General features: G+C 45.4%; 19 protein-coding genes, 3 long non-coding RNA genes and 5 other non-coding genes across 61 annotated transcripts; 11 read left to right on the top strand and 16 right to left on the bottom strand.

Annotated features, from left to right (window-relative positions):
* The first annotated feature begins 3,747 nt into the window (after window positions 1-3,747).
* Window positions 3,748-6,447, top strand: RHOV (ras homolog family member V). The gene is made up of 3 exons (XM_043921004.1): window positions 3,748-4,064; window positions 4,857-4,915; window positions 5,102-6,447. Exons 1-3 carry the CDS (start codon window positions 3,857-3,859, stop codon window positions 5,543-5,545), a joined length of 711 nt encoding a protein of 236 aa, XP_043776939.1. The 5' UTR covers window positions 3,748-3,856; the 3' UTR covers window positions 5,546-6,447.
* Window positions 6,448-13,940: 7,493 nt separating this feature from the next.
* LOC122705939 lies at window positions 13,941-14,047 on the top strand. Its single transcript, XR_006344210.1, has one exon. It is a non-coding gene; the product is annotated as a U6 spliceosomal RNA (small nuclear RNA).
* Window positions 14,048-22,337: 8,290 nt separating this feature from the next.
* Window positions 22,338-34,059, bottom strand: SPINT1 (serine peptidase inhibitor, Kunitz type 1). 2 transcript variants are annotated; one of them, XM_043919209.1, is made up of 10 exons: window positions 33,603-34,059; window positions 26,565-26,692; window positions 26,208-26,346; window positions 25,943-26,113; window positions 25,740-25,766; window positions 25,272-25,397; window positions 25,107-25,157; window positions 23,928-24,098; window positions 23,652-23,699; window positions 22,338-23,225 (listed from the first exon to the last, which is right to left on the bottom strand). In XM_043919209.1, the coding sequence occupies exons 1-10, from the start codon at window positions 34,057-34,059 to the stop codon at window positions 23,020-23,022; spliced, it is 1,524 nt and encodes a 507-aa protein (XP_043775144.1). In that variant the 3' UTR covers window positions 22,338-23,019. The 2 variants fall into 2 exon arrangements, with proteins under 2 accessions (XP_043775144.1, XP_043775143.1); XM_043919208.1 differs by having other exon boundaries at window positions 25,895-26,113.
* A 239-nt stretch (window positions 34,060-34,298) lies between these two features.
* On the top strand, window positions 34,299-46,938 carry LOC122704479. Of its 3 annotated transcripts, none has more exons than XR_006343866.1 (3): window positions 34,299-34,436; window positions 38,047-38,185; window positions 45,355-46,938. It is a non-coding gene; the product is annotated as an uncharacterized LOC122704479 (long non-coding RNA). The 3 variants fall into 3 exon arrangements; XR_006343865.1 differs by lacking the exon at window positions 45,355-46,938 and adding an exon at window positions 44,762-44,821; XR_006343864.1 differs by lacking the exon at window positions 45,355-46,938 and adding an exon at window positions 41,183-41,485.
* Window positions 46,939-47,063: 125 nt separating this feature from the next.
* PPP1R14D (protein phosphatase 1 regulatory inhibitor subunit 14D) lies at window positions 47,064-57,049 on the top strand. 2 transcript variants are annotated; one of them, XM_043919224.1, is made up of 4 exons: window positions 47,064-47,581; window positions 56,215-56,298; window positions 56,497-56,529; window positions 56,734-57,049. In XM_043919224.1, the coding sequence occupies exons 1-4, from the start codon at window positions 47,403-47,405 to the stop codon at window positions 56,927-56,929; spliced, it is 492 nt and encodes a 163-aa protein (XP_043775159.1). In that variant the 5' UTR covers window positions 47,064-47,402; the 3' UTR covers window positions 56,930-57,049. The 2 variants fall into 2 exon arrangements, with proteins under 2 accessions (XP_043775159.1, XP_043775160.1); XM_043919225.1 differs by having other exon boundaries at window positions 47,150-47,657.
* Window positions 57,050-57,870: 821 nt separating this feature from the next.
* ZFYVE19 (zinc finger FYVE-type containing 19) lies at window positions 57,871-65,693 on the bottom strand. 3 transcript variants are annotated; one of them, XM_043919214.1, is made up of 11 exons: window positions 64,947-65,693; window positions 63,427-63,548; window positions 63,204-63,257; window positions 62,465-62,816; window positions 61,995-62,103; window positions 59,547-59,756; window positions 59,032-59,111; window positions 58,606-58,704; window positions 58,377-58,504; window positions 58,180-58,294; window positions 57,871-58,092 (listed from the first exon to the last, which is right to left on the bottom strand). In XM_043919214.1, exons 1-10 carry the CDS (start codon window positions 64,998-65,000, stop codon window positions 58,216-58,218), a joined length of 1,287 nt encoding a protein of 428 aa, XP_043775149.1. In that variant the 5' UTR covers window positions 65,001-65,693; the 3' UTR covers window positions 57,871-58,092; window positions 58,180-58,215. The 3 variants fall into 3 exon arrangements, with proteins under 3 accessions (XP_043775149.1, XP_043775150.1, XP_043775148.1); XM_043919215.1 differs by having other exon boundaries at window positions 57,871-58,294; window positions 62,465-62,610; window positions 62,698-62,816; window positions 64,947-65,405; XM_043919213.1 differs by having other exon boundaries at window positions 57,871-58,294.
* DNAJC17 (DnaJ heat shock protein family (Hsp40) member C17) lies at window positions 65,252-93,643 on the top strand. Of its 3 annotated transcripts, none has more exons than XR_006343863.1 (11): window positions 65,252-65,382; window positions 83,453-83,522; window positions 83,816-83,874; window positions 84,084-84,171; window positions 85,539-85,624; window positions 85,858-85,954; window positions 86,526-86,569; window positions 86,905-86,982; window positions 87,785-88,119; window positions 88,342-88,452; window positions 93,448-93,643. XR_006343863.1 is itself a non-coding variant. In XM_043919221.1 (11 exons), exons 1-11 carry the CDS (start codon window positions 65,305-65,307, stop codon window positions 93,568-93,570), a joined length of 915 nt encoding a protein of 304 aa, XP_043775156.1. In that variant the 5' UTR covers window positions 65,252-65,304; the 3' UTR covers window positions 93,571-93,643. The 3 variants fall into 3 exon arrangements, 2 of the variants coding, with proteins under 2 accessions (XP_043775156.1, XP_043775154.1); XM_043919221.1 differs by having other exon boundaries at window positions 87,785-87,865; XM_043919219.1 differs by lacking the exons at window positions 88,342-88,452; window positions 93,448-93,643 and having other exon boundaries at window positions 87,785-88,335.
* Window positions 89,404-93,450, bottom strand: C12H15orf62 (chromosome 12 C15orf62 homolog). Of its 2 annotated transcripts, none has more exons than XM_043919223.1 (2): window positions 91,438-93,450; window positions 89,404-91,147 (listed from the first exon to the last, which is right to left on the bottom strand). In XM_043919223.1, the coding sequence occupies exon 2, from the start codon at window positions 91,139-91,141 to the stop codon at window positions 90,611-90,613; it is 531 nt and encodes a 176-aa protein (XP_043775158.1). In that variant the 5' UTR covers window positions 91,142-91,147; window positions 91,438-93,450; the 3' UTR covers window positions 89,404-90,610. The 2 variants fall into 2 exon arrangements, with proteins under 2 accessions (XP_043775158.1, XP_043775157.1); XM_043919222.1 differs by having other exon boundaries at window positions 89,404-91,310.
* A 159-nt stretch (window positions 93,644-93,802) lies between the features above and the next one.
* Window positions 93,803-98,200, bottom strand: GCHFR (GTP cyclohydrolase I feedback regulator). The gene is made up of 3 exons (XM_043919226.1): window positions 97,357-98,200; window positions 95,544-95,638; window positions 93,803-94,324 (listed from the first exon to the last, which is right to left on the bottom strand). The coding sequence occupies exons 1-3, from the start codon at window positions 97,390-97,392 to the stop codon at window positions 94,201-94,203; spliced, it is 255 nt and encodes an 84-aa protein (XP_043775161.1). The 5' UTR covers window positions 97,393-98,200; the 3' UTR covers window positions 93,803-94,200.
* Window positions 98,201-104,487: 6,287 nt separating this feature from the next.
* On the top strand, window positions 104,488-120,719 carry RMDN3 (regulator of microtubule dynamics 3). 3 transcript variants are annotated; one of them, XM_043919211.1, is made up of 13 exons: window positions 104,488-104,618; window positions 105,011-105,204; window positions 107,106-107,295; window positions 107,705-107,848; window positions 112,669-112,957; window positions 113,864-113,969; window positions 116,953-117,013; window positions 118,490-118,565; window positions 118,729-118,806; window positions 119,043-119,141; window positions 119,422-119,475; window positions 119,608-119,688; window positions 119,992-120,719. In XM_043919211.1, the coding sequence occupies exons 2-13, from the start codon at window positions 105,018-105,020 to the stop codon at window positions 120,043-120,045; spliced, it is 1,419 nt and encodes a 472-aa protein (XP_043775146.1). In that variant the 5' UTR covers window positions 104,488-104,618; window positions 105,011-105,017; the 3' UTR covers window positions 120,046-120,719. The 3 variants fall into 3 exon arrangements, with proteins under 3 accessions (XP_043775146.1, XP_043775145.1, XP_043775147.1); XM_043919210.1 differs by having other exon boundaries at window positions 104,572-104,767; XM_043919212.1 differs by having other exon boundaries at window positions 104,572-104,767; window positions 113,867-113,969.
* Window positions 120,720-120,885: 166 nt separating this feature from the next.
* Window positions 120,886-159,106, bottom strand: RAD51 (RAD51 recombinase). Of its 2 annotated transcripts, none has more exons than XM_043919218.1 (10): window positions 158,647-159,106; window positions 155,222-155,324; window positions 153,405-153,542; window positions 140,927-141,044; window positions 139,655-139,746; window positions 130,472-130,566; window positions 123,522-123,635; window positions 123,049-123,178; window positions 122,713-122,834; window positions 120,886-122,256 (listed from the first exon to the last, which is right to left on the bottom strand). In XM_043919218.1, the coding sequence occupies exons 2-10, from the start codon at window positions 155,306-155,308 to the stop codon at window positions 122,133-122,135; spliced, it is 1,020 nt and encodes a 339-aa protein (XP_043775153.1). In that variant the 5' UTR covers window positions 155,309-155,324; window positions 158,647-159,106; the 3' UTR covers window positions 120,886-122,132. The 2 variants fall into 2 exon arrangements, with proteins under 2 accessions (XP_043775153.1, XP_043775152.1); XM_043919217.1 differs by having other exon boundaries at window positions 139,655-139,761.
* An 11,285-nt stretch (window positions 159,107-170,391) lies between these two features.
* KNL1 (kinetochore scaffold 1) lies at window positions 170,392-237,991 on the bottom strand. The gene is given in 27 exon segments (XM_043920332.1): window positions 170,392-171,873; window positions 171,875-171,971; window positions 172,888-173,010; window positions 173,695-173,813; window positions 174,017-174,126; window positions 175,215-175,283; window positions 178,977-179,077; window positions 179,527-179,628; window positions 180,878-180,917; window positions 181,083-181,160; window positions 186,150-186,237; window positions 187,225-187,341; window positions 188,161-188,251; window positions 190,383-190,498; window positions 198,318-198,416; window positions 199,195-199,262; window positions 199,659-199,797; window positions 201,371-206,467; window positions 207,391-207,443; window positions 209,673-209,710; window positions 211,539-211,572; window positions 211,820-211,872; window positions 221,961-222,022; window positions 225,094-225,159; window positions 226,842-226,881; window positions 227,943-227,995; window positions 237,617-237,991. Coding segments are annotated over 26 exon segments (7,056 nt in total). The 5' UTR covers window positions 227,978-227,995; window positions 237,617-237,991; the 3' UTR covers window positions 170,392-171,852.
* Window positions 235,056-235,162, bottom strand: LOC122705928. The gene has a single exon (XR_006344199.1). It is a non-coding gene; the product is annotated as a U6 spliceosomal RNA (small nuclear RNA).
* Window positions 237,992-238,215: 224 nt separating the features above from the next.
* TRNAS-GCU lies at window positions 238,216-238,297 on the top strand. Its single transcript has one exon. It is a non-coding gene; the product is annotated as a tRNA-Ser (tRNA).
* A 1,821-nt stretch (window positions 238,298-240,118) lies between these two features.
* On the bottom strand, window positions 240,119-248,887 carry RPUSD2 (RNA pseudouridine synthase domain containing 2). 2 transcript variants are annotated; one of them, XR_006344089.1, is made up of 4 exons: window positions 248,252-248,887; window positions 246,287-246,583; window positions 244,794-245,604; window positions 240,119-241,272 (listed from the first exon to the last, which is right to left on the bottom strand). XR_006344089.1 is itself a non-coding variant. In XM_043920714.1 (3 exons), exons 1-3 carry the CDS (start codon window positions 248,876-248,878, stop codon window positions 244,873-244,875), a joined length of 1,656 nt encoding a protein of 551 aa, XP_043776649.1. In that variant the 5' UTR covers window positions 248,879-248,887; the 3' UTR covers window positions 244,661-244,872. The 2 variants fall into 2 exon arrangements, 1 of the variants encoding a protein (XP_043776649.1); XM_043920714.1 differs by lacking the exon at window positions 240,119-241,272 and having other exon boundaries at window positions 244,661-245,604.
* On the top strand, window positions 241,159-241,274 carry LOC122706050. Its single transcript, XR_006344302.1, has one exon. It is a non-coding gene; the product is annotated as a small nucleolar RNA SNORA26 (small nucleolar RNA).
* Window positions 248,888-252,972: 4,085 nt separating the features above from the next.
* CCDC32 (coiled-coil domain containing 32) lies at window positions 252,973-261,944 on the top strand. Of its 4 annotated transcripts, XM_043920395.1 has the most exons (5): window positions 253,030-253,280; window positions 254,548-254,798; window positions 257,677-257,833; window positions 259,133-259,191; window positions 260,964-261,100. In XM_043920395.1, the coding sequence occupies exons 2-4, from the start codon at window positions 254,555-254,557 to the stop codon at window positions 259,182-259,184; spliced, it is 453 nt and encodes a 150-aa protein (XP_043776330.1). In that variant the 5' UTR covers window positions 253,030-253,280; window positions 254,548-254,554; the 3' UTR covers window positions 259,185-259,191; window positions 260,964-261,100. The 4 variants fall into 4 exon arrangements, with proteins under 4 accessions (XP_043776328.1, XP_043776330.1, XP_043776327.1 ...); XM_043920393.1 differs by lacking the exon at window positions 259,133-259,191 and having other exon boundaries at window positions 252,973-253,107; window positions 254,543-254,798; window positions 260,964-261,944; XM_043920392.1 differs by lacking the exon at window positions 259,133-259,191 and having other exon boundaries at window positions 253,038-253,280; window positions 260,964-261,944.
* Window positions 261,945-262,216: 272 nt separating this feature from the next.
* Window positions 262,217-286,502, top strand: LOC122705164. The gene is made up of 6 exons (XR_006344045.1): window positions 262,217-266,414; window positions 271,595-271,697; window positions 273,792-273,902; window positions 274,699-274,770; window positions 278,626-278,781; window positions 286,338-286,502. It is a non-coding gene; the product is annotated as an uncharacterized LOC122705164 (long non-coding RNA).
* LOC122705165 lies at window positions 279,243-286,554 on the bottom strand. The gene is made up of 3 exons (XR_006344046.1): window positions 286,483-286,554; window positions 279,929-280,012; window positions 279,243-279,433 (listed from the first exon to the last, which is right to left on the bottom strand). It is a non-coding gene; the product is annotated as an uncharacterized LOC122705165 (long non-coding RNA).
* Window positions 286,555-332,714: 46,160 nt separating this feature from the next.
* Window positions 332,715-334,923, bottom strand: CHST14 (carbohydrate sulfotransferase 14). Its single transcript, XM_043919727.1, has one exon. It carries the CDS (start codon window positions 334,648-334,650, stop codon window positions 333,520-333,522), a length of 1,131 nt encoding a protein of 376 aa, XP_043775662.1. The 5' UTR covers window positions 334,651-334,923; the 3' UTR covers window positions 332,715-333,519.
* Window positions 334,924-337,389: 2,466 nt separating this feature from the next.
* On the bottom strand, window positions 337,390-361,817 carry BAHD1 (bromo adjacent homology domain containing 1). Of its 6 annotated transcripts, none has more exons than XM_043919722.1 (7): window positions 361,677-361,817; window positions 344,821-346,257; window positions 342,491-342,870; window positions 341,377-341,536; window positions 340,901-340,977; window positions 340,049-340,149; window positions 337,390-339,580 (listed from the first exon to the last, which is right to left on the bottom strand). In XM_043919722.1, exons 1-7 carry the CDS (start codon window positions 361,690-361,692, stop codon window positions 339,391-339,393), a joined length of 2,361 nt encoding a protein of 786 aa, XP_043775657.1. In that variant the 5' UTR covers window positions 361,693-361,817; the 3' UTR covers window positions 337,390-339,390. The 6 variants fall into 6 exon arrangements, with proteins under 6 accessions (XP_043775657.1, XP_043775655.1, XP_043775658.1 ...); XM_043919720.1 differs by having other exon boundaries at window positions 342,491-342,873; window positions 361,677-361,816; XM_043919723.1 differs by having other exon boundaries at window positions 340,049-340,140; window positions 342,491-342,873; window positions 361,677-361,815.
* A 16,099-nt stretch (window positions 361,818-377,916) lies between these two features.
* Window positions 377,917-389,865, bottom strand: IVD (isovaleryl-CoA dehydrogenase). Of its 3 annotated transcripts, XM_043920298.1 has the most exons (12): window positions 389,657-389,865; window positions 388,019-388,108; window positions 387,726-387,777; window positions 386,175-386,344; window positions 385,644-385,737; window positions 384,507-384,643; window positions 383,103-383,199; window positions 381,986-382,079; window positions 381,395-381,476; window positions 380,664-380,768; window positions 380,486-380,558; window positions 377,917-379,823 (listed from the first exon to the last, which is right to left on the bottom strand). In XM_043920298.1, exons 1-12 carry the CDS (start codon window positions 389,807-389,809, stop codon window positions 379,690-379,692), a joined length of 1,281 nt encoding a protein of 426 aa, XP_043776233.1. In that variant the 5' UTR covers window positions 389,810-389,865; the 3' UTR covers window positions 377,917-379,689. The 3 variants fall into 3 exon arrangements, with proteins under 3 accessions (XP_043776233.1, XP_043776234.1, XP_043776232.1); XM_043920299.1 differs by lacking the exon at window positions 380,486-380,558; XM_043920297.1 differs by having other exon boundaries at window positions 380,486-380,768.
* A 16,283-nt stretch (window positions 389,866-406,148) lies between these two features.
* Window positions 406,149-406,255, bottom strand: LOC122705950. Its single transcript, XR_006344220.1, has one exon. It is a non-coding gene; the product is annotated as a U6 spliceosomal RNA (small nuclear RNA).
* Window positions 406,256-409,583: 3,328 nt separating this feature from the next.
* Window positions 409,584-418,644, bottom strand: KNSTRN (kinetochore localized astrin (SPAG5) binding protein). Its single transcript, XM_043920930.1, has 9 exons — window positions 418,397-418,644; window positions 418,139-418,233; window positions 414,952-415,081; window positions 414,096-414,140; window positions 413,150-413,255; window positions 412,886-412,979; window positions 411,874-411,929; window positions 411,043-411,117; window positions 409,584-410,347 (listed from the first exon to the last, which is right to left on the bottom strand). The coding sequence occupies exons 1-9, from the start codon at window positions 418,603-418,605 to the stop codon at window positions 410,216-410,218; spliced, it is 942 nt and encodes a 313-aa protein (XP_043776865.1). The 5' UTR covers window positions 418,606-418,644; the 3' UTR covers window positions 409,584-410,215.
* A 10,196-nt stretch (window positions 418,645-428,840) lies between these two features.
* DISP2 (dispatched RND transporter family member 2) lies at window positions 428,841-443,202 on the bottom strand. 3 transcript variants are annotated; one of them, XM_043921032.1, is made up of 8 exons: window positions 443,037-443,202; window positions 438,431-438,760; window positions 438,115-438,144; window positions 437,849-437,972; window positions 437,479-437,594; window positions 437,023-437,153; window positions 436,556-436,653; window positions 428,841-436,105 (listed from the first exon to the last, which is right to left on the bottom strand). In XM_043921032.1, the coding sequence occupies exons 1-8, from the start codon at window positions 443,147-443,149 to the stop codon at window positions 432,839-432,841; spliced, it is 4,209 nt and encodes a 1,402-aa protein (XP_043776967.1). In that variant the 5' UTR covers window positions 443,150-443,202; the 3' UTR covers window positions 428,841-432,838. The 3 variants fall into 3 exon arrangements, with proteins under 3 accessions (XP_043776967.1, XP_043776969.1, XP_043776970.1); XM_043921034.1 differs by lacking the exon at window positions 443,037-443,202 and having other exon boundaries at window positions 438,392-438,483; XM_043921035.1 differs by lacking the exons at window positions 437,849-437,972; window positions 443,037-443,202 and having other exon boundaries at window positions 438,431-438,529.
* Window positions 443,203-461,210: 18,008 nt separating this feature from the next.
* On the top strand, window positions 461,211-470,540 carry CCDC9B (coiled-coil domain containing 9B). Of its 10 annotated transcripts, none has more exons than XR_006344064.1 (13): window positions 461,216-461,708; window positions 462,498-462,611; window positions 462,895-462,993; window positions 463,112-463,189; window positions 463,572-463,727; window positions 463,818-463,943; window positions 464,598-464,797; window positions 465,108-465,166; window positions 465,779-465,832; window positions 465,930-466,029; window positions 466,604-466,646; window positions 466,731-469,510; window positions 469,657-470,540. XR_006344064.1 is itself a non-coding variant. In XM_043920505.1 (12 exons), exons 1-12 carry the CDS (start codon window positions 461,697-461,699, stop codon window positions 467,277-467,279), a joined length of 1,581 nt encoding a protein of 526 aa, XP_043776440.1. In that variant the 5' UTR covers window positions 461,211-461,696; the 3' UTR covers window positions 467,280-470,540. The 10 variants fall into 10 exon arrangements, 8 of the variants coding, with proteins under 8 accessions (XP_043776440.1, XP_043776439.1, XP_043776441.1 ...); XR_006344065.1 differs by having other exon boundaries at window positions 466,731-468,501; XM_043920505.1 differs by having other exon boundaries at window positions 461,211-461,708; window positions 463,818-463,934; window positions 466,731-470,540.
* A 4,916-nt stretch (window positions 470,541-475,456) lies between these two features.
* Window positions 475,457-478,688, bottom strand: INAFM2 (InaF motif containing 2). Its single transcript, XM_043920639.1, has 2 exons — window positions 477,453-478,688; window positions 475,457-475,770 (listed from the first exon to the last, which is right to left on the bottom strand). The coding sequence occupies exon 1, from the start codon at window positions 478,054-478,056 to the stop codon at window positions 477,601-477,603; it is 456 nt and encodes a 151-aa protein (XP_043776574.1). The 5' UTR covers window positions 478,057-478,688; the 3' UTR covers window positions 475,457-475,770; window positions 477,453-477,600.
* Window positions 478,689-490,416: the final 11,728 nt, after the last annotated feature.

Genomic DNA, 490,416 nt, shown 5'->3' on the forward strand with positions numbered 1-490,416 from the left:
TTGGGATATGGTGTGAGAAAGTAGTCCAGGTTTGATTCTTTTGCATGTAGCTGTCCAGTGTTACCAACAGCATTTATTGAAGAGCCTGACTTTTCCCCATTCTATATTCTTGCCTCCTTTATTGTAGATTAATTGGTCATATTAGCATGGGTTTATTTCTGCATTCTATATTCTGTTCCATTGATCTATGTGTGGTTTTTTTTGTGTGCCAATAGCATACTTTTAAAATTAGGGTTTTTTGTTGGTTTTTTTAATAAACTTTAGAACAGTTTAGACTTATAGAAAAATCAAGAAGATAGCACAGAGTTTCCCTGTCTTTCACACTCAGGTTCCCCTATTATAAATATTTTACATTATATTGTACATATTTTCCGGTAGTCATGTATGGATGTGAGAGTTGGACTATAAAGAAAGCTGAGCACCAAAGAATTGATGCTTCTGAACTGTGGTGTTGGAGAAGACTCTTGAGAGTCCCTTGGGCTGCAAGGAGATCCAACCAGTCCATCCTAAAGGAGATCAGTCCTGGGTGTTCATTGGAAGGACTGATGCTGAAGCTGAAACTCCAATACTTCGGCCACCTGATGTGAAAAACTGACTCACTGGAAAAGACTCTGATGCTGGGAAAGATTGAAGGCAGGAGGAGAATGGGACGACAGAGGATGAGATGCTTGGATGGCATCACCAACTTGATGGACATGGGTTTGAGTAGACTCTGGGAGGTGGTGATGGACAGGGAGGCCTGGCATGGTGCGGTTCATGTGGTCGCAAGGAGTTGGACACGACTGAGTGACTGAACTGAACTGATTGTACATTTGTCACAATTAAAGAACCAGAATTAGTCTATTTTATTAATTCAGGTTTACATTTTATTCAGAATTCCTTAGTTTTTACCTAATGTCCTCTTTCTCTTCCAAACACCCACCCAGAATACCACATTACATTTAGTTGTCATGTCTCCTTGGGCTCCTCTTGTCTGGGGCCTTTTTCTAGACTTTCCTTGTTTGATGACCTTGACAGTTTTGAGAAGTATTGGACCAACTTTTGGTAGAGTGTCTCTCACTTGGAACTTTTCCTATGTCTTTCTCATGATTAGACTGAAATTCTTGAGAGGAAGGCCACAGAGGTAAAATGTCATTCTCTTTGCATCACACAAAGGTACATGCCATCAACTTGACTTATCAATGTTGATCTTAATCTTGATTACCTGCTTGAGGTAGTGTTTGGATTTTTCCACTGTAAAGTTGTTTTCTCCCCTACCCTTTTTAGTCTTTGCAAGGAAGTCACTATGAGTGGCCCACAAGAATGGTGGTTTACTCTCTTCTTTAAGGGTAGAGTATCTACATACAGTATTTGGGATCATTCACGAGAGGTTTGTATCTTATCCCCCATTTATATCAGAATAGATTTGCTATTTATTTTATATTTGAGGTTATAATACAATACTGGTTTATTTTATTGCTCAAACCGTCCCAGGTGTGGCCTGTGGAAGCTCTCTCAGCTGGCTCCTGTATCCTCTAACATATCTCTAGCTTCTTGTTGCTTTGTTTGTCTGGCACTTCCTTACTTTCTGTACTACAAAATGTTCCAGGCTCATCTTGTATATTTCCTGCTCCAGTCCTAAATTCGATCATCCCTCCAAGGAGAAATTCAAGGCAACGTTTTAATCTTAGCAAATGTGCATCTGACTGGAAGTTGGGGCAATTTCTCAGGTGGACAGGAATAAGACTCAGGCCACACTCGGGAGGGGACTTTCCCAGCAGCAGCAACCAGAATTGCAAGTCTTTAGTGAGAAATAGATGACTCATCAGCTCCCCAGGTTGTCTCCTCCTTCCCCCTCTTGCTGACAAGACTGTCCCTAAACCAGCTCAGACAGAGAGACCCAGGTTAGAAAGTGTCCCCACCCACAGGGCCAGTGAAGAATGGCCTGTTGCAGGCCAAGTTGGGGTTTAACCATGACCAGCTGATACCTCCCCCATTTGTATTATTTATACTCCCTTCTACCTGCAGAAAGAATTAAACATGATTACTCTCAAATTTACAGCTACAATAAAACTATTTTTAATAATAGCTTGGGTAAAAGGATAAGAACATTGTGAAGAAGAGTGTGTGTGTAGTAATTTTGTCCCAGACACCCAGACTGGGGCAATTTCCTGAGAGGTTCCTTGAATCACAGTTTACTAGCACCAGAAATAAGAAATATTTAAGAAATAAATATGAAATAAAGAAGCTTCACCTAGCATGTTATAGCTGAAATGGAGCAAGTGATTTCTCAGGAATTACACAGCTAATGAGTTGAAGAAGTAGGAATACTGGAGCAGGTCTCCTGATGTCTAGGTCTTTTCAAATACCCATTCTTGCCTCCCTTTCCAGGAGAGCAAAAAGAATAGCTTTCAAGCCTTCTGGGTGACACAGTGTGAGTGAAGGCAACACTTTCAGGCTTCTTTCACTTGCTGGATATCTTATGTGGATGTGTCTGAGAAGTCATAGGGGCTATAATTAGGGGTTATTAGCATCCACAAATACTTGGAGGTAAGGAATGTAGGATGTAGACACTGGGATACCCAAGTGAATACTGGGGATCCTACCATTTCCCCACAGTCAAGTTTTAATGGTTAAATCAGCAACTTTCTAGTAGTTGTCCTCAACATTTGATCAAAGTTGGTGGGGGGGGCGGGTGCGGGTAAGGAATAAAAATCAGAAATCTTGAAACTTTTTCCAAGAGATTTTGAGATTTGGACTTAGAGATTTTAATGCTACCTTCTGCTTGAAAAATACAATTATTTCTTTTCTTCAGTTTTCACTGACCTACTCCCAACACTCTCCCTTCAGCAACTCATGAAGGAGGTGTTTTCAATGATCTTTATATAGGCTGAGATCTTTGTATAGGCCTGGAATTCAGAGAAAGGATTCTGGGTCTGGTGTCACTTGGTGTGGCTGCAATAAAGAGATGAAATTAGCATCAGGCTATTCTTCACTTGCTCTCTTGGTGACCTTCCTAGGGCTACATGAGATATCATGTCTCTATCTATAAACACCTTCTAGGGCAAGGACAATGGGTGGCCCAGGAGAGCATCAGCAAGTAGATAATTATTATGTGCTCTTGATGATGATGATGATGATATTAGAGACTTTGGGGATTTAGAAAATATTCAATTGGAGAATCGTCCTTGAAGATCCTCCCCAGCTAGCTTCTCCAGCATCCTGAGATCCTTTAGAGAAGCAGAGTGAAGGTGTTTAAAGCCTGCTTTCAGGTTGAATCTAGAGGAAGCTCTTGCGTGGAAGAGGTACATTATTGCCTGCCGTGTTCCCTCTTGAGTTTATATTCTGCCTCTTCATGATCTTTTTATTTTTAAAAAGTAATTCATTAATAAAATTATTATCCAGACTTTTTAATACTCAAACATGTCTTTTTTAAATTGTTTTAATTTGAATAAAGGTTTAATTTGAATATGTTGCATTATGTGTTCTGCAATTTGCTTCTTCTTCCTAACAATAAATCCTGGATATCTTTCTCTGCCAGGATACCGAGATCTGCCTCATATGGGCAATTCTTTGTTCTGGAACCTGTGTGATTCCTTGAGCGTCAGTTTTCGGCCTGCGTCCCTACGTCCTGGTGTTGGAGACTGCCTGACCTCTTGGGGCGTACTATAGAGGGAGGTCCTGGAGGAGGCTCGGAGGGTGGGCGGGGTCCGAGGCCGCTTGGGGTATGCAGATGAGGTGGGCGGGGTCCACATCTACCCGCGGGTAGCGGCTGGCGGTTGAGCTGGGTCTGCGCGGATTCAGTCAGAGGCAACCTACGGAACGTGCTTCACCGATCACAGCGGAGCCTGGTCCCCGGCTGTCCCCGGAGCGGGCCATGCCCCCGCGGGAGCTAAGCGAGACTGAATCGTCCCCGCTCCGGTCCCCGACCCCTCCCCCGGGACGGGGCAGCGCGTCCCCCGAGCTGGGCATAAAGTGCGTGCTGGTGGGCGACGGCGCGGTGGGCAAGAGCAGCCTCATCGTCAGCTACACCTGCAATGGGTATCCCGCGCGCTACCGGCCCACAGCGCTGGACACCTTCTCCGGTACGTTCAACGGCCACGGCGGCCGCGTGGCTGGGGGTGGGGTTGTGCACTCGGGGGCTGCGGCTGGAGCCGAGGAGCTAGTGCACCGAAGCCCCCGGGGAGGCTGGCGGGAGCAGGCCCCGAGGTGGCGCTGCTCAGGCTTGGTGAGATCCAGGACGCTCTTTCTTTTTCTTAAAAAAAAAAAAAAATTTTTTTTTCATTTATCTTTGGCTGTTCTGGGTCTTCGTTGCTGCGCGGGTTTTTCTCTAGTTGCGGCGAGCGGGGACCACTGTTCGTTGTAGTTCGCTGCTTTTCACTGAGGCGGCTTCACTTGTTGCGGAGCACCGGCTCTAGAGCGTCTGGGCTTCAGTAGTTACCGCACGTTTAGTTTTGGTTCCCGGGCTCTAGAGCACAGGCTCAATAGTTGTGGTCATGGGCCCGGTTGCTCTGAGGCATCTGGGATCTTCCTGGACCAGGGCTCGAACCCGTGTCTCCTGCATTGGCAGGTGGATTCTTTACCACTGAGCCACCAGGGAAGCCTCTTTTTCTTTTCTTTATTTGAGTATAATTTCTTTACAATGTTGTGTTAGTTTCTGCTCTGCAACGAAGTGAATCAGCTATATGTATACCTACGCCTCCCTCTTGAACACTCCCCTCCCCCCATACCACCCATCACAGAGCACAGAGCTGAGCTCTCTGGGCTGCACTGTATGTTCCCACTAGCTGTCTATTTTATACATGGTAGTATTTACGTGAAATCTAATCTCAGAACGCTCTTTCTAACTCAGTCTTTCCCCTGCCTGTCCCCTGCAGTGCAAGTCCTGGTTGATGGAGCCCCGGTGCGCATTGAGCTCTGGGACACAGCAGGACAGGTGAGAAGTTGGACCATCCTCTACTGGTCTGGGGTGAGGTGGGTTGGAGGCTGGGAGGATCCCGGGTCCATCAGGAATGGAGAAGGCCTTGGGCCCTTAGTTACAAGTCTCAGTCTCTAAACCCAGATGACAAGGGATTCCCTGCGTCCTGTGGCAGGGAATAATGGCCTGGACTTTCCATCCTAGGAAGACTTTGACCGCCTTCGCTCCCTCTGCTACCCGGATACAGATGTCTTCCTGGCCTGCTTCAGTGTGGTGCAGCCCAGCTCCTTCCAAAACATCACAGAGAAATGGCTGCCGGAGATTCGTACTCACAATCCCCAGGCACCTGTGCTGCTGGTGGGTACCCAGGCCGACCTGAGGGATGATGTCAATGTACTGATTCAGCTGGACCAGGGGGGCCGGGAAGGCCCTGTGCCTCAACCCCAGGCTCAGGGTCTGGCTGAGAAGATCCGGGCCTGCTGCTACCTGGAGTGCTCTGCCTTGACGCAGAAGAACTTGAAGGAGGTGTTTGACTCAGCCATTCTCAGTGCCATTGAGCACAAAGCCCGGCTGGAGAAGAAACTGAATGCCAAAGGTGTGCGTACCCTCTCCCGCTGCCGCTGGAAGAAGTTCTTCTGTTTTGTTTGAACAGCTGTGACAGCAAAATGATCAGTAGGCCAATGGCCACAGACTTCTAGAACCTGAGACATGGGGCCTTTGAGGGGCTCTGCTGGCAGGGCCCGGCCACCCTCATGGGACTCAGTTCCCGTCTGAACGCTGTGGAGCCATGGGCCTTTAACTGCCCGCTCTTCTATGCCAGGGTGAGCCTAGGGCCTGGAGGAGGGAAGGCTCTGACTTGGATTTCTGTGGTCAAGGCTGACAGAGAAATCCTAGTACTTTGAATTTTCATGGGATGATCCTGACAGCATCAGCTGCCTCCAAGCAGTTTGGGATCCAATTCCCAGTTTCTTATTATGGGCCCTCAAGCCAGGCTGGCTGAATTAGGACCCCTTGTGGTGGTCCCCATCCCTTCCTTGGCCCCAGGGGTGAGGAAGAGCCTGAGGAACAGCTGGGCATCTCAGAAGGCTGAAGGTGTCCAGCCCTGATTTGGAGAGCTTAGAATGAATTGAGTAAGACAGAGGTCTGTGAGAGATTGAGAAGGAGCAGAAAGTACAGCCTTGGAGCCTTAGGACTAGAGGCAGGCTGGGGAGAAGACAGATCAGAGGGCTTCTCTTGGTACGACGAAGAGAAAGAAGGAGAGTAGAGAAGTGGGGCAACTGAGGAGCAAGGCTGACACTTGGGCTGTCCTCAAAGCCTCAAGGCCAGGGAGGGCGGGGCCGGTGCCTGAGAAGAACTGGGTCTCAGGGCTCCCTAGGCACTGCCCAAACTGGCTGGACCAGGAGTGGGGCAGGAAGTGAGAGGCAAGGCCCAGCAAGAGGAGGGGGAGGAGCTGCAAATCAGAGCCTAAAGTAAGAAGGGGCTTTCTTCAAAGTCATAGCCTAGAAGACAGGGCAGTGTGGAATCTGCAAATAAAGCCTTAAGTTTCTGAAGCTGCTGTCTCTGGGTCTTTTTCTGGAGAGGTTAGCATGTTGGTCCCTCAAGGCCCAACAGTTTGGATAGAGACAGCTTGGGTACCAAAAGACTGAGGCTAGATTGAAAGGTGAGGGCTGGTCTAGATGGGACCGTGATGGGAACTGGCCTGGGGGGAGGGGTTTGGGGTGCCCCGTTTGGGTCTTAGCTGGTTCCCAGGAGAGCTAGCGTGGGAAGCAGCCTGGAAACGGGTTTCCCCAGGTGTCAGCGCCAGAGCTGCTTTCCCATGACCTCACCAGGCGGGAGGTGCCCCTCCCCTCTCCCCTCCCTTCTGGAGCACAGTGCTCAGCCCGGGGCTCTGGGGCAGTCCCGAGCCCTCTAGCCTTCCTGCTCTGATCCTTCCAACAGTCTACAGTGCCCCAGGGTTTCAGATTGGGGAGGGCCCTCTGGTTCAGACCCTGAACACGAAGGGACCCCCATACAACTTAAACCTCAACCACTGGCCAAACTTCTTGGACTTGGGTTGGTTGAACCCAGCCAGTCTTTAGACTTAGCACTCAAAGGCTACATAAGGACCTAGTGAAGGTCAGGATGCCAGTGCCAACAATTTATATTGCTTTTTTTTTTTTTTTGGTCTCTTCTGTGCGGGTTGTGGGATCTTAGTTCCCCAACCAGGGATTGAACCTGCCCTCAGCAGTGAGAGTGAAGTGTCCTAACCAGTGGGCCACAAGGGAACTCTGGTCAACAATTTAAGTAGAAGTCTGGTCCCAGAAATCCTTTGAAAGTGAAGGTTCATTGATTGAGGACTTGGAGAAGAGCAGGGATTCAGAGAACATTCCCTGGACTTGGAGCTGGAAGGACATTTAACAGGTGCATTTGGAGTGGGAGGGGCACCACTTTACCTGTAAGGAAAGGGAGGCTCAGAGGAAAAAGGTAATATTCCAAGTAATATACTATTATTAGTGGCCATAAGAGCACTTTGCAAACTCTAGAGATGGTACATGGTAAGTGTTGTTCATGTGGAGAGGTATTTCTAAGGCACACCTGGGGCACTTGCTAGGCAACTAATGGGCCAGGTGAGCCCTCTGTCCCAGCCCAGCTCCCACTGCAGGAAGTTGTGTGTGTGTGAGAAAGAACGTGGCCATGGGACAGAAATCCTAGCCAAGTGAAACCTCAGATAATCCCCAAGTTTAGTTTTGGCCGAGACTGTCCACCTTCTGCCCCACCTGGGCTCTTCCCCCAGAGCTCCAGCCACCTGTCTCCCTTTGCCCCTTGTCCCCTCAGGTGGATGGAGTCTTACCCCCACCCTGCTCCATGGCAGGCTGTTACCTCAACTCAGCCTGACACACTCCCTTCCTGGGGGCAGAGACCCCAGTTCAAGTTCAGGCTCTGGCATCAACCATGACCTTAGGCAATTTTTTTTTCCTTCTCTGTGCCTCAGTTTCCTCATTCACAAAATGAAACAAGTCTCTGGATTAGAGATTTTCAAACCACTCCAAGGTGACTTAAAGGTGCTATGGGTTGGGGAGGAAGCCTAATCAAGTGATTTTTGGGGTCTCTCCCACCTCCAGCTTCTTCCTTAATTCTTTGATGGTCCTAGTATACCCGTGTCACTTTGTCTTCCCTCCTGCTGGGTCACTGAGCCTTGTCCGCCTCGCACCTGCATCTCTGCCACTGCTGCTTCCCACCCTCAGCCCCCTAGTGCTGCTTCCTTTCTCCTGGCACGTCCCTGACTCAAGACTCTTACTTGATCTCAGTGCCTGCAGTGAACTCCCAGCTTCTCATTTCAGCACTCAAGACCACAAATCTGACACCAACCTGAACAAGGCCAGATTGTCCCAGTGATCCCCACTCCCTGATCCCCAATCATTTTTTACTTCTGAGTCCAAGTCTTTGCTTTTGCCAAATCCTCTAGAAAGTGCCCCCCACCACCCCTCCCAACCAGATGCCCAGTTTCTCCTTTAACCATCTCCCAGTCAATACTCACTTCTCTAGGACCTATATCATTAAGGTCTGCACTGCTATCTTGGCCCATTGAGGAGACACTAAATTTAGTCCTTTGCTCAGGCTACACCTCCCACCCCCGCCCCCACCCCGACCATTTTCAGCTAAATGGAGAGGGAATAAGTCCCATTCATGCCCCTGTGTTCCCACAGGATCATGGGCTCAGGCAACATTTGCTGCAGGCCATTAAGTGCTTGGGGCTTCCCTTGTGGCTCTGATAGTAAAGAATCTGCCTGCAATGCGAGAGACTTGGGTTTGATCCCTGGGTTGGAAAGATCCCCTAGAGAACAGAAAGGCTACCCACTCCAGTATTTTGGCCTGGAGAATTCCATAGGCTGTACAGTCCATGGGGTCGCAAAGAGTTGGACACAACTGAGCGACTTTCGCTTTCAGTTTCATTAAGTGCTTGAGATAAAAAAAAGCCAAGCAGTGAGCCCTGCAGGAGATCCTGAGGATAAAGTTCATCTCCAGGTCTGTGTCCAGGGGCCTTACCATAAGCCTAAAGAGTAATGGAATGGCTTGGGATTTCCCTTGTCATCCAGTGGTTGAGGCTCCTTGATGCCACTGCAGGGGGCCTGGGTTTGATCCCTGGTCAGGGGACTAGATCTCACAGGCTACCACTAAGTGTTCGAATGCTACTACCAAAAATCTCTCACGCATCATCAACTAAATGATCCCGCATGCTACAATGAAGATCTCGCATGATGCAACTAAGACCTGGATACAGTAGAGATAAATGTTTTTTAAAAAGAGTGATGGCTTGCTGGAAAGGCCCTCTGAGGCACTGGGGCCCATGCCTGTACAGAGCAAAAGGGGATTTACCTCTTGTTCCAAACCCACCGTCTCACTTGCTGTGTCTCTACAATGTGATCTCTCTTTACTTTTCTGGGACTGTTTTTATCTCTTTATCTTTCTTTCATTTGCCTCTTTTCCCCTATTTTCTCTGCTCTTGAATCTAAAGGAACATTGAATATATTAACTGGCCAGAAGTGTATGTTTCTTACATATGCAGTCTTAAATTAGTGCTTATCAATGTAAAATTATTTTTATAACTGTGTAACCAACCCTTAGTTGATGTTTTTAAATATCTATTTTGTTTTTTCACAATCAATGTTTCGCTTACAGAAAAACTGGAAAATCCAAAGAACTAGAAGATTGAAATGGACTAGTAGTCTTAATTCCCAAAGATAATCCACAGTAACATTTTGATGTTACTTCCTTTTGGTTTTCTCTGTATATTTTTGAAATATTTCTTGTGATTATGCTAGATATAATTTTGTATTTTCTGTTTAAAATTTTGATAGCTTTTTCATGTTATTATAAACTCTGATTAGAATCTGTAACCATTTATGTATGTTTGTTTACTATTTCACTCTGATCATAATTTCTTCAACTAGATCCCCATTTGGGTGCATTCAGTTTGTTTTCCTTTAAATATTTTTTTTCTTTTATAAATGAGATTAAATCCACAGTTGATTATTTTTTCCACCATGGATTGGTGACCATTTACAGAAAAAGCATCCTTAACATCTTTGGCTTGGAGACTGAGCCACCATATGATCGTGAATGGGGCCTATGAGGGAGCTTGGGTTTCTTTGCCTGTTGACTTGTCAGAGGCTCTTTCTGTTGAAGCATGACTAGCAGATTGTGGGTGTTCAATAAATACTGCATGATGACAAGGTATGTATATATGACATATTGGTATTCATGTACATCCCTCTGTGTCCCTGTTTTTGCTCTTGGGTATTTCAAGTGGATATTATCTTTGTGCAGACCTCTGAACCCTTCCATGCACGTGCAAGTCTGTGTATCTACATGTGTAAATGTGAATGTCTGTCTTCATGTGAGATGTGTGTAGCTCCGCATGTGTACATTTGTGTATCCACATAATGCCTGCCCTTAGGAGTGTGTATTGTACACAATTCTCTGTGTGTATCTGGGTGTGTGTTGGACTTCCCAGTTGGCTCAGTAGTAAAGAATCCTCCTGCTGACCTGGATACCTGGGTTCAGTTCCTGGCTTGGGAGGGTCTCCTGGAAGAGGGCATGGCAACCCACTCCAGTATTCTTGCTTGGAGAATCCCCATGGACGGAAGAACCTGGTGAGCTACAGTCCATGAAGTCGCAAAGAGTCAGACACGACTGAATGATCTAGCACGCGTGCACAGGTGTGTTGGGTGTGTGTTGGCCTCTGTATCTGTGTGTGTATGTCTAGGTTGGGCCTTGTTTCTTCGGGACTGTATGTCTGTGTGTGTGTGTGTGCCCATGCTCAATTCTGAGTGGGTCTGTATGTGTGTGTGTGTGTGTGTGTCGGGGGCATTTCCTCCACGAGCATCTTTGTGCTGGGTGTGTGTGCTGAGCTGGTGTGTGAGTGTCTGCACACTTGAGGGAGCTGGGCCTTACTTGCTTTCCCCCAGGTAGCAGAGCGGAGCCCAGGGCAGAGGTGACACACCCTCCGATCTCCTCATTCTCCTGGGAACCAGCTTGGGAGAGTGAGTGAGACCGAGAGCAGACTGCGTCAGGAGCACCGGCCCCTTTTGCAACCAGCCCAGGCCCCGGGCGGTAACCAGGCTCTCACAGGTCAGCCCTGCCCACTGTGCCTGGCTGCCAGGAAACCCCGCTCCCAGCAGGGCTGCGCTGTCAGCGCCCTCCCTGGGCCCGGGCCAAATCCTCTGGTGAGCGGAACTCAGCCAGCCGAGAGGCCACATTAGTCACGCTGTGGCAAGAGTAGGGAGTGACTTCCCAGGCCTGGGCAGTGCTGACTGTCCCAGGAAACCACTGCTTTCTGTCCCTGGCCGCGGTGATGCTTAGACAGCCTGGTCTGCTCCAGTATTGCCTTCCATTCTTACAACTGAACTTCCAAATGGGCCAAAGGGCTCTTATTAGCTCTGATTTTCAGGACCTGGGCCCTAGCCCTGCATCCAGGCTTCTTTCCAGTGTGCCTCCTGGAGGTTCTGCCCCCTAGAAATAGACCTCTCAGAGGGCAGGGCTGGGAGGCATGGTTGATGGGACAGATTAGGTTGTCCTAGGCTCAGAGTGGGACAGAGGGAGACAGGGTTGGAGTGGAATGTGAGAAGGGATGTTGGCATTGAACCAGGCCTGCCCTCCTACTGGAATGTTCTCAACGCTTCCTCCACTGAACAGATTAGTCCCCTAACTGAGATGACCGTGGAATTCATTGTCAGACTCAGGATATTTCTGAGATTGAATGGGAACTCTATTAATCACCTGGGCTTATGGTCACCCTGCTCATACCCTTCTGGAAGGCAGAGCCAGTCATCAGTCTCCTTGCCCAGTCAGCTTCTTGGCTTCCTTGACCCTTGCCTGTACCAGTCTGTACCAAACTCTCTGGCCCTTGGGCGGTGAGGGGCAGCAGGGGGGCCTTTGGGCCAGGTGGGGCACAGTGATTCCCTGGGGCCCCTTCAAACTGGCAGAAAAGCTAGGAGCCCAGCCCCCAACCAGGGACAACTGACCCATTGTGTGTTTCCCCCTCAGATCTGTATTCGCTGTGGTCATGTTCCACTGCATCTGCGCATTTTCTCTCCCTCCCCAGCACCCCATACCTGCTGGAGACAGGGAGATCATCCCCCTGGTGAGACAGGGGACCCTCTATTTCCCAGGACACGTGTGTTTTTCTACCTATGGCACCTTTCCACCCCTGCCCAACAGGCCATGTGTCCCACCGACCACCCCATCTCCCATGGGTTCTCCAGTTTCAGTTCTATCCCCAACTCGCTGGGCGACTTTGGCCAAATTACTGCCTTCTTCTTTGTCTGAGTTTCTCCCAGTTGTGAAGCGGGGTTAGTACTCTGCCCCTCCCTGGATCCCAGGAGACCTGCAGGGAGAAGCAAGATAAGAATGGGGAACTGATTTGGAGGAAGCTGTCCAGTGTGTGAAGCAGCAGTTCTGGCCTGTGTTTACATGGGTGTGGGCCTTGGGATCCCAGCCTCCTGAGGCTTGGGAACAGCCCTGACTGCTCCTTGGCCTGGCTCCTTTGTCCCACTTCCAGAGAAATGACAGACACTTAGCCCAGGAGCCTGGGCATCTGGAGAAGATGAGACCTCAGAGCAAAAAGTTTGGGGCTCAGACTTCCTGGCCTATTCTGTCCCCAGACACTGGCTGTGTGACCATGGGCAAGTCACTGCCCATCTCTGGGCCTCAACAACTTGGCTCTGACAGCCTCCACCAGTCGTGTATTCAGGGGGCCCTAGAATCTGTAACCTGTAACCATAGTTTAGGGATTAGAAAGGACTTTGCCATCTAGTCCAAGTCCTTCACTTTTCATAGAGCACTATGGGTTTTCTGGGGGCCACAGACTAGTCCTGGTTAACCTAAGGTCATAAACTGGTTGCAAAGAGGATGGAGCAGGAGAGGGTAAGTAGATCAGAGAAAATCCACTGTCAAGACAACTCCAAGTGGGTTGGTGAGTCAACAAGGTAATCTTTTGTACTCCATCAGTGTTTGATAGTCCCCAGTCCTCTCAGCCTCTCCATCCATGCCTGAAACCCAGCCTGGTCCTCTCCTCCCCTTCCCCACTATTTCATTCCGACTCTGCTCTCTGCCACCTGCTAGGAGTCCACCTGGCTCCTCAACCATTCATGATGATCAGCTGGCAACTCATTTTCAGCATCCTCCTTTCCTGACCCTGGCAGGCTTTGAAACCCCTCACCTTTGAGCCTCTTTCTTCCTGGGTCTCCTGCTGCCCCTCCGACTGCTCCTCCTCAGCTTCCTTTTCTTCCAAGAGGCTCTGTCCTCAGTTACTGCTCTCCCCTCTAGGTTTACACTCTCTCCATAAGTAGTCTCCTCCTTCCTCCCCTTCACCCTCACATGGCTTGTTCTCTCCACCAGGCCCACACACTCACCTCCAGGGTGTTGGGGGTCTCACCAGGAGGCACCCACAGCTGGGACACAGAGCTAAGTGCATGGCCCAAAGACTACAACACTCGTATGCTTTTGCCTTATTCCTAGCCCTATCTTATGTTCCTTCTTAGGTTTCTTTTTAAATCTTGTTCCTTTGTACTCATCTCATAGTTTATAGACCCTTTTAAGTTGCCTTTAAATCTTTCCCCAGTAAGGCTAGGCAAAGGCAAACAAAAACTGAGATCAACAATAAGAGCCACAAAGACCCACAATAAGATCAACAAAACCAGGCTCCATCTGGTCCCTGACAGCCCCTCACCTTCTGCTTGGTTCTCCTGAAGCTGCCTTCCTCTCCTGGGCCCTGTTTCTATTGGTGGCAATGCCAGATTCCTGGGACAGAAAGCCTGAAGGCCCCGCTGACTCAGCTTCTCTGTCTGCATGAGTCAGTCCGTCACCAAGTCTCGGAGCTTCTCTCTCCTTTACCAGCCCCTCAGTCCCTATCCCATCTCGGAGACTCCTGATCTAATGATTTGTTTCTTTCTGAAACAGACCTCAATACCTCTTCAGAAACCATTGTTTTCTCAGTACCAAAGCAATAGATACTCACTGTAGAAAATTTTCAAAAATGCAAGTCAACAAAAAGAAGAATGTGGTGCTCGCTTCGGCAGCACATATACTGGAATTGGAACGATACAGAGAAGATTAGCATGGCCCCTGCGCAAGGATGACACGCAAATTCGTGAAGCGTTCCATATTTTTCACTGAAAAAAAAAAAAAAAAAGAAGAATGTGAAAACCACCTATAATTTTATCAAGAAGAAAACACTGTAAGCATATGGGTAAAAATCTTTTTCAGTTTTATGTAAAAGAGTTTTTGATTTTTTTTTTTAAGCTCTTCTCAGTTTCTTTCCCAGTGTATTTTCTTGGTCTTCCTGGTTCTGGGCTCAGCTGATGGAATCCCAGGAGCTACTGCAGGTAGGGGAGGAGAGTACTGTGGGGGAGTTTCGGCCACCCCCGGGGCTGAAGCCAGCTTCTGGGTTTGCGGTTTCCAGGTGACACTCTTGACCTTGGGGGTGGGGGGTGGGGGTGGGCTGAGAAGTGCCTTCCCAGGCTTCAGTCTAGCTGAAGCCTGGGAAGGTGGGGAAGGGAGTGGTCTTGTGCAATAGGACAAACCACTCCTCATTCAGGGCTGTTTGTTTAAAGGGGCAGGGATGGGTTCCAGAGAAACAAGCCTGTTTTGTTTTCTTTTTTAAAATTTATTTATTTACTTAGTGGCTGTGCTGGGTCTTCATGGTTGTGCAAGGACAGCACACTGGTTGCCCTGAGTGGGGCTACCCTCTTCCAGTGTGTGGGCTCTGTCATTGTGGTGGCTTCTCTTGTTGCACTGCATCAGTTCTAGAGAGTGGGCTCAGTAGTTGTGGCCCACATGCTTAGTTGCCCCGTGGCACGTGGAATCTTCCCAGACCAGGGATCTAACCTGGGCCCCCTGCATTGGCAGATGGATTCCTAACCACTGAACCAGGAGGGAAGTCCCCAGAAGCAATACAATTTTTGTCACTGTTTATTTGGCTTCCCTGATAGCTCAGTTTTTAAAGAATCCACCTGCAATGCAGGAGACCCCAGTTCGATTCCTGGGTCGGGAAGATCTGCTGGAGAAGGGATAGGCTACCCACTCCAATATTCTTGCGCTTCCCTTATGGCTCAGCTGGTAAAGAATCTGCCTGCAATACTGGAGACCTGGGTTCAATCCCTGGATTGGGAAGATCCCCTGGAGAAGGGAAAGGCTGCCCACTCCAGTATTCTGGCCTAGAGAATTCCATGCAGTGTCTAGTTCATGGGGTCGCAAAGATATGATTGAGTGACTTTCACCTCACCTCATGTGAGCTGTTAGGACCAGTAAGTTCTAGAGAAAACACGCCCATATGAGGGAAGGAGGATGGGTTATTAGGGATGCCCAAAGTTGAATGCCTGGAGGGCCCAGGCAAGCACCTAACCTAGGGAGATGTAGGGTGGATAGGGGATGGGGGCAGTTAGTGCCTGAGGGGATCAAGAGGACCTAGTGCCTAAATCACTATAATGTGGACCTTGATTGCCAGTGTCCTAAGTTTTCACAAGCTAGATGTGTGTGTGTATGTTTTTTAAGTAAAGTTTACTGATTCTTTAAATGTAATAACTAATTAAAGAAATTAAACCACTATTTGGGTCACAGCCCAACTGACTGCCAGCATGCAACCTTTCCAACTAGGCTTTACTGCCTGTCTACCATGTACTTCACAAAGGTCACTCTGCCTAATTTACTTGGTGTGGCTTCCTCCTCCCTTCCCTCTCTCTGGGTTTCCACCTCTAATGATATAGCCTGCTTATATGTCCACTCCTTAAAGTTCAGTTTGGATTTCCCTTCCCTTGTCCCTCTGCTCAAATCCCCAAGTGCCCACCAATGTGATCTCTACCTACCAACCTCCCAGCTTTTCCTCTTAGTGCTTGAGCCAAACTGAGCAGCTGGCTGGACCCCCATCAAAACAAGAACCATGATCTCCACTGCCCAGCTTTTGCTCACTTTGATTTTGTTATGCCTGCAGCACACACAGCCACCTGTTCATCTTGTTTTATACCTCCTTCATGAAGCTGTCTCCAAGATGGCAGACTAGAAGGACATGTGCTCATCTTCTCCTGTGGGAATTCCAAAATTACAACACACTGCTGCACAACTGTTGACAGGAGACTGGTGGATCCTACCAAAAAAGATACCCCATGTCCAGGGGCAAAGGAGAAGCCCCAGCAAGATGGTAGGAGGGGAGAAATCACATTTTGAATCAAACCCCATAGCCGCCAGAGATGCTTGGAGGGCTCAAACAAACCTTGTACACACCAGGACCTAGAGACCCCACAGAGACTGAGCCAGAGTGTGTGGGTGTCTCCTGTGGAGATGCAGGTCAGCAGTGGCCTGCTGCAGGGACAGGAGCTCTGGGTGCAGTAGACCTGGGTATGACATAAGCCCTCTTGGAGGAGGTCGCCATTAACCCCACCATAGAGCCACCAGAACTTACACAGGACTGGGGAAACAGACTCTTGGAGGGCACAAACAAAACCTTGTACGCACCAGGACCCAGGAGAAAGGATCAGTGACCCCACAAGAGACTGACCCTGACTTGCCCGTTAGTGTCCAGGAGCCTCTGGTGGAGGCATGGGTCGGCAGTGGCCTGCTGCAGGGTTGGGGGCAGAGAGTGCAGCAGTGCATGCACTTTTGAAGGAGGTCATCATTAGCTTCATTACCTCCACCATAGTTTGGTTTCAGGTCAAACAATAGGGAGGGAACACAGCCCCGCCCATCAATAGAAAATTGGATTAAAGATTTACTGAGCATGGCCCGCCTATCAAAACAAGACCCATGGAAAAGGAAATGGCAACCCACTCTGGTATTCTTGCCTGGAAAAGTCCATGGACAGAGGAGCCTGGCAGGCTGCAGTCCATGGGGTTGCATGACTGAGCATGTGTGCAGGAGGGTGGAGGGAGACGGGTTGGTAGCAATAAACTGGTAGAACTAAAAAAAACAACAAAAAAAAAACAAAACCCAGTTTCTCCCTCAGTCAGTCTCTCCCATCAGGAAGCTTCCATAATCCTCTTATCCTTCTCCATTAGAGGGCAGACAGACTGAAAACCACAGTCACAGAAAACTAACCAATCTGATCACATGGACCACAACCTTGTCTAACTCAATGAAACTATGAGCCATGCCGTGTAGGGCCACCCAAGATGGACGGGTCACGGTGGAGTGTTCTGACAAAACATGGTCCACTGGAGAAGGAAATGGCAAACCACTTCAGTAGTCTTGCCTTGAAAACCCCATGAACAGTATGAAAAGGCAAAAAGATAGGACACTAAAAGATGAACTCCCAAGGTTGGTAGGTGCCCAATATGCTACTGGAGATCAGTGAAGTACTAACTCCAGAAAGAATGAAGGGATGGAGCCAAAGCAACAGCAACACCTAGTTGTGGATGTGACCGGTGATAGAAGTAAAGTCCGACGCTGTAAAGAGCAATATTGCATAGGAACCTGGAATGTCAGGTCCATGAATCAAGGCAAATTGGAAGTGGTCAAACAAGAGATGGCAAGAGTGAATATCGACATTTTAGGAATCAGTGAACTAAAATGAACTGGAATGGGTGGATTTAACTCAGATGACCATTATATCTACTACTGTGGGCAAGAATCCCTAAGAAGAAATGGACTAGCCCTCATAGTCAACAAAAGAGTCCGAAATGCAGTACTTGGATGCAATCTCAAAAACGACAGAATGATTTCTGTTCATTTCCAAGGCAAACCATTCAATATCACAGTAATCCAAGCCTATGCCCCAACCAGTAATGCTGAAGAAGCTGAAGTTGAACGGTTCTATGAAGACCTACAAGATCTTCTAGAACTAACACCCAAAAAGTCCTTTTCATTATAGGGGACTGGAATGCAAAAATAGGAAGTCAAGAGATACTGGAGTAACAGGCAAATTTGGCCTTGGAGTACAAAACGAATCATGTCAAAGGCTAACAGAGTTTTGCCAAGAGATGCACTGGTCATAGCCAACATCCTTTTCCAACAACACAAGAGAAGACTTTACACATGGACATCGCCAAATGGTCAATATCGAAATCAGATTGATTATATTCTTTGCAGCCAAAGATGGAGAAGCTCTATACAGTCAGCAGAAACAAGACCAGGAGCTGACTGTGGCTCAGATCATGAACTCCTTATTGCCAAATTCAGACTTAAATTGAAGAAAGTAGGGAAAACCACTAGACCATTCAGGTATGACCTAAATCAAATCCCTTATGATTATACAGTGGAAATGACAAATAGATTCAAGGGATTAGATCTGATAGACAGAGTGCCTAAAGAACTACGGACGGAGGTTTGTGACATTGTATAGGAGGCAGTGATCAAGACCACCCCCAAGGAAACGAAATGCAAAAAGGCAAAATGGTTGTTTGAGAAGACCTTACAAATAGCCAAGAAAAGAAGAGACGCGAAATGCAAAGGAGAAAAGGAAAGATATATCCATTTGAATGCAGAGTTCCAAAGAATAGCAAGGAGAGATAAGAAAGCCTTCCTCAGTGATCAGTGCAAAGAAATAGAGGAAAACAATAGAATGGGAAAGACGAGAGATCTCCTCAAGAAAATCAGAGATACTAAGGGAACATTTCATGCAAGATGGGCTCAATAAGGGACAGAAATGGTATGGACCTAACAGAAGCAGAAGATATTAAGAAGAGGTAGCAAGAATACACAGAACTATACAAAAAAGATCTTCATGACCCAGATAACCATGATGGTGTGATCACTCACCTAGAGCCAGACATCCTGGAATGTGAAGTCAAGTGGACCTTAGGAAGCATCACTATGAACAAAGCTAGTGGAGGTGATGGAATTCCAGTTGAGCTATTTCAAGTCCTAAAAGAAGTGCTGCACTCAATATGCCAGCAAATTTGGAAAACTCAGCAGTGGCCACAGGACTGGAAAAGGTCAGTTTTCATCCCAATTCCAAAGAACGGCAATGCCAAAGATATGCAAATATGCAAATGACACCACCCTTATGGCAGAAAGCAGAACTAAAGAGCCTCTTGATGAAAGTGAGAGAGGAGAGTGAAAAAGATGGCTTAAAGCTCAACATTCAGAAAACTAAGATCATGGCATCTGGTCCCATCACTTCATGGCAAATAGATGGGGAAACAGTGGAAACAGTGACAGACTTTATTTTCTTGGGCTCCAAAATCACTGCAGATGGTGGCTGCAGCCCTGAAATTAAAAGACGCTTATTCCTTGGAAGGAAAGTTATGACCAACCTAGACAGCATATTAAAAAGCAGAGGAAAAAAAAAATTAAAAAGCAGAGGCATTACTTTGCCAACAAAGGTCCATCTAATCAAGGCTATGGTTTTTCCAGTAGTCATGTATCGATGTGAGAGTTGAACTATGAAGAAAGCTGAGCGCTGAAGAGTTGATGCTTTTGAACTGTGGTGTTGCAGAAGACTCTTGAGAGTCCCTTGAACTGCAAGGAGATCCAACCAGTCCATCCTAAAAGAAATCAGACCTGAATATTCATTGGAAGGACTGATGTTGAAGCTGAAACTCCAATACTTTGGCTACCTGAGGCGAAGAACTGACTCATTTGAAAAGACCCTGATGCTGGGAAAGGTTGAGGGCAGGAGGAGAAGGGGACAACAGAGGATATGATGGTTGGATGGCATCACTGACTCAATACACATGAGTTTGAGTAAGCTCTAGGAGTTGGTGATAGACAGAGAAGCCTGATGTGCAGTCCGTGGAGTTGCAAATAGTCGGACACAACTGAGCAACTGAACTGAACTGATGAAGCCATTTCCCAACCTCTTTCTTAATCTCTGTGGTTTGACCAGCCTCTGTTTCATTCAACAGCTGTTTGTGGGATACCTTGTATCCAAGGGGATCCTGGCACGGTGGATACTGAGGTAAATAAGACCCAGCCTCCATCCAGGCCTGGAGGAGCTTTGTCCCACTTATGCTAACACCCGGTCATGTGTATGCAGGGCAGCTATGAGAGGGTGGCTTTTTCAGCTGGATCATGAAGTAGGAGCTTTCCAGAGGCAAAGAGACATTCAAGGTGAAGGCAACTGCCTATACAAAGAAAGGGAGGTGTGAAAATTCCGAGAAAAGGAGTCATGTGGCCAGGGACAGAGCAGAGAACAGTTGGGAAGGTCTCAGCAGTTTGGGGACCAAATTGTTTAGGTACAGTATTTGCATTCCTTCCGCCTGCACTCCAGTGTGTAAGCTCCAGAAAAGCAGGTGCTGCGTGTCAACTTTTATTGCTCCACACCTGACACCTGTCTGGGACTGTGTACTCTGGGTCCAACTCTTGCCGCAGAGACAGCTCCTGGCAGTGATAAGAGCGCCCCCTCGTGGCTCCTCTGTGCTCCCATCTCCTGTTCCCCGCTGACAGCCCTGCCCGCCTCCCAGCAGCTCTTCCTAGGGAAGGCACTTAGTCTGCCGTCATCTCACTTCATCTCCACCCTCCCTAAGAGGAGGATGCTCCCTTCGGTCCGACAAACATTAAGCTCTTATTCTGTGTTAATTACTCCTCTAGGCATTGAGATACAGCATTGACATCAGCCTGGAAGGGCTCATAGAGAATCGAGGGATAATGAAGTTTCCTGATGCTGTGGGGATCAGAGGAGGAATCAAGCCCATTTTGAAACTTGAAGGATGCATGAGTGGCTGGCCAGGTAGGAAGCAAAATACAGTGCCCTTTGAAATGGAAACAGCCAAAGCGCAGTGGAGGCCCCACCCTTGCCATCCACTCAATGTTTATTGAACCACTACCATTTACTAAGGTCATAGAGGGGGTGTGGCGAGCTGCAGACTCAGAGGTGATTTAAGATGCCATCTGTGTCTGCAGCACTGTGGGAAGACAGGAAAGTAAATGGAAAAGGGAGTGTTTGGTGATGAGGGTCCTGTTAGCAGACACAGGGATGTAGAGCAGGGAGTATCCTTGAGAGGATCTCAGGAATGAGAACTCATGAGAAGGGTGAAGATGGGCCACTTCAGTACCACAGGTGCAAGGGCTGTGAGAAAGCCATCAAAAAGAGGCCTGTCCTGGGCTGCTAATAAGGTTTTGCTTCTTAAAAAAAAATTAATTTGCTTATTTGGTTGCACCAAGTCTTAGTTGTGGCATGTGGACGCCTGGTTGTGGTATGTGGGACCTCGTTCCCTGTGAGCCCGCCAGGCTCCTCTGATCATGGGATTCTCCAGGCAAGAATACTGGAGTGGGTTGCCGTGCCCTCCTCCGGGTAAGCTTCCCAACCCAGGGATCGAACCTCCCTCTCTTCCATCTCCTGCATTGGCAGGGGGTTCTTTACCACCAGTGCCACCCCTGGCCAGGGATCAAAACCAGGCCCCCTCACTGGGAGCGTCACCGGACTACCCGGGAAGTCCCAAGGTTCTGCTTCTTGATCTGGGTGCTTGGCTCCTGGGTGTGTGCAGTTATGGAAATTTATTGAACTGTACACGTAGGACTCAAATATGGACATTAACCTCAGTTGCTCTTCAACCCTTTAAAAGCAGTCCCCAACCTCTCACACTGCTATTTTATTTTTCTGTGTGGCACTTTCCACAATTTAAAAAAGTCTCTCTTTTGTAATGTAAAGGTTTAAATCAATCCTCTGGTACCAGCTCCAAGACCTTAGGAGATGATCTTTGCTGAGTCGGTTTCCTCACCTGTAAAATGAGGATAATGATAATACTTTCATCCCGGGATTGTGTGCTGAGGCAATCACTTGAGATATGTAAAGCACTTACACAGTGCTTTCAATATGCTTAAAAATACTAAATTTCTAAGGATTGGTGGTGCCTGGTACATAGCTCAATAAATAATTTGGTTGAATAAATGAATGAATGAAAGGAATGATTTTTTTTTTTGCACAAACAGGTAAGTAGTTCAAACAAATAGAGGGGTGTGGATTGGAGGCGAGCACCTGAACTAAAGGCAGGAGCTCAGAGCCTGGGGAGCAGCTATACTCCTGTGAGAAGCAAAGGCTTCTGTGGGTGACCAGATGGGCCGCTTGTCCCCAGCCCCTACACGGAAGAGATAAGAACCAGGGTTCAGGGAAATTCCCTGGCTGTCCAGTGGCTCCACTGCTTCCACTGAAGGGGCCCAGGTTCAACCCCTGGTCAGAAAACTAAGATCCTGAAAGCCTCGGCCACAAAATGAAAAAACCAAACCAGGGTTCAAGCCTATGCACCCCCCACCCCCCTAGTCCTCGACTACATACTGCAGGCCCAAACCAGGAAGAAACAGCTCCACGGCCTCCCTAGGTCCTGACTCCCAAGGCTCTTTCTCCCTTCCCCCGGGGTGGTCAGACTTGGCAAGTCTCTCCACCCTCAGGGGCTGGGGCTAGGACAGTTTCAGGAAGGGTGGGAAAACCTGCTGAGCAGGATGACCAAAGCCTGAACCGGTTGGACAGGACAGTCCCATCTCCCCCCAGCAGCCTGTTCCTTTCCTGGCCCACAGCGCAGAGGCAGGAGACTCAGAATAAATCTCTTTATTCCACTGAGTGGGCTCTGGCCTGTGGAAGCAAGGGAGCCCCAGGGGGTGTGGAGGATCTGGCTCCGTGTGCCGGCCGGGCTGGCTTGGGGCTTAATGTGGGGGGCAGGGGAAGAGATGGGGCCACAGAGTCACTTCCCACTCCTCTCACTGCGCCCCCCCCCCATGGCATTAAATAAACAAAAAGGAACTCTGTACAACACAAAATATACAGGGAAGTCCTTCCCCCCCAGGCTGCCCCCCACCAGAGCCCTGGACTTTGCAGAGTGGGAGGGGCAGCTGTGGAGGAAAGGGTTGGGGCCTCCAGCCTCTGATGCTGTCCCAGGCCCCTTCCCAAGGTCATGGGATGGGGGCAGGTAGCTTGGAATAGGAAGCAAAACTCCAACTTCCTCTGAAATCCTTCATGGAGAGGCCCATTTCTGTGGGACTCCTGGCTCAAAGGTTTTCTGCTCCTTGCAGACCGTGAGCTTTCTCAGAAACAAGTAGCCTGGACTTAGCTGAGATCCCTCCAACAGGGGCTGGAGCCCTGGCCTTGGAGGCAGAAGAGGCCTGGGAAACAGGCTGGAGAAGTCTGGTCCCAAAGTCTTCACCCAGCCCAGGCCTCCGTCTTGGCTAGGAAGCAGGGCCAGGTGAGAGACGACGAGAGCCCTGGAGAAGCCCCAGGCTCAGAGGGGTCTAGTTGTTTGGTAATAGACCAGGTGTTCCATGTCATCCGTGGTGGAGACCTTGGAGCTGGTGGGGGTGGAGGGTGGGGGGTGGTGGTGTCTGTGGAAGTCCTTTCTCTGGTTCTTGAAGAAGCAGTAACCCAGAATGGCGACCACCACCACGATGCAGGTACCCAGGAGCGCTGCAACGGCTACCTCCACGGAGCCTGGGGGAAGAAGGGCCGGATGAAGCACTCCCAGAGCCTGAGGGGTTCTGACGCTCACCCCTGCTCTGTATCAAAGGGACCTAGGCAAACGGATGTGGGGGGGTGATAGTGGTGGTAGAATAAGGACTTTGGGCATGTGAGCAGCTGAAACTGCTCTGTTGGGAGCTTGGTGGGAGGGATTCTGATGGGCTTCAAGTCTTGGCTCTAGGTCACTGGACTTGCAGGTAATGTGGGGAGGACTCTGACGGCCCACAGACCTGGCATGTATTTCTGTCCTTCTCTCCCTTGCCCCGGCAGGTACCACTACTGTCCCTTTAGCCAAGCTCAGGACCCTCTCAACACAGGCTTAGGCTGTCACAACCAGCTGAGTGGAGTTGATCTTTGAGTTGATGCCTACTCAGTGGTGACAGGCAGATGGGGGCTTACCTGTGCTGGGAACGGGGCTTTCCCGCCGCAGGCCAAACACATCCTTCTCTACAACACAATGGAGGCGGGGGACAGAAGTCAATACTAAGGGGTCGAAGGGGTCGAAGACTCAGCTGCTCATCAGCAGTGCCCCAGACACCCACTGCCCTCCTCTCCCACCCTTAGTTCAGCTGCTCTGAGGACAAGGCATGACCAGTCCACGCCCTGGGACAGAGCTGAATGTTCCAGCTAAGCCTTTCACCTCCCCATCTTCCAGCCCCCCTCTGCCCCACTCACTGGAGATGCCACGACAGGACTCAAGGCACTGCTCCTCCTCCTCAAAGTTGTTCTTGTTGCCATAACAACCACCATAGGTAAAGCGGGCGCAGTGTTCAGTGAAGGGGTTGTAGTACCAGCGGGGGATGCTCTCTGAGCAGTGGCCCGTGTCTGGCAGGTCTACACAGTGCCCTGCAGGGTAAGGAGCAGACGAAGGTGTGAATGTCCACGGGACCTCCCTGCCGCCACTAGGCTCCACATGGTTGCTGCCTGCCACCCCCTGACCCTCCTTAGGCTGGGGATGGCTGTGATTCAGTGAGGGCCCCGGGGGCCCCAGAAATATCTGCTCCATTTGCAGTGTTGTTAGAAGCAAGGAAGATAAATGCAGGAGAGTAAGTTTGGGTCCAGAATTACCCTAGGCTGACTCATATAACTATTCCTTAATTTTATTTCAGCATTCCCGACTGTAACAAGGTCTTGGTTTTCTCCCCAGCACTTGATGGTCTGCCTTTTAACAAAGAAGACTCAGAGTCTGAACCTTGGCAGGCAACAGCGTCCAGCTAAAATTTGTTACTATGTTTTATTATACTTATTTTAAAAGCAGATCTCAAATTGTGGCATATAATAGTGGCTTTTCATTTACAGTACTGACGTGAAAGTTCCTTTATTTTTTTAATCTCCAATTTCAGTTATTTATTTTTGGCTGTGCTGCGTAGCATGTGGGATCTTAGTTCCCTGACCAGGGATTAAACCCATGCCCCCTGCATTGGAAGTGCGGAGTCTTAACCACTGGATTGCCAGGGAAGTCCCTGAAATTTACCTTTTAATATATTAAGTTAAATCAATAACATCTCAGTGATATGTAGGCATGGTTAAATTTCTGAAGGTGTTGGAACTCTCCAGGCAATCCAGTGATTAAGACCCTGAGTTTCCACTGCAGGGGGCACGAGTTCAATCCCTGGTTAGAGAACTAAGATTCCACATGCCATGCGGCATGACATAAAAAAAATAAAAAGAATTTCTGGAGGTGTTAAGAGGATGTCTGATGCTTGGGAAACACAGAAAGAAAAGCGCAGGACACCCCTGCCCCCAGCTTTGTGCCCACAGCCTGGTACCCACAGCAGGCCCCTTCAGCACATGGATGGCGTGAGTGAGCAGAGGAGTTCAGCCCTGACCCAGGAGACCGGGGCAGGAGCTCACCTTTGTCCCTCGGGAAATGGATCCTCTGGAGTTTATCGAAGTCTCTGGTGTCTGCAAAGATGAAAGATCAGAGGTGCAGACCTGACAAAAGGCCTCGCAACGGTGTGGGGTGAGTGGTCTGGATCTGCCCTGCCCTGCCCGCCGCCCTCCACCCCCAGGCCTCACATTTCTCACAGGTGGCCTCGTCTGAGGCGTCAGGGCAGTCGGGAGTGTCATCACATTCCAGGAAGCTGTCGATGCAGCAGCCATCACCGCAGCGGAACTTGCTGGGGTGGCAGCTGCCAGAACACACTGGGGAGGGGTGAGGCCGGGGGGAGGGTGAGGTCAGGTTGGGGGTGCAGAGGCCAGCAAATACCGTGAGTCCATCATCTCCTTGGCCCTCTCTACCCCCAGGCGGCATCATGACACAGCCCCTGTTCCCTCTCCACCCCTGCTCCTCAAACCCTCCTACACACAAAATAGGCAAAGGTTGATGGGAGGATCCTGAGCTGCAGGGGGTGAGGCACTTGTGGGCCTTCTTTCTGAGGGTAGGAATGAGTTGTGGAGCCAGGACAGTGTGGGTAGGGACCTGGACTTGATACCAGCTGGAGAGCGGGCAGGGGTGAGGGGAACAGGGAAAGAAGCAAAGCCCACCTGGATGATGCCTTTCTGCTGAGGGGCCTAGGAGAGAAAAACAGAGAAGTGAGAGGAGGCAGGGCCAGGCCCCAGCCAGGATGAGCTGATAGGGGGCCTAGGGATGGGGGTATTCCCACGCCCACCTCCCTGATCCGTGAAGAGAGAACACCTACCCTGAGGGAATGTCACCTGAGCCCCAACACTGCTTCGCAAAGGCCCACCTTGCACATCGCGGCAGGCGAGCTTGCACTCTTCTTCCCGAAGGTAGTTGTTCTTGTTGCCCAGGCAACCTCCATAAACGAAACTCTTGCAGATCTGTTCTGTGGGGTCGTAGTACCAGCGGGGGAAGGAACCACGACAGCGGCCCACCTTCTTGGATGCAAGGCAGTGTTCTGGCAGGGAGGGAAGCTGGTCAGGGGGCCTGAAGGGCCAGTCATCTGGGGCGGGGGAGGGCTCCCGGGTGGCCTCCTCACCCCGCTTCCTCACCTTCCGTCTGCTCAGGGGACAGCACAGTGACTGTGACGTTGGACGTGCTCTCTGGCTGGTCTGAACCGGCCGCCGTCAGCTGGAACAGGTAGCTGCCTTCTTTGAGTCCCCACAGCTCCACCTGGTCTGGACTATTCCTCTAAGCACAGGAATGGCCATCAGGCCCTTGGCTGCTCCAGACCCTCCCCAAAATCGTCCCCCCTCCCCCCCCACTGGGGAGACAGACGGTCTTGGTATTAAATGGATCCTCGGCGTCTATCCACCCCATCCCACTTGGAGCCGCAGTTGGGCCTATGGCCCCAGAAAGGGGCCCTGGAGAGCTGAGGTGGGGGTCCGAGAGCCAGCCCCGGGTCTCACCTCTACCCTGACGTCTGTGTCACCCCGCAGGAGATGCCAGTCTGTGTTCTCCACACCCTTCAGCACTAGGGGTTCCTGGGGCTGTACCTTCAAGTCTATACCATCCCAGGCCTTGGGGATCCGGGACCCTGGGAGGAAGGTGAGGTAAGGTGAACTCTCACTGAATGGGCAGGATCCCTCCTCCAGTGAGGGGCTGGTGCCTTATGGGTGGCAACTAGACCAACCTAGGGCTCAGCAGCCTGGTAAGACACAGATACAATTTCACAATGAAACCATTCTTCTTGTCCTCTATTTAGATATGTTACACTTAAGACATTCTATGGAGTAGGAAACGGCAAACCACTCCAGTATTCTTGCCTGGGAAATCCCATGGACAGAGGAGCCGGGTGGGCTACAGTCCATGGGGTGGCAAAAAAAGTCAAATAGGACTTAGCAGCTAACAATGACAGCAACTATATCATTATAGAATTTAATTTTATAAATGTAAATTTTTATAAAATGGGTTCATATTTATATATACATATTTAAACATGTAGGTGTTTTTCTTTTAAATAAATACATCATTGTTTTTAAAAAAAAAGACATTCTAATATTGTAAAGCCACTTTCTGAAGCAAATAACTGAGCGCATTGCCATCTGATCCCATTCAGGGAAAAAAAATTATATATATATGTATATATACATATACATACATATACACACATATATTTGGAAGGAGGAATTTTCCTATTTTCTACAATAAGCAAGTACTTGTGCTAATTGCTTTAAAAAGTCAGGGGACTTCCGTGGTGGTCCAACTAAGACTTGGCACTCCCAACACAGGGAGCCTGGGTCTGGTCCCTGTTCAGGGAACTAGATCCCACATGCTTCAACTAAGTTTGTATGCCACAACTAAAGAACCCACATGCTGCAAGGAAGATCAAAGAACCTGCGCGCCACCACTGAGATGCGGCGCAACCAAACAAACATATATTTTTTTTAAGTTAGAGTAACAACACTTTTGAAAAGCCAGATAAGTTAAGTGTAATTACCACCATCACCCCTCTCTCGGCAGCCCAGATCACTGCTGAGAAGCCCATCCAGACAGAGGCCTTAAGCACAGAGTTCCCGGGCAGCACTGTGTCAAGCCTTGGTGTCCGATGATGACTGGGCACATAAAGAGCGTGCCTCCTCCAGTTACAAGTGGACACAAAATACCCTCCCTCAGCCAGGGTCTTCAGAGAGAGTGTGGCCCTGTGGCCACCTTGATTTTGGACGTCTGGCCTCCGGAACTGAGACAATACGTTCCTATTGTTTTCAGCCACCCACTTTGTAGTACGTTGGCATAGCAGCCCTAGAAAGCTCACACACTCCCCTTGAGGGTGTTATGGTCCAATTAGGCAGGTTAAGACCCAGCCACAGGAAGCAAAATGAGAGAAAAGACCCACCAAGATGAAGGCATTTGTGGTACATGTACAAGACAAGGAAGTGGATGTTTAAAGAAATGAAAGACCACAGCAAGTTAAAGGAAAAAGGCAAGGCTTTGTGAAGAAGAGACAAAGGATTTTTTTTTTTTTTTGAGACAAAGGATTTTTAAAATTCTTTTAGTTTTATTTGTTTGCTTGTGGGGAAGAATGTTCTGTGTTGCTGATGACAGCAGAAAACAGAGCCAAAACAAGGAGTAGAGAATTTGCAAGGCGGTTTGGTGGACATTAAGGAGACCAGCTGGGCTGAGACAGATCCCCAAGGGCCCTGGACACTGGGTCAGGGCATGTGGACACAGCAGGATTGACATTCAAATACTTAACAACTGGTGGTACAGAAAGGGGACAGACACTGGCCATGAATAGTGGCACAGAGTCCTGGAGGCCCAGTCTGCACTAGACATTGATCTCCCTCAAAGCCTGATCAAGGTCCAAAAGTACCAAGGGAAGGCCAAGGGCCAGGATAGCAGGTGAATTCCTAAGCTCCTGGCAGCAGCTATTTACCCATCTGTCTGGAATAGAATTATTTCTATGGAGCAAGGAGGCCAGCAAGTGGACCAGTGCAGTAGTTCAAGGCAGATGCAACAGAAGCAGTCTGAATTAAGGGATAGCTTAGGAATGCATTGGAGAAGGAAATGGCAACCCACTCCAGTACTCTTGCATGGAAAATCCCATGGACGGAGGAACCTGGTAGGCTGCAGTCCATGGGGTCGCTAAAAGTTGGACACGACTGAGCGACTTTACTTCACTTTCACTTTCACTTAGGGATGGATCCTGATGCTGGGAAAGATTGAGGCAAGGAGGAGAATGGGGCAACAGAGGATGAGATGGTTGGATAGCATCACTGACTCAATGTACATGAGTGTGAGCAAACTCTGGGAGAGAGTGAAGGACAGGGAAGCTTGGTATGCTGCAGTCCATGGGGCCACGAACTTAGCAACTGAATAACGACAGGGATGGAAAGGATGAGAAACAATGCTGGGTAGACACTTCAGGCTGCTGTGCCTGACAGGCTCTGGGGAACTGGCAATGCAGAGCCAGGGCACGGGCAGAAGGGAAACCAGATCTAGCAGGAACATGTGGCTTCAGCCATAGAGAAGTTGAATTTGAGAGAGGGGAGGAGTGCAGTGGGAGCTCCAGAGAAGCCAGAGGTGGAGAAAGAACCTAGAGTCATACTAACAAAGCTGCTGCTGGTAGAAAGTGTGCCCAGAGGACTTCCCTGGTGGTCCCGTGGTTGAGAATCTGCCTGCCAATGCAGGGGACAGGTTCAATCCCTGGTCTGGGAAGATCCCACACGTCTTGGGGCAACTAAGCCCCTGGGCCACAACTACTGAGTCGGCTCTAGACCCCACACTCCACAGCAAGAGAAGCTACCACAATGAGAAGCTGTCACACTGCAACTAGAGAGTAGTCCCTGTTTGGCAGCTAGAGAAAGCCTATGCACAGGAATGAAGATCTAGCACAGCCAAAAATAAAATAATTAAATAAATAAAAATTAAAAGAAAAAAAAAGAAAGTGTGTCTGGCACACACTAGGTACTTTATCTGTAGTATCTTATCAGGGCTGGCAAATTATGGCCTGCAGGCCACATTTAGTCCAACCTGTTATATTTTTTAACAGTTGAAAAGAATTTTTAAATTCTTTCTTCATGACATGTGAAAGCATGACATAGCATGACATAGAGTTCAAATTTGTGCCTATAAATTAAGATACAGCCTTACCAAATTGTTTACAAATTGTGGATGGCTGCTTTCATGTTACAACAGCAGCTGAGCAGTTGTAACCAACACAAAATCTAAAGTATTTACTATATGAATATTCACAGGAGGTTTGCTGCCCCCATCTATATCGCCTACCTTCCTAACCATCCTGCCACAACTGCATTCTTGCTCCTCTTTCCAGATGAGAAAACTGACATCAGAGAGGTTAAATGACTTGCCCTGGGTCGCTCAGTTTCTAAACAGCAGAGCTGGGATTTATTTGAACCCTGTTCTGACTCATACTCTCTCCGAAACATCAAAACACCATGCTGCAGGTCATACCTGCTTAGAAGGATGACTTTTTACTATTATTACTTTTATAATCTTCAATTTTGTTTTTAGCTTAGGTAATACATAGACCTGGAGAAGGAAATGGCAACTCACTTCAGTATTCTTGTCCAGAAAATCCCATGGACAGAAAAGCCTGGTTGGCTATAGTCCATGGGGTCTCAGAGCTGGACATGACTGAGGATAAGGACATGAACGAACCTTCTGTCCAGAAGTATTCTGTTACTAGTTTGGGGGGGTGTGTATGTGTGACTATCAGGAGGGAGAGAATTGAATTCATAAGCATGCAAGTTCTTCATCTTGCTTTTCCTTTAATATATACTGGAAATCATTCACAGTAATACATACTTTTGGTTGCATAGCACTTTTAACACATTTAACCAGTCCATCAGTCCCTCTTGATTTACGTCGTTCTTCTCTACCTTCCTCCCTCCCTACTAAAAACTAACCCATGCTGCCTCAGGGTTTATTATTAATATTATGATTAAAACAGCACCACGGAATCCAATTATAGGATGTGTTGACAGACACTGAGATTGTTTCCAATTCTTTGCTATTATAAACAATGGTGCAGTGACTGACTGGCTGGTAAGTTGTTTTACACATGTTTAAGCATAGCCACAAGACGAGTTCCTGCAAGTAGAACTGTGATGAGGGTTATGTGCATTTACGCTTTTGGTGGATACTGCCAACCCGCTCTTCACAGAGGCACCATAGAAGGTTAGTCAAGTCTAAGAATTCAAAGGGAGGAGAGAAGGTAAAGAGATAAGAACAGCTGATAGAAGGCTGAATCATAGGGCTGCGTCTCTGCCTCTCTTGGATGAGGCAGAGAAAGCAGAGCCAATGTGAGAGTCACAGAGGGTGGTCCCAGAGGTGAAAAGACCAGGACACACAGTGACGGCAAAGGGATGGGAGGGGAGAACTTCCACAGAGAAACAAGCCAAGTGGTGCAGAGGCTACAGGAATGAGAAAAGAAAACCTCCATTATAAGACCAGGAGAGCAGGGCCAGGAACCAAGCCCCAACCCAGTGGCTTGAGGGCTCACTGAGAGCTAGCCCAGGCCCTGAGGTGAGAGGCCAAGCCAAGGGGGCAGTGAACTAGGAGGAGCCTGTCCCTCCCTCCTTGCATTTTCCAGAAAGTAATCAGCAGTCCACAAGGGGAAACAAGACAGACTGCTTGGCAGTCTACCTAGCAGAAAGATAGGCTAGCCCCACTGGCCCCAGGGTAGAAGTCACAAACAGAGTGACATATCAGACCTCGGGCCAAATCAGCAATGTCTACCCACACACGCAAGGCTGGTCCTCTCCAAGCCCCAGTCCCCAGGAGCAAGGAGCAGATGTCTGGACAGATACCACTCCTTATTTCCCACCCACAGAGAGCAAAGGGCCAGAGAAGCAATAAAGCCAGCCCCTCTCCCAGCTGTCAGGCCTCAGGACTCCCCAGGGAAACAAAGTCTCCATCTTCCAAGCCACTCTTCCAATGCAAAGATGGGGAAGGTAGGGGAAGGGGGGAGGAGGAAAGAGCAGGGTGCTTAGGAGGCCCCAGTAATCTGGACTGGACTGGCCTGGCCACAGGCAGGAAAAGGGGAACAGGTCAACCCACCCTGGGAAGGGCTCCCCCCAGTACAAAAACCAAAGGTTCAGAAGCCCTGAGCACTTGCCCACTTTGCCTGCCTCGGTCTACCCTAGCCCAGCTTCCAGAAGGCCATAATGGCTTGATCCTCTTTGTACTTTCAACTTCTCTAGTGCAACTCAAGTGAGAATGGACTCCTGGACACATGCACACAGTAGCCCCCATTCCCCCAAACACTGTGCTGCCCAAAATGGCCCCAGGGCCAGACCAAGTTCAAGTTCTACCCAGCACCCCACGGGACAGGAAATCCCCACTCCGTCCTGTCTTGTGCCAACCAGGCAAGTCAGGAGGTGGGGAGGTTCCCAGATGAGGATGGCTCCGACCAGCTCAGCTTCCTGACCAGACCCCAGAGTTTCAGGTGTCGGCCCTGCCATGCTGGCCCTCCAATGGGTCCTGTCAGAGCCGGGAGGGCAGGCAGCTCAGATCACTTACGTCATCACCACCTACACTCCCTGTTGCTTCCTTGTGAAACAGGCTCAGGCCCTGGCCCACTGGGACTCAGTAGCCCAGCCTAGCCTGGAGACAGTGTTCCCCTCCCGGAATCTCCACCCAACCTCTTCTTAGAGATCCAGAGCTTCTGAAAGGATAGGGACAAGAGGAAAGGCTGGAGAGGAAACTCCTTTCTCTACTTCCCAAAACCGAGACCGAGCAGCCCCAGCCTGGCCCCTGGGCTCCCTAGTGTCTGGTTCTGTTGTCCACTGGGCTGTCTTGGATCAGAGACAGGTTTCTACCAGAAAGATGGTCTTGTGTGAGAAATAGCGCAGCACTGTAGGAGGTCCTGCCTGGGGTTGAGTCCCATTTGTGGACAGTATATATTTAAGATGGGAGTCAGTTTCCTAATCTAAAAAGTGGAATGACTACTAATAGCACCCTTTTCAGAGGTGGTTATCATGATGCCTAAGTGAGAGGCTGAGTGGCATAGCAGTTAGCAAACAGTAAAGTACTAACAGAGGTTATCAGTGTGACCCATCCCTGCCCTGGAGCCCCACCTGGCCAGAACAACAGGTGGAGAGAATGGGGAACAAAGGTCTCTGGAGGGACCCCATTCCCAGCTAACTGCTCAGTCCCAGGAGGAAAGAGGAGGAGCTGTGGCCCCACTTTGCCCTTATCCTGGAAGTAAATAAGGTGAGCAGACAGCTTGGCTACTAGATCTTAAGCAGGAAGAGCTCTGCCAGGCTTATGAGCACACACGAGTATACACACACGCACACACACACACTTGCCTGGACAGCTGACTTCCTTCCCCTACCAGGTATACATACCAGTGGACTGACTCATCCAGCAACCCTCCTCACCCGGACCCCAGAGGTCTCTAGGCTACTGTGTCCACAATACCGCCCCCTCCCCAGTTGGGTCACCCCCAACTGGGCTTGTTCTTTAGACTGGTGGTCTGGCAGTTTTCCCCCAGACCACTAAAGACCAGTACCTGGGGAGAGGAGTACAAGAAATGCTAGAACCAATCCCAGACCCAGCAGTGAGGAGCCCAGCCTTCACCAGGTCCACTTGACAGGTCCCCAAGGTACCTAGCACAGTGCTTGGCCTGGAGTATCTATCTGTCTTCTATCTAGTCACCAGGTGGCCTCCAGACAGCACATTCCCTGATTTGGCCCATTGGGGTCAAAGTAGGAATCCCGAGGAGCTTGCTCCCACTCACACATCCCAGAGCACCCACCCACTCAACATCCTGAACTCAGGAGCCAGCCTGGGCCCTAGGACGTCCCCCCTCGCCCCTCTTGTAGCCTGTTCTTTATTTACTATTTATACCATGCCTACTTCTAAGGATGAGTTGGGATCGAATGGGACTCTCCTCCAAACTCCTTTCTGATGCTTCGAGCAGAACCCTATAACCAGTCCCTTTTGTGAGTCTCCCCAGATCCTGGCACCCTTGTCCTCACCTCTGAAGCCCTGGGTCCGCAGCTCGCGGTAGGAGCGGTAAACCTCCCGCGTGAGGTAGTTGACGAAGCCCTCCCTGGGCGCGAACTTGCACACGAAGCTCTGCTCGTAGAGGCAGTTGATGAGGAAGCAGGAGACGATGGCGTCCTCCCCGCCGTCGGGCTGCAATTCCACCAGCGCCAGATTGCAGTCGTTGGAGCTGCAGCAGGCGTGCACGCAGTCCCGGCCGCGGCGCGCGGTGAGGGAGCGCAGGAAGGTGGCCCCGTTTCTGACCGAGGCGTCCGTGTCGAGCACGAAATCAGGCACCCCGGGGGTAAAGCGGTTCAAGCAGCCGTCGGCCGTGAGCAAACCGGGGGTCACCGGCGGCGGCCCGGCCTCGGCGCCCTGGAGGACGAGCGCGCAGAGAAGCCACACGGCCACCGCTGGGATGCGGGCCTGGGAGAGGCGGTCCCCGGCCATCGTCCTCCCGGGGATCGTCGCCCTCCTCCCCGCCGGGGTCACCTTCACAGAGAGGACCTCTGGGCTCCGAGGGTGCTAGCGACCTGCGAGAGGGAGGGGACGGAGGAGGAGACATCGGATCAGCCGGGAGACTTCCAGGGAGGAGGGCCGGCCGGGAGGAAGTGAAGGGGAGGACCGAGGAGAGCGAACACCCCGGGAGTGAAGAAGGGCAGGCGGGCCCGGTCCTCCCACGCACACTTCGGTGACCCCGCAGCCGGTCGGACGGCTAAAGAGCTCACGTACCCGGACACACGCACCGGCGCAGAACAAAGGGCCAGACATGCTCCGAACCCGCTCCGCCTCCTCCTGGCTCTCCTCGGCCCGGGTTACCTGCGCAGGTGAGTGGGGTGGGGCCGGGCCTGCCGAGGTTCCGGTTCAGGTTTCCTGTCCTGCTCGGACCGCCGTTTCCGCCCAGGTGTCCGGTGCGCTGGAGATCCGGCACCTCCACCCGTCTAGTTTCTGGTGAAACTGAGTCAGTGCGGCCGGGGCGGGGCGAACATTAACCCCCGCGTCGCCGGCCCCGCCCACGCCCGATGCGCCCCTGCAGCCCGGGCTTCCGGGCCGCCTACCCCCAATCCCTGCTATCTTCCACCCTGCTTCTGCAACCTGGTGCCCAAACAGGCTCAGAGGCCGGCGCGCCCTGCCCGGATCCCAACCTCGCGGTGCTCCATGCGCCCCAGAAGTAAACCCTTATCCCTGGAGGCCCGGACACTTCGGGAAGCGCCGACGATGTCTGGCACCCGGAGGTGGGTCAGATGCTAGAGGCGGCCGACTCCCTTTCCGGTCCTGGCTAGCATTCCCAGACCCAGGCCCGAGGCGCTAGGGAAGGGGCTGGAGGTGGAGAAACGGGGGAAAGCCCGATGCCAATGATCTCGCTGTCGTGGTCAGCCCTCGGGAAGTCATTTCCATCTTGTGGCGGGAAGAGATCCCAGAAGCTGTGTGCCTGCACCTTTGATAACTGGAATCCCGGATGCCTGCTGCATTATTACCACCTTTGCCAGCTCTGGAAACCCTCCTTTCTGTTACAGTTGAGAAACCAAGAGATTTCCCCGGGCCAGGTTTCCCTGCTTGATCCTCAGTGGTTCCTTTTTGTTTTGAGGCCCTTCCTCATTTTGTACTAACGTTTCCTTTCGGGTCGTTGTCGGAGCTGAGTTAGCTTCATTGGTCAGCCGATCCCTTCTCTGGAGCACAGAATTTCTCTCCTCTCTCACCAGTTGGGGTGCTCCTGGTTAGGAGCTGGCTCTTTCAGTAAAATAGCATCCTTGGAAGCTAGAGGTTCCAGATCACCAAAGTAGCTGAGCCTTCACTGAGCCCTGGACTCCTTGAAACTAGGCTCATTGCTTTTCCTGAGTGAAGAACTCCTCTTAAAGGCCATTCTTTACAGAGCAATGTTGGTCCTGTTAATTTTCTCCTCAAAAGAGATTCCATACCGCACTTCCCTGGTAGTACAGTGAACAGAAATCTGCTTGCCAATGCAGGGGTCACAGATTCAAGCCCTGATCCAGGAAGACTCCATATGCCAGGAACAACTAAAGCCCATGAGCTGCAACTATTGAACCCGCGAGCTGCAACTAATGAAGCCTGTTCACCTAGAGTCCGAGCCCTGCAACGAAAGAAATTGCAGCAATAGGAAACCCTTACACCACAACAAAGAGTGGCCCACAGCAATGAAGACCCAGCGCAACCAAAAATAAGTTACTAAATAATTTTTTTAAAAAAGAGAGATTCCACACCTTCACGATGACTTAACAAACCTCAGCCCAATGGGAACAGTCTTACCCACTAGATCCTATAGCCGACCCTCAGTCTTTGTCCCAGCTTAACTGCAACATTCCCTAGCTGCACACATTATGGGTATGGGTATTGGGTGTGGGAATCTGGAGTCTGTTTCCCCTCTGAATTTTCTGGGTTTTTTCCACTGCCCCAGGCACAGTGGGGAACATAGATGGAATGCTGGGGAATGAAGCATATGATTGTGTAGTTACTGGAAAGAAAGAATTTTGTTGATATTTGATCTATGCTTTCTTTAATACCTTATACATACAAAAATCCTAACAGATAAGACTTACCCTATGGTAATATTACTACAGATTAATCATTACTTCCATCATATATACTATTACAAAAACCTACATCTGATAATGCCCAAAACCTGTTCCCAAGTATTTCCCACACATTGCCCCATTCAGTCAAAACAAACCTAGAAAGTAGGTACTAATTTTATCCCCATTTTACAAATGAGCAAGCAGGCTCAGACAGGTGGACAAACTTGTTAGGTCATGTGACAGATAGGCGGCAGAACTGGGATTGGAGTTCAGGCAGGCTAAGTCCACTGCTTCAGCACCTAAACACTGTGCGTTTACTGCACTTTCAATTCTGACTTCAGCTGGAAATTCCACACTCAGCTCAGATCCACTTGCTTTGAAAATCAACAGATTTTCAAGTGATGATCAGCTACTGTTTGAGATGCCTGCTGGGTTCCAGACGTGTGACATCTGTGACCTCTGATGCTCACAACAGCTCTGAGAATAGTTTCTACTTTGCAGGGAGGCTCACTAACCTCCACCAAGGTAAGGTAGTGAAGAGTGGGAGGCAAGAGGCTATAGGGGTTCAGCTTGTGGGCTTCAGACTCAGATTACAGGGTTTAACTCTTTCATCTGCCACTTACTGTCAGTGTGGCCTTTGGCAACTTATTTAGCCCCTCTGTGCCTTAGCCCTCTTGTATACAACGTGGGACTTCCTAGGGTTAGTATGCGAATTAAATGAGTTAATACAGAGAAACCATTTGACTCTGAGTGCTCAATAAATGTTACCTGAAAAAAGTGACAGAGTCAGAATTTTGTCTCAAGTATCTCAGACATCAAAAACTACACTTTGGGAACTTCCTGGTGCTCCAGTAGCCAAGACTCCACGCTCCCAATGCAGGAGGATCCGGTTCGATACCAGGTCTGGGAACTAGATTTCACATGCTGCAAGGAAGATCGAAGATCCTGAGTGCCGCAAGACCCGGCACAGTCAAATAAATATATTAAAACAAACAAACAAAAAACAACCCTACACTTTTCACACTACCTTATGCTGGTTCTAACATCCTAAAGAGAAAAGCTACACATGAAGGGAAAAAGACTAAGTTCACCAAAGCGGTAAGGGTGATGGCATTTGAATGACGAAAATATGGGGTAACATTTTCTTTTTTCTAGTTTAGAAATTGTTACCAAAGTTTCCTTTGGTGAACATGGAGTGTTTCCATGAGAAAGAGAAAAATACATCATGACAGCTTTCACATTCATCATATTTAGCCCCACATTACTTCTTTTTCCACATTCTCTCCTCATCTCACTGACCCAGACACTTTGTCCCAGTATCTCTGTGCCCCCTGCCTTTCCTTGGGCTTCCCTTGCAAACATCCAGCCAGCCCTGGGTGGCGGCAATCTTCTTCAGTGACTGCTCACATCCATCCTGTCTTGTCTGTTGCCACTGCTGCCCTAGTCTTGGGCTCTGTACCAGCTTGCAGATGTACTCCAGGCCACCCTGCACATGGCATGTGGTTCCCTCCTCCAGCCCTGCCCTTCATCTGTTCAGGTCCTCAGTGACTCCCAAGAGCCTCTCTAGCAGTATGTACAGAGCCAGCTCTCCTCTGGGTGGGCTCATAAAATTTGGTTTATGGAGAGGCAGAGAGCATCAGAGCTATTGGGGGTCTCAGTTAAAGCCCTTCCCCTTACATATAGGAAGCTGTATGTTCTATATATAGGCCCAGAGATTGGTCGTTGGTTTGTTCAGAGACAAACAGAGCTAGTATGTAGCAGAGGCCATCTCTACACTTCAGGTCTCTTGACTGCCAATATTGGGCCCTTTCTGTGATTCTGACTTACCTTCCTACAAAGCATTTCCAGATGATGTTGTTTTTTCTCTCTCCCTCCTTTTTTGGCCATGCCGTGTGGCTTATAGGATCTCAGTTCTCCAACCAGGGGTTGAACCTGGGCCACAGCAGTGAAAGGCCAGAACACCAACCACTAAGCAACCAGGGAATTCCCCCAGATGATACTGTTTTCTGATTGTACGTTGCAGGCCCAAGGGAGCTGTCCAGGTGAGTTAGCTCTTTTGTTAGGCCATGTGGTTCACATTCCCTATATGAACTTGGGGAAGAAAAAGTCAGGGTTTATGCTATAGGCTTCCTTCATATTTGCAACACCTCCAGTACCAACCACTGATGTTAGGAGTGGGTGGTTTGGTGAGAACATGCAGTCCTTAACACCATACTAGAAAAGGAACACTGAATGCCTTGTCTTGGATGGTGGTCTGGTGGTTTCTATAAGTAGGTTTAATGAACTATCTACAAAGACCGCTATCAACGATGGCAGACAGGACCTCACCTTCCTTGTAAGTGCATGCTGCTCCTCCCACCAAGAGGTGGTGTCTACCTTTCCCTTCCCTTTGAATTTGTAGCTTGCTTTGACCAATAGGACAGAGGAGAAGTGGTACCACATGGCTTTCCCACCTCAGCCTTGTGGCTGGCATTTTCCCTCTCAGAACCAGCTGTCAGGTAAAGAGGTTTGACAACCCTGAGGGAGAGAGAGGCCACCGGAGGAGAGCAAGACTGGAGGATGAGAGGTTGTGATGGGAGAAAGAGGTGTCTGGCTATCTCCCAGCCACCCCAGCTGAGTAGCCTCATTAAACCATTGTTCACCCTTAGCCCCAGTTGACTCCGTCCAACAGAGATTAGCTACACCTCCAAAGCCCTGTCCACATTGCAGAATCATGAGCAAATGTATTTGTTTTAAGCCTTTAAATTTTGGGGTGATATCTGTAAGCAGATAAGTTAGGGAGTCCCTGAAGAAAGAGAATCAGGAATGGCATTCTCGACATAAAAGAAGCCACTGGGGGGAATTCTGTGGTGGTTCAGTGGTTAGGATTCCTGGCTTTCACAGCCAGGGGCCCAAATGTGAACCAATTTGATGTCTACACAGGGAACTAAGATCCCACAAGCTGTGCAGAGCAGCGGAAGGGGAGAGAGAAAGAGAGAGAGAGAGAGAGATCATTTTGGCTGAAGTTATTTTGTGTTCCCTGATAGCTCAGTTTGTAAAGAATCTGCCCACACTGCAGGAGAACCCAGTTCGAAGAAGATCCCCTGGAGAAGGGAAAGGCGAGAATTCCTGGGTTGCAAAGAGTCAGACACAACTGAACGACTTTCACTTTGATTTTGTGACCTAAGCCTGGCCACAGTGCTTGCCCTTGAACAGGTCTAGGTAACAAGGATCTTGAGGGAACAAAGAACAGAGAAGACAGTCAAACAATAGTCCTGTGGTAAAGCAGAGTCCTAGTTCCTCCTCAAGGAATATACATAATAATATATCTTTGACTCCAGCTGGTGCTAAGGCCCCTACCCTGGTGGAGGACAGAAGAATGATACTGACCCTCCTGACTTCAATCCACCAAGACTTGGACTCCTGAAACTGCCCTAATTCTATGCAGAATTTTCTGCTCAAGCCTCTTCATGAATCTGCATATCAGTTCAGTTCAGTTCGGGCTTCCTTTGTGGCTCATCTGGTAAAGAATCCGCCTGCAATGTGGGAGACCTGGGTTCGATCCCTGGGTGGGGAAGATCCCCTGGAGAAGGGAAGGGCTACTCACTCCAGTACTCTGGCCTGGAGAATTCCATGGACAGAGGAGCCTGGCTGGCTACAGTCCATGGGGTCGCAAAGAATAGGACCGACTGAGCGACCAACACTTTCAGTTCAGTCGCTTAGTCATGTCTACTCTTTGTGACCTCATGGCCACTGTGCTTGTCCTTGAACAGGTGTAGGTAACAAGGATCCTGAGCGAACAAAGAAATGTCAGAACAGAGAAGACAGTCCAACAACAGTCCTGTGATAAAGCATGTGCATATACCCTTAGCTCAAATCGTCCCTAATTTTGCTGTTAGGGGAGAGGCTGCTTTGAGAGAGTCCCCTGGTCTCCTCCTGACTTGCTGCTATTGCTGTTGTTTAGTCGCTAAGTCATGTCTGACTCTTTTATGACCCCATGGACTGTAGCCCATCATGCTCCTCTGTCCATCGGATTTCCCAGGCAAGAATACAGGAGTGGGTTGCCACTTCCTTTTCCAGGCATCTTCCTCATCCAGGGATTGAACTCACATCTCTTATGTCTCCCGCTCAGGTGGGTTCTTTACCACTAAGCGCCACCTGGGAATCCCCAAGGCAAGTAATAATTTGACTTGCTGCAGATAATAATAAATCCTTCCTTCTTCCAATCTTTGGCTTGATTGTGTCTGTTGGCTTGACACGCACTGAGAAAACCCATTTCTCCGATAACTGTTTTGTGGCAATAACTGAAACAGAGGGACAATATATTTACAGAACAATTTTTAGTACTAACTATCTGATTATCTGGAGAAGGAAATGGCTACCCACTCCAGTATTCTTGCCTGGTGAATCCCATGGACAGAGAAACCTGGTGGGCTACAGTCCACGGGGGAGCAAAGAGTCGGACATGACTGAGCGACTCAGCACTAAGTGATTGTAGCTGAATAAGTTGTATTTTAGTGATCTAAAGCCCAATAATTCCCTTGATAATGCAGGACCAAGGAATTTTGAGGAAAGTAATGCAATATTTGTCAAGCTGAGGCTACTGTCATTGGTTTAATCTTCATTTAAAAGAGACAAGTCCCCTCAGATACTGCTGGAATCCTCAAAGGGCTTTATTTATTTGGCCGTGCTGCACAGCCTGTGGGATCTTAGTTCCCCAACCAGGGATTGAACCCCAACTCTCAGTAGTAAAAGTGTGGAGTCCTAACCACTGGACCACCAGGGAATTTCCTAAAAGGGGCATTTTTGAGGAATTCTGCTAATGTCAAAAATGTTCACAATAGTTCAGTGTGGTAGATAACCTCTAAATGATCACCAGTGATCCATACTGGCCCGTATTCATGCCCGTGTGTGTAATCTCTTCCCTTCAGTGTTGCTGGACTTAGTGATTGGCCTCTGATGAATAGAATACAACACAGCAAGTCACGGGATGTCACTTCCTAGATTAGGTTACAAAAAGACTGTGACTTCCATCTTACCTGTCCCCCTCCCTCTCTCAGGGCCCTGTCTCTGTTGGACACCAGCTGCCACGTGGTGAGCAGGCCGCTAGAGAGTCCACATGGCAGGGAGCAGGTGTCTGACCAACACCACTGGCCTGTGCTGGCTTGCACCCTTCTGAGAACCCCTGAACCAGAGGAGTCGGCTAAGCCACCTACTGAAACTGATACGATAAATACCCATTGTTTTAAGCAGGCTTTGCTGGTGGCTCAGTGGTAAAGAATCGCCTGCCAATGCAGAAGACATGGGTTCGACCCCTGGGTTGGGAAGATACTCTGAAGAAGGAAATGGCAACCCACTTGCCTGGGAAATCGCTTGGACAGGGGAGCCTGGCAGGCTACAGTCCTGGGGTAACAAAATAGTTTGACATGACTTAGCGACTCAACAATTGTTTTAAGCTGCTAAATCTGGGGGTAATTTGTTATGTTGTAATATATAACTGTTGTGTGCTCAGTCGCTTCAGTTGTGTCCGACTCTTTGTGACCCTAAGGACTGTAGCTTGCCAGGCTCCTCTGTCCATGGGATTCTCCGGGCAAAAATACTGGAGTGGATTGCCATGCCCTCCTCCAGGGGATCTTCCCGACCCAGGGACTGAACCCGAGTCTCCTGTGTCTCCTGCATTGTAGGTGGATTCTTTACCCACTGAGCCAACTGGGGAGCCCTAACATATTCATTAGTTGAAAAAATTAGGATATCAAACTATAAACAGTTTAATTGGTACAACCTTTCAAGGAGCCTCTAGAATTTCTCTAAAAGGGGGATGGGGGGGGGGGGGGAAACACAGAGTGCTAAAAAAAAAGGAATAGTTACAAAGATGTTCAAAGTAGCGATATTTATAATGGCACACAAAAAAATTGATAGCAATCCCTGATTCTATTAGCAGAGGACTGAGTAACTAGATCATGGAACTGCCTTTAACAGAACAGGTTGGAATCCATTAGTGAGTCTTGAAAACAACGTGACTCGCCATGAGCATTTGAAAAAAATAAAATAAAAATAAGTTTTGTTTCATAAGAAACGTTCATTTCATGTGTGTATCTGTCATGAAGTTAAATGGATTTCTTACCTTGAGTCATAGTCTAAATTTTTAAAAATGCTGCAGTGTTGAAAAAGATACGTATAATACAAAAACTATTCAAAATAAGTTGTTATAAAATAGCATGCATATATTACAAAATGATCTAATTTCATGAAAATCCTAAATAAGTAAATGCATATAAGAAATGGAAAATATACCAAACAGATAACTTATGCTTCTTGTATCTATATTTCAGAATTTTCTACAATGAATGTGTCTTTTTTAAACTTGTTTTTTTATTGAAGTGTAGTTGATAGTTAATTTATAATGTTGTGTTAATTTCTGCTGTATAGCAAAGTGACTGAGTTATACACATATATGCATTCTTTTTTATATTCTTTTCTATTATGGTTTATCCCAGGATATTGAATATAGTTCTCTGTGCTGTACAGTGGGACCTAGATGTTTATCCATTCTAAATGTAATTGTTTGCATCTACTACCCCCAGACTCCCAGTCCAGCCCTCTCCTACCCGTTTCCCCTTGGCAGTCGAAAATCTGCTATCTGTATCTGTTGAGTCTGTTTCTGCTAAATTTATTTCTTGAATAATAATGATAATAGTTTTTAATGTTTTCTAAATAATTATATATTATATGTAGCATTCTCTCAACTATGTTAAATATATGTGCTTAGAAAATGACTAGAAAGAAACTTGCCAGAATGCTAGCAGTGGTGGTTTTTGTGTGGCAGGATTATGGGAATTTTAAAATATTTTAGAAAATTTAGAAATGTTTCTAAAATGAATGTGTGTCTTTTTCTTTTTTTCTTAATTTATTTTTAATTGAAGAATAATTACAGTGCTGTGTTGGTTTCTGCCATACATCAACATGGATCAGCCATAGGTCTACATATGTCCCCTGCCCCCTGAACCTCCCTCCCACTATTTTTCTTTTTTTATAAAATATTTTAGGGAATTCCCTGGTGGTCCAGGGGGCATTCCACTGCAGGTGGTAAGGGTTCCATCCCCGGTTGAGGAACTAAGAACCAAGAAGCATGGTCAAAAAAATTTTTTTTTTTAAATAAGAGAAAGAAAGAAAACATCTAGTTCTGATGGGGCCTGCTTGCTGCTTATTTTATTCCACCACTGGACCCAGGTCTGGCTGGGACAGCAGGGCAGACATCCTTGCCTCTGCCCAAGCTTGCGCCCTCTTTATTTCCCCACCCTGATATGAACCTGTGATCCTGGTGGTTTTTCTTATCTTGAAACTCGAGTTCCCTTATCTTGGGCAAACTTATTGATGAGTGGTGACACGCATAGGTCAATGCTGAGATAAAAGAATGTAAATAACGTATGGCAAAAACCACTACAATATTGTAAAGTAATTTAGCCTCCAATTAATAAAAATAAATGGAAAAATAAATAAATAAATAAATAAAAGATAGTATAAATGCCCCCCCAAAAGAATGTAAATAAGGAGACTTATACATAAATAATGGGCATTACTCTTTTGTGTGCCATCAAGTGTCTCTGGGGCTGTGTTGTGTGCTCCTGCAGAGTCTTACCAATTCCCAGCTTATAGATGAGGAAATATGCTCAGAGAGGTCCCATGTATGAACCTGTGTTCCTGTATTGGCATTCATGAAATTTGCATGTCCCAATCCATCACCAAGTTCTGTTAAATATTACCCCCTAAATAGTTTTCCAATCCACAACTTCTCACTATCACCACCAATACTTACTCCAGTCAAGCCCTATAGCAGTGGTCTCCCCACTGACCTCCAGGACTTCTGCACCCTCTGATCCTCTCTCTATTCAAAATCTGAACGTGTCAGTCTGCCCAACCACCCTTGCTTAAGATTTTGCAGTGAATCTCAATGCTCTTAGGATAGAGACAAAATTTCTTACCATGGTTCACAGGGCCCTAAGTGGATAGATCCACCCTGTCTGCCTCAAGACTCACTTCTGCCTCCCTCATCTCTTTAAAAATTTTTATTTATTGGCTACACTTCACAGTTTGTGGAATCTTAGTTTCCTGACCAGGGATTGAACCTGGGTCCACAGCAGTGAAAGCACTGAGTTTTAACCACTGGATTACCAGCAGACTTCCCCTCCCTCCTCTCTTAGTTCCAGCTCTACTGATCTTCTCCAGTCCCTGATACTTACCCTCTTCCTCCTGCCACAGGGCCTTTGCATATGCTGTGCCTTCTGCCAATTCCCTCCTCTCCCCTGTACCTAGTTAACTCCTGCTTATCATTCAGAACTCAGTCCACATGTTACCACTTGTTAGGTCATACCCTCACTAGACATTCTATATCACCCCTTACCTTTTCTTCAGAAAAGAAATACAGTTGCAGTTTTACATTTATTTGATAGTTGATTAATGTTTATTTTTACACTAGACTGTAAGTTCCATTAAGGCTGAGACTGTGTCTTTTTTGGATCACCAGTCTCCAATATTGAGCATAATGTTTGCCTACCAGAGGAGTTCATAAAATCTTTGTTAAATGAATGAGTTAATGAATGAACAAAACCATGGCCTCTTCTGTTCTGCTTCCTTTGAAGGAGTCTTTTGGGCCTAGAAAAGAGAACAACAGTCTCAAAGGCCCCTTGCTGAATCATCTAACTTCGGAGAAAACAAAGCATAACTTTAGTTCCATCCTGATGCTCCAGGCCAGCTGCATCTATCTGGAACTTATCACCCCCTGTCCAAAAACCTACCACCCCCTACACCCGCCCAAAAGACTTATCATCCCCTGCCCAACTACAAGTGTCATCTCAACAAAAGAATACTCAAAATATCCCGCCTGATTGACGTTTCCCTTATCGCTTCCACAAACCTCCCTATAAGTATGAAGCCTCCCTGATCCCTTTCGGCGCTCAGCCTGGTCATTAGGCCGACTGTCGCCCCTCCTTGCCTGAATAAAGGTAACCTACTTCTGTTGAGGTCGTCTTTCCTTTTCTGCCTCGCCGAAACTGTACCTTATACCTTTTCCTGAAAGGACTCTTGAACCCTTCAGGAGACAGAAACAAAATGGGGAGGGCACTATAATAATGCCCATCACACTGTGTAACATGTCATCAAGGTAACAACTGAGTCTACAGGCTGTATTTTAGAGGCCTCCCTACCCCCTTCTTATTGCCATCTTCTTCCAAAGAGGATCAGGAAGGAAGCCACTGCAGAAAAATTCCGGAGCCAGCCTTTGATGGACAGAGCCTCACCGGGAAAGCAAGGAGGATGAGACGGCAAAGAAAGGAAGAGAAAGGACGTCTGTTGAGAAAGGACTCTGTATAGAACATCGTGCTGAATGTTTACACACATCATCTCATTTAGTATTTATATATATATTTATTTGACTGCCTCGGGTCTTAGTGGCAGTACATGGAATCTTTGCCAAGCGCAGACTATCTGTCCTGGTACTCCAGCTTTAGCAGTTGCGGGCTTCAGTAGTTTCAGCGCACGCTTAAATTGCTCCGCAGCATGTGGGGTCTATAGTTCCCTGACAGGGATTGAACTCACGTCTCCTGAATTACAAGGTGAATTCTTAACCACTGGATCACCAGGAAAGTTCCCACCATCTCATTTAATCTTCTCCAAACTCCATTTTGCATATGAGAAAGCAGATTCAGGTTGTAAAACTGGAGGGTTGTTAGACCAAGGCGGGGGAAAGCTGAGTTTGAACTGGGATCTGTCAGCCTTCCTCTGAAGCCTGGGTGTTTCTAGGTTACCATCCTGGCTTCCAACCCTCAAACACCTCCCCAACTGGGTTAACTTAGGGCCTAAAATATCTCCATTGAAGACTCATCAATCGATTTTTGTCTAAAACTCTCTTGTAGAAGTCACTGTATGACAGTTGAAATTGATAGGTTGGAAACTGAAACTCAGCATCACAAAGGCAACCACTCTAAGACCTAAAAAGAAATTCATGAAAAAGAAATACAAAAATAAAAATAGGAATGGAGGAAGTAAAGGGGATGAGGGAGTATGAGTGAGGGAGCTAATTTCTTATCATTCATATTAGGAGACAAGCGATACTGTCTAAAATGGGCAAATTAGAACTTCCCTGGCAGTCTAGTGGTTAAGAGTCTGGTCAGAAAACCAAGATCCCACATGCCACGTGGCACGGTGAAGAAGATAAAAAATAAAATAAACTGGACACACTTGTGTTATTACGCAAAGAGATAATGGTGATCACAGGAGAACTAAGAACAGAAACTGCCTCTAGGGAGTGGAGCTGGGGAGAACAGAGTAACTTTCATTCTTTATTTGTCCTTCTTAGCTCTTCATTAAATATGTGTATATATATATATATACACACACACACATATATATATATTTTTCTGTTGTGTAACTTTTTAAAAATTTTTGGAAATTTTTGTTACAAAAGACTGAAGAGACAAAAACACCCTTCCTTTAGAATGCAAGTCTGTCTTGAAGTGATAGTCCTTGACACCTGGGTAAATGTTAGGTCTGCAGGACTTCAGTCAGAGGACCTCAGTCAGGGGAGGGTCATGTGGTGATCAACATGGCTTCCTAAGCAGTTGCCTCTGGGGAATGGGCTTGAGAGACAAGTTCACCTTTGCAAACACACAGGGCCAGGGAAGTCCTGCTCCCGCACAGTCCTAAAGGCAGCTCACACTCAGACACCAGAGGGCCAGACATCACCACCCCTCTAATTATCCCTGATGCGACTCTGCCCTGGGCAGCACCACGCTCTGAGCAGGAGCACTTGCCAGCCAGGGACCCCCCTCCTGCAGGATCCCTATGAGCGTAGCTTCTGAAGGCCAGTGGATCTAGTCCCAGGAAAGCAGCTGCTGAGGTCTCTCTGGTGAGTGTGATTCAGGTAAGAGCCCCGCACCCCTCAGGACCCAAGGGCCTCTTCCACCTCCGAGGCATGGCACCCTCTTGACCTTTGTTCCTGTGCAGTTTATATCCCTGTTTTGCAGCAGCTGCAGAAAGGGAGGCCGGGGCACAGCTCGGGAGTGCCACTTACTGGCAGCCTGGAGCCAGGAGCCTGGCATTCCCAGCACCAGACAAAGGCCAGTTGATCTTTGACCCCCGCCCCCCCCCAGAAGCCTTGGCCCTGCCTCTGCCCGCCTTTCTTTCTTCCCTGCTGGCCTCTCCCTCTGCCCTCGCTCCTCATTCCCTGGCTTTCCTGCTCCGACTGGCAATTTTTCCCAACTCTTTGCCCAAACCAGTCCTTCCATGCTGTCTTCAAGCCCTACTTCCTGCACATCTCCCAACCCGGACAAGGAGAATCCAAGTAAGAAGGTCCAGTGGGCTTCTGGGAGGAGGAGGAGGACATCATCCACGGACTCCGAGTCAAAGTCCCAGTCCGACCCCTTCCGACCCCGGTCCCGGAAACCCAGCCGGCTGACGGTGAAGTATGACCGGGGGCAGCTCCAGCGCTGGGTGGAGATGGAGCAGTGGGTGGACACCCAGGTTCAGGAGCTCTTCCAGGTGGGTAGGACCTGGCGGGCCTGGGGACTGGAGGGCACAAGAGAAGTGCTCTATGGAGAGGAAGCTTTTCCCACAGGTGAGGCGTGGGTTTGCAGTCCTGAAACTGGCCTCCCATCAGTCTGGGCTCTGCCTCCCACTCTGTGTAATCTGGAGCAGGTCTTTTAACGTCTCTGAGACTCAGTTTTCTATCTATAAAATGGGGCTATTGATGCCTGTTGTACCCCTTTTGTAGAACTTTTTGAGGCTCAGATGAGATGGTAGAGGAACTATTTTTATTTTAGGTCTGTATTTACTTTCATCCTCAACACACATACCTGTCTAGTGCAACATTGTTTACTCCTGTAGCTCTCAGCCATGTGTAGCTATTTAACTTTAAACTGACGAAAATTAAATAAAATTAAAAGTTCAGTCCTTCAGCCACACTAGCTACATTTCAAGTGCCCCATACCTCCAGGTGACTAGTGTCTACCGAGTTGCCAGCACAGATACAAAACCTTTCCATCATCTCAGAACGGATAGTGCTGGAGGAGAATGTCAGAGTGACCAACAGTGACCACTGATATCAGCGCCTGACCTAGCCTTGGCCCTGGCTCTGACTGATTCCCCTCAACCACATCCTGGGAGAGCAGCATTTTATTTTTTTATCTAGATACCTCCAAATAGAGATCCTAGTGTAGTAACAAAGGTTGCTCCAACAACAAGAATAACATTTTGAGCACTTAACCATACCCTAAGCACAGTGTCCAGCCCTCCCCACAAGTCCATTAGGTAAATTCTGTTTTGTTGTTTTTTAGTCACAAAGTCCTTTCTGACTCTTCTTGGAGCCTGCCAGGCTCCTCTGTCCATGAGATTTCCCAGGCAAGAATACTGGGGAGGGTTGCCATTTCCTCTCCCAAGGCATCTTCCCAACCAGGGATCCAACCCAAATCTCCTGCTTGGCAGGCATATTCTTTACCACTGAGCCACCTGGGAAGCCCAGATACTGTTTTACTGTGGAGGAAATGGAGGCTTAGAAATGCTGAATAACTAGCCCAGGGTCACACCACTAGTGAGCCCTGGGACCAGGAGCTGAGCTGGGGCTCTGCCTGGAGCACCTGAATGTTTATTCAAGTAGCTCTGTGGTTCCCTGAAGTTCTTCAGAAATAATCCAATGCCCCTGTTGCACTTCAACTGAATTTCAGTCTACTAGGGTGGGGCCCAGGCACTGGTCTTTTTCATAAGCTCCACTGCTGATCCTAGTGTGAGGCTAGCAAGAACTTCTGCACCAAGCCAGAGACCAGAGTCCTCCATGTCCACATGCCATGGTCCTTGTTTCTCTCCTTCCTTACTCAGGTCCTGTCTTTTTCTTGGGGGACAGCAAGGGTTTGTGACTCTCCCAGGCAAGAGCCGTGTCAGTGGTCCTGCAGTGGGGGTGGGGAAGAATGATACATGTGGCCCAGGCTGTCTTGTCAGGCTCACTGTGTCACATATCAGTTTGGTCCAGGTGTTGACCGTGTCCCTGGCAGCACTTGTGGAGGGGAGGGAGATGGCCTAGAGCTGGGAGCAGGAGAGGCAAACTTTCTTGGCCTGTGACTACCCTGGCTTTGCAGGACATTGCCCTGCCCTTCATTCCTGCCTGCACCCTCCCTCTCTGGACCTGTTTCAATTTCAGATTGTTATACCTTTGGATAAAAAGTCTCATATTTCAGACACCTCAGGGCAAATCCTTCCAGGCATTAGAGAGAGACAATAGCCAAAGAATCTTGTTTTGCAAGATCAAGGCAGGGGAAAAGCTGTAGAATTATGAGCTCATAACATGTCCTGTTAGAAAACAGGACATGTGGGAAGACCGCTCCCAGGAAATGACTGGAATAAAATACCTGACCTGCTGTTGCCATGGCAGTTGTCCAAAGGTGTCAGGTGGGAGTTCCTGTCCTAATCTCTCCTCTTTTCAGCAGGAAGCAGGCAAGTGGGTGGGAAGCCCTAGGTAGAGGCTGGTCACCTTGGGCAGAGATTGAGGCAACTAAGTCTCCAGCTTACCCTGCTTCAGTTCTATCTTCATAGAGTCCCTCCCTACCAGCTGCCCCCCTACCCCCGGCCACATGCCCACCTTGGATAGCACTGCTGGGGTTGGTTCCAGGAGTAGGTTGCATCACTGTTTTTAGTTTAGTTTAACGGGACCTAGCCTTCCTTTGTTGGAGGGCCCCACCTCTTCTCACCAGGTGTGCAGCCTGATTTAGGGTCTTGAGAAGAGCCAAGTCTGGGTTCAACAAGGCAAACTGACTTGGGGCCCTGGAGCTCCTGTTGTCCAGAAATGGTTGTGTAGATTTGGCTTCTAAGCAGGGACTTAAACACGCGTGAGCTTCTTCTGTTTTAAGGAGACTCCTGTTTAACACTATGCCCCGCTTTGGTTACCATTCCCTACTTCCTGTCTCCTTTACAAGGCTCCTTAATGGATTTGCACGCAGAGCCTTTACTAACTGTCCCCCTTCCTTTCCTATCACTATTCAAACCACTGTAATCTACAGACCGCTGCAACCTGACTTCTGTTCCCACCACTCTATTGAGACCTCTTGGCAAAGTCAAGTATCACTTCCTGGGGGGCTAAATCTAGTGTACATATCAGCAGGGGACACTGCTGACCACCCCAGAGTTTTGAAACATTCCTGTAGTTTCCATGACACCATGCATTTTTTGAAGCAGCCCTTTTGATGTGATGACATTTTAAAAAACAATCTATTCAACTTACAACTGTAAAAATGTAAGGTCTCTCTTGAATTCCTGAGTGATCAGGGATGACCATCCACTCTGGCTGAGTGGAACTTGATTTGTCTATCAGTCCTCTGTGAGGTCAGGGAACTGTTCATTTCTGTGCCTGCGGAGTCTCCTAGTATCTGGCCTCGTGAAGTTTTACCTTCTGAATGTGTACCTTGTGTTCAGCAAAAGCTCAGGAGAGCCCTTATGCAGGTTTTTTGGAGGTCTCTTTCTTCATAACTCCCTCCTCTCTAGAACTTGTCAATTTACAGCCATCTCAACCCCAAACTCTGATCTCTGTCATATCAATTTAGTATGACCACTGTGCTCTGCTTGGGATCTGCCTCTCTGCTCTGAGGTCTGGAAACTGCCTTCAGGATGAAACCCAGGACAATTGTAGAGTTTCTCTCTTTCATTTCCCTTCTTTCCCAGGTAGTGCGGAGTTACCTGTTGCCTAAAGCCTGAGAACACTGTTCATCTATTTTTGTCTAGTTTTCTAATTATTTTCTGACTAGTTACTTATGTTGAGAGAATAAATCTGGTCCCTGTTACCCCATCATCAGAAGTATAAACATCTTGTTAACTCCTACTCAGGCTTCAGGTCTCAGATTAGAGGTCACTTCTTCCTGGAAGCCTTCTTAAACCCCGGTCTTGGCTCGGTTCCCCTTTCATGTGCTCCTATAATACCTCATCAGAGTACTCATCACCCTGTATTATAACTACCATTTTGCTTGTCTGTGTCCCTCAGGAGAATATAAGCTTCTCCAGAGTAAGACCATATCTGCCTGTCTTGCTGTTACGGCCCCAGGGCTCATCACAATGCTTGTGCACAACATGCTCTCAATAAGGATGCATTTAATGAATGAATGCTAAATCAGATGAGCTAGAAACCAAGGAAGCAAAGGAGAAAGTCTAGAGCTTAGCGTGAAAGAACTAACTTAGAATCCTAGCACTAATTTCCTTTTAAAAGGGTATAGAAAGACCAAAACTAGTAACAGTGATTAACCATTGGCAGTGGAAGGAACGAGAGGGTAATTGCGGCATTTTTTTCCTTCTTTCTTTTCTAAATCAACTTTATTGAAGCATAATTGGCAGACAATAAAATTTGCCTATTTTTAAAGTAGGGGGTGTATCCATTACCTCATCAAGATATGGAACACTTCCACCACCCAAAAAGTTCCCCCCAATAGCACTTACTTTTAAACAATTTATACAACTAAATTACTTAATGCATCTGTTTTTATTATGTGTCCTCAACTGTCCCTAAGATAGGTTTTGAGGGCAGGAACTTTGTTTTGTTCATCGAAATTCCCAAGGTCAGAGTGCCAAGTTAATAGTAGCCACTGGACACATTTGTTGAATGAATAGATTCCAGAGAATTAAATACTCAGATAGAAAATGTGAAATTATCAAATATCTAGAAAAATGTAAGGTGAATATCAAATATTTACCCAAATCAGTGTGGGAAGATCCTGCTAAGCACAGAAAAAAATTTTTTTAAAAAGGAAGCAAAACTCAAACTGGAGAAAAACATTATTTCCAATTATATAATACATCTATTTCTCCAATGCCTCCCCCAAATAATATATCCATGACACATGGAATGCTAGGGATAATCTGAATCAAAACAAACAAATAAGCTTCTTAAATCAGTTTTAAAAAACCCTCAACAACCCCATAGAGAAATGGAGAAGGCAGCAGTTCTTGCAGTGTGTTCTGGTGACTCCAGAACCTTTTCAGCGGGTCTACAACTATTTTCATAAATAATGCAAGAAGTTGTTTGTCTTTTCAACTATATTGATATACACACTGATGATGCAGAAGCAGTGGTGGACCTTGCCATGAATCAAGAAAATTGCACCAACCTGTTTTAGAAGTCATGATCTTCCCCATCAGGCAACTTTCACTTAAGAAAGTCCCTGATGAAGCACTACAAAACCTTGAGTTTACACCTTAAATTTTTAAAAAACAGTTTTATTAAGGTATAATCAACATTCGTTTCAGGTGTACAACGTAATGATTTTATATTTGTGTAGATTGCAAAATGATTACCATAATAAGCCTAGTTAACAGCTGTCTTCATACATAGTTTCAAATTTTTTTTTCTTTTTTTAAAAATAATTTTATTTATTTATGACTATGCTGGGTCTTCATTGCCATGCACACCTCCCTCTAGTTGTGGTGCGAGGGCTTCTCAATGCGGTGGCTTCTCATTGCAGAGCACAAGCTCTAGGGCATCTGGGCTTCAGTAGTTGCAGTGTGCGGGCTCAATAGTTGTGGTTCCCAAGCTCTACAGTTGTGGGGCAATAGTTGTGGCACAATAGTTGAGGTGCACGGGCTTAGTTGCTCTGACGTCTGTAGGATCTTCCTGGACCAGTAGTGGAAACCGTGCCTCCTGCATTGGCAGTTGGATTCTTTTGACTGTGTTGGGTTTTGGTTGCGGCACATGGGCTTCTCTCCAGTTGTGGTACCCGTGACACGTGGGATCTTAGTCCCCTTAGAGATCAAACCTGAACCTATGTCCTCTGCTTCTGAAGGTAGGAAGGAAGATTCTTAACCACTGAACCACCAGGAGTGTCCCTGGCAGGGAGATTCTTTACCACTGAGCCACCAATTTTTTTTCTTGACAGGAGGACTTTTTTTTTTTTTCTTTTTTCAAACCCATGCTTCCTGCAGTGGAAGATTCTTAACCACCAGACCACCAGGAAAGTCCCAAGGAGGACTTTCAAGATTTATTCTCTTAGCAACTTTCAAATAGGCAGTACAAAATTAATTCTAGTCACCATGCTGTACATTAGATCCCCATGATTTATTTATTACTGGAAGTTTGTACCTATTGATTTGCTTCACCCATTTTGCCTTTCCCCATCCCCACCTCAGCAACCACCAATCTGTTCTTTTATTGATGAGTTCTTTTTTTTTTAATGCCACATATAAGTCAGATCATACAGTGTTTGTTTTTCTTTATTTCACTCAACGTAATACTGTCAATGTAACTCATGTTGTTGCACATGGCAGGATTTCTTTCTTTTTTATGGCTGAATAGTTTTCCAGTGCATATATATACACCACAGTTTCTTTATCTATTCACCCACTGATGGACGCCTAGGTGGTTTCCATATCTTGGCTATTGCAAATTAACATTGCAGTGAACATGGGGGTTCATATACATTTTTGAATTATTGCTTTCATTTTCTTTGGATTAATATCCAGAAATGGGATTGCTGGGTTATAAGGTAGTTCTATTTTTCAGTTTTTGAGGGACCTCCATACCATTTTCCATAGTGCCTGCACCAATTTACATTTCTACCAACAGGGCATAGAGGTTCCCTTTTCTCATATCCTCACCAACACTTGTTGTTTATTTTTTTGCTATCTTTATTTTTAAAATACATGCACATGGTAAATTTTTAAAAAAATAATAAAATGGTACACAAAGATGTAAAGTGAAAAATATGTCTTTACTAACTTATAGAAACACTTGTTATTTTCCTTTTGATAATAGCTATTCTAACAGGTGTGAGGTGATATCTCACTGTGGTTTTGATTTTCATTTCCCTAATGATGAGTAATTTTGAATATCTTTTCATTTACCTGTTGGCAATCTATATGTCTTCCTTGAAAAAACGTCTATACAGATACTCTGCCCATTTTTAAAAATTAGATTTTTTTGCTATTGAATTGTCTGAGTTCTTTATATATTTTAGATATTAACCCCTTATGATTTGCAAATATTTTATCCTATTCAGTAGGTTGCCTTTTCATTTTGTTGATGGTTTCTTTTGCCGTGCAGCTTTTCTCTTTTAATGACTTTATTTTTAATTTTAATGACTTTATTGTTTTAGGTTCACAGCAAAATTAAGCAGAAGGTGCTGGGAATTTCCATATTCTCCCTGTCCCCACACATGCACAGCTTTCCCACTATCAACATCCCCCCACTAGAGTACAAGTGCTGGTGAATTTATACTGATACATCATAACTACCCCAAATTCAGAGTTTATATTGGGATTCACTCTTGGTGTTATACATTCTAAGGTTTTCACAAATGTATGCCATGTGTCTACCCTCCTGGTATCACATAGAGTAGTTTTGCTGCCCTAAGAATCCTCTGTGTCCCATCCATTCACCACTCTTCCACTGTAACCCCTGGCAACCACTGGTCTTTTCATTGTCTCTGTAATTTTCCAGAATGTCATCTGGTTGGAATTGTACAGTATATAGACTTTTCAGGTTGGTTTCTTTTGCTTAGTAACATGCATTTAAGCTTCCTCCATGTCTTTTTATGGTTTTATAGTTCACTTTGTTTTAGCACTGAATAATATTCCATTGTCTGGGTGCACCACCATTTATTCACTCATTTACCTACTGAAGGACATCTTGGTTGCATCCAAGTTTTAGCAATTATGAATAAAACTGCTATAAACACTCATGTGCAGGTTTCCATGTAGATATATTTTCAACTCATTTGGATAAATATCAAGGAATACAAGTGCTGTTTTGTGTGATAGGAGTATGTTTTGTGTTGTTAGAAAGTACCAAACTGTCTTCCAAAGTGGCTATGCCATTTTGAATTCCCACCAGCAATGAACAGGTATTCTTATTGCTCCACAGCCTCATCAGCATTTGGTATTTTAGGTTTGTTTTTGTTTGCCATTTTAATAGGTATGTAATGGTATCTCACTGTTATTTCAATTTGCAATTCCCTAATGACATATTATGTTAGCATCATATGCTATTTGCTCTCTTCATTATCTTCTTTGGTGAGGCAGATATACAAGATTTCCCCGTTTTTAAATTGGATTATTTGTTTCTTATTGTTGGTTTTGAGAGTTCTTTGTATATTTTAGATATTCTTTATCAGATATATCTTTTACCAATATGTTCTCCCAGTCAATGGTTTGGTTTCTTACTCTCTTTACCTTCTTTCATTTATAATTTTATAAACTGTGTATTGCTTAAATTTTTGCAATGACTATAATAATAACTTTCAAAGTTAGCTTTATTGAGATGATTCACATACCATACAATTCCCACTTAAAAGTGTAAAATCCAAATAGTTTTAACTATCTTCATAGGTTGTACAACCATCAGTATGGTCTAATTTTGGAATTTTACTATCCATAAAAGAAACCCTGTACCAGTTAGTAGTCACACCCCATTCCATCCCACCACCACTCCCAGCCTTAGGCAACCACCCATCTACTTTGTGTCTCTATAGATTGACCTATTCTGGATGTTTCATAGAAATTGAATCATATAATGTAAAGCCTTTGTAACTGGCTTCTTTCACTAACATGTTTTCAAAGTTAATCCCTGTTGTAGCATGACACAGTCCTTTATTTCTTCTTATTGCTGAAAAATACTGTATGGCTACATATTTTATTTATCCATTTACCAGTGGATGGTCATTTGAATACGAATAATGCTATGAACTGCATTCATATGTGATTTTTACATGAATATATATGTTCATTTCTCTTGGGAATAGACCTAGGAGTGGAATTGTTGGGCCAAATGATAACTCTATATTTAACATATTAAGGAGCTGCCAAATTGTTTTCCAAAGCAGCTGCACCATTTTATATCCCTACTAACAATGTTTATAACTCTTGAAATTAAAGATACTCTTTTAAAAGAACCCTAGACTTTCAGGTAGAACATAGTAGGTGTTTGGTAACTGTTGAATGGAAGGATGAATGGGTGGTTTGAGTAAGGAGAGGAACTGAACATGGAAAATAGTGGGAGATGGGTGAATCCGACAGTGCCTTTCACTCCAACACCAGCTGGCTGGGCTCCTCTGAGCCCCATGTGATTCCCAAACAGGATCAACCAACTTCTTCAGAGCCTGAGATCGACCTGGAGGCTCTCATGGAACTACCCACAGAGGAGCAGAAGACTCAGTTGGAGGTAGAATGGGTGACGGGCCCCAGACCCAGGGTTGGGGGATGGAAGCTGGGCTCAGACCAAGGGGAACCCAAGAACCCAGATTCTGCTTCCCCATCCAGTGTGGGGAGAACCAGTTCAGAGGGGAAAATTCCTGGGAGACTGGGGACTTGTGAAAAAGTGGTGTGGCTCAGGGACCCACTCTTTGCTTTCTTCCACCAGGCTATTCTCCAAAACTGCCCCCGCCCCACAGAGGTAAGGGATGCTCTGCTGGTCTGGGGGTAAGAGGAGGCCCAGTGGGCTGGCAGCTAGTGAAGAGGAAGGTTTGGTCCTGGGTCCTTCTCCCCTTCCCTGACTCTGAGGCCATGGGGTCAGGTGGAGACTAAGGAGAGCACTGTGGTGGGTGTCACCCCATAACTTGATCTCATCCCTGCTTCTGCTCCTCTGTTTCTTTCTCAGCCTTTTATCTCTGAGCTGCTCAGTCAACTCAAGAAACTTCAGAGACTCAGTCGACCTCAGAAATAAGCCTTGTGAGACTAGCTTCATCAGCCTCAGCACTGCCCAGTCTGCCCTGAACCCCTGGATCCTCGGCTGGGTGGGAAACAGCTCCTTGGGACCCAGAAGAGGAACATGGAGAATGAGGAGGGACATTTGAACACCACTGTCTATGTGCAGTCACAGCTGGCTCCTGTCAGCTGCACTGTCTGGGAGGCAGTCATGGCTGTTGCCCAGTGCTTTCCCATCAGCCAAGTGGATAAAACCTTCAGGAGCCCCAGCTTCATGGAGTGTGGAGCGTATCTGTGCTGACGGACGGGGGAGGGAGAGGGTGAAGTCTTATAACAGAGGGCCAACATCCAAGTCACTAGGCTCACCCATATACCTCACCCATCTACATGTCCATTCACCCATCCACACATGCCTTGAGAATTCAAAGATAGAGGTCACAGTTCTGTGTCAGAGAAATCATCGTCATGCAAGGTCCCAGAGGCCAAGCAGAAGGCACCTGGCTAAGACACACAGCATCCTGGTACCACCAACAGGAGCCTAAGTGGCAAAGACCAATAGAAGAGTTAACTGGAAAAACTTAGTTGGGCTGGGGACATCAGAAGCTAAACCTTCCTCCCCAACTAACTGATCCAGCAGGCCTCAGGCTGAGGACTCTTTCTTGAGCCAGCTCTAAGCCAGAGGCCAAAAGAGAAAAAACAGGGACTAAGCAGAGGGGTGTAAAGGGTATAGGCTGAGAGCCCAGTAATCAGGTAAGGAGGAAGCCACTGAAAACTGACACTGGGTCTGAATGGCAGGCAGGTGGGGATAGGAGCCCTGGAGGTGGCATCCTTTGGGAGTAAGGCCAGAAGCAGGGTATGCATTCACTGTGTGTGTAGGCAGTGTCTGAGTACTAGAAAGGTTGCGTAATCCAAGATGGGGGGGCCTGGGGGCATGCCTACTGCATGTGAGTCCACCAGGAGGGGTGGGACTGTTCCCGCCTGGAGAAACTTTTTCCTTCTTCTTCACTTCACAGGATTCTGCTCCTGCTCCTGTACCTCTCCGAGGGCCCAGGCTCAGGATCCATAGGGTTCTATAGATAAAAGATGCTGGTCCAATGAATCACACACTTTATTAAATCCTCCAAGTGCCAGCGGAGGGCCCTGGGCTCTTGAGCAAGTTTCAAGGCTCCTCCTTAGATTCAGACTGGTCTTGCTCTGTCGCTCACTTCCAATCCAGACTCCAATGCTGGAAGGCTCCTGACCTCTGCCTTCCCTCTGGCTCCTCCAGTCATTGTCTCCAATGGAGACTCCTTCCTCCTTCCAGGAATGGAGGCTTAGGAAAGGGCACATTTATAAGCAGTCCAGCCTGACATGTCCTCCCATCAGATGCCCCGGAGGGCACCCCAGCCCGTGTGCTTGCCTGTAGGATGACCTTCCCTGGAGGACCAGGGCTCCCTCAGTGTCCTCGGCCTTTATGCAGGGGCTGGTAGGCAGATGTCTGGTGCTCTGTAAGCTCAAAGGCATCATGGCCTTCCCTGCAGAGCATCGATATAGGTCAGAGATCACAGGCGACCCTGGAACTCTCCCAGCCCCAAAGAACATTCCACCTGCACCCACCGGAAGCAGCGGACGCAGTAGAGGTCTCCGTCGCAGCCAGCACAGCGAAGGGTGGCATCCTCATTGCAGATGCAGCACCAGGGGAGCTCATCTTCCTCTTCCTCGGGCTGGGCGACCAGGGTCTGGGCCTTTAAGGACCAGGGAGGGATGGGGGACATCAGGTACCTGACAGAAGTGGGAGGGAGGCTATGATGGCAGCCTGGGGGGCTGTGTCTGTGGTTCTTCTCACCTTAGGCTCTGCCCTGCAGGACTGGTCTTGGGGTTGGGGAGTTGGCTCCACAGGGATGTTAAAGCCACTTGCCTCATCCAGGGCAGCTTCTTCGGTGAGCTGTGGACAGAGTGAAGAGGTACAGCTCCTAGCTCCAGGCACCACACCCCCCAACCCAATGCACAGTATTTCTGTGCTCTGTGGCCTAAGCGCTCAACCCATCTTCCTTGATTTGTTATCTGTGGCTGCTGATGTCCCATCTCAAGGGCCCAGGGGCAGGTGTGGGTCACGGGGGCAGAGGGACCCCAGCTAGAACAGGAGCTGCAGAATGACTGGCCAGCGAGCCCCAGAGTGGGGGCGGGCAGAGTGAATGGGGCCCAGGGGGGTGGTGGGGCAGCATAGCAGGGACCGGACAAGGGGTGATCAGGTGGGTCAGGCAGGGCCAACCTGCTGCAGGACTCTCTGGATGGCCGTCTCTTCCTCCTCTTCATCATCGCTGTCTGGAAGGTGGTAGTCCTGGAGGGTCACTTGAAGATGGAGGGCGGGGAGCAGGGGAAGAGGACTGAGGTGGAGGGCTCACCGGAGCGGCTGGACTGCTGCCCCCAGGAGTGGTGTGCTTCCCAGCAGCATTTGTTCCAGAGTTAAGCCGCCTCCGCAGCCACTCTGATCAGAGTGGCTCTGACCCCCCTCTGCTCTGATCCCCACTCTGCCCCCTCTGCTGGGCTGGAGAGCATGAACAGAAGGCTCTGCACCTGAAGGGACCCAGGGCCCCTGCCCCCTGAGGGCTGCCCCTTGTTCTTCATCCACTATTTTGCCCTAGCACTTGTCTCATGGTTCTAGGCAGTGCTCAATAGACTCAGCCTGGCAGAGAGTACAGCCACTGTGCCGAGCTTGGCCTGGGGGTGGGAGTCGGGGGGCCTGCTCAAGGGACACGAGTGAGGGGCTGTTTTACCAGCCTTTACCTTTATCAGGGTCCCGTCCCTGCAGCACAGCCAGGCGCTTGGCAAGGGCTAGGATGCGCTCCTGCCGAGTGTTTTCCTGCCGAAGTTCGACCGCTGCCTCAGCCAGCAACCTGCTCTTCTCCTCCTCCAGGGACCAGGTGGCTTGCCCCCTGGAACTGGTGCTCTGAGCCCCTGGGCCCCCCCGGTTGAGGTCGTTCTGGATAGAGGTGGCTAGATAGAGTGATGCATTCAGGGAGGGAGACATTTCAGGATCTCTCATCAGAAACCACTGAGCCCATGTCTTAACTTTAAACAAAACCCCACAAATTATCAGCTTTTTGCTCCACAATAGTTCCTGTCACTTATATTACAAATAAAATTAGTTATTTAATTCATTTTCCCAAATATAAAAAACTAGTAATCTTAGACTTTTTTTTTTCAATTAAATTCATCCCCACCCACCTGATACTTTAACATGTTGCCCTTAGGGTGGGTGCCCCATGGTATGAGAATCACTGCCTGACAGGAGCAGAAGATGGGCAGGCCAGGGTCCAGCCAGGCTCTCTGCCTCACAGGCTGGAATCAGCATTTCTAGGGGGCACCACAGAGAGGACATGAGGGAAGCTGAGGTCTTGAATGTCACTAGGGGGAAAGAATTTTACCTCAGTGGGTGTTGCTCTGACATGGTCCCCTTTAACTCAGAGTTTTAGTACAAGACATTTGAAGTTAGACAGCTTTGGGCTGAAGTCCCAGCTTCACTACTTAATAGCTGTGTGACCTTGGTCAAGTTCCTTAAGCTCACCAGGCCTCAATTTCCTCATTTATAAAATACAGATAATAATCATAGGATTACTGAGGATATTCAATGAGATTGTATCTCTAAAGCAGAGTTTCTTTCTTTTTGGCTGCACAACATGGCATGCAGGATCTTAGTTCCCCAGTTAGGCATCATGCCCCCGTCAGTGGAAGTGCAGGGTCCTAACCACTGGACTACCCGGGAATTCCCCTAAAGCAGGGTCTCTTTTGTTTTTTTTTTCTTCAGGTTTTTAAACTTTTTATTTTGTATTGGGATATGCATGCATTTGTGATAGCTTCAGGTAAACAGCAAACGGATGCAGCCATACATATACATGTGTCCATTCTACCCCAAAACTCCCCTCCCATCCAGGCTGCCATATGACATTGAGCAGAGTTCCATATTAAAGCAAGGTTTCTTAATCTTGGTTCTACTGACATATTGGACAGGATATAGGCATACCTTGTTTTATTGTGCTTCACAGATAATTGCTTTTTCTTTTTTTTTTTTTTTTACAAATTGAAAGTCTGTGGCTCGATAGACTCAGCCTGGCAGAGAGTACAGCCACTGTGCAGAGCTTGGCCTGGGGGTGGGAGTCGGGGGGCCTGCCCAAGGGACACAAGTGAGGGGCTGTTTTACCAGCCTTTACCTTTATCAGGGTCCCGTCCCTGCAGCACAGCCAGATGTGCATGACAACCATGTTGTCAGATGGTGGTTAACAATTTTTAGCAATAAAATACTTTAAAATTAGGTATGTACATTTTTAAAAACATAATGCTTTTGTACACTTAATAGACTGTAGTATAGTATACATAATTTTTATATGTACCAGGAAACCAAAAAATTTATGTGCCTCACTTTATTTCAGTGAACTTGAACTGAACCCATAATGTCTCTGAGGTGTGCCTGTAATTCTTTGTAGTGGGGGCTGTCCTGTGTATTGTATGATGTTCAGCAGCATCCTTAGCCGCTACTCACTAGATACCAGTGGTACCCTCTGAGTTGCAACACCCAAAATGTCTCCAGACATTGCCAATTGGGCTCTGGAGGGAAAATCGTCACCATAGTTGAGAACCACTGCTTTGAAGCTTTTGAAGAGCTCTGTCCAAAAGAATTTTTTATGATGATAGGAACATTCCATGTCATGTCATGGTCTGTATTTGTGCTGTCCAAGATCATAGCCATGAGTCACTTGTGACTATTAAGCATTTGAAATGTGGCTGGTACCACTGAGGAACTCAATCTTAACTTTAATTTTCAGTAAATAGCCTCTTCTTTCTTATCATCATCATCACAGAGAACATTCACTTACTATGAGCCAGGCAGGGTCCTAAGCACTCCTGGATTAGCCCATTTACTCCTCATGACTTCTCCATGAGGTAGGTCTTACCACACATCTTTCCATTTTACAGGTGAGGAAAGTGAGACTTCGGTCAAGTAACATGCTGAGGGTCACACAGCTACTAAGCGGTAGAACAGGGAATCACTGTCTGAGCTTAATCCGCTAGGCTTACACTGGCTCCCACTGGAGTAAACATTCAATAAATGGCAATCCTTATAATGTTGATATTCTCTAATTTATATTCACCTCCCAGAGTGTCAGCATCGGAGCCTCTCCCACCTGGGGAAAGAGTAGGGGGTGGGTCCCTGGGGGAGCCAGGTGGAAAATATACCTGGGCCTTCTCGTTCCCAGCTCTCATCAATAGCCACCTCCGCTGTTAGCTGTGTCAGCAGATCCTCTGCCTGCTGCACCTGGGTCCTGGGGTCCGGTGGTTGATGTGCCTGCTCAGAGGAGGGAACCTCAGTGGGGAGCAGGGTAGGGGGGAAGCCGCATCATAAGGCTCAGAGCACTTCAGGTCAGGGCTGAGTGCTGAGGAGTTCCCTCAGGGTACTCCTGGAAACTCAGGGAAAGGGAACTAACCAAGAGCCCACGTAATCAAGTAGGTCTGGCAGTCCCTGACAGAACCCAGGGGCCACTCTTTGCTGCCCCATCCAATCCTGCTGCTTGTCCCTGGTTCCTTGGCCTGGCAGCAGGCCTCAGGAGCAGGAGGTACTCCTGCGAAGTATCTAAGCATACATGTATCTGGGCTTCTGCTGAGTCCTCGCCCCAGGACCTCCACCCCTCCACAGTCACAGCACTCACCAACTGGGGGCCCTGAGAAGATGGAACTCTGCCTTGTAGCACAGCAAGCCGAGCCACCATCTCCTGGGTGGAAGGGACGGGACCCTGGGGTGCATCCCTGAGTGCAGCTAGCCTGGCTTCTATCTCCGCCTGTGAAGGCACTGACTCTGCAAATGGCATAGAGAAGCCTTGTAAGGTCCAGAGGGATCCTACTCCCAGGAGCCCCGGATGGTGTCTTTTCTGGGCCTGCTCACTGGGTTTGTTCTCCTGGCGGAGCCGTGCTAGGCGCTCAGCAATGACTTGATCTTGCTGGGTCAGTCCACGGCTCTGGGGAGTGCTGGGCTTCTGCTTGGCTTCCAACGCTGCCACACGCCTGGCAGGATATGAGACAGAGGCTCTAGATGAATGCAGAAGGGAGGGGTGAAGGCACCCTCTCACTGTTTCCCATTCAAATCATTTCTAGGTAGGTAGGGAGGCCTCCAACGGGCAATCTTCTGGGGCCATCACTCATGTCACCCTGCACTCCAACCCAGCCAACTGGCAGGAGGGTTCAGCTGAGAGGGTGAGGTCTACCAAGAACCTTTTCTGGGGCATGGACTGATGAGCTGCTCTCTGAGCCCAGGAGGGCAGTCAGGAGCTAGAGAGGCAGCTATCCTCCTGATCCTGGGCTCATTTAAGCTACAGGCTGGGAAGAGACTCTTATCCTGTGGCTCCTGTGTCCTTTCCTCTCCCCATTTGTCTCTGTCCCTTCAGCACTTACTTCTTATAGTTCTGAGGTGGTGACCACTTGGAGGCATTGGCAGGAGAAGATCCTCTACAGAGAAGAAATCTGGTGTCAGAAGTCACCCACCATCTGCCTATCAGTGCCCTCCACCCCAAACAATTCCCAAGTCGACCTCCAGACACAGAGCACAAGGCTGAGAGGCCTGGCCAGCTGCCAGCTGCCAGGCTTGGCTGAACCGTCACCCGTGTTGGCTTCTCACCTGGTCAGAACCTCATGGCACTGCTTGCAGACTTTCTGTTGAGTGTTTCCAGCTCGGGGAACTGCTGCACTGAAGCTAAGGCAGCCGGAACAGAAGGCCCGGCCACAGTTCTTACAGCCATACTACAAGAAACATGAAGCAAGGAGTCCACCTCTCACCCACCCCTGAAGGCTCCTCACGGGGACTCTTCGAACACACACAGAGCAGACACTGAAGCTGTGACCAGCTGCTGGGAGGAGGATGGGGAATGGGGCCCCTAAGGCCTGAGGAGAGATGGGGGGTGGAGGGAAAAGCGATTCCTGTCTCCAGTCTTCTACTCAAATCTCATAAAGCTTCATGCAAAATTTGCACGCTTTCTACTCGGTCTTCAATTCCGTGACACAGGAGTGTAAACAACAAATAGGCAAAGTCCTATGCTTCAGGTCACTGACTCTTCAACAGAGGAGAAAGAGAATGCAGGGCCCATGCCTTCTCTGTTCTAGCAGAGATGGAAGGAGGCTTGACTCAGGACGGGATGGCAATAATAGCCTCCATTTATTAAGCATTTACTGTGTGAGTGAAAAGTGAAAGCCGCTCAGTCATGTTGGACACTTTGCGACCCCACTGACTGTAGCCTGCCAGTCTCCTTAGTCCATGGAATTATCCAGGCAAGAATACTGGAGTAGGTAGCCTCTCTCTTCTCCAGGGGATCTTTCCAACCCAGGGATTGAATCCACGTCTCCCACATTGCAGGCAGATTCCTTACTGTCTAAGCTAGGCACTAAACTCAGTATTTAACATTCATCACTTGATTTAATCCTCAGTTTATACACACTATCATACTTAATCCTGATGACAACCATTATCATTCTTAAACAGGATCAGAGACGTTACTAGACTTGCTCAAATCAAGGTCACCCCCGTGAATGATAGCAGAGCCCCAATTTGAATTCTGACCAGTTTGACTACAAAACCCAGGCTTCTGAGGGCTCCATGATCTGCTTCCCTACCGGCTATTCATCCCTCCTATCTGGTTCCTATCTCCTAGTCATACTGAGGCAGAGGAAGCCTGCTGTTTATTATGGGAACTTGGCAGGTTTGTGCAGAGGGCAAGTGAGACTTTGCTATGTTGCCCTGGAGACGAGAAAAGGCAGGCTGCTTGATGGTGAGGGCTTCAGAGCAGATAGAGTAACGGGCATGGTGTAGTCGAGAGTAGTCACAGACTATTAACTAAGACTGGGCTGCGGAGGAGCAGGGTGGAGGGAAAGAAACAGCCAGATCCTACACTTGGCGGACAGAAAAGCTTAGCTTTCCGAAAATGACAGGAGCCCGATTTACAGTTTACAGGGAACTCACATCCAGCACCTCAACCCCGAAAGCAAGGGAGTGTTAGCCCCGTTTTATAGAATTGTTAACTGAGGTTCTGTGGCATCATCAAAACCACACGTCTGGAGAGGGGCCATAAAACCAAGCCTAGGACTGCAAGTCCCGTGTATTTCCCTCCACTTCGCGTCCTCCCTCTAGCCCGTGAAGAGACTCGCCTCCTTCTTGAAGAGGGTGAACTTGACAGCGCAGCCGTAGCACCTACTCTCCATCCTGTTTCCTGGTGCGGCGCGGCAAGATCCGCAGAGCAGAGCTCTTGAGGGTCAGGTACAGTCCCCTTGCACCTCACCCAGCCCCGCCCCTGCCTACCACGCCCACTCGCGCGGGCCAGCCAAAGCCTCCGACAGGAGACTCACGACAGTCACCCCAGCCGGAAGGCAGCAGCGGCGGGCGCGAGGGCTGCCGGGAGTCGTAGTTCGTTCACCATTCAGCGGGCTTGGAGCCGACAGTCCCCGGGAAGTCCCACACGCTTAGACTTTTGGGAGTTGTAGTACTAATCCAATCAGAGTTGGAACCATGGCGGTGACCAAGGAGCTCTTACAAATGGACCTGTACGCGCTATTAGGTATTGAAGAGAAGGCGGAGGACAAAGAGGTGAGAACGGGGGTGAGGAAAGTCGATCCCGAGCGACCTGGCGGCCCTCCCAGCCTTGGCGCCTCGCCTGAGGCTGGCACCACCATCTTTCCAGGTTCGGCCGGGCCCTGAGTGGGGAACGAGAGGCGGCCCAATGGCCTCAGAAGAGGGTGGGGGGATTCCCAGACCTCCCTCAGACCCCAGTGGTCTGAGGGCCTCACGAGGAAGAGGGAGCACGAGCGAGAGGTTACTCCGCGGGGCCCTGTACTGTGCTCTCCGGTGGCCCTTGTGTAGCAGAGGCCGCCGGGCGAGCCTGGGAGCGACCCTACCCTGCGTCTTGCGCCTGCGCAGTGTCAGCCTCTGATGCCCCTTCGGTCTAGACTGCTGCTAGAGGTGCTTCATTCTGTCTCTCTTGCTGGCTGATTTAACTACGTTAAGAGCCTAGGGCGGAAGAAAGGCCAGGTCTCAAGGCTCCTCCATTCCTTTTTCATACCTTCCGTGGCAGTGTGACCTATGACTTTGCCATCTCTGTTTTCTTTTACACACTAGCCCACTGACTCTTTTCGAGAGGCAGATGCTCAGGTGTTGCCCTCTCAACGTGTGCTAGTGGCCAGAAGCAGGAGGATCAGAAGGGTAGGCAGATGACCTGGAGTTGGTGTGTCACAGGAAACTCCAGGTTAATAAATGTGCCAGGAAGTGGTACACTAATCAAGCTGTAACTAAGATTTCTGTTACTTTCCCCAGGATTATGGTGGTAGCTGTAGCAATGGAGGAAGTGGAGGCAGATAAGTCATAAAATGAAAATTAGTGCCTACAGATGCTCCTGTACTTCCAGGCTGCTCTGCTCATTGTCTGAGTGAGCTTGTGGAAAGATGAAGCTCTGGCACAGAAAAGCAGGGAGACCACAGGGCCCTTGAGGAGTAATACAGTCAGTCAGTACAGAACTGTTCCTGCAGCTGCAGCTGAAATCAGAAGTGGGCTGTGGGGTTGTACACAGAGCACCAGAAACATTTGTTACACCTATCTCATAAGTCTTAAATTTTCACTATTGGTAATGCATAACACCGATATAAGGGCTTCCCAGGTGGCTCAGTGGTAAAGAATTCACCTGCTAATGCAGAAGATGCAGGAGATGCAGTTTTGATCTTTTGGTCGGGAATATCCCCTGGAGGAGGAAATGGTAAACCACTTCAGTATTCTTGCCTGGAGAATCTCATGGACAGAGGAGCCTAGTGGACTACAGTCCATAACATCGAAAAGAGTCAGACACGACTCAGCACAGCATCACTTATATAGTATTATGTGCTGGACACTATTTTAAGTATTCTATATTTATAAATTGTTTAGTACTTCATCATTAGTGGACATTTCACATTGGATCTAGCCAATGTGTTGGAACCTTGACGCTGAGAACTCCTGAGGAAGGCAATTATGAGCCATTGATGTATATATTAATCAGAGGAGTGACATAATCGGATTTTAAAGAAAATATTCAAAGTCAATTTGCAGAAAGGACACAGTAGGCGACGGGTAGAAGAGCTGCCACCAGGGGATCAGGTGAGGTTGTTGTCTAGGCACGAGACTGAGGTCTAAGCAGGGCAATGAGGTTGGGATTCAGTTTTCACTCAGGTGAAGTAAGGGGTAGGTGAGAAGACTCTGCATTGGCTGTACTCAATCTTAGTTGCAGCACATAGGATCTTCATTGCATCATGTGGGATCTTTCGTTGTGGCGCATGGACTCTAGTTGCAGCATGCAGGGTGCGGGCACATGGGTTGTTGTTACCGCATGTGGGCTTAGTTCTCCATGGCATGTGGGATCTTAGTTTCCTGACCAGGAATTGAACCTGTGCACCCTGCAGTGGAAGCACAGAGTCAACCACTGGACTGCCAGGAAAGTCCTTCCATCTGTGTTTTAGAAGAGGGTAGAAACTTTTCCCCCAGACACCATTTGATTCCACAAACTTATTAAGTGTCTACAAGTGAGGAGAGCAGTCCCTGGAGGGTTACCTCATCAGGTCTGTTTCCAGCTTCTCTGTCTCTTGCTTTTGTAGTTCATCGTTTAGAAATGCAGAAATCAAAAGTTGATAATTCTAGAAGGTGATGCTTTCTAATCAGATGGTGGTTTCCTAGAGAGTGTAGCTTGTGTAGAAAATGACAGCATTTATAACTAATCTTAACAAGTGAGGCCAAGAATCGTTGCTTGTTACATCCTGTATTGAGAATGGATGGAAATCATAATACAGCATTAAGCAATGTTGGGATTGTAAATGTGCCCTTATAATCATCTTTGTACTAATCACCGCAGGCAGTTAAGAAAGAGGACTTTGGAGTCAGACTATATGCATGTTGGTTCCTTTACTTACTTAGTTTGTGACCTTGAGCAAACATTTAACTTCTGTGTGCCTTGGCTTCCCCATTTGCAAAATGGGAATGATGGCAGCCCCTCCTCACCAGCCTTGTTGTATGGCTCAGTCCGGGCAAAGCGCTTAGAGGCACTTAGTACGGACTCACTGCAAGTTCATTCATGCTGTTATCATTGTAGCTTCACCTTCCTACACTGTAAGCGCTAATGTCCAGTGCAGTTTCCCACAGCTCATGTCTAAGATTGCCCTTCACTCCTCACCCCTTCTCATTCATTAAAGTCCCTGATTCACTTCACACTACACCAGTGATTCTCAACCAAGGCAGTGGTCAGAGTAGAAGGCAGGTGAGGCATCAGGTAGAACAAGATTGAGGATCAGTAGAGTTCACTGTTCAGTTCAAATGTTTGGGCATGGTGGGACTTAAGAGCTGATGGCTCAGTGGTAAAGAATCTGCCTGCCAATGCAGGAGACAGGGGTTTGATCCCTAGTCTGGGAAGACCTCACATGCCATGGAGCAACCAAGCCCATGCGCCACAACTACTGAGCCTGTGCTCTAGAGCCCAGGAGTCACAACTACTGAAGCCTGTGTGCCCTAGAGCCCATGTTCCGCAACAAGAGAAGCTACCACAATGAGAAGCCCGCACGCCACAACTAGAGAAAAGCCTGTGCAGCACTGAAGACCCAGAGCAGCCGAAAATAAATAATTTTTTTTTAAAAAGCATATAAGGAATATAAGCTGTAAGCATATAAGCATATAAACTGTCAGAATAAAGAGGAAGGCATGATTCATGTGATTGGTAGGATCAACGAAGACTTCCCCTGAGGAGGTGTTTTTATGCAAGACCTTGAGGGGAGAAAGGACTGTTTTGCAGCAGGGTTAAAAAAGATCATCATGGTCATTTACTCTCTTCATTTTATAGACAGGAGGATGGAGGTCCAGGGAGGTTATGGAACTTGCTGAGATCACCCAGTGAGTGAGTGCTGGTCCAGACTGGAGCCCCAATTTAGTGTTCCTTCCACTGTCCTGCACATATCAGTGGAAGCTGACATGTGAATTTCTGTCCTGTTTATAGCAGCCCTTGCTTTTCATTTGAAGCCCTTTGCAGGGTATGTAATTCACTGTATCTTGGCAGGTATTACTTGGTAAAGCTAGGTGCTTGAAAATGCGTTTTGAGCAACCCTTTGAAGACTCAAGTTTTAAATGTATTTACCAGGAAAACTACCTTGGAAACTTACTATTGACCTTTTCAGGTTATAGTTTATTATTGCTTTAAGGAAAAGGCTATTTTACCTGTTTGCTAGCTAATGCTTTTATTTAAATCACTTGTTTCAGTTATACCTTAGAATGTGATGCACTGACATCCATTGTTTCTTACCAATTTAAGAAAAGTAAGACAGAGTAGGACTTGAAGGAATGGTATGAAGTTAAAGTGCTTGGCATGACAAGGATTGGGGCATTGCCTAGGATTTGTTGAGGATGTGGCAGGAGATGAGTCTGAAAAATGTGGTATCTCTGGGCCTCTAGGCCCTTGGGTGGCTATACTTGATTTTGTGGGTGTCTGGGAGCCATTTCTGGATTTGAGGTGTGCCGGACTCAGTCCACTGCCTCCAAATGGGTGCCTTTCCTAAAGCCTTTTGCCTCCAGACCGGGCACCGAGGTGCTGAAGTTGGACACTGAGCCTGGTTTCACTTGACGACTGTCATTTGTTCCTTCTCTAAGGGCCTGAGCAGCACTGGGTGGGACCAGGAGCCTGACCTCCAAGCCTTCTTGGTATCTCTCTGAGAGTTAACTCATTCCTGGGTTTGGCTGTCTGGCTGAAGCTCTGAAGTTTTGAAGTTACTTGGCTACCTGTTAAGTCAAAAGGAATGATTCATTTGTGTTTGTAAGCTATTCATTAGTGTTCAAGATAATACCTCACATTTATATGACACTAAAGTGCTTTCACATAAATTATCTCATTTGATGTGATCTTCAAAACAAGCCTGTGAGGTATGCAAGAACTATTAGCTCCAGTTTATAGATGAGAAGACTGAGACCTGCAGAGTTTAATTGATTTGGCCAGCATAAGGTGGCTAGTAAATGCAGAGCACCTGCCCAAACCTGCATTTTGTACGCCTCTTTCAGAGCTGTTTTCCATGACCCACAACTTAGGAGCAATTAGGGCAACAAGAGAAGGCCCCAGAAAGCCTCTCGCTCCCATCCTTGACACAGAGATTTGACTCTGTGAGTAAAGCTGCCCGACCTGGGTTAACTTGAAGGATATTAAGCCAACCTGGACAACTTGAGGAAGTGTATTAAAGTTTGTGTTAAAACTACCATAGTGGAGTTTTCATCTCAGTGAATGTAGAATTCAAAATATTCTCTATTTGCGTAACTGCTTTCCCTATTTTTGCTGCTCCTGAATACTTTTATTTGGTCGTTATTATTTTTATTTAAGTCAACTCTCTTCTTTTTACTAATATAATTTTGTTTATGAAGGAAACCAATGCATTAAGGGGAAAAAAGAATGAGATGGAGGAAGTACCAGGGCCCAGAGAGAAAGAATTCTGTGCCTGGGCAGAGAGAATGACTTTGGGGGTAGGGACCGAGAACACTAGGGGTTGAGAGTGACAGCAGGCCGTGGGGGTGAGGTGAGGGGCCGCCAGACCCAGGGTATCTGTCAGATCCAGGGGTGGGAATCTCCAACCTGAGAGAAGAAGGCAGGTGAGGATTTTAGAGTCTGAGCATGATGTAAGCATGCTTAGGGAGGGAGAGGCTGGCCTGAGAGAAGAGGGCATCTGAGGAGGTGGAGGTGGCAAAGGAGACTGAGTCCAGATGTAGACCAGTCTGGTTTGGGGAAGTGGGCTGAGAAGGAGGGCAGGGCCAGGGTTGAGGCCCAGGAATGGATACTGGGAGCACTAAAGGGAGACCCAGAGGTGAGAGCCTGAGGGGAGGGAGGACCAGGGGAGTGACCTCAGGGATGGGCTGGGGACCCGGATCCTTTAAGGCGCACAGGGGCAGCATATGGGCAGAAGCAGCCCAGGCCCTGTGCATGGTCTTGGTTGGTTCAGGCTGCGCGGGTCACTGTCCTAAGTCTGGACCATGGACCACGGTTAGCAGACTACGAGAGATGTTGGCGTGAGGTCCAGGTGCCCGCTCAGTCATCTCACAGTTCTGCTGGCAGGCCCACATTTGGAAATGTTGAGCTGAGAGCACTGATCTGGGCAGTGGCCGGCACCCTGTTTGCTCGGAGCCTTAGGAGCAGTCCCATTTCCACAGAAATTTGGGGATTTCTCTGTAGTGCTGTTGCAGTGTAGACCATAGGCTGTAAGAAATGAAAGTGACCAATCTTTTAGGCAGAGGGGACTTCCAGGTAAGTGCCTAGAGCTCTGTGGTTTACTTCCTGCCTATGACATCAGGCGGTTAACATAACCTCTGGGGTTGTGGCTAGTGCAGGATTGATGAGATGTCTGCCTCCCCCAAGCTTGGCAAGAAAATACTGCCCAGGCCAAGATTACTAACTATTTCTCCTTCTGGAACTGGGCCTGTAATGACTTCCTAGCTGACTCACCAGTATGATTTGTTCATTCGGTATCTGTTGTCACATGGAGTGGCCTCCCTGTGTGTCCTCTGTATCTGAGTCTAACACTGAGTTGAGCTTTTGAGAACTGGACTTAATTACTTGTACTATTAATACTTACTTGGCTCCAAGTTTTATTATATGAAAGGATAACATCCTTCTAAAAAATAATGATCTCTTCTTTGTAGGGCACCTTTCTTTTAAGTTAATGATGGCTATTTTATATTTATTGGGCCCCTTAGCACCTGGCTTTTTTGTCTGAGTTGGGAATTCATTCCTTTCAAGAGGTGAAACTGGAGGCAGGTGGATTGTCAGAGGTCCTGCTGTGTGCCTGGCACCGAGCCCAGTGGAGATGATGGGAGACCCAGCTCCAAGCTCCTTTCCCTGTTCTGGGCTTAGGTTGCTGCAAGTGGCCAGACAAGTTATGGAGCCCCCAGGAAGGGCTGGGCTAATGCATAACTCATTCTTCCCCTCTGTGATGCAGGGGGATAACATTTAGTTCCCACTGTGGTTCTTTTATCAATCTGTTATAGTGATTTCTTCTTAAGAGGAAGTGTTAGCAGGTAGAAGGAGAAATTATGAAATAGTGTGAGAGGATCTCCAAGGCTTGGAACAACACCCACTTCCTTCTGCTCTTCAATAGGCCAGAAGCAATTGACATAGTTGAGTTTTCCTAATTGTGTTTGGTTGAGAACAAATGGATGTTTGCCCCTTTCATTCAAAAGATATTTATTGTGTGCCTACTGAGTGCCAGGCGCTGCCCAATGCACTGTTCTGGGCCCTGGAGATAAGCAAAACTCCCTGTCCCCTAAAGCACGTTCCCTTTATTTCTAAGAACCCCCATAATTTCCTATACCTGTGTGCTCTCATTTGAAGTACAATCATAACCAGTGTGTCTGTTTTTCCAGGCCATACCAAAAAAGAAACAGCAGATTTATAAGCACTCCCAAAGATATGCTGGTATCTGGCACAGTCTAGTAGGGAAGAGATATTTCTATAAAAGAGTAGAATTTAAGGGACTTCCATGTTGGTCCAGAGGCTATGACTCTGTGCTCCCAATGCAGGGGGCCCTTGTTTCATCCCTGGTCAGGGAGCTAGATCCTGCATGCCACAACTAAGACCCGGCTCAGTCAAATATACTTTTTTTAAGATCATCACCACCCGAGGAAGCATAGGAAAAGCCTGAGTGTCCTCAGTAACATTTGAACATTTTTTTTTTTAACATCTGAACATTTTGTACTGTTCAGTAGTTTTTTTTTTTTTTTTGCTGTTCAGTAGTTTATGTTCTGAGTGATGATCCTGCGTGATGGAAGACTGATGAAACTCAAGTGGTGTCCTAGGATGGAGAGGGGAAGGGAGTAACCTATAGTATTTTTGAAAGGCATTAGGAGAAAAGACCACACTTTTGCAAATTGGAGTTTAAAGTCCTCATAGAGTTTAGGTTCATCAGATCTCTGTCATTCTGGGGCTGGGTCTTGGATACAGCCTGGTTCTCTGAAAAATCATGGTCTGGCCAGGGACTTTGGGTGAGAAGCCCTTCAATTGTCACCTAGGTCCTTTCTGTGAAGTCTCGGGAAATGTAAATGACTATTTCCAAGTGCTAAGGAGACCTGAGTTTTTAGGAGAAACCTATAGGTGAAGAAGGAATACTGCAAGTGTTGAGATATTCAGTAGCTTTTGGCAATTTTCAGTGGCTGCTTCAACCCTCTCTGGGTGTCTGAGCACCTGCAGACTCTGTTTCATAAAGGAGCTGCCAACCTTGGGATTAGATAGTCCTGTCTCTCTCACATAATAACACAGAAGTTGTTTTGTTTCTTTATTCTTCTGAAAGTCCCTCTTCCTTCTCAACTTATCATAGTTAAGAAAAATATTATTGCATCCTTTTGCCCTCTTGAGCTGCTGGTAAGGTGGAATTATTTCATAATAAACAATATTGACACAGAAGCTTTTCAGAGGCCTGTTGCAGGAGAGTTGTGTTTATGTGATGAGAAATTTTTCAGGTACTAGTCACTCCAGGAGGGATGGGCGGAGCTGGGAGTCCTGTTTATAGCACAGAATACCAAACTGCAGGCCAACTGATTCAAAGTCAGAACTGGCCTTCCAGGCTAAAACCCAGCAATGGGCCTTGCCCAGGGCCGGCTTAGCAGCTAAAGAGTGTAATAACTAGTTAATCAGGACAGAAAGATTGTAATAACTAGTTAATCAAGACAGACACACTTGACCAGCATTGGGTTTTTGTTGATGGCCACTCTGGAGGATCTCAGGCTACCTACCTGTGCTCCCTACACTTTGAATGAGGGTAGTTCATAGCCCTTGGGGGCTGACCAAGGATAGAATTTGAGAACTGCCCCCAGCATTCCTGAAACCAGCCTTGTATACCTTGAGAATTCATACTGGATTGACCTGGGTCCTTTCCTGAAGTTTCTGTCAGGTTGGCGTCACAATTTACCTCCTGGGTTGGTGTCACAATTTACCTCCCTCCTAGGAGTGGATAAACAAGAGGTTTGGACCTTATATTGAGTACCTGGTTTTGTTAGGTACTTCACATGGATTATTTTCTTTAATCTTCACAATGGCTCTATGTGTAGGGGATACTTCCCACACTATGTAGTTGAAGAACCTAAGGCTGAGTGAGATTCGGTAATTTGCCCCAGATTGTGCTCATAGCATGCAGAAGATTCAAAATTTTTAAACATTATCTGTTAGATTCCAGAACCTTCTTTCTGTCAGTGAACCATGTTGCTTTCTAGCTTAGAATAGTTGAAAGAAGCTAAACATCCCTGGTTTTTTGCCTTTTTTTTTTTTTTTTAATATATAATTAACATGTAACATTATATTAGTTCAGGTTACAGCATAATGATTTGATATATATATATTGTGAAATAATCACCAAAATAAGCCTAATTAAATTACATCCATCATTGTACATAGTTACAATTTTTTTTTCCTTGTGATAAGAATTTTAAGATCTGCTCTCTTAGTAACTTTCAAATATACAGCACGGGGCTTCCCTGGTGGCTCAACGGTGAAGAATCCAAGAGACTCGGGTTCTATCCCTGGGTCAGGAAGATTCTCTGGAGAAGGAAATGGCAACCCATTCCAGTATTCTTGCCTGGGAAATCCCATGGACAGAGGAGCCTCGTGGGCTACAGTCCAAGCAGTCCCAAAGAGTCGGAAACAGCTTAGCAAGTAAACAACAGCAACTAACTATAGTTGCCATGCTATACATTTTATCCCCATGGCTATTTGTTTTATAACTGGAAATTTATACCTTTTGATCCCCTTCACCCATATTCCGCCAACTGCCTGCCTCTGGGGCAATCTGTTCTCTATATCTATGAGTTGTTTCTTGTTTGTTTTTTAGATTCCACAGGTAAATGAGATTATATGGTATTTTTCTCTGACTCATTGACACTCAGCATAATGCCGTCAAAGTCCATCCATGTTGTCATTGATGGCAAGATTTCCATTTTTATAGCTGAGTAATATTTCATTGAGTATATCTATCTGTCTGTGTGTGTGTGTGTGTGTGTTTGGGCATGTGTATGTATAATCTCCATGAAATTAAAAGACGCTTACTCCTTGGAAGAAAAGTTATGACCAACCTAGACAGCATATTGCAGAGACATTACTTTGTCAACAAAGGTCCGTCTAGTCAAGGCTATGGTTTTTCCAGTAGTCATGTATGGATGTGAGAGTTGGACTATAAAGAAAGCTGAGTGCCTTGTGGTGTTGGACAGGACTCTTGAGAGTCCCTTGGACTGCAAGGAGATCCAACCAGTCCATCCTAAAGGAGATCAGTTCTGGGTGTTCATTGGAAGGGCTGATGTTGAAGTTGAAACTCCAATACTTTGGCTACCTCATGCGAAGAGTTGACTCATTGGAAAAGACCCTGATGCTGGGAGGGATTGGGGGCAGGAGGAGAAGGGGACAACAGAGGATGAGATGGCTGGATGGCATCACCAACTCGATGGACATGAGTTTGAGGCAACTCTGGGAGTTTGTGATGGACAGGGAGGCCTGGCGTGCTATGGTTCATGGGATTGCAAAGAGTCGGACATGACTGAGCAACTGAACTGAACTGAGCTGAATGTAAAATCTCACATCTTCTTTATCCATTCATCCATCAGAAGACACTTAGGTTGCTTTCATGTCTTGGCTACTGTAAATAATGCTGCAGTGAACATCAGGGTTCACTATATTTTCAAGTTAGTGTTTTCATTTCTTTTGGATAAATACTCAGAAGTGGAATTGCTGGATCATTTGATAGTTCTGTTTTTATCTTTTTAATATTTATTTGGGCCACACCACACAGCTTGTGGGATCTTTGTTCCCCATCCAGGGATCGATCCCTGGCCGTTGGCAGTGAAAGTGTGGAGTTCTAACCACTGGACTGCCGGGGAATTCCTTGTAGTTCTATTTTTAATTTTTTGAGGAATTTCTATACAATTTTTTGTAGTGGCTGCACCAGTAGTATACCTGGGATCACTTTTCTCCACATCCTCACATTCTGTTTTTTGATAATAGCTATACTAACAGGTATAAGGTATTAATAGTATCTTATTGTAGTTTTGATTTGCATTTTCCTGATGGTTAGTTATGTTGAACATCTTTTCATGTACCTGTTGGCCATCTGTATATCTTCCTTGGAAAAAATGTCTATTCAGATCCTCTGCCTATCTATTAATGAGATTGGTTTTTTTGTTGTTTATTTTGGGTCTTTTTATTAACCCCTTATCAGATATATGATTTGCAAATATTTTCTCTGATTTCATAGTTTGCCTTTTTATTTTGTTGATTTGCTTTGCAGAAGGTTTTTAGTTTGATGTAGTCCCACTTGTTTAGTTTTTGCTTTTGTTTGTTGCTTTTGCTTTTGCTGTCAAATCCAGGGGAAAAAAAATCATTGTCAGGACCAGTGTTAAGGAGCTTAATTTCCATGTGTTCTGCTTGAAGTTTTATGATTTCATGTCTTACATTCAAGTCTTTAATCCACTTTGAGTTAAATTTTGTGTATGTGTAAGATAGTGATCCAGTTTAATTCTTTTGCATGTGACTACCTACTTTCCCCAACAGTATTTTTTATTTTTTTAAATTTTATTGAAGAAAAATTTTATTGGTGCATAGTTGATTTAAATGTTGTGTTAGTTTCAGGTGGAGAGCAAAATGATTCAATTTTACATATAAATATATTTCTCTTTTTCAGATTTGTTACCCATGTAGGTTATTACAGAATAAGTTCCCTGTGCTCTATAGTAGCTCCTTGTTGTCTTTTTATGTACGTAGTGTGTGTATGTTAATCCCAAGCTCCTAGTTTATTCCTCCCCACTCCAAAACTATCTATTAAGGAGACCATTCTTTCCCCATAGCATAGTCTTGGCTCCTATGTTGTAAATTAATTGACCATATATGTGTTGGTTTATTCCTTGGCTGTCTATTCTGTTCCATTGATTGAGGTGTCTGCTTTTATGCCAATACCATACAGTTTTGATTACTATAGCTTTGTAGTATAGTTTGAAATCAGGATGTATGATGCTTCTAGCTTTGTTCTTTCTCAAGATTGCTTTGCCTATTTGGGGTGTTCTGTGGCTCCATAAACATTTTAGGATTTTTAAAAATTTTTCAGTGAAAATGCTCTTGGAATTTTTATATGGATTGCATTGAATCCGTAGATTGCTTAGGGTAGTAAAGACATTTTAATAATATTAATTCTTCCAAACCATGAGCTTGGAATATCTTTCCTCTTACTTGGTCTTCTTCAACTTCTTTAATCAGTGTCTTATAGTTTTCGGTGTACAGGTTTTTCACCTTTTTGGCTAAATTTATTTCTAGATATTTTATTCTTTTTGATGAAATTGTAAATGGAATTGTTTTCTTAACTCCTCTTTTCTAGTAGTTCATTGTTAGTGCATAGAAATGCAACAGACCTTTGTGTGTTGATTTTGTATCCTGTAAACTTTACTGAATTCTTTTATTCTAACAGTTTTTTTTTGGTGAACTCTTTAGGGTTTTCTATATATAATATGTCATCTGCAAGTAATGACAGTTTTACTTCTTCATTTTTGATTTGGATACTTTTTGTTTCTTTTTAAAAAATTGTGTTTATTTGACTGTTTTGGGTCTTAGTTGTGGCACGTGGGATCTTTGTTGTGTCGTGCAAGGATCTTTTGTGATCTTGTGTGAGTTCAGTAGTTGTGGTGCACAGGCCTAGTTGCCCCACAGCATGTGGGATCTTAGTTCCCTGACTAGGGATCAGTCCCGTGTTCCCTGCATCTCAAGGTGGATTCTTATCCACTGGACCACCATGGAAGTCCTGGGTGCCTTTTATTTCTCTACCTTGTCTAATTGCTCTGGCTAATTATGTTTCTTTTTTTTTTAACAAATTTTTTTTCTTGATGTGATAAGTAATACAAGCTCACTGTGAAAAGTAAATGTCAATTATAATGCTCTCTTTCAGAAATATTTTTATATTTTCATCTAGTGAGCATGAATTCCCTTCTCGGCCTTCTCTGACACAACTCTGGCAAAAGGTTTGGGGTGCTTTGTTACAGCTGGTGAGGGTGGAAGTCTAGACTCCCAGTTCCTTCTTTGATGGCAGGGGGTGATTGGGAGCCACAGTTTTTCCTATGGTATATGGCTAGAATAGAACAGTTATTGTCTGAAATAATGATTGCATAGTTTTTCATTGAATGGATTTTCATTATCATAATGATTGCCTCATTATGTCACAGTTTTCTCATTTGTAAAATGAGGATAATAATTTCTACCTCATAGGGACTTGTTAAGAGTTATGTAAGTTACTGGGACTTGCTGGTGATCCAGTGGCTAAGACTCTGTGTTCCCAATGCAGGGGCCCCGGGTTTGATCCCTGGTCAGGGAACTGGATCTCTCATGCCACAGCTAAAGTTTGCTTGCCCCAACTAAGAGTTCACATGCCCCAACTAAGAGATCCCATATGCTGCAACTAAGACCTGACAAAGCTAAATAAATAGATTTTTTTTTAAAAAAAGAAGAGAAATCCTATTTAAAAAAAATAGAGTTAAGTAAGTTACTGTATATAAAGCACTTCAAAAAGAGCTTGCTACATGGTAGGTGCTAGCAACCATTTTGGAATGTAGATTATTTCTGACTTTTTCTTTTATAAATATGCTATAATGAACAGCAATGTTTATAAATACTGTATAAACTTCTAAGTATTTCTTTAGAAGAGGCCTTGCTGGATCACAGGGTCTGCACTTTTATGTGTGAGGCTGAACATTTTTCATGTCAACCATTTATATTCTATGAATTCTCTCTTCATGTTCTCTTGTTTTCTTGTAGTTTGTCTTTTTCTTGTGTTTTTTTTTTCTGCATGGTTTCTTTGTATAGTAAAGACTGTTGTCTGTCGTGTTTCATGCACATACTTCTCTCAGTTATCATTTCCCTTGTCCTTTTGTTTTTAACTTGTTTCTTTTTTGTATTTAATTGAAGGATAATTGCTTTACAACATTCTGTTGATTTCTACTGTACATCAGTGTGAATCAGCTATAAGTATATATATATCCCCTCCCTCTTGAGCCTCCCTCCCACCCCCCTCATCTTTTAATTTTGTCTATGATTTTTTGCTTAGATAAATTAAATAATTTTCATTGTAAATCCATTCATTTTGTGTACATATACATGTGTGTGCATGTATGTGTGATTCCTTCCCTTGTTTTAATGCTTAGGAATTTCTTCCCCACACTAAAAGTAGATTAATAGTCCCATCATTTTCTTTCTTTAGGTTCTTTTAGTTTCATTTTTTGTGTTTAGGTTTTTTTTTTTTTAGTCTATCTGGAATTATTTTGGTATATGGCTTATGATGAACTAACTTTTTTCACTCATTATGTTGGATTTTAGTAATACTTTATACCATACATTGAGTTTTTACATTTATTACTGTTTGTTTCTTGGCCATGCTTATATGTTCCATTAATCTTGTCTTTGTGCTTCACAACAAACTCTCATTAGCTCAAAGAGAACTTTGGGGTTCAAGTTCTTTGGGCTTGGAGACCCCAAAAGCCTCTTTAGTCATTCATCCTGATTCATTACTTTTGATCTTAGAAGGCTTTCCACATCTGGCCCTGCTCATATGCACTGTGGGGCTTTTCCTTCTAATTGGTCTACTCTCTGTTTTCTGAATCACACATACCTTATGAATCATGTTAAGTTTCTTGTATTTTCAGTAGCACACCTGAGTTAACTTTAACTTTTTTCCTCTTCTCAGGCCAGTTTTGCATTTCTTTGCCTTCATGTATGCTCTCACTCCCTAGCATTTCTTCATACCAAGTTTGTGTTTTTAAAACTTGTTTGTGTGAATTTTATTCTTTTCCTGGTTTTCTTTTGTTACTTTTCTTTGGTCGAAGGTTTTTTTTTTAATCAAAATATTCTTTGACAAAAACATTATTTTTACTTCCATGTTTTATTGCAACTACGTCTCTGCTTTCTCACGTCCTTTTCTGTTCTCAGTACCTTTTCCTCATTAAAGGAAAACATATTTCTCCTCTGAGCTGGTCTGGGGCTTGAAGGGAAGTCAGGTCCTTCCACACCCTCTGTCTTGAATACCCTTTCTGGCTCTGCTTGGGAGGACTATTACTCACCTTTCAGATCCAGCTCAGATGTTATCTCCTGTGTGAGGCCTTTAAGGCTAAAATTAACTTCTCTCTTTTTTTTTTTTCCCCATTCTTAGGGCCCTCACTTACAGGCATCTTACAACTGTAGTATAATTCATTGTTTTCACAGCCATTTTCCTTGCTAAGCAGTGTCCTTCCTCTTCAGTGTCAGGGAAATTCCCAATTATTCTCTGTATCCCCAGCTTCAGCTTAGTCCTTCCGTATCCTCGATGCTCCATGAGTGGACCCAGGAGGTGGGGTAGATTTGGTGCTGTACCAAAGGGCTCTCAGAGAGCTCCCCTCCTATCTGTAGACATTCCTCACTAAGAATGAATACCAGCATGACCTTGACTTTCTGACCTCACCTCTCCCCTTACTCATCAAGCCACTTCATGAGACTGGTAATTTTTTCCAATAGGATTTTGAAACACAGATGTTCAACTCCTCACACCTTTAAGGGGTGATTCGGAAATGGAGGCCCAGGCTAGGCCTTGAGGGGATAGGGGTCCAGTATACATCAAGTTGATTGGGGCAGTTGTGTTTGGTTATAGATGTTGAGTGTGTGGGAGACTGGAGGGGTGGGAATAAGATGTGGGTCCACCCAGATGGGGAGTGAGGTGACCTTGGTCTAGTTATACTGTTGCTTCAAATGAAATCTGATGAGACTGTTAAAGACATTTGTTGAAGGAACATATTCTGGAAAGAGAATTGATGAGAAAACAAACTAATATATGTAGATTAATTTCCCATAATTATATAATTAGTTTTTTTGTTTGAACAATTTTCCTGTTTAAGTTTAAAAAAACAACTTTCTGATATAGAGCATTAAAATGAAATATAAAACACAAAGCTATTTAATATCATTCCTTTAGAATAAAAAACTATAAAGCATTCTCTAAAAAAAGAAAAGAAAATGAAGAATATTCTACCACCCAGCCCCCTCTTGCCTCTTATTTTGCTTTCCTACTATTCCTTCTTACTCCTTCCCTCCCTCTTTTTTTTTTTTCTTCCCTCCCTCTTATTGTCCTTTTTCACATTTACAAAAAAGAACGGGTAACACTTTAAAAAACTCCATGATACAAAAGAAACCATCTTCCACAAAATTCAGCCTCTGTAGGGCATGCCTGCTAATTCTGGTCCTGAGGGCAGTGTTGTAAATTGAGACAATAGACACCCTGTTCTCCCTTCCTCTTCCTCTCAACCAGTTCAGACACAGCGCCTGGGATCAGAGAGAACAGAGAGGTGGGGGCAGAGAGGCAGAAACAAGACCCCAAAGACTTCTGTTTGTTGGAATGATCAGGGGGAAGGACTTTGAAAAGAGGGCTGGGGAAATAGGGAAAGAACGTTAGCTTTTTAGTTCTCTCTCTCTTTATATATTTTTGCATTGTTTTACTTATTGAAAAAACAAAAGACACTTGGTCCTCCTACATTGGCAGGCGGATTTTTTTAACTACTGAGCCATGGGGGAAGCCTGCAAATATAAAGAATATGTAATAAAGGCTTGGTTTAAAGTAAAAAAGAAATAAGGCCCTGGGCATAAATGGAGGAGGGAAAAGAAAGAGTAAAGGGCGGAATGACAAATGATATGTTGCCTCAAGAGTAAAAGATGACATTTCAAATGTAAGACTATATATGAAACTATCACCGCCTCTTCCCTTATTATTATTTTTTAATGCAGAGAAGGGGGCGACAGGATGAGATGGTTGGATGGCATCAGAGTCAATGGACATGAGTCTGAGATAGTGAAGGACAGAGAAGCCTGGCAAGCTGTAGTCCATGGGGTGGCAAAGAGTTAGACACGACTGAATGACTGAACCACAAATAGTGAAAAAAAAAAAAAAGCTGGATTTTGTTATTGTTGTCATTACTTATTATTGGTGAAGACCTAGGTTGGGGTGAGGAGGTGAAAATAGGCGGGCAGTTGGGAAGGTTGGGGGACAGGGAGGAACTTTTATGCTCTTTCTGCCCAAAGCCTGTGCTGGGAGTGGTTCCTGCTTCCTCAGGCTCAGCCAGGAGAGCTATTAACAGATGGGCTTGCTTGCCTGGGCGAGTGCAGGTGTGGTTCTAGCTCTGCCCAGCAGGTGGCAGCACACCCCAGAGGTCCTGGGCTAGGTGTGGCCGAAGGTGCAGCTGGCCCTGGGCCACGGACCCTCCCCTGGGGGTGCTGGCTGCTTGCCTCTGAAGGCCCTTTTTTAGCACACTTTGGATTGAAATGTTTATTGGTTCTTCGTAGGAAGCCTGGAGAGCTGGTCTGCTCAGCTACTGGTAGAGGTTCTGGGCTAGGGGCTTCTCCTCCCAAGAGATTTGAGCAGTAGGTACTGCGTACAGGCAGAGTGAGGGCAAGGCCTCAGAAAGCAGAGGATTTCTGCAATTTTGTGCTCTGCCTTCCCTTATGAGTGGGGAATATGGAAAAGAGAATCTTGGTAGCTATGTTTATTTATTTTTACTAATGTAAGAAATAATACTTATTTTCTTTTTAATAGAGAGGTGCAAAGATGAAAACTAAAAATAGACCATAGCTTCCCCACCAAGATAACCTGTTATCAAAAAAAAAAAAAATAATAATAATAATGACTAGTTTAAGGTTTGAAAAGTAGGACTACAGAAAAGTATACAATGAGAAGTGAATGTTTCTTTCCCCTCCACTTTCAGCTTGTCTCCAAAAGAAACCACTGTTTCTTGTGATTGCTTTGAGGGAAAAAAGGAAAACAAAGGCTTGCACATGCTCTAGTGTTTCTAACTATTTACATTTCTTTTATTTTTTATTTATTTTTAACCCCCAAATTATCATATTAATATATACTGTTCTAAGCCTTGTTTTTTTCATGCACTATACCTTGAAGATACTTCTTTCTTTTTTTTAAGTTGAGGGATAATTGACACATCACATTGGATTAGTTTCAGGTGTACAACATAATGATTTGCTGTTTGTCATCATACTTAATCAGTTTTTTTCTTGTAATGAGGACTTGAAGATATTTCTGGACAGCACATATAGGCTTTTGTCTATGATGATTTCTTAAATGAGTCTCTCCGTTGTTGGAGATTTTGGTTGGCTTTACTTTGGGGCTTATATGAACTATGTTTTAGTAGGCATCCTTGTATATTTATTTTGGCATGCTTTTACAAGTCCAGATTCCATAATAAGTCAAAGAGAAAGTACATTTAAAATTTTGATGGCTAAGTTTCCCTGTGGAAATGTTGCCCTGGTGTACATTACATTACACTAAGACTGTTTGAGTGCCCGTTTCTGGGTAGCTAGGGGGAATCTGCCCCTGCCGGGAGCCTCTGACATCCACGGTGGTGAGACTGGACGCTTGGCAGGAAGCAGGCCCCACCCTGCTGCTGGGCAGCCTTCAGCTCCCTCCATAGCTTTTGCTTCCACTGAAGATCTCTACTGTGGTTGCAAGATGACTATTTCAGTGTGGCAACCTTCCTGTAGCGATGCAGAGCCCTCCCTGGATTTCTCTTATCCCGTTAGCAGTGTTTTCCTGTCTGTCTTGGGGTGAGAGAATGAATAACCCAATCTTGACTCTTCCAGGTGAAGAAGGCATATAGACAGAAGGCCCTCTCCTGCCACCCAGACAAAAATCCGGATAATCCGAAAGCAGGTGAGCCTCTCCTAGGCATGGGGAGAAGGAGCCCAACCCACCTGGGTGTGGTGTGAGTGCCATGGAGGTCAGCGCACGCAGCCTGACTTTGGGCACTGGGCCCGTGGCTGCACTTCACACATTAAGGGCATCTGATCAATTGCTGATATACTCACCCTTCTTTGTTGGTTGGGCATCTGCTGATGTCTTCCTTTCCAGCAGCCTGTGGCTTTGAGGTGCTTTTCTGAGAGAGCACACCATCACCAAGTCTAACTTTACTTTTCTCCTCTCTCTTTTTTGATCTCTATGTTTAGCTGAACTCTTCCACCAGCTTTCTCAGGCCTTGGAGGTACTGACCGATGCTGCCGCCAGGGTAAGCTCACCCTCCTCTGTCTGAATTGTCCTCTACATTTAGAGACCACGGCGTGCTTCATCCTCTATGCTCGGCCATGCTGTCCTCGCCTGGAGACTGTTACCAGACTGCCTCACTAGCTCTAGGGCTAGTGGCGGGGCCAGGGAGGAGGCCTGGCTCTGTGTGTGTTAGCCCGTTGACTGCTCCTCTGTGTTCCTTCCTTCTGCCAGGCTGCTTATGACAAGGTCAGGAAAGCCAAGAAGCAGGCGGCAGAGAGGACCCAGAAACTTGATGAGAGAAGGAAGAAAGTAAAGCTCGGTAGGTGTCATCGTGGTGCTGGTGCCCTGCAGTTTCCCTGGGTTGTTTTTATGCAGCTCCCCACCTTTGCTCCTGTCGCTTCAGTTCTAGCCACTCAGAGCTTTGGGCCCCAGTCCTGGGCAGAGAACCCTGTCCTGCAGGACAGTCTTAGGAATAATAACAATGACTAGGTGTGCTATTAGCTAAGCATTATGACAGATGTTTTACTGCCTCCTTTAATTATCACAACTATCCAAAGAGCTGGGTGTTACGAAACCTATTTTTATAAACAAAAGAAGCTAATTCACCAAAAAGATAAGAACGTGTTGGAACCAGGATTTGAACCTACACAACACGAGTACAGTCAGTGTCCTTGTTGGCCGTGCTGTCATTTATCTGTTTCATTTTTCCCAGTTCTGCACAGAGCTTTCACTCTGAAATCCCCTCAGAAGGATCCGAAGAGAGCCAGACAGTCACCTTTTGAAAAACAGCTTTATTGACATTATTTTGTATATCCGATTGTCCACCCATTTAAAGTGAACAACTCAGTGATTTTTAGTAAACTTAACAAATCGTGCAACTATGACTCTAAATCAATTTTAGAGCATTTTCATTACTCCCACAAGATTGGTTCAGGCATTCTTCACTCAATTTTTCTCCCCTTCATCTTGCCTGTTTCACATCCATATATTTATTACGTACATATACCATCCCAGTACCTCCATCAAAAACAAACAAACCTGGAGTTTAGGTAAGTAAAGTGAAGAGAAAAGAAAGCAGCGAGTCCCAGACCTGAGAGAAGCATTTGCCGCAGCAGCTGGCCTGGGACAGAGCCACAGGCAGGTTTCTCTTGGAAGGTGGGAAGGGCTCCAGGCCCTGGGGTGATGTCCTTTCGTGGAGGCTGGGTCCCTGTAGCTGGGTCTGCAGTGAGGCTTGGTAAATGTGAGTTGAGGGGCAGGTAGAGGAGACAGTGGAAACTCAAGCACAGTGGTGGGAAAGAGCATCAAAGCCGAGGCAAGGTTGCAGGCTGTGGTGCCAAACCGCAGGAACAGAGGCTGGCGGCTCCACCCACTGGCAGCCCTGACCCATGGCCCTGGGCTGCTGACATCAGCACCCACCCACACCTTGTTCACTGTTCAGAGAACCAGCTTGGTCAGCGGGAGCTGCTGTAACTCTTCCAGACCCCAGCCAGTCAGCTGGAGCCTGTCCTCTTCCTTGTGACTACTTTCTCAATGGAAATGAATCTGGGAGCACATGGGCATGGAGGGAAGGGGCAGAATTACTGGATGGGTTCATGATACATGAGACTGGGGTAGCAGCCATACATGGCTGGGGCCATGTAGAAACTGCTTAGACCAGACGTTGGGTCATCCAACTCTTGTGCCTAGACCTGGAGGCGCGGGAGCGGCAGGCCCAGACCCTCGGCAGCAAGGAGGAGGAGGAAAGCGGGAGCACCAGGACACTAGAGCAGGAGGTGAGCATCCAGCCCCTGCGACCTTCCGCAGGAGGAAGAGGCTGGTGGAACTCGAGGCTGCTGTGGCGGGCGTGCCCTTCCTACCTTCCCCTGTGGGATCTGGGTCGTCTGTCCCACCCGCAGGTTGCTGAGCCTAGCTTGCAGGTGGAACGTCCCAGGGACCGTTGCAAGGTGAGCCAACCTGGAATTGGATCTGCACAGAATTGTCACCCTCCCCAACCCCCACTCTACAGATCGAACGCCTTCGAGAAGAGGGTTCCCGGCAGCTGGAGGAACAGCAGAGGCTGATCCGGGAGCAGATACGTCAGGAACAGGAGCAGAGGTTGAGAGGTGAGAGTCTGGCCCCCACACCAGCCTCCCACTCTGAGGTGGCTCACGGTGGCCACACTGGCTGCTCGGTGAAGTTGATCTGGAAGCTTCTACCTGCTGGAACCCTCCGGGTACCCCACTTGGACACATGCCACCTGTCCTTTCCTACAGTTCTCTGGGGCTTATTGGCTTTTCACTCTGCCTGAGATCTCCTGGCCCCATTTATGTTGGCTCTATTTTTGGAGCAGATCACCAGGGCAGGGTGGGGAAGGCTCTGGGACACTTTGTTTCAGTAGAACTGTGAGGTCTATACCTCTGTCTCTTGCCCCCAGAAGGCATTCACAGCCCCTCGTTGGTAGAGTGCTGATCATGGCCTCCAGCAGGCAGCTGGGCTGCTACCCTAAGGTGGTAGCTCCTGGGGCTGAGGGTGGGACTGCTTCTAATTGCCCTCCCAGGCTCCACAGCAGGGCGGGGCAAATACTGCCCTTGGACAGGAGTGATCTTTTCTAGGTCCTTGTGGCCCTAGACTCTGTCTCCCCTGGGGGAACCTCTCTGTCATAACCTACCTTGCTAATTTTCCTAAATTTTCTAGGAATGGCAGAAAATCCTGAAAACAAAGAAACCCCCAAGCTAAAGGTGAGCCCTGCAGGGCCCACAGGCCACCTCATACTGCCTCCTCTCAGCAAGAAGAGATGCTTCCAGGGACACCGGGACCTGTAGTGAGGACACTGGATCTCTGGGAGCCACACCACTGCATATTATAGGCTCTGTAAGAGCCCTGAGACTGTGGCTGACCAGGCCTCCTGCCTGTCCATTTTTCAAGAGGAATGCATTTTCTGGGGAGTGCTCCCTAGAATACCACTGCCTTGAAGACCAGAGAGGTGTCTGCTCAGTTTGTAAAGCTCAGGTGCATGGTCTGGTCCTATTGAGAAGTCAGTATTTAATGGTGGCCCCCACTGCTGTCTTTTCAGCTCAAGTGGAAGAGCAAGAAGGAAGCTGAGTCACAAGGCGGCTATTCCAGAGATGTCCTCCTGCGGCTTTTTCAGAAGGTCTGCTCTGCTGACTTCCCTCTTACCCATCATCTCAGTCCCCACGTCAGCCCAAACCGCAGGATCTCCAGGCCTAACCTTCCTTCACATCTCTACCTGCCCCCCCCCTTTTTTTCTGTGCCATAAACTATGTGCTAAGTCATTTCAGTTGGGTCTCTTTGTGACCCTATTTACTGTAGCCTGCCCGGCTTCTCTGTCTGTGGGGATTCTCTAGGCGAGAATACTGAAGTGGTTTGCCATGCCCTCCTCCAGGGAATCTTCCCCGCCCAGGGATTGCACCCTTATCTCCTGTGGCTCCTGCGTTGCAGGCGGATTTTTCACTGCTCAGCTACCAGGGAAGCCATAAACCATAGGATAGTCTAAAGACTTCTACTCGAGTCATGGCCCTCCAGTTACTTGTGTTGCCATGTGCCTCCTCCAGCCAGATCTAGCCCTTGTCATCCTTAGAAGTAAGGGGCTTGGCTGGGTGTATGGGGAGAGAGGAGGTGGGTACCTGACACTAAAGCTCCATCCTCTCCATCTCCTTCAATCATGGAGGCAGCTGTGTGTCTCTGCTGGTCCAAATCCCCATGTCTGCCCAGCTCTCCTTTGCTGTCTCCTGCATTCCTGGAAAAAAAAACAACACAGCACAAAAACCATTCTTTCCCATCTCTGATATCCCCTCTCTGGGAACCTAGCAACAACAGGTTATCCCCAACCCAAAATGATTTGGTTGCCTTTGGGCGGCCTAGGCTTATCTCCAGTGTGAGCTGGGCCATCCTGAAGGCTGGGCCGTGCTTACCAGGACCCCTTACCCTCACAGTACGGAGAGGTGCTCAACCTGGTACTTTCCAGTAAGAAGGCAGGCACCGCTGTGGTAGAGTTTGCAACCGTCAAGGCTGCGGTGAGTGCTCTCTGGGGCTTTGGGGGCCACCAGCAGCCCTGCCATTCCAGGGGAGGAACTCAATTCTGTGGGCCCTCTGAGCTTAGGTGTCCCCACTCCTTGGGCCAGCTCAGAGCCAAGATTTCCCCGAGGTCCGCAGGTCCTGGGAGAGGAGGCACAGTGAGTGAAGGAATGGATTGGAGAATGTTCCATGGATGGTGTCATTTCCTACTGCCTGGCTCCACACCTTCCCTTGGAAGCCGGTGTGCCTCCAGGTGGGGACCCTCACAGAGCCTTCTCCCCTCCCCCACTGCCCAGTCAGAAGACTCACAGTTCCCATGAGGAGAGTCAGAGCTTCAGCACACCATCGCATGAAGGCTGCTCCACTTTGCTTGGAGGATAAGAGTGCTGGTTCTGGTTCTTTCTGTAAGGGTAGAAAGAGCCACTGTGTAGCTGACTGGATTGATGGGACTGGGACTGGCTGTTGTATTTGACAGGAGCTGGCTGTCCAGAATGAAGTGGGCCTGGTCGATAACCCTCTGAAGATTTCCTGGTTGGAGGGACGGCCCCAGAGCACGATGGGCCACCACCACCCAGGACTGTCCCAGGTAAGGAGCTGGGCCTTACCCTCCTGGGCCTACTCAAGCTTCGGGGTGCCTCTTCCTGTTTGGGCTCTTCTCAGGGCCCTTTCCTCACAAACCCCAGTCATCGGGACTACAGAGAGATTGGCAGGCCTGCCCACCCAAGCGGGAGGACTGTGATTCCTTGCTGCCTCTTTCCAGGCTGGCTTACCCTACCCACAACTCTTAGACCTTACTTTCTGTGTTCTGGTCTCCCTTGGGAGCTCTTATCATCATCCAAAGGTGTTGCCCTGGCCTGTGGGTCGCTTGGTTGCTGTGAGAAGCATTTGGTGCTGAGATGACCCAGCACTTCAGGGAAGGGCTGGGGAGAGGGTAGCTGCCTCCTTCCCCAACTTCCTTCCAGGTGTGTCTGTGGCTGTCCCAGACAGGGACCTGCTGTCAAGAGGCAACATCTCCTCTTTAGAAATAACACTGACTACCCTGCCGACACAGAGCTACCTGGTGCCCGACTCTCGGGGGGAAGCACAGACTTGAGCTGACAACGCCACACAGCAGCTCTTAGTCCCCACGGCCCCACGAAGGCTTGTGTTCACCTCCGCACCCCCCCCCCATAAATGTATATATACACATACCCGGCCCAGGTCACACCTGCCCCCACTATGATGGGGCAAGAGCTCTCTCTTCTCTGAAGCGTCTGGGGGTCTGTGCCTCAGGCTGATGTGTTCCAGCCCCTCTGTGGAGAAGAGTGCCCCTCAGCAGGTCAGCAAGGGCTCTGCTCCCACTGCCTCTGGCATGTCCCCCTGCTCTCTGACACGGCCCTCACCCGTGAGGATGGGGTGTTCTCTGGAGTGTGTCCCAGACCCTGGACAGAGGAGGAAAATGAACTGCTCTGAGCCTGACCTGGGACTCTTTAGAGACTGTTTCTCCCGCCTCACCCCCATTAAGTCCCAGCATTTCACAGCCCCAGATGACACTGCATAGGCTGTGTGATAAAGAACTTTATTTATCATCTGCACCCACAGGGGAGCTTTCCGCTCAGCACATGCACACAGGAGTAGAAAGGGGGAGGCCATAAGGCTTTCATCGTGGAGGCAGTGTGTGTCAGAACCACCTGCCGCCAGCCAGGCTCCGGTTCCAGGTCTTCTGGCCAGGCGTCAGGGTAGCGCCGCAACCCCCATCGTCAGAGGCTTTGAGCAAAGCTCCTCGGTCCTGGTGGGGATTCTGGAGACCAGCTGTGCCCCTTCACTGTAACAGCCTTGAGCTTTGTGTCTGTCCCCTGATCAGACCTCCCATATTCTCATGGGTGCAGGAAGGAGGGAAAACTGCCACTATATTTCATTGCATTTCCCCAGGGCTCCCATCACTGATATTTCCCAGAATTCCCCAAAGCCTCTCTTCACAAGCTGTCTGTGCCTGACATTCCCTCGAGTTCCTTCCTTGGGCTCCAGGGAGTGCTCTGGGCAGCTGTGTTGGCACTTTGAGTCTCTCACGCCCCCTTTCCTGCTAGCAATTTCTTTGGACTTTTTCCTGAGTTACACTCTGTATCTCCACCGGCCTCACTCTTCCTGCCCCACAAGCCCCTCCCTTCCCTGGCAGGTCCCATATGCTTCCCTTGCCCCTACCAGGCTGTGGTCTAGGCTTGTGTGGCCCAATAGAACTTTCTCCAGTAACGTTACCGTTCACCGTTTGCCGTTCAGGGTGGTAAACCTTAGTCATATGTGGCTGCTGAGCACTTGAAATGTGGCCAGTGTGACTGGGCTGAATTTTTTATTGTATTTAGTTTTAATTAGTGTGACTTTAAGCAGCCACATGTAGGAGCTGGCACAGCACACCCATCTCTGAGCCCAGTCTGTGTTCTCCACTCCCAGACTTGCCCCTTAAGCCACCATCCCTCTGCCACCATCCAGGCCTCTGCCTGGTCCCTGTGGTTGCAGGCGTGGCCTCCCTTCCCAGCCTAGCTAGCTGTCTTCAGGGCTCCTGCCAGCAGGTGCCCCCTTCACATTTTTGGCTTGCCTCTGTCCCTCTGTCCCTCCACCCTGGGGTGACTCAGAGAATTGTTCAGGACCCCAGGGGGTCAGGCAGGGACCTGAATTTCTATCCCTAACTTAATCCCCGACTGCCCCTCCTCTGGGTTCCCAGGCTCCCACCTCTTTCAGTCACCCACCTCTGCCCACCCTCCCCCCATTCAGAAGCTGAGCTCACTGGGAAATTGCTCTCTCAGCATCTGCAGAACCTCCTCAAGAAGTGAAATCCCCAGGTCCACTTTGAAGGAAAAGAAGGGATCGCTGAGGTCCGGAGCAGGTGTCCTCTGGAATGGGGGCATGTCCCTAAGGTCCTCCTCGGAGGATCGGTGGAGGGTGTCTGCCACCGAGAGCGCGGAGGGCAGGGTGGCAGAGTAGGCGGCAGTGTACTCTGCGGAGGGGGCCTCTAGGATGTTGGGGCAGCTGAAGCTTTCCCGGTAGAGACGCGGGGGTTTGGGCGGGGCCAGCAGGGTGGCCCGGGGCTGCTCGTCCCCCCACAGTGGCAGGCGCCGGCCATCCGGTCTCCCTCGCAGCTCCCGGATGACCTCTCGGTTGCTGTATTCCTCATGGTCCCCCCCAGCCGTGCTGGCCTGGCTGAGCACGCTGCCCTGTCGCCGGAGTGTCCGCGGCCGCCCCAGGCTCAGCCGCTTGAAGAAGGAGGGGCTGCGGAAGGAGCCTTTGCGCCAAGTCTCCATAGGGCCCTGGGGAGGGTGCAGACCAGCCTGGTACCTCAGAAGCCCGGTCAAGGGCAGCTGGGGACCATCGGGCCCCGCTGGAGCAGTGAACAGCGAGAATCAGGCAGCCCTCGCGGGCAGAAGCAGAGGCCTCCGGGTTTCTGCTCAGCACGGAGCGTGGGCGAGCATCCTGGATGATGAGAGGGCGTGCAGGGCAGTCCAGGAGAGCCAAGACAGGAGTTTCCCAGAGGGGCAGGAGTGGCCCGGTTACTCCATAGGGTAATGGAAAAACCCCAGGAGGAGGAAACAGCACTTACGGAGCTGGAGTTCTGGTAGCCGTGGTAGATGAGAGCTGCATTGTCTTCCCCGGGCCGGGCTTCTCACCGGCTTGGCTGGCTTCTTCCTGGCCCCGGCAGGGGACCGGCCTCTCTGCTGGTAGCTCCCGGACTGTGATTAGTGGCTTGGCTGTTTGTGACCGCGTGTGGCGGTGGCGATGTTTTGTTGTCTTCAGGTGACTCAGTCAGGTGGGAAGTCGCGTTTCACGCTCTGAGGTAATTGCAGCATCTGCAGGCTGGGGTTTGGGCTGTGCGGCCAACACCCTGGGGCCCCAGGGAGCTTAGGATTCCTCTGGGGACTGTCCGGGGGCAGCTCTGCTGTGTGGCTGTCGCCACGCTGCCTCCTCTTCTCCACAGCCCCAGTGCTCTGGGCCCTGGCGGGCAGCCTGGCTCTCCAGCTCCTGTGTGTCTGGAGTGAGGAACTCAGAGGTGGGAGGTAACTGAAAGGTGTGTGGAATGACTATTGGGGAAGGAAGGGACCTGTCACTGGTGTGGGTGACTCAGACCTGGGACCCAGTGACAGGCCCTCATTAGCAAAACCCACAGGGATGGGGAGGAGGAAAGAGGCAGAGGGTGTGTTAAGGGTGAGCAGCCCTGCACCTATAAAGTGCTGGCTCCTCCCCGGGGTGTGCCAAGGGTGACTTCAGGTTTTCTCAGCAGAGCAGCATTACCTTGGGGAAGGAACTGACCTCCCTTTGGCCTGACATCAAACCGGGCTGCTGTTTCCTCACCCTTCCTTGATTTACCCAGGTGGCCTCACGGCAGGAAAGGACAGTTGAGGGCCAGGGTCCTACCTTCCTGTCAGGCTGTGTGGGCCTCATCTGGGGTCTGTCCTCCGGGGAAGGGGCTGGGCCAAGCCTAAGAGGTGGGCCTGGTGGGGAGGGCAACTCTCCTTGAAGTTGCTGCAGCTTTGGAGAGAGGAGGAGGCGTGGGGCTGTTGGGAGGAACAGGGGGATCTGGGCCGAGTAACACTTCCTGGTTCCGTACATCCCCGACTCCAAACCAGTTGGCCAGGGCCTAGCATCTTAACCCCAGCCACTCCCTTCTTATTCCCTGGGTCACTGACCACCAAACTTTCTTCCTGGCTTGTTCCGCGAAGGTGCACCAGCTTGCGGTACTATGAAAAGCTCTCTGCTGTGCAGCCCCCTCTGGCCTGGCTTGCTTCTGTGCCACCTCTGGTGGGCTCTGCCCGTGTTCTCACAGCTTCAGCTGCACAGAGGGAGGAAGTGGATCTAAGACCCACTGCAGACCTTATCAGGGCATGAGGTCAGTGGCTCGGGGCTCTCCTGCAGAGCCGCCTCTCCAGCCCACAGCCTTGGCCTACTGAGGTGGTTGTTTATTATTCTTTTGATTATTAAAATACTGCACTCTTTAATCCCTCACACTGTGCTGGCAAGATCATAAAAGAAGCAGGGCCCTGCCCTCCGGGAGCCCTGGTGTGTATTTTTAGGAGGCAGGCTGGCCTCTTGTTTCCCTCTCCTAGGGTGGGGCTCCCTCTGTGTCCTTAGCAGGAGCCAGACCACAGGCAGGGTGGGCAACTGGGAGGGGGCAGTGCTCTCCCCTCCTCCTGGCAGAGCCGGTATATTTCTGCACCTTCAACAAGCCCTCTTCCCTGGGAACTTGTGAAAAGCAGAAACCATGGGGTGGAGGGCATGAAGGGAGACGAGGGCCTGGCTAGAGCATGAGCAAGTAATTCACCGAGCTGACTGCAGATGTGAAGGGCCTGGGAAAGGGGGAGGTGTGGTGGGGTGACAGCTGCTTGATGGGCTGGAGGGAGGCAGCTGAGCAGCTGGCCTGGGGCCAAAGGCCTGCTTGTTGTGAGGGAATATGGGTGACTTGGGATTGTGGGATGTTCCACGGTCCTTCCTTTCCCAGGCAGCCTCCCTCCTTGACCGTTGGCGGCGGCTCTGCCTAGGCCCTGTCCTCCAAGTCTGGAATCTGTGGGACACTGCTCTGCCACCCTGATCCCTCCCTGTCTCCCTCTGTCCCCAGGGCTCGGTGGTGTCCGAGAGGGACTACGAGAGCCTCGTCATGATGCGCATGCGCCAGGCAGCTGAGCGGCAACAGCTGATCACCCAGATGCAGCAGGAGGACCAAGCGGGGCAGCCCACGTAACCTCCTGCCTCCAGCCCTCCCCTCCCACAGCCCTTTTCTTAAACATCACCAATAAACTTTATGTTTTTTAAGAGTCTACCTCTATTGCATACATAGGTATAGGGTGTGGGCCTACCCAAGCGTGGCCTTGGTTTCTGGGCTCTGCCCAGGCCTGGCTCTCCCTCCCAGGGAGTGGGCTGACCCCAGGGAGGCGCTCCACTTGGTGAGAGTCAGTGGCCAGCAGAGCAGAGGAGCAGCCTCTCATCATAGCCCTTTATTGGCTTGGACTAGCTATGCAGGCCCCACCCACCCAGTCCTGGAGCTCTGCTCCACAGGGGCACCCAGCTCCCTGCCAGGGGCAGCCTGGCTCGTCAGCCCCTCAGTTTTTGACAGAATAGGGCCTCCTCCAGGGCCTGTGCCAGGCCTGAAGCTGGAGGGGCAGCTGGGGGCACCAGGGCCAGGGGCTGTACCCTTCCACACTGTCTGAAACAGTTTTCAGAGAAGGCCATTCACTGCTCAGTGGTGCTGGGCCAAGGAGAAGGACGATTTGGGAAGAAGGGGCAGGGAGGTGAGCGAGGCAGGGTCTTGGGGTCGGGGCCCATGGCAGCCACTCCAAAGAAGGGGTGACTGGCGCTCCTCAGCGTGGGAGGGTCACTCCTTGTGCAGGCACCACACCAGCGTCTGGCCCACCCCTGTCATGCTCAGCACACGGAAGCCCCTGCGCTCCAGCTTGTCCAAGACTATTCGAGGAGGGTCATTCACGTAGTACTCAGAGCTGCGAAGAGAAGGAGAGTGGCATGAGAGGGTACACAGCACAGCCCCGCGTACAACCTAGGGGCTGCTGCAGACTCGGCCTGTCACAAGCACTCCTAATAGGACTGCTGTTTGCAGGTTGCCTTCTGCAAATGTTCCCTGCCTCGTCACCTGCTTAGCTCTTTGCATCATCTCATTTATTCCTCTCAACAACCCAAGCGAGGTACTGTTATTTCCATTATATTTATAAGAAAGAGAATCAAGAGGAGTAAAGCAGCTTTTCTGATGTCATCCAGATAGTAACACCCCTGTTAGTCTGAAAATAGCCCATATGCCCTGGGTCACTGACAATTTGGTGGGAGCAGCCTCCTTTCCCCAGGGCCATCCTCCAGGCCTCTGTCCTCTTGCCTGACTGTCCTGCAGACCTGGAGAAATAAGGTTGGCCTTCAAGAGCTCCTGGCTGTGGGTGCTGTCCCCTAGGATGGAGAACACTTGGCTTCCCTTCTTTCAGGGTTAATTGATTCTGAAGGGCCATCAGGTAGATAAAGAGCTCAAGCCCTAGGCTGGGCATCTCAGAGACAAAAGCCTCATGGCAAAGGGATGGGGTTGGCTTCATCCCTCCAACCCTGACCAAGGGGCTAGGGCCAGCTCACCTCCTCTTTCCCTTCTTTTAACTGGGGTACACTCTGGTGACCTTTCTTAGGAGTTCCAGCCTGTGTGGACAGGGTCTGCTGGGTAGGAAGGAATGAGGGGCAGAAGAGGAAGTAATGATCACCCTTTAGACTTGGAGCTGGGGTGAAGGATGCCGAGGGAAGTGGTTTAGTCCCCAGGCAGCAGCTGAACTGGAAGCAGGACCCAGGCATCCTGTTCCTAGGGCTGAGCCTTGTTAGTCAGCTCTTCAAGCCAGAGCCTTTCTCTGTGCCTGTCTTGGCTTTGATGGGATTCAGCTTAAGAGATGAAAGGGTAAGGCAAGGAGCAGTCCACTTGTAGAAGTCTATCCTCAGGGGACCGGACTCTGTCCAGGGGCTCCCTTGTGAAGGGAGGGCCAATTGAAAAGCTCTCAGAACAAGTCTGGGGGGCTGTGGTGAGGCTGCAGATGGGACCCACCCTACAGAGGACAGATCCCCAGGATGCAGGCAGAGGGGTCCTGAGGCTGGGCAAGGGCATTGTCTTGTGTAAATGGAACAAAGACAGGCCTTGGGGCTGGCAGGGAGAAGAGTCTTAGGAATGCTACTACTTACAAGTTGTTTCCCAGGACACTTCTTTTTGAGGCCCCCAGATGCTGCATCAGTTCTGGATCTGAGTGCTCATCGCCCACCATGGTAGGGCCCACCTCCTGCAAGGTAAGCCACAGAGGCTGCTTGGCTGTCTGCCAGGTCGAGGTGTGCTGTTAGCCTTTATCTGAGCCCACTTCAGTTAAAGGCTGGAGGGAGAGGGAAGGAATCTTGGGGACTAAACACAAGCTGGGAAGGGGTGGAGTCCATCAGTCATCAGGCTGAGCAATGTGGGGCCTCCTTGGCCCCTCTAGGCTGGACCGGGCAGTGCCCAACACTGGCACCTTCTTGCTAGGCACCAATGCGTGTATCTGTGTATCAGAATCACCCAGAGAACAGAGAAATGCAAATGTATGTCCACATAAAAACTTGCACACACAGTAGCATTGTTCATAGTAGCCAAAAAGTAGAAACAACTGAAATGTTTGTCAACTGATGAGAGGATAAATAAAATGTGATATAGCCTTGCAGTGGAATTTTATTTGACAATAAAGACGGATGAGTACTGATGCATGCTACAATATGGATGAACCTTGAAAACATCATGTAAGTGAAACAGGCCAAAGACCATATATTATGATGAAAAGTAGGCAAGTGGTTACCTAGGGCTGAGGGGCCCAGGGGAAATGAGTGACAGCTAAGGTTCAGGGTTTGGGTATAGGGTTTCTATTTAAGGTGATGAAAATTGTTCTAAATGTTCTAAAATTGCTTATGGTGATGGTTGAACAATTCTGAATAAGCCAAAACAAACTAAAACCCACTGCCATTGAACTGTACATTTTAAATTGGTGAATTCTATATGTATCATATACCAATGAAACTGCTAGTTTAAAAAACTGCTTCAGGAGCACTGAGTTCCCAAACTCCAGGCTTACAGAGTGCTTCGGGAGATCTGGGAAGGGACCCAGGAGTCTACATTTTACCATCTGCACAGCTGACTGGCTCTTAAACCATGGCCAAGACTTCTCCCATCCAGTAGAGAGCTCTTCTGCTATTTCCTGCATCTCTAGGGAGCCGTGTACCTCCTGATGGATCACCGGAGCACTGGAGAGGTAAGGGGCAGGCGAGCATCCTGCTGCCCACGGTGGGGACCCAGTCATACTCTGAGCAGTCAGCACTTTCTTTTTGCAGAGGAAACTGTGCCCAGGGAAAGGGGCGTGGCTTGACTGTTGAATGGATGTTCTCACACCTCTAACCCTCCTGGCCGTCTCCGGGTTCTTTCTTCTCTGTCTTTTCTAAGATCTCAGGAGGGCTCTTCCTGGAAGTGCCCAAGGGCGCAGCTCGTAGCTGTAGGCGGGCCACGTGGCACAGGGGTCTCAGTGTCGTAGCACATCCTTTTCTTTTTCAAACCTCTTTTGCTTAGGTTAGTCCCCTCCTCCCAGCCCTCACTGCCCGGCGGAGCGGCTCTGTGTAGGGCAGTGGGTTCTGCACTTGTGAGAGCAGGACTTTCTGGGTCCCTCTCAGAGGCTTCGACCTCCCGCAGGCAGATAGAACCCGAGCTGCAGGCGCCCGGAACTCCTGGGTGGCGGGGACGCAAGCACGTAGCCCCCCTTCCAGGCGCAGGAGGGGCCCGGCCGCCGGAGCTCCCTAGTCCCTGGATCCAGGCAGGGTCCGAGCTCCAACCTCCCTCCCCGCCGCCCGGGGGAGGCGTGTCCCAGGCGGCTTCCGCGTTCGGGCACCCGCAGGCGTTGCCCGGGAGGGAGGCGCCAAGGTGCGGCCGGCAGCGTCCCCCCGCCCGGGGCCCAACGCCAACTCCCAGGGACGGGCAGCGGGTACTCACCATGCGTATCTGGGTGCTGATGAGCAGGTAGGGCATGGTGCGCGCGTCCCGGCCAGGCTCCTTCCCTGGACTTTGTGTCGGGCGCCGACGCCAGCCCCTCAGGCTCCGGGACTGCTACCAGCAACCTAGAGTCCAGTTACTCCGACTCTGGCCTCCGGTTGCGCCAATCCTTGAGCGCCTGGTCCGTGAGCCCCTCGACCGGCCAATCAGGAGCGGGCGCCCTTGACGCGCCCGGAGCTCGGAGATCGAGACCCTCCCCCAGCCCTGGGGCAACCCACTGGGACCCTGTGTTGTCACACGCCGCTTCCGAGGGTCGTCCGGCGGCGAGGAGGGACCTCTGTTGGGTAGCGGGGGGATCGCTTCCGCACCGGCGCGCCGGAGATGGGAGCGGCCCCCGAGCTCTGCTGGCTGCGTTGGGCCGTGGCGCCCAGCGCGCGTGTTGACCTTGCTCCTTGTTATCGCAACACCTCCAGTAACAAGTTCCAAAGTCCTGCTGGTCCCCGTCGCAGCCCCTGTGAAGCCCAACAGGGAGCAAAGGGCGACCCCACTGAGGTCTCCCAAGCTCCTGCCCACCTCACCCAAAGACTCCTCTAAAACGTTTATCGGATCCCCACTTCCGACCCAGGACGCTCTCCGGAGATTCCTTAAGCCCACGGCAGACAGACAGGAGACCCCCCTTCCCGTGCGCTGCGCACTCCCGCTTCCCCGACTGTAGTTCCTGGCGCAGCGGCGGAACCTTGCATTTCCGTGGCCTTGTAGGTAAGTATGTAAGAGAACTGAGCACTCCGCTGAGCGCCAGGCCTAGAGAGACAGAAACCAGTGGAATCTGGCCGTTCAGAGAGCTTCCCGTGAAGCCGGAGAGATACGGCACACGTGCAGGAGAACAGAGGCAACACCTGGGACAAAAGAAACTCCCCGAACCAGCCACCAAGGAGGGCGGCTAGTTCACCCACACGTGCTCACGCCCTCATCTGGAGGTGTCAAAATCTGACAACATTCTTCATCTGCCTTGTTATGACATCTGCCTTGCTGTGATTGGTTTTTAAAAAAAGAAAAGCAAAACAAAGGCAGCTTGTAACCTTCCCTCCCAGGCTCTTGAAAAATCTTCACTTCAGTGAAGGGCACTTACAGGGCTCTCTCTGTGCCTCCAGCACTTTGACCAGTGAGGAGAGAAATACAAGGGATAAATAGCAAGTTGTAACCCTAAAGAAGGGGCTTCCCTGAAAGCTCAGGGAAGTGGTAAGGAATCTGCCTGCTAATGCAGGAGACACAGGAGGCTCGGATTCGAGGATTCGACCCCTGGGTTGAGAATTTCCCCTGGAGAAGGAAATGGCGACCCACTCCAGTATTCTTGCTTGGGAAATCCCATGGAGAGAGGAGCCTGGTGGGATACGCCTGTGTGGTCACAAAAGAGTCAGACACAACTTAGCAACTAAACAACAATCCTTTAGGATCCTTCCTGGTCTAATGTATTTTTCTGTACTCTTTCCCTATTCTCTACCTCCATGACTAGAAATTTAGCTAGAGAGATAAGACATATTTATGCTTAACAAAGGATTTGTTAAACTAAAAATTAATGCCCAGGATATATAAAGAAATCTTACAAATTAGGAAGAAAAAGGAAAAATGGGCAAATGACTCGATTAGGCACTTTTCAAAAGAGAGAGTGGAAATAAGCAATAAACATAAAACATGATGTTCAATATCATTAGAAATTTGGAAATGCATATTAAACCACAATGAGATAATGCTTTACAGATTTGCAAAGAAACCAAAATGTGCGAGCATCATGTATTGGTGAGGATGTCTAACAGTTGAAACATGAAACATTACTGTTGGGATTACAGATTGTTATGATAGATTACAATCACCTTGGAAAACAATGTGGCATCATCCAGTAAAGCTTAAGATGTTCATTACTGTGACCCGTCAAACCTCTCATCGATAAACCTAGGAAAACTCACTGACTGCATCAAGAATATTAAAAAAGAATATTCATAACAGCACTGTTTGTAATTAGCAAAAAACTGGAAACAGTATTACCATCTGAAGTAGAGCAAGTTTTTGCTTGATTCATACAATGGAAACTATAGAAATAAAAATGAATGAAAAAGCAAATATTGGGAAAAATACAGAATAATTCTATTTATCTAAAGCTCACAAACATGCAAAATTAAACAATTTGAAGGAAATGATAAATGTAATATTCAGGGTAGTGGTTACCTCTGAGAAAAGAGAAAGGGATGGAGCAGAGACAGAAATGCAGGTTCTTAAAAGACAAAAGTGATGTTCTCCTTCTTACACTGGGATATGGGTGCAGAGGATTATAAATGTACTCAGTTTTTATACCTATATTATAAGTATTATTTTGTAGCCATTAAATATTTTATGAGAACAATCTTTTTAAAATGTCAAGTGTCTTAGAGGTAAGGCCACCATCCCAAGGCATATGTCACCTTTCTTGAAAGAGCCAGGTACAGAAGGCTCTCATGTTCTGGGCAGAGACCAGACAGGGATTTGGGGTGTGCTCTACTCTCTCAGGCGGGACTGTGGAGGGGCAGGGAGGAAACAGGAGGGCAGTGCCTATCTCAGACTGCCAGGGATTTATTAAATTTGCAAAACTGGTCTGCAGATGCAGCATAAGAAAGAGTTCTCCAACCAGAATCACCTACCCCACTGCTGATTGCCCTGGCAGAGGCATGCACACCAGATAACATCTTTAATATCCAGGAGGAAATGAATTCCCCTACTTGGTCTTCCCATCTGGCCTCACCTCTTGCCACAATCAGTTTATCTGGCAGATCTTCCTCCCCTATAAAAGGAGGAGAAATTGTTCTTCTCCAACTCAGCTTTTCATTATGAAAATGAAACTGTGTCCACAGGGTTAACAGAGGCTTATGACTAGCAAATTATTACCTTGTTTTACAGAACAGTAGATAAGAAACAGCTTGTTAAAAACCCCCTCTGCTTGTAAACTCCCTTCACTGATAAAGTGAGCTTTATTTTTAAAAGCTAGCTTTAATTTGTGTTTTTTTCCTCTCTCTCTCTCTCTTTAATTTCATACTCTGCAAGCATCACATAGCCTGGGTAATATATCACAAGACTCCTTAACCACCCCTACAGATAACACCTTTGAAGTGTGGGTCGCTATAGCAACGGGAGCTCAAGTTGTTTCTTAGGAACTTGGAATGAGTTCATGTTCTGTTCAAGCTGGCTGAGACTGGTTGGGACCACTGACCCTAAAACCGGGCCCCCACAGGTGTCCAGTGAACAGCCTCTTGACGTAAGAGGGTCAAAATTCCACCATCAGATCATGCTAAGCGCCTGCATTTTTCAACATGCAGAAGTGTATAACTGAGATGTGGCCACACAGAACACCATTTACCTTACCTTTTCCTATCTCTAATCACCTTCCCCCATGCCTAAGATCACCCTGTTTCTTTTTTTTTAAACTTTGGCTGTGCTAGCTCTTGTGGCAGGTGGGATTCTCCAGTTGTGGTTAGAGGGGCTTAGTTGCTCCCTGGCATGTGGAATCTTAGTTCACCGACCAAGGATTAAATCCATGTCCCCAGCATTGGAAGGCGGATTCTTAACACTGTACTACCAGGGAAGTCCCCCACCCTGCTTCTTTATATCTCAAGCCTTCAGAGAGGTGGATCTGAGATTTGTTCTCCTGTCTCCTGGCTTGGCTGCCTTGTTAATGAATTCTTTTTCTGCTGCAAACCTCTGTGTCTTAGCATTTGACTTGCCATGCTTTGGGCAAACAAATCTGGTTTGATAACAAAAGCATTATCAATGTGGCAGGGGCTGGATATTGGTCATTCCTTATTTCCTTCCTTCCTCCAGGCAGCTTTTATGGATGGTCTTTGCATTAGAGCTGTACTAGGCATAGGGAATACCCACTCCAGTGTTCTTGCCTGGGGAATCCCAGGGACGGTAGAGCCTGGTGGGCTGCCGTCTATGGGGTCGCACAGAGTTGGACACGACTGAAGTGACTTAGCAGCAGCAGGCATAGGGAATGGATCAGGCTTGAACTCCATCCTGGAAGAGTAAGCAGTCCAGTGGGTAGAGAGTCTAGAAAGCAAATATTTATGGAACCAGTTGTAATAGAGATAACCAAGCCTCAAAGGCAAAGAAAGAAAAGATTAATTCCACTAAGGAATTAATTAATTAAACAGGTTTTTATTCCCTCCAAAGTAAAAATACTAAGTTTTTTCTTATTACAAAAGAAATACATGCTTATTTCAGAAAAATGAGGAAAAATATGGAAAAGATATTAAAAGCATTCCTTTCTCACCACCAAGACAACATACTTAATCTCTTAGTGTATCTCAAGAGGTACTAATACTAATGAAACTGAATCCTTAAAAATGAGTAGCTGGAAAAAAAAAATCAGTAGCAGATATTGGTAAAGTTTTTTATTTAAAGGCCTTCACCACAGCCTCTGGAATTTTTTTAAATTTTATTAATTTTATTTATTTTTGGCTGCACTGGGTCTTCATTGCATTGTGAGGGCTTTCGCTAGTTGTGGTGAGCAGGAGCTGTTCTCTAGTGCAGGCTCAGTAGTTGTTACACAGGGCTTGGCTGCTCTGCGGCATGTGGAATCTTCCTGGACCAGGAATTGAACCCATGTCTCCTGCATCGGCAGGCGGATTCTTAACCACTGGCCCACTTAGAGAAGTCCCAAATGTACTGCTCTATGTGTAAAATATCTCACAATTAAAAAGTAAATAAATATAATATCTAGTCAAGGATTTGGGAGGACTGGTTTAGATATTTTGACTCCCACTAAACTAAAATTTAACTTTTAAGAAATGCTGACAATAAAATTAGAACCATAATCCATAAAAAATCTTGTCTTTAATTTTTTTCAAATATGTATTCATTTATTATTTTTGGCTGCATTTTGTCTTAACAAGGGATCTTTCCTTAAGATGCATGGGCTCTGTAGTTTTGGTGTGCAGGCTTAGTTGCCCCGAAGGCATGTGGGATCTTTTTTGTGTGTGTGTTGTGTGTGTGATTAAGCCTTTTTTTTCCCCCAATTATTTTAATTAGTTGGAGGCTAATTACTTTACAATATTGTAGTGGTTTTTGCCATACATTGACATGAATCAGCCATGGATTTACATGTGTTCCCCATCCTGAACCCCCCTCCCACCTCCCTCCCCATCCCATCCCTTTGGGTCATCCCAGTGCACCAGCCCCAAGCACTTGTCTCATGCATCCAACCTGGACTGGCGATCTGTTTCACACTTGATAATATACATGATTCAATGTTGTTCTCTCAGATCATCCCACCCTCGCCTTCTCCCATAAAGTCCAAAAGTCTGTCTATACATCTGTGTCTCTTTTTCTGTCTTGCATATAGGGTTATCATTACCATCTTTCTATATTCCATATAGATGCGTTAGTATACTGTATTGGTGTTTTTCTTTCTGGCTTACTTCACTCTGTATAAGGGGCTCCAGTTTCATCCACCTCATTAGAACTGATTCAAATGAATTCTTTTTAATGGCTGAGTAATATTCCATTGTGTATATGTACCACAGCTTTCTTATCCATTCGTCGGCCGATGGGCATCTAGGTTGCTTCCATGTCCTGGCTATTATAAACAGTGCTGCGATGAACATTGGGGTACATGTGTCTCTTTCAGATATGGTTTCCTCGGTGTATATGCCCAGGAGTGGGATTGCTGGGTCATATGGCAGTTCTATTTCCAGTTTTTTAAGGAATCTCCACACTGTTCTCCATAGTGGCTGTACTAGTTTGCATTCCCACCAACAGTGTAAGAGGGTTCCCTTGGCATGTTGGATCTTAAGATGTTCCCTGGCCAGGGATGGAACCTATGTCTCCCACATTGGAAGGCAGATTCTTAATCACTGGACCACCGGGGAAGTCCCTATGTGTTGTTTACTTTTTAAGTAATTAATTAATTTTTGACCTGTACTGCAGAGCTTGTGCGATCTTAGTTCCCCGTCCAGGGGTAGAACCTGAGCCCCCAGCAGTGGAAGCAGAGTCATAACAATTGGACAGCAGGTGATTCTCTTTTTTTTAGTTTCTAAAACTACAAGTTGCATAAAACCACAGGAGTAAAATAGATTTATAAAAGTACAAGTCACAGGTGGTAGAAAAAACAAAATCTGAAATGCTATCAACCAATTTAAGCAATCAGAGATCAACCCAAGTTTCAGCCTCATGCAAACATTTAAAATGTTATCATTAGAGGAATTAATTTAATGAATTTAATTTTCATTCTGGATATTAAAAACAGTTTTTATAAGCCTGTCCCTGTTTAATGTTACAACGACAATTTAAGGTTTAAGATTTTTTTTTAAATGATGGGGTGTGCATCTACAATGTAAGTTTTTCAAATGTCAACTGGCAGAAGCTGGCCCTGGGGACTCAGGGCCTGTTGTGGATAACCAACAACTTACCTGTTTTAAATTGAATTGCCAAAGGCACTATTGCGTTGAGCTTAGTAAATGATTTGAGTAAAAATACGTAAACAAATTGAGCTGAAATCAAATAAAGTCTGAGTTTTGACTGAGGGTTCAGGAAAGGTGGAGAGGGGTTTTCCAGGTAGGGGTTCAAGACAGAAAGAGCAGTAGTAGAAAAGGTAGAAACGTTGAGTATGCGGAGCACATTCCGGGAACACTAAGTAACCTGGTGTGATTGGGGAAATGGAACCTCAGCTGTAACCTGGTGTGACTGGAGGGAAATGGAACCTCAGCTGGCCAGACCATGGAGTAACTGCTCTGAGCATCCACTCCACGGAATCTCTCAGCTTTCCCCCGTTTGTGCGTGCTAATTCTGTCAGTTGTCGATTCTATGCGACACTATGGGCTGTAGCCCTCCAGGCTCCTCTGTCTATGGGATTCTCGAGGCAAGAATACTGGAGTGGATTGCCATGCACTCCTCCAGGGGATCTTCCTGACCCAAGGATCGAACATCTCCTTACATCTCCTGCATTGGCAGGCAGGTTTTTTACCACTAGCGGCGCCAGCTGGGAAGCCGGGTCCCCCTTTACTCGGCTTCTAACCCATTCTCGGTTCGCCTTTCGAGATCTCTGCTGGCTCCGCCCCTCTGACTTGTGCCTGTGGCCCCGCCCCCTAGAGAAAACCCTGGCCAAGAGGTGGAGTCTCGAAGGTCTGCTCTCACCCCGCCTTCTTATAGGCGCGCGAGGCAGCTAGTTGGCACCGTTTGATGACGTCACGGTCATTGACAGAGAAGCCGCGGCCTTCGCCAAAGTAGCTAGCGGCAGGGTAAGAGTCTGAGTTGAGGTCCAGACAGACTGGGGCGCCTTCAAAGGGCGCGGCGGGAAGGCCAGCGGTTTGTAGCCAGGGCGGCGGGTTTGCGGTCTGCAGTGTCGTGAGCGGGAGGAGGAGTTTGGAAGCCCGTCGACCTGACTCCGGTATCAGGGTTAGGGGGCGTGCTGGAGGGTAGGCTGCGAAGGGCCGGGTGGGCGGCGTGGTAGTCAGGCCTGGGGGCTAGCAGAAACCTTAAGGTCGGGACTAGGGTGAGGGTGGCGAATGCTTGGGGTCTGGGCAGGGAGGTTATCTTCAAGGGTTCGGCTTTGGCGATGGGTGGACCACACTCAACGAATCTCTCTCCTTTCTTTCGCCCGCTTGCTCCTGGTGGCTCACGCGGGCTGCAGATGTAGCATGTCTAGTCTGGGGACCTTGGGTGGCGCACGCGCCGGGCTCGGACTGTTGCTGGGCACCGCCGCGGGCCTTGGATTCCTGTGTGCCCTTTACAGCCAGCGGTGGAAACGGACCCAGCGCCGCGGCCAGAGCCAGAGTCGGTCCAACCCTCTGGACTACACGCAGACTTCAGAGCCTGGACGCCAAGGTAGGAGCGGGGCTATTGAGGCCTCAGGGACTGTTGAGGGGTGGGCTTGGGGTCGGGGCTGCTTGTAGCAGAACCTGCGGGGCAGGACAACAGAGGAGAAATTAGGGGGGTTGGGTGCGGGGCCCAAGAGTTTCTTTTCAAGTTTGGGGAAAGTTTATCGATAAGGAAAAGCAGTCTTCCTCTACTGTCGTCTTTTTCCTGGAATCGCAGGAAAGTATATAGTGAAAAGGCTTAGCTTTCACTTTTAGTTCTGGCTGCAGAAGTGCTGTGTATGTATTAAAGTTACTTGCTTAGTGTGGTTGAGGTGTTTAATAAGTAGAGGAAAGGCCCAAAAGAAAGTAAAAAGAGAAACTAGTCTTGGAGGAATTAAAATGTCTTGAGGCTTATGTATTAAATTAGGTTAACATTAACATTCGAAGGCACCTTGGAGACTGTATAGTTCAAGTTGTGTTTTTTTTTTTAATCCTTCTTATGAGTAAGTTGAGATTGAAAAAAGTTGTGTAACTTTCCCGAGGCTGTCACAGTAAGTGGCAGGATTGGGCCTGGTCACCTGGTCCAGTGGAGTTCCCACAGCATGGGGTCGGGAGTGCACTTACTGCAGTTGAAGCTGAATATGGCTGGGAGCCAGCCACAAATGGTTAGTACTTTCAGTTTTGGAAAACTTTAATGTTAACCCATCAGAGCAAAGCATCTAGGGCTCGGCCAAACCACTGCCCTCATGTGTGTGTGATAGAAGAGCACTCAAGTCATCTTGCCTCATGTTCATTGGGAACACATGTTTCCTCTGATGACCAAATGCCAGATGGTTCGGAAAAGTTAGTTTTCGAAGAGTCTTAAGAGTTTTCACCTTAGATTGCAATTATCTGTCAGCATTTTATAAGCTGGTGGTAACCTAGTGCTGCAAATGTGCTTACCCTTCCTTTCTTTTCCTATTTGATTTGTTGGTTTGTAATTTCTTAGCTGTAGTCTTTCTTCTACTGAGGTTGGGAGACGGTGGCCACACTCCCAGGGATCTTTCTTGCTTTACATACTGGAACATTGTTGGGTCTGTACAGTAATCCAGCCTTTATTGTTACTAGATTTCCTTTAACAGCTTTATGCTTGCTTGGACTGTGGGTCCTGCCTTTCTGGTTTCTTTCCTGTTTTTACATTTCCCAGTCCACTTGTCTTAGGTATCAGTTTTCTAGCGTTTACTTTTAGAATTTGCTTAGATCTCAATTCAGGGCTTGGCGATGATGTTTTTTTCCAATGGGGTTTGGGTGGGTTTTTCCCGCTGTACCTTTTCTCTCAGTGACTGCCTCTGTTTATCTTGCCACTCTCTGATAATACTAAATGAAGCTCTTGAGAAGAAAGAGTGTTCTTTGCTGTTCTTTGTGAAGTGCAAAATCAGAATTTGAGTAAGCTCAGTTTCAGTTTTGCTGTGTGGTAAGTATTGACTGCCTGGGATTTGGGCAGCAGGGCAGCTATCCTGCCTTCTAGTTATCGCACTCTTGTGAGCATTCTACATTATCCGCCAAGGTGTACAGTGCTGATGAAGGGCCCTGGGTGCAACGTTTTTGAAACAGAGGGCTCTTGTGGACTTTTTTTCCCCTTTGGCCGTGCTTGCAAGATCTTAGTCCCCCAGCCAGGGATTGAACGTGGACCCTTGGTAGTGAAAGCATGGAGTCCTAGCCACTGAACCACCAGAGAATTCCCTGGAGAGCTCTTGTTTAAAGATTGGGACCTTGATTTTTTTTTTTTCTCCCCCCTGGTTTGTTACCTGGGACTTGTGAATATCTGAGCCTCAAAGATCTTTGTAAATTGAACTCCAATGAGAAGCAAGTGTTCTTGAATTCTGGGTGCAGGATCTTCTCGTCCCTCTATCCCAGGGGCCTCACTGTCTCCTATCCTCCTTCATCCAGTCAGGCCATTGCGGGCAGTCCCGGGTGAGGCTGGCGATGCTGCAGTGCTGCCAAGCCTTCCACGAGGACAGGAGGAGGTCCTGGACCGCCTGGAGTTTGTGCTGACCAGCCTGGTGGCGCTGCGGCGGGAGGTAGAAGAGCTGAGGAGCAGTCTGCAGGGGCTTGCTGGGCAGATTGTGGGGGAGGTCCGGTGAGTATTACAGCCTTGCTTCCTGCCTTGGCCCCTGCACCCTAGCGTTTCCCTGCCCCGGCAGCTTTCTCAGCCTTTGCTGTCTGTCTGTAAGGACACAGCCAGTTTTCTGGCTTCTCACCTCACTGGCAGGGAAGCCATGTGCTTGATTCCTTGCCTTGCCTGAGTTCTTGCCTTTGGGCCCTTGGGGTCTGTTGCAGCAGCTGAAATACTTTGTCCTGTTTAACCTGGTCTGCTCTGTAGGCTGGGTCCCGCCATCTGCCCTTCTTGCTCTCCTGGCAGAGACCCCAGAATTTCTCTGCTTTTGGCCCTTTAATGAGCAGCAGTAGTAAGAGGCTCCCTCATGGTGAGGGGAAAGGCAGGGTGGAAGGGCCTAATGGCACCCTCTGGAAAGAAGCTTGCATTTCAGATCGCATATGGAAGAGAACCAGAAAGTGGCTCGGCGGCGAAGGTTCCCATTTGCCCGGGAGAGGAGTGACTCCACCGGCTCCAGCTCTGTCTACTTCACGGCCGCCTCCGGAGCCACGTTCACGGATGCCGAGAGCGAAGGCGGGTGAGTCCTCTCTCCTGGAGACAGCTGTGGCTTCAGCCAGGTTACATTGTGTAAAAGTAGTGTTTAGAATGAAAAATTCACACCAAGCTGCTGTAAATAATTTTTAGAACAAGGTAAGGATATAAACAAATGAAATACAAAACAGTTGAAATAAGAAAAGCCATCCACCATATGTCATCCTGACAAATGGAAATGTTAACAGCAGTTAGTGTTTGCATCTGTTATTTTTCTCAGAGTAGGTTTGCTTTTTACCTAGTTATTAGATCCTTTATTTTTGTTTTACTGTAACGTTGGTTGGGTGGTTTCCTGTTATCACGAGGACTTTGTAAGCTTTGTCTTAATGACTGTATTCCCTTCACTGAGTGACCGGGCCAGGTCTACAGAGCTGTCTAAGCACTGAGCATGCTCCCTCCCTCGGGAAGTTCTCTTCCCACAGGGGAAGATCTTCTTGTGCGCCCCTGCCCTCTTCACAGGTGGGCGGTGACTCAGCTGAATAATTGGTGGGCCAGCAGGTCGGGCCATAGGCCTTACTGTGAGATAGGGCTGCAGGCAGGAGTCTGGTGGAACCCCCAGGTTGGTTAGGCTGAGGGCTTTTTGGTTTTAAACCACTGGTGCCATTTTGAAACTTCTGTCCCACGAATGGAGTCTGAATGAACATCTTTGTTGCAGTGCTTGATGCTGTTAATAGCAGCATCTGCCCTTGTCTGCTTCAAGGCCCAGTCATCCAGGTGGCTCATGTGAGGTCTAGAGACTGGTCTCTCTTTGTGGCCTTTGCTGACCTTTTTTCCTCCTAAGGGAAGAGACTGGTGAAGTGAGCAGTCAGGCCTGACCTGTCAGGGCAGAATGACTGGTGTAGCTACAAATGTGCACATGGAAACTAGAAGCTAAACTAGTCATTCATGATAATCTTTGCAGCATGTCCCTCTTCAGCTGAAACGCTTCATAATATTAACTACAGTTTATTCCTCCCTTGTGACAGACACGGTGGAAAACACTTCAGAGGTATTTCCTCAGTCTCACAAAGTTCCTATGGAGTAGGTGATATTCTTTGCCCTGCTTCTCAGATGGAGACCTGAGGCCTAGTGAGGTTTGATGCATGTGGGTCAAGGGTTGCAGAGCTTCTAAGCACAGGCTCAACCAGGCTCATCTGCCTTCTGAGGCCTGGTTTGGTTATCAGAGCACAGAAGGGCCTTAAGGGAAGACATGTCACCCACAGCCCAGGACAGTTCTTCCCGTTGACTGAGACCTGCCCAGAGCAGTGTGGTCTGTTCAGTACATCTTCTTCAGAAGTGTCAGCCTTTATTTCTGCACTTAGTTCCCCAACCGGGAATGGAACCATGCCCCTGCTGGAAACTTCAAGTCTTAACCACTGAACCGCCAGGGAAGTCCCTCAGCTTTGTGTTCTTGTTGAAACAATATATTCTCCTACCTTTCTTCATTTGCTTTTCTAAGAAAAGTAAGAGACGTATTAGTCCTTTTCCATGTCAGTGCCATTGGGCATCTGTGCCGAATTTGATTATTGCTGAGGTGCCTCTTGAAACAGTGAAGTCTTGGGGAAGAGCTTTGGTCCTGTTGCCTGGATGGTCTGACCCCTATTATCTCAAGGGCTCACAGAAATGGCCGTTTTCTGTTCGATTTACCTAGTACCTGTGAGCTGAGACATGCTTCCAGAAGACTGTGTTAGAGGGGGCAAAAAGGAAATTAATATTTGATACATCTGGATTAAAAAGAAAGGATGAAATAGTCGATAGTGGGCCCTGAAACTTAAGGAGCATCTCTGAGCAACCCAAGGAAGCCAGTTACTTGACATTTGAGCTTTATGAGTGTGGAACCTAAGGACAGGTCACAGCTCTGCCCAAGACTAGGATAATAGAACTCAAACCCCTTCATGATAATTTTAAGAAATTGTACAAGCTTCTGGGAGCAGCACGAGCCAGAGCGATTAACCAGGGAAGTTTATGGGTGCTTCGTAGCTTGGGGTGCCCACTGGGGCTCCCACCACCAGGCAGCAGGGCAGGGCTGCCAGCCGCCTCCAGCAGCTGGAGAGAGGGTGGCTCCTGGGTAACAGCTCCAGCAGGCTCAGCCTCGTGACCGATCCTGTGGCGTGCGGAAGCCGATGGTCGTGCACAGGGCAAGACTGGGTTGGCCGACTCCTGTCTGGAGCAGTGGCCGTGGTGAGTCATTCGTAGGGTCAGGGTCATGGTCAAGGGAGAGGAGACCAAGTCTTGGGAGTGGCTTTAAACATGTGGGCCCTGGGGAAGGAGAGCTTTGAGGGATGAAAGAATAAGACTATTTGATGGGCAGCTCTGCTCCATTGAAAGCTGTGTTCTCTCTCTCTTCCAAATAAAACAGCTCCCAGGGGATCAGCTGAATGTGCCAGAGTCCGAATCACTGGGTGGGTCCGTGAGCTTGTTCCCAGAGCCTTGTTCCAAACGCAGCTTTAGTTCCCTCCTTGCAAAACCCAGCTCGCCCTAATACCAGCTCCCCTGGCAAACCTGTCCAGGCATTCCAGCCAAGAGCCACTGCCTGCAGCCTCACTGCCGCTCCTCCTTGGGCGTTCGCTTATCACCTCGTTCCTCTTGGTCTTATCTTCCCCACCACTGCAGGGTCAGGGCCCAGGCCTGCTTGTCTTTGCCTCAGCTCAGCACCGCTGATGGGGCTTAGCAGTTGGAGGAAAGAAATGTAATTGCTGGGAGGGCTGTGTGTATGAGTCCTTGATCCCTGACTTGGGGGCTCTCCTTAAGGAGCAGAGTTGCCCTGCTTGCTTCAAGGGAGCCTTGAGTCCTTGCTCGACAGGGGAAACTGTGTGTCTAGCCTGAGTGCACAGGACCAAAGGACCTTTTCAGAAGTCCGTGACTCATCTCAAAAGCTGCTAGGCATGTTGAACAAAGGGGCCGCCCCCTTTTCTCTGGTGGATTTCACCAGCGGCTGGGTACGTGGTCCAAGAAATGTGGGAGAATGCTGTGACACCAGCTCTCACTGGGTGGCAGCAAGGTCCCCCTGACCTCTCCTTTTCCTTGCCCATGTGAGTTCTCCAGCCTTTAGGGCCCAGCGGGATCATAGCACTGAAGGACCTTCCTCCTGGCTCCATTCCCTGGAGACTGAGCTCAGGCAGGATGAGAGCAGGGGTCACTCCCCATGTGCCGAGGCAGTCTTCAGCTGAGCAGGGAATGAGTGGGGTCTCCTCTCCTTTTTGCAACGTGAAGTGATGAGACTCAAGCTTGCACCCGCCAAAAATCCATTTACTCATTTTGCCTCTGGGCCTGGCTGGGCTGAATAGGGGATCTGGTAGCCACTGATTTGACTTTCTGGATGGGACAGGTTATTGTCTAAGCCTAGGAGCCTAGGAGAGTTTCTCTAGGCTGCCCCTGTGTGGTCTTGTTCATCACCACCCAGGTTGGTTGTGAAATCTGATACCACTTTTTCTTGTCCCTTTAATTTCTAAAGTTTTTACTGCAAATTGCTTGAGGGGGGAGATACTTGTATAACCTCTTTAAAAAGCAAGGTGAAGAAGGTTTTAAATACTTTACAATTTGTTGTAATAGATGTTTCTGGAGCACCTTCGTTAAATGCATCTGAAAGCTCCTCTATAAAGAAATAGGATGGATGGACTGGACCCCAGGTCTGGTTACTTGCTTCCTCCCTTGTCCTCTCTGGTTTTCCAGATCAGGAGGACAGCACTTGGGCCTGCAGTAGTCAGCCCCCCTGACCTTAGACTGTCTTGTTGTGACTTTGTTTGTGTCTCTCCTTCAGGTCTGATTTGCTCCAGCCACAGGGATCCTACCTCTCTTTAATTTCAGGACGGAGGAAGGCTTATCCTTAAGTCACTCAAGGATCTTCCCTGTGTCTTGGAACCTGCTAGCTTACACAGAACCTGCTTTTAACCTGGGGGCTCTTTGGTGTCTGGTTGTGACCCCTGGAAGCCTTATCTCCTGCTCTGCTCATTTTTTGTCTGACTCAGTTGGCAGTTGGGGAAAACACTATCATTAGCTGCTGATGGAGGCAGAGATCCAAGAGAAACAGTGGGTGCAATCAGAGTTGGGCTCCCCAGGAGACACCTGGATGGCGGCCCCACAGACACCTTCCTAAGGGATTGTTTGCATCTTTTGCCTTTCCTGCTTCCAGCTGCAGCCCTCCCCCACTCCCCCCACCAACTCCCAAGGTTTCCAAGGGCCACTCCTGTTGTGGTTGAGGTTTGGTTACTGACTTGGGACAGAGATATACATTGAATTGAGAAAGAAAATATGTATATCTGTGGCCACCCACAGCCACAGAGGCTGGCATCCACCCATGTTGGTTCTGGCAGGTGCATTTGGCTGATAAAGCAAAAATGATTGACAAACCTTTCCCCTAATGAGCCATCGAGCTCCACCTACTTAAGGTTTTTATCTTAAACTTTTATAACTTTACTTGTAAGAATATACGCTCCCTTAAGCAATCCTATCTAATACTAAAATATAGGGGGGATATTAATTCCTCTGCCCTGAGATGTCTGCTGACATTTTGTTGATACCTTTCTAGGCTTTCTCTGTTTTCTGGCAGACGTGGCGGTAGCTAAGCAGTGGATTCTCATATCGGCCTCTGACTGTCACAGGGCTCCGAGTTGGTCACTCTTCCCCTCCTAGATCATTTCCCCACGGTTCCCCAGGAAGCATTCTCTGAGGACTGAGTGCCCCCCCAGTGAGGGGCATGGCTCACGGTCAGTGCTGATGACCGCAGTGCCATGGAGAGCCCCTCTTTGTGGAGGAGGCTAGACCCCTGGTGATCTGAGGTTAAGTAATCCCCTCCCTTGACCTTGTCACTTTGTTTCCCTGCCACAGTTACACAACAGCCAATGCTGAGTCTGACTATGAGCGGGACTCTGAAAGGGAGAGTGACGGGGAAGATGAAGTGAGCTGCGAGACCGTGAAGATGGGGAGAAAGGACTCCCTGGACCTGGAGGTGGAGGTGGAAGTGGTTTTGGGTCCGGAGCCTGAAGCCCTGGAGGCTGGGGGCTCCCCTGGCCAGGAAGATGTGCTGCCCCTCCTGCAGCAGGCAGACGAGCTGCACCAGGGCAGTGAGCAGGGCAAGCGGGAGGGCTTCCAGCTGCTGCTCAACAACAAGCTGGCGGTAAGCCTCCGACGGCCTCTGTGCCTTGCCTCCCCCCCGCTCACTCCCATGAGTCTGTCAGTGACCCTGCCAGGTGACATGGGAAGGGAGATGAGGGTGCCTCAGCGAGTTTCTGCATCTGCCCTCAGGGACCTACACCCTTTTCCAGGGAGGCGAGGTCGCCCCTAGGGGCCTGTGTACTCCCTGTCCCAGCGCTTCCTCCCCCACCACCCCCTGGGTAGTTGGCTCTGGTAGAGCAACTGCAAGAGCTCCTCTCGGCATTGCGAGAAATGTGGAAAGAACTGGAACTTTTCCCCTTTTATTTCCCTGAGGCAGACCCACAGCTGCCTGCCCCATTTGAAGTTTTCATCACCAGTGACAAGTGTGTGGGTCACCCAATCACAGTTCCCTTCTCAAGTTCACTGCCAGAATTTATGCGGAAAGACTGAAGGCGGGAGGAGAAGGAGACAACAGGATGAGATGGTTTGGTTGGGTGGTATCACCGACTCAATGGACATGAGTTTGAGTAGGCTCTGAAAGTTGGTGATGGACAGGGAAGCCTGGCGTGCTGCAGTCCATGTGGTCGTAGTGTCGGACACGACTCAGTGACTGAACTGAGCTACAAATGCCCTCAAAGTTAGAATTTCCCTTTTCTTGGGCATTTCCACACTCTCTTGCTGTGACTCATTCCATGTTGGAGTTGACCTTTCCTCCTCACAGGATTAGGAGGCCAGGATGCCCTCACTCTGTGGGTTGTGCAATCTAATGACTAGAGAGAATGTCACCAGCTAACTGCAGGTGAGAGGTCATGTGAGATGGCCTGATATCAGTGTTTACAAGACACTCAAAGGTAGAATGTGGGGAGAACGTCAGGGCCCTGGTTCTCTGTAACTGAAAGAAGGGAGCCTCATCTCTCTCTTTGGGTAGCAGCATGGAAGCCGACAGGACTTTCTCTGGCGCCTGGCCCGGGCCTACAGTGACATGTGTGAGCTTGCTGAGGAGGCGAGTGAGAAGAGGTCCTATGCCCTAAGTGGTAAGTGCTGACAGCCTCCTGGTGCAACTGACTGATTCTGAGGGTGGAGCCAGCCCAGCAGCTTGGGGCCCAAGGGACCCACCAAGACGCAGACTATCAGGGCAGCTGGGGCTCAGGTACTCAGACTAGCTCCCGGAGACCCATTTCCTCCTGGAGACAGAGAGCAGTCCCTGCTTTCCTGCATGGCATGGGGCTTGAGTCACACAGGCGTAGGTGACTGTAGTACAGTTGACCTTGAACATCAGTGATTTGAGCAGCACGAGCACGCACACAGTCCATGGTTGCTTGGGCCTGAGGATTTGTTGTTGCTTAGTTGCTAAGTTGAGTCCGACTCTGCAATGGCTCCTGTCCATGGGATTTCCCAGGCAAGAACACTGAGTTGCCATTTTCTTCTCCAGGGAGTCTTTCCGGCCCAGGGATTGAACCCTTTTCTCCTGCATCGGCAGGCGGATTCTCTACTGCTGAGCCAGAGGGCTGACTATAAGTTACACGTGGATTTTTGACTGGGCAGAGGACCAGGAACCCCTGCGTTGTTCAGGGTCAATTGTAGTTGTTTCATTAGCACAATTCTTTGTCCTAATTCCTTAACTGCAAAGGGCAAAACCTCTCTTAACCTAAGGAGGGTTTCTTTTGCTGTTGCTTAGGAATCTAGTTTCAGTTATGGAGCCTGTCAGGCAGGTGTTTAAGAATATAATGAGTGGAGTACGTTTGGTGAGTGCCAGGAAGGAGTAGTTGGGGTGAATATCACTAGCTTAGAAGTCCCTGGGGTCTACTTAGCAACTCTGTTGTCAAAATCTGTCCCGGGGGCATGTAGGGTGCATCTAATTTGTGCCATGATCATGGCCTGTCTTCTACTGTCATGAAGTTGTTAAGAATCCTGAGATTTTTAAAGACTGGTTTTACGGGGAAGGTGATGTGTCCTGCCTAGCTACACACCCTCTGAGTGAGGCACCGCCAGTGGACTTCCACATCTTGTAGTTCAGTTATCCAGTTAACTGAACTATCTGCCTCCCCACTTTTATAAGTACAGCCTTGCAGACATTGAATTTCTGATAATGTAGAGTCTGACAGTACCTCAAGGTCGTTATTCTATAAACTGTTGTAGAATTGTGCCAATACAGAAAGGTCAGTTGAGTTCAGTGTTTGATCTTCAGAAAAATCCCTGCAAGTTGTAACTGAAGGTGCTCAATTACTGTCTGCTTCTTTTCAAAACAGTTTCTGCGATTTTTCCTGTGTTTCAGGTGAGGATTCTGACCAGCATTTGGGGCTGGTGTCTGGACTCTTGGTGGCAACAACCACCTTTCCTTTTCCTTTTGATCATCTCTCAGTACTAACAGCCAGTGTGAACCCTGAAGGTGGAGATGGAGCAGTGGTTAGAGAAGCAGCTGTGCCCACACTGGTCTGGCTCCCTGTTGCACCCCCAGACAGATCTGTTCCTTCTGGAGGTCAGGGGACTATGGAGAGTCTTTGAAGGCTCTGCTCTGTAATTCTAACTTTTTAGGACCATTGTTGGTGGATCTAAAGTTCATTTTGTGTTGCCTCTAGAAGCTGGACCATCAGGAGGCTGCAGAAACTGGTTGCCTCATTCTTCACCGTTCTTTCCCTAGTGAGTGCGGGCTTTGAAGGGGGCAGAGTGAAGTCCCCTAAGAGACAGTGTCCCTCAGTGGTAGAGCCGTATGGTTCTTCTGCTTGGATAGAGGAACTGTAGGGTTCTTGTTCTCTTTAAATGTATTTGTTGCATATACAAAATTATACCATGATCACTTGTACATGAGGAAACATTTCAGATTAGCCAGCCTATCACCTCAACACATTACTTTTGTTCCATTCTGTGTTCCCTTTCAAGCCTTCACCATTGAAAAATTCTTTTTATTTCAAATTTTTATTATATAGTTGACTTAACAATATTTCAGAGGTATAGCAAAGTTACTCAGTTATACATAGATATACTTTGCAGATTCTTTTCCATTATAGGTTATTACAAGATATTCAATATAGTTCTCTGTGCTATACAGTAGGTCCTTGTTGTTTATCTATTTAATATATAGTAGTTCATATCTGTTCATCTCAAATTCCAAATTTATCCCACCCCCTATGGTAACTAGTTTGCTTTCTAAACTGTTTTGTAAATAAGTTCATTTGTATTTTTTTTTTTTATATTTCACACATAAGTGATGTATGGTATTTGTCTTTCTCTCTCTTATTTCACTTAGTATGTTAATCTCTAGGTCTGTCCATGTTGCTAAAAATGGCATTATTTCATTCTCTTTTATGGAAGCCCTCTTGATTCTAATCACCCACTTCACAGTGTTGTTTTCTTCAGTGTGTAGGTGTAATGGTCTCATCTGGAGGGCTCCAGCTCCTTGACGTTCTAGGGTACCCTTGTCAAGAGCCTGCATGTGTTTAGGCCTTGATTTCTGTTAGTTTTGGTGTCTGGAAAACTTGGGTAAGGACTACATGAAAGTCATCCTTGGTCAGATGCCAGGTCATTTGGCTCTAGTGAGGAGTTCTGGCCCAGAGCCATGATTACTGTTCCTAGATCATGGTCCTCTTGAGAATTCGATCAAAGCTGTGGACCCTCTCAAGAAAATGGACATATGCCTAATATTATATACAACTTCAGTGGGATTCATGGACACCCTAAGGCCTGTCCACAGACCCCAAATCAAAAACTCTCCAGGTAATGATCTACTAGGGACACTTTGATTGCTTTCGAGTCCTTTTATATTTGAAATGCTTTGAGCACATCGGGTGGGTGTTATATAGCTGGGACAGCTGATGACAGAGATAGGGAAAGCAAGGCAAAGTGGAAGTTACCCTTGAAGAGCTATTTGCAGCTCTTCACTCTGCTCAAGTGCATAACTATTTATAAGTCCTGCTTGGGTGGGAACCGTGAGAGCTAGAGCAGTCCATCCTCCCACAGCCTCTCCCGTGGAAGGGTCACGGGAGCCCGTGTCAACTCTGGATCACCTCTGTCTTACAGGAAAAGAAGCAGCTGAGGTCGCTCTGGAGAAGGGGAATGAGAACGCGGAGTGTCATCAGTGGTAATAACACCCTGCAGGGGCCCAGAAAGAGCCAGCATGGGTTAGAGTGGGGCACAGCCCTTTCTTTTCTCTGCCCTGGCCAAACAGGCGTTTGCCAGAGGCACCAGAAGAGGAAGCTCTGGCCTTTTTTTCCGTATGTCCCATCCTTCCCCAAGCCAGGGACCCCGGGGAGTTTCCTTTGGAAAGTGCCTTGGGTGTGAGATAATGGAGAGTAGTACAGCTTCCTATTGAAACCTGGAGAAATGAGGAGCTTTGTTACAAGTCATCCTTGGCTTCAAACTTGAGGCTCCTGGCTCCTCAGGGAGGTTGGGACATTGGCAGTTCCCCTCTCCCACACAAGCTCTTCATTCCCCTAGCTGTGATCCCTGGCTGGTGGTGGACTTTGGCTTCTTCGCTTTGCTGGCATGAGGAAACATAGATGTGAGCTCACCCCCAGGAAGTTTGGCAGTCAGTATCAGTCCTCAAAAGCATCAGCCCTGTTTGTGATCTCGTGTGGGCAAAGTCCTGCCACCTTGTGTGGGTCAGGGCCAACCTGTGGCCTGGAGGCCTGGTTCTAGGCACCTCGGTTTTAGTAAAAATGTTCCTTTTCCACCTCCCTGCTGCTTTCCATAACTCTGTCCTCAGATTGTGAGCTGGAGAGGCTATGTTTCCCCATCTGTTGCTGAAACTTTGCAGTGCCTCTTTTTAGATGCCAGGTCACTGTCTCTTAGGTGTCACAGGTGTTGCTTCCCTGTGCGCACTCTTGGGGCTTCTGGGGTCACAAGGATGGAAACTGACCTCATACTTTCTTAGCTTTTCTTGGGAAACCGTTATTTGGACTAAACTGGAAATAAGCCTCTGGAAGTATCGGATACAAATACCCCTCAATATTTAGTGAGTACACAAAAAAGCAATTTGGGCCTTTAGAGCCTCGTTAACTCTGCTTCCAGAAACAACCCTAGGGGCCTGGGGTCATAAGACCTTTATTTTTGAAGACAGAAAATTGGAAGCTGGATGGCTTTGTTCCCCCGGGAGGGTGTGGAGGAGAGGGCTGAAATTGGAGGCCTTTTCTTCCTCTGCTTCTGTTGGTAATTCTAGAGTATCCCCTTCCCAAACAGCTTCCCAGTGACGTACCAGTATGCTTGCCAGGCTAAGCAGACATAGTGTATTCAGGTTTCTTACATATTGATGCTGATTTTCAGAGACCTGCTTAAGTTTTTATGACACCTATGGCTATACTGATCATGAGGGGACATTTGGATTGAGACCTTGCAAGTATAAAAGAGCCCACCTTTTTTGTACCCACTGTACTTTGGGGAATTGTGAACCTACCACTGTATTTGCTAAAGAATATGAATTGGGACCACAGGTCTGTGAAAAGAGGAATTATGTACAGATGAAGTATTGGGCTGTGCCATTGGCCATGGGTGGGAAGCCCCTTCCTGGCAGGGATGGTCCTCAGTCCTGTGCCTGAGCGTGCCGCTGCTTCCCCCCTAGGTACGCAGTGCTTTGTGGTCAGCTGGCTGAGCATGAGGGCATCCAGAGGCGCATCCAGAGTGGCTTTAGCTTCAAGGTGAGAAAGGCTTCTCCTCCTTCCCTGGTGCTGGTCTAGTGCAGATTACCTGCTCCAACCTAGCTCTTTGCAAAGGTGTTCCTACCCGACAGCTCTGTGACTTGCCTCTCTTCCCTTGGTAATTCTGCTCTCTGATGTTACCTTGTTTATATTTACGCTCTAGGAGCATGTGGACAAAGCCATTGCTCTCAAGCCAGAAAACCCCATGGCTCACTTTCTCCTTGGCAGGTGGTGCTACCAGGTGAGCTAAATTTCAGGGCTTGACACAAGGGCCCAAACCGTCCTGAGACACTGATCACCTTGCAGGGAAGATGAGGGTCCTTAACATGGTCTGGCTTATGTGTCATTCCCTCCGAACAGTCATGGTAGTGGTGACTGGATGCAGTCCTATTTGGCCCCTTTTTCTTTCAGTACAGAACATTCATTGTTCTTAAAGATACTTAAGTTTTTAGTTACACCTTGATCTTTTGGTGGCAGGTCTCTCACCTGAGCTGGCTAGAAAAAAAAACCGCGACAGCCTTGAGTGAAAGCCCCCTTGGTGCTACTGTGCAGGATGCCCTCTCAAGCTTCCTAAAGGTATCAGGGAGGGAAGGGAAGGGAAGGGTGGACAGCAGCCAGAAAGGCCAGGGTGACCTTGTTTTCCCTAAGGACATTAGTGTATTGGGAGGGGTTTCTGGTAGAGGGCAAATTTATGTGTGCCTGTTCTATGGAAAATGAGAAACCACTGGAAGGGCTTATTAAAAAAATGTAGACTCACTGAATCAATCTCCAGGTTGGATACTGGAACTCTAGTAAACTTTAGCCTGACTTGGATTTCGGAACCTCTTACTGAAAAAATGCCTTCTCCCTTCTCCAGGCTGAAGAACTACAGCCAGGATTTTCCAAAGCAGGAAGGATATATATTTGTAAGGTAAACTCATCTGCCCATTTCAACATAGATGAAATATATGTATGTTGATATTTTTTCTTGAAAGTATACACACATTCCCTTCTAGTCTCCTGGTGGTATTTCTCCCACGTTTTCACTGTTGTCTCTTCTCAGTGCTACAAAGAACTAGGGAAAAACCCTGAAGCTAAACAGTGGATGAAGTTGGCCCTGGAGCTGCCAAATGTCACTAAAGAGGTAATACTTAAAAGTTTTTCTAACACAGGGTTCTTTCACTGAGTCATTATGTGACTTTTCAGGAAAGAATATCTTCCCATGGTTCTTATTTCCCTCCAAAGAGAGTCTGCACTTTGCATGTGGGTTTTTTCTTACACATCTCACCTGGGGAGGAGACAGAGTTAGTAGGTTCCAGGTTGTCCTGGGAAAGTGGGAAAAAGACTGGTAATAGCAAGGAAGCAAAGGGCCTATTCTCAGGTACCAATGGTTTAGGAAATGTTTGCTTGGATTTAAAGTCCTAGTCTTATTCTCTTGTTTTCCTAGGATTCAGCTTTCCAGAAGGACCTGGAAGAATTGGAAGTAATTTTAGGAGAATAATCACATTTCAATGGGCTTCATGACTTGAGGAAAGAAAAAAATCAAGTCTTTTCCCCTTAGGTCCTGCTTAGATCAGGAACTGAGCAAGACTGCTTAAGGGAGTGTCTTGACTCCTAGGTCTGACTGCTGCTTGCTACGATTCCCCAATTTCTTCCTACTGGTTAATTTATTCTAATCCCTTACCTAATCTGAAATTGGGGAAGTACTTGAGACCTAGGTTTCTGTTACTTTTTCCATAAAGTGAGTTCTCAAAAAAATCAAGACTAGTATACACCTGCCCTAGGGTAGAGTGTGGATAGAACACTGAAGGCTGCCTTTCAACTGCTGGTGACTTGGATGAACTCCAGAGAGCTATAGGAACAAAACACAGAATGTGTACTCCTAATCTTTTTTACTGATTAGTATCCAGAACCAAAGTATGTATAGTCCTAAGATCACACACCCCAACCTACCAGGGTAGAAGGTCAGGGAGTCCGTGGGTGTTGCCTCTGCTCAATCTATCATGTGGATCGCAACTGTACTCCTGGGCTGAGGGCTGGACCACCTGACTCCCAGGGTTCTGGCAGCTTTTGGAACAGCCATGCATAAGGCTTATGACTGAAAATGATGATCTGAAGAGTTGCCTGGAATATATTTTGGTACAAACTTGAAATAAATCCAAAATTTAAATTTAACTAGAAGTGATTATAATCCCCTTTCTATGTTTGTTTTCAGCTCCTAATTCTTTCTTGGCACTTAAATAATTGTTTCTTACTGTGAGGCAATTGCAGACAAGTAGAAAAACAGTACCAAATAGTTTAGAATAAGCTCTTTGGTTAAAGAAAAACTGAGACAAGTTTGTAGGTCAAGGTCACTTAAAATACTTTATAGGTCTAAAAGATTGAGATGTTTTTATGTAAGAACCAAGCTTTCATTCCAGAGTCTGTCACTGTGGGTTTACTACATCATTCCAGGTTTGTTTTGTGATGGAAAAAAAAGGAAGAAGACTTAGGAGGCACTCTGGTCTATGGTCAGGGAACAGCTGTTTTTAAAACAAAGTTGCATTAAATTTTGTCCTTCTATCTCCTTACATACAGTAGGATCAACACAGGCAATAGCCTATGATTTGCACTGCCTCTCCACCCAATTCTAGCCAAGAGGCCCTTTGAAATTGGAAGAGTTGCTTAAAACGCACGCTGAGTAGACGTGAAGGGGAAGGAGTATCTCAAACCCCTAAAAAGCAGAATAATCTGGGCAAGTACCAGATTTATGCAATACAAACCTTAATAGAAACAAAGGCCACAGGAATGCTATGGAGTAGCTATCTTGTGATACTTTCTATGAGTTTAAAGGAGAATAAAGTGAATCACCTGAAGGTGGGACTTCCCCTTTACATTTTCAGTTTTAAAGTAATAGAAACTGATCATTCCTTTCCAGAGCCAAAACAGTATTATGAAGGCCCTACGTTGAAATATTCAGCTTGTACCAGAGTAACTCCTATAAACAGCACATTCCCTACAAATAACTACTTTATTAGCAGCTCCACATTGAATCTGCTAAAGAGCTTCTGAAATGATTATCTTGAATTGCTCTTAATATTAAAACAAAATTCTTACGTAAGCTAATTCAGACACACAAACTTAAAAACCTGCTTCTGATTTAACAGTTTTTACTGATGGAAAAGAACCTGTGAGGCGACCCACTCCATTTGCTACATAGCTCAGGTATTTTTTCCTAACATTATTAAGACAGAGAAGTCAGGTCTCTCCAGCTTTAGTTAGTTCTCTTGGAGACATAAGAGTGGCCAATAGCAGTTAGTCCTGAGTCAATCCCAAGGCACTATGATGTCAAAGGTATTTCATACCTACCCCCCAAACCAAAGAAATCACATAGAGATTAATATACTCCAGAAGGAATAAACAATTCAGGTCAGCTTGTGACCACTGACCTGTCTCGTGTTTACATCGTAAGAAAAGCCAATATAATAGCTGTTTTCCTGAAAGCCTTTTGCTGGCAGTCACAACAGGAAGAAGCCTGTGAAAAACTCCAGGGAGCAGTCCTTTCCATTAGTCTGCAGCGCTTAAGGTTTATCACAAAGGAAAAACAATTCAGTCTTTGGCATCTCCCACTCCATCCGCATTGATGGCAAACATAGCTTCAGCTTCAGGAAGACAAGGAGAGTCATAGATTTTGCAGATTCTGGTTTCCCCTCTTCCTTTTCTCAGGTACAGTCTGAGGCAAAGACAGACCAAAGCACCAAAATTATAATTAAAAAATTCTATTCCTGATCTATTTATGGTAGATCTAAAAGGTTTTTAGACTTATATGTTTCCTAGAAGGATTTTGGGGGATCTTTCTGTATTCCTTAGGGTACTTCCCATCCAGAGAAATCCATTTCTGCTCACTCCCTGCCCCCAGTGGATTTCCTATATTGAAACCTTTTTTAAAAAAATAATGAGACATTGTCAATTCTTCAGATGTATTCCTCCACACTTGAGCTTTTAATTCCTTTATGAACTAAAAGCAAACATTAGTTTTAACCAGAGCGTGACAATTAGGTTAAGCCAAGGCTCCTGTGTCTAATTACAGACTAGCGGCTTTAACAAGGTTTAAATGGAAATGTTGTTCCTGTCTGCTTCACAGTTACTATGACACTGCATAGTGAAGCGCCTGTCCCGTCGACTTTACCTTGTTGTTGAGGCGTGAGCAATGATGTTTCCTCCAATAGGCTTCTTAGGGTCCGCGGCAAACATGGCTGCTCCATCAACCTGGGCCACCACCTGGTTGGTGATTACCACTGCTACCCCAAACTGACAGGGAGAGCATAAACGTCATTGTTTGTGGTCAGACATTCCAAGAGCCTTACTGCTGCCACCCCCTCCCCAAAGCAATGAATGACTAAAGTCTCTTTATCTAACTGATACCTTGATGATACCAGACCCCAGTAACCTGGCCTCCTGGCAAGGCTACTAGAATTCATAGCTCCTGAAATTAGGCATTCTCTGTCCCTACCCCAAAACTTACCTCATCAGCAAGTCGCAAAAGCATCCGCAGAAACCTGGCCAAGTGCATCTGTCTGGCTGAAAGCTCACCTCGACCCGAATAGTCCGTTCTGTAGAGGGCGGTGGCACTGTCTACAATTAGCAGTGCATACCTACAGGGAACCCAGATTCTCTGAAGCCTGTTTCTAGAAGCCTATGTCAGATGTTGCTCCCTTTCCCACTACCCTAACATTTTATATTTATGGCTACACTTATTTATACAACATGCACTTGAGTTAACCTATAGCAAAATTTCCAACAAGTTCAGGTGAATTATAGTTTCATATTTTAACAGTGACTTGACCTAAATCACAAAGCAAGGGTGTCAAAATAGGAACTAAAACTTGAATCTCCCCATTTCTAATTCAAGCTACTATCAAATTGGCCACAGCCTGTACAAGATTCAAGTCAAGGGCTCTAGGAAAACATGCTCAGTATCTTCTATTGCCCACATACCTGGACTCTACCATCATGGCCGATGCCTGATAAAGGAGCTGGGTCTGGTGGTCTGTGTTGAACCCTCGAGCATATGCTACATTATCCAGGACATCACTGCCAGAGAGGCCATATCTAGAAGAGAGAGCATTTTGAGGCTGCATACAAAACTAAGGCAATGAAATTACCTGAATGGGTAGGTAAGAAGTGATAGTAAGAAGGCTAAAGAATATAATTCCCTTTCTATTAGGAAGCCCAGCGAAACTACAGAGAAAGAGAGAACAGCAACTGCATTAGAGTAGATCTACCTGGCAGGACTTCAGAATAAACCAAATCTATTCTTTGAGGACTCCTGAACTAGAATGAGAAATTTCCAAATAGAAGGAAACAATCAACGTTCTCCTGGAAAAACAAAGGGTAGCAAGACAGATTTAGGACTGAAACAAAAACAATGAATCACTCAAAGATCAATTAAACAAAATCATATAAACTATTGTTGTATAGGAATAAAACCTCCTAAATTCAGGACTCAAAACTGTAAGAGTCCTATACTTAAGAGAAATAAGTATACTCCATCTATTCTCCCCTTTTTCTTGCTAGTAACAAGTTATAGAATCTGTGACACGGATCTAGTAGGGTTAAAGAAGTAATACCTTAATTCATCTTATATTTCAATAATGATTTTTCACCTTTGCATTAAAAAATACCTTTCTTAGAACAATTTATATTTCCTTACCTTTGTAACTGCTACCTAAGACATAAATACTCAAGATAGTTTAGACAACTTCTCATTAAATGTATCCTAATAGGATCCCATTTCTTCAAAAGTGGTTTGATTTATTCATCTATCAAGACTCAGCTAAATGCCAGTACTTTTATAAAAGCTTCCCTGCATGTCTTGAATAGATGTGATTCCCCCTCTTCTGCACTTCGAGAAAACTTGACTTAGGCCTTTTTAGGCACTTGTGAGGAGCTGCCTGCTGTTCTTTTACTAGACTGCAGATTCCTTGAGGGAAAAGACTATGCCTTTCCAACTAGCACATTTGTTTTATACCGTAAATTCTGAATAAATATTGCTGAATACGAAGTTTTTAACCGTAATCCAAACAAAGAGAATCATATGTCATCACTTTAACTCAAGTAATATTTTTATATGTTACCTAAAATCATTATAGTTCAAAAGTATAATACTGACTCCCTTATGTAACAGTTCAAAAGACAGCCTGTTGAAATAAAATCTATGTGCTATAATTTCTTAAGATCCAAAAGTTTCTATGCTTAAGAGTTTATCTTTTAAGAGAAGCAATCTATTCTGTGTAAAGATTCTGATCATTACAAAAGCATACACTGTGTCAAACCTACTCTTCTGAGACTTAGCTTTAGTAGTTTTCCTCTGTTTTCCTACCCCAAAGAATAGAAAAACAAAAGAATGTTCTAGCACTTGAAATAACCCTGCAATAAGCTGAGCCTCGATATCAGGAGGTGCCACTCTACCCAACTGAATTTTCTACATCTTACAATGGATTCATCATATTTGGCAAACCCAGTCTTTGCACTTTCTTGGACAGTTCACCAGTTATTCTTTGCCATTATCAATACAAATGGAAGTTTAGCTAGTTTTTTTGTTTTTCTTTTTTAAAGTGGATTGATGATGATAAATTTGTTGAGTCTAGGCATGGAGACAAGAAGATGAAGCGAAGACAGTTTTACCTTAGGATCATGACCAAATGGGAATAAAAAGATAAAATTTTCTGTATTTAAATCATAACTATAAGATAGACAAAGGACTGAAGAGGCCTAAGTACTATCCTAGATAAACCTTCTAGTCTTGCCTCAAGAAACATTGATATAATCTACTATCAGGAATGGAAACTACCTTCTGCTGTCAGAATACAGACATTACTAGAAAAACAGAGTCATCCTGGCCCTTCTTTCAGCAGAGTTCATAAAGATGATTGTGGGGATCTCTGTGCTTACATTCTTGAAGTAGTAGAGAATTTTCAATTCCTACAACTTGGAAAAAGCTGGCTGGAAATAAGCAACTTCTCTTAGTTTTTCCAGAACCTCCATAAGGGTAAGAATAATCTGGAACACCTGTAAAAAAACTAAATTCCCAGACCTAAACCAAACTTTGAATTACAATGTTCATGGAATAGTCATGGTAATTTGCATATTTAACAAATACCTGGCACATGAAAAGATGATCAGTATCACTAATCACTAGGGAAATACAAATCAAAATCACAATGATTTTATCACCTGACACCTGTCAGAATGGCTGTTCTCCAAAAGAAAATAAGTGCTGCCAAGGATGTAGAGAAAAGTGAACCCTCATGCACTGCTGGTGGGAATATAAATTGGTACAGTCACTATGGAGAATAGTGTGGAGGTTCCTCAGGAAAGTAAATTATCATATGATCTAGTAATTTCACTGCTGGGTATATATCTAAAGAAAAAAAGACTAATTCAAAAAGATATATGCATCCCCATGTTCAGAGCATTATTCACAACAGCCAAGATAAGGAAGCAACCTAACCTGCCAACAACAGAGGAATGGATAAAGATGTGGTATATATATTCAATAGAATATTACTCAGTCATAACAAAGAATGAAATCTTGTCATTTGTAACAACATGGATAGACCTGGAGAGCATTATGCTTAGTGAAATAAGTCAGACAAAGAAAGACAAATACTGTATGTTATCACTTATATGTGGGATGTAATAAATAAATATAACAAAACAGAAACAGACTCAAAGATATAGGGAGCAAGTAGTTACCAGTGGGGAGAAGAATGGGGGAGAGACAAAATAGGGGTAAAGGATTAAGAGGTACAAACTATTATATATATTAACAAAGTAAATAAGCCACAAGGATATATTGTACAGCACAGGTAATATAGCCAATATTTTGTAATAACTTTAAATGGAGTATAATCTATAAAAATATTGCATCAGTGTGTTATACACCTGAACTAATATAATATTGTAAATCAACTATATGTGGGACTTCCCTGGAGGTCCAGTGGTTAAGAATCCACCTTCCAATGCAGGGCACACAAGTTCAATCCCTGGTTGAAGAACTAAGATCCCACATGCCGCAGGGCTACTGAGCCCCTGTGCCACAACGAAGACCAGACGCAGGGACTTCTGGTGGTCCAGTGGCTAAGACTCCGATCTCTCAATGTGTGGGGCCTGGGTCTGATCTCTGGTCAGGGGACTAAATCCCACATGCTGCAACTAAGACCTGGCACAGCCAAATAATGAAATATTTTAAAAATAATAATAAATAAAAAACAAAAAAGACCAGATGCAACCAAATATAAAAAAATCAACTATATATCAAGTATTCCATACACACATAAAAACTTATATAGTGCTGTATGTCAATTATATCTCAATAAAACTGGAGGAAAAAAATGGGAATTTTCATAGTAAAAACAAAAAACCTCAGGTGATTAACATGTAAGATTGAAAAACTCGGCTGTATTGCCTCAAGGGAGTTCTGTCATTCTCTCTTTCATAGTATTTTAAATACATTCCAAAAAGGTAGGGACACTCTAGCAAGCAATTGTGGCCATGGTTCTCCAACTTCAGCAAGCATCCCAATCACCTGGGGAGCTTGTCACACCACTGGTGGACCCTATCCTCAGAGTCTCTTGATCATCTCTATTTCCGTAGACCTGTAGTGTAATCAGAGGATCTGCATTTCAATTTTCCAGGTGATGCTAATGAAGTTATAGGGAGGACTAGAGTCTTAGAAACCTCTGAGCTAGTCACCTGAATAATATTCTTCAACAGAGCATGGCAAAAATTTATCAATGAGAGTTGTTCTCTTGTGGAAGGAAATTAGGTATTAATTATCTTAGGAGGCCCTGTCCTTAACTTTCTCAGAAATATAAATTTAAATGCAATATACTTAAGTATAAACTCAATTATAAAAATGTTCCTGATAGAAGTGATTAAAATGAATAAAATTTCTAAACATTTTTCTTTTAGTTGACAAAACAGCCATAAACATGGCTCTAATAAATATTAGTTCATTAACAAACATCGAATGCTCTGTTCTAGGGCTTGGGCATACAGTGAATGGTCAAAACAAAGTCCCAGTCCTCATAACATTCTACTATCTCATACATCCTATCTGAACACTCATTTATATTACTGGACAAAATCTTAGTGACTTAATCCAAAAGAACTCTTCAACTAATAAAATAGCATACTTTTCTGTAGAACACCAAAATCAACTTTGGGAAGGAATCTACATTTCGATATATTCATCTCTAGTAAACTGAAATCAGGTTGCAAGAAAGTAATTTTTCCTGACAGGGGTTTTGTAAGAAGCAAAGGGCTACAATTATTGTTCCAACCTAATTTTATGCCTCAGTGGTGTACATCTGATGACTTGGACTCCTCCAATTGTAAAATGGGAAAGAGAATTCTGTTATAATTATAAAACTAGAGAATTCTCCTTAACTTAGCATGGCAGGTTCCAATGTGAATCTAACATCTCAACATGCAATTAAATTCCATTTAATCACTAGGTTTCAGTAAAATGTGTGGTAGGGATCAAATTATCATATTTGACCCTAGACAAGGGAAAATTAAGGAAAACAATTTTGAAAGTTTATTTGAAAGCTCTATTAGGGGATGTAGGAAAATTACAAATTCTTTTTTTTAATTAAAATAAATTATTACTTATTTGGCTACACCAGGTCTTAGTTGCAGAATGTGGGATCTATTAACAGTTCCCTGACAAGGGACTGAACCCAGTCCCCCTTGCATTGGGAGTGCAGTCTTAGCTACCGGACCACTAGGGAGGTCCCGAAAAAATGTATAAATTCTTTACCAGCTTTTCTGAGGTATAATTTATATACCATAAAATCGATGTGCTTTAAGTGTAAAATTCAATGACTTTAATAATTCAATTTTAGAACATTTCCATTGCTCAGAAAGATTTCTCCAATCTATCTGCAGTTACTTTCTGTTCCTAATCCCTGCCCCAGGCAACCATGAATCTACAGTCTCTACAGATTTTCCTTCTGGAAATTTCATATAAATGGAATTATATTTGGTCTTTTCTGTCTAGCTTCTGTCATTTAGCATGTTGTTGGGGTTTATCCATGTTATAACATGTATCATTACTTCATTCCTTTTAGCTATTTAATAGTATTCCATTGTATGGATAAACCACCTTTTATCTATTCATTCATCAGTGGATGGACAAGTGGGTTGTTTCTACGTTTTGGCTATTTAATAATACTTATAAACATCCACAAACAGGTCTCTTGGGTACATAACCAGAGTGTAATTGCTGGGTTATATGGCAAGTTTATGTTTAAATGTCACACAATTTTTATTGTCAACTCTCAATTCTATTCCATTGATCCATATGTCTATCCTTATGGCAGCACCACACTGTCTTGATTACTATTGTTTATAGTAAGTTTTAAAATTGGGAAAACTGAGACCTCCAATTTTGTTCTTTTTTCCTCCTCCAAGAATGTTTTGGCTTTTCTGATATTTGGCTTTTCTTGATATTTCCATATTAATTTTATAATCAGCTTGTCAATATCTGGAAAAAAGGTTGGTGGAATTTCAATGGGCATTGTATTGAATTTGTAGGTCAATTTGAGGGATAATTACCATTTTAATAATATTACATCTTCCAATCCATGAATGTGAAATGTTTCTCTATGTAGATCTTCTTCAGTTTCTTTCAGCAATGTTAGCTATCGGTGTACAAGTCTTGGACTTCTGTTAAATTTATTACTATTTCATTCTTTGTGATACTACTGTGAATGGAATTATTAATTTTTGAATTATTCATTGCTAGTATATAGAAATACAATGGATTTTTGCATATTGAGATTGCATCCTTTCAACTAATTTAGTTCTAGTAGTTTTTTGTGTATGTGGCTTCTTAATACCCACTCCAGTACTCTTGCCTGGAGAATCCCATGGACAGAGGAGCCTGGTAGGCTACAGTCCATGGGGTTGCTAAGAGTCGGACATGACTGAGCGACTTCGCTTTCACTTTTCACTTTCATGCACTGGAGAAGGAAATGGCAACCCACTCTAGTGTTCTTGCCTGGTGAATCCCAGGGACAGAGGAGCCTGTTGGGCTGCTGTCTATGGGGTCACACAGAGTCGGACACGACTGACGTGACTTAGCAGCAGCAGCAGCTTCTTAATGATTTTCTACATATAGGATCATGTCATTGATTAATGAAGATAGTTTATATTTTCTATTCCAATCTGGATGCTTTTTATTTCATTTTCTTGCCTGACTGCACTGGCTGGGACCTTCAGTACAATGGGAAATGTAAGTGGTGAGTGTGGAGATCCTTGCCTTATTCCCAATCTTAAGGAGAAATCATTCAGATTTTCACTATTAAAATGCCAGCTGTAGGTTCTGGTAGATGCTCTTTATCAGGGCATCTGATAAATGCTCTATCCATTACTGAGAGTGAGGTGTTAGTCCCCAATAATTATGCACATATTTTGGGGCTCTATTAAGTGCATATATATTTGTTTATCGTCTGGATGAACTGACCTTTTAGTTATAAGATGTTCCTCTTTGCCTCAATTAGTGCTTTTTTTTGTCTTAAAGTCTGTTTTGTCTGGTATTGGTATAGCTACTTCAGCCCTCTATGGTTACTATTTGCATGCAATATCTTTTTCCATCTTTTTAGTTTCAGTCTATTTGTGTCTTTGAATCTAAACGGGTTCTCTGGAAGGCAGCATATAGTTGACCTTGTTTTTTATCCAGTTTGACAGCAACTCACGGGTTTTTTGACTAAAGAAGTGTGTTTTTTTTCTAAGGAAGGTTATTCTTTTGAAACACACAAACAACTCTGGGATATGGAGCAATAAGAGAGAGGAAAAGACACTCTTCAGCCAGACTAACCCTGGCAATCACTACAGTGACAGATGGAGCCGTATTTCTCTTGTCTGATCCAGTAACCTACCTCTCAGCCACTGCTAGCAGCCGTTCTGGCCTAAAGGTACCTTCGGTGTCAATGTACATGGCCTTTCCTTCACCTCCACCTCGGTCAATGGGAAGCTAGAGAGAAAAAGAACAGTGGAAATGACACTGTACTTCTGATATAACTGAACAACTTCCTCCTGATGGACCTATAATTGCTTCCGCTCCCAGTAAAGCAAAACAAAAAATACTTTAAAATGACAATAAGATCTAGGGAGGAGACAGTCACTTCTGAGAGAAGTACATCTAGTAATAGGCATAGAGTTAATTGTGAGGCTAGAGTTTGGACAGAGTTGAAAAGTGCTTGGAAATATATACCAAAGTAGGTGATAAAATTCCTTTTTTTAAACACATACACTTCTTCCAATTAAAAAAAAGCTTCTATCATTGTATACCAGCAAAAGACTGATCAAGTCTCTCAAGGCAATTTGGAAGATCATTTACTTAGCTTTAATAAGCAAGAGACTCTGATCCAATACTCAATTCATTTTATCATATCCAGACCACACTTAAATGAGCAGAGCTCATATTTACCAAGCAGAGTTCATTCCTTTGGGTTGCTGAAGGAGACTGGCAAATACCCCAGGGGTATCCCTAGCACATTTACTAGGTGTTTGCTCCAGTAATACACATAAGATATTGAAAATAAACAAATGTAGAAAAGGAAAAATAATCAGAGTTTAAAAAAAAGGAAAGAAAATGGAGGAGTGCCAGGAAAACTGTCTCATGAGCTGTTCAAGGAAATCCGTTTTAGGTTACCTATCCCATACCAGATACTGAGTTCTACAAATTTTAAGTGAATGTTGCTAAATGGTAGTTTCCACCCCTGAAATCTACTTTGGAACCTTTAAATTCTGAGGAAAATCCCTTACAACAGTTTACATTAAGTGCCTGGTAGTGCCAAAATTCTGTCTTTTCCTATTTCTGAGAAAAAGGATTTTTTTTTTTTTCAAAATTACAAAAGTACTACATGCTCGTATTAAAAATTCAAGCAATACAGAAATAAGTAGAGTGAAAAAAAAAAAAAGAAAATTTCTTCTTTAAAAACTCCCATCTTCCAGGAGTCATCTCCCAGATCATTTTCTGTGCATTTTCATACAAACACTTTTTATATATGTGATTCTGCCACTTGCTATGTGACCCTGAGAATATTTATTCTCAGTTTTTACATTTTGTGTAAAATGTAATAAAACCTACCTATGGCACTGTTTTGAAGATTAGATAATTCATGCTAAGTGTTTAGCACAGTGCCTCACATATAGAAGGCATCTGGAAGACTCAAGCTATCCTCCACCTCTAGGGCACTGACTTTGGCATATACTCACAGAAGTCTTCATTAATTTGCAAAGGGGAAAATGATTATGTTGTCATTTGGTAGGTTGGCAGATAAAATTTTTCAAACCATAGGAACTTGTGCAAAGAGCAAAGGATATTTATATACAACAGAAGAATGTCTTCAGAAAGCAGAAACTGCTTCGGTTTTGTGGGAGGAGAAAATCTTGACATTCAGGGGGCTAAGTACACAGGAATTAAAATGAATGAGGTTCTCCCTTCTCTCACTTTCTTGCATCTTTAGTACTAGCATGAGGAGTTCTTTTCCAGCTAAATAGACCTCCTTGGGCAGAAGGGAGGCCATGAATGTCTGGCAGACTGACAGCAGATATGGACATGGTCCCAGCAGAGAAGTGGACTGCTGGCCCAGTCACAGGGGGAAAGATTATGTGCTGTACACCCCTGCTCATTTTGTCTCTCCCACCTCACCCTTTCAGTGTCCCCTCAGCCATCTCGTGTTGCTTGGCTGACCACCAAGGTAGCTATTTGCAATAACTGCTTAGTACCATAAGCAGAGACATCACTTTGCTGACAGAGGTTCATATAGTCAAAGCTATGGCTTTTCCATTAGTCATGTATGGATGTGAGAGTGGGACCATAAAGAAGGCTCAGTGCTGAAGAACTGATGCTTTTGAACTGTGGTGCTGGAGAAGACTTTTGAGAGTCCCTTGGACAGCAATGAGATCAAACCAGTCAATCCTAAAGGAAATCAACCCTGAATATTCATTGGAAGGACTGATGCTGAAGCTCCAATACTTTGGGCACATGATGCCAAGAGCTGACTCACTGGAAAAGACCCTGATGCTGGGAGGGATTGGAGGCAGGAGGAGAAGGGGACGACAGAGGATGAGATGGTTGGATGGCATCACTGACTCAATGAACGTAAGTTTGAGCAAACTCACAGAAATAGTGAAGGACAGAGAAGGCTGGCGTGCTGCAGTTCATGAGGTTGCAAAGAGTCAGACATGACTTAGTGACTGAACAACCACAACAACCATAATTTAACTCTTATTTCGTAATGATGCAAGTTGTTTCGAACTTGCACCATTTTATAATGCTATGGTGTAAGTTCTTTCTACATATATTCTTGATTGTATGCAAAAAGTTTTGTAAGACATTTTCTGTCAAGGGCATATGCATTTAAAATTGGTACTTAATACTGTCCTTTCAGGATTTTAAAATTATTCTAGTACTGTGAACAAACACGGGCTCTTCATTTTTATAACCTAAGTATGACTCTTAACTTTATATAACTTCACTATTAGACAGATCTGATACATGACAGTGTTTCACTTCATTAAGTCAAGAAAATCTGAACAAATAAGAGGTGATAATATTTAGATTTAAATACTAATCTAACAGCCTCTCTATACCTCTGGTTCCAGCTCTTAGGGTAGTGACATGTAATCCTTTCCATTACTAATGAATTAAAACTTTTTTTCTCTGACAAAAATATCAAAGATCCAGTTATTCAGCCAACTGTGAATGCTCAGTTGTTTTTATAGAGAGGGTATGTTTTAGAATTTAGCTTCAGTTTATTGTTAACAGGCATTATCTGACTACTAATAAACATTCCCGAGATAGGAGTCTGTCTGTACAACTTAAGAGCATCAGCATGCTACACTGAGTTGCCAATGGCAACTACAGATACTGTGTAATGTACCCTAAATATTTATTCCATGTGAATCCCTGTCAAAACAACATAGGGAAAACATTTCTATTTATAAAGGTCACATATCATATCAGATGACCCATATCTGAGTGATATTTTAAATAGTTCTATTTCCTTTTAGCTAAAATTTTCTAATGGTGCTTGGGCAATAACTGTAGCTCCTGCAGCTCGACTGTACCACTGTTCCTCTTCTCAATGCTTCCCCTCTATCCTAAAAGTTCTTATATCCCCCCCTTTTCTCCTTGGAGTTATTTATGAGATGAGTCAACATAGCTTATGTCTACTTGATATTGGAATCCTAATGTGGCTATAAGTGGTGACATTTTGGTTGTAATGAGAAAGATCAGCAGAGTTACTGAGGAGAGAAACACAATCAAAATGACAAATGAGAAAGGAAAATGATGAGAAAAACAGGAGACCATTAAGTTGGGTCTCTTGTTATTAGATAAACTTTTATTCATGCAGAATGAAAATATTTTCCTATCTAAAGTGACCACTTCAAGACAGCAGTGTTGACTGATGGACATTATCTGTAAAATGGGGGGGGGGGGGGGGGGACAAAGGAGGACAGATTTTCTTGGGTGACTTGAAAGAATCAGTCTCATAAGCCTCTGCAGATATGTATGTTTCACTAAATGTGAACTCTATCCAAGACACAGAGTCCTAACAAAAATCCCTATTTTTTAATGGCACATAGCATCTTTATAACATAGCACTACAGTGATGTAACAAACATTATTATAAAGTGCTCTTGAATACAGAATAAATTATAAAAGTTCATAATTTGTTTCATATGGGAAAATACACAAAAGAGAACAATTTATATTTGATGTTAAAATTTATAAGTAAGTTCCAAGAATGAATGTTATTTTGTTGAGAGGATAAGAACTCACACTGGATGTTAAGATACCACGAAGTTCCCTCTGTCATACTGACTGAAGAAGGCAGATTTCCTTTCAGTTATTCTCTAACTCCATTGGTAAGTTGCGTCCTTGGGAGAAGTGAGTGTAATCTATCTAGACAGTTTCCAACTTAACTATGGCTTGATTTACAATCCTTCGACTTTACCATGGTGTGAAAGTGATACGAGTTTAGTACAAACCAAAAATCTGAATTTCAGTCTTTTCCCAGGTGAGTCATTTGCTGTACAATACTTTCATGGTACTGGGCAACCACGCTGTGCTCCCAGTCAGCCACTTGAGCTGGAGGGTAAACAGCTGGTACACTTATAAACATTCTGGTTCTCACTTTCAGTATAGTATTCAATAAACTACATATGAGAAATTCAACACTTTATTACAATATAGGCTTTGTGTTAGATGATTTTGCCCAACTGCAGGCTAATGTAAGTGTTCTGAGCATGTTTAAGGTAAGCTGGGCTAAGCTATGATGTTCAGTAGGCTAGGTGCATTAAATGCATATTTGACCTGTGAAACTACCGCACAACTGCACTCATCTCACACGCTAGCAAAGTAATGTTCAAAATTCTCCAAGCCAGGCTTCAACAGTACATGAACCGTGAACTTCCAGATGTTCACACTGGATTTAGAAAAGGCACAGGAACCAGTGATCAAATTGCCATAATCTGTTGGATCATCAAAAAAGCAAGAGAGTTCCAGAAAAACATCTACTTCTGCTTTATCGACTACACCAAAGCCTTTGACTGTGTGGATCACAACAAACTGTGGAAAATTCTTCAAGAGATGAGAATACCAGACCACCTCACCTGCCTCCTGAGAAACCTGTATGCAGGTCAAGAAGCAACAGTTAGAACTGGACATGGAACAAAAGACTGGTTCCAAATCGGGAAAAGAGTACGTCAAGGCTGTATATTGTCACCCTGCTTATTTAACTTATATGAAGAGTACATCATGAGAAATGCTGGGCTGGATGAAGCACAAGCTGGAATCAAGATTACCGGGAGAAATATCAATAACCTCAGATATGCAGATGACACCACCCTTATAGCAGGAAGTGAAAAAGAACTAAGAGCCTCTTGATGAAAGTGAAAGAGGAGAGTGAAAAGGTTGGCTTAAAACTCAGCATTCAGAAAACTAAGATCATGGCATCTGGCCCCATCACTTCATAGCAAACAGGTGGGGAAACAGTGGAAACAGCGGCAGACTTTATTTTGGGGGGCTCCAAAATCACTGTAGATGGTGACTGCAGCCATGAAATTAAAAGACGCTTGGTTCCTTGGAATAAAAATTATGACCAACCTAGACAGCATATTAAAAAGCAGAGACATTACTTTGCCAACAAAAGTCCATCTAGTCAAAGCTATGGTTTTTCTAGTAGTTGGACTATAAAGAAAGCTGAGTGCCGAAGAACTGATGCTTTTGAACTGTGGTGTTGGAGAAGACTCTTGAGAGTCCCTTGGACTGCAAGGAGATCCAACCAGTCCATCCTAAAGGAAATCGACCCTGAATATTCATTGGAAGGACTGATCCTGAAGCTGAAACTCCAATACTTTGGCCACCTAGTGCGAAGAACTGACTCCTTGGAAAAGACCCCGATGCTGGGAAAGACTGAAGGCAGGAGGAGAAGAGGACGACAGAGGATGAGATGATTGGATGGCATTACCAACTCGATGGACACAAGTTTGAGTAAGCTCTAGGAGTTGGTGATGGACAGGGAAGCCTGGCATGCTGCAGTCCCTGGGGCGCAAAGAGTCAGACACGACTGAGCTGACATGTGAAACTTTCAACTTCTGATGGGTTTATCCGGATATGATATCAGGGTTTATCAGGGTTTACCCCATGATGTGTCAAGGAATATCTGTAATGCCATTTGGTTCAAAATACCTAAAACTATAATAAAACCTCCAAAGACTAAAACAAGAGTTGGCCCATGGGAATGGGTCAGGTTCCAGAGTACTTTGTGGGCCACCCAGTCACTGCTTTGAGGGTAAGCAGCCCGCCCTTGAGGCAAGGAAAAATTGGGACCCCCCTGAAAGAGGAAAAAGTGCTCCTCAAAACAGGGCTTGGAGGTGGGAAACAGTGAAAAGTTTACTCTTCTATTTTTCTCTCTCTCACAGATCTTTTATTTTCAGAAATCCAGTGTTACTTCTCTGTAGACAACTTAGTTCCACATCTCTAAATACTGTTAGAAAATTTCACTTGGTCATCTCATCACCTCAAACCTACCACACCTAATTTTGAAACTCATCTTTCCATCAAAACTGTCTCTCTCTCCCAAATACTTTTTAGAGTTTACCAAAGTAATATGCTGGGCTGAAAGGTATTTTTTATTGTCAATCATTAAGCACTACACTTTATATCTTCTGTCTATAGTCCTTCAGTGTCATTATTTTAGTGTAGTCCTGACCAGCTAGTGCTTATAATAATTATACCTCAGCTATCCTTAGCTCTTGCCTCTCCTTTCAGTTCATTAAATTGCTACCAGAATATTTCTGAAAATTTGCTCATGCTTCTCTTCCGTTGAAAAATGCTGAATGATCCCCACTCTCTATAGAATCAAGTCTATACTTCTTGTACTTTGGTCAAGACCTTGTAAAATGGTCTTGATGCGTCCTTTTCAAAGTTCTGTCTGTCTCCTACAATTTGTCCAAATACAACTTTTGAGTTAGGTAAATGGGCTTATTTTGTCTTATGTTATGCTCCCCTGCTCTGTTCATACCATTCCCTATAATTAAATGCTTTTTAGTTTATTTACCTGGTCAAATTTAGCATTCTTCAGGATCCTGGTCTAATCTCTTTTTTCCATAAAGTATTCAATGATTACTCTAGTGTGATGGAATCCTGTTTCTTCCTTAAATACTTATGCTACTTCCCCTGTATTTTTTATTTTACAATATATCAGGTATGCCTTAGGACATCTAATTCAATCATCTCCATTCATTCAAGTATTTACTGAGCACTGACTTAGGCACTAGCAGTACAGTAGAGAACAAATCAGTTACTACAAGCCAGGTACTACTTTAAAGAGTTTTAAGAGCATGGGCTCTGAAGTTGGGTTTGATTCCTGTAGCTACTACTTACATGTGATATGATCTCAGGAATTGTTTAACTCACTGTGTCTGTTTCCAAATCTATCCAAGCAAAGCAAACAAAGAAGAAACAGAAGGGGTCCAGGGAAGTTTTTTCCCTAATGTAGGAGATACTAGGCATGCTTGTATAACAATGAAAATAATTTAATAGAGAGGCAGACCAGAAAATAGAAGGAGCAGAGTCCTTGGAAAAGTGGCAAGGCATGGTAACCAGATCACATTGGTACGGCCTTTGAGAGGAAAAGAGACACTCTCTATTGTAACCCAAGGTAAGAAAGGGTGGCTATAGATACATGGATTTACCTCACACCAGTCAGAATGGCCCTAATTAACAGCCTACAAGTAACAAATGCTGGGTGTGGAGGAGGGTGTGGAGAAAAGGGAACCCTCCTACACTATTGGTGGGAATGTAAATTGGTGTGGCCACCATGGAAAACAGTATGGAGGTTCCGCAAAAAACTAAAAATAGAGTTACCATATGCTCTAGCAATCCTACTCTTGGGCATATACCCAGACAAGATACATGCACCCCTGTGTTCACAGCAGCACTATCATAATAGCTAAGACATGAAAATAACCTAAATGTCCACTGACAGATGAATGGATAAAGAAGATGTGTATATATACAATGGAATACTACTCCATGGATTAGCATACATATATACAATGAAATACTACTCAGTCATAAAAATGAATGAAATACTGCCATTTGCAGTAACATGGATGGACCTAGAGATTATCATACTAAGTGAACTAAGTCAGAAAGAGAAAGACACCATATGATATCACTTACAAGTGAAATCTAAAATGTGACACAAATGGACCTATCTACAAAACAGACAGAACATAAAGAACAGGGGAGGGGGATGTTGGGGATGGATAGATTGGGAGTTTGGGATTAGCAGTTGCAAAGTATTATACAGAATGGATAAACAACAAGGTCCTACTATACAGTACAAGGAACTACATTCAATGTTCAGTGACAAGGGACTTCCCTGGTGATCCAGTGGTTTAAGAATCCACCCTGCAATGCAAAGGGCATGGGTTTGATCCTTCACTGGAGAACTAAGATCCCACATGCTGTGAGGCAGTTAAGCCCATGAGCCACAACTAGAGCCCGAATGCTCTGGAACCTGCGAAATGCAACTACCTACCTAGCCCGAGTGCCACAACTAGAGAGTCTGTGTGACACAGTGAAAGATCCTACATGATGCAACAAACAAGATCCCGCATGGTGCAACTAAGACCTAATGCAGCCAGATAAATAAATAAATAAAATCCTGTGAAAAACCACAACGGAAAAGAATATGAAGAAGAATGTATATATTAGTATAACTGAATCACTTCACTAGATAGCAGAAATTAACATAACATTGTAAATCAACTATACTTCATAAAATAAAATTTTTATAAAAGCTATGTGAGTTTATAGTTTTGATGTGAAGAACAGTTTAGATTATTTGGCTAAGAGTGAGGCTGAAGAGAAGCATGAAAGTTTGAGGAAAAAGGACAAATTACGAGATTCTTACTGAGTGGGGTAAAACGTTGCCTGAATGAAAAATTTTCAGTAGATCTGCCAAGCAGTATTGAATGTTAAAGTCTGTCATCTTAAAGTGAGGTCAGCTTTATGTTAAGATTTTTCTCTAGTATGATCAGCTATTGGGGAAATCAGGCACTGAAAACAGATAGGGTTCATCTAAGAATGGCATCTCTTCAGATGGGGAATGTAAATATGAGGGTATCTGTAAAGGAATGACTTTAATGAAGAATCATAAATCTAAACTAGTGAAGAGGGCAGAAAAAGCCAGGAGAGGCCTAGTGGATAGCAAGAAAGTATGTGAAATTAATAATCTGAAAGTTTCCAAGCTGTCTGGAAGTCTTACAGTAGCAATCTGTCTTCTAACTAGCTATAGCATTCTTTTTCTTTTTCGGCTGAGTCATGCAGCATGCACAGGTTCAATACCCAACAAGGAATCGAACCTGTGCCCCCTGCAGAAGCTCAGAGTCTTAACCACTGGACCTGCCAGGAAAGTCCCCCTAGCATTTTTGAAGACAGAGAAAGTGCTTTTTTTGTCCATGCTAACAGATGCTTGCCAGTAACAGGAATCAACTCATTCTTGCTGATATGATTAGGCAGAGTCCCAATAGCTCACCTGGCATGTTACAGCCAATGTATGACAGATCTGGGTCTTCCCAGTTCGGAATTCTCCAAACATCTCTGTGATGGATCCAGTCTCAATTCCTCCTAAAAAAGAAACATCTGTTAGCACAATACAAATGTTAGAAACATAACCATAGAAACACCCCAGTAGCTCATCAGAAAGATGTTTACATAATTTAGAGACCCAATCTTCAACAAGCAGTAATTTAAAAAATACTTCATTTGGAAATAATTCTAGATTCATAGACCACTGCAAAGAAATATAGAGGTTCCATGAATTCTTCATCCAGCTTCCCCCAATGTTAATGCTTTATATAATTATAATATAAATATCAGAAAATTGACATCCATACAATCCACAGAGCTTCTTCAGATTTCTCCAGCTATATATGCACTCATTTGTGTATGTGTGTAGTTTATGCAATTTATCACATTTGTAGCTTCACGTAAGTATCACCATAACCAATATACAGAACAATACCATCACAAGTCAATAAGCAGTAATTTAAAAAATAAATTACAGATAATATCTAACGTTTACTAAATATCTTTTGTGTATCTGACATTGTGCTGTCAATTCATTTAATTCCAATAATATAAGGTAGGAAGCTTTTTTTGACCTCATTATGAGATCAAAGATAAGCCCTTATCTTCTTCAATAAGATAAGAAAATTGAGGCATAGAATATAATAAGTAATCTGCACCATGTAATATGGCCAGTAAATGCTAAGAGGGAGAACAGGAGGGAAAACAAATGCTCAAATCTGAGTGTGATTCCTGAACTCATGCTATTTTGTGCCCCCCTCCATAAAGAAACTTAAATGATCAAATATTTGGGGAAGCAACAAGAACAAAATCTAACACTAAAATTTACGGCAGCGATGCTTTCGAAAGTTCAAAGACTTTCCAGCTTTCCATCAAGTCCTGAAAATTGGTGTGCACCACAATGTACTGATACTACAATGTAGTCTTTTAACCAGCCATCAGATTTTCTACCTTGTGGTAGAGTAAAAGGTTATATTATTTCTTTAGGCAGAGGGAGCTGACTCTCAAGAATGCAATTATTAATTGGAGATTAAATTAATGAAACGGCAGATAATTTTAGTATTTTTAAAGTCAAGCCTCACCCTTCAGTCTTACTTCTTCAATGTGAATACTTTCCTTTATTCTTAATTCTATCTAACACATAAACATGAACCAAATATTTCAGTTATGTTCTATAACCTAATCATAGTTCACGACATAGGATAAGAGATTACGATACCTTGAAGCAGTTTGTCAAGTTCTTTGGAGCCAGTAGTAATCTGTATGATCTCAGATCGCCTTTGGTGGAACTCAGTTGCAGTGGTGAAACCCATTGGAACTAATTTAGCTGCCTCAGTCTGGGGAAAAATAAGAAATGTCAAACTAATGAAATACACTTAGTAAAACAAGAATCAGGCATGTAGTGGGAAGAGATAATATCTAACAAAATTTCCAGAATGATTTCTCTTTAAAAAGTTATCAAAACACTCATAAGTTCTAGTTCTAGGATTATTTTCTCTCTCTGGCAAATAAAGGATAAACTAATTTAGAGACTCCAAGAAGATGGGCAATTGTTTAATTGTCAATTCAAATAATACATTCATGTAGTTAAAAACAACAAACTGATAAACCAACACATACACAGTTGGCCTGACAATATGGTACAAAGTTCAATGTATTTAAACTTTTGTTTCCTTTTCCATCAACCATAGAATGTATCTCTTAACTTTCTACTTTGTTAAATGAGGACATTTGTCCTTTGATCTTTGCTCCTTCATCTACTTTTCCATCTCTGTCAACTGTACATTTTCTTTTACCCTGTCAGGTTAAGAACATTTAATACTACTTTGTAGTCACTGATAAGCCATTAATGATCAGTCTATAGGTTGATTCCAAAATTTAAAAATAAAAGCTTTCAGATACATGGAGATTAAACATTATAGTCCCAAATAAGCAATGAACCAAAGAAGAAATCACAAGGGAATTTAGAAGATTCACTGAGATGTGTGAAATGAAGACAAAACACACCAAAACTTATGGGATGTAGCAAAAGCAGTACTTAAAGGGAGATTTATAGCTGTAAACACCTGTATTAGAAAGATCTTAAATCAACAGCCTAATCTTCCCACCTTAAGTTACTGAAAAAAGAGCAAACTAAACATAAAGCAAGCAGAAGGAAGAAGATAAAATTTGAGTGGAAACTGGTGAAATAGAGAATAGAAATACAACAGAGAAAAATCATTAAAACCAGAAGTTGCTTCTTTGAAAAAAATCAACAAAATTGATTTAAAAAGAGTCAAATCACTAAAATCAGAAATGACAGAGGGGACATTACTACAACCCTTACAAAAACAAATCTATGCCAACAGATTAAATAACTTACAAGAAACACAGAAATCCCTAGAAAGACACAAACTATCAAAACTCACTGAAGTAGAAAAAGAATCCAAGTCCAGGCCCCAACTAATTAGCCAAACTTGAATCTAAATTCAGTAAAATAAACTGAGTCTAATGAAACAAAGAAAGAAAAGAGGGACGGAGGAAGGAAGGAAGGAAATCAAAAGAAAGGAAGAGAAACAGGAAGAGAAAGAGAAAGAAAGTGGGAGAGGAAGAGAGAAAAAGAGAGGGAGGGAGGAGAAAAATCCGGATACATATACAGCAAGTAGAGATTAAACTTGTAATTTAAAAACTTTCCACAAAGGGAAAAAAAATAATGAAAAGGTGAATATTGGACTTGCTTTATTCTCTAAACTTCTCTATATTAATACTTCACTTAAAAATTGATTATAGGAAATAAATGAAGCAGAGAGGAAAAAAGAAAAAATAATCAAAAGAAATGAGGACAACCTCAGGGACCTCTGGGACAATCTGAAACACTCCAACATTCGAATCATAGGAGTCCCAGAAGAAGAAGACAAAAAGAAAGGCCATGAGAAAATACTCGAGGAGATAATAGCTGAAAACTTCCCTAAAATGGGGAAGGAAATAGCCACCCAAGTCCAAGAAACCCAGAGAGTCCCAAACAGGATAAACCCAAGGCAAAACACCCCAAGACACATATTAATCAAATTAACAAAGATCAAACACAAAGAACAAATATTAAAAGCAGCAAGGGAGAAACAACAAATAACACACAAAGGGATTCCCATAAGGATAACAGCTGATCTATCAATAGAAACCCTCCAGGCCAGAAGGGAATGGCAGGACATACTTAAAGTAATGAAAGAGAATAACCTACAACCTAGATTACTGTACCCAGCAAGGATCTCATTCAGATATGAAGGAGAATTCAAAAGCTTTACAGACAAGCAAAAGCTGAGAGAATTCAGCATCACCAAACCAGCTCTTCAACAAATGCTAAAGGATCTTCTCGACAGGAAATGCAGAAAGGCTGTATAAACGTGAACCCAAAACAACAAAGTAAATGGCAATGGGACCACACCTATCAATAATTACCTTAAATGTAAATGGGTTGAATGCCCCAACCAAAAGACAAAGATTGGCTGAATGGATACAAAAACAAGACCCCTATATATGCTGTCTACAAGAGACCCACCTCAAAACAAGAGACACATACAGACTAAAAGTGAAGGGCTGGAAAAAAATATTTCACGCAAACGGAGACCAAAAGAAAATAGGAGTCGCAATACTCATATCAGATAAAATAGACTTTCAAATAAAGGATGTGAAAAGAGACAAAGAAGGACACTATATAATGATCAAAGGATCAATCCAAGAAGAAGATATAACAATTATAAATATATATGCACCCAACATAGGAGCACCGCAATATGTACGGCAAACACTAACGAGTATGAAAGAGGAAATTAATAGTAACACAATAATAGTGGGAGACTTTAATACCCCACTCACAACTATGGATAGATCAACTAAACAGAAAATTAACAAGGAAACACAAACCTTAAATGACACAATGGACCAGCTAGACCTAATTGATATCTATAGGACATTTCACCCCAAAACAATCAACTTCACCTTCTTCTCAAGTGCACACGGAACCTTCTCCAGAATAGATCACATCCTGGGCCATAAATCTGGTCTTGGAAAATTCAAAAAAATTGAAATCATTCCAGTCATCTTTTCTGACCACAGTGCAGTAAGATTAGATCTCAATTACAGGAAAAAAATTGTTAAAAATTCAAACATATGGAGGCTAAATAACACGCTTCTGAATAACCAACAAATCATAGAAGAAATCAAAAAAGAAATCAAAATATGCATAGAAATGAATGAAAATGAAAACACAACAACACAAAACCTATGGGACACTGTAAAAGCAGTGCTAAGGGGAAGGTTCATAGCATTACAGGCTTACATCAAGAAACAAGAAAAAAGTCAAATAAATAACCTAACTCTACACCTAAAGCAATTAGAGAAGGAAGAAATGAAGAACCCCAGGCTTAGCAGAAGGAAAGAAATCTGAAAAATTAGGGCAGAAATAAATGCAAAAGAAACTAAAGAGACCATAGCAAAAATCAACAAAGCTAAAAGCTGGTTTTTTGAAAAAATAAACAAAATTGACAAACCATTAGCAAGACCCACTAAGAAACAAAGAGAGAAGAACCAAATTAACAAAATCAGAAACGAAAATGGAGAGATCACAACAGACAACACTGAAATACAAAGGATCATAAGAGACTACTACCAGCAGCTCTATGCCAATAAAATGGACAACTTGGATGATATGGACAAATTCTTAGAAAAGTATAACTTTCCAAAACTGAACCAGGAAGAAATAGAAGATCTTAACAGACCCATCACAAGCAAGGAAATCGAAACTGTAATCAGAAATCTTCCAGCAAACAAAAGCCCAGGACCAGATGGCTTCACAGCTGAATTCTACCAAAAATTTAGAGAAGAGCTAACACCTATCTTACTCAAACTCTTCCAGAAAATTGCAGAAGAAGGTAAACCTCCAAACTCATTCCATGAGGCCACCATCACCCTAATTCCAAAACCAGACAAAGATGCCACAAAAAAAGAAAACTACAGGCCAGTATCACTGATGAACATAGATGCAAAAATCCTTAACAAAATTCTAGCAAACAGAATCCAACAACATATTAAAAAAATCACACACCACGACCAAGTGGGCTTTATCCCAGGAATGCAAGGATTCTTTAATATCCGCAAATCAATCAATGTAATATACCACATTAACAAATTGAAAGATAAAAACCATATGATTATCTCAATAGATGCAGAGAAAGCCTTTGACAAAATTCAACACTCATTTATGATTAAAACTCTCCAGAAAGCAGGAATAGAAGGAACATACCTCAACATAATACAAGCTATATATGACAAACCCACAGCAAGCATCACCCTCAATGGTGAAAAATTGAAAGCATTTCCCCTGAAATCAGGAACAAGACAAGGGTGCCCACTCTCACCACTACTACTCAACATAGTGTTGGAAGTTTTGGCCACAGCAATCAGAGCAGAAAAAGAAGTAAAAGGAATCCAGATAGGAAAAGAAAAAGTGAAACTCTCGCTGTTTGCAGATGACATGATCCTCTACATAGAAAACCCTAAAGACTCTTCCAGAAAATTACTAGAGCTAATCAATGAATCTAGTAAAGTTGCAGGATATAAAATTAACACACAGAAATCCCTTGCATTCCTATACACTAACAATGAAAAAACAGAAAGAGAAATTAAGGAAACAATACCATTCACCATTGCAACAAAAAGAATAAAATACTTAGGAGTATATCTACCTAAAGAAACAAAAGACCTATACACAGAAAACTATAAAACACTGATGAAAGAAATCAAAGAGGACACAAACAGATGGAGAAACATACCGTGTTCATGGATTGGAAGAATCAATATTGTCAAAATGGCTATTCTACCCAAAGCAATCTATAGATTCAATGCAATCCCTATCAAGCTACCAATGGTATTTTTCACAGAACTAGAACAAATAATTTCACAATTTGTATGGAAATACAAAAAACCTCGAATAGCCAAAGTAATCTTGAGAAAGAAGAATGGAACTGGAGGAATCAACCAGCCTGACTTCAGACTCTACTACAAAGCCACAGTCATCAAGACAGTATGGTACTGGCACAAAGACAGAAATATAGACCAGTGGAACAGAATAGAAAGCCCAGAGATAAATCCACGAACCTATGGACACCTTATCTTCGACAAAGGAGGCAAGGATATACAATGGAAAAAAGACAACCTCTTAAACAAGCGGTGCTGGGAAAACTGGTCAACCACTTGTAAAAGAATGAAACTAGAACACTTTCTAACACCATACACAAAAATAAACTCAAAATGGATTAAAGATCTAAATGTAAGACCAGAAACTATAAAACTCCTAGAGGAGAACATAGGCAAAACACTCTCCGACATAAATCACAGCAAGATCCTCTATGACCCACCTCCCAGAACATTGGAAATAAAAGCAAAAATAAACAAATGGGACCTAATGAAACTTAAAAGCTTTTGCACAACAAAGGAAACTATAAGTAAGGTGAGAAGACAGCCCTCAGATTGGGAGAAAATAATAGCAAATGAAGCAACAAAGGATTAATCTCAAAAATATACAAGCAACTCCTGAAGCTCAATTCCAGAAAAATAAATGACCCAATAAAAAAATGGGCCAAAGAACTAAACAGACATTTCTCCAAAGAAGACATATAGATGGCTAACAAACACATGAAAAGATGCTCAACATCACTCATTATCAGAGAAATGCAAATCAAAACCACAATGAGGCACCATTACACGCCAGTCAGGATGGCTGCTATCCAAAAGTCTACAAGCAATAAATGCTGGAGAGGGTGTGGAGAAAAGGGAACCCTCTTACACTGTTGGTGGGAATGCAAACTAGTACAGCCACTATGGAGAACAGTGTGGAGATTCCTTAAAAAAACTGGAAATAGAACTGCCATATGACCCACAATACCACTTCTGGGCATACACACTGAGGAAACCAGATCTGAAAGAGACACGTGCACCCCAATGTTCATCGCAGGACTGTTTATAATAGCCAGGACATGGAAGCAACCTAGATGCCCATCAGCAGATGAATGGATAAGGAAGCTATGGTACATATACACCATGGAATATTACTCAGCCATTAAAAAGAATTCATTTGAATCAGTTCTAATGAGATGGATGAAACTGGAGCCCATTATACAGAGTGAAGTAAGCCAGAAAGATAAAGAACATTACAGCACACTAACACATATATATGGAATTTAGAAAGATGGTAACGACAACCCTATATGCAAAACAGAAAAAGAGACACAGAAGTACAGAACAGACTTTTGAACTCTGTGGGAGAAGGTGAGGGTGGGATGTTTTGAAAGAACAGTATGTATATTATCTATAGGGAAACAGATCACCAGCCCAGGTGGGATGCATGAGACAAGTGCTCGGGCCTGGTGCACTGGGAAGACCCAGAGGAATCGGGTGGAGAGGGAGGTGAGAGGGGGGATCGGGATGGGGAATACATGTAACTCCATGGCTGATTCATGTCAATGTATGACAAAACCCACTGAAATGTTGTGAAGTAATTAGCCTCCAACTAATTAAAAAAAAAAAAAAAGAAAGAAAAAAAATTGATTATAACGTTTGTATTATAGTTATTGCAGAACTAAATGGTGTACTAGAAATACAATTCTTTCACTAAGGTTCCAGTGTTAACAACTGATGTCTCTCAAAGTTATCTGTCAAGTTCAAATAAAATTTTTTAAATGCCACTAGTTTCAAAATCATGCTCCATTTTACCTTGCTTTTATATCTGAGCCATATCTTTCTCTAGTATTCTCTAACTTTATCATTTCTCAAAATCTCCAGTCTCCCAGTCTTACTGTGTATTCTACTGACTCCTTTCCCCTAAAGACATCCTTTCCTTCTCCAAACGGGGCTCTCTGCTCTCTCTTTCACTGGCTACCTGACATAGAGCCACTCCAACCTAGATCCTATGTTTCCTACCCTGATTTTAGTAAAGCATATCCTCAAGTATTGATAATTTCCTAAGAAAGAATAGATAAGAGCAAAATGTTCTGAATTCTAGTATTTCTGAAACTGTTGTATTCTGCCCTAACACTGGGTGAGTAATATTGTTACCAATAGAATTATAGGTTTAAAATCATCTACCCTCAGAATTTTGAAGGGATTGCTCTACTAGCTTCTACCACCCAGATTTCTAATAAGAGACGTGCTATCTTTCTGATTTTTGTTCCTTTAGAGGTCACTTACTTTTTTTTCTCTGAAATCTTTCAGTCTCCTCTTTATAACTGGTATACTGAAAATTTCACATTCAGGAGTCCAGGTGAGGGTCTTTGATGTTTTGTGGGGCCTTAGACTTCTGTTTTCCTTTAGCTCTGGGAAATCTTACATTATTTTTTTGAGAATTTCTTTCTTTCTTTTTCCCATAACTTCTACCAATCTTTAGGATGAATGAAGATCAATGAAAATTAGAAAATAAGAACACTAAAGAAAGGGGAGAAGAAACTATAAGCCAATATGGAACTCTAGTTTAATAAATGCTAAAATATTTAGGGGGAAATATACTGCAACTTTAAAAAGCACAAAGAGTCAAGATGTACTGATGGCTAGAGAGATAAACAGATAGACGATAACACAAGTATATTAAAATGTTAATAGTACTGTCCAGGTGGTGGGTAAATGAGTGTTCATTGTAACGTTCTTTCAACTTTACAGTAAGTTCAAAAATTTTACTCAAACATGTGGAAGGAAAATATCAAACTCATAGAAGGAGATGTTACCCCTTCTTGTCATTTAACCCCTACATTTTTTAGTCTATGAGCTCTTAAAGGAACATATTATAACCAGTATGAAATTGGAAGTTAAAACCATGCCAACTGCCTAGTCTGGCAGAACTTGACTTCTTTTGTTTATATAATAAGCTTGCTTTCATCTGTCTTATACCTGTTAAGAATTTTCAGTGTCTGACAGAGTTTTTTTAAATGTCTGACAAGGCATAAGCAAAGGTCAGGATTCACTGAGTCACAAAAACAGATACCCAGAAAGAAACAACAAACAGACTTTAGGGACACCTACTGGCTTAACAATATCACAATCTTTCAAAGAGGTATTAGGTATTCAGAATTCTTACTTATTCAATTATGTCACCACTTCAACAAATTTATTTATTTGAGCAATCCAATAAATGACAACTTCATACTTCCATAGATGGCAACATCTTTACTCTAAGGATTTAAATTAAGAATTACTTATGATATTTGAGCCCTGAATGAATTAATACTATAAAATAACAGCCTTACTAGTGCTTAAAAATTCATAGCTCTTAGTATAATACCTGATAAAACAGAATTTACTGGGTTGTATATATAATATTGTATGAGATATTAAATGTCAGATATTGTCCATCAGACTAGGTTATGCGGTAGAACTGCATGCACTGAAGCTGCAGGAAGCATTTTTTGAAGATTCTTTAGCTTTTGAAGATGATTTTTTTCAGAGGAAATTTCTGTGAAACTATAACAGCCATCAATATAAAACTACAAAATATAATTTAATAAATTAAATACTTGCTTTACATTATAGAAAACTTCAACAGCAAAGTTAATCAAACTCTGTAACTACATAGTGGTGATCTGCGGGCAGCAATCTTTGATGTTACTATAATTGTTTTGGGGTCCCACAAACTACACCTATAGAAGACAGTGAACTTAACTGATAAATGTGTGTGTTCTGACTGCTCTACCCACTGACCATATCCCCATCTCTCTCTCCCCTCAGGTCTCCCTGTTCCTTAAGACACAACCATACTGAAATCAGGCCAATTAATAACCCTACAATGGGCTTCCTTGGTGGCGCAGATGATAAAGAATCCACCTGCAACGCGGGAGACCTGGGTTCGATCCCTGGGTTGGGAAGATTCCCTGGAGCAGAGCATGGCAATCCACTCCTGTATTCTTGCCTGGAGAATCCCCATGGACAGAGGAGCCTGGCGGCCTGCAGTCTAAGGGGTTGCAAAGAGTCGGACATGACTGAGCACCTAAGCACAGCCCAGCACAATGGCCTTCAGGTGTTCGAGTAAAAGGCGTGAACCTGCACGTCTGTCACTCTAAAGAAAAAAACCAGAAATGCTTTGGTTTAATGAGGAAGGCAAGTCAAAGGTTGAAAGAGGCTGAAAGCTAGGCCTCTTGTCTCAAACCGTTAACCAAGGTGTGAATGTAAAGGAACTTCTTGAAGGAAATTAAAAGCACTACCCCAGTGAATACATGAATAGTAAGAAATAGCCTTATTGCTAATATGAAGAAAATTTTAGTGGTTTGGGTAGAAGATCAAAGCAGCCATAACACTCCCTTTAGCCAAAGCCCAGTGCAGAGCAAAGTCCTACTCTCTTAATTCAGGGAAGGCTAAGGGAGATGAGAAAGCTGCAGAAGAAAACTCTGAAGCGAGCAGAGGTTGGTTCATGAGGTTTAAGGAAAAAAGCCATCTCCATAACATTTAAGAGCAAGGTGAAGCAGCCAGGGCTAATGTAGAAGCTGCATCAAATTATCCAGAAGATCTAGCTAAGATAAAGAATGAAAGTAGCTACATTAAATAGATTTTCAAGGTAGACAAAACAACATTATATTGGAAGAAGATGCCATCAAGGAGCTACAGAAGAGAAGTCAACGCCTGGCTTCAACAGTTTTCAAAGAATCAGCTGGCTCTCTTTTCAGCAGCTAACGCCACTGGTGCCTTTAAGTTGAAGCCAATGTTCATTTACCATCCTAAAAGTCCTAGAGCCCTTAAGAATTATGCTCAATCTATTCTGCCTGTGCTCTATAAGTACAACAAGTCTGGATGATGGCACACCTGTTTAAAACATAGTTTACTGAATACTTTAGGAAAGATCCTTTCAAACTGTTACTACTCACTGACAACATACCTGGTTACTCAAGAGCTTTGGAGATGCACAATGAGATTTAATGTTGTTTTCATGCCTGCTAACACAACATCCATTCTGCACCCTGTGAATCAAGGAGTAATTCTGCCTTTCAAATCTTATTATTTAAGAAACGCATCTTGTAAGACCACAGTTGTCACAGACAGTGATTCCTCTGATTGATCTGGGAAAAATCAGTTGAAAATCTTTTGGAAAGGACTCACCATCCTAGATGCCATTAAGTACATTTGTTAAAAAAGAAAGTATTAAAAAAAAAAAAAAGTAAATTTGTGGTTCATGGGAAAAGGTCAAACTGTCATTTAACAAGAGCCTGAAAGAAGTTGATTTTCACTCTCATGGATGACTCTGACAGATTCAAGACTTTAGCAGAGGAAGTAAATACAGATGTGGTGGAAATAGCAAAAGAACTAGAATTGGAGCCTGAAGTTGCAGCTGAAACACTGCAATATCATGATAAAACTTTCATGGATAAGGAGTTTCTTCTTATGGATAAGCAAAGGGTGGTTTCTTGAAATAGAATCTACTGGCGAAGATGCTGTTAAGATTGGTGACATTACAACAAAAGATTTAGAATGTGATATAAACTTGGTTGATAAAGCAGTGGCAGTGTTTGAGAGGGCTGATGCCAATCTAGAAAAATTTCTGCTGGGGATAAAATGCTATAAAATAGGACTTCCCTGGTGGTCCAGTGGTTAAGAATCCATCTGCCAATGCAGGGGACACGGGTTCAATCCCTGGTCTGGGACCATTCTACATGCCATGGGGCAACTAAGCCCACGCACTTAGGGCCCACGTTCCGCAACAAGAGAAGCCAATGAAAAGTCCATGCACTGCAACCATAATAGCCCTCATGCAGCAACAAATGCCCAGGGCAGCCAAAACATTAAACAAAAAATTTAAAATGCTATCAAATAGCACTGCATATTACAATTGAAAGGAAGATTCAATCTATGTGGCAAACTTCACTGTGGTCTTATTTTAAGAAATTGCTGCAGCCACCCCAACCTTCAGCAACCACCACCCTGATCAGTCAGCAGTCATAAATGTCAAGGCAAGACTCTCACCAACAAAAAGAATATAAATTGCTGAAGGCTCAGATGATGGTTAGCATTTTTTAATAATGAAGTATTTTTAAATTAAGGTATACACACTGCTTTTGTAGCTCTAATACTATTGTATAGTTAACAGACTACAAAATAGTGTAAACAATTTTTATAGGCAACGGGAAAACCAAAAAACCCATGTGACTTGCTTTACTGCAATATTTGCTTTGTTGTGGTGGTCTGGAACTTAACCTGCAATTATCTCCAAGGTATAGCCTATAAATACCAAAGGATAAAATACATGAAATAAAATGTAATCATAGGGTACTATGAGTGCTAAAGGAATATATGAAGTAAGAAAAATGAATAGTAGCTGCAAGACATTGGAGGGAAATAAGAAAGTATCACAGTATATCAGGATGAAAATAACTGGATTCTAGTCTTAGTTCTGTGATCAACTGCATAACGTTGGATAAATAACTGAACCACTGGGCCTAAGTTTCCTTATCTGTAAGGCAGAGATTAACACTGGTCCTACCTCTCTCTCCCAGTGCCAAGGCAAGTGAGAATACTGTGTATACAAAAGGGATGGGATTTCAAAGTTAAAGTGCTATAAAGGAACTCTACTAAATATTCTATAATAACCTGTACTGGAAAAAAAATCTAAAAAGAACAAATATTGTATATGTATTGACATATGAACCACTTAGCTATACACCTGAAACATAACACGGTAAACCAACTATAGTCTAATATAAAATTTCAATTAAAAAAGTTAAAGTGCAATATAATATAAAGGATTATTATTATCTTATTTTGGTTAAGCCTGTAAAATCACTTTTTCATCATTTACTAAAGTTAAAAAAACTAAGCATTAATGATTTGTAATCACACTTTCTTATGATTAAAGAATCTTGCTTATGACTAGTTAATTAATAGACTGTACACACTGGCAGCCTAATTAACATGACTCTAATATTCAAGGAATAAAAACAACTTTTCTATTTAAAGTAATACATGTTTAGGGGACTTTCCTAGTGGTCCAGTGGCTAAGAGTCCATCCTCCCAATGCAAGCGGCCTGGTTTTGATCCCTGTTCAGGGAACTAGATCATACATGCTGCAACTAAGATCCAGTGCAGCCAAATAAATAAATATTAAAAAAAAAAAAGTAATACAAGTCTATTATAGAAACTGCAGAAACTTCAGAAAATTGAGGCAAAAATAAACTGTTCACATTCTCACCATCCAGAAACAACAGTGTTAGTATTTTACTGTAGTTATCCCCAGTGTATATGCTGTATGTATATAAATACACACATTTAAAAAGATAAAGACATAAGCACACAAACACATTTTTTAACCTGCTTTCTTATATCAGGAACATTTTCATATGTCAATGAATGTTCTTCAAAGCTATTTTCAGTGGCTACATACTAATGAGTATATTTCTAAGGCATGAAATTATAACATCCAGAAATGATAAGGCACACATCACTCACAGCTGACAGGAGTGCAAACTGGTATCAATTTGGCAGTATTTATGTCACACCCCCATGATATTACAGTTCTCTAGGAAAAAATCCCAGTTTATGCAAGGAGAAAGATAACTAGCTGGTAATACAGTCACTTCTGGAAAGGGGAAGAGGGTGACACAACAGGGGATGGAAGAAGGAAGACTGCAGTCTTTCACTGTATACTCTTTACCAATCCCACTGCTGCCTCTCTTAGTCACACAAGCGGTACTTACCAGAATTTTATCAGCTTTGGCTTCACTAATCCCCTTAATATTTATTAGCTCCTTCTTTGGTGCATAGGCAACAGCCTCTACGGTATGAAATCCAGCTTCTTCCAATTTCTTCACATCATTGGCATTTATACCACATTGCTGCAAGTGAAGAAAACTACGGATAAATCTAAGCTTTAGTTCCCTCATCTGTTGAATGTGGATATTGGCCCTACTTATTTCACAAGGCTGTTTTTAACTGTGATATTATATGCAAAAGCTTTTAAAAGTATGCCTTACATATGATGCATCTCATAACAAATTACCAATCTATTCATCATCAAAGGTATTCTCTTAGTGGCTCAGATGGTAAAGAGTCTGCCTGTAACACGGGAGATCTGGGTTTGATCCCTGGGTTGGGAAGATCCCCTGTATAAGGAAACGGCAAACCACTCCAGTATTCTTGCCTGGAGAATCCCAAGGACAGAGGAGCCTGGAAGGCTACAGTCCACGGGGTCGCAAAGAGTCAGACATGACTGAGCGACTTTACTTGCATTTTTTTTTCACTTTTCATTCATTATCAAAACCAGTAGTTTTAAACGAGCACTATGTATATTAAAAGACTCTCATGAATTGGGATCAAACCTGTAACCTTTTGACTGGAACTCTAAATGAACTTTGAGACCTGGGCCCTAAAAGGCTACTTTAAACTGGTGCTTCCCAAAGTTTTCTACATCAAGCACACATAAAGAAAAATAAATTTTACACTAAGCTGGGTAAACAGATAAGACTGTCCCAGAGCTAAGGGGAGCATATCTTAGCATACATTCTTTGTTGCCCAATAACTCGAAAGCTCTGCTTTAACAACTGATATTAAGAATGAGGAAAACAATTTTTGGTCAGGGATTTACATGCCACTTCTCAAAAACAAACCACCCAAAGGCACTTCCTTCTCCCTATAAACAAAGTCAGCTTTGGTTTTATTAGCCACCAAGACCATGACTTGGGGAAAGCATGCATTATTAGCGAGATATGTATGTATCTGGGGTCAGGGAAGGTTTGGGAGAGGGGAGAGAAATAGTACCTACCCCTAGAACCCGGGTCTGTTATAAAGATTTAAGCAATAAGCAATACACATGTGTGGTTATAAGGATGCTCACTGAAACCAAAAGTTATGACTCTGAATTCTCCAATGTGTTTAACAAATCCGTTTAAGTATCTTCTGAAAAGCTGAAGCTTAGGTGGGGGATGGGAGGAATATGCATAAAGAGATAAGAATGAAGGCTTCTCAGTATACTCTCCTAATTCTTTCAGCCCAAGTCAACGGCACTCACTCTAGGACCTCTGTACAATGTGCAGAAAAAGTGCAAGGTCCCAGGTTTGGTGCTTGATGTTCTTGTGCAGTCTTGAACTCACACATCTTAACCCCAAGCCAGTCTGTCTATGACAGCTGTCTTCTTAGTAACTTCATCACAGATCCAGGCTGGTGGAGAGATGTTGCTCCTCTCCACTTCCTGCATAGCTGGCCCAGGCCACTGCAATTCCCTGGACGGTAATTTCATACTTTGTACAAACAGCACAGGTTCTACCATGGGATCCTAGGGCTTCTTAGTTTCTGACATCCAGTTCTAAGAAAGAAAAAGTAGGGGAAAAATTCTTGACAAAAAAGGGACCTGGCAGACATGTTTAGCAACTGTCTTAAGTCTTTCCATAGGATCCTTGACGACCCTCCTGAAAACTCTAATTTGGATTTCAGTTTATGTAAAGGTTGTGATTCCTCCCAGTAGGTAGAACAATCTTATCCAACATTACAATTTTAAAATTAGCAACCAAGCACATACCTCTAATCGAGAAATAGGTTGTGGACCAAAGCTTTCTTCTTCCACTGAAGTATCTGCATTTGATTCAAGCTGCATCTCCATGGCCATTGCTCAGTGTGCAATACTGAAAAACACAGATGGCCATCAGGAAGAACACTAGAGAAAGTACAGACGTGCAAACATAGTTTTACAGTAAATCTCTTAAAGAATCACTAGGTTTTTCCTCTGGGGAGATATATATATATATATATATATTTAATATGCATAATATATTTTAGAAAACTTATGAATTTATACCTAGCTAAAAAATTTATGGCATTTTGATTCTACTTGTTTGACTTAGTATGAACAGAATGCTAGATTTCTAATTAAAAAAAAATAGATACGCAATAAGCAACAAAAGTTTACTGTATAGCACAGGGAACTATAGTCAATATCTTATAATAAACTACAATGGGAAATAAAGTGAAAAATAATATATATGTATATGTCTAACTGAATCACCTTTCTGTGCACCTGAAACATTGTAAGTCAACTATAGTTCAGTAAAATATATATATTAAGGAAAAAAAAAGACTACTAGGCTTTTGGTTTAATCACTGACTTACCCATGGCAGGAAAAAGAAATCCCTCACCAGCTTTCCCTTCCACCTAGACAGCTTAACTAGATGAACTATGTCCCCCAGTTCTCCTGCTTCATATTTCTTATAGATAAGGGCCAAGTCTTATTTGTGTATGACTCATGATAACATCATAAATGTTAGGTGTTTATTAAATATTCGGCAACTGAATGCAGATTTTCCAGGACTCTACTTAATAAAACCCCAAAACTGATTTAGGGTTAAACCGTTTCAGTTCCACTGTTCCCTTCCAAGCAAGCAGGGTTTGGGGGTGATGGCAAAGGAGTGAAATGAAGGTACAGAATCATTGCCATAAATCTCCACTCCTGATACAGAAACAGTGGACTGAGATGAGAGTTCTTCCCACCTTAGGCAAGGATCATAGTTTGTAGTCATGGAAGTATCCTGCTCAGTTTGAAATCTTCCATATAAGGCCAATACCAAAAGTCAGATTATTTTAACAGTTAAGATTGCACTGATTGAAAGAATGGAGAACAAAAAATTGTAATTATCTTCATGAGGTGTTAATAAAAGCAAACAAGTCTTGATGTCTACAAGGATAAATATGCTTAAGTCATATCAAAATTATCTGGACAATTTAACAATCAAGATAAATTTAACTAAAAAAAATAACAGGTAAGGAATCTCCAGTCTTAGAGGCTTGACAGAAGGTGACCAGTTGTTCTTGACTGGTTCAGGTGCAGTTCTCTTAGATGGCATGCTTAGCATAATATGAGTTTATAATTCCAAATATCAGAATCATCTGAAGGCAACTTAAAGTGTCTTCCTTCATAATTTATGAAAAAGATGGCTTGAACTGTATACATAAAGCAATAACCAAAATGCAACAGGCTGAAAAACTGGACTATATTTAAATTTAGAAATTCTATCCATTAAAAGGCTATGGCTGAAAAAAAAAAAAAAAAAGCTATGGCTGGGACTTCTCTGGTCGTCAAGTGGCTAAGACTCCAAGCTCCCAATGCAGGGGGCTGGTGCTCCATCCCTGGTCAGGGAGCTAGATCCCACATACAGGAACTAATACCCAGTGCAACCAAATAAATAAATAATTAAAAAAAAAAAAAAAGGCTATGGCTTCCCAGGTGGTGCAGTGGTAAAGAATCTATCTGCTAATGCAGGAGATGCAAGAGAAGTGGGTTCAATCCCTGGGTTGGGAAGATCCCTTGGAGTAGGAAATGCACCTGGAAAATTCCATGGACAGAGGAGATTGGAGGGCTACAGCCCACGGCGGCACAAAATGTCAGAGGGCTGGGACTTCCCTGGTGGTCCAGTGGCTAAGACTCTGCACACTCTCTTTGCAGAGGGCCCGAGTTTGATCCTGGTTGGGGAACTACATTCCACATGCCGCAACTGAGACCAAGTGCAGCTAAATAAACAAATAAAATTGGAAAAAAAAAAAGCCAGATGACTGAGTGACTGAGCACATCTAATCAAAAGACACCACTGCAAGAAGGAAAGTCGAACAATAGTGAGGGGGGAAAATATTTACCACAAATATAACTCAGAGCTGATACGAGAATATATAAAGAATTTTTGCAAATCAGCAAGAAAGACAACCCAAGAAAAAATAGGCAAAAGAGATTTGAACAAGCACTTCACAAGGGAAGATACTCAGATGGCTAATGAACGTATCAACAAACGCTCAACTTCATTAATAATCAGGAAAATTAAAATTAAAACCACAAGGTAATAGCTAAAATTTTAAAAGATCAACAACATTAACTATTAGCAAACGTGTGGAACAACTGAACACTCATTCACCGCTGGTTTGAGTGTACTGGTACTGTATTAAACATGGAAGGTGAAGACAGACAAATGCTTTGACCCAGGAATTTTGCCACTCTATTATTAACCCACTGAAAAGCATACACGTGTGCACTAAACTGTATGCGGGAATTTTCTCAGCCACCTCTGTCCTGAAAGCTAAAAATTAGAAATAATCCAAATATCCATCCTGGGTATAATGAATAGGAATACAAATGAATAGAAAGTATTGCCAAATGCAAAGACACTTACGAACCTACAGAATGTTGAGCAAAGCCAGACACAAAAATAGTCTTTCTTTATATAAAATTCAGAAACAGGCAAAATTAACAATGGTATTAGTAGTCAACACAGTGGTTACCTCTGGCGAGAAGGGAGAGTATTAGAGGAGGGGGCACAAGGGAGGCTTCCGGGTGATGACAGCATTCTCTCTTGACCTGAGTGGTATATTCATTTTGTAATGACTCATGAAGCTGTATACACTTTTGATCTGTGCATTTTTCTATTTGCATACTACACTTGGCTTACAAGTTTAAGAAAAAACAGCATCCGTCACTACAGATCATTACCTAGATATCACGTGAACGGTCTTCCGCATTAGAAAAAGCCAATTATCTTACTGGCAACTGGAGGTGGGTACTCTGGTAAGCAAAATTTTGTGTGACGGAAAGCGCACTGACCAGAAACCTGGAAACCGTGGCTCTGGCTTAAGAGCTGTGACTCTGTCACCACACGTCTCTGGATCTTGGATTCCTCGCGGACGCCCATTAAGTAGGTGTTGGAAATGAAGGCCTCCCAAGGTTCCTCCCAGCTCTAAACGCTAGAGTGCGCTTCTATTTTCCCCTCAGCGAACTCCGACGGTCGAAGCAGCCCGGACACGTCCCGGCTTGGCCCCGCCATTTCCGAGTTTCTCACTGGGAGAAACGGAGGGGCCCCTAAGCCTGCGGCGGAGTTGGGGCCCGAATCTGGGTCTAAGCCTGGGTTCGGCGTATGCCGGGACTAACAGGGCGGTGGGAAGGGGCCGGGGCTGCGTCTCACACTCACCTGGACCTGCCGTGCTTCGCTAGGGCAGGCTGCACTCTCGGACTACCGTCTGCTGGGCCCGCCCGCGCCCGATCCCCGACGGACTGTAGGTCCCCTCGCTTGTGCCCCGCTTCTCTACTCCCTTGCTTCGGCCTTCTGCACGAAACCCAGACGAGTCTCAGCTTCCAACCGCGCTCCTAAGGCGCGACTCGCCTCCTCCTACGCCTCGGTCTCAAGCCGCAGCGCGCGCTCTGCCTACAGCCTTCGGAAATCCCGCCAAATCCTACTGGACAAGGTCACGCCCGCGTCAACGTAACGTCTCCCCACCCTTCTCGGGCCCGCCTTCCAGCCGCTTCGACCACTCGTGACACCGAGAGTTGGGCTCTAGGAACTTTAGCTTGCAGGATGTTATGGGTTCCCGTCTTCTTTTTCTCCCTCAGGACTAATCCAAAACTTGAGAGTTGCGTTTTTCTCACCCTTTACCAGATCGAGGACTACAACTCCCAAGAGGTTGTGGGCCGCCCGAGACCACATATCCCAGTATGCACCGCGGGCGGGCGACTCAGCTGTAGCTCCTCAGTCCCTCTCCGAAACCGCCAGGCTCTTGGGAACTGGTGGCTTAGACAGTAAAGAATCCGCCTACAGGGCGGGAGACCTGGGTTCGTATCTCTGGGTCAGGAAGATCCCGTGGATCAGGAGGATCCCCTGGAGGCGGGCACGGCAACCCACTCCAGTAATCTTGCCTGGAGAATCCCCATGGACAAAGAGTGGCGGGCTACAGCCCATGGGGTGACAAAGAGTCGGACAGCCCTGAGAGCTCTTAGTTTGTTTCTTAAGGGTCTAACCTGGGGATTTGGCTCTTCAGGTTGCGCTGAGCCTCTAACTCAGACCAATTACGGAGTTCAGGCGCTTTCTAGGCTCTTGTAGATGGTGGAGCTGATGACGCTGAAGTACATGGGTGAAACTGGAACAAAGCGCTAATGGAGAGAAAGAAAGGAATGTGAATCTTTTCGTAGTTTATTAAAAGTTGATTCCAGTTTTAAAGGGTGATTAGTGTTTACTGGGCGGAGATGAGATAGAAGACACAAAGCGAATAGCGCAGTGTGGGTATGGAAATTAACAGTGTGGTTAAGGAATACTGTCTGATGAGGGAGGAAAAATGTCTTACCAGGTGCTGAGAGTTTACGTTTATGTCATTTCTATGAAGAGACGTAGGGAGAAGGAAATGGCAACCCACGCCAGTATTCTTGCCTGGAGAATCCCGGGGACAGAGGAGCCAGGTGGGCTGCCGTCTATGGGGTCGCACAGAGTCGGACACGACTGAAGCAACTTAGCAGCAGCAGCAGCATGAAGAGACATAAAACCATTATAGAACTTTTATCTTTATTCTTTAGGTAATGGGTACATCTGAAAGTTTTTAATACGATGAATCTCATGCTTTAGACCTGTTTTTTGTTCTGCACCACTTTATATTTGTGGAGTGCTTTAAAATTCATGAAGTTTTTATTTAATCCTCACATGGTTACCCTGTGGCATTGAAGAACAGATTTCAGGATAGAGTAAAAACAACAGAAACTGTTAGGCAGTGCTTGAAATATTTCAAGCAAGAGATTGTCGATTTAAAAAACAGTCACAACCTAAAGGTTGAGAGTTGTTTTATTTGGCTGGAATTTTTAGGACTTAACCCCAGGAGGCAGCATCTCAAGCAGCCTTGAGAGAACTGCTCAGAGGAGGCAAGGGGAGGAGCCAAGTTATATAGAAGTTCTACAACAAAGGGCAGGCAGGCTGAATATCAGAGATTATTGTTAAAGGAAACCAGATATCCCAAGTTAAGAAATTTGGTGATTTTCCATGTCTGGGAAGATGCAAGAGTTTGGTGAGATCCTTGTTAATTGACATGGCAGGAAATAACTCCATTTCTCAAGATGAAGGTTTGCATTAGACCAATAACAGAACAGATTCAGGAAGCATTCTGGAGGTAGAATTAACTTAACTAGTGATTCTAGGTAGTAATTGGGGATAATAGTGAACTGCCATCCATACCAGAGATACACACCTTCATGCCTATTCTTCACATACTTTCCTTAGAACACCTGCAAACCCACAGCCCATCTTGGCTGTGTAATGATACATGACTTTGACCTTTCATTAAAATACAATTCCTGTGGCTGTGTGGACCAAACCAGAGAAAACCCATTTGCAGAAAGGTTAAGAAATTGAGAGATAAGGAAGTGGGAGAGAGTCAAACAGAAAGAAACTGTTTTGAAATCTGACTGCTTCCCAGATCTTTCCAATGTCTAAGGGGCCCAGCAGCACTTAATGTTCTTGAGGTCCATGAGATAGCTCTACATTCCAATAATCTCCCTACATTCCAATCATCTTTTTTTTTTTTTTTCAGTTTAAACAAATTTGAGTAGTTTTATGTTCCTTTCCTCCAAGACAACCAACTAAGCTGGAGGTAAGACAAAGTAGATTTCTTACTAACAGTTCAATTAGCAATTCATGAAAATATCTATTAATGTGTAATTGAAGTTTTGAATATATATATCCTAAATTACAAGTGACCAATCTGAAATCTCAAGGAGGCAACTTCTAATAAAACCAAAACTTAATCAGCAGAAATCAGATCATTTGTTCAAGAATATGATCTCATCAGCATAATCAACCTGGAGCACAAAAAAGGAAATCTAGAAAAGGAAATCCCATGTCATGTTCAAATCATCTATTTGAGTAGTGCAAGAGTGATCAATATTAGAAAAAATAAGTTATAATTGGCTATATTAAGAGGTCAAGGGGAAAAATCAAATGACTAATTTTATCACTTTGGAAAGCATTTGTCAGGAAGAAATTTTCCTCTACTCTCATAGGTTCTCCTGGCTGATCTGAGAAATTGACATTAAGACAAAAGGAGAAAAATCAAAAGTTTAGTAATATGTATACCTGGGAGTGACCCAGGAAATCTGAGTAATTCTGCAAAAGAGCAGAAACCCTCACTTTAAAAACCATCTTTAGCTAAAGACAAAACAGGATGTTGGGGATAGTGACTTAGGACTTTAAAGGAGAGGAAGGCAGATGGAAAGGCAAATGTCTGGCAAATAAATATTTGTTGGGTCATGCAGAAACAATGGAACACAGAGTAGACTTGTGATACCTCTGGTCCAGGAACAAACCCTCTGAATTTTTTTTAGGCAATCAGGGGAAAGGTCAAAGTTACTTTCTGATCTTGATCAGGTCTTCATTGTTTTCAATTTGAAATAACCCACAAACCAAGAGATATTTCGGAGTGCTAAGTTCTGTTCTATATATCCAATAAAATTCAACATCAGTTCAGTTCGGTTCAGTTGCTCAGTCATGTCTGACTCTTTGAGACCCCATGGACTGCATGCAACACGCCAGGCATCCCTATCCATCACCAGCTCTCGGAGTTTACTCAAATTCATGTCCATTGAGTCGGTGATGCCATCCAACCATCTCATCCTCTGTCGTCCCCTTCTCCTCCCGCCTTTAATCTTTCCCAGCATCAGAGTCTTTTCAAATGAGTCAGCTCTTCACATCAGGTGGCCAAAGTATTGGAGTTTCAGCTTCAACATCAGTCCTTCCAATGAATATTCAGGACTGATTTCCTTTAGGATGGACCTCCTTGTAGTCCAAGGCACTCTCAAGAGTCTTCTCCAACACCACAGTTCAAAAGCATCAATTCTTCAGTGCTCAGCTTTCTTTATAGTCCAACTCTCACATCCATACATGACTACTGGAAAAACCATAGCCTTGACTAGACGGACCTTTGTCGGCAAAGTAATGTCTCTGCTTTTTAGTATGCTGTCATATTGGTCATAACTTTTCTTCCAAGGAGTAAGCGTCTTCTTATTTCATGGCTGCAGTCACCATCTGCAGTGATTTTGGAGCCAGCCCCCCCCAAAATAATGTCTGCCACTGTTCCCACTGTTTCTCTATTTGCCATGAAGTGATGGGACCAGATGCCATGATCTTAGTTTTCTGAATGTTGAGCTTTAAGCCAACTTTTTCTCTCCCTTCTTTCACTTTCATTAAGAGGCTCTTCAGTTCTTCACTTTCTGCCGTAAGGGTGGTGTCATCTGCATATCTGAGGTTACTGATATTTCTCCTGGCAATCTTGATTCCAGCTTGTGCTTCCTCCACCCCAGTGTTTCTCATGATGTACTCTGCATATAAGTTAAATAAGCACGGTGACAATATACAGCCTTCATGTACTCCTTTTCCTATTTGGAACCAGTCTGTTGTTCCATGTCCACTTCTAACTGTTGCTTCCTGACCTGCATACAGATTTCTCAAGAGGCAGGTTAGGTGGCCTGGTATTCCCATCTATGTCAACATAAATCCCTCATTAAGGGGACAAAAAGGTAAAAAGGTATTAGGTGTTTGCTTAACATGATCAATAATACATAGATATAGATATCCCAGAGAGCTGCCATCATCTCATTGCTAATGAAACATTAGAAATACTTACATTAAAATCAAGGACAAGGAAATTCCTTGGTGATCTAGTGGATTCCTAAACTCCATGCTTTCACCACCAAGGGCCCAGGTTCGATTCCTGGTTGGGGAACTAAGATTCCACCAAAAAAAAAAAAAATCAAGAAGAAAGTTATCTATTGCCACTATTACTATTGTGCAGAAAGTGCTACTAAGTGTAGTAACAAAAGAATGAAATCATAAAAGATAAAATAAAGATGTAAATGTTGGAAAGATTTATAGATACGATTATATACCTGAATGTTTTAAGGGACAATAAGAGAATATAGTAATCACAAAATATAAAAAGATGAGAGCTTTATTAAGTGCTAACAATATCTAATTAGATAATGTAATAGAAAAAAGATCACAGTAACAATAAAACCCATAAATATCTAGGAATGAACTTTTAAGAAATGTTCAGAACCTGTATGGAGAAATCTTTATGTTTCCAGAGAGCTTAATATTATTCAGTTGAAAATTCTCCAAACTCAGTGAATTTCTAATTGTTGTTGTTCAGTCGCTCAGTCATGTCCGACTCTTTGCCATGGACTGCAGCATGACAGGCTTCCCTGTCCTTCACCATCTCCCAGGACGAGCTCAAATTCATCATGTCCATTGAGTAGGTGATGCCATCCAACCATCTCATCCTCTGTTGTCCTCTTCTCCCACCTTCAGTCTTTCCTAGGATCAGGGTCTTCCCCAATGAGTCAGTTCTTTGCCTCAGGTGGCCAATATTGGAGTTTCAGCTTCAGCATCAGTCCTTCCAATGAATATTCAGGACTGATTTCCTTTAGGATGGACTGGTTAGATCTCTTTGCAGTCCAAGGGACTCTCAAGAGTCTTCTCTAACACCACAGTTCAAAAGCATCAATTCTTCCACGCTCAGCTTTCTTTATGGTCCAACTCTCACATCCATACATGACTACTGGAAAAACCATAGCTTTGACTAGATGGACCTTTGTTGGCAAAGTAATGTCTCTGCTTTTTAATATGCTGTCTAGGTTTGTCAAAGCTTTTCTTCCAAGGAGCAAGTGTCTTTTAATTTCATGGCTGCAATCACCATCTGCAGTGATTTTGGAGCCCAAGAAAATAAAGTTTGTCCCTGTTTCCATTGTTTCCCCATCTATTTGCCATGAAGTGATGGGACCAGATGCCATGATCTTAGTTTTTTGAATGTTGAGTTTTAAGCCAGCTTTTCCACTCTCCTGTTTCACCTTCATCAAGAGGCTCTTTAGTTCCTCTTTGTTTTGTGCCATAAGGGTGGTGTTATCTGCATATCTGAGATTATTGATATTTCTCCCAGCAATCTTGATTCCAGCTTGTGCTTCATCCAGCCTGGCATTTCGCATAATGTACTCTGCATGTAAGTACATTCATTTCACATGCTAGCAAAGTAATGCTCAAAATTCTCCAAGCTAAGTTTCAACAGTATGTGAACTGAAAACTAGGTTTCAACAGTACGTGAACATCTTTAACTTCCAGATGTTCAAGCTGAATTAGAGAAGGTAGAGGACCAGAGATCAAATTGCAAACATCCACTGTATCAGAGAAAAAGCTAGAGAATTCCAGAAAAACATCTACTTCTGCTTCATTGACTACGTTAAAGTCATTGACTGTGTGGATCACATCAAACCGGAAAATTCTTAAAAAGCTGGGATTACCAGATCACCTTATCTGCCTCCCGAGAAACCTTTATGCAGGTTAGGAAGCACGTTAGAACCAGACATGGAACAATGGACTGGTTCCAAATCGGGAAAGGAGTACATCAAGGCTCTATATTTTCACCCTGCTTATTCAACTTACATGTAGAGTACATCATGTGAAACACCGGGCTGGATGAAGCACAAGCTGGAATCAAGACTGCTGGGGGGGAAATATCAGTAATCTCAGATATGCAGATGACACCACCTTTATGGCAGAATTTCCAATAGGAATCCCAGTGGGATTTGTGTCAATCACTGGCAGTTGCCTATCCAATAGTCATTCCCTTCTTTATGGCTAAAAAACCCTAGTATTTGGAAGGATGCTCTCTAGTAAGATATGAATGAGTTTGTCTTCATCCATATTCTTTTGTGTATGGTTTGAATTTTTTGTACAAATTTGACTTTACAATGATAGTTTTAAATTGTAACAAAATATAAAATGTCTTGGAATAAACTTAACAAGAAAAGTACACATTAATAGGAACTTTAAGATAATAAAGGACACAAAACAGAAAAGCATACTATCTACTTGTAATGGAAGACTCAGCATCTTTAAGATAGCAGTCCTCCATTAGTTGATCTTTAAATTTAATACGACATGATCTCAGTAAAAATGTCAACAAGAATTTTTTGGAACCGAACAAGCTAATTCTCACTTTTTTTAAAAAAAATTCTCACTTTTATATGGTAAAATAAAAAGCAGGAAGAGCCAGGGACACCCTGAAATAAAAGGGTCTGAACCAACCAGCCAATAAACTAAATTATAAAACTATAATAATTAAAATGTACTTGTACACAAAAATAGGTCAATGGCACAGACTAGTTATCCCAGAGTTGTAGTTCCCTATTGCTGCTGGTAACAAATTACCACAAATTTAGTGGCTTAAAACAACAGACGTCTTATAATTCTAGACGTCAGAATTCCTAAATTCTGGGTTTCAATGAACTAAAATCAAGGTGTTGGCAGGATTATGTTCCTTCTGGAGGTCCTAGAAGAGTCTGTTTCCTTGCCTTTTCCAATTTTCAGAGGCATTTGCCTTCTCTGGTTTGAGGTCCCTTCCTCCATCTTCAGACGAGATCGGGCGCATTCAGGGTGGTATGGCCGTAGACTCTTCCTCCATCTTCAAAGCCAACAATCATTCTGATCTCAGTTTCCATCATCACATCTCCTTCTCTGACTCTTGACATCCTGACTCCCTCATATAAGGACGCTTGTGATTACACTGGACCCACCCAACTAATCCAGGATCGTTCCACATGTCAAGATGTTTCAGAACATTTGCAAAGTCCCTACTGTGATGTAAGGTTACATCCATAGGTTTCAGGAATTAAGATGTGGACATCTCTGGGGGGCTATTATTCCGTCTACCATACTCAGCTATAAATATGAATATATAGAGAAATTTAGTATATGAGAAGAGAGAAATTATGAACCACTGGGAAAAAAACGGTGTTCATTAAATGGGGCTGAGATAACCACATAGCCATCTGAAAAAAATTAATTTTGATCCTTATCTCATACTCTGTGTTAGGATAAATTTCTAAATGGATCAAAGATATAAATGTAAAGTGTTAAACCATAAAAATTCTAAGAGAAACCATGGGCTTTACAGGTTCCAAAGAAATAAAGGGGAAAGCCAGGTATACACGTGACTTTTGACAAAGGGGTATGTGCAACCAAGCACGCATCTTGGTAGCTGACTACTATTCAAAAAGAATAGATATCTTAGTTAATGGTGTTAGTACTTTTCTAAGTATGGGAAGATGCAAGAAACTGGATTCATAAAATTTTCTCCAGAAAATATCTGAGGGCCAGTTCTGCCAGTTTTGCCAGAGCATGAAATGCCTCATCCTGCTCTTCGCCCTGAATTCCTTTCTGGGATGTACTGTGTGTCATCCTACACTGATAATGACTCGCATCTTATAGAACTGGATGGTGGCCAACATTTTTTCTTTTACAAAACCCTCCTTTTGTGTCTTAATTTTGACAAAGATTTGGGAGGCATTTCATGACCAATTTGTCCCACAGCATTAGGAATATTCATTCCCAGGTCAGGCGAGGAGTTCATTGATATGCCACTCACTGTGCTATTACTGGACTCGGGCCTATTAATAGTTGCCCAAAGCCTCTGGATTGCCTGTCTTACTTGTCTCTTATGGCCCAGGAAATGGCTTATTCCCATACCTACACTATTATAAACATTGATTTTATTGAACTATACATTTGGTCAATCATTTCAAGTCCCCTGAAAAGTGAAAGTGTTAGTGGCTCAGTCATGTCCAACTCTGTGACTCCATGGGTTGTAGACTGCCAGGCTCCTCTGTCCATGGAATTCTCCAGGCAAGAATACCAGAGTGGGTTGCCACTCCCTTCTCCAGGGGATCTTCCTGTCCTAGGTATCAAACCTGGGTTTCCTGTATTACAGGCAGATTCTTTACTGCCTGAGCCACCAACTATATATTTGGTCAATCATTTCAAGTCCCTTAGTCATTATTATTTTACTGGAGGCTCAGTCACACATTTTGTAATGTAAAAAAAAAAAAAAAAGCATACACACAAAAAACAAACCAACTAACCAACCCAGTAATCTTATAAAATAGGCAGAATACAAGTAACATGGCTAGTAACATTAATAGAGTTGTTAAGTAGTTAAGAAAAGAACTTTCTTCCATTAGGTGTTGTCCAGGTCACCTGACCAAGTCTGTTCTGTACCAGTCATATCAGTCATAATCTTTATACATAAGTTCACCAAAGATGTCCACATATACAAGGTAGGTGGTAGTTCATTGAGATCTCTTACAGGAATGAGAAAAGAATGTTTTTTTCTAAGGACTACATGGCTGGTGCCAGAAGAAAAACTTGTCTCTATGTTTGAACAGGTATTTCTGCGGTTGGGGAGGTTTGGTTAATGCATAATGCAGATGCACACTGCACACTAGAGGGAAGGGAGGAGGCCTGAAAGGGCACTGAAAAATTTTTCTTGTCTTGCCTTAAAATGTTAATTTCATTTCATCATTATATATATATCTTTAAGATTCTAAATGGCAAAAGCCATCATAAATAATGTCAAGTAAACCAACAAATGGGGGAAATTTGGCAACCTATATCAAAAAGAATTCTTTTATAAACATATTCTACAAGTCAATGAGAAAGATAACTCAGAAAAATGGGCAAATATTATCAACAGACAGTTCACAGAAAAGGACATACAAATTGCTCTAAAGCACATATGAGATTACCATCAAAAAGCTTGGGACACACTGTATTAGCAAGTTTGTGGTACTCATTTCTAGTAGGATTGATTTGACTATTTTAAAGGGCAGTTTGCTGACATCTATTAAAGTTACAAATGCAACTAGCCTTTGACTTAACAGCTCCATTTCTAGGAAGCTATCCTATAGATAAACTTACACATATGCAAAATTTCAGCATAACTTACAGTAGCAGAAGGTGATAAACAACCTACATGCTTATCAATAGATATAGTACATCCATCCGGTGGTCTACGATTTAACTAAAAGCAAAAATATGTGTTGGAAGTTCTTTATGTATTGATCTGAACCTATCAAGATATGTCCTTAAGTGAAAAAGGTAAAGTGAAGGACAGTGTGTATTGATGGGCTATTTGTGTAAAAAAGGAGAGAAAAAATATATATTTACACACTCATACCTACTTGCATACATGTTTACTTTTGTATACAGACAGCTTTGGAACAACAGATAAGAAACAGGTAACACTGGTTGTCTCTAAAAAGGGAAATTGAGTGTCTAGGGACAGAATAAGAGAGAAATGTTTACTTTCCTTGTGATTTAAGCACAATTTTTAAAAAGAACACAATACAATTTTTCATTTTGGAAAATTGTTAAAGGATGGGGAAACATCACCAGAAAGAATTTGGCATAGTCTAGGGAGGAAAGAAATAAAATTTGGCATCAGAAACAGCTCTAGGAAGATATACTTCCTTACGGAACAAAAGCAATTCATCAGTCTTTACTAGAGTCTCAGTGAAATCTTAGAATTGTACTACCTCTCATGCCTGGCCACCAAGAAAACCTTTTTTTTCTTCTCTCTTTTTTTTTTTGGCCACACTTTGTAGCATGTGGAATTAAACAGTGCATTTAAACACCTATGTACATGTTGTTGAATTTGTTTTCTCTCATTTTTCCTGCATCTCTAACACACATGCATATATGCACATATGCACACATACTTTAAAAAAAATATTTGAGGGTTTACCTGGTGGTTCAGTGGTAAAGAATCCTCTTGCCAATGGAGGACACACGCGTTTGATCGATCCCTGAACTGGGAAGATCCCATGTGCCATGGAACAACTAAGCCCATGCACCACAGCTGCTAAGCCTGTGTTCTAGAACCCTGAGCCACAACTATCGCGCCTGTACACTGCAACTACTGCAGCCCAAACACCCCAGAGCCACGCTGCCCAACAAGAGAAGCCACCACAGTGAAGCCAATGCACTGCAACTAGAGTAGCCTCCGCTTGCTGCAACCAGAGAAAAGCCTGTTCAGCAACGAAGACCCAGCACAGCCAAAAATAAATAAATAAAATTATATATATTAAAAAATCTTTTGAAAGTAAATTGCAGACATGTGTTTCCTAATAAGAGCATTCTCCTGCTTTTCAAAAGTCCTTTAGTCTCCTGCAATCTAGCAGCGTTTCCCTGCCTTTCTGTTTCATTTTGATTTCATATTTAAAAAAATTAGTAATCAAAAACCTCGATTAAGTAGAGGAAGAAGAGCAGAAAGGGGAATTCTCATGGCCTGTACTGTTGGCAGAGTCCAACAAAAAGAAGAGACTCCTTTTCTGGGAAGGGTTCAGCCAATGAAAAGCCTTTGTTTCCTGTAGCCTCCTGGCTTTCCCTTCCTCTCTATAAGTGTTTTTCTTTCCTTGTAGAGCGGGAAATTGCATGTGGCCCACCATGGTTGCAGACCATGAATTGCAGTTTTCTTCTGATCCTGAATCCATTTTTGTTGGAGAAATATCTGGCAGTCTAGACTTTAGGTCAACAACATGGATACTTGTGAAGAGCTAAGGGAGGTTGTCTAAAACAAGGGTCCCAAACCCCCAGGCCACAGACTGGTTATCAGTCTGCAGCATGTTAGGAACTAGGTTGCACAGCAGGAGGTGAGTGGTGGGCAAGCTTCATCTGCTGCTCCCCATAGCTCACATTACTGCCTAAACCATACCCCTCCCCTGGCCCCCGATCTGTTGAAAAATTTTCTTCCATGAAACTGGTCCCTGGTGCCAAAAACGTTGGGGACTGCTGGTCTAGGGACTATACTTTGAGAACCACTACATTAATTCTTAAGAAATGATAGTTTCCTAAGGGACTTCAAAATAGTTTTCTTTTACTGTGCCTTAGACACACAGGGATAACTACGGTTTGTACCTGGTCCTTTTATTAAGGTCCTGACATACTTTAATCTTATCTGAGTTTTCAAATAGGTGAGTATTCCTAAAGGGAGCTTGCTTAGGCATATCTTCAAGGATATATTGGATATAGGGTAAAAAAAAAAAAACTTCATAAAGAGATACTGCTTTAAAAATATTTACATAATAAACTTACTTTAATAGTGCAAAAAATAATCTGCTTCCAATCACTAGTGAAGAAACTTCCAAAGAATTTTATAAAAATAGCCAATACTTTGAACAAATAGAAAAGCAAATAACTAGATAAATAATACAATTATGTACTCCAAACCCAAGAAAGCAGAGATTATCATTACAAGCCAAATCATCCTTGGAACTGGTCATTCCAGGTTGCCAAAATACATAAAACAAAACTTCTACTTTTTAGGTTTAAAGAAAGAAATAAAACAACTCCAGTAAGAACACAAATTTCATGGGAAGTTTCAGGGAAACACCATATTGATGACCTTAAAATTTTTTCAAGGAGTTTACAGAAACAGGGAACATTTAAATATTGATTTTTATGGCAAGTGAGTTTTACATTGACTTTTGAAGCTTAAAAGACCATTTACTATTTTGACTAGTAGTTCAGGAGTAAAAGCCAATCAAGAGGGCAAATAACATTCATGGGACCCATAAAACTTTAAACTGATCCCAAAATATAAAGCAAAATATTAAGACAAATTAGTTTAAAAATGTAAATATATTTGAGAAATATATAAGGGAAACAAAAATTATCATGATTAGGATTTGACTAAAGATTGGATGAAGTTTTTTCACATTTGTCTATCTTACAGATAATATTGATTATTCAATATCAGTGGACGTGCCTATTTTTGTGTATAAGAAAGTGTTTGGCTTCAGAAACCAATACTTAAAAGTTCATTACCATTACCAAAACTTGACAAACCTGTGTTTTGGGTGTGATATTGTTTGAAGCTGTTATTAAATGAAGGAGACTGAGAATCTTGTTGTAAAGCATCCTTCAGGAAGATGTTTCGAAACTGCCCAGGTAGAGGGATGTCTCTCTATACATCTCCATGTATTTCTATATACATCTCTTTACTATATCACAAACACAAAAACAGTATTAATATATTTACAGATATATATCAGACCAAAAATTAATTTTTCCCTACAAAATTATATTTATTAGGAAAATGCTAGTAGACACTATATAAAAGAACACAAGGTGTTTAAGAGAAGATGGCAACCACTCCAATAGCTGAGTGCTATTGCTTTCTCTTAATAACATCTCTGGAATGGAGAAAAAGGGAGGATGAGTGGTTTGTAAATAGACATGACTACCCTGGAAATATCTGGTAGGCAGAAGCCAGAAACCTAAAAATCACAGCCCTAGATATGGGAAAATGGCTAATATCTTTGTTTGTGGTGACCCCTCCTCTTATACTTAAAAGTTAGTTCTTAAAGAGTTTGTACTAAAGCAGACAACACAACTTTAGTGGGAGAAATTTCCATCAGAAGAAACTTTACTAGACTTCTATGACCTAAAGATGAATATTAAACAGTAATTGAAATGCTGACACAGTATTATTATTAAGTGTACTGTGCTTGACTGTTATAACTGCAATCCATGATTCTAGTGGTAGAAATGGCAGTCAGTCCTGAAGCAGATCTCGGTAAATTTGTTTGACTACATTCTTTAGGTAGTTGTCCTCCAGCGGCACTTTAGATAGAATGGCAGTGACTTCATCTTGGCTGGAAAGAACAAAAGGTTAATTAATTTTTCTGGAAACTTGTCTTCATTTCAGTGAAATTCATATTTTTGAGTTAGGGTTTCTGAATCTACTAGGAAGCACAAACAGGCATTTCTGGAAATAATCAGACTGTCCAATTTGAACTGAGATTCTAAAAATAAGGTCTAATTACCAATTATGTATGTAATTGTGAGGTATCGTGACTTAGCTGCTTTCTCTGGCTTTAAAAATTTAAACTACTGGTGTTTGCTGACAGATTTGGGGTGTGCATATTCTAAACTCTATCACCTTGCAATCTGTCCACAGTGTATACAAAAAGTCACAAAACATACAGTAGAAACGAAGTACTTTTAAGTCTGTTCCACAAACTAACTGAGAAAAGCACTATGACTACACAATTTTTAAAGTGATTAGTCTGTTTTTTTTTTTTTTTTTTTTTAAATATTTATTTATTTATTTGGTTGTGCCACGTCTTATTTGCATCATGTGGGATCTAGTTTCCTGGCCAGGGATCGAACCCAGGCCCCCTAAATTGGGAGCTTGGAATCTTAGCCACTGGACTACCAGGGAAGTCCCGATTAGTCTGTTTTTAAGGCCATAAAAGTTGTTCAGATATGATCTGGGCTAAACTTAAGCAGGATTTTTTTTCCTTCTCAATTCCTGTTTTATGAAGGAGTGACCATAAAATGTAGCAAGTATAAAAAAATAGACCAATGGTCTCCAGTATTCACTGGAGATAGCAATGAAGTTCACTGATTTTAAAAGAACAAATTCTTCAAAATGAAATCAGAGAGAGAGGTGACTTCTGGCTTTCACTATGGTCTATCCATTTTCTGACCATTTTGAGAAATCTTTCAAAAGAAAGAACAAAGGTAAAAAAGTAGTTGGGAGCCCTTTCTTGCTTGCTCTTTACTCACCCAATGTTTCCAAGGTGATTTTGAATAGAAAAAGGTAACGGGACTGATGGGTAGTGGGCTGAGAGAGACAAAGTTATCTCAAACTTTGCAAATGCTGCTGAGCTGGAGAATAAAAGCTTCAATCTGTAAGAGACAAGATCCTCAATTAAACATACAAAACAAAAATAGAATGAAACACAAATACATTTTCTTTTTATACTGAACCTTTGGTATACATCATTGCTTATCAAATGAACGGAGGGTAAAACATCTGGAACAAAGCAACCTTATGGTTGTATTTTCATCATTAGTCATGAAACTATTAATTACATTATTTTAATAAGTTTTCGACTAACTACTTACTGTCATGGGTTGTGTCCCCTAAAATTCACGTATTAAAGCCCTAACCCCTAGTACATCAGAATGTGACCTAATTTGTAAGGAGGATCATTGCAGAATTAATTAGTTAAGATGAGATCATCCCAGAGTAGGGTGGGCCCTTAATCCAAAATGACTGGTGTCCTAACAAAGAGGGAACATTTGGACACAGACATACACACAGGAAGAATGTCATGTGAAGATAAAAGATGCTACTGGGATTACATATTTACTAACAAGGAATGCCAAAAGACTGCCAGGAAATCACCAGAAATTAGGAGAGGCATGGAATAGATTCTCTTTCATAGCCATCAGAAGGAACTGGTCCTGCTGACACTCTGACCTCAGACTTCCAGCCTCCAGAACTGTGAGACTATGAATTTCTGTTGTGTAAGCCATCTAGTTTGTAGTACTCTGTCATGGCAGCTCTACAGAAACTAATACACTTACTCAGTATTGTTCACATTTATGCTTATTAGGTTATAATTTGGTCCCCATCGCTTTAAAAACTCAATCTCCTCTCCAAGGAGTTTGCAATGGCTCACTACCAGTGAGATTTCTTGAAGCATCTGGGAAAAACAGAAAAAGAAAAGATGGAAGTATAAAAACATTTCAGGGTTTAGTGACTCTTTTATAAAGAATCCCCCAAAGTTAAACAGTTTAGTATATCTTAGTACATTTATCATTTCAGGATTCACTATTACATACATAAAATTTCACAGTTGGGACAGTTGACATAATTTTCCTTTAAATTATTTCAGTGGGAATTTACCTTGGGTAGCTGATGCTGTGTTGTGCATGTCTTCTTCCAGGATTCCTGTTGCTCAATGTACTGGAAAATAAGGTTATGAACTAAAAGGGAGGAAGGAGGAGCTTTATCTTCTGAGGAAGCAAAAAAAAAAAAAAAAAAAAAATTAAAAGCAGAGTATTACTTATTATTCATGTATTTTATATATGTACACACACACACATATGAAATATTAACTAGAAGTACCTTCAAACATCTAGGTATCTAACTATCATCTCCATTTTATTCTCAAACACATAAATCATCATATATAGTGAATATAAGATACTGTGATATAAACTCAAACCTTTATCACATACAGAATAAAACTGAGATAAACGTGTAGGTTTAAATGTAATATAACCCTGAGTTTAAATTCTGGCTTTCCTTACTACCTGAGTGATCCTAAGCACAATACTTACTGCCTTTTTTTTAAAAAATTTATTTATTTATTTTTTCAGTGGGTTTTGTCATACATTGACATGAATCAGCAATAGATTTACACGTATTCCCCATCCCGATCCCCCCTCCCACCTCCCTCTCCACCCGATTCCTCTGGGTCTTCCCTGTGCACCAGGCCCGAGCACTTGTCTCATGCATCCCACCTGGGCTGGTGACCTGTTTCACCATAGATAGTATACATGCTGTTCTTTCAAAACATCCCACCCTCACCTTCTCCCACAGAGTTCAAAAGTCTGTTCTGTACTTCTGTGTCTCTTTTTCTGTTTTGCATATAGGGTTGTTGTTACCATCTTTCTAAATTCCATATATATGTGTTAGTATGCTGTAATGTTCTTTATCTTTCTGGCTTACTTCACTCTGTATACTTACTGCTTTTGAGCTATAGTTCTCTAACTGCAAAATGGAGAATAGTGTTGATGTAATTAATACACATGTCTGATACAAAGTAAGTACCCATAATGGTAATTTTTAAATTATGGAAATAGCTATTACTCAAGATTTAGTAATAATTTTTTAAAATTTCTTTTAAAGCCCACACAATATTTGGAACAATTCTCAAGCAGGTTTTGGTCCACAACACATTTCTAATTGTTATCCTTGTTTATATTTAAGTTAGTATGTAAAAGAGTTCTCAAGGAACAATTTACACTTATTAAATAATTTAATGAATATTAAATAAATTTCCAACAAAGTTTTGTTGGATTAAATGTTCTGAACTTACCATCTAACAGAGATTGAAAATTCAGATCAACAATCTTCCTATAAGCCTTGTCCAGGAAAGGGAGACCAACTAGGAAAAACCAGCATAAGAACAGTATTTCTTTTTATCATCTGATTTAAAGTCACATACAACTCAGTACTTTAGAATCCTATTCTTTCTGGGTAGCAGGGTTTTTTCATAAACAGTTGAAACTTTATCCCTGAATCATACTATTCTCTGTGTATGTAAAGTTTCCCCTGAGAACACTGAACTATATTAACTGTCAGGCCTTTAAGGAAATGTAAGGTGTGGGACATTTTTGTAATTTTATCAGGGCCTCCCCCTTTGAACCCTAACTTCTGTGCAAAAATAATATTCTTTTTAGGAATCATATAAAGAAGATGACTACAACCTCCCCACACCTAGTATCTTTGCACAAATACAGTGAAAACAATTTATGCTTTTAGCGTCACAGTAATTTTAGCCACTCCAGTATTCTTGCCTGGGAAATCCCATAGACAGAGGAGTCTGGCGGGCTATAGCGAATAGGGTCACATAAGTGTTGGATGTGACTTAGCGACTAAATAACAGCAATAAATTTTAGGTAGCTAGGAGAGCTGATTGTTCTTCCATACACCAGAGTTATCTCTTGTCTCTAAGATTCTGATTCTTTTCACTCTACTGAATATTTTCTATGTGTTAGGCACTGAGGATATGCTAGTGAGACAAACAAACATGATCAACCTATGCTCTAAAGAATTACAGCTCAGGGGGACACACAGATAATTGCACTAATAAACACACCAAGAACTACAAACTGTAATAAGCACAATTAAGAAAACTGCATGAAGCAATGAGAACATATACCAGCAGGGCAAATAGCAGAGGGAGTGAGTAAAAGAAGAGTGAAGGAAAACTTTCCTGAGAAAGTGATAACTTAGTTGAGCTCTCAAGGACTATTAGTAGACATTTACTTAGTGACGAGGAGGTGCTATGGTCTGAAAATTCAAAGGCTGAAAACCTAATGCCCACTGTGATAGTTGTAGGAGGTGTAAGCACCTTTGGGAGGTGCTTAGATCATAAGGATGGAGCCCTTATGAATGCGATCAGTGCTCTTAAAACAGAGACCTTGAAGAACTAGCTAGTTACGTGAGGATACAATGAAGAGTCTGAAGCCTGAAAGAGGGCCCTTGCCTGACCATACTGGCACCCATATCTTGAGCTTCCAGCCTCCAGAACTGTGAGAAATAAATTTCTGTTGTTTATAAGCTACTCAGTGTATGGTATGTAAAAGTTTTCTCTAGTTGCAGCACGCAGGCCTCTCTTGTGGAACATAGCTTCTAGAATGAGCTGGTGGCTCAGTAGTTTTGGTGCATGGACTTAGCTGTCCCAAGGCGTGTGGGATCTGAGTTCCCCAGCCAGGGATTGAACCCATGTCCCTTGCACTGGAAGGCGGATTCTTTACCACTGGACCACCAGGGAAAGTCCCAGTTTACGGTATTTTTAAAATGGCAACCCAGAGGACTAAGACAGGGCAAAAGTTTCCAGGCATAAGAAACATCGGGATGAATGTCCTGAGGTAGGATGGAATATGACTGAGCATGAAAGACTATGATCTTTTTTTTTTTTTTTTAATTTATTTTAGATGTTTCAACTATCCGTTATTTTTTTTTTCATTTATTTTTATTAGTTGGAGGCTAATTACTTCACAACATTTCAGTGGGTTTTGTCATACATTGACATGAATCAGCCATGGAGTTACATGTGTTCCCCATCCCGATCCCCCCTCCCACCTCCCTCTCCACCCGATTCCTCTGGGTCTTCCCAGTGCACCAGGCCCGAGCACTTGTCTCATGCATCCCACCTGGGCTGGTGATCTGTTTCCCTATAGATAATATACATGCTGTTCTCTCGAAACATCCCACCCTCGCCTTCTCCCACAGAGTCCAAAAGTCTGTTCTGTACATCTGTGTCTCTTTTTCTGTTTTGCATATAGGGTTATCATTACCATCTTTCTAAATTCCATATATATGTGTTAGTATGCTGTAATGATCTTTATCTTTCTGGCTTACTTCACTCTGTATAATGGGCTCCAGTTTCATCCATCTCATTAGAACTGATTCAAATGAATTCTTTTTAATGGCTGAGTAATATTCCATGGTGTATATGTACCATAGCTTCCTTATCCATTCATCTGCTGATGGGCATCTAGGTTGCTTCCATGTCCTGGCTATTATAAACAGTGCTGCAGTTAACACTGGGGTGCACGTGTCTCTTTCAGATCTGGTTTCCTCAGTGTGTATGCCCAGAAGTGGTATTGCTGGGTCATATGGCAGTTCTATTTACAGTTTTTTAAGGAATCTCCACACTGTTTTCCATAGTGGCTGTACTAGTTTGCATTCCCACCAACAGTGTAAGAGGGTTCCCTTTTCTCCACACCCTCTCCAGCATTTATTGCTTGTAGACTTTTGGATAGCAGCCATCCTGACTGGCGTGTAATGGTACCTCATTGTGGTTTTGATTTGCATTTCTCTGATAATGAGTGATGTTGAGCATCTTTTCATGTGTTTGTTAGCCATCTGTATGTCTTCTTTGGAGAAATGGAAAGACCATGATCTTTTAAAGAAACGAAAGAAATTCACTGTGGCCAATGTGTAGAGAACAGTGTACGATGAGGCAGAAAAAGAAGGAAAAGTTCAATTCATTCAGGGCTTTACAGGTTATAAACATTTTGATCATCAGTCTAAGAGTAGGAGGTACATGATAAAATTTTCAACAATTACTACAGCTACAGGAAGGAGAAAGAAATAGAGGGGAAAAGAAAAAGTTCCAGAAAGACTACCTATAGTGTTATTGTATAGACTGGAGGTGTCTCTTGGCAGAAGAGACACAAAAAAGTAGATGAATGTTAAATCTGAATCAGTAAGTCTTACTCATAATTTAGATATGCCAGGTAAAGAAGAAAGAGGTATAGAGTGATTCCTAACTTTTAATTTCGGACCTGAACAGAAGTTGATAGTATTCATTTAGAAAAGGAACTTTTTTTGGGGGGGTTGTTCCACACGATTTACAGGATTTTAGTTTCTCAACCAGGTACTGAACCTGGGGCCATGGTAGTAAAAGTGCAAGTCCTAATCACTGGACAGACAAGGAATTCCCAGGAACTTTTAAGGAGAATTGAGCTTGGAGGCTGAGAAATTATAAAGATTCAAAGTTTCAATTTGGCCATGTTCACCCAGGGCTGGCCATGCTGAAGCTGTTTCAAGAGAAGAGACCTAAAGATACTGACAGGAGATTATAACAAAATAGCTAGGACACTATCAAGTTACCATCTAGTGATGTTTACCTATTTTGATAAACCTACCAATCAATACACAGAGGATTTCCAATTACTTTTTTGGGTTAACTTATGTACATCAAAAACCCAGTCAAGAATCATCAGCATTAGAGCAAATCCTCTATCATAACAGACAGAGAGATGGAAAAAAAGAAATCAGAGTAGATAGATGTGAAGAGCATGTTGATCCATTTTTCTGGATAGGCAAAATTTCTATTATCTAATGTAATTTAACAAAGGGCAACTTTCACTAGCTGAATTTTTTAACTTTTTATTTAATAAAATAAAATTCTATTATCACTAATTAAAGTGATTGCCTCTTTTAAGATTTTCAGCAGTACTTTCATCATGTCAATACATGTTAATATTGTATTAAAGATATGAATCTTTAGTAAGTTTAACCATACATTTACCTACAGAGGAATTATCTTATTCTTGCTACTTACCTACTGGCTCTCCAAAGGTAATGATGAGTTCTATTGTGTCATAAAGAAAGGTGAATACAGCTTGATTATCACTCCACTCAATGACATCCCATTCAGACAAGCTAAAGAAAAAGAAAAGACAAAAAAACATTTTTTAAGATAAAAGAAGAGAGTTAACTTCTACCATCTGAATAGTACCATCAGCAACTACTGGAGTTTTCTACTGGCTTGGGAGATAGTCATTATTTTAATTTCAATACTGTGAATGTACAAACTTATGCTTTTGAAAGAAATAAAAACTGACTCAATTTTGAGTTATATATCAGAGAAAAGCCAAGTCTAGGCAATATAAAATATTAAATATTTTAACATTACAAATTTCATAGCTCTCCCACCTTGTATACTTTCAGCTTACCGTTGAGTATATTAATTCTTCTTTCTGAGAATACATTGCATTATAGATTAAAAACAGTGATAGACATTATAAACACATGTCAACTGCACTTGTGGATTGAGACAACCACAAAGGTACAGGATAAAACACAAATTAATGCTATCTGTTTTCCCTTACCTCAACTGATCCAGTAGCTCTTCAGTTCTCTTTGTTTGTTTTTGCACAAAGTCTAATTGAGCAAGGATCTGCTCTTTCTGTATCTCCAGCTCTAAAAAATCTCTGCAAATCAAACCACGTATTCACAGAAAGATAAGGTCACTGCTAGAGAATTCAGACATCATTAAAATCAAAGTTTATGACAACAAGCCATGTGCTAAATGGCTCCCCAGTGAGGTGAATGACATATATTTTTGCATTTTTAGTTTTTTTTAAGTAAACATTAAACTAGAAGTGTGGGTCTATTATTATTAAAATTTACATTTTCCCCCCACCCCATCCCACCCCTCTAGGTTGTTACAAAACACTGAGCTCCCTGTGTTAAAAAACACTTCCATTATAGATCTATTTTACATATGGTAATGTACATGTTTCATTCTAGTCTCACAATTCATCCTATCCTCTCCTTCGTCTGCTGTGTTTAAAGTCCATTCTCTATGTCTCTATTCCTACACTACAAATAGGTTCGTCAGTACCATTTCTCTAGATCCCATATACATGCTTTAATATACGGTATTTGTTTTTCTCTTTCTGACTTAATTCACTCTTTCTAACAAGCTCTAGGTTCATCCACCTCACTAGAACATATATCCTTATGGCTGATTCACATTGTTGTATGGCAGAAGCTAACACAATATTGTAAAGCAATTATCCTCCAATTAAAAATAAATTAATAAAAACTAACCTCAAAAAAATTTACTTTTCATTTTGATGTTAAAAATGTAAGCATAATGTAGACCATAAGAATGCCCACCTTAAAAATGAAACATGCCATAATTTTGGTGCATGCATTTGGTTTTGTTTAGCTTATTAGAGCTAAACAGAATTTATATTTTGTTAGTCATTTTGCTAGCATCAATTTAATTTTAGCTAAATTATTATCACCTATCAAGTTAATGTTTCCAGTTGGAATTTTACTGGTTTTGTCATTATTTGTATTTGATTTCTTTGAGTCTTATAGTTAAATAAGATCCAGAGTATAAGAAACACATACCTTATTTTATATTTATTTACACTTAAGTGTCATATAAAAGCAGTTTAATGCTAGATCTTCTTTAACAGGATCCTGATACTACACAAGCTTGAGAACTACTACCTTGGATTAATGCTTTGTAAGCAATAAATGCTTAGAGTATACTGCTAAGATGGCTTCCAAGGTCAAGTTCAAAGTGGAGTAGAAGCCCTGGCTCAACCTTAGTCAATATTCATGTTCTCAATCTTGTCAGTTTCTGGAGGTTGTAAATCACTTAACCATATTTTAATATATTTAATATTTTAAGCATATTTTCTAACACTCAAACTGAAGGCTAACCTTTGAAGCTTTTCTTCCTCAGTTTTCAGCTGTTCCAGTTCTTTGAAAAGAAAAACAAAAACAAATCTATCAGAATCTACACATTAAAATACTGGTATAAAAATCATCTGTTTTATTGAAAAGTCTATCTCATTAATCTCATTTAAATAAAAAACTCAGAATAGAAGACTTTTTCCCCATTTATCTCCCTAATTAAATCAGTTACCTTTCTCTGCAGCTCTCACTTCAGAATTCAGTTCTTCCATAGGACTGTCTTTCTGTTCATCCTCCAAATTCTTAGTTTCTAAAGTAGACCATGGATTAAAATAACTCAGTCAAAAATAATTAAACAACCAGAGATGAAAAGAAGAGATGGTCCTAAAATGTCGTGTTAAGAATATTTCACAAGCATTTATCTTAACCCACCTTTTCCTTGACAAAAAAGCATTGAGATACAATAATAATTTCATAAGAAGACTTGCTTCTAGTGGCAGATGTAAATTGTTTATACATAATTTGCATACATCAAAATTATTGTTAGGCAACCCCATGGACTAAGCAGGAACACATACACATATATAAATGGACACACACATACTTAAATTTATTTCTGATACCTTGGAATCATCCCTAAACGGCTTCTCTCTCTCCACATCCAAATCAAGTTTAGACTTTTACCTCAGAAATATTTTCTGAATCTACTTTTTTCCTTCACCACTACCAAGTTCCATTTATATAAGTTATTGTCCTTTATTAACCATACCATCCAATAACTGCTTAACTTCTTAATTTACAGCCAATGCTTAACACCCTTCAAATAGCTATTCACTGATTTCAGAAAAAGTCAAAACTCCTTAAGAGGCCCTTCCTGACCTGGTCCCTAAAGCTGGCATCTCCAGCTTTATCTCAGACTATGTTCCCTTTCATTCTTTCTATTCTAGCCACATTTGCCTTATTTTAGATCCTTTTACTTGGTATATTCTTTTCCAAAGAAAGGCTTCTGTCTGTGTTATTGATATTGAACAGTCTGCTTTTCCCTCCCTTCTCACTTTAGCCCCGACTTATTCTTCAGATCTTGGCTTAAATGCCACTTCCTCAAAGGGAAGCCTCTCCTGACCCGCCAGTTATATTTCTACTTCAGGAACTTACAGCACCATGGAACCACTCTTCCATAGCAGTTACCATAAAACTATTTAATGCTTATAATCTTTCCTCAATATTGTAAAAGCAAATTGTCAAATCCAAACATATTTGAATGTAATCTCCTATAATTTGAAACTGAAATAGTATTGGAGCTCTGTATAGTACTGTAAAAAATTAAAGTATGGAAGACTTTCTTAATGTATGAATGTTTGAATTAAAAGATAGTAATGGGAGGATTGACAAATATAAAAAAATACTCCACAAGGGCATAAAGTTCTGTTTTTAATCACTACAGTAGTCTTAGCACCAAGCACTATACAAGGCACATGATAGGTACTTCGTAATTTGCTCAAGGAATAATGAAGAAAGAAGACAGAAAGAGAGAGCCATTCAGTGGCAGCTAGAGAAAGAGTATGATTGTTGGTACTTTTAAAGGTGAGAAGTGAATATATTCAGTGGAGGAGGCAGAGAGGTTGTAAATACAAGAGATAAGTGGAAGTCAGTGCAGTAAGATTCCTGAGAAGACAAGAGAGGCTGCAATTCAAAGTTTAGGTGGAGAGATTGATCTTAGGGAAAAGAAAGGAAGGATGAAAGAATGGATACAGATATATAAAAGTTTCATTTGTTTTGTAGCAGAAAGTTTAGAAATTCTGGCCTTAATGGCTTCCATTTTTTTTCCATGAAGTGAAAAAGCAAGGTAATGAACAAAGGGGTGTGATAGTCTAACTATGGACTTCACATATTTATTACCCGTTCAATGCAGAAAATATACACCAGGCACTTTTTCTGTGCAAAGCATAGTGCTAAGAATTTTGAAGGATATGGGGAAAAATAAAAGCTGATCTTTGCCTCCATGGAGCTTACAAATTAATTAGGAAAGTAAACTATATAGAAGTAACTATAATTACAATTTGACATGATAGGTACAATAAAATAGACAAAGCAGCTCAAGAGAGAGAACACTATCCCTTGGTAAAAAATATAAGGAGAATGTATTAGGCAAACACAAAGTGGCAGAACTGCATAGAAATGACAAGATTTGGTTGGAATTTAGGATGTGTAAGGGAATAATAGTAAAAATCATGTAAGAAGGGAATATCTGAAAATGATGGTTGAGAACACTAAATGTCAAGCTCAGAAGTTTGGACTTTATTTTGTAATAAATGGAAAGGCAGAAGTTTTTCAGGGTAGTAACATAAAAGAAAAGGTAGCAAGAATTCATAGAAGAACTATACAGAACAGATCTTCATGACCCAGATAACCACGATGGTGTGATCACTCACCTAGAGTCAGACACCCTGAGTCTGAAGTCAAGTGGGCCTAAGGAAGCATCACTATGAACAAAGCTAGTGGAGGTGATGGAATTCCAGGTGAGCTATTTCAAGTCCTAGACGATGATACTGTTAAAGTGCTGCACTCCATATGCCAGCAAATTTGGAAAACTCAGCAGTGGCCACAGGACTGGAAAAGGTCTGTTTTCATTCCAATCCCAAAGAAAGGCAATGCCACAGAATGTTCAAACTACTGCACAATTGCACTCATCTCACACGCAAGCAAAGTAATGCTCAAAATTCTCCAAGTGAGGCCTCAACAGTATTGAACAAGAACTTCCCGAAGTTCAACCTGTATTTAGAAAAGGCAGAGGAACCAGAGATCAAACTGCCAACATCCGTTGGATCATAGAAAAAGAGAGTTGCAGGAAAATATCCGCTTCTGCTTTATTGACTACACCAAAGCCTTTGACTGTGTGGATCACAACAAACTGTGGAAAATCCTTAAAGAGATGGAAATACCAGACCACCTTACCTGCCTCCTGAGAAATCTGTAGGCAGGTCAAGAAGCAACAGTTAAAACTGGACACGGAACAGACAGGCTCCAAGTTGAGAAAAGAGTACGTCAAAGCTGTATATTGTCACCCTACTTATTTAACTTATATGCAGAGTACATCATGTGAAATGCTGGGCTAGATGAAGCACAAGCTGGAATCAAGACTGCCAAGAAAAATATCAATAACCTCAGATATGCATATGATACCATGCTTATGGCTGAAATTGAAGAGAAACTGAGGAGCCTCTTGATGAAAGTGAAAGAGGAGAGTGAAAAAGCTGGCTTAGAACTCAACAGTCAGAAAATGAAGATTATGGCATCTGGTCCCATCATGGGTTCCATCCAGTCCCATCACCTCATGGCAAATAGATGGGGAAACCATGGAAACAGTGACAGACTTTATTTTTGGGGCCTCCAAAATCACTGCAGATGATGACTGCATGCATGAAATTAAAAGATGCTTGCTCCTTGGAAGAAAAGCTATGACCAACCTAGACAGCATATTAAAAAGCAGAGACAATACTTTGCCAACAAAGATCTGTCTAGTCAAAGCTATGGTTTTTCAGGTAGTCATGTATGGATGTGAGAGTTGGACTATAAAGAAAGCTGAGTGCCAAATAATTGATGCTTTTGAACCGTGGTGTTGGAGAAGACTCTTGAGAGTCCCTTGGACTGCAAGGAGATCCAACCAGTCAATTCTAAAGGAAATCAGTCCTGAATATTCATTGGAAGGACTGATGCTGAAATTCCCAATACTTTGGCCACCTGATTAGAAGAACTGACACATTGGAAAAGACCCTGATGCTGGGAAAGATTGAAGGCAGGAGGAAAAGGGGACAACAGAGATGTTTAGATGACATCACCAACTCAATGGACATGAATTTCAGCGGGCTCCAGGAGCTGGGGATGGACAGGGAAGCCTGGTGTGCTACAGTCCCTGGGTTGCAAAGAGGGACATGACAGTGACTGAACTGAACTGAACATAATGAATACTGTCCTTTATAATTATTAAACCTGCAGCAATGTACAGGTTGGACTGGAAAGAGATAGAATGAAATTAAGAGTGTAGAAAGATTAGTTAGAAGATCTGAAATAGCACATGTCAGAATTAATGATAGTGTTAATGGGAATGGGGAAGAAAACAGAAGATACTGAAGCAGATATAACAGGATTTGATAAGAGAAACTCAAAGACAATAAAAGTTATGAGCCTTTTACAATTTATAAGAATGATGACACTGTTAATACAAATGAGAAGTATCATAGACAACAAATTTTCAGATATTATTTTGAAAATGGAAGACAATAACTTTCATTTTTTCACAAAATGTTTAAGGTGCTTAAAGGACCCTTTTGTTGAAAGGTTCAGTAAGAAGCTGGAAATGTTAAGTCTGGAACTCAAGAGAAACAGAAAGATGCCCTCATGCAAAATGATTACAAGTCACTTGAATGCAAAAATCTGGGGCATTCCGGGTGGTCGAGTGGATAAGACTCCAAGCTTCCAATGCACGGGGCTCGGGTTCCATCTCTGTTTGGGGAACTAAGATGTCCCATGCCACAACTAAAGAAGCCTGCACACTGCAGTGAAGACCCATAGCAGCCTAAATAAATAAATATTTAAAAATGGGCAAAAATCTGTGTATATATTTTTTCTGACACTAAGTGCAGTATCTGGCAGGTAGTAGGTGCTGAACAAATGCTGGATGAATTTAACTGAATTTGGGAATCATTCATATAAACATAATTGTTAAGGCAGATGAAAGTATTAGGGGAGAAAATATAGAAATGAATAGATGAATGCTACACAAGGAGTTAGTTAGATAAGGGACAACAGAGGAGCTAAAAGGAACAGTCAGGAGAAAAGAACAGTATCAAGATAGAGCAATATCATAGAGTTCAGGGAGAAGAACGTTTCAGGAAGAAAAGAATAATCAGCAGTGTCAAATACTGAAAGAGATCTAGATGGCTAAGGACTGAGAGCGACCAAATTTGATGATTATGCGAAATTTTGTGATCTTTGTAAAAGCAGTTTCAAGACAAAACTAACAAGTCAGGATAATGAGAGACCAAACTGAAAGGATAAACAAGTTCATTTATTAAAAAACAACACAAGATTACGGTCTAGGTTATGAAGAGTTTTCCAAAGAGACTTATTATTTTGGGTATTTCTTGATTATGTTATGAATGACCACAGTAAAAGAGTTGCTCTAATTTAATGTCTCAAGCTGCTAAATACCAGGCTTCAGCATAGTGCTACTAGCAAAGTAGGGAAGGATTTAGATACAATTGAATTTTCTTTTGGAAACGTATTCAAGATATTTTACCTATTTCCACCTCGGTGAGACAGTTATCAATCTTCTTAAGTATGTCGTCCATCTCATTTATCCTTTTATGAAGTTTCTCTCTCTCACTCTAAACACACAATATCATAAGACTGTCAAGTTAAACCTCAAAACAAAACATTATAACATTATAAACGGTTCAAACTGCTAATATAACTGCTACGTCTAATTTATGATCAAGCAAATCTTTTTGTTTGTTTGTTATTTTTGTTTTGGGTGTGCAGTGCAGCATGCGGGATCTTGGTTTCCGACCATGGATTGAATCATGCCCTGTGCAGTGGAAGTGCAGAGTCTTAACCACTGGACCACCAGGGAAGTCCCATGAACAGGCAAATCTAAAAGATCGAAGCTTCAAGTCTTGTCTTAAAAAAAGTTTTTTTAAGCATACATAACAGATTAATATTAATTCATATTTTATACTTTATTTTAGATTTCTATGTAATATAAGATGTTAATATATATAACTTAGAGTTTATAAAAATGATCTATGGTCAAATAAATTTGGGAAACACTGATCAAATATAAATATAGCATTTTTTCTTTTTAGACAAAAAAAAAAAAAAAGATTTCTGATCTTAGACTTTAATATGTTAGCTATTATATTTCTCCAAAAGGGGGACACTGTATGTAACACTTCCCAGACTTATTTGCCAATGAAAAGTTTTTTTATGTAGGACCTTTCTTCAAGGATGATCATTTTGGAAAATGCCATTTTTTAAAAATACATGCATACACATACATAGCTGAGTATGGACTACGAGGAAGATAATACCAGAGCACAGTCCTTAGCAAAGGAAGATCATAATTCTATATTGTTTTATTTCAATATGTATAATTTGAGATGAGACATATACCCATATTAGTAAATATATTCTAGAATTACTCAAGATGCCAGGATTTACAACTTTTGTTAAACTGAACCTCACTTCTTATGAACAATTTTAAGTTTTTGCCCAAATCTCATTCACATGTCTCCTAAGGAACATTCTTCATATTCCACAATCACTATAAAGTAACTTTAATAGATCTTTCTAAGCTCTTAACGGTCTCAAATTACCTGAGCTGACTGCACCAGCTTGCTGTATAGAGCCACTTTTCCTTGGTGAGTGAAGACTTTAGTCATCTTGGTAAAACGTGACTTTATTTTGTTCAAGTAAATTCCAAAGGCCTTCAGCTGTAAAGTCAAAGATTACACTGCATTAAAACAAACGAGTTAGAAAAGGCAAATGGTCTGGGAAGGCTGCTACGTGCTAAGATTTGCCCATCCTAGACTAGGATTCCTAGGGCTTCTTATTTGCAAATTTAATTTCACTTAATAGCTTAAGTCCAGAACCAAAGATTTCAACTTTGATTCCAGTTGAATAATTCCAGTACAAAATTCATTTATACTACAAATTAGAAAATAGACAGGTTCTTAGTTAATAAAACTTCAATCAGGGCAAATATAAAATGAGTTGCTCATTTAATCAATTAAAGTCTATCTCTTCCCTATCTAAATCTAAGTGAAAAGCAAACAAGAAGGGAACTCTAAATTTCAAATGTATTTCATATATTAAATTGATCATGTAAGAAATGTAAGGTTCTATACTAACAATCATTGATGTATAATAAAATCTTACTGACATATTATACCTGAGAAGTAAACTAAAGAACTCACCACTAATTATCAAGTGTGAGTGTGTGTATGTGTGTGTGTGTGTGAGCGCTTAGTCACTCAGTTGTGTCCTACTCTTTGAGACCCCACGGACTGTAGCCCTCCAGGCTCCTCTGCCCATGGAGATTCTCCAGGCAAGAATACTAGAATGGGTTGCCATGCCCTCCTCCAGGGGATCTTCCCGACCCAGGAACTGAAGCGAGGTCTCCTGTATGGCAAATGGATTCTTTACCAGCTGAGCTACCAGTGAAGTCGAATTATCAAGTAACAGGTACTAATTTCACAATAAACATTGTAATGTCTATACTGATTCCCATTCAGAAAATGAGACAAAAGTACCTCCTCATCAGAGCAGTGTTTCATTTTTTCCCACAGGTTTCTATTTATATCAGTCAACAGTTTGTCTTGGTTCAGTGTAGAAAGCTTTAATCTAAATAGAGAAAAGTTAATTAGCACAGAGTTCAAAAGTCAACCCGAATGATTCAATTTAGATCTACAGGCATACTTAATTTTTCCTAGTTCTTTTCTACATAAAGACGGAATTCACTCAGGAATAGTGGCCAGTCTATTTCAACACTTGTAGAAGAGTTCAAGAATGTTATGATCCAAAAAAATTTCCCTCCCAAATAGAACTCTCATCTCAATGCATCAACTTGTTCCAAAATGAAAATACTGTTTTGGTCAAGAAGCTTATTTGGTTAATGAATACACTGTTCAATAAAGTTCTTGGTGAAATGAAAAATATGTCTTTTATTTTTACTTAAAACCAAACAAACTTTTTGGTCAACTCAATATGTTGCTTATAAAGAATCCTTTAAGGGCTTGTGAATGCATAATTGTTGGAAAGTTGTAACTATTAAGTTAAAGTTTCCAATTCAGTTCAGTCTTATCTCACCTTTATAGAATAGCATTAATAAAAGTAGCAAAGTTACCTTGTTAATAAGTATAGGGAATAAAATTTTATCAGAGTTAGAAGATATTATAAACAGGCACATAGGTACAAAATCAAACAGTAGAGCACATCTAAACAAACTTTTCATTCTATGCAATGAATCTATTTTATTCAAAATAAAACATTCTTAGACAAATCCTGAGACACCCAACTCTTTTAAATAACATGAAGGTAAGAAACCTGTCTTGTTCAGGGATGAACCCCAGGATTTAGTCCTGCGCCTGGCACTCAGGAGGTGCTCAATACGTTTGTTCAATGAACAAGCCAGAAACAGGCAAATTTGCAGTACTATAATTTAATACATCTTAACTTTCTAGTTTTAAAACTATGAAAAGTGAAAGTAAAAGTCGCTCAGTCGTGTCCGACTCTTAGCAACCCCATGGAATATACAGTCCATGGAATTCTCCAGGCCACAATACTGGAGTGGGTAGCCTTTCCCTTCTCCAGGGGATCTTCCCAACTCAGGGATCGAACCCAGGTCTCCTGCATTGCAGGTGGATTCTTTACCAGCTGAGCCACAAGGGAAGCCCTTTAAAACTATTATTCCCTTTAATTTATTTTTATTTATTGAGGTAACATTGGTTTAAGACACTGGTTTAAAACACTGGTTATATGTTTCATGTGTACATTATATTTTGACATCTATGTACACTACAATGTGTTTACCACCAAAAGTTTTAAAACTACATGATTCTTAAAAGATTACTTCATTTCTTTTCTGTTTGTTAGACTGGTTCAAATTCAATTTGACAGTTCTAGATAAGTATGATATAAACACTGCCTTGAGTTGCAAGTTTTGGTTTACCTGTGAAAATCTAGATATACCTAATTTTTAAATTAGTCTGCTGCATCTACTTACACCAAACCACTGAGCAACAGTCTTGATTAAAACCATGTTCTTTTATAAATGCAAATTAAGAGCAAATGTGATAAAACTATAAACCCAAAGGCAATCTTACCTTTAGGCACTATATAAATCTCTAAAGGGTACTATCTTCCTTTAAACATGTTCTTTTGGAATTTATGATATCATAATCTAATAATTACTGCTTATAAGGACCTTTGTTGTTGTTGTATAGTCACCAAGTCATGTTCAACTCTTTTGTGAATCCAAGGACTACAGCCTGCCAGGCTCCTTTGTCCATGGAATTTTCCAGGAAAGAATGCTGGAGAGGGTTGCCATTTCCTTCTCCAGGGGACCTTCCCCACCCAGGGATTAAACCTGAATCTCCTGCTTGGTAGGTGGATTCTTTACCACTAAGTCACCTGGGAATCCCTATTAAGGACACACTCTTTGCTAAGAATGGCATGCAAACTTCTTATATATACTACTTCTACTGCTCATTATATACACTACTTCTACACTACTAAGTAGGTATTATTATCCTCAATTGATGAATGTGAAAATGAAGGTTAAATAACTTACATAAGTAGCCAAGAATTGAACTTCCATCTGACTACAAACCTGAAATTCTTTCCCATATACTATATTACACTGCCAATTAATGCGGTCAGCTTTTCCTATGCCAGTGTTATTCTAATCAAAATCTTGTCACACAGATTATTCACCCATCCAACAAAACACACACAAAAATGGAAACTTTCATACTCTTCAATCTTCTGGCGAAGAGCTTCACAATCTTCTTTATAAATCTGTATCTTGGGTCGGTAAACATATTGACTTAACATCAGGTCTTCCAGAGTAGGTGATGTGTTTATAGTAAACTGGGGGAAAAAAAAAAAAATCCCTTAAAACTGCTATTGTGAGGACCAAACCATGTGCAAGGACTGTTAAGAGTCTCAAACAATGCTTGAAACGTGAGTGCTTACTTTTACAACTCCTACAAAGGAAAAATGGAAAACTTTAAATTCATCTACCTAGTAAGCTACAGTTGGAATTTGAAATAGTCTCTGAAATCAAAGTCCATTTCCCACAGATGTTTAGAGAACTGTGGAAGTTCCACACATAGGCTTAAAAATGATTTGAAAATGTTTATGCATTATTTGCATAAACACCTCAATAAACCTGGGTGGGAGAGAGAAATGGCTATACATTGGCTTTGTTTTTTTTTTTAATTCATTTTTTAATTGAAGCATAATCACTTTGCAGAATTTTGTTGTTTTTTGTCAAACCTCAACATGAATCAGCCATAGGTATACATATATCCCCTCCCTTTTGAACCTCTCTTCTATCTCCTGCCCTATCCCACCCCTCTAGATTGATACAGAGACCTGCTTGAGTTTTACACATTGTTTTAAAACTATCAATATCTGAACATTCAAACTTATAAAAAACCTCTTTATTGAAAGAAAAAAATAAAAGATGCCAGTTTCCAAGATTATTCTTTTCTATTCTCATTCACTAGCCCTGATCCTTACTTTTATCCCAGGTTGAACTCAGACTTTTCTGGCATACATAAAATGAAGCGGTAAAAATCTGGTTATTTTTTAAAATGTCTTAAAATGTCTTTTGGACATTTTAAAAATGTCTTATTGCTCTAACCCAATGACTTTCTGATGTCCCTAATGCAGTGTTGGAAAAACCAAGTTAGCCTATTACATATAAAATCCAAAGAAAACCCTACAAATGTCCAGTATTCCTAGGCAGTGTGGCACAGAATAAGCCATTTTAGCATTCTAGGTTTTGGCCTCATCTATAAAATAGGCACAATATTGACCAACCTCTTAAGATCAAAGTAAAAGTTTTTTTAAAAAGGTACCAAAGCTCAGGGCCTGCTAAATAATCTAACAAACTTTAGTTTCCTCTCATTCTCTCCTTTCAGTTGATAAATTAAAAGGTAATACAAATGAGGTTTTAATTTCATTTCTCTATCTGTAACTCATTTTCTAACATGTTGTCAAAGTGTAAAAAGGTGCTAAAGGCAATGATTACTGATGATGACTCTCTTTCTTAAAAAGTAGTTTTAAGGCTAAATTTATTAAAAAAAAAAAAAATCAAAGCTCTATACTTCTCAAAGAAATCAGGCCTCCTTGGGAAAATGGCTGACTTTCATATAGGAGCCAAATACTTGATAAAGGAACTTTTTTTTACATAAGTATTTGGATGTAATATGAAAAAATGAACAAAATTACGATATCACTACTTTACAACTCCTAATAAATTGCTAGATCTAGGTAACGATAACTTAATGGTGATCATCACCAGACATTAATGCCTGATGGAAGGACAAGTACAAAGTAAACTTGGAAAACAAAAACATGTCATCTGATAAAGCCTCTGCCAATTTACAGAAAATACAAAGGACAGGACACATTAAAATGAAAGTTAGGGTATGCATAATGGGCAAAACACATACTTAGCAGAGTATGGAAATATCTGGTTTCCTTCAAAAAAAAAAAAAGAGGGAGAGAGAAGGGGGATGGGGGAAGAGAGGGTTATGGAAGGGGACCTTATACTTTAAAAGATAATTAAGAAAGAGCTATCAATCTCATTTGGGTTGCAGTTTAACAAACTGGAAAATAATGCAGACAATCAGGGAAATATAATACTGACTGAATAATTAATCACTTAAAGATAAGATTATCATATTCGGACATAGTTTAAAGAGTCCTCATTTTTTCAGGGATACACACTGAAATACAGATAAATTGATGATACCTGGGATTTCCTTCAAAACAACAGGATGGGGAGGTAGGGAAATATAGAGACAAGGGTTGTTAATTTTTTTTCAAGTCTTTATTGAATTTGTTACAACATTGCTTCTGTTTTATGTTTTTGTTTTTTGGCCCGGAGGCATGTGGGATCTTAGCTCCCTAACCAGGGAACAAACTTGTACTCCCTGCATTGGAAGGCGAAGTCTTAACCACTGGACTGCCAGGGAAGTCCCAGAAGTTGATAATTTTTGAAGTTGGGTGATAGATACATGAGAAGTTCATTAAACTATTATCTACTTTTGTACATGTTTGAAAATTCCTATAACAGCTAAGTTTTTTTCTTTAAAGAGTAAGGTTTCTCTTGAACCTTCATAACCACAAAGTGAAACACAGGACTATGTTCCCAGAGATTCACCAGGAAGGTCAAATGCAGAGGATATCAGGCTTGTGCACTGTGGATACAGCTGAATGCAACTGCCGATGCTGGAATGCAACACATGGGTTAAACTGCTGCTCCCTGTGTCCAGGCCTACATGCACAAGTCACTCCCTTCCCTCGCCTCATCTATTTTGATTAAGTGCCCAATTTATGCACTATCAGTTCTTAGGTATTTCAGGCCTGGTAAGGGTACCTGCAGTAGTTTCACAGCTGCACTGAAAGGGAGTATTTTGGTATGAAACACTCCTTGGGCATGCAGGAGATCATGGGACACTAACATAGAACCTTTTTTTCTCTCAGTTTTATTGAGATATAATTGACATATAGCACTGTGTAAGTTTAAGATTTACAGCATAATGATTTGACTTACATACATCATGAAATGATTACCACAAGTTTAATGAACATCTATCACATGGAACAATAGACATGGAACCATCCAAATCAGGAACCAGTACATCAAGGCTGTATACTGTCACCCAGTTTATTTAACTTATATGCAGAGTACATCATGCAAAATGCCAGGCTGGATGAAGCACAAGCTGGAATTAAGATTGAAGGGAGAAATACCAATAACCTCATATGCAGATAACCATCCGTATGGCAGAAAGTGAAGAAGAACTAAAGAGCCTCTTGATGAAGGTGAAAAAGGACAGTGAAAAAGGCTTAGAGCTCAACATTCAGAAACCTAAGATCATGGCATCTGGTCCCATCACTTCATGGCAAATAGATGGGGAAATAATGGAAACAGTGAGAGATTTTTGGCGGGGGGGGGGGGGGGGGGGGGGGGGGGGGGGGTGTGCTCCAAAATCACTGTAGATGGTGACTACAGCCATGAAATTAAAAGATGCTTGCTTCTTGGAAGAAAAGCTATGACCAACCTAGACAGCATATTAAAAAGCAGAGACATTACTTTGCCAACAAAAGTCTGTCTAGTCAAAGCTATGGTTTTTCCAGTAGTAATGTATGGATGTGAGAGCTGGACTATAAAGAAAGCTGAACGCAGAAGAATTGATGCTTTTCAACTATGGTGTTGGAGAAGACTCTTGAGAATCCCTTGGACTGTAAGCAGATCTAACCAGTCCATCCTAAAGGAAATCAGTCCTGAATATTCATTGGAAGGACTGATGCTGAAGCTGAAACTCCAATACTTTGGCCACCTGAGGCGAAGAACTGACTCATTGGAAAAGACCCTGATGCTGTGAAAGATTGAAGGCAGGAGGAGAAGGGGATGACAGAGGATGAGATGGTTGAATGGCATCACCAACTAGATGGACATGAGTTTGAGTAAGCTCTGGGAGTTGGTGATGGACAGGGAAGTATGGTGTGCTGCAGTCCCTGGATTGCAAAGAGTCGGACACAACTGAGTGACTGAACTGACTGAATGATCACCTCATACAGATACAAAACTAAAGAAATAGAAAACAATTTTCCTTGTGATGACAACTCTTAGGATTTTCTCTCTTAACAACTTTCATATACAACATACAACTGTGTTAATTATATTTATCATGTTGTACTTTACATCCCTAGTGCTTATTTATTTTATAATTGGAAGTTTGTACCTTTTGACTGCCTTGATTCAATTCCCCCTCTCCTCATCCCCACCTCTGGTAAACCACAAATCTGATCTCATTTTTTATGAGTTTGTTTGTTTTTGAAACCTAACTGACCTATAATACTACATTATTAGTTCTTCTTACACAATATAGCAATATGGTATCTCTACATAGTATCTTTAGCTGGTGCTACAAGCTGAACTCCTGCAACTGCACACACACATGGGTGCCAAACACACACCTCCCTGTCTGCCTCAAGAATGCCTCCCCAGTTCCACATTAAAGGAGATTCACGGTCATCTAAATCCTGTAACAGATGCCCATAGTTGTGAACCTCCTTTTCCACAGCCCATACAATACCCATTTCTTTGGCCCTTCCCTACTTTGGGATTTTTTTTTAAATACTTCTTTTCGTTGCACCACACAGCAGGTGTGTGGTCTTAGTTCCCCAACCAGAGATGGAACTTCTGCCTCCTGCACTGGAAGCATGAAGTCTTAAATACTGGACTGCCAGGGAAGTCCCTACTTTGGGATTTTTAAATTTCTTTCCTGAGATAGCATGAACTCTTCTTATCATCTTTTTTTTTTTAAATTTTACTGAAGTATAGTTGATTTGTCCTACCCTCTTGATGGTTCTTTCCCAGATATATTTCCCTAACACTGCCTTTCCTGACCTCTACAAAGCCTGAGACCAAAGGGGAAGAGTCATACTAATTCATACTAATATTCCCTTGATTCATCCCTCAAAGATTAGCTTCCTAGATATCCTCCACTCTTCTACCCTGCCAGCAACCTTTCTGTTCCTACACTTCCCCTTTGCTTTCTCTGGCCCCTGGCACTGTTTCTGCATTTCCCAAGACTCTAGATACATACCTAGACACCTTTCTATTTCCCATCTGCAGCTGAGGCGAGGGGATTCTATAGGGAAGGGACACTATTATGGTGATGAGAATAATGAGGTTGGGGACCCAAAAGATGCTTGAGTATCTTTCTCCTTTCTTTGATTTACTTTTCACCTTTAGATATAAAATCCTCCTGTAATTGATTTCTTTCTAAACAGCTTTATTGAGATTCAATTTACACACTATATAATTCACTAAGTATGCGATTAAATGATTTTTAAAATATATTCACAAGGTTGTGCAACATCATCACCAGCTAATTTTAGAGCACTTTCATTCCTCTAAAAGAAACCCTGTAACCATTAGCTGTCATTCCTTTCTCCTCCACCCCTATCTTAGCCTCAAGTAACCACTAATCAGTTCACTTTTTGGCTATTATGAATAATGTTCATGTATCAGTTTTTGTGCAGAGGTACATATTCAATTATCTTAGGTAAATATCTAGAATTGAAATTGGTGGATCATATAAAAGTTCTGTTTAACTTTTTGAGGAAATATCCAGCTCTTCCAAAGTGGCTACACCATTTTACACATCTACCAGCAATGTATGAAAATTCCAGCCTCTTCACATCCTTGCCAGCACTTGTTATTTTGTCTTTTCAGCTATAGGCATCCTAGTGGGTGTGAAGTGGTAACTTATTTTAATTTGTACTTCCTTTATCACTGTTTTTCCATTTGCATATCTTCTTTGGAAATGTCTATTTTGATCCTTTGATATTTTTTAATAGGGTTATCTTTTTTTTTTAAATTATTTTTATTTATTTGGCTACACTGGGTCTTAGTTGCAGCACATGGGTTTTAGTTCCCTGAAAAGGAATTTAACCCAGGCCCCCTGAGTTGGGAGTGCTGAGCCTTAGTCACTGGACCACCAGGGAAGTCCCCAGTTGGGTTATTTTTTTGAGTTGTAAGAGTTCTTTAAATATTCTGGATACATGGCTAAGATGTGTGATTTGCAAATGTTTTCTCCTGTTCTGTGGGTTGTGTATGCCCTTTCTTGATGGTATCATTTGCAGCACACAATTTTTAAATTTTGATGAAGTCCAATTTTTAATTTTGGCATTTGTGCTTTGGTGTTGTATAGGATTGATTTTTTTTTAATATATAATGTGAAGTATGGATCAAAGTTCATTTTTTTCCTGTAGATAGCCAACTGATTCAACACCATTTATAGGAAAGGCCACTATTCTACAGGGGTATCTTTGTCATAAATGTGTGGGTCTATTCTTTAAAAGTTAGAAGTCATCTGGTCCTAGTGACAATTTTAATGGTAAACTGCAAACTAAAAATTCCAATGGTGGGAATTTCCTGGTGGTCCAGTGGTTAGGACTCCTCACTTTCATGGCAAAGGGTATGAGTTCAATCCCTGGTCAGGGAACTAAGATCCTGCAAGTCAGGTGGTATAGCCAAAATAAATATTCAATGGTAGTTAATGAGAGTTATTCAGTTCTTGGGTTAATTTTGGTAATTTGTATTTTTCTAAAAAAATCATCTAGGTCTTAAAAGTTGTCATCACAGTTGAAGGATTAAAAAAATTCTTTTAATCTTTCCTTTAATCTGTGGATGCGTCTTTCTCAATCATATGTATTTTAGCTTTCTCTCTCCCCCCCTTTTTTTAGATTTATTTTTGGCTGAGTTGTGTTTTTGCTGCTGCACACAGGCTTTCTCTAGTTGTCGAGAATGGACTTCTCATTGCAGTGGCTTCCTTCTCTTGTTGGGAAGCATGGGCTCAAGGTTAATGGGCTTCAGTAGTTGTAGCACATGGGCTCAGCAGTTCTGGTTCATGGACTCTAGAGCACTGGCTAGAGTAGTACATCACAGAGTAGTTGCATCACAGGGGCTCTGTTGCCCTGAGGCACATGGGATCTTCCCAGACCAGGGATTGAACCGGTGTCCATTACATTGCAAGGGGGATTCTTATACAATGGACCACAGGGAGAAGCCTTCCTTTGACTTAATTAAGCTCTTCAAGAGTTTTTTAAATTGTCTTTTCAAAGTACCAGTTTTTATTTTATTAGCTGCATTGCACTAATAAATGAAGCACTAAATGCTTCATTTTAGCTTTCTGACAAGAGATGGAACCCTAACCCTTGGCAGAGAGCACACAGAGTCCTAACCACTGGACTACCAGGGAATTCCCCCAAAGTACCAATTTTTAGATCTGTTATCTTTTCTACTAGTTTTTGTTTTCTATTTTATTAATTTACTATTTACCTGAATTGTCTTCCTATCTTTTTTACAGATGTCATTTTATTGTTCATTTTCCAATTTCTTAAAGTATTAAATAGTCCTTTATTTTTAGATTCTCTTCTATAACAATGGTATCTGAGGCTTTTAATTTCCTGCTAAGTGTATGTTTTGTTGTATATCCCATAGATTGTTCTCCTTTGCTTTCTAAATAGTTTTGCTTTCCTCTGATATGAATTATCTAGAAATGTGTTTCTTAATTTCCAAGATGTTTGTGTTTTTAATAGTTCTAATTTTATCGGATTAAGATCAGATGATGTCCAGGAAATCTCCATTTTTAATTTCTCAAGTTTTTCTTTGTGATCAAGGGCATACCTAATTTTTGTAAATGTTCAACAGACTTAAGTTAAAAAAAAACTATGTAATTTTATATGTAAATGATATGAGTTTTCTATTAATCTTTTAAACTAAGTTTCTTGGTTGCATTATTTAAGTATTCTATGATTTTAAATATTTTTTATATTGAAAAATGTTTATTAAAACCTCTGCTATACTTGGGTTTTTATAATAATGGGGGAAAGCATATGTTCAGGAAAAAGTATAAAAAACAAAACAGATGGCAAGAAAGGAAAAAAAAAACCTCCACCTTTTCAAAATTCATATTTTTAAAAATCAATTTTTATGCTAACCCCAAATGTACCTTCTAAAGCAAAATTTTCTGTAGGAAAATTTGCTTCCTTAGATTCTTTTTTTGTTTTTTAATAAACACTTGCTTTGATACAGTTTAGTAAACAATTACAATATATTTTAACTGAGATGACTATCTTGCCAAGGAATTGTACTTACTTTGGCTGGAAGATTGCTCTGTCGGGGTTTCTGTATCAGAATGTGGACCTGAAGAAGTATAAAGAACTCCTTTATTGTTATTCTTCCATCTTTGAGTTTCTGAGGAAAGAAAAAAGAAGAAAAAGAAAAGAAAAAGAAAAAAGAAAAAAAAAGAAAAAAATCATCAATAAAGGATGACCATTCAAGGTAAAACTTGACCATTGCTCAAACTTTGACCACTGCTCAAAGTTTGTACGAGCAATTTTGACTAGAACCACCTCCTTTGTTTCTATATAGCTTAAAGTACTTTGCATATTTGTGTAAATATTATTCTGATGTAGCCTATACACAAGCAGATTTCATCTAATATTATTTCTTAAGTTTATTCAGTAATAGTAAAATTGGGGGAAAAACAACAAAATGTAGGCCTTCCAATTGTGATTCTACTCCACATAATTGCCATATCCTGTCCTTAACAAAAAAAATGAAAACTAGTCTTCTGTATATTTGAAATATTTCATAATTCAAAAAAATTAAACAAGAGAAAACAAAATGAGAAAATCAGTTGCATTTGAGAAATAGGGACTTCCCTGGTGGCTCAGTGGTAAAGAATCCTCCTACTAATGCAGGAGACACAGGTTCTATCCCAGATCCGAGACAGCCCCTCATGCTGCGAAGCAACTAAGCGCACAAGCCACAACTACTGAAGCCTGTGCATCCTCGAGCCTGTGCTCCTCAACAAGAGAGACTGCCGTAATGAGAAGCCCGTGCACAGCCAGAGAGTAGCCCCTGCTTGCCAAAACTGGAAAAGAGCCTGCACAAAGCAAAGATGACCCAGCACAGCCAAAATAATAAATAAATAAAATTATTTTTTAAAAAAAGAGAAATACTTTCATACCTCCTTCAAGCTCTCTTCACAAACGGTATCTCTGAGAAACTGGGATTCTATTTGACTACCAAGGTGTGCTAAAAGTAAAGCAAATTCAAGTGATGAACAAGTTAAATTGTAAACTTAATTTTAATTATTGTTCAGGTTCATGTGGTTCATGCTCTTGAAGCTATCTCCTAGGATCCTTCTGGGAAGACAGTCATTTGTAGGGTAAAGTATATTAGTTTTAAGGCTCCATATATGTTTTTCTACTAATTTTAAGCTTCTTAACAAAATCACTCTTGTAATATAACACTTCTCAATTTATTAAAACAACTAAGAATTAAAAATAAGCTAAATATTATTTTACTTATCAACTATTTATAACTCCCAAAAAGCTTATACAAATTTCAAATATCTCCTGAACTGAAATACATGTATTATTAGTCAAGTAACAGATGATTTATCTTATTTAGCCTTCATTAAAATCTTACTGCTTAAGTCCAGAGAGGTCCCATCAGCCTTGATTGAATCCAGAGAACTGCTACAACTAGATGGGGTTCTGCTCAGGCTTTTTATCAATACACTGTTAGCATTTTTATCCATATCTCCTTCAGCATGGAGATCAGAAATCTGAAATCATCAATAAAGGAACATCATAAAAGTAAAGTTATGACACTATTAATTATAATGACTAAATGCTGAGTGCTAAGAGAAATACTTCTAACATTAAATTTATCTGTAATCATATAAAATACTTTAGTAAAGAATTAGAATAAGTAACAAGCAGTTTAGTAGGCTTTTAGAGTTCAAAGTAATTTTATTTAAAAATATAATGGAATAACATCATGCATTATACTATATAAGAAAACTGTTTCTCAGCGGTATCCAGGTTATAACCAGATCCCATGAACTACCAAATGTTGACCTATCCAGTTATTCATCTACTAGACATGAGGGTCAGGGCTACCACACTGTATAAAACAGGAGAGGATACTGACTATACAAGATAGGCCCTATCTAGAGTACAGAGAAAAAAATTATTTCTAGGCTTTAGTATTTCCTTCCCCAGATGACCAAGACTCCTTTGGTTGAAGTCAAATAAGTCACATGGTCCTGGTTTTACCATTTTAACTATTTTACTTTACAGACTTAAGTGTCATTTTCATCTATCTGAAACCATCTTCTATCTGCCATTTTCATCTAACTGAAATCATCTTCTAAGCTTACTTACAAACTTCTTAACAGAATTTAAACTTTGTTTCTATGAATTTATGATACTTTCTAATCTTTATTTCTCCACTCAGTTTAAATTACAAGCCCATGAATACTGGAGTGGGTAGCCTATCCCTCCTCCAGGGAATCCTGACTCAGGAATCAAATAGGGGTCTGCTGCATTGCAAGCAGGATTCTTTACCAGCTGAGCTACCAGGGAAGCCTGTATTCTCCCCAAGTTATCCAAATCAGTGTTTTTAAATAAACACAAAATCTTACTTCACCTTGAGGTACTGGGTTTGATCTAGGCATTCTCCCATCCTCGAAAGAAATGGACTCTCAGCTTCTACTTATTTTCATTAGTCAAGAAAATTCAGTCCATCTTTTCTTTATGCAATCTGCATAATAAATCTTTTTACCCTCCAAACATTTTAACATTAAAGATGACTTATCAAACTCCATGTACCCTGCCTAGAGATTTTTATATGCAAAGTCACAATGACAAATCACTAGAAGTGACAGAATATTTATTTATTAAAAAAAATTTTTTTTATGTGGGCCATTTTTAAAGTCTTTATTGAATTTGTTAGAATATTGTTTCTGTTTTATGTTTTGGTTTTCTGGTCGCAAGGTATATGGGATCCCAGCTCCCAGGCCAGGGATTGAACCTGCATCCTTTGCATTGGAAGGTGAAGTCTTAACCAATGGACTGCCAGGTAAGTCCCTAGAAGTGACAGAATATGTATAATTACACAATCAATATTAATTTTTTCTACTTCCCATTTCATTTTTTGTGACCGTTTGTCATTGTGTTTAAGTCTACCTGCTAGTCAGTTAATTTCTTTAAGATTTTATACAGGAATATTTCTCCAGGCCTATAACTGGAAATAATCAATTCCTGCTTACCTAACACTAAAATTAAAATTCAAGAATACTCATAATTTAAAAAAAGACAAATCAAGAACATTTCTTAGTTCAAGACAGGGCTTACCTCCTGATATTGGGCAGTATCACTAAACCCAATTTCATTCTTTCTGATTTTTTTCTCATTCTGAATATCATCATCACCTTCTTGTACCCAGGTTCTTTTTTGGCTATTGCAGGTTTCTTCCATTTTATTTTCAGAGGGTGAAGTCTCTTTTTGGTATGTCTCAGTCGAAGCCTTTTCCTCAGTATCTATGCTGATAGAGTCTGAGGAATTAATCTCACCAGGACATATAGGGAGATTTTCCTCATTTATATATTGAGATGGACTTAAGTTCAGTTTAGTTGTAACAATTCCAATGCCTGAATCCTTACTGGAAACCGGCTGAGTTTCTAAGTGATTTAAATCAGTTGTGTCTGCTGGAACCTGCTTCAGATCATCAATACCAGTGACACTACAATTTCTTTTGTTTGGCAATCTGGGCAAAAATATTCCCAAAGAACATCTCCTCATTTTATCTTTTACAGTTGTCATTAATGGTACAGAGGTGGTTTCAGCTCCATTATGTGGAACTTTATTTTCTTCATCTCTATCATCTTTAATATTGCTAGACACTATGTTAACATTATGTATTTCTGTAGCTTGCACTATACTCATATCACTGTGTGCCTTATTTACTAATTTAAGTAACTGTTCTGGAGAAGGTGGTAAACGAACTGGTTGGAAATCTAAAAATTCTTCAGTTTTTCCATTTAAGTTATTCAGATTTGGTTTGACACTACAAGTTGCAACACTGGATGCAATTACAGGATCTGATGCTTCTCGAGGATTGATAAGAGTCTGAATAACTTGCTTAGTCAAGGCTGAGTTACTGTGGAAATCTATAGCTGTATTACATTCAGCTGTTTGAATATTTTTCTTTGGTTCTTTTTTACAGGCCGCAGTAAACTGTTTCCCATTATAGAGCATTGTGGAATTGTTTTCACATGTGGGTTCAGAGGAATTTCCTCCAACAATATTTAAATTATTTCCAGCTTTAGGCAATATTGCTTCATCTTTATTGACAATATTCTGTCCTTGTTGAGGTAATGGAGGTAGTTGGGTTAATAGATGATGCTGAGAAGCAACACAAACATCATCAACAAAAGTCTTCTTTAAATTGTGTTCTGCCTTATCAACAGAGGGCTCCACTTGATCCCTTGGAAGTTTAAAAGACACTGGCTTTAAGTTAAGTTTAGTCATCTCCCCCAAATCTTCACCATATACTAAAGTTTCATTTGATATTAGATTTGGGGGCTCCTTAATCAGATCTTGATCTTTTAGCATTTTGGGGACACAATGTAACTGTCCTTGGGTATTGGTTTGAACAACTTTCTCCTTCTCTAACAAGCAAGGAGCAGAAAGAGGCAGTCCCTCAGATTTCAAGTCATCATCACTGGCTGAACTGCTTGCATAAGGAAGATCATTTTGCACTGGGCAATGACTGGCTTTTAAATCTTCATCTTTATCACATAAGGACATGACATTCTTCTCCAAATTACCAAAAAACGAAGTAACATTAGGTAAACAGGAATAATTATCACCAGATCCACAAACAGCAGTTGCAGTTCTGCTTGTAAAATCCACATTTCTTCTATCTGTACTATTTAACTGACAGCTTTCAATTTTGGCTTTTTCCAATGTATAGGCCTGGCCTACAACTTTCATGACTTCTTCATCCACAGAAGTGCTATGGAATTTGACATCTGTCTCACCTTGACTGCCAGACAATGTATTAGTAGGAACAAAGGGTATCACATTATGCTTTTGCTCACTGTGAAGAATGATTTTGTTTTCTACAGCCAGTGCTTGTTTTTTAGTGACTTCTTGAATAGAATTACCATCCTGTGGAAAAGAAACACCCAAGGTTTTTTCTTTTGCTATTCCAAATGCAGAGCACTCTTGAAGTATTTTCTCCGTGGCTTGACAATCAATGAAAACAGTGTGGGACTTAGTAACTTCCAGATCACTGTGATTATCTACAAACATAACAGTTTTGTCTACAGTCCTAGTGGTTATTTTATCTGGTGAGAGAGGTTTATATTCTAAGGCAGTTGTATGACTTCTGGTGATCTCCATGTCATCCTGTCCACATGTATACAAAACAGTATTAGAAGTTCCTTCCAAAGGCACCAAATGGGAGTCCTCTTTATCTTCCAGGACACTTTTGTTATTTATTTCCACTGTACAACACTGGATGACATCCATATCATTTTTATCATTCTTTGAAAATGCAATGGTCGTGTCATTTTTTAGTCTAAGGCTTTTCCTTCTCTGATTTTTGCATGACAGAGGTTCATTCAGAAATACAGGCTTTTGTACATTTCTGTCATTTTTCCAAATGGTTGATTTAGACACTTCCATGTTATCATCAGCTATAAATGCTTCAGCTTTCTCTAAAGGACCATGATTAGACCATTTCCCTGGTAGTGTTAGCTGGCTGACTTTTGCGACTGAATGATCCCTTTCAACATTTTGCGGGGAAAAAACACTCTCCTCAGTAGAAGTAGGGGTCACTTTTGATTTTTCTAGGCTTTTTATTTTGGATAGTTCAAAGTTCGGTCTGTCTGGAAGCACAGTTCTCTCCTTTGCTTGGCAGTCAATGAAAACAGTATGGGACTTTGTCATTTCTAGTTCATCATGATCATCTACAAACATTACAGTTTTGTCCACAGGCCTAGTAGTTGTTTTATCTGGTGAGACAGTTTTACATTCTATAGCAGTTGTGTGACTTCTGGTGACCTCCATGTCATCTTGCCCACATGCATACAAAACAGTGTTAGAATTTCCTGCCAAAGGCACCAAATGAGAATCATGTTCATCTAGTAAAGGTCTATGACTTATTTCCACTGTACAACTCTTGGTGATATCCATATCATTCTCATTTCCCTCTGAAAATACAACAGTCTTATCAACTTTTAGTCTGCCAAGACTTTTTCTTCCACAAATTTTGACATCTTGTTTTTCATTCAGAATTCCGGATTTCTGCACATTTTTGTCCTCCAACACATCCATGATACCATTAGAAATAAACACTCCCATTTTTTCTATAGGACTTCCATTACATTTTTCAACTTTCAGAGCTTTCTGTCTGTTTACTGTTGATAACTGGCTGTTAGTGTTTTCTAAATTAGTCTTACTTAGTTCTAGTACTTCAGAAGGACCAAATCTAGTAATAACAGTGTGACTCTTGGTTAGATCCATATTTTCTTCCTTCTCTGAACAAATAACTGTCTTGTCAGAACAGTCAGGAATGGGATTACCTAAACTTTTCCTTAGTGGCTCAGGCAGTTTAGAATTCTGGCCTAGTACAGATTTTACTGTTTGACTGTTAACAACATTATGATTTCTGATGGCAGGCTGTCCTCTTGATGAAAATAATGGCTTTGTAGTAGGAAACAAAGCTTGCTCACATGAAATTGTATTTCTGTTATTTCCCAGTGGTACCTGTTTGTGAAGATCTTCACAAAAGTATACTATATTATGTTTTGTTGCTATGTCCTGGTTAATATCAGGTGACTGAGGAGAATCTTTATCAAGATAGGGTGAAATCTTCAAAACTTGACTTTTTTCTTTGTCCCAGGTATTAGCTGGGATGTTCTTAGATATTATGTTTTGTTGTTGGGATAGGTCAATATGATCTTTGGTCATTTTTTCCCATTCATTTGAAAGGCTTTTGCTGTGACAGTGAGATTTACTGGTATTCTCAGATGTTAGATTGCAAGATGCAAGAGGAAACTGACTTCCTAAATTAACTGTGTGACTTTTAGTCAAATCCATATTTTCATCTATGAAGATTTCAGTCCTTTTGTCAGTCAATGAAATAAATAAAGGATTTTCCGGGCTCTGCTGTAATCTTTCCTTAGATAGAAGAGGAACGGAACGACAATTTACATTTATGTCCCAATTCTCTGACACAATTATGTGATTTTGGATCATCATTTCTTTTTCAGATACTGGTGCAGTTGCTTTCTGTACATTTGTCTGAACTTGTTTAAAAATTTGATTATCTATTTTAACTGTGTGACTCTTGGTAATGTCCATGCTATCTTCTCCTGAATAAACAGTTTTTTCTCTGAGAAGAGAATTGCCATCTGGATTGGGATACATTTTAGAATAATTACTGTCATGCTTTACCAAACTCTTCTCCTCTCTCATACTTGAGTGACACTTGGTCAGTTCCATGGCATCATTACAACTAGAATAGAAAAATGTCTTATCATCTTGAATAGTTGGACCAGAACATTTAGATTCTGGGATCATGGCCAATGGCCTGATATCCTGGTTGGTAGCCTGTGTGACTGTTTGAATTTCTGTCCCTGTAATATGACTTCTGATCATATGTATGTTACCTTCAGGATTTAAGGAAAGGTCTTGGAAAGCGTCATTCGGTTTATCGTTAAAGACTGTCTTCTGTTCTAGTGCTTTAGTTTCATAACATGTTGAAACATCCATCATAACATCCTGAGTTTGATTTTCTATTTCAGACAGATTATCTGCTGAAGGTAACTTCTGTACAGTGTGGCTAATTGTCAAGTCCATGAAGTCATTGCCATAAACTGTAATATCATCACCTTTAAATTCCCTTAAGCTGGCCTCATTGGATGTGGGAACAAAAGTCTGAATATTGGTTGTATGACACTGGGTAAAATTCATTCCATCATCTTGTTCTCTAAGGAGTCTAGTCATATTACTGGTATTTTCATCTACACCAAGAGATACATGCATTTGATGGACAGAAGTGGTCTTATTTGCTTCTTTGGAATGAATAGGCATCTCAGAATTTTCTTTATCAGGTCCTGTAAAAGGAGAAGCATTTGATTTTCCTATTTTCAATCTTTTAATGAAGTCATTGAAATTTATCTTCTTTTCTGAAGAAGTGTTTTGATCTACGGAAAAATGTAATTCTTTCTTCATTCTTGAATCTTCAGTGTGGAGCTTTAAGTTAGCCAGAAATGATGTAGTATCTATCTTGGTGGACTTTTCACTTTTGGTACAATCTAAATGGCCTTTGGAAATCATCACAGTGTGACTTGCTGTCAGGTCCATCTGGTTTTCATCTGAAAAGATGACTGTTTGGTCATTTGCATGTTTCCTTTCATGGCTGTATTCTGTAATTGAAATCTACAGCAAAAGCAAAATATAAGAGATCAGATAAAGTGCAAACTTCTGAAAGGGTATTTTATAACATGTACTATACAGAAAGATTATACAAGCAATCCTAAATGATGGTTTCATGATACATTGGTTTGTGTGAATCAATGGTGTGGTGAGTAGCATGTAATTTATTATTAATTTTTTTTCTAAAGTCTATGAATACTTGCAGTTTTTGAAGGTTAATTATAATTAACCATTAATTATAAGGTTAATTATACACCATCTAGAATGACTAAAAAATGAAAAGACTGACAATACCAAATGTAACTGAAGTGAAAATTACATTAGATAGGTCATTCTCATTCTAAGTAAAAAAAAAACTTAGAAGGAGTAAGTGCCTGATGGCTAAATTATAGTACACTCTAAGTTCTTGGGGGTTGAGTTCTCTTTGAATGCAGTGGTTTTACTTGTAAAGACATGGTCTAACTTTGCTACTCAAAATATGGTCTGTGGACCAGTGCATTACTATCACCCGGGAGAGAAGTATAGAGAAGTTCAGGACCTATCCCAGACCTAGGGGATAAGAATCTATATTTTAACCAAATTCTGAGATTATCCATATGCCTCATAAAGTTTGAGAATTCCTGATATAATTAACATATTTCTGTATTATTTAAACTGGAAGTGATTTAACTATACTTAGTTAACTGGGAGATAGTGAAGGACAGGGAAGCCTGGTGTGCTGCAGTTCATGGGGTTGCAAAGTGTTGGATGCGACTTAGCGACTGAACAGCAAGTTAACTGGAAAGGTAGGTAGCTTTTCCAGTCTGTGTTGGTCCATTCTGGTAAGTAATTTCTAAATCATGTCATTAACATTAAATTTTTTGTGTTTTAAAAGTTTCAACTATCAAACAAAATTAAAATATGAAGGCATTTGAATGAACTCATACCTCTCTCTGGGGCATCTGGGTCTGAATGGGAGCACAAAGCAATGTGTTCATTCCTATTGAGTAAAAAGAAAAACTATAGTCATGACAAAAGTATTTATCACCAAGAGCCTAATTTTTCTATTTGTAGGAGTTTCATCAGTTACAAGTATTTACTAAAGTTGTTTCAGTTACTAAGTCCTTCCTAAAGACTTAGGTATTAAATTTTACTGATACCTTCAAATTGTCCCACTTTAGAAACAGACAGACCAGTGATTACTGTATTCTCTGCATACTGAAATATTTTTAGAACATGGTAGAAATTTTTAAGGGTGGGATTCTAAAGATGGAAAGTATGGATTAATTTTTTTCCTCCTTCACGTCTCCATTTTTATTTCCTGGATAGTAGACGTTACACACTAAAGAGTACCAACTGCTAAGACTGAAATGTTAGGGTAAGATTTTTATTTAAAAAAAATGTATTTATTTGGCTCCACTGGGTCTTAGTTATGGCACACATGATCTTTGTTGCAGCATGCGGGACCTGATTTCCTGACTAGCGATCAAACCTGGGCCTCCTGCATTGGGAACATGGAGTCTTAGCCCCTGGAGCACCACGGAAGTCCCTGTTAGGGTAAGATTTTGAGCATCTCTTTTTTTTTTTTTTGAGCATCTCTTATTTTATGCTAAGGAATCTAGATGTTCCCAGATGAGATGTACATTTATAAAAATAATTCAAGGGAAGAAAATAGATTCAAGAGAAGATGAACCAACGAAGAAGCTACTCTAATAGTTCAGATGTAACACTGTAGAGTTGAACTTGTGTTGGGGCAACAGTAAGAACAGAAACAAGAGATTAGATTCAAGACACTTTAGAACTGAAATATAAAGTTTTGCAGGACAAATTGGAAACAAGGAAGTGATTGAAGATGCTATAATAAAATAAGAAATATATCTAAAAATACTTACGTTGAAGACAAATCTTTAGAGTATTTTCAATAGTTTATGGCAACACTGACTGAATAAAATGAAGTAATTATGTGCTTTTTATTAAAACCTTATTTACATATCAAGCTTGCATTCTTGTCATTTATTTAACAAATATTGATTCAGAACATATATGTGCCTCAAAACTCAACTATATGCCAAAGCACAAAAAAACAAGACAAAGTTTCTGGACTCAAAGAATTTCTAGATTAATAAAAGAGCCAAAAAGAAATACCTAAAATACAATATGATAAATTCTACAGTAGACTGAAAAATAAAAAGGGTTATTTTGAGAGCACACATCAGAGTAACTAACTGCTTGGTTTTGATAGAGAAGGCTCAATTTAAGCCAGTACCACTTAATGTATGGTGTCAGTCTGTGAACTGCTTAATATAAATTAATTTAATATAAGGAGCTTGCAGCCACTGTAAAATTCCTCTCATCAGTAAAGCTTTACTAAGAAAAAAAGTCACTAACTAAACAGTAGCTTACTACCATAGTGCAAGTTCCTTTCTTATCATGGACTGTAACAGTTTGTGGACTGGCTACTTTGAATGGCACTTAAGTTAAGCTAAGGGAAAAGCTAAGTTAAGTGAAAGATGAGAAGACTGTTAGACAAATTGGATTAGGAAGATCTCTTTAGGTAAAGGAAATAGCATTTACAAATGGACACAGTCAGAAAAAAGACCACATGGGAAAATGCAAGTAGTTATTTATGGGCCAGAGCAAAATATGCCTGTAAAGGGCTGGAGATAAAGTTGGAGAAAAAGACAAGTGAAATTATAAAAGGCTTTCTAAGTTTATGCTAAGGAGTATGGGTTTTATCCTGTAAGCAAAATAGTGTCTTTTGAACAATTTTAGGATGGGCAGTAATACAATAAGATTTCAAAATATACACAGAATGAATTAGAAGGATAAGAAACTAAATACAATAGTCCAAGAAAGAATTCAAGTGAGGATTTGAATTCAAATACTGGCAGAAGGTACAGAGAATAAGTAACAGATAGGCAAGATACTTCAAAGACAGAACTGAAAGAGGATAGGTCCAAAAGGATATATGGAAAGAAGGAAAAGTTAAAAAACGACTGAATTCCTGACTTGAGTGAGTGACTGAGTGGGAGTTCAACATAGAAATGAGGAGTAGCAGGTTTGAGAGAAATATTAGTAAGTTTGTTAAATTCTAAATTAAAGAGCTTGTGTAAAGATGAATACTTCCTCTACATTTTTTGTTCATGGTACTCTTAAATATTACTTTTTAAGGAATCTAGACGAAGAGAAAAACACATGATAAGAAGAAAAGTATTCTGATCATACTCACCAGTTATCTCACAGTAGTTATCTTCTGGATTCTTATTCCTAAAAATTAATAAGTAATTAAAAAATCTATACTCCAGACAATTACCAAGAATCCCAACAGCTGAAAGAGGAGGGAAGGTGAAATGTTTTCATAGGATGACTGGCAGAAAACTTCAAAGACATCTTTTAAAAAAGACTCTTCTAACAAGTGGGCTTCCCAGGTAGATCAGTGGTAAAGAATACGCCTGCCAATGCAGGAGATGCCCCTGGAGATGTGGGTTTGATCCCTGGGTCAGGAAGATCCCCTGAAGAAGGAAATAGCAACCCACTTCATTATTCTTGCCTCAAAACTCTAATGGACACAGAAGCCTGGCACGCTATAGTCCACAGGGACGCAAAGAATTGGACATGACTTAGCAACTGAGCACAGCTAATCTGGCAAAAAAATTACAAGGCAATTAAAGAACTTACCATTAATTTTTTTCAGAAATTTAAATATCAAGAACACCATAAAAATATGCTTAACATATGCGCTTGCTTTTTCTTTCCTTTTTTTTTCTTAATTTTTTTGGCTGTGCCTCGTGGCTTGCAGGATCTTAGCTCCTCAACCAAGGATTGAACTCATGCCCCCTGCAGTGGAAGCATGGAGTCCTAACCACTGAACATCAGGGAATTCCCTTTTTTGGGAAAAGAATGACCTTTAAAGCAGCTCATTTTCTAGGAAAAAAAGATAAGTAAAATGAAACAACCCAAATGTCCATCAATGGGGAGCTGACTAAACACTGGTGCTGACATACAGCATATTATAAAAGACTGAGGTAGATCTATATGTAACAACATGGAAAGTGCTACAAGACATTAAGTGATCCCATTTTTGTCTTTTTTTTTTTTTTAAAAGCTAAAGATTAACATGTAGTTAGATATATATATATATATAGTTTCTGCAAGGACATCCAAAATTATCAATAGTGTTTATCTGTGAGAAGCCTGAGCAATATGGCCTAGAGATTTTTCTGTATAAGTATATACAGAGAATCTTTTCCTTCCAGCTCAACTCTAGTCAATTACATGGAAAAACTGGTATTTATTTAACCAACCTCTTAGTGATAGACCTTTAGAATCTTTCATATCTTACATGAAATCTCTGTGCCAAAGAGCATGTGAAGTTAAAATTTGGAATAACACTGCCAATTGTCTTCTACAGTATATGCTCAGATGCTTAGTCATGTCTGACTCTTTGTGACTCCATGGACTGTAATCCAACAGGGATTCTACAGGTGAGAATACTGAAGTGGGGTAGCATTTCATTCTCCAGAGGATCTTCCCGACCCAGGGATCAAACTCAAGTCTTTTGTGTCTCCTGCACTGGCAAGCAGATTCTTTACCAGTAGTGCCACCTGGGAAGCCCTCTATAATATTTACCTACTAGCAATGAGTGACTTTTTACCTAGATTCTTAATTGATTAGGTAAACATTATATCTCAATATAGCCTAAGTTATAGTTCTCTAATGAGGAAGATAAACATCTTTCCATCTGTTCAAGTTCTATGGCTATTTAATTTTTGAAATAATATTATAATAAGAAAAACATTTAATGAAAAAAATCTGAAGACCTGGTATTTATTGTTTTCCACTAGCGGATGTATTTTAAGGATTTACATATGAAAGTAGAATGTTTCATCCCTCATAAGAGGATAAGCTATACTGAACACCCACAGCAGTATATTAAATTATTATGTTAATAACATGTTTTGAGAATTAATCCTAACTATTACACAAAAGGGAATTAAAATAAAAAACAAAAAGAATATTAACTTTAAAAACACTTTTAAATAATAGGAATAAACAACATTTAAAGTATAATTTGCATCACATTTTTCTTACTTACTGTATAAATAGGATATTTTCTCCTGCTTCTGTTTCTATAAATATAGAAAAGGTTATTAAAGTTTTTCAAAAATACAGTAATAAAGTATTAGAAAAATTACATAAGGACATTAACAACAATAAAAAAATACTAATGCCGCACCTTACATTCGGCCCCTCACAGCTCAAGTTACACTTTTTAAGCAATAAGATAGATATTAAGTTATACCAGTTATCTGGTTACATAACCACAGCATAATCATATAGAAAACAGACTTAGTAGGGGTTGCAGAACAAATTTACCTGAAATTTCTGACTTTTTCACTATTTTCATATGAGACTCTGCCTGGAATATTCTAGAAAAGAAAATAAAGATTACTGAAAATCTGCAAGTTTTGTTTTTTTTTGACTGAACTGCATGGCTTGTGGGATCTCAGTTCGCCCACCAGGGGTTGAACTCAGGCCACAGCAGTGACAGCCTGGAATCCTAATCCCTAGGCAACCAGGGAACTCCCCCAAATCTTCAAATTCTAATTAGAACACTATGATGTTAATTTACAATATGTTTTGAGATAAGTAAGATAAATCTTTCTGATTGATTTATAAAACTTCACAGAACATCAGCAGTAAAACCAGGTAAGAATACCACATAACAAAATCTATAGGCCAATCTCATATATGAATATTAGTGCAGAAAACCCAAAATATTAGCAAACTAACTCTAGCAAAGTTATTTTTATGATTAAACTGGATTTATCCCAGGAATGCAGAGATAATGCAACATCCAAAAATTTATAAAGATTAAACTACTAAAAACTCTTATTTCAATAATTGCTCTAAAAGCGTTTACAATTCCCATTCTTGTTTAAAAACAAAACCCTCAATATTGTGAATCAACTATATTCCAATAAAAATCAAAAAACAAAACCAAAAATCTGCAACAATAAAGTTAGATATACCCAATAATACATAGAGAATAGGCATACTAATTTTAACAAATGTAAACAGGTTGAACTACCCTATTAAAAATGGCTATTGACTAAATTTTTAAAAATTTTAAACTCAGTCTACAACCTGCAAGTTACAAATTAAAATATTCCACAGCTAAAAAATTATCTATGAACAACAGAAAAGTGAAGATAACTATGAAGTAATTCAACACATTAAGTTTCATAGCAAAAAAGTATTAGAACTAAACAGGTTGCTATTATACACTAAAAGGAAAGTTATCAATAAAAACTTACAATGAATAACCCAATTTACATGTAAAAAGTCAGAGGAAAAAAAATGAAAGAAATATAAACAAGAAAATGCAGAAACATATTTAGACACCTCAAGACCCAAATTTTTATTTTTTACTGAAGTACAGTTGATTTCCAATGCTGTGTCAGTGTCAGGCGCACAGCAACGTGAATCAAGTATATATATACACCTATATACATACCTACTTCTTTCTTTTAAGATTCTTTTCCCATATAGGCCATTATAGAGTATTGAGTAGAGTTCCTTGTGCTATACAGCACATTATTATTAGTTATCTATTTTATATATAAGATCCAAATCTTGGAATACCACATATTAAGTAGGTAAAGAGTAAGTTGTAAATGTATAAAACATATTTACTAAATAAAGCATATTTAGCAAACATATGGAGACACTTAACTGAAATTGCAAAACAGTTCTTTCCTCCATTTTCCTGTAAATTTATCTTAATTATATTATCCCTTGCTCTCTCATTTTTTTCAACCTATATAGTATCTATGATATAGGGAAAGCTTTCAAAGGTACAATATGTTACAAAAATTATTTATGAACCAAGAAAGACACATGGTTTAATAACAAAATTTAAAAAGTTCAATCACACAAAAACTTTAAAATATTTTCTTTAATATTGTCTAGGTAGATAAGGAAATGAAAAATAAAACATTTCAAAATGAGAAGAAAAAAGCACAAATGAACAAAGTATAGAAAAAATAGTACTGACAAATAAAAACCAAATTAAAATAACTAAGATAATAAAATCAATCAAGTCAGCTAAAATTAAGTGTTAAAATATAATCTTTATAGTGCCTGAGGAAAAATAGGTACATTACTAATGTTACTAAAACCAGTAACAAAAATGTAATGACTATGTAATTGCTGCTTCTTTTAAACCTGGGAATTCTAATTTGAGGAATATAATCCCAAGGAAGTAACTCAAAAGAAAAAAGGTTAATTTACACAAAAATATCTAACACAGTACAAATGCTTAACAGAAAACTTAAAATAGTTATTTTTACATTAATATTCAGTTCTAGTGGTAAAGAACCCCCCTGCCAATTCAGGAGACATTAAAAGATGAGGGTTCAATCTCTGAGTCAGAAAGAACCTCTGGAGAAGGGCATGGCAACCCACTCCAGTATTCTTGCCTGGAGAATCCCATGGACAGGGGAGCCTGGTGACCTACAGTCCATAGGGTTGCAAAAAGCTGGACACGACTGAAGTGACTTAGCACGCAGCTAAGTGAAATTACCCGTGTCAGATCTCTCCTCAGAGAACTAAGTAAGATCTTGCAAGCCAACAAAACAACAACAACAAGAGCAGCAACAACATGTGAAGGAAAAGTCAGTCTGAAACAAAGTGGAGAAAATGAGTTATTAAATCAAACCTAGGCTGCAGTTATTCAGGGAGTATACAAATAGACTCTTTTAAGACATGCAATAATAGGTGTGTATGTATCTACTGTGGAGGTAGATTCATTAGGTTTCATAGCCTGGTGCCTTTAAACATTCTGAATCATAACTAATAGTTCAGATTCATAACTAATAGTTCAGATTCCATGATCAGCAAGCCATATTTACAGTATAATTTACTTTCTTAGGTAGAATGCCTTTGAGGAATGTATTGATGTACTCATATAACACTTCTGGTTCATTTGATTTGTTTCTCACGATATATTTAGTAGTGAAATGAAGAAATGGTTAGTCACTCACTCGTGTCCGACTCTTTGCAGTCCCATGGACTGTATCCTGCCAGGCTTCTCTATTCACGGAATTCTCTGCAAGAATACTGGAGTGGGTAGCCATTCCCTTCTCCAGGGGATATTCCTGACCAGGGATTGAACCCAGGTCTCCTGTAATGGAGGCAGATTCTATACCATCTGATCTATCAGGGAAGCCCATATTTAGTAGTAGCATTCTTATTTATAAACAAATCTCTAGTGAATCTGTTTAATACAAGCCCATTTCTAAAAGATCCACCCAGTTTTGGTACAGGGGAAAAAAAAATCGGAGTCTGCAAAACCAAGTGCAGGATCTAGGAAGATAGTGGCAACTTCACCAAGGAATATACCACCAAGGGAAACCTACTGGCAGGCAATAGCTAGCCTTCCCCGGTAATATCAAATCTTATAATGTCTCTCCCATGCCCCACCCTTGGAATTCAATACATATAAAATATTGACAACACATGTTTATCCAGAAAGGCATTAATTGACTTACAGATAAAAGATGAACAGAAAAGAGCAATAAAACAATTAAAATTACTATCAGTCAACAACAACAAATTTATATTTCAGAAGGCACCTACTGTTTGGAACTACTCAGTTAACAGAAAGATGTCACACAGTGTCTGCTAAGAGGGAACTCCCCACTTCACCCCTTACCAATATCTACTTCCTCTAAGGAAAAGAAGAAAACATTTTCCCAACAGCCCCACAACTGGCATCCTAGTGCATCCTAGTGCAAAATCTGGGCCTGGGCATCCTAGTGCAAAATCATGTTTTATGTGCAACTGCAGAACGGAATTTCTTTAATCTGTCTGATCCTAAAGGTTTGTTAAGGTAAAGAATTCGGAGGAGACAGAGGAACAAATGAAGAATGGGAAACAATGCAGATTAAAGCCCAGGACTTTCCTAGATTTCTGGACATGAAACAATCAAGTCTCATCCAAAACTGTTTAAATACAAGGTTAAATTGATCTAGGAGCTCATCTCACTATAGGCCAAGTTAAAGCAGTCTAAGTTATACAGAAAATAAAACAGACAGTTTTATACAGAGTGAAGTAAGCCAGAAAGATAAAGAACATTACAGCATACTAACACATATATATGGAATTTAGAAAGATGGTAACGACAACCCTATATGCAAAACAGAAAAAGAGACACAGAAGTACAGAACAGACTTTTGAACTCTGTGGGAGAAGATGAGGGTGGGATGTTGCGAAAGAACAGCATGTATATTATCTATGGTGAAACAGGTCACCAGCCCAGGTGGGATGCATGAGACAAGTGCTCGGGCCTGGTGCACTGGGAAGACCCAGAGGAGTCGGGTGGAGAGGGGGGTGGGAGGGGGGATCGGGATGGGGAATACGTGTAAATCTATTGCTGGCTCGTGTCAATGTATGACAAAACCCACTGAAAAAATAAATAAATTAATTAATTAAAAAAAAAAAACACTAGCTAATCTAAAAAAAAAAAATAGACAGTTTATCTTTATGATAGCTAAAAAGAGAGCCTATTTATAGAAAAATAGCTACCCTGGAATACCACTACATCCCCTCCTCCTCCACAGAAATGTCTTAAAAATAACTGGCTCAGGAATACCCAACATATTCAATGATGAAGAAAAAGCATACAATCCATAAAGACACCAAAGATTAAAAGAAAGCAAAGCATAATATACTTTATAAATGTAAAAAAAAAAAAAAACCTCAGAAAAATGTCCCAAAGATGATGAAAACTGTATGCACAGTTTGCTATGGATTTAAAAAGCATAACAAAGCAATCATCTCTCTGAAAGGCAGAAATGCAAGAACTCAAGGAAAAGATAAGAAGACAGAAAATGACACACAAAGAGATGAAATTAATGAAAGAAGCAGAAGAAAAAATACAATCATCAGCAGAAAGAAGGTGAAACTGGAAGAGACACAGAGTGAGTAACTACTTTGGAAAATATGATAAAGGACAGAAATATTTAACTAAACAAAGTAAAAGAAAATAAAAGGAATTAAGAGAGACTATAACACAGAAGAAAAGCAAAGATTATAAACATTATTTATATTTATAAATTATTGAGTCCCTAGTGAAAAGGCAAAAAGATAATGACACTGAAAGATGAACTCCCCAGGTTGACAGGTTCCCAATATGGTACTGGAGAAGAATGGAGAAATAACTCCAGAAAGAAAGAAGAGATGGAGCCAAAGCGAAAACAATGCCCAGTTGTGGATATGAATGGTGATGGAAGTAAAGTCCGATGCTGTAAAGAACAATATTGCATAGGAACCTGGAATGTTAGGCCCATGAATCAAGGTAAATTGGAAGTGGTCAAACAGGAGATGGCAAGAGTGAACATTGACATTTTAGGAATCAGTGAACTAAAATTCACCGGAAGGTGAATTTAATTCAGGCGAGTTTAATTCAGATGACCATTATATCTACTACTGTGGGCAGGAATCCCCTAGAAGAAATGGAATAGTTCTCATAGTCAACAAGAGAGTCCAAAATGCGGTACTTGGGTGCAATATCAAAAATGATAGAATCATCTCTGTTTGAAGGCAAACCATTCAATATCACAGTAATCCAAGCCTATGCCCCAACCACTAATGCTGAAGAAGCTGAATAGTTCTACGACGACCTACAAGACCTTCTAGAACTAACACCAAAAAAAGATGTCCTTTTCATCATAGGGGACTGGAATGCAAAAGTAGGAAGTCAAGAGATACCTGGTGTAATAAGAAAGTTTGGGCTTGGAGTACAAAATGAAGCAGGGCAAAGGCTAACAGAGTTTTGCCAAGAGAACACACTGGTCATAGCAAACACCCTCTTCCAACAACACAAGAGAAGACTCTACACATGGACATCACCAGACGGTCAATACCAAAATCAGATCGCTTATACTCTTTGTGGCAGAAGATGAAGACGCTCTATACAGTCAGCAAAAACAAGACCAGGAGATAACTATGGCTCAGATCATGAACTCCTTCTTGCAAAATTCAGACTTAAATTGAAGAAAGTAGGGAAAACCACTAGGCTATTCAGGTATGACCTAAATCAAATTCTTTATGATTATAGAGTGGAAGTGACAAACAGATTCAAGGAATTAGATTTGATACAGTACCTGAGGAACTATGGACGCAAGTTCGTGACACTGTACAGGAGGCGGTGATCAAGGCCATCCCCAAGAAAAAAAATGCAAAAAGGCAAAATGGTTGTCTGAGGAGATCTTACAAACAGCTGAGAAAAGAAGAGAAGCGAAAGGCAAAGGAGAAAAGGAAAGATATACCCATCCGAATGCAGAGTTCCAAAGAATAGCAAAGAGAGATAAGAAAGCCTTCCTCAGTGATCAATGCAAAGAAATAGAGGAAAACAATAGAAAGGGAAAGACTAAAGATCTCTTCAAGAAAATCAGAGATACTAATGTACTAAGAGATACATTTCATACAAAGATGGGCTCAATAAAGGACAGAAATGGTATGGACCTAACAGAAGCAGAAGATATTAAGAAGAGGTAGCAAGAATACACAGAAGAACTGTACAAAAAAGATCTTCGTGACCCAGAAAACCACGATGGTGTGATCACTCACCTAGAGCCAGATATCCTGGAATGTGAAGTCAAGTGGGCTTTAGGAAGCATCACTACGAACAAAGCTAGTAGAGGTGATGGAATTCCAGCTGAGCTATTTCAAGTCCTACAAGATGATGCTGTGAAAGTGCTGCACTCAATGTGCCAGCTAACTTGGAAAACTCAGCAGTGGCCACAGGACTGGAAAAGGTCTGTTTTCATTCTAATCCCCAAAGAACGGCAATGCCAAAGAATGTTCAAACTACTGCACAACTGCACTCATCTCACAAGCTAGCAAAGTAATGCTCAAAATTCTCCAAGTGAGGCTTCATCAGTATGTGAAAGAGAACTTCGAGATGTTCAAGCTGGATTTTAAAAAGGCAGAAAAACCAGAGATCAAATTGCCAACATCTGTTGAATCACAGAAAAAGCAAGAGAGTTCCAGGAAAACATCTACTTCTACTTTATTGACTACACCAAAGCCTTTGACTGTGTGGACCACAACAAACTGTGGGAAATTCTTAAAGAGATGGAAATACCAAACCACCTTACCTGCCTCCTGAGCAATCTGTATGCAGGTCAAGAAGCAACAGTTAGAACTGGTAATGGAATAACAGACTGGTTCCAAATTGGGAAAGGAGTATGTCAAGGCTGTATATTGTCACCTTACTTATTTAACTTATATATAGAGTATATCATGAGAAGTGCAGGCTGGATGAAGCACAAGCTGGAATCAAAATTGCTGGGAGAAACATCAATAACCTCAGATATACAGATGACACCACCCTTATGGCAGAAAGTAAAGAAGAACTAAAGAGCCTCTTGATGAAAGTGAAAGAGGAGAGTGAAAAAGTTGGCTGAAAATTCAACATTCAGAAAACGAAGATCATGGCATCTGGTCCCACCACTTCATGGCAAATAGATAGGGAAACAGTGGAAACAGTGACAGACTTTATTTTGGGGGGCTCCAAAATCACTGATGGTGACTGGAGCCATGAAATTAAAGGACACTTGCTCCTTGGAAGAAAAGCTATGACCAACCTAGATAGTATATTAAAAAGCAGAGATATTACGTTGCCAACAAAGGTCTGTCTGGTCAAAGCTATGGTTTTTCCAGTAGTCATGTATGGATGTGAGAAATGGACTACAAAGAAAGCCGAGTGCCAAAGAATTGATGCTTTTGAACTGTGGTGTTGGAGAAGATTCTTGAGAGCCCCTTGGACTCTCAAGGAGATCCAACCAGTTCATCCTAAAGGAAATCAATACATTCGAATCAGTTCTAATGAGATGGATGAAACTGGAGCCCATTATACAGAGTGAAGTAAGCCAGAAAGATAAACACCAATACCGTATACTAATGCATACATATGGAATTTAAAAAGATGGTAATGATAACCCTATATGCAGGACAGAAAAAGAGACACAGATGTATAGAACAGACTTTTGGACTCTGTGGGAGAAGGTGAGGGTGGGATGATCTGAGAGAATAGCATTGAAAATGTATATTATCAAGTGTGAAACAGATTGCCAGCCCAGGTTGGATGCATGAGACAAGTGCTCGGGGCTGGTGCACTGAGAAGACCCAAAGGAATGGGATGGGAAGGGAGGTGGGAGGGAGGATCAGGATGGGGAACACATGTAAATCCATGGCTGATTCATGTCAATGTATGGCAAAAACCACTACAAGATTGTAAAGTAATTAGCCTCCAACTAATAAAAATAAATGAAAAAATAAAAAATAAATAAATAAATAAAGGAAATCAGTCCTCAATATTCACTGAAATGACTGATGCTGAAACTTAAGCTTCACCACTTTGGCCACCTAATGTGAAGAACTGACTCATTTGAAAAGACCCTGATGCTGAGAAAGATTGAAAGCAAAAGGAGAAGGGGACAACAGAGGATGAGATGGTTGTATGGCATCACCAACTGGATGGACATGAGTTTGAGCAAGCTTCAGGAGTTGGTGATGGACAGGGAGGCATGGCGTGCTGCAGTCCATGGGGTCACAAAGGGTCGTACACAACTGAGCGACTGAAGTGAACTGAATGAAATTTACATAATGGAATAGGAAAAATATTAAAAGGTTGATTCAAGATTCAAGACCCAAAGCAGTCAAAATGAAGATGCATTGTAGTAAAGTCAATAAACGTCAAAGATAAGAAAAGACTCTCCTCTGACTTGTTCATAGAAACATTCAATGCTAAAGAACAGAACCACATTAACAAGTTCTTTAAAGAGAAAGTGAATTGAAGATTTTATATTCAGCTAAATTGTCAAGTATAATGACTGTAACTAACAGTTTGAGTACCTAAGAACTCAGAGAATATTGTTCCAATGAGCCCTCAAACATTAAGGGAAAAAGCTTCAACCAACCAAGAGATAATTAGGGCAACTATAGTGACAGAACTGACATGAACAATTAAATATATATAATAGAACTGATACGCAAATCTGACAGATTCCCTAATGTCAAATACCCAGAGAGAGAGAGAGAGATACGAGAGAGGGAAGAGGAAAAAGAGACAGGATAAACGTTTCAAAAAAAAAATTAAGAAAGGAATGAGGATGGGGGAAAAATGAGAGGAAGAAGTAGGCTAACTACCTCATCCTTTATAAATGCCAAAGGATATCATATAAAACAATGAAGTTTTAACTGAAGTTTAAGCATACTAAATAAATAGTACAAGGAAGGGAGGGAACAGACTAACTTTACAATTGCTCATACATGGTCAGACAATATAAAAAGGTGTACCACAAATATGAGAGCAAAAATCTAGCAGAGACAGAATCTTAACAGCAGTCTAGGTAGAATTTGAATCAAAAAGCAATAAACAAAGCAAAGATGATTAGTTTGTAATGCCAGAAAGTACAATCTTAAATGAAGATTAACAATGATAATATGCACCAATGAACATAGAATAAACATTTACAGAGAAAAACTACTGGATAAAGAGAGTTAGAGTGGGATGCACTATCAATTAGAGACTAATTTACCTGTCATAATTCATGGAAATTAGAGTGACTGAAACTATATAAGATTAAAGAAGACCCAAATAATAAAAGGTAGAGAATGGATAGAATTGATATGCCAAATTCTACACCCTAATATTCAAAATATTATCTTCTTTTCCAAGTACTTATGGATCATTCACAAAAGTTGATCATATATAAGATCACACAGACAATGTCAATAAAAATCAAAATAATACAGATTAGCATTTTCTCACTACAATATAACTGAAAATGACCACAAAATGCCTTTACTAGATATGAATTTTAAAACTCTCAAATAACTCTTCAGTGAGGAAATACAAACATATTGATGAGCATCAAGAAAATAATCATAAAAATACTACATGCAAGAATTACATTAAATTAATAACTTAGGGAGAAGTGGCATCTTTATGACATTACACCTTTTTGTTTAGGGACCCGTCTGCATTTGTTCAGTCCTTCTTCTTTTGTTTCCTGGCCACACCAGGGAATGCCCTGTACAGTTCTTCACTTAGTGTCCTTCAGTGATGTTTCATTCTTTATATGCTATTATTATTAAATTTACAGCAACAAAATGTAATATAAAGAAAAAAAGACATTTATCTTCTGATTATTATTATGTAGGAAATATATTAAAATTTTTATAACTCCATTTTTTTTCTTTATTTTTGTTGTTTAGCACCTCAAAAAAAAATGTTAAATAACAGCAATGAAACGTAGTTGTTTTCCTTCTGGACTTTAAGAGGGGATGCTTTCAGTGTTTCTTTTAAGCATAACAGACTTTTAAATAACAATTTTCTAACATCTATCTAATTGACACACCTATTATCCAAATCAGTTAGTACAAACATATTTGGTGTTAACACACAAAAAAGTATTACCTGTAACATTTATTTTTTTCAACTTACTTTATAGTATCTGCAAAGCTGACTCGACGAGAGTTTTTCTTATTTCTCAAAGCATTGGATTCCTAAGGGGAGAGAATGTATGGTAAGTTCTTAAGGAAACCACTAAGAAGTATGTCTCCAAGAGTATGATAAGACAGACAGCAGGTCTTATTTTAAATTAATGTGATATTATTAATTTTGATAATTTGATCCTTCAAAAAATTCCAATACAGAAGCACTTAACATGAATATGATTTTTAATGTGAATGATAATAAGCTCACTGACACAAACAAAATATATTTAAGGAAGGTGATTACTGTCCTTAACCTTTTCTCTCTCCTTTAAATAAATGATAATTTTGCTCTCCAGTAGAAGAAAGACTGGAAACAAAACAAGTGGTATATTGCCTATCATGGTAACCTTACTATACTATTTTTAAGATTAAAAGAATTTTTTAAATTGTGGTAATATACAATTAACATAAAATCACTTTAAAATTTTTTAATTTTATTATGGTAAGAACACTTGATGCAATCTACTCTCTTAACAGATTTTTAAGTGTATAATACAATGTTGTTAACTATAGACATAGTGTTATACAGTAAATTTCTAGAATTCATTCATCATGTATAACTTTATACCCATTGATTGGCAACTCTCCATTTCCCTCTCCTTCCAGTCCCTGACAACCACTCCTCTCCTCTCTGATTCTATGAATGTGACTATTTTGGACATTGCATATAAGTGGAATCATGGAGTTTTTGTCCTTCTGTGAGTATTTTACTTAACATACTCAAGCCTCTTTTAACTGTTTTTAAGAGTATGCTTCAGTACTGTTACATACATACATCTATATGGTTGTGTAACCAATCCCCAGAAATCTTTTCATCTTGCAAAACTGAAACTATACTCAACAAACAACTCCCTCATATGCTCCAACCTCCCCACAACCACAATTTTACTTCCTGTTTCTATGAATCTGACTACTCCAGGTAATTCATAAAAGTATTTGTCTTTTGTGGCTTTTTTTCCCCTTTCTTTCAACATCATGTTCTCAGAGTTCATCCACATTGTAGTATGTATCAGAATTACCTTCTTAAGGCTGAATAATATTCCATTAATACCACCTTTTGTTTATCTATTCATCTGTCAATGGATTCTGGGTTTGCTTCCACCTTTTGGCTACTGTGAATAACACTGCTATGAACAGTGGTGTACATCTCTTCAAGACTCTGTTTTTAATTCTTTGGGGTATATACCCAGAAGTGGAACTGCTGGATCATATGGTAAATCTATTTTAGTTTTTGGAGGAATCATTATTTTCTATAGCAGCTGCACCATTTTACATTCCCACCAATAGTACATAAGGGTTCCAATTACTCTACATCCTAGCCAACTGTTGTTATTTTTTGTTTGTTTTTTTTTTTTTTAATTTTTTGTTTTTTTGATAGTAGCCATCCTAACAGATATGAATTGATATCTTACTGTGGTTTTGACTTGCATTTCCCTAATGATTAGTGATGCTGAATATATTTTCATTATAGTGTTTTTATTTTCCTTCATCTTCCTTAACAAGGATGAACATTTTTACTCATATAGATACCAAACACAAAACCAAATGAAATTCATACAGAATTTTACTTTCCTAATTCTGGATTTCCTAATGCTCTGGATACCTGAGCATAAATCTTTTTACAAAGAATCAAGAATGTTCATCCTCTCTGTTAAGATCCTGGCAGACACCACAGGTGGCCTTGAACTTAATAATAACAACAATACGGGCATAATAAATACTAATGTATTTCTTACCTTTTAAAAAACCCTCAAATTTGTGTGGTATATTAGAGCACTAAAGAGATTACAGCTCCAATCTGAAGTCTGCCACTAACTGTGTGGGGTTAGACAAAACATTTAACCTCTCTGGACCTCCTATTTCTTATTTATAAAATTAAGGAATAAGATTCAAGATTACTATTGAGGTCCTGTTGGTTTTAAAGCTCTATGAATCTATGGATCTGTTATTTACTCATTCAAACATTCATTAAACTGAAAAAAAAAACAACAACAACAACAACACACACCAAATCCCATGCTGAGTGACAGCAAAAGAAAGGTAAAGGAAACAATACAGTCCCTACTCTACTGGGGATTAACGGTAACACAGACATTAAAACAAAAATCTACACAAATACAAAATAAAAATGTAATAAGTGATATGAATAAAAACTACATTAAAAAATAATAATTTAGCCTGAGAGTTATGGAAGATTTCTGTGAGGAAGTACATTTAAGTTGAGATCTAAAGGATTAGTTAGTAGTCAGATGAAGAATTGAACAGGAGGAAAGCATTTGATTCAGATCATGTGCAAAGGCTTGATATATTTGAGAAATAGAAAAATTTATTTATAGAGGCTAAAGTAGGATAAGCGCTCAGAATTAAATGGTCTCCAAAGCTATCCACATTTCATCATTCAACAAAATACACTGAAAGTGAATTATATGCCACATATAATACACTAAAAAAACACACAACAAAGTTAATCTCAAGAGAGTTCTTAATTTATAACAGACATTAGTAAACAACTGCAACAGAATATGTTAAGGGATGATTTTCTGAGAGAAGTGACACCAAAACTGAGTCTTAGAGATCAAACGGGAATCATGGGGTAAAGAGGACTACAAATATATGATAAACCAAGTATGATAAAACATTAATTGTAGAATCTAGGTAATGACTATATTAACATTCACTACAAAATTCTTTCTACTTTTCAGTGTGTTTGGAAAAATTTTTAATAAAATACTGGCAGGTAAATGAAGGATGAGGGACTAGCCATCTTAACAGAGGTAATATCACATATAAATACCTGCAGCCTTGACAGTTCATGTCTGTTTGGGGATTGGTAAGCAATTCTGAAGGGTGAGATACATGTATGAGAGTGGCAAGAAGTCTGGAAAAGTAAATAGGGGTTAAAAATCAAGAGTGCCAGCTTGCTCAAATGTTATAACCTGAGGGCCATGGAATGCTTACTTGTACATATTCAACTGAGAATCATTTATGGTGCTCTCCCTTCAATAGCTAGCAAATTTTCTACTTATTGAAAGTATCACTGAAAATAATCATCTATGATGCGTTTTGTACCAGAAACTTACCTGAATAGTTTCATTACCATTTCCACCTCTGAGGTCCTGAAGAGGACTCCTTGGGGGTTTCAAAATCTAGAAGAGAAATATTCAAGAAAGTCTGCTATTATCTATTATTATTTCATGATATAACTTGAAATCACTTCAAGTTATATCATGAGCAGAAAGGAAGAGATGATAAACTTCCTATAGAAACCTCTAAAACACCACAAATTCATACTGCTTTGTACTTTGTGGCTGTTTTAAATATTTGGCTCCATTCCCTTCTCCTTGCCTACATTTCCCAGTTATTTTGCTTACTCTCATCCCATGTGGTCTGTGTAAAACTCTACTTCAGCTCGAGGGATCAACAGGTAACCCGGGGCCAAGATCAATCTGCACAAACATTCTTTCATCAATAGTGGCTGGTTTAGGAATGAGGACTTGACGCATATCAAAATAATAGAGCCAACATGATTCAACCCTGAGTATTCTGGGTTTATTTATTTATTTTTTTAATCCTGAGAAAACAGACACTATTTTTTATGTAGAACTTGAACCTGGAAGTTGGGAGAGCTAGCTGTACTGTGGTAATAATAGAGAGAGAGCTGTTCATTACCCAGAGGAAGAGATTAGAGTATAAAAATGAAAGGAAATCAAGTACTAATTGGGTCCAGTATTTTCACCATAAGTGTCCTTGCACAGACATCTGTCCTACAAACACTTCTGCTGTATAACTAATCGACCAGAAGGCAATTTTGCTATAAAAGATAAAAGAGGGACATTAAAAAGGACATAATGAAACATGAAAAATGAACAACAAAGTTAAAGACTTTATTGCAAAATACAGAATACTTGAATACATTTAAAATGTGTGTAAATTCATGGCAATACTGCATAAATAACTGATTTTATTTTGTGGGTTATACCTAAGCACTTGCCTTTTATCTTTTGCTCATAGTATATTTAATACATTTTTTTTTTTTTTTAATTTAATACATTTTTAAAAAAATTTATTGATTCATTCTTTTCATTTGGCATCGTAGTTTTTCACTAAAGTTTCTTCTACTAAGATAGGTTATCAGTTTTCAAACACTAGGATACATATTTGTAACTGTGCTTTGTATTGTGTTATAAAACCCTTCCACGATGATAAAACTGCTGCCAGTTAGTAATGCAGCAAGAGTGCCTGTGGCAGAGACTTATGGCGAAAGCACCACAGAACCACTGGTGCTATTGTTGGAACCCCTTGTCAGTTAACTTGTGCCTAATAACATCCCTATCTTTGGATTTTTTTCAATTTCATAACTCAAAAAGTTTTGTGCTTAAATAGATTTTAGCTGGATTATTTTGTGTTTTGCTGCAGCTCTGCACAGTAGTTTTTATATATTTTTTGAACAGCTTTATTAAAGAATAATTTACATAGAACACAATGTATTAAATTACCATGAAATCCATAAAATAGGAATTTTAGTATATCTACAGAATTGTGTAATCAGGTAAAATATTTGAGTCTTTATCCAGAGAGTAATAGAAGCCAGGAGGGTTGGGATGATAATGCCATTCAAAATTACTGTCGTATAGGGAGGCGGGAGGGGGGATCGGGATGGGGAACACATGTAAATCCATGGCTGATTCATGTCAATGTATGGCAAAAACCACTAAAAAAAAATAAATAAAATAAATAAAGTCACAGAAAAAAAACAACAACAAAACTACTGTCACATATAGTCATCAATCAATAAAAGGTAACAATAGCTCAAATAAGTGTTTCTTACTGAAGAATGTCGTCTTCCAACAGGTCTCTCCACATTGCCACTGAAAAAGGGAAAAAAATTTACACACACAGTGGTAAAAGATTGAATTCTAAAACCCATCATTACAATATCCCTTCCATGCTTATAAATCAGTTATCACTTTCACTTAATAAAATTTATATTACAAGACTTAAATTCAGTATTTAGGAAGTCAGCATTTTAAAATATATACGGTATATCATACAACTATTTCCTGAAAAACAATCAGTACAACATAGTTTACCATATAAATAAAAGTACGATTATAAGATAAATGGACTTTAAAAAAAAAAAAAAGAAAGGTAATTCTCTGGTGGTCCAGTGGTCAGGGCTCTGAGCTTCCACTGCAGGGGGCATGGGTTCAATCCCTGGTCAGGGAACTAAGAGTCTATAAGAAGCAGTATGGGCTAAAAAAAAAAAACCCAAAAGATAAATGGATCATAAATCAAAAGCCTCTAGCTCTGGTTTTACTGCTGTGTGATTTTTAGACCAGGTTTTGAATACTGAAAAAGCCAAACAGATAATTTAGCAGATGTTAAGAAAAGTAAGTGGTGTTGAGACTATAGAGAGTTCCTTCCTGCCTGGTTTGAGCATTACAGCTACTATGTACTCCACTAGGTTAGTTGTTGCCAAGCAAGAATATGAGCCCAGTGTCGTAACACTTGATTTTTCAGAAAAAAACTGAAAATCTAACTGTTGTATGAAATTTTGGCAACTAATTCAAAAATTAAAAAACAATGTTTAAACAATATTTTTCTTTGTCATATATACATATGCTTATAGGCTGTAAACAGCCGCTAGTTTGTGATGCCAACTTTAGACAAATCATTTCCTTGGGCCTCAATTTTCTCATCCCTAAACTGAAGAGATGGGAGGTAGTCTATAAATCCAACTCAATTTTGACTCTAGACTAGAGTTTATACAAAGATATGACAAGAAGTGCTGTGATTCTGTAACATTTACTTCTTTTCCCTGGAGCAGACTGGGAAAACATTTCAGAAGTTATCAATATGTCTTACCAATTGGAAAAATATCTTTCTCTGAAAAGGAGTTAATGTTTTTAGCTGCATTTCAAGAACTTACTTTTCCTCATTAGCCTCTGAAGACATCCCATCCATTTTTGAAGAAAAATTTTCCTGTAACAAATACACAATAAGAGAAAGGGTGAGAAAAAAGGAAGAGAAACTGTAATGAAGGAAGAGATTAAGAACAGAATTGTGATTTTAGGATTACTTTCTGTGAGAGGGCCAAAAAAAGAAGGAAAGAAGGAAAAATTTTCATTATAGGAATATGAAATGTGAAAAATTTTGAGGACTTTACCCTACTCTGTTATAATTACCACTCTTGGAAAATTCTCATATTCAAGATGAAATCAGTGACTAATACTGATTGGGATGATATGGACTTTAATGCTTCAAATAAAAATCTGTCCTAGTTTATAGGAGTTTATGGATTACATAATAATTCAATCTCAAAATGTAGTCAATCAGCCATCAAAATCAGCTTAATAAAATCTGCACAAAATGCATATTAATCTTATGAAAATTTAACTTTACTCAGCAAAAAAAAAAAAAACAAACATAAAAATCACACTGTAAACACTGTAATTGGGACTTCCCTAGTGGTGGGTGAATAAGATCTGCCTGCCAATGCAAGGGTCACGGGTTTAATCTCTGGTCCAGGAAAATTGCACATGCCGCTGAGCAGCTAAGCACATGTGCCACAAACACTGAAGCCCAGGCACTCTAGGGCTTGCAAGCTGCAACTACTGAAGCCTGTGAGCTTACAGCCTGTGCTCTGCAAAAGAAGCCATCGCAATGGGAAGCCCATGCACCATAATGAAGAAAAGCTCCCATTCACCTCGCAAAGCAACTAAAACCAGTGTAGCCAAAAAAATCAATCAATAAAATTATATAAAAAAATAAACTGTATTTGATTATGCTTAAAATCCCACTGAGTATCTATCTGTCTTGGAAAGAGTGTGAAAAAGATGCATAACCTGAAGTTTCTTTAATTGGCCTTAGCTCCTACCTATCCGTAACTATATTATCACTTTATGCATTTTAACTTTAGAACTGTACTCCTGGGTAAGAAAAAATTCCATTGCAGATTTCAAAAAACAGAGTATCTAGAGAATCTGATTCAACATTATTAGCATTTCTACCATGAATTCCAGAAAAACATCTACTTCTGCTTCACTGACTACACTAAAGCCTTTGACTGTATCAGTTCAGTTCAGTTGCTCAGTCGTGTCCGACTCTGCGACCCCATGAATCGCAGCACACCAGGCCTCCCTGTCCATCACCAACTCCCGGAGTTTACTCAAACTCATGTCCATTGAGTCAGTGATGCCATCCAGCCATCTCATCCTCTGTCGTCCCCTTCTCCTCCTGCCCCCAATCCCTTCCAGCATCAGGGTCTTTTCAAATGAGTCAACTCTTCGCATCTGGTGGCCAAAGTATTTGAGTTTCAGCTTCAGGATCAGTCCTTCCAATAAACACCCAGGACTGATCTCCTTTAGGATGGACTGGTTGGATCTCCTTGCAGTCCAAGGGACTGTCAAGAGTCTTCTCCAACACCACAGTTCAAAAGCATCAATTTTTCGGAGCTCAGCTTTCTTCACAGTCCAACTCTCACATCCATACATGACCACTGGAAAAACCATAGCCTTGACTAGACGGGCCTTTGTTGTCAAAGTAATGTCTCTGCTTTTTTAATATGCTATCTAGGTTGGTCATAACTTTCCTTCCAAGGAGTAGGCGTCTTTTAATTTCATGGCTGCAATCACCATCTGCAGTGATTCTGGAGCCCCCAAAAATAAAGTCTGCCACTGTTTCCACTGTTTCCCCATCTATTTCACATGAAGTGATGGGACCAGATGCCAGGATCTTAGTTTTCTGAATGTTGAGCTTCAAGCCAACTTTTTCACTCTCCTCTTTCACTTTCATCAAGACGCTTTTTAGTTCCTCTTCACTTTCTGCCATAAGGGTGGTGTCATCTGCATATCTGAGGTTATTGATATTTCTCCTGGCAATCTTGATTCCAGCTTGTGCTTCTTCCAGCCCAGCGTTTTTCATGATGTACTCTGCATATAAGTTAAATAAGCAGGGTGACAATATACAGCCTTGATGTACTCCTTTCCTGATTTGGAACCAGTCTGTTGTTCCATGTCCAGTTCTAACTGTTGCTTTCTGACCTGCATACAGATTTATCAGGAGGCAGGTCAGGTGGTCTGGTATTCCCATCTCTTTCAGAATTTTCCACAGTTTATTGTGATCCACACAGTCAAAGGCTTTGGCATAGTCAATAAAGCAGAAATAGGTGTTTTTCTGGAACTCTCTTGCTTTTTCGATGATCCATCACAACAAACTGTGGAAAATTCTGAAAGAGATGGGACTACCAACCCATCTTATCTGTCTCCTGAGAAACCTGTATGTGGGTCAAGAAGCAACAGAACCAAACATGGAACAACTGACTGGTTCAAAATTGAGAAAAGAATACAACAAGGCTATATATTATCACCCTGCTTATTTAACTTATATGCAGAGTAATTCATGAAAAACCCTAGGCTGGATGAATCACAAGCTGGAATCAATATTTTTGGGAGAAATACCAACAACCTCAGATATGTAGATGATATCACTCTAATGGCAGAAAGAGGAACTAAACAGCCTCTTGATGAAAGTGAAAGAGGAGAGTGAGAAGGCTGGCTTAAAACTCAACATTCAAAAAACAAAGATCATGGCATCCAGTTTCATCACTTCATGGTAAATAGAAGGGGAAAAAATAGAAACAGTGACAGATTTTATTTTCTTGGGTTCCAAAATCAATGCAGATGGTGACTGCAGCCACGAAATTAAAAGATGCTTGCTTCTTGGAAGAAAAGCCATGACAAACCTAGACTACATATTAAAAAGCAGAGACATCACTTTGCTGACAAAGGTTCATACAGTCAAAGCTATAATTTTGCCTGTAGTCATGAACAGATGTGAGAGGTGGACCATAAAGAAAGCTGAGTGCTGAAGAGCTGATGCTTCTGAATTGTGCTGCTGGAGAAGACTCTGGAGAGTCCCTTGGAAAGCAAGGAGATCAAATGAGTCAATCCTAAAGGAAATCAATCCTGAATATTCACTGGAAGGACTGACGCTGAAGCTGAAGTTTGGGATGCAAAGAGTTGACTCATTGGAAAATATCCTGAGGCTGGGAAAGACTGAAGGCAAAAGGAGAAGGAGGTGGATGGTTAGATAGCATCACCTATTCAACGGACATGAATCTGAGCAAACTCTGGGAGGTAGTGGGGGATGGAAGAGCCTGGTGGCTGCAGTCCATGGGGTAGAAAAGAGTTGGACATGACTTGGCGACTGAACAGCAACAACAACCATAATACTAAATTAATATCATATACATAAACTTTCAGGATCAAGTTTGTACACTTTTGTCAATACATAAAAAACTGAAACAAAAAACCAAACAGATGCTTAAAAGATATCTTATTTTACATGCTTTCATCATATAAAACAGAAGCCAAATTAAAGAACAAAACTCGGGACTTCCCTGGTAGTCCAGTGGCTAAGACTCTGTGCTCCCAATGCAGGGGGCCAGGGTTCAATCCCTGGTCAGGGAACTTGATCCCACATGCTGCAGCTAAGGCCGGGAACAGCCAAATAAATAAATAAAATAAATAAATATATTTAAAAAAATAAATAAAGAAAGAACAAAACTCCATAATGAACCTGAACCTGAAGTAAAAGTCTACTTATTTTTCAGTATCAATTTATTTAATTAGCTGTTAATATAGGTATATAAGGCAATGGGAATCACCTAGGATTTGATCTCTGACTCTCTCCTTTTGTCTTCCATCACTTTCTCAGCCTGTTTATCCATTTTTCAGGTTTTACTTATCTCTTGTTCACAGATTATAGCCATATGTACTTAAAATAATATTTTTAATTTAAAGTTTTAAGATAGTACATGCTATCCTCTTTCCCAGAAGCAACTAGCTCCACTACTTTAATTATTTTGTTTTAAAGAAAACTCTCTTACCTGCAACCATCTCCATCTCATACACAGACACTATATATCCAGATATATATAGTACAACAAAGTAATGATTACATGCTACTTTTACTACAATAAATATAAGGTCCTAAAAAAAACAAAAATAGCAAAAAGAAGCAATTTGTGAAAAGAAGAATGTATCATGGAAACGTTGGTTATATTCCAGAAATGCAAAATTGGTTCAACATTAGAAAATCAATTTTACAATTTACTATCCTAACAGATTAAAAGGGAAAAATCATAAATTATCGCAACAGATTAAAAAAAGTTTGACAATTTTAACATCCTTTCAAATAAAAAAAATTAGCAAAGTAGGAATAGGAAGTAAATTCCTTAATCTAACAAACAGTATCTATTTTAAAAACAGCAAACATCAACTTAACAGTAAAACTGAAAACTTTTCAAGATCAACCAAGTATGATAAATGTTTCCACTTCTATTCAATCTAGCACTAAGTCTTAGTAGTTCTATTTCCAATATATATTCCAAATTCATTCCCTTGTATCTTCAGCACCACCACCATAATTCAAGCTGCCCTCATCTCTCAAGTAGAATATTACAATTTCCATCTCATTGGTCTTCCTACTTTCACTCTTATCCCCCTGAAGTCCTTTCTCCACATACTAGGCAGTTATCTTCTTAAACATAAGCCACCTTTAAGATATTCCCTATGTAAAACCCCTTAAAAGCTTACCATTGTACTGAAAATAAACTCTTTACCAGGACCTACAAAGCTTTACAAGATCTGGATCCTGCTTGCCTCTCAGACTTCATACTTAAATCTCATACCACTGTGTCTTGCTCTATGCCAGACACATTGGCATTTCTATTCCCACACAAACAAAGCTCTTTCCCAAGTCATCAAATTTTTATTTGCTATTATTTCTTGGCAAGAAAGCCAAGAAAAGTACTCTTTGTATCACTGTATGTATCTCCTTTGTAGCAGTACCACAACTGTAATTTAAGTCTGTTATGTAAATTAATTATTCCTTTTATCTTCCCAAATTAACTGATGGAAGAAATTTTCACATATTGAAGTATGGTGAAGCCATTGTAATCAAGCCAGATTACACATGATTTGGCTTGAACTTTATTCTAATTAGAACAGCCAGTGTTATAGCTTATCTAACATACACTATACATGTGTTTTAGCCATTAAAGAAGAGGGTACACTGTCCAAAAGTAAAGAATGTCTGTTTTGAAGATAGACATAAAAGCCTCCCTTTCTGGGACATCAGTGCTAGTACTCCTTTGACGATAAGGCTCCCTTCCCAGGCTCTAAGATCATATTGACTGGCTGTGTATCTGTTAATCTTTCTTTAAGAAACACTGAAAGAAGGTACCCTTGTTATATTTGATGTTCTTTGTTCTGACGTGATATAAAGCTGCACTGAAAATCATGCTTGTCCAGAACAGTTCCTCCGAACTGAGAGGCTGTCTCCCAGGCTATAGTTCTTTGTTTGGCTCAAATAAAACTCTCTTCTGTTCTTATTTATAGATTGACTGTTATTTGCATCAACATATCCTTGCCTGAACAGTAAACTCCATGAGAATAGGGCTGGTGTCTCTTACGTTTACTGCCACATTTTGAGAATTTGGCACAGTGCTTAGTAAATAATACGAGCTCAATAAATATTAATAATGCTTTAAAGTTACCTTTATGATCAATGCCTTCCATATTTTTTTCTCCTTTTGGAAATATTTTCAAGTCCATATTCAAAATTCACAGATAAAACTTAAAGTACTACCAAACTCTTGTTGCTCAGTCACCAAGTTGTGTCCAACTCTTCACACCATGGACTGCAGCACACAAGGCTTCCCTGTCCCTCACCACCTCCCGGAGTTTGCCCAAGTTCATGTCCAGTGAATCAGTGATGCCATTCAACCATCTCACCCCCTGTCAGCCTTTTCCCCTTTTGCCTTCAATCTTTCCCAGCAACAGGGTCTTTTCCAATGAATCACCTCTTTGCATCAGGTAGTCAAAGTATTGAAGCTTCAGCATCAGTCCTTCCAGAGTATTCAGGGTTGATTTCCTTAAAGATCAACTGGTTTGATCTCCTTGCTTTCCAAGGGACTGTCAAGAGTGCCACGGTTCAAAAGCATCAATTATTTGGCACTCTGCCTTCTTTACTCTGCAGCTCTACATCTGTACATGACTACTGGAAAAACCATAGCCTTGAATCATTTAAACATCTTCATTGTTTGAAGAGTCACTGTGCATAATCCCTGTCTCTCTGCCAGACTTAGTTAGCACTTAAGTGATAAGAGTCAAAGCTAACTGATGTCCTCTTTTAAAAATGCTCTATTTATTACATATCTGTAAGTTCCACTTCCAACAGAAATAGGAGATTCCAGACTCTCACATTAAGCTTCATGTGTAAAATGCTCTTATGGTTGAACTTTTGATCATCATCACATTCATTGATTATTAATTGGTTCCAAAACTGTGCACCTGTCACGTAAGGATACAGCATACTCACAAAGGGGTTCTGGAATATTTTAAATTTCTGAGAGAAACAATTCTCAACATCTACCTACTGCTAGTTCAAAAGAGTACTCATTGACCTTACACTAGTTTTGGTTACATATTATTGCAAAGCTGGATTTTTGGCAGTTGCTGTGATATAAAGCAAGTACTTTTGATCAATGTGGTCCCTGAAATGAGCATGGCTGTATCCAATTCTAAGATCTGAAAGTTGTGTAGTGTTCAACGTGAAATGGAGAAGGATACTATGGACCTTGTTCCCCGTGTTCTCCACCTGCCTTTGTCTACGGAAAAACTTTACCCAAAGAATAAGCATGATCAGAGAAGTGAGAAAATGCAGAAACAAAGGAAAACAGCAAAAGAGACCACATAATAATAGTTTAGTCCTCAAGCATAGTAAAGGTCCTTTAGTTCCTTTTCAAGGGCTATAGATACTATTCTGGGCCATATCCTGTGAGCTCTTATAGATACTGAAACCCCCACCAGGTGGAAGAAGTGAACTACACGATGACTAGACTGTAGCCGTGACATAAGCTGCCACTATTCAGAGAATTAGCCTCAAAGAAACGGGAACAAGCCCATCCTAGAATTTAAGATCAATTGTATTTATTTATTTATTTATTTATTTTTTCATTTTCAATAAGGAGTTCATGAAAAATATGGAACGCTTCACGAATTTGCGTGTCATCCTTGCACAGGGGCCATGCTAATCTTCTCTGTATCGTTCCAATTTTAGTATATGTGCTGCCGAAGCGAGCACAGATCAATTGTATTTAAAACAATCAAGATGATGCTGGTCAGACTGCCACATGATCAATTTCAAGATGACTGTCAGAGCTGACTGTGCTGTTTCTGCATGTAGCCTATCCCTATATCTATAAAAGTTGTTGCCCACTGATCATCAGTGGGGGAGAGTTGGGGTTTGAACAGAAGTCTGCCCTCCTTGCCTGGTGCCAGCATCCAAAAAGAAGCAAACTTTCCTTTCCACCAACCTTGCCTCTTTATTGACTTTTGAGCGGTAAGCAGTTGGACCCCATTTTCAGTTATAACAGGTGCATATATCTAATCAAATAATTGTGATTATTTAAGAATAAAATATCTTTTCGTTCAATTTACGTATATATCAATAATCTCAGATATTCAGATGACAACACCCTTATGGCAGAAAGCGAAGAGGAGCTAAAGAGCCTCTGGATGAAAGTGAAAGAGGAGAGTGAAAAAGCTGGCTTAAAACTCAACATCCAAAAAACTAAGATTATGGCATCTGGTCCCATCACTTCATGGCAAATAGATGGAGAAACGATGGAAATAGTGACAGATTTTATTTCCTTGGGCTCCAAATTCACTGTGGACAGTGACTGCAGCCATGAAATTAAGACGATTGCTCCTTGAAGAAAAGCTATGACAAACTTAGTGTAATAAAAAGCAGAGTCATTACTTTGCCTACAAAGGTCCACATGGTCAAAGCTATGGTTTTTCCAGTAGTCATGTATGGATGTGAGAGCTGGACTATAAAGAAAGTTGAGCGCCGAAGAATTGATGCTTTTGAACTGTGGTGTTGGAGAAGACTCTTGAGAATCCTTTGGAAAGCAAGGAGATCCAACCAGTCAATCCTAAAGGAAATCAACCTTGAATATTCATTGGAAGGACTGGTGCTGAGGCTGAAGTTCCAATACTTTGGCCACCTGATGCAAAGAGCCCACTCATTGGAAAAGACTCTGACACTGAGAAACATGATTGGATGGCATCACCGATTCAATGGACATAACTCTGAGCAAGCTCCGGGAGATGGTGCAAGACAGGGAAGCCTGGCTTGCTGCAGTCCATGGGGTCTCCAAGAGTCAGACACGACTAAGCCACTGAACAACAGTTAATATATTTCATAGTGTCCAATGATATAGACTCTAGACCTGTGCTATATCAGATAGTACAGATCTGAAGTATATATCATTTAAATTTAATTAAAATGCAATAAAATTTAAAATACCGTTCTCGTCACAATTAGCCACCCTGATGCTAATAGTGCTCAGTAGTCATATGAAATTAATGAGTACCATGCTGGGCAATGCAGAAATTAAACATTACCTTTAACACTGGACGTTATATTGGACAGCACTGTCCTACTACCAATATCTAGGGTATCTTTTACTGTCTCTTACTTAGCATCAAACACATCATTAATATTACCAATCCAAGTATTTTTCACTCAGTTTACATCTATTTGTCACCTTGTAAACATTTCCAGCCATTCACATTGTCAAGAAAAATCATACCACTTGGAATCCAACCTTTACGGTACATTAACTTCTCATCTCAAATCATTCTTTCCTTCAAGTTCCACCTCAAATACCACTTTCTCCAAGAAGCCTCCTCTGTCTCCATTGCCGAAAAGCGCCAAATAAGCTGGTCTGGTTCCCACATTCCTTTAGAATGTCCTGTAATCCTTTACAGTGTTTTGCTTTACAGTTATCTGTGTATATTAATTCCTTCCCGTTCTGGACTGTAAATTCTAGATGAGGGACTGAATCATCTCCTCCCAACCCGCGCACAAGACAGCAAGGAATCCAATACAGATCTGAGGAATTCGACTGATCCAATTCAACTGAAAACTTCACTCTTAATACCTAAAGTAAGCTCTGCTTTGGTCTTCTCTGTCATATCTCTATAAAACTATCTTTAAGATTCCAATCGACAAAACATGTATTTTTAGAACTTTTTTCTTAAACTCTACTATTGAGACAAACAGCAAGAAAAGATTCCTTAACTCTGGCTTAATAATGCACCGAGGATTTTTAAAAAACTTCTTTGTGGCGTACCAATACTGGCTTTATTTATGTTATTACATCCGCAGAAAACTCAAAATCTGCTCAGTGCCGCTAGCACTCGGATCAGACACTGTAAATAAACCATAAACCGAGAGTTCAAAATCACATTTCTGTCACTTCATTTATAGCTAAGAAAAGGCTGAGTAAGAAGAAACGCAAACACCCGTGAGTTCCCCAAAGAAGGGAAAAGGAGGTAGGTGCTAGGGACAGTCCTGGAACCCTGACAGAAGATGGCGGGGCGGGACACGGAGAGAGCCGCGGGCCAGCGACCCAGGGCCGCTCGTGGGGTCCAGGTGTGGATGGAGACTGCTAGGGGGGCGAGAGGTGGCCCAAGTGTAGGCCGAGGTGAAAAAAGAGCGAGTCCAGCACCGGGAGAGAAGCGTCCGTACCTGAGCCCAGAGAGTTCCGAGGCAGTCTGGCTGTAGGCGCGTCCCTCTCCTCCCAGCGTGAGGCCTTCAATCCGCTCTAACAAAACCTAAATCCCGCGGGCGAAGACCAGGACGAAAGTTACCCGCCGCTTCATTTGTGAAGTCCCAACGGCTTCACAAAATCTCTTCAGACTTGTTTGTGGTCCGCACGCTTCTCAGATAGCTCACCCCCACCCCTTCACGTCTGCTCTTAACGCCTAGAGGACCTCAGTAAAGCATTCAAATCTAACCGCCTAGATGAAGCGCAGGCGCAAAGCCGCTCAACGCGTCGGCCCCGCCCCTTAGGCTGCAGACCCTCCCTAAGATTTCTTCAATCAAAGTTTTTTCCCAGTTTGTATGCCAATTTTATTTCTTTCAAGGTTATCTCATTTTATACGGAATTTTCCTTTATTTCTCCCCACTGCAGATTCCTCACTGCATGGGAGCGGCCATCTTCTTTGTATTTCTTGCTGTAAAAAGATCGGAGCTTTGCTTCCGTACAAAATGGCGGCTCCCATAGCATTGCGTCACATCCCCCTAGTTTTACTCCCTATAGCTACCAGGAAGGAATAGGCTTCTGGGACGAGGTGGCCGAGTGGTTAAGGCGATGGACTGCTAATCCATTGTGCTCTGCACGCGTGGGTTCGAATCCCATCCTCGTCGAGTGTAGGTTTTTTTGTTTTGTTTTGTTTTGGCCACTGATTTGAACCGATGACGGTAAATTTCCTTGCGGAATGGAAAGAGTTGATTATTCATTGCATGTGTGATTTACTAGTCGACTTTGAAACCTCCGGTTTGACTCTTGAAAGACGGCTTTTGGAACATTCTTACCTCACGTAGAAAAAGGAGGGAAAGAGACATTTTCTGGGAATCAGAGTTTAATTAAATAATGCATTTAGTGTATTTTTAATGTAGCAAAAAACAGTGCATAGAATTCCACGATTATAGCTATTTATATATGTTCCAGTGGTGGTCTGCTCAGTATTAATTAACCCAGCTCCTGATTGAGGAACTTCCGTTATTGTGGACTCTGACCCCAGCGTTTTTCATACCTGTCGTTACTATGAAATATCAGATTTTACTTCAAAAGCTACCGTGAGTTCTCTTTCAGTCCCCAGCAGGCTGCAGGTGCTCAAGAAAAGTACTCAACGTTAAAAAAAGATGTTGACAGCACTTGGAAACTTGGTAGTTATCTAGAAGAGAGGTGAAGACATAGCTGCCTTCCCAGAGAAGAAAGTTTTAATTCTTCTCTTGGATTTAAGCAGAGAGGGAATAGAAAAAGAATAGAGATTCTCCTGAAAGGTCATCAGGCAGAGTCTTTCAACTCACATTTAACAACCGTCATTTATCCAGTATTTATCTACAGGCACCACAATGAATTATAGCACTTTAATTCACAATAACCCTGTGATCACGATAGACATGTTTATTACTCCATTTTACAGATGAGGACACTGAAAGATAAACTTGTCCAAGGTTATACAGCTTTTGTAATTCCAGAAAAGGCATTTAACTTAAGTCTATCAAACTCTGGTGGCCCTTAACCACCACCCTATATGGTGCTGGAAATTAGTAAAAAGCGCTCATCAATCCTTTGCGGTCATGGTTTACACACTCCCTCTGCATTAAAAGGTATCCCAGAACCTGACACTGGGCAGATATTTTCAGCCCTGAGAGTGGAAATCAGGCTCCAGTGACTCCTCCCACATCAATCCAAATCCCTTAGAAATGTAGATACCTCCCAGAGCTGAGGGCTGAGGGTCACCCAAGCACTTTGCTTTCTAATCCATTTACCACCCTGTCGTTTGAAAGGGTTTCAACCTGGGTTCCACACACTCCGAAGGGGTCCATGGATAGAATTGAATTGGTTATTTGGTTGGGAGAAAAAAAATTGCAGCTTTATCTTCATTAATCTCTAATTGAAAGCATGTCCTTCTATTAATAAAGGTAAGCAACAAAATACAGTAATATTAACCTTACCTGTGATTTTTGTCACCAACTGAAATAACAGATATTGTTGTATCATATTAGCAATATGCTCTACTTCTATTGTTTTATGCTCATTACTGCTATAGTACTTCAAGATACTGGTAGTTATTGGACCTACCATTAGATCTTGTAAACTTAAGCATTCATAAGGAAGTGTATGCATTGTATTATTAGGTCACCAATTTTTTTATTTTTAATTTTATTATAGTTGATTTATAATTTATTAATTTCTGCTGTATAGCAAAATAATTCATATATATATATACACACACATACATTTTCATATTCTTTTCTATTATGGTTTATTACAGGATATTGATGTAGTTCTCTGTGCTATACAGTAGGACCTTGTTTATTCATTCTATATATAATAGTTTGCATTTGCTAATCCCAAACTCCCAATCCATCCTTCCCCTCCTCTCCTCCCTCTTGGCAACCACAACTCTGTTCTCTATGTCTGTGAGCCTGTTTGTTTTGTAGATAAATTTATTTGTGTCATAGATTCCACACATATGTTAGATTCTACATGTAAGTGATATATGGTATTTCTCTTTCTCTTTCTGACTTCATTTGGAATTAAATCACAGATTTTAAAACTATTTTGATAACTGTATTCCAACATAATTGGTTGACTTTATATTACAACAAATTTAATCATGCATTTATTTTTTTATTATTTTTTTTTAATCTTATGCATTTAAAACCAATATTCTGAGAAGGGACCCATAGGCTTCACCAGACTGCCCAAGATCTGTGTCACAAGAAAAGGTTAAGAGCTCCTGAGGGATTTTCTGAAGTGTCCTCAACACATCAGTCTTAAAACCCCTCCCTTAAATTAGGCCTTGTTCTGTCTCCCGGACACCTTTGCAGATTACTTACTCCTCTCCCTGGATTATGCTCCTGCTGCCCAACACCTCCTTCCCATCAACCCCGTCCTGGCTGGCTCCTGCTCCTCCTTCAGATCTCAGCTTTGACGTAATTCCCCATCAGGAAGACTTTCCTAGGCCTGCAACCTGCAGCTCCTTCTTAGATTTCTCTCACCTAGTTCATGCTCTTCTGCTTCTGGGTCTTTGTACCCCTCCTAGATGTTCCTGGAGCTCCGTGTGTCTTCCTCAGCATTTGCCAGATGGTATTTAAATGGTTCATTGGTACTTTGACCTCTCCAAAGAGTGGCAAGTCTGCATCATTTTTCTGAGGTTTGCCTGCTTCTCACAGTGATGATATCCTATGGAAAATTGATAAGGTCTATCAATGTGTCCAGTCTCTATAAATAAAAAGTGAGTGGGTTGTTTTCTCAAAGGAAGATCTTCAGTTGTAAAAATTCTGAAACTATAAAGCACTGGAAGTGTCTTGAGATTAAAAAGAAGAAGAAATCATGAGTGGAAGTTCACTTTTCTATTCCTCATTTCTTTACCTGTTTTCATGCTTAGTTCATTTGTGGTTTCGTTCATATGAAATTGCAGTAAGTCTTGCTATGATGGTCCCAGTTTTTTTGCATTTCTGTGATCTTTTGATGTATAAGAGTTGTGCTTATTTTACCTCTTTCTACGAGACCCAAAGGATTAAGGCTAACACAAAAAGGTAGAGTAAGCTCTAAAATCCAGAGAAAAGATTGTAAATCTCCTCTTGGATTCTGTCTGGAGTCACAGCTGGAAAAAAAAAAAAAAAGGATTAACAACATGCCAGATTATTTAAAAGCCCAGGGGTGGTGGTGTGGGGACTTGGATTAGTAATAGAAAAAGAAATTTATAATAAATGAAGGCAGTAAGAGTTAGAGGCGCCATCTACTGGAGGAGCTTCAACTGAAGACTTGGACAAGATAGTTATGCCTGATATGCTAATACATTTTGAAAGATTCCCACTACCACCTCAAATTTGTCACAAGCCACAGATCAAGGAAATCATTCTCCGTCAGCACCACTTCTTCATAAGTCCTATCCTGAACTGTTGCAGGACCCTTCAACCTCTGGAAGACCAGAAAAGAAAGAACTATTGTACAGCCAAATTGCATTACCAAGATATTCCAGATCTCTTTATTATTTCAGTGCCAGGGAATGAATCTTCAGAGTTCAGCTTCAAGACCCATTCTCAATGGAGAATGAGGTGCTCTGGAAAAAATTGTCCAGTGTTTAGTTGGTGATGGTCTGCTGCCTGGGCAGGCCCTTATGTGTCGGCCTCCCTCACAGACAAAGCTCTGAAGTGAAATGTGTGTGTGTGTGAGCCCTCACGGACAAAGTTCTGAAGGAAGAAGTGAAATGTGTATGTGTGTGTGTGTGCACATGCGTGCCTCCAGTTCATTTCTTAAACTCTTACAAGAAAAACCCAGACCCAGGGCTGTAAGACTTGCAAAGGTTGGTTTTGAGAGGTAGGCAATGATATAAGTTAAATCCTTCTATTCCTTACCATTAGGAAGTATAGTCCCACTGGGAACCATCTCTGGGAAGACAGTCCTGACAAGGTCTGTGATGTGATGCGTTAGTCGCTCAGTCGGGCCCGACTCTTCGCAACCCCATGGACTGTAGCCCACCAGGCTCCTCTGTCCATGGGATTTTCTGGCAAGGATACTGGAGTGGGTTGTCATTTCCTTCTACAGGGGAATCTTCCCAATCCAGAGATTGAACCTGGGTCTCCTGCACTGCAGGCAGATTCTTTACTGACTGAGCTATGAGGGAAGCTCCAGCAAGGCCTGAAGAGGTTCAAGAATGAATCCAGGAAATCTCTGAGTCTGCAACACCAACTCAAAACTTTTTTCTCAAATCATTCCCTTAGATTCATGCTATCATATGAAAACATCTACCTTGCCAAAATAACTTCTGGGAATGCTTAATAAGCTGAAAACTAAACAGTATGTCATATTGAAGATCAATAGAGCAAAGAGTGAAATCTAGCTTATATAAACTTGCTTGGGGAAGACAAAATGAATAAATGCCAATAGAATTGGGGAAATGGGGAATAACACTTTCTATAGCCCATGCTTCGTAACTTCTGCAAAGATAGCTATGAATAGACAGCAAGCAACAGTTACACTTTTCCTCATCATAGTGAGAATGAACAATGCCCGAGATTTCAAATTTCATAATTTTCATTTGAGATCTTCAGAATGAAGTAAAACTGGGTCAAACTCAACTTCAATAGGGTGAAATTAATGGATGATGGCAAGACCTGAGGACATGACTGGTAATCCAGAGAGTTAGAAACAGAAGCAGTAATTCCTTTGCTGATTGTGGTACTGTGGAGTATAAAGTTTTTCATATTTCTCTTTGGGCTAAATAAAAGGTCATTGGCCCTGAAAACCCCTAATGACTAGGTTCAGAGAGCGTCTGGGTCAGTGACAAGAAGGCATCCACATGCCGGGGAGTGACCCACCTGAACTCTATGGAGTCAGAAGCTCCTGTGCTCAGACCCTTCCAAACCTTGCCCTATATGTCTCTTCATCTTGCTGGTCTTTCCTAGCCTTTAATATCCTTTGTAATAAACCACAAATCAAGAAAGGAAACTTTTCCTGAATTCTGTGAGTTATTCTAATAAGTGGTTGAACCCGAGGAGGGGGTTGTGGGAATCTTTGATTCACAGGTAACAATCTGGACCTGCCATTGTCATTTGAAGTGGGGACAAGTTTTGTGGGACTGAGTCCTTAATTTGTGGGATCTGACCCTATCTCTGGGTAGATGGTGTCAGAGGTGAGTCAGATTGTAGGATACCCAGCCTGTGTTAGAGAATTGCTTGATGTGGGGAAACCACCACATATTTTAAAAGTACAGAGTATTCTGTGAATAAAGAAAAGGGAGTTTTTCTTTTCCAGTATTTAAAATAAACACAGAAGCAGAGAGTAGAATGGTGATGTCAGGAGTTGGGGGCAGGGGGAAATAAGGAACTGCTATTCAACAAGTATAAGGTTCCAGTTATGCATGATGATTAAGTTCCAGAGATGCTGTTCTGTGCCTATAGTTAACAGTATCATATTGTACACACTGATTTGTTAAGGGGCTGATCTCACATTAAGTGTTTTCACCATAATAAAAAAAATAAAACTTTTGTGAGTCACAGGACACTGCCAATAAGGTGAAAAGACAACCTACAGAATGGGAGAAAATATTTGCAAATTACATATCTCTTAAAGGTCTTATATCCAGAATATATATTCTTATAATTCAACAATAAGCCAATCCAAATTAAAAATGGGCAAAAAATTTGAATAGACATTACTCCAAAGAAGGCACACAAATGTCCAACAAACATATGAGAAGATGTTTAACATTATTAGTCCCAAGAGAAATGCAAATCAAAACCACAATAATACTTCAATCCCACTAAGATGACTATAATCAAAACAATGGAAAATAACAAGTGTTGGTGAGGATGGAGATAAATTGGAACCCTTGTGCATTTCCTATGGGAATGTAAAATGGTTCAGCTACTGTGGAAAAGTTTAGTGATTCCCCTAAAAATTAAACGAAGAATTACCATATGACCCAGCAATTCCACTCCTTGGTATATACTTGAAAGAACAGAAAACATGTCTTCAAACAGAAATCTGTACACAAATGTGCATAGTAGCACTATTCACAATAGCCAAAAAGTGGGAACAACCCAGATGCCCAATGAATGGATATAACAAAATGTGGTATATCCATGCAATGAAATATTATTCAGCCTTAAACAGGAATGAAGTACTGATGCATGCTATAAATTGGATGAAGCCTGAAAACATTACGCTAAACAAAAGACGACAGACACAAAAGGTCACCTGTTGTATGATTCCATTTGTATGAAATGTCCAGAATAGGCAAAACTCTAAAGACAGAAGATTGGCTAATGGAATCAGGAGCTAGGTGGAAGAGGAAATGGGGATTGCCTGTTTAATGAGTATGGGTTTCCTTTTGAGTGATGAAATGTTTTGGAACTAATTAAGAGGTGAGGGCTGCACATCATTGTGAATTTAAGTTGTGTTTTAGAATGGCAACTGTGTTGTGAATTTTACTTCAATTAAAAGAAAGAAAAAAAGAAACAAGTAGTGAGAAAACTAGACACACAAGGTATTAGAAAAAGAGCTCTATTTACAAAGCAGAAAGTTCACAAACTCTAGCTGGAGGGAGAGGAAGGAAGAAGTTAGCAAGTATGAGCAGGTCCTTTAAGAGCCCAACTTCACCCCGGGGAAACTCTTGAGTACCAGCCCATGTAGTCAGCTCCTACTTCATGGCCCATACGTGTTCCGATCCAATAAATAATCCCTCCATTGGCCATAGCCCTCAGTGTTCTTGCCAGTCATCTCGTGCCCAGGCAGGCATTGGTGAATGGTACTCAAAGTCTGGCCCTTTATAGCGCAGGGCATGCAGGAACATCACAAGGTCCTGGGGTGAGGGATCTTGTGGCACTCTCCGGCACTCTGAACAGAGTGGGTCTGTCTCTTGATTCACATCTGTTTTGGTTGCCTTCCCTGACGCCACAGGCACTCCGTCCAGATCCTGAGGGGCTGCCTCAACTGCTCCATCCATCTTCTGGGCAGATGCAGCCATCTCTTCTAGGCAGTCCTTGCTGAGCTCTGAGGAAGGTGCTGTAGGGTCTGGGGGTCCAGGGCACAGGTCCCCCCCACAGAGATCTAGCACATCCAGACTCTGTTTGGCTTGGTGCTCGGCCACAAGGTCCCGCAGTAGTTCCTCATCTGTCTTTGGGATGTGGCCGCCTCGGCCTCGTGAGGGGCCCCAGGCGGCTGAGTTGTAGATGGGGTCATTGAGGATGGGGTGGCCCAGGAACTGGAGGTGGACTCGGATCTGGTGGGTGCGGCCTGTAAGTGGCCGGCATCGTACCACACTGGAGTGGCCGTTGTAGCTCAGTCTCTGGAACACTGACTCACAGGCCTTGCCCTGAGGATCTACACGGCACACCCCTACCTTGTAAGACACCACCAAGATAGGCTCCTTGCAGGTTACCTCCTCGGCAGGGAACTCCCCCGCCACCCGGCACACGTATTCCTTCTCCAGCTACACAGGGGGGAAGAGGGAGAAAGTCATTGTGTGAAGCCCAAACCCTTTTCAGTGATGACAAATGCACCCGTATCAGACAGAAGAGGGCTCAAACCCCAGCTCCACCATTTGCCAGTTGCACAATCCTAGGTACGTTACAGTACTCAGCTTCTTTAAAACCCCTTAACTTGTCTAGAAAATGTTTGCTTAGAAAAGCATTTATCTTAACAGGGCTATTCCAAGGATTTAGTCAGCTGGGCTCTAACATACTTGGTATTGAGCCTGGTAAACAGTAAACAATAAATATATTATAATCAGATCCAGAATTACAAGTCTCAAGACCACAATCACCACTATTTAACTCTTCTACCCAAACCTCTTCCAACTCTATCCAGAATTTTTCCACCAAGGAGACTGTCTCCACAGTCTTAAAAACCTTGCTCAGCCTGTCAGCATTTAAAATTTTCAAAACAGCAAATTACCAAGACAGGTAGTATATGTTATCTCTAAGGATCTTTTGAAACTTAAGAGAAAATAACGTGTCTCTGGCACTTTAGGTGCTGACCTTCCTGAAGATGGGAAGCTTGAGCAGATAAACACAGAGGCTCACTTCAGATCTAGAACTCGGTGACACCCTTTCAATGCAGAGCATTTGTGAGCCCAGAAGTGGCCTGCAAGAGGCAAACTCAGTTTGGCTCACCTGCCGGTCCCGAACCTGTTCATGAATTCTCTCTGAGACGGCTGCTGTTTTGGCAAACATGAGGACCCCGGAGGTAAGGCGATCAAGCCGATGCAATGGGTGTAGCTCCTTTAGTTGGTGCTCCTTGCCCAGGATGAAGATGACCGTGTTGTGTCGGAAGCGGCCACAGGGATGGACAGGAATGGAAGAAGGCTTGTCTACAACCACCACATCTTCGTTCTCCGCTAGCAGGCGGATGGGTTCTGCTGTAACTGGTGGCTCATGCCTATGCACTGTGTTCCGTAAGAAGTCATTGTCCTGCCAATGACACAGGCAACTGGTCAGCCCAGGGTCCAGCCACCTATGATCAGTCAACTTCACACACAACTTCCCCCCCATCTTCCTTACTGGATGAAAGAATGGTCACAGTACATCCTTAAGCAGAAAAGGCAGTATACACAGTGTATTCTTATTTTGTAAACACACAGACACACAGGCAAAGCAGGCATTGAGAAAGAGCTAGAAGGATACACCTAAAATGTCATATATCTCTGGATAGTGTGATTATGGATTTTGCTGTACTGATTATTCATATTTTCTCTATAAGAAAGTTATATTTAACAATATATTCTTCTAAAATGAAGGGGAAAATCCTCCATACACCATCACTCATTGTGACCTTGAACAAACACCAAGCTGTAAGTCCAGAGATTTGGGCTGTAGACCTGGATTTGCTACAGGCTTACTGCATGCTCTTAGGGAAGTCACTTAACTTCTCTAGGCCTCAGTTCCCTTATCTGTAAAATGTGAGCATCAGTCCAGACCTGTGCTTCAAAACTGTGACTGATTCAAACCACTCATTCTCCAAATGCCTTGCATCCCTTCACAACCATGGTCAGGCAGTTAATGACAGTGTCTGGTACCTCTTAGCTGTGATAGAAATTTAAAGTAGGGTCAAAGCACTGGGCTACACAATTCTAGTTTCAATCTCTGTCATTTCACAGTTCTATCCTATCAGGCTCTAGGACAAATAATTCAAGTGGAAGTTATAAGAACACGGGCTTCCCTTGTGGCTCAGCTGATAAAGAATCCCCCTGCAATGTGGGACAGCTGGGTTCGATCCCTGGGTTGGGAAGATCACCTGGAGAAGGGAAAGGCTATCCACTCCAGTATTCTGGCCTGGAGAATTCCATGGACTGTATAGTCCATAGGGTTGCAAAGAGTTGGACATGACTGACCGACTTTCACTTCACTTCACTTATAAGAACACAGGTGTTGGAGGTGGCACTGTGTCTTACCTCTATGAGGTTGATCTTAGTTTCCTCGACTTCCTCACAGGTAAAATGAGGTGACAGTATCTACTCCACAGGGTTGTCATTAGGATTAAATGTTAAAGTACATAAAAAGCTTAATGCTGTGCCCAGCACACAGTCAGGAGATATAAATGATAGTCTCTATTATTACTATTTGTACAGAGGTCTACAATGCAAGGCAGAAAGCCATCAGTGCCAGTGCCACAAGACTGCATAAAAGGAGCTGTAAGAATTCCTGGTGCTTCCCTGGTGGCTCAAACGGTAAAGAATGCCTGCCATGCAGGAGACCAGGATTCAGTCCCTGAGTTGGGAAGATCCCCTGGAGAAGGAATTGGCAACCCACTCCAGTACTCTTGCCTGGAGAATTCCATGGACAGAGAGGCCTGGCAGTTCATGGGATCGCAGAGTCAGACACGACTGAGCGACTAACTTTCACTTTCACAAGAATTCCAACTTCTGTGCCTTGGAAACAGCAAAGTCGCTTTGATGGAAGGGATAAGGGGTCTGAGGTCTGAAACATATGGGCAGTCTACCTGCGGAAATGGAGCGGTAAAAGAGTGTTACAAGTTAAAACAAGAACGCTTCAGAATGACCCCGAATTTACTCCGGTACCTATGCCCAAGTAACCGAAAAAACCATGCCCCCTTTCGGGCAGGCCCCATCAGGACTCCACCTTGAGCACAATGCTGAGGTCCTGTACCGGCTCCTCGTTGAGGTGCAGGCGTCCTGCCCGGACAGCGGCCTCGTAGTAGGCCAGGGGCTGGGCTCTGAACTCCGTGCCAAAGACGTGCAGCAAGCTGTGGCCCACCCAGCGGCCTTTGCAATAAGTCCGGAAGTCAAAGTAATAGGGCCGCACTTTGCGCAAGCCGCCTTCAAAGTAGTAGCTGGTCTCAGCAAAGTGTTCATCGCCGAAGCTAACCCCTGCCCGCCGCTTCTTCGGGGGCGGCACAACGCGCTCTCCAACAGCGCCCCGCCGCTTCTTCCGCTTGCCAGGGCCCGGGGCTGCAGCCGGGGCCCGCTCCCCGTTTCCTGAGGGCTGCTTCGCGTCCCCCGAAACCGGCTCCACTTCTGAACACGCCGGCTCCGGGTGCCCAGGGGGCTGCTCACCCCTCGCGTCGCCGCCCGCATCTCCGTTTTGCTGAGCTGGAGCCCCCAGCCCGCTCGCTGCCTCAGCCCCGGTCGAGAGTCTTTCCGCCATGGGTCCCCTACAGGCACCCCAAGTCCTGGCAAATGCGAGGCACCGAAGACTGGAGCACACTTGCCCAAAAACCAGGAGCCACGACCGGCCTCCCAGCCACATGACCCAGCGGCCGCGGCCTCTGGGTCGCGATCTGAGGGCGTCACTCAGCACCAACCAATCAGTGAGACCTAGTGCCGAGGCGGGACCGCGTTGAGAACAGGCGTGAAGGAGGTAGCTGAATGAGTTGAGAGCTGTAAGAATGACTCATTAAAAGTGTAGATTCCTTGTCGATATGCTCGAAGTTCCTTTACTCTGGAAAAACTCTTGAAAGAGTTATTAATATTTCAAAACAAAACAAAATGAAGATTGCTAAACTCTGAATGTACTAAGAAGCACTGCGTTGTATACTTTAAAGGGTAAGCATATTTTGTGACTTAAAACTCAATAAGGGCTTGCCTGGTGGCTCAAACGGTAAAGAATCTGCCTGCAATGCAGGAGACCCGGGTTCAATCCCTGGGTTGGGAAGATACCCTGGAGAAGGAATTGGCAACTCACTCCAGTACTCTCATCTGGAGAATTCCATGGACAGAAAAGCCTGGCAGGCTACATTATACAGTTCATGGGATCGCCCAAAGAGTCGGACACTACTGAGTGACTTTCACTTTTTGTAACTCAATAAAGCTGTCATATATGTAATTAAGCACACACACCCCAGAAAAAATATTTTTACATTTGTCCTTCTCCTTAACAGCATGAGGACTAGAGATCTCCCATTTGCCTTCGCACATGGTCCTGTCCTGAGATTAAAACTCCAAGTGGATCAGAAGATGTATTTGTCAGAATTCTTAAATGCAAAATACTGAAACTAACTCCAGTTAACTTCATAAGAGATGGAATTATTGAAAGGATATTGGTGCCTCAAAGGATTCATAAGAGAGCTGCAGAACAGGCTCAGAAACAGCCAAATCAAGATAAGCCAAGACCTCTGAGAACCAGCCACATGACAAAAGGGTGAATCTTATGGAGTGTGAATTATATTTCAATAAAGTTTTTTGTGTTTGTTTTTGGAAAGAGTGTCTTTCAGAATGTGTCTGAAACACAGACAAGAAGAAAGCTATAAGAGAGGTCTAGAGAGGGAGTCCTTGTGGAATTGTATAAAGCCTTGCTGCTCAAAATGTGGTCTGTGGATTAGCAACGTGGGAAACATCCAGCAACTTGTTGGAACTGCAAAATCTTTTTCCTCTTCCCTTCACAGCCCCTGAGTGAGAATCTCCATTTTAACAAGATCCTCAGATGATCTGACTGCATATTAAAGTTTGGAAAGCACTGATATAAACCAAGCAAAGTAGACTGTTCTCATACCCTTTGGACATCTAGCGTGTTCTCAACACTCTTCTTTGTGTGGGTAATTTCCCACATGAAGTACTGTTTCCAAGAGGTAGGATCTAGAAACTGGCCTTCCCAGACTCCCTAGCAACTTGGGCATCCATCACCTGGGCTCCTTTGATCAGGCAGGGCCTTTGGTTCAGAGGCATAATAGCAGAGGAAGCAGGCAGTGTGGAATTCATGTCCAACAAGATAGCATTGGAGGGATTTGTATATTGCTATATGGAGTTATATTGGGGACTAACATGGGGGAAGTTCCTGTGTCCAGTGCCCAGCTGCAGTATCTACATTGAGTGGCACTGGGTGCTCCCTGAGAAGTCCTTGACTGAGGTTTAGAAACTCCTGGCTATACAGACCCCAAGTCTGACTCTGGCCCCTCTTGAGATTCTGTTTACTGTTTAATATACTTTAATCCTGTGGTCAACAGAATAGTCATTAGCCATATGTGGCTATTTAAATTAATTAAAGTGAAAGAAAATTTAAAATTCAGTTATTCAGTTACAGAAGCTGCATCTCATGTGCTCAAGAATCACATAAAACTAGTGGATATCTTATTGGACAACTCAGATACAGAACATTTCTATCATTACAGAATTTATATTGTACAGAGCAGCTTTAATTAATCCCTTTTACTGCTTCAACTGGCTAGAATAAGCTCTATTGTTTGAACTAAGAACTCTACCTAACTTACTATAAGAATTTAAGCCTTTAAGAGCAATGGGGAATTATCAAAGAGTTTCTGGCGTGTGTGTTTGTGTTTGTTTGTGTGTGTGATGATCCAATTTGTGTGTGTGTGTGAGAGATGATCCAATTTTCATTCCAGAAAGATTACCCTGGTTGCCACTTGGAGAAGAGACTGAAGAGTGAATCAGAAGGTCTAGCTCCAGTTCAGTGTAGTCTTTTACCAAAAGGTTTCTAATTTAAACATTCAGACATCAAATAAATTTTTAACATTTGCCAAGCATTACTTGGCTTCAGAGATACAAAGGTAAGAAAGACATGGTTCCTGACCTTAGTGAAGGCCTAGACTGGTTGAGAATACAAATAAAAAACATATTTGTACTAATCACACTGTGGGAAAACAGATACCTAAGATAGAAGGATGTTGACTGCTGTCATGTGGCTTCCAAGTGTGAGCAGTCCTTGGGAAGAGGAAGATCATCAGGCTTATGGTTTCAGCTTTGCAAGTCCAGGATCTGGTTTGGATTTATTCAGCACACACACTAATTAAACTTAAACGACATGGATGAATCAGTAAGGGTGTGCTGTGCTCAGTGGTGTCCAACTCTGCAACTCCATGGACTGTACACTGTCAGGTTCCTCTGTCGATGGAATTTTTCAGGCAAGAATACTGGAGTGGGTTACCATTTCCTTCTCCAGGGGATCTTCCCAAGCCAGGGATTGAAACTTCGTCTCCTGCATTGGCAGGTACACTGCTTACCACTGCACCACCTGGGCAGCCCTATCAGAAAAGGCGACCATTTGTTAATTTACAACTGTCACTTTAAGTTGAAAGGTGTATTCAATTTTACATCAGCCACTGTTTGTGCCTAATGTTAAAGGAACCCTCATACTGGTATCAAGATATGTAAGATACGGGTGGCCAAATTTGAAATCAAGAGGGTATTCTTTGGTGAGCGGGAAATTAGATAAAACTTCATAAGTGAGTTGAAAGGCTATGCAGCAGTTCAATGAAGCACCCATAAATCTATGACAGCCATCCTTTCCATGAATCAGATGCTACAAGATTCATGTCCGCAGGTCAGGCAGCAGTTGGAGGACTCTGGGAAACTGCCCATCCTCATATATTCTCTATGAATAAGCACTGGCAAAATCTTGCCTATTATTTGCTCCTTTGTTTTCTAACTTTCTTGCTTTCCACTTCCTACTGTTTGCATATTCTAAGAATGGTCATAAATGTAAGTAAAAGAGTACCTTGTAGTTCCCTTTCACATAGTGGTAGTTATCACCACCAAAGCCACACTGAGTAGCTTCAGACACATCTAGAGACTATACCCTCAGCCAAGCTACTTCTACAGATGGGTGGCTACTGTCTTTTCTCACATATATCTTTGTGAGAGAGTAATCGGCCCTGGAAATTGGAGATCAGGTTGGGAGAGTTATGTCTCAGCGAACCCCTGAAGGATATAAAAGGTCATCTTCTCAAAAAAAAAAAAGGCCTTTCTGACACGCACCTCCCATGACCACTGGCTCCTTTATGTACTCTGGCCACATTTCCGTCATATCTAACTCTTTGCTGTGATTTGTAAACGTGTCTGTCTCCATGGCGCTTCCTCCTAAGCCATAAAGCTGGGACCCATACCAAGTCTTACCTGTCTTGAATTCCCGCTTAACACAATGCCTAGAACACAGCAGAGCTTGATGCTTATTGACTAAATTAATGTGGGACAGCGTCATAACTGGTGAAAAGGACATGGATCTCCTGTGGGAGTAAGGAAAGTAATCGCCTCCGTCCCCCATTCAAGGTGCATACATAAGTTCTCTAATTTACGTGTCGAAGGTCTGAAATTTTAGGGGACCAACACCAGTCCAGAGAACTGCTGAGGAGACTAACTTGCTCAGGGAACCAAGAAAAGTCAGGGCTTGGAAACTGGGCTTCCCTATCCGAGCAGGAAAAACGTGGAAAGCGGTGCCCGCGCGGCTGGAACGCCCTGATATAGGTGGAATCAACCTGGCCCCCAGGAAAACAGGGGCGGTGGGTGTGTTCTCTATCGTATCCAGGCAACAACAGTCCCGCCCATCGTTTCCGAAGCACTATGTGGCTCACTTCCTTACCCGGCTGAGCTCCTCTTGACCAATCGACGCACAGAACATCGCTAGGTTGGGCGTTGGTTGGAGGACTCCCGGGATCCGTCACCTGGAGACTCCGCCTCCCTACTTCTTCCCTGCTGCCTGCAAAGAAACTGAGCTGAGCGTTTGCTGGCTGCTGGCAGGCGGTCGTGGTAAGGGGAAGAGGCGCAGGGCTGCGCAACGTTTTCTATCCCTGGCTCCGGCCGCATTCCGAGATACCACAGAGGTGCCTCGAGGCCTGAGTCGTCCCGCCTAGCCAGTCCTTGAGGCTGGAGTGATTGAGGCCCCGGATCTGGACACGAGGGTTCTTTCTCCGCTCTGGACGGTACTTCCTAGTGGGGACCGGGGGACCGGGGCTCTGATGCTAGCAAAGTTTTGGTGTGGGTGGGTTCAAACGACTTCGGAATGGGAGTGGAGCCTCACTGTGACCCTTGGCATCAGTTCATACTGGGCCTCCGTGACATCGGGCCTTTTACTTCCGGGCCCTGAGCTTCCTGGGTTCTCGCTCCTGGAATTATTCAGATCTTTTACTAAGCAGCCTTCCTAATCTCAAAGGTCCCTCCTGAAAGGAGGTGTCAGTTCATCCTCCTAGACTAGATAGTTATGAAAGCCCCCAGGTTTTGTGCGTCGCTGTTCCCTCTTAGCTCTGCTCATGTTATTTTCAGTATAGTCACAAAGAGGCTGAGTTTTATTGGGTAAAAACATGGCTTTTGGAGCGGCGGGGGTCTGGTTTCCAATCAGGGGTTTCACTTTATACCAGTAATGTATCTTTGGCAAGTTATGCTTCTGGATCCTCATTTTTTTCATCTGTAAAATGATGAAAATGTCTTTCTGTTTTGTTTTTTTAAATAAGAACATGAGGCATATAGCTCAGCTTCTCCATATAATGAGCCCATGGGCCAGCACTCTGACAGACAGGTTTCACCCAGCAGCATTTTTATTATCCTGTTGTACTGTACATGGAACTGTGCAGGACCTTTAGTCTGTGTCCTATTGAAAACAAAATTTAATTGGTTGAGGACAAAGTGGTTGCATCTTGGAGATCTTTGGAGGAAAGTGCAGGACGGTCGTCCTCACTGGAAATGTTGTAGAAATACCTCTGTGTGTGTGCTCGCATATGTGTAAAACATCCATAATGTGCATTTACCATTTTAACCATTTTTAGATGTATTGTTCAGTGGCATTAACATTATTACACAGCCATCACCACCATCCATTTCTAGAATTTCCCAAACTAAAACTCTGTGACCATTAAACAATAACTCCCATTACCATCCCCATCCCAACCACCACTTTATTTTCTGTCTCTGTGAGTTTGACTGCAGAGACCTCATGAAAATGGAATCGTTCAATCATTCAGTCTTTTGTGTCTGGCTTATAGAAATTCTATTTTAAAAGACAAACTTCATTATGAAAACAACCCAAGTGCAAAGCCAGAAGAGAAACCCAGTTACCCTTTTGTCATCTTTTTATCTATAACATAAGAATGTAATAGAAGACATTTTAAATTTTGTTAGGAGAAACTAATTAAAGGGTATAACCTTCTTCCCAAGTCAGTTCTTATTCACTTGAGGTTCTGTTTTTCAGCTCAGATTCCAAATGAAAATGTTTGAAAGCATTGACTCTACAACCACAAGATCTGGCCCAGATCTTTGGGCTGAAATCTGTTCCTGCCTGCCACATCCTGACCAAGAGGACAGTGCCAGCAATGCCTTCTCAGACTCCTTTATGGATTCTTACCCTGCAGGCACAGGCCAGAGGGAGGCCCCACACTTCGCACCACAGCCAGCTGTAAAGCCTTGGGCTCCCTTGCAGGATTCAGAAGTGTATTTAGCATCTTTAGGTAAGTTAGATGGTTTTTTTGTTTGTTGGTTTAAATCCGAAACTGGAGGTTTTAAGGAAGCATGTTGAAGTTCTATTACATCAAATCTGGTTTTCTATTCTTAATTTTTCTTTTTGTCCTTACCACATGTATCTGTCAGATGTAATTCTACAGGGGGTTTCGGTTTTTGGGAAGGAGCCCCCTTTTCCCAGTACATCCCTTAAAACAGTCTTTGTCATCTCTGGCCTCTGTTTCATCTCAATTTTGCTTATTTGTTGGCATTCTATAGACCACTCTTACCTACTCTTAGTGGCTCATGTATTCAGGTTACCTAAAAGTGTCAAAGCTTATGCCTTCCTGAAAGAAAAAGGTCATGGCCCCAGAGCTCCATTTTTATTTCTGATGCTACAGTTTGAGAAACTGTTATATTTAATAGAATGATTGTTGGGATGGGAGTATGTTGATATAATGGGCTTCCCTGGTGGCTCAGTGGTAAAGAATCTGCCTACTAATGCAGGACGCTCGGGTTTGATCCCTGGATTGGGAACATCCCCTGGAAAAGGAAATGACAACCCACTATAGTATTCTGGCCTGGGAAATCCCATGGATAGAGGAGCCTGGTGGGCTACCGTCCATGGGGTTCCAAGAGTTGGATACAACTTCCCGACTAAACAACAACATATTGACATAAAGTTCATTCTTCCTCTTGTTAGCCATTTCACTTTAAAAATATTTCCTGACCACAACTTATCTTTATGGCCGTAAGTATTTAGAGAGACTCCTAACTCAGGAAAGAGATTCAGATTGTCCCTTGATAGGGGAAAGACAAATATCCAGTCTTGCACAGGATCGCCAAATTTCAGAATTGTGATATCCTGTTTTATTAAACATGAGACCCATCACAACATGTCACAAAGCCAAACCTGGGAATAATTATTTGAAGAAGAAAAGACAGTTCTGGAAGAAGCTTTTGAGGAAGGACAGAAAGAAGAGTCAGAATAGAGTTTACATATTGCTAAGAAATGTCTTGGAAAAACAAAAGGCATTTGGTTAATGATATGCAAGAAAAAAAAAAAGATATGAGAAAAACACATGTGGAATGATGGCTAGTGAAAAAGATGAGGGTGTAATGTGAAATTTGTTGGGAAGACACCAGAAATAGGATAGTCATCCATGCAGCAATGGCCAAAGACGTTAACAGTTGTGTTATGGCAGTCAGAATCTGTCTTCAGTGATGGTAGGGAGAAGAAGCAACAGTCTGAGGAAGCTGGGGAACCAGATCCTCTGGCTTGTTGGTGCTCTGTGTCCTGGGAAAAGAAGAATCTTTCATGGAATCAGTCATGTCTTTGATTGGTGAAGACTGGTTCAGAAAGTTAAAATTCCACTTATCTTTTCTAAAATCAGTTAACATGATGATTAAAATGTCCTTTTACCTGTGGCAGAGCCTGGGTAACAATGGAGGACAGGTTTGGAGGATGCAAGGTGCCTGTTTCTGCCTGATTACACCTAACTAGGGACTCAGCCCATGGAAAGGGGAAGACTTTTTCCAGCCCCAAAGATTCCTTCCCACCTTGACAAGGTCTGACAATATAAAGATTGTTTTTATTGCCAAATAAACTTATATTAGAGAATCCACTAAAAGCAACAATTAAAAACTTTTAACCAATTCAACGTGAGATATACATAATCCTTTTTACATCCTCCTGGAGAGAAAAAAATCCTCAAATATTTAACATTTATCAACTGTAGGTTTGTTTTTTTTCTTTTTTTTCACATGGTGAGCTTTTGGTGGTAACTTGTAGCAACAAAAGGTGTTTGTTTTGATAAGTGGGTTCTAGTTGATGCGGCTTGCTTAGAAATGAAAACCAGATTGTGAATCATAAAGTTTCTATTGGTCCTGGGTTTGATGTCCACCTGTCCCCTCCAAAAAGCCATCATTTACCCATTTATTATAGTTGGAGGCAAGACTAAATTAAGGCAGAAAACAAATGGTGATACCCTTTCTTGGATTCTTTATTCTTAAATATTTATTTATTTCACTGCACCAGGTCTAAGTGAGGCACCCAGGATCTTTGATCTTAGTTGCACCATGTAGGATCTCGTTCTCTGACTAAAGATTCAGCCTGGGCCGCCCACATTGGGAGCTTGGATCCTTAGCCACCGGACCACCAGAGAAGTCCCTCTTTCTTGTGTTCTTACTTAAACTGCAAAGAGTAACTAAACATGTATTGTCAGGAAGCCATATGGACTGCTCTCACAGGGATTATAAGATGTTTGTTTTTATTAAGGCTCCAACATTCAGGCCACAAGTAGAACAACTTTCAGAAAAAACTGTTAGGAGATTCCTTTTCTTTAATCAAGAATTTAATCACACATCGTGATCTTAAAGGTCTCTTATTATCGTGTTCTCATCAAGTTAATTTTAGTGTCTAATGAACCGTTGAATCTCTCTCCATTTCTCTGATTCTTTCTCATGAGGTTTGAAAACCACTTTATGACACTGTGACAAAAAAAAAAACAAACAACCCAACCATTTACTCCTCAGAGAAACTATTTTCAGGAGTTGGAAAAAGACAACAGTATACACATCACATGCCAGGGAAAACAAGCTTTCCTTGGAGAGATACCTGCTGGGCTTCTGTGATTTCAAAGAAAATATGCCATCAATTTATTTATGAGAAGCTATGGTTTTCCCTTTTCTGGAGTTAAACATTTGTTTGATACAATGTAGAGTGAAGATGTTGTGAAGAAAAAAGAAAAATGTACATTTGTCCTTGAAAAAATGAGAGCAATGTGCTTGTATTCATCAATAAGAATTTTTCAGTTGGCATTTTGCATTTTAGATTACTTCTGTTTCATATTCAATTTCCTTGTTAAGCTCAACTTCCTCTCTCTTTAGAGAAGAAACTGAGAAGAATCAAAGGTTTAAATCAGGAAGTGACTTCCAAGGACATGCTTCGAACCCTGGCCCAAGCAAAGAAGGAATGCTGGGACCGGTTCCTCCAGGAGAAGTTAGCATCTGAGTTCTTTGTGGATGGACTTGATTCTGATGAGAGGTAATTGATTCCTAGTCCTCCTCCAGGTGATAGTCTGTTTCACCGAAAGCATTTCTCTTCCTCTAAAGAAGTCAGGGAGAGTGACATCTGAGTCCAGATATAATTTGATATCAACAGCAGCTTTTCTGAGCTAAATATCATCCTTTTTAAGGTTGCCTTATTTGCTCTTAGTCCAGAGGCAAATTTTTGAGAAAGGATATTTTTGCCAAAAAGCAAATTCCCCCCCTACATCTTGATCATAGGTTCAACAGAGTTGACCATCGTCTTCATTTTTACGTACACACTGCACCTGAGAAACTAGTCATCAGTCAGCAGCTGGAACCAAGTCGTCTTACCTGTGAATCTCCACTGCCTTACAGAGTTTCTGTCATATTGTAGACACTCAAATTTGTGTAGCATAAATGAGTGAATTTCTTAAGCATCTCTGGTGTAAAGGCACTGAGCTCGACGTCATGGGCATGAAGGGGGAGATGTAACGATGTTCTAGACCCTTCTTTTGGTCCTCAGAACTAGTTTGGGGTGAGAAGAATATATATGAAGACATACCTAACAAAATGAGGCAGCATAAGAGCCAGATGAGCAGAAGAGACAATGTGCTTTAAGAGTTGAAAGACCATTGAGCTCCCTCTGGGCTCTGGTTTTGTATCAAAGGGAAACAGTTGTCTGCAGGTGGGCCAGATGCAGAAAGGAGGAGAGGGCATTCTGTCACAAAGAGCAGGATGGTGTTTGCCACCGGGCACAGGCGCTCTGCCACTTACTGGGTGAGTAACCCATGTGTGTCTCAGCTTCCTGCTCTGTGAAGCAGGAGTAGTAGCTCTTACCTCATAAGGTTGTTATGAGCCTTAAATGAGTTACTGTGTATAAAGCACTTAGAACTTGTGCCTGGCACAGGGTCCGTACAAAGTGTTAGTTATTCCTAATATTATTCTTCCTAACAGAATTTTAAAATTCTCTAAGAAATTATTCAACATGAAAGTCAATGAGGGAAATAAAAACCTGAATTTTAACGCAAGGTTTTAGGGGACTATGACTTAACCTAAGTTTACAACCTATCATTAACATTGATTTTCAGAGTCCCATGGTATCAGATGAATACAGCTGCTGAAATCATGGACAGTATGTAAATAGAACTTCATAGTTACATTTTATTTTTTAACTTGCAAAGTATTTTCACTTACATTATCTCAAATACTCAAGGTGGCCCCAGATCCTTCAGAAATCAGGATGGCATCTAAGGTCAGGCCAGCTCCATCCAAGGGTTCAGAAAATAATATAAAATTTACTCTTTTCTTTTCCCAGTAAACTGACTCAAACACAAAAGATGAAGATGCACAGGTTCCTGAGCCACTAATAATTTGGTATTATATTCTCTCCCCTCTAATATTAATATGTCCTTCCTCTCTAGTTCTGAGAAACAATGACAATTTTCTGTTGCATAATTCTCAAATAGGAATTCTTTTTCTCTGAAATCAGATCAGCACCAACTCAAGTTCCTGTTTCTGTGTATTTATTAATACCTAAAATAATCCTTGTAGAAATAATTGGAACTATTTTATGAAACGTGTAGTAGATGAAGATTAAATACCCACATAGTATGGTCCCGAGCCTACATCTGTGGGAATGCTTCTTTCTGTTCAGAACAAGCACAGGAAACAGATATGCATTTGGTTTTAAACCTAAAAGTGTATGTTTTAAGCACAGACCATTTTGTAGTGGAATTGTGTGTTTCTTCATGTATGTGAAGACCCCTCCTCATCATATGCTTTTGGCAAGGGAGCAATGGGCTGGGAAATTATACTGTCCACAACATGATTCCCCCATTGTAGGTGTCTGAAATCTGCTGGTTATGGCCTTATTTCTTAGCTTATGACTTTTTGCTGTTGAAGAGCATAGAATGAGCTTTACATTATTTCTAGTCATTTGTATTTTACTGTGAATGTCTAATACCTTTAGGGAAGGATTCTGGATGCTCAAGGAAGGTAGGCAGGGATACTTCCCCCTCTCCACTGTGCTGTGCTTGGTCGCTCAGTCATGTCCGACTCTTTGCAACCCCATGAACTATAGCTTGGCAGGCTCCTCTGTCCATGGGATTGGTTCTCCAGGCAAGAATACTGGAGTGGGTTGCCGTGCCCTTCTCCAGGGCATCTTCCCAACCCAGGGATCAAACCCAGGTCTCCTGCATTGCAGGTGGATTTTTTACCATCTGAGCCCCCAGAGAAGCCCAAGAATACTGGAGTGGGTAGCCTACCGCTTCCCCAGGGGATCTTCTTGACCCAGGAATCGAACTGGGGTCTCCCGCATTGCAGGTGGATTCTTTACCAGCTGAGCTACCAGGGAAGCCCTCCTCCTTCCCACAGATCCAAACAAAAAAGAGCCCCCTGGCATAGTGGCCATTCCTTTGTGGGGGACATTGCTATTCAGATGTTTCCATCTTGGCATCTTGCTATAGAATGAACTAAATAAACAAAAACACCCGAAAAACCATACTTAGTGCAACTAAGTGCTGTAAATATAATTGAGCCTCAGACTACTTCAGGTGTCAGAGATACCAAGATGCTCAGGTTTCTGCCTTACTAATACAGAAGGCATAAGAGACGTGGGTTTAATCCCTGGGTGGGAAGATTCCCCTGGAGAAGGGCATGGCAACCCACTCCAGTATTCTTGCCTGGAAAATCCCCATGGACAGAGGAGCCTGGCGGGCTACAGTCCATGGGGTCACAAAGAGTCGGACACAACTGAAGCAACTTAACATGCAATAATTTGGTATTCATTTGAAATGTTTCCTCCCCTTGAAAATTTCTCTTCTCTCCAGTTTGGAGGAAGAAAGACCAGACAGGCATAGGCTCTTCAGCTGTTCTCATCAAGTCTTCAGAAACTGCATTTGAAGGGGGGGCCTAGTGCTGCGTGTCGCCCAAGTGCCCACTAGGGGGTAAATTATACCATGGAGCTGCCAGGATGCACAGCTGTCAGAGGAGTATTTGTGCCCCCCACCCCGTGTTAGCAGTGAAAAACAACTCTAGGAAGAAATTGGTGGTGGGTGGGAAGGCAGTCTTGGAGTATCTGAGATAATCATTAAGTAATTAGTCAGTGAAGTCTGATGCAGTCACACTTCCCTCCTCTTCTTTCCTAGCACCTTGGAACATTTCAAGAGGTGGCTCCAGCCAGATAAGGTAGCCATCAGTACAGAGGAGATCCAGTATCTGATTCCTCCAGAGTCACAGGTTGAGAAGCCAGCGCCCGGGGATGAGCCAACAGCAGCAGAACAATAAATTACACACATACACGCCCAGCAGCTGTCTTGGGTCCGGAGGGAACAGCGGAGCACTCATTGGCGGCGACGGCGGCAGCAAGGAGGTATCTAGGGAGGGGAAAAGCCCAGCCTTCCACTCCACCAAGCACGAAGCCACAGCCCCCTGAGGATTTGCCAGGGCCTGGCATGTGTGACTGTCTTGAGTAAAGCAGTGTTCACCAGATCAAAGTACCACCTTACTCTGTCTCACAGCTTGTCTGAGCTCTGTTGCTGCAGGTGAGAAGTCTGCTGAGAACCTAGTAAAGGACGAAGTGTGAAGGTATTTGGAAAAACTGATGCCCTTGTGTATAATGCATAAGTTAAATGAGCTGTACTTTTTCTTGCCTCTTCTGAACGTTCCCACCCATGTTCCAAGTGTTCCATTGGTAAACTGTCAGGGGTGTGTAGGGTCAAAGAGAGTGAAGTCTGTCTCCTTGAATCCAAGCCTCAGCTGGGGCTTCTCTGCCAACTCCATAATAAATATAGGGACTTTTAGGAAAAAGAGGCTGGGCTTTTCCTTCGTCTGATTGTTTCTTGTGGGGAAAATGAACAAAAGAAGTGTGAAAATGTTGGTGTCTCTGTGTATACATGTATATATATATATTTAATCTCATGCATGGTTTCTCCCCTGACTTCCTCTGATGCTTAAAAAGAGCCAGGTTCCAAATTAGACATGTAAATATGGTGTTGGTATTTGAAACCACTCCTGAATAATTCCACGCCTGCTCCTTGTGGCCACTTTCCTGGCTGAGCCTGTGCTTCCTTCCTTGTTTATGGTGTTCTTGTTCAGTTTGTATCGCCCACATAAAACTCTTCTCATCAGACTAGCCGTGTGTGTGGTTTTATTAACCTGATTCCTGCCAGAGAAATGCTTCCAGGCAGTGAGGAGTTAAAGACAAACGCACGTCAGTGCAGGAGAGCTGATAACCTCTGCCAGATTACTGTTTTATTTTTTTTTTAAAAAGATTTGTTTATTTATGGCTGTGCTGCGTCTTTGTTGCTGTGAGCAGTCTTTCTCTGGTTGCAGAGAAGAGGTCTACTCTCTAGTTTCAGTGCGTGGGCTTCTCTTTGCGGTGGCTTTTCTTGGGGGGGCACAGGCTCTAGGTCATGTGGGCTTCAGTAGTTGTGGCACATGGGCTTAGTTGCCCCTGGGCATGTAGGATCTTCCCATAGAATGTAGGATTTTCCCACAGTGGGGATTGAACTGGTGTCCCCTGCATTGGCAGGTGGATTCTCAACCACTGGACCACCAGGGAAGCCCTGCCAGTTTCCTTTCCTAACACGTGCCCTCTGACAAGCCAAACTTCAGCGCTGTGAGGGTAGGAGCTCTGGGGTTATGGCTCCAATGGAGCTTCGTTTTGGATAATAGGTTCCAAATCCCTAATGATAAACAGGTAGCCACAAAAATCTCCAGCGAACATTTGCTCATTTCTAAATCAGATAGATTTAGAAGTTTTGCCTTGCCCGGAAGGATGGGAACCAACCAGGTTGTATGAATAGTTTTGTCATAATTTCCTGATTGATTTTCCTTTTTTTTTTCCTGCCATTGACTACTGGTGTTAACTTTATTCCTACTGCCTTTTATTAGTAGGATGTCTTTGACAAAGTGAGTGACCCTCTGTTCCCCAGACACTTGGAGGAAGCTAGACACTGACAATCATCTGGTCCTGAACTAAGCGTGCAAAGGATTCTGCCTGGTTCAGGTGCCAGCCCTCACTCTTCCTACAGAGCCATCTGATTGATGGCTTTCAGATGGATGGATAAGTTTAAAAAGGAAAGGAAAAAAAAAATTTTTTTTCCTTCTCCTTGCATGATAAACAAAATTATTCATCATTAACAACAATTTAAGAAGAAAAGCAGTGAGGTCTGAAATATTCTCCCAAAGAGCAGCTGCTCATCGATGGTTAGAGAACGCTTCTGAACCAGAAAACAGTGTAACTCTCATTCAGGCAGGATTCCAACTTTGCCTTTTCCCTTCCTCCCATTTTCGACCTAAGTAACAGGAATCTTACTGTTAAAAAAGGTGGAGTTGATTTATAGGAACTGAGAAGGAACTGTAGGACTGAAAGGTGTCTAGCCCAGGCTGAAAACTGGGGGCTGGTGTGAGGGGAAGGCCCTGGATCTCTGACTGCCCTTTTACTTCACTCTTCAGCATAGACAGGCTTCCACAGAAGGGAGTTCAGCAGTTTGTAACTATGGTTTCTTTTTTTTTTTTTAACTATGGTTTCTTAATTGGTTTAGAGCTGACAACTTAAGTGATTGGTCTAAAAACAAGGTGAAACTATTTACCAAAAAAAAAATTTGGTATTAGTTTCCAAAGCTACCTTTTTAATATAAATTTAACTTAGGCAATGGATGTATCAGTCCTAAATTTGAAACCAAGAGTCTTGGGTGCTATCTTTATCCATGCTGTGGCTTACTTAAATTAGTCAAATGACCTCTTAGTATTCCAGTTCCCTTTCAGAAATGAGACTAACCATAGCAAAAATTCTATTGGCCAAAAATGCTGATCTGTTTCCTTTGACCCTGGGAACTCCCAAGGAACTCCAGTTAAGACTTCCTCAAATCAGTAAAATTTATGAGTTGAGAGAACCTTTCTTATCACCCTTAACTTTCTTCCTTCCTCTTGTCCTTAATGAAACAGAAAGAGCAATATTTACTGCTAAACATTAGTGGCAGAGAAGGGCAATTCCCAACAGGGCAAAAAGGTCATGACTGGGTATATCCAGAGAAGGTTGGGTTGGAGCCAGGGAGATAAGGTAAGTGACTGCCGCTGTCTCTCCTGGCTCAGGGCTTGGCAAGATCAGTGCTGGAATGGCACAGGCTTGCGTCCAGTACCTGCTCCAGAAATAGGCTCTGGATGGAGCATAGCAAGTAAACAAACATCTTACCAGCTGTTGCCGAGGTGTGTTCCTGTCAGGCAGCCCTGCCCACCAGGACTGTTGTGGGAAGAGGAAAGATGTCCTGGAGCTACTCCCTGGCCTTGCCTTGGAATGAGTCCCCCAAAGTTAGGAACAGCTCCAACCACATAAAGCGGCTGATATTTTCCTGAAAATTCCAAACTCTCCCAACCAGCTTTGGCCCTACCTCAGTTATAACATTCAAGACAGGACCCTGCCGTAGCTAGCTCAGGCTTGTGGGAGGGCTGTTTACTTGTACCTAGTGGGCTATTTAAGGCACAGATTCATTTCTCTAACCAATATTTGTTGAGCCCCTGCCATGCTTCAAGCACTGCGCACAGTGGGGAATAAAATAAAACTATCTTCCCACGTGAGTCGATGGAGGGGGTGATGCAGCCTGGTTAACTGGTGCTGGAGGGCCTCAGCATAGGCACAGAATACTTTGAGAGCATATGGGAAGGAGAGATGAGAGCCCTAGGCCAGTTAGGTGGGAGGTAGGAGGAAGAGCAAGTTAGGGAAGCTGAGTCCAGGAAAAAGAATAGCAGCTGGAGCGATGAGAGGCGTAAGAGCCTGGTGGCGGAGAAAAGTCCCAGAAGAGGAAAACAGCAAGTACAAAAGGCCAAAGAAAGTTTGGATACTGGCTAGTGGTTCAGGGTAGCTGGCGTATAAAGGACAAGGGAGGCAGCATCAAAGGTGAGGTTGGAAATTAATAAACAAGGCCAGGTGTGAAGGGCTTATAAGCCATGTTCAGGAGTTTGGAATTTATTTGGGGAGTAACAGGGATCTAAAGGGTCATTTGAAGAGGGGCAGTGACAGGATCAGAATTGCATCTAGAAAGATGGTTATAGCTGCCATGGGTTTGACATGTTTAAATTGATAGAGGTCTCGCTCAGTCACGTCCGACTCTTTGTGACCCCATGGAAGGTAGCCTACCAGGCTCCACCGTCCATGGGATTTTCCAGGCAAGAATACTGGAGTGGGCTGCCATTTCCTTCTCCAGGGGATCTTCCCAACCCAGGGATTGAACCCGGGTTTCCTGCATTGCAGACAGACGCTTTACCGTCTGAGCCACCAGGGAAGCCTAAATTGATGAGGGGAACACAAATTCACACTTGGCAATGATCTGTCGACATGAAATAATGCAATCAGATGGCTTTGTGGTTTTTCTGTGTTTTTATTTTCTAGCTTGGTTTCTTTGAAGTTATTTTTTCACTACTCTAGAACAAATAGAATCATGTACTGCAGCTTGTATTTTCCAAAGATGGCCATATCAATATATCACATCCCACATGTTCATCTTACAGTGGTGTGGACACTCTTCCGCTGAGATGTGGGGTCAATATTCCCTCCCCTGGAGCCTGGTTAGACCTATGTAACTGCCCTGCTAATACAGCACAGCACAAATAATGTAACTTCTGAGACGAGGTCATAAACACATTTCACCTGGAATCTCTCTCTTTCTCTCTCAAAATGTTCCTTGGTAGTTCTGAGCCAGCACGTGAGAAGCCTGGCAACCTCAAAGCCTCCATACAAGAGAGGCCCGGCAGAGAGCCAGAGAGGCTCCCACAGGTTAGCCCCCAGTTGTTTGAGTGTTCCCACCCCAGTGATTCAAACAAGTTTAGGCTCAGCCTTCAAACCACCCCAGCTGACTCCAAGTGGAACAGAGACAAGCTGTCCCTGCAAACCCTATAGATTCATGAACAGAGTAAATGTCATGGTTTAAGCCACTACGGTTTGGGTTGGATTGTTACTCAGCAATAGATAACTGGTACACCATAACCTGGGCATCTCTGGTGGCTCAGTGGTAAAGAATCCGCCTGCCAATGCAGGAGACACAGGAGATGTGGGTTTGATCCCTGGCTTGGGAAAATCCCCTGGAGGAGGAAATGGCAACCCACTTTAGTATTCTTTCTTGAAAAATCTGAAGGGCAGAGGAACCTGGCGGGCTACAGCACGTAGGGTGCGCAAAGAGTTGGACACGACTGAGTACGTGTTTACACCATAACCTAGGTTTCAGATTTTATAGCTAATTTGCAGCCCCTTTTAGTTTCTGATGGTTACAAAATTTAAATATTTATGCTGGGTGTAGCACGGAGGGGAACAAAATTGGGTGCAGGCATCAGCTGTGAGGTGGTTGCAGTTCCCTAAGAGGTGACAGTGACTTGAGGACTTGTATTTCTGCTGAGGATGAACAATGCTTCAAGAAAACATCACTGTCACCTTAACAATGAGGAATAGCCAGATAATCTACAAAATCACAGCTTTTCTTGAGCCCTCAGAAAGCTGAGGTCACCAGGCAACCAAGTAAAGCCTCTTCAAGAGAGAGAGACAGACACACGAACTGTTTCAACTTTAGCAGAGCGCAGGAAACGGGTGGCTATCTTATAAGCAGGTAAGATGAAACCAAAAAAATTTTAACAAATGTTTAAAAGCTAGGGTGTCATGGGCTAGCATGTCAGTTTAGGGTAGCTGGAGACCATTCCAGACACAGGGGAGTTTATATACTCACAGGCACGCTTTATTCTACTGACTCCCCCTGAGGTTCCTGAGAAAAAGTGAGAGCAGGGCAGGAAATGAGAGAGAGCTTTCCTCTTTGGTTAGTGCAAGCATATATTGAATAAGGCAGCTGCTGGGGGAAGGCAAAAGGCCTCAGCTGCTCCCACAATCCTTTTCTCTAATAAGCAACAGCCTTAAGTTACTGAGGGAGGGGCAACAGAGTTTTGCTTAAGTTGTTACTGTTTTCATTTAGTGCTAAGTCTTGTCCAACTCTTTGCAACCCCATGGACTGTAGCCCACCAAGCTGCTCTATCCATGGGAATTCCAAAGCAAGAATACTGGAGTGGGTTGCCATTTCCTCCTCCAGGGGATCTTCCTGACCCAGGGATCAAACCCATGTCTCCTGCATTGGCATGTGGATTCTTTACCACTGAGTGACCAGGGAAGCCCTCATCTACTTCTAGGTGAGGGGTAAAAAACCTTCTTGTCCTTCTCTGACTCTTGAAAACCCATTGATTTTGGGGGAAAAACAGAAGCAAAAGCCGTCTACTCCAAGGGGAGAAGCAGGGAACTATCTCAGGCTGAAAATTCAAGCCAATGTCTGCTCTGTTGGGGGAAAGGGGAGAAAGATTGACCCAAAACCAACCACAGGTAGGAGGTGGAGTTTGGCCATCACTGGGAGCAGGATCAGAAATACTGAGAAAGCCCCACTCCTGAAACTCACATAGGACCTGCCTAAGACTGAAGCGGAAGCAGGATGTCAGAGACCCCGCTTTAACCCCCCTGAGCCTAGCATTAAAGAGCAAGTGATGGGCATCTCCTCCGGGTAGAGGGGCTGGCACGCTGGGATGGCTGAAAAGGTGGGGGTGGAGCAGGAATACAGAAAAACCCTCTGACACGTGGTCTCCACTCTAAGCAGCCATCACTAGAAGGATTTGTCTGTGATGCACTGAGATAAAGACAGCAACAACAAAATCCAAACCCTGCCTGACTCCTAACTAGATTAATTCCATCTTGCACCCACCCCTCAGACCAACTTGCAGACAGAAGAGGTGTGACCATTTCCAGGCACAAATACTGCTGACCTCAGTCTCTGCTGTTCTACACACGATAGGCACTCAATAAGAATTTACAAAACATACAAAAAGTCAACAAAGAAAAAAATCCAATCCATTGTCAAAAGATACATCAACATTATGACAAAACCCACTGGAAAAAAAAAAAAATAAAAAAAAAAGATACATCAACAGAACTAGACTCACAAATGACACAGACATTGAAACCATCAGACAGGAACTTTAAAAATAGAAACAACTTAGTTATGTTAAACAGCCTGTTGGAAAAAAGTTGGCAGCTTCCACGAACAAAGGGGGAATTTTGGCACAAACACAGAAACTATAAGAAGGCCAAATGGAGGGATTTCCCTGGCTGACTCCATGGTCCCAATGCAGGGGGCCCGGGTTCAATTTCTGGTCAGGGAACTAGATCCCACATGCTGCAACTAAAGATTCTGATGCCACAATGAAGATCAAAGATTCTGTGTGCTGCGGCTAAGACCTGGTGCAGCCAAATAAAAAATAAAAAGAAAGTGAAAAGGAAATGCTAGAAATAAAAAACACATGATATCAAAGATGAATTCCTTCAATGGGCTTGTCAATAGGTAGCACAGCTGTGGAAAGAATCCATGAATTTGAGAAAGGAATTAACAGAAGCTAGACTCAAACTCAGAGAAGGCAATGGCAACCCACTCCAGTACTCTTGCCTGGAAAATCCTATGGATGGAGGAGCCTGGTGGACTGAAGTCCACGGGGTCACACAGAGTTGGACACGACTGAAGTCACTTAGCAGCAGTAGCAGCAGACTCAAACTAGATTAAGCTATAAAGGGACACTGATGGGGAAGAACAGAAGTGGAACTGGCCTCAAGGCCAGCTAGATCTAAGGACTAAAACAGTATCTTCAGTCTTTTTTTCACTTTTATCTTTGATGTGTGTGTTGGTGTCGCACAGAGAGTTCAGCACATCAGCCCAGTTTAGCAAATCCAAAGGTGGAGCTCTCCCTTCTAGCTCTATATAATAAATCCCAGAGAAGGAATCTGATTGGTCTGGCTTGGGTCACATGCTCATTGAAACAGTTACTGGGACCAGGGAAAGAATACTCATTTCTTGGCTGAGCCTAGGTCATGGGTCCAAACCCCTGGGAATGGGTACAGGGTTTGGGAGTTGGCAATTACACCAGACCCATTTGAGAATGGCAAGTGGGGGAAGAGTTACGGTTACCTGAAAAAAAGAGCAAAAAGGGCTTCCCTGGTGATCCAGGGGTTAAAAAATCTGCCTACCAATGCAGGGGACATGAGTTCAATCCCTGGTCCGGGAAGATCCCACATGCTGCAGAACTAAGCTCATGTGCCACAATTAACAAGCCAGCACTCTAGAGCTGCAACTACTGAAGCGTGCATGCCTAGAGCCTGTTCTCTGCAACAAGAGAAGCCACCACAATGAGAAGCCCACACACAGCAATGAAGAGTAGCCCCTGTTCCTGCATCTAGAGAAAGCCCCCACACATCAACAAAGACCCAGCACAGCCAAAAATAAATAAATAAATCTTAAAAAAAAATCAAAAGGGATGCAGAGAAGCCAAAAGCACAGACATTCAGTGTCTTCAGTTGAGTGAACAGTGCTGTGTACCTGCCAAAAAATTATAATTCTAGAAATCAATAGTGGAAACGTACTTAGGGCCATAGTAGTGAAAAATACATTCTGCGCTGGTCATACTGCTCCGAAGCATCATTGGGGCACCACACTGAAAGAGGAATGTTGACAAGTCACAGTGCCCCCTGGAGGAGGGGTCCAGGATGAGGAGGCTCAGAAGATTGAGTCATTTGAAGAACCATCAAGGCAATAAGAGTTTTTGGCCTAGACAAGAGAAGATGTAGTAGACACGCTTGGCCTTAGAATATTTGGAGCAGCCTTGGATAGAAAGATGAGACAGCGAAGTACAAAGGACAACTAGGTCCAGTGTGGAGAAGTCTCAAGGAGGCCAGTGACCATTTAGGGTAAGAACTTTCTAATAGCTATCCAAGAATGGACAATGCTTACTTGTAAAGGTAGTGAGTTCCCTGTCACTAGAGGTGTTTAAGCAAGTGTCGGAGAGGTTGTAAAGGGAATTCCCAAATTACTGGAAAGTTGGATCAGGTAACCCCCTGAGGTTCCTTCCCAGTTACAACAGTTCATGGTTGTCTGTTGGAGACCTATGTAAGCTTGCTGTTAACAAGTCTGCCCTGGCCTCCCCAACATCTGGCAGGTAGAGCTGCTGATCGCTTTTCCTTCCCTAGATGATAATGACCCCTTCCAAGAAACACCTGATCAGGTGTTTCTGATCAGCAGAATCAGACCTACCAACCAGCAGTCAGGAATGGAGCCTTCCAACACGTTTTAAAAAAATTAATATTTATTTATTTGGCTGGCTGCACCGGGTCTTAGTTGTGACACTCAGGATTTTTAGTTGCAATATGTAGATTGTTAGTTGCGGCATGTAGGATATAGTTCCCTGACCAGGGATCAAACGCAGGTCCCCCAGCATTGGGAGTCTTAGCCACTGGACCACCAGGGAAGTCCCTTTCCAACACTTCTTATCTTAGCTCAGCCTTAAGGTGACTGACTTTGGCTCTGAAGGTCACAGAAAGACAGCACTCGTGCTATTTATGCTCTCTGAATACATATCATGAGACAAGGACTTGGATGTAGGCATTATTTTAGGGGCTGAGTAGGAGTGAGGGAGCAATGAGATGGGGAAATTGAATTGAGGGGCCCACTTCGGCTACTTACAGCTCAGTCCTCCTGGGACCACTCTGAGGAGCCATACAGATCACCGATCAGAATTCCTCCCCGAGTGATAAAGTAATTCCACCAGTGCCATCCCTTGTTGATTGAGGTTTGCCCTTTGGGAGAGTTAAGCTCTTGAGACTTCCAAGCTGCTGGGCAGGGGCTGAGGAGAGCCTCTGGCATAAGAGAGAATGTGTCAGAACCATCTACTGCAGCGGCAGCTGGACACAAAAGTGGGCTGGAAGGACATCGGGTACTAACAACAACATCTGCTACAGCCCCTTTCCCACCCAGGACCAGACTTATCTTCCAGGGCAGCGTGGGACCTTTGATTTGCACATTCTAGCCTCCATGGTGCACATTCCAGTGTGGGACCTTTGATAGCACATTCCCAGTTGGCTAGTTCAGCGCAGCCCTGTCTGAATGTCCACCCACAGCTCTACTGGGCTCAAGTCTCCCTTCTGGGCTTGACTCCCTCGCTGGGCTCTCTGGGCTGGGGTCATCAGGCTGGGCCCTCTAAGCTGGCACCTGTTCTCTTCTCCATCCACATGTGAGCTGGAAACAGTGACATCAGGGACATTGGCTCCTTTGTCCTACACTGTGTTCAAGGTCAGGGAAGGCCGAAGGCTGGATGGGCTCCGAGTTTCCTCTCACTATCTCTTAAAAAGAAAAGGCTAAGCACAACCAGGAACTCAAAGACCCCGAGAAACCTCACTCAAGGCCACAGAGACACTTCAAAGATGGGAAATCAGAACACCAACACTGGAGGCAGGGTTCCTGGCCAGACCCAGAGGACCAATCCAAGTTGGCTCACTACTCCTCTAACTTCTCTGGCCTGCTTTGGTCAGAGCTTGAACACCTCTCTCTCTTCCTCTCTTGGTTCCTCTTATCTTCTTACTCCCACACTCCTGTCTGGTACTCAGTCTTTCCAGACCATCTCTTCTCTCCTCTTCCATGTTAATTACCTTCCAGGGCTTCTTCGTCATCTCTGATGTCCACATCCATAAGTCTTTAATTTTCCCTCTTTTCTTTTCATCCTCGATCAGTGTTCCAATGCCCATTTTACCACCTTGGAGAGGTGAGGCTGAGAGTGGGTATTTATGATGAGTTAGGGGTGAGATGAACCAAGGACTTCCCTAGGGCAGGAAGAGGGGTGTGTGTGTGTGTTTATGTGCTGGTGCAGAGTGGGGTTCAAGTTTATCATTATTAGCTTAGGACAAGATCACTCCCCTAAGGTGGCAAATGTTATCCAGCCAGAGGAAGAGCCTGGCCAGCAAATCCTCTCAGACTCCACCTGAGCCCTTGGAGAGGATGAGACAAAGAGAAATATTGGATCCGAGCCCTGCACATAACAAGGTAATTTACTGGGATGGGAGCAAGAGGGTGTGAAAACTGACTTCTCTCACACCTTTGCCTGCTTCCTCTCCCCTCCCTCCCTCAGACCCTCTCCTGTATCCTTTTAGCCTGGGGTTCTCTCTGCTTATGTCATCAGGGGTCCCTGTTCCTCTCTTTCTTTTTCTCATTTCCATCTCTGACTGTGTTTCACTTTATTTTCCCCTCTGTCCTGCGTTGCCAAGGTTCTGTCACCATCTCTCTTGCATCTTCAGAGTCTCTGGGTCCCTAAGTCTGCTTGCTTCTCTTTGTCTAGGTCAGAGTGTGTGCCTCTGACCTGGTCTGTTTTTCTGTCTGTCCGTATTCCCGGAAGCCCTGTAACTCTGGAATGCCTGGCAGGAATGGCTTTTCTGAGAACGGAGCCTGGGACAGCCACCCAACGTGCTGAGTAGAGGTGGCTAAGGACATTTCCAGCCCAGCAGTCGTCATGGCAACAGCTGGGGCGGGCCAGGCAGGGATGTACTGAACCACGTGGGCTTGACCTTTCTGTGGGTGTCAGGTTTGAGCGGGAGCTGGGGAAAAACAGCAACAACTGCTTCCCTTCGGCCCAGCCCTCAGGCATCCGGGCTGGGCGGAAAGGAGAGAGGGAGAGACGGAGAACTGGGACAGCTGGCCACAGAGTGAGAGGGGGACAAAAGGTTAGCCACAGCCATCTAGAGAGACCATGGGGGAGAGGCACCAGAGGACAGCACGCACACGCTCTCGCGGCTGTCACCAAGGCTCCCGTGGTGACTTGACCTGTGGAGGGCACCAGACAACCTTCCTGGAGGCTCAGCTCACACTTCGCAGCCCGTGCTCTGGGTGGGTGGTTACAAAAGGTCAGCTCCCCACACTCAAGAGATCCCCTCCAGACTCCTTCAGATCAAATGTCACTTTTTCCACACTGCAAACTCCTTTATGGCTCCAAGAGACATATGCTGAAACATAAAGAAACGCCAAATGATTCTTTCAAAAATAGAAATAGAAAATGAAAAATGCAAACGTCCAAAGAAAGACACCCAAATAAAGGCATGTCTCTGTTTTCACATCAGCCTTCCCGCTGGAGGGCACGGAGGGGGTCCAATCGATCCGGCGACTTTCAGAGGATCACTCCCTGAGTAATTGACATTGATGATAGTTTTCACCCAGAGCTGCTTGGTCTGGGTGAGAGCCGGAGGAGGTCCCAGGCTCCCCAGAGACAATGGTGTACCTGCATGGCAATGAGTAGTGGGTAGTATGTGTCATCCCTCTTCTTTCCTGCCAGGCCTCAGCCCCACCCTGCTGCAGGTCCTGCAGTGCCAAGCTGGTTGCAAGACAGAGTAAAAGTCGCGTCTGACACACCTGCAGCTTGGCCCGCTGGCAGCCCATGGGCTGGACGGCAACACCTGGCTGGCATCCGGGTGCCTTCCCTCCAGCCCTGAGCAGCTGTTTCCTATAGCTGTTCCCTCAACCTATGGCTTTACGGCCTCCTCTTGATAGAGCCCCCGAGAGCGGGCTCGGAGTGGAAAGAGAGGGCTGGGGCCTCCTTCCTGTCTTCCTCCCTCTCCCTCCTCCTGGCTGGCTGCAGCTGTGTTGCCTGATGTGGAGCTCAGCACAGACTTAATTACCGCTCAGCCCTGCTCATTAGTGCCTCTGAAAGCCAGAGAAGCCCCGAGTTACGAAGTCTCCAGCACAGTGCAGGCCCAGGCCCCAGGTTTCCTGGGTGATCACTAGACCCACTTCTTGTGGATTGGGTCTGTCTGACTTGGGCTCCCTTTGGGGGCCTCCTGTGGGAGATGTTCCTCCTTGGGATGGGAGTAGGGTTGGAGCTGGAGGGAGGTGAGGGAAGGCTAGGTCCCCTTGTGGGCTCACTCGTGTATGCAGAGCATCGGGGGACAGCATACAGTGGAACATGTGAAATGCCACTGCAATTCAAGAAAGATGAACAAATGATTAAATAAGCCAAATGCGCTCAAATCCAGCACACTGATGACTTACCTGCCTTGTTGGGGTGGTGTGTGTGGGGCAGGGGGGTACTTAAACCAGGAGCCTATGCATTGTTCAGTCACTCGTTTGTTTTGTTGTTTTTTTTTTTTGCAGTGAAATGTAATAAAGAACTATGGAGCGCCTGAACACTGAACAAAAAAGGGAAGCTTGAAGGAAGGAGGAGAGGCGGGGTGGACCCCAGAAATTATAAACCCATAGACCTAGGTCTGTTACATGGGAAAACTTTACAAATATTAACTTGTAAACACCCTAGAAAATCAAATGAGGTAACACACATGAAAGCACTTTAAAAAAGGAAAACTTTAAAGGGCTATAGAAGTATAAGGTGTTATTATGAAATATTTCTGCTCAGGGCAGACTGTAAACCAGATGCTTGGGGAGGCTGGAGATTTATGATAATGGCTCATCACCCACAAGGTACTCACACATCTTAGGCTGTTTCATTTAATTAATCATTGCCTCTCATAGAGACTACTGCAGAAGCCTTCTAAGTGGCTTCCCCACTCCACCTTCTTGCTTGTTCTGTTCATCTTATAACCCACTGCTGGGTTAATTTCCCTGATGCAGAGCTCTAATCCAGTATTTGCAATGCTTCCTCTGTCTGACAGTATAGGGCCTGGAGACCTTGGCTTAGCAGCCAGGATCCTCCATAATCTGGTTCTACCCAACTTTCCCAGCCTGATTTCCCTCCTTCCACCCTGGCAGATGCAGGCTCAACATTAATATTTTTATGGCTACACTTTGTAAAAGGGCTGAGCTGATTTATATTTTAGCCAGTGATATCAATAGATACAGATTCTACCAGACCCTTCTTTCCACTGGGATAAACCTTTGAATAAATTGCTTATTGAATACAGTATTTCTTTCTTTTAGTTTGAATTTCTTTGATCCGTGAGATGGACTATTTTCCATGCTTAGGTTTACTACTTGTATTTTATCTTGTGCAAGTTGTGTGTTTATATCTGTTGCTCATATAATTATTAAAGCCTTCATGTTTCAGAAGCTGCAATTTAAAAAAGAAAAGGCAATCCTGAAGAGCAGATATGGTGGATGCTGTGAAATCGGAGCAGAGGTCCTTATCTGATAAAGAGAAATAAGTTGTATTTTGAGTAAATTGTTAAATCAAAATTGAGGTCAACTAGCTTAAAATACTTGTCTACATTTAAAGGGAGAATTAGGAAAAGGCGTTTCCTGGACTCAGACAGTGCTTGCCCTGACCTTGTCAATGTGTCATAACACTAACATTCATTATTTAATTTCTGAGTCATTTTGGTGACTATATAATTACCCTAGAACATAAATTATTTATTTTTATGTTGTGTTTAAAACTATTTTAGTTTTTTACTAAATAATACATACACATGGCACTAAGGTCAAAGATATAAAAGGATATAGAGTTAAAAATTACCTCTGCCACTTTCCCTTGTTTTCTAATCACCCTGTTTCCTACCCTGGAGACAGATGCTATCCCCAATTCCTGGTGCATCCTTCCAGGGATATTCTATACATAAATGAGGCTGTAGGTGTATATTTTTAATAGAAATAATAGCATCAAATACATGCCAGTCTTTACTGATTTGAGAACATTCCATATCAGTATATAAAAAGTTTAAGTCTTTTTTAAAAACTGTAATGTCAAATGGGTGTTCTCTATAAACAAAAATGTATATACACAGAGAAAATTTTCAGGAGGTACTTGCTTCACAAGCGAGCCTCTATTGTCCAGAAATCATCTATTAAGCCAACTTCATACATTTCAGCTATGATTCATTTCATCAAAATTAAGTTTATACATTTCTATAAAAGGTCTTCTCTGGTGGCTCAGTGATAATGAATCCACCTGCCAAACAGGAGACGCGGGTTCAATCCCTGGGTCAAGAAGACCCCCTGGAGAAGGAAATGGCAACCTACTCCAGTATTCTTGCCTGGGAAGTCCCATAGACAGAAGAGTCTGGCAGGCTACAGTCCACGGGGTCGCACAAGAGTCAGACATGACTTGGCGAATAAATGACAACAACAATTTCTAATAGAAACATTCTGTAAAGAACAGAAGCCATTTAATTTTGAAATTATTAAGCAAATCAATTGTTAAGGATTATACAAGGTGACATATCCTGATCTGGTCAGAAACCATGATCATATGTTTGAAAAAACTGATGTTATGTAGTTCCTGTACTTTTAAAAAAGTCACAAATGTAATAATTCTGCCTGTCCAGCTTGTAATTCGTTTAACAAACATCAAAGATGTGAAGTGTAAAAGAAAGGACTTTCAATGTTTGTTGATGTAGGATACACAGTCCAGGGTTCAACCTACCAAGATTCTAAGTTCTAACATGGCATGAGGCTAGATTTTTACCCGGGATCCCAACGAAGAGTTTGGGCATCAGTTCAGTTCAGTCGTTCAGTCATGTCCGACTCTGCAACCCCATGAACCGCAGCACACCAGGCCTCCCTGTCCCTCACCAACTCCCGGAGTTCACCCAAACCCATGTCCATCGAGTCGATGATGCCATCCAGCCATCTCATCCTCTGTCGTCCCCTTCTCCTCCTGCCCCCAGTCCCTCCCAGCATCAGGGTCTTTTCAAATGAGTCAGTTCTTTGCATCAGGTGGCCAAAGTATTGGAGTTTCAGCTTCAACATCAGTCCTTCCAATGAACACTCAGGACTGATTTCGTTTAGGATGGACTGGTTGGATCTCCTTGCAGTCCAAGGGACTGTCAAGAGTCTTCTCCAGCACCACAGTTCATAAACACCAATTCTTCAGCTCTCAGCTTTCTTTATAGTCCAGCTCTCACATCCATACACGACTGCTGGAAAAACCATAGCCTTAACTAAATGGACCTTTGTTGACAAAGTAATGTCTCTGCTTTTTAACATGCTGTCTAGGTTGGTCATAATTTTCTTTCCAAGGAGTAAGCATCTTTTAATTTCATGGCTGCAATCACCATCTGCAGTGATTTTGGAGCCCCCCAAAATAAAGTCAGCCACTGTTTCCACTGTTTCCCCATCTGTTTGGCATAAAGTGATGGGACCAGATGCCGTGATCTTATTTTTCTGAATGTTGAGCTTCAAGCCAACTTTTTCACTCTCCTCTTTCACTTTCATCAAGAGGCTCTTTAGTTCCTCTTTACTTTCTGCCATAAGGGTGGTGTCATCTGCATATCTGAGGTTATTGATATTTCTCCCGGCAATCTTGATTCTAGCTTGTGCTTCTTCCAGCCCAGCATTTCTCATGATGTACTCTGCATATAAGTTAAATAAGCAGGGTGACAACATAGAGCCTTGACATACTCCTTTTCCTATTTGGAACCAGTCTGTTGTTCCATGTCCAGTTCCAACTGTTGCTTCCTGACCTGCATACAGGTTTCTCAAGAGGCAGGTCAGGTGGTCTGGTATTCCCATCTCTTTCAGAATTTTCCACAGTTTATTGTGATCCACACAGTCAAAGGCTTTGACATAGTCAATAAAGCCAAAATAGATGTTTTTCTGGAACTCTCTTGCTTTTTCGATGATCCAGTGGATGTTGGCAATTTGATCTCTGGTTCCTCTGCCTTTTCTAAAACCAGCTTGAACATCTGGAAGTTTACGGTTCATGTATTGCTGAAGCCTGGCTTGGAGAATTTTGAGCATTACTTTACTAGCATGTGAGATGAGTGCAACTGTGCAGTAGTTTGAGCATTCTTTGGCATTGCCTTTCTTTGGGATTGGAATGAAAACTGAACTTTTCCAGTCCTGTGACCACTGCTGAATTTTCCAAATTTGCTGACATATTGAGTGCAGCACTTTCACAGCATCATCTTTCAGGATTTGAAATAGCTCAACTGGAATTCCATCACCTCCACTAGCTTTGCTTGTAGTGATGCTTCCTAAGGCCCACTTGACTTCGAATTCCAGGATGTCTGGCTCTGGGTGAGTGTGAGTGATCACACCATTGTGATAATCTGGGTTGTGAAGATCTTTTTTGTACAGTTCTTCTGTGTATTCTTGCCACCTCTTCTTAATATCTTCTCCTTCTGTTAGGTCCATACCATTTCTGTCCTTTACTGAGCTCATCTTTGTATGAAATGTTCCCTTGGTATCTCTAATTTTCTTGAAGAGATCTCTAGTCTTTCCCATTCTATTGTTTTCCATACCCTGAAAACATCCCCAACTTCTTTCAGTCACTGACCTCAGGGCCCACATCTATTGGTATAATAAAAACTGTCCTGTGCTTTCAGCCTATACCATCTTTGGGGAGTGAGTCTCACGTGTTTATTCCCTGCTATGGAAAGCAGTTTTCTAAGCTCCAAAATTATTTTGAAATAGCAAATTGGTGCTTTATTTGGGGAATGAGTCATTGTCCACCCCATCTGTGCTTGGTATGATCTTCTAAACTTTGATCTTATCTCTCCTTGGAATTTACCTTTCCCAGTTTAGAGTCATAGCCCTTCTAATGCCTGCTTTCTAATTGCATAGTTAGAATGTATCATGAGTCATTTTATTCACTCACTTGCTCATTCACGTGGTATACACGAGTCAGTCTTATCTCTTCTAAGTCTTTGCTCAAATGTTACCTTCTCAATGTGGCCTACCCTGATTATTCTATTTAAAATTGAATCATCCCCTCCTTCTTTATTCCCCTTGAAAAGTGAAAATTAAAGTTGGTCCCACAGTTGTGTCCATCTCTTTGCGTTTCCATGGACTGCAGACTGTCCCGCTCCTCTGTCCATGGAATTCTCCCGGCAAGAGTACTGGAGTGGGTTGCCATTTCCTTCTCCAGGGGATCTTCCCGACCCAGGGATCGAACCCAGGTCTCCCGCACTGCAAGTGGATTCTTTACCAGCTTATTCCCTTTACTCTGTTCTATTTTTCCACATTACTTGGCACCTTCTGCATTACTTTTCTTATTTGTCATATATATTCTTTATTGTATATCTGCTTCCCCTAGAATGTAAGCTCCATTGTGTACTGAATTGCTGATATGTCCCAAGAATCTGGAACACTATCCAGGGCATAGTGGGCCTTCCATAAAGACAGAATTTGTTGAGAGAATAAGCAGTGTGAACTCCTGCTGTGTGTAAGATGCTGGACCAAGCCTGTTGAGGTGAGTCTATTCCAGAGATGACTCTGCTGTTGACTCTACACTCAAAGAACCCATAGTCTAGCTTTGAGTTGAGACACTGAGCTAATCACAATACAAGACATAAACTGCAGGACAGAAAAAGAGCTGTGAAGTTAGAGGAGGAAGAAAAGAAAGCTTTCAGTTATGAAAAAAACAGAGTGATGGCATGAGCAGAGGAGGATGGGCTGAAGGGTCAGAGAGACTGGAACTGAATCCTGAATCTGCCCTAGTGGGATAAGATTGGCTTGTTATAAGCTCCTTATCCACACATTATGGGTAAAAAATATTTATCATAGTAGGATTGTGAGGGTCAAATAAGATAATGCATATATATAGGACGGATAAATAACAAGGTCCTACTGTACAGCACAGGACTATACTCAACATCCTGTGATAAACCACAATGGAAAAGAATATGAAAGAGAATATATATGTATGTGTATCACACATTCACTTTGCTGCACAGCAGAAATTAACACAACATTGTAAATCAACTAGACTTCAAGAACATTTTTTTAAAAAGATAATGCATAGCCTGTGGTGGATGGCACCTGGTACCAAGTCATGGTGAACTGATGTCAATCCTCTTCTTCCTCTTGCATGTCCATCAATAAGAGAGCAGAAGTTATGACATCTAATGGAATATCATAAGTCATTAAAATGATGGTTGCCAGGAATGTGTACCAGCATGTAAAACAGTTTATGACCTATGTTCACACACACACAAAAAAGAGTATAAAATTGTTCATGATTACAATTGGATAAAAATAATTCAAATTTACACAAAATTAGGACTTTTCCTGGGCTAGTTGGGTATATACCTAAATTTGATTTTGTAATTCTTTGATTTACAAAGAATTGATTTTTGTAATTTTATTTGATTTTTGTAATTCTATTTCTCTGTCACCATTTAATTTTGATGTCATTTCAAACTAACAGAAAAGCTGCACAGTACAAGGAATTTCCAAGTACCTCTTACTCAGATTCACCAATTATTTGCATATTTGCTTTCTCCACTCCCACCCTCCCTATATAAAAATAGAATTTTCTAAGAATAAAGACATTCCCTTGCATCACCACACCATGGATAAGTTTCTACTAATTTTACAAATAAGAAAGTCGACTGTACCTTCGACTGTACCTTCCTGAGATCCTAGGCCGCATTCTCATTAGGAAACAAGGCTCTTCTCTGTAGCCGTTGGGCCCCTCAGATCTGAAAACAGCAGAAAACTACCAGGTCAATCATGCTGCCAGTGGGCAGGGCCCCCTTAACACACCTGGCAGAGGGGAAGGTATCTTGTGCCTTCCCCTAGGTTTTGGTACTGCCTGTGGGGAGGCTCCTGTTTTGAGACTGAAACTCTGCAGGTATAGAGCCATAGAAGTTTTTGCAATCCTGTGAGCTTGTCCACTGGAGCTGAGCTTCCCTGGGGAATGAATGGACTCTCAGGGGAAAGGCACTCAGCTGTCTGCCAGAAACTTCTGAGAACGTTTCTTCAGAGCACTGAGTTCTGGGACCAATCTACAAGTGCTAGAATCAGAAATGGTCAAACAAGAGTCTGTCCTTGCAATCCTAGGCTTACAACCACAGTCATGCAAGGATTGTTTAAGGAGATGCTTTTATTTGGAGGAAAGAGGTCTCTACAGAGGGCTCTGGGCAGCAACTTAGCAGCAGTCAGCTGGGCAGAGGGGTGAGGTCTCCCATTAGCATCTAGACAAGGCCTGCACACAGGTAATCAACTTGTACACACCTCCACCATCATCAGGGCAACAGTCCTCCCCACTCCTCCCTCAGTCTTTCTGACTTAGGAGACCCAGGGCCTTCTCTCCACATTCACAGCCTCTGCCTCCTGCCCCACCAGGACAAACTCAGGCAGAACAGATCCCACATACTGCAGCCTGGGAAGGAATTGTCTCACTTCCAGCCCTCACCCCACTGGTCTGGCCTTGAGGCCCAAGCCTGGTCCCTGCAAGCCCCAGGGTTAATAATGGCCTTGCCCTTGCTACTCTTGCCTTCACCCTCAGATGCTCCTTCCTCCCTGGCTCTGTTACTTGTTAACTTTGTGATTTGGAGGCGTCAACCTCTCTGGACTTGTTTCTTCATCTGTAAATGAGATAATGACATTTATCTTGGAGGGCGGCAGGAAGGGAAAAAAGAAACCTTACTTGTAAAAGTGCACGACTAACCTGAGCCAGTGTTAGTCAAATCTGAAGCTCCCCCATGGGAGCATCCAGAGCTTGACCTCTCTTAATTTATAGTCTAGAAGTGCCCTGTGCTAAAGGTCATAAACTGCTCAGTTAATATTGATGGCTGAGGCTGATTCCTATTGAAAAGGTTTTGCCCAATGTCACCTTGCAGATTGACAAAAGTACTCACAGACCACAGGGAGCAGGATCCTCTCATACACTAGTAGTAGGGGAATAAATGGGTACCATTTCGATACCTGGAAACAACAATTAGGAATATTCTGTACATTCCCTTTAATTAAGCTATTCACCTCATAGAAGTATCAGAAATATTCATAAATGTGCACAAGATCATAGGATACAGGCATTCACTAAAGCCTTGTTTGTAATAGAAAAATACATGGAGACAATCTGAATGTCTAAAATTAGGGAAATAGTTTAAAAACTCGTGGAGTTGTGATGCTGCCACATTGTGGGGTACCATGCAGCTGTCAAAAATAAAGACAGGTTCCCAAAGCAATCTACAGATTCAATGTAATCCCTATCAAAATTCAAATGGCCTTTTTCACAGAAATATAAAAAATACTTCTAAAATTTGTATGGAATCACAAAAGACCCCAAAGAGCCAAAGCAATCTTGAGAAAGAGCATAGCTGGAGGCATAACACTTGATTTCACACTTTATTACAAAACTATAGTGATCAAAGCAGTAAGGTATTGGTATAAAAACATGCATATAGATCAATGGGACAGAATAGAGAGCCCAGAGATAAACCCATGCATATATGGCCAACTGATTCATGACAGAAGAGCCAAGAATGTAAAATGGGAAAAAGATAGCCTCTTCAATAAATGATGTTGGGGATGGAATGGGAGGAGGGGGGGAGGCTCATGAGGGAGGGGATTATGGCTGATTTTCACTGTTTATGGCAGAAACCAACACAACATTGTAAAGCAATTATCCTCTGCTTAAAAATTACATTTTAAAAACTTAAAAAAAAAAAAAAGTGGTGTTGGGAAAACTGGAGAGCCACATGCAAAAGAAACTGGGCCATTAACTAATACCACACATAAAATCCACTCAAAGTGAACTGAAACTTGAACATAAGACCTAAAACCGTAAAACTTATAGAAGAAAAGCTCCTTGGCATTGAAAGTGGGGATTTCAAAAGGAACAAAAGCAAAGACCAAGTGGGACTACATCCAAAACTTCTGCACAGCAAAGAAAACCATCCACAAAATGAAACAGCAACCTATGTATTGGGAGAAAATATTTGCAAATTATATGTCTAATAAATGGTTAATATCCAAAAGATATAAAAAATTCATACAATTCAATAGAAAAAAAATCTGGTTTTAAAAATAGGTAGAGGGTCTGAGTTGAAGACATGCAGAGAGTCAATAAGCACATGAAAAGATGCTCAACATCACTAATCATCAGGGAAAGGCAAATCAAAACCACAATAAGATATCTTCTCATACCTGTCAGAATGAGTATTATTAAAAAGACAAGAAATAAGTGTTGAGGAGGATGTGGAGAAAACAGAACCCTTGTGAACTGCTGGTGGGAATATAAATGGGTGTAGCCACTGTGGAAAAGAGTTCCTCAAAAAATTAAAAATAGAACTACCATGTGATCCAGCAATTCCACTTCTGGATATACAGCCAAAGGGAATGAAATCACTATCTCAGAAAGATGTCTAGACTCCCATGTTCACTGCTGCATTATTTACAATATTCAAGACATGGAAACAACTTAAGTGTCCGCTGATGGACAGTAGAAAGAAAGGCGGTGAAAAGATGGACGGTATAAAGAAAGAAAATATGGTGTGTGTGTGTGTGTGATGGTATATTATCCAGCCACAAAAAAGAAGAAAATCCTGCCATTTGCGAAAACATGGATGGGCCTTGAGGGCATTATGCTAAGCAAAATAAGTCAGAGAAAGACAAATGCTGTATCATTTCACTTACATATTGAATCTAAAAAACCCAACTTGGACTTCCCTGGTAGTTAAGAATCTGTCTGCCAATGCAGCAGACATGGGTTCCATCCTTGGTCCTGGAAGATCCCACATGCCACGGGGCAGCTAAGCCTGTATACCGTAACTATTGAGCCCATCCTCTAGGGCCTTCGAGCCACAACGACTGAAGCCCTTGTGCCCTAGAGCCTGTGCTCTTCAATAAGAGAAGCCACCGCAATGAGAAGCCAGAGCACTCCAACTAGAGAGTAGCACTCGCTTTCCAGAACTAGAGGAAGACTGTGCGCAGCAACAAAGACCCAGCGCAGCCAAAACTAACTAAATAAAAACAAACAAAAAACCCAACTCATAGAAACAGAGAGCAGATTGGTGGTTGCCAGGGCCAGGGTGTAGAGGGTAGGATTGAGAGAAATGGGTGAGAATTGTCAAAAGGTACAAATTTCCAGTTACAAGATAAGTAAGTTCTGGGGATGTTATGCACAGCATGGTGACTATATTAATAGAACCGAATTGAATATTTGAAAGTTGCCGAGAGACTAGCTCCTAATAACTCTCATCACGAGAAAAAAATTATAACTATACGAGCTGATGGATGTTACCTAAACTTACTGTGGTGATCATTTCACCCATGCTATTGCCTGATTCCTTAATCTTAGGAAATCTGCTCATTGCATCCCATCTAATGCTGGTGATAGAAATAGCTACAGGCACCTCTATCAATTTCATATTTATCAGAGCATGAAATACATTGAAGTGATAAGTGTAGTGTTTTACAATAATGAAAAAATAATGACAGATCATTATGTATTGGCATAAAAGATTTTTATACTTTTAAACAAAATTTGCAAGATGCAGAATTATTTTCAGTAATTCAGAAATGTCTAGCATATAGCATATAGTTAGCAAATACTTGTTGAATTGAAAGACTATGATCCCGGTCTGTTTTGTCTTTTTTCCTTCAAATTACTACCCAACACACACTTATAAACAAGCCAAGATATCTTCATGTGCCTAAAGAAAGTTCTGGAAGGACAGTGAACACTGTCAACCATGTTTACCCCTGGGGTATGAGCAACTTTAACTTTCCCTGGCTCTGGTCTACAGAGCCAGCATCGTGGTAAATGAGGCTGCAGTGGGCAGCCCACGTGTACACCAGCAGCTCAGAGGAGTCTTTGTTGGAAGGGTCTTCAGACCTGCTGTCTTAGTGGGAAAGAACAGTAAAGCCCAACTACTTCCAACCACTACTCAGGGTAACTGGCAGGGTCAGGGAGAAAAAAGCCAAGGACAGGATGTGCAATTATTCAGGACATTGCTTTATTTATACCTAAGGAGAGACACCAGACAGAGAACTACCAGGGTCCTGGGTACTGGGTGGGCCCAGATGTTGTGGGCGTGTGACCTGGAAGTGACTGTAAACAAGCCTAGACCCTGGCAGGGGACAGCTAGGGGGACCTCTCAGGCATTTAGGTCAGGATTGTGGGGAGGCTGGAAAAGCTTAAAGTCTGGGGAGAATCTCTGATTTATAAGCCAAGACTTGCTTGTATAGCCCATCAAAGATGTATTTGCACATGTTATCACATTTGATCCTCGTGATAAGACTGAGGGAGGCATTTATTTATTTATTCATCTATTTATTTATTTACTTATTGGCTGCACTGCATGGCTTGTGGGATCTTAGTTCTCTGACCAGAGATTGAATTCAGGACTTTGGCAGTGAAAGTTCAGAGTTCTAAACACTGGACTGCCAAGGAATTTCTGAGGGAGGTACTTATTAATTTATAGATCACTAAGTATTTTCACCAAGGAAAACTCATTTCTTTTTTTTTTTGGAAAACCCATTTCTAACATTAATTCTGATTATTAGTGAGCACCTGATACAGATAAGAAAGATAGCTGGAGCACTTGTAATAGCTAATTCTGGAGTGTAGATTTATTTTCAAATCAATTTTTTGAGGTATAATTTACATATAATAAAATGTACTCCATTTTAAGTATATTAATTTTATTTTATCAGGAATGTATCCATTTTAGGTATATTAATTTTAACATACATCAAGTGCACAAAAAGCAACTTGATGAGTTTTTCCAAGGCTATAAACTCATATAACTACCCCTCCAATGAAGACAGAGCACTTACATCACCTCAGAAGGTTTCCCTAAACTTCTTTGCCGTCATTCCCCCCATCCAAATTGTCCACAGGAAACCACAGACAGACCTGCTGTTACTATAGCCTAGTTTTGTCTGCTCCAGAATTTCTGACAACTAAAATCATTGTGTTTGGCTTCTACATTCAGCATAATATTTTTAAGATTCATGCCTGTTGTGTGTATCCATTATATGTTCTTTTAAATTACTGAATTATTGATTTGTCTTTATTTTTTTAAGATTTTTTTTTAATATGGACCATCTTTAAAGTCTTTACAATATTTTGGTTTTTTGACCACAAGGCATGTAGGTTCTTAGCTCCCCAACCAGGGATTGAATCCTGTGTTGGAAGGCAAACTCTTAACCACTGCATCACCATGGAAGTCCCTGACTTATCTTTAACTGTATTAAATATATCACAATTTATTTATCTATTCACCTGTCAATGGATATTGGATTGTTTCTGATTTTCGGTTACTGTGAATAAAACTGCTCTGACTATTCATATACAAATCTTTCTATAGATGTATATTTTCATTTCTCTTGGGTAAATATCACATACTCTTATGCATATTAACGTTACAGAAAATGGCCAATCTGTTTTCCAAAGTGGTCGTACCATTTAACACTCCCACCAACAGTGAATGAGAGTTCCAATTGTTCTGTATTCTCATCAATAAATGGCCTTATTGGTCTTTTAAATTTTAGTCATTCTGGTGGGTATGTATCTCAACATAGTCTTTATTCAAATGTTGGCTAAAGATACTGAGCATATTTTCATTTGTTTATTGGTCATTTGCATATCTTCTTTAATGAAATGTCTGTTCAAACTTTTGTCCATTGAATATTAATAATTAAAAAAAATTTGTTTTGTACTTCCCTGGTGATCTGGCGCTTAAGAATCTGCCTGTCGATGCAGGGGACACAGGTTCACTCCCTGGTCCAGAACAATTCCACGTGCTCCAAGACAGCTAAGCCCATGTGCCACAACTACTGAAGCCCACATCCCCTAGAGCCTGCGGTCCACAAGGGAAGCCACTGCAGTGAGAAGCCCGTGCACTGCAACTAGAGGGGAGCCCCCACTCACCACAGCTAGAGAAAGCCTAAACGCAGCAGTGAAGACCCAGTGCAGCCAAGAATAATTAAATAAATATGGTAAAAAATTTTTCATTTAGCAAATTTTTACTAATGTGATTGAGGTAATCATGATTACCTTGCTTTTTTTTACAGGCAAGGAAAGTAAGTCCAGAGAAGACTTACCCGAAGTTTCCTATAGTCCAAACCCAGCTGTTTGTGGCAGTATGTCTAAATTATTCTGAGCAACTGTCTGCAAAGAAGAAGCTGTTAACCTCAAGCTGTTGTGAAAGACACCTACCTGCTTAGTAGACTTTGTTCAAGGTAACCAGATGTTTAAGAGTGAACCAGGACCATCTGATAGTTTAGCTTCCTGCCGAGTAAAAATAAAGTAAAATATCATATGTGCAACTAATTAACAGATATAATACATTCATGGATCTGAAGACTTAATATGGTTAAGGCCAATGCTCCTAAAATTGATCTACAGATTCAACATAATTCACCTCAAATTCCTAACTGGATTCTTTGGTAGAAATTCACAAGCTGACTCAAGATTCATATGGAGATCCCAGGGACCCAGAGTTACCAAAACATTCTTGAAAAAGAACAAAGCTGAAAGATTCGTGATTCCCAGTTTCAAAATTTAATACAGATTCACAGTAATCAAGACAGTGTGATGCTGGCATAAGGATAGGTATAGAGCAATAGGATATAGTTAGGAGTCCAGAAATAAACCTTTACACTTATGATCAACTGATTTTCAATAAGTATGCCAAGACAATTCAGTGACGGGGGAGAAAACAGTCTTCAACAAACGGTGCTGGGACAACTGGATATCCAAAGTTGGCCTCCTACCTGAGACCATAAGCACCCTATAATTCTTAGAAGAAATACAGGAAGAAAATGCAAGCTTACATCCTTGTAACCCTGGGCTGGGCAAAACACAAGTAACAGAAGAGAAAATAGATAAACTGAACTTCATCAAAATTAAAAACTTTTGTGCTTCAGAGAATAAACACCATCAGGAAAGTAAAAAGACAAATGAGATAAAGTATTGCAAAAATATTTGCAAATCAGATATCTTATAAGGTGCTTGTATATAGTATACACAAAGAACTCTTACAATAATAAAATGATAAATAATCCAACTAAGAAATGAGCAAAGGATCTGAACAGACGTTTCTCCAAAGAAGATATGCAAATGGCCACTAGCAAACAGGGAAATGCAAATCAAAACCACAATGAGATACCACTTCATACCTACCAGGCCTATGACAAAAAAGACAGATAACAATCATTGTCTAGGATGTGGAGAAATTGGAACCCACATACATTGCTATTGGAAAACAGCCTGCTATTTCCTCAAAAGATGAACACAGAGTTACCAAGGTATATACCCAGGAGAAATGAAAACACATATCCATACAAAACATGTACAGGAATGTTTATACAGCTTTATTCATAATAACCAAAAAGTGGAAGCAACTCAAATATCTATCAACTGATGAATGGATAAGTAAAATTCCATACAATGGTATATTATTTAGCAATGAAAAGGACTTAATTACTGATATATGTGACAATATACATGAATGTTGAAAACATGCCAAATCAGTCACAAAAGACCATATATTGCATGATTCCATTTGTATGAAATGTTCAGAACAGGCAAATATATAGAGACAGCAGATTAGTGCTTGTTTAGGGAGGAAACTGGGAGGGAAATGGGGAATGACTACTAATGGATACAGACTTCTTTTGGGGATGACAAAAATATTCTAAAATTGATTGCAGTGATGAGTGAAGAACTCTGTGAATATACTAAGAAAACATTAAATTTTACACTTCAGGCTTCCCAGGTGGCTAAGGGGTTAAGGATCCTCATATCATTGCAGGAGCTACAGGAACCACTGGTTCAATCCCTGGGTCAGGAAGGTCCCCTGGAGTAGGAAATGGCAACCCACTCCAGTATTGCTGCCAGGATAATCCAATGGACAGAGGAGCCTGGCAGGCTATAATCCATAGGGTTGCAGAGACAGATGACTGAATGACTGAGCATTCATTCACACTCACTTTATAAACAATTAGGTGAGTTGTATTTAAAAAAACACTGTGAAAATGTCAACTTTTATAAATTATTAATTGGGAAATGATTTTATATACTTACATTGTTGTTCTGTAGATAAAGTACTTTTAAGATAAGTTCACAGCTGCTCCTGCTTAATTGCTTCAGTCATGCCTGACTGTGCCACAATATGGACTGTAGCCTGCCAGGCTCCTCTGTCCATGGGATTCTTCAGCCAAGAGTATTGGAGTGGGTTGCCATGCTCTCCTCCAGAGCATCTTCCCAACCCAGGGATCAAACCTGGGTCTCCTGCATGGCAGGCAGATTCTTTACCAATGGACCAAGTTCACAGAGCATAATGCAAAATGATGCCATTACTCAATACATTGCATATTGGTTGTTAAGTTATTTGCGGAAATTATATCAGTATAGTAAAATGACTCTACTTCAGAGGCAGGTATAGAAAAGATTCCCAAAATGATGAACAATATGTGAATTGAAACAGAAGAAAATATACATGGAATTGGTTACTAAGTAAATGTGTTTTTGTCAACATTCTATCCATATTGTTCTGAAATAAAGAACAGGTTCTTAAACATTAAAACACACGCACACAAACAAGGAGAATGACACAATCAATAAAACATGCAGAAGATGTTCTTAAACATGCACACACACACTCAATCTGGCAGCTGCTGAAGACAACTAGACAAACTCTAGTGGGGAAGGCTTTCCATTTTCCCCAAGGAAAGGAACATTTCCTCCACTCCCCCATACCATCTGCATCCCTAACCTAGGTGCAGAGAGGGGAGGAACCTCCATGCTCACCAGTTTGTCTTTCTCCTTTCAGGCGTGTCCCTGGGTTTTCAGGGGTAAGAGGACACTCAGGGGTGTGGCGGGGTGCTCGGGGCCAGGAGGGTGGCCTCAGGAGCAGCACTGCCACCTTGTGGCTGGGGATGGTCCCACTTCTGGAGGTGGCCCCCGGACCCTCAGTGGGGCTCCTTTAGACTCCTCAAAGGAACACACTCAGTAACTCAGCAGCATTCCTTCAAATTTCATTTTTACTGCTTTCTTAGTATAAAAGTAATTCACATTCACCTTATACATTTTAGAAAGTGGAAATAAAGTAAAAGAAAATAATAAAAATTATCTGTAAGCCCAACTCCCAGAGATGAGCAAGATAAGGCCACTTGGGTGTATATTTTTCATTTTTCTTCTAATCTTGTTTTTTAAGCAAAAATGGCATTATACAGTACACACATTTTTTTTTTCATGAAGTAAATATGTTGTCCAAATATCTTTTCACTCATTGTTAAATATTGTTCTGGAACATTTTTTTTCAATTAAGGAAAATTCCAAAAATGTAGGAAAGCAGAGAGCCTAGTATAATGGGTTTCTATGTACATATTACTCAGCTTCAGCTACTGTCATCACATAGCTGACCCCACAATACTTTTGATGGCTGCATTATATTCCTTTCTTTGGCTGGCTGGGCCATAGTTTATTTATAGTACAGTACAGTGTTAGTTGCTCAGTCGTGTCCAACTCTTTGCAATCCCATGGAATGTAGCCCACCTGTCCATGGAATTCTTCAGGCAAGAATACTGGAGTGGATAGCCATTCCCTTCTTCAGGGGATCAAACCTGGGTCTCCCACATTGCGGCAGTTTCTTTACCATCTGAGCCACCAGGGAAGCCCTTGTTTAAATAAATAATGATTTATTTAACCAACTTTTTATTGGTGAGCATTTAAATTATATCCAGTTTTACACTGGCATACTGTTATACTGGGATGAACATCTTTATTGCTAAGTCTTTACAGAAATGCATGGTTATTTTCTTGATTAAATTCCCAAGTCAAAGATGATATGAAGTTTTTAAGGTGTTTCTTATATTACCCAGATACTTTCCAGAGAGGCTGAATTGGGAACTTTTTTAAATATGAAAAAACTGAGGACATTTTCCCTCATATGATAGTGAAGAGAAATTGGTAGAGGAGATTTACAATAATAAAAAGAATCTACTACAAGTTCAGCAGTGTTTAAAAGGGAGTTTTATTTGTATTCATCACAATCACACCTACATAGTTTTCCTGTGAATTTTTTATTTAAAAAAATCCAAAACCACAGAAAAGTTGAAAAAAAAGTACTATGAGCACCCCTACACTTTCTACCAAGCTTTAACAAAGGTTAATATTTGATCATTTTGCTCGCTCTCTCTCTCTCTCTCTCTATATATATATATATATATAAACACATTTTTTTGCTGAACCTTTTGAAAATAAATTGCAAACATCACACCACTTCACTCCTAAATACATTAGCATGCATCTCCTAAAATAAGGGCATTTCCTTTCATAACTACAAACCACTGTCACATCTAAGAAAACTAAGAATAATTCCATAATACAGCTAATACAAGTCTATATGGAAGTTTCCCCAATTGTCCCCAATTATAGCTTTAGGGAAAAAAATCAGATTGAATCCAAGCTTCTGAACTGTTTTTTTTTATTTTGTTTTTTTTTCATTTAGAACTGTTGTATCATTTGATCTAGGTTAGCTACTCTTTTCTTTTCCAGGACATTGTCCTTTTCAAGACTGCAGGCCAGCTTTCTTACAAAATGTCCCACTCACTGAATTTAATGATTGTTTCCTCTAGGTGTTGTTCAACTTGTTCCTCTACTCCCCGTGTTTTCCAGACCCCTCTACAATAGAGGTGGACTATACTTGATTATATTATTTATTGGTTCTGATTATATTCCATCCTTTCCTCTGAGGTGCCTGGCCTATACAGTACTCAAGTATTTGTTCAATAAATGAATGATTTGCTTGTATCCTTGTACAGTGATTTTCAAGAGCCTGTATATGGATCGTTGATGACCTTGAAGATACTTTCACTAGACAAGAGCAAATAAGGCCACTAAGGACTCTAGAGAGAGATTTCCAAAAAGACAATTATATTTCATATAAAAAAACTTGCTAATTCACCTTACAAATTACTTAACAATTCCAAAGGAGAAAAGAGTAACATAACAGTGGAGAAACATAGTTGCCACCATTCTAACCATGTGATTAAAGTTAACATTTCTCAAAATAGGACAAACCAATGTCACATACTTCCTGCTGTGATATACGGAGGAGGGACACATCATTTCTGTGGTATTTTTCGCAAAAATGCATTACTTGAATATAATCATGAGGAAACATCAGACAAAGTCCAACGGAGGGACAGTCTACACAATGACTGGCCTGTATTTTAAAGAAAAAACAAAACACAGTGTCATGAAAGACAAAGAAAGGCTGAGGTGCTGTTCCAGACCATAGGAGACTGAACAGACATGACAACTACGTGCAACATGTGATCCTGGGCTGGATCCTAGACCAGAAAAAAACATCAGCTCTTAGAAGGAGGAGGAGGAGAGGAAGGATGAGACCGAGGGGGAGAGGGGGACGAAAGAGGAGGAAGAGAGGAAGGAGACAGAGGAAAGAAAGAGGAGGAGGAGGAGGGGGAGGGGCAGCAGAAGCAGGGAGGGGAGGAGATATTACTGGGACAGCTGGTGCAAACTGAAGGTATGTAGATTAGATAATAGCATTGTACCAAAGATGTCAAACTTCCTGATTTTGATAAGAGTATTGTGGTATTTCATGGTTAAGAGGTACTATATCTACAGCTTATTCTCAAACAGTTCAGTTAAGAAATTTGTGTATTAATAGCTACACTATTTTCTCTCTGTGTATGTGTGTCTGTGTGTGTGCGTGTGAGTGTATTAAATGACAAACCAAATAGGGCAAAATATTTGGTAACTGGCAAATCTCAGTGAAAAGTTCATTGTACTGTTCTTGCAACTTTTTTGTAAGTTTGAAATCATTTCAAAATAAAAAGTATAAAAAGCAAAATCTATTAGTAATCCTTCAATGATGTCATCCCCATATTTTTAGAATTAAAAAAAATTTGTTTATGAATGAAATGATAGTGATGGTAGATAGTAATTCTTATCAGTGAACTTCTTGGAACACTAAAAAGTTAGCCACTTCCTGTTGGCCCCTTCTCCAGCGTCTTTCCTGGTACAAAAAAAAATGTCCTAAAATGTGAGAAGCACTATTTTAGTGTGTATCCCTGAAAGAACGGACTCCTGCCTTCATCCAGGGGCAGGATACCCTGTGTCTTCAGTATGAGCCAAGAAGAGCTCTGTGAGGCCACACGGGGCGTAAGAGACCTGCACACACACGTCTTGAGCACTCATCCATAGCCACACATATCCTGAGTGTCTCTGGAAATGGAAGTCCTGACTCTCTTGGCATGTCCCTGGCTGTCCAGCCTAAGGTGTGATGGGGTGCTCCAAAGTTGACCAAAGGGACAGAGTTAACATTACTGGCTCTTTCTGGAGATAGCAAAGACAGAGCAAGAAAAACATGGCAAGTTATAAGGGTTCTTAATTAAGCCCTCAGCCGCACGGAGCTTGGACCTTGATGGAACGGGTAGGATTTAGCCAAGCCAGGGGAGAGGGTGCTGATCTTCCCTTACTACACTCAGCAGGTGCTCAGAAAGTGGCTATGTTGCCATCATCAACTTCAGGAAACGGGCCAGCTGAGACTCTGGATCAAACCAAACTTGCTTCCTTTACCAATTCTCAGTGGAAATGTTTAGCTGACCAAAGAGGATCCCTTGATGTGCTGGGATGGTAAGCAAGCTCCCCTCCACTTTCATCATCCCAGGAGGTTCTTGAAGGATGCATGACCCTCAATGGCAGGTGAGATTAAGAAACAGTGTTCCAAATATGCAGATGACACGATACTATATATAGAAAACCCTAAAGACTCCACACAGAAACTACTAGAACTGATAAATTCAGTAAGGTAGCAGGATACAAGATTAACATACAGAAATCAGTTGCATTTCTTTACACCAACAATGAAGTATCAGAAAGGAAATGCAAACAATCCCTTTTAAAATTGTAGCAAAAAATTAAAATACTTAGGCGTAAACCTCACCAAGGACATGAAAGACTTATATACTGAGAACTACAAAACATTAATGAGTGAAAGTGAAGATGACTCAAAGAAATGGAAAGATATTCCATGCTCTTAGATGGGAAGAATTAATATTGCTAAAATGGCCATACTACTCAAAGCAATTTAATGCAATCCCTATCAAATTACTCATGACATTTTTCACAGAATTAGAACAAATAATGCTAAAATTCATATGGATCCATAAAAGACTCAGAATTGCCAAAGCAATCTTTAGGGAATAGAACAAAACAGGAGGCATAACCCTCCCAGATTTTAGACAATACTACAAAGCTACAGTAATCAAAACAGTGTATTTTGGCACAAAAGCAGACATATGAATCAATGGAATAGAATAGAGAGCCCAGAAATAAACCCACACACCTATGTACAGCGAATATTCAACAGAGGAGGCAAGAATATATAGTCTTGTATAAAGAGAAAAGACAGTCTCTTTACCAAGTGGTGTTGGGAAAGCTGGACAGCCTCATGTAAATCCATGAAGTTAGAACACACAACCACACCATACACAAAAACAAACTCAAAATAGTTTAAAGACAAATACAAGACATGACACTATAAAACTGCTAGAAGAGAACATGGGCAGAACATTCTCTGACCTAAGTCATACCAATGTTTTCTTAGCTCAGTTCCTAAGGCAATAGAAATAAAAACAAAAATAAACAAATGGGACATAAGCAAACTTAAAAGTTTCTGTACAGCTAGGGAAACCATAAACAGAATTAAAAGACAACTTATGGACTGGGAGAAAATATTTGCAAATGATGCAACCAACAAGGGTCTAACTTCCAAAATATACAAACTACTTATACAACTCAATTACAAAAAAATAAACAACCCAATTGAAAAATAGGCAGCAAACCAAAATAGACATTTCTCCAAAGAAGACATACAGATGGTCAATAAGTACATGAAAAGATGCTCATTTTTGCTAATTATGCTTAGCAGGTGGCACTAGAGGTAAAGAACCCACCTGCCAATGCAGGAGACATAAGAGACCTGGGTTTGATTCTGGGTTGGGAAGATCCCCTGGAGGAGGGCATGGCAACCCATTCCAGTGTTCTTGCCTGGAAAATCTATGGACAGAGGAACTTGGTGAGCTATAGTCCATGGGGTCGTAAAGAATTACGACTCACGTGACTTAGCACTGGATTGTTAATTATTAGAGAAATGCAAATCAAAACTACAATGAGGTACCACCTTACACCAGTCAGAATGGTAATCGTTAAAAAGTCTACAAATGAATTTTCCCTGGCAGTCCAGTGGTTAAGACTCTACTTCTTATGCAGGGGGTACAGATTTAATCCCTGGTTGAGGAACTAAGATCCCACATGTCACATGGTGCAGCCAATAAAATAAATAAATAAATTTTTAGAAAGTATACAAATAATAAATGTTAAAGAGGGTGTGGAGAAAAAGGGACCTTCTTACACTGTTGGTGGGAATGTAAATTGGTGCAGCCATTATGGAAAACAGTATGGAGGTTCCTCAAAAAACTAAAAATAGAGTTGCCATATGATCCACTAATCCTACTCCTGAGCACACAACCAAACAAAATTATAAGTTTTTGCATTTCAAAAAATACACATACCTATGCTCATACACATGGCACTATTTACGATCATAGAAACAACCTTTATGTCCATCAACAGATGACTGGATAAAGAAGATGTGAGATATATATATGCATATATATATGTATATATATGAAATGGAATATTATCCAGCCTTAAAAAAGAATGAAGTAATGCCATTTGATTTGCAGGAACATGGGTGGACCAAGAGATTGTCATACTTAGTGAAATAACTCAGAGGAAGTCATATGCCCTATGATATCACTTCTATGTGGAGTCTAAAATATAAAACAAGGGCTTCCCTCATAGCTCAGTTGGTAAAGACTCTGCCACCAATGCAGGAGACCGGGTTCGATTCCTGGATTGGGAAGATCCCCCGGCGAAGGAAATGGCAACCCACTCCAGTATTCTTGCCTGGAAAATCCCATGGACAGAGGAGCCTGACAGGCTACAGTCCATGGGGTCACAAGAGTTGGACATGACTTAGCCACTAAACCACCACCAAAATACAAAACAAATGAACACTTCTACAAAGAAGAAACAGACTCACAGACATAGAGAACAAACTTGTGCTTGCCAAGGCGGATGGCAGATGGGGGAGGGAAGGGTTGGGAATTGGGGATTAACAGATGCAAACTAGTATATATAGGAAGGATAAACAAGGTCCTCCTGTATAGCAGGGCCTATGTTCAATATCATATTCAATATGTGATAAATAATGGAAAATAATATAAAAAAGGATATATATGTATATGTTCTGAGTCACTTCGTTGTACAGCAGAAGTTACCACAACACTGTAAATTAACTATACTTCAATAAAATTAAGAAAGAAAAAAAAGAAATGGGGTTTCAAACTTTTGGACACAAAGAGCAGGATCCTGAATGTGCTCTGTGGATCCTAGCAGGCCTGTTGGACAAGAAGAGAAGATCCTGCCAGGCCTCTGGGCTCCACCGATAGCTCTGTGAGCAGAAGTGAGGGTACAGCTGGGAATGGAACCCAGGGCAGAACAAGAGCTGACGTCTCCCGTGGGGACACCAATGGGTCACATACATTCCATCAAGCTGGGTCATAAGTTCCTGTGCTGAACTTGGACAGTGATTCCAGATTCAAGGGAGGTGTGGTGGAGGCCCGAGTCAGGGACCATGATGATGGCTGGGGGAGGGCACAGTTTGGGGCACATGTTAAGGATGGAGATTAGTGAGGGGGGTGGAATAGGGAGCCAGAAATAGCCACAGGGTTGTAAAAACTGGGAAACAGGAATGAGAATGGGGATGGGAGTTGACTACCTACTAGGGTTATTGCTGAAGCTGCTGAGTGAGTGAGCTTGAGCTGTGATAAGGGTCGGGGTGAGGAAGGATCTTGGGGAGACTGGGTCACTGGGGAAGACAAGGTGAAGGGGGGGAGGGGGGAGGGGCAGGGCAGGGTTGGAGGACAAAGAGGGCACAACCCCGGTCCCTACAGATGCACACTCCACAGGAGAGGGTGTCAGAGCCAGGAGAGTTCACGGTGCTATGCGTTGCTAAGTCACTTCAGTCGTGTCCGACTCTTTGTGACCCCATGGGCTGTAACCCGCCAGGCTCCTCTGTCCATGGGATTCTTCAAGCAAGAATACTGGAGTGGGTTACCATGCCCTCTTCCAGGGGATTTTCTCCACCCAGGGATCGAACCCTTGTCTCTTCCGCCTCCTGCATCGGCAGGCAGGTTCTTTACTTAGTCCCAAAATAGAGGGGAGTAGAGGGGCGGGGCCAAAGGCTGGCGGGTTGCGACCACGGGGAGAGGTCAAGAACGCCTGACCTCCTCGGTGGGTGGAGAGCTGCTTTCCTGGGACCAGCCGGCAAAAAGGCTTTCCCCTCGTCACCAGCTGAGCTCACTACGGCTGCTGACCCTGTCTTACACACTCCTGTCCAATCCAAGCAACAGCCGGAGCGTCGTCTCAAACCTCCGATCTAAAACACTGTTCCAACCCCGCAAAGCGCAGGCCCCAACGTAGACCCGGGTGGCCACCCAGCAGGCGGCCCCGCCCCTCCCGGCCTCCGGGTCCAGAGGGGCGCCCAGTCTCCGCCCTGTTGTCGGCGATGGAACCGACAGTGCGAGATCCGCGCTGGAGCTGCCAGAAAGTTCCCGCCGGCTCAGCGCCAGAAGGCGGCGCTGCGAGCGGACAGGGCCGAGACCTTGACCCTGGCGCGGCCCCGGGGGAGAAGCGCGCGGGGCCGGGGAACGTGTCTGGGCGCACTCTCGGCCTCGCCCGGTGCGGAGTCTGGGCGGCTGGCGGGCGTGAGGCCAGAGTCAGGAGCAAGAGGCCGAAGCGCGGAAAGCTCGCGGAGCGCACAGGGGCCGGGCCACCCGCCAGATCCCAGAGCGGGACCTGGAGCTGCGCGGGGGCCAGGGAGAACGCACGCGAGTCACACCAGGCCGCTGCGGGGCGCGACAGCTGGGAGACTGCTCCGGGCTCACTGCCTAGCGCCTCCCACCAGCCTGAAGCTAAACAGCAGAGAGTAATTTGCACCCCAAAGAGGGAGGTTTTGCTTGTCCACTGGCCGAGCAAAACAGGTGTCCGCTCTAGCCACAGCCCCACATTCGCGTGCCCACCCGAAGGCTCAAAGACACCTTTATTGTTAACGGAAACATTTGGGCTGGAGCGCTTACGCGACCCCACTGCGTGGAATCGGGCACGTTCTTCACCAGATGAGTATACACGCAGAAAACGTGTGTCATTTTTTAAGAGGGTAACCCAGATCTGAGTATTTGCAGGCTATCTTTCCTCCCTGTGCCACCCTTGAAGCAGGACTTAGCAATTACTCTTAAGTTCTCTCAAAAAAAAAAAAGAAAAAAGAAAAAAAAATCCACTTACACAAGACCTTTAGTAAATCTTGTAGTGTTTTTCTGTTGTTGTTTGACGATTTATATGGCAGACCAAGGAAAGAGGGGGTTTTACACATACAGCACAGGTGTAGAGTTTCACTGTTAGACATCTCTTCCCTTATTTGCCTTTTTGACTGTTCCTCATCCACTCTTTCTCTGAATGAATGAATGAAGTCGCTCAGTCGTGTCCGACTCTTTGCGACCCGGTGGACTGTAGCCTACCAGGCTCCTCTGTCCATGGGATTCTCCAGGCAAGAATACTGGAGTGGGTTGCCATTTCCTGCCAACTCTTTCTCTGAGAGGCCTCTTAATCTTGCCCAGCCCCAGGCACTCCCTCCAGGGTCTTCCTCTGGGCTTCTGCATCTTTTCTCCTTCCTCAGGCAGAGAACAGCTGGGTCATGCCTTCCCTAAACTGCTCATGGGAACACATGCTCTCACCCAGACCAGACAGCCTGCTCAACAAAGACCCTCTCATCACCAGCATTCATTCTCTGCAGAAATCAGCAACAATTTTTATCTCTGAAACATATGGCTTCTTCATCCAAAAATCCACATGGGGTTGGTATTTTTCCCATTTTACAGATAAGGAAACTGAGGCTTAGGAAGATTAAGTAACTTCCTCAGTATCACATGTAATAGGAGCTGAGCCAGCATTCAAACCTAGGCAGTCAAGCTTTTTCTCTTGCCACAAGCAGCCTCTTAAAGGGGCAGTTTAAATAGCTACAGCTGATGTGACATCTTTTGGGGCATCTATCTGAGGTGGCACTAGTGGTAAAGAATCTGCCTGCCAATGCAGGAGATGTAAGACATGGGGATTTGATCCCTGGGTCAGGAAGATCCCCTGGAGGAGGGCATAGCAACCCACTCCAGTATTCTTGCCTGGCGAATCCCATGGACAGAGGAGCCTGATAGACTATGGTCCACAGGGTTGCAAACAGTCAGACATGACTGAAGTGACTTAGCATGCACACACGTATTTTTTGGAACTGTTGCGTATGTGTGTCCCTTGCGTCATTCTGTGGTTCTTTGATATGAGGACTTGAAGCATTGTTTCTGAGATATAGAAATTATGTCAGAAAGTTCAATTGGATGACTTAACTATCCGCATTTATATTATTATGAATCACATACAAATGTAGCTGGGCAGCACAGCCCGTTTAATCCTCACAACTCCCTACAAGGTAGGGACAGTGGTAAAGTGATTCTACCTCCTCCAGTGTGAATTCCTTTATAGCGAATTCTGTTGCCTCCAAATGCAACAGTCTCTTCTGGTGCTAAGGATGAATACCTGAATGAACTAGATGTCCTATACAGTAGCCATTACCCATGTTTGGCTGTCCAGCCCTTGTAACATGGCTGGTGTGACTGAAGAACCACATTTTAAATTCCATTTTATCTTATTCAATTTACAGGCAATGCGATTTGGATGCATTCCTTGGAAAACTTTTTTCAAAGGGTTTTTTGGTTTGTTTTATTTATAAACTTTTGCTGTGCTGGGTCGTCTTTGCTGCACTTGGGCTTTCTCCAGTTGCAGCGAGCAGGAGCTACTCTTTACTGCAGTGCAAGGGCTTTTCACTGCTGTGGCTTGCAGAGAATGGCTCTAGGCACTCAGGCTTCATTGGTTGCGGCTCGAAGGCTCTAGAGCACCAGCTCAGTTAGTTGTGATGCATGGGTAGGGTTGCTGTGTCACATGTGGGATCTTCCCAGACCAGGGATTGAACTGATATCCCCTGCGCCAGCAGGCAGATTCTTAACTACTTTACCACCTTGGAAGTCCCTCTTGGAAAACTTTAAAGCTTCTTTGGAGAAATTTAGATATGTGAATCTACTTTTTCGGCTGTACGTTTTTTAAAATCTAAATACAGATCAAATATTTGTAATGGAAATTTATCATCCAAATTGAGATAATGTAATGGCAAAATATACACAGAATTTAAGACATAAAAAAGAATATAAAAAGCTTGTTAATAAGTTAATATTGATTACATATTGAAATGAAGATGTTTTGGATATGTTGGGTTAAATAAAATATATTAATAAAGGAAGAAAAGAAAATTCTGACATATAGCACCTTACTTTTTAAAGTTGGAGGATAATTGCTTTAGAATGTTGTGTTGATTTCTGTCCTATAACAAAGCGAATCAGTCAAAACTGTATATATGTCCCCTCCCTCTTGAACTTCCCTCCCACATCCAGCCCCCAATTCCACATCTGTAGGTCATCACAGAGTGCCAGGCTGGGCCGCCTGTGTTGTGTAACAGCGTCCCACTAGGTATCTGTTTACACACAGTAGTATATATATGACATGTAGTGCTTTAAAATGTCTTTCCCATAATGCCACAGATATCAGGTTAATTATAAACACTATCTGTTGTTGTTCAGTCACTCAGTTGTGTACAACTCTTTGTGACCCCATGGACTGCAGCACGCCAGGCTTCCCTGTCCGTCACTATCTCCTGGAGTTTGCTCAAACTCATGTCCATTGAGTTGATGATGCTATCCAACCATCTCATCCTCTGTCACCCTCTTTTCCCCCTGCCCTCAATCTTTCCCAGCATCAGGGTCTTTTCCAATGAGTCAGCTCTTTGCATCAGGCGGCCAAAGTAAATGTTATAAAAATACTACATGTATATACTACTACAAATGCTACATAAATACTCATATGGCAATATCTATATACCAGGCATTACTCTAAACACTTTACATACTCATTTAATAATTAAAACAATCTTGTAAGGTAGGTCCTATTATTTTTTCAAAGATATTAAAATTGAAGTTTAATTTACATAAAATAAAACATACAAAATTTAAAGTACAATTGTATGATTTTTTATTAATATATATACTCATATAACCTTCACCTTAATCAAAATATAGAACATTTCCATCACTTCAGAAACTTCCTTCTGCCCTTCTCCATCTTTACCATCCAAAGAAAACACTGTTCTGATTTCTCAGACCATAAATCCACTTTGTTTTTTCGAGAAACTTCCTATAAATGGAATCATAGAGTCTTGCTTATTTAGTATAACCCTTCTGAAATTCGCTCATGCTGAAGCATGTGTCAGGAGTTGTTCCTTTTATTGCTGAGTGGTATTCTGTTTCATGAATACATTACAATGTGTTTTCAGTTTCCTTGTCAATGGACATTCGAGTTGTTTCTAGTCTTTGGCTATTGTGAATTAAGCTGCTATGAATATTTGTAGACAAGCGTTTCAGTGAATGCAGATTTTAGTTTCTCTTGAGCAAATACTTAGGAGTTAAATAGAGTGTATATTTAACTTTATAGGAAACTACCGAATAGTTTTCTAAAGGCTGTAAAGTTTGGTATTACTGTAAAAAAAAGAGGAAACTGAGGCCCAACCAGATTAATCAATTGTCCCGGAATAGCTTGCCCAAGCATATGTGTTCTAGAGTTTCTCCCATGGGGAATGAATTGAAGAAAGGGAACGCTGAGGCTGCGAGGAAACAGAATGCTAAACCCTGGGGATCCAGCCCAAAGCACAGTCTCTCTGCCCTGGTGGAGGGGCCGTGTACAGTCAGGGGCAGTGCTGTCCAGGCTGGGCTCTGGGGGTCCAGTCTGGGGGGTGTCAGATGACACCTTCCTCACCGTGCTTCTCAGCCCCGCTGGCCTGCACTGCTTGGCCAGACTCCCCCACCAGGAAGCAGCGGGCAGGCAGGGCAGTAAACTGCTATTTACACCAGCTCTCTCAGTTCTTGGGAAGCATGGGCTGGAATGCTTTGCCCAGGACAATTCTCTGTGGATCCTGTGGGTGGGACCCGGATCCCAGGAGGCCCCTTAGCTAGTGGCGGGAGCCTTTCAAACTTGGTTTGCCCCTGCCGCTGCCAACCCCAGCAGTCAGCACAGCATGCTCTGGACTCTTCATGTCTTTTTCTCTTTGTTCCACTAAGTGATTTTTCAGGAAGCAGCTCACATGGAGAAATGAGATCACATTTACATTGTAACAATCAAACATCTCAGCTGAATTATCTTCTGGCTGGAAAGACACCAACTTGCAGATTCTAACAATAGAGTTGTCGACATTGAAACAGGAGTGGAGGAAATAGACTTTTTATTATAGTGAGAAAATAAGATTTTTAAATGTTGGCATTTGATACAGACAGCCATTTGAACCAGAAAAATGCCATCCAACATACAATAGGTAATTGACTGACTAGAAAGCAAACACATTTTCGTCAGTGAGATGGAGACTGCCGTTTTTTAAACCTGAAGATACACTCTCGGGAGGCCTAATTTACCTGGCAACTTCCTACTTGTCCTTTTGCTCTAATATTTTGATTTACTTGAAAGGAAGAAATGGAGACACACAACAGATGCTTATGACGAAAAGAAATGAAAGCCAGGGATCTAGTCAACTAGCACGTTTCCTCAGATCCTGAAGGGATACCTCGGTTAGATACTGTAGACTCTCAAGAGGTGAGGACCATTAGTCACAATGGGGAGACAAGACTTGAGTGGAAGAAGTCAGTGAGCCATACAAGACCATCTGTATCATACAGTTATGTCACTAGTCATGAAAATTCGCATTTTCCTTAGACCACCATCATCCCACCAAAGCTGAATTAAAAGTTCACTGAGATCTTTTACTTCTAAAAATTTAACTTCTTGAATAGATAATACATTAACAAGGCTAAAACATCAGAAGATATCTGAAGCATTTTCACAAAAGTCTCCCTTCTGTGGCTTCTCTTAGTCTTCAGTTCCCATCCATTCTCCTCCACTGTTAGTCTGAGTTTCTTTACATGCCAATAAGCATTCAGGAATAATCTCTCTTTTACACAGTGTAGCATGCTGTTCACACTGGTCTACATCTGACTTTTTCCTCTTAATATATAACTTGAGGATCTTTCTGTATCTGCTCACAGAGAGCTTCCTCATTAAAATTTTTTCCCCAAAATATGATAGTGTTGAGCCATAAATTAATTATCCAGTCCTCTTATCGTGAACATTTAGGTTGTTTCCAATACTTTTGCTATTACAAATAATAATGGAATGAATGCATAGTGACAGTATACATGTCACTGTATGCATAAATGATATCTTTCAGGTAGACTTCTAGAAGTAGAATTGCTGGGTGGGAAGGTAAGTGCATTTTCAGTTTTGAGAGATACTGTCAAGCTGCTCTCTGCAGATGTTGTCCCATATTATCCTCCTAATTTTCCCCAGGCCCTTGCCTACAGAGTGTGTTATTGTAAGTTGAAAACCCTTAGTGAAATATGTTTTCAGTGTAGTTTTAATTTACACTTATTTTATGAATGAGGTTGAATATCTTTTCATATATTTAAGGGCCATTGTGTTTCTTTTCTCTGGGTGGTCTTTTATATTCTTTGCTCATTTTTATTTTTTTTTCTTTGCTCATTTTTATACTGGGTTATTAGTGGATTTTTCTTTTTGTTTTTATTTCTGAGTTCTTTATATAATAGGAAAATTAGCTTCTAGTTATACAAGTTGCAAATATTTCCTCAAAGTTTACATTGTCTTTTGACTTTGTTTATAGTATTTTTGCCATGTGGGAATATTTTCTTTTTAATGTTGCTAAATAGATCAGTCTTTTTGGTATGTATGGCTGTTGGAATTTACTCATAGTTAAAAATATTTTCCCACTTTGAGAGAGGAGCTTATTAAAACAGCTCAACATATTATATTTTTATGATTATTTACAACAAGACATTTACTGGATAAATTGATCTCCTCCCTTGCCACACATTAGTACATTAGATAAGCATGATATGAACAAAAGTGACTACTCTTTTTAAAAAATGTTTGTTTTTATTGATTTACTTACTTTATTTATTTGACTCTGCCACGTCTTGGTTGCAGCATGTGGGATCTAGTTCTCTGACTGGGGATTGAACCCCGGGCACCGTGCATTGGGAGCATGGAGCCTTAGCCACTGGACCACCAGGAAAGTCCTGTGACTACTCTTTTAAACAGAAAAATGTCCCTATCCAGATATTTTTAGACATTTAAATTTATTATATTCTAGTCATATATGGAACAGAAAACCTTAACTGTCACATTTGAAGCTAGATAGCAGGTTCAAAACTAAAGACATGAAAGTGAAAGTCACTCAGTCGTGTCCAACTTTTTGTGACCCCCATGGACTATACAGTCCATGGATTTCTCCAGGCCAGAATACTGGAATGGGTAGCCTTTCCCTTCTCCAGGGGATCTTCCCAACCCAGGGGTCAAACCCAGGTGGATTCTTTACCAACTAGCTATCAGGGAAGCCCAAAGACATGAAAAGATCTTAATTTATTTTATTTCTTTTAACTTTTGATGTTTTTTTCCCCCAATTATTTTTATTAGTTGGAGGCTAATTACTTTACAATATTGTAGTGGTTTTTGCCATACATTGACATGAATCAGCCATGGATTTACATGTGTTCCCCATCCTGAACCCCCCTCCCACCTCCCTCCCCATCCCATCCCTCTGGGTCATCCCAATGCACCAGCCCCGAGCACTTGTCTCATGCATCCAACCTGGACTGGCGATCTGTTTCACACTTGATAATACACATGATTCGATGTTGTTCTCTCAGATCATCCCACCCTCGCCTTCTCCCATAGAGTCCAAAAGTCTGTTCTATATATCTATGTCTTTTTTCCTGTCTTGCATATAGGGTTATCATTACCATCTTTCTAAATTTCATATATATGTGTTAGTATACTGTATTGGTGTTTTTCTTTCTGGCTTACTTCACTCTGTTTAATGGGCTCCAGTTTCATCCACCTCATTAGAACTGATTCAAATGAATTCTTTTTAATGGCTGAGTAATATTCCATTGTGTATATGTACCACAACTTTCTTATCCATTCATCTGCTGATGGGTATCTAGGTTGCTTCCATGTCCTGGCTATTATACACAGTGCTGCGATGAACATTGGGGTACACGTGTCTCTTTCAGATCTGGTTTCCTCGGTGTGTATGCCCAGGAGTGGGATTGCTAGGTCATATGGCAGTTTATTTCCAGTGAAAAGATCTCAATTTAGAGTATAGTGCCCCCCTCAAAAAATTAAATTAAAGCACAAATAAGGGAATTCCCTCGGAGAAGGCAGTGGCACCCCACTCCAGTACTCTTGCCTGGAAAATCCCATGGACAGAAGAGCCTGGTGGGCTGCAGTCCACGGGGTCGCTAAGAGTCGGACACAACTGAGCGACTTCACTTTCACTTTTCACTTTCATGCATTGGAGAAGGAAATGGCACCCCACTCCAGTGTTCTTGCCTGGAGAATCCCAGGGACAGGGGAGTCTGGTGGGCTGCCGTCTAAGGGGTCGCACAGAGTCGGACACGACTGAAGTGGCGTAGCAGCAGCAGCAGCAAGGGAATTCCCTAGTGGTCCAGTGGTTAGGACTCTGCATTCTCATTGCTGAGGGCTCAAGTTCAATCTCTGGTCAGGGAATCAAGATCACAAAAGCCACACAGCATGGCAAGGAAAAAAAAAAAACTAAAAAAATTTTAAATGGGTTACATTTTCACATCAAAGGGAGAATTTCCATGAAGGGGATTGATGCCTATAATATATATATAAGTATTAAATATTTCAGAACTGAATACTCAGGTAAGGCAGTCATAACAAACTCTGGATCCACCTTAATCCATCAAAAATCAATACATATTTAGCAGATGCCTGCTGTGGCATCGCACTGCTAGGCACTGTGGGGAATATAAAGAAGTTGAGGGGTCATTGTTCATGTTTACTCTTCAACATTTCACATTATTTTTCACATATTTATGTGATCATTTAGGTATTAAGGTATATTTCTAAGGTATTTAGCTGGCAAGTCATCCAGAAACTTTGGCCAAGAGAGAGCAAATATGAGTAACCATGAGATTTTTGTTACTAAAATTAAAAAAAGAAGACGGTTGACATTTCACTTCTTCACAAACTTGAAGGGCATGAGAATGAGACCAACTGTAGCCTCCCTTCAATTGATTTATTTTGCGCTTTCTCTGCAACTGTTCCCACAGTGCTCCACAGTGAAGAGAGGTAAAGTTTGGTCATCTTGCCACTCTATGCCTAACTCTTTCCATCTTAGGAATACAGTTTTATGATCATTGCCTTTGGTGCACTAGTATATTAATAGTATCCCTATAAAATGTAAAATGTAAATGTAAAATGGTTCTGCAGTCTTTTGTTATTTCTATTATTTTATGCCACGCATTTTAAGTGACATCTAATGTGTTTGGGGGACAGTGATAATACATAAAGGTTGTGAAGTCTGAAAATACATCTAGATTATTTTGCAAGCATTTTTGCAGCCTTATGGAAGTAAGTACCATTTAGAAGATAGCAGAGATTGGGTACTTCCCTGGTGGTCCAGTGGCTAAGAGTCAGCGTTGTAATGCAGGGGACAAGGCTTGGATCCCCAGTTGGGGAACTAAGACCCCACATGCTGTGGAGGACCTAAGTCTGTGCACAGCAACTCTGAAGCCCACGTGCCGCAACTGAAGAGCCCATGAGCCATGACGAAGACCTCAGACGACGCAGCAAATATCCCATGTGCCACAACTACGACCTGATATAGCCAAATAAATAAATTAAAAGATAGGGAGCTGTAGGCCTGACTTCAAGATCCTCGTTCATAGTGTAATATATTTTTAGGAAGGACCTTCCCATCCTGGATCTGTATTTCCAGCTCCCCTTATGGGAGGGACCGTGTGCTGAATTTGCATTGGTGGAATATGAACAGAAGCTGTTGTATACCACTTTCAGGTCAGGTTTAAGAAATGTGGGTGCCATCTCCAAGTTCTCTCTTTGCTGATTGGCTGCAGAGAGTGACAAGGTCCTGGGAGATGGCAGAGCCATGGGAGGGGAGGAATCCCCTGGATCTGAATCACCAAAGGGAAGACAGATACCCACTGAGCAGGAACAGTAACACCAGGTTGTTATATGAGGAAGAAATACACTTCTGTTGTCTTTAAATCTCTGAGATGTTGGGGTTTATGTGTTATAGCAGGTAGTGTTACCCTAATTAAAAAAAAAACAAAAACCTTTCATTATGTTTCATCTTTTTGTAATATATGGACTGTAGCTCACTCCTCTGTTTCAGCTATGTAAGCTTGGTCCCTCTGTCCTTATGGAGGTTATAATTTAGTGAACTGTTCTGTCTTTAGCCACGTTCTCATTTAGTGACCTGAATGAACAATAGAGCATCTAGAAAAAAACTTGCAGACAAAGCTGAAAGGGATAGCATGATGTTCTTTGAGATACTCAAGATCCAGAATTTATCTGAATTGGTCAAAAGGAACAAGATGAAATTTAGGCATGCATTAAAATGATACACTTTCATAGACAGCGGTTTGAAACAATTGTAATGATTCAGACATTATTATGAATTGGGATAGGCAATGTTTGATTAGTAATGGAAGAAAAAAGGAATGTGTAAGGGAAAAGTGATTCTTATGCTCTGAGCGATGCAGTTTACTCTCCAGTTATCTGAATAAAATATCTGAGGCAGAAGGTGTTAAATTGCCATCTATATACTTTAAGTGTATATGGCTCAGACATAGAGAGCTCCCTTCACTTGGAAAACCTTGCTTACTTGAAAACAACAATAAAGCACACATCAGAAAGACTGGATTTAAAGATTAAAACCTACAATTTTAAAAATTCATTGTGGTGGTAGTTCAGTCTCTAAGTCATGTCCGACTCTAAGAGACGCGTCTGTCAGGCTCCTCTGTCCATGGGATTCTCCAGGCAAGAATACTGGAGTGGGGTGCTATTTCCTTCTCCAGGGTATCTTCTTGATCTAGGAATCAAACCTAGGTCTCCTGCATTGCAGGCAGATTCTTTACCAAATGAGCTAACAGTCCATGGAATTCTCCAAGCCAGAATACTGGAGTGGGTAGCCTTTCCCTTCTCCAGGGGATCATCCCAACCCAGGGATCGAACCCAGGTCTCCCGCATTGCAGGCGGATTCTTTACCAGCTGAGCCACAAGGGAAGCCCAAAAGTTCATTAGAACTCATGTTTACAGAAAAAAGGGGAACTCATTCTATGTCAGACTCTGTCTATCTAGGTGCTGACCTCAGCGGGGAAATAAGAGTTCTGTATGAAATTACCATAACAATAATCACTCATCTTTATAGTGCTCTAGAGCAGTTCTGTCTACTGGAAATATAAAGTGAGTCACATATGTACTTTTAATTTTTTAGCAGCCACATTAAAAAGAAAAAAGAAGCAGGTGAAATTAATTTTAGTAATAGACATTATTTAATGTCTCATGGTCACCTCAACATATATTCCATATGCAAAGTTATTAATGAGATATTTTATTCTTTTTTCATACCAAATATTCAAAATCCAGTGTATTTTGGCAGCCCATCTCAGTTCACCAGACACATTCCAAGTATTAGTAGCCCCACGTGGCTAGGGGTTGCTGCATGAGCACTGTTCGAAAGATATCATTGTCTCATTTAATCTTCATAGAAACCCTCTGCCAAAGGTATTATTATTCACATTTTACAGATTTAAAACTTTCACAGAAAATAAGTAATTACTCCAAGACACCCAGACATAATGGAAGAGTCAGGGCTGGAACCCACTTCCTGATGGGCAACGTATCTTGGGCTAAGTGGGTCGACATGGAGTCAGATGGACTGGCTTCAGATCCTGGCTCTGACATTTGCTCAGCTGTGTTACTTCAGGCACATTTTTTTCACTCTGACATTTTATTTCATTAGCTGAAACCTGGTGATAATAAGAACACTTACAGGCTATTGTGGGATTAAATAAGATGATGCCTGCAAAATGCTCAATGCAGCACCCACCCATGGCAAGGGCTCCATGGAAGTTCATGGTTATCACCTTGAAAACAAGCCCAGTGCTCCTCTCTCCTTCCCACACTGCTTCCTGGAGCCTCACCTTCCATTCACCGAGGGTTGATTCTCAATGTGTGACTTCTACCAGGAACCAAGGTGCTAGATGTTGGTTCTGACTCTACTACCAGCCTCATCCCAATACATCACAGCTGCTTTGCTGTCATTTTTGCTGTTGTCATCTTCCAACAGCACAGAGTGAGATGGCTTAATAAACCCAGCAATGTTGGAAGCCAGCCACACAGTCTCATTCTGAGACCCCTCCAAAAACCCCCTCATGACTGCAGGGATTGCAGGAGTACCTGTCACTTGGTTAGGGACTGTCCCATCCCTTCTTCATGCCGTTTGCAATCTGCACAGCTGAAGGCAGGAGGTAGAATGTCCCCAAGCAGATGCTGGGGTGTTCACACAGTCTCCTCCCCACCTGGCACTGGTATCCCCACTTATCTGCAGTGTTGTAACATGACCCCTTCCCCCAGAGCCAGGTTTAACTGCCCACAAGCCAGTAACAGTGTTTTTTTACCACCCTGAACGAAATACCTTAATAAAATATGAGGTGGAGTATTGAACTCACAAGTAATAATATTGTGGTGCTCACACATGAAATGCATGCTGGTTAGTGGCTGCCCTCCAAAGTGTTTTCTTGGTCATCAACGGGAATGGCTTTACTGAACACAGGCTCTCAAAAGATTGACACATAATGAAGTGAATCATAGTTCATTCACCCATGCAACAGATATTCACTGAGCCCCTACCACGGACCAGGTGTTGTGCAGGGTGCTGGGGAAGCTATGGTGGGCAGAAAAGAACTGCTGCCTCCAATGACCTTATCTTTAGAGGGGGATGTAGATAGAAATCAAATATAGAGTAACCAACTGTAGTAAGAGCTACAGATGAGAGGGAGCAAACCACAGAGAGATCTGATCTGGTCTGCAGGTCAGAGGAGGCTGCCCTGAGAAAGTAAGGTCTGGGCTGAGGAGGTTTAGAGTAAGTGAGGGCCTCGAGGGATAGATGAGGTGTCTTGGCAGAAGGGAAAGTGTAGCAAGGATTATGCTGGGGTCATCTCAGGTCTAGGATAACAGACTGGGTATCAAGACTCTCTATTAAACAAAGGTCCACTGTGTGTCCTACAGAAATGGCAAAGGGATTTTGGGATTCAAGGTTGGGCTCTGGAGTTTCCAAAATCAACTCTCCAAGGGAATTCCTGGCAGTTTAACGGCTGGACTCAGCACTTCCACTGTAGGGGATCCCATTTGATCCCTGGTCAGGGAACTAAGATCCCGCAAGCTGATTATTGTGGCCACGCAAAAAAAAAAAAAAAAAAAAAAATTCAACTCTCCTAAATAAGAAAGAGAAAAATGCTGTCCCAAACTTCTGAGAGAAGCAAGCTAGATGGGCAGGTAGGTGAGGGTTGGGCTACTTGGACACCATCCGGGGGCAGTGACTGATGTCCTGCTCACAAACCAGATCTTTCAGGTTTGTCCAGACTTGAGAAAACTGAACTTGGTAACAATGGAGGAACCATCTTCCCACCCTTGCATTGATGGCAGCAAGAGTTGAATGTCATGAGGGGCAGGGAGGTGGCTCTGGTCTCTTTTGTCAACAAGTGGCTGGAGCAATAAGGAAATAGCAGATATAGAATGTGGTAGGGGTGGCAAAGGCAAGGACAGCAAGGGCATCTTCCACTGAGTGTGAGGGAGTGGAGAGGGTGGATTGGGGTGCTGGGATCTCACCCAGTGACTTCAGTGTATTGGGGGCTTGTCACTAGAGACTACTGCATTTTTTAATGCCCATGTCTGGCCTCCAGGTTGTCAGATTGTGAGAACATAAAGCTCAAAAAATGTCCAGATTTGGGACTTCCCTGGTGGCCCAGTGGTTGGGACTCCACAGTTCCACTGCAGAGTGACCAGGTTCAAGCCCTGATCTGGGAACTAAGATCCCACAAGCCATGCTTCATGGCCCACCACCCTCCGCCCCTGCCGTCAAAAGAATGTCTAGACTTGGGAGCTGTGTCCCTCTTCTCCCCCCTTCTCTCTTCCTCTTCTCTTCCTTTCCCTTCCCTTCTCTTTTCTTCCTCCTCCTTCTTTTTCTTGGGGAAAAACCATGAGTTTTGGACACATCGAGTTGCAAGTGCCTTTGTAACATCCAAATGTAAATTAGTGGCTGGACAGGTAACTAGTTTGCGACTTAGAGGGGGAGACCTGGGTTAGAGATCTGTGTGTGAGCTCATCGACATACATAGTACTTGAAACACTGGGCATGAATGCAAGGTTGGGGGAGAAAGCAAGAGAGAAAGGGGTCCAGGAAAGACCTTGAAGAGCCTCAACATGCAACAGCTGAATGAAAATGAGTCCACAAGACAGGCAGAGCAGTAGGGTCAGACAGTGAGGAGAGACACACATAGAGGATGTTGTCCAGAAAGCTAAGGGAGGGTGTAGGAAAGAGAGTGTGGCTCCCCAGGGTTGAATGTTCCTAGGAAGTAAAAAATGGAGCCTGAAGATGACCACTGGATCTAGTGGGTCATAGGTCATTTTTGATCTTGGCGGAAGATGTTTCTATGGAGTGATAGGGGCTAGAGGTTGGAAGTAAATAGTAAGTTGGGAAATGGAGACAACAGATATAAACAACTCTTTCCAGAAGCTTGATTATTCTGTTAGAGCTTGCAAATGTGAACTTGAATCCTGTGCATCAGGACTCACTAAAGCGAGTATCATATTTCAGCGGAAAGAGAGCCCTCCTTGGTCAATGGGAAATCCACATACTAACAGCACTAGTGCCCTCCTTAATGAATATGTGGAGCATGGATTCTGGTGGGATTGCTCCATATATCGTGGCATCAAGACAAATGTTTTCATTTGGGGTATGCACCTGTAAACCTCAACAGCATGATCTGTACATGCAGATGGTTTTGTAAACAATTACTGATGGGGGGAGGTGTTTTTAGCCCATTGATCTACTAGGAACAGGAAGTGACAGGAAAAGAGACTAATCACAGTGATGGATGTGTGCATCAGAATTCCTGACTCACAGCATGCATCAGCAGCCGGGTCTTAGCACCACTGCCTATGACACTTCAAACAGCATCAAGGCCATCTTAAAGCCAAGGCGGGGGAGAGGGGGTCTGCAATGGAAACGCAGGCATGTGGCATTCATTCAACTCTGACGAATGTGAACTATAAGGGCAAGCGAGAATGTGGGACCAAATTTTTGGAAACTGAAACATTTACTAGAATGCACAGCTTTGATGCCTAAAGTCAAAGGCAGAAGATTATTTCAGTCATTTTGGATCCCAATACTTCAGACATTTTGACTCATTTGAAGACACTGACAAGACTCACTTGGTTCAAAATCAGCATTTTTTTTTTTTGATCTGTGTACATGTGCCTCAAAACTCCTAACTCTAAATTCTGATACCCAAAGGCTCTAATTTAGAGGCAGATACTTGTTTTTATATTTTATCCTTTTTACCTGGAAAGAAGCAGATCCTGGAAAGTTGAAATACATGTCAGGAAAAGAGAGAATGTTTGAAACTTTCAAATCGGTGTTCATTAAGGCAAGTATCTTGACAGCACATCATATTGACAGCAGACATACCATACAGTGAGAACACTGCTACTCACTTAAAAACGGCTTCGGGCACACTTGAAACGTACTTATTCATAGAGCATGCATAAATTAAAGGGAAGGGTTTTCAAAAACAGTTATCTGACGGTGACAGTTATCTATGTTCAGACATCTGGTGCTTGTCTCTCAAGCCTGAGCTCCTCGTTGGGTTTAAGAAAGATGCCAACACTGCCAAAATATCTCTTTCGCGCCACAATTCACTTTAATAAATACTGCTGTCTCCAAGTCTTCGGAGGAGGAGAACAAGGCAGGTGGGTGGAGGACTGTGTGGGCAGTGTCAGAGGACCCCTGGGGTCTCCTTATAACCAGGGAGAGGAGACAACCTCTTGCCTGGGGTGATTTTAGAGTGCCTGGAAAGGACCCTCAGGAAGGTGGGTGGGAATAATGATGAATTACAACCATAAAACTCCCCCACTGTGTAAGTCAGGAATCCCTCTAACAGGAGCTAGAGATAAAATGTAGATGCATATGGCTCTACAGGAGATAACTCAGAGATTTTAATTCACCCTCAGGTGGAAATGATGCTTCCAGAAAACCGGTTGATCCTGAAGGAAGGAGCGTGGGAGAAAGACCAGGCAAGAAGGCAAGGGCTGCTTCAGGGACTGAGGTGTGAAGGAAGGCTGACAGGAGCCACATTCTGGCTTTGGTTCAGAACTCGGTCTGACTGGTAAAGAATCAGTCTGCAGTATGGGAGACCTGGGTTCGACCCTTGGGTTGGGAAGAGCCCTGGAGAAGGGAAAGGCTACCCGCTCTAGTATTCTGGCCTGGAGAATTCCATGGACTGTGTAGTACATGGGTGAGCAAAGAGTCAGACACGACTGAGGGAACTTCACTTCGGGTCTGACTGGGAGGGAGGCAAGGAGAGAAAGTGTGAGAGATGGGAGTGGGTTCTTTGTACTCTTGGGAGCAGGATGGTGGGCTTGTCAGAGAGCGGGCATTTCAAAAAGATACCACCCTTTGGCTGCCTTCTCCGCAAGCCTCAGGCACTTGGTTCACAAGGATGCCTCCAGTGTCTTTTCATCCATCTTGATAACTGCCACGTCGGCACAGGACCTTAAAATTTGCTGCAAGACATGGTTTTCGGATATGTTCAGAAGAATCAATCCTGTCCATCACCTTCACTTTCTGAGAAAATCAAAGTGATAGTTGGTGGGTACCAAACCAGATTTAGGGGAAGGACCCTGCTGAATTCTTCTATCTCTAGTTTAATAATATGGTTTTAGCATTTGCACATATATTCTTAAATAACATTTGGATCTTAAGAGTTTGTATGTGTCTGGGTATACACAAACTTACCACGATTAGCTTAAGACTTTTATTTTAAAAAAAAAAACACAAAAACCCACTTTTTTGGTGTGTGAGAGACAATATAACCTAGTGTTTAAGGGAGTAGGTCCTGGAGCCAGATGGCCAGAGTTTAAATTCCAGTTCACCTGTCTGCTAGCTGTGTGACCCTGAGAAAATTACTAAACCTCTCTGTGCCTTACTTTCCTTATCTGTAAATTAGACATGACAATTGTACCTGCTTCCTGGGGTTGTTATGAAGATGAAGTGAAATCATACTTGGAAAGTCAGGCCAATATCTAGCATGTAGTAGCACCTAATAAATGTCAGCCACTTCTGTTGGTGGTTTAAGGTTTTGTTTCCTATCCTTCCAGTTCCCTAAGCCACAGTTCAAGACGTTCCTCTGTCTTCTGTACTTCTGCAAATTGGCAGCTGGTTATTTCAGGTTTTGTGGTGTTAGTGGCTGCTGTTGCTGAGGGCGTAGATTCTTTAATTCATTGGGGATTGCAAAATGGTGATATTCTATCACTTATTTTTTTATTTATTAATTAGGGTACTTTATCTTAAAAATGCTTCCCTTCATCTACCACTTGGTTGTTGTTTAGTTGCTAAGTTGTGTCCGACTTTTGCAACCCCACAGACTGTAGCCCATCTGGCTCCTCTGTCTATAGGATTTTCCAGGCAAGACTACTGGAGTGTGTGACCATTTCCTTCTCCAGAGAGGCCCTTACTGCTTGGTTACCAAGTGGTAAAACTCAATAGAAAGGCAAAATAAATGCTTGATTCTTTTTAATTTACTAGTTTTTAAAGATAAGGGCTATCATTTTCTGAAGATGACTTTTAAAATAGCAGTACGAACTCAAATTTGGACATAGCTGATTATTTCAATTGGTTACAATGATCTTTTCTGAAGTTACAGTTGTCCCATCTTTGGCTGTGGGAATCTTTCCAAGTCGGCTCCTGTTCCATCTTTGGCTGTGGGAGTCTTTCTAAGTTGACTATCATGACAAGTCTTTGATCACTCCCTTGCTATCCAATAAAACATGATGTCCAGGCTGGTCTTTTATATCTCCTATTCCAGAACTGGAACCAACCATTTCTCCAACAAACTCTATTTTGTTGTTCTTGTTGTTGTTTTTATTTTTAGTAGAAAATGGCATTTCAAGACTACAGTCTGGGTACTATAGATATTTATTGCCCCTGGATGGGTCATTGTTCCTAGGCCTCTTCAGCTGATAGAGCTAGGATGGATAGATCAAGTGATAGATCAATAGATAAATATAAACTATATCATGAGTTTCTACTGATACTTCCCATTCAGACTCAGGACTAAAATATTTTCTGTTTGTTTGTTTTTGTTTTGGTTGCAGCTTGCAGGGTCTCAGTTCCCTGACCAGGGATTGAATCTGGGCCAAGCAATGAAAGCCAAGAATCCTAACCACTAGGCAGCCAGAGAACTTCCCTGCTTTTTGTGTTTTTAATCTTAGGGAGTTTTATTAGTCATGCATACTTCAGTAAGAATTAGCTAGTGAAGGTGAAAGTCTCTCAGTCGTGTCCAACTCTTTGCAACCCCATGGACTAAACAGTCCATGGAATTCTCCAGGTCAGAATACCAAAGTTTATAGCCTTTCCCTTCTCCAGGGGATCTTCCCAACCCAGAGATTGATCCCAGGTCTCCCACACTGCAGGCAGATTCTTTACCAGCTGAGCCACAAGGGAAGACCAAAAATACCAGAGTGGGTAGCCTATCCCTTTTTCAGGGGATCTTCCCAACCCAAGAATCAAACTGGGGTCTCCTGCATTGCAGGCAGATTCTTTACCAACTGAGCTATCAGGGAAGCCCCCAAGAATTAGCTAGACCCTGAAAGATGAGAATAAGTTCTCAAGCAAGCTTATGCAGAAAAGGGAAATTTAGTATAAGGATACATAGAGCTCAAAGACGCAAATGCAGCCAGGCCTCGGGAAGGTGGTAGAACCAGGGACAAGAAAACTATCAGAGATCAGGGCAGCCCTTCTCTATGGGAAGCTTCTTGCTTTTCTTTCATCTGATCTACTTTCTCCACTTCATCATCCACGTGCTTGGTAAAAGGTGTCCAAACACTTCCAGGCAGTGAGCATTTTCCTGTGTTACAAACATGGGTATTGGGGGTGGAGACTGGGGATGGAAAAGGAAGGGCCGTTCCCAGGGAAGAGGGAATCTCAGTCACATGGAGTCCATGTCATGAGGGGTATGAGAACATAAAGGCTGTGGGCACAAGGGAAGATTGTAGCTTGTGAAAGAATGCAGGACTACTGGGTTTTCACTTAATCTTTTCTGTATCACATCTTTATCTTAGTCTTCTGCTCCAAGAAGCCCAGTTCTCAAGGACACAGGGCAGGATAAAATTAGAATATCACATAATTAATAACCTACTTTATCCCACTTCACACACACAGTAGTCTCAAAGTAACATTAATACTACCACTATCAATGTAATTACTGAGAACAGTTAAAACTGGGTTTTTACATATGTTCTCTGCATTGCCCCATTGTAATAGTTGTCTATAGCTACACTGGGGCTTCCCTGGTGGCTCAGTGGTAGAGAATCCACCTGCCAATGCAGGAGACGTAGGTTTGATCCCTGGGTCAGGAAGATCCCCCTGAGAAGGAAATGGCTACCCACTCCAGTTATTCTTGCCTGGGAAATCCCATGCACAGAGGAGCCTCGGGGGCTACAGTCTGTGAGGTCGCAAAGAGTCTGACACAACTTACCAACTAAACAACAACATAGCTACATTATACAAGTATATGGCCTTCGTGCCCTGTATTTTCTGTTTTACCTCTCACTCTGTCTTAGTTGGACACAACTGAAGCAACTTAGCATGCACACCACAGTCTTAGTTCTATGAGTAACCCTGTATTTAATGTTCACACCAGTCCTTATGTTGATATTTTTCTAGTCATTTTGATTATCTTAATTGTGAATTAAAAAAAAATTTTTGTTGCACCATACAGCTTGTGAGATATTAGTTCCCTGACCAGGGATCAAACCCGCAACCTTGTCAATGAAAGTGTGGAGTCCTAACCACTGGACCACCAGGAAATTCTCATAACCAATTTCCTTAACTATAACTTTTTAAAAAAAGTCTTTATTGAATTTGTTACAGTATTACTGCTGTTTTATGTTCTGGTTTTCTGACCATGAGGCATGTGGGATCCTAGCTCCCCAACCAGGGACCGATCCTTCACCCCCTGCTTTGGAAGATGAACCACTGGACCACCAGGGAAGTCCCCAGTTGTGACGTTTTAAGAATATCCATCAAAATTATATTAGTAGAGTTCTCCAAAGAAACAAAACCAATAGAGTATTGTGCATGTGTGTGCATGTTTATGTGCATGTATGTGTATTTATTATAAGGAATTAATCCAGGCAATTATGAAAGCTGAAAAGTCCTAAGATCTGCAGTTAGTAAGCTGGAGACCTAGGAGAGCTGATGGCATTAGTTCCAGTCCAAAGCCAGCAGGCTCAATTCTCAAGAAAAATCAATGTTTCTCTTCAAGTTTGAAGGTGGGAGAAAAAACCAATGTCCCAGCTACTCCCAGGAGGGTCAGCCATTTTTTCATTCAGACCTTCAACTGATTGGATGTGGCCCACCCACATTAGGGACCACAATCTGCTTTAATCAGTCTACTGATTTAACTGTTAATCTCATGTCTGACCAAATATCTGTGGTCCATGTAAGTTGATTTACAAAATTACCCATCGCAGAAGCAGAGGGCAGGAATACTTTTTGCTACCCCTAACATCAACAAGAAGTCATTCATTCTGCTGGCTCATTCACAAGGCCAGACCTAGTAATGGTGCCGGTATTATATGAAAGGCTGCAATTTTAAAGAGCATTACATGTATTATCCCATCTCCAAACAAACCACAGTCCATGTATCCAGAAACTGAGGCTTTGAGAAGTAAAGCAATTTATCCAATGTCATAGAGGTAAGTAAGGAAGTGGGGATTTGAATAAAGATCTCCTTGATTTCCAACACTTTGCTCTTAACCACTATTCTAGATATCCTGGAGAAAACACAGGCTTATGAGGATAGAAGGTGACACTTTCTATTCTGTGGTACACAGTTCAACTAAGTGATAATTACATGTGCTCCAAGCCTCACAATCTCTTTATGTATACTTTGAAAAAAAAAAACAGATTTAAAATAGCAGATAAGTGAGAAACGAATAAACCTCTTCATCACCAATTTTTTTTTTTAGCCATGCTGTGCAGCTTGTGGGACCTTAGTTTCCCTACCAAGGATTGAACCCAGGCCCTTGGCACTGAAGGTGCCAAGTCCTAACCGCTGGACCACCAGGGAGTTCCCCATGACCAATTTTTAGATTTGCTTACTGTAATGTAAAACTTCAGGAAGCTCATTTCTCCATTTCTAGAGTCCACAAATAGTGCTTTGTGGGTTATGAAAGCTATGATACTTAGAATTAAAAGAGAAAAATAATTTTGGGACAAAATATACATATAAAACAGCATACATAAAATATATGTACAGTTCATAGAGTAATAAAATAAACACTCATGGACCCGTCTTTCTACGTGAATTGTTTCTACTAATTTCTACTACTTTTGGAAATTAGAAGTAGATGGAAACATTTTGTACATGTGCTTATCTATGAAAGTGAAAGTGAAGTCGCTCAGTTGTGTCTGACTCTTTGCGACCCTATGAACTGTAGATCCCCAGGCTCCTCTGTCCATGGGATTTTCCAGGCAAGAATACTGGAGTGGGTTGCCATTTCCTTCTCCAGGGATCGAACTTGGGATTCACACATTGCAGGCACACTACCATCTGAGCCGCCAGGGAATCTATAGGAGACAGTCAAAAGTGCAAAGCTGATTTAAGAGCTGGTTTGAGCCTCTTAGAGTCTTGTCTTTTCCAAAATAGATTCAGAGGAACCCCAGATCTGTGAAAAAAGGGATTCTATAGTCAAATAAGTTTGGAAGAACAGTGCATATTCCATCTCCACCTTCCACTCAAATCTGGAAGGGATATATTGACATATCAGGAATGTTTTAAATGTGCAGGAATCTTTTAAATTCTTGTAATTCTTTTAAAATCTTGTAAATTCTGAGAAACTTTGGATTTCCCCCAACATATTTGATCATCAAAAACTTTCACGTGGCCTGTTTCAACCTGAGTGCAACTTGTCTTCCTCTGGGGAAACGCCAGCACAGGCACCTGCTGATGACCAGGGCATAAATGGAAGCTTTCCTGACCAGTGATGCTGATGGAGCACAGTCTGAATGATCAAACCTCTGGATTCCTGAGAAAAGTACAGATTCAGGAGGTTGGGGGCAATAGGGACAGTCAGAGGAGTCTAGTCAAGGAGGTGGGCAGAGGTGAGAGCCAACACAAAATTAGAAGTTTGCTTTGCTGCTCCAAGGCAATACCACCTTCAGCTGTGCAACTTGGGTGGTGGGTTCCAGGAGGAAACCATGAAAAATAAAGCATAAGAGCCTGTTACTTGGTTTGTGTTTTAACCAGTTGGAGTCTCTTAGTTCAGGCTACTGTAACAGAAAGCCACAGACTGGAGGCTTAAACAACAAACTTTCATTGCTCACAGTTCTGGAGGTCAGGAAGTCCACATCCTGGAAGATTTGGTGTCTGCTGAGGGCTCTTTTCCTTGCTTGCAGATGGCCACCTTCTCACTGTGCGCTCACATGAAGAGAGAGAAAACTCCAGTCTCCCCCTCTTCTTGGAAGGACACTAGTCACATCATAGGGGCTTCATCCTAATGAACTCATCTAAACCTAACTACCTCCCAAAGGCCCCACTTCCAAGTACTATTACACTGGGGATTAGGGCTTCTACATACGAATTTTGAGGGGGCATAAATATTCAGTCCACAGCAGTTTCATTAACAATGATTGCCTGAATAATTATTGTACAAAATATTGTTGTCCTATTATGTTTAAGAATACAAGCTGCTAAGCAAAATGTGTCAAAGCATTGTGAAGCTGCCCCCAATCAGCATCTGAACATGGACCCTTCTCTTACACCGTCTACAAAAATTAACTCAAATTGGATTAAAGATCTAAATGTAAGACCTGAAACTATAAAATGACTTAGAAGAAAGCATAGAGGAAAAAAAAAAAAAGAAAGCATAGAGGAAATCTTCATGATATTGGAATGGGCAATGATTTCTTGAATATGGTATCAAAAGTACAGGCAACAAAAGTGAAAGCAAAAATAGACAAATGGGACTACACCAAACTTAAAAACTTCTGTGCAGCAAAGGATGCAATCAGGAGAGTAAAAGGCAACACACAAAATGTGAGAAAATATTTACAAAGCATATATCTGATTAGGGATTAATATCTAGAATATATAAATAATTCATACAACTCAGTAACAACAACAAAAACACCCACAAAAGACCCAGTTTTAAAATGAGGAAAGGACTTTAACAGATATTTCTCCAAAGAAGATGTAAAAATGACCAAGAAAATATAAAAAGGTGCTCAACATCACTAATCATCAGAGAAAGCAAATAAAAATCACAATGAGATATCACCTCACACCCTTTAGGATGGCCACTATCAAAAAGAAAAGGCAAGCAAAAAAACAGAAAATAGCAAGCATTGGCAAGGACCTGGAGACATTAGAACATCTGCATACTGTTGATGGGATTGTAAAATGGTGTAGCTGCACTACGACACAGTATGGAGTTTCCTCAAAAGAATAAAAATAGAACTACCACCTGATTCAGCAATCCCACTTCTCGGTATATATCCAAAATAATTTAAAATCATCTTGAAGAGCTATTTGCACACCCATATCCAGTGCAAATTTGCATGCATCAACAGATGCTGCTGCTGCTGCTAAGTCGCTTCAGTCGTGTCCGACTCTGTGCGACCCCATAGACAGCAGCCCACCAGGCTCCCCCGTCCCTGGGATTCTCCAGGCAAGAACACTGGAGTGGGCTGCCATTTCCTTCTCCAATGCAAGAAAGTGAAAAGTGAAAGTGAAGTCGCTCAGTCATGTCTGACTTTTCGAGACCCCATGGACTGCAGCCTACCAGGCTCCTCTGTCCATGGGATTTTCCAGGCAAGAGCACTGGAGTGGGGTGCCATTGCCTTCTCCAGCATCAACAGATGAATGGATATATATACAATGGAATTCTATTCCATTTAAAAGAGAAGGAAGTCCTGTCATTTGCCAAAACACAGAAGAACCTTGAGGATATTATGTTAGGTAAATAAGCCAAACACAAAACACAAATGCTACATGATTCTACTTATATGAGGTATCTAACATAGTCAAATTCATAGAAACAGAAAGTAGAATGGTGGTTATCAGGGGTTAGGGGGAAGGGAAACTGGGAGTAGTTTAATGAGCAGATTTCAGTCATGCAAGATGAAAAGGCTGTAGAGATCACGGTACAACAATGTGCACTTAGTTGACACTATCATATCGTACACCTAAAAATTAAGAGGGCAAGTTTATGTTACGTGTCTGTTACCACACGCCAAAAAAATGCCTTGTCCAGTAACCTCCTCAGATTCTGCTTTGAGTGATGTTCCTCAAGCAGTACCTTCCAGTCAGAGCCTGGGAGACTTATTTTCCAAGTTCCTTCTAGAAAAGAAATATAAAACTGACTTTTCTGGGTACTTCAAGAGCTAGAATGATGGAAGAGAAACCATCCTGACCTCAAGGAGTCAGGCAGGACAGTTCAGGGAGCTGTATTTGCAAGTAAGGACATGACAGCCCAGAGTAACACCGGTGGGGTAGGGAGGAGGTGATGCCAGAGAAAGCTGCCCTGAGGAGGGGCGGATCTGGGGCCAAGAGCCACTCTACAGGCTGGTGTGCAGCCTGGAGACAGAGGAAGGCCACCAGGACAACTGGAAAAGCCCCCATAAGAGTGGAAGGGCAACGTGAGCAACTCGGACTCTCAGAGAGGGAACCTTTAGTTCTGGGAATGACACTGCCAGAATGAATGAGACTCGGAATCCAACAAGGGCTACATATTATTTCAAAAAGCCAACACTGGTCAATTGCTCGATATTTAATCCTCAAGAGGGTCAAAGTTAATCACCATTTTTTTATTCCTTCGAGGCAGACTTTAAAGTTGAACTCATACTTTTTTAGGTTTTCAAGTTTTTAGGTCCTACTATAGGAAAAAAAAAATATATATATATATATATATATTTATACTTATATATATATTTTTTTCTGTAGCACACACACACACACATATATATATATATAATAATGTATATTGTTGTTTAGCTGCTAAGTTGTGTCCAACTCTTGCAACTCCAAGGACTGTACCCTGCCAGGCTCCTCTGAGATGTGATCCTCCAGGCAAGAATCCTGGAGTGGGTTGTCATTTCCTCCTCCAGGGGATCTTTCTGACCCAGGGACTGAACCAGCGTCTCCTGCTTGGCAGGTGGGTTCTTCATCCCTGAGCCACCTGGGAAGCCCAATTATATATATATATATATATAATTTTGAAACTATGGAACTATAGAAAACATAACTTAAATGCCTTGCAAAGTAGATTAGGAAAGAAGGGATATTTCACATATACCATATGCTTAGCCTGGCCTGTGTCCTTGACTTTATGACATAAGGCATCTCCCACGCTCTCCCTGCCCCTTCCCCGCGCCGCGCCCCCCCCCCCCACCCCGCCCGCCCCCCAGTGATTACTGCTTACATCACGAGGAAGCCATATCATGGGAAAGTCAAAACAATCCAAAGCATTCCCCGGAATAAATGCACCTTTACACTTCAGTCCTCACAATGTAGTCATTTTGGACCAATCAAGGAATCACACATTTGACATTTCCAGAAATTACTAGGCAATTTGCTGTTTAATCCTGTATCTGGGGAGCCTTTGAAATCGAGTCACTCTAATGCTTGAGACCCTAACTCAGTTATGCTTCAAAAGAAAAAGTGTTGAGTTAGAGAGGGAAATGTGAAGAGTTACCGGTAAGTGCCAGGGCCCAGCATTTCGCACTCTTGAGGAACATACACCCCATTAAAAGAGAAAAAAAATTGCCCAGCTCTCTGGCATCCACTTGTTACTCAAGTAAGTATAAAATTAAGCAGATTTATGGGAATATTTATTATACTACTGTAAAACAAAACAAAACAAAATTACAGGTTCAAAGAAAATCACAGCTAAAAACCATTCAAATTAAAATCATTCATTTTATGTGATAAACGAGCTGTTGCTGCACTGAATTCTGTCCACCCGACTGTGGTGCCAACTGCAAAGATGCAGGTTCTCTGAGTTCAGCTTGCTTGCTTCCGTCAATTTCCACACCATTTTTTTGTACTATCATCACCACCTCTGTTGTAAATGCAAACTTGGAAGCTGAGATGACACAGAAGCACTGGATTATAAGGCAGTGCTTCAAACCATCAGGAATATTATATGATAATTTGCTTAGGTCACCATCAAAGAACATTCAAAATTATAAGACTCCCCAGAATACGTCTTTAGGTCATAGTCTAACAAAAATTTCCAAAGCCCAAACCTGAGGTACCTTTTCTGTGCCACAGCTCCCTTTGGTGGTCTGGTGAAGCCTCAGAATTGCACGTTGCATAAAAAAATCATAGGATTGCAAAGGAAACCAATTATATTGAAATTTAGCTATCAGTATATTAAAAAATGAAATTATGGTATTAATGCATGCTTCTTTACGAATATATTATTCACAGGATCTAGTGGCAGGTCTGATAACATAATTTCTAAGTAGTAATGAGTATAATTGATAGTTTGTGATATCTTCAATGATGGTAAAGTGATATTAAAAATATCTGTGATGTCTCTAAATGTCAAAGTCACTAATTTTACTAATATTTCATAAAACTATGAATTTATAATATCTCATATATTTCAGAAGAGGTTAAAGAAAATAAAGATACAACTTTCCCCAAGATTACCAACCTCTTGAAATCTGTCCTCAGACCTCTAAGGGGTCCCAAGGACCCTAGACAAAGATCCTTGGTCTAAATCTTACCCAAATAAAATGGTTAAAGTTATATACATGTATACAAGATTAAAGGCAAGCTTGGATGATTAAGGAGCTGCCCTGGCCCGGACCCAAACCCAGCACTCCTGGCCAGCAGATCACTGAGCCCTGTGGCAACACACCATGAAGAGCTGAACTCTCCTGGCATGAGAACGCTCTTACTTCGATCTTCTTCTTTACCTTTTTCTCTTCAAAGATTCACTGCAGGGTGAGGTATGTGGTATGTAGGCTCCTCCCTGGGAGGAGCCCCGCATTTTACACTGCACTTGTATGGATCCCAAGTCAGGAAGAAAGGCCCTAAAGAGATTCTGCTCATTTCCTGTGAGGGAGGGGGTAAAACTTCAGGGACCTCCTGGTTGTTAGGCAACGGGTCATGAGGAAGTAGGGGCCAGAAGACCTCCAGAGCAAGAGACACCCAGTCACCTGATTGTCCTCTCTACCCACCCACTGGCTGGGAAGGGCTGAAATGCCCTAGGATTGCTAGGCAACAGGATAGAATTCTCTGATGATGGTACCCAGAAATCTGTTACACCCTTGGTAGTCTGGCATGTGGTATGTGTGTATGATGTGACTCATCCCTTCCCTGGAGGTCTAGAAAGGGGCAGAAAAAAATCAAATTTCTAAAAGAACTCAAAGGGGAGTTTGGGGTTCAGCAAGGCTGACAATGAAGGCTAGGCTTCACCGTAGTATGTTGAAGGCACCCCTTCCCTCATCCCTTTGGGGTGTCCCTCTCCTTCCCACACTATTTTGACATCCTATCAAAATCTGCTCTCCATTCACGGTCAAGGTGCTAAAAGTGACTAGTAAACAAATCCATTGTAAGAATCCAAGTGATAAGACTTCCCAGCTGCTTCCAATAGTGTGGAGAACAAGCTCAGACTGAGAAACAAGCTCTCTGCCTCAACCCCGGGTCAGCCTCTCAGTAACTGTGTGACAGCCCTCTCTGACCCTCAGCCTCCATTTCTGTAACAGAAAGAGACAAAATCCATCAGAGAGTCACCAGGAGCATCAGACCTGCCCACCTGAATCTAACCAGGAGGAGCCTATCTGAAAATCTAAATTGAGGGACATTCTGCGAACAACTGATTTGAATGCTTCAAAATGTCAACAGCATGAAAGACCAAAAAGGTGGGGGTGGGGTGGGGGAGTAGGAGACTGTTTTAGATGAAAGCATACTAAGAAGTCATGACATGACTAAATACAGGGTGTGAGCCTTGATTTAAGAAATAGAAAGTCAAAACACGTTATCCAGTCTAATGGGAAAATTTGAATACGGATTTAATACTGTTGTACAAATGTAAAATGACCCAGGTTTGATTGTAGTATGGGGTTACCTAGCAGAATGTCCTTTTCCTCAGGAGATACATGCTGAAATACTTTGAGAGTGAAGCATTACAATGTCTGTAATCCATCCTGAAATGGTTCAGGAAAACATACACAGAGAGATAAAATAAATGTGGCAAAATGTGAACTGATGAATCTAGGTCTATGGGTGTTAACTGTATTATTTTTACAGCTTTTATGTAGGTTTGTACATTTTCAAAATGAAGAAGAGGTGTACAGACATCTCTTCACACAGGGCCTGGCACAAGGAAGTAATTAATAAATTATGATTGACCTTTGCACCTACAAAGGGATGATTTCATAAACCAAAAGAATGACCATAGAAAATGGAATTACAGGCTCTCGCGCTGGATGGTGGTGGGACTCGGAGTGCTGGGGCCTCCCCGCTGTACCAGCCCCCAAGGGGTGAGGACAGTGTCCCTGACACAGGCGAGAGCTCCTTCTCTCACCTCTGGGAGGAGGATGTCCCAGTCAGCCCAACCCAGGCCATTGGCCGTGTTCACAGCCTGGCCTTGAGACTTCTCCTCTAGACAGGATAAGAGATTAGACCTGGAAACAACACTCTTAATCCCAGGCTTGACGGCTGCGGCCCCCTAGATGTTGAGTGGATGATACTTTTGTGAGAGTGAAAAACGGGTGCTCTTTGGGAGATCCAGCCTGCGTCCAGGCACCAGCCATGTAATTGCACACAGCAGCCCTGATTAATCCCTTCTATATAACCCTGAATATTCATTGAAAGGACTGATGCTGAAGCTGAAGCCCCAACACTTTGGCCACCCGATGCAAAGAGCTTTCTTGTTGGAAAAGACCCTGATGCTGGGAAAGATTGAGGGCAGGAGGAGAAGGGGGTGACAGAGAATGAGATGGTTTGTCATCTGACAGTCAGTGCACATTTTGTCCACTGACTCAGTGGACATTGAGAAAACTCCAGGAGATGGTAAAGGACAGGGAAGCTTGGTGTGCTGCAGTTCATGGAGTCGCAAAGAATCAGACATGACTGAACTACTGAATAATGACAATGTAATGTTAGCTTTCATTTATTGAATGCCAGGCATGTTCTGTGACTTATTTTGAAACCTCACAACAACTCTTCAGGACAGATATCATTTTGCTCATTTCACTTGTGGGGGAAACAGTTCAGAGGCTGGTTTGATTGACCTAGCTAGTGAGTGTCTGAGCAAAAGAGCAAGCATCTGAAGCCAGGACTGCCTGACTCCTGAGCTCTCATCCCACGGATGGCCACTCGCCAGCCTTCTGTTGGTACAGAGTTTTATGCTGTGTCAAACTCCTTTCCTGGTGTGGTCTGCAAGTCCCCATAACTCCACAAAGTAGAGAAGATGACAAGTGAGGAAAGAGAGCCTGAGAGAAGGGCTTGCTCCAGATCATCAGAGGCGTGTGGCCAAGGGTGGACTGGAATTCAGGAATTGGGTCACTCTGTGTCCTTAATACCCTAACTGTGCTTGTGCATGCTCCGTCATGTCTGACACTTTGCAACCCCATGGACTGTAGCTTGCCAGTCTTCTCTGTCCATGCAATTCCCTAGGCAAGAACACTGGAGTGGGTTGCCATTTCCAGCTCCAGGGGTACTCCAAGGGACTCCCTCCCTATTAACCCCTGGAGACTCCTACCCACCTCTTCTGGAAGCTTGGCTGGATTAGGAACAAATGAACAGGGCCCGCTTTCACCTCTGCTTTAGGGAAGCCATTCGACTGTTGAAAGTTCCTCCCTTTGGGGAATTCACATGGTCACACTTCAACTCCCAGACTTCTCTCAGTTTTACTTTTCATGACATCTGTCTCTCATCTATTTTCCTGCCAATCCTGCTGGCACTACTTTCCACCCTGCATCTCAGCAAGCCTAGGGCCTAATCCTGGGCTGCTTTCTCCACCTCACAAGGCTCTGCCTTTGCTTCCTTAGTGGAATCTCTCTCCTTCCTTCTAGTCCTCTCCTTTTAAGAAGCAGCATGCTAGCCACCAGGTAGATGTTCACTGTGATTCCTGATTTCTCTTCCTACAGAAGTTCCTCTTCCTCTTTTCTCCTTGCTGCTGTTTATCCATCCATCCATCCACCTACCCATCCATCCATTCATCCCGCCATCCATCCAATTACTTATCCATTTAGCCCTTCATCCTTCCATTCAAAATGTACACACACACACCTATCCATCCATTCATCTATCCATTCATCCGTTTATTCATGTATTCATCCACTTATTCTGCTGACCTCCCACTTATTCAGTCTTTATTGAGCGCCTACTATGTGCTACAAATACAAAGAGAAACTGTCTGACTCTTGCCTTTGAGAAACTCCCAGGCTATAGGGCAGGGGCAGACAAGTAACACCATGGGTAGAAAGCTCTCCTAGAAGTATGTAATAGGGACCATGGGACTTCAGAGGAGGAAGGGGCTAATTGGTCAGTAGTTGAGAAAAGCTTCAGGGACAGCCAGGTATCTGAGCTTTGACTCTGAGTCTTCTTTGCTCTATCCTTCCTCTGCACCCATCGTTCCCCCTGTCCTCCATCCATTCATTCTGTTATCTGTGTGCTTGGGCTGAGGGCAGTCTCAGTGGACAGAAAGCAAAGACTCCTCCCCAGAAGTTTCACAAAGGCTGGGTTTTCCCTCCTGGCTTTCTTGCTTTAGTTAGGCCAGCCTTCTCTTTCATCTATCAGAAGAGCTCTCTTTTTATCACTGGACACTTGCACACACTTGCACTCAGGCAGCAGGAGTTACTCCCCACCTTCAGAGAATCAGCCTACCACTGCTGCTTTCCCAGCAGTTTCTGGGGAAGAGGTTCCTTATGGCTTCTCACTAGGCAGGTGGTGGGAGGGGGACGTTGTGTGTGTGTGTGTGTGTGTGTGTGTGTATGATGGAGGCATGTCTGCGTTTCCAGGGATCAGTTGACCCCCACTTTGGCTTAACTCCTCATCCGGAAAGCTTTGCCCCATCCCCCTCAACTAGCCAGACCAGCGTTCTTGGGCCTGCCTCCAGTGCACTCCTCCAGGCAGCCTGCGGACCTCGGCATCACTGTGCTCGGGGCCAGCCTGAAACTCGACTCCCATGGACTCTTCTGCTCTGATGGTCCCTCTGACCACAGCGCTTGGACTCTTGGGACTCTGCTAGGGCTCTGGTGGGGGTTTCAGATGCAGCTCAGCTCTCCAGGGCTGAGGACAGAGAAATGGTCCAGTGGAGGCTTCATGACTTCCTGCCCCCTAGGCTGCTGTGAGATGGATGGCTCCCTCCATCTGCAAATCGTCCCTGAGGTGGTGGCCCAGCAGATCTGGTGGCAGGCACTGCAGGGCCAGTGGAAGAAGTAACATAACAGGCACCTCCTTCCTAAGTTCCTCAAGCCCCTCATGTGTTTCTGTCTCCCAAGCCCAGCCCAAAGGCTGAGGCCGGCAAAGTTTTCCTGCTGAAGGGTTGAGGAGCGGAAGACCAGGCCCAAACTTGGTCCTCCTGATCTCCCCATAAGGGCACCATCAGGACTAACACTGTGATTCTCTTTGTTTCCATGGGGACTCTTCTGCAGAAGGGTCCAGGCCCAGGCAGTACAAAGAGCTCGGTAGGGGAATCTACAGAGTACCTGGTACTCCTGGGCATGCAGGTCTCTAGAAGCTCTCTTTAGGAGAATTTTGCTTCCCTCTCAGGCTGTCCTGTGGCTTAAGTCCATCTGGATGAGCCTATTGGGAGAAAGTCTAGACTGTATGCCCTGGGGATCCAGGGCTCCATCACCCAGCCTCAATCTCTGGGTGATTCTGCTCTCAGCTGAAAGGGTGAGCCTATGAGACATGGAAGCTAAGCAAAGATAATCATCAATATCCACCCAATCAATGACAATGATGCAGAACAAAGATAACTAAAACTTGCAGTGAGTTGGATAAATTTCAGAGAAAACATCATGAAAATTACAGTACGGGCACTTGGGAACAGTGATAGCACACATCTTCCAACACCCAGACAAAGAGCAGGGGCAGTAGTCCTGCTATAAAGCCAAGGAATGACCACGGGGAATAGTTTAGTTCAAGATGCCCCAGACACCTAGAGGCTATTACTAGGCCAGCAGCTGTTTTCTATTTGTGAAAAAGGTCATTGTGTCAACAGAACCTATGGAGACCAGTGCCCACAGATTGGAGTAACCAGGTCTGTGCGGCAGCCGTGGAAGTGCCCGGCTCACATCTCCTTTCAAGAGAACCTGCTGTGAGAAGAGGAATTGACTGATAGGTCCCAGCTGCTGCACCTTTCAATCAGCTATGATGTTCATGTTCCCCCATATCTGCTCAGTGGAGGGCTCTTCCAAAAAGCAGTCTTGGCCTGGGACTCCCCACTAGCCTTGCTGAGACTTTCTTAGAGGGGCACTGTAATCTGAGACTCTTCCCACCCAATTTTTCCTTCCTGCTCTCCTTTCTCAAGGGTCAGGAGACACTGCCTGCCTATTTCTGCTCCTGTTCCTGCGCCCTTCCCCCTTCACAGCTGTTTTCTCCTATTAATCTCTTGCACATCTAATTCTGTCTTGGTATCTGCTTCTCAGAAGACCCAAACTGAAAGTCTACTATATTCACAGTCTGGATCTACTGGAAAGTGGATTCTCAGGGTGGACAATTCTGGAGAATTTTATAATAGCTGGAGAGGCCTGCAAACAGAATTCCTTGGGGAGTGTTGGAAGGAGCTTTGGAGGAAAAGGGCTCAAAAATTAGAGAAAACGAACACGATGCTTTGCAGCAAACGCAATGAGTTGGGTAACTTGTGATGCATGTTCATCTATGGAGGACCAAACACTTGATGGATCTGGGTTTTCATCTCAGCCCCACCACCTCTTTGGGTAAGTCGTTTAGTCCTACTTTCTTCATATGTAAAATGAGAACACTTTTACTTACCTTGTAGGGTTGTTGTAAGAAGGGAGCGGATGATGAGTTAAAGTACTCCACTGTGCGGCTGGCACAGGTACTCTCAGTTCAGAGTAGCCATTGTGAATTCTTATTTCCCTTTAGGAAGAGAAAGAATGTCTTTCCTCTTGTTTGAGGCCAGGCAGGGACTGGTTCAATAAATAAATAAAAGCACTGGGTTCACCCTGGGAGGGGGCCAGAAGGCTTGCTCTCCTTTTGGTCCCTGGGAAAGGTGAGGGCTCTGTATGCACCCAGGGGGAGGGTCAGTGGTTCCACTTGGACTTGGGTGTTTCCTGCAGAGGGTCTGTGTGATGGGTGGGACAGAGGTGGGAAGCAGAGGAGAAAGGACCTTAGAATTTAAGGTGACATGGTTTCTAGGCAGTAGCTTCAGATGGATGAAAGATGGATCAGAACTGGATCCTGGAGGTGAAGCCAGGACCCAGACCCAGAAGGCCAGGCCCCTTTGGGTTCCTCCTCTTTCCTTTGTTCATAACCCTCAGCTGAGAGAAGTTAAGCTGCCAGCCTCATGCTCCTGTGCCCAAGAGGACTCAGTGGTAGGGATGCAGTGAGTTTTAAAGGGGGCTTTGTCTTCAGAGTCACCAGGAAGTGGCGGAGAGCTTGGTTCCACGTGGGGATGAGGGTGGACCCAGTGAAAGGGGGAATCCTGAGTAGACACAGCCCAGGTGTCTAGTCCTGAGAATGCCCTCGGCCCAACCCTGACAACCCACAGCTCACCACATACCCCCAGCTCTGGCCTGGGTCCCCAGTATAAGGCAAGCCCCACTAGGACTAGCCGCACCCACACAACTCTGCCACCTCCGTGGCAGCTTCTTTGAAGAAGTCCATTTTTCTGAAAGGAAAGGTAGATCAGGGGCTGATTCTAGGAAGAAGAAGGACAGAAGGTGGCAGTTCATCTAAGCAGGCCCTCTTTTACCTCACACCCTCCTCCCCACACCACAAGGTTTCTGGTTCTGGCTGTCAGGATGCTCTGTGGCCTGGCACCCTTCTCTGCCTAGTAGAGAGTAGCCAATAAGCTAACCACATCAAGGATGGCATCTCCTCCAGGGCAAGGACTGGCAAATGTCAGCTGGGCTGAATTGGGTTCTCTGCAAATGAAGGAATGAAAGAACTGCGGAGGTAGAATGTGTGTGAATGCCCCTAAATCCACCCACATCCCCACCCCCAACCCTCCTTCATCTTCCTTAACCTTTCCATCCTCTCTTCTCTCTACACCCTCTCTCCCTTTGTCACTATGCCCACCCATGCCCCTACAATTTGGGAGATCCCTGAGAGGGACTTCACTCAGGATACTTAACTCTCTCTGTGCCAGGTTCTGCATCTGTAGAACAGGCTAAAACCTGTAGCACCCAGCTGTTGTGGGGTTGAAAGGAGATGAGGCAAACACTGCAGCTGGGCTCTATGCTGCAGGGCCTTGGGAGGGAGACTAAGGAGCTGCCTTGGATTTGGGACTGCAGTTCCCAGCCAAGGAGGAAGAGACTGGGGACAGAGTGGGGATGAGGGTGGGGGTAGGGGTGGGAGGTCCTGAAGGGCCGGAAGCTCAGAGAAGATCTGACCGGTTGGCAGAGGAAGAGAAGGGCCAAAGGGCCCTGCCCAGAGGCTGCTCTGATCTCCAGTGCTGAGTGGACACAGTGTCCTGGGTTCTCCCTGTCCCCATAGGCCTCCGAGGGATCAGGTGTTCAATTAGCATTTCAGAGAACATCTATCGAACCAGGTGCTGGGTTGGGCCCTTTGACTCATTTTGTCTTCGTTACTCCTCACAGTGATCTACGTGTGAGATCTACATAAGATAAGCATTATTATTCCCATGATACAGAGGAGCACATGGAGGGTCAGAGACATGGTTGGGCAGCTGGTGAGGAGCAGAGGTGGGACTCAATCAGTCTAGATAACTCCAAACACAGTACTCTCTGTCCTGCATCAAGATGTCCACCTTGGTTCTGCCAGGCCGTCTACCTCCTGCTGGTCCCTTGGGTTAGGTCCTGGAAATGTCACGTGAACAGGACAGATTCAGTCTCACCTTCACGCAATTCACATTCTCGGTGGGAGAGACTGACAAGTAACTGGGCAGATATGGTGAGTGTGGTAGGTGCTATCTGAGGTAGAACCTCCAGGAGCTGAGGATCCCACACAGGGGATTGGTTAAGGCCTCCTGCTGAGTCATGGCAAAGAAACATGAGTGCCCAAAGAAGCCCCTTCCCCCAAATGTGGTTAGTCTACTTCTCCAAAGTCAGGCCAATAGCAAGGCCAGGTAAAAGTGACATCTGCAAGGAGGCCCTTCCCACCTCCCTCCTTCCCTCCCTCCCTCAGGCATCACCTCTCACCACAGCCCCAGGTCCCTGAAGTACAGCAGTTCCCATGGGGGATGTATGAACTAGGACTAGAGCCAACTCTGACCATGAATCTCTCCCAGGGGCTCGGTAGGCCCTGCCTCCTGTTCTCCATCCCCTGGTGGGTCTGGGGGTCTCTGGAGAGCAGAAGGTGAATGAGTCACACTGAGGCCCGTCTTCTACTACCCTGATCATACTCCTCCCACATTGCTCACAACTTCCTCTGAATCTAAGTCAGCAAAAGCTGGCCCCTCCACTCAACCTCCTTGCCTTCCTTATAATTCTCAATGCCAGGAATAACCTCCCCCAGCTCATGCAATGATCCCCCTTTTCAACTGAGGGCCTCCTCAGTCAAGAAGTATGCCTGCCTAAGAGGAGGAATATCTTTACTTACCTTCAGGGAATAATCGTGTAGATGTGCTCTAGGCCTGGGGCCTTTCTTAATGGTGGCGCCCCAGAAGCTGAGTCAGTGATTGGTATGGCTTATAGGAAGCTCTCAAAGGCTCCGTGGTATGACGATGGCCCACTGCACAAGCCCTAGCAAGTGACAACTTTCTCTACTGCAAGCTCCCTCCCCTGTCCTGGGGAGAGGGACATCAGGGGGACTTGGTGGACACACAGGAGCTCAGAGGGAGAATCAGAGATACTGACCTTGTACACAAAATGGCTTTATTAAAAAATTCAGCTATTAGGAAAACAAAGCCTTCTCAAAGGTTCTATCAAAAAGTACAAATTTTAAATAAATGCATCAGAAAAGTGGCAGCCAGATACACCAGCCACAGTCACAACCCTGGGGGATGGGAGAAAGTGCCCAGAGTCCCAAGAAGAGGCTGGGCACAGGGGTCTTTGGATGCTGCAGAGCCAGGTACTGGAGCTACCAGGTAGGGGCCCTTTCAGTTTACCTTTCCTTGGAAAAAAATGGAAAGAACCTGGCAAGTATAGGAAATTCTAAGTCTGAAGCAGAACGATACAGAAGTCATTTATAAGGCACAACTGACTCCAGCCCTAAGGCACATGAAGTGGATGAATGGGAGATCAGAGCCATATGGCCCCCAGTTCCGGTCATGCTCCTGGTTGGCACCACCTCTGGGTTTGGCTACAGGTTAAATTAAGGTTGATCACTTGATCAGTAAAATCCCTGCAGGCAGGCCATGGAGCTGGTCTTGAGAAGAGATGTATTGCTTCACTAGAAAAACTGGTATCTTGCTCTGGCAGGGCAAGAAGGATCACACTGGCTCCCAAGAAACGCCCCTATGGAGAGCACCAGGTCACCCGTCCAACCTTGTCGTCTGAGCCACTGTGGGCACCCGCCCTGGACAAGAAACTTCCAAGGGCAGTCCTTTCCAGCTAGGCATTTAGACAAAGAGAAACGCTGGAGCCAAGGTTTCACTGTATGGCAACACAGACGCTGGCATTGTCAAAACCAGTCCCCAACAACTGCTGGCCCACACCCATGGTCACTGGTGACAGGCCTCCCTGGTGACATTAGGCAGTGGGTAGGCGAAGAGGGAGAAGTCCAGGATGTACTTGGGCAGGACGTCCTGCAGCAGGGCCCGTGGGGCACTGCACAGGTGGTAGTGCAGGCTTTCGGGGCTGGCTGGCCTGTACCAGGCCTGGCGAGCTGGGAATCGGACATGGGGCGGTGCCCGCACCCACTCCAGCACCTGATTGGCATCTGCCTCCAGCCGCTCATAGGAGCCCACAAAGTCATAGCGCACCGCGCAAGGCTGGCACAGGTGGTACACGGGCATCCAATGCTCGTTCATGCGCTCGGGGTCCTCATCCGCCAGGTATCTCAGGAACTCAGGGAAGGTGACATCGTCCCCCGCAGGGCTGGGCCCGGCTCCAGCCCTGTACCTCCTCACGATCTCCACGCCGTAGCGCTGCTGGTACTCTGGGATCTCGCCAAACTTGTTGCGGTAAGCAGAGAGAAGGCGCTCCAAGGGGTCCCGCACAAACAGGAACTTGAAGTAGTGCTGGAGGCGGTAGCGAATCTCGTCAGGCCGCAGGTCGGCCAGGAACACCAGGTCGCTGCGGTGGTCCATCTTGAGGCGGACGTCCACGTTGTCCAGGACGCCCGCCAGCACCTTCAGAACCCGCTTCCAGTTGGAGCAGGCCACCTTCGGCACGTAGCAGTAGAGGAAGCGGTAGCGGTCACTCACGAGGATGTGGCGCAGCAGGGTGCGCCGCTGCCCCACCGGCAAGTCCCAGGGGTCCCGGGGCATGCCCGGTTGTCCGCACACTGCCCGCAAGGTCCGGTTCCGGACGTCCTGCCTCACCTGCAGGTCCGAGTCGCCCGCATCCAGGGACAGCCTCCCAGGCCTGGGCACCGTCCCGCGCCCGACCGCGTCCTCGCGGTTGGGAGGGTGCAGGGGAAGGGGCTTCATCTCGGCCAGGATGCCCCGCTCGATCATGAGCAGCAGCCCGCTGGAAGCCACGATCACCGCGAACATCAGCATGGACGGCAGCAGCAGGGGCGGCCCGCCCAGCCCAGCCCGGGCCCTGCCCAGGGGCGCCCGCCTCAGCGCCCGGCCCAGGGGCTCGGCGCCATTTGGGGCCGCCAGCGGGGTCAGCGGGCGGGGGAACATCGTGCTCCCGGGGCGGGGGCCTGAGTGGGCCCTGCTGATCCGAGGGCTGTCCGGGAGGCGGGCTCGGGCTGGGGGCGGGCCGAGGGCTTGGACCCGCGGAGCCCGGAAGGGATCGGGGAGAGCAGCGCTGGCTGGAGGCCCCCGGCGCGCGCAGGGTGGCCCACTCCTGGGATGCGGCGCCGAAGCGGTCGGCGGGCAGCGGGCAGCGCGCGGGCGCGGCGAGGGACCTGGGCCGGATGTCCCGCCCGGCCGCTCTCCTCCCCCTGCCCCGCGGTGACACAGGCGCGGGGGCGGGCCCAGGCCAGGGGCGGGGAGAGGGGCGGGCCCCCCTGCAGTGAGCGGGCTGGGAGGGCGCGTGCGGACCCCTACCCTGGAAAGGGCGCCTGAGCCAGGGTCGCTCTGGTTCTCCAGCCTTCCGGCACAAAAGCTGCCGAAGCCCCAAAGGCAGAAAAGACCGAGGCTGCGGTTCCCTCTCCCGCTCAGCGCGTGCTCAGGAAGCTGGACGGACAGAACCTGCACTCAATGCTCGGCCGCCACACCCTCTGACCCAGCCGAGCCCTTACTCCAACAGGTCTGGAGGGCAGGGGCCGCTGCACCTTTCTCTCCGAGTCCCACATTTCTGGAGGCCCCAGTGTGCTCCCCTATCTGCTGTGTCCTGGCTACTCCAATAAAAAGCAACTAGACTGTCAGGCAGTGACAATGGATCAGTTCTACGGTGACCCTTAAGATTTAAAACAGCACCTAGTCGTGTTTATCCATTGGGTAATGCTTAGATGTCTTGAAATGGAATCTTCTCTCCTGTCTTCCCTCCTCCAGGCATGAAGAGCTGGGACACTCTCTGGTGAGGGGCCGGTGACAAGTTGGTACCTCATGACTACTGGTGTGATCATCCCACATTTGAAGGGTGAGGAGCTGGGGCCACTGAGTAGCAACTCCCTTGCCTGCAGCCAAACTGTGTGCTCAAACCCACCAGGCTAGCCATGTAGACTAGAGGCAGAGACAGGGAAAGACTTGGATGTCAGTGGACAGTTTTTACTGATCTGAACTGTATCCACACTTCACTCTTACAAGTGGGCAGCCAGTGAGGCTCTGAAACAGAGTAGTGTCCACAGTTGTTGAGGCAGGTGTCATTAGTGTTTTGTGTTATCTCTAGTTGTCACAGCCACACTGCGCATTCCCACTGAGCAGCTCAAGAAACAAGACAGGCTCAGGGAAGCTGAGACTCTACATGATTGGTCTGATTCTAAAACCTAAATTCCCAATCACAGTCCTTCTGAGATTAATGGAGCACAAATGTGGAGGGAGAAAGCAGCTGACCCCAGAACACACTGTACTGAGGGGGCAATGGCAAAGAAGATGCCAGAGGCTCTGAGTTTAGTGAGTGATGAGAGGAATTCAGAGGATGAGGAGTCCTCAGGAATGGGAAGCCTCGAGGCCTTCAGCTCCTCAGAGCAAACTCCCTACTCCCAGTCTGAATGCTAGAGTGCATCTCTGGATGCACCATTCACTGATTTAGAAGTTTGCCATCAGGGTTCACTCCTCACTAAACTGCTCCTTGTTTCCAAGAGCACTGAAGGTAGATTTCTGGTAGTGGGAATATTTCTACTGAAACCTTTAACAAAAAAAAGAAAAGAAAACAATAAGTACATCTTTTATGGGCTTTCCATGTGGCTCACTGGTAAAGAATCCACCTGCCAATGCAGGAGACGCAGGTTCGACCCCTGAGTTGGGAAGATCCACTGGAGAAGGAAATGGCAACCCACTCCGGTAGCCTTGTCTAGGAAATCCCATGGACAGAGGAACCTGGTGGGCCACAGTCTATGTGATCGCGAAAGTCAGACACGACTAAAGTGACTGAACATCTTTTATACCAGGAGAGGAAAAAACAACTTTGAGAAAGTTTTTGCTAAATGGGTCACATGTGTTCATTTCTCTGAGCAGTTTTCTGTTAGCAGTCACAGTGAGGCAGTCTGAATACAGGAATAGCCACTTACTCTAAAGGAGTCCCTAGACAAAATACTTGTCTCCACACCAGTTTCCTGTCTGTAAAATGATAGGATACGCCCATCTCACGGGACTCTTGTGGGTAGCATACTGAGGTCAGTGCTACAGTACATCCACGGTGGTGTTCGTGTCACCAATAACCTCTATGGAAATGCACCTACCCAGACGTGCTTACAAAATGCAGGAGATGGCTGAGCAGCATTAACTGCCTCCAAGGAACACCCCCTAGCCTTAGAAGTTGTCCCACCTTGGACACAGTCAACACAGGCTTTGGGGCAAGGGATGGATTGACTGAACCAATGGTCCAGGAGGTTTCAGTCCTTGCCTCATGATGTGGCCTTCAATTCCTCACGAGTGACAGTTGCAAGAGGCCAAGGCCAAACAGTTTCTGCTGACCAGTTCTCCAGGGGCATGACCGAAGGTGATGAGGTAGTATCTTCACCATGCAACCACTTGGAGGTGAGTTCCCAGGTCACCAGCCAGGTGAGAACTGGCAACCCATGGACTTCCCTCAGCCCAGGCAGCTGGCTCCAGCTACCACGATGTGAAGAAGTCAACTCCAAGCTGCCATTCCCTGTGTCCTCTCCACGCCCCCTCCTTTCCTCTGCTCTTGGCTTACTGGCCTCAGTGAGCCCCTGCACTGCAATGGTTAAGAAGGAGCCCCCCATATAAAGAGGAGTGAGCCCCTCTGTGTGAGCCCACACACAAAAAGATGACAGGACACGCAGAAAATGGTCCTTTTCTAAATCAATACAATTTCTCAAATTTATTTTTTTCTTAAAGAAGTACTTCTAATCTCTGTCAAAGGGAGGTGAGGAAAGGTCCTCCCTCCCTTGTAAACACTGAAATACAGATCTGAGAAACCAGGGTCGACACACACAAAAAGTGCATTTTACAAAATATCAACTAAAATATATTTTACATGAATTATGCTTCCACTGAAATTCTACCAGCTGCATTTTCAGGTTCGAAAAAATATTTCCACATCTAAGAGATTTCAAAAGCATTTAAGTTCTGGGCAGTGGACCTCGCCTCCCTGGAGGAGGCCTGATCTCCTCCTGTTGGGTGAGGCTGGGCTCCTTAGCAGCCCCGACTCTGCCACCCTCTCTTACTGCCCCACCCTCCTGGACTGATGTCTTTCTTCCTCCAAACAGCTTATTCAGTAAGAGGGGACCCAAGTTTCTTCCCTTGGGGTTTGAGATTGGGCTTCCCATATGTGAATTTACCTCTGAATGGTCCAGGCCTCACCTGAGACCAGTGACTAAAACAGGAGGAGCCTTCTGCTCAGGGACAGGGCAGGGCTGGGGGATTGCTGGGCGTGCCCTCAGGGTTTGCCTCCACCTCCTGCCCAACTGTCCTCACCCCGTGCCACCTCCTCAGCCTGTGGGGTCCATGTCTGCCCCTCTCTAGGGGAGGAGGACCCAGTGCTGCCCTCCTTGGCTCCTGTCCCCAAGGTGGTGCCCTGCAGAATTGCTGAGCATGCGCCCAGCGCCAGGCCCAAGCCACGTACCCTCTCCCCGTCAGGCTCCTCTTTGGTACAAATAGGAAAGAACTAGGCTGCTCCAGCCCCCACAGAGTGCCCCAGGGCCAGGGCCTAGTCCTGGCAAGGACAGCAGGGGGGTGAGCCTCCTAATCTACTCTGGGGAGCAGCATGAGGTGAGAACAGGGCCCCTTGGCAACAGGAACAAACTAAAAATGCAGGTCCTTAGCTCCTAGAGTGAGTGGCTGCAGCTCAGCAGGTCTGTGGACTGATACAGTGTTGATTCTTGCTGGGATGTAAATTAGTGCAATCTACAAAAGACTAGGGAAAGGGGTGTCAGGGGCAAGGGGAGCCACAGCACTCCTTTGGTTTGATTTCAGGTGGGTGTGGCTTGAAGAGTCATGTGTGAAGTTCTGCAAGAGGTTTCCTAGAACCTCCAAGTGTAAGGCAAGAGGAGAAGTCTTCAATAAATCAGGTAGCAATTTTCCTTGCCCCCTGCCCCCACCCCCGCCCAGCTCCCTTCTGCTCTCCCAGACATGACAAAGCCCGCGTTAATCAGTTAACTTCTGGGAAGCCAGACCTGCTGGGTGGCCTTCACCAGGAGGTGGACAGGAAGCTGACTCCCACGAGGGGGCCACACCCATGACTGTGAGGGCTGGTAACTTGTCCCAGCACCAAGGGCTACTGCAAGGGCAAAGGAGGAATGCCAGAGAAAGGCCCCAAGTCCAGGAAGAAAAAGTCAACGCTCTGGGAGCCAGACGCTGGCTCTCCAGGCCTCAAAGGAATGGGCTCGGAGCTGTGCTAGAATCTGGGAGAGCCTGGTCCCAGGCTAATGGGGAGGCAGCGGGTCACAGTGGGTGAGGTAAAGCTGGCTCCCATGCCCCCTTGAAGGGCCCAGGGGAGGATAAAGAAGGGCATGGTTCCTGAAGGACCTTCCCCCAGTCCCTTCAGGGCCCACGCACCTCAGGCTTGGCCCAGCCTCAGGGAAGACTGCCTCTTTAGGAGCCTCTACCCATGGACCCCAGAGAGGCAAACTGGGCCAAGCTGAGGGTTCTGATGCTTTTCTTATACCCTGGCCTCCCCTTCCCTCCCATGGGGCCCAATCCCACAGGGGCCCCTGCCCTCCCCCACAAGAGAACCACAGGCCAGCCACCTCGAGCTCCTGTGGCCCCTTAACCAAGTGCTGTGCTTCAAGCAGTGCCCCCTGCCCTGAGCCCCATTTGCCCGTGGGCAGCCCCAGCATGGGTGTGAGGAGGCTACTGGGGGTTCTTGAGGATGCGGCCATGGCGGAAGTCATAAACATGGCGGCAAAGAAACACCAGCTCAGGGTCTGTGTCTTCGGGCACTGTGCGGTGTGGCGGGGTGGAGTAGTCCGCAGATGGGGGCACCAGTGCGGTCTTTCGGCTGGGGAGCCCCTCGCCCCGGCGCTTGGCCATGGCACAGAATCTGCAGTGACACACCATTCACAGCTGTCTTAGCAGGAAGACCAGTTCCTTCCCCACCCTGCCGAGAGAGCTGGACATCCCCTCCCGCCTCCACAAGGGCAGCTGCTGCCTCCATTCCTGTCCTGGGGCTTATGCCCTCTCAGCCAACCACCAGGCCATCTTCTTGGTCACTGGGGACCCACATCTTCCGAACCTCCCTACCAAACACCTGCCAATTCTCCTTGATTTCCTTCTGACAGCAGTACCGTAACCATCCCCACCCCTGAAACTCTGTCCCAATTCACTCTGCCTCAAAAGGGGAACAATTTTATTTCTTTTCCTATAAAAATCAGATGAAGGAAGCAGACTGGAAAAAAGTTCTAGGAGGTCAGGTCCAATGAGTCAAATCCCCTGGGGATCACAGGCAACCCACGAATAGTCTGGGGAGTCTGAGGGGAGAGGCAAGCCAGAGGCACAGGGCACCACCCACCTGCAGTACTCGGCAAAGGTCAGCACGTAGCACTTCTCTTCAATGCAAGCCACACTATTCTGGTCTTGATGTCGCGATGCAAACACTTCATTCTGCAAAGGCTCAAGGGGAGACAGAAGGAGGTTGGCTACCAGGGTGGGAAGCACCTAACTCCAAGAGCAAGATGGACATGAACTCTGCTGGGACTCCTGACCCGAGATAGATTAACTCCAGCTAGCACCCAGGAAGCCAAGGAGCTTCCCTGGAATTTCAGCCTAACTGTTCTCATCAAACAGCCCAGGGCATTCCTCCTAGGTCCTGTCCTTCTCAGGAGTAGACAGGTGCCTGCTCCAGCCCCTGACTGACATCAGCCTCCTGACCCCAACCCCAGCCCAGAGGAGAAGAGAGGAACTGGTGCACATCCTCCCGGTTAGAGGAAAAAGGTCCCAGCAAGGGAAAAAACAGCAAAAGGGAGTCCAGTCTGGGGGTGGAGCAGCCACACCCAGATGGCATCACCTCTCCGAGTGCAGGGCTTGGGAGACACCCAGGTGTGTCAGGAGAGTCTTTCCTCCCCTCCCTCTCACGCTGTAGACACTAAAGTTGTGCGCTCCCCCTTTCTGTCACCAGAACGTATATACTTGTTCTCATTCTGGCACCCCCTGCCTTGGGGGCCCCCTTCCTGCCCCCCAACCTTTCAGGACAAAAGACCCACTGAAACATAAACTGGGCAGTGTTAGGAAAAGAGGCTACAACTCAGGCCCTTCCCCAGGTTCTCTGGTGTCCAAGGTGACAAGTCCAGGGACCAGACCAGCCAGGCTGCTGCCCCATACCATGTTCTCCATGCCCCTGCCTCCCCGCCGCCAGGCAGCTCACCTCGTGCATGCTGGGACTACGGCCACCCTGTAAGTGCTCTGGTCTGTAATACCACAAGAGGCTCATCATCAGCTCTCCTGAGGGAAACAGAAGCAATCGGGGCTTGAGCTGGCAACTCCAAAATGACTGAGATGGGCAGGCGGGCTGGCCACCTGCCCTGGAGGCTCATCCAACTTCAAAGCCTGGGCCAATCCTGTGAGCTCCGGCCACCCCATCCCCTACCTTAGGCCAAGTCTGGTAACTCAGTGGCTGAGAATGCTGTTAGGCGTGGAGGAAGAAGGAGAAAAAGGCACTGACAGGTGAGGCAGGGTGATGGGTGCCCAGTCCTGATGGCCGGAAAGGTTAATGAGCTGATCCAAGCCAAGCCCAAGGCTGTCTGCAGCCCTGAGCAACAGACAGATGCTGGCTTAGAGGGAGGCAGACTCTGCTAAGAACGCAGGACACTAGTGCCCAACTGAACTCTAGGCAGGGGGTACCTGATTCGGGGTTCTCCCAGAGGGCAGAGATCTTGGCCACATAAGGTGTGGACGTCTTTCGAGGGCCTGACTTGAGCAGGACAGTGTCCCGGACTCGGATAGTCTCTCCATGCCGCTCCACTGCCTGGTAGCTCTTTCGAATGGCTGGTTCCGGTTCATCCTGAGCAACAAACCAGTGACACAAACAAGGCTTGTGGGGCCACTCTCAGCATGGGGAGAGAGTGACGTTGCTTCCCTCTGTGTCCTCAGAGCCGTCAAACCACTGAGGACGGTAGACTACGAAAGCGGTGAGCACTCTGCCCCCCGCTCCCTGAGCCTGGCTTTCGGGGCAGAGTAGGAGAAAGGACGATAATGAGAGCAGAGCTGAGAGAGTGACTCGAAACTTCTGGGGCTGTGTCTGAATGCCTCACCCCTGACAGCTGGCTTTCGCGCTCCAAGCCCCCAGCAATGGGCGGTCCTCAAGTTTCCTAATGGACAGTCTGAGTTTGACTCTTAAACCACCACGGTAAGTGGTGAAGCCTTGGGTAAATTACTTAATCTACTGCTAAGCCTGTCTTCTCATCTGTGAAATGAGGGTAGTTACAGGACCACAGGGTGCGGCGTACCTCACAGGGCAGTGGCGGGGATGAAAGCAGATAATGCATGCAAAAACTTCACTCAGTTCTGGCCCCTCAGAAATGCTCAATACATTTTAGCCGACATTCTTCTCATCATCTCAGACATTCCTGTGTCACTAATTTCCTATGCCTATCCCCATTTCCCCTGTACATACTTATCCAAAAAGTCTCCAGGGAAGTCCTCTACTTTACAATCCAGGATGAGAGGTGAAGGCTCATCAGAAGGCCTCTCTGAGAGTCAGTGATGGAGATGGCAGCCACCAGCTGTGACTGACTGTGTGTTCCCGACTCCCCAGGGCACAGGGCACCGGATCAGGAGGGGCTGGGGGAGCAGGCTGGGCCAGCGTGATCACTTCCCCAGGGTAAAACTGAGCTGGAATCCCTTGTCACCTCTCAGAGTGGCCAGAGACAGGGGTGCCTGGGACCCAGCTTGCTGCAGATCCTGTGTCCCTGCCACCACCCTCCCTTCTCCCCACTGGCTGGGAGCTGGCGCTCACCAAGACATAGACGGCCTTCTCGCAGGCAGCCCCGACGGGCACCCAGCCATTAGTGCGGCGGCGGCGGCGGCGGCGGGGGCGTGGGCGCTGGACACGAGGCTGCTTGGGGTGGCTGGGCCTGCGGGCAGCCTTGCTCCGCGCGGTGTGCCTACAGCTGGAGCCCGTGCGCAGACCTGACTTGGAGCCACTGGGAGGCTTGGCGCTCTGAGGGCACGCGCGGGCTACTGTCTGGGGCTCCGAGGTGGGTGTCTGAAGATGGGGGACGGGCTCTGCTGCAGGTGGCACGCTGGGCACAGGGCACCCCAGGAGGGGGTGGGCAGGTGAGGCAGGGTGGCCGGCTGCCGGGAGAGGAAATTCCAGCTGGCCCAGGGATCTGCAGCCTTCTGGGAAAATGAGAGAGGGAATCAAGGCAGGTAAGGACAAGCAATGAATCCCCAGCACCTCTGCTTGCAGAGCCTGAAAGTGAAAGTTGCTCAGTTGTGTCTGACTCTGCGACCCCATGGACTATACAGTCCGTGGAATTCTCCAGGCTAGAATACTGAAGTGGAGAGCCTTTCCCTTCTCCAGTGGATCTTCCCAACCCAGGGATTGAACCCAGGTCTCCCGCATTGCAGGCGTATTCTTTACCAACTGAATAATCAGGGAAGCCTGCTGCCATCTTAATTCTAAGTGTGAACCCAAAGGCCAATGCGGTGGCAAGTGGGGTCAGAGGCCCTTAAGGTAGATGATCAGTGACTTCCAGGGGTTTTCCTTGACCTTGGAGACTGGCCCATAGACATCTCCATCTCCTCTTCTAGCCTGAAAGAGTGGAATGGGAACAGCATCTCTGGCTCTGACTTAATATTCCTTTTCTAAAGGCCTCCCCAGTGCTTGGGAGCAGGGAATCTGAAGCTAGATGAGGATGTGAGTCCCTGATCTGCCACTCGCTAGCTGTGTGACCTCAGGCAAGTCACTTTACCTCTCAGTGCCTTGCCACAGAAGCAGTAGTTTCGAGTATCATGTAGTGTGTCCTAGGTATTTTTCTGTCAACTCATCTCATCCTTACAACAAGCCCATGAGGTGGGTACCACTACTCTCCTTTTACAATTAAGGAAACTGAGACAGAGCGGTTATTGGTTTGTCACATGATCAATCATGTGGTTGGGAAGAACATTTCAGTCTGGCCTGAGTCTGTGCTCAATTAACATGCCATATGGCCTCCCATATATAAAGCACCAAGAGCAAGCACCTGGCACATGGTGCTTACTGGTGTCCCAGGGCAAAGGGCTAAGGGTCTTGGGTCCCACAGGTTAGGTGACTAAACTTAGGGAGTGGTACAGAAGAGAAATAAAAGCCTAAGAAGCAGCCTGTTCTCATTTCTTCAGAGCTCCTACTCACGCCAGAACCTGAAACAACCAGTCTGGCCAGAGTCAAGCGGTCTATTAAGTTGTTTTATAGACCCCTTCGAGAAGGGCTGTGGAGGAGAAGGCAGAAAGCCCTGAGAAGGCATGGCCCCTCACTTCACCAGCAGCACGGCAGATGTGCTGGCCAGCATGGCTCTGGTCATGTCATTTCCACCCGGAAGGGAGCCTGGAGAGGCATGTGTGGACACTCCTGCCAGTCTGGGGGCAGAGAGATCACTTAGGGCTGTCTCATCAGCTATAGCATGAGACTCTCAGGTGTCTGATCTTGCCGAGAAGGTACACACCAAAGCCACAGGCCCCAACAGCAACATGTCTGTTCTCCGGGTGTGCCCACCTGGTCCACACCTAGCAAGGCGATGCTAAGTCTGAGCATTACTTCTCTTTCAAGGCCTCTAATGCCAGGATGAGACTATCCTAATACAGCTGGCCCCACCTACCAGGCCTGGTATCCACCATCCCTCCCATGGATAATGCACTTGGTTGGGAAGCAGATGGTCTGGGTTCCTGGGAAGTAAGGAATTCTAGTTTTCCTCAAGGTAGGCAAAAGGGACATGGGAACAACCTGGCAAAAGTGCTAATTTCAACATCTAACTTGCTACTCAAAGTCTAAGAATGGGTATCCCAGTGGGGAGGCAGGAGAGACTGTCCTTGCCCTTTCTACCACCACAGTGCTGCCAACTGCCAAGTCAAGAAACCTCTATAGACAGCGGGGACACAGCAGGGCTGCTGAGAACTAAACATGGGCCTCTTTCCTGGGAATTTCCTAGGCCCATCACACAAAATCAGGGAAATCTGCCCTTCTCAAAACCCCTTGCTTTCTCATGCAGTTCTAGATGCCAAGGCACCCCACCCCAGTCCACAGCCCACCCTCCTGGGACACCACATCTCAGAGATGCCCTGGTATACCCCACCTCTAGGTAGGCGTACCTGCTGCAAAAGGCATTTTGTAGGGGCAGCCGCCACAGGCAGTGCCGATGTGGGTAAGAGACGTGGACAACATTTCACAGATGCTGTAGCCATTTGCTCCAGTATCCTCGTCGGAGCAATAGCGAGAACCCCACGGAGGGTGCTGGAAAGGGGTGCCTGCAGGCACTGAGCTTGGAGCCAAGAGAAGCCCCTCGTTAGGTGCAGCCACTGGGGACAGCTTGCCCTCGGGGAGCATGGGGCAGGAAGAGTAACCCCCACACTGCAGCCCGTCTTGGCTGCAGTACAGATAGAAGTTGCCCAATGCGGTGAGCTCAGGCCGACCATACAGGCCGTTGTAGTCAGCAGGGTTGCCAGGCATCGGGAGTGGGGAGAGTTGTGGTGTGGGGAACGAGGGCTGGTGCAGTTCCTGCTTGGGGGCAGGTGACTCCTCGCCTGGGCGCCCAGGCTCCGGCTTCAGGGCTGCCTGGCCCCCCATCAGCAGGGGCAGGTGTGGGCGCAGCCCCAAGGGGCTCTCCAGAGCCTTGCTCAGGGGCTGGTAAGGTGGCAGGCTGACGGGCCCACGAGGAGGGGCGGATGGCCAAGGCTCCTCAGGGCATCCTTGCCAACCTGGGCCTGCAGCCTCCCCAGAGCCAGCCCCCTGTCGGGCCTTGGGATAGTTCTTGCCGTTGACCTTGGCCCACTTAGGCCTCAGGCCCTTGGGTGCTGGTGGCTCCACAGAGTGCCCATCTGCTTCAGGGTGGGCACGAGGTGGCCGCAGGGGGAGCTCCCGCTCCTGGCTCAGCTTCAGGAAAGCAGCTGCATTCAGGCTGGCCAGTCTCTTGGGAGTCGGATCACCATCTCTGCGGGCCCCTTCATCCGGTGCCAGCTCTGGAGACAGGTCCCGACTTCCTTCTCCGAGGTTCCCAAGCCGGGGTCGCTTCTTAGAGGAGGCCCAGCCTCCAGCGGCCCGGTCACGGTCCCGGCTACGGTGGGGGTCTCCTCCTCGGCTGCGGCGGGTGCCCACCAGGCTGCCGGTCTCCTCCCGCTCCAGCAGCAGGTTATTGAGGGCCTCGGCGTTGAGGGAGGCCAGGCGCCGCTTGCGGGGCTGTGAGAGGCCAGTGTCCTCGCTGGATGGGGCCGGGCTAGGGGGCTTGGGCAGGTCGGGGGGCAGCTCATCGGCCTCATCTGCGCTCCGTGGACCAGCCACACTCTCCAGGCGGGTCAGCAGCACTTTGCAGGTCTTGGGCTTCCCAGGAACTAACGGGCGCTTCCGCAGCGGGTAGTTCTTGCGGCGCCCTGTAAGGTGCTCTGGGCTCTCAGGAGGACCTGGCTCCACGCCCTCTGCCCGCTGTTCCACATTGCTGCCTTCCATTTGCAGGGGCTCCTGGCGGCCTGTGGGGCCCGAACTCAGCATGGGAAGAGACTTCCTCCGAGTGTGTGTCATGGAGTATCTCCAACCTGCAGGACAGAAGCAGGCAATGAGAGAAGCCTGCCCTGGTCTGCGTTCTCCCCCACTGAAGCCCTTCCAGCACCCGCTGCAATAACTCTGGCCTACCCTCACTGTATTTCCAGCCTGGATTTTCTTAGGACCCCTCTCCCAGAGTGCAAAAGTCTAGTGGGGTCAGGCCACCAGCAGCTGTGCATGGACTGGCTACCCCACTCTCCTCTGAACCAAGCACCTGGGGAGCCTACGGGCGTGATTCAAATCCAGAGTCAGAAGACAGAAAAGGCTGGGGACAAAATTTGCAGCTGTTTCCACCTGTTTTTCTCCCACTGGATATTCATCACAGGACAGGAAGAGATTCTGAGGACACTGAGCCAGGATAGGGGCTTGGGTGGTGAGAGTTCATCTAGTCCCTCAAAGACATGATCAACCCCTCCCCCTTCTCAAGGCCTCTGAGATTGGCCAAGGAGGATAAGGAGATGGACAGTGAGAAGCTGAGATGAGGAACCTGCCTGCTGGGCTGTGGAGAAGGCCAAGTACAGTCTATGAGGACACCTGCCTGGCAAGTACAGTGGATGGCCATAACCTGGGTATTGCTGCAAAGCCCCCTGAAGGGTGAAGGCCTGGCTGTGAGGAGCCTGGGAGGGGAGGTATCAGCCAGCCCCTGGAGCCAGCCCCACCTTACTTCAGATTCCAAACAGCCCAGTACCTGGGGGAGGGATGGCAGTAAGGCTGGGGCCAGCATTCCCAGGTAGGAGACTCACGGACCACACTCTAGACCTGTGGTACAGCCCTAGAAGTCCACCAGCCACCAAGAGCTGGGAAAAGAAAGTATCAAAGGGAAGAATTGACTCAGGGGACAAAGCCGCTCAGCCATGTTAGTCCAGCCCTTTTTATCAGGACTCCCTCCAGGTAGGCAAGATGTCAGAAAGGGGCAGGATGGAGGAGAGAATCATAGGAAACCTAAAGCCCCAGGACAATGCCCATGACCAGGCATCACCCCCTAAATGTGCACGGCAGACACCCCCACCTCCAACATACCTGGGGCCCCCTGAGTCTCCTCCTAAATGAAAAAGGCCAAAGTAGGCTGTGTGCAGGAAGCTGGCATGGCATAGGCAATGAAGAACTGAGGGGCGGGGTGGGGGGCTGCATCCCCAGCCCTTCCCCGGGTGGTGGTCTGTTCAATCTCTACCTATACTCCAACAAAGCAAGGTGATGCCAAGTAAGGTGTCAGACTGGGCTCTGCCCTCGCCAGCATTCTGCGACCCCCCACCGGCTTTTCAGCTTAATTTCCCTACTGCTATTGTTATTCACTCTCACTCCACCAGAGGAGCTGGGAGCAGTCCCTGCGGGGCCAGGATTTAACCCTGAAAGTCCCAAGCCTGAGGGCTCCCAGGGAGTCCAGAGCCCTTTCAGTAGCTCCCGTGGCCTTGGGCCAGTGTCTGGGATCACTGGATCTCTTCTCTCCAGAGATAAGCCAGACTAGCTGAGAAACAGTGCTTTGAAAACCAGGCTGAGGGCAGCGTGGGTTTCCCTCACCCCTGAGAAAGAACTTGGAAAACTGGAAAAGGGAGGCAGCATGCCAGGCATTGCTCTGGCCACGTGCGGGGACCTGCATACCCAGAGACCAAGCCCCAGGCAGGACACAGAGTCACAGAAGGCAAATCCATTCATTCCTGAAGCACAGACTGCAGTGCCCCTGAAAAATTCCAGGCATCTGCTAGGCTCCCTAAGACTCTTGCTTCTCATCAGGGGGACCACCCATCCCTGATTGCTCAGCACGCTTATTAGCAATGCCTCATTTCACCTTCAAAAGCATCCCAGGTGCTTACAACCCCAGGCCCTTCCCTCACTGGCAGGGCACCCCTGTGCTGGAGGTGAAGGAGCAAGAACAAGGAGAAGGACATCTGTATTTCCTGGGGAAGTCTGCACCCAGGCCTCCTCCACTCCCAAAAGGCCTGGAGAACAGTGAACAGACCACACAGCTGAGCAGGGGCCAAAGCCCCTCAACAGGCCCCAAGTTACCACAGCAATCAGCCTGGGAATGGCTGGTGGCCAAGGCTGAGGTCACCTGGCCTTTAAGGACATGGACACCAAGTGCAGAATAAGGAGGGGTAGATGGGAAAGGGAAAGCAAACAGAGGGAGGTGTTTTCAAGTCTGGTCAATGGAGAACTCTTAGCAGACTGAGGAAGGACTTGGTCTGTTCTCCACCCCTAGTTGGCTGGTAGACCGGCCACATGCATGGCCCAGGATTCTGGGATACTTGGTCCCACTCAGTCTTTCCCTCTCAACATGAAAGATTAGGAGGGGAGCCTTCCACTTTCTGGAGCTGTCCCCAGAACCTGAGAACTTGTTTCCTGCAGAGGATTTCACTCTTGCATCTCCCTCTCAGCCCTCCAGTCCCTCAGGGACACTCACTGTCCCTGAGGCTAATGCTCCAGGGAAGCCTCTAAATCACAGGGCGCAAGTCACATTTCCAAATCAAGCATAAAGGCCTCCTGCGAGCCTCTCCTGAATCTGTCGAATCTCGTCACCCGCAGAACTCCCAGCTCTCATGTGGTGCCTAAGGCAGCCATGGCACTCCCCCACACCCCCCAGGAGAGGCTGGGGTCTCTGCTGCCTACCGCACTCACTCCAGGCTGAAGACAGTGAGTCATGCTTTGAAGCCACATGGACTTGTGAGAACTTCGGCAGCAGCTTTTCCCTGGGGTGGGGCTGGGTGGAGGGGGCGCCCAGCCTGCCAGGGCCCCTCTAACCTGCGGGGGGTCGGGGGGGAGCTCAATGGGGGAAGATCCCATTGAACCAGGAAAGCTTCGTTTCCCTTTTAGCCCTGCCAAGCCCCCTGCCGTCTGTCTCTCCCACTTACAGACTAGCTCAACGAGGAACTTCCTACCACTGCCAACACACCACCAGGGTGCCTAGGTTCTCGGACTACCTTCCTCTTCTTTGGGAAGCCCTGTCCTCCAGGGACAGGTAGTCTGGGCTCCCTTGGGAGAATGTTCCTAGGAGAGACTCCCCAGGGCATATTACAGCTTGCTGAGACCATGTCAAGCAAGCTCTCACTGAAGAAAACCAGTCTGACAGCTGCCATGAAGCACGATGGCTAGCTGGTGGTGCTCAGAGCCAAAGACCCATTGAATCACAAGGGAATCCAAAATCACAATTCTGCCTGGCTGGGTGAAGTCATCTCCACAGAAATAGAAAAGGGTGAGTTTGCCCTCAAACTGTAGCAGCACCTTATACCCAGCCCCACCACCCACTAGGCCAGGTGGAGCACACCCCAAGGTACTGTGTGCAAGAGCAGGTCAAAGGCCTGGAGGAGATGGGCCATGGGCACCTGAGGGGCACGGAGGAGGAGGGTGGGGGCCTGAATGAGCAGACTCAGTCCGGCTCACTCCTGCAAGCAGAGGCTGCACTGGGGTGGAAAGTGGCCCTCAGCCCTGCCAGTGGGTCTCCCTAAATTACCCGGCTCTAGACCACACCCCCACCTCACCCTTAGGGGTTCAGGACCCATGCCCCACCGCCACCCTGATGCTCTTCCTGAAACTTCTCTTACCACTGCACTTTAAATTCTGGCTTTTCAGTTTGGTTTATTCTTAATGGGACTGAGTACCTGGCGGGGGGTGGGGGGTGGGGGGTGGTCTTAGTTAGGCAAGAGCTGACCAGGTGGCCTCTTGGGTGAGGGTCAAGAAAGGCCCTGCCCCAAGCCACCTCCCTACAATTACACCTAAAGCCACGCAGCTGGAACCGAGCTAAGCACTGCCCACCTCTCCAATCTCTTTTGGAATAATCCCCACCTCTCAAAGGAATAATACTTTTTCATGGACACTCAGTTTCTTGAAGCTTCTATCAGAGAAGAAAAGCAGCAAGAGCACAAAGGCAAGCTACTGTTCTTTTAAACTCAGTTGCTGTTACTTCATGGAAAAACAGAGAGGTGAAGCTGCTGAAATTCTTGTGATAAAGCCAGATAAAGATGCGGCTGGTATCTCTTGAAGCCCCCAGAGCTGGTACAATGTAAAAGCCAAAGCTCTAAGTCAGGCAGACCTGGATTTAAATGCCAAGTCTGCCCATCATGAATAACTTACTTAACTTTGTTGAACTTCAGATTCCTCATCCCAAAGAGACACATCAGAAGAAACCTTACTTAAGAGTGGTGGTGAGAATGATACTAGTCACCATGCAGGAGCCAAGCAGAGTAGGAACCGGGCAGGCCAACATCCCGGGGATCCCCCACTTTCGGATCCACAGACAGGGGAGGGCAGCCCAGCTGTGGCCCTCAAATCCCCACACTAGGAGTCCAGAGCCAGCGGGGGTGGTGAGAAATCTGGAAACGCAACCTGCACCTGAACCCCGCCCTGCAACTGTCCCACTGAAGACACCCGAGAGCCCACCCCAGGGAACAGGGCAATGCCACTGCTTTCCCAGGAGGGACCCAGTGTGAGGCGAACTGTGAGGGGCTCAGTTCACAACGCAGCGAGAGGGCAGGGGCAGACACTATCCCACAGACCCTGAACAGCTCCAGGCCTCCAAGAAACAAGACAGGCGAGATCTTCAGATGCTGAAGACCGGGGGGATGGGGTCAGAGAGCATGCACTGCCTGCTGCCATCATCTGCCGGTGGCTTCAGCACAGGCACCCAGAGAGAGCAAGCCAGAAGTCTTGGCTCTGGCAGCTCAGAGTTCAAGCCCCAGGGTTCCGCCCCTGAAGAGAGAAGGCCTCCCTGGTGCCCACATTCAGCCTCACTTGCTGTGGGTACTCGATTCACTCTGCAGTCAGGCTGGGCTCCTACAAACACCTTGGTAGGAAGCACCACGGCCGACCAAAGGGAACTGGCCTGACCCGTCTGGATGCGGCGGTTTTACAGGCCGCCCCGGGGCCTGGTGGCCATCTGAGGAGCGGGGTTCACCTGCCCCGGAGGCAGCAAGCCTATCTCTGGTCTGTCAGACCACCTGCTCCTCACACTTCACGCTGGGGACTCCTAACAGCCCAGAGAGGTGGTACAGGGAAGGTCTACCCCTACCCGAAACAAGGTCCAGTGTGGCAACCAGCCTAGTCCCACAGCCCCAGCGTTGGCTACTCCTGTCCACTCTGACCCTCCCTGCAGGAGCGCCCAGACACAGAGGTGTCCAGAACCTCCACGAACTTCTGGCTCTGGACACAAAGTCAGATGTCATGCATGTGTGTGCTAAGTTCCTTCAGTCGTATCCGACTGGTAAAGAACCCGCCTGTCAATGCAGGATACATAAGAGATGATGGTTCAATCCATGGGTTGGAAAGATATCCCTGGAAGAGAGCATGGCAACCCATTCCAGTGTTCTTGCCTGGAGAATCCCATGGGCAGAGAAGCCTGGCAGGCTACAGTCCATAGGGTTGCAGAGGAGTCAGACATGACTGAGCGACTTAGCATGCACACACAGGAATACAGTAACAGTAGAATAGGTGGAATCTCCTCTTTCTCACTGGAAACAGTCAGTTCCTAGTCTTACGGCAAGGCCACCCTCCTGCAGGGAGAGGGCTGAGAGTAAGGCAGACAAGACCTACCCCTTGGATCTAGAGCTGGGGTAGTGGGCAGCTATACACACAGCCCCCTGAGCTGGGACAGTGGGCAGAGAGCACTGTATTTTAGTCATGTCACAGTGCTCTGCTGTAAGAAACTCAAATCTGACAAATTAGAAGGTAATCACATGCAATACAAAACTAGTCTTTAGAGGCTTTCTTTTAAAGGCACATGTCCTTGCCAAAGGCCTTGCCTTCCCCTGGTTTCTTTCAGGTGCCCTGCTCCAGTGTGCACCAGGCAGACCTCTCAGGGCAGGTGTCGGTCTAGCTAAGCCAGAGCGCCCGCCACTCACCCCCAGGCACATGGCACCTCTTGTGACCTTTGTTCATTCGGCCAACATTTGCTGGCCCCCTGCCACAACTCAGCGAGGTGAGACCCACACAGGGCTGGAAGCCACTTTATGCTGCCACTAATCCCAAGTGGGCTTGATCAACGAACAGCTTGAACTTCTCGAACCTTGGCTTCCTTATCAACACAGCAGAGTTGTGAGCATCCGGTTAAATAAGAATGGTATACAGCAGGCGATCAACACAAGCTCATTCTTGCCCCCCACATGTCAAGTTATCAGGCTAAGAGCTGAAGAAAAATGCAGAACAGACTGAGAAACTGGAGCTTGAGCTGGTAGGAAGACAGAGGACAAGAGTGTGTGAGAGGGCAGTGGCAGAGTGCTCAGAGCCTGGTGGAGAGAGCTCAGCTCCAAGGCAGCTTCCCAGAGGGCACACCTGAGCTGGGACTTCCGGCTTCTTCCTGAGGGTCTACTTCATGCCAGGTGTACCAAGCCCAATGGGAAATGGGTAGCACTCTGGAAAATTTGCTTCACAAACATTTCAAAGGACAGGAGACAAAGGCAACTTTCCCCAGACTGCCCACCGCTGGCTCCATACAGGATTATTCCTGGCTGAGGGACAGTGGGGCTCTGGGCTAAGTCTCCCGCAGACTCTCCCCCCTCAGACTCCACAGTGCCCAGGCCAGAAGCAAATCTCCCCCTGGGGCAGGACCTATTTGTTCCTGGCAGTGAAAGTGCGGAAGACATACAGCAGGAACAGGGCCACGGAGCCTCAAGGCTCAGGAACAGGCCCACCAGGAGGAAACCTCAAGGACTGATGCCCTGTCCTCCAAAAAACACAACAGCTCACCAGCCTGCTCCAGGCACTTGCCCAGGAATGGCAAAGGATATGTGGCTGGTTCAACCACCAGGACACTCCAGGAACCAATAACTTAGATGTCTAAGATGGCTTGCCAAGACCAGAGGTGCTATCTCGTGTCTTGAATGAAGAAACTGGCCAGCCAGGCCAACATGGGAGCTTTGCCCTCAGCGTTCCCAGCGAAGTGCTAACCTCCTGAATGAAACAGCTTTGGGGAACAAGACCCAAGACCAGGCCTTCCCAACCTTCCGCCAGCATGAACAGAACCACAGGCAGCCCCTACTAGAGTTACAGGCACCTAACCTGAACATCTCACTAATTAACTAAGTGTTTAGTGCCACTCCCATTATGCAAGCTCTGCCGGGACAGGTGGGGTCTGCCTTCCTTACAAGTAAATCTCATCCACAGGGCTTATTAAGAGCTTGTTGAACAAATGAAGATCTGGCTGCCCACCTGCTCCCCTTCATATAACATTTCTACCCTAGACTGATGGCACCACTTGGAGCCTAGGACAAGAAACTCTGACCTCAAAGCTCTCCCTCATCCCCAGGAGTCCACCATGCCTCTTCAGTGTAATCCACAGTTCAATGGGCTACTGTAGGAATTCTCTCATGTTACACAGCACAACCTTCTTCCACTACCATCCTTCTCTCTCCCAACCTGCCAGCTATCTCGGGGGAATATTTCTTTCATTCCACATCTTACAGTCACCATCACTCTCAATCATCCTTGCCACTCCCCACGCCCTGGGGGCTGTTATCATCTCATCCTAACAAGGAGAAAACAGAGGCAGAGAGGTAAGAGAACTTGCCCGCACTCCCGCACCATTGAGGGCGGAGGCAGGGCAGCTGGTGTCAGTCCCCAAGTCCACGCCCTGAACCGCAACACAGGATGGCTGCTGAGTCACAGGCCAGCAAGCCTGCATGTGCAATTTTGCTTTTCTGAGCTGTTTTAATTATTGGCATTAACACATTATTAGTTTTTCTTGATTTTTCACTACAAAGGAATTGAAGATGTACTACGATTAAAAGGCATTTATGTACTGGCTAGGGAACATATACATCATTTTACAGACTGTTTCTACAGAAGAGTCTGCTCAAAGTTCCCAATATGTTCTTAGATGCACTTCTAAAACAAACCCATTTTGTATCCTTGAAAGGGGTAGGGGCTGCAAAGACAGGTTTTCTTGATTTTACAGTAAATCGAGGAAAAGACTCTAGAGTCCCCCCACACATCTAACCATGTCTCTTGAATCAGATGAAATCTCCAGCACAAACTGCAATGAAGACTGAAATCTGGTCATCACACTCCAATCAGCCATCTTAATATTCAAAGACATATTACCTGACCTCTTGGCTACTTCTTTGGGCTGAATAAATTCAAGTCTTTCCAATTCTCCCTGATCATCTCTTACAGTCATTTCATCTATTTTACAATTTTTTCTACACTCTGTCCAAACTGTGTGAACCCCTCAAGGCACAGAACAGCTCCGCCCCCAATACTGAGATAGGCTTGCCAAACCTGACTCCATCTTCCATTCTGACATACACATCACAATATCCTGGCATCAAGCAGCACCCTAATACCTTTCCTGTGATATCTACAAAGACCCTCTAAAAACTGATAATTCAACTCTAGGGCATTCCCTGGCAGTCCAGCAGTTAGGACGTGATGCTTTCACTGCCGGCCTGGGATTCAAATCCTGGATGGAGGACTAAGATCCTCCAAGTCACATGGCATGGCCAATAATAATAACAATACACCTCTAAACCATCTGACCAGATGAAAACGTGATTAACAAACTGAATTTCCTCCAGACACTTTTAGACACGCAGCTGCAATTGGAGAAGGGCTTAAGTGTGGGCCACCCCTCTCCTCTTCAGGCAGGAGCTGCATCTAAGGAGGGTGAAGGCCTAAACAGGCACTGAAGATAGGGAAATAAGGGTGGTCAGCACCACTCAGGTGAGACCTGGGGGTCACCAGAGGCAGCAACACACCAAAAAATGTAGACCCTGAGTTTCTGCCTGGCTTGATCCTGTTAACTAGGACAAGTTACTTGTCATTTTTTTGTCCAGGTAACTTGGTTATTATGGTGCCTCAGAAATAAGTTCCTGTTTCAAACCTCAGGGAGGCAGAGAGAAAAAGCCATTCTTTTACTGCTGATGCTTGTAGAGGATCTCAAGGGTAGTGTTATTTTTATTATTATTATTTGGTGGGAGGCTGAGTCAGGTTAATAACCACCCAACTTTGCAGGTGTTTCTCACTGGGAAAAATGGAATCTGGATGAAAATCCTTGCCAGGACATGACACAAAGTCCTGGACATGACTTTGCCCTGAGGCCTGCTCACCAAACCCACAATCCTCAGACCCTCAGCTTCTAAACCAAGTTGCCTAGGGCAGGACAGCAATCCCTCCCTTGAAACCCCAGGGCCAGGCTAGTGCTCAGCCACTCTGCAAAGACAGCTCAGTGGAGTGAAGGGCACTGGTCTGGCCCTGAGCAGGCAGCCTGCAGCACCCCCGACTGCTGCTGCTCTTCCTCCCTTCTCCCTATTAGCTGGTTTACTGCTCATTAGCGGCAGAACCAGGAGGTGGGCAGGGGAAACATAAAGGAGCTGAAATTCAAACCAGTCTATTTTACTCCAGTTAGGTGCCTCCCATAAAACCGGGCAGGATTTCATCACCCAGGACCTCCCTGTCCCTTGTTCCTTGGAGGTCGAAGCAGCCTGAAGGGGAAGCACTGCAGAATCTCAGGACCCCAGGCCCGGGGAGCCTATGCTTCTAATCACTACAGGTTTTTGACTCCATCTTCTCAGGGTGAGCTGGCCCATCAAGGCTGGGGACCCGCAGAGCAGAGCACTGGGGCTGCCCTCCGTGTCCAAGCGCACTCTTCTTGTCCCTCCAAAGTCCCCAGCACAATGGCAAGTTCACAAAGGAAGTGAGTCCTGCCAGACTATGCTAGCAAATTCCCATAAATGCTTGGGCCAGGGTAGTACTGCTTATGTAAAATGCTTCCCCATTGAGAGATGCTGCTTTATTTACATTCCTCACAACCCATTCATAAAACAGAGGCCCTTTAATGTTGGGGCTGTTCGTATAATGCTCCATAAACCCAGCAGCTTCAACTGGCAGCCTTAGTTCGACACAGGCTGCCTCTCAACTTTTTCCCCTTAAAATTTTTTTTTTCCTCTTTAATGACTCACCTTGCGACAGGGCGCTCAGGCCAGATGTTGCCGGAGCAAGGCCAAGAGGAGTAAGAACAGATAAAAATGAAAACACACAAGTCCTCCTGAGTGCTGGGACAGAGAGGTGGGGAGGAATGAAAATAAATAAATCGAAAATCCCCATAGAACACCAATGTGAACTACTCATGTTGAAGGCTGAATCCCTTCCAGGTTTACTGAACTTCCTTTAAGGATGTCAAAATGCTGCTGAACTTAAGCCTCTACAAACCAGAGATGGTGTGGAGGAATTGTTTTTTTTAACCCCAAAGGAAAAGAGAGAAGAAGGCTCTTTCTCGTTTTAAATTTGCATTGTGGATGAATAAAAAGGCAGAATATTTCTCTGCTTCTTCATAAAAGTGTTCCATGGGCTGCTGGATCTAAGAGGGGCAAGATTTGCTCAGAGTGAAGAAACTCAGACGAACCTCAGAAAAGAGGAAGGGCTGTGTTTTAGGACACATAGAGCAAACAGCCTTAGCAGCTGAGAGAAGAGGCCAGGAGATTCATTTGGAGGTAGCCTGTCTCCTGCTACTGTAGAAGCAAGGAGAGAACTAGTACGGATTTTTTTTTTTTTAATTGACGGGGGAGCGGTCTGCATTGCCATGGCAACTGTGAGGGGTGGCTTTCCCGCTTAGAAGGGAAATGCTGGTCCATTAATCATCAAACTGGGGCACAAAAGGGAGGTTTGGGGGAAAGGGGGTGGATGCAGAATTTATTTTTTCCACTGTTTAGACTCACATCAGTCACCAGTCCTTTCTCCCATCTCCCCATGGTCCAGGGTTGGTAGTAAACAAAAATGGAAGTTCCGAGAGAGCTGGGATCATAAGCTGTCCTTTCTGATGGGTCCAGTGTGGGGCTGATCATGCCTCCCATGTCTGCGATGCCCCTATAAACATCTCCTCCAACACCAGTCCCCAAAGCCCCATTCACAGGCCGGACCAGGAATCTTTCTCTTCTGCTCTCAGAATGGTGTTTTCTCCCCTATTTACACCCAGGATTGAGAAGAGATAAAACATATGGATTCATTTAGCATGGACAACAAGGAAAATTGCATAAGAGCAGCAAAGCCGGGTGGGGAGAATGGCCTGGTGAGGTAGGAGGAAAACAGGATTACAGCCCTTTTCCAATTCATGTCTATATGGTGTCATGTGAGCAGTCCACAGGACAGGCTCTTCACGAGCTGGAAAATCAGAAGCAATCATTTGCTCCCCATGCTAAAGCACCCCAAACATGCCCTATGCATGTGCCTTAGGCAAAAAAGGTCGGAAACCACCAAGGACTCCATACTATCTGGAGTTCTGGGGAAACAGAAGGGAAGGTTTCCCCTCTGCTCCCACTCAACTAAGCAGTCAACTGCTTTTATTCATTCAATAAAAACGATGTGCACAGCACTGTATCACAAATCCTGGAATACTCACACACACACACAGGTTTAATACTCATACTGTCCTTATCCTTAAGAAACTTCCAACAGACAAAAGCACTCAAGAGGACGCCATGTTATAAAACCCAGGGTCACAATCTCACGGGCAAGCAACGCTGGCCTGGAGTGGTCTGAAATGAAGAATGAGTAGGGTTCAAGGCAAGAGAAGGAGGCGGCAAGGGACTCTTAACTGGGGACAACTGGGGGAATCAAGAGGAGCAAAGATGCAGGGTGATAAACCTGCTCAGCACATCATGGCTAGGGGAAAGCCTTAAGGGACACTGTCCAGGATGAGACTGCAGGAAACGGGGAGTCACTGTAAGTTTGTGGGTAGGGGAGTGACATAGGGGAAGGAGTGCTTTATGAATGACCTAGCAGCTGTGCACAGAAATGGATCAGAAGGGCCAGTGCAAACAGGAGGGAAAGGAAGGCCATGACAACAACATAGGCCTGACATGGGAACAGCAGGGCAACAGAAAGGAAGAAAGACAGGGAGATAGAAAGGAGAGAAACTCTTCACTGGCTAAACTCTACACAGCAAACCCTTAACTACTCGATCTGACTTGCAGGAGTCTCCTGCCAGGTGAGAGCCAAAGAGGGAACCATTGTTTTGGCCATTCTCCTTTCTGTTCTGGTGGCCAGACCAGGTCACCCCCTTCTGATGCCCCCAAAAGAAATCACATGCACGCTGGGTAGCCCCGAAGAAGACACAAAGACCTTGAGATGCTTCATCATCCTCTGGATCGTAAGACATACAATTAAATTGTCTCAGAAAAAAACTTTAAGTCTCCTGTATGAGGTAATACCTCCCTTTCTTTCCCACAAGCCTCAACTCCACCCAGGCTGGGGTCTAGACCCTCCTGGGGAGAGGGACAGAGGGTGGCCATGAATTAACTCCATGCTCAGACTAAGCAGGGGTGACAGGCTGCTTTCCCAAAGAGGGATTACACTCAACCACAGCTGGGAGCAGCTCATCATCAAAACCTTCCCGGGGTGGGACCCGGATTTTTAACAAAAGTCTACACTCTAAACACCCTGAGTCTGTTTTTGTGGTCCCAACTCTTCCACTAAGCATGGGATCACAGGAGAGAGCACAGGAGCTCTGAGTAGGTTTTTACAACTGGAAAAACGGCACCCAGCTTGGTCACTGGTGGGGTCAGAGGGGCTGACGGCTTAAGCCACTGGTTCCTAAATGTCCTCTAGTTGGTCAAGGGCAGTGGTGTTCCTCCAGAACACACAGTCTCTCTGGGGATCTTTTCTCTCTTTTTCAGAAGGCACGGGCGTGGAAAGGGTGGGAGGAAAGTCTGGGGATAGGAAACCTTTTTAACTTAATCATTAAATTCCTGCCTCTCCTCAGCTTCTCCTTTCTCTCTGAGTACCTTTTTTAGCTAAAGAAAAGTGCTGAAGACGGTTGTCCAGGAGCACTTCTGGGAGGTATCTCCTAGTCCCCAGTCCAACTGGTCTTCTGCCCTCTTAAGACTAGTGACAACAGGAGACTGGGAGATGTCCCAGGTGGGATTAGCCTTTTGGGCAGACTTTTCTCGCTGAAACACCTCATTCCTGGCAGGCTCTAGAGCTCCTCACCGAACTGTCTCTTGGGCAAGTCCAGCAACCGGGTCGCCACTGGCCAAGCCCACTGCGTGCACACCCCCACCTCTGCCCCACTGGCTCGACCCCACTCTTTCCAGAACAGCAAGTCGATCCGAGACTGGAGTCGTGAGCCAGTGCCGCAGCTCCTCCCGGCGGTCGCCCCGGCCCCCGCAATCCCCGGGGCAGAGTCCGGCCCGGTCGCCCGCCCCTCGGGGTGGGTGGCTCGGACCCGCTCCCCTCCCCGACGCCACCACCTGCGCCCGCTCCGGCGCCGCCTTTGTCCGGCGCTTCGCCGCCAAGCGGGCCCCTCGGGCCCGACCTGACCCGGCCCCCGGCCCCGGAGAAGAGGCGGCGAGGCGGGTAGGGCAGGGCCAGGCCCGGCCGCGAACACTGGGTCCCGCTGTCACTTGGAGGCGGTCTGACAACTTCGATCCCCCCGCCCCACCTCGGACTCGGCCGCCGCTTCGCACGGTCCTCACCGGGCCTCCCGCGGCCCACACTCGCTCCTCGAACCGGTTCCTTTCCTTCTTCGGCGCCTCCCTTCCTCCCAGTCCGATCAGGTCGAGTCTATACTATCCCCCGCCCCGGCGTGGCCCCCATCCCCTGCCCCCCATCCAGCAATAACCGGTCAGCTCCCAGCGCGGGAGGGCGCCCCCCACCCTGTGCGGGAGATCCCGCGGCGCCGCCCCCGGCCGCGGCCCCTCGCCTCGGGGACCGCGATGGGGGGAGGGGGCATGGGGGGGCGGGGGCCTCGCCGCCCGCGCACTCGGAGGCGAGCCGGCTCTGCCGAGGCCAAGAAACGACCGGCGTCCTCCCGCCCTCCGCGGCCCGGGACGCCCGCGCCGCCGCCACCCGGCCAAGCTGCCACCCGGCGGCCGCCACCCACCCCGCCCCCGGCCTGCGAAGCGGGCGGCCCCCGGGGGCTGTCACCTCGAGGCGCTCCGCGCTCCCCGATGGCGGGACCGTGGCGCCGGACCCGGGGGAGAGAGGCGGCGCGAGCGAGCGGGCGGCCGCACCTGCTTCGCGTCGTCCGTCCGTCCGTCCCTTCCCGGGTTGGCGGGGGCGGCGGCGCGGCGCGGCGCGCTCGGTGGGGCGCGCTGACGGGCGACCGGTCCTCTCCCCTTCACTCGTCTGCCTCCCTCGTTCACTCCCGCCCGCCCGCTCGCCCCTTCCCCCCACCTCGACCGAGGCCCCTAGCTCACCGGGACGGTGGCGCGGACGGCGCGGCTCTAGGCGCCCGCAGGCCCCGGCCGGGCTGGAATCCGGCGGCTGGAACCCCCCGGGGGCGCTCAATTCCCGGGCTCCACGCTGCTGCGTCAGCGCCTCCTCCTGGGGGCCGGGGCCGGGCGGGCGGAGCGGGGGCCGCAGCCGGGCGGGGCCGTCGGGGGGGCGGGCGCGCCTGGCCGGGGCGGGCGGACGGCGGGGGCCGGACGGGCGGGGCAGGCAGCCGGACGGGCGGGCGGCGGGGGCCGGGCTCCGGGATCCGCTACGCCGCTCGCGGTTCCCCCACAAACTCCCCGAGAGCTGAGCCTCCGCCGCCCTCCTTCCTGCTTCCTCGTCCCCAACCAATCAGCAGCGCGCCCCTCTGCCAGCTCCGCCAATCAGCCGCCCCGCCCTGCGCTGGCCCCGCCAGCCAATCCGGCCCTCGGCTCCCCCTCCCGGTCTCCAACCAATCAGAACCGTGGGTCGGTCGTCCCAACGCAGGGGGCAGCACGAGGCGGCCGGGGGAGGCGGTGCGGGGAGTGGTGGGGCCTGGGGGGAGGGGTACGGTGCCAAGGGTGGTGGAGGAAGGTGGTTTTCTTTGCCGGCTTCTTGGATTTTCTCATCTCCGGAACATGAGCCAGTATCCCATGGTGACCCGACCCTGGAGCCCCAGTCCCCTAGCTGATACCCCCCACCCCGAAATCTAATCTCACCCCCGCCCTGGCCGTCACCTCTCTACATCCCTCGTCCCCCTTCTCCTCTCCAACACCCTCTGGAGAAAACTGCGGGCCGAGGACCACCCCCACGCTCGCCAGCGGCTGCTGCCCCCAGGGCAAAGCTTCGGGAAGACCAGCTGAAAATCAAGCGAGGACAACCCCCCTTTCCTGCAGAAAGGGCCCCAGACTCCAACGAAAGGGCCCCGACTGCTGAGAAGCCCCTCCCGCCCTTGCCTCATCTTTCCGACTTCCCTGCCTGCCACGTCTCCTTTCCTTTCAAGCAAGGTCGGTCCTGGCTTGGTAACCCCTCACCCGCATCTCTTTTTCCTCTTTCTCCCCTTCACCTACCACCCCCCACTCCTAATTCACCCTCAGAAGCAGAGTGTGGAACCCTCATCCATTTGCAGCCGACAGCAGAGCCTGGTCTGTGAGTCCTTGACACCCACACACCCTCTTCCACCACCGCGGGGAACATCGGAGCTCTCCGGGGGAGGGAGGTGGGGGCGGGCAGCCTGACAGCCCAGGCTGGACTCCCTCCCTCGCGTCCCCAAGCGAGGATGGGACCAAGTGTGGACACTTACCTGGCTTCCCCTTCATCACCGAATGCTGTGGCTCCGTCTCACACCCACAGACGTGCCTTTCCAAGCCCGAGCACGCTCCGCGGGGTCAGCGGGGTGGGTGGGCACAGCAGGCTGAGGTCACACGGAGGTGTGGGAGTCCCTGGGAGGTGCGGGAAGGGGCTGTGTCTTGGGCACCTTGTAGTGCCAGAGCCAGCAAAGGGCTTCACTTCAGCAAGCACTGGATGCGCACATAGTAGGTTCTTGAGAAATGCCGAGTCCACCCTAGAACAAAGCCTCATTCCCAATTCAGGCGGGGGAGGGGAGCTTTGGGAGGTGAAAGGAGGCGCAGCAAAAAGGGTAGTATCGAGTCACCAGAGGCTGGGAGTAGCCCAGGGAGAGACTGGGTGGAGGAACACCTCTGACAGAGAGAAGGACCCCAGTGCTGGGGCTCCTAGGCAAGAGGAGAAACCCAGCCTTGGCGTGTTTCTCCTCCTGCACCACACATTATGCCTAGCTTTCCTAGACCTTGAGACTCAGCTCTCTATGAAGATCAGGGCGGCCAGCCCCTATGGCTGGGAAATAGAACTCTAAAGACGGTTCGTCGTCTGCCTGTAGAGCTGTCAATGGGGCCCAGACTGTCTTTGCTGTGTTGGGGGACAAGTTTAAAGGAGAAGGCCACTGAACAAGGTGTGAATGGAAGCTGAAAGCTAAGACAGTAGCACAACCTCTTCTCAAAGGGCCAGGTCCTTCTCAGACAACCATCCCCTACTTCTCCTACCTCACACCCTTATGGAAAGCAATGTCTCTAAACCTATAAAAGTAGAACATCACTAAGGGATTTTCCCCCTCTCTGAGCCTCCCAGGACAAAGATTCCTAGCGGTACCCCCATTACCATCAGGCCAGCCCTACCCCCACATCACAAAATACATCCTCCCCCTTTCACAGTCTGTCCCTTAGGATGACACCCCCCCATCCCTCATCAGAGCCCGATGGTAGAGGGTAACAGCAGAAGTGACCGCTGGAGCTAAGCCACGCCATTCTAGCAGCCTAGAGCCAAGGCAGAAGAGGGGAAGGGACCCCCGTCAGCAATTCAGCCTATGGTGACCTTGGCTTCATGCCCACTAATGGGCAGAGATCGAGGCCAAGAGGTTCAGAAAAATGTACCTAGTCACAGGGAAGGAGACCCAAGTGGCACGAAGCCTGAGCTCGGCCTAAGAAGTAGTTGCAGGGTGAAGATGGAGGACTGGACTTTCCCCCAGCATCTAGGAGTGAAGATCTAATGGCCCTGGGCTGGGGGAGTGGGGAAAGAGTTGTCTTTATTTGGGGCCCTGGTAGGAGGAATAAAAGGGACCACTGATTGGAGAGGAGGCAGAGTGGTCATGAGAGCCCATTCCAGCCTACCCAGCCTGCCCAGCCTGCCCAGCAGCTGGAGGAATTCTACTCTCAGAGCCTCCCCCATGTGGGTGGCTGTCTCCTTTGCCCCAGGAGGCTCTGAATGAGCTATGGTTTGGAGACAGGCTGGCAAAAGGCACTTGATGTTCTTCCTATGCCAGTCCCCCAATCTATCTCTGTTCCGCATCCCCTTTGTCAGCGCTGGTCAACAAGCCAGCCAAAAGGCCAGGGGCTGCACACCATGCCTGTTCCTCAAGGGAACTTTTGGTCTTCCTTCTCCTTCACCCCCACTTCCAGGGACCTCTTCACCTAGGCTTCCTTCCTTTCCAGTCCCAGGTGTGGAAGGGCTCCACCTCTTCCTCTAAACCTTTCCTGAATGAATGCTGCCCCCACCCCATTCCACCAAGGCTGTGCCTAGGCCAGGGGGACCCCTAACCTTTCCTCACCCTGGCACACCCAGCAGCCCAGGGGGTCCCCCACTGAAAAGGATTTGCTGCTTCATCTGGAGAGAGGACTGGATTCATCAGGTCTCTGGAGCCTGGAGCCTGGAGGCAGGGACTCTCCCTGCCCCTTCAGACCCATCACGAAGGGTTAACTGCCTCAGAACGGGAGATGAGAACTGCTCAGTGAGAGGGAGATGCGGAGAGGGAAAACATCCAGGGCTGAGAGAAAACACGCTGCACACCCCTCCCCCACCACGTACGACCAGACTGACAGCCGGGACAGACTGGCTGCTCCGTCATCTCTAGTCCAGCAGCCAGGCACCTCCCCCACTGCCCGCCGCAGTCCCTGCAGACCGCCTGCCCTCGGTTCCAACCACCTGGCACCGGGCAAGGCACCCCACCGGGGCAGCGCAGTCTTTGCAGTGGTGGCGGTAACCACTTTCCCCCTCCATTCCACGCCCTGGTCCCATCTTTCCTGAGAGTGGGGCAGCAGCTCCCTTGCATCCCCCGCCCAAGAACGCCTGAACTCTTAGGAGTCAGGATCACTAACTGAGCTACCTAGTCCTTCAGCCCCATTGGACAAACTGGAGGTCAAGGTGCCTTAGGGCAGGGATACCAGCACACCATTTAAAAGCGGCCGCAGCACTTGCCCCCTCCCCCATCTTGGGGGGGGGTGTTGGGAAATAAAGGAAGCTGGACTTTTATAGTCCTTTTTATCTGACCCACTCCCTCTTAAAGGGATCGAAACCCCCTCCTTAAAGGGATCTCCAGAAATTATTTGCCCCCAGGCAAATCCACGTGCTGCCGTCTGTTTGGTCTTTACCTGCTGGGGCCCCTTCCCCTAGGGATAGGGGAGACTGTAGTGCTCTCCCTGTGACTCTGAGCTGGAGGGGCAAAGCCTCCCCAGCGCCGCCAAAGAGCCAGGTGTTGAGTGCCTAGCTAGGAAGAGGACCTCTGTCTCCTCTAATGGCACCCACTGCCACAGGATGAGGGGAAGGTCAAGGTGAGGCAGCGGCCCGTGTGGGCCAGTCTCTGCACAAGGAGCAAGGGGCAGGGGGTAGGGGGTGCTTCCTGCACCAGAACTTGGGGAACACGTCCATGGCGCGGTGTCCAAAACCCCCCTGTCCAGTGCTAGTCTCCAGATTGCTGGCCAGGGGAAGTCTTTGCAGGCTGCCCTCCCGCCCCCGAAAAAAGCTGTTTCTTCATTCTCCTTCCTTCTCACAACTCCCGACTCCCACCCTCTTTAGGGCCCCAGGCCTTCCCCTTGGGGTGCCCTCTCTGCCCCTTATCGAAATGGCCTCCACCAAAGCCCCAACAGTTGCAGATCAAACCCCATTTCAGGTTCTTTCCTGTTCTTGTCGCCGAGTCCCAAGGGTTCGTGTCACCCCCGTGCGCCCTCCAACCCCCCTCCCAGCCAAGGGGGTGGGGGATGGGCAGATCGCGGCTCTTCGGAGCCCAGCCGAGCGGCATCCTCTCCCCGCCCTGCTTACTCCTCACCTAGTCCCACCCGGCCCTTGGGGTTCGAGAAGGGTGGATGTGAAGGGGGGAGGGGGTTCCGAGGGCACTCCAGACCGAGAGGGAGAGTCGGAAGCAGGCTCCCAATGTAGCCACCCTTCTGCCCCTCCTCCCTTCGCCCGCGGAGGGTCTAGGCTGCCGCCTGAGGGCTTCCCGGGCTCCTAGGACCCGCCTAGGCCCCCACCCGTGCCACTCCCGGGAGGAGAGGCTCCCCCAAGGACCGGAGCTGCGAGCCCTCCCCCCCGCACCTCCCGCAGCTGCTGCAGCCTCCGGCTGAGGTCAGGCTCCACCTCCTTTCTCCGGAGGGAGAGCGCGAGGGTTGTTTGTTGTTGGGGTGTGAGAGGGAGAAGGTTCGAGATCACCTGGCCCAGTGGGCACCGGCCCCGGGAGCGGGAGAGGGAGCGGGGCTGGGTGGGCTGGGTTCTGCGGGCGCAGACTGCAGAGGGTCAAGGACTCACCTCACCCACCCCCACCCCGCCGGTTCTGCAAAAGCGGCCCCATCCGTCGTTCTAGTTCTTCCATCTAGCCACCCACTCGCCCTCGCCTCCGCCCAGCCGTCCACCCCTTGAGGGATTCTCGAGGGGCCAGAATGCGCCCACCCAAAGGGCTAGCCCTTGGGTTACCACGAGGAGCTAGACCGATTTTTTTTTTTTTTTTTAAATTTTTCTGCTCTCCAGAAGCTTCCAGTCGGGGGCTGAGATGTGTTCGCGGTAGAAGGACAAGTAGACAGAAAACAGCTTGACAAACAATTTCTTGACTGGAACACGCAGTGACTGCTGAGGAAGCCAAAGGAGGGGTGCCAAGGTCTCCCCTGGTGTGGAGCTGGGGTGAGGTGCGAGAACGTTCGAGAAGGGGCTAAGCCGTGAGCAACGTCTTTATGAAGGAGCAGGCATTCTCCACGCAGACCTGCCTTCTGTAGGGGCAAAGTTAAGGACGCCCCGGGCAGGGGTTCTGGCTTGAGCAAAGGCGCAGAGCTGTGAAGTAAGGGGTGAGTCGGAAGTTGAGGCCAGAGAAGCGGCAAGAGCCATGCGGGTTTGTAAGCCCTGCCAGTGGGCTTCCTCCCAAAGCATCGCGCACCGGAGGCTTTTAAAGGGAAGGAAGGTCCTGGTCAGATCTGGGTATGCCAGAGATCTGGGGTAGCAGAGCGGGGTGGGGGTGGGAGTGGGGGTGGTGGGATGTTGCCTCTCTGTCCCCCCCCGCCCCCCAGCGCTGGCTTCTCAGAGGGATGTTTTATCTCGGATCTCCCCGCTCCCTTCCAGAAGCACTGGGAGGAAAAGGTCTGCCCTGGGGGAAGAGTCCTCTCTCAACGCGGCTCCCACCGCCCAGCACGGGTTCTACCCTCGTTCCCCACTCCCGAAAGGGATGGGGAGTGTCCAATGCCTCCATCTCCTCCCTCACCCCTTCAAAGCAGTCCTGTCATTTCCTGGAGCAGCGGCAGGAGAGAAGCCGGCAAGCAGGGAGACCGGCTTTACCCTCCTGCTTGCCACTAGGGACTGGAACTCTCAGGCAGTGGACATTGATGATAGAAACCCTATTGAGCTGGTTTCATCCTCATCCCAATCCCAGGAGACAGGCATGATCACTGGCACCATTTCACAGATTAGAAAATGGAGGCTTAGAGCAGTTAATGCCTGTCTCGGGTGGCACAGGTGAGACTTATACCCCAGTTTGCCCGACTTTCAGGTCAGGGTTGGGTCCCCTGGCAGCAGACCACAGCACTGCTTTCTGTGAGTCTGCACAGCCATCCTGGGCTGTGTGCCCCTTTGGACCAAGACCATTGCTGGTATTGCCAGATAGAGTAGGACAGGGTGGGAGGTATCAGCGAAGCTTCATACTATCGCCCTGCACTTTCTAGCCAGCCTTTCCCCATGACATCTGGAATCAAACTTTACAGGGCTTTTCTTTGGAGTCTCCAGAAAAGTTTGTTCCTAGATCTCCCCGGGCTCTCTGCCTCTGGAATCCTTATCCTCAGAGTCTCAAGCCTGACTTCCCGGGAGTATCTTCTGAAGCTCAGGTGAAGTTCTCCCAAAGCTTAAGAACACCTTACTCCTTAATATCCGGGACTCCCAGGGGCCCCACATTGCCTCCTGCTATGCCTTCCTGACCATATGCCTCTTTGCCTGAGTCTCAGTGTTGATACTGTAAGCCCCTGGAAGGCAGGACTGTGGCTTTGACTTCCTCTTTATGGTATCCTGTGTGGCTTGCACACCCATGGATTCAAAGAAGGATGGCATTATAGGTCCCTCAGAACCTAGCTCCAGTACAGCCCTTCTCCTCTCCCCTTGAACAGATCCACTCAGGGGCTCCAATTTGGCAACCTTTGGGCAGATTTTAGCAGGCAGGAAAGTTCCTTTTGACAAGCCTTTTCTTTCTCACAAGTCTTTTAAAAAAGATTAAAATTAGGAATCAATGCTGAAATGTTTGGAGATTTCAAATAAAAATCCAGATTTACAGTTCCTCTTGGAAAATCAGAAGATCTGGCTACCTTTGGCCCCTATTTCCACTTGCAACAATAGGCTGGTGCCAATTAGCAAATGCCATCTTTACAGGGCAGGTGTGCTCCAGTGTGCCATGATTCCACCTTGCCCTCTTCTGGCATTTCTGTGTGGCTGATCCTTGAAAGTCTTCAGGTTGTGATCCTTGCATTGTGACTACAGAGACATAGGTGGGTGTCATGGTCCAGGCCTTTGGAGTGTCTGCCTCCCTGGGCCCTGCTGGGAAAGCCTCATTACAAACCGAAAGCCTGTTTCTCATAATACCTTTATTGTTGTTTACTGAGCACACTCTAAGACCCATGGACCCAGGCTGCAGATGAAAAGATAATTTCAATGTGGTCCAGAGTGTGTGGACTCCTCTGGTGACTACTTTGGAGAACATGGTGTCAGTTCAGTTTAGCCACTCAGTCGTGTCTGACTCTTTGCAGCCCCATGAATTGCAGCATGCCAGGCCTCCCTGTCCATCACCAACTCCCGGAGTCTACTCAAACTCACGTCCATCGAGTCGGTGATGCCATCCAGCCATCTCATCCTCTGTTGTCCCCTTCTCCTGCCCCCAATCCCTCCCAGCATCAGGGTCTTTTCAAATGAGTCAACTCTTCGCATCAGGTGGCCAAAGTATTGGAGTTTCAGCGTCAGCATCAGTCCTTCCAATGAACACCCAGGACTTATCTCCTTTAGGATGGACTGGTTGGATCTCCTTGCAGTCCAAGGGACTCTCAAGAGTCTTCTCCAACACCACAGTTCAAAAGCATCAATTCTTCTGCGCTCAGCTTTCTTTATAGTCCAACTCTCACATCCATACATGACCGCTGGAAAAACCATAGCCTTGACTAGACGGACCTTTGTTGGCAAAGTGATATCTCTGCTTTTTAGTATGCTATCTAGGTTGGTCATAACTTTCTTTCCAAGGAGTAAGCGTCTTTTAATTTCATGGCTGCAATCACCATCTGCAGTGATTTTTAAGCCCAGAAAAATAAAGTCTGCCACTGTTTCCACTGTTTCCCTGTCTATTTCAAGAGTACATCATGAGAACATGGTGTAATGCTTGGCAAATATTAGGTGCCTAATAATGTTTGATGAGTTAGATAGTAAATGGCAACTGAGTAAATTAATGGAAAGGTTACAAAAAACATGAAATATCTGTGACGATCTGGGTGTGGGTCACTTGGGACCTCAGCTTCCTCGGGGTCACTGCTATCAGATCAGGACACTCATCCACTCAGATGTCAAATGGGAGTATGTTAAGAGGACCCCACTTATGAGGAACCGGAAGACTGTGAACTGGAAATCCAGGGGTGTACCCACTGTGATTCCTTGAACTCAGACCTGCAGACTCCTGGGACCATGAGAAAACACAGATCTGGAATGGACCATGTCCTCCAAAGCCAGGAGACTTACTGAAGGCGTACTCTGCATGCATTTCTTTCTTTAACCTTTTTGATTAATATTATTCTCAAATTTACAAATGAATAAGGACACTGTGACCTGAAGAGTCTAAGGAACAGCTCAAGAGCACACAGACTTGGAGTGGTTCCAATCCTTTGCTTTTTTAAATATGGCACGTAGCATAAAGGGTTAACAGAGGTCTCACCCTTTGTGGGTCTGAAACCTTTGCTCTTTCCACATTTCACACAGTGTAGTGATTAAAGTATACAGACTTTTTTAGCCAGACTCCTTGAGTTGGAGTCCTGACTCTATAGCTTTTTAAAACATGAGAAGTGCTTAGAACAGTGCCTGACCCTCAGTGAATCCCCTCAAAGCACTAGCAGTTATGAATCGACTTCATCATTTCCCCATCCTGCCATGCTAGCCATCTGCCCTGTTTCTGTATTGGTATTGGAATGCAGTCCTGCAACCCCTGTTGGCCCCCCGCCCACCCCCAGCCTCAGCCCCCTCACCGGTCCCACATGGGGAGCTCCTACTACATGGTGCCCATGGCTGTATTCTGTCCGCCCAACTGCAGCGTGTCCCACTCTGGCCTCAGGTGGCTGGGTGCCTCTCTGCTGCATCTGGGGGAGGAGCAAGCTGCTTTCCCCATGGCTTTCCCACTTCACCCTCCCAACACCAGAGCAGTCTCCATGATTACAGCCATCTTCCTCTGCATTTGGAAAGATTTTCCATGGCATTGCTGATCACATCCCCCAAGTCTCCTTCTCCTATAGGCTCCTAGCCATAGCCATGGACCCCTCCCCGCCAGTCTTCTGAAACCTAGAGCAGAGGCAGAATCACTGGTGGCTAATTGCCATCTTCTTTAACCTCAGTGAACGCACGGGAGCCCAGGATCAGCTCCTCCCAGCAGAGCCACCTCCTGGAGAGGTCCCCAAACTAAAGTCTGGGCCACAAGGGCAGTGCTGACCAACCACAGCACCACTGATACTTGGCACCAGTGGACCTGGAGCGTGATGGCAATTATATCGCGTCTGACTTGGACTGCCTCCCCTCCACCCAGCAAAGAAGAGTCCCTCTGAAACTGAAGAATCCAGCTGAGTACATGACCCAAGCAAGACTGAGCCAGACAGTAAATAGCGAGGCAGGTGACAGACTCAGGCATGAGGTTTGACAAGCACTTCCCCTGACTTGGGAATATTATCCTAATTTTTAAACAGCTTATGAGGGGATTTGCAAAAATCATGATTGGTTATGTGGGCAACTCTTCTTTACTGAAATGCATATGGGGAAGTCAGCAACTTTCCTTTTCATTTGTTTCTGTCTGTTGGAGGGTGTTCTATAGTGACAGATAACATTTTCGGAGATATTCCATGAGCTAAGTTCTTTATATACTCTCTTCCAATCTTTAGTCAGTCTTATGAAACGGGAAGGTATTATTCCCATTTTACTGATGAAGAAACTGAGGCAGAGAGGTTTGATAGCTTGCCCAGAGTCACACAGTTAATAAGTAGCAGAGTCAGGAGTCAAATCCCAGCCTTGTCACTTTTAATTGTTCCTTCATCTCTTGTTCCTCAAAGAGCTTTTCCAAACAATTCCTTATTCTTGTGTTTTCCAAATGTCTGTTAGCAACTAGTTTGAATTTTACACATGAAGCTGCTGTGAGCAACATTCATCTCACTATTAGACTGGGAGGCAAATATTGTGAGTGTATTATCATATTTCTTTATAAAAGGAATATTCCTTTTGCAAAGCCTTATCAAAAATACCCTTTCCTTGCCCTCTGCACTCATTTTGACACTGAAATAATGTAGTCTTTCAAGGACATCAGATACACCTTAACCAGCTTCCAACTACAGGCAAACCCAGCACTCTCTCAGTGTTTCAGGAACCTGCGAGTCATCATTGGCACCTCCCTCTCCCTCCTCAGCCACCATCCATATCTAATCCATCACCACAACCTGATTGTCATTTACCTCCACTCCTTGCACCTCCTCCCCACCCCAGCGACAGCAGCCATGGCATCTGCTCAGACCAACCCCATCCCCCCACCCAATCCCGCAGCCTGTTCTCCACGCAGCAGCTGGAGGGATCTTTCCAAACAGATCACATCGCCTCCTTCTCCTGCTTAAACCCTTCTATGGTTCCTGCTAGCTGTCAGGATAAAATCTGAATCTGGAACAGAAAAGTGAGGCTGCTCCAGCTGGGAAGCACTCTGATCCCTACTCCCATACCTCTTCCAACTGCACCCCTGAACCGGCAATGCTCCCTCCCCGCCAAGCCTTGCTGGGCCAACTGAGGGTAAGGCCTGGGGTGAAGACCATGCCTGCACTGGGTCTTACTGTTTCCCCACAGCTTGGCAGGGTACCTGCACACACTAGTTCTCAGGAGCAGTTACCGAATGATGAATGAATAAATGAATGACTGGCAGAAAAAGCAAGCCTTTGCCTGTGCTGCAGCAGCAGCTCTGCTGTCTGCCTGCTTTGCCAGGTCACAGTGCTGGACTTTGATATCGGCTTAGAAAACTCTCTCCTGTAGCCACACTGTGTGCCGGGCCCTGCTGCTGGCCTTACACTCTCTCCTCCCAGCCCGGTTTCCTGTATGCAGGAGTAATTGTGATGTTACCTTGGCCTCTAAGTTTCCAACGTATGTGGGTTTTGTGATTTGTGTATATTCTTCCTATAAAATTTTCTGATGATTAATTCAGTGCTTGGATTATAATACCTATGGGTTCCACAGCGAAGACTCTTTGAAATCTGGAGACAAAAACATTACGGTGCCGGCTTTGGCAGTCCAGATGGCTTCGCAGAGAAGTTAGAATCTGTGGCCCCAGAATCCTGCTCTTTTAGCTGCTACTGAAAAGATTGGAGAACTCAGTTCAAGGCAAATCTTTGGGATTCCCCTGCCCTCTTCTGCCCCTCCCTCTGCAAGTCTGCTCTGGATGTTTTAGTTAAATGTTACTTCAGTTAAATGAGCTTGGTGGAGGTTGACAGGAAGAGAGGTGGTCCCCTCCTGCAGTCCCCCCAAGGAAGGCATTCATGATGCAAGTATTTAATGGTGGGTACCTCTGTTAAACCAGGCTGCTGGGGATTCAGCAGCAAACCAGATACGTAATATTTGGATGAGCAGTGCTTATGCTGGGTCTTAAGGAATGGATAACAGTAGAACTGATTGGGCGGACTTCCTGGTGGTCGAGTGGTTAAGAGTCCACCTGCCAGTCCGGGGGACACAGGTTTGACCCCTGGACTGGGACTACCCTACGTGCTGTGAAGCAACTAAACCAGTGTGCTGTAACTACTGAAGCCAGTGTGCCTAGAGCCTATGCTTTGCAATGAGAGATGCCACTGCAATGAGAAACCCGAGCAATGCAGCTAGGGAATAGCACCTGCTCGCCGTAACTGGAGAAAGCCCGCAAGCAACAACGGAGAGTGCTGCCAAAAATAATAATAGTAAAAAAATAAAATATACTTTGAAAAAGAACTAATTGGGGTGATTAAGTGCTTATCAGTGTTTTCATATCTATCTCCCCAAGTAGACTGTAAACTCCTTTGGCCCCATAACTGTTCCTTGCCTTTGAATCCTGGCACCCCTAAATGAAGGTTGTTTTTCATTGACCTGGAGATTGGGGGGAATGGAGAGGTGGGTCACTCAAGTGTTCTGAGCCTGGGGTGCCAGGCCGAGGGGCAGGATGAGACTGGATAAGCTGGTCCATCCACCAACAGATGCTGGGACTGGATGGTGGACCCCAGGAAACCCTTGCAAGACTCTGAGGTGCAGAGTGGTGGAGTTTCCATGAGGCTGCAGGGAAATGAGTTGACTGACTTTTCCTGGTGATTGGGGCAGGCTGGGGTGGCAGGGAGTGGTGGGAAGGGGCAGATCAGAGAATCTAGTGGAGAAGAAAAATGGCTGAGTCACTTGGGGCTCCCATCCTCAGAGCAGAGGGGAACGTGGAAGTTTAAGGAATGCAGAATATGGGATACTTTTTAAAAAATATTTATTTATTTGGCTATGCCTAGTTGTAGTGCCAGCACATGGGATCTTTAGAGTTGTAGCGTGCAAACTCTTGGTTGTGGCATGTGGGATCTAGTTCCCCGACCAGGGATTGAACTCAGGCCCTCTGCCTTGCGAGCACAGTCTTAGTCACTGAACTAGCAGGAAAGTCCCAAATATGGGATACTCTGAGGCACCTCCAGGGCATCTTCAGGGATCAGGAGTCCAGGAAATGAGTCTCTAGTCTGCTTGGAAGTTTGGATGATCAGGTGGGGAGGGCCAAAAAAATTGCAGCATGAAACTCTGAAAGGACCCTAGGAATCAGTGAATGGGGCTTAGGGGTATGTGTGGCAGGATTTCAAGCACCTGGGCATCCTGCATAGGAGAAGACAAGAGAGGTCCCAGTTGCTTTCCAGTGAGGACTTCATCTTTCTTCTCTCTGGAGCCTCCCAGGAAAGGAGGGTGTGCGGGCAGGTGGACCTTGCAGGACCTACCACAAGGTGTACTGTGCCCAGAGGCACCCAGGAGGTGGGGGCAGGGAGAGGTAGTGAGTGGGGCCAGCTCTTGCTGGATCTACATATCTAGGTGGTGATTCTTTACCTGAAACTGTTAACTGCTAGCTCTGGACCTTGGAAGTAGTCTCAGCATTGGAGAGCAGATCCCCACTCTCCCTGGCCCGTGCAGTCATACAAAATTCACATCACTGCAGTCTTCATGAACAACCTTGCAATGGTCCCAACCCCACCCTTCCACTCTGGGCCAACAGCAGGAGTCTGGAAAGAAAGGGCTGGGTAGGCTGCAGGCCAGTTAGGAAGGATGTAAGGTCTCACATCCGTAGCCTCTTCTGATTTCAGATTCCTCCTCCCCTGATTTTAGATCTTAATTCATTTTACAATACATTTAAGTAAAACATTTTACTTTAGCAAGTAAAAGGACCTACCGTATACCCAACTTTGCCCAACCTGGCAGTATCAGGCAAGGTACACAGGTATGGACAGAAACTTTGCTACTCTGTTCCCATAAATAGAACCAGCATTTGGGGTGGGTCCTGGGTTGCCCTGAAAATACTCAGCTTTGCAGAGGCTGCCTCCTGAAACCCAGGCAGATGCACCCCAGGGACTCTCAAGGCAGACCAGGCAGGTGGCCCCCATTGCAGGGCTTATCTCCCTTGGGCAGCTGCCAGCTCACGCTCCTTGCCTCCATTCCTGTGGCATGTCTAACAGCCTGTCTCTTGGTGAGTGCAGCCATGTGCGTGTCTGTATGTGTGCATGCGTGTTGCCCAGTGGGCAGAGGGCACGAGTGTGTTTGGATGGAGATGGGCCTATCTCTGGGGCTCCCTGCAAGGCCCTACTTTTCTCTCCTTTCGTCCCTTGGTCTATTGCTGGTGAGGGAAGCCCTCTGTACTTCCTTCATTGAGCCCCTGTCCTCGGCAGAGGGAAGATATTTCCTGTGCTGAGATATCCCTGGGCCCGGAATATCGTTCCTCTCTCCAAGCCAACTCCCACTTACCTGTTTAGCCTGTACTCATCCATGTCTTCCAGGGTAAAGCTGCATCAGGCTGCCTGGCAGAGTAAGTGGAAACAAAACTGTCCCTCTCTGAGGCTGGTCTGTGCTAATTCAGTGCTGGTCCAGGGCATGGTTCTCAGCTTGTCCATAAAGGTTTGTTGACTATGGCTTATAGGCCTGGGCAGGAAAGCAGTGATGCACACTCTTCTGTTATCTGACTATTTCTTTTGCTGAAAAGAAGCTCATGGTATTGGCCATGGGGCTGGTGTGCCACCTCTACCTTGGGTCACTTCTGGTGGCATCACTGTAAAAAATATAGGCACACAACAGCTTTGGAAAACAATTTGGAATTACCTAATAAAGGTGATCACGTATACCTACAACATAGAAATCCCATTCCTGGGAATGTACCTGGAGACTCGCACACATAAACTGGGAGACACATACAGAATATTTTAGAATAGCCCCAAACTGGAACCTACCCAAATGTCCATCAACACAAGAATGGATAATTAAATTGTAGTATTTTCACACAATGGAATATGATACAGGGCAAAAGTGACCAAATTAAAGCACCACTCATTAACAGGAATGAATCTTTAAAAGCTACACAATGATGAGCCAGAGGAGCAAGACAGATGAATATATTTAGCATGAGTCCCATTGCACAAAGCTTAAACAGATGATCAAAATAATACTGTTAAGGGAGACACACAGAGGCAGGAAATCATAAAGAAAAGTGAGGAGAGGACTGTCACTAAATTCAGGATCGTGAGGCACACAGGCTCCTAAAATACTTGGAATGTTCTCTTCATTGGCCTGGGTACTGGGTACAAAGGAGTTTATTGTCGTTTTTCACACTGCATACATACATGTTATATACTTTTCTGTATATATTCTTTACTATATGTTTTATTTAAGGAAAAAAATGGATGGTGTGTGTCCTGACTCTGCCCTCTTTTCATATCCAATCTCTACGCTTGTTTCAGCTGGCAGAGAGGGGACCAGGGTCTCTCATCACGTTCCTTTCTGTTTCTGAGGGTGTCAGAGGACTATGGGAGGTGAGGGCCTTCCCTCTGCAGCTGGGCTTTGCTACTCCAGAGTGGGAAGGCCTGGGGGAAGCAGGGCCAGGCGAGGCCGGCTGGCTCTGCTGTCTCTGCCAACTCTGGGGATTAGGCCAGGGCTCTGGCCCACCTGTTGTTTCACTCATTCAGCATGAACATAGCCACTGAGCACTTACTGTGAGTACTGGGTGCTGTTGGGAGGGTTCAGATAAGTGAGAAATGGTCTTTGACCTCAAAGATCTGTACCATATACAGAGGTAATCACATATACAAATAACTATGGTATCAATACAGGCAAAATGTGAGCTAAGTATCACATGACTTCTCATTTGCACTTTCAATAAATGTTTGTTGAACACCTATTATGTGCCAGAAACTGTGCTGGATAGTGAACATAAAAAGGCAGTTCAATCACAACCCTGACCCTTAAGTTCTTAGTCTAATGCATGGGGACAGACACAGATGAGATAAATATGACTTTGGGGAAAGCCCCTGATGTAGAGATGCCCGGGAGAAGCAGGAAGAGGCCCCACTCAGGATGGGTGAGATGGGGACAGAGGACTGGGAAAGGTTAGAGAAGGGAGGCCTTCCTGAAGGAGGTAGTCCCTGAACTGAAGCTTCAGGGATGAGGAAACAAGACCAAGATGAAGGGCTAGGACATCCTCTGCAGAGGGATAAGCTGGAGCAAAGGTACAAGGTAAGAAGCTTCCTCAGGAGCACTGTTTCCAACCAGAATACAAGTACTCAGTGGGGATGGGAGAGGAGCAGCTGGAAGGGATGGCCAAGGCAGATCAGGGTTGCATTTGCCTTGCAAACCTTAGATCTTATAAGTGCTGGGAGCCACTGGAGGCTTTAGGGGGGCTTGATAGTTACCCTAGCTCAATACAGAGGAAGGGTTGAGGTGTGTGGATTGGAAGAAGACAGGCAAGTTGTCAGTTTGTTGTGGATCAAAGAACTATTCTGACAGGCTAGCTGAGAGTGGGTGGTGGGTGCAGGAGAGGCCATTTTCAGGAACAACTCCTTGCCAGATTGACCAGGTGCGTCACACAGGGCTCCCCTCTGGAACTAGTGTGGGCAGAGGCAGGGACAGCCAGAAATGTGGATGGGGCTTTGAATCATCTGATCCCAGGGCCCCACACGCTGGCCTGTGGACGTGAGGAATGTAGTGAACTTCTTACAAATCAAACGTGTGCACTTTAAAGATCTATCTGCAATTAAACCAGTAAAGTAGCCATATCGCTTAAAAGCATGACGTGAATTACCAACCGAAAGCTCTTGAAGATTCAAAAGGAGTTTCACCGTGGAATCGGGTGGAGGGGAGGGTTTGCAGTTTTTGTTTCTTTAAATTATCATAGTTCAAAAACCATTCACATAAAACAAATAACCCCCACCCCCGCCCAAACCGGCCTTTGTTCTCAATTTATGTTCTTTTTAAATTTTAAATTGATAAAAAGTGGCCTTTCTTGTATGAAGCCATACAAGATAGAGAATAGCCGGCTGTCGTTGAGCCCTATGCATCTTGAAATACGAGGCTGGGAGCCGCCAGTCGCAAGCACCTTGCAGTTGTGGCGGGCGGCCGACAGGGGTCAGGAGAGCTCCACGCAGGGCTGGCGGAGCCGCGCCCGAGCCCGAGCTAGCGAGCCAGAGCCGAGCTCCGCGGTGCGCTCGACGCCTCGGGGGAGAAGGTCTGGCCGAGGGAGGGCTCTGGACCCTGGACCTGTCCTAGGCTGGGGTTGTCGACTGAGCGTCCCGGGTCTCGGTTCCCTCAGGCGGACGTGGACTGGGCGTCAGTCCCCAAATCAAAAAGAGGCGCTCCTTCTCAGTCCCCCACGCTTGGCTGACACTAGCCTTGGCTCCACGTCTGGGCGTGGCCGGTTCACCTACGGTTTTTTCGCCTACGGTGGGCAACTCACCCATCTTCCGGAAGCGGGCCCGGCGCCAGCTTTGTGTCTTGCACGGGGTTGTCATGATCAAGGAGTTAGTATGTCAAAATGAGACTTGAAATATTTATATAGGTGAAGAAGTGTCATACCAGGTTATATGAGTTTGTTACCCAGGCCTCTGGAGGCGTGTCCTCTAGGCCCCAGCTCAGCTGTTCTAAAAGGTTGCCTGTACCTCCTCATTATCCCTGGAGGTGTGATTAGGTCTGGGGCCCATATAGGAATCCGGTTTTTTTTTTTTTTTTTTTACAGGTTGCCAAGTTCTGATAAAGGGTGTGCCCAGACCACACTTGGAAAACCATTCCCTTAGCTTCTGTTGCCGTCAGGACAGACAGGCAAGTAGGGGTCGTCAGCAGGGGAATTGGGCTGATAGTGACCTGCCTAAAACTGGAGTGGAAGGAGGCAGCCCCAGGAAGGAGTGGTGCTGGCAGCTGGCACTGCAGAGTTGCACAATGCATGTAATCAACCCCACACTCCAAGAACCACATGGCCCCTGCTTTCCCATTGTTCACGACTCAGACTTCACTTTTTTGGCTTTATTTTAAAATATTTTTATTTCACATATAGCATCTGGAAAATCATTGCTCTCCCCACGCTGGAGGCAGAGCTACATTATCCTCACTGACTGGCTGAAATACCCCATTCTGATGTCTTTGGGCTTCCAGCTACACTTTATTATTTTTACAAATTTATTATTATTTATTTTTTGCCTGTACCATGCACCATGTGGGATCTTAATTCCCCAACCAGGGATCAAACCTGCACCCACTGCATTGCAAAGCGCAGAGTCTTAACCGTTGGGTTGCCAGGGAAGTCCCCAGTTACATTTTAAGCCCAGCAAGACCACCATTTTAGCCACATTCATCTCCAACACAGTAGGCAGCAGGATGGGAAAGTGAAGGGACAGGGCCACAAGCCCCTCCGCGCAGGACTGGGCTGGGTTGGCAAGGAGATGACAGCACCTGTCATGAGCATCAGGCTGGGAACAGCTCTTGGCTACAGGCCAGGACCGAAAGTCAGAACAGGCGCTCCTGAGCTGCGGACCAAGAAAACCAGGTCTCTTTTAGGGACCTTAGATGGGGTGGGACAACCCAAAACTGTCACACCCTGACTGTGCTCCATCCAAGCGGCCATGCACTGGGGCTCCAGGCTGGCATTCTCAGAACCCCTATTTCTGCTGATCTGGATTCTAGCTCCAGTTCTGATTTGGGGAAAACCAAATTGTCTTAATCTTAAAAAAAAAAAACAAAAACACATGGGGATGGTTTCCAGCAATTTATAAGTTTCCTCTGGCTCCAAGACTCTTTCCACTCTGGGCTCCCTCCTTTCTTTAAAAATCACTGCAAGATCTGGAAAAGGGGGACTGAGTACTCCTCTCTCCTGTGGGTTGACTCCACCCCTGCGTTTCCCATCAGCAGTGAGCAGGCTGGAAGCAGGGCCTGGATCAGCCGCACTCCAAGGACACAGGGCTGGAGCCAGACAGAAGGCAGGGACAAGTAGACTGCTTCTCCCCCAGCACACCAGTTTAGAAGCAGATGGGTTTGTTTCATGATATGTTTAATACAAAATGGCAGCCGCCACTGTGGACTGGAAACAAAATTAGCCATAGGGTGTCCAGAGAAATGTGCGCAGGCAGCCTCGGCTGGAGTCGAGCCAGCCAACCCAGGCCTGCTGCCCAGTCAGCTGGGGGCTGTCACATGGCCAGGAATGGACAGTGGCACTGGCAGGGTAGTGCTGGAGGCATCGAGCCCGGCCTTCACAAGCATGCGGACCTCTGCCCAGTGTGGACTCTGGGTGGCACAGGTGTTCTGCAATGCCTGTTCCTAGAGCTCTGCCCCAGAGTGGTGGAATTCCAGCTCTAAAAAATGAGGGACCGAGGAGGCTGCAGTGGGAGTGCCCACTCACACACTGCTGAAAGCTAATGCCCCATAGAAACTGGCAGAAACAAAGGCTAGGTTTTGTGGGTATTTTTCCCCATAAAGAAAAGAGACTACCAAGTTCAAATTAATGAACTTGGTAATACTTCTGGTGTACTTGAGCAGAGGGTTCCCTGGCACAGGCTCATCTGAGGAAAAGGTGCTCCTCCTGGGAGGGGGAGCACCAGGCTCGGAAGTCAGAGAGCAAGGGCACAGTCACTAAAGCCCCGGAGAAGCCAGCCTGTTTCCTGAGGTGTCCATGTTAAGTCATTGCACACTTCTCCTGGGCCGGTGGGTGGGGCCTGCTGGGAGGAGAGCTGCGGCAGCTGTCATTCCAGAGAAAGGCCTCAAGGTGCTGGGAAGCGGGGTGAAAGGTCTCGGGGTTAGTGGAAGTCTGCATTGAAAGCTCTGCCGATGACAAGCCGCCTCACTTCGCTGGTCCCAGCCCCGATCTCATACAGCTTGGCATCTCTCAGAAAGCGGCCCATGGGAAAGTCGTTGATGTAGCCATTGCCACCTGCAACCATGGATGGGGCAGAGAAGAAGGACAATGGGAAAAGTGATAGGCAGTGGGCAAAGCAAGGGATGCAAACAAGATTAAGCATCTAGAAATGGGCCAGGAGGAGAGACTGATTGAAGAGAAGCAGCAAAAGGTGGTGAGAGGGAGGGTGGATGGGGGTGGGGTGGGGTGGCTGGAAGGCCACTCAGAGTGCTGAGGATGCCAGGCAGAGGCAGGGGAACCACTGGCAGACAGGGAGAAGGGGGGGGTGGGCAGGAAACTACTGCATAGTACTTATTGGGTGCCAGGCCCAAAGAGGGGAAATAATCTGCACAAGTCACAAAGCCAGTCAGTGGTAGAGCCAGGATTTGAATCCAGCCATCTGGCCCAAGCCTGCACTCTTAACCACTGTGTGGCAATGAACTGAGGCTGTTCCACCTCTGAAGTGTCTCCTTTCCCCCATTTCCCAGTGACAGGACCAGGCTGGGGAGATGAGAGGAGGGCACTGCTGAAGACAGTAGCAACTTGTGGCCTCTGGTGGTTTCCCATTTGCTTTTCCATGTCCTCCCCGTAACTGTACTAAAAGTACAGTTCAGCTGCAGCACAGGGTGAGGAGTGGAGGGGAGCCTCTTCCTGGAGGTGGCCACAGGCTCTGGCAGGGGGGAGCAGGGGGCACTCACCCAAACACTGGATGCCGTCCAGGGCTACCTGTGTGGCACACTCAGCCGAGTAAAGAATCACCCCCGCACAGTCCTGTGGGCGGAGGCTCCGGGGTAGCAGGGTCAGCCAGGACCGCGCGGAGGGGACCCAACTCCGCCCCTGCCCTGGTGTGTGCCATCCCCTGGGGCCGGCCCTCACCTTGGCAGTGCAGTGGCCCTCATCACAGGCCTTGGCAACATTGTAGACGTACTGACGACAAGCCATGAGGCGGGTGTACATATCTGCCATCTTCCCCTGCATCAACTGTGCACAAAAGGAGGTCACAGGTCAGTGTGCTGGAGACACACTCCTCTCAGAATTGTTCCCTTGCCCGCAGTAGCAACCTGACAGCCAGGACTGGGGGCTCTTGGGCTCAGAGAGGTGATGGGACTTGCCTAGGAGGGCAGACACGGCAGCAGGCCTGGAGTTCAGGCCAGAGAGCTGCCGCTGAATCGCAGACCTGGTTGTCTGCCTACAGACCAGAAAGCGTGCCTTGAAATGTTACTCCCTCCCCACAACCAACTGGGCTTCACGCTCCAACCCTCCTAGGTTATTCACCTCAAACAAGCAGGGAGGTGACAGGAGATGGATTGCCTGACAGCTTCCAAAGCAGGCTGAGGAAACCAGCGCTGCAAGTATTCAAACTCATTTTTTTTTTTTTGCCACACCTCAAGGCTTGGCGGATCTTGCCAAGCCTTGCCAGATCTCAGTTCCCTGATCAAGGATTGAACCTAGGTCCCCTGCAGTACAGTGCAGAGGACTCAGGGAATTCCCTCAAGCTCATTTTTGGATGAAGAAGAGTAAATGCCCACAGCACATGCCCCATTTGCTCATTTGTTAAAACTTGAAACCAGAGAATGAGTACATCTTCACAAAACCATCCCACTCACCTGGAAGTGGCCGATCTTCTGGCCAAAGGCCTCCCTCATGTGCAGGTAGGGAATAGTGTGGTCGAGGACGGCCTGCATGATCCTGCGAGAAGGAGAGAAACACTGAGGAGGGGCTTCGCTGTCATCCCACTGCCGGTTGTGTGTGTGTGTGTGGGGGGGCATTCTAGTGTGGAAATGCCTGAGGTGGGGGGGCAGCCAGGTGAGACAAGGAGCTGGCATCTGAGGCAGGAGTCAGGAGCCTGAGGACGCTTGTCACCCCTGCCTAGTCACCACACTGACTGCCCAGCACTTGTGTCCCTTCCCCTGAGAGCAGGTGGAGTGGTGGGACCCTGCAGAGACGTAACCCAGGCATCCTGCTTCAAGTTCTGAGCAACTAGTCAGGCTGGCTCCTCAGGTTTTTTGTCTGTCACCTAATGATATTTGCCTTCAGTGCAAAGAAAGCACAAGTGACAGGAAAGGTAACTTTTTTGCCTCCAGGAGAGGATGCGCAGCAGCCAGGAGGTGGCTCCCGTGGGCCCCCAAGGGGAAGCAGCAGTGGGGCCACCTGCCAAGGAACTGTGACAACCCCCCCACCCCATCCCTTGCACTCACCCAAGGGGCCCACCGGCCAGCACCAGCCGCTCCAGGTCCAGCCCACTCATCAGCACGTAGACGCCCTTACCTAGGTGGCCCAGGATGTTGGCAGCTACGGGGAAAAGTACCGGTCAGAGGGGAGTGAGCAGTCCACAGCCTCTTCATTTTTAGAAAAGCTGCTGGGTTTAGTAACAGGGCTCTCTCACAAGCCAGTAGAAAAATTTGCCCCAGGTTATGTTGAGATGGTTCTCGTCAATACAACCCTCCTCCCTCCCCAGTGAGGTCCATGGATGAAGCTGTCCAGGAGATGGGCAATTTGGAGCTGGTGATGGAAACTGCTGAGCACATCTCCACTCTGGAAGCGAGGACACTGGGTGGCCTGGGGGGTGCTGTGGGCAGGAAGCTGAGTGCAAAGGGTTGACACCCCTGACCCATCTTTAACATTAGTGGAGTTTTTTCTTGCTGACAGAGGAGAGTCTGCACTGATCACCCCTCCCTAGATGCACTTTATAACCAAAGTGCCTTCTCTCAGATGGTGGATCGCAGCAGGGAAGGGATGGTTTCTGGCTGAGGCACAAAGCCAGCCTAACTGATCAAGTCTGTGCTGTCCGTCTCCTCAGAGCATCATGGGGCTGCTGGCTCTCCCACAGCATGGCACATTTTCACTTCAGGGCAGAAATATTCATAGACTGAACTGCCTTTCCTTCACCGAGTCTAGTTCCACCCATTTATTCAGACGGCTTTTCAGCGTCGTTAATGATTATCTCACACTGGCTCCACAGGCAAGTGTACGTATGAGGCAGTCTGAAGGATGCGAGTGGGGGAGGGCAGAGCTTACCTTTCTACCCCAGAGACTGCAATGCCAGCCCCAGGCACGGTGTGTGTCCACACAGGAAACCACCCATCCCTGCAGCCACAGTCGGGCATGCAGCTGCAGGGGCTCTGGCCGGGAAGGACAACTGTCCAGCCTGAGACCCACACCTCTGGGCTTGTGGGCCAGGGCACAGTGGCAGGCCTACTGTCTGGCCACATGCGGGTGGTGAGCTAACACTGGTGAGGCTCTCTGACTAAGAGTCAGGCTTTCTCAGCATGTGATGGGGTCAGGACAGGGACTCCCTCATTTTCACAGACTCACCAGGAACCTTGCAGTCTTCGAAGACCAGCTCACAGGTGTTGGAGCCCCTCATCCCTAGCTTGTCCAGCTTCTTGGAGGTGCTGAAGCCCGGCATCCCCTTTATGGGAATAAAAGGAGGTCCTAATTACAGAGCACCCCCCCCCCCCCAACCAGGAGGCCAAGGAAAAGGAAGACCCCTGGGAAGTGTCCATCTTTCCATCCAGTCCCCATCCTTGCCTGACACACCAGCGTTCTACTCACCAGGCCCCTACTCTGTATGTGACTGCCCCATTCCTGGAGAAGCCAGCCCTAACACCTTACCCCAGCCTCCCTGCTGTTGGCTGCATTTCCCCCAGTTCTCACAGGAGCAGTTTTTCTCCCAGTTAACTACCTGATCCCCAGGCCCTTCTGACTCTTCCTGGTTGTGGTTCCTTTCCTCTGGGGAAGTCACTTCTAAGACACTGCCCCGGCCCACTCAGTTCCTTTGCCCCCTTGTCCCTCTGCCACTTGCACCTCATGGAGTCCCACTGCAATCAACTCGATCCAGTGTGCTTTGCACGCATCAGATGCAGAACGGCCAGGCAGGTGCCCAGCAGGGGCATCTTCATCTGCCCTCCAGGAGGGCACATCGCTTTCCTCTAGGAGACATGAGCACCTCGGCCCAGCCAGGAGAGTTCTCGTCTCGGCTGTGTCCTTTGGGCTACTCACTTTTCTTGTTCTCCAGTCCCTGTTGGACAATCTCCACCCTCTCCCCATGCAGGATACCGGAAACCTTTACAACACTCATTCTTGAAACTGTCCACTCCCCTGTCCACCCTCCCCGGGGCCCTGGCCTCCTCCTTAGGAACCATTAGGCAGCTGGTTCCTCCACTAACACTGGCCCCCACCCCACCCTGCTTCCTCTCCCTCAGTTCACCATTGTGCTTTGCTTACTCACTCTCACACAACTCACTTTCTCTCTCTCCTATTTTGTTTTTCTCTTTACCAAAAACAAAAAAAGGTTCAGTTCTCTCCCATTCCTAAAAGCCAACTGAAACTGCCAACTTTTCACTCTAACTCCTGCCGTCTCCCCGGTGCCTCTACTGACAAGACTTGGAAGGTGCAGTCTCTGGTCCCCACCAGCATCCTCCAAACTCACCCCGCGGGCGGCTTGCTCCAGGTCCACCCTGACACCCCGATGGCCCTCATCTTTCAGGACGTCCAGATAGCCTGGCTTTGTGGATAGTTCCACTGTCCTCGGATTTGACCCCTCCTCCCCGGACTCCACTTTTTGGCTACCCTCCCTTCAGTCTCCTCTCTTGCCCCATTCCCGTCCCAGGAGGGAGGCTTGGCAGAGCGCACCACACTGATGGTCTGTGCGATCACTTGAAGGAGGTCATCTCTGGTGCCATTCTCAACCTCCCACCATAACTCCCCCACATTCACCTTCTCCACAACGAAGGCTGTGATGCCCCGAGAAGCTGGCACAACAGTCACATCAGTCTTGGCGTAGACAACAAGGACATCTGCATCAGGACCATTGGTGATCCAGAACTTGTTGCCATTCAGGACATAGTGATCTCCTAAGGAGATTGCCGGGAGAAATATCAATAACCACAGATATGCAAAGACACCATCCTTATAGCAGAAAGCAAAGAACTGAAGAGCCTCTTGATGAAAGTGAAAGAAGAGAGTGAAAAAATTAGCTTAAAACTCAGCATTCAAAAAACTAAGATCATGACATCGGGTCCCATCACTTCATGGCAAATAGATGGGGAAACAAATGGAAACAGTGAGAGACTTGATTTTTTTGGGTTCCAAAATCACTGCAAATGGTGACTGCAGCCATGAAATTAAGGGACGCTTGCTCCTTGGAAGAAAAGCTATGACCAACTTAGCATATTAAAAAGCAGAGACATTACTTTGCCAACAAAGGTCCGTCTAGTCAAAGCTATGGTTTTTCCAGCAGTCATGTATGGATGTGAGAATTGGACTGTAAAGACAGTTGACCACCAAACAGTTGATGCTTTTGAACTGTGGTGTTGGAGAAGACTCTTGAGAGTCCCTTGGACAGCAAGGAGATCAAACCAGTCAATCCTAAAGGAAATTAGTCTTGAGTATTCATTGGAAGGACTGATGCTGAAGCTGAAACTCCAATACTTCGGCCACCTGATGCAAAGAACTGACTCATTGGCAAAGACCCTGATGCTGGGAAAGAATGAAGGCAGGAGGAGAAGAGGATAACAGAGGATGAGATGGTTGGATGGCATCACCAACTCGATGGACATGAATTTAAGCTAGCTCTAGGAGTTGGTGATGAACAGGGAAGCATGGCGTGCAGCAGTCCATAGGGTCGCAAAGAGTCAGACATGACTGAGCAACTGAACTGAACTGAAGGAGAGGAAGTTGGCTACTTGTACAAGCGGTGTGGGCCTGTCTTAGCCAGTCAGTCCACCACCACTTCTATTCACAAAAAACTGTCCAGCTGGCAAACGCTTCTGGAAACCCAGCAGAGCCACCTCCAGTCAACCCTTTGGTCTGTCCCTCTGCCCATTTCAGCTCCCAAATCAAGAGCAGCCTCACCTTTCTTATCTGCTTTCAGCTTCATGGAGACAACATCAGAGCCAGCATTGGGCTCACTCATGGCCAGGGCTCCGATGTATTCACCACTTATCAGCTGCAAGAAAAACCCCAAAGGGTCTCATTATGACCTGAAGTACCCAGTAGGGGCTCACTGGGACCACGTCTTGCCTGGTCATGTGACACCCCTCCAAGTCCTCTCAGATCCGGGTACAGGAAAATTCCTAGAAGAGAAGCCCTGTATCCACAAGGCTGAAGCTCTCTCTCCTTTTCCCATCATTCCCTTTGCAAGGGAAGCTAGTCTGAGGCTTCTGTTTCTTGAAGTGCTCAAGTAAACATTGTTCAGTGACGACTTGGGTGTTCTGGTCCTGTTTAATTTATTTTTTTTGACTGAAGCATTTTAAAGCAAATCTCTGACCCCTTCCAAGGCCTAGCAGATTCAGGGCAGCCCGCTACAGAAAGCAAGTCTGACCATCCCTCCCCAGTGGGAGAGGAGCTTCATGCTGGTGTGTTCCTCCAGCCCCATTTCCTCACCTTGGGGAGGTACTTCTCCTTCTGGGTCTCGTTTCCATTCCGCACAATTTGGTTGATACAGAGGTTGGAGTGGGCTCCATAACTGAGCCCCACTGCTCCAGACACTCGGGATATCTCCTCCATCACCAGCACGTGTTCCAGGAAGCCCAGACCAGAACCACCATACTGAACTGGGGGTGGGGAGTGGGGGGTGCAGGGGAGTGGAAAAGGCAGACCAGGTTAAATGAAGATACTGTCTTACATGCTGGAGAGGAATACTGTGACAGCACCTATTCCAGGTTCCCTCTAGCGAAGTCAATAGGCTGATGGCTGTGAACCCTGCTTGCAAGCTCACAGGACTAGTTTTAGTTTTTTCTGCTGCCTCTGATCAACTAAGATGTGGTTCAGAAAACAGTCATTGCAACTCCTGCTTTATCCCAAACGGAGCTGTTTTTAAAAATGATTTTATTTATTTATTTGGCCACACCATGCAGTTTTTGGGATCTTAATTCCCCAACCAGGGGTTGAACCTGGGCCCTTGGCAGTAAAAGCGCAGAGTCCTAACCAGTGGATCACTGGGGAATTCCCTATCTCAGACAGACTTCTTTTTTTTTTTTTATTTTTTTATTTTTTATTTTTTTTCTCTTTCAGACAGACTTCTTAATGAAGACAAGAAGACCTGAGCATTCACTACTCAGAGAGCTTAAGAAGTGCGTAAGTCTAAATTAGTTTTTAAGTGGTTACATCATTACTCATGATGTAAAATTTCTACAATCAGCTTAAAATCCCAAGAATTGTCTCCAAGTGGTGAGGGGAGGGTGTAAGGAGAATATTGTGGTCCACCTTTACTCTAATGCCCAGTGAACACAGGCCAGAGCAGGGTGGGCCATCCAGGTTTTGGCTGGCGAAGCTGCAGGCTCATCTCTTTACTGGGCACTGTAAGCCAGGCCAGCCTTTGCATCAGAGGCTAACATCTGAAACAAAGCCCACCAGCTCCTTGCCCTCATCTCCTGAAAACAAGTAGTAAGGCCTACAGGGGACTCTGGATAGGCTGAGGGATAGTCTCTTAAATACACCATCTGGCCACCTCACATGGAGGCTCAGATGGGTGTCCCTCTCCCCAACCACCCCCCAGTCTGCTTCCAAATGAGCTCTTGGGTCAAGCTGTGGGCAGAGGACACACAGGCATCCCCTACAGGGACACACTGCCCTGAGTGGTTCTGCCTTCACACTACTGGTAGGGCAGAACTTAGGGACTAGGGGAGGCAGTAAGCCTGAGGTATTAAGATCACTGCTTGATCTGGAGTTTTCTAAGCTCCCCAGATCATCTGGGGAAACTTCTTAAGTGTGCAGAGTTCAAGAGTCTGGGTGAACCACACTGATCTTTATCTTCTTAACATCACTGCCTAAAGAAACAGAAGTTTATTCTTCTCTGGGTAGTTTCTCAGGTCCAAGAGGGAGGAGACTCTGGGTTATTTTGAGTAAGACCTTTCCTCTCCTTTCCTTCTTCTTTGGGAAATGTGTTAAAGGACATGCAAAAAAAAGCTCTATAGGGAAAGAAACCACACTCACCAGGGGCTGTGATGCCCAAAACTCCCAGGTTCCCCAGCTGCTTCCAAAACTCCTGCCAACAGAACCGAGACGCACAGTGGGTTGTGAGAAGGCAGCCAGTCACAGGTGCCAGGCACCTCTGGAACAATGAGGCGCAAGGGCTTCCCAGAAAAGGGCTGCATTCTTAGGGGGCTTTTATCCACCAGAAGACTGTGTGAGTCTTGCCAGGCAACAGTGCAATTCCCGGCCCAGTCCAGTCCAGCTCCCAGACTGCCCCCACCCCCATCCCTCTCAGTCTGGGCCTCACGACTTACTCGCAGGTTCTTGAACTCATTACTTTGGTCGATCTCCTGGGCTTGGGGGGCTAGATGCTCCTGAAGGAACTTAGCCATGGTCTGACGAAGCTAGAGGGAGAGAGGTGGACGGATGTTGCTGAAACAATACATAATTGCCGCTGAGGACAGTGTCTCCACTACTGAGGACAGCTTCAGAGAAACAGGACACAAATAGCCTTACCAAACAGCATCAAACTGAGAGGCCCCACTAGTTTATGCTTCCTTAGAGGTGATCCTCACCTCTCTTTTTAAAGATTATTTTTTAAATGTCACTCCCCTATGTAGATCATTCCATGGGCTCCGATTGTCTTTAAAAGGCAACTTCTTATACATGTATATGTATAACTGAATCACTTTGCTATACACCTGAAACTAGCACAACATCATAAATTAACTATACTTCAATTTTTAATTGTTAAAAAAAAAAAAAAGACAAACTCCTTACCCAGGACCTGAAGGCCCTGTGAGGTAAGCCCTGCAGCTCTTCCAGCCTTCCCCAGTACCCTTCTCATCTCCAGACATGCTCCCTTCAGTTCTTGGCATGTGTCAGGTGGTTTTTTTTTTTTTGCCCATTAACCTTGGCTAAAAGAGATAATTCAAAAAGAGATAAGAGCTTGTTCCTTGGAAGGAAAGCTATGACAAACCTAGATAGCATATGTTCATTGGAAGGACTGATGCTGAAGCTGAAGCTCCAATACTTTGGCCAACTGATGCAAGGAACTGACTCATTGGAAAAGACCCTGATGCTGGGAAAGCTTGAAGGCGGGAGGAGAAGGGGATGACAGAGGATGAGATGGTTGGATGGCATCACCAATTCAATGGACATGAGTTTGAGCAAACTCCAGGAGATATTGAAGGACAGGGATAACAACAACAAGAGATTAGGAACTCCTCTGGCAGGAGACTCCTTCTGGCAGGAAATCTTGCGAACTGGGATTGAGCACTTCCTGCCTGAGATGATTTGAAGTTCGGTCTGCTGCCTAATGCAACTGGATTTTTGGAGTTCTCGGCAAGCTCAGGCACTTGCTGAGGACCACAGGAGAATCGCATTTCTCGGGAGTTCAAGCCAGTGTCCAAGTGAACAGTCTCCTTCCACCAGGAATAACTCTAGTTCTGCTTAATTTGTAACAACCTCTTTCAAGTTTTTTTCAGCTTTGTGCTTGACCCCATAGGTTGAAGAATTATAGCCAGCCTCCCCTGTGCATGTCAACTCCACCCCCAAGCCCAAGATGTGTATTTGAAAAAGATTTAATGGTGATGAGTAACCAGGTTTTAGAACCACAGCCTTAGGCAGTTTTGAGGTGTAAGAGGCCTTCAAAGAGATTGAGGGCCCTATTGGCAAACGAGGGTAATCCTCTGCAGATTCACCAAAACATCCCCTCATGCTCCCCCCACTCCTGTCTCCCAGGAGCGTTCCTGTCCTCGACTCCTCGCCTAACTTCCGCAATCAGGCCTTGATGCCTCCACAGACCGGAGGCTCGGGCCCGCGGCCGCCCCCGCCCTGGCGCGCTCAGAGCCCCCAGATCAGTCATCGCTACTGGGTGAGTGCCAGGCAGAAGAGCGTCCGGGTGACCACCGACCACGGATAAGGGGCAGAAGGAGGGTGAGCCTCCCTACCTGCTTCTGCTCCTCGTTTAGCCCATTGATTGCATCGTCCACGGGCAACAGCGAGTTGGCCCGCTGGGTAATCCGGCCAGCAAGCGAATGCAGCGGCAGTCGCGTCCTCCAGCTCGCCACGCGCCGACCCAGTAACCAAGCTGCAGTCGCCATCTCTGCCTTGCCCCTGGAGCGGGAGCACAAGCCGCTGAGAGCCAGCCCTGCGAGCTCCACCAATCCCCGGCTTCGCTGCCGCCACCCAATCGGCGAGGGGGTGGGTCTCCAGCAGCCAATCATCCTCAGCTGCCCGCCAAAGGACAGGCTTTCAGGCACCAGCCAATCAGGCACAAACCCGGCGAGGTGGGTGTGCTTGGTGGGGAAGCTGGATCTGCCAGCGACTTGTCCGGGTTGCGTGTTTTTGTTTTTGTTTTTTAAAGTGGAAGAGCAGAAAGAATCTTTTTGAGTAGAGGATGTAGTATCCCCGGTGCGTTAAAAATAGCAGTACCTAACTGCAGACATCTGCGGGAAAGCAACTGTTAAAACCATAATCAGGAAATTCGCTGAACGTCCCTCAACGCTTCCACTCACCGAGGAAGGTTCGATTCCTGGTGGGAGAAATAGGATCTCGCCCGCCAGAGATCCGGGTTTGATCCCTGGGTGGGGAAGGTCCCCTGGAGAAGGGAATGGCAACCCACTCCAGTATACTTGCCTGGAGAATTCCACGGGCAGAAGAGCCTGGAGGGCTACAGTTCATAGGGTCGCAAAGAGTCGGAGAAGACTGATCGACTAATACTTTTTCACTTTTGCCGCTGGCAGGGCCAAAACAGTTTAAAACCACAGTTCAGTTCAGTTCAGTCCCTCAGTCGTGTCCGACTCTTTGCGACCCCATGAACCGCAGCACGCCAGGCCTCCCTGTCCATCACCAATTCCCGGAGTCCACCCAAACCCATGTCCATTGAGTTGGTGATGCCATCCAACCATCTCATCCTCTGTCGTCCCCTTCTCCTCCTGCCCTCAATCTTTCCCAGCATCAGGGCCTTTTCAAATGAGTCAGCTCTCCGCATCAGGTGGCCAAAGTATTGGAGCTTCAGCCTCAGCATCAGTCCTTCCGATGAACACCCAAGACTGATCTCCTTTAGAATGGACTGGTTGAATCTCCTTGCAGTCCAAGGGACTCTCAAGAGTCTTCTCTAACACCACAGTTCAAAAGCATCAATTCTTCTGTGCTCAGCTTTTTTTATAGTCCAATGCTCACATCCATACATGACCACTGGAAAAACCATAGCCTTGACAAGACAGACCTTTGTTGACAAAGTAATGTCTCTGCTTTTTTTTTTTTTTTCATTTATTTTTATTAGTTGGAGGCTAATTACTTCACAACATTTCAGTGGGTTTTGTCATACATTGACATGAATCAGCCATGGAGTTACATGTATTTCCCATCCCGATCCCCCCTCCCACCTCCCTCTCCACCCGATTCCTCTGGGTCTTTCCAGTGCACCAGGCCCGAGCACTTGTCTCATGCATCGCACCTGGGCTGGTGATCTGTTTCACTATAGATATGTCTCTGCTTTTTAATATGCTGTCTAGGTTGGTCATAACTTTCCTTCCAAAGAGTAAACGTCTTTTAATTTCATGGCTGCAGGCACCATCTGCAGTGATTTTGGAGCCCAGAAAAATTAAGTCAGCCACTGTTTCCACTGTTTCCCCATCTATTTGCCATCAAATGATAGGACCGGATGCCATGATCTTAGTTTTCTGAATGTTGAGCTTTAAGCCAACTTTTTCACTCCCCTCTTTCACTTTCATCAAGAGGATCTTTAGTTCTTCTTCACTTTCTGCCTTAACAACCACAACAAAACTGCAAACAGAAAAACACCGAATGCCCCATGCTTGCCAATACACTGTCAGAGCATATCTAGGAGAAGAACACTTGCTCCAGGGTGCATGCTGGTTATAACTCAGGAAAATTTGCTTTATTATGTAGCAGAATTTGACTTTGACAGAATTTTATGGGAAAGGGGTTGTTAAGGAGTTGCTGTCTTCCAAATTAATATACCTAAGAACAGAAGTCAGGGCTTATTTTTAACAGGGGTGGGGTAGGGGTGGACCCAACTCAGGTTGGGCTGCTCCCCACTGGAAAGACTTGTGTTGGTTGAAAAGAAAGGATTGCTTTATTTAGAGGGCAACCTGGGTTGAAGGCAGACTCTTGTCCAAGAACCAACTCTGTGAAGATTCTTCACTAACTGAACGTTTTTAAAGGGAGAGAGCGGGGAAGCTAACTGCAGTTAACCATTTGGGGCGGTAGGTAAGGAGATGGGGATCAGAGTCTTCCTGATCTTCCACTATGTGCAGACTTTCTTCTCAATGGTTGGTGGTGAGGTAACAGGGTTATTCCAGAAATCTGGTGCTCAGCCTAAACTTACTATTCTCCACAGGGGTGGCCTTAGTTTCAGCAGAAGAAATCAAAGATATTGTTAGGTATATTCCTTGAGGAGGAACTAGTCCCCTGCTTTGTTATTGTACTATAATTTCTTGATTGCGCCTTTGTTTCTGCCGTCCCTCATTTTTCTGTTTAGCAACTGTTTAAACCTGCCCTTTGGCACTCAGGGAAGGTCTAGGAGGCTGAAGTCTCTTTACAACAAACAAAAAACAGGGACACAGAATGGGTTTGTACCCATCACAGGGTTCTAATCTTGGCTCCCTGTCCACCAATGCCAAATAGATATATGGAGACAAAGTTTGGAGGAAACAGAAAAGAGTGGCTTTATTATTTTTGCCAGGCAAAAGGGAAACACAGCAGACTAGTGCCTCAAGAACTGTGTTCCCCTTTCTTGGGAATAGGGAGAGGTTTTATATCCTCTTGGAGGTCTTGCTTTTTTTTTTCTCTTGCAGAGTTTCAAAATGGCCACAGCTGGCATCAGACAACTTAGAAACCAGTCTTGTTTCCCTGAGGTTATCAGCCCATGACCTTCTTTCTGAAATGCAAAATGCTATAAGAGAGTGTAGGGGGAAAAGAATGCCAAGTCCAGAGGGCAATCTATACAGAGTCAGAGCTTTGTGAAGTACAAGTCCAGCTACAAGATTTTGCTAGTAGTAACAGATAAGGAATAATGGAGATTGTTTAACTCTTGTAGGCCTGTTTGGCTTGTGTGTGCCAAAGGCTGTTCACTCACCTCTGTTTTTGCTGCAACACCACTCCATGTCAGGGAAGCAGAAGGGAAGAATCAAGTATGAGGGGAAAGAGGAGAGCAGATAGAATTCAGCTTCTGTCCCTTTCCCTCCTTTGCAGTTTTCCACTTGTGTGTGTGTGTTTAGGGGTGGGGGAGGGTGTCAATGCTCTTGAACAATTCATCTCAGATAGTTTAGTGCCCTGAGTCCAGCAACAGTGTTGCAATCCTGCTACCTGGATATGGAAATTTAGACAAGTTTCTTGGATCTTGTCAGACTTTACTTCATTATGTTTTTTGGGTTTTTTTGGCTGTGCCAAATGGCTTGTGGAATCTTAGTTCACAGTTCAGGGGTTGAACCTGTGCCCTTGCCAGTGAGAGTGCAGAATCCTAACCACGGACTGCCAGGGAATTCCCTTTCATTGTCTTTATTTTTAAAATTTATTTATTTTCTATTTATTCCCTATTTTTTGGCTGCAATGCAGCATGCAAGTTTTAGTTCCCCATCCAGGGAAGGAACCTGTGCCCCCTGCAGTGAAAGCCCAATATGTTAACCACTGGACTGCCAGGCAAGTCTCTCCTTTCATCATTTTTAAATGAAAATAATACCACCCATTGCAAAGAGGGATAAAGGAAATTACATATTTAATAACAATGCTTTTGATTCTTCTTACGGTATCCCAAGGTTACTATAGTAACCAAGTAGTCCAAGGTTTCAAACACAGCTAAGACAAAAGCCAGGTTCTGTCAGCTTATCCATACCAAAATGCTTTCTTCAGCTCACTGCCTTTCATATCAAGCCCCACCCCCAACCCACAGGTGGGGAAGATTTTCAGAATAACCTGATACCGATTGTGGTCAAGTTCTCTACATTTCCTGTGATCTGCAGACTCATGATTGTGAAAATCTTCCATGGGTGCCTTCCAGTTTATCTCTTGGAGCCATTCCGTTGCTTTACTTGCACTTTCAAGGACTGGTAAATGTACAAGCTGGTGTAAGTTTGAATATCCAGGCTTGTAAATTCTTACTATATGATGAAAGTAAGTTTAGCAAAACCCAAGGGATCCTGTGAACAATCTGGAAATTCCTTAGTTAAGGTCTTAAATTCTGTCCTAGTCCAAGGATGTAAAGGTAAAAGCAGGTTCCCCTCTACGTGTAGGTTTCTCCTTAAAGGGGGTGACTATTACCTTAGGGGTGTCTTTGTCCTTTCCCTTAAATTCCACAAGTTCTTCCTTTTGTATCCTTTGATACAAAAGAGCCAAAGAAGGAGAAGAGAAAGGAGGAGAAGCAGTGATGACTTATGGGGTCTTTTCTAATCTAGTCACTGTTTCTAATAATTTCTGATTTGTCTCTTGCAATGAAGCCATTTTGTCATTCCCTTACTTTGAGGCTTCCAGGTGCCAATTAAAATGTCTCCATTCTAGCTGTTTGATCGTAAGCCTGCTTTTTCTAATTTAGTGTGCAAATAAACCAACTTAGGTAAATCAAAAGTGCCCCATTTTAGCCATCTCAGGAACAAATGATTTTTGGTGAGACCTTGCCATTAAGTTACATACTTGCAAGTGTCAGTTTCTTAGGTGTTATATATAAACCCAGCTGAAGTTCCTAGGTGGCTGCTCATCCAAGAGTTGCTGGGCCCTTGAGGCACAGGTTCCCATTATTGATTTGGTAGTCTGGGTCAGGCGTGAGATACCATCTGAACAATTTTCTGAGGACAGTGTGGTGGACTGGATGTGCACTAGCTTCCCTAGGAGTTACCCTTGGGTCAGTGCATCTCTGTCACATGTCTCTTTCTCCCGGTGACAGTCTTTAGACTGTCATGCATGGTTGGAGCACTAAGTTATTAGCCTCTGTGGTGTCCCCCAGAGGAGCAGTATCTACTTAATGGTCATAGTGGGTTCCTAGCAGGTTCCCTTGAGGACCACTGCACATGGTGAGGACTGACACATCTGAGGGTAGCCTGTGGCCGATAGGAGCAAAATATCCCTTTGTGCTTTAGAGCTGAAGAACTCTGTCTCATTTCACTAACAAAAAATTTTGTTCAGACCATGTATCAATATACCCCTTTTTTTCTTTAGTTTAAGTCTAACTTAACAAAAATCAGCCACATATGTTTTCCCTGGACTTTCTCTGCAGATCCCCCTGGGACCCTGCCTAGGAAATTCATGGGTGCCCCTTAAGATGAATAAAAACTAGTCCAGATCAAACTTTCAGGATCATCATGATACATACATAAGCTCTGGATGTATCAGGAGAACGCACCAGTGAGAGATGAGAACCAGTGAGAACCTGGTGAGAGATGCTGAGAAGCTAGTGAGGCTCAAAATACCCATGCTGGTACTGAGTGCCCATCTGAGGTGTCTTCCAGGTATCTTCTGGTGGGTGTCTCTGGTATCCTGCCCACTACACCAAGTGTATATCAATGAAAAATTAATCAAGAGTCAATCTATGAAAGAAATTTGAGCCAAATTTGAGGACTGTAACCCTCAAATTTGGGTTCTGAGAACTGTTCTGCCTGTGAGAAGTCAGTTACATAAACTTTTTGAGACAGAGGGCCATACATTAGATCTGGGGTTCCCAACCTCCAGGATCTAATGCCTGATGATCTGAGGTGGAGTTGATGTAATTACAATAGAAATAAAGTGCATGATAAATGTAATGCACTTGAATCATCCCAAAACCACACCCACCCTGCCCTGACTGTGAAAAATTGTCTTCCACAAAACTGGTCCCTGGTGCCAAAAACTTTGGGGACCATATCATTAGATGATGTGTTTACACAATCCAGTTTATGCAGTTTATACAATCCAGATCAGTCCATTGTCATAGGCCATTGTGACACTCTTACAAGATCAAGAAGGAATGTTATTTTAAGGAATTGTCTTATCGATGCTGCAATACTGCTCTTTGTGGTTGAGCAGGTATTCCTGCCAATGGGGAAGGTTTTGCTGATGCAAAATGCAGATACACAATGCACAGTAGAGGGGAGAGAGGAAGCTGAAGGGCAGAGAACATTTTTTTAACATTCAATTTATTCTTATCTTGGGACTTCTGTGGCAGTCCAGGGGTTGACTCTGAGCTTCCAGTGTAGGGGACACAGGTTCCCCTGGCCCCGGGGAACTAAGATCCCACAAGCTATGTGATTCAGCCAAATATACAATTTTTCTTGTCTTGTTATAAAATTTTCTTTCATACAACCTTATCAAAAACTGCTTTGGTAGAGTAATGAGTCAGGGAGCCAGATTACTCATAGATGAAAGATGAAATCACAATGGAAATTAGAACATGCTTTTAAAGGAAAGACAAATAATGAAAATAGGACTTAGCAAAACTTGTGAGATTCAACTACTTAGCCCTTAGAGGGAAGTTTATAGTTGTCAATGCATATACTGGAGAAGGTAAAAGTTGAAATGGATTTATCTATCCTTCTATTTTAAGAACTTAGAAAAAGAACAGTAAATTATAATCCCAAATATAGATGGAAATGAATAATTATTAAAGAGGATAACCGAGAAAATCAACATAAAAATTATAAGCCCTAACAAGACTGATCAAGAAAAAAGATAAGTTGCAATTTACTAATGTTGAGAATAAAAGGACAGACTTCAGATCCTTTATAGATTCAAAAAACGATATTTTGAGCAATTCGTTCCGTTCTATTTAACAGTGATGAAATGGACACATCAATTTATGTGAAGTTCGAGAAGAGACAGTACTCATAGAGGGTGATTTCCTGTCAGGATAGTGCTCATCTCTGGAGGGGGCAGTAATTTATTGACCTGTATGCTTAAAGGTGGTACACTTTGTTAAGCCTCATTACATTTTATTTTAAAATTCTAGTGGTGGTGGTTCTTAGTCACTCAGTCATGTCTGACTCCTTGGGACTCTAGCTGGTGGGATTCTCCAGGCAAGAATACTGGAGTGGGTAGCCATTCCCTTCTCCTGAGGATCTTCCTGATCCAGGGATCAAACCTGGGTCATCTGCACTGCAGGCAGATTCTGTACCATCTGAGCCACCAGGGTAAAATATACATAAAATTTGCCATATTTAAGTGTATGGTTCAGGGGCATTAAGTACATTCACAATATAGTGCAGCCATCACTACTATCCATTTCCATTAGTATCCATTCCAATTTTGTGAACTTTTTAATCATGCTAAACAAAAACTGTATATGTTAAAAATAACTCCCCCTTCACTTTTCCTCCCTGTCCCTGGTAACCTGTATACTTTCTGTCCCTCTGAATTTGCCAACTCTAGGTACCTTACAAAATTGTTTTTGCCTTTAAGCCAAATTGTAAGGCAAGAGAACAATGAGTTCGTGAGATTTTGTTTGTTTGTTTGTTTTTGGCTGGGTGGCACAGCTTGTGGAATCCTAGTTCCCTGATGAGGGATGGAACCTGGGCCTCCTGAAGTGGAAGAGCAGAGTCTTAAACACTGGACTTGCAGGGAATTCCATTTATTTTTAATGTGGATTTTTCTTTTGAAGTCTTTATTGAAATTGTTATAATACTTTTTCTGTTTTCTGTTTAGGTTTTCTTGGCCTTGAAGCATGTGGGATGGAACCCGAATCCACTGCACTGGAAGGCAAAGTCTTGGAATGATAAAAAAAAATTTTATTTAATTAAAAAATATTCATTTATTTATTTTGAGAATTTTGACTGTTAATCGAAGGTAGGTATTAACTTGGAGGGAATGGAACTGGGTGCTTTGTTTTTTAAGGTGGTTGTAATTTGAACCCCAGTTAAAGTTGAGAGTTCCCAATTGAGAGGGAAATTGAGTATTGGAGGCTTGCCAATCAAACCCATCTTTGCATGAAATGTTCCCTTGGTATCTCTAATTTTCTTGAAGAGATCTCTAGTCTTTCCCATTCTGTTGTTTTCCTCTATTTCTTTGCATTGACTGCTGAAGAAGGCTTTCTTATCTCTCCTGGCTATTCTTTGGAACTCTGCATTCAGATGGGAATATCTTTCCTTTTCTCCTTTGCTTTCTGCTTCTCTTCTTTTCACAGCTATTTGTAAGGCCTCCTCAGACAACCATTTTGCCTTTTTGCATTTCTTTTCCATGGGGATGGTCTTGATACCTGTCTCCTGTACAATGTCATGAACCTTCATCCATAGTTCATCAAGCACTCTGTCTATCAGATCTAGTCCCTTAAATCTATTTCTCACTTCCACTGTATAATCATAAGGGATTTGATTTAGGTCATACCTGAATGGTCTAGTGGTTTTCCCTACCTTCTTCAAGTCTGAATTTGGCAATAAGGAGTTCATGATCTGAGCCACAGTCAGCTCCTGGTCTTGTTTTTGCTGAGTGTATAGAGCTTCTCCATCTTTGGCTGCAAAGAATATAATCAGTCTGATTTTGGTGTTGACCATCTGGTGATGTCCATGTGTAGGCATTAGCCAATTCTAAATTCACATCACCAGGATGGCTCAAGTCCCTCCTTGTTCAGGGATCAGAAGATTTATTTCCTGCCTGTTTTGGAGTACAATCTCTGCCAAGCTGTGTTGTCTCTTTAGAGCTATCCTGAGAAATCTTATCCCCAGAAACCAGATTTTGGGGGTGTTCATTAGAGTGGCACTCATTTGTAGTTCTGAATAGGTATCTGAGATCTCCGAGGGGCTCACAGGTGTATTGAGTGTCCTCTTCTGTTTTCTTTCATGGCTTGACTCATGAGTAGTGAATCCAAGAGTCACGTCCTGATACCTTGACTGCTGTGGGGGTAGAAAGTATTACAGGGTAGGGGCCCTTCCATGTGAGCTGGAGTTGAGCCTTTGGGGACCCATCTTTCCAGACTTTAATTAGGACTTGAGTCCCTGGAGCATATAGTGGTGACTCCTTAGAGTCTTTTGGATCCTGGTTCATACCCCACAAGCGTATATCCTGTTGGAATTGCCCAATGGCCATGGAAGACTGGAGAGTCTGAACCTCAGGATCTAGGAAGAGGTCATTGACATAAACAAAAGGTCTCCCATATAGCATCTCATAGGGACTAAGACCAACCTGTTCCTTAGGGGCAATACGGGTGCAGCAGAGGGCTATTAGTAAAGCCTCCTTCCATCCCAGGGAGGTCTCCTGGGTTATCTCTTTTATCGCTGATTTTAAGAATTGGCTTGCTCTTTCTACTTTTCCTGAAGACTGAGGCCTCCAGGTACAATGGAGATAATAAGTAATGCCCAATGCTTTAGAGACTCCTCGGGTGACCTTAGAAGTAAATGATGTCCCATTGTCACTTTGTAATGACTTGGGCAGACCAAATCTTGGAATGATTTCATGGAGCAGTTTTTTTACCACCTCCTCAGTCTTCTCAATCCAGGTGGGAAAGCCTTCAATCCATCCTGTGAATGTATCTATCATGACTAATAGGTATTTATACCCTTGAGAAACTGGCATCTGGGTGAAGTCCATCTGCCAGTCCTCTCCTGGATAGGTCCCACATCATTGGGCGGGCTGGGCCAGCTGGGGTCTTCGAGCTCCTTGGGGGTTGTTTAATTGGCAAGTGGGACAAGAGGAGACCATTTGCCTTATAATTGTTTGGAAGCCTGTTCCTCTGAGGGACCTTTCTAGTAATTTTTGAAGGGCCTTTCCCCCTAAATGTGTGGTGGCATGTAAGGAGTTAACCATCTTCCATTGGAGGTTTCCAGGCAGAAAAAAGGGTCCCTCCCTTTGGAACCACTCCATATGATCTTCTTGAAAGCCCTCACTCTTAGCTTTAAGAGTCTCACCTTCAGTATATGAAGGAGTTTCTGGCAAATTAGTCTGTGGAACTAGGGTGGCAACCCCTATTAGGTCATGGTTCTGTAATGCTGCTCTCTTAGCTGCCTGATCAGCTCCTTGGTTCCCTGATGCCACTTCTGTGCTCCTTTTTTGGTGTCCTTTACAGTGGGAGACTGAAACCTCAGTGGGCAGATGGACTGCCTCCAAGAGTCTAAGGATTTGATCACCATATTTGATTGGGGACCCTCGGCTGGTCAAGTGACCCCTTTCTTTCCAAATAGCTGCATGTGCATGTAGCACCAGTAAGGCATACTTGGAGTCAGTGTAAATGGCTATTCTTTTTCCTTTTCCCAGTTCTAGAGCTTGAGTCAGGGCTATGAGCTCATCTAGCTGGGCTAAAGTACCTGGTGGCAGAGGCTTAGCCTCTATGATCTCAAAATTGGAGACTACTGCATATCCGGCTCTTCTTTTTCCATCCAAGACGAAGCTGCTTTCATCAGTGTACCAGATTTCCTCAGGATTGGTCAGAGGATCTTCTGACAATCCCTCTTGGGGTTTGTCCAGTGGTCCAAGGTTTCTAGACAAGAGTGAAAGGGGAGAGAGTCCTCGGGGGTAGGCAGGCAGGTGGCTGGGTTAAGAACCTCACAAGGGGATATAGTGAGGCCTAGATTTTCCATCCGCATTACTTGATATCTGAGGATTCTTTGATCAGACATCCATAAATGGCCTTTCCCATTTAGGAGTTGTTTTATTTGGTGGCTGGTAAAAATAGTTTGCCCCCAAAGGAGAGTTTTAAAGCACCTTCTATCATGATTGCAATAGCTGCAAGATTTCGAAGGGAGGGGGTCCAGCCTTGGGTGGTTGGATCAAGTCTCTTGGATAAGTAAGCTACAGGCTGGGGCTCAGATCCCAACCTTTGAGTTAACACTCCCAAGGCTATTCCCTCTCTTTTATGGACATAAAGTTGGAATGTTTTTTCTGGGTCTTGCAACCTCAAGGCAGGTGCCTGAATTAAGGTCTGTTTTAGTGTAGACTCTGCCTTCTTTTGAGGAGTTCCCCACATCAGTGGGATTGAATCATCTCGTCCCTTTAAGCTTTCATATAAGGGCTGGGCAATTAGACCGTAGTTGGGTATCCAGATTCTACAATTCCCAGTTAGCCCCAGGAAAGCTCGCAATTGTTTTTGAGTCGTGGGGGAGGGCAACTGGACTGTTCCTTGTACCCGATCAGAGGACAGCCTCCTAGACCCATGTGTAATCTGAACTCCCAGGTAAGTGACCTTTGTCTCAACCATCTGTGCCTTAGCACGGGAGACTGTATATCCCCTTTCTACCAAAAAGTTTAGAACCTGAATTGCATGTTGTTGGGCATTTTTCTCATCTGGAGAGTAGATTAGTAGGTCATCTACATATTGTAATATTTTCCCATTAGGTCCCAGGTCCAGATCTAGGAGATCCCAGCTAAGGGCCTGTCCAAACAAGTGGGGGCTATCTCTGAACCCCTGAGGTAATACTGTCCAAGTCATCTGTTGGTGTTTTTCTCCAGGGGCCTCCCACTCAAACGCAAAAAGATACTGGGATTCTTGAGCCAGTGGTATGCAAAAAATATGTATCTTTGAGATCCAAGACTGTAAACCACTTGGCACTGGGTGAGATTTCTCCCAAGATTACATAGGGATTGGGTACTGTGGGATGGAGGCAGACTACAGCTTCATTTATGATCCGGAGATCTTGAACCATTCACCAGGTTCCGTCCTTTTTCTTTACTGAGAGGATTGGGATGTTACATGGCGAACTGGTGGGGACCAATAGCCCACAAGCAAGGAATTTATTTATTAAAGGCTGTAGTCCCTCCTGAGCCTCTCTTTTGAGGGGATATTGTTTTCGGTTAGGAAACCGAGTGGGATCTCTGAGGACAATGATGATCGGTTCAGCTTGGTGGGCTTGTCCAGGAATCTCCTAGTCCCACACTTGGGGGTTAATTTTGTCCTCCCATAGTTTTTGGTCCCTCTCTATTGGAGAAGGTGTAATGGGTTCTTCAGTAGTAACCAGGAGCTGTAGAGCTCTAGGGGTTGAAAAACTTCCCATCACAAGGGTGGTCCCCAATTTAGTGAGTATATCTCTTCCCAATAAGGGAGTAGGACACTCAGGGACCACCAGCAACTGGTGAGAAAATATTTGTCCATCCCAGCAACAAAGAAGTCCTTAGGTGAATTTTTTAGTAGTTGTTTTTCCTGTAGCACCCAAAATGTTACAGGTTTGGAAGGAAAAGGCTCCGGAGTAGGAGATCAATACAGAGTAGGTAGCCCCTGTGTCGACCAAGAAATTCTCGGACCTACCTGCCACATCCAGTTGCACCCTTGGCTCCAGCCTCGTGATGGTTATCTGTGACAGGCGGGCTGGCTAGAGCGGGCAGCTTCAGTCTTCTTGAACCATTGTGAGGGAAGGCTTGGCACTTGACCTTGACGCTCTTGGGTCCTGAGGCCAGAGTGCCGCCCAATGTCCCAGTTGATGGCATTTGTAGCAAGCTGTTTTAGGAGACTTGTCACGGTTTGACACTCTTGCATCTGGGCATGGCTTGCCTCTTTCCTTCTCTCCCTCTCCTGGGCCTTGGCCTCCTTCTCCTGTTCTCTGTTATAAAAGGTATTGGTGGCTGTCTGGACCATCTCATCTAAAGAAGCAGCAGAGTCCTGCTGCTGTAGCTGTTGTAACTTAATTCTGATATCTGTTGCACATTGGGACAGGAATTTGTCCTTTAAAATCACCTGTCTCTCGTAGGAGTCTAAGTCCAGATTGATAAACTTTTGGAGGGCCTCTTTTAGCCTTTTCAGAAAGGCAATGGGGTTCTCATTGGGCTCCTGAGTTATTATTGAGACTGGGCACATTCCCACAAATAATAGGCTTCCTTCTGTTTCCATGCGTGGACTTCCTTAGGGGTGAGTCTTTCTGAAGCTTATCCTACCCAGAACTGTTGCAACCTGAGAGCCAGGAGTCCCCGGGTCAGGGTGCAGATCCCCAGGCAGGCTGAGGCGTGACAGCCTCCTAGAGATCAAATCCCCAGGCAGGTCGAGATGTGATGGCCACCCAAGAATTGGGCCCCTGGGCAGATCGAGGTGTGACGACCTCCTGGGACCCCTGGGACTGGCGGATCCTCGAGCAGGTTGAGGCATGACAACCTTTCAAGGACCAGACCCCTAGGCAGGTCAAGGCAGGTTGATCTCCTGGGACCCCCGGCCTGGAGTTGGGCATCCCCAAGATCTCCAGCATGACCAGTGCTGGGTAGGATTAAGGGGTTGGATATTATACAGTATTTCCCTCCCAAGGCCAGCTATTTTCTGGTTGTCCCTCCAGAAGATTGTAGAGGCAACATTGTGGGCCCGGATGGGGCTGAGGAAGGAGCATGAAACAGGAGGGAAAGAGGCAGAGCACAACCTTTGAAAGAATGACATAGCACAAGGGCATAATGTAAACCAATTAAAATCAATTGGGTCCAACATGACAAGTCAAATTCAAGTAAACCTTAACCCCCAGTCTGTAAGCCAAAAGACACACCCAGCGGTGACAGAAAGCTGTAAGGCACTTGTCAAGAGAGGGAGGAGTGGGTGGTTTCCCAATGGCTGGGATGATCCTCCCACTCAGTAGCATATGAATTCAGCCCACTGGCAAAAATCTAGCCCAAGACCTTGCCCACAGCAATGGCCCACACCCTGAAGAGTGGGCTTCTTTCTGAATCCTAACAAATCTACCTCTTACTTATTGTCTCTCAATGAATTTTTGCAATGAGACATCAGAGCCTGAGCTTCATTAGGTCCTGAAGCCAGGAATACTGGGTTTTGGCCGGGCTCGAGTACCAGGAGTGAGCTGAAGGACAGGAGGAAAAAGCAGTGGGAAAAACATGCCAAGGGATCCCCTTCATAGCCTGCTGGAAAATCTGCTAAGTACCTGACCTGTGCTCACAGTTTTCATTGGCCTGATTCTTGGCACAGAGAAGAGTAAGGACAGAAGAACCCCCAACAGCTTGGGTAACAGCTACTGTGGCCCAGCAGATAGTGCCTTTGGGACATACCAAAGAGTAGCCTCTCCAGAGTCCCTCAATTGCGCCCACTGCTGCCTGCCTGTTGGCGGGGGGTTCAAGGAAACAAGAAACGAGAAATTGTAAAGGAATTAAGATTTCATTAGGCATGTCCCTCCAGCCATAGGAGTGAGGCACTCCTACCTTAACCGGAGGTCTTCTGGAATCTGAGACTGAGCCACGTGAGCTTTCTGCTGAGTTCGTTTTTCGCTGTCCTGGTTTCCAGCACAACGGGCCTTCCCCTGCGCTGGGTTTTCTTCACGTTCTGCTTCTACCGCGGGAGTTTCGCTGACTTGGGCTCCTGCTGCACTTGGCCTCTTCCACGCGGAGGTTGTTTCAGCCACGTTAAAGCCGAGTCATGGCACCATAGATGTCAGGCGAGTGTATGCTCCTCGGTTCTTTGTCTCGTCACAACAAAGATTTGGAGTGATGGACATTAAAGCCCCCTTCGGCGCATCACAGCTGTTGGACAGACCATGTTATAGCTCTTAGATAAATCAGTGTTACAGCTCTATTTTATTTAGAAGTTAGCAGGAGAATCCATCCTTGAAGCGTGAGGGCATGTCAACCCAAAGACGCAAAGAGAAGAGCGCCCCAGCACGAGGGAGAGAGAGAGAGAGAAAGAGCGCGAGAGCAAGAGAAAGAGCGCGCACATACGCGTGGGGGGGGGGTGGGGTGGAGAGAGAAAGCGCTTTGGCTCCTCCTTTTATGTTTTTTCCTCCCCCTGGGCTTGCCCTATGCAAATTGGGCTGAGCCAGGGCTGCTGTTTGTTCTACCTGAGGTCTTCACTCTGGTCCTCAGACCTTCCTTTGTTCTATTTTCGAGGGCTTTTCCCTTCCTTGTCTTTTAGCCACTGCCATTTTGGACTCCTGTTTTCTATTCTAACTACCTAACACCTGTCTCCTGTACAACGTCACGCACCTCCATCCATAGTTCATCAAGCACTCTGTCTATCAGATCTAGTCCCTTAAATCTATTTCTCACTTCCACTGTATAATCATAAGGGATTTGATTTAGGTCATACCTGAATGGTCTAGTGGTTTTCCCTACTTTCTTCAATTTAAGTCTGAATTTGGCAATAAGGAGTTCATGATCTGAGCCACAGTCAGCTCCTGGTCTTGTTTTTGCTGAGTGTATAGAGCTTCTCCATCTTTGGCTGCAAAGAATATAATCAATCTGATTTTGGTGTTGACCATCTGGTGATATCCACGTGTAGTCTTCTCTTGTGTTGTTGGAAGAGGGTGTTTGCTACGACCAGTGTGTTCTCTTGGCAAAACTCTATTAGCCTTTGCCCTGCTTCATTCCGTACTTCAAGGCCAAATTTGCTTGTTAACTCCAGGTGTTTCTTGACTTCCTACTTTTGCATTCCATTCCCCTATAATAAAAAGGACATCTTTTTCGGGTGTTAGTTCTAAAAGGTCTTGTAGGTCTTCATAGAACTGTTCAACTTCAGTTTCTTCAGCATTACTGGTTGGGGCATAGGCTTGGATTACCATGATGTTGAATGGTTTGCTTTGGAAACAAACAGAGATCATTCTGTTGTTTTTGAAATTGCATCCAAGTACTGCATTTCAGACTCTTTTGTTGACCATGATGACTACTCCATTTCTTCTAAGGGATTCCTGACCACAGTAGTAGATATAATGGTCATCTGAGTTAAATTCACCCATTCCAGTCCATCTTAGTTCGCTGATTCCTAGAATGTTGACATCACTCTTGCCATCTCCTGTTTGACCACTTCCAATTTGCTTTGATTCATGGACCTAACATTCCAGGTTCCTATGCAATATTGCTCTTTACAGCATTGGACCTTGCTTCTATCACCAGTCCCATCCACAGCTGGGTATTGATTTTGCTTTGGCTCCATCCCTTCATTCTTTCTGGAGTTATTTCTCCACTGATCTCCAGTAGCATATTGGGCTACTGAGATACCAATTAGAGATATCAAGGGAACATTTGATGCAAAGATGGGTTCGATAAAGGACAGAAATGGTATGGACCTAACAGAAGTAGAAGATATTAAGAAGGGGTGGCAAGAATACACAGAAGACCTGTACAAAAAGGATCCTCACGACCCAGATAGATAATCATGATGGTGTGATCACTCACCTAGAGCCAGACATCCTGGAATGTGAAGTCAAGTGGGCCTTAAAAAGCATCACTACGAACAAAGCTAGTGGAGGTGATGGAATTCCAGTTGAGCTATTTCAAATCCTGAAAGATGATGCTGTGAAAGTGCTGCACTCAATATGTCAGCAAATTTGGAAAACTCAGCAGTGGCCACAGGACTGGAAAAGGTCAGTTTTCATTCCAATCCCAAAGAAAGGCAATGCCAAAGAATGCTCAAACAACTGTGCAATTGCAGTCATCTCACACGCTAGCAAAGTAATGCTCAAAATTCTCCAAGCCAGGCTTCAGCAATACGTGAACAGTGAACTTTCAGATGTTCAAGCTGGTTTTAGAAAAGGCAGAGGAACCAGAGATCAAATTGCCAACATCTGTTGGATCATCAAAAAAACAAGAGAGTTCCAGGAAAACATCTTTAAAAAAAAAAAAAAAATGGAATGCTTCATGAATTTGCGTGTCATCCTTGCTCAGGGGCCATGCTAATCTTCTCTGTATCGTTCCAATTTTAGTATATGTGCTGCTGAAGTGAACACCAGGAAAACATCTATTTCTGCTTTATTGACTATGCCAAAGCCTTTGACTGTGTGGATCACAATAAACTGTGGAAAATTCTGAAGCAGATGGGAATACCACACCACCTGACCTGCCTCTTGAGAAATCTGTATACAGGTCAGGAAGCAACAGTTAGAACTGGACATGGAACAACAGACTGATTCCAAGTTGGAAAAGGAGTACATGAAGGCTGTATATTGTCACCCCGCTTATTTAACTTATATGCAGAGTACATCATGAGAAATGCTGGGCTGGAAGAAGCACAAGCTGGAATCAAGATTGCTGGGAGAAATATCAATAACCTCAGATATGCAGATGACACCACCCTTATGGCAGAAAGTGAAGAGGAACTAAAGAGCCTCTTGATGAAAGTGAAAGAGGAGAGTGAAAAAGTTGGCTTAAAGCTCAACATTCAGAAAACTAAGATCATGGCATCTGGTCCCATCACTTCATGGGAAATAGATGGGCAAACAGTGGAAACAGTGGCAGACTTTATTTTTTGGGGCTCCAAAATCACTGCAGATGGTGATTGCAGCCATGAAATTAAAAGACACTTACTCCTTGGAAGGAAAGTTATGACCAACCTAGATAGCATATTAAAAAGCAGAGACATTACTTTGCCAACAAAGGTTCGTCTAGTCAAGGCTACCGTTTTTCCAGTGGTCATGTATGGATGTGAGAGTTAGACTGTGAAGAAAGCTGAGTGCTGAAAAATAGATGCTTTTGAACTGTGGTGTTGGAGAAGACTCTTAAGAGTCCCTTGGACTGCAAGGAGATCCAATCAGTCCATCCTGAAGGAGATCAGTCCTGGGCGTTCATTGGTAGGACTGATGCTGAAGCTGAATTTATTCAGGTTCCAGACCAGAATAAACACCCACACACCTCCACATGTAGAAAAGGGCAATGGAATAGAGGTCAGAAGGCACAGGAGAAAAGGCAAAAGTGCACAAATGCTGATTGCTGGTGCAAAGCAGAACTGTGGGCAAAGAGCCCCTGAGGCCAGGCCTCGAGCTAACAGAGTCTGTACATTGGGAAAGATGAGTCAGGGAGGAGCTGAGATAGGTTCATTCTTAGGAGTTAACTAGGGAGGCAGGACAAGGAGGTGAGGATCTCACAGCTACGTTTCCCACCCCTTCTCTCAAGAAGAACTTTTGAATCAGTCCTAATGAGATGGATGAAACTGGAGCCCATTATACAGAGTGAAGTAAGCCAGAAAGATAAAGAACATTACAGCATACTAACACATATATATGGAATTTAGAAAGATGGTAACAATAACCCTATATGCAAAACAGAAAAAGAGACACAGAAGTACAGAACAGACTTTTGAACTCTGTGGGAGAAGGTGAGGGTGGGATGTTTCGAAAGAACAGCATGTATATTATCTTTGGTGAAACAGATCACCAGCCCAGGTGGGATGCATGAGACAAGTGCTCGGGCCTGGTGCACTGGGAAGACCCAGAGGAATCAGGTGGAGAGGGAGGTGGGAGGGGGGATCGGGATGGGGAATACGTGTAACTCTATGGCTGATTCATATCAATGTATGACAAAACCCACTGAAATGTTGTGAAGTAATTAGCCTCCAACTAATAAAAAAAAAAAAAAAAAGAACTTTTAAGGGGACCAGAAATGCCAATTACAGATTCACTTGGATAAATAACCTTTTGGGGCTTCCCTGATGGCTCAGATGGTAAAGAATCTACCTGCAGGGACTTCCCTGGTGGTCCAGTGGTTAAGACTTCGCCTTCCACTACAGGGGGTGCAGGTTCAATCCCTGGTCGGGGAACTAAGATCCCACATGCCTTGTGAAAACGAAAACATAAACCAGAACCAATATTGTAGCAAGTTCAATAAAGACTTTTATTTTTTATTTATTTATTTTTTTAATATATTTATTTATTTATTTATTTGGCTGTTCCCGGCCTTAGCTGCAGCATGTGGGATCAAGTTCCCTGACCAGGGATTGAACCCTGGCCCCCTGCATTGGGAGCACAGAGTCTTAGCCACTGGACCACCAGGGAAGTCCCAATAAAGACTTTAAAAAAAAAAAAAAAAAGAATCTACCTGCAATGCAGGAGACCTGGGTTTGATTTCCGGGTCAGGAAGGTTCCCGGGAGAAGGGAATGGCCCACCCACTCCAGTACGCTTGACTGGAGAATTCCATGGACAGATGAACCTGGTGGGCTACAGCCCATGATGTCACTAAGAGTTGGGACACAACTGAGCGACTAACACTTTTTTTTCTTTCTCAAATAACCTTTTAAACTATAAATATCCTGAAAATGGTTAGAATATCCAGCTCTTCTCACTGTGCATTATTTAACTGGGTTTCCCCCTCAAAATATTTGAGACATAATCAACTGTGTGAATGCTATATGGGCATGAAGGCAAAGAATTTTAGCCCTATAAATTAGGGTGGGATGTTACTTGACTTGATTGGGTGCCTCTGGACAGTCCCAGAATAGGGGGAGTTGGTGAAGAAATTGGGAAGTGCAGGGAAAAATGGGAGATGGCTAAAGCCAAAGTCTGCCTAGTTTGACTAAGAAATGAAATATGGGGAATTCCTGGGATGTCCAGTGGTTAGGGGCTTCCCTGGTAGCTCAGACGTTAAGAATCTGTCTGCAATGTGGGAGACCTGGGTTCAATCCCTGGGTTGGGAAGGTCCCCTGGAGGAGGGCATGGTAACCCACTCCAGCCTTCTTGATTGGAGAATCCCATGGACAGAGGAGCCTGCAGGCTACAGTCCATGGGGTCACAAAGAGTTGGACACGACTGAATGACCAAGCACACCAGTGGTCAGGGCTCCACACTTTCACTGCCAAGGGCCCGGGTTCAATCCCTGGTTGGGGAACTGGGATCCAGTAAGAAAAAAAAAAGAAAATAAATTATGGCTGCGCCTTTGGTGAACCATGGGGGGAGGAGGGGGAGGGAAGGCCTGCTGTGGACTTCATTTGACTAACGATCCAGCGGGCCAGGTCCAGGATTAGCCACACAAGGCAACAGCAGAGATTAATCATATTTAGGAATACAGGCAGCTAGTGACACAAACCTGGTGGAAGGAGTCTGGCACACACTGCTGCAAACAGGCAACACCCGCAGAAGACTAACTAATGCTCATAGAAGAGGGGGTGGGGAGGGGGGGCCAGTTACAGAGCACTTAAAAATGAGTAGAAGAAAAATACTCTGGGTTAAATAGAAGAAAAACATTCTGGGTGAAATTGTAACTGAACTTGTTAACAGATTAGTTCAGGAGTATTCAGTGGCCATATTTAGATTAAAAAGCTAGTTTCACTTGTCAATATTGCAGTCTGAATAGTTACAGAAATATTTATTTAAAAGTAACACTTTATAAAAAAAAACACAGAAATGATTTAGATTAAAAGCTCCAAGTTGTATTGTTTCATACGTGTTATTGCTATCTATACCTTCACCCCATTATGAAGCCATTTCAAGTAACTTTCAGTTCATAAATTTACAGTGAGGTTACAGAGCCCAGCCAGGATGGGACAGAATGTGTTCCAAGTTAGGAAGGGATGTGACTCCTCAGTGATGTCTCCCATGGAGCATGTATGCTTCACTGTTTCTTTCTGCACATCTTCTGGCTTCTCTGGTTGTGGCTGGTTTAGAGTCTCCTGATGCTAATGATGTGCTGCTTTTTGATCCTAGGAGGCTGATCCAAGCTTTCAGGCCCCCTCTCCTGTAGGCCCTAATTATGAACTGTGAGGTTCAGGAGAGATGGACAATCTGAAGGCTGGGAACGAATGCTTGCTTAAGGGAGGAATTGCCATTCCAACATCAATTGTCTTTAATCCTACTGCAGAAACTGTTTTTATTCTGGGGATGGTGAGTCCTAGAAGATCATGGCCAAGAAGCAGATGTCCTAAGTAGCTTCCTCTGAGAGTCTATCCCCAAGAGAGAGCCATGTGGCCACCTGCTTTTTATCATATTTCTAATAGCTGTTCCATTTCCTCAAGGGCTGTTGTGAAATCATTTACTTGACTGCTACATAAGGTCTGTTGTTCAAGGAACTGGGCTCTCTCTTCTTCTTTCATCTTCAACTTTACCTTTAAGGCCTGCATGGAAAGACATTAAAAAACAAGAAAACCCACAAAACATTGATTCAGAAAAGACAATACAATAACCAGAACATTCTGTTCCATTGAGGAAGACCACTGGAATACTGACACACACTGTCTCTTTTTAGATTTATCTGTGTTGGCTTTAAGAACTGTCTACTACAGAATCTGTTATCTCAGCTGGAGCACTGAAATCCTCTAGGATTCCATGTAGTATCCCATGGTTCATCCAAGCAATTCAAAGTCCAGCCCCAAGAATCTGGGTTTCCTATTACAGGTTCCCCTGAGATATCAAGTTTCCACAGCATAGACTTCGCACAGGTGTCAACTCTCACCTGGAGGAATCTAGCATGTTGCACACTGTTTCGTGCCCTGTGGATGTAAACATTTCTAAGCATCTTTAGAACAAAAAATTAGTTGAAAAAAATGGTGAAATCAAAGCCTTGGAATTTAGTTAATAGTAATGCATCAATATTTGTTTCTTAGTCCTGACAAATATACCATGACAATGTAAGATGTTAATATTAGGGGAATTGAATTCTCTATTATTTTTGCAACTTTGTCACAATCTAACATTGTTGCAAAATAGTTTATTAAAAATGAATAAATAGATAAATAAAAGAGCCCTCCACAGACCCTCCTATTGTAGTAAGAAATGGTAATTTTGCCTTGGGGTGATGTCTGCCTCTCACCTGTAACTCTTCCATCTGCTTTTTGGCTGTTTCGTTAAAAAGCTTCAGTTCATCTTGCAAAGTTTGTAACAGCAGCTAAGAGAAAAGCAGAAGCAAATATAGTAACAGATCTTTATTGAAAGGTGAGAACTTTTCTTCAAATAAATTCATCTCCTCACAGGAGTTGAATTAGATGATCACTAATATCCTTTGCATTCAGTCATTTATTGAGTGTCCACACATGTGCCAGGCTCCTCTGAGAAACGGAGTCCACAGGAGGGACAGAGGACTACACCTCCACATGCTCCGTGCTACACAGGCCAATATGAACGAAAGGCAGTAGCCACTGAAGGGGTGACTAAGTTGCCTTGGGGAGCTGAGGAAGGTATCCATGCTTAGTATTCTAAGATGACAACCTATCTTCCTGGGGAAGAGATCATAGAAGCTCAAAAGGCTTTAATCCCAAACAAATTTCCTTCCTACTTCTGGGAAGGAACCAAAGAGAGGACAAATTTAATTCAGGTTGGACCTTTGTAAGACACAGTTCTTAGCAAAGGAATAAGGGGGAAAATTTGATAAAGCGTAGAACAGAGAAACCAGAAAGCTGTCTCCACTAGTCCACCCTACTATGGGTTTTAATGTAGTACATTTTCAACCTAGACTCACTCTTATTTGTAAGCACAAAATCACCCTTAAGGAAAACATGCTATTTTGAGTACACATCCAACCACCCTCTTCCTGGATAACCAAAGGCTGCTTCATGGGCTTTGCCAAGCATGTGGCAGAGACCCGCTTAGATCTGCAAGGCCCCACTCTCACTGGCCCCTCGCCCCCTCACACCTGCCCCCTCACCATGGAGTCCATGTGATCTTCGGTCGAGTCCTGCTGTGATGCCAGGGTCTCACTGCCTAAAACCAGTAGAAACAACAGAGTCAGCCCTGCCTAGGGAATTGCAACTTAAAAGAAAATAAAAAGCCCTCCACAGGAGTATTCATGAGGGAAACTTCTCTGAGGGCCTGGGCCTGGACTCTCTCCCCTGAGCTTTCACCTCGGCAGGGTCCCCCATGCCTGCTCTCCAGAGCTGGATTTTACTTCCCCTTCCTCTCCAGGTATGGATATGGCCAAAACTTTCTCCTCAGCTCAGCAGAAAATTTGTCCAAAAGAAATGTATAGGTTTTGGGTCTGTTTACAGTACATAAAACTATTTCTAAAATCTTTAGAGGCCTTCAACATTTTTATTGTAAAAACAATGCATGTATATAGGCAATCAAAATCATGCAAAAACGTATATGGTAACTATAATGAATACATCCTAAAATGCACTATTTTAATGGCAGTATTCAAAATCAGTACTCTAAGAAGCCTGGGCTCCTTCCCTGGGCATTCTTAAATTCCTCAACTCAGGCTCTCTGAAAGTCTCTGGGTAATCCCTTCCGCTGTTTCCTCTTTGTTATAGACTGTCCCCTCTAGGGACAGGGTAAGAACAAGAATCACATTTTAACCAACATGACTTAGATTATTAGCCAGCTTCAGTATCATCTCTCTCTCTCCACCCATGAAGATTCCTTATGTGCCATATCCCTTGAAAGAAAGAAGATATTTCTGACCTATTTGCAAGATCATACCTGTCAGCATCAAAAGAATGGCATAAAGTGTTCAGGTAAGAAAGAGATAACCCTCTCTACCCAACATGTGAAACGCTCTTGGGCAGGCAGAGTCAACATCACCAGAGACTAGAGAGGAGCTCCCTGAAACCTTCAGGGCTTTGCTAGGCAACCCCTGCCCTGACCAGGTCAGCTGACACACAGCCCAGAATCGCTCAGGAAAGGGCGCATGCACCGACTCCTCTGACGGCAGTTCTTACCTGGGGTGAGGCCTTTGCTTTCTAAAATTGCCAAACAGTTGTCCTGAAACTTCTCCAGCAACTCTACTTTTTGAGTCAGGTCCTTCAGCTCTCCCTGTTGGGGTGAACATGCAGACAGGCCAGGCCCATCCCATTCCTTGGGAACAGTCACAGCACAAGCCCAGTGTCTTTTCTGCCTGCCCTCAGGACCACCTGGTGTGGCCCCTCAGGTGTCCACACGCATCACCAGGGCAGCTGATGGCAGAGGTCTGGTGGGTCTCTTACCTGAGTTTCAATCAATTTCTGGTGCAACTGCTTGTTGACAGCCTCTAAGAGCTGGTTCTTATCCTTGAGCTCTTCTTCTGATTTCTGTTTACTCAATGGTTTGTAGCTGTAATGATAATTGTACTTAGATGAAGATGTGGAGGGGTTAAGAGTATGAGCTATGGAGTTACACAAACTGGCTGGTTGAAATCGTGGCCTCACCACATAGTGGAATATGACCTTCAGGGAGCTCTGTAACCTCTCAGGTTGTTTCCTTATTTGTAGAATTAATACCCTCATCTCATATTATTATTATTGTGAAGGGTAAAGGAGAATACACGTGCAATTCGTCGCACAGTTACTGACCCATAGTAAACTTTAATCAGTAATAGCCATTATCATCATCAATACTGAATCTTTTTAAAGTTCTCTGAGTCTGTCTTAATAGTATTTTGTCTTTAGAACTTTTAAGACATGCTCAAATAATAGATGTGGAATTACAACCTATTTCTACAAACTTTCCAGCTTATATTATTTCTGCCTTTGGGACTGTAATGGCCAAGCAAGCCTCAAGTACAGAAAGATGCAGCCTTCTCCAAGATTTTACCACCAGCAGTAGAACACCCATTTTGAAATCACTAACACATGCAGCTTCTCCCATCCTGAGGGCTTCCTGCTCTTGTTAATGGGCCATCACTGGGTTTAAGCAGTGGTCCTGGCATGGAGCCCCCAAACTCCTGTCTGTAACTCAAGATTGTCACATCACCGACTCTTGTCCTGACATTGGGTCTTGAGCCTGGCTGTGTCTCACCCCTGAAAATTCCATTCCAATTTCTGGGGTGGCACCAGACTCCAACATGGTAAAACAAGTCCCATGAGTGATTCTGAGGTACAACCAGAGCCCCACTCTGTATTAAGCCCCAATACCCTAACGTGGTGGCCAAGTTTCGTTTACCCTGATGCTCACCTCTTCCTCAGGTTCCTTCTGGAGGTATCTGTAGCCTTCACCTGCCTGGAGAAGCAAAAACAAATCAGGATGTTAACTAGCCTTACTGTGGTGATCATCTCACAGTATTTACAAATATCAAATCACTATGTTGCATACCTGAAACTAACACAATGTTATATGTCAACTATACCTCAATTAAATAATAATAACAAAGGAATCAATCACAGAGAATCATGGTACTGTTGTTACATATGTTGTGAAAAGGCAGAACAAAAAGAACCTTGATTTTCTAAGGCAAGAACCAGAGGTTACATACAGTGCAGACAGTACAAGCTTGAGAAGCTCTGAGGCACCACGCACTTTTGTTTCCGCCCAGACTATTGAAAAAGGCTTATGAATAGGGAATGGGCTCCCTTCCTGACCACGCTGACAGCCTGACAGACCTGCTCCTGCTCAGAATGATATGGCTACCTCATGTCAACCTGACTCAGTGGCAGCTGAGCACTGGGGGAGGGATACACAGACACACTACACCTGGCTGACCTGTGCTCACACTAGCAATCTAGGCTCACAACTAGCACCCCCCTGCCACGACTACCACTTAGGGCCGGTGTTTGGCTGCAGTGCTGCTATTTGTACATGCAGAGCAAATGCTGAGAGAGGAAAAAAATATCTATTATAACCCTGGCTGCACCTCTTCTGAGCTGATCAACACCAAGGGTTCTGAAAAACAGCTCAGCAATGCTGTGATGCTTTGGGCCACTTGACTACAGGCCAATCCATCAGACACCTTGTGCTCTCAAAACCCTAATTCTTGGTACTGAACAATTTCTAACCAGAAGTTCTATTTGGATACCGATGTTCTGACTCTCACCCATTTTCTCGTCTCGGTTTGATGATTTTTGTAACATCATTCTCTGAAGCTCCCGAATGAGGTCTGGAAACATCAACTTCTTTGGACTTAACGGGTAACTGGCTCTTAAAAGTGGCTCGAGTTTGTGCATCTGCAAAGGAAAACAAGAGGGTGAAACCTCACACATCATGAACAACAGCTACCAACTCTATAAATCCTGAAGAATAAAACTGATGGACCAATTGGGAATAGAAACCAAAATTCTTTAAATGTGATAGTGCAGTGTGATTGAGGGTGGACAGAAGCTTGACAATACAGCAAACCAAATGGCCAGAGGGTGTAGATGTGAAGGTGGAGATTCATATAAGCAAAGAACACAAGAGGCAGTGTGGCTGCCAGCAAGGCAAAACACAGCTGGACCCTGCCTCACACAGCAGTTCAATGGGACTATCTCATTCTGCTCTTAAGCACCCTGCTTGCTCCCCTAAGCTACATGCAAGCTGTTTCAAGTTTCAGCTGTTGCTTAGTTGTTTTGACCAGACTGGCTCACTAGCTAGTTCTCTAAGACAGTGGTCCCCAAACTTTTTGGCACTAGGGACCAGTTTCCTGAAAGACAATTTTTCCTCAGACCAGGGGTGGGGTGGGGATGGTTTCAGAATGCTTCAAGTGCATTACATTTATTGTGCATTTTATTTCTATGATTATATTATCAGCTCCACCTCAGATCATCAGGCATTAGATTCTGGAGGCTGGGGCCCCCTGCTTTGCAGATGTCTTTGTACCTCAGCATCTAGAAGAGTATCTGGCATATTAGCAAAAATTCAAAACCTGCTTACTGAGTAAACGGAACACGTCACAGTTTCACAGACCATCTCTAAACTAGCTCCTTTCGTCATCTTCTCCTCTTCCATGCTGGCCTTTACCATCCATTTTTGTTTATCCATCTTTAAGTTTAGAGTTTCACATAGGTTCCTTATTTGGCATTCTGTTCTGATCCTGGTAGGCTATTGCCAGATAACCAGAGAAATGGCCCTGACATGACACTCTTCTTCCCTAGAAGAGGGCATCTGCCTCCTAGCCCTTATGCCGCCCTCCACCACACACCTTTTTTTTTTTTTTTCCACACACACCTCTTTCTACCACCTTCATTCCATAGCAAATCCAAGTAACTTGTTCTGGAGTTAAGTACTCACCCGACTCCATCTAATACATGCAAAGAATTCTTCTACTTTATACCAACTTTCACTTTGTTTATTGTAAAATGGCTCCTTTAAAAACCTGTGTCCATACCCTGGTTTCTGAGATTTCACATGCCCCGAGGCAACTACGCCTATATGCCACAATCACTGAGCCTGCCTAGAGCCTGTGCTCTGCAACAGGAAAAGCCACCACAGTAAGAATCTCCCGCTCTCCAAAACTACAGAAAGACTGCGCAACCAAAAATAGAGTTTGACCTATCTTAAGTTGAAGAAATCAACAATTAAATCAAAATGAAGAAATGAGGTACAAAGCACTGAACTGCAGGCATTAGGAAACTTTGTGTTTGATAAAGATTTATTTTGATGACTTTGGCTGCACAACAGTTTGGAATAAATATGATTTCTCAGGCTAACAAATTATTTCATTTATAGGTACACTCAATGGGCACTGACATCCTATTTTCCACACTCTTTCACACAAAGCAAGTATTAAAAAGGTTCTTTCTGATATCTGTCCGAAGTAAAAGGTAACCTTGGGTGAATGAATTTACCTTCTCCTCTCTCAGGTTATTAATAAGTCATACATGATAAGAAATATCTCATGTAAAAGGTATCAACAGCAAACTGATCAAAATTAACACTCTTCATTGACTAGAATTGGTTCCAATCACCCATATTTGTTAGAACCTAAGGATGGTATTGTAGGAAAAATTTAGCAGGGTTTAACAAAGACTATCTTCTTAAAATGAGAGATGCTAAGGCGGGAACTGGATGGCTAGTGCCAAGCATGGAAAGACTAATTTTTCACTGTATATCATTTCCAAACTTTGGATTTTTTTTAACATGTGTATATGTTATCTGTTAAAAAAAAAAAACTAAAAAACAACCAACCCTTGCCTAACATCAAAAAACCTGGAAGGCAGCCTAAAAATGTTAAAATATTGAGGTTACATATGACCGTAAAGCTGGGACAGGGAAAGAAGCAAAAAGATGAAAACTTTCAGTTTGGGTGGCGAGATGCCAGTCACTCCCCACTGCACTAAAGACGCCGCTTTCTAAGGGAAAGGCAGTGTAAGACTGAGTCCAGTTCCTCCATCAACTCCTAAGCCCTGCTGATGACAGAATTGCCATTCAGGTGATCTGAAGCAATATAAGACAAACAGAATCCTGTAAGACCTTTGGAGAAAAGCCTATTTACTTCATAGGTCAATCCTACTACTCTCATCAATCAGCTGCATGGAGTCACCTGGGAAAGGATCCTAAATAGCTGCTTCAAAACCTTCCACCACCACCCGGTTCTCATGTTTGAAGCCAATTCTCTGCTATAATCTCTAGATTAGACAACTCGACAATTGCAGAATTTAGAAGATGATTTCAACTCCAAGCTAAGTAACACAAAGCAAAATAGCAAAGCAATCAAACATTGCTTTTAATCATGCCTCTTCTCCCAAAGTTCTGTAGTATTAGTTAGGCCTGATCCCTCTCTCTCACTTTACTCAACAAATGTTTGCTGAGAATGTACTATATAAAGGGCACTGTGCAGTTACAAATGGGAACCAGACAGGGTGTGAACCCTAGTGCTTCTCCCTAATTATCCTGCTTTTTAAATGACTCTCTTCTCTCCTCCCTGACAACAAACCCAGTCCCTCCAGACAGCCCAAGTCTGGAAATAAAACTGATAGGTATAAAATGGATCCCCAGCTTACTGCGAATAATATTGTAGAATAGTCAGCAACTTGAATCTAATTGGTGAATGCAGCAGTTTGGTTTGAAGAAGCAGGGGGGTGGGGCAAGTCTAAATTTCTACCTTACTGCCCTTCCCCTAACTCCCATCATAAACTAGACAGCCCGGTTCCTAGGGAGTTAGTAGGCTGTCAAAGCCGGTAGAATGCCCTCCCTTGCCGGTGCCACCCATTCCCAACAATAGATTTGACGTCCCCAGACTCCTGGCCTGACCAACCCAGGGCCGGTTCGCAGTGCCAGGGGGCAAGGGCCCCGTGGACACCCACCTGCGGGCAGGCCGCTGCTCAGCACACAGGAGGGTTGCAGGGTGTACACTGTCTTAACCACGCTGGTCATCGTAACGAGGCGGCACGGCTGGGGCCTAGAAATTACAAGGTGAATGGTTACCCAGGGCTGGGCCAAGGAGACCAAGCAGGCGGAGGCCCCAGGAGAGCGAGACTCAGGAGAGCGAAAATCCTCCATTCCCAGCCCATCCCATCGACTTCCCACATCCAGCCCAGTTTCCTGCCCCGTGAGAGCCGAACCCAGGTGCCTGCTGCTGCTGCCCGCACGCCTCGTCGCTCTGGTTCAAAAGATGCTCGGCAATAACTGCCGTACCACAGACCGCGTCTGCCGCCTGGGTTTCAAAGGGAAACTTCCGGCGACCGGGCGGAAGGGGGTGTGGTGCGCTCTCTGTAGGCGGCCATGTTGTACGGTAGCCACTGGCTTGGGCGACGCCTTCGGCGGCTGCCATGCTGTACGGAAGATCTCAGTCGAGGCCAGAGTTTGAGCTTCCTCGCGTTGGGTATAGGAGTCCCCAGGTCTGCGCGGGGGAAGGGAAGTGGTGCACTTTGCTGTCTTGAATGGAGCTATGAGCCACTGGCGTCATATTCTGGCCTTGGGACGGAAACGCAGTCACGTTTAGGGTCCTTGTCACAATCCTTCTCTTTATTTGGTCTGTGATTGTTAGGGACGGTGCATGATGCCGGAAAGCCAGGAGCACAGAGAGAGGTTGGTAGAAAAAAAAAAAAAGAACATGGTGGAGAGTGGCAGGTGAGATTTGGAGAGGGTTTGTGAGCTGAAATACATGAGACACGTATCCTCAGTCCTAACTAAAACACTTATCCAGAATTTAAGCTGAGATTCCAAGCTACTCCTAGCCAATGGGGCAGAGTTCTCTAAATTTAGTGCGCTAATTCATTTCATTCAACAAATATTCATTGAGCACCTGCTTTGTGTCAGACCATAATTCTAAGTGGGTGGGTTGGATGAGGACAACAAATATGGAGACTAACTTGGGCTGTGCCCTCCTGGAGTTTACAACCCAGGGACCAGCAAATAATCATACAAACCTGTCAATTATATCTCAATTAAACTAGAAAAAAATATGTATTTATCAACTATAGTAAAACTATTAGGGGAGAGTACAACGTGCTGTAAGAGAAAAGCAGGGAAACCTAGTTTAAATTGCAGAGTCAGGAAAGATATCTTAAAGTGATGTTTGACTAAATGGGGGAGGGGGTAGGAATTAACCTGATGAGGAATTCAAAATCCCAAGGTAAGAATGGGCTTTTCTTCAGTTCAGTTCAGTCACTCATTCATGTCTGACTCTTTGTGACCCCATGAACTGCAGGACACCAGGCTTCCCTGTCCATCGCCAACTCCCAGAACTTGCTCAAACTCGTGTCCATGGAGTTGGTGATGCCATCCAACCATCTCATCCACTGTCGTCCCCTTCTCCTCCCACCTTCAATCTTTCCCAGCATCAGGGTCTTTTCCGGTGAGTCAGTTCTTGGAATCAGGTGGCCAAAGTATTGGAGTGTCAGCTTCAGCATCAGCCCTTCCAATGAATATTCAGGACTGTTTTCCTTTAGGATTGACTGGTTTGATCTCCTTGCTGTCTAAAGGATTCTCAAGAGTCTTTTCCAACACCACAGTTTAAAAGCATCAATTCTTGGGCGCTCAGCTTTGTTTAGAGTCCAACTCTCACATCTATATATGACTACTGGAAAAACCATAGCTTTGACTAGACGGACCTTTGTTGGCAAAGTAATGTCTCTGCTTTTTAATATGCTGTCTAGGTTGGTCATAGCTTTTCTTCCAAGGAGCAAGCATCTTTTAATTTCATGACTGCAGTCACTATCTGCAGTGATTTTGGAGCCACCCAAAATAAAGTCTGTCACTAGTTCCATTGTTTCCCCATGTGTTTGCCATGAAGTGGTGGGACCGGCTCAGAAAGCTGAGTGCTGAAGAACTGATGCTTTTGAAATGTAGTGTTGGGGGAGACTTTTGAGAGTCCCTTGAACTGCAAGGAGATCCAACCAGTTCGTCCTAAAGGAAATCAGTCCTGAATATTCATTGGAAGGACTGATGCTGAAGCTGAAACTCCAATACTTTGGCCACCTGATGTGAAGAACTGACTCATTTGAGAAGACCCTGATGCTGGGAAACATTGAAGGCAGGAGGAGAAGGGGACGACAGAGGATGAGATGGTTGGATGGCATCACCGACTTGATGGACATGAGTTTGAGTAAACTCCGGGAGTTGGTGATGGACAGGTGTCGGGACCAGCTCAACAATGAACCGACCCGAGGGAGCAGTACCGCAGAAGAATAAGGAAAAATAAGACTCAGAAATAAAGTGGGGATCAGGGAGCTGATGCCACTCATAGGCAAAATCCCAGATCCTAATCCTTGCATACCTTTTATTGTTAACATCTACTTCCTTGTACATGCTCTAGAGATATCTGTTCTTTACAATCAGGAATTGTAAAGATCAGGGATAAAGATACAAAAGGCACAGTCCTCAATGTCAAACCTTCAGACCTTTCATGACTCTGTTTAGCCCTTTGGCTAGTGACGCCCTTTCTCAGCCACTCCCTCAAGGCTCTGGTTATGGAAACATTCACTAATGGTTTTCCATCAGTCACATCAGTACTTCAACAGCTTGTTTTCAAGATATTTTTCCACGATGAACTTTTTACTGCTCCGAGCCCTTCGCCTGGGGGTGATAAGAAAGTCATTCTTATTTTTCAAAGAAACCCTGTTAGTTATAGTAGAGGCCTGTGCATAGCCTATTCCTTACAACAGGGAGGCCTGGTGTGCTGGAGTCCATGGGGTTGCAAAGTGTAGGACATGACTGAGCGACTGAACTGAACTGAACTGATGGGACCGGATGCCATGATCTTAGTTTTCTGAACGTTTAGTTTTAAGCCAACTTTTTCACTCTCCTCTTCACTTTCATCAAGAGGCTCTTTAGTTCTTCACTTTCTTCCATAAGGGTGATGTCATCTGCATATATGAGATTATTGATATTTCTCCCTGCAATCTTGATTCCAGCTTGTGCTTCATCCAATCTGGCATTTCACATGATGTACTCTGCATATAAGTTAAATAAGCAGAGTAACAATATATGGCCTTTATGTACTCCTTTCCCAATTTGGAACCAGTCTGTTGTTCCATGTCCAATTCTAACTGTTGCTTCTTGACCTGCATACAGATTTCTCAGGAGGCAGGTAAGATGGTCTGGTATTCCCATCTCTTTCAGAATTTTCCAGTTTGTTGTGATCCACATAGTCAAAGTCTTTGGCGTAATCAATAAAGCAGAAGTAGATGTTTTTCTGGAACTTTCTTACTTTTTCTGTGAGCTAACAGATGTTGGCAATTTGATCTCTGGTTCCTCTGCCTTTTCTAAAACCAGCTTGAACATCTGGAAGTTCTCGGTTCCTGTACTGTTGAAGCCTGGCTTGGAGAATTTTGAGCATTACTTTACTAGCGTGTGAGATGAGTGCAATTGTGCGGTAGTTTGAGCATTCTTTGGCATTGACTTTCTTTGGAATTGGAGTGAAAACTGAACTTTTCCAGTCCTGTGGCCACTGCTGAATTTTCCAAATTTGCTGGCATGTTGAGTGCAGCACTTTCACAACATCATCTTTTAGGATTTGAAATAGCTTAACTGGAATTCCATCACCTCTACTAGCTTTGTTCATAGTCCTTCCTAAGGTCCACTTGACTTCGAATTCCAGGATGTCTGGCTCTAGGTGAGTGATCACACCATTGTGGTTATCTGGGTCATGAAGATCTTTTTTGTATAGTTCTTCTGTGTATTCTTGCCACTTCTTCTTAATATCTTCTGCTTCTGTTAGGTCCATACCATTTCTGTCCTTTATTGAACCCATCTTTGCATGAAATTTTCCGTTTGTATCTCTAATTTTCTTGAAGAGATCTCTAGTCTTTCCCATTCTATTGTTTTCCTCTATTTCTTTGCACTGATCATTGAGGAAGGCTTTCTTATCTCTCTTTGCTATTCTTTGGAACTCTGCATTCAAATGGGAATATCTTTCCTTTTCTCCTTTGCCTTTAACTTCTCTTCTTTTCTCAGATATTTGTAAGTCCTCCTCAGAAAACCATTTTGCCTTTTTACATTTTATTTTTCTTGGGGATAAAGCTGGAGAGATAGGAAATCAAATGGAAATCAAAGTCTTTGTAGGCCAAAAGTAGAGCATTTCTTAAGACTAATTAGAAGTCATTGAAATATTAGAGCAGGAGAGTGTCATTCAATATATAAATATTTTTGGCACACTGTGTGGCTTGTGAGATCTTAGTTCCCCAAGTAAGGGTCAAACCTGAGCTGCTGGCAGTAGGAGCCCAGAGTCCTGTCAGGCTAGTGTATGCTCCTCGGTTCTGTCTCGTCACAACAAAGATTTGAAGTGAAGGACAGTAAAGCCCTCTGCACGTCACAGCTCTCGGGTCTTGGACAGACCGTGTTATAGCTCTCAGGTCTCTAACAGACCGTGTTACAGCTCTTAGACAAATCAGTGTTACAACTCTATTTTATTTAGAAAATAGCAGGAGAATCCACCCTCCAGGCGTGAGGGCATGGGGGGGGGAGGCGGGGAGAGAAGCGAGAGAGTGAGCCCTTTGGCTCCTCTTTTTATATGTTTTTCCCTCCCCCCACCTGCCCTATGTAAATTGGGCTGGCCAGGAGTGCTGTTTGTTCTACCTGAGGTCCTCACTCAGGTCCTCGGACCTTCCTTTGACCTTCCTTTGTTCTATTTTCGCGGGCTTTTCCCTTCCTTTTCTTTTAGCCACCGCCATATTTACATTTATATTTTTAAAAAGTTTCCTCTGGTTACTCCATGGACAATGGGTTGAAGGGGAACAAGAGAGGAATTGGAGAGACAGTTGGGAGGCTACTCTAATCATTCCAGTGAGAGATTATGGTGGCTTGGATGGAGAGAGGCAGACATATTTAAGACCATTTTTGGAGGCAGAATCTCAGGACTCAGTGCTAGATTGCATGTGGGAGAAGGAGGGCTGAGGGGTAGAGAGATCTTAAGGATGACTGCCAGGCTTGAATAATCTTGTGTGTAGAGCTGAGAGAGTTAATTCTTAGGTAGGTTGATAAAGAGTCTAAGGTCCTCGAGGAAGAAGGGGTCTGGGGCCCTCAAGGAGGAGAAAGGGGTCCAGGGCTCTCCAGGAGGAGAAAGGGACAAACTGTTTTTCCCCTACATTGCTTTGTCTTAGTCACATAAAACATTTTTTCTTAAACTCTGAGTTGTTATGACAACAATATTTAAGACTAACTTTCTTTAAGCCCAGAGCTAATGATTATTAACTTATCATTAAAGCTAATGGTTATTAGCTTCCCTGATGAATCAGTTGGTAAAGAATTTGCCTGCAATGAAAGAGACCCCGGTTTGATTCCTGGGTCAGGAAGATCCACTGGAGAAGGAATAGGCTAGCCACTCCAGTATTCTTGGATTTCCCTTGTGGCTCAGCTGGTAAGGAATCCGCCTGCAATGTTGGAGACCTGGGTTCTGTCAACTACAAATTGGCACTTACCAAGAGCATTGCCAATGACTGAACAACGAAGGCATTTGCCATCTGCCCCTACAGAGATTGAAGCCATGCTGCTATAGCTGTTGACCTTCAACAACCCCTGAGGGAATTCAGGGTGGAGTGAGGCACGCTGTGCTCCAGGGAATCTGCTGGGACAGGTCTTTAGATAGTTGGATATTTTTAGGAACAGATTTTATTACCTCAATCCTTGCATCTCAATCCTCAATCTCCTCATATCTAGAAATGCACTAAATCCCTTCATGGTGACATCAGATCCTCATGAATAACAAAAAACCATTTGTAAAAATGAGTGCTTCATGGTATTGAGCTCCCCCTTCACCAAAACCTTATATATTGACCTTCCCCCTCTGCCACTTTGGAGCAGTCTCTCAGAGCTATCTGAGATGCTGCCTCCTGGGCTGCAGTCCTCATTTTGCCCCAAGTAAAACTTAACTTGCAACTCTCAAGTTGTACATCTTTTTTCAGTTGATAGTTTGATCCCTGGGTTGGGAAGAGCCCCTGAACAAGGGAAAGTGAAAGTGAAGTCGCTCAGTCGTGTCCAACTCTTTGCGATCCCATGGACTGTAGCCTACCAGGCTCCTCTGTCTGTGGGATTTTCCAGGCAAGAATACTGGAGTGGGTTGCCATTTCCTTCTTCAGGAGATCTTCCTGATCCAGGGATTGAACCCGGGTCTCCCATGTTGTAGGCAGATGCTTTATGGTCTGAGCCACCAGGGAAGTCAGAGAAGGGAAAGGCTACCTATTTCACTATTCTGACCTGGAGAATTCCATGGACTGTATAGTCTGTGGGGTCGCAAAGAGTTGGACAGGACTAAGTGACTTTCACTTTCACTTCAGTGATTAAATAATAAAACAACTCATCTTGTTCAAAGTTATGTTTCTCCTTAAGCTCTGTACTAATGATTATGATTTAGAAAAGGCAGAGGAACCAGAGATCAAATTGCCAACATCTGCTGGATTATCGAAAAAGCAAGAGAGTTCCAGAAAAACATCTATTTCTGCTTTATTGACTATGCCAAAGCCTTTGACTGTGTGGAATATAAAAAACTGTGGAAAATTCTGACAGAGATGGCAATATCAGATCACTTGACCTGCCTGCTGAGAAATCTGTATGCAGGTCAGGAAGCAACAGTTATAACTGGACATGGAACAACAGACTGGTTCCAAATTGGAAAAGGAGTACGTCAAGGCTGTATGTTGTCACCCTGCTTATTTAACTTATATGCAGAGGACATCATGAGAAACACTGGGCTGGATGAAGCACAAGCTGGAATCAAGATTGCTGGGAGAAATATCAATAACCTCAGATATGCAGATGACACCACCCTTATGGCAGAAAGTGAAGAAGAACTAAAGAGCCTCTTGATGAAAGTGAAGAGGAGAGTGAAAAAGTTGGCTTAAAACTCAACATTCAGTAAACAAAGATCATGGCATCCGGTCCCATCACTTCATGGCAAATAGATGGAGAAACAGTGGAAACAGTGGCAGACTTTACTTTTTGGGCTCCAAAATCACTACAGATGGTGACTGCAGCCAAGAAATAAAAGATGCTTACTCCTTGGGAGAAAAGTTATAACCAACCTAGACAACATATTAAAAAGCAGAGATGTTACTTTGCCAACAAAGGTCCATCTAGCCAAGGCTATGGTTTTTCCAGTAGTCATGTATGGATGTGAGAGTTGGACTCTAAAGAAAGCTGAGTGCTGAAGAATTGATGCTTTTGAACTGTGGTGTTGGAGAAGACTCTTGAGAGTCTCTTGGACTGCAAGGAGATCCAACCAGTCCGTCCTAAAGGAACTCATTCCTGAATATTCATTGGAAGGACTGATGTTGAAGCTGAAACTCCAATCCTTTGCCCACCTGATGCGAAGAGCTGACTCATTTGAAAAGACCCGATGCTGTCAAAAATTGAAGATGGGAGAAGAAGGGGATGGCAGAGGATGAGATGGTTGGATGACATCACTGACCCAATGGACATGAGTCTGAGTAAACTCTGGGAGTTGGTGATGGACAGGGAGGCTTGGTGTGCTGCAGTCCATGGGGTTGCAAAGGGTCGGACACGACTGAGCGACTGAACTGAACTGAACTGAATGATTATGAAACACAATGTATCTTGCTGGAGGGGATGTTTCTCCTTCCTAACAAGAACATTCTAATAATCTTTTTATTTTATCTTAAGTGTATGTTGTGAGAGTGGGTCTGGTGAGACTTTTCTATTGTTAGTTCTAATCTTGTTAATTTAAGATGTATGTTGTAGGAGTGCGTCTGGTAAAAGTATATGAAGGCCTTGATAAGACTAGGAGTGGGGCACTCTCTGTTCCCCTTCTGATGTCTATGTCAACATAGAACTTCTGCCACACAAAAGCTCTGAGTGATCAAGCCTGGTTCCTGGTCCCAAAACTAAAACTTCTTCTTCAGAGATCATGAATCTGACATCATTCACTGTAAGCTATCAGAGTTATTATTTTGTGTTGCAGAGAGATTGAGAGTTCAGTTTTGAACATGACAAACCTGAAATGCCTTTGAGACATTCAAGTGGAGCTGTCAAGTAGGCAGTTGAAAATATACCTTTGAGCCCAGAGGAGAGCCTGGATTGGTTATGGGCATATATATATACACACACATATGTGCATACATATATACATACATATATATGTATTTAAGCCTTCCCTGGTGACTCAGACATTAAAGAATCTGTCTGCAATGCAGGAGACCTGGTTCAATAATCCCTGGGTTGGGAAGATTCCCTGGAGAAGGGAATGGCTACCAAATCCAGTGTTCTTGCCTGGAGAATTCCATGGACAGAGGATCCTGGCAAGCTATAGTTCATGGGATCGCAAAGAGCTGGACACGACTGAGCGACTAACACACACACACACATGTGTTTAAAACTGCAATATTGGATGAGATTACCAAGGGAAGAAATGTACAGAGAGCCTTAGGACCTAGGACATTGATGCCAGTACTCAGAAGTTGCAATGATAAAAAGGTGCCAAGCCAAGAAATCTGATAAAGAGGTGCCAGAGAGGTGAGAGGAAAACAAAGAAACAGTGGGGTCCTAGAAGCTAGGAAGGAGGAAGTGGTAAACTGTTGAAGAACCAAGTGATAAACTATTGAAAATAACTCGAGACTTCCCAGGTGGTCCAGTGGCTAAGACTCCAAGCTCCCAGTGCAGAGGCCCTGGGTTCCATCCCTGGTTGGGGAACTAGATATCCTACATGCTGCAACTAAGAATTCATGTGCCTCAACTAAAAAGATCCCACATGCTACAAAAGACCTAATGCAGTCAAATAAAAATAACTATTACAAAAATAAATGAAAGGGCAAGCAAGATGAGAATTTAAATGGATCCATTTAATTTAGCAACGAAGAAGTCATTGGTGAGTACAAAATCCTGTAATAAATAAACTCATGCATATGTTTTCTCATACACACACACAAAAGTCATTGTATTAGGAAGAGGAATTCTGGTGGAGAGGCTGGAGTGGAAGCTACACTGGAGCAGACTGAAGAAGATATGAGGAGGCAGAGATGGCAGATGTCAAAGAGAGTTTGTGAACGGAGTAGAGCAATTGGGCAGTAACTGGAGGTGGGTTGTGGTGGTCAAGGAAGAACTTTCTCAAAGATGTAGATAGTAGTGGATACACGTGCTTATGGGAATGAGCCAGCTGAAAGAAAAGGATGTTTCAGAAGGAAGATGGGATGATCAAAGGAGCAAAGGCAGAGAGAAAGGGGCAAAGGAGATGGATGGTACCTACAGCAGCATCTTCAGATTCCTTGGTTCATATTCCCTCACAAAATACTAATTTTTAAAATGTACCCTCTTCATTTTTGGTTATTGCCTAAATTATTTCATAATTTTGAATAATTATAAAGGACACATTTTCTGCCTGTTGTATATGCTCTGTATTTATTTCTAAACTTATTTTTTCCCTTGATGTTTCATTTTATTTAATTTCTGTTGCTATGTCTTCAAGTCCACTGATCCTTTTTGTCTAAAACATCTAAAGTGTTGATTCCATCCAGGGATTTTTTTTTTTAAATCACAGACATTTTAGTTTTCATCTCTACAAGTTCAATGTGGGTATTTAAAATATGTGCTCAGTTGCTTCAGACTCTTTGTGACCCCATGGACCATAGTCCACCAGGCTCCTCTGTCCATGGGATTTTCCCAGCAAGAATACTGGAGTGGGTTTCCATGCCCTCCTCCAGGGGATCTTCCTGACCCAGGGATCAAACCCATATCTCCTGTAACTCCTGCAGATTCTTTACCTGCTGAGCATCAGGGAAGCCCCATTTTATATATATATATATATATGTATGTATGTATATATGTATATATATATACATATATTTAAGCTATGTAACCATATGGAATGCAGTGATGATAATGTTTATATGTTCTTGGCTTTGCTCTCTCAAAGACTTCCTCAAGCAGAACATTCTCAAGTAGTCCTTTTATTTATTATATATTTATTTATTTATAGTGCAGAAAATGGTGCCAGGGTAGTAGGAGTCAGAATGAACGAAGGGTCACCTGGGAAAATGGAGGCTGGGAAGGAGAGATTGCTGGCCAAAGACTCCTTCTTAGGCTGATCAATATGAGAAGAGGGAACTTATGAAGGAAGCTCTTGAAATTTACTTCCTAGCTATCTATATCCACCTGCTATAAACCATTGGTGGGGACATTAACTGCTTCCTTCTTTGTAACAGAAGGGATGAGGAGAGAAGCCAGTAGGAGCAGGGTAGGTAAGCTGGGGACTTGGTGCCTTGAAGGTGAGGAAAATTCTATCTGATGCCTCCAGCTTTCATTATGAATAATGAGTTTTTTGACTACTGAAAGTAGGTGTGCAGAGAGGTGAAGGGCATCTGATGTTGGAAGCAAGTGGAGAAAGTATGAAATGACTGCTGCAAAGAGCTGAAACTAGTAACTAGAATGGAAGCAGGCTAGGCAGAGCTGAGGTTGCAGGCGAGGCTGTGGTCATGAATCCAAATCCACATCATTCTGCCCAGCTGAGGGATTCTCTTTAGTGATCTTGAAGCTCTTATTTGTTGTTTGTGAATTTGGTAAACTGTTGATCTTCCCTTTATGTTGAGGTATAACATGAATAACCACACAGAGGCCTGATGATCATGATAAGTTTATCAAGGTCCTTCCAGGGCTCTTCAGAACAAGGTGGCTTGCGACAGCCCACCATTTACATAGCACGCGGTGGCTTTCTTTTGTTTCTCACCTTCCCAGTGAACTGAGTGACAACTTCTTCTCCTAAGCATAAATACCTCTACACCACCTTGAGCTACTGTCACCCCTGTGAACAAGGGTGAGGGTAGAAAGGGTAAGGAATGTCTGTTTTTTCCCATTCCCAAGCAGATCTTGATGCATGTCATGGCTGCCAGAGAGCTCATAATTGCCCACATGTATTATCAAAGGCCAAGATAAGGCCACCAGGAAAGAAAAGATCAGGAACTCTCCAATGTATCTTCTCTCCTGATCCCCTCACCTGCCTTGTCATGGACTGGAAGGAGAGGGATGAGTTGGAGCGGGCTGAGGGCATTTGGCTTATAAATCTCTCCTGAGATGTCTCTTTCAGAATCAGGCTCAAGCTGAGATACTGCTTAAATATCATGGTATAGGGTAGCCCCGTGCCTGTAAAATCTAAGATTCTACCAGTCAACTCAGTCTCTGACATTGTCACCAAAGTGCCACAGCCATGGAAGGATGGGTTTTCCCATAGTAACAAACTATACCAAGTTACATTTTTAAAACATACAATAACACATTCTCATGCTCTGGGTATGAGTTCAAGGATCTGTGGCACAAATAGGAGAAATGACTCTAGGTCCCAAATTAGTGTTAATGCAGTGTCTCAGTGTTAAGAAGCCATTTCTTGAATTTTCCAGAGCCTCACAGCATGCTTCTAAGCTTCTCTCCATGTGTGTCCAGGGCCATACACTCTTTGTAACCACCATAATGATGATAGTAAATCTGCTGAAAATACTTCAAACCTTGATTTCCAAAGCTGGGGCAAGGGGGACTTTCCTGGGAGTCCAGTGGTTAAGACTCTGCACTTCCCCTACAGGGAACACGGCTTTGATCCCTTGTCGGGGAACTAAGGCCCTGCCAAAAAAACAAAAAACAAACAAACAAACACCAAAGTTGGAGCTAGAGATGCAGGTGGGATTACCCACTGCTGTGATGTTTGCTGTTGGTTCGAGCCACTCCAAGTTCGAGTCACTGACTGGGATTACACTGAGTTCTTCCAGTCATTTGGGCCCGCTGGTGTAAAGAACAAATCCAGTCGATACTTTGGCTGCTCCAGCTCATCTGCCTTCCTGAAGGGTTATGCGGCCCTGGCCTGTGAGAAGGGCACCCAGAAGTCCCCGAGGAGGGCTCTTCGTTGTGCTCAGATCCCTGATGCCCACCCCATCCATCCCTTCATACTCTCTCAAACATGTCAGTGGTTGTGTTCAGGCCAAGCTTCAGCCCCAGACACCAATGTTTCCCCCTATAAGACACAAAAGAGGGTGTGGGGGAGCAGGTTCTTTCAGTCCAGGGCCCTGCAGTCCTCCCACATCACAGGGCAGAAGAGCTGCAGTGAGTCACCGAGAGGCAACTACAATGACGGAGTCAAGGCCACACTTCTGCTCGTGTTCAGGAGGAAGGGCTCACCTTGTCCTCCCTCTGGGTGATGATCCCAGATGACCAGAGCTCTCCCGACATGGCTGTGTGATAACAGGAGACGGTCTATAGTGCAGGGAAGCCAGGACTCAGAGGCTGATGAGCAGTCCTAGGCCAGAGAGGCTGAATTCCTCTCTGACATGAAGAGAGAGAGGTCCCTCAGAACTCCAGGGAGATGGTCCATGTTAGTCCTAGTCACTGTCTTTTCTTCCTGACACCAGGAGTCAGATGGGTATCTTTATCTTGCAAAGAAGCCGATGTAACCTGTCATTCCTGCCCATGGTCTTCTGTCACTTCCACAACTCCCATATCTCATTGATATGGCCATATCCCATATAAAGCCCAAACCCTCTAATTTGCCGCCAGTTGTCTCTTTGGCTCCAGAAAAATCCTTCCCCTCTGTGATGCTCATCTGTAAAATGACCTGGATCAGTGGTTTTCAAGCCACATTCTTCAGAGCCACCAAGAGCTTTCAGGGTTCCCCAGGGTCCCCTGAGAGGCACAGTAGAAAAGGAGGCTGATCTGGTTTTGGACTTCCCCATCCCCAGCACCCACCAGTGTAGTTGCTTTTTCTCAGCTTTATATGCGGTGTTTCCACACAAGGATTCTTTGCAACGAAGGGTCCTGAGGCTCCAAAGCTTGAGAACTGCTGAAACAAATTATTGTTAAGGTCACTTCCAGGCTGAGATACTGAAGCCCAGCTCAGGATTCTGTCCTGGTTACCAGGCTTGGGTGCTTGAGCTCCAGCAATGCTCATGGTGACAGGCATATGGCCCTCAGCACGTGCTATATGGTGCCATTAGTGACCCACTGATGCCTGCATGTACGGGGTGGTGGGGAGGGCTGTTTCCCCAGCTAGAGGATGAGTTCCTTGAGGGCAGATGTCTGATTTTCCCTCCATGCCTCTGTCTTCTTATAGTGCCATAGGTGGAGTGGTGCTCAGTAAATTTGTTGATGCTCCATGTGTCATGAGCTCTCATGTGAGATAAAACCTTCCAGAGAGACCCTTTGCTTTGGGGAAGGGGAGTCAGCCTTTTGTCTGCTGAGTGCCCCTAGAGAAACTTGTCCTTTGGGAACCAGAACCCTGACCTGCAAAACAGCTTCAGACTGCCATACCCCCAAAGAGGGCAGGCCTGGACTGCCTTAACTGGACTCTGCTCAGCCTCGATGGCCCTCAGTGCCTCTCCTGGCAGGGGCTCTCTGCACACTGAGGCCACGGACAAGGCCTTCTCCTGACCCTGAACTTGGGAACCAGATCAGCTTAGGTGCCTCATGGATGGTAGGCATCTCAGCTGGAGCTGGAAGGAAGTCCAGTGGCTGTGGGGAGGAATTCCAGGCTTGCTCAGAGTGTAGCTTCTTCTGGAGACAGAGGCCTAAAGCGGTACTCAGAGGCACCTGTGAAGACAGGTTGTTTAAAGGTGCCCAGAGCAAAGATCAAGATAGCTGTAGGTCAACGTCCCTGGGGCAGGTAAACAGGAGGAGAGTGGGAGCTTTGGTGGAGTCAGTTAGGAAAACTGTTCTGCCACCCACTCACTATGGGACTTTGTGAAAACAGTAACCTTAGCTTCAATGTCTTTATCTGTAACCTGGGGGCAAAAGGACCTAACCAACTACAGGCTACCTCACACAGAAGTGATGAGATTCCCAGGACACAATGGGTATGGAAGTGTTCCGCAAACCAAAATAGGCAGGATATAAACGATTCTTACTAGTGTTAACAGGGGAGAGGACGCTTCCATGCCAGAGCAGCTTCCCATGAGGGACCATTAGCAATTCAGGGATGCTCTGGGACTCACCATCTCTCCACCACCTACTTTTCTCCCAGAAGCCATCTCTACTTGACTGGGACAAATTTCTTAACAGACTGGGTAATGTGAGGTGGGCAGGCCATTCAGGACAGAGACCCCAGACCAATTATGACTCCAGGAGGCCCCCCCCCCCCAAAGAAAAGGAAGTGTCCTGATAAAAAAGCCTCTGAAAGGTGAGAGGCCCAGGAGGCTGCAGAGGTTTCCCAGGGCTCTTGGTTGATGAAGGGGCCCATAGGATCCCAAGGACTGGGTCCCTTAGTCCCACTGAACTTCATGCCCCTTGGCATGGGGGCCAAGCCAGCTTCCCCTGATACATGGAGCTGCCCACATGACCTTCACCCTTCCAGAGGGTGGGTCCTGGCTGGCACTGTGGGAGCAGATGAGCCCTTCGCAGGTCAAAAGGAGAGCTTGGCATTTCACTCCAAAGACCACTCCCCATTCCGAATCCTCCAGGTGTGAGGAGTAAGCAGCAGCCCAGACCAGGGCCAGAACATTTGGCAGGGTTTAAAATCCACAGCTGGAGGGCGAGACCTCCCCACGCTGATGTGGGGAAACACTATCAGGCTCTAGCCTGGTGCTGCTCCGGCCATTACATCCCCAACAGGCTCTGTGCCCTGGGTGGGCCTCCCTGGGCCTCCCTCAGCTACTATAGCCTGAAGTGTGGGTGCTGGGCCTGCGGACCCAAACATCTGGCAGATCTGGCTGGCTGTTGGGCAGCACCACAGGGCTGCCATCCCCCGGCCCCCCACGGCCCTTCCAGGACGAGCTGCTCTGGTGTGAGGCAGGCAGAGATGGGTCGTAAACAGTCTCCTTGAGCGCCAGCCATAGCGTGTCCCGCTTCTCATTGAGCTGGCCCCGTTCAGGTACTGTCTGCTCGGTCTCATCCAGGTCCTCTGGGGAGGCACCCACAGAATCTGGAACGCGGGCACTGGGCTCAGAGGTGCTTAAGCAGGTTTCATCAGAGACGCTGAGCCCCTCCAGGGTGCTGGCTGAAGAGCAGAGGCAATCAGGGGGCTCCACGACCTGGGGCTTGGGCCTGGGAGGGTGGGCTGGGGCTTCTAATGAGGCCTGCACCAGCTCAGCCTTCTTCCCTGGGGAGCCCTGCCTGGCCTGGGTTTTGGGGCTGGGTCCAGCTTGCTTGTAGGGAGAGGAAGTCTGCAGGGCCGGGCACTGGCTGAAAACTGCCTGGTGGTCCAGGAACAGCTCCCTTGGGGATGCAGGGCCTGGCGGGGGCCGGGAGCAGTAGGGGCCATCGTGCAGCTGTAGATCTTCAGAGAGCACGGAGGGCCGGTGAGACAGCTTGCTGGTGGCTGTACTGGTGTCAAAGCTGGGACTCCGGCGTCGTGCCAGGGGCTGTAGCTCGTACTGCTCTGAGCAGGACCCGGGCACCCCTCCCACCGGCCCTGGTCGTGGGCGACCTGCCTTCTCCCCACCAGGCTCCCCAGTGCCGGCATCCCACGGCAGGTGTGCACAAGGCCAGAGGATCTGCCCACAGTTCTTCTCTGGTCCGAAGAAGCAGCAGAGAGATTGGAAGAAGAAGCTGGCGAAGCCGCAGCTGACGCACTTCACCATCATGAGGACGATGCCCAGCTTGCGATAGAGCAGCACCGTGGCCGGGAGCATGAGGACGCCGGCTGCAAACAGGGCCGCGGCCCCCACCGCCGTGGCGCAGCTGCTCTGGCGCAGCGAGAAGGCCACGCGACTCAGGCGGTCAGGGTGCGGGCACAGGTGATAGGAGATGCAGTAGTTGACAGTGAAGTCCACGGACAGGCCCACCGAGGCAGAGAGAAAGAGGGCCTCGGCAGTGTTGAGCTGCCACTCGAGCAGAACCAGGAGCCCCACGGTGAGCAGCACAGTGCCTGCCACTGCCGCCACTGAGAACAGGCTAAGGGGAACATTCCAGGTGCCCAGCAGCAGTGTGGCAAAGGCCAGCGCCAGCGCCAGGCCCAGCACCACTGCAGGCTCGGTGCTCAGGCTGTGCTGCAGGCTGTACAGCTCCAGACGGCTGGTGAACCAACCCCGGCGCAGGCCAGGGGGTGCCCTGCCCAGCTCTGCGGCCAGCCAGTGGTTGACCTCAGTGTAGAAGTGGTGAGCCTGGCTGTAGTCTGGACTGTAGGGGAAGTTGGTCTGGAACTGCAGGACCAGGGCAGCCAAGCCGCCCTGGGTATTGAAGCGGGCTCCCAGGTCCCGGGGGCTCTCGGGGCCTTGCTCCAGAGCCATCATCTTGAGGCAGTGCAGGAAAAGCTGCGGGGCCCAGGGGAAGCCCGAGTGGCCACAGCAGAGGCCCGGCCCCAGGCGGGCACAGCCGGGGCTCTCCATCCAGCGCTGGAGAGCCTCCACGAAGCACAATGTGGGCCAGCCCTCCGGCTGGGCCCCGAAGAAGCTTTGATTCCGAGCTCCGCGGCAGAGGGCCAGCAGCCAGCGCTGGGCCTCAGGACCGCTGGCTGAGAAGGCAGGGTCGCTCACCAGCGAGCTGTTGCTGCGAGGGTCCAGGGGGTCGCCCGTGTCCACGGGCAGGATGCCCCACACCAAGACCACGGGCATGTGGCCGCCCTCGCCCTGAGGCAGCCGCTCAAACAGAAACTGCTGACGGTACTCGGCGTCGAAGCGCTCGAAGGGGTGGCTGGGCCGGAAGACCTGGCCGCGGGGCGGCGGCAGCGTGGGCAGCCGCAGGCGGGGGCTGACACCGGCGATGTAGGCGCCCCCAGCCGCCAGCGCGGCGAACCAGCAGATCCAGATGTAACGGAACTTGATGACGCCGCAGGGCAGGAGGCGCTGGAAGAGCAGGCGCGAGGTGCTGGAGGCCGCCCTCCGGAGGCCGCGGAGCCGTCGGTGGAGGGCCAGTGCCAGTCGCCGGGGCGCGCTGCCGGCCCACGGGCCACGCGCCTGGGACGCACAGCCGCGCGCCAGGTAACGCTCGTGGAGCACCGCGGAGGAAGGCAGCCAGGCCAGCGTGAGCGCCAGGTGCGCCAGCACAGCCGTTCCCATATAGAGCGCGAAACAGCGCACGGCCGGGAGGCGGCTCAGGTAGCTGGCGTAGAAGGCCGCGCCCGTGGTGAGGCCCGAGACCAGCAGCAGGTAGCCGAAGTGGTGCATGGTGCGGCCCACGCGCTGCGCCAGCCCCCCGGACGGCAGCTGGCTCTTGCTGAGGCGCCAGAGGTCGAAGAAGATGAGGGTGTGGTTCGCACAGACGCTGCTCAGCAGGACGAGGGCTGCCAGATTGACGAAGGGGAAGTAGGCCATCCGGAAGGCCACTCGGTAGAGAAAAAAGGCAACCAGCAGGGAGCCCAGCACCCCCAGCAGCACCATGAGCGTGAGGAAGAGCGAGCGCAGGTAGAGAGCGATGCTGAGGAAAATGGCAGCCAGGGCCAGCAAGGGGTACACCGTGTCCTGGGCCAGGTAGTGTCTCAGCAGTTCCTGCTTGAGGCCCAGATCCATGCCGGTGACGGATGTGTAGTTGTCGGAGAGCCCCCAGGGCATAGCGAGGCGGTCCAGGTAGATGCCCATCATGGAGGCACCCTTCAGGGTGGGCAGGAAGAGCAGGCTGTACTTGAGGGAGGGCACCTGGTAGTCAGCAGTTTGGGGACTCAGAAAGTCCCTGTCCAGCAGGAAGTGCAGGAGTTGGTAGACAGCACTGCTCTGGGAGCACTTGGTGGGAACCTGGGTACAGCGTGGGGGCTTGTCCTTTCCGGGTCCCAGACAGGAGGGCACCAGGGCACCACGGTGATAGTAGAGGGCACAGGCCCGCAGCAGGGCCAGCGTGCGGGTTGTGTCAGCTTGAGTAATGTCTAGGCAGGAGGAGCGATTGGAGAGCACAGCCACGTAGTTGCCCAGGGACCAACTTGGGCAGCACTCGTTGGCTGCCGTACGCTGGCACAGAGCCCCAAAGCTGGGATGGGAGCGGATCTGTAGGGCACACACAGCAGGAGAGAGCTCAGGGGAACTGCTGGGGCCCAGGTTTCCAAGCACTGTCCCAGGCTCTCTCACTTCCTTTGAGGCAGCAGGGCAGAGGCAGAGAGGTATCTTGACCTGACTGGTCAGGCCCCTGTTCCAGCAGCTACATCTTGACTGCTTCAAGGAGGAGCCTCAGGACCTTTTGAAAATCCCCAGGCTCTGAGGGTCTGTCTTCCAGCAGCTATGTCTTGGCACTTCTGGAAGCAGCTGACTCTTCACTTTCCTCTTCCCCCACAACCTGGAGCCTCTTAGCAGGGTTGCAATAATTTTCTAAGCAGGGAATGCTCTTTCCTAGCCCAGCCTGGCAAACTTGGTTCAACTGTATTTCCTTATGATCAGGTCCCTGGTGTCCCTGGCTCTCCCCACCCCCACCAAGCCCCGGCACCCCCTCAGCCGGCTCACCTGGTCATGTTCCATGCGACACATAGAATGAATGGCGTGCAGATTCCAGAGGCTGCCCGCTGAGGTGGACATGAACACCAGCTGTGCATAGCTCTTCTCTGCAACACACGGCCCAGAGGTTAGTGCTTTGGCCCCAGATCCTGGGCCCACCAAAGGGAAGATGCTTACTCCAGGCCATATGAGGCTCAGATTCTCAGGATCCTCAAACCTGTGCCTGGCTGCCTGATGCTGGGCCTGCATCCCTCCCCTGTGCCACACCCCCATCCAGCTTGACCCTTCCTGGCTGGAGCAACTGAGACCTGCCTCATCCTCCCAGCTGTAACCCTATTTCCTTGCCTTGAATGTGACTGGCCAGTCTCCTTCCCCTTCTGTCTGCCCAGATTTGTTCTCCTGGGCCCTTCAGTTCTAATAGGTGGGGAGAGGGAGAACCACCATTAAAGCCAGGAACTGGCCAGGCTGCAGCTTACCAGGGGGGCCACAGAAGAAGCTCTCCTGCCCTCTGTCCTCCAAGGACTCCACCATCCTTCGAGGCCGGACCAACTCCTCTTGGGCACTGCTCCAGGGTGTGGCGGGGCTCAGAGTGGTGTGGGGGTTTGAGCTAAGGTAGAGAAAAAATCTGTATCAGGCACTGTCCAGAGGTGAGGGGCTCAGAAGAGGCCAGATACCATTGCCCAGGGGGTTCCAGCAAGGCCCTCTGACCTGCCTTTTTTTGTTGTTTTTTAAACTCTTTTTTGACTGCACTACATGGCACGTGGAATCTTAGTTCCCCAACCAGGGATCAAACCTGTGTCCCCTGCAGTGGAAATGCAGAGTCCCAACTGCTGGATAGCCAGGGAAGTCCCCTGACCTGTCTTTGGCTCCTCTCTGGAGACCTTGTTCTATCTCCGGTTTCCCCCAAAAATGGAAAGATGGGAAGCCATTACCTGTTCAGCTCAAGGTCTGGGGAAAGGGAAAGCAGCTTCTTGGGGCCTGTGAGGGCCTGCAGTGCTCTCCAGACCACTAGCTTGCGCCCAATGTCCGTGTCCCGAGGCTCAAAGCCCTGTAGGGAGGAGGGAAGAGAAGATCAGACCAGAAAGAGGGGGAGTTCTTCCTTCTCAGTTCTGCTCCTTTGGGTCCCTGGAGCAGGGAGGCCTGGCCTGCCTGCCTGTATGGTTGGACATGAGGATCACCTCTGTACCCTTTCTGAGCTCTCACTGGAGAGTCCACTGCCAGCAGGGCCACTCCAAAGTTCTGCCCCAGACCGAGCTGAGGTGGCCAGGCATGGGGGCCCCGTCCCTCCCTGTGGCGCCTCACCAGTAAGGGCTTGGAGAAATCAGGTAGCTGGCCCCCCAGCAGTCCAGCCAGGGTGCAGAGGAGGATGAAAGCCAGACACAGCAGCAGCACGGCCACTGGGCACTCCGCAATCAGCTGGGAATAGCTGGGAAAGAGGAAGAGATCCCACATGAGTTGGTGTTGGGCATGGTAGCAGGGAATGGGTGAGCTTAGAAGCCACCAAGAAGGGATGGTGGAGCTAAACTGGGCCTGGTCACCCCATGGGTCCAGAGAAGGCCCAGGCCTACCTCTTTGGCATCCGGAAGGCCCGTTCCTGCCTATGGGAGAGAAGAAAAGACACTTGCTTGCTGGAGTCCTCTTGTAAGGTGGGAGGTTGGAGTAGGGGTGGAGGGTAGAGGAAGTTGGCATCGACCCTTGCAGGCCTCCCCACTCCCGAGTTCCAACCCTTCCTTCCTCTTCCCTCCAGGCTGCCTCCTCCATCAGAGGCAGGAGACACCTGGGCTGCCTCCCAGTGAAGGAGTCTAGACCCCGGGGAATTGGCCCCACTTTGAAGCCCTGCCCTACCTTCCAGGGCAGCTGGCCAACTGCTGGACTCCTCCTTACCTGACGCTGACCACATGGTGCTGCACAGATGCTGGCTTCCAGGCCCCATCACGCTGTGAGGGGGCTGGGGAAGGGCTGAGGCTGGAGCCATGGGAGCACAGCCCTGCCCGGTCCCCGAGCCCTGGCAGAGAGCTTCCCCCCCGGTACTCCTGCGGTGCTCGGGGATAGGTAAAGTGAGCAGGGGCCAAGGGGCTGGATGGGCCCACAGGCTGGAGGGTGGAAGTTGCTGGTGGTGGTCCAGAAGAACTGGAAGGGTCCTCAACGGGGCAGCTGTGGAGGGAGCAGCTTCTCTCTGGACTGGCCTCCGGGGCCACAGCCTTGCTCTGGGACCTGGGGGAGGAGGAGGCAGGGAAAATGGGAGTGGGACAGTGGTGGTCCATACCATGCCCCAGCAGTGTTCAGTGAGCTGAGATGGATGGGGCTTGGGTTTTTCTGTTACTGGTTCTGGCAGGAGGTGACGAGGATGGGGACTCAGGGTCTACACCTCCAGCCTGCTTCTTGGGGTTCATTGTCTCATTCTCTTGTTGGTTCCTGCACCCCCAAACACATATGATCTTATTTGTGCCTTTAAAAACCATACAGGGGAAGTACTTTCCTTTTATAGATTTGAGAACTGAGGTTCAGTGAGCCCTGAAGAGCCGGGCCTTGAGCCCAGCTCTGTCTGCTGCAATCGTCTCTTCATTCTCTTGTCACACGCTGATTAAGCACCTGCTGCACTTTTGTTCCCACCTTAAAAGCCAGGGAAAGTTTGGCATAAGCAATTACTGCCTTTTTACCAACCCTGGGACTTGGGGAACAGGTTTGCTGTGCAAAGGTGTGCACAGTTGGGAGAGGGAGTTAGGACCCCCAAGGAACTTGCCAGGGAGGAATCAGCAATAGATTTGTCTTTCCAAATTACTCATGGGGGCAGTATTCTGTGCATGGACCCAGCCCCACTCCTTGGGTGCAGGGGGAGTTGGAGTCTACCCCAGTGGCAGGATTGCTAGACCTAGGACAGATGCCAAGTGCCTAAGAGCCATGGGTGATTCCCAGAGGGTTCTGGGCCCACCAGTGAGTCTCCTTCCTTCATCCTTCTGGCTCACCTGGCCTGCTAGAATTTGCATAGCTCCCATGGGACAGCCAGATGTCTGCTGAGCCAACCCTGGCTTCCAGTCTTGCCTGCTGCACTGCTGAAGGGGCCGTGGGCCAGAGTCCTGGCTGTGATGGCAAGTGGACATTGCCCACAGAGGCTGGGTTCTGCCCAGAAACCAAGTAGAAGAACTGAAAAAAAGCAAGCTCCTTCTCTTCCTGCCAGAAAGCTGGGTGTCAGACAGTCGAGGGGCAGGGGATAACCCTCATGCTGAGACTAAAATGGGGGAGCAGTGGAGGTGGGATCCTGGCCCCATCATCCTTTAGCTCTGGGGTCTTGGGAAAGATACACAGTTCTTGGAACATTGGCATCCTTGTCTGCTGAGTGAGGGTATGAGGATAAGGTCCCCCTCTCAAGTTAGTATGGGAATTAACTGAGGTAAGATCCGTGAGGTGCCTGGCATGGAGCCTGGCATGTGGAAGACATTTGCTTTCCTGCCTCTTCACATTCAGTGCTGCAGGAAGTATATAGATTAAGAAGTATATTTATATTTACAATTTGAACTCTTTAGGCACTTCAGATAATATGTCTCCATTTGAGAACTTCTCACACCTTAAGAATCTGTCTACATACATAATTATAATTACTTTTCTTTTTTTTAATATTTATTTGTTTCTGGTTGTGCTGGGTCTTAGCTGCAGCATGTGGGATCTAGTTCCCTGACCAGGGATAGAATCCAGTCCCCCTACGTCAGGGGCATGGAGCCTTAGCCACTGGGCCACCAGGGAACTCCCAGTACTTTTCTGTTTGTTATCAAAAGCTGCATTAGAATTTGTCTCATGATTTAAACCACTACTTTTTCTTCTTCTTTTTTTTTTTTTTTTTTTTTTACTAACTGTGCATTTAGAAAAATAGGAATTTGACTGAAGCAAGACCTCAGATGACCCCATAAAGTTAATGACATAGCAACCAGTGTCCTGGCAGATAAATCCCTCATACCTCCATCCCTGTGGGCCAAAGGGAAGCTGGAAAAATGACCTGGGTTTCATATGTATAAGTGGGGATATCTATTTCTTTAGGATTTTTATTCTTTTCTGAGCACTTGCCATATGCTGGGCACTGTGCTTGGTCTGGGTTGGACCCTGAAGGCATGAAGGTGACCCATTTTATTTTGTATACATTTTTGGTTGCACCCTGTGGGGTGTGGAACCTTAGTTCCCCGATCAGGGGTTGAACCTATACCCCTGCCTTGAAAGGTGGAGTCCTAAACACTGGATCACCAGGGAAGCACAAGGTGACCCATTTTAGTCTTGGTCTCCCTCTTTAGACTAGGGCCTGCTTTCCAGATTCAGGAGGGTGGGGCAGCCAGGGTGCCTATTTCAGCTGCCCGTGATCTTAAAGCATCACTGAGCTTTGGGCTTGTCTTAGGAGTCAAGTCCCCACTTGGAGTGTCAGTTTCTTTTTCATGAAGGGAAGCCAGCACTCCAGGGAGTTGTGGCTGAGAACTGAACTCAGTCCTCCTTAACCAGCCTACCAAATCTCATCAGCAACCCCCTTGCTTAGCAGGCTCCTGTTCAAGGGGGATTTCAGTCTCCACCATTGGTTTGCTTCTACTGGGATCTCCCTAGGCCAGCCCCTTCCTGTCAATCCCTTTTATCCCTCTCTAGGAACCTAGGATCAACTATCTGCCTTGCTTCCCCTGGGGGCTTTCTTTCTCACCCTCTCAGTTCCATGGCTCTGACTGGGATGACCAGTTTCCTGGGCTGCTTGCCTGGGCACATTGGCCTGTAGGCCAAGTGACTGGGGCAGGTAGGAAGGTTTAATGAAAAGTGAAGACACAGGTCTGATTCATGGCCATAGAAGTCAGGGCCTGGCTAATAGTGCCCCAGACCCTCACTTGGGAGCCCTATAAGGGGCAAATTAACCATGCCCCAAGCCCACAAACATATAGCTATATGAACATCCATGTGATCAGGCAGAATGATCAGGACAGATGAGGGAGTAGTTCATGCCACTAGGAAAATAAAAAGTAATTTTAAAGACGCAAAGAATGAACCGTTTCAAATTGCCCTGTTGTCTGTACATTAGTAAATGTGTGTGTGTGCACGTGCATGCGCTGTTTTATTTACTCTCCACAGTGCTGCTTAGTTCAGCAGGGATGATTTTTGTTTCTTGGACTGAAATGAGTCCCTTTGCCTGATTTGTCTCTGGGGAGGTACAGAGAGGGGCCAGAAGTCTCAGGTAGTTACTAGAAGACAGCAAATAGTTCCTGTGTCCAAGTATGAGCCCTATGTGCAGGGGAAGTGAGTAGATCAAGATAGGGCTGATCCTGGGCAAAATATCGGAGGCAGCAAAAGACTCTCCAGCCCCTTCTAGGGATGCTCCTGGCCCCTTCCCTATCACTGTCTCTGCCTTGGCCATCCTTGGCTCTTTGGTTGGGCCATAGTGCCAGGCAGTCGCCTGGTCCAAGGAGCACATTAATCCTGTCTCTCATCCTATTGAAGAAAGTTCTGTGCCTTTCAGTCTGAAAGGTGGCTAAATCTATCCAGGCTGGTTTGACAATAGAGGGAAGGAAACATTTCTCTCTGCTTTTGGGATCTCCTCTTCACTCTGCAGTACAGAATATACATTTAACTGGGGCAGTCTGGAGATAATGTGTCCACCTCTGCTTTTTCCCCCAAAGAATGCTTCGTATTTCAGTCCAGGCAGGAGAGAGAGGCAGCGTCATGTCAGGTGAGGGATCCTGGGGGCGGCAGAACAAGCAGGGCACAGAAATTGCGCCATATTGTTACCTGGCTGGGCTGTTCCCTCACACATATGGTGGAGGAAGGGAGAGGAGAGGCACCAAGATCTGGGCCCTCAGCAGGAAGGTGTTCCTTCTGTCCTGCCAGCCTGGTGCTCCTTCAGGGAAGGTACTGACCGCGACCAGAGTATCAAAGCCTGCCAACCCATCACATCCAAAGAGTGCAGGTGGCTGCCACACGTGGGGACTCCAGCCCACACGTGCGCAGCTGGCCATGCAGGGCGGCAGACTGGAGACTGATGGTGATGGACAAAGACAGACCCTAGTTTGGCGGCCGAGTGTCTGCCCTCTCCCTAGGACATACACCTTGGTGAGCCCACCTACAATACACACGCACCCTCGAGCACATTGACATGCTGGAACCCGGAGTGAGGTTGCTGCAGGCTTGGGGCTTACAGAGAAGACGTGGGGGCAGGGCCTAGAGGGAGGGGCTCTGGAGGCCGGAGGGGCGGGGGGAACTCGGGGTCTTAGAGGTAAGGTAGAAACAGTGGGTGGGGCAGGTCCCTGGGGCAACGAGGGCGAAGGGGGTTGATATTAGGGGGTATCAGGGAGAGTGAAAATCGACTCTGCAGAGAGAGGGCGTGGCCAGGGGGCCAGGAGTCTGGAGGCGCCAGAACGGGCTCTGGGAGGGTCTGGGGAATGAATGGGGCGACATATGGCGGCTACTGGGAATATCTGGGGCGCGGGTTCTGGGAAGGACTGAGAGCTGGGTCTGCGGAACAGTCCGCCCCTACCTGTCCGGGGAGCTGCCTCCTGGGGCCAAAAGCTCCCCCTCGGGCCGCTGCTCCCCTTCCGGACCCGGGCCGGGAACCGGATCGCTGCTGCTGCTGCCGCCACCACCGTCCATGCCCGTGGGCGGCGCCGCTGTCCGGGCGCTGGTGCTGAAGCGGCGGCGGCGGCGCGGCGGCGGCGGGTTCCTGCGCATGCGTCGACGCCAAGTGGGCCGGTCGCTGGGCGGGGCCGAGGAAGAGCTTGGCCAATGGGCGCGTCACTGGGGGGCGGGGACGGAGGCTTCCCGCCGCGGCGCTGTAGGAGCTGGGGGCTCCCTGTCTTTAAAAGACTCCCCAAGCTGGTGTTGTGGGCCCCTCTACCCAGGACATGTCTGACAGCTGCTGTTAGGAGTCTGGCCATCTGACTGTAGCTCGCACACCGGCGTTTCTGGGGGGGATCGGTCTTCCGTGAGGGAACAGGAAACGCGACCCCAGGCTCCGTGTCGAGAGCCTCATAACTTGTAACGCTGATTCTTCAAGCCCAGAAGAGCAGGCAGCTCCATGCCGGCACTTTACTGCTCAGGATGCTGAAGGGTTGAAAATTTGGGCTACTTTTACTCCCACATTTCTCTGAGCTTCCCTCAGCAGACCCCTACCACTTCCTTCCCAGTGAGGCTAGGCACCTGTTCAAGTTCGGTCTTTCTCCAAGTTGGTCTGGACCTGGGTCTGTGCACCTCAGATGTGGAACCTCGATTCTGTTATTCAAGTGCGAGTATGACCCGGAAGAGAGAGAAGCGACTCAGAGAATCCCCAGCTCTTTTTCTTATAACTACCCCACTTCAACCTGGAAATGTACTCATTAGCCACTCATTTCTGAGTTCTCGCTGCCTCCCCTATTAGGGAATGGATGTGAGAGAGGGGCAGTGTGTTGGGAGGTGGAGAGGCATGCTCCTAGAGCTCTGGTAGCACTAGAATAGGTAGGGTCCCTGTGAGAAGCCTAGGAATTGGGAAGTAGAGAGGCCCCCAAATGTGGAATTTGAATGGGTAGAACAGGTTTTACAGCAAGCAGGCTGTCTATATGTTTGGGAGATGCCTTGGCTGAAGAATAGGGCTGGGAAGAGTCAGAACCCAGTAGTGTCTGGACTCTGGGTATCCCTAAACTGTGTGCAAACACCACTCTATGCAAGGTATAGACCAGTAGGGGATGAGGGTGGGGGAGTCTAGAGGTGTAGAAGTGGTGGCCCTTCCCTGAGTAGCTTAATTTGGTTGGAGAGATAGAAGCTGTCCCATTAGTTGATGCCAACTGGGTAGGGTGTGGTTGGGCCCATGCAATGGTCAATATAAGCTGCAGAGAAAGGAGCAATGTGCAAAGACAGAGAGGACCTCACTCATCCTAAAGGGCTCTAGGGAAGGCTTCATGTTGATGGTAGAGCTTTAGCTGGCTTGGAAGGAAGGCATTCCTGACCGGGGCTGAGGTGGAGGTGGTGGTGATGGGGAAACTGTGCAAAGTTAAAGAGTCTGGAAAGTTCTATATATTTTCAGGTGATAGTCAGTTCAGGATCTGCTGAAGGCTTCTGTGGATCCTTCTAGAAGGAGGCATGCACAGCCCACCGTGTCTGAGTGTATATGATGTGGTAGAGGTGATGAGACCATCCTTGAGACCCTTTAATGGGGAGTGGGGCAGAAGTGAAAACAAAGGAGGGGTGACCTTATTCAGTCATGTGCTGTGGACACCACTGAACCAAACTACTGAGTATGCCTGACTGGGTATCAATTTCATAACTAGGAAATTCAGAGACCACTGGGCCTCCTGAGTGTCAGGTTGGATGTGAAGGAAGACAGGCTCTTTTAAGAGTAGAACGTGGCCTCTAGGAGGCTGTTTATTAGGAACAGAAGATTCTGGTTCAGGCTCCATGCTAGATCAGGCTCCACATTCTTGAGTCCTGTTTCTTCTGCTTCCTCAGTGATGTGGACCAGGGGGGTGCCCAGGGGGGCCTGGTGGGTGGCCCCTTCCAGGACAGTGCCCTGATCCAGGGTGGGGACATGGAGGGTGGTTTCCAGGGCCAGGGGGGTGCCCAGGGCCATGGCTGTGCCCAGGACCAGGGGGATGGTGGTGCCCAGGGCCAGGAGGGTGCCCACCTCCATGGCTGTGCCCAGGGCCAGGGGGGTGCCCATGGCCATGTCCCTGTGGAAAATCAGATGAACAATATTAGAGTCAGAGGTCAGTGACAGTCTTACCTGAGATCAACTCCTCCTCTCCCTTCCCCTTGTCTCTCTGCTGCTCCTCCTCTAGAGGACTCAGGATTCCTGGGCACTAGTAGGGGCTCATGGTAGAGGTCTGGGAGACAGAGATAGCAAGTGACTGCTCCTAGTTTTAGGCCTTTTGCCTTGATGAAACCAGAGCACAGAGCAGACACAACGGGAGGAAACTAGATTCATTGGGTTCTATTCCTTGAGCTGATATGACTCCCACCCTCTGGACCTCGGCTTTTTTTATCTGTGACTAAGAAGCTGAAGTATCTCATCTTCTCCCTTCCTTCACCCAAGAACCCGTGAAGAGTGATTAGAGGTTTTGCCATGTTGACTACTTAGAAATGAAGGTAGGGCTGCGGGAGGCTACAGAGGAACTCAGTGAGGGCCAGGACCATGGAAGAGACAGGAGGCACAGTGAGGAGGGATGCAGGAGCCAAGGGGAAGGAGGAGTCAGCTGAAGGGTGGGAGGAGACAAAGGTAAGGATGTGCTAGTTCTCTATGTAGGTACTACATGTGTGCAGGTAAAGATATGTACTGCCTCTACATAAAAATAGTTATGTCTGTATACATGAGCCTGTAAAGGCCTTTTGTGTACACAGGTACATGCCTATGGGTGCATGTGCCTGGCTACGTGTATACATGTCAATAGGAGTACATGTGAGCCCATGCCTGTCCCTGAGCAGGTGCCAGACTCATGAAATCAGGAAGAATAGAGGGTAAAATCAAGGTTTTATTGCTTGAGACAGAAGACTCCTGGAATGGGTGGTTTAACCTTCTGTCTTGGCTGGAACCACTCCTGAGGCCCCGAGGCCAGAAGAGTTTCTTTGCCTGTTGGCACAGGCCCAGGGAAGAGAGGAGACACAATTTTGCTTCCGGTGCTGGGCACTGGGGGCCTGGGACCCCCAAGGGAGCAGGCAGTGGAGGGTTATAGCCCCACTCTGTGTGTGTGCATAAGTTGCTTCAATTGTATCTGACTCTGCGATCTGACTCTTCTCTTGCCTAGAACTGGAGTGGGTTGCCCTGCCCTCCTCCAGGGAATCTTCCTGACCCGGGTATCAAACCATGTCTCTTAAGTCTCCTGCATGGGCAGGCAGATTCTTTACCACTGGCGCCACCTGGGAAGTCCCTAGGGGTTGGATAACTCCCCAGTTTCTGCTTCTGCTTCGTAGGACCTGATAATGGCCTATAACCTTCGGGAAAGAGGCAGGCTCCAGGGTTAGGAATCTTTCCTGTGACAATATTAAGGCAGCCACTGCCCCATCCAGGCTCAGTGACGCCTGGAAATTGCCACTTCCCACCCTGCTTGCCTCTTCTATGACTCTTTTGTGGTGGGGGCGTTCCAGGCCTAGGAGTTGGGTCTGCTAGTGGTGGGGGGCTGGGGGAGGGGAAGCAGGGAGGAGGGCAGGCAGAGGCAGGTCATGGGAGGCCTGCAGTGTGGTTGGGATTTGGGAGTAAGCCAGCCATCTGAGAGGGCTGTGGGTAGCCAGGAAAGCAGAGAAGCATGGAACAGGAGGGGAAGCAGCAGGAGAGAGGATGAGCTGCTGAGGCAGGGAGGGGATGTGAGAAAAGGAGAGGGACAGATGGGAAAACTGGGGAGGAGTGGAGGAGAAGGCCTCCGCCGGCAGGGGATGGACTTGCACTGTGATACCCTCCGCCCTGCGGCTGAGGCCTCCCCGGACATTTGGGGGATGTCCGGGCTACATTTGGGGGATGTCTGGGCTACAGCCAGATGGTCTAGGAAGGAGGCTGACAGCAGGGAGGGAAAAGGGAAAAGGGAGATGGCTGGAGAACTTTCCTACCTGTGGGCCTGTGGGAGAGGAAGAAGAAAAAAAAAAAAAAACAAAGAGCTTTGGTTATTTGGTGCTGCAGTGAGAATCCTTTCTTCTTCCTGGTGCTGATTTTGTGCCCACCTTCCACTGCCCTCCCCCAACAAGGCTCCTCAGACTTGACCAGTTGCCTGACCATCATTCCTTCGTTCATTCATTCACTCAACACACATATGTGTGTGTGTGTGTGTGTGTTTGTGTGAATGCAAAGCTCAGTTGTGTGTCCCTGTTTGCTCAAGAGTTGGCTGAGTTCTCCTGGGTGGGGTGGGGCTGGTTAGGAGGTGTGGGTTCTTGTCCTCACTCTGTCAGCTGTCTGCCTCCCTGACCTTTTTTTTTTTTTTTTTTTAATTTTTTAAATTTATTTGACTGCACTAGGTCATAGTTGCAGTGTGTGGACTCTGAGTTGTGGCATGTGGGATCTAGTTCTCGGAGCAGGGATCAAACCTTGACTTCCTGCACTGGGAGCACAGTCTTAGCCACCTGGCCCACTAGGGAAGTCCCTCAACCTTTTTAAAAACAAAATAATTTAATTTTATTATTGGAGTATAATTGTTTTACAATGTTGTGTTAATTTCTGCAACACAGAAACTGTACAAAGTGTACCCTCCCAACCTATGTCAAACTCCATGACACTAAAGCAGGCGCACTGGTTCTTTTATTTCCGCCTTCAGGTGGGCCCCACATAGCCTCCTCCTCTGCCCCCTCCCCCCAGATTCCACTTTTCTCAGCCTGATCTTTGCTCAGCTCCTCAGCTGTTTCTTTGCTCCTGCTTATGACCTTCTGGTTCCAGCTCTCAGACTTTGCTCTTGTAACCTGCCACTTGGAAATCTTTCTTGCTTCACTCTGTGTTACATTCCTGCAGGAAGTTCGCTTGGATTGGACCGTCCTGCCTGCCTTGCCTGCCCAGCTTCAGGTCCAGTGGGCTCATTCTTGCCATAACCTATCTGACTGGTCCTGAGTATTGTGAAGTGCTCTGTTGGTGGGAATCACCTACTTGATGAGATTTATATTGAGGGCCATCATGGTCTTTTGTTCCTTTTGAGGGGAGCCAATGGCATAGCTGCTGAGAGCTGAGTTCTGAGCTCCAGATCCTGCCACACCTCCAGGGCCTCACCCTGAGAAAGACTGATAACTTCCTTGGAGCTCACGTGTACAATGGAGGGAGCCCCTGCCTATTTCATTCCTGAAGTCAGACCTAGTAACATGAAGGATGTATGGGCATGTTTCTTAAAATGTAGAGTATATTAAAAACATAGGGCTTGTTTTCATTTTGGAACCCTACCACCACACACACACACACACACACATGCGCACACACACACGGCTCACAATAGATGTGACTGACTGACTGCCCCTGACTTCATGACCCTCCCTTCCTTCTTATTCTTTCTTCTACACTACGGCCTCCCACCACAGTACTTACGTGGCTCCATCTTTTTGGAGCAGTCACAGGGAATGACAAAAAGAACACCTATGAATCAATGGGTAAAGTTTAGTTTACTGTAATCTAAACCTCAGTCTCTCCTTCTTCCTCCCAGGGATGTACACACATAGCCCCTTAAGATATGAAAGGGATAAACTGCTCCCTCTGGCTTAGCTTGGGGCTCAGTATGGAGCTGGGTACTGAGTAGGTGCCAGGTATGGGTGTTGAGTGAATGCAGTGGGTTTATCCATATGGTATGTAGACAGAGACATGAGAACATTATGTATCCCTGAACCATATACCCTTACATGTGACCTCTCAAGATCCAACCTCAGACTCACAATCATGTATTAACTCGTTTCTACTTGGGTCAATTTCAATCATGTTAATTATTTGTGTAGCATGCCTGCCATGTGTCAGTTTATAGTACTCAGTCAGTCCCTAGAGACTCTTGTCCCTGTGTGGATGTCTGGCATAAAGGCAGAGGGGGAAGCTTGGAGATCAGTGCACCCAGAGCTGGGAGGACTGGGTTAGTGGGTGGGGGCTTCTGGGGGATGCAGGGGACGCTAAGACCTGTGCCTCCAAGGCACAAATGAATGGAAACCTTCCCTGATCCAAGCTGCTTTTCCAACTCTTCCCACTAGGAGTGGAAGCTGGCTTGGTGGTCTGAGTCAATTTGTCATCTGCCAACAAGTGTGCTATCAGAGGATGGATCTTCTGGGCTTCTGAGGTACTCTGGTGCCAAGGCTGACATTGTCTTGCATGGGGCTGGTGCATAAGTCATAATGGGCAATTCCAGAATGGACCCAGTGCAAATGCAGTATATTCATTTCCCTTCTGACCCACAACTCAAAATATAATATGTAACATACAGACCAAATGCCTGACATCAGGGCACTCTGGTTGTTGAACATGGAAGCACAGATGTTCACAGACCACATACACATACACACATACATCTGTACTGCAACAGCCCAAGCCTCTTGCAAGACAGAACCCTGGCACCTTTGGAGTCACCCGCGTCATTGGCTTTTACTTGGGCCCCAGATGTTGGGCTGAGGTCAGCCTCTGAGCTATGCTATGATCCTCCCTGCCCCCTCCTCCTTCCCCTTAATGAGTGATGAGTCTGGAAGAAATTCGTGGGACTAGTTCTGGGGGAGGGAGTGATAAAGAAAATGTTAGGGCCAGCCAGGATCTGACTTGGAAGAAAGAGAAAAGACTGGCCTTGGAAAAAAAAAAACCACCCCATTAAGAAATGGGCAGAGAACTTGACATTTTTTTCCCAGAGAAGACAAACAGATGGCCAGCAGGTACATGAAAAGTTGTTCAACATCAGTAATCATCAGGCAAGTGGAAGCCAAAACCACAATGAGATATCACCTCACACTCACTAGAATGGCTATTATCCAAAAAACAAGAAAGATGTTGGCGAGGATGTGGAGAAAAGGAGATGTAAATTGGTACAGTCACTACAGAAAACAGTATGAGGTTCCTCAAAAAATTAAAAATAGAACTGCCATATGATTCAGTAATTCCACTGTTGGGTATTTATCCGAAGAAAACAAAAACCCTAACTTGAAAAAATATATGCACCCTCATATATTCATTGCAGCATTATTTACAATAGACAAGACATGAAAACAGTCTAAGTGTCCATCAACAGATGAATGGATACATAAAATGTATATTAGACACAATGAATAGTATTTAGCCATAAGAGAGAATGAAATCTTGCCATTTGTGACAGCATAGATGGATCTTGAGGGCCTTATGCTGAATGAAATAAGTCAGAGAAAGACAAGTACTGTATAATCTCACTAACATGTGGGATCTAAAAAAATCCACAAACAAACAAAACTTTGAGCTTATAGAATCAGAGAACAGATTGGTGGTTGCCAGAGGTGGTGAGTAGAGTTTGGGTGAAGTGGGTGAAGGGGGTCAAAAGGTACAGCTGTTGTACACCTGATATCAATATTGATATCGATAATTAATATTATCAATAATTATACCTCAATTTAAAAAAAAAGACAGGCCTTAGACTGTCCCTCCCCAGTTCAGGCTAAGGTGCTTGAGGGATAGGAGTTGGTGGCTCTGGAAGGGAACTAATACAATCCCTTCCACCTCAGCTAAACCCCTGTGCCTGGCACATTAGAGGCTGTAAATTCAATTCTAACTCAAGTAGAGAGCAGACCTAGGAGTGGGGGCAGGGCCGGGCAGGGGGCAGGCACCTAGACACACAGCACACAGACCGACATTGCATTTATGAGAGATACAGACCAACACACACACACACAAGACACAGTGACACAGATACCAGTTCAGTACACAGACATGCATACCCAGGGAGACCATGATCACACAGACCCACAACACAAGCTCACAGAGCCCCTCCTGTCCCCTCCCACAGCCCACAGAGCTGGACCCTTACCTGGCAGTGCAGAGCAGGGGGCAATAGGCAATCTAAGGCGCTGTCTGTCCTCAGGAGTATTTGTAAAGGATGGGGAGGGGCTGGCATAGTCAGGTTCACAGGGAGGATCTGGGCAGAGGGTGTGGAGGAATGAACAGGGTTGGGCTAAACTTAAACAGGGCAAAGAGTGGTTGGAAGCAGGGTGTGTGTGTGAATGTGTGTGTGTGTGTGTGTGTGTAAGGAGGCTGGGTGGGAGGGAGCAGGGAAGAACCCAGTACCCCATCAGTCTGGTAACAAGCTGCCACAGAACTAAGGCAGGGGGCCCACACCATGGCAAGGCTGTTTAGCACCCAGAGGCCATCTCTGAACACTGACGGAGCTCCTGCTGAATGTCAGGCCACGAAGTGCTTCACACTCTGTAGTTAACCCACTGACTCATACAGAACAGTGAGCTTATCGCCTGTTCCCATGGGTGGAGGAGGCAACGATGCGCCTGTGGAACCTTTGCCCTGCACAGCAAACCCCAGGCCTGAGCTCTCCCATGTGCCACCCCAGCTGAGGGAGCTGCCTGGGGGTGGCAGCTGAATGAGTCAGGAAAAAAAAACACAAAACAAAGCCTGTGGTTGTCAAAGAGGGGAGGGACACATCAGGGGTATGGGATTAACAGATACAAAGTACCATATATAAAATAGATAAGCAACAAAGATAAGCAACTATACTCATCATCTTGTGATAACCTCTAATGGAATATAATCTACAAAAATAATTGTAAAGCAACTGCATTTCAATTTTAAAAAATGTTTTAAAGCAGGACTAGGGATAAGATTAATCATTTGCCAGGATATTGAAAAAAAAAACAAAACAAAGGCGGGACTTTGGAGATGGAATATCGACAAGCAGGAAGGGGTTTTGCAGTCCAGGCTGCCAGCTCGCCAGCTCTCTGTGCTCTGTAAGCCCTCCATGGCCTGGGCCTGCAGAGCCCTCTGGCCTCTGCTATGTGCCACACCCCTTGACCTCCCTTAGGCCCTTGCAGACAGACCAGGTGCCCCTGTTACAAGCTCCCCTCTCTCCCTTGGTCCTTTCTTCTCCTGTCTCCTGCTCCATAGGACTGTCTGCTCACCTTTGTATTCCCAGGGACTGGCCTTTAGCAGATCTCCTGGCTCTCAGCAGGAGTTATCACCAGATGACAATCTGGTGAATGAAGGCAGGGTTCAAGGGTAGTCGTGTGCTCTCTGCTCAGTTGCTTAGTCATGTCCGACTCTTTGCAATCCCTGGATTGTGTAGCCTGCCAGGTTCCTCTGTCTGTGGGATTTCCCAGGCAAAAATACTGGGATGGGTTGCTATTTTCTCCTTCTGGGGATCTTCCTGACTCAGGGATGAAACCTTTGTGTCCTGAATTTCCTGCATTGGCAGGTGGATTCTTTACCACTTTCACCTGGGAAGCCACTAAATCAATACAGCTGATAATTTAAAAGCTTAATTCATAAGGGAAAAGTATCCACTCTATAGTCCTGGAAGCAATCTTTATGTTCATCAATGCACACCCATCACTTGAATCTGTTTTAGGTAGTTACTGTTGGGTTATAACTGGTCTTGATTTCTGTGGCTTATATTTTGTGCTTATTTTTCTCTCTTTTTTACAAATTTAGGCTTTTTTTTTTTTTTTTCCTAGAGAAAGGAGCAGGAGGATCTCTCCCAGAAAGGCAGCTCCTCGGCTAACGTGAGTTCAGGCTGCCTACCCTTGGGCTCACCCGTGCTGGATGAAACAGGCCAACTGACACTCCCACCCTCAGCCAGGCCAAGGGGTTCTGTCGGGCCCTGTTTCAATCCAGGAGAACAATGATCATGTGAAATCTAGAACACACAGGAGGAAGCACAGAGGTTAAAGCAGCTGCTGTCCCCAGGGTGGCCTGGAAAAAGCCTGACTGAACTGGATGCCCCTGAACTGCATTAAATTCATTTTTAAAAAGTAACCTAGGACTCCCCAGGCGGCCCAGGGGTTAAGTATCCACTTTTCAATGCAGGGGACACAGGTTTGATCCCTGGTCAGGACACTACGATCTCACATGCCATAGTGAAAGATTCCATACGACCCAAGTACCCTGAGTACTGCAGCTGAGACCTGATGCAGTCAAAAAAATAAATAAATATTAACAAAAGTAAGAAGGGAAAACCTGGGCCTCACTAAAGTTTATACTTGAATGTTCATAGTAACTTTGGAATAATTAAAATGGCAGAACTTCTCAAACATCCATCAACACGTGAATGAATAAATGGGTCATGGTACATGAACTCCATGGAAAGCGAAAGAAAGTGAAGTTGCTCAGTCGTGTTTGACTCTTTGCAACCCCATGGACTGTAGCCTACCACGCTCCTCCATCCATGGAGTTTTCCAGGGAAGAGTACTGAAGTGGGTTGCCATTTCCTTCTCCAGGGGACCTTCCCGACTCAGGGATCGAACCCGGGTCTTCCGCACTGCAGGCAGACGCTTTACCATCTGAGCCGCCAGGGAAGTCCCCGAACTCCACGGAACCCCAGAGTAAAAAGGAACGAACTGCTGATACACAGGAGACCATGGCGGAACCTCAAAATCACTGCTGGTGAAAAAGGTAAGACATAAAGCATCCACACTATATAATTGTCTATAGAATTCTAGAATGGTGTAAAATTCTAGGAAATGCGAACTAACTGATAATGATAGCGGATCAGTGGTTGCTCAGGGAAAATGTGGTAGGAAGGGGAGGGGCTGGAGGGAGCCGTTAGGAAGGGACACAGGACAGCTTTGCGTTTCAGGGATGTGTTCATTATCTTGACTGTGGTGATGTTTTCATGGAGTAAACTTATTAAACTGTACAATTTGTGCTGTTTCCGGTATATCATTTTGGCTTCCATCAGAGCCGTAAAAACAGAAGCAACATAACCACATCAGAAAACAATTTGAAAAATGGAGAGGCGGAAAATAGTGATTCTCCTTTATTTCCATGGTGGGCAGGAATGGAAAGTATTTTGTGTGTCAGCTTCTGTTAAAATACCAATTATCTCACATCAGGTCTTGGGGATACGTGTTATTATCTTCTTCTCTCTTCTAGATTAGAAAAAGCCAGGATTCAGAGAAGTTAAGACACTGGCCTGAAGTCACCTAGCCAGTGTGTAGTTGGTCCCAGTTGGGGACCATCTGAGTCTAGAGACTGGGCCCCTTTTCCAGATTATGTTTTCTCTCTTTTCAGGAATGCTCTTCTGAAAAATTCCAGCCTGCTTTGGTAACACTGTGGACAAAGGACTTTGGTTTATGACTGGGTGTGGAGCTATTAATCCATCATGCACACATTTGCTGTGAGCCTTCAGGGAGCCAGGGCATGGAGGGCGGGCAGAGGTTCACAAAGGCATGGGCCTGGAATGCTCACACCCTGCAGCCTGGGCTGCCTGAATGGCACCACCCACGGCCACCACACCCTGCCCTCCCCAGCCCTTCCAGCACCCTCTTACAGGAACCGTCCTGATGACATGAACTGTCACCTCCCTTTAGCTAGAAGTTGAAAAAAGAGGCCTATGACTTCATGGACTCCAAAGGGGAGAGGGGGCTGCAGGGCTGAGGCGGGCAGTAACGGCTCTGGGCTCAGTACCCCAGTTCCCTGTGTCTGGAGTCAGGGTCTGGGTCATGACAGGCAGGTAGGTAGTAGGCAGTACTGAGGTCTTGGGCCAAGGAGGGAGACCCATCTTGATGGGGCGGACAGAGAAGTGAGGATCGTCTGAGTGGGTCCTCAGACAGGTGGCGCGCAGGCCTTTGGGAAGCGAGGAGAGTGCCCATAGCAGTGGTGGGCACACTGGAGTCAATTTATAGCAGAGCATGATGTGGGGCTTCCCAGGTGGTGCTAGGAGTAAAGAACTTTCCTGTCAGTGCAGGAGATGTAAGAGACATGGGTTCGATGGCTGGGTTGGGAAGATCTCCTGGAGGAGGGCATGGCAACCCACTCCAGTATTCTAGCCTGGAGAATCCCATGGGCAGAGGAGCCTGGTGGGCTACAGTCCATAGAGTCACAGAGTAGGACACGACTGAGGAACTGAGCATGCATGATATTCATGGGATCCCCCTACCCAGTCCTAAGATGTTGTGGGTGAGCAGAGCCTAGACCACGTGTGAGTCCCCCCACCCTCAGGCACTGTGCACTACAGATAGGTCAGCCACAAACTGGCACTAGCCAAGAGCATTTGCCAGTGACTGAACAACAATAGCAGGGGCATTTGCCATCTGCTCTGTGGAGGAGATTGAACCCTGTGCAGCTGTCGACCTTCAACAGCCCCTGAGGGGGATTCAGGGTGGAGACTGAGGCACTCTGTGCTCCAGGGAAACTGGTGGAACAGGTCTTTACATAGATATTTGCAGGAACTGATGTCCAGATCCCAATCCCTGCATCTCCTCATATCTAGAAAATCACCAGATCCCTTCATGGTGACATCAGCTTCTCATGACTATCAGAAAACCTTTTGTAAAGTAAGCGCTTGACTGCACTAAACACAAAAGAAAGCCTTTTGTGGCTCAGATGGTAAAGAAGCTGCCTGCAATGTAGGAGACCCAGGTTCCTGGGTCAGGAAGATCCCCTGAAGGACATGGCAACTCACTCCAGTAGTCTTGCTTGGAGAATTCCATGGACAGAGGAGCCTGGCGGGCTACAGTCCAGGGGGTCGCAAAGAGTTGGACACGACTGAGCAACTAACACTTTCACTTTTCCACCGTCACCAAAATCATATATACTGACCTTCCCCCACTTCCTCTTTCGAACAGTTTCTCAAAGCTATCTGAGGTGCTGTCTCCGGGGCTGCAGCCTTCATTTTGCCCCAAATAAAACTTAACTTGCAACTCATTGTGTGTCTTTTTAGTCAACAGATACTAAGCGCTCACCAAGTGCTTGAGTTTATTGCCTGGCAGAGAGAGGTGGCCCTTCCCTGCCAGAAAGGCACCAAGTGGAGAATAAAGGCACTCAGGGGACAAGAAGAGACATTTCCGGGCTCAGGGAGAGGAGAGGCTGAGAGGCCAATGGTGGCGGTCCTAGGGAGCATGTGGATGGACAGTGAAGGCCAAAAGGCAGGATATCGGCCCTTTCTGTGACCCCCTAACCCCTTTCAGCAGAGCCAGCAAGGCCCCTGCTCCTGGACTGTCCTATAAGGTGGGGAGGGAGATAGGAGAGCCAGGCACATTTGCAGGGTTTGGGGAGGGGGGCTGGACAGGTTTCCCATGGCAGGAGGGCATAGGTGCCTGGCTCTGGCTTGGGTTGGAGAGAGTGCCATGGGAACCAGGCAGGTTTGGTGGGAGACCTCCACCTCACCACAGAGAACCCTGGGCAGGTCACTGACCCTGATCTCCAAAAAGTGAAAAACATCAGCCCTGACTAATTCACAGATTTCAAAGCCTGATGAGATCAAATGACACAGGGTATGTGTGAGGGCTTTGGCAGTGTTGGGTGTAAGTGCAAGGTGTTATTGTGATGATCGGTAGTATCAGCACTGATGACCCATTTGTCTTCCTGGCCTCACTGTTCTTCCCCTTGCCTTACACTGGGATCTTCCTTCAGGACACATCCCTACCTTTGGCCTCCAGCTTCACTCAGAATATTTCACTCACAGGCTCCTGAGAGGTTCCCTCCCTGCTCCAGCCACTTGCCGCAGCCTCCTGTCCCAGAAAGTCACCAAACAGCCAGGCTCACCTAGGACCGAAGCAGCTCTGGACACAGGACTTTTCGTGCTGAGTTGGGTTCCATTCCAGGCAAACCTGGACAACAGGTCACCCTACTGCCTTCCCACCCCCAGGGTGATTTTGCTGATTCTTCCCCATGGTGACTGGTGTTCCAGGCATGTCAGCATTCTCTCTCACCTCTCACGCCTTGAAGCCTCTAGGCTGGCTGACACCACCCATGCCATGCCCCACCATTCCACAGGCCCTTTCATCTTCTCAGTGGGACTGGTGACCTGCTGTCAGAACTGTGCCAGATCTTTTCCCCATCCCTGGAGGGTATGAACCCATGCACATCTCACCCCCCTGAGAGCCAGCCCTCCATGGTAAGTGTCAAGGTGGGGAGAGCCTGTCCATCCCAAGCCAGCCTTCCAGCCTCTCTGTCGGGAGGAAGGAGCACCCGGGCACATGCAGGCAAGCCCGCCTGCTCCCCGCATCCATGAGGGCCCCAGGCTGCAGTCCTTGATACTGTCTTGGCTGCCCTGCCCCATCTCTCACTGAATGCACGGACCTGCCCCCACCCCCGCCACACTCTGATGTTCTGAGGTGCTTGTGCTCACTCTTCCGTTGTAGAGTCCCCTGCCCTGCCTGGTGCAGACCCCTCCCTCCAGGATCTGGACTCGGCCTCCTCCCTGGCTTCCGAAACCACTGCATGGCCTCTTTGGCCCCTGCTGTGAAACCTTCAGTGAGCCCCTCTGGACTCCTCTGCCCCCTTGGCCTGCCCCTCAGTGACCTCCCCTTTAGGACTGCACCCTCCTAAGCTGATGTTCCCTCACTGGTAAGAAGACACTGCTGCTTCTCAGGCTGCATTCTTGCAACATTCTCACTGCCAGCCCCTTGCTGAGTCTTGCTCTTCCCCTGGAAGCTTATCGTCTGGGAAACTCAGTTGGTCTGGGTCCCATGTCACCCTAGCCTCAGGCTAAGGCAACCTGGTATCCTCAAATGCCTCTGAGGTGGAGCCTGGATCTTCACTTTTTGTTCCCCTGTGCTGAAGGGGCTGAGTGAAGTAGATCAGGAGTTCAGTCCATATCAGAGCTCTTCTCCCACTACTAGTCCGGAGCTGGAAAACTCAGGATACCCCAGCCCAGGGTGTGCCCTGGAGAGCAGACTGGAAGAGGGGCCTCTGGGCCATCTTTCTGCCACCCACTGCTTCAAAGGACTTCGGCTCCACCCTGCTCTGGCACCAAGATTGCTGGGAGAGATATCAATAATCTCAGATATGCAGATGACACCACCCTTATGGTAGAAAGTGAAGAGGAACTAAAGAGCCTTTAGATGAGGGTGAAAGAGGAGAATAAAAAAGCTGGCTTCAAACTCAACATTCAAAAACCCAAGACCATGGCATCCGTTCCCATCATTTCATAGCAAATAGATGGGGGAAAAATGCAAATAGTGACAGACTATTTCCTTGGGCTCCAAAATCACTGCGGACAGTGACTGCAGCCATGAAATTAAGGGACACTTGCTCCTTGGAAGAAAAGTTATGACAAACTTAGACAGCATGTTAAAAAGCAGAGACATTACTTTGCTGACAAAGGGCCATCTAGTCAAAGCTATAATTTTTCCAGTAGTCATATATGGATATGAGAATTGGACCATAAAGAAGGCTGAGCACCGAAGAATTGATGCTTTAGCACTGCAATGTTGGAGAAGACTCTCGAGATCCCTTGGATAGCAAGGAGATCAAACCAGTCAATCCTGTAGGAAATCAACTCTGAATATTCATTGGAAGGACTGATGCTGAAGCTGAAGCTCCAATACTTTGGCCACCTGATGAGAAGAGCCAACTCACTGGAAAGGACCCTGGTGCTGGGAAAGATTGAAGGCAGGAGGAGAAGGGGGGCGACAGAGGATGAGATGGTTGGATGGCATCACTGACTCAATGGACATGAATTTCGGCAAACTCCAGGAGATGGTGAAGGACAGGGAAGCCTAGTGTACTGCAGTTCATAGGGTCACAAAGAATCTGACACGACTGGGCAACTAAACGACAACAACAACCGCTCTGCCATTTGTGTTCTTGGAGCCGTAGGGCCCAGACTGTCCCTGGCAGCTGCAGCCTGACAAGAGCTCATCCATCTGCCCCTACATCACACACTCTGAGTCCTCCTTACCCAGGGCCAGGCCTGGCCTGAGCTGAGAGGCCTAAACTAAATCTCTAGTCGATAGGAATCGTAACAGCAGTTTCTTGATCCAAGAAGGTGCTGGAGGTGGGTAGTTATGGCTATGGGCCCAGTTGGCAGGCTGCCTGAGAGGGTGGTGAACCAGCCGCAGAAGAGACATGACCCAGACCTATGGTTGAGGTATTGGGACAATGGGCCTATTCCTGGGCAGAGAAAGGGAGGGCACAGCATGGAGTGTCAACAGAAACAGTGTTGTTGTAGCAGCCAGGAAGAGCAATGGGCAGGAGGCAGATGTCTACGTGCTGGTTTTTTCTGAGCCACAAACAGGCTGAGCAGCCCAGGGAGTGGGTGCTACCTCTCTGGTCTCATCACCAATAAGATGGGGCTTCTACAACCTGTGTGGCTTCTCTAGTTTGATGGAGTTGGGAGGTGGGGTTGATTCAGACTTGCTGAGAGGAGCTGGCAGCAGAAGTGGGTGGAGAAGAGCCATCCCCCACCTCCAACCAGGCTTTTTGAAGCCCTGCTGCCCCCTAGTGGTGACACAGACTAATAGCGGCATGGTCCCCATCCCCTGCACCAGGGACCATTCTGGTGGTCATGCCCTGCCTTCTCCAGACAGGGAAAGGAAATTCACGGTGGACATTACCGACCACCTCCTCCCTCAGGTGCGAGTATTCTGGGTGGAGGGAACAGCAGCCCCAGTCGATGCACAGGTACCCAGAGCCATGCACAGGACAACGTGGGTTACTCACTCATGTGAGTTACTCATTCATTCTGCAAGCCCCCAGGAAGGCACTGTAGTTTGCAGGGGCACTTGCCAGGCCCTGGGGATTTAGAGGCCCTCAGTACACCTTTCCTGCCCTTAGAGAGCCTCTCCCCAGTAGGGAACAGACAGGCACACCACAGACTCTGGAGAAAATAGGAGAATGTGGGGGCTGCTCTGAGGATGACATTGTGTGAGTAACACTTGGGAAGCACATGGCCTGCAGCTGTGGGGCTGTCTGACTATTGGTCCGTCCTGATCACATGGGCGTTCAGCCTGCTAGATGTAGAGGCCTTTGCCACGAGGTTAGGGGAGTCTTTTCCTGCAGGCCCTTCCAGAGATCTGGGTCGCCCATCCTGTATGATGGCTGAATATCTACCCAGCCTGCTGCTCCTCGCTGCTGTCTGGCCCCCACCCTGGCTGGGAACAGGCACAATGGGGAAAGCAGACCTTGTCTCCTCTATCTCCATTCCTCCTCCCCAGACCTGGGTTCCAAAGATCATGGAGATCATTAGGTCTCAGCTGCATCCCTCATTCCCAGGCTGGTACTCTGAGGGCCTTCCAACTCCAAACACGGGGCATGGGACAGGTAACAGGAGACCCAACTGCCACCCCACCAGGGCCCTGCTCTGGCTGTCAGAGACTAGACTGGAACTCAGTAGGCAGTACGTGGAAAGGGTAGGAGAAGTGTGTGTGTGTGTGTGTGTGTGTGTGTGTGTGTGTGTGTGTAGCCTGGGTGCGTCACTGTAGCTGGGAATGTAGACGAGTCTGACTCAGTGGGAACATCCGGCATGAAAGGAAGAGAGAGCGCAGTGGCATTTCCAAGCAGGATGGGAACTCTAAGGTGGCGGAGAGCGGCTGCCAGGTCAGCGGTGCTGCTCCAAGGCCTGGCCTGGAAAGAGGCTCAGTGTGGTGGGGAGGGGAGGGCAGAGCAGATAGGAAGGGGTGGTTCAAGGGGAGCAGAGGCTGGATCTCTGGCTGCCTGGGCTGGTCTGGGTAGGAAGGAGAGGGCAGCGGGGCTTTCTGCCTTGGAGACAGGAGGGGACAAGGCATCCATGGGATTAGGGAAATAGGCCCCAGTCAGTCAGGACTGAGGGGGAATGCAGGAACCTCTGACCTGTCCTTCAGGGCCTGGAGGTTGGGGACCTGTTACTACAGAACCAGACCCCAGATGCTCCTGATACAGAGACCACCCCTCCTCCTGGCACCCCGAAACTCCTGGTCCTGGAGGCCCTAGGGGTGAGATTGCCAGGCAAGCTGCTGTCCAGGGCAGAGACAGCAGCCTCAGGTGTACTGGCAAGATCTGGGGAGAGACTTCCCCAGAAGAGGCTGCTTCCAGTCTCAGGGTCAGAGAGGCTGAGAGGGCCAGCCATGGAGAGCAAGGCCAGGAAGGACTCCGAGGTAGGAGCTGAGGAGGAAGGCTGTTGGCCAGGCCTGAGCTGTGGCGGCGTGGGCCCTGAGGGAGGCGCCCCACACCAAGGGGTGACCCAGGCAGTTGAGCGTCCCAGGAGCAACTGTACTTGAAAGTACAGGGAAGGCAACGCTGAACCCAAAGGAATGAATGACTAATGGTGTTATTTTAGGTATGCGGTAGTACTTGATGGCCTAGGGGAGGTGAACTCCTTGAGCCCTTCGAGTTACTTAAACCAGAACTGGTGAGGAGAGTGAAAGGCCAGGGGACGCTCATTTGAGCGGAGGCCCTCGGACCAGGCAGGGCAATGGGCTGGACTATAGGCCTCTCTCTACTAATGGGAGGGACGGAGGCCTACTTGGCTGCCCATCTGTCTGCAGGCAGGCCCAGGCTGGGGTCCTACTGGAGCGTAAGGCCCCCTGTGTGGGCTCGCCCCGCCAGGCAGAAGTCCCCGCCAGTCTGTCTGGGGACACTGGGGCAGGGCAGGGAGAGGTGCTGGGCAGGGCCAGCTGGCTGCCGGTGCCCTGGTCCTCGCCCTCTGAGAGTGGATGGTGGGGGCGGTGGCCGCGGCGTTCCTGGCTGGGAGCCCAGAGGAGTCTTTTGTAATCACAACATGATCTCGTGTGCTGAGCGGCGAAGCCGGCAGGGAGAGGCCGGCGGAGGGAGGCCTGGCTCCGGTGGCTCCGGCTTCCCTCCCGCTCTAGCTCCCCCCAGGACTGCTCTGGAATTCTCTCCGTGCCCGCCGTTGCCATGCACTCAGCTGTGAGTGGCACCTTGCCTTTGGCGGGGGGCTTCTTGGGGCTGGGACTCCAGGCGGCCACACTCTGAGGGCAGCTGGGGACAGCTGGGCCCGGGAGGAAGAGGGCTGTGCCTAGGCGGGAGCGGGGGGCGCTGGGCAGGGGTGTCGGCCACGACGGAGTCCCTGCAGCCAGACAAGGAGGGACCCGAGGATCACAGTGTGCCCAGGGGGCTCCCGGGCGGGGCCCACCCACAGAGCTGACTCTTGCCGGCAGCTCTCGGCCTGGAAAGGCTGGGCCTGTGGGAGCGGCTCTTTCCCACAGGCTGGGCGCAGGCCTGAGAAGTGGGGTCCGTGGCCTGGGAGCCCAGGACAGAGCAAGGGCCTCTCTTTTCACTGAGGTTCTCAGCCTGGGAGCCCAACAGCTCCCCCCTCGACCTCCTGAATCCCCTGGCAACTTCCCAGTCACGGCAGGTTCCACTGCCAGAGCCATTTATAACTCCCATTCCAGGCTCTGCTCCGCAGCTGAGCTCCCTGGAGAGCCGGGGGGAGGGGCAGCCACTGCTGGGCGCTGCGGGCCTGGGTATAAGGCTCTGACCTGAGCCCCCGGAGAGGACGCAGAGAGATGGCAGGCAGGCCTAGCAGGGTGGGAGCTTACGGCCTTCCATGGGCCGGCTCCCCATGCAACCCTAGCTCTGGGCCTAGGTCTATTCCTTGGGTGGTAAGAATAGGGTAGAACGGGTGGATGTAAAAGTTGAGGAACTGGTAAGGGATGGGCCCAGCAGTCAGGAGCTTGGGCCCCCTGCCCTCTGCAGGGGCCTCCCGGGGCTGAGTCCCCGATGAGCAGGCAGGAGGAGAAGGATGCAGAGCTGGACCGGAGGATAGTCGCCCTTCGCAAGAAGAACCAGGCCCTATTGCGCAGGTACCAGGTGAGTGGGCTGTGCGGGGCGGGAGGACTGACTGGGCTGGCCCTTCTGGGCTGACCTGCAGACTCCGGCATGGTGGTCTCTCCCTGCAGGCTTGGGTCTGGGTCCGGGGCGAGGGTGGCTGTGTTCCATCTCAGAGGCTCGGCGAGGGTCTTGGGGACTCTGTGATATGGTGCATCTGCCCCCTGGTGTCCCACTGGTGTCTCTCTGTGTAGGCCTGTCGGCGTCTGTGTATCTGTGCCTCTGGGGGGCCGTGGCCTGTGCTGACCCCGGGGCCCTCCCACAGGAGATCCAGGAAGACCGGCGGCAGGCAGAGCAGGGGGGCATGGCTGTGACCACGCCGGAGCTCCTTCGTCCTCACGGCCTCACTGTCACCGTCAGCCAGGTTCCTAGAGGAAGACCCGCCCGGGAGGCAGGGTGGGGTGGCAGGGAGGTGGCGGCCCAGCTTGTGCGGGGGGGAGCACAGCCACCCCTGCTCCTCCGCTTCTCCCACTTCTCTTCAGGGACATACCTCCCAGATCCCAACCTCATGCAGCCCAGGCCCACTGCTGGCCCCCACCCCAGAGAGCCACAGCTGGAAGGTGACCGTGCCCTTTTCCAGCCCCAGAGCTCTGCACCTGTGCCCCCACGCACAGGCCGCCCCTAAACCCCAAGTCCCCGGGCACAGAGACGTTGGGCTGAATGCCAGGAACAGCGTCTGAGAACAGAGCCTCGTTGTCTGAGTGCTTTGGATTTCCCAGCTCAGAGATGGGCCACTGTGGCGTCTTGGGCCCCTGGGTGGCCCCAGGCCTGGATAACCTAATGCCACTGGTATGTGAATGCCTCACAGAGGCAGCTCCTCAGTGGGCATTCCAGGGAGGGCCAGGGCTGGAACCCAGCCTGGGAAGCACCCAAAGGACCCAACCCCCAACTTCTGCCCAGTGCTGCCCATGTGGCCTCACGGCATGGCACCTCATTCTGCAGGGGAAGCGGGTGGTCAGCCGGAACTGGGGAAGGAGTGCCCTTGGACCTGGAGCAGCCAGTGAGATTCTTGAGGATGAGCAGGCAGAGGCCCACACTGGCACCTTCTGCTTGGGGGAGCGGGTGGATCTGGCTGTGACCATGGAAAACAAAGCCGAGGTGAGCAGGGTGGGTCGGGGAAGCCTATGAGCCAGGAAGCCTCCTCTTCTTCCCTGCCTGTGCTACACTGCCCATCCTTACCTCCCCCAGGCCAAGCGTATCGTAAGTGAGAAGCCCACCAGAGCACGGAACCAGGGAGCAGAAGGGTCACCTGGAGGGGGCTTGGGCCGGAGCCCCTGCATGCCAACGGCCATCAGCTCAGATTCTGCACGGAAGGTACCTCCCCAAAAAGGGATGGGGACATGAATGTGGTGGTCCCCACTTGGGGGAGGCATGGAAGCTGAATCGCATATGTCCCCATCTGTGGGGATGTGGCCCAGGCAGCACCTGCAAGAATTCCCACTCCTTCTTCCCTTCTCTGACCAGTCTCCATGTCTGGTGGGTCATGCAGTGAGAGACAGTGTAAGCGAGAGACGTGTCCCAGCCCCTAACCCTGCCTGGACCTCTGGTGGCAAGCTGGTGGGGTGAGGAGGTGGGTCCAGGGTGTGAGACTGGCCGTGTGCCAGGTGTGACCTCTAGATGGCAGCAGTCCCTAGTCTTGGTTCTTGCTCCCAGCAGCTGGGTGTCCCTTCACCCTGGGCCTGACCACACTCCAGCAACAACCCCCTGGATAGCACTATCATTATCCCCATTTCACAGATGAGGAAATACCAACGGAGAGGTCATCTTGCCCCAAAGACACAGCTAACCCTGGATGGAAGCCATGCCTGTGGCAAACAGGATTTAACCTACATGGAATGGATCTAATTTTGGGGTGGGGACGTCAAAACCTTCAGAGAGGAAGGGGTTAGCAGACTCTCTGAATCCCCATCCCAAACCCAGGGCTGTTTCTGCTTCCACCCCATGGTGCTTAATGTCTTCTCCCTGCAGGGTGTCCGGGAGCCCCGGAGTCCAGCCCTGGTCCCAGGCCCAGCTCCCCGCCGGGCACCGGGGGGCCCCCTGGAGGTGGGCTGGGACTATGCCCAGTGGAAGCAGGAGCGGGAGCAGATTGACCAGGCCCGCCTGGCACGGCACAGAGACTCACAGGGTGACTGGCGCCGCCCGTGGGACCTGGACAAGGCCAAGCCCACGTGGGTGGCAGGGCCCGGCAGCTGCTGGGTTGACATGCTGTGGGGCTGTGGCAGGCTAACTGTGGGCGCCTCTTGCAGGGCGGCTGGGCCCCTCCCCAGGGTGTGAGGATCTGCCTGGCCCTCCGGTTGTGCCTGGGGCTACGGGCTCTGTACAGGCGCTGGGTTTCCCATCTTCCTTGGGCCCATGCTCTCCCTTCTGTCCTTAGGCCTGGGGCTGGGGGAAGGGGAGGGGGGTCTGGCCCACCAGCAGCTCTGCAGCCTCTGTCCTTCCCGCCACCAGCCAGCCTGACTCCTTCTCTCTGCAATGCAGGCGACAGGGCTCCAGCAAGCTTCGGGAAGAGGGCCCGGCCAGGGTGGGCACCACGAGGGGTGAGCCGAAACCCCACTACCCCCACTCCTTCTGCAGTTTTTCACCCCTTGCTCCCTCTTTCTCTCTGTCCTTTGTCTCTTGGTCTACCACCTATTTTCAGAGCTGGAAAGAAGCATGAAAGAACATCTTCCTTCCTCCCCTCCCTATCAGAGGAGGCACCATGACCTTCCTTCGCATCCTCTAAACCCACAACCCCTGCCCTGGGTTCTGACCCCAGAAGGTCTGGAGAGAAGGCTCACTAGGAAGTCAGCACTGGGGTCCTTTTGAGGTGTGGGACCCTCCTGGGTGGCAGCTGCTCCTTATCTATTATAGGGATAATTCCACTGCATCTCTGGCCCCTCATTTCACACGTGAGGAGGTCAAGGCTGGAGAGGCTGCTCTGCTGGTCACCTAGCCAGGACTGGCAAAGCAAGCACAGGGACCCAGCTCCCCTGACACTGCCCTAACCGCACCCTCCCAACCCTAGCACCCAGGCCAGACGTCTTTCTGGGAACCAGAACACTCACAACTGGACCAAGAGAAGGACTAACTTCCTGGTCCTGAAAGAGCTGATGTTCCTGCTTTGGCTCTTTTGTGATCCCACCCTTTCCCAATTTCCTCTTCCCCCTTAGGTCCCAGGAGCCAGCGAAAGCTACAGCCCCCACCACTGTCCCCTGATGGCAAAGGTGAGCTGAGAGAGGAGGAGGATCAGGTCCCAGGAGCAGGTGAAGGAACCGGGCTGCCATGACCCCCTTCTCTCTTGATGTGTACCATCTCTTACAGGCAGTGCTACTCGGGGTGGGCAACAGGGCAGACCCATGGTGGCGCTGGCCACACGCAGCAAGGCTCGAGGGACAGAGAGGCTGACTGGCAGGGCCCGCAGGTAACATGAGACAGGGAGCAAAATCAGGGGAGGTTCTGGGCTCCTGGATTTCCTGGCCCTGTCTTGCCTCTGGGAGGTCAGGCTGGCCTGGCCCAGGTGCCTGCTGCAGCCCCCAGGGCCTCTGCCTCTTGGCTGACTGCTGCCTGGTGGCAGGTTAATGAGATGCGGGGAGAGACCATTGGCAAAGGCAGCTGCAGCAAGAGCCTGGTGCCCTGGGAGGCCGGCGGTAATTACAGCAGTTCCCTTCCCGGGGGAAGTCAGGCACGCCTTTCCCAGGCAGCACAGGCCGGGACACGCCCATCGTCCCCATAGAACTCAAGGTGCTGCAGGCTTGGCCATAAACAGCAGCTGGGGACCTGCCATAGTGGGCAGTGTTCAGAGGAAATGGCTGGGTTTGGGGCGGAAGGTCAGGCTGGAAGGGAAACATCCTGGAGCCTTGTTGTGGCTCTGACCTTCCTCTGAGACCCCTGGGCACTCGTTTCCCCCTGGGGGACGTGGGCTGCCTGCTATGGAGCAGGTGACGTGAGGTGGGGTGGGTTAGGAGTGGGGCCTGCCATATGCTGTGTTTCTGCAGGTGGGAAATGAAGGAAGACAGGGAGGAGCCGGAGAGCCAGGAGGTGGGTACTCGGACATAGGATGGGGCGGGTTAGGGACGTGAGCCCTAAATTCACCAACTAGTAGAGCCAACCTCTTGTTTTCAGGGAAGCCAAAGTACCAGAAAGACTCCGAATGAGAAGGAACATGAGCAGACTCAGAGCAGGATGGAGCCGGGCGGACCCACCAGTGCCCTGGGAACCACCCCCACCCCAGCATCGGCATCACCAGAGGGGCTGAAAGAGGAGTCGGGAGATTTGGCAGCCAGTCCAGCCAGTCCGGGCTCTCCACCAAACTCAGACTTGGTTCCCCTCGATCTCTCTCTAGGAGGCGCCAGTAGCTCTGGGCCTCAGGAGAGCACCTGTGTGCTCAGTTCAAAGCCTGGGGACCAGGAGAGCCCTGTGACCCAGCTGGAGGGCCATGAGCAGCCCCTGGGGTCAACCGAGCCCCAGGCCGAGCCAGAAGCCCAGACTTGTTCCGGGCCCCCCAAAGAGGCAGGGGCCCTGGAGCCCAGAGAAGACAGGCCTGGCAAGGCTGGGACCCAGCAGGGCCTGACACCTCGGAGCAGGGCCCCTAGAGGAGGCAGCCAAAGGGCGAGGGGTGCGGGAGGTGTGAGGAGCAGGACAGGGGGTCCTGGCCCTGCAGGAAGATGCTGAGCAAAGCTGTTGGGAGCAGGGGGCCAGGCTGGAGACAGGAGGGGAGACACTGTCCAGAGTCTTTGCACCATGGGTGTGTGGTGGCTGGTGGCTGTGGCGGCCTGGCTGAGCAGTTTGGCAAACTCTCCAGGGGAGTGAGACTGTGAAGGCCAGGAGCCAGCCCCTGCCCTCATAGGCGCCACCCGTGCACACGTGTGCTCTCGCCCACAGGTACGGCCGCTGGTGCATGCCCGCGCCACGCCTGGTCTGTGAGACTGGTGAGCTCTGTCCCAAGCCTACTGCTGTCCAGGCCACAGGCTCCCTGCTGTGATGAGAGGACAAGGCTTGGAAGCGCTCAGCAGCCGGCTCACCTAGCTCCCGTCACCCCCTGGGGCCTGGCCACCCTCTCCAGCTGCCGGCTCCTGGCTCGTCAGGTACTGCCAGCTCATCAGCTGCTGCCAGCCTCAGCAGCTGGCATGGCTAGCCCAGGCCTGGGGCCCTTTCCTACACTTTCCCCAGCCTTGTACCCATGTGACACTCAGTCCCAGAATCACTGGATGACCCGCGGGGGATCCTTTCGGGAAGAGGAGGCTGAGGCCCAGAGGAAGGGAGGCCACAGCCGGCAGGGACGGAGCTGGGGACAGAAGAGCAGAGCTCTGGTCTCCTCTGTGAAAGGAAGGATCTCTGAAGCGGGGTGGGGTGAAGAGGGGACAGACAGCTGCCTCTCCCCACCGCAGGGTGGGGGAGCTCATCTTCGGGGACCTCCTCCCCCATCCCCAGGTCAGACCAGAGTGCATCCTGAGTGGGGGAGGGGGAGCCTGCTACCTGGGGTCGTTTCCTGCCATCTTCCCACCGCGTCCCTGCAGTGTGTCATGTCAGAGGAGGTCTCAGGCAGGGACTCGAGGCAGAGAAACAGCAACTCCAGCTAAGTACGACATCAGGACTCGTCTTTCCTACTTAGTCTCTGTTCCCCCCACCACTGAGGCCCACGTCTGGTGAATTATCCAGACTCCGCACAAGCTGTGGCTTCCTCTCAATTCAACAAACATTTCCTGAGCACCCACTACCAGCAATGCAGCCGGTGGGCGATGGTGACTTTGCCAGCAAGAGGGAGGGAAGAAGCCTCGTCATCCAGCAGATCCAGGCTGCACGGCAGGAGCTGTTCTTGGCTGTAGGTGCCCGACAGGGGCTGAAGATGGTGGTAGGGAGCCCAGAGGGAACCATCCCACCGCTGTGTGCAAAGGTGGGCGTGCCTCTCTTTCTCATCAGGTGTCCCCTTTGCCCCCAAACCCCTGCTTGGATCTCCCCACATAGCCCGGCCGTGGCTGTTCCTCTCTGCTGAGGGTACCAGGCTTCACTGGCTTCTCTGGGTTCTCTCGGGAGTGTCCAGATCATCCCCAGCATTTCTCTCCACTGTCAAAGGGAGGTCTGAATTGTGGCTCAACTGTGAGGCCAGGCTTCCTCACTGGCCCTTGCTCCACGAACCACCCCCTCTATTGAGGAGGAGGGTGGAGGGGATGACTTTTCAGCAGATCAGACTGTTTCAAGCAGTGCTTCTTACACATTAAGGTATAGATGAATGCAGACTCTAACTCTGGGCTGGGCCTGGGAACCTGCATTTCTCATAGGCTCCAGGTGCTGCCTTTACTGTGGATTCCTGGACCACACTTTGAGAGGAAGGATTTGGATTAGAATATATGGAGGGCTGAGGACAGAGACAGACTAGACTCTAAAGGGCTGGCTGCTGGCTCTACATGGGGTGGTGGCAGGCTGCCCCCACCAGGTAGGAGCTTCCTGGTCTCAGAGTAGGGTGGGAAGCTGAGGCTTTGGGCTAGAGGCTTGAGAACTGTGGTGCCAACTCCCTGTAGTGGGGAGTGAGAAAGTTGATTGGGAGTGGGGTGAGGTGAAGGTGGTTGGAAGAGGTGGGGATTGATCAGAGGAATTCTGGAAAGGTTTGGGAACATTCTGTGCATGTAGAGAGAAGACCCCTGTGAGATATGAAAAGGCAAGGGTGAAAGATTTCAAGCTTAAGTTTTCCTCTTGCCATCCGGTCACACGTTTGTGACTTCAGAGCATGAAACTGGCTCTGGAACCCATGACTCCCAAGGATGGAGCCGGAGTAGAGCAGATTCAAGCAGAGCCCTTGAATTCAGATGTCTCCCAAATTGTGAACCAGAATTTGGATTCTAAGAAGTACAAACTTCCCCCAACCACCAATGCTGCCAACTATACAGATGTGCCTTCATTAAAGGGTATGTGCCTAGTCATGTTTGACTGTGGGTTGGAGATGTAGTTAGGGCAGAGATCTGCTTGAGGCCTCATGACAAGACCTAAGTGGGAGAGGAAGCTGGTCTAAAGGGCTATGGAAAAATGGGCTTCTCTCTCTTTTGGGTATTAGGAGGAAGGGATGTCATGGGAGTGAGTCACTAGCAGTTGGAGAGAATGGAGTCTGGCATAGGACATCTTCATTATAGGAAGAACTATAGCACAAGGCAAGTATCATTGAGCTTTACTTAGAAAAGGGGAGCCCTTCTTCAGGAGCAATGAGCTAGCACTTCTGGTGGCCACAAACCCTGCTCCAGGATGAAACCAGCTAAGGGGCAGGAGGGAAGGGTAGACATCCCTCCACAAAGCTCGGGGCCATGGAAGGCTGCTCTGTTTCTTCCTGGATCTTTTGGTTAAAGGCCTGGCTGGGAGCCGCCTTCTTGGATGTCCTTCTCCTCTCCAACCAACAGACAAGACTGCTCCTCAAAGGTGGGAAGTTCTTCATGGGACATGGAATCAGGAGCCCAGGCACAGAGCTGGGGGAATTGACAAGGGAGAGTGCAGAGGGCAGTAGAGGGCCAGCGGGGACATGACAGCTTTACCCAAGGCCTCAAAACAAGGAAGGCAGAAGAGGTGGAAAGCATCTCTGTCCTGGCACTGATCACCTTACAGAGGGGAGTGGCAGACCACGCTGTGAGGGAGGTATTTGGGGGATGATAGGCAGCATGGTAGAGTGGAACAAACACGGGCCTTGGAATCCAAGAGACTGAATCTGAATTCTATGTCTGTCACCTGCTAGCTGGATGGCTCTGGTCAATTTTAATGTCTAAAAGCTTCAGTTTTCTTGTTTGCAAAATGGAGCTAGTAATACCTATGTTGAAGGATTGTTAAGAAAATTAAAGATGAAAATATGCAAAATACCCCAGGCACATAGTAGGCACTCTGTTAACAGTAGCCTGGCACGAAGAAGACAGTCAGTAAATGTTTGTTGAATAAAGAAGCAGTGATTTGTTGTGATCTTGGTCTACTTTGTTTTCTGTCTTTTCCATTGCCTTCTCTTCTACTCTCATCTTCACTGGGGTCAACACACTCTCAAAAGAAGGGAAGGTCTGTAAAGGGTACTTGACCTTCTAGGACAGTAAGCTGCTTTTACTTCCCTGGGGTGGTCTGGGTGAGTTAAAAGCAGCAAGAAGTGACTCTCCTCTTACAGGAAATGTTCTTTGCCCTCATCCACCCACTGGATCACAGGGATGTCCTAAACATTTCCCCCTAACTTTGACACTGGCTTTTGCAGTTCAGGCATTTCCTCTTTTCTTCTGTTTACATCAGCAGCAATCTCACAAATTTACTCCCCAGAAATAGACTCCTTTGTGGAGTTGGCTTCAGGCCTCCCGAAGTTTTACCACCCAAAGGAGTAGCATGCCTGTATTTTCATATAATCAAGGGATGGGTAACTGGGGATCTCTGGAACTAGGGGATCCGCAGCTATCTAACAAGGTCCAAATTTGGAAGGAACCAATCAGTTCCAGCCCCAAAATCTAGCCTCAGGGACAGGAATAAAAGGAAAAGATGGCACTGGCCCCAGAAAAGAATAAAGGAAATGCCAAAAATCCCAATATGGCCACATCTTCTTAATTGGGGGTTAAGTCCCGGGCGGGGAGTTCAAGGGAATAGGAGAAACGACAGGCACCGCTTCACTTCTGCCTCTTGAGTCATTTACCAGTGTCCACAGACCCTACAAGCATCTTGTCCTGAGCGAGGGCTATCAGGGCTTATGCGGGAGAGCAGACACAAGGTGACCACAGCCCCGCGGGAGGCTGGGGGAGAATGTGAGGCTGGGGAAGGCAGTGAGAGAAGCTGCAGAAAACACAGTCCGAGGCTGCTTTCTCTCAACAAGTCTGCCAGTCTACGTCACGGCCTCTCATTAAGCATCCACTTGACGCCAGCGAAGTGAAATAGCACAGACCTGGCACCAGAAAGAACAAATGTGGCACCCACTGCTCCTTTTAAGGACTGGCTCGAGGAGCAGCAGGCCCCAAGGCAGAAGGTCAGGCAAACACATCAGTATCTTTGTGGGACGGGGAGAGAGGACTCTTTCAGGCCTGCCTCCTTCTTAACAAGCTTTCCAGGGTAAGTTCTCCTGCAACTTTCAAAAAGAACCAACAATGAAGGCCTTTTCCCTTTTAAAACTCTAGGGACACAGTGCTTCCTCTTCCCCCAGCAGGGCAGCTGGCTTCAACCCAGAAGGAGGGTCAAAAGTCACCTTTGATAACCATCTGTCCAAACAGTAATACCCTAACCCCAACTTACCGAATCAGAGGGAAAGACTGGACCAGTGCTTCTCACATGTTAGTGTGCATCCGAATCACCTGGAAGCCTAGTTAACGCCCTGCCCAGCTCCATCTCCTGACTTCCTCATCCAGTCGCTGTGGGATGGGATCTAAGCCATGGCAGTTCTTATAAGTTCCCAGGTGATGCTGATGTTGATGGTCTGCGCTCTGGTGTAATGTTTACTCCTTCTCCTTCACATTTCTTTCTATGCAGCATTTTTGCCCAAAGGGACAGACACTCCCTTGAAAATATATTAATTACCTCATGTGAATATACTGTACTTTTATTCCCAAGATCTCCAAGCCCTGTCACATCTATTAGCTCCATCTGCCCTCATGAATTCCCATTTGGTGAGAAGGAAAGAGAGGGGTGAAGGGTGATAACTAATGCAATGTTGAGTCTGTAGGTTGTGTCTCTTCCAGTTCAGGGGTCCCTGCCCCTAGCCCGCTGCTGGGTCAGCCCAGGTCCTGGTGATACTGTGAGCTGCCTACAGCTCAGAGACTGGCTGTGACTCAACACTGCCCAGACACCCAGACTACTAGCAGGGAGCTTAAGGGGACAGGTGGCCTGCAGGACGAAGTGAGAGACCTCAACTCATCCTCTGAACACTGAGCTAGCAGAGAGGGAAGGCTAAAAGGAAACAACCATTTTTTTGAACAAGTTGGTTTGGGGACTTCTGAGGCTCACTTGGCACACTGTAGGCAATAAAGAGTTCTTGAAATAATGGTAGCAGTTTACGGAAAATGTCCTAAGGAAAGTTAGAATCTTATTGCTGGGACTTCCCTGGTGGTCCAATGACTAAAACTCCATACTCCCAATGCAGGGGGCCCAGGTTTGATCCCTGGTCAGGGAACTAGGTCCCACATGCCACAGTTAAAGATCCCTTATGCCGCAACGAAGACCAAAGATCAGGCAAGCTGCAACTAAAGACCCAGTGAAGCCAAATCAATATTTTTTAAAAAAAGAATCTTGTCACTGATTAACGGATAGGCTATAGCAAAAACAGATAACTGAAGTTAAGAAAACAGAGAAGTAACAAGAGTGGATTCTTGTTGGAGTGACTATACATTCCTCGTGGGCAAACACTGTACAGTAGTTTTCTGGTCCCACAGTAGTTTAACAACTGTTTACAGAATGGCATTGGGCACAGGGAAGCTGGTTTGGCTCTGGTGGTTCACGAGCGCAGTGTGCTGCTGGGAGCCGTGGCTGTTTCGGCTCTCAGGATAGAAGGCCTGGTAGAGTCTGGGTGTGTGGTTGAAAAAAAGAATTTTTGTCTTTGTCTTTTAAAATTAGCTACTGGAGGGAACAAAGAGCATAACACAGGTTTTCTGGCAGTAGAAACCCACAGGCTATGTCCCGTGGGACATAATGTGACCAAAAACCTGTCTGTAGAGCAGATATTTTTATAACTCACGATTAGGCCACAGAGCCAGGACAAAGGAGACAATGAAGGGGTTACATAGTTCATGCTGCTCTGTTAACAGCACCACATGGAACACAACTGTGGACTTCTGGCACCTGGCAAGAACAGGCAGCCAAGCCCAAGCCCAAGCCCCTCAACTTGGCAGCAAAGAAACTTTGACCAGAGTGGCCAGTGAGGCTGTCATCTAGCAATCCATCCCCTGAACCAAGGTTATCAACTGTGGGTATAGGTACACAAGTGGATCATGATGGGGACACCACAATGACACCAGGGCCAGCTCTATCCAACACAGATCAAGCAGATGATCGACAAACCTGAGTGCCTGTTCCTGTGTGCCAGGCCCTGAGCTTACTGCTGGTCTTTGAAATGAATAAGACCTCTGTGGTCCCTCCCTCCGCCGAGGGAGACCAACGAAGAATACGGTGGTGGCCCTTCTGTAACTGCACTGCAATTCCAGAAACCCCTCCATTCTCTGCAGACAGGAAGGGGAGGACAGTTACTACCTCTTTTAAATAGCTGTGGTAGCCCTAAAGCTTGGGACCTGACCTTTCAGTTCCCCTTAAAGAAACATGTAGAAACAAGTTGATGCTCTCCACTCAGCATTTCAAAACAGGATATAAATACTCAATGCAAGAACACACTATCTTAGGACTCCCTAGTGAAAAGCAAAAAACAAGGTAGACAGAAAAAATTCCAAAGCTGTGGTCTCATATGTGTGGAAATCTAGAGCTGTTAGGAAGAAAAATGTTTCTTATGCTGCAAACTTCAGAGAAACCCTTCCTCAGCACAATGGGGGACAGAAATGATACCCACACAAGCCCAGTCTAAATGGCTTAGCAAACTCCTCACCCCTCATCCTCCCAAAATACTTTCATAAGAGGTGGTTATTTCATCAAATTCAGGCTGTCAGGAAATAAATCACACAGTCACTTGTAATATAAGCAAATACCTAGAAATGGTCCAGGTAGTCCTGGTGCAAAGCAGTTAAAAGGAAAGCAATCTTGCCCAGACTTCTTCCTGGCTCAAAACCTGATGGGCAATTTTGCAGCTAATTTCTAACCCTTGAAAATAAAACGATTCTGACCGCTGCTCCCCGCCTCCAGGCCCTGTTCTGGTGGAACAGGGCCCTTCACTTCGGTCAGCAGGTTCCTGCCGCACACACTGCTATGTGTGCCCAGTGTGTGAAGCCGCGTGCAACTGCAGAAGCCACATGTTCCTGTCTACAGAAAGGAGGGGCTGGCTAGAACCTTGGAAACTCTTTTCACTCCCCTTCTGCTCTGCCTTACCAAGCCCTCTCACAGAAAGCCATTGTGTAGGTTCAAGAAAGAAAGAAAAGAAGGGCGGACTTTCCCCGGCTCCCCTGCGGACTACAAGGTGATATAAAAGCCCAGCAGCCACCCCCGACAGCTCCGGAGAAGTGCAGGCCTCAGGGGGCTGCGCCGACACTGGCTTCTCACTCTGGTTCGCGCAGGGCAGCATTGTCTAATAATGAGCTGAGCTCAATTGCTTGCTGTGTATTTTGCAGCACAACTAATCCCTCATATTTGTGCTTTTCACCCACATGTCTTTTATTGTTTGCTCTGGGGAAGAAAAAGCCTCACCTTTGAAGCAACCCACACCTTCTCTCTGCCCTGTGGCTCTCTCGCTGCCTCCTCCTCCTCCCTTGTAGACAAAGCTCTGACCAACCACTGCAGACGCATCCATTTGTCTCCCCCACTATTAGCGCTTCTTGAGCTTTCTAGGGGCCAATGGTCTAAAGGTAAGAACAGTGATTCTATCAGGCAGCTGATCCTCTAGGTCTCAGCCAGCTCAGTGTTTATAATAATTCTTAAACGCATGCTTACTGATCCCTTAGCTTCCTCAGTTAGGCATCTGCTCAGAGTCCTTTAAAAGAAGAACTTTTTTCCAACCATTTTGAGGTTAGCCAAAGGTAGCTGAACTAGCTATCACTGTTCTTCTGACCCCGTGATTGCTTCTGGACTAAGATGGATTCCTGCCACCCTTCACTGATCAATTTGGTCAAACTACCAGGCACAGAGAACATTACAGCAATTGCTTTTCCTCCTACACTTATTCATCATCATCCATCCACCACACCTTAGACCATTGCCTCTTCCAACCTCTAATTCCTTCCCCAAGAAGTATGAAAAGAGAAACGATCCACTTACACAGGCTGACGTAGAGTTCTTAGAATGTATTTTTGTTCACCTGAAAAATAAAACTTTTAAAAAATATACAGGACTTTTTGAGTACAGGTATATCTTAAATGGCTGAATTATAAATAATGTCTCTGGTCACGCTCCCAGCTGGGGCTGGAGCTGATGTCCCAATTCCAGTGAAGGCGTTAGAGTCAGGAGGCCAACAGCTGAACCCACGAGTGGTCTCTCTAGACGCCGATCCATCCCAGAGTGGATTCAACAGTCCAGAAGGCAGGGGTCAGAATGGGGACAGGGGACTGGGCTCCCACATGTTCTCCTGCCAGTTCAAAGGATTCTTGGAATAAGAGATCGATTTACAAATTATTAAAATATAGGACTAAAAATTCACACAATAAATATAAATTACAGGCTATTATTGAAGTTATAAAGTGGCATTTTATGTTTCTTTCCCCAGGCCCTCACCAAAAATTTTAAAAGGTCTCAAAGGCTTCCTAATGACTGAAGTCAAGTGCTCGGAAATCTCCTTCAGCCAAGACACCTTGGGGGTGCTACCAGCCTGCCCCTAGGCAATGACAGCTCAGCTGCTTTTATCTTGCCCACAGCAGGACAGGGCTGAAATCGAGGCTGTGGTCCTGTAAACCTGGATCAGAGCTAACAGGAGTATAGGCCAGAAAACCGGAGAGACAAATTGTTTCAGGACTCAGGTGGATAAGTTGTTGTTGTCGTTGTTTTAAAGTGCCTCATTCCCAAAAAGGAAACACGAAGGGGTTGCCTAAAAGCAAGTGGCGGAAGGAAATGGAATCCAAATTGAGGATGTAGAATTCTTGTGGCCCCAGAGCTAGCTTTACATCTGTCATTTCACTTGGTGCTTCTCATCTCAACGAAAGTATAGGCTGCATGTAAGTCGGGCTTATCAGGAGAGGTAAAGGCTAGCCAGTTTATCCTTCCCATGGGTGGTCTATTATCTGCCTATCAAAACACAATCCTGAGTTTGAAGCCCATCTTTCAGCCTTTTGGGTTCTTCAAAACCAGAGGATGTGCTCAAAGCTCTGGGTTTACAACAGATTTCGTTCACAGGGCTACACTGTCACTACAGGCTGAGGGCAAGACGGAAGGTGAAGGTGATTACAGAACAAGACCTGACCTTGAAAAGTAAGAAAAAAAAAAAAAAAAAAAGATAAAACACTTGAGAGCCATTCCACTTACAAAAGCTTGCTCTTCCTAACCTCTGTGAGAAGGCCAAGGGTTGAAGCACAGAGACATTGCTCTTTCCCTTCCTTTCTTCCCTGGCGGGTATCCAGATACTTAGGGCTGCAACAGAAAGCCTCTTAGGTGGGGGCACTAGGCTGGGAAGAGGAGGGGACCGGTACATTCCCCACCCTCCCCAAACTGCTTCTACTTCTCCAAAGGTTTTCCATCGTCCTTTCAACAGGTTTGAGAACAATTATACTCTTTTGTGTCATAAACCTATCTTTCTGAAATAGGAGGGGGGAAAAGGTAAAAAAATGGGTAATGAAAAAAGTGTTTGTGCCCTTCTGGCTAGCTGCACTTTGGGGGCCAGCAAATAGCCCTTGCTTAACCCCATCAGTCAGTAGCTACCCAGGGTGTGGGAGGATACATGTAGTTCTATGTAATTATAGCTTCTAGTGCATATGTCAACAACTATATACAGGGATCTATAAATTAAATGCATCTGTGGCCACTGCAACTAGGTTGACATACCTGAGCTCCACTACTTTCGGTGCCCTCCTCCTTGCAAGAGCTTCGACTTATTAAAGAAGAGCCCCTACAGCTCCCTCTTTTCTTTAAGTCTTGGGGGAAAGCCCGAGTCACCCCTCCACGTAGAATACATAAGAACTAGCGGCGCAGAAGGGTTCAGTGCTGGGATCTCCCCACCCCTCCCCCACCCCCCTTATGGCTCAGGGCCCTGGCGCAGCACCGTCCGTAGGAAGACCAAAACCGGAGCCCCCGGGGAACAGTGGTCCCTTGGCTGAAGATGAGCTGCAGGCCCCTCACCCCTGGGGCTAGCCGGCGATCATCGGGGGAAGAGAGGCGTTCACTCCCGTGGGGGTCACTTCCGCGGGCTCCCCGCCCGGTCCTGCTGCAAAGTCCTGCCTCCGGGCTTGGGGAGGATGGTTTCCGGCCGCCCCTGCCACCGAGGGGTTCAACGACTGCCCGGCGCCGCCGCCGCTTCCTCCTCGTCCTCGGCCCCCCGCGGCTGCTCCAGCGGCCCGGCCTGGGGGCTGTCGGGAGAGGGTTCCGGAGACACTGGCCGCGCCGCCTGCAGCGGGGGCGCGTCGCGCGGCGCCTCGCGGCGGGACAATCCCGTGTTGTTTGGCCCCGCCGCCGCCCCCGAAGTCCCGGACGGGCCGGTGGCGTTGGAGCCGCCGGGGGGCGGGCCGGCGGCTCCCCCCGAGGTCCCGGCGCCCACCGGCTGCCAGATGAGGCTGTAGTAGACGGCGAGCACGATGGCGGCCAGCGACACGGAGAGCACGTAGGCGAACACGGTGGCGAGCCGGACCCACTTCTTGTTGGTCTTGGCCGCCATCTTCGCCTTCTTGTCCCCGGTGTAGGTGGCCGGCTTGCCCCGCTCGGCCGGGGCCGCGTCGCGCTCCTTCATGGGGGGGCCCCGGCCTTTGCCCCGGTGCTCCACGGCCCCGGTTGGAGGGGGCCTGGCGGCCTGCGAGGACTGGGCAAGGGGCGGCCCGGCGCCCTCGGTTCCCGGCCGCTCGGCTCTCCGCAGCCGCTCCTCACGCCGCCAGCCCGCAGCCCGCCACCGCGTAGCTGCAGCCGCCGCCGGGGCCTGGACCAGTCACCGCCGCCAGCGCCGCCGCCGCCGCCGGCCCGTCAGTTGCTTCCTCGCTGCCGCCACAGCCACAGCCGCAACAGTCGCCCGACTCCAAGTCCCCATCCGCCGCCGCCGCCGCCTGCCCGGCCGCCGGCCGCCCGGTCTCCAGTGGCCGCGCGGACAGCGCTCTCTGCTCCAGCCGGGCTCCCCCGCCTCGCGCGCCGGCAACAAGGGGCGGGGGAAAGCGCTGCTGGGGGCTGCCTCTTAAAAGGGCAACGGCGGGGGTCCGGAAATGCCGCGCGGGGAGGAGGCTGGCTGCTGGCGAGCGCCGGGAGCCCCCCGCCGGGACGCCCCGTTAAGAGAGGGTTAACAGAAGCTTTCTCTTAAAAGGGCAACGTCGCCGCAGCCCCGCATGGGCTGACGCGGCGAGGGTGGGAGCCTCCGGCTCTTCTTTAAAAGGGGAACAGCGTCTTTTGGGGCGGAGTGGTGAGCTGAAGCCGGGCGGGGAGGGGCGGTCGGAGCGCGGAGCTGTCAACTCTGGCGCCTCCCCTCTGTGTTCAGACTGCCCGAGTGACAGGTTATGTAGCAGCAGCGGCTTTGGCTCCCAGGCCTCAGTTTACCTCCAGAGGTGGGGGTGATTTCACGTTGGTGCTCTCGACTCGCGCCCGGTCCCACGTACCCTCGGGGCGGGCCTTTCAGACCCCTTTACTCCTAGCTAGCCTGGCCCACGTCTGGCGTAGGCAACCCAGGAACGTGGAGAATGCACTGTGGTTGCAGCCGGTCGGGTCGGTTCCTTTCCTAGCCCTCACTCCCACCCGCAGCCGCATCCCGCCTGGGCTTCAGGCGCTCTCCCGATTCTTTATCCTCTTAGATTCCCGAGTTGGTTGCCTAGACCTTCCGGAGCTTTCGGGAGAGTACACGTGCTGAGCTGGTTCTCCAGACTCTCCTCCCACCTTAGTCCTGAAGTTTGCAACAGGTCCCAGATCCTGCTTTAGGGGCATTCTGACTCCCGGGTTTAGGCTTGATCCATGGACTCAAGAGGCTCCACTGAACCGGTGGAGCGGCTTACAGGGCTTTCCCCTCCTCTGACTCAATTCAGGTCTCACAGCCTGGGCGGTGTTCTTTGACACCCTTCCCATGTGGGGCTTGTCATCCCTCCTTTAGGTGCTGAGGACCCCTCTCCAAGCTCGGACTCTCAGTAACCACTTCTCTCTTTTGCCTTCTCTCCGCCCCCGCCCGCATTCCCTGTCTGTGAGATTTTCTAAAATTTCTGGTTCTCTCCTCTTGAGTTCTACTTCCTTTGTTCCCAGAGCTGGGTCAATGGACCGCCTGGGTATCTCAATGGGTGTGGGGGAACTGCCTTGGAGTGGTGGGGGTGGGGTGGGGAGAAGACAGTCCTCATGGGGTTCTGTGGGTGAATCTTTCCTCCTGGCTCCTGGCTTCAGATTCTGTGGAGCTGAACCATCTTTATCTTTTCCATTTCTCCAGCTTCTTAGTTTCAAGACACCATGCCCCCTTATGAAGAAGTCCCACCCCAACGCTGCTGCCCTGCATCCTTAGCAGCCCAGAAGTCAAGTGGTGGCCAGAGTTGTGTGTGCTGATGAGCGCCTGGAACCGCAGCACCATAGCCAGGTGATTCCTGAAGCTCAGGTGTGAGCCTGCCACTAGCAATGGCCAGCCGGATTCTTATTTCCAAGAACAGCATGCCCTTTTACTTTTCTGAGAAATTTTAAGGACACTGAGTGCGTATTGCCTTCTGCAGGCTGATGGGGAAAAGACAACCACTCCTTCCCCATTCTGCTCCCACGGTGGCCAGAGCCCATCATGCAGAGTGACCTGTTAAGTCAGAACCCCTGGATTGTTTCTGGATGTTGAACTCTTTTCTCTCCCTTACTCTCTGACCTTCCTGGTGGGACTATTCCTACCAGCTATACCAAGGTGAATTATTAGTAAAGGTTCCAAGTGAGTCCATCCAACCCAAAGCCTCCTTCCAACTGCTTCCTTGAATGCACTCAATTTCTTCTGTTGCAAATTAAACTTCTTTCTTCTTGCTTGGCTCTCAGTGAAGTAGGAAAACAGCCTGTCACTTTTTTCCATACCGAAGAATAAATATACTTGCAGCCCCTATTCAAATCCTCTCACCCTATCCTTCTCCAAACTAAGCAGTGCCAGCTTCTTTAACCTGTCATCAATAAGCTCTATTTATTATCTGGATTTACACAGTGTCTTTTACCCTAGGAACTCAAAATCCTTTCAGATATATAATTGAGCCTGATCTCCGTGGTGCCTGAGCCATTAAGAAACCATTAGTGCATTGCTATTGCAGGCAACTAAATGGCCCCCTAGTGGCCTGAAAGTGAATATGCTTCTTTAAGAGCCTCTCTTGGACTAAAGGTGGGTAGAGTCAGAGTAGAGAATCAACGCAGCGTGGGGACAGAATAGGCCCCAAAGGTCCTCTTTTGTAAATACCCTAGAACCTTGCCCACAGCATCCTATGGAGCACCCTCCAGCATCATCTAAAAGACCCTCCATGTTGGTGTACCTTATTGTCTGCTCCCTAAGGCAGCCCTTTCAGGGTTTGGAAAGTTCTGACCAATTGTAGCAGCACCGACATCCACATCTTTATTACATGCTCGGCATTATGCTAGGGCTTCCCAGGTGGCTCGGTGGTAAAGAACCCACCTGCCAATGTAAGAGCCGCAGGAGACTCAGGTTCAATCCCTGGGTCAGGGAGATTCCCTGGAGGGGGAAATGGCAACCCACTCCAGTATTCTTGCCTGGAAAATCCCCTGGACAGAGGAGTCTGGTGGGCTACAGTCCATGGGGTCGCAAAGAGTTCAACACAACTGACGTGCATGCAGCCAGCACTTACCTTCCTTGTCTCATTTGTCTCACAATAATCTATCAGGAAGTTATTATTTATCTTCATTTTAGAGATGAATAAATTGCCTCCAGAAAAGTTCAACAACTTACCCAAAGTCTCATAACTAGAGAGAATTCAAACCTGAGTCTTTCTGACTCTAGGGCCTTAGATCCTGATCTCTGCTCTCCTCTGCCTCATAGGTAGAGCTGAAAGTTGTCTCTGTCATGGATGTTGGGAGTACCGCCCACATCACCCTCAGGATCAAGGCACTCATTCCTCCAGCTGCTAGGGATGTTGACTTCTGATGGCTCACAGTTGCCACTGTCTCTCAGCATTGCCCGTAGGCACCGAAGGAAGCTGCATCTTTCTCTTGGCTCACAAGACCAACAAATGGGGCCAAGTTGCAACAAACCTGGGAAGAGCGGGAGGAGGGCTCCATCTCCAAGATGCTGCAGAAGTAGCTGGTATGTATGATAGGAGCCAGGAGACAATGTACAGGCTGAATCAAGGGGAGCTGAATAGTATTAATAAGTTGAATGAGGGGGAGTTTATTGATTTAGGAGCACTCTCCTGTGAAATAGGATTTCATATCCTGACAAGGATCCTGGGAGACAGGCTACCAACTGAAATGGAAACGCCAGAAGTATCATGGCAGAAGGTGGAAGGAGGATTCAAGAAACCCAGAGAAGTGGTCATGCTCTAGTGGATATTCTGTGTAAGGCCAGAAACCCACTTCAGTTCTGCAGGAGGGCCCAGAGGATACTCTTGTTATCAGAACAAAGAGGAGTGCACTTACTGAAAAGCTGAGTTTTGGCTGTCCTCTGCAGGTCAGGGCTGACAGCAAGAGATCAAAACAGAACCGGCTCCCTAATAACAGTGGGGATGGCAGGACCACAAAATGATGGAAACCGGAAATTGGCACACCACTGTAAGGGGCAGCAAGTTGGACTGGCAGTGGCGGGGAGGTCCTGATGGTAGAGTCATGCAGATGGTTAATAGAATGTAACGTTACTGGGGCAAATTAGTGCGAAGAATTCCCTTTTCACATTTTTGCAAGTCTCTTAAATGTGGTTTTATAGACAACAGCTGGATTCTCATATCTGCTGTGGTTGGCTATTTTGGTTATATATGTTATTTTGGTTAACATGTGTGAAGAAAATCTGGCCTCACAAAGATATGTAGTTGGAAAAGGAGCATTTTAATACTCTTTTCAGCTAATTGTGGGTATTTTTCTTTGATACTACACCAAAACTCAACAAGTGGTATTTTCTTAAATGGTAGTTATAATGTAGAATATGAAACTCTTTCAATGAACTTTTGTACTTAATCACATTAAAGTCGATTGCTCTATCTTGTATTCTTTTATTTTTTTCAGCATTCACCAGCTTTATTTTTATTTTAGAAGGTAATATATACTCTTGGTAAAAAAATATCTTGCATTCTGGATGACTTTTCTACCTGTGCATGATTTTGTGACATCCTTTGGTCATTTGGAAAATATTAGGTCATTGAATTATACAGATCTTTCATATATTGATACAATTCATTATATAATACTAAAAATCAAATTTGTTATTATCATCAAAAAAAGTTTTAAGTATTGGGAATCTGTCAACTTGATGATAGTGCATACAAGTTTCCTAAAATTCCAATTTTCATTTGAAAGCTCAAATTGTATCATTGGCAACAGATACTATCAGTTGTTTTCCTCAGAGTTACAGGCTTACTTGGCTTGAATTTGAGAAAATATCTGCCAAATAACCAAGTCCAATGACCATAGTTTGAAATTTCTGTCAGTTATTTTTTCCAAGTGAAAGTGATGTTTCATGAAAAACAAAAGGCTAGTTTAGCTTATTCTCAATTGTGCAAGTACTTTTTTTGAGAGAACCATTCTATTTCTGTGTGCAATACAGTGCTCTATTTAATTACAGAGAAAATTAAAAAGACATGTATTTAAAGGTTATGATTTAATAAAATTTAACAAATTTCATTGTTTCATTAAGGACATTCTTAAGTAAAACTGACTATTTTCTTCTCTTCTTTCCTTCCCTTTCCTCTCTCCCTGGCCACTACCAGAACAGTTTAGTTCCACTGCCTTGGTTTGATAAGACATTTTATCCAACATGGCTTTTGCACCATCAGTTCAAATGTCAACACAGTTAAAAAGATAACGTTTTAGTATTATTACACAAATATTTTGACCGTGTGAAATACCTGAAATGGTTTCAGGAACTCCCAGGGATCTACAGACCACACACAGAATTGCTGAGTTGTACAATGAAAAGAAATCAAGAATGAAAGGCCAGGAGACTGGTGATAGTTGCTCCAATGAAAAGTCACAATACCAGGCTTCCCCGGTGGCTCAGTGGTAAAGAATCCACCAGTCAAAGCAGGAGACACAGGTTGAATCCCTGATCCTGGAAGATCCCACGTGCCGTGGAGCATCTAAACCCATGCAGCCACAACTACTGAGCCTGTGGTCTAGAGCCTGGGAGCTGCAACTACTGAGCCCACGGGCCTCAACTCCAGAAGCCCACGCACTGAGAGCCTGCGCTCCACGCCAAGGGAAGTGGCTGCAAAGAGAAGCCCACACATCACAATGAGAAAGTAGCCACTGCTCCACACAACTAGAGAAAAGTCTGCACAGCAACCAAGAGCCAGCACAGCCAAAGTAAATAAATACAACTTAAATAAACCCATAAAAGGATTAGAAATATCAACTTAAAAAAAAAAAAAGGCACAATAGCTTGTCTGGTTTCTAGACCTGACTCCATTTTCAGATCCAAAACCCTTTGACTGAAGGAGAGACTGGGTCCCAGGAGGAAGGCTTCTGTAATACTGTGGCAATACAGTGATGATTGTTCTACTCCTTCCCCAAAGGGAATATGGCTGTTTACTTGGGTAACTGTACAGGGGGGAAAGTGGAATAGCCAAACATTTTAAGGTCATACAGTGTCTGAGATCTGGAGACCTGAATTATCTTCATGGCTGCCTGGTAGAGTAGCCCTACATGTGCAGGCCCACAGGCTGTAACAAATGGCTTGATGAGTTGGTTAGAGGCCTAGAAAGAGAAACAATGGAAAACTGAGAACAGGAAGAAGCATGTGGATGTATCTATAGGAGTGGACACAAAGTGTGAAGACCCACACATTGTATGTTAATGGGCACCAGAGAGGACCCACCATGGAGGAGAGGCTAAATAATCAAGTAGTTATAATGGTTTGGCTAGTTGACATTAGTCAGTCTTTGTCACTGACCGCTTGTGCTGGCCCAGTGGGTACACAGATAAAGTGGCCAAGTTGGCATAGATGGAGGCGACACATAGTGTATGGTGGCAGGGATAGGCCTAACAGAATGGGCTCCCATTCACCAAGGCTGACTTTTTATTGTTCCTGCCAAATCTCCAACCTGCCAACATCTGACAGCCAACCAGCTACTTGGTGATGAATTGACTACATTGTACCGGTTTTAATGTAGAAGGGTTGGTGATTTATCTGGACTTGAACTGGCATGTATTCTGAATTGTTTTCTCTTTCTTACTAAAGGCCTCAAGTAGCACTGCTCTCTGAGAGCTTAAAGAGTGTTTGATTCATAGACATGGGATCTCACTCAACATTACATCAGACCAAGAGTCCTACTTCACAGCAAAACAATGGGCACATAGTCACAGAAGCTTCTTGGTTTATCACATTCTTTGCTACCCATCTACTGGTGAAAAGAGCTGATAGAGTGAAGGAACAGTCTTTCAAAGGTGCAGCTGAAGCACCATTTTAGAGATGGTGGGACATCATGCTCCAGGATGAAGTATGCACCCTGTTTAATAATTATAATATGGCCCAGCAGTAGGATACAGAAGCCTAAAAACATGGGGTTGAAGTTGGAGCAGCCCCACTCACCATCACTCCCAATGATACTTTGGAAGAATTTATGGTTCCTATTCCTACAGTTCTAGGATCTCTGGGTTTAGAGAATCTAGTTCCTAGAGGTGGAACATTTCCATGAGGGCACAGAAAAAAAAACAACTCATGAACTTTAAGTGTGGCTGCTTCCCACCTTTTAGTTTCCTTGCGTCAAGAGACCAGCAGGCGAGAAAAAGGAGTCACTTCTTGCTGGGGGTACTGGACCCCGATCCTTGGGAAGAGAATGGCTGCTGCTCTATCATGGGGCCGGGGAAGGATGTGTTCGGCACCCAGGCGATCCTCTAGTGTTTCTCTTGATACTCTTTTGCCCAATTTTGATAGGTTTGGCAGCGTGGCTTGAAAAGGGCATGGTGATTAGAAGCTCAGACTCCTGAGCCGGGGGGCCACTTAGATCACAATAGATACCAGCTGAAGAGAAAGAGAATCTAGAAGGGGTAATGGAGGGATGCTGGCTATCAGCCTGACACCAAGACAAGCTTCAGTAGTGAGGACTACAATTCATCCTACTTGCCTCCCTGTAAGTTTCCCAGAGGAAACAATCACCAGAATTCTGGAGTGGCTCTTCCCAGGCAGAGAGTGCTTACCATATGACGCAAATATTTCTGAGCTGTGCAAAGGGGAATACTGTCCTGGTTGTTAGGATGCACCACCCAGATCTTGCCTCTGGGACCAAGAAGCTTATCCCCAAGTTGACAGGAGTGTTGCTGCTGATAGCTCACAGCTGAGTCTCTCTCCTAGGCATTTCCTTCAACTGCCAAAGTGAGCTGTCTTTCCTGACTTCATGAAGGATAATCTACCAGGTCAGTGTTGCACGAGGGCGTTTAACCTCAGTCAGGACCAACTCTGAAAGGTCCTCCCCACCTTCAGGCTCCCTGTGGAGGAGTCCGAGATTGTGACTGCATCCTTGATCGTTTTCTTTGCTCAATCTTGATTCCTTCACTCCCTCAGATACGTTGTTTCTGAGAGCACTAAATAACTAAATAACTCCCAATAAACTTCCTACAAGCAAATCTTCATTTCATAATATTTCATGAGAAACCTGATCTAAGACAGTCACCTAAACCACCTAAAATTCCAATCTTTGGGACCCAGGTGAATAAGTCTCATCCATTTCAAGGTGGACCTCACCATCATCTTCTATGCTATGGCTCCCTCCACCAGCCCTCACAGAGCTTTGGGTGCATCCTACATCCTGGCCACCTCCCACCAAATGTCCCCCAGCTTGCTTTTCCCCATGATAAAGCCACCGATATTGAAGTTCTGGAGTACAGTCAATGTGGTCTGACATGCCAAGAATGAGGATGGGATTGAGTCTTCCTTGGTTTTAGAGTCCTGGCTACACATTGGAACCAAGGCTGAAGCTCTTTAGAAATCCAAACTCCTCACTTCCCCTTCCCCACCCACACATCCCAGGTCCTGATTCAGAAGGTCTGGGTGCAGCAAGGAATAGGCAGTGTTTCCAGAGCTTCCCAGGCGATTCTGATTGACATCAAAATGGAGAGTCACTGGGCTCAGTATTCCACTTTAATTCAGCAGCCTGAGTCTGTCCGCTTTTTTGGCAGCCTTTTCTTTTGACTCATATGGAACTGGCTGTCAGCGAAAACCCTCAGTTTTATTCACACATGCTTCTGCTAAGCCGCTACTTCCCCACCCTGTCCTTGTACAGTCGGTGCCTTGGAGCCAAGCCCAGATCTCTCAGTTAAGCCCTGTTCATTTTACCTTGTGAGGTTCAGGCTATTGCTCCAGCAGGTTAGGATGTCTGGGGATCCTGAGTGTGTCTCTCAGCACCTTCCCTGTCCTCACTGGCTTCCTGCTACTTGCAAAGTTGAAGGGCTGGTTCACTGTGGCTTTGCCTGGGTCCTGATAAAAAGATGGACCAGGATAGGAGTAAGGATGGAACCAATCAATCAGTTCTGAGGGCATTCCTTATGCACAAGTCACCATGCCTGCCTGGAGAAGACTGTGTCTAACTTATTTCCATCACACTTTTGAAAACAGGTCCATGTTCACAGACAGATAAACTGAGGCAGAGAAAATGAGAAATGTGTCCAAGAACAGCCTGTGGGAGGAAGAGGCAATCCTTTTCCTGCTGTTTTCAGCTCTCATCTCTAGGTTTGTCATCTCTCAGAGGAAAGTGATAAGGTTGGCCCTTCTGAATGGAAAGATTTTTAGAGCTGGAATGAATCTTGGAAATGATCAAAAGCTTAAAGATCAGAGAGATCAGGTAACTTGCCACGATCTCATAGCAAATCTTTTCCCCAGTTGAGATGGAAATCAATGTTTCTTGAGGATGGATCCAGGCTTCCCCTAGCTATACCTCCATGTAAGTTTGATCCAAAATGACACTTCAAAGGGAAACACACATGGGGACTGCTTCTTTTCCACTTTGAAGTCCCAGATGGTTTCTTCTATGATTCTAGGAGGGATTGGCATGGAAGGACAGGCAACATCTTCCTCCTGGGTCTCTGCAGAGAACTCTTGACCTGCTTTCTTCCCTAAGGGATTAGAAGCTCAGCACCTGTTACCCAGCCTTGTCCATGCCTGCATTCACACTCAGCTCTCAGCATGCCTCTGGTGGCTGGGTCCAGAGCCACAGTTGGACGTACAGCCAGACTAATGGACAGCCCCTGGTCCTTACTCGCATGCCTGCCTCATCAGCCGTGCGGGCTGTGATGATGTGAAGGTGGTGGGAGGCTTGTGCTTGTCCATGATGTGAGCCCTTGTGCTTATGATGTCATGAGTACAGGCTGCTTGGCGGACAGTCTGCTTCAGGCCTACAACCAGGAGCATCCCTAGCTCAATCTGCCCTGGGAAGGGTAGGATTACACCTTGGGATCAGCCCCTGATCCACACAAACTGCCAAAAAAGAATCCAGAGAGCAAGTCAGTGCAGATGCTTGTGGAAAGGATAGCAATACATACTGAGGAGAAAGTAATGAGAAACTGATTTTCTCCTGTCTGTGTCTGCTAACAAGTAATATTATTAACAACAACAACAACAAAAATAATGATAATACTATTGTGCTCATGTGCAGGCCTGTATAAGTACTTTACACCCATTATATAATTTAATTCTTACAGAGTCCTGTGAGGCATAACGATCCCCATTTTACAGGTGAGAAAGCTGAGGCACAGAAAGGTTAGATATCACAAGACAAACCAGCTAGTAGGTAGCTGGGTTCATAGAGCAGTGATCCCAGCCTGGCTCCCCGTGCCAGACTAGGAAATCGATCTTCAAGGATGCAACATCTGAGCCATTTTCATTTCAAAAGTAAGCTGGCCACTGGCCCAAGGCTCACCACAGGCCTCTGGGCTCCTGAACCCCACTGCTTCATCAGGTAAATCATGGCAACAGGTGAGAAACCCACCTGATCTGACTCTCTCATTTGTCTGGTAACTGGGCCACCCAAAGACCTAAGTTCAATTTCCACCACTAAACTTCTCTGATGAACAGGTAGAAAAACCAAAAAGCATGGGGTCCCCACACAGAGCTGCCAGGTGAGCAAGTGACCTTGGGACCTGCCTATGGGGCTCCAGGCCACCTGGATCTCCCTGGGAGACAGCACCCTGTTGCAGTTAAGTTCTCACAGCCTTCTACCACCCAAAGCTCGGCCATACCAAACTCTCCAGCATACCCATCTCCACAACTGACACAGACCCTCCAGAGGCTTCCCTGGGGATCTGCCCTCTGCAGATTCCCAACCTTTCCCGAGGAGGCCCGTGTTTTCTAGTGCGCCCAGCAGGGGGCATCCTCACCCTTCCTCCTTCTGCCCTGGGGGTGAGATTGGGAGACGGGGTGAGGCACTCTCTATTCAGCTCAGCCCAGGAGCCAGTTTCCCAAACTGGGTATTCATGTGACCTCTCTGATTTTCTCTATATCTACTTTACCATTAATTACACAATATTTTTGTCATTCATATTTTAAAATACCTAAATGTATTTTTGAAGGAAAATATGCCCTCTTTGGGCTTCCCTGGTGACGCAGACAAGGAAAGAATCTGCCTGCAATGCAGGAGACCCGGGTTCTGTCCCTGGGTCAGGAAGACCCCCTGGAGGAGGAAATGGCAACCTGCTGCAGTATTCTTGCCTGGAAAATTCCATGGACAGAAGAGCCTGGCTGGCTACAGTCCATGGGGTTGCAAAGAGCCAAATAATACTGAGCATCTAACACTTTCACTTTCAAACCCTCTTTGATGAACGTCTACCCCCCTCCCTTTGCTGCATGGGTCTGCTGTATTCTGGGGGTTGCTTTGCAGGATGTGGGCAGGAGAGGACAGTTGAAGCTATAGCTGGGGGTCTCAAGAACTGGATGTGTGATGGGGAGGGAGGGTCAGGAGGGAGGGGAAATACATAATTATAACTGATTCAAGTTGATGTACAGCAGAGACCACCACAAAATGGTAACGTAATTATCCTCCAATTAAAAAAAAAAAAGAACTGGGTCCAGGTAGTGAATGTCATCACTGGGTAAAGATGAGTGAAATTTTATTCTGTGGATTCAGAGCTTCAACATTCAGAGGCTGAGATAGAAAGGGTAAGAGAGTAAAGAACCCTGAAATCCTTGCCCCAGTCCCATGAAATGAGGGAGTCTGTACAGGGTGAGGATTGTCTTTCCAGATCCGGAGAGAAGGCTGCAGGGTGGACAAGAGGGAGGGACTTGGGTGCGGGAAGGGGGTGGCTGCAGGTGACAGGTGCAGGGGCTTTGGGAAGGGACAAGGATTTCCCTTGCAAAATGCATTCAAACAGACAGAGAGGGAACCTGATCCCCGGGAGGGACTCATCGGAAGAGCAGGAGACACCAGAGGGGCCCACAGATGGACCCGGGCTGGAGGGATGGGGGAGGAGAGGTGAGAGACAGCAGGACTTAAGAGGGAGGGGGAGCTTGGCTGAGTGCTTCGGCAGAGGGCAGGTCAGCATGGCGGATTCCCATGCGGATTCCACAGGCTGTCAGGCCTTACTCCACCCCAGTGGTCTTAGAATTGTTTTTCTGGGAGTTAATTTTGAGCTAGGAATCCCCTCAGCTCCGGCCCCCAAAGGGCCCCCCTCCTCCTGCCCTGGGCCAGAATGGCCATCGGAGGCAGTTCTAGGGCCTGGGCAAGGGTCCCGTGGTGGCCAGGGGGTGGTACCAGGGTCCATGATGGGACCTGGGGCAGAAATCGGGGCCCTGAGAGGGGAAGGAAGTCCTGGTCAGAGCTCTGGCTCCCCCAGCTGGGTTAAGAAGGGTGATAAGAGCAGGTTGGGCAAGAGGAAGTGGGCTGGGCTGCCCTGGGCTATGACCGAGCTCCCGGGGGCCTGGGCCCTGGGCTGGAGGAGAGTTAGGGTCATGCGCCCTGAGCAGACGGAGCAGAGGCCTCTCTGAACAGCTCCCCTGCCCTAAGCGTTCTCCCCGACAGACAGGCCCCAGCACAGG

Source organism: Cervus elaphus, chromosome 12 (genome assembly GCF_910594005.1).
Source record: "Cervus elaphus chromosome 12, mCerEla1.1, whole genome shotgun sequence".
Taxonomy (NCBI): Eukaryota; Metazoa; Chordata; class Mammalia; order Artiodactyla; family Cervidae; genus Cervus; species Cervus elaphus.

Excerpts from the sequence above, each read along its gene's own strand:
- RHOV (XM_043921004.1), top strand. The coding sequence starts at position 3,857 with ATGCCCCCGCGGGAGCTAAGCGAGACTGAATCGTCCCCGCTCCGGTCC. Across the intron at positions 4,065-4,856 it reads AGCGCTGGACACCTTCTCCG|TGCAAGTCCTGGTTGATGGA; the intron begins GTACGTTCAACG and ends TGTCCCCTGCAG. Across the intron at positions 4,916-5,101 it reads TCTGGGACACAGCAGGACAG|GAAGACTTTGACCGCCTTCG; the intron begins GTGAGAAGTTGG and ends TTTCCATCCTAG.
- SPINT1 (XM_043919208.1), bottom strand. The coding sequence starts at position 34,059 with ATGGCCGGGGACCGCCTCTCCCAGGCCCGCATCCCAGCGGTGGCCGTG. Across the intron at positions 26,347-26,564 it reads ACACAGACGTCAGGGTAGAG|AGGAATAGTCCAGACCAGGT; the intron begins GTGAGACCCGGG and ends TCCTGTGCTTAG. Across the intron at positions 23,226-23,651 it reads AAGCCCCGTTCCCAGCACAG|GCTCCGTGGAGGTAGCCGTT; the intron begins GTAAGCCCCCAT and ends TTCTTCCCCCAG.
- PPP1R14D (XM_043919224.1), top strand. The coding sequence starts at position 47,403 with ATGCTGTCTTCAAGCCCTACTTCCTGCACATCTCCCAACCCGGACAAG. Across the intron at positions 56,299-56,496 it reads AGCAGAAGACTCAGTTGGAG|GCTATTCTCCAAAACTGCCC; the intron begins GTAGAATGGGTG and ends TTCTTCCACCAG. Across the intron at positions 56,530-56,733 it reads ACTGCCCCCGCCCCACAGAG|CCTTTTATCTCTGAGCTGCT; the intron begins GTAAGGGATGCT and ends TTTCTTTCTCAG.
- ZFYVE19 (XM_043919214.1), bottom strand. The coding sequence starts at position 65,000 with ATGGAGAGTAGGTGCTACGGCTGCGCTGTCAAGTTCACCCTCTTCAAG. Across the intron at positions 63,549-64,946 it reads TCACCCTCTTCAAGAAGGAG|TATGGCTGTAAGAACTGTGG; the intron begins GCGAGTCTCTTC and ends TGTTTCTTGTAG. Across the intron at positions 62,817-63,203 it reads CCACCTCAGAACTATAAGAA|GCGTGTGGCAGCGTTGGAAG; the intron begins GTAAGTGCTGAA and ends ATATCCTGCCAG.
- DNAJC17 (XM_043919219.1), top strand. The coding sequence starts at position 65,305 with ATGGCGGTGACCAAGGAGCTCTTACAAATGGACCTGTACGCGCTATTA. Across the intron at positions 83,523-83,815 it reads TCCGGATAATCCGAAAGCAG|CTGAACTCTTCCACCAGCTT; the intron begins GTGAGCCTCTCC and ends CTCTATGTTTAG. Across the intron at positions 86,983-87,784 it reads TCCTGCGGCTTTTTCAGAAG|TACGGAGAGGTGCTCAACCT; the intron begins GTCTGCTCTGCT and ends TTACCCTCACAG.
- C12H15orf62 (XM_043919223.1), bottom strand. The coding sequence starts at position 91,141 with ATGGAGACTTGGCGCAAAGGCTCCTTCCGCAGCCCCTCCTTCTTCAAG.
- GCHFR (XM_043919226.1), bottom strand. The coding sequence starts at position 97,392 with ATGCCCTACCTGCTCATCAGCACCCAGATACGCATG. Across the intron at positions 95,639-97,356 it reads TCAGCACCCAGATACGCATG|GAGGTGGGCCCTACCATGGT; the intron begins GTGAGTACCCGC and ends CTTACCTTGCAG. Across the intron at positions 94,325-95,543 it reads AGTGTCCTGGGAAACAACTT|CTCTGAGTACTACGTGAATG; the intron begins GTAAGTAGTAGC and ends TTCTCTTCGCAG.
- RMDN3 (XM_043919211.1), top strand. The coding sequence starts at position 105,018 with ATGTCTAGTCTGGGGACCTTGGGTGGCGCACGCGCCGGGCTCGGACTG. Across the intron at positions 112,958-113,863 it reads TGCTCAACAACAAGCTGGCG|CAGCATGGAAGCCGACAGGA; the intron begins GTAAGCCTCCGA and ends CTCTTTGGGTAG. Across the intron at positions 118,566-118,728 it reads AGAGTGGCTTTAGCTTCAAG|GAGCATGTGGACAAAGCCAT; the intron begins GTGAGAAAGGCT and ends TTTACGCTCTAG.
- RAD51 (XM_043919217.1), bottom strand. The coding sequence starts at position 155,308 with ATGGCCATGGAGATGCAGCTTGAATCAAATGCAGATACTTCAGTGGAA. Across the intron at positions 153,543-155,221 it reads AACCTATTTCTCGATTAGAG|CAATGTGGTATAAATGCCAA; the intron begins GTATGTGCTTGG and ends CTTCACTTGCAG. Across the intron at positions 123,179-123,521 it reads GCCATGATGGTAGAGTCCAG|GTATGCACTGCTAATTGTAG; the intron begins GTATGTGGGCAA and ends GGTTCCCTGTAG.
- RPUSD2 (XM_043920714.1), bottom strand. The coding sequence starts at position 248,878 with ATGTGGCTGGGAGGCCGGTCGTGGCTCCTGGTTTTTGGGCAAGTGTGC. Across the intron at positions 246,584-248,251 it reads ACCTCAGCATTGTGCTCAAG|GACAATGACTTCTTACGGAA; the intron begins GTGGAGTCCTGA and ends TGTCATTGGCAG. Across the intron at positions 245,605-246,286 it reads AACAGGTTCGGGACCGGCAG|CTGGAGAAGGAATACGTGTG; the intron begins GTGAGCCAAACT and ends CCCCCTGTGTAG.
- CCDC32 (XM_043920393.1), top strand. The coding sequence starts at position 254,555 with ATGAAAATGTTTGAAAGCATTGACTCTACAACCACAAGATCTGGCCCA. Across the intron at positions 254,799-257,676 it reads AGTGTATTTAGCATCTTTAG|AGAAGAAACTGAGAAGAATC; the intron begins GTAAGTTAGATG and ends CTCTCTCTTTAG. Across the intron at positions 257,834-260,963 it reads GGACTTGATTCTGATGAGAG|CACCTTGGAACATTTCAAGA; the intron begins GTAATTGATTCC and ends CTTCTTTCCTAG.
- CHST14 (XM_043919727.1), bottom strand. The coding sequence starts at position 334,650 with ATGTTCCCCCGCCCGCTGACCCCGCTGGCGGCCCCAAATGGCGCCGAG.
- BAHD1 (XM_043919720.1), bottom strand. Across the intron at positions 341,537-342,490 it reads AGAAGGCCGTCTATGTCTTG|GATGAACCGGAACCAGCCAT; the intron begins GTGAGCGCCAGC and ends TTTGTTGCTCAG. Across the intron at positions 340,978-341,376 it reads CTGGGAGAACCCCGAATCAG|GAGAGCTGATGATGAGCCTC; the intron begins GTACCCCCTGCC and ends TGTTTCCCTCAG.
- IVD (XM_043920297.1), bottom strand. The coding sequence starts at position 389,809 with ATGGCGACTGCAGCTTGGTTACTGGGTCGGCGCGTGGCGAGCTGGAGG. Across the intron at positions 382,080-383,102 it reads CGAAGACTGCAAGGTTCCTG|CTGCCAACATCCTGGGCCAC; the intron begins GTGAGTCTGTGA and ends TTTTCCCCGTAG. Across the intron at positions 381,477-381,985 it reads CTGGCCGGTGGGCCCCTTGG|GATCATGCAGGCCGTCCTCG; the intron begins GTGAGTGCAAGG and ends TCCTTCTCGCAG.
- KNSTRN (XM_043920930.1), bottom strand. The coding sequence starts at position 418,605 with ATGGCAGCCGCCGAAGGCGTCGCCCAAGCCAGTGGCTACCGTACAACA. Across the intron at positions 413,256-414,095 it reads AGAAGGAACCTGAGGAAGAG|CTACAAACCATTGAGTAAAC; the intron begins GTGAGCATCAGG and ends TTATCATTACAG. Across the intron at positions 411,118-411,873 it reads AAGATCACATGGACTCCATG|CTGCTGTTACAAACTTTGCA; the intron begins GTGAGGGGGCAG and ends CTTTTCTCTTAG.
- DISP2 (XM_043921032.1), bottom strand. The coding sequence starts at position 443,149 with ATGGACGGTGGTGGCGGCAGCAGCAGCAGCGATCCGGTTCCCGGCCCG. Across the intron at positions 437,595-437,848 it reads ATTTCTCCAAGCCCTTACTG|GGCTTTGAGCCTCGGGACAC; the intron begins GTGAGGCGCCAC and ends TCCTCCCTACAG. Across the intron at positions 437,154-437,478 it reads CCAGACCTTGAGCTGAACAG|CTCAAACCCCCACACCACTC; the intron begins GTAATGGCTTCC and ends TCTCTACCTTAG.
- CCDC9B (XM_043920504.1), top strand. Across the intron at positions 462,612-462,894 it reads CCCTATTGCGCAGGTACCAG|GAGATCCAGGAAGACCGGCG; the intron begins GTGAGTGGGCTG and ends GCCCTCCCACAG. Across the intron at positions 465,833-465,929 it reads ACTGTCCCCTGATGGCAAAG|GCAGTGCTACTCGGGGTGGG; the intron begins GTGAGCTGAGAG and ends CATCTCTTACAG.
- INAFM2 (XM_043920639.1), bottom strand. The coding sequence starts at position 478,056 with ATGAAGGAGCGCGACGCGGCCCCGGCCGAGCGGGGCAAGCCGGCCACC.